Below are 482884 nucleotides of genomic sequence, written 5' to 3'. Positions count from 1 at the left end.
CCGTAGCTGGCCCCGCACAGTGAACTCACAGGAGCAAGAAGTGCCAGAGCTCATCTCACGCCAACATCTGCTGTAGTTGGCTGGTTAAGATCAATGTAAATAATAACAGTAAATAAGGAACCCTCAACTTAGGTTTTCATTTATTTTCCACTAAAGCAGACAAGGTTTTCCTGAGATTATCTTTCATCACTGTAGAAACTAGTCCTATCCTCATGTTTTAAGGCTTACCTTATGGTTTTGCATCTCAAACCAAAATGCACACCTCTGCATTGCACTGCACCAGGTGTCCCGTATTTGTGGAAAATGGGATTACTGCAGGCAGAGTGAGCCAAACTAGGTTTATTTCTTGGTTATCCAAATGTGAGCAATTTCCCTAGGCCCTTTCGTAGGCTGGTTTGTGTACAATGGGTCAGAGGGTGTGGGTTTTTTTTCTTTTACACAATATGAATGTTTGAAGAAATGCGTTTGGATTTGCATATTCTGCTCTCAAGTCTAAAAAGAGCTACACATGCTTACACAGCAACAGCCTAATTATGTGGTAACACTTGGGGTTTTTTTCTTGTTATACAAGAGAACCCAAACAAAAGAAACCCACAAATATTTAAAACCCAAGTAAACTCAGTCAAACAGAATTTGTGTATGCAGGACTAAATTTAACCTTCTGGGAATACAAGAATGCAACAGGATCAAAGAGCCAAGTCACTCATTTCCTAAATTAAATAGGCCTCTTCATCCTTCATTGATCTCTGCTATGTCAATGCTTCTTGCTGTATCTTAAAGCACTTCACTTGGATAAACAACTTGCCTTCAAAAACCAGACAAGGAAAGCATTCGAATCAACTAAAACTAAACCACTTGGTAAATTTCAGCTATTGCACGTCTAGCCCATTGGCCTGACTCTTGTTGGCTTTGCCTACAGGGATAGAGTTAGTTGATTAACAGTCTAAACAGAGGGAAACTCTCCTGACCAGCAAGGCCTGAAGGTGCTTTGACAACAGGAGAATTCACATCCAAGTGCCACTCAAGAACCACCACCACCTGTCCTCCTTTGTGGAGGACAACTGGTAGGCTTCAACACAGGTGAATGCCCAGCAAAACCAGAACCTTGCTGCTGCACTGGGAGGTGATGCAAGCAAGAACAAGTGATTCTTACAGCTCCCTTCCAACTCCAGCTACTGAAGTTGTCCATACTACTGCTTCCTGCAGCTGAGCCCCCCATCTTGACCATGATGAAAACAAACGGCCTGTCTTCTGGAACTGACTTCAGTTGTTAATTCCCCCTTGTTCCTATGACTATTCAGGGAGGGAAAGATCAAATGTATCTCTGTCATTCTATTGAATGCATTCTGCAACAATAAGGACCCCCACAGCACCTATAGGGATGCAGAAAGCACTGTCCTTCACCAAGAACTAAAAAAAAAAGAATCACATACTTTAATTCCTAAATGCACCTCATGACTGCTTTGATCTCCTTTATGGTCAGTCAATATTTATTAACAGCAGCATCCACACTAAGGTGGACTTTCTCTAATCTTAGACTACTCAGAAGTTCCCATAGGGGCCACACTGTGAATGCATTTGCTCTATGAACATGCATTATTTAACCTGCAGGAGATGACAGCTGCCAGGAAGGGCAAGCAAAACCTTAAACACACAGTAAGCACAGTTTGTCCTCTCAATTACTATCACCATTGTAAAGGCTCTTTCTGTTTTGTATTCCCATGTTACTCCTCACGTTTCATCATGCATTTGCTACACTTAGCTTAGTTGGTAGAGCTCAGAGAAAAGCTTGTGGAAGGGGAAAAAGTACTCAGGGAAACTCATGAGCTGACCTTAACAGCGGTTGGCTTCTATTCCTACTACCCTATCCTGCAAGGTTTCCAGATGGGGCTTCCTTACTTCTGGTGGTTAGAGACAACACTAGCTGTTATATCATCCGCTCTGTTCTGCGAATTGCGGGAGAGGACCCACATTGCTCCTATATGAATTATTCTAGAGATGCTATCATAATAGAAAGACTTTGATTTCCTAAAAGCAACCTTCAGGTGAGGTGTTTGAAAAGAGTCATTACAACAGTGGTGTGTGAGCAATTTTCACAACCCAACCTCGAGTCTAAACTACATTGGCAAATTAGGAAACATACACCAATAGTGACTGAGCCCCTGGTGCTCAGCTCACCCTGCTGGGGCTCCTGGACAGGAGCACCCCATCACCCAAGCAAGATACAGGGAAGCTTCTGAAACACACTACTGATTTAGGACCAGATATGCATCTGTATGTAATCAACCCTCTAAATCAGTGCTTGCCCTAGTTTGAATGCGCATAGCTATCACGAGTGAAGTGAAAGCAGTTCTAGTACTCTGGTTTGTGCATGCATGTTACTGGCACCTGTGTTGTCTGAAGAGTACTGGTAAAACACACAAGTTCAACACTGTTCAGCAATTAATGCTCCAGAGTACTCAGAAGAAAACATTAATACTCCATCCCTTGCATGGGAGGCATCCTTATTAAAATTAAAAGCGGCTATTAAAAAACAGATTGCTGAGAAGACAAAGTGTTCCAGATTCATTAATAACCCCTGTTTGGTTTCTTTCTTTTCCTGGCTCCTCAATACTGTGAGAAAGTATGACAGCAAAAAGTTGATGCTTGCAAAAGCAGATAATGACATTACAGGAAAGAGCGCGGGTGAAAGGAGAACCCTGTTATTGCAACACTGCTCATCCTTTGAAGGAAAGAGGATTCTTCACTTATACCAGAAAGGTACAGCCACAGAGCAGTTATTACACACAACAGCAAATGAGACAGAAAAACACAAAACTTTATGTGAAAAGGTCAATGGGACAAAGTGGAGATGCTCAGATGGACATAGAAAAAACAGTGCCTGAACCATGGTGAAAAGAATAAGTTAAAAAGAAAGTCCTGTTCCTTGTGCAACCAGTCACTTCCATTCATTCACACCTTCATTCCTAATTACAGGTGTGTGCCTGTACCTTAGCATAAATGTACCTTCTGCAAAATCAGTAGCTGAGCCCTTTATCCACAGTGGCACCAACCACTTGCCAGGGCAGGAAAGAGCACCTCAGCTAGCACACCTGCAGACTCTTTAGGATTCCTCTGCCTCTTGCTACAGGTTCACACTAGAAAGAGAATTCTTATACAAGAGCATAATACTGCTTTTGCACAAGAACAGATAGAACAGCATTCTCCCTCTTACCCTAGGCGGAAAGCAACACGCACTATACGCAATACTGGACCAGCCAGTTTAAAGTGTAATTTTGAGGAACTACATTAAGATGTCTTTGAGAGCTTCCAAACACCGAGTGCACACCTTCAAGCAAGGCTCTCGGATAAGCTCCAGCATTTTGAGCCATTGATTACTTAGACACATTCCAGACCTTTCAGCCATCAATACTCCCAAGAAAAAAAAGAGACATGGAAAATTGTTGGGAATGTACCTGTAAATATTAGAAGGCTTAAAATTACTGAGCTTATCTTTTAGCCCTTTTCAAAATAACATACTAAGGATGTCTTAGGCCTATCCCAAGGACAGGTGGTAAACCAAAGGAAGTCTAATTAACATAGCAATGTGTTGCAATAGAATCCATGTAGAGAGAAAACAGATGATGAATAAGTACATAGAAACACTCCTGACATGATGCTGGAAACTGCTTTAAAATGTTGGGAGAGCTCAACCAAGAAACCAAGGAGCAAACAGATGCAAACCAGCATGTTAAATGAAGTCTTTTGTTTCATGTTTTGCCCTCGACCTTCAGTAGCTTAGAATTTAGAAATACAATATTTTTCACAGTTACTTTTTTATTGTATTGGCCTGTGGAGAATAAAGCCTGAACACATTTGCTAAGCAGGAACCCGATTCATCATCTAGAATGCAAACAACTGCTCATCAGCCAGAGCAACCACTCGGAAGCTTAAAGACTTAGAGCACCATGTGAGACTACAGTGTATTTAAAACACTACTGGAAAGGGGTGAGCTTAATCTAGGAATATAGGCTACTAGTCCAATGTAATGAAAAGGAAGCATGAAACAGATATAGCCCTTCTGCAGTGTTTCTGGAAGGTAGGCATCATACAGATATTAATTATTACTCTCTAATTCTACTTTAACCTATTTACTTCACACTTGGTGTTACCCACACTAGCTGTCAATGCTAGCGTCAGGCAGAAGAGGTCTGCAGCCTCTTCCTGCTAACTAACAGTAGCTCTGAGGAGGAAACATGGACACAAGATCATCGGGGTGTGTTTTATTCAAAGCCAGCAAAACACATCAATAACATTTAGGAGATGGGAAGGGAAACTGTTCCTCTGGGTGGATTTTAAAAGCCAGATTTTGTAGCGATGTTTTTAATACTGATTACTTCCTGTCCCCAAAGAAACAGTTATCACAGAGGAAGAAGAGAAGGAATATGAACACAAGCACAAACACTGTGTGCCAGAAGAATGTCCAGAGATGAGAAGCTGTGATTGAAGATTACTGCAATACTGAAGCTGATACCAATCCCTAATAGTTAACATTCAGTCACTCAACAAATATTTATTCAGAGACAGTGTAACATACCACTGCAGAACTTTAAGTAGAGCCAAGAGATTTTGGGGTTTATATATATATAATTAATATATATATTTATTTCTCATTTTAGGAACATTCATACCACAGGAAATGCAGCTCTTAAATCTTTTAATCTCTAGCAGTTACTCTAGGTGGTTTGCATGGCACACGTGTGATGCTCAAGCATACAATGACTTTCTGTATAGCAGTAAAATTCCCAATGAAGACTCAGGTTAGAATGAAACTGAAGCAGTGAGCTCTCCTCTTAATGACAACACTAAATGCGGATTTAACCTTAATCCAGGTAAACAGATTTGGGGTTTGTCTTTTTTTCACCAAAGACTAATTGACTTTAATGAAGATCTTGAAAAGTGTTTAAAACAGTCATTCATAAATTACTGCTATTTAACAAGGCCACTGAACATATTAACCCTGCAGACACTTGTCACTTTAAGTAAGTGACAAATTATTGTAGAACTACAAAAAAAATCCTATTTCTTCAGGCACTGCAATACTAAATGCTAAATCCCTGCCAAAAAAATAATACCTTTTATGGAAGCAGAAAACTGCCATATCCTTACCATTGCATCCTTTGGAAGATTAACATGGTATTGTTCTCAGACATCTAGATCTTTTTCTTTTGTCCTAAAGAAAGGCTAGTTCTTAGTGGACAAGGTTCTTGGTCATTGAAATCCCAGCCCAAAGGTACTGCTGTACAACTCCCACGTGTATCCTGGGTACTCTAAAACCTTAACTGACCTGAGGCCATCACTGATGCTCACAGTGGATGACCGTAACCAAGTCTCCCCTAACTCTAAGTTAGTGATGAAAACATAACTTCCATGAGGATGGGACCTGGAGCAAGAGTATAACTCAAGCCTTGGAGACATCTGGGGCAGCCTCCACCTACCTTGCACACCCCCACTGCCCAGACAGCCAAACTACTCATGAGTTGCCTCAACAGCCACGAGATTACAGCAACCTGACTATTTAAAATGCTGGTCAAGTTTACCTTTTTCCCCCCCTTTGCCCTGAAACTTGTTCTATTTTGGAGAACCGCTCCAGGCATAGGGCATGACATTTGTTTCTCAAGTAAATCTGCCCCTGGAAATATTTATTGGCTCTTAAGGAGAAATAACATAAGAAACTGGTAACAGCACAAGGGATTCGCATACAGACAAGGAGCTGGAGAGTTGTCCCCATTTATCCCCAAAGCCATCTCTGTGCTTTGAGGTTTTCTTCCATGTCTATGTGCTTCATGCTTTGCATGAGGCACCTGTTATCAATAATGACCCTGGCTGTGCATACTATGGGACATTCCTCTTCATTACACTGTAATATGTAATTTATGCTAACATATGCCATTTCTATTGAGAAAGAAAAGAATGAGATTAGGGGAAAACTGCAAGTATATCCCAAGTCATTTATTTCTGTGGGGAAATAAATTTAATTGCATTGCAAGTTGCTTTGGTAAAGGAATGCTTCAACATTCTCCAAACCCTTAACCCTTTGGTTTCAGTAGTCATTAGAATTAAATCAAGAACCACCATTACACCTTGCTGCAAATTAGCATTAAAGATCATAGAATAGTTTGGGTTGGAAAGGACCTTAAGATCATCTAGTTCCAACCCCCCTGCCACAGGCAGGGACACCTCACACTAAACCATCTCACCCAAGGCTTCGTCCAACCTGGTCTTGAACACTGCCAGGGATGGAGCATTCACAACCTCCCTGGGCAACCCATTCCAGTGCCTCACCACCCTAACAGGAAAGAGTTTCCTCCTTATATCCAATCTAAACTTCCCCTGTTTAAGTTTTAACCCGTTACCCCTTGTCCTATCACTCCAGTCCCTAATGAAGAGTCCCTCCCCAGCATCCCTATAGGCCCCCTTCAGATACTGGAAGGCTGCTATGAGGTCTCCACGCAGCCTTCTCTTCTCCAGGCTGAACAGCCCCAACTTTCTCAGCCTCTCTTCATATGGGAGGTGCTCCAGTCCCCTGATCATCCTCATGGCCCTTGGGTTCATGATGAACCCAAGATAATTAAATTGAGTAGTCAGTTTGGTCACAGCACATACATTCAAATAAGAGTTTATCATCCTCTTTTTGCATACTCAAAACTAACATTAAGCAGAAACACCACTCACAAGTGTTATGTACTCATAAAAGCCAAAGTTGTGAACCACATGAATACCCTTATGTAGTCACTGATTCCAGGTTACCCTTCATTTACATTGCTACAGATGGCTGCAGTCAGATTTCAAATACCTGAAAATCCCATTCGGAATCTGAGACGCTATTGTACAGGTTTTCTTTATTTCTTTACCAGTGACAAGGCAACTGGTTCAGAGATTCACGCTGCCTTTCAAAAGGTCTTTCAAAAAGTGCTAAAACCTCTGAATCTCCATCTCCAGTAAGTTTATCAGAGCTCTACATCTACCCTCTGCTTCAGAGCAGTTGCAACAAGAGTGTTTGCACAAGCTATGGGAGTTGTTGACTTATTGATTTTATATATGTCCTGCAGACGAGGTAAGTGCAGCAGCCCAAGGGAAGAACAACATTCAGAACTGTTTTTCTCTTCAGACAGCACAGCTTTGGGAACGTAGGCAAAACCTCCAATTACATTTTTCAAATAGTGGAGCATGTTAGGCCAGTAGGGCCCAAAATCTTGGCCAGCCTGACAGGCTCAGCAGGTTTTCTGCCCGAGTTGTGTCACCAACTCCAAGACAAGCACAGCAGAGTCCCAGACATGCCTTGCATCAGAAATGAACAACGAGCAGCAGCCATGTGAACACCACTCTCAAGTTTTCAAAGGCACAGAAGGAAGTTTTGCCGCAAGAGTCCTACAGAACATCCATGTAAATGATGAAACGGAAAACAGGGCCTCCTGCTTCTCAACAATTAACCAACATTAATGGCACGTGGATCAGGCAGTTTGAGACATTTCCCACCATCTGCACAAGCTGCTTTCATTCTGCTGTATGATCACTGGTGGGATGTTCCAAAATGGCCACTGACACCAGTTTTCAATAAAACCAACAGGATTTTGAAATCACAGCATCTACTCTTGTTATCACAACAATTCAGCTCAAAACCACCTTGGGTATCAAAGCTTTTCCCTACACCTACGTGGTTCCAAACTGATTGCAGAGAGCTGCTTCTGGTTACACAGGTGCATGCTTCATTAAAAGTCATTCAAGCAGTGTCACATAATGCATCTGAGCCTCAGAAAAACCCCAGAAAACGTGCACATCCCTCACTGTCAGAAAAATAAAAGGACATTAATGATTTGTAGCAATGTCCAAAGGCAAGGTAACAGCCAGGAATCAGTACCTTAGTTAATTAAACCATGATTTGTTCTGAACACATTAAAGAACTTAAGTTTTAAGTCCTTCCTTGACTGGATACTCATTATTTGGCTCAACACAGGGTGCTGGCGTATTTCCATAGTTACAGGCACAAAAATGACTTCAGCAGAGTTCTTTAACAAGCTGAATTAACTCAGTGTTCACATTATTACCACCACTTTTACTTTGTACCTAAATCCATGTTTTAGGTAGTTTTCATTTCTGTTTATGTTCTGTAGTTTTGTCTCCTAAAAGCGTTCCAGAAGGGAAGATGCTTGTGAACAAATGCTTTTTGATGGAAACAGTAATTTTTGCAGTCTGAGTGCATGCAACGTCAGAAGAACGTTGTATTTAAATTAAAAGCTAGTTCTTGTTAAAAAAGCTGAATACTTCTCAGAGTTATTTTTACCCGAAAATACCCAACATCCCTATCACACAACCTAAAATAATGAAAACGGAAAGACAAGCCTGAGCTATCTATTCTGTCAGGCAACTTTGAATTCTTTTCCAGTAAAACCTGGCAAACAAATGAGAGAATCTCCCAAGAGATGAATAAATAAGTAATTTATGTTGAAACTTTTACATTTCTTTAATAAATAACAGACAGATTATGAAGTATTGAGATGAAAGCACTGAGGTTGGAAGCTGTGCTGCTCAGCTTCTGGCATGAAGCATGGAGTGTTACTGGCAAGTACTAGAATCAAAGCAGGGCTGGTAAGTACTGAGCTGAGGGGTTAGCATGTGTTCTCCTCCTGCACTTATGTGGGATAGCTTCTTACTTTCTAGCTAAGATTTTCAGTGTAAATAATACGGATTGACAGTTCCTATTAGCTGCTACGAGGGCTGTGAAATACCCCTTTTGTGATATGGATACTTCAGCCACAGAGATGATGGTGGGGGGAAAGAAAAAAAGAGAGAGGACCACAAAGTACTATTCTGATTTATCAAAACAATCCATGCCTTGTAAATGGGTTTTGGGTTATTTTTCTCTTTCACTTTCTCTTTTTTTGAGGAGTTCATTTTAATCTTCATGCTTTAGAAAATGTCCATAAAAGTATCCTTTAAAATGGTTTAGTGGGAGGTGTCCCTGCCCATGGCAGGGGGGTTGGAACTAACCATCTTAAGGTCCTTTCCAACCCTACCTATTCTATTCTAAAAGAGGCAGTTCTGCCATTCTGGGGAGTCTCTAACATGTTTTTCCTGTTACTCCAGAAGAGACAAGTGGGATTTTCAACAGTTTGAGATTGCACCTAAACTGGGAAGAAGCAAAGCACTCTTCAGTGGAATATAAAGGCTCCCATGGTTTTGTCTGCCATATGACACTGCCAGTGTTGTTTCCCAACTAGTTTTTGTCCTGCAGGAGTCTGCTGATGAAATGCCAGATCCTTACTGTCCTTTAAATCCTCACCCCGCTTTCCATCTTCTCCAAACCCATCCCAGACTCCCCCTTTGCAGCTCTTTCCCGAGGTCACTCCATCTCTTTCTCAAACTGACAGATCACCTTCACTCAAAATGCTCTGTTTAAAGAGTCATTAAATACAGTTGTCATAAAGCCATAGATATAAGCCAATAAAACAACATATCACAGAGAAGCTTATTGGTATCGTTTAGATAATTCTTGGCAAGAATCCATCACAACTGTTGATAAATACTCTCATGTTTTATCCTCCCGGTTGAAAACCTACACTAAATGTGAAACAGCCTGAACTGCTACTACATATAAAATGTGATCGGCTTTTCACAATCGATAAGAAGTTTTATCAACTTCATTCCCCTTTGCCTCATTCTTCTATCTTGCTCCTTGACTCCTTAGGCAGATTTTTCTTCCCTGGGTCCTTCTACAAGTGGTTTTCTGCTCTTTTAATTATTCCTAGATAGGTCTCCTGAAATTTCTATATGGGAATAACTGGAAAGCACCATAAAAGCATCTGCCCTGTAAAATACAAGGCAAGAATAGGTTTGCTTTGTGACACTGGCTGGAATTCTTCAGTTCATAAATTTAAGGACCACATTAGAGTTACAAACATACTAGGTACTGAGGTTCAGGAACTTAACCAAAGGTCATTAAACTGCAGGTTAATGCACTGCACTCCAGGATTGCACCTAGCAAACATAGACTCCATTTTTACTTCGCTGTGTAACTACATAGCAAGCCTAAGCTTGGCAGTGTCCTTCCTTCAGGTGCTGCAAGTCTCCATCACCTCGTGCTTCCTCAGCCTTTGCGCAGGCTTGTTGGCTAGTTTTTTGTTACTCCACTATAAACAATTTATGCGTTAAAAGTAATCAGAGTTGGGTGAAGAACTAAGCTTTGCCAAACCTTTCTATAAACGCTCCCTGTCCCTATCACTGGTACATTTTGAGACCTGTCAGTCATGCAGTTTCAGTACACTCAACATCCAGTTTTAATACTCAGTATCTTCTGCTAAATCAACTCAAGTTTCTAATTTAAACAGTGTCTGACATCAATTGAAATGTTCTACAGGAAGCAGAACCCATTACTTAAATAGATTTTGGTTTGCGGTGTGTCTTTTACACCACAGTACTATTGTGTGTTATTAAGTTCATTCTTTAGAAGCTTTCATATTAATTGTTCCATTATCTTCCCCAGACTACAGCTATAATTCTTCTAAAACTGCTGCTAAAACGTTAAGTTTTGGGTCAAATCTCTTTATTTTTCCATGGTTTCACATAGCTATTTGTGGAAGAAATCAGTACCCAAGACACCCAGTCAGCCAACTCTTAAAACTCCCACATGCAAGTCATTTCAGCCTGTCTATATGCAAGTCAAAAAACTTCTCTTCAGCATCCTCTTTTGTTATGAGTGATACTGAAACACTTTATTTCATCTTGCGATTTCTGTGTCATTGGGCTTCCCTCAAATGCAGAACACAAATATAAATGCTCAGCCTTTTAGTGTTACTGCCTGTTCTTCTGGGTTTACATTTAAGGGAGCTAATAGCATTTTCTTAATTCATATTTTTAAATCCCTTTCCACATAAGCACTACCAATTATAGCTCTACCAATGGCCCTACCGTTTTAATTCCCTTTTATTGCAAGTTCTTTATCGTTGATTGCCTGATCTGCATCAGTCATTAGTTCTGCCTACATGGGCAGCTTCTTTACTGCAGCTACCTGCAGTAGCTTTTTGAGCAACTCTTCCTTAAGTGTTCATCAGGAGTGATTACTTCAAGTTATGAGTCAGCCAACTGATCCCATGCCAAGGAGACCAAAGTGTTTACCACCATCATGCATCAGCATTTGCCAAAAGGCAGCTGTGAGCAGGCTGCTGTTACAGTGACAAGGATTACAGATCCTTTAGGTTAGAGACGGAATCAGTAAAATGCTTAAGTAAACCACTCTCACCATAGTTTGTCATAGCATACTTCAAGATTGACCTAAAGTAAACTCAGACAAATGGTTGTCTTTGAGAGCTAACTGGGAATGGTTGCTGTACCAAAAAGTAGGAAGAGACAACCTCAGTGGCTTCTTCTAAGAAAAGGGGGCTGTTGGGGGTATAAGAAAAAGAAGAGATGTCAGACTTAACTACATATAAAAATATTGCTAAGTACTTAAACTAATTTGCTGTGGAAGGCAATGAAGGGAGTCACAGCAGTTTCTTTGGAACTATCAATAACAAATCTTGCCCAACCATATCAACTTTCATCAGTCCAATGAGAAGCAGCTAAGGGGAACTGGGGCTCTTTAGCCTGGAGAAAAGGAGGCTCACTCTCTACAACTGCCTGAAAAGAGGTTGTAGCCAGATGGGGGTCAGTCTCTTGCAGCAAGACCAGAGGAAATAGCCTCAAGTGGCACATGAGGAGGTTTAGACTGGATGTTAGGAAAAACTTCTTCACCAAAAGGGTTGCCAAGCACTGGAACAGGCTGCCCAGGGCAGTCGGTGAGTCACCAGCCCTGGAGGTATTTAAAAGATGCGTAAATGTGGCACTTGGGGACATGGTTTAGTGGTGGACTTGGCAGAGCTGGGTTAACAGTTGGAGTCTATTATGTTAAAGGTCTCTTTCCAACCTAAATGACTCAATGAGAATTAAATTATACAGACTTAGATTTTTGTGAAAACTAAAAGGAAAAGTGAGCTATAACTGGACACTGAAACACTTCTTGGAAAAGATGTGCAAATATCTGATGAGGGGAGATACACAGCTGGAAGATGGTTTCTTGAGGTGCTGACTTGGGTCTTGTGTTTCAGTTGGTTGGTTGTCCCCCCCCCCCCCCACAGTTGGCATAGGAAGGCCAAGATTCAGCAGTGTGAAACTGGCAGAAGGTGTATAGAGCACTGCTCACAAACTTGTGCAAATCAAATAGAGTTAAAACATAATCGGACTATTTCCCTTCCACTAATCTTACAACGAAGGATGTATTAGAGACCCAATATTTTTACAGATGCATCATCTCTTCTCTCCTCCCTTGTGGTAGGTACTCATTTTATGGGTTTGAAAACTTTTCCTTTAGTATTTATAAACTGTTATCCTATTTCAGAGCTTGCAACACATAATGGTCATAGGCTAGCCTTCCATAATATGTTGGCATCATTTTTATTGTCCTGTACAGACCAGATACCAGGTTTTCCAGACCCTTAAACACCAGTGATCTGATGTAGACAGCAGGCACAAACTGGTACCATGGCCCATTACTGTTTTTTTTTTGAATAAAGGTGACCAATACACAAGTTTCATCACAAATCAGTAGTAATTCTGCAACAAAAAGCGCTCACCCCAAGAAGAATGTGCTCGGTCACTGGAGGAGTAACAACTTAAATAGCTGTGCAGCAAAAGGATTTAGGGAAAAATCCAAATAGTTTAGATAAGTCACTTCTGTTTTCAGAAAGATTTTATGACATCCACATGCAGTAACAGAGAGCAGTTTGGTTAAGTCAGGAAGTCTCTTTCAGTCTATGCCCCCATGAAGTCAAGGATGTTGAAATGGGTTACTTTTATCATTAATTTCATTACCGTTGATAAATCACTTTTAAAGCAAAACTTCCATGAAAAATCTCAACTTTTGTTAAAAAAGGTTTCTAAACCTCACAGTTTCAAAGGAAAACTTGAAAAGATGATGCAAGCAAAACCTCAGGAATCTGAAAATAAACAGTGGAGAGAAAAGAAAACAAAAAAAAACCCACCACAACCCAAGCAATAGAAAAACAAGAGAGCTCTGGTACATTGCAGGACAATTGAATCAGTTATGGATCTGGACACAAACCTTCCCAATACAGCTAGCAACGACAGCCTACCTTGTTTTTTCTGAAAGCATGTAAATATATTGAAAGAAACTTTTTCCTTACTACTCTCAAGCAGCAACTCACAAGGAGAACTTCTTGGGCTACGCACCTATGGTATCTTCATATAATGTAAATATTCAGCTTATTTTTACTACATGAAATGCACAATTGCATGGAGACAGTTTGTTACAAAAAGAGGTTTCTGATGCACTTCACTGATACCGGAACAGGAGGAGAAGAGCTATACGCTTTCACATGTTTCTAAGTGTGTTGAAACAGGTACTTGACAACTTATGGCTTCAGTCTCAGTGAGCTGCATGGTGGAAGAGAGACTGACAGGGACAAGAGGATCTGTGAGTGTTGTGTGTGACTGTACCAAGTAATCTGGTTGCATGTGTGTTGGAGAGGGCAAGCAGGCACATTTCAGTGCACACTCAAGCTTTGGGAAGTATTCAGTAATTCACAAGACCAAAAGAAGGGTATGGGCAAGACCTTTTGATTTTTCTCAGGTGGTACAATAAGGTTTTCCACCATTTAGCATAGGTGAAGAATGCTAGAATTGACTTCAGCATTAGATTACCTTGTGCAGTTAGGGCAATTCACAAGCAACCAAATCAAAATTGCTTGGTAAGTTTTGCCAGGGGTGTCAATCAGATGCCTGCCTACTTGATTGCTTATTCTTCCTTAGAATGCAGTAATAAAAACACTAGTGTCCAAGGGAAGCTGCATATGTCAATGGACTGCTATACTTGTCCTAATGCCAGAATCACCAAAGGGACTTTGCCTTCTGGTGAGAAGGTCAGCCTTTGAGACTTCACAACTGTCTGCAGAGCGCCTTCGCCACAAACCTCCCGATTCTGAAGTTCTACCTCTGAGTAATGCCATTACCAACCACCGCAATGGGCTAGCAGCCAAGATGATAGATGTCTCTCTGTCACCGTAATGTGCCATATTCTACTTTGCAGACAGGCTTTCTATGATTTCTTTTAAAGTGGGCATACCTTGGTGCTCTATGTTATTGCTGTCTCCATAGTAAACATCCCTATTCTCAAATATAAAAGGTTTGAAATCCAGGAAGCAAGAATTCCATAACATTTTGCCAGAAAAACTGCATTAAACCTTTGATGTAAATAACTGCAGACTCAGACTCCACCTGGTCCTGGATGCACAAGGAGCAGAGCCAGGGGAGGGAGGAAGCCACTACAGCTGGGCTGGGAGAGTTCAAGGGAAGAAAAGGCAGCAGTTGTGCTCCTTTGAAATGCGGATTGCCTGCCAAGTTCCCCAACTGCACTGCACCAGGAAGTACTTTTTAATCAGCAAAAAAAGGGGGGGAATTGGGGGAGGGAAAACGCAGTTCTATCTATTAATTGGCATTTTCCTAGAAGCACTGATCATCTCTAGAGATATTATTTTTAATGTTCTTTCAGTAGTAAAAAATAAACCAAGGAGGAGCTTAACACAGCTGTCTCATGGAAGGTTATCTCTTGTTTACAGTACATCTTGATACTGTCTTTTAAGTACTGAAACAGAAACAAACGGGCATCTAAATACATGTTACCACAGTCTGCAGAAACGATGAATTATTAACCATTTCCTGGCATCTTTTACACTGATAATTTGCTTTAGGTTGTGCATCTGTCACATCCTCCCATCCAACATACGGGGGAAAATGTATTTAAACAGTGTTATTCATGCTTTATGTGGTCAGTGCAGTGACATTAAGATACAACAGGTCAAATCTCCAGAGAAACTGAATCATTTACTCTGCCTGAGGACCTGGCCCTCAGTCTATGCAAAGTGTCTTACAGTCCTCACCTTCTAAAACAATTCTCTTTACTATTCTATCACTTAAAGAAAGGAATATTTATCTTTTTATATACCTTTATATATATATATAAATCTTCATTTAGAAGTTAAATAAACCAAACCAGAAAAATACCATTTAAACTGATGCTCTATCACAACAATCCCTTGTTATTTTGACTTGTCTAATTTAGGATTATATTTAAGTTTGTTTCTTTACACTATCACCCAGTTAGCATGGGAACAATGAGGGAGCACAGGCTTTAACCACTTTTCAAGCTAAAATAATAGGTCAGAAGATTCTTGTTGGCTGCAGTGGTATTAGATCAAATCTAAATACCAAGGCACTGCACAGAAACCCTGATCTTTCATCTTTTCAAAATGCAAATGTCTAAAGCACTGTTAGCACCGAGTTACACAAAGATGCTTCAAGCAGAGAAGTATCATGATCGGTAGCACATATAGTTTACCCCAGGGCTGGGGGTATTTCAACTGAAGGTCATGGAAAAGAAGTGCTTAAATGGAGTACTTGTCTGCATCCAGGCCTATACAGGTATAGGAGTCCCTCAGCTGCTCACATCTCTTCATTCTGCACACACACAGATCCTTAGAAACAGAAGCCTCTCGCTGTTGAGATTTAGTTAAAGCCTCCTTACTACCAGTTGTCATTAATATTGATTAACTCTAAGAGCACCAGAAGAAGAAAGTATTTACAATTACGCTGATGCTGTGGGAAGTTTTTGGTTGGTGTTGTCTTGTTTCGATTGGATTTTGTGTGGTTTTGGTTTTATTAACCATTTGAATACATGGCAAAGAATAAAAAGACAGCCCAGCAAAAACCCAGCCCCTAATCTTGTTGCCTTCTGTGCCATGGATCCTTTCTACAGAGAACAAGGTCTTATTTGCTTTATCCTCAGACCTCAAAGCATGGAGGAGATTATCCTTAACACAACCACGCTGGTCAAAGGAACATCCTTTAAGGGTACTTGCCAACAGCAGATCAAAAGACCCAAGAAATCTAAGAGGTTTTTTTTAATTATTATTAATTTTTTAAACATTAATGTATTTATGGCATTTAGTTATTCATCAACAGTTAAAGAGACAGACTATCAAGCAGCAGAGCAAGAAGCCTGGTGCAAGGCTGTTGGAAGAATAAGTTTGATAGCTCTGATGTAGAACAACCAATATGCTTATAGCTAGATAAGAGTATATGGCTGCTGTTAATCATTTGCTATACACCACTACACAGGGCTGTTTCTTTCATGTAAGGGTGTCTCAGCAGTAAGAAGTTCCTTTTCCTCTCTGGAGGTTGCATATAGAAGAAACATGAGAACTAGGAATATGTGCATCTAAATATGCAAGGCACAAAGGTGGTAGGACCTCTGCTTAGCCAAACACCACTCACATTTCTTAGCAAAATGGGTCCTTCCATAGGGCTTTTTACACTACTAGCAAAGGAAACCAGCTCACTGCACAGCACTTTTAAGATGGAAGAGCATGCTTTACAGGAGGCCCCAAATCTTAATCCAGCATTGTGGGTTTGCCACTCTGAGCACCATATGTGCTCTGTCAGCAGAGCCCCATTAGCACAAGTGGCCATCAGGCCAGTGAGGCTGTGGCAGGCAGCCACAGAGGAGGGTCATCCAGAGCCAAGATACCAGCAGCAGCCAAGCCCTTTGCATTCCTGTGATGTGGCCTGTATTTACTTTTGGCCAGATCATTAGCCAGAGACATGAGGAGATAATACCTCCTTTATCCCTTTAGGTGCAGAGCAAGTAAGACAGAATATTAGGGGCATTTAGGGTAAAGAAGATTACGTTTTGTGTAGACCTATTTCTTGTTTTCACGGGAAGATTCAGGGTCATCTGCAACCAGGACCTAGTGTATGCGTCTGCATCAGCATATGTAGCTATTAAGTTGAGCTGCTAGTTAAGTTAGGTTTACAGGCAACTATTTCATATTATAACAGCAGAAAGAAAACAAAAAGGAGATACTGAATTTAGAAAGCCCAGCTCACTTAGCTCTGCAATGTAAAGGACATGCTTCTTCATAAGTATATAAGTAAATCCTATACCAACTCCAGCCTGAACACAGGTGTGCCCTTCAGTGCTTCCATTTGGCTGGATCTTTAATTTCCCCCTCATTTGTATAAAGATTTTGGTCATTCCTTAAGCAAACAGAAGTAGTTGTAAGAAATCGCCTGCTTACTCTTCCCAGGAACAAAGAAGCAAGTGTCACTCCCTGTCCTCTTATCCCTCTGGCTTTAAGAAAAGTCTCACACTGATAGATGACAGTCATTTAAAAGGGAACGCTTTCAGGCAAAGAGAAAACAGTAATTTTGAGCGAGCAAGACAAAGCAGCATATTCAGCTCTCTCTCAATCAGGACCTAACTTAGAGCTGTGGGTGTGGTAGGTACTTACAATATTTAGCCATGCAAGTAACAGCACTTGCGTCTTTAGATCTTGGATTCCTTGTCAGATATCACTTGCAGATTCAACTACCAGTGCTTGGAATGTTTCATGTCCAAGTGACAGATCCTTACACAGGCCAACAGTTTCCTTTTCTGCCAGAACAACACACTGAAGACTCAGCTGGAGTGAGAGTCTTCGCTCCCTTTAGAATAACAGCCTTAAAGCTTTCCTTGCGTACTACTGTGTCAGACTGTGTATTTGTTGGGAGGTGGGACATTAAGAGAGCTACATTTAACAAATGCATTTCAAACTTAAAGAAGTGTATACCATGAGCACTTTTTAGCACATGGAAGCTGGTTGGTAGGATGAACTACGGAAGGATCAGGAGATTATTGTTTTTAAAGGAAACTGGTAAAATAAAAATCACTGCAAGGTAAAAATTGAGGAGCTGAGGCTCCAGCAGCAATTATCATCACTGCTGTTGTTTTCAAAACCCTTTTCCTGAAAAACTTATCATACCGACAGCTTCCTGTGGAATCCCCCGAAGCCTCAGAGCCTTCAGATTTGCAGCGAGCAGATGGATTGCTGCCAAGTTACAGGATCGAGAATTAACCATCAAACTGTGAACGTGCCCAGACTGTGCAACCGCACCATCCTCTAATAGCGACCCTTACCCACCCTTTCTTGCATCCTTCCCTCTCCACCCTTTATTAGGGCCTCACCCATTAGGGCTGTGGCCTCTTCAAGGATGGATCATCTCTTTACACACTTTTTTTCCCTGCAAGATGCTCAAGCACTTCCTAGAAACACAAGAGAGCTCCCAGGGAGGTCAGCGGAGTGGGATGCAGTCATTACGCAGCAGACTCATGCTTCAGCACTTGCCAAGTATGTACCATAAAATCAAACAGACGTGCTGCTGTATTAACACTGTTCTCCAGCTGCAGGTTTTGCATGGGTTGACTCTGCAATTTCCAGACACATAGCTTTAGCCTTGCACTGCCCATTTGCAGTAATAATGCTTTAATATTTCAAAGGGCAGAACTGGGACCATAAGATGTAATTTGAGTTCCTTGAGTACACAGCATATAACATTATAATTGTACAAAGTATGTGGACAATTACATTATCCCCTAATATTAGTAATGATTGGGTTTGGGTTTTTTTTGTGTTTTTTTTTTTCTTTATAGAATTACGCCCAACATTCCTTACAAGTTGCCTTTTTTTAAATGGACTTTTATAAATCTGACCTCATAAACTGATCAGGACAGTTACTGATAATTTTGGAAAAAGAAACTGGATGCTAAAGATGTTCACGTTGAAGATCATTTAAAAAAGCCTCCACCCTCTTATATTTCCCCCAAAGAGCTTTTGCAATGCTTCGTAGCACTTTAGGATAGCTGCATGCACAGCATGGGAAAGCACCAGGTCAAGCTCCTGTGAATCAGAAGCTCTTCCTCTTGGCCTCTCTCTCCACTTACAAGAGTTGTCCAAAGCATCCAGACTTTGCTGCAGGAAAAATACTGCAGCTCCAGGAGGACACAGGTGATGAGTTTTTCCACCATCTGGCTTCCCATACCTATTCCTGTCCTACATTGTGGCAGGCCTGATGCTCATTATGAGCTATTCTTACATATAATAAACTGTGTTATAGTATATTATAGTTTAATATATATAGTATGTATTACACTGTAACTATTCTAACGTGACTATTCTTATCAGCCACTTTAGCTCATTTACCTAGGAGGAAACTAACCCAGAAAAGAATAAATAAAGCAGTACATAATTTTGTGCTGGCATTAAGGCTGAATCATCTTAAAAGAGGCCAAGCACCCTGCAGATGATGCAAGGGCTTAGACTTCTTCCCCTTGGTGGTGAAAAAAACTCATGCATCTGCTTGTTCCTCCTGTCCTCTCACCTACCCGAGTAAAGGCACTCAAGGACTCCAGCTTGATCACTCCTAGGGCAGGGAGTTGTTTTGGGATTAAGACTAACACCAAACAACAGGCTAGTGATTCCAGCTGTGTGACAAGAGCAACACCAGAAGTTCCTGATGCTTGGAAGTATGCAGCTGCCTCCTCCACAGGAGGAACACAGCCTCCTCTACAGTGGAATGCTGGGGGGGGGGGGGGGGGGAAATCACTGCTTCTCTTAATTTTCTCAAGATCTTGGCTTTTGAGCTCCCTGGGATACCTCAGGAAATGTGGGTTTCCTCATCCAAACCAGCCAATCTTGTAAATTGGTACTGTGGAAACCAGCAGCGGGTGTGGTTAGCTCATGAAACCACTGGAGAAATAAGCTGCAGAGACTCTCTAGCAATGCAATCGGTGTTAGGGCATGGGAGCAGCCACAGGCACTGCACTGAATTCCCTTGTCTCCGAGGGGAAAACTATACTATGCCTGATCTTAATCTGTATTACCTTACACAAACTACAAGCTGGTCCCATACCAGACAGCTGCTTTTCCACCAGCTGCGTGGAATTGCTGGCACATGGGGCCACCAGCTCCATGCTCTGCCTGGTGCCTCTTCCAGAACAAGCAAAGGAGCAAGAAGTGTGCTTGAATAGATGTTGCATCTCAAACTGCATCAACAGTGCAAGAGAAACAGCCATATAAAAGTGCACAGTACTATTCTATCAGACATACTGGTATAGAAAAGGTGTTTTCTTGTGCAAAAACCCTGGTACTGAAAAAGTAGAAGGCTGAAAATGAGCTTTTGAAATTCAAAGTAGGATTAAAAAAAGTGGTTTTACCACAGGAAATCTGCATCTTCATGCAGTACAATGAGCATCTTGGGAGTTTCCTAAATGCAATCATCTGCTAATGGCTGGTATAGGTGGGCTGCCTCTCAGCCTACAAAAGATCCTTGAGAAAGCTTGCTGGTACCTCAGTGCACTACAATTGACATGCAGTAATGCAGCACATGGTGCCTTCCACGATCACCTGCAAGTTCATTGGCTGTCTTCATGGTTTTATACTGCATTCGCTCCTGGTCCTAAAGTGTTTTCCAGCTTGGACACTCTTTTTATGAAATAGATTCTAGCAAATATCTGTGCATGTGCTTCTATGCACTGAGAGCAGAGCAGGTCAATAAATTAAGGTACTCTATCACAGCAAGTCAAATGTAAAAGTTTACCAAAACCACAGTAAACAAGGTCACTTTTAGCTACTTGAAAGCGAAATTCACTGCAAGTCCATTTTAACATTGCAGCGATCGCATACTTTGCTTTAAATGCTGGTGTCACATACCTGAGATTAGGGAGGTATTCAACTAGACTGCTGAAATTGAAGAGCACAGAGCAGTTTGTCAATAGTTGCATAATTATTCCAGTTTAACAGGAATAGTAAGACTTCACCTAGTTCAGTCCGAGCAGAAGAAACCAAGTAACAGGATTCCCATAAGAATATGCATAGACATATGACATATTTGAGCCAGTGTAAATCAATGAAGATCAAGATCTTTAATGGGCACATATGCTGCACAATACTGTCTAAGGATCTGTCTTTAAGAAAGCCAATGATCTTGTTTAAGCTATAGCGTATATGAGGAAGTAGGATTTCAGTACTTCATCTGCTTCAACTTCTGAGGGGTTATTTTATGGAATGCTGTCTTTGGGATCACTGGCTACCTCATGATATACTTCCAAGAAAAGGATGAAGTTAAGAAAGATCAAATTTCACTTGGTATTTTTTTAAGTTATTCTGATAATGGGCTTGAATGGTATCTTTATCATCATCTACAGGTTACATGATCAACAGAGGAGAGCCAAAAGTGGGTTAGGAATAAGGACAAAGTTAAATGGAATAAAATCTGGGAAAACATCAACTATACATTCTATATTTAGAATGCAAATAATCTGACAAATGTTAGTTAAAACACAGTAACATGGAAGTATGGAATTCAGAGCTGGATCCGTTTCTTTTGCACTGCAAACTCTCATCATTTGTACCAGTTTCCAGCTAGAACCAATCTGGCCCTTGCAGTGAGAGCAAGCAACCAACAGGTTTAGCCTTTAGAAGGCTTGAATCAGAGAGAACAGAATGTCACTGGCCTCTCAAAGAAATGCAATCCAGCAGGATTTAAATCTGAACTTCAGAAGGACATAAACAACTGTGAGGGATTGTGGAGAACAGTTTCAAAACTGTTATATGGTTGAAGGAACTGTGCAAGGCTTCTTCACAAGAGCTAAACACATCGAGTCCAGCTGAGCAGCCTCGAGCAGCAGGGGACAGACCTGGGAACTTTTGGGAATCTTTAGATAAAGCCCAAACCCCAAAGGTATTTAGGGAACTACGAACCAAATCTTGTGGGTTAAAATTAGACACTAGAAAGTAAGCTGGTAAGGAAAACCATACCCCCCAGAAAAGTGATTCTGCTGTGAAGTAAAGGAGCTGCATATAAATACACACTAGCAGGTACCAATAACCAAATTTGAGGAGGATTATTTACTAGAATCATACAAAGCCCTGAAGAGTAACACACTTAAACTGATATAACAGACTTCTTGTTCTCCACCCCAAAGTCTCCAGTATTTCCCTTCATAAGTTTCTGAATCATTAACATTCAGATTATTTCAAGTATCCAAATGCTTTAGTAAAATTCTCACCCACAATTTTATGCAGATAACTCATAAAGAAAAGTTTGCTTTTATCCTGGCTGATAAAGGAATCCCAAGTTTTGCATACATTAGACCAGCTGCACATTTCATACAGGTTGTTTTGAGTACATAGAAATCATTGGAAGACAGCTGTCATCAGAGCATATTGATCACATAAGCAGGATCAGAGGCTTTTTAGGTTCACAGAAAGAGCAGACAAATGCAGGGGGCAAGAGAGCCTGTAGTTCTGCTTTTCATTACCCCCATGTCTGCAATACTGATGCAAATATCCACTTTTAATTGTTTTTGCATGTAACTCCATTAGCCTACACAGGCACATTACTGGAATGGTGTCTCACAGGGGAGTTGTGCATTGGCAGGAACAACAGAGATCTAGCAAGCATTTTCCAGTTCTTAGACCTATGTCTTACTGAAACCTGGCAATCTTCCCTGTATCTTATTCCAGTTTAAAATAAGCCCTACTTGTGGCATCTGCCAGCTTTACAGCAGGCAGATATGCAAATATAGTAACATTTATTTTCTGCATGTTACAACCTTCCATTCACAACGGTGAGAACCATTTCGCATCAAGTCTTCCTCTGGTTTCTCCACTCCCCTCCCTCCCCCCATGTCTGCACACAAGCTTCATGTTCTTGTCTATTTTCCTTTTTAGCTCCGCTTTTCTCTCCTTTGGGAAAAGTAACTGAGGCACGGAAACTTTCCAGTTACATTCTTGTTTTTCCCTCAGAAATTAAAATGATAGGCATTGGTAGGGGAAACAGACTGCACAGTAGCAATTACACTTATGTCGAGTACATCATTTGGTCTGTGTGTATTTTGGTTGCCTTCTGAAGGTCCTTTTATTTTAGCCCCAGGCCTACTTGGCTGCAGTAGGTCACTTGTTTCCGACAGCAATAAAAATAAGACAGAAACAGCCCTGAAAGCAGCATTCTTTCCCCCCAGCTCTGAGGATGTTGTTTTCTAGCCTGTCTCAGTTTCCGGTTCCCATGAACCAGCTTGTCCCTGTTGTGTTTGGATTCACTGCGCCATAAGAAAATGTTAGAAGGCTCGCTTTCCTTTAAAGAAAAAGCAAGACATTGTTAATAGAAAGCCACCTTGGTTTCTATGCATTACTTCTCAGTCTTTTCCTCCATTGTCCTCTTTGTAATGATTCCAGAAAACACCTTTCATCTTTACTGAGATTTTGAGTGGTACCAAAGGGTTGGGGCTCAGCTTTCTGTAGCAACTTGCTTTCCCTATGGATGGTGTTGCTCTGCTAGGAGATGCTCTCAAGCAGTTTGCCCATTTCAACTGGTATTTTGGGTAAGTGCATTCTGTTAACTCTTGAAATGCCCAGCCTGTGTGATCCCACCATGCTAAGAGTGAGGCCTCCAGACCATTCATATCCCTCCCTTCAGACTGAACCCCTTTCTCCCTGCTTCAGAGAGAGGTCAGAAGAATAAACACAACTGATACCTTAGGGTTTTTTTTGCCTTTTTTCTTTTGCAGTGCAGTTTCATAAACTAAAACAGCTGACCCTGCTGCCATCAGTGAGCTGGAGTGAATGACCCACAGAAACCCTTTCCAACCCGAATTGTTGTGCTACAACCCTGAAAACGCAATTAAACCCTCAGTCCACCCCAAATAGCTTTTGGACTTGACTGATTTCTGTCCAGCTTGGCAGAGGGATATTAAAACATAATTAAGGTCCTAGAAGGTTGTTTTTTTTTACTTTGGGTTTTGTTTATTTGTTTGCTCTGGGTTGTTTTGCATTGGTTGGGGTTTTTCTAACGATGGCAGGACAGAGAAGAAAGATGAAAAGCAGATTCCTCCTCCCCTCCCTTCCCTGGGAAAAGCGGACAGATCTCTCCTTTTGAATGCTATGTAGGAACAGCAAATACATCAACCAGCCTGTTTCCTTCAGCTGTTTATGTCTGTGAGTCAGATAAGTCAAAGACACCAACTCTCACGCAACAGCCCCATTTTCCCCTCCTCAGGATGCCAACCTTTCTCCGGAGATGCTCACACCCTGATCTAGCAGACAGCAAACAGAAGTAACAGTGTCCCACAGCTGCAGCTCCAAGCTCTGGAGCTCTCTGGCACACCCCAAGATACACCCCATACTCCTAAGGAGCCACAAAAGAAACCCCCAGAAGTGGCTTAGACAAAACCCGAGAGGCTCCCACATACTTTTGTGTCACTGGCACAGATAAGTTGCATTTTTCACTGCAGTTTCATGCCAGAGACAGCTATTACCTGCTCTGGCAATTTTCCTCTCAAAAGCAGCCACACTTCAGACTTCACAGAAACTTGGGGGCCCTCTCATGCCCCAGAAGGTTTTTCAAGCCTGAGGAGAGGTACGAGGCAGATCTGAAAGTGAGATTGGGCTCTCAGTCATCAAAACATCCACGTTTCTAAGGGCACTATCTCTCTATGCGGACAGTTGGAGAAAGCCAGTGTGAGCTGCCCTCGGGGTGACAGGTGAGGAGCTCCAACTGCTGCCCGATGGCAAAGGATGCCTCGCCAGGGCTGTACTTAGGGTGTCAGAGTCAGTGAGGCACACCTGCAGGTCAGTGAGATAGTGGGATCCCACACAATAAACCGACGTGCATTCCCACACAGCAGCCACAGGTTCTGGTTTGTACCTGCCCATTACTCCCTCCCTCCCCTGATGCAGCAGGGATTGAAAGGTTTAAGGAAGGCCCACATAGTTATTGATGTATTTATGATGGACACAATTCCAAAGCATTAAAAAAGTCTTCCTTCTGACAGGCTGCACACAAGCAGAGCGCATTTAAGCGTGCTGTGTACTTGACTCACAGTAGCTGGGAGACTGGCTATTTTCTTAGATCTCCATATCTTGATCCCTGGGTGGACACGTACATGCAGGGTACTTTCCCACCTCACACTCACAAGGCAATATCACAGCTTTCTTCACAGCTCCTCAACCTGCTTTGACCAACCTGCCCATTGCACTGGCACATTTTGGGGAGGGAGGGAAGGAATGACAGTGTGTGCAGGGGAACAGGACTGCAGTGTCCCATGCTTGCCTGGGAAAAGTGCAGTTCAATGCTATCACACAGTTTTGGGGTGGGAAGAAAAAACATAGGAGTTATTCTCCATATGCCATCATTCATGGCAGGGCTATGCCTGCTCCTGAGAACCATCCCATTCATGTCCATGCTGGAATTTCAGCTCCTTCAGTCCTGCCTGTCCTCTCCTCTTTCCACTTATGCCTTCCAAGACAAAAATATCAGCAAACCAAAGCAGTGGTGGTACTGAGGAAATCTAAAAGGCCAAACTGACACCTCATTGTATAGAGTAGCAATTCATGGATCCCCACTGAGCACACATTGCACAAGGACATGTTGCTGTGGGCAGCAGAGGGCAGGACTCCTGCAGACTGGTACCCTTCTGGAGATTTCCCGTAATCTCTTGGAAAGGTTCACAGCTGGGGAACCCGCCCAGGAGGTGCTCATTTTGCCACGTAGATGGACTGCTATGCCAGGCCAAGCAAGCTGCCTGGAAAGCCTCCATGACCTGCCCCTTTTCCTCTGCACATGCACGTTTTCAAGGCACTCTGCTGCTGGTCTGTGAGGAGCCCTGCCCTGGGACCCTACATGTGAGGGTGAGGATACTGGCACAGGTTGCCCAGAGAGGTGATGGATGCACCATCCCTGGAGACATTCAAGGCCAGGCCGGATGTGGTTCTGGGCTACCTGATCCAGTTGAAGGTGTCCCTGCTGACTGCAGGAGGGCTGGACTGGATGAGCTTTGAAGGTCCATCCGACCCAAACTGTTCTATGATCCTCCACAGCCTCTGGTCCTCCTGCACTCAGGAGGACCTGGTGGCACCCACCTTAAAGGGTCTGGCTCCCAGCTGAGGCAGTGGCACTGTACTGGCATGACTTGTGCCACCCTCCAGCTCAACTCTGCTGCATTGGCCACAACAGCATCCTCCCCTATGCCTCATCCAAGCCCTCCAGCCTTGCCTCAGAAGTGTTCGGAAAAGCAAAGGCATCACCTTGGTGTGCAGGGAGCACAGACTGGTCATGCCACCCTCCTTGTGAGTCCCAATGTGCTGCCAAGCCAGTGCTAATCACAATTGCATCTTATGACCACTCTTATACAGGCAGCATTTTGTGCCTGAAAGACCAATAGATCTCTCAACAGAGACCAAGTAACTGCAAAAATAGAACCAGATGCAATAACATCTTACATAAGCTTTGGTTAATAATAAACCCAACTTTACTCAAATCGTAGTGACTCTAGTCCTAGTAGTGACAAGCTAGGAGACAACTATGAGAACATACCGAACTATTTGCTGTGATTTAATGAGATTCTCATTCCTGCACTTTGTAAATTGTTAATAAGGAAAAGACATATTTAGGGTTGATCCATCCCCCTTGCTTGGGATTGTTCATGTAGCTTGACTCAAACATCTGATTTAACAAAATGATTGCAAGTGTTACAGCACAGATTTATGTTTTACTAGGAACCAAAAGATATAAACACACACCAAGTAGGATTCTTGACTATCTTTTAGCTTACCTCCCTCTAAAATCAATGGTAGAATGCTATTGAAAAGTTATATTACTTCAACTGGTGGGATAAACTGGATCCTTTTAAAGTCTGTCCTGGCTATTCTCTTGCTTCTTGATTAGGCAAGCTGGCCTTTATAAACTATGTTTGCTTCTGCCAAAAAGCAACCTGCTTGGTCAGAGAATAAACTGAATTTCTGATAAACTGGATTACCCATTTTGGAGCCCTTTGAACTAAGAAAATATTAGTCTTCCCTCCCACCTCCTAGTGACTGTAGCAAGGGTCTGAAACACTGTTATAGAGGTTTACAAAGCTGCCCAAGAACAGGCTGTAGCCTTGCCAGTTCCTCTTACTCAGGAGACATTATTTGAGTAAAGTGTTAAAGAGATGATAGTATCAGCCATACCTACCCTCTTCAGCCATGGAGACAGTAATGTTCTAGGGCAGGTTAGTGACAAAAAGGCATCCAAGCTACCAACAGGTAGGTGACTAAGAACGCACATTCCAGGGGCAAACAAAGGAAAGGAATTTAAATGCATTGAAATGCAACAGTGTCAGCCTCAGAGATATTAACAAAGAACATGCCCTATAAAGGCATTTGCAAGGTCGCAGCCTGGTAAGAATATTCATATTCCTTCTAGACACTGCCAACTGGATTTGCAAGCTTCTCTAAAGCCTAAGTTACACGTTGCTTTGGGTTTTGGTATCTCAATAGTAAACATGTTGGTGTATCAACAGTATCTGCAACTAATGCTAGTTATCTAGATAAGATTTTTAAAAGCAAACCAAAAATATACATTTACTTATATCAGATCACCTGGTTTCCCTCAGTTTGATGACTGAAGTCCAATGCAGATGTTAATTACAGTAATACTTGAAAAGCAAGGGCACTTCTCACAATAACTCTGGAATAATGCAACACTTTTCAATTACAAGCCAAATTTGCTTTAACATTTGTGAACACATCTCTAGTTTTGCCTACTTATACCTTTGCTGTTGTGCTGTCTACTTAGCAAGACAAGGAGTATCTGTAGGAAAATAAAGCACATGCACTGACCTAATGACTGCAACAATGTTCTAACACATCTTTTTATGCCTTTTTTTCTCCTTTTAAGCAAAGGAATGCACATGAGCACACATCATAGTAACAGCTAGCCTGTCAAAGTCATTGTGGAGGGAGCATTCAGGTTCAGATGTGAGCAGTAGCACTGCCGACAGAATGGGAGCAGGTATGACTGGATCACAGAGTGACCCTGAATAAGGTATTTGACTGTTCAGCTCATTTCTCAGTTTGTGAAATGGGAATATTAATGTTTAACTACCTCAATAAACCAACATATACCCGGGAATACTGAAAAGCCATGGTACTTCCATGTTAGCAATACAAGTCAGTACATGGGAGCTTCTGCTGCCAAGAATGCGACCTTTTGCCAACCCCCCCACCCCAAATAAAAAAATTGTCTAAAAGAATGACACAAAATTGACGCGAGGCCTCGCAGTGAGGATGATTTGGGGATTTAACTTATCAAGGAGAAGGTCAAAAGTTAACTTGATCACAATCTGCAGGTACTTATACAAAGAGAGTAGCTGTAACTAGAGGGCTCCATCTCTCAAAGGCAAAACAAGTACTAGAAATTCAAATTGCCCAAGTCTGCAAGGAACAGGCAGCAGTAACAATCTTCAGATCAAGGCTGAATCTGAGATACACACTGGGTCACTGGCTCACCTGCAGGCGCCGCCGGCCGAGATCACCCATGCCTTCTTTGCAGAGGGGTCAGATTAGACTATCTTAACGCATTCCTCCAGCCTCCATCGAGAAAACTATTTCTTTAAACACCACAAGTTTAAAATTTAAGACCACAGATTTAAAATCCCACAAACTAACACCACAGTTTTAAAATTCCTCATCCAAGGGCTGGTAACATCTCAGGAAAAGCTAAGACTGAAGCACTGACATCAGCTAGAATGTTAATAAAGTTTCTGCAGTGACCACTGATTGTGATAGCTTTAACATCAGCTAAATAGGGCTTAAAAATTACCTTCCTTGGGGTGTGTGTGGGAAGTGACAGGTTTTGCCAGAAAGGGGTGGTGGAGCAAGGCAGGCAGCTGAGGACAGCCTTACAGTTCCACTTCGTATGGAGGAGGAAGGGACCGGTAGGAGAAAGTTGTGTGTCAAAAGCCTCAGGAATAAGAGCAAAGGTTTCACATTGGCTGTCTCACTAGTGGGAATAGCCTGCTTCTTTCACCTGTAAGCAGCCTGACTTCTTCCCCTATTTGAAACCTTTGTCTGGGACTGCACAAGAGCCTGTTTTCCACTTGTCCTCTCATTTTGGGTAAAGGCAGGTAATCAGCACTCACCAAATCTGAACAGCACAGTCTTTTGAACAATGAATCCACCTAGAAATAACTGCAGGTAAATGGTAACAGACAAAGACAGACTTTCTGGACCCACAGTTCTTTCAAAGGAAGTTTATCAAGCCTAGGAAATCAAAGCCCTGCACTGTTAAGCTGCCCTTATCCATCCCCTTCATGATTAAGATGACTCCATCACCTACAGGCAACATCACTCGGTGACGCAGGCAACCCCAAAAGGGCTACAGAAAGTTAAAACTGCAGCTGCAACAGGGGGTGAATTTGGGTATTCTCACCTAGCCTGTTATTCCTACACACATCCAAGAGCTGTAGCTAAGAGCCATATTCTAGGTGCATGCTTCCTTAATTCATACAAATAAGGATTCTATAAAGAATGGAATGGAAAGCTTCCCCTTTGGAGTCAGATGTCTAAACAGATTGCCTTTCCATGAAAAGCTGAGACATGCAGTCTCCAAATTAATCAGGGTTAAAGGAAGTGCTCTGTTTGGATGCAGAGGACTTGGGTTTAACCCCTCCTCTTCTGTATGACATAGAACTTAAACATGAACCTATGTCTTCTTCTACTTACGATCCCAGAGCTCTCAAAAATCCTCTCCCTTTCCAAATATTTCTTAGTAGAACAGTTTCTGGGAGGCACTTCAGATTGGCTCTGGTGGAAGCTGGGCAACTACCTGTGATTGGGAGACAAATTACTCCCCACTTGTAAATCCCTCAGGGTATTTATATTTCTACCATCAAAGGAAAAGGGCCTTCCTCATTTTGGGGAGCATGTTCATATGTGCTATAAGCTTAGCAAAGTACAGACCAAGTTCTGTATGGTTCACATACCCTGTGCAACACATCAGGGCTCCATAGGAAAATGGATTTGGTTGTCTAAAAGTGAAGTATACTTTACCTGGAACAGATGTTCTGGGTTTCTTAGTGATAATCAAGTGTAAAAGAAAAGAAGATTTTGAATGCACATTTCCTCCATGCTTTCCCAAGCATCCAAGATACACTGTTCTCAGACCAGAGGAGGCCAGGCATCACCTTGTCTGGCCCAAACTTCCTTTGTTGTGCTTTTGCTTCCACCCAGATGCCTACTCCAACCTAATTGTGGCTAGTCCCATCCAAAATCACAGTGTAATCCAGAGACTAGGAAGTGATAACTAGGTCTCATGTATCCAAACAGGCAGGCATGTCCTGAATGTACTTCACACACACCAGCAAGGTACTACAAAACTGCATCTACTTGCTCTTGGAGACAAAAGTTAGGGTACTAAGTATATCTACCTTCTGTATTACAGCCCAAGTAGTTAAGACTTCTTCCAAAGAGAGCACAATCACAGGGCTTAACCCTTCTTTAGAAATTGCAGCATCATACATTCAAGAATGTCAGGGTCAAAATACAGCCTGATCTATAGTGGGCACTCAACAAGACTCCTAAATGCTATGTGGGACTTCTACATCTTGCTCATGACTCTAATAAAAATAAACAAAGGAAATGCAGGGACACTGAGTAAGAGGATGGATCCTGCAGCTTCCCATTCAAACTAGAGTCCTGTTCCTGCTTATGTCTACAATGGCTGTATTTCAACAGGCAAGACCTGCAGGAGACACCCAGGGCTTCCTCTTCAGTGGCAGGAGGTGCCAGTTTGGACCCTGCAACCTGGGGATATGAAGAAACTGGTTCTCACCACTTTATCTGAAAGCATTCCTACATCCAGACTGCTGCAAAATGGATCAGAAGGGCTTACGCTTCTTCCATCATAGACCACATCATAAAAGAGGGATTTCATCTTAAGAAACCCTGAGGGATGACAAAATTTCTTTGTAGCTTTAGCTTCAGTTGATCTCACCTCGCTATCGATATCATTATGGATGCAACCCAACACAGCATTTCTTAGCAACCGAGTCATTAAGGAGACCATATTTAGCAAGTGTTTGGCCATTCTGAGCTGAAGCCCCTCCATGCTCAGTTTTGGCCTTCAAAATACCTGGCACAGGTATTTGGATTGCACATTAAAATTCCTAAAGGTGGACTTTAGAGTGTGTAGTGGCCAAGTACAACTGTTACAGGGTACACAGCATGTGAATCATTTTAGGTTTCCTCCTCTTCCTCTTACCTTGACTTGTCCTAAAAGTAGGAGTTATTAAAGGAAATCACTCTCTTACCCAGTAGGGCTACATTTCCAAGAGGGCACTGACATTCCGTGATTGCAAAAACCACTTTTGCTTTTATCTAGTTGAAGATAACCAAAATCATGTTCCTGACTGTGCATCTTAATGAGGGGAGGACAGATGCCTGTCCGGCCTATTCAAGAGACATTTGTTAAAACTCTAGCACAAAAACCGCTCTGCTGCTGCAGTCACACTCCTGTGTTGTGATTTGGCAGGCACATCCCTCAGCAGCAATACCAACTTTAACAGCACCGTACCCCTTTTCCTCAGTCTTTTTCATTTGCTCTTCAGTGGCTCTTATTCGCGTTATGCTGGTACATTTGCCTGTGCAGCTCTGCATTCAGCCAAGTGAAAACTGACTCAGGTTGAAAACAGCCTATCAAAGGTTTAGCTTTAACATCGGCATATTCATAGTTTGGTCCAACCACCACAGCTCAACTGTGCACCAGTAAAAGGGGAATAGAAAGCAAATGGAAGCATTAGCAAGCTATTTCTGGGAAAGGTATGTCCAGTCTCCTCCCACTGCTTGCACCTTGCCCTCTATCTTGCTGCCACCCAGCCCTGAATATCGATGTCCAAAGCCAAACAGGAGGACAAAGAGAAGACATAGCTGGCAAGTTCTGGGTTATTAAGCTGTCAGTTATACACATCGCAAGCCCTCTTGCTTCCCATACAGAAGCTGCAAAGACAGTCCAAAATAATGACCAGGGCACCTCCCTGCCACCCCTCAGAGCACTGCTGCCACACCAAATTCCCACCCCTACCAGCATGGCTCTAGTCCTTCTGTTCTGCAGAGCAGAAGGGGCAATGAAGACCAACATATGAAGAACTCTCTACCTCCAAACTTGCTCTCCACTTTACCTCCTAATCCTATTTTGTTAGTCAAGCAATGGACAAAGGTAGAGAGAGAGGGATGAAGAGGCCTCAGTTCAGAATCACATGTATATACCAAAATGAAGACTGCAAGTGACAAACCAAAGGCTCAACTATGTAATTAAAGAACGTTCTCCTTATAGCTCTAGTCATTAAGTAGGAGCTCCCTTGCTTTTAGAAGTGTTTCACACAACAAACAAATTCACCCTTGCTCTTAGTCACAGATACAACCATGTGACTTAAAACCAAGATTAAAAAGAGTGGCCCATCACCAAATGGTGCAAGAATCACCAAGACAGCAGTTTGCAGGTTTAACTTGGTTTTCCTACTTTTGATTTGCAGAAAGCAATGAAAAAAGGAAGAGACAAACTGAGCTGCCTGAAGAAGAAAGAAAACAGAGAGAATAGAAAGCAAAGGGTTGACTAAAAGATGAATCAAGGAGGCATTTCTCAATCTATGGACTGAAAGACTTCAGTGGATTGTCCAAATAACTAAGACAACTCACAAGCCTTTTTACTCATGCAAGCAAAAACCATGAAGTCCAGCAAATATAGGCAACATTCAAAATGTAGTCTAGCATTTAGTTTGCATTTGAAATAAGACTGACTGCAGATTTTTCTCTCCTAAGAAATTTGAGAAGCCTGACCTTAGGAGTCAGGAGAACTGGAGTGCTTTAAATCTTATGTTGATAAAGAATCTGAGGAGATCATTAAAGGAAAAAAACAAGAGAAAAAAAAAAAGTCCCTCAAGGAATGAGGTTATTGTAACACCCTTCAAAAAGTTCAATCTCTAAAACCACACAATGACAAAGACATGCAGCAGAGATGTTTCTTGACATTTAATAAACACTGCTATTTTCTTCCTTTCTTTAGTTAATTCTGCTTCACGTGCACAAGCAAATACACAGAGAAATGACAGATAAAAAACTGTAAGAAGGTGAATGTATACACAGGCATAAAGAAAAAGGAATCTACGTAATGGTGCCTTTTAGCCTTTTCTATTCTTTCTTGTTGCATTTTTGTAGGGAGTTAAACTTGGGGGAGACAGCGCAACTGTAAGAGAGAAGGCATCTGTAAGCTCGCAGAGACTGAGCTACATGAGTGTAAATCCTCTCTCACAGGCTCCAATTTCACAGATGCTTTTGCAGCTGGAATGAGCCAGCAATGCTAGTTACAGGAGTCCTCCCACCACTGTCCTGCACAGCTTCCTAGTGTAACCTCAGCCTGGTTTGAAAGCAGCTCAGATGGCCTGTCACTGCCCAGTGACAGAAAACACAGTACAAGCTTCCTGGGTCACTATGACATGTGGTTTCCCACACAGAAACATTCACATCTTTTCAAGTGCCAATACAAGGGAAATCGCTTCTGGAAGAAACTCGAGCAGTAAAAAGGAAAATATGCAAAGATGCTTAGAAGTCAATGCAATAGCTCTGTCTATTCTCCAGCTGTTGGCAGCTCTGGACACTTCCACCACATTAACAGCAACTGCACCAGCAGACAACAAACAACCCAAGCCGGGTTCATTGTAAGAACTGCTTCATTTATGTGTCTTAATTCCAATCTGTCCTATCCCATGAACTATCATGGGCAATCCTACCGATTTCCTTATCCTTTCCATAGGCCGTCAGACAAGAAGTGAAGTCCCCATTATTCAGGGTAGAGCCTCATCACAGGTGCCCTCCTTTATCAACATCAAGCCCAACTTCTGGTCATTTTTTCACTCCAGGTGCTTCAAGGCAGATCTACCCCAGGTGCTACGCATATTACATAGGCACAATCCCACATTTCTCATTCTCTTACAAAAGGGAAGTATTTGCAGTCAAACTAAGGATAAATCCAACACAGGTGAAGCTAGCTTGAACCTTAATTCATTAATTCAATGCTTTAAAGAGACAGTGAAATGTTACTAATAAGTGGTTTTTTTTGCACACAAGTAAGATGAAACACAGACCTCTGCCACTATGAAATGGCTAAAGCACACCAAAAAGTCACCTACAGCTTCTTCCTTTGCTCTCTCATTCTTCCCATGGTGAGAAAGGGACAAGACTAGGCTTGATCCTAACATCAGAGGATTCCGTCTCGTAGCTTTTGTCCATTTACTACTGAAATTGTACACAACAGACTGACTACAGGGCTCAGCCCCTGATCCAGAACATGGACCAGAATTTAACCCAGTCATACAGCAAATCAGAAATGGAGATCAAGGAACAGATCTTCAGACTTTACTACAGTGTCTGTATCTCAAGATGCAATTTTGTCTCCACTTACTCCTCTTAAGTGTACTTGTCTGATGAAAGTAATAGTTAAAAATAACCCTACATACAACATATAAGGAAGTATAATGGAATGCTAGTTTCTTCTACAACTAAGATGCCAGACCAAAGGCTATATCTAGTTTATGCTTTAGTAAAGCCTTCGCACACATTTTAATACCATATAAGATTTTTACACTGAATATCAGTAAGTTAATTTAATAAGACAACAATAAAGTAACACACCTTATTTTTACCATATTTTATCCTACCACAGAGTTCACAAAACATAAGAGACCTTGTATTTAGCAGTAACAACTGGAATCTTTGTCTGTCCCCCTTCCCCTTATTTATCCTCCCCCCCCCCACCCCGGAAACAAGCATGGAGTACAACAAGATCTAACACAACAGAAACCAGACTGAAGTTTTTATCTCCTACCACAAGAAATAGCCCAGTTACAAGCAACCCTGAATCCTTGCATTTGTTATACTAGAAAAGCATTGGCAATCCTGAATGCTTATGCAGGTTATGAGCAATAACAAGAAAATACACACCTCTCACATCAGAGGTTTTTACAGAGGAAGAGGGAGCTCTCTTGGCAAGCTCCAAATTTAAGTCATTTTGCTCAACCAACAACTGGTTTCACCAGACTCTTCACAAAGCATTCATACACACATACAAATGATGCTTCCCCCCACTTCAAATGCATCCCTGACACGAACAACGACACCACCACCAACATCAACCACACTGCTTGCTGCCCTACCTGTATTTCTTCTGCAAACCACCCGGCAGACACAGCTCAGAAGGGGGACAAGAGCACATCCTCAGACCAGACCTCTCCCCACACTGAAGACCTGGCCACTGGCTTTGCTCAGGGCCTATCATGGCCACCAGAACTCTCATTAGCCACAGGTGCTGGTGTGGACTTTGGCACAGCTGGGTCCCATCATGGCTCTGCCAACTCCACCCTGCTGCTTAACAGCCTGCACCTGAGGCAGGAGCAAGGTTTCATCCCCTCCCAATGCACCTCTTCGGACATATTTGGAAGCAGAAACCTCCCGAGCCCAAGTGCAGCAAGAGGTGGTTTACTTCCACATGGAGAACGGTTACCTGTAGTAAAAAATGCTACAAGTACTGCAGCAATCCCCAGGCAGGGAAAATAGCTTTATACATATAAAGGTTAATGAGTAATTACTAAGTCACTGCATGTAAAGCAAGGAACACAACTTTCCCTTAGCATGCAGGGTGTTGGGGGTGGTGAGGAGATAGGCTGGAGAGAAAAATACATTCAGGTGATGAAGTATGCAGGGCATTGGCTGAGAAAATGGAACACTGAGGGAAAAGGAAAAGCAACCTCTTCTCTGTTTTTCCTCTGTAAGCTCCTCACAACTCGGCTCCCTGCTCCTGCAGTGATCTTTCTCCCATTAAAAGATCAGCCCTCTTTGCTCTGCCAGCATCTGACTCCCTTGCCAATGCTTTAACATCTTCCCAGACTACCTCTTACACGAAGAATCAACTCTTGTTTTATAAGCACCATCTTCAATGTCTCTCAGCTCTGGGTAATGCACATTGAGCGCTGTAGTGTGCTGACAGCTGTGACTACAGCTATTGGTTTTGAATCTGTACTTGCAGTTACAGCCCCCTTTATGCCTTCCTCTGCTTTTCTATCTGCTCACTCTTCTTTCTACATTACTAATGTAGGCTTTAGGGCAAGAACTACCATGTTACCTAAAAATGTAGATCCTCCATATGGTGAGCTACCTGGAAATATGGCTATAAGCAGAGAATACAGGGTACTACTTCAAGAGGGCTGTGGTACTTTATTAGTCATCAACACTAGCTGGACTTGCAGCAGTTTTTCATGCGGGGTAAATGAGTCAAATTCAGCAGAGATGTAAAGATTCTTCAGTTGCAAGTTAATCATCAATGGTTATTACAGTATTATAGTTTTCATTGCCATGGTATGGTGTGGGTGTGAAACACTTGAGATACTTGCAGGGCGGATAACACTGTGGGCATTTCATGGACAGAATGGAGGCATCTGGAGCTGACCCAAGTAAGGACTGCTAGGTTTTGATTCACATCCACAGCAGCTCCTTTGCTGTCTTTGCACAGTTAGCACACTACTTCAGAAACAGAAAGATGGAATATCTGAACAAACTTACTTCACTGTCAGACACTGGAATGCGCTAATACAGACTGTTGAGTAGAAACTCTGAATCACCCCAAAGCAGCCAAACTGATGCTCACTTTGCCACTCCTAATTATCATTGCATAACACACAAAAGAAAGAGATGACAATACATGTTTTTGAAAACATATCACCATAGCAGATGTCAGCCCTTCTTTTCCATTGTATTTATGCCTATTGTACACCCAACAATGAAATCATCTGTCACTTCAGCTATCCTCAGGAAAGAGAGTTGTATATATTCATGCTGACATGTCAAGCAACAAGTAAATTTGATGGATATCAGCAATATTAAAATTCACAATACGAGGAAAAATCGTGCACTTCTAGATTCTTGTAAAAAAATTCCTTCTTTTTATAGCTTTCAAGTTTCAATTGGCCACGGAAAAGCACAGGAAGGGGAAAAAATAAAAAGAAACATGACCAGCATGACCTTCTCCTTCCATGGAGAAGGGAGAAGACACATGATTAAATCCTGGCTAGATGCCTCCACGTACTGCAGTCCAAACAGCATAGTTAAGGGCCTCACTCAACCAACCAGTCTCTAGCAAGCACACCACTCCTTCCCAGTGCAGGAATACCACCAACACACTGCATCGTGGCCCTGCCCAGCTCTGCTGGTGACTGCACCTGCGTACTCCCTCCCACCCTGCCCAGGCTCCCTTTGCCTCCCAGCAGGAGAGGATGGTTCATGCGCTCCAAGGAAGGGCAAGGCAGGGCAGGCTGGAAAACAAGATACTCAAACCACATAGAGGTCAGAGGAAGCAGCTGCTGGGCTCACACCAGCAGCACAAACTGGCAGAGAGAAGAGCTCGCATGACCCATCAGGAAAACATCCACCAGTCAGCTAACAACAATAGGAGACCGAGTGCCAGGGCTCTTCTCATCCTCTCCCAAGCTGGTGTAAGAACTAGGTTAGGATTTTCCTCGTCTCACAGTGTCAAGAGGAAAGGAGAGGTAGCAGAATGCTGACCTTATTCCAGAAGCTGTGGCAAAAGGGGATAAAATGGTGCCACCTCTAGCAAGCTCAATTGCTTCTCTCAGGGTGCTGGAGTATTTACAGCACACGTGTATTAGGACCTGGAGCAATTGTATTTGAGACTTTCTGGTCTTAAGTCATAAGTTTGAGGAATTGCCTGGGCAGGAGACTTAATCTGGTCTTTACTTACACTATGTATAGCACCAGCAGAGAACAAAATCCCCACAATGTGCTTTTTCATTGGTAGTTGCAGTAGCAACATGGATTTCTTAATATAGGGGTAAGTTTGCAAGGCCAATTCATCTCTTTCCCTGTGACTCTCAAAACACATTTCTATCTTCACAGAACAGCAGAGGACTGATCAGTAGTCACAGCAGCTACTGACAAACCCACAAGTATTTGGAGTAATTTCCCCCCCCAAGTTTGCATAGATCTACTTTGAAAAAGATTTCAAAGAGTCGATCAGTGTTTGGTCATTGGGCATCTGTGACAGAAGATGACTAAGTGAATCAGTAGTTCCTTTCACTTATAATCACTCATTGTGAGCACTGGGTAGCAGTTGCACAAAAGTGTATAGCTACTTTTATTATAGACGGGAACGAGCTTTCAAAGCAAACTGAAGGGCAAATGCTGCTGCTCAGAACAACCATTAGCCTTCTGATAAGTCTCTCTTTGATATCCAAAGTGGTGCGTTCCAAGAGCACATGCTATTAACTGCAGTGCCATGAAAACTGGCTGGCTCACATGCAGGATTGTAATTTTGGTAAATATGTTTCCTTTAACATACTTTTAGCAGTGAGGAGGAAAAGGGGTTGTGGGGAAGGAAAGAGGTGTGAGGTAGCAAAACAAGGCAGAATGCCAGCATTTTCTTTCAGCCGGTGCTCTTACCTATTAAACAATTTTGCCAAATCAAAGACATGAATTACTGCACTGTTCCCCAGAGTCTGATGCAACTCTCTTCCCTCACTCCGAGCCTGCAGTCAGCTGGTATCATTTTGCAGGCTCAGAGAGCTGTGATTTACAGTCTGGGGGATACGAACTCAACAGTTGGATCACCAGTTTAGGAACTTTCAAAGCACATCACCGGGTGCCTGTTCTTTCAGGATGTGGCTTGGCAGATGCCAAATGAAATTCACCCAGCTTTCCACCTCCATTAAATGTTGGCTGGTGGGTAACTACTCCTCTGTGTTTATATATAGTCGGTAGTATCATCATTGTTCTGCGCTCCTGTAATGAAACAATTTCTTCTCTGCTCCTGCTGTGAATGACACTGAATGAATTGTATTATCTTAGCCAAAGTCACAGCAGGCACTGGGTCAACGGGTAAAACTGCCCAGCATAGCAAGAAATCTCACCCAACAGCTCAATCTCCAGCTGTTGACATGAACTGGAGGAGAAAAAAAATAGAAAGGAAGATGAGGGAATAGACAAAATTAGGCTGAAGGAAAAAGAAATTGACATCAGTAGGAAAATAGCCAGAAATGGACTAAACCCAAAGCAAGGCACACAGAAAACAGTCCAAGAGAGTGCTTCTAATAGGTAACCTGAATTTCCACATTGCCGAGGAGACTGGGCTGCAAATAGCTTCGTATTTTTGCAGGGCATGGAAATCACAGGAACAAAGGGAAGTTTCAGCAAATCAACTGCTAGTTCATCAGCTCTGTTGGAGAAATACTGAGCATGCTCAGTTCTTTGAATATTGCTGCAGAGGTACGAATTGCTCATCTGTGATATCTGCCCGGCATCTCTGGGGTCCACATCTTGGAAAGTAAATCCAAGAATGTCTGTTTGTAAAAAACACCAAAACCAACTGCAAACCCCCTAAAATGCTATAGTTCTGTCAGCCCCATAATTTATTACTTTCCACACCCAACGATAAGAAAGGAGGCGCTGACCTGTACCATGTCTGCAAGTCCATAGGATCTCTTCAGGAGACTGATAAGTGCACCAGGAATGTTTGCCTGTGATCACTCTTTGCCTAGCATAACTCTCGATGCTGGTCCAAGCATGATGGCTACAGGGAGCGTGCCTATAGGCCATTCCTAGTTGGGTGATGTTGTTCATGTCTGAGTGGGAAGAGTGGTTGCCGTTCAGTCCTGGAGGTGATGTAGGCTGCTTGCTGGAGGACAAGACATTCTTGACCGAAAGCACTGGCAATTCTTCTGTTGCTTTTGTTGGGTGGGTCATTTAAACATTTGGTTTTTATCTTAATTCCCTATGGAATTTCTGCTGTAAACTGCAGACCTCCTCAATAGTGCTTTTTAAAAAAATCCACCTTTTAAGAACTTAATTTTATATCTCATTTGAATCACTACCTTTGAACCACTACTCTTCCAGTGACTGCATCCTCTAATTCATCATGCCAGCACTAGACCAGCACCAATTGCAAGACAGGGCAATAAACCCACTGATTCATTGTCCATTAGTTATTTCTCACCTTTGCAAGGGTGTTCCCAGAGCCTGTTCATTTAAGAAGTGGGTAGGTGACCTGAGATGAACTGTTCACCCCCACCAAGGACAGTCTTTCCTCCTTCTCCCACCTTGCCAGTTCAGCAACCACACAGCTTGCCTTCATCTGTCCAGCATGTCCTTTTATGAGCTAATTTAGCTTTTTAACATGGCAGGGAACTGACTCATGAAAATAATAAGGTTGTTTCCTATCAGATTAGTAAACTGGATTGTCTCAACAGAGGTCAAGAAATTACCAGAGCCAGCACAAAGCAAGCAGTGTGAACAGGTCAGGAAGGGGAACTGCTCTCTGTGCAGTGCCATGTACTAAACAGGCTCTACACATTGTAAATAAGAGAGTGGGTGCTGACCTACACCATTTCCCATAAATGTGTTTCAAGGAACTGATAAGCAGAGAGGAAGAATGGAGTACAGCACCTAGCACACTTGAATCCTGGCTCACAGTGCCCAAAAAGTTGGGATCACAGGGCTGAGAGATGGGTGGGATCACCCCTTTGAGTCATCATGGGCTGATAGGCTGGCTTAACTATCGCAGCACACTACAACTACAAAGATCTTCTGGGCTGAATAAAAAGAAACCCACTAAAATGTCAGCTTGGTCTGCCAGTAACATTATGCAAGTTTTCTATTCTGAAAAATTCCTGGTAAATTAAAATATTCCCTGAATACAGAAAATACTTGCTTTAGTATAACTTCCTGTTTTCTACATTGAGGTTAATGAGTTACTAAATAGATCTCATATTTTTTTTTATTGCATTATTTTGCTTTATTGCCTTTGATGTATGAAAAGTTTTTCTTGCTTTGCTAAACAAACAGGAAGGAAAACACTGAAATGACCCAGTGTGTCCATTTGGTGCAGCATCATGATGCCAGTGGGCTAATCACCATGGACTGGCATTGTAACTCTTTACATGATGATGTCCCTACCTTTTGTTGATGTTTCCATCATGAAGAAACACATGTATTTTCCTTGTGTGAGGATACATGCAACACCAGTAACAGAAGTCAATTCTGTTTTGTATTAGAACAATCCATCTCTGCTGTTTTGGGGAAAGCCCTAGCTCGCTATCTGTCCTATGTTACTAACACATAGGCTGTAAAGCTTGGATTTCCTGCAGTATTTCAAAACCACTGTGCTATTGGATTTAAAAATCATGTCCTTGAAAGAGCTGAATGCGAGAACCTTATGAGATACTTTTGGGAAGGAGATGGTGGCAGAGTGGTAATCCCAATGGAGGAGACCATGTGGTGTATTTTCCACAGACGACGACCTTTGGGTTTTTGTTTCAATTTGCCTCCAGTATATGTCAAATGGTGTACATACAGCCTGATTAAGCTTTAAACCAGATTGATCTTTACTCCTAGCAATGTTGAGTTCTCAGCTGATTGTAAACTCTTCTCCCTCAGGTGCCACATAATATTTGAACACAAAGCTGCACTGCTGAGGTGACAGTACCCACACGAGCTATTTTAAACATAGCTTGGGCATAACATCTTCGAAGCAGGCATCCACTTTGAATTCTTGTTTTCTCCTGCTCTTAGATTCTATCCAAGATTCACGTTTCCTCCCTTGATCACCTGCCAGCAATCTTCTCACTGTTCTCTTTGATCACTGGAAAGCTCTCCTGTTCCAAGGGGATTTTTCATCTTGGACTGCTACTGTGTTTTCTGTCCTTCCCATTCTCACCTATGTGCTCTGCAGTCCTCCTGCTGCCATTCAAATAATCATCCTGTCCTTCCACTTGGTACTTTGAACGATGATGTCCAACGACATCCTGTTTCATGCCAGAGCAAGCTTCAATCTTGTCTGCTCACCCTTGGCAAGGCACAGCCATCATCTGTGAATGCCTGATAGTGTGTTAATGAGGTGCTCATACACCAGCCATGGCTGCTTTACAGGCTTCCACCAGGAGCAACTCAAGGGTGGGTGTTTTCCCAGGTGTTAGGCAGGAGGTGGCCTCAGCAGTTTCCCCACAATCAGCAGTGCATCTCAAGGTCTTGCATTCTTCCACTTCCCGATTCTTTCACTGAGGAAATCGTGTTTATTGCTAAGTACAATTTTGCCTTAGTAATGCATGGTTTCCAACAGAATTCCTGGAATCTGCTGTTTACAAGCAGGGTCAGAGGTTACAGAAATACTTTCAATTTGCATATGAGCGATATACCAGGAGGTTTTTTGCTCCTGCATAGTGTTTAAGCTATATGACAACTGCATTTTTATTGGTGTTGATAACCTCCCTGGCTCTGAAATCAAACTTGTTCAGCTGTGTGGGTGGTTCAAATTATTGCTAGACAGCTCAGTAAATGAAAATTAATACCCTCCATTTCTATTCATCACCCAGACTCTTCTCCCAACACAGGAAGGAATATTAACAAGAATAAAAACACCCTAAAGCTCTCATATTTGAAGTCTTGCAGCTGGAGATCCTCTCTCTGTGTGTCAACCAAATACATGATGGCAGCATTATTATCCACTGCAAAATGCTCCTGTGGTGTGTTACTCTTATCCCTGAGCAAGCAGATGAGAAAAAAGGATAATGTGGTGGAGATGAGCATCTTGACAGTTCACCACTTGGTATGGGCCACTCAGAAGGCTAAGGGCTGACAGTACACAGGCTTTCAGCAGGGATATATTGGGAGGATGTTGTATGTAAGTTGACTCCTTCTGGAGGAAGGAGATTTCTCTGGTGATATTAAAGACTGATGGTTTAATGCTGCTTTTGTAGCCTTTCAACTTGTCAGAATAATGATGTCCTGCACGGTTTTCCATTTCTTCTCCCACTGAAGTCAGTATGTATCCAGCTGCTGTCTGATCAAGCCAGCACTGGTGATGTGCAGCAGAAGGTAGGGTCGTAACAATCTTGTATCTATAGTGCAAGATGACTCTGCAATTAACAATATGAGGGGCTTGCTATACCATGGACTTTGGATCAGCACTTTAATGCACATATTTGGTAGACTGAGCACACTGGTGATTCTAGCAGGCTGTTTCTATGACCAGAGATGCTTTAAATGCTTTTAATACACATCAGACTGTATTTCATAGCACTCAAACATAGATTTTCCTGGTGACAGCTGAGTAAAAAGTTGGCAATCTATCTGGGATTGGAAGTGGAAAAAAAATCCCCTGTTCTAGAACACCAGTTTTCCAGTGAGGTTCCTGTAGTCTGGAAGAACTGATCTTGGGGTTACCCAGAGCCTCAGAGTTCATCAGGTAAGAGATGGTGTTGGACGGATTTCGTAGCACCCTGTACCTTGGTAGAGCAGCATCATAAACCATGACCAAGCCTTATAACAGCAGAATTCAGTACCTAGGAAGTTCAGCTCCTGTCCTTTACACAGGGATAATAAAAGTGCAGCTGCAATGCACTAGCGTGTAAGGGGGTAGCATATAATTTAATTAAAGAAAAAATGTCTCCACATTATTCCAACAACTTTAAAGGTCTTAAGTTTGCTTCCAAACAGGACCGTGATCCCCACCCTAACACAAACATTTACCTTAGTGAGATTTGCATAATCTCTTTGACACTTAATCTGCTCACCTTAATCAACCACAACGTTATTTAGAAAAACGTAGCTTCATGTGCCTGGTATCTTTGCCTACTTCTTACTGCTCATTAACTAAAAATCAACAGAAACTGTTCTTTTCTAATGTACCAAAGACTCAGAGTAAATACCCTTTCTAGAACACAGAGGTTCTCAAACTTTGCCTGGGTGTAACCATGCTATAATAAAAAGCTTATCCGTTGTAAAACCAATCCCTGTCCCCCTTACGCATCCACTGCATCTCATTGCACACAAATTTTGACTGTCTTTTGGCTTAGCAACTGAAAAGAGGCATGAAAACATGAAAAGAAGGGGACTCCAAGCAGCCATGAAGCTCTTTCACAGGAGACCACCAGTAGGTATTTTAGTGAAGCATGGTTTGAAACACACCTTGTGCTTAGAAACACTTGTACAGCGAGAGCACTGACTTGCTTCACTTCTCGCTTCATGTGCTTTTTCTAGCACTTCTGCTGACTTTATACTAATGCAATAAGAAGCCAATCATAATCACAGCACCTAGTTTCACTTTGCTGATCTGTAAAATAGCCATAATTGTACCTCTCCTATTGGAGAATTTTGAAGTCTTGAGCTCCATGCCATTCACCTCAATGAAATCAGGAGGTTGCTTAGTGAACTGTACTGATCTCTTTCTACGTGAAAGCAGAACTAACGAGTGCATTTCTGACATTTAGACACACTTCTTCATGTGGATATTTCAGTCTCTGCCTCTCTGTAACTGTCACCATCTGACAGACATATTTGAACAGGCATGTCTTGATTGCCACTCGAGGAATACCTGGCTTATTCCTAGAAGGTTGTCAAGGGTACTTACATAAGGTGACCAAGCTAAGCTAACAGCTTGTGTATGCCAAAAGCGGGACTCCTGTTCTTTACTTTCCCCCTTGTGGCACCAGTCCTGGATGCACGGCACCTTTGGGTAACATTTTGTCTTAGTAGGTTTAGAGAAATGAGAATGTACATTGGCATCAGCCTGGCTGTTACTAGCAGCTTTAGTCTTACCTTCATCCTATAGTACCTAAAACACTACATCAGATGTAGTATTGGATGGTGATGAGACATGAACGCAATGCTTAATTCAGTTCTCAACCCAGTGCTCAAATCAGCAATAGACTTAAGGTCACTGACTTTCTTCCTAACTGATTTTTTTTCCAAGGTTTAAACATCCGTGTACAAATGTGCAAATTCTTTAATGCTTTTCCAAATTTTGGACAGTCTTGCATAATCATTTCACAATATTTATCGTGGCAGCTTGTGCTCTACCTCAGGCTGCTGCTCTTATCTCCTGCTTCCACAGCAATGATGAGGTAAAAGGAAAGACGGAGTGGGAACTATTTTGGCACACAAATATATTTTCCCAGCGTGCTAAGAAAACCCTTATCTTTCTCCCCTTCATTGTAGCTAATGCGTCAAAAAAAGGGGTATTCAGGAATACAGTAAGAGCCTGTATGGATAGCAGTGGAACAGAGCATGTCCTTTATCTTGATTTTGGAATAATACTTGCTGTATGCAATGTTCTAATAAGCAAGCTAGGGAAAAATAGTCTAAACATAGCTATATATAAGAGTTACAAAAGCAGTAGGAAAACCATACTGAGAAGGTAATCATCAAAGGCTTACTGCTAAAATGGAAGCCTGCACTGAGGAAGCTTTTTGCACCGCTTTAATTCCTGTTTAACGTATTTTCTTTACGTCCTGGACAGAACCTATCTTCCTTATGACTGGAGAATCTGAAAGAAAGCATGCATATTAGATATACAACCGCCACTGCTCTGGGAATTTGTGAAATAACTGAGAACAAACTTGGGTTAAGAAAAACATGTAAAACCATAACAAAACCCCAAACACAGTACTCACGGTAATAACCCACGTTACATCCACATACTGAATATGACACGTAATTCTACTCCCCATCTTCAAAAGGGATGCAGTACAACTAGAAAAGATTCATAGAACGTTGACAGTGACCAAAAATATGGGATGTGTCTTTATGAAGCTTTTTTACTGACAGGGTAAGACTTTTCAATCTGAAAAAGAACTGGCTGAGGAAGTGGCCTATAAAATTCTGAGTGGTATAAAAAAGGTGAACAGCAAATATTTGTTTATCGTCTTTCAAAGAAAGACCCAAGCAATATAAAATGGAATTATGCTTGGGTCTAAATACACAAAAGGAAATATTTTTTAACATAATGACTAGTTGAGCTGTGCAGCTCTTTCCCACAAAAAGCTGACATTGCTCAAAACCTGACTGATCAAAAGAAGGTTTATTCAGAGATATTAAATACAACAAAGACCATCTATTTCAGAACATCATGGAGTCAAACTGCTGCAGGCAGAATACCATCTTGTGCTTTCTTCTTCTTAGATTTTTTCACAAGTATTTTCTATTTCTTATGCTTTTATACTGCTATAGCTACAACAAAAGCTGACTTCTTGATATCTAAATAGTGCATGTTACTGCTTAAGCTACTGACCATTACCAAGAGCAGGATACCTGACCTGAGGAATGTTTGGTTGCTGCGCTGAATGATGTTTGGGAGCAATGTCTGAGCAGCCAGTATGGCTCCTTTGATTATATGAATATGTTATTTATATTACTCAGATTAATAATTTATTATTCCTGTAGGATGTCCACTCTGATCTAATTTATTCTCATTTTCTCCTCATGCCTGGGATAAGGCATATTCACCCCATGTATTTTTAATTAAAGATGAAGATCCAAGCTGAATTTACATAGCTACTTCAAGTTAGGATATGTCCACCTATTCAGTGCTTTAATTCACTATTGGATAATTATTCTGAGTTTGTTCAGTTTGTTTAGGTGCTTATCAGATTGATTTACTCATGTAACCAACTAGACTATTAGGAGGCTAAAACCATTTTCGAATGTAAAGCGGTCTGACAGTCGCTGTTTGGAAGTCCACAGAAGCAGACAGATACATGCTGAGACTCCTCTCAGCTTTCAGTACCACATTTACAGTATGGGCAGTCAATCAGACTGCGATTCATTCCTCTTCAACAGACTGCTGTCTTTCCAAATTCTGCCGTCCATCAGCAAGGATAAAACTCTTTTGAACAGACATCAGTTACAGCATTATGACAAAACATGATATGGATTGATGTATTTGGAGACCAATGATGCTTATTGTTTGTAAGGTGAGGGTTAAGTTTTCATATGCTTTTAAGGTTGCATAACATATCCAGAAAATCAGGATGTTACATAGTTGTTTAACTGGTAAAATCTGTGTGTCAAAGCTTATGCTAATGCTGTCAACATAAGATTTGGAATATGCTCATAAGCACCAAACACTTTCAGTGACTTCAATAAGACTCAGCATGAAGGAAAAAGAATGGAGGTTTATGCAAAAAACTGCAATTTGAGGAGAAAACACTCTTTTTATTTTCCATTTTGTTTTAAAGCTGGTTAGAGTACCTAAGTGGAATGATTGTTAACTGGATTTAGTGCCAGAGTATCCTGACAGCTGATCTACTGAAACGGAAGCTAAGAATTTTAAACCATGAAAATGGAAAGTATTTGAGGTGCAAATTGAAACTCAATGAAAAACTGAAATATTTCAGACAATGTCACATTGACAGATTAAGGTAAATGAATCATTTAATAAGCTCTATGATCCTAACTAATTAAACATATGCACACTATTAATCCCTCTAATCAACGCAATTAAAGACTAAAGGCGTCTCAAGTGTTTGTATACAAAGAGCTCCACTGAAGTGAGTTTTAACAATGCAGCTAAGCAGAATGCTGGGATCAGTCAGAACTCAGTGACCACCATGTAGATGGTAAGCAGGAATATCTGTAAACTCACCTGCTTGGTGCTTTTGAGGTAAATGTTAGATTAACCACAATAAATAGAGTTCACACACTGTTACCTGTGTTTCTCTTGGAGTATTGAGTGATTCACAGATGAGGTTCCTGTTAGCAAATCCTTCCTTTGCAAAATGTCCACTCCTAAAAGACAAGCTCATGGTATTTTGTATAACATGTAACAGGAAAAATATTCATCCTTCATCTTTCTTTCTTCCTCATTACGAAATACTCAGGAAAACTTTGGGGAAAAAAATAAGATTTAACATCATTGTATTTATTAGGTTCCGAAACAATACACATTCACATCCTTTTGAATACAGTACATTTGGCACAGTAATAATGTTTACGATGAAAGAACACTAATGAATGGCAAGAGATTCAAATTACATCCATAAGAAAAAAATTCTGTACAAATAAATCCTCACAATAAAAAAAACACCCTACCCCGCCCCCCCCCCCCCCCAACTGAATGCATTTTATATCTAGCCAGAACTATTCTGCACATAATTTAAAAAGAGGTAATTTGTAAGCCTTTTTTTGGAGAGAATTACTTTTCACCCTACAGAGAAAAATGTGTTTCAATGTTTAAGTAAAGTCTATTTGGGAGGAAAAACAAGAAACAATGGATTCTTTATAATTATTATTATTATTAACAATCTTTTTTTTGGCATTTTGCACTCATTTTACAAAGAAGGAACAGGAAAGATTTTACAGAACAGGCAGAAATGTAACAGAATGTCCATTTTTAAGAATTATCTTTAAAAAAATGTACAAGGTAACAGACAAACCTTCCGGTGTAAACCCAATGCAGAGGATCTAACTATTTATATTGAAGAAATACCTGCCCATGCAAAAGTTTTGATCTCCTTCACTTTTCTCTTTGCATCCTACCAAACACTGCAGGTGCTGAGGCCTCTTAAATACAAATGTTTTGTATTTATCTCTATGTGAGAAATGGGAATGCAGACTACACGGCTTGCTTACAAAAGCTTTATGGGACGCTTTTATTCCTTCAAAATAAATGCTCAGAGTTTTATGTAAAGGCCTCTTGTTTTACAAACAGTAGTGCACTATCTGATAACTCGTCTTCCTAGCCAGTCTACTCACCTATGGAAAAGAATGCTTTAGCATTGTGATCAGTTCTTGCCTGGATGTCAAAAGCTAACCGTGATGGGAAATGAACAGAGCCAGTGGCGAGACACAAATTGATGGGCAGTTCTGCAATATATTTCTAAAAGAGAAAGAAATTTAAACATTGAGATGATGCAATCATTAAGATGTTTCTGTGCTGGTATGCAGCTCCAGAAGCTATAGTCTTTTCCCAGTACAAAAGATTACTGAAGATAAATTAAATTAAACTAAAGGCTTGATCCATTATTACACCTGTAGGCCAGACAACACATTAATTGATATATCATAATATTTAATATTTTGAAATCATCATAAGAATATATATAATAATTACACCTGAGTTTTAAAAACAAAACAAAATGGAACTGAACGTTGTCATCAGTAACAGGCTATGAGCAGCCAGACGCAAAACTGACACAAACTAAGTCATCTGCTTGAGACCGAAATTATCTCTTAAAGCCAATGGTTCACACTTCGTCCACCAAGATTTGTAACATTCCTTTCTCTTTCCGAGCTCTATCATGTCATAATAGAGTTGAAGAGAACTATACAAGAGATTTAGTATAGCTTAATATATGTCTACATCTTTTATAACAAAAACCTCATCTCTCTGACAGTAACTTGAACCAATACACATACAAGAGTATTGCACATGGACATTATTATAATTATTCTTTCATAGACTAACATTTTAATAGTATGCCTGAACATGCAGCAGTTGATACCTCTATATTCAATGAATTCCACAGGCCTTGCAGCAAACACTATATACAAAATCTCACCTGTACAAAAGGCAAAAAAGCTTCTTTAGTGCCACTTTGCCAATCACAAGTATATATGTTTTTGTGCAGCTGGAAATCCATGTGCAACAATTAAAATGGATTCCAATGACCGCTCACTCAGTCCAGTAAAATATATAATAAAATGACCTCAGCGATACATGTACACAAAAAAAAAGGGAACAAACCAAACCACAGGGTACTCCTGGAAATATAAGTACATAACACTGTTAGCGTATCTACAGGAGGTAACTTCACATTAGTAATATTGTCCACATGAGTTACCATTTCAATTCATACACAAAAAAAATTCAATGTACAACTTTCAGTAATGTCAGTTTGTGAATGTTTGATCTTCCGTTTTTTAACACACCTCCACATAATGCACGTGTAGCCTTATTTTGTGTCTTCTAAAAGCGGATTTCTCTTTAGATCTTAAACATAAAAAACAACAAACACAGTAGTATTATGGTTTTGTAAAAGTGTGCAAAAGTAACACACTGCTGAGAAAATAAATATAAATAAGAAACTATCAGCTTAGCTACAATGGAAAAGGCAAATTTATAATGTTTATAATTAATTTTTATCTCAAATTAACTGTAAACATTTGCAAGCTTGCCATCACATCAATGGCTCTTTTCAATGGATATTCAATTTGGTAACATGGATAGTACACCCAATTGCCTGAAAAACTGTAAAATGCCTATATATAGCTGTGTTAAAGCACTATAGGCTTTTTATTCTTTAGCCCTTTAATAACTATCCATATAATATCTGTTTCTGGCTTTAAATAAAGTTTCAGTTATCTTTGTGACCCTTCTTATTCCTAAGAGTTTTCCATAAATTGCATGAGGAATTTCACCAAAAGCCATAATTGTGCTTCTTTTTCTGGACAGCTTTATTTTAAGTTTGTACCTCGACACGATAAACTCATAGTTGAGGATTACACCTCCACGAAGGCAGACTTCTTTGCTTACCAAAAGGTAACATATTACTTATTTGTTCCACCTTTGAGTACAGATCTCACCATAATCACCAGTGCAGAAGAAACAGTTCTCACCTTTTTAGCTTAAATACATATGTGATTATAGAACGTGATCTGCTAAGTCACTTTTAATAGCATGGCTTCATTTTCCATGGAAAGGATGCAATTTTATCCTCTGGAGAGATCTTAGGAATAAAAGAAAAGTTGCAAATATATGGCAGTGTGTTACATCTACAATTTCTGATACAAAATTATTTTGCATTGCTTTGTGAGACAGAAATTAAGAGTGCTTTCAGGTCAGAAGATTAAAGGAAAAGAAAACAATAAATATATATTTTAATTGGGGATATGGGCTCAGGGTAAGAGAAGTAGTTCTTGATCTACTGAGTCTCAGTAATTTGACGATCTCTTCAGAATCACTTCTTGCAGCATCATTCATCTGTCAGCCTAGCGTTGTCTATGGCAGTAGCTCCTCTCCAAAATAAGAGAACCCTTTAAATTCTTCTTGATTGATTTGTTTTATAATTGTCTCATCCACTAGCGTTAATACTGGTTCTTCTCGTGTAAAGTCTTGATCAAAGTTATTTACATCCCTTTTGGTTTTCTGAGAAGAAAAATACAAACAAGGTGAATGGTAAAACAGCACAGTAAAATAAGAGGCGCTCTCCCTCCTCTCCATCCCCCCCAGGAAGGCTGAATTTTCTGGAATGGTTGAAATAAAAGAGGAGCTACTTCACACAAAGAATAACAGACATATGAGAGAAGCTACAGGAGCAAGTACTATAAATGAGTTCAGGAGAGGCCACAGAAGCAGTACTATAAATGAGTTCCCAGAGACTCGCGGGTCCCTGACAGGCAGAGGGATAGCAGTATGATGATAAAGCAGGAAGCTGAGATTGGGACTAGTTTAAAAAAAGGCTTTGGCATAGTAGGTGGTACGGCCGTTTCCTTTTAGATTTGAACATAATGATATCTCATTTCAGAGACACAGAGCGAACTCATTTAATTGATTTCCCCACAACATAGCCTACTGTTGCAACTCAAGTTAACTGTTTCTTTATATCTGGCTACACCCAGCTTTAAAATCAGATTCAGACCTCACAACAGCTCTGTTCAAAATCTTTGAGCTCCACAGTGACAACTCAGATTTCCTAATGTAGATGGATGTCATTTGCAGCACCATGGTAAAGTGTGGAAGTCTGGCTCCAGAGAAATCCACCTCAGAACTCTTCTTTATTTCAATGGCATCGGGATTTCCCCATTCATGTCTAAGGCACCTCGCTCTTTCAGCAAAGTTGGGGCAGCAAAGTGGAACTGTACATGTTCTAGTTGGGATAAGATGTATTAATTACAGGCAGCCTTGGAGGGGCCGATTCATCCTCAGGGTACCCACAACAGACTATCTGTGACTACTTGCATGTATAAAAACTCAAGGCTACAGGGGAAAACACTCACCATGGTCACTCCCTTGATTCTGGCATTGTTCCTGTTTTCCATGTCAGGAGCATGTTTCAGACATGTACAGCTTCAGGGAACTGGAGGAAGTGTTTTCCTTTACACTGTCTGTTTTCTCTTTGTTTCAAGAAATCTAATAGTTAGCCGAGTGACACTTAATGGAAGCACACTGAAAACTAGCTGTGTCCATCCTGCACATGTGTGAGATTAACATGATACCAGAAATAGAATAGAATAGCTATTTGACTTGCAAAGTAAAATGATAAAACTATAGATTGATACATTATAAATTACATGAATGTATTCCAAATAGGATATATGCCTTTCAGTGTAGGTAAATATTACTATTTTTTGTGTGTATATATATATATATATATATGCATGTATTTTATTCATCAGCTCTATACATATGTTTATATTGTTACATTTTAATTACTTTGTACATAAAGACTGGACATGAAGTGTACGTGACCCATACACTCTGAACTGCATAAGGTATGAGCATTATAGCTTTGGCTTTTATGTTTTTTCCCCAGTCATTTGGGCAAATATTGCAAAACCAGAATGATATCCCGTATGAATTTTTAAATACATTACATTGCAACTATGTCTACATTCCTCTGGTTCTCCATGTCCTACTGTAGTATTTTCATACACTCATACAATGAATTTGCTGCAGGAATAGCCACTAAAGCAGAAAGAGGTAAGTGAATATTTGTAGAAAGCAGAATTCAAATTCAGAACTACAATTATGTGCAAGAGAAAAGTGACTACACTCACACTTTAACCATAAGCTATCCACGGCAAATAAGCTCTGGATTAGCTGAGAAATACAGTATGTATTATTTTCAGGTTTTTATGCTTTTTCATTTGTGAAAAGTGTCATTTCCTTGCTGAAGCTAAAAGAGTAAGATGATAAATTCCTTTAAGACTAGCAGGGGCAATTAATTCCCAATACCTCCTTTTTCCATAAAACCACCACTGAGATTTGTGAAGGTTTTAGGTGAAAAAGGGCAGGTGAGTACATCTGACAAACTGTCCCAACATCGCTGTACCTAGATCCTATTGATTAAAAGTACTTGTACTTCCAGTAGAACCTGGAATCTCAAACACTTCTGAACCAGCAACCAAAGGTATCTGCTTAGATTAAGAAGCCTATCATGTCTTAAAATATGCCTTCAAGACCAAAGAAAGACATAGAAGTTTCTATTTTCTCAAATTTTTAAACAATTCCATGTCTTTTTGGCAGCATACATGTAAATCACCCAATTTATTAACAGGACAAGTATGGAGCAATCTAAGATTGCAAGGATACGCTTTGATGAAGTGAGATTAAATAAATCACAGGGAACAAAAGTAAGCAGATTAAGCCACACAAGACAAAAGGCAGAGTTCATAACAAGCACTCCTTTTCAACACAAAGCTTTATTTGAGAAATCATCCTTAGCAACTTAGGCACTTTCTTCCTGAAGCTATGACTATTTTGCAAGGCCCCAACTGCTAAGACGAAACAGGTCTGGCCACATTTCTGCTCCTATTGCTATTTTAAGGCACTTGCACTGTGAATACTCTATAGGCCAACAGCATGAATCAATATATAGTTGCAGCATGAGGGCTCAGGATGAAGGTATGAAGGGCTGTGGCTTTCTCCTAGCAGAGAAGCTGAGAAAAGAAGGAAGTTCTGCAAGGAGAATATATGAAGGAAACAGAGTGCAGCTATTATCCAATCTTGTAACATCAAAAAAAAATCATGAAGAAAAAAGGAAAAATATTTAGATTGCCTGGCAAACGCACCATTAAAATGCAGTAATTAAATGGGTGGAATTCTGTTTGTTTAGTCTGCAGCTCCTGAGGCTTTGGAACACTCTATTTTTAACTTTTCAAACTTTTTTCCAAGGAAGACTTTTCAATTTCGGATGACTGAAGAAATTAGGGTTATCAGGAAAAAAAGAACTGTCAAACCCACAGCTGTAAACTGAAACACACTGAAATTCAATTAGGTTTCAGATGCTACTCTTTTTTTCCCCTCTAGATTACCCAAACATCTTGTGTTCAGCATGCATCAGTGCTGCTCGAGAGCAGGGGCACAGCAGCTTCCCAAGAGCTTCCAACAATAGGTGCCAAATTCCACACTGCACTGAAACTGCTCTACTGCAGGCAGCCTGTGGGCAGCCTGTCTCTGACAAAGAGCACCAGCAGTGCCACAGCACTTGTAAGGACTAAAACCGACACGACTCCAATTCTGAATCTCATCTGGAAGACAGCTTCTCCACCAGCAGGCTATCTCTGACAGAGGGAAGGAATACTGACTCTCTACCTCTTGTGCAGGAAACGTGCTGGCTAGCTGATGCAGTGTGATTGCTTCACAGGTCTGAGCACTGACCTATTGTGACCTGCTTATCCTGAGAACACGGTGGACTTGCTTCATGTAGGTGACATGATCTGATTGGATGCAACACTTTACAGGAATAGAACCACTTGGATGAATAAATATTAACACGACCCATCAAGGATGACAATTCTTAAGTCAAGATCATGTTTCATTCTATTCAAAGATAACCACTTCTCTTCAAAGACCTAAAGATACTGAAAATTTTAAAAGACTACCTCTTTATAAAACACCATTTAATCAGCTTTCCTAGCTGGGCTGCACAACTTTGGATAAAGGGATGGATTTATGAGTCAAAATGTTGTTGTTTATTTTTGTCACATAGAATCATAGAATAGTTAGGGTTGGAAAGGACCTTAAGAGATCATCTAGTTCCAACCCCCCTGCCATGGGCAGGGACACCTCACACTAAACCATCTCACCCAAGGCCTCGTCCAACCTGGTCTTGAACACTGCCAGGGATGGAGCATTCACAACCTCCCTGGGCAACCCATTCCAGTGCCTCACCACTCTAACAGGAAAGAATTTCCTCCTTTATCCAATCTAAACTTCCCCTGTTTAAGTTTTAACCCATTACCCCTATCCTGTCACTGCAGTCCCTAACGAAGAGTCCCTCCTCAGCATCCCTATAGGCCCCCTTCAGATACTGGAAGGCTGCTCTGAGGTCTCCACGCAGCCTTCTCTTCTCTTCTCCAGGCTGAACAGCCCCAACTTTCTCAGCCTTTCTCATCTCTTCACACAACTACTAAAAGACTGAAAGGAACTTCATATGCTATTAGTAAGCACACACATAAACTCTTTTTCTGAACTGGTTTTATTTTCACTCCCACTTTGAGAAAAAATTGATTTTCTACCAGCAGTCACAGACTCAAGCTTCAAAACACCCCTCTCCAAAACATGCTTCATAATCTTGCTAGTGTCAAGGATTACCAGCCTTGTCTGTTCATGACTACTAAATTACTGTTCAATTGAATGAATTGCAACAGTGAAAAAAGACATCTGAGTTGATGTTCTTACCACTGAAAATACATTAAGAAAGTTAAAACTTGCCATTCCTTCCATAAATGACATGAACCAGATGTGAGCAACAGGGGCCTTTGGTATTGAAAAGCCACGGAAATTCTTGCAAGAAGGTACCTGACACAGGGTGTTCCAAACCTGCAAAGCTTGGGCACCTCATCCCCTGTGTCATGAGGCCAAGAGGCTCAGTGGACTCTCTTCTGTCTAATAAGGATTAAATTAATTTCCCATCTCAGAGGCATCAAGAGGTATCTCTATCTACTCCATTATTTATTTTCATTTAATTTGAAGAAAACCACAAAAAATCTTTAAGGTCCTTTGCAAACTCAATGGCTGCACTAAACTGGGTTGGAATGGTGCAGTGGGTTCAAAGACTACTCAGAGAAGAGGAAAGAAAGATGGAAGTGGGGACTAGAAAACAACACTGCCATGAAAGCCTGGGCTTTGTATTTCAGTCTGATTGTCCTACAAATTCCCCAAATGCTGTTTAAATACAACTATAGAAATCTGTTTTAAAGCAATTAATAGATTTCTGTTTAGTTTAGTAGAATGAGGAGTTCATCCAGAACAGACAGCCAATACAAGTAAACAAGGCCAGAAATTAGCATTATAATAATTAAGCAATATGCTGGAATTAAAAAATACTCTCCTATGATATTTTTCAGTAAGTGGATCTTTTGATCCAAAATATATGCAAAACTCATCCATGATTCTCAGTTTGAGTTACTGTGTTTTTTCACAGAAATGCAGACGCAGATCATCTTTTCTATGCCACTAAATGAAACATCTTTAACTTTATTCCACTGCAATTTTCTGACAATAGCAGTGCTCGATGCCTCTTCATGTATTTTCAAGCCCGTAGTGAAATCCTGGAGTTTATAGTTCATTTGGGGAGCTTCACTAGTGTAGAACCCGGCTATATCAGCAGCACATCAAATACATGACAGGTAGATTAAATCTGTGCAGCTACAAAGGCACTGGACTGCAGTGCAGGGGGAATAGGATGTGCAGCAGAAGATGTACCTTCTTGTATGTATTACACAGTATCATTTAATTTTATCCAGAATTTTGCTTCAGTAGGAAATGAATGATTCCCAAGTTTCACTCAGTATCATCAAGAACAAATTCCTAGAGCAGGATTATCAGACTTCAAATATTTTATATTTACCTCATCACTGATAAGATTTTCAGATTAATTTGTTCAAGACAAATGGAAATTCATGACATCAGGCAAACTTTTTTGAAGCACAAGGTCATGTGGCAAACCTTACATTATCACTGTGCTCTCATTCACCTCTCTTTATTATGATAAAAAAAAAGCAGCAAAGGCGGAGATCACTCTGCACCAGTGACTGGATCTCTCTTCACAAACACGTAGTTGTTTCTAAAAAGCTGAGACCAACTGTAGTGAGCAGTCATTTTTGCACATAACTTATTCTATATACGAAGAAAACTGTGCGAAAAACATCACTCCAGGCCTGTCTTTCCGATTATCCTTGTGATGCCTCTTCACAGTCTTTGCACACCTTGAGAATCTGTATCAGAATGAGAAGCATTTCCTAGAATGTCTTATTTCAGAAGATGTGGAATATATATTACAAGAATAACTTATTACTTTTTTTTTCAGCATGTTAATTGCTCTATTCGCACATGGACGAGTTAACAACAGATCAGCCATGAGCTGCAGTATATTCAGCTGAAGGTTATGATGATAAAAAGGGTTTTGAATCCAAGCAGTTTTTACGGGTATACCTACATTCATTACCTCCCAGCAGGAGGTGAGGTTCTACGCTCCTAGATGATCCTTCCCTTAGATGTAAAGGGCACCAAATTAAGACAAAGAGCGGAAAAAAGTCCCACTCAATAAAGATTTTACTGGGCAGTGAAGCAGTTGGCATGACAAGCACGCCAAACTAAGCAGCCTCCAATTTAATCTGTTATGGAAATACACAGATATTTAATAAACACCAAGCTAGTTCACAGAACTATGAATTTTAAAAGGGATTATTTGTGATCCAGTAAGCTGAAACTATCTTTATACTGAAACAGTATGCATCTTTCCTAGGGGAAATGGGTCAAGTAGGAATAACCTAAACACCTAGGGGTACAAACATTTAATGACTACATGGCCAAAATGGCAGCCTCATTGTTTCACTTTTCCATATCCTTTCTCCTATCCTGCACCCCAAAACTGCCACAACAAAACAAACAGCAAGACAAACAAAATGAAAGCTGTGCAGGTTCACTGACTACCTCCCTGTGTCCCCAGTCTGGACAGTGAACCTCACCAATAAGAAGTTGCTGCAAAACTGTTATCCCCTATGGCCTTACTTGAGTATGGCTTTAACATGAACTACATTTACACAGCACTAAAGAAAGCTATATATATCAAAACTACTTTGTTCACAGCCCGATTGCTAAACCACAACAGTTATCTCTGTGTAAAACACTGATGGTGATAGATTTCACAGGAGCTGCAGGGGAGGTCAGAACGACAGCTTCCCACCTGTAGTTAGTCCTTTACCCTTGAGATCCATCTTGTCCATATCACCAGGACTTGTTTCCACTATGACTTAATAATGAGATAATCACTTCAAGTAAGCTGAATGGTAGAATACATGGATATTTTAGACTGAAAAAAATTGCAAATATCAAAAAAATACAAAAAATAAAGTTGCAGAAAGTGCTAACATCTGAACTTCTACACTGCATTTTCCCCTTATGGTAGGTTTCTTTGAAGGTTTAACTCCATGGGAAACAATTTTATGTTTCTTCTTGGGGCAAGGAGGAAATATGAGAAGAGAAAGTATAGAATAATCCTATGAAAATATCCTTCATCTGCACAAAGCAACTCCTATTGCAATTCTATGATCCACATAGAGCACAGATTTTCTATGTGTGCCTCTCTAATTTGCATTATATTGGCAAGCCTCCACTGACATCCTCAACTGCTCTAAGGTCATGCATGATCACCAGTGTCCCCTCTTACATTCTGGCACACATCGGAGATTAGTCTATTTTCACTAGTGTTCTGCATTTTACCCATGGTTGTTACAGCAATTACAGTAGTCAGGGCTGGTGCATCTGCAGCTTTCTAAACCACCTGCTAGTGAGTCCTCAAACACACGTGAAGACGTGTAGCACTTTGGCACAAAGGACTGGCTATACCCAGAAAATGGAGCTGACTTGAAAGGAAAACAAAGAGGTGATGCAGGACAGTTGGTAAGTCTAGGGCCCATGTCCCTAGAATTCCAGTGGGTTCCAGGAAACACTCCACAAATTACTGAAAAACTACCCGAATACAGATAGCCTAGCAGTGCACTAAGGTATTTGACCAGATTAAGTCTGCAAAAGATCATTAGATGTACTTTGCTTTCCATTCTTTAAGTGATCACAAAGAGAAGGAATAAATTAAGGAGACTGATCCTAGTGAATGATGTAATAAAATAGTTCAAGACTCATATCTCTGACATGTATCCTGAATAAATACTAACTTTCCAATGTTTTATTCTGCATACAGTCACCTATCCCACTTCCTGAACAAGTTATGAAATTATATACAGATATATATATAGCAGTATCATATGATTCTGAGCCCTTCCTCTATCAAGAAGGCATAAACATGTACTGTGACACTGGGTGCGAAGAAAAATCACAGCATGAAAGGTAATAGCGAGCATGTATAGTGGGAGCATAATTCCAAGACTCAGCTGCACACGGGATGGTTCATACTACAGGCTGTCAAGTGGGAATACTACAGAGCTTCTGGCAAGACTGCCTTCTTCAAAACATTTCAGGGAACTCACGCTCTTTGATGACGACCTCCAGCTCATTAGGAATAAAGCTTTTAGTTTGATGTGGATGACACATACGACAGGCTTTCATACAAACGGTGCAGCAGATCTCACCTCTTACAAACGGAGAAAGCTACGCAGTGATGGGTTTATTTTAAGGCTACTGAATTGTTAGAATATTTTACACTCTAATGATTACTTTTTAAGCCTCTGCAAAGACAGACTAAAATAAAGATATATGTGACATTTTAGGAAGTTGCTGAAGCTGTGTTTTGTTTTGTTTGGGGCTTTTGTTTGGTTTCTTGTTATTTTTCTTTTTTCTTTTTAACTAATGAACATGCTTATACGAATTACAGACTGGAAAAACAAGGCATTGCGCAATTACACATGAATGCCTACTGCTTCTGCATCTTAATATATCTCCTTTCCACCCTTCCTTAGGCTTTTTTGGAACACAGTTTTAATGAAAGAGCACAGCAAGACATAGGAGAGTTTGCAGTGACACGGGTTCTATTCTTGAATGTACAACTGCTCTGCTTTGAGCCTCAGCAATTTTCCCCTCACTATGCATCTGACTTTCTTCCTATTTTTGCTCCCTTATACATGGATTGTGATCTCTCTGTCTATCATCTATGATCTCTTGGCCATGTGTCACTTTAATGGCCTTTTGCACAGTGGAAATCTCATCTTGCTGGGAAATTGAGCTTATTGTGGACCTGAGGGCACAAATTCAGTTTTTCTTTCTTTTTGGTCTTGTCAAATATTAACACAATCCCTCAGAGAGTCATGGGCAGACATCATCTTCAACTCCTTCTTTTCCATAATCCGTAATTAAGCAAAGGGAATCGTTCTGTAGGTCCTTTGCAAACATGAGTATGGTATGCAAATCAAGGAATTAGATCTGCATTAAGGCTCTTCATAAATATCTAGACAGCGTGTTTCTCTCATCCCACATAATTTAAGCATATGACTCCTGAAGCACGCTGTTGAGAGGACCGGTGCTGAGAGTACAAAGTCTGTGCCTCCACAGTAACAAAATCCCTTGTAACAGCACAGCAGCAGCATAACAACAGGAAAGCAGCAGTTAATGAAGTGCTAGGATTCCTTATCATTTAAAGATGCCTTCCCTGTCCTGCTATTGAAAACAAGTGCCTACACATCAGCTGCTTTAGTCCACCACCTGCATGTCGGCACATATGTCAAAGGAACTAAGTCCTGCGCTAGTATGCTGAGCTCTGAATCATAGGTTGACAGATTTTTGCTGCCTATTTGGATGGTAAGACACTGGTTTAAACTTTATGCTAATATAAAAGGTTCTACATGAGACATAAACCCAAAGCTAAAGCTCTTCTTATACTCTATGATGTTCACTGGGCTCCAGCTGTGAACGGGACTAGTCAACGGACTATCAGCCTTTGACAAGACATCGCCTTTTTTCTGATAAACTCCTCTCCACCGTCTGATAAAGAGCCAGATGCTACTGCTTCTTAAGGCACCTGGTGTTTTGCCACTGGCTTTTAATGACATCAGAAACAAGCCCAACCCAGGAATATTATTTATTACCCACATTAATATCAAAATACTTCTGCTCGAACACTTCAGAATGCACTCTAAGTAACCATGAGAAAATGACTTCACTTTGTGCTTTACTTTTTGAAAACAGCACTGGGGATTAAAGCAGTCAAAAGTGAAACAGAATTTGTCTTATTCTGAGGAAGCCCAAAAGGAAAGCAGGAGCATTCTGGCTGCTTACCACTCCACCCCAGTGGGCACCACTTAACAATGTACATTTAACAGATGGTTAAATGAATCTAATTATTCAGTATGAAAATGTTTTATACAAGACCAGGACTTAACAAAACCAAACAAATACTGCTGGATCCCAGTACAGAATAAAAAGAAGCATAATAAAAGTTGTTTAACTTCTAAATATTTGGGAACCTGGAGTGCTGGGAAGTAGCTTTCAAACTTCTGTAGTTCTAGTGTTGTGGTAATCACAGCTAAAAACAGCTGTTGCAGGCATGGACACTGAAGAGAATAAAACCAAGAAAGAAGACTAATCGAATGAGCAACTTTGGGGAAAACAGAACCTAGTTCCTCCAAACAATCAACATTGAAATCCCTTAAAAATACCAGTTCACTTACTCTTTATTTCTCTTAGTTGTGATACAAGCTGTACATAAGGTCCTTGAAAGCTATATACTTACAGCCTGAGCACATTTAGTGGTTATACAAAGTGCCAAGCTAGCTGAAGCTCTGTAAACCAAGGGAACTTAGTTGAGGGAAGAGGCAGAAGCGTTATGGACTACTCTGCCCTGCCCAGCCACATGCTAGTCCAATTGTTATGAGCTACATTGCAGGGAGTTACCGTACCCTTGTTCACAACTGACTACTGCAAGCTCAACTGAGATGTCTTTACTGCCTGCCAATATCCAGTGCTGCTCTATCAGTGCTGACCTGGCTAACACTTGAACCAGTGTTGGTTTCTGCTACCAGTGTAGCAGAAATCATTTAGAAACCAGCTGACATTAAATATTCTAATTCACTATACCCTGTGGCAGGGGCAGTGTGTAAAAAAGGAGCTGGACTTCAACATTATGGCTGTTTCTAATTAAAAGGCTGTCCTGAAAGTCCACATTCATTTTTAACTAATTATATTTCAACCGTTGTGAAAAACACAGATTCTTCCCTGCTTCTAAACCTTTTAATTGTACACCACTATAATCACCATGGCGTCACTCTCAGAAGAAAGCCCACTCTTTTCCTATGCCTGAAATGCCTGCAGCAAGTGGGGAATACATAATGTGCAATGTTCAACAATGGTACATGAGGGCCTGAGGTCTCAACATCACTCCCCAGTGTTTTGTCTAAGCAGTAACACTTCATGCAAAAGCATGCAGTATAGCCCCTTGCGTGCTCATCGGCTAAATGCTCATTGCCATGCACTGATGACTGAATGGAAATATATTATGAAACTGAAGGGACACCTCAAGGTTATTAGGCCTAAAAATGGACCTACCTTGACTTTTTCCCCATATTGAAGGCCTTACCTTAAAGAGGGACATTCACACTGAAGCAAACTTGAAAAGAGAGAACATTTATACAAAAAGAAATTTACTTGGCCTGTACTTTTCCTACGTTCCTTTTGGTGCTACTGAATGATACTGCATTTTACAGGGCTTCATCCCCACAGCGTAAAGGCTAAGTCATAATTCTGCATGTATGATGATACAATCCACCGTCACCAAAAAATAGAGGCGTGCCAAAAAAACCCCCACCAAAACAGTATCATGACTTCCCAACACAAGGTTCAAAATCCCTTACTAAGAAGGACTGTTAGCAGTCAGGTATGAAAACAAATCTGAGATTATAGAACTTATGTTTCAGGCTAATTAACTTGAAAGTTTTCTCCAGAAACGCGGTCCCTCTTTAAGGATTCCAGCCATATTTCACAGTAAGCAGACGGTTGCTGCAGCAATTGAAGCACACACCTCTCTAATTGAAGACATTTTAGGGAGCCGTTCAGTGAGGCACCTGCAAACAGGGCAGCTGCATGCTCTGGAGGTGCTGATCTGTATTTACTATTTATTACCCAGCTTCCAAACACTGCGGGCATCCGGCTTGGCATTAGGTCATCAACAAAGGGTTGCCAAAATTTTGCCAGTTTTTCACTCATTCAGGGAAGGGGGGAAAGAAAATTCCCAGCGCTCGCTGACTCTGGTTGGAACCCACAGTCGTTGGCTAGGACTAGAATTTGGCATTTATTAATGATTTCACTTCAAACCTTTGCTGCAGTGCAAAACTGAAAGAGGACACATTGCTGGCATCCTTAAGTCAAGACTTAACAAGGACGTTTAGGTTCACAAGGAAACTGCATACAGACAATGTGGCACAGATAAAGATAACTAAGGGGGGAGGGACTTCAGTAATGGTTTATGATTATCGTAGAGATACTGGAGCTGACAGAGAGGTGCGAATTACTGTAGGAAGTTTGAGAGTGAGGATCAAGATGAACTCTGCTAACACTGAGGTCTGGTAGAGCATAGAACACTCTCCCAAGGGAAGTGCTACGTGTTCAATCACTTTAAAAGCCAGGCTGATCTTGAGAACTGAGTTTTTAACACTTCTCAGTCCCCTTTCTTCCCTTCCTACCACAGGGTGGAAGCTGAGGCATGAAAAGGTTACGTGATGAACCCTGGACAACATCATGAGCTTCTAGAAAATCTAGTGAAAACTTACAGATCTTGCAATTCTCACTGGTTTTAGCTGCTAGAGCAACTCTCTGCCCCTGAGAAGTCAGAACTGAAGAAGGAACACACAAATATTCTAAAACCGTTCTCAGTGATATAGGACTAGGGATGGAAGAGGCCGCAAAATGAAGGGAGTCGCATTAGATTAACTAAATGGGCTGGCAGCAGCTGCTGCTGCTCCATACTGCAGGATACAATTCTGCAATAGACTATCTTGTTCATTCTGTTTCTAAGGCTCTTAAAGAAAGGCAGCTTTCAAAATAGAAACCCAAGAAATTATGAATGCACAGTGAAAACTAATGTATTGTTCTGTGAAAGCTGCACATTCACAGTAAATCATCGTAATGCGATTATTTTGTCAACTTCATCTCCATAAAGCCACACTATGAACAGATTGCCACAGGCACTGATAAAGCCATTAGTGATGAAATTTTGGCTTAATTGCTAAAAAAGAAATACATATGGCAAACATCTGTTTTACCAGGCTTTGTATTACCCTCTGGCTCAGAGTTCTTCAACTTTTTCATGTTGAGGATGTCTCAGTCAAAAGTCTCAGATTTTCCCAGCCCTGACATTCACAACAGGGTGGATGAAAACGACAAGTCTGTCTGTTTGCATGCACATGTTTCAAGGGCTGACAATGAAACTTCAGCCTAAAAGGTCAAGAGTGTTCCTGTGTTAAGACCATCTTTGCTGTGCCTAACAGCTTTTTCTGTCTCATAGCTCCTCGCAGCACACTGACCCACTGTAACCAACAGCTTAAGAAATATGCTGATTTTATTGTGCTGGTCTACAAAACCCAAGAAGAAATCCTTCAGAGGGATGAAATATGTCTCCTATGAGGAAAGGCTGAGAGTTGGGGTTGTTTAGCCTGCAGAAGGGAGGGCTCTGAGGGAGACCTTATTGCAGCCTGTCAATATTCAAAGGGGGTTTATAAGAAAGATGGGGACAAAGGATTTAGTATGACAGGACAAGCGGTAATGGTTTTAACCTAAAAGAGGGGAGATTCAGTGGGGAATACATAATGTGTATCTAGATACATAATGTGTATCTAGATACAAGTAAGAAATTTTGACAATGGGGGTGGTGAAATGCTGGAACAAGTTGTCCAGAGAGGTAGTAGAGGCCTCATCCCTAGAAACATTCAAGGTCAGACTGAATGGGGTTCTGAGCACCCTGGTCTAGTTGAATGCGTTCCTGCTCACTGCAGGGGTTTAGGCTAGGTGACCTTTAAGGGTCTCTTCCAATGCAAACTATTCCATGATTCTATGAAATATTTGCTAATATGAGGCTACCACTGACCTTTTCTTCCCCATCTCAAATATAAGCTTTTCCAGTAAATAACAAACTGGGACAATATAAATTTCATCAATACACATGAAAGGTGAAGTGGCAATTAGTTTCGTTCACTGTTTTTAATGCATATTTTATTATTTGGTATTAGACAGAAACATCCCATCATGTCACTAAGCAGGACCTACCAACACTTAGCACCAGATCAATTACTTCAGCATGAAATTAATCTACTGCACCCTTGTTTCATTAATAATATGGCAAATGCACTTTGAAAATGGAAATAATCAATTCAACCAAGCCAGGAAGAAAATCACAGAAACAAAGAAAGATAAAGAGCAAAGAATCACTGAATCAAGGCCTTTATGGCTCTTGAGCAATAAATGGTGTTGTAAACTACAGCCTGGGTTTATGGCTACTGATGAGGGAAATCTCATTCTCCAAATGGAATAAAATTTTAGGAAGAATACATGAGACAAAATATCTCAACATAGGAATAAAATGCTTCAAAGGGATTTCTGTCTCACAACAGTCACTCTGGAGAAAAGATATGTGTCTGCACTAAAACTGTACTTATTTCTTCCGTATGCAATGACATTCACATCTGCATTAAAAGCTGCAGGGAAGAATATTATTCAGAGGCTTTCAAGACACTCTCTGAAGTTCTAAGAATTAGGTTTTATGAGCAGCAGAAATGATCTTCAAGAAACACTATCAAGGTCACTGGAGCTTAGAGGTAACAAACTGCCTCTTCAGAGCTGTTCAGAATTTCGCTTGATTTCTAATGTACATGCCCCAGAGCTATTATTTCTTCTTCAGCAGCTTAACGTTTATAATAGCTCTGCATTATATACCCATGTAATAAACCATAATACATGTATAAAAAGATTAATTTTGCCACTGAAAAGCCTCATAATTTTGGATATATGAAAGGAAGTATTGGTAGATAATACGCATCATACTATCATATTATTAGGACTGGGCTTCAGTGCATTTTCACCCCTTTGTATCCTCTGTCCCAAGTAATTAAGCTGGAGGAGCAGCCAAAGGTCCTTCACAACAGGTTTCAGGGCCACCAAGATTGGTGGATCGGTCTCTGCCTAGCACACAGCTGGTGTGGCACTCCTGTCGCTGTTTAGCAACCTCTGTCATTTGCATGAGTGCTTTGCCCAGGGCACTCCTGCAAGCCTTCAGGAAACACAGTCAGTTTTTCAAGGACCTTTAGAACTTTAATAATTTTCATTCCAAGGCTGAAAACAGGGAATAGATTTCAGCTTCCAAAACATCATTAGAATAGTCAAATCATGTACAAACTAGAAGGACATAAATGGTATATTTCTGATGTATTAAGGTATATATTTGCATCTACCCACAGCATGAATGAGATTTAAAGTCTGGCTAATAAACAGACATGAATTATTTCTTCTATGTCCACTTTCAGACTTAAGGCTGGCAGAGGTGAAGAGGCATACCTGAACCATGGAGAAGCACAAGCCTTACAGTACCATGTAATACAGCTCCTTAGAAAATCTATTATGGCAGAGAAAGGGTAAAGGGTAACAGAAAAGAACACAGGTGTGCTAACCAAGGAACTCATGTTTTGGGATCAGCAGAATAGTGAGGCAGAATTGAAGCAAGGTTTGTTTCCATGCTAGCATCTCTGTGACCTCCCTTGGCAGATTATTCCATTGTCTGATGGGACCTCAGTGTCTGGCCATTTTCCCTAATGACTTTGCTTGTCAGCATTTTATATTGCCCAGAGCTCATTTGAACAGACCCTATATTGTTGGGTTTGCTCGTTTGGGTTTTTTTGAAAGTGTATATGATAGAGTAATGATAAAATTTCTCCCCTTAGTCATCTTATTGATTGGTCAGAAAATAGATGAATACCTGTGCAAATATATGCATTCTTGCATGGGCAAAATTCTGTATGTGCATGCAAACTCAATTTGAATGCACAAATGACGATATATGCGTTATGTGCTTCTTTCCCTACACATATGTACACTCACATATCACATGCAAGAATGTCTATTTTCTGACTAGGAATCTGGCCTCTTTCTCATAGCTAATTTCACAGATCTAGGCTCCCTTGAACATAAGATTAAAAATATATTGGTTTAATCCTCTCTTAATCTTAAAAGTCACTTTTAAATAGCCAACAGCCCTTTATCAATACTGAAAGATGTTAAATACCAGAAAACATTCCCAACACAGGCATTAGTTATGTTTTCCCCAGAGTTATTCCATAGCTGGGGAAGTTACGCTTGGTTATCTGAATCAATGAATCTCAATGCTATACCCACAACTTAAATTAGAGAAGCACTATTTAGATTTTAAATAGACTTTATTTCATTAGTGTTCACCTTCTTCCCTCTTTCCTGTATTTTTCACAGTAAGTTCAATCTCTTCTGGCTTGGCAAGCATCCAAAATCACCTTTTCAGCATTTGAAATTTACTGCCTTGGATTCCTTTACTGTTTCATAAATTGCATTATTAGTAATTATATTTTGTTCATACCATCTTTCTCTCTAGCCTAGATAGATGTCACACTTGGCTTTCCAACCAATAAATTGTTCAGTTTTAAGAGGACAAGTCAAAATTTCAGTATGATCTTCCTCAATTTCTACACAATAACAAAACCATTGCAATTTATACAGCTGATACAGAACAGCTGAGGGATCATAAACACAGTGTAAATATGTGAGGTACACTCTTTCTAAGTGTAAAAAAGTCATCAGTAAAAGTTGATAGGACCAGGCCACTGAGGAAGATACCTTGGAGACAGCAGACAGTGAACATGAAAATAATAAGGATGCCTGTAACATGGACTACATATTACCTGAATTCATCACCACAAAACCCAAGTTCATTAAAAACCAAGCATACAGAACTGCTAGACTACAGGAATCAAATTTGGTAGAATAAAGCAAGTTGGCATATACAATATGGAAAGAAGTAGTATGAAAATCTGATGTTACAGAAGCAGCCTGAAGAAAAAATGAGAAAAAGGTGTAAATAAAGATGTATAAAATCACCCTAACAGTTTTTAAAGAGTAAGCAGCTGTCTTGAAAATTACACAAAGGGCTACTCTGAAATAATCTGAAATCACTACTAAACCTGACATATTCAACTAAAATATCATTAAAGAAAGGAGAAAAGGAACAAAACAACAAGAATTAATAAAATATGAATGGCTTTAAAATATAACAGCACTGAAATAATTCCAGAAAGAGAAAGAAGCTGTATTGAGAAGGTAGAAATTATTTATATTGGCAATGGATAAAAATATTTGATACTCTAAATGCCTCCTGACTTTAAAAAAGGACCACTGCAACAGGAATACTTACGAAAATAACAAAGACCTTGTAAAAATACCTATTGTCAAAGGGACCGTGCATCTGAATCATTAAAGGAAAGCAGCAAATAGACAGACTAGATGTGAGGAATATGGGACTTCCTAGGTGCAGGCATAAAGTAAAAATTATTTTAGAACTGTGTGTCCTGATTTGATAACTGTATCAACAAATGCTGATGAATACTAAGCAAAGCCACAAAATTTACTGTGAGATAAATTCTTGTGAAAACAGAAAAAGACCCATATATAGAGAGACTTCTCCAAGTGTAGATTTGAGGAGCTACCTAAGGGTGCTGTTCTGGACAGGCAGCTCCACTTTCACCACCTACATACGGAACTTGGGGAAATGCATCTCAATGGACTAAGAGAAAATGCATTAAATGCAACAGAGAACAATTCTGCAATGACAGAGGGGACTTTTCCACTTCTAAATGTAAGTTAGGATTCGGTGTTGAGCCCAGAGTTGTTTTATCTAGTTATTTTTAAATACCTTCCTAAACTATCTAAAGAAAAGAAACAAACAAATACCTTGACTGTATTTACAGGCAAGTCAAACATTGTAATTAGGAAGTGCAAAGTCAAAAGATACAAAATTATCATATAATTATTCTCGTGTACGATTCAAGAACAAAATTAATTACACACATTCTCAGCTGAAAAGCTGGTATTTGGTGAACTGTATTTTCATCCAGAAGAAGACAAGAATAAGCCATGAATATGCACTTGGCTTTTGTAGTTCCTGCATGTGGGGCTGCTATTTACACAATTGTTAAAATAGGAATATTTGTTTGTTACCTAGGAACACGTGAGTACATCAGTTTATCTACTCATGCTGTATGTTTCTTTGCACCAGAAGCAGTCTTCTCAAGTATCTTCGTTAGAATATTATTAATCAGAAATTCTTTCCTCTGTCTTTGAATACAAAATCCAGTGCCCACTGGCAGGGTTCACACAGAAAGCAGAGACAGTACATACCCAACTGAAATCTAAGTATCTTTAGGAACAGAGGAAAATAATTAAAACAGAGCCTTGAACCCTCTCACGGTTTATGTGAACACGAAGATCTTCCTGTGCGTTAAATCTACTCCTGACACTTACCTTCACTGAAGCAATGACGTGGCAATCTTTCCAGTGTGGTTTTTATGTTACTATTTCAACCCCGAAATATTGCATTGGGTAAACTCATGCAACAGGAAAGCCAACAATTAGACCTGTCAAACCAAGATTTCTCTGAATGTCATGCAAACTGCTACTTACAATCCGAGGTTTGAAGGGCGGCTTGATTTTCCTTTGCTCTAGAAGAACCCAGTCAATTTCCTTGAAAAATGGATGCTGCTTAATCGCGTCTTCCCCGTTCTGTGATGCCACACAGCCAAGTCGCTTATTGGGGTTCTTTGTCATGAACTACAGAGCAGAGGAGGGAGAGGAGGAAAAAGTTAAAACATGAATGGCAATGGCTGGAAACCATTTCCAGTGCAATTACTCATTAGAATTCCTAAAGCCTCATTTTTAGAGACAGTCCCCTTTCAGAAGGTTATATTTTTCTCTAAGAGCAGCAAGGACGCCCCTCCAGAGCTTCCAGCCAAACCAGTAGATTCAGAGATTCCGGAGTGGAAGTCTCCTTCAGGAAGCTCTTTCAACTGATTGCTGAGACCTCTTTAGGAACAGATTCTTCATCAGCATTTTTAGCTCCAGATTTGGCCAAAAATACAAAAAGAAAGACAGAAAATATTAAACCCTCCAGAGACACTTCCAAATAGACTGAGGATAGCTCTTATTTTGCCTTATTTGCTCTGTCTTAACTACTAAGTTGCGGGATAGGGGCTACATATTATGCTTACTGCTGTTTATTTTCTTTGGGTACATAGGCTGTATAATCATACACTTCAGACACATGAAAATCCATAACCTCCTTACTAATTTCTAGGATTTTATTCTAATACAAATAAGAACAGCACCTGCAGCTATGTGAATGATAAGCTTTCTGTTTCAGGAAATAGATGGAATGATGAGCACCAGCAGAACGTTTTCCTTGATAAACTCCATGACATAACTTGCACCTTCCCTTTCATTTTTAGTACACCATTAGTGGCAGCCACTGGAAGTCTCCTCTGCTGTGGCAATTTCTAAACTCTTCACTTTAAAATTATTTCTTTCAGCAAAAAGCTGCACAGCCAGTGTAAGACACTGATGTCAAATGATGGCAGCTGATAATATTTTTCTTGGTTTTGCTGTTATTTCTTCCTTCATTTATTAGCAATTGTTCTACTTATTTCCTAACGCATGTGGACACAGAATCCAGCTATTGGATAAGTAGCTACCGAAGCCCTTAAAGATGGTTTTAGGTAGCTAGACCAGCCATCCACAGTAGAATACCGCTGCTGTCATTTTAAAGACATAACATAGATCACCAAGGCAATTCCCTCTGTATTTTCTGACTTACACGCGCTGCTCTTTCTCTTTGGTCTTGTGTTCAAATTCCCTGGAAGTTCTTTTGCAAGTGGACAAGTTATATCTAAACTACAGGCTATATTTTCTATAGGCAGGAGAAACAAAGGTTTTGAAAGGATTCCTGCTCTTTGGTGAGGTCTCTTGGAAAACCACAAAACACATTCCTACATTCCTCTGCTTTATTTCACCTCCAGGACTGGAGCAAGCAAGCCAGGAACCAGCAGCCACGTTTTGCAGAAACAGAACACGGAAACTACAGGATATGCTTCTTGTACCATATAATCCAGGTATCAAAGAAGTATAATCTGATCCTAGTATCTGCCATGTTTTATCTTCCCGGAGGCAGGGAAAACATCTGAACAGGTAGTCTTTAACAAGCCCAGGAGATGAAAACACGACTAGACAGTACAGTTTAGTACTGCACTTCACAGATGTCATGAAACTTGGAAATGGATGATAAGGAAGAACAAACTTTAAGAATGAATACTTAATTAAACAAAATTATCATTTGCTGAAATAAACGTCTGAAGTGGACATTTAATCCTATAAATTTCATCCCCCGCAATAAATGTTCATTTTCTTCACCTTCTGTTTCTGAAGCACAAGCTGACATTTATTCCATGTTTATCAACAGCATCAACAATGATGCAACTGTCAGGGCAGAAACAGCTGTTAACTGTGTTGAAGAGATGGTTGCCAATGGAGCTGACAGCCTTAGCTGTAAGTGTTGCCTTTTTATTTTCCCATATTAAGGCAGGAACCTCCTTTTATGAAAAGCCTTTTAAGATCAGAGTTCCTACTGACTTAAATGACAAGAGGACTGTCACAAGGTTGCTGAGATAGACATGCAACTTGGGGCCTGAATCAAGGATCATGAGATTCCCAAAATCTTGCTTCTTGGAATAAATAACAGCTTAAAAATGGAGTTCTGCTTCTGTTGCCAGAAATCTCTGTAACCTGGGTGCACAGGGAACACACACTGTGGCCACAACCTCTCTCCACTGCTTGAAAAGAAACACAGAGCTAATTTCAATGAAGAATTGTTTTCCTTACCAGACAGGAAAGAATTTTAAATAGCAATTCCTGTCAATTCAGAGAAACAGGACTAGTAAGATCTGTGGGATTTCATGGGATAAGCAACATGCTGCCTTGTAATATTGAGCTGTATAATTATCCTCCTTAGTGTTCTGTTGGAAATAACAGGAAAACTATTTCTTCAGAAAATCAGAAAACATTGTTACTTAATACAAGAGAATGTCTTCTTATTAAACTTTCCTTACATGCTGTTTGGAGGAGTGTAAAAATACACAGTTTCTGAAGAATAAAACCCATGTCTCAAAGCACAATGTGAGGAAACGATGTGTTCCAAAGTTAATCCCTTGCTACCATTCAGCAGTAAAATACATAGACGCCTCTTTCTTTCCTCTGTTTTTCCTGTTCTTCATTTAACGGTATGTGGACAAGGATCAGATGAAGAACACAAATTTCAAACATGTTTCACACCATAGCTGTGTAAGTAGCAGGTTGCTAAACACAAGGAAAAGTTTTCTTTTTATGGTGTAAACAGGCACAGCTCCATTAAATTATATCAACTCATATCAATGAAGGCATCTTGCCCAATGAGGAATTATCTATTACTCTAGTGCAAATCTGTTTAATGGATACAACTCTCTTTTTAAAGTTCATAATGGCTTTACTATTAAACTTCAGCTAGAAAGACGTAAAAAACCCAAACAGCTACAAGTATAACAAAATATAAACCCCCATACCTACTATCAAAATGTAGACCCAGGAAAACAGCCTCATGAAAACTTATAGCAAAGTCAGCTTTAAAAGAAATGAAAGGGTTTAACACCCTTGCACTTGCATCCACAAAAATACAAAGGCTACACCTGCATCCCAACTGTGTGTGTGCATTTATGTGTGGTTAATGAGTGAGATGTACAGCTGTAACAGACATCTCACTACTCGCACCACCAATGAGATAGCATAGTAAGGCCCTGAGTGTCAAATCTGCTTTCAACTTTTGTTTGTAAAACAAATTCTTTATTCTAATAGCTTCAATGGCTTTTACACTACACACTTAACCAAGAGTTACTGGTTAACTTTTCCCTCCAAATGTTACCCTGACTCAGAATAATAGGTCAGATAACATAGATGCACTGAAGGAGCATGTGGATGGCAAACAAACAGATCTCAAAGACTGTGAAACCAATTGACTACAGAAAATCTCTTGGACTTGAGTGAAATTCAGATGCACATAGGAACATTGACAACAACCCTTTCTCTATAATACACCAAAATGACTGCTGAGCCCTGAATATGAGCCTGAATATGAGCAGCTCAAGTCTATACATTTTAATTGCTGAGCTGAAAATAATTGAAGGGTCTGGGAATAAAAATGGATGCACAAAAGTATCATGTCAGCTAATAAAGAGTCATCCGAGAACTATCTGGGGTGAGAAGGAAGAACCTTTATAAAGGCCAACATTAATATATCCTCCATGTTCTCACTACAATAAATGCAGCAGGAGATACTTCAGCAAACAATTCAGAGAGGTTAACTTTGACTTCTGCTTTGAATCATCTGCTAGAGTATCTCTTAGCTAGAATGAGCATGAAGGTATCTCTGTTTAAAGATCAAGGTGAGCATTTCTGCAGAATGTGTTACTGGTCCACTGGTGTTAAAAAGTGTAATATATAATTTCAAAATGTAACCCTGTATGTACAAACCTGCAGGACTTAACACTGTTAGCTACCTCTTACTTTAAAGCCTCCCTTATTCCAGGTACTGAAAGAAAAACAGAACTGGAAAGGTAGAAATTTTCCACTTTCAAAAAAGGTGGAAAACTGGAATAAAAACCAAGGGTTGTTTTTAAAGCCAGAAATCCTCCTTAGGTTTTCAATCTATGGGGACTGGCATATTGCTTCTGTTTTGTTTTGCTTTTTATTTCAGGATGGTACTTGCACAGAAAAAAGAATTTATGTCAGTGTAATGAAGTAAACCTGACTTTAGAAATGTAGTCTAAAAACTGGAGTTGCCCAGCAGCACATTTTGACTGATATTGTGGCATTTGGTGACACTAACTTCTGTCAAGTCACTACTCATATTGAAAAACACCAACCAGAGCAGAAGCAATTACACTAGAGTAAGACTTCTTTTCCAAGTGCTGTGTGAACTATAAAATACAACATGCAGCTGTAAATAAAGAGCTGTCAGTTCATGTTGATGATAGGGGAAGAAAGTCAGGGGGACAAGAAATTTTATAAGTGGGTTGAATAAAAAGCATTGTTTCTTTAATTATGTAGTGCATCCCCTACTCTCGTGAACATGTGGCATATAAAGTGTCAAAGTGACAGCACAGCTCTAGTTGGTTGGGTTTTCCCTGAAACATGAATCTGCAGTACACAGATTTATACAGTGTACAAATGCATGGAATACAAACATTCTGTTCCTTTCCCACAAGCAGTGTAATTTATCCCAGGCCCCATTATCCTAACAGTGGCACTCTGAACTGCGCTTGAACTCCCAGTGGTGACGGCTCTCAACAACTTTCAACAAATTCAGTTTTAATCAAGGGGAAAAAAAAACTCAACCCAAACCCCAAAATACAACACCACCCAGAAAAAACATGAAGAGGAGGAGGAAATCAAGTTATGGAAGATAACTCACGGCTTTTAAAATGCTGACAGCTTCTTTACTGAGCCAGACTGGATACAAGACATCATCATGAAGGATGGATTCAAAGAGATCATCTTCATTGTCAGCCTCAAAGGGGGGTTGCCCAGCCATCATTTCATACATGAGAACACCCAAAGCCCACCAGTCAACTGACGGGCCATATTCTAACTCCTGGAGGATCTAGCATAGAGAAAGAGATTGGATTGAACAGATAAGTTAGACAACACTCTCAGCTGCACATTTGCTGTTTCAACATGATACACCCTTTCTTTCCCCCAGTGCCTAAGCAGGACTAAATCCCACACTGATTTTGGTAACGGCAGCCATGGTTTCTTACCCATGCAATTTGCACAAACACAGCCAAGTGTCAATGTGTAGTTGTTCTCAGAAGTACTGACTGAGTCTATCAGTCCCCTGAGTAAAAGAGTATGCTCATGAGCGAAAGGGCTGTATATCCTTCCAAACTGTTTAAAGCAGGTCACGCTATAGGGGAAAAAAGATCACATATACAAAACAGATTGGTGGAAAATGTGAAACATTTCCTTGTCTCTATCTTGAAGAAAACAAACTGAACTAGCTTGTAATGCTGCACAGAGAAACTAAATCTGAGAGATTTATTCTTGTCCTTTAGGTAGGGCTAAAGGAAGCCAAAAGCTTTTTTGTTCAAGTTCTTTTTACAGCATTAAACTGCTGTACAATACATGGCTGTAGGACTCACTTTAATTGCTCTTGCTTTCAGAAAAACTGGCTACAGCTCTTCTCGTGGCACAAGTTCAACCTTGTAGCAAATACCTTTAATATGGAGTAGTAGGTTAGTATGATGGAGTTTTATTGTACTACTTGGTGTTAACAGAAGTAGTGTTGTACAAGGAACGAGTTTAATTCTTGGCTCCTCTTCACTGAAAAGCAGCTTGGTATTTTGGATGCAATGTTTCAGCATGAGAAGGGACTGGGGAAAGCAAGAGTGGCTGCCTCTTTAAGGTGAAGCTGACTGCCTTAAAATGAATTGGAGTGGCAACAACTCCACCACCTCCTTAAGCAACATTAGCGTTACAGTCAGAAGCCTCATGGTGAACTGCATGACCTTAGTGCTGTATTTGGGAATCACGACCAATATAAAGCTAAATTCACTCTTAACATAAAGCCAGAAATGAGTTTAGCATTTGAATGGTCTGCATTCCAACTGGATTCTTAGTTGACTAGATATTACATTTTATACACACTAATTACAGAAAACAATGCTCTTCAAAAGTGTACTTTTCAAGTGTTCCGAGCACGCTTTGGAGCTCAGATATTGCTAAAGAAAAGGAAATTGAAACATCGATGCAAGAGAAATAAAAGCAGGAGATAAACTTCTGCAATTAAGATGACAAAATGACACAATGGAGGTACGAACCTCAGTGAGACCGGGATTTCATGTAAAAGTTCCTAGAATCTTATTATTGCTTTGTTTCCATTATAATTTTCAAAGAAAATGATATCTATAAAATTACTCAATTAGTATACTGAATCAGAAAAGAATTAATACAAAACCAAAACCATCACACTTATATTTCTTTTCTTTTAATGCTGGAATACTTTTCAGAATCTATAAGAAATGCATTTCTTTTACTACAGTTTCAAGATTCACGCCTTACCAGTTGTGCTACCAAAGCTTGGCAACCATGAACACTAACAATGCCTATTTCTAATTTATTGTCTGTGGCAAATAGTAAACTAGCATTTTTTCCTGCTTCAAATTTATGGTTGCTGAAAGACAGCCCAATGACACTTTTACATTAAATCAGCACACTGAATCTTCAGGGGAAAGATGCAGAGGTTGCTAACTAAACCGAGTAGACAGTGTCTGCCTAGCAGACTAACTGTACAATATTGAATCATTCTAGCAACTTGGAAGTGCATCCCATAATATTAACATTTAGGATATGTAAACCCCACATGATTCTCAGTCATTTCTTTTATCCAATGAATGCCTTGAAATTACTTTGGATGTTGCCAACTGATATGCAGCATCCATAGGAAAAGTTTCTACTTTTCTATGCAAGTCTACACTTTCTGTTCATCCATATGGTAAGTACCACAAACAGTAACTTTCACTCCCAGATACTTTAAAGGAAGGAAAAAAGTTATATTCCCACAAACACCCTAGGCAAAATGAAATTGAACATATGGTCTCTTCTGTATGAACATGCCTTTCATGAAAGTCTCATGAAAAATTAAAGACAATTTTATAACTACTACAGACCAGTGCTTTCAGGACTCAGTTGCATCTAGCACCTTAAAGGCTAGTATGTGCCTTCAAAATGATGTTGACTCAGAAATGAGTGTATGGAGAAGAATACTGTTCAGTTCAGGAAACAAGTAATAGAAAAGCCATGCTTTGTCACTCCTGTCAACATGGAATACTGCTTTGAGCAGTGGACTAACCAATTTCGTCAAGATTACCCAGGCAAAACTGCAGCACAATCTAATCTGTATCTTCTACTGTTTTAATCTATGAATAAAAAGTGTCTAAAATTACACATGTAACAGTGTGATGAATGATAATATCTGTATTCTTAGTGCAATGCAGAAAAAAATACCTCTGGAGCTATATAGTCAGGTGTGCCACAAAAGGTTGTGGTGGTCACTCCGTTCAGAATCCCTTCTTTGCACATCCCAAAGTCAGCCAGTTTACAGTGGCCTTCTGCATCCAGAAGAATATTGTCCAGTTTCAGGTCCCTGAAATAAAAAAGGCTTCAAATTGAATCAACTCTCAAATTTCCATCATATGCTCTTGAATTTCATCATAAACTATAGATTATGACAAATAGATGGTTTCACAAACACCACTTAGAGACTGTCCTTTACATATGTGTGTGAGAATTTGGTAGCTGTCACTAAATAGACTTACCAATAGTTAGAAGCAATAAGAAAGCAAGCAATGACAATTATTTTGCAAGACCAGGCCTTTGCCTTCTCTTCAGCTGCATGAAAGCAGAGCTGTATTCAAGAGAGAATCAGAAATGTTTGGAAAATATCTAAGTCTCTTGTTTGCTACATATCCAACATTCTGTCTATGTGAAACAGGTCAACTATGTCTAATGAAGCCATTCTCCCCCTTTACAGTACCACAAAGTAAAAGGAACACCGATTTATCCATACTCTATCATCTGAGTTGAATTAATAGGTACTTTCAAACTTGGAATATTTTGAATTTGATTCTTAATGTATAGTAGCAATTCAAAGTTCAGATTGCAATGAGAGGGATGAAAAACAACACTCATCTTTGGAAGTATTATTTTCTGCAGCTTAACCCTGCTCAAAAATAATCTCATAGGAATATTTTGCATTCATTGTTGAACAACACAGGAGCTGTCTCTGATCACTCGTTATACAAATGTCTTTGTGTCAAACCCACACAATTCTTTGGTTATTAAATTGGGTGAGGTCAAAAATAGGTTGAGAAAGGGATATCCACCTTTCCTGCCTTGCCCTCTGCACATTTTCTAAATATACTATTGATGGCTATTGCATGTTCCAACACAATGGATGCTAGGTACCAATTAACTTACCTGCCACTTGCCTTAGACTAAATTTCAAAAGGATTTAGAAAGTCAATGCGTAAAAGAACCCTCAATTGCAGGGAAAACTCCCCCCATTAAAAACGTTTAATAGTGTATAAAGAATAAAATAACATAAACCGAAGGCAAAACACACTATTTCTATTGCCTGGACCACCTTTACACTTTTCTCTAGGCTTTAGGTACTTCTGCCCATCAAAACCACAGTAATAAATGAATACAGAGAGAGGTGAGAATCAAAACCAGAACAATTGTCTTTAGGTGACTCTGTGGACACTTTCTGCTCAGAATTTTTTTTCCTAGAATAATTAAGAGAAATTTCCATACGTGGAGTTTAGGGATGTGGCAGAAATGTGTGTGTAGGAAAGCTCTAAATAAGATAGAGAAATAAACCCCCTGACAGTTTCTGTAACTAAATTTGACCCCCAAAGCCTATGAAAAGATACAGGGTTTTTTGCAAAAATCCGTTATGTCACCAAATTCTACCTGAGTGAGGGATGATTGGTCTTCACCTGACTCTGAGGATTTCTTTCAGAGAAATGTCTCCCTATCACACCCCAGGCTTTAGAACAACTGGCACTGTATCACAGAATCATAGCATAGTTAGGGTTGGAAAGGACCTTAAGATCACCCAGTTCCGAGCCCCCTGCACTCGCACACATGAAATGATTAAACAACCCATCCAAGGCTGCATCATGTTAAGAGTTTTAGTGGCCATGTCTGAGGCTACAGTATGCTGGGATTTCCCCAGGAAAGTTCTTTTCTCCCTATCATCCCAATTTCAGTAAATGGATTTTATTCTTCTTTCTTTTCCTTTCTGATACTTGTTCAGAGTTTTCAAACACACTGGCCCACCTTTATCCAACATGTATTTCTCAAGCATGTACACAGGACTGCATAAATATCAGATATTTCTGGGACACAGCGGACTTTACTACTCAAAGTCTGCATAATCATTGTACATCTGTGCAGTAAATCAGGCACTCTTGGAAGCACTGGATGTCTTACTGTGCGTGCAAAGATAGATTGTGCTGAGTGCACGTTATAAAGTGGTTTGTGCATGTACAAGAGGTCTGACATGGCAAAGAAAAGTCAGATTTAACTCTGTAACAGGAAATCCACTGTCTCTCACATAAACTAGCTTTATCAGATATGGTTTATGTAGCTCAAGTATATACTGGCTGTAATAATGTTTATAATATATATTATATTATAATGTAACAATATGTCCTACACGAGACATTGCTATTTCCAGATCAGTTATGCTGCTCTTGTAGTTCCTCAACTGGTCACCCACATAAGGCCCCTTGAAGCAGGCCACATATTTTATCATTCCCCAAGGTCATCTGTTTTATGAGTTCCTAAACAGCCCAAGATCCAGTTGGCTGCATCATAATCCCTTACATCTAACCATTTAACCCCTCAAATAACCACCATTTCCTAGTCCTGGAAAGTGATTTGTGAGAATTGCCCAATATCATGCAAGGGCAAACAGATACCAACAGCTCTGTGTCCCTCAAAGAAGACAAACAAAATGATGCTGCCTGTTCCAAAAGTCACGTGCCTTCCCAAAACTACTCTTCCAGTGAATTGCAAATGTTACAATCAGAAGACCTGCATTAAGACATCATCAAGTAGAATGTGATCAAGTATAAAATAGGATAAGGCTGTTCCAGATTGGAGAAGTAAATAAGCATGTCGCTGGAACTTTTAACATTCCAAATTTAGTGTTATTTTAGATGTTCCTAAGCTAAGAAAGAATGAATGATGTATCTCAAAAAGTCAAGATGTTCAGACAAATCAAAGAATAATTACATTTGATGTTATCTAGAAACCACTTGCAGACACCATCACAACAGACTGTTCGGAAGAAGGTCGTAATACAAATAGTTATGATAGGAACTGATGAAACTCAAGAGACTGCTCAGAAAACTGGTTCCACCTTAATTTGGAGTGGTAAGTGACCATCAGAGGACTCCTGCATGTTATCTTAACTCTAATCTCAGAAGTAGGACTTCCCAGTGCAGGCAGGGGACAGACTGGAACTGTTAGTACCTAAAATTGTTTAAGTTTCATTTAATGCCATACGCTAGCCATGGAGTTGAATGCAAATATAGTTGGTAACCCAAGAAACTCTTAAGCTAGGAGAAAACTCAACAGTAATAAAAGACTGACAGCAAGCCATCACATAATGCAGAAGGACCGGATACTCACCACTGCCTTTATTTACTTAAAGATTTGTATAAGACACAGAAACTAGCAATAAAAATCCAACGTGACAGTGGAAAAAGAAAAAAAGCTCAAAGAAACTCAACAAAAAGAAAACCAGGAAGAGTCTAAATATTACATTCTGACTACCTGTAAAGGCTGACAGTGAAATCTTAAGCCCGTCTGTAAAAACACAAGTCAATTTAACTTTCTTACCATTTACCAAACTACAATCCTACTTGACAGAAGAAAAACATCTGGGATCCCTTCATCAAGCCAAAATAAAGCAGTGAAGCCTATAAGCCTCTTCAAAACTCTATTGGAGGCACTGAGGACATCAGCTTAATTACTCACACAATAATGGAATTTAATACCAGTAGATTTTTGTTATCACAAAGAGCACCATAGTTTCAAAAGAAATTTAGAAGAGGCTAAAACAGGAGCATGACTCCCACTAAAGTAGAGATGGGAGGTTAAAACGTAAGCTGGGAGTCTGCCAAAGTGCCAAATTCATAGCTAGCCCGCAAGATTATCATAGTCCATGAAAGTGCTTGCACTGAAAAGCATTCAAAACCTTTGTGTAAATTTACAGTTGCCAGACTAAAAAAGATAAATCAACACCGAAACCAAACAAAACCCGCCCAAATAAAAAAACCCCACCAAAACCCCCTAATTATGAAGCTTCAGAAAACAGAAATCTTAGCTCACTAAATAACTGTAAGAGAACAGGTAATGTGCTATTTAACACCTCGCAGGAAAGAAAATAACCTAAACCGAAACAGGCAGAGATGAGGAAACAAATGAAAAGGTAACAGAAAAAGTGCTGTCAAGGAAGCCTGTCTTTCCAGAGCTACAGTCCCACTGAAGAAAACTTTTAGTTTAAGATCCGTATCTCTCCAGAATTGTTCTAAGCAACAGGCATGTCTCCTACACCAACAGAAAAGTAAACAGCTATCAATCTCTGGAATGTAAATTAAATGTCTGTACAGAACGATCCTTTCTGATCCATTCTGTCTTTTATTTGGTTCCTGGTATTAGTTGCCTACCTCTAAATAGAGCATACCAAACAATACAGTGTCGGATAGCTCAATGACAACAGTCTATTAAATTCTTCTTTTTCTTATCTTGCATTCTTTTTGTAGGAGCTAAAAAAGTCATCTGTGTCTGACAAACTGAGTTCCTACAACCTGCATAATTACGTGCAACTGCAAACAACCTAACCAGTTAAGCCAGGAAAATGCCCAGATTGCTTGACTGCAGTAAAGCTACATTAAGCTATTTCACTCCTTTGTTTGTTTGCCAAGATACTTCGTAACATCAGTTCAGCTGACCTGAGCAGTCGATTGCATAAAATGTTTTGGTTTGGGTTTTCTCTCTTTCTTTCTCAGAAAGCTTAAAACAGAAACTTAAGCCTTGGTTTCTATTTCTGGAGACTGGCCAGCATCGCAGGCACCTCAGAAGCCAGAATGATTGGCAGGATCTCAAAAAAGAATCAGGATTATAACACTAAGGTTTGTGCAAGTCGAAACAGAGGAGTGGGTGGACTGCAGGTAATCTGTGAGAAAACTTCCCTAACGCTCATTCCTTCCTTCGCATGCCAGTGCCATGAGACACTGACTGCCCTGGCTTCCTACAAATGCTCTGTGGACAAGGACTTCACAGGACTTGATTCTTAAAGCCTCCCTCCCAGCAGTAGCTGGTGAGATAACCACCTTGTGTGCACGGCCCTGCATGTCACACGTGTCATTTAGATAAGAGATAATTTTCTTGTTGAAAGTTAGGCAATTAAACAGTAGCGATGAGTTTTGACCAGTAAAATCAGAAAGGCTGCCAAAGATTACTAACAGTAGCCTTTGGACATGGTAAACATTAGTGACTAAATAAATCCATATTTGAAGAACAAGATCAAGTAGCTGAGAAACATGATCACAAGCTGGTTTAAGCAATCACTCTACAATGAAGTATCTCCGCAGCATCTGCTTCTACTCTTAACTGTTTAGTGAGCAATGAAATGAGAAAGCATATGCATTTCACAGTGTAGGTCATAACGAAGCACAGTAATTACTATCCACAAATAACAACATCAAGAATATTTCTTCATAGGGTGAAAGCAAAGGACCGAACTAACATCTAAAGAACATCAAAGAGGAAAGATTTGAAAGCAACACAAGTCTAAAGAATGTAGCTACTGAACAACCCTTTTTTTTTGTGTGTGTGACTTTCACATGCAATAAGCCATTTCAATAGTTTATTTGCAATCATTGCCATTGCCATTGTTCCCCTGCATGGGAAATTCACATCCTCCCTGCAGACTTTAAATAGACAAGCTGTTCACAGAAGAAACCACAGAATGGAAAAGGGAAACCTCCTCCAACATGAAAAACCATCAGAATTATTCTCTACTTACTACAGTTATTGAAATTTGTAACTGAAGGCAATATGCTCAGCATTGTCAATCAGCAATGACTTTTTTCTGAATAGAAAGATGAAAATACTGTATTAATAAAATTACTTTTTAACTTACCCAGATGGCTTTTGAGATGAAGATGCTCACCTGCAACAACAGATCTCTCCTGTACTCAGTACAAATTTACTCTTTGCTATAGTTTTAGTCAATGATGCATTTTCAACACAGATTTCAATCACAAGCAGGAAATACCACAAAACCTGGATCATTTGCCTGAAAGGGTATTTTCTGGAAGACTGATAAATTCACCAAAATCTTTGTCTCAGTTCTTCAAACAGACTCTGTGTCCTCAATTTTCATGTTCTGATGTTAGCTTCTTTAATGATTAGCTCTCAGCAATGTAATCCCAATTTCTTTATATAAACTATAAAACGGATATATTAAGTCTGTACTTCACTAGCTTTAAGTATTTTAGTCAGAACACAGCAGCAAGACTTTTTTTCTTTCCCTTCACAACAGATCAGAGAATGGAAAAATCCAAACTATAACTTCCAAGAAAATGCAAAATAACACTGTAATTTTTTTCCCATTGAAAACATGAATGGGATAGGAGCCCATGCTTTCAGATGCTACTGATCTTGAGCATGCAACAATCACATCATCACTGGATGTCAGGTTCTGTTGTGACCTCCCTTACCCATGAAGTAAGAAATAGGGCATGCACTGGACTGTTCATGCTCATTAATGGATTCATGACAGTGTGGCAGTTTTTGTTAGCAGGGAAGGAGTAGGGAGAAACCTGAGTGACATTAATGGTGAGAAAAAGATGGTTCTACTGCTTTGGTTATTGTAGGAGATCTCAAGAAGTTTTGCCTGTGTTTTCCTGAAAGTCTTCAAATTCCTCTGCTTTGCTTTTATGTTGCGTTGAGCCATTAAGTAATAACAGGATTTATGATACACATTTTCTTTGTTACTGTTACATCACTCGATATTATCAAAGAATGAAGACATCATCCATCACAAAAGCTGTAGCAGAGGTGTTCTCATTAATATACAGAAACACCTGTTTCAGTGATTTGAAACCTGTGACTTTTCAGAAGTGCCAAGTTTGGAATAAAGTGAGCCCATCTTATACTGATGTGTACCAGTATGTATAATGGCTACTGGCGGACGGATTAAGAGCACAGACTTGGTTCCAAATAAAGCCAAAGATCCTATAGCTACTTTTCATCAAAGAAAACAGGGATAGTTCAGATAGCAGGGTAAACATTGATGACTCTTAATGTGACCATAGCGACACTTTCTGTCAGGCATGTTTACTTTTGAAAGCACACAAGTTTACTTTTCTTATATACCACAACATCCATCACCCTGCCATTTGCACAAGTATCTCGTGGACTAAGGGGATGGCAGAGACAGGAGAAGGCACGTAGCAAAATGCAGTTTGCTGTCTACTCACCAAGAACATCAGAGGGAGATAACTGCATGATTGCTACCTGTGGCTCTGTAAGTCCTAGCTGTTACAAGGCAAAAAGCATGCCTTGGACAGTGTATAACATCCCCTGCTCCAGCAGTGTTTACCATTGAGAAACTTTTAGGTCAGCAACATCCTGAGATGGAAAAGAAGGCTGTGTGTTCATTATGTAGCCCTAACTACCAATGTCTGAATGACTTACTGAAGAAAGGTTTAATATTCATTTCCAGTAGCTTAAGGAAACCAATGACTTCTCTGGTAGCATAAAAACTTTTTCTATAAATTAATTTCTATACATGGCTTTTAATGGCTTTGACCATAACTTTATCACAATTGTTGGTAGCAGCTTATGACATTACAGTGCCTGATCTGCTTATCTTATGCTGAGTTTCCTTAAAATAATGTGCAGACAAATAAATATATTGTACTTTGTACTTATATTGTACAGCTTTCTTTTGTGTGGCTTTTCCTTTCTTATTATTTCCATGGTTTTATTTGTGAACATAAATGAAATATGTACAATTTTAAATATGCATCCTTCCATGAGCCATACCTGGGAATGACCAATCTTTCCATAAGCCTGAGTCAGGAGTGGCACACAGTGCTATAACTCCGCCTCTTGACTTAGCCTACTGCTAAAGTGGTGATTTAGACAAGTTTTATGTTGGATCCCAGTGGCAACTGTGCCTTCCCATGGCCTGCAGGCCTGCAATTTTTGTACTGTGTTAAGAACTGTCACAAATGGAGCTGGCTTCACATTAGGCTTATTGTACAGGACAAACAATCTGCCTCAGAAACTTGCAGCTAAACTCGACAGCAAATGGTTTTCTCATTCTGGAAGGCTTCTTGAGATTTTACACTGGGTGAAAACACAGACTGTTCAGGGTTTTTTTCTGTGAAAGCAGCGTGTGAACAGCTGATGGCCTGGTGCTCAGGCTCAGCTGCCTGGTTGTCCTGGTCCACCCCCACCACCGTGAATGTCCTGACGTTAAGGCTAGTAGCAGTTCTCTCAGGGACTTTCTTTTCCCCACTGTCTCCACTTTGGTTAAAAACACCATTTTCCAACTTTTTCCTTGAAGACTTTAGCTGAAAAATTCCTGGCTGGCTCTGCATATTCAGGCTGGGAATGACAGGGTGAAATCTGTATTCATGATATTTACTGTTTCAGCCTCTGCTACAAAGCCCAAGTGTTAAGTCATCGCTAAATATGTAATGTGATAAAGCCTGTCCTCACTGACACCTCAGTGATCCTGCTGAAGACAACAGAGGTTCCCAGGCTTAGCCAAGGATTGACTCAAGCCTCATTATTCTACTCTGTGAGGTTCACTGCTCTTATTTTTATATCTCAAATAACATGAGATTGAGTATTATAACAATAGGTTAGGTGGGGCGCAAACTAAAAGTGCCTACTATGTATGTCTGTAATCCTTTGAAACAAAACAATACCAAGTCGTTACTTGATAAAACCACTTGATGAAAGACCCTGAAAGGATGGCGTGAAGCTAGGAAAGCTTGTCAGATCACGTTTCGAAAAACTCAGTTCTGAAAAAATGTTACCAGAACCTTAGAAAGCAAATTTATCTGTAGACACATTAATAAATTTTGGTTCTGTTCAAAAGCTTTTCTTTGGAAACCAAAAGCAATGGGTTTGTTTTTTTCCTCAGTGACCTTAGTAGGTAGGATGACAAAATCGCTATCATTTGAACAACAAGTTATGCAAACATAAAGAAAAGAGTACTTGGCTTTCAGGCAGGGTTTCTATGCCCAACCATAAAAGACCAAAATCGTTTCTTCTCTTTCCTATTTTTGAGTGAGGCTTTTTTTTTGCAGAATAGAAAAACATACAGCCAATAAATGCATGCCTATCCAGGTAGCATCTGGATTTTCTGCAGCAGTTCTCATTTGGCTATGTCAGCAATGAAGCCTTGTAACTCTTAATAACCCACAACAAGGATATGCTACTGCCTTACCCAGATGACAGGAAAGACAGAATTAAAGGTTATGATGCAATGAACCACAATTCCATTGATTTCTAGACTTTACATTAATCATGGAAAGTAGCTGGAGCTCTGAAGCATTTTGCTCTGGTTTTATGATCAATTTCTTTCCTGTATTTTCCAGGATTCTGACCCAGATTTATCACACCAGCCATTAGGGTATAACTGAGGCACCACAGTTTGCCCCAAGCTCCCTCCACAGCCACCTCCACATGTATCTCCAAGTGGACTATTTACAGAACATGGAGGCTGCACAGCTCCCTAAAGAAGCCTACCCTGCTCTATCGAACGTAAAGGCACTCCAGGACAAGCAGGATCCTGACTTGGAAGCTTCACCTGCATTCCAGAAGTTAGGTGAAATGAAACTGAGCCTTTGCATGTATGTGGTAGAAGCTGCCTCCCGGCTTCCTGTCTTCCAGATAGATTTCATTCAAATTAGTTGTAAAACTTCAATTTCTTGTCGAAGAAAGCCAAACAAAGGCAGATTTTTAAAACAGACCTGCATTCATTTGTCTTGTTGCTTGTGGTAGAATTGCCACACACACAGTTTGCGAGGCTTTGAAGTTATGTCCTGTAATAGTTCCTAATTTCTCTCACTCGGGTCATACGGCATTCTCCTGTGCAAAACTCCCAATATGCATATCCATCAAAAAGTCAGACGTTTAATTGCTCTACTTGGACACACCAAATAAAGGGCTCCAAAGCATTATTATTCTACATTGTTTCAGGCACATAGAAAGAGCATTCTGAAAAAAATAGAAACAACAGAAGAAAAGCTGCTACTGTAATCAGCCATGATTGAAGGCATTTCCTGTATTTTGCTATCAAACTGGTTGTTTTTTCCATTACATACTAAGTGAACTTTAGTAAGGTCAAGACACCAGAGAAAAACAGGATCAGAATATCTTCAATCAACTAAAGTTGAGTACTTTAGTCCCTCTCTTTCAGATGTTCACTCCTGGATCTCATCCCACATCTTCAGATTTCTTCCTTAGATTGTAAATACATAAACCAGGTCAGTTTGAATGTATGATTTAGGCAGTTGTTTTCAATGGCATTTAACTTGTTAGCCTTACACTTCCCCTAGCCTAAAGGTCAATTAACCTCATGCTGCGTAACAATACCAATATTATTTTAGTATGTTGTAAGTCCAACAGGGGAGGCAGGTTTTCATTCACAATCACAACACTGAGCCAAAAACTTCCCTCAGTTGGAAGTCTATCATTTCCATCATGCTGCCTATTAACACCAAGAGTAAGTTCTGAAATTACAATTAAACAAAAGTCAAAGCTACAATAGCTTAGGTCAATTTGATCCAATCCAATCCTGTACATGCCATACTGCTGTCACACTAAATACAGTTTTAAGGTATCTAGCATCCCTGTCCTGTGCTCTGACCCTATTCCTTTTCTAGACAAAAAGTCTTTTTTTCTTCCACGAATGCCAAATGACATTGTTTTATTTGTTAATGTAACACAAATGTCGACACCTCCCTCGGAAATGACCAGTTCCAAGCATATTGTTGACTTGTTGAAGAAGGAAAAAGCATGCCATGCTTTCCCAGCAGCTACTAAGAAAATGCCATGTTTTGGTCCAGTTTCATTACACAAAGGACAAGACCAGCATGCCTGAATACTGCTGTGAGACCGAAAGGCGACTCATCATCCAATCTTACTATCTACCTACCGAATACAGATGCTCACAGTAAAGGCCACTCAGTACCAGTAGATGGTCTCCAAAGCTCACCTTAAGACCCATTCTTCCTTGCCCCCCTCTGCCCCCTCCCTTTTCTAGCTTCAATACTTCAGTAAATGCTCTTTTTCAATTCAGCTGAGGTTGTTTATCAAAAGGAAACTGACGACACTCACACAAATCCCCATTTTCCAGCTAAGGGAGCAGACCTTCCACATACCCCAAGATGAGAACATACAGGGAAGAGGTCTTGAAATACTACAGTCTGCTTGTAAAAGGTAGCACAGATCTTCTATATCCTAGCTAATGCTTATTTTGCTTCTAACAGGAACACAGAGAAACACCATTAGGGTCAGTGAAATACTGAAAACATGGTAGTGCTGAGAACATACTTCACCACTTGAACTGATATTCTTTTTCTTTGATTCCTTCCAGAAAACTCTACACACCCTGTAAAGATTTGAAGAAGATTTAAGAAAAGACTTTAGTCTGGCAACCACAACATGGGTCATACAATAAAATGGCCAAACATAGGCGATTGGGAGTACATCCTTAGCAAGCCGTTAATGCACCAGCTTGAGCCCACGTTCCAGTGTTTTCTGTACCACCCAATGTCCTCTGCAGCTTTATGATGCCCAGACAGTGTAAATAAGAAAGGCTGCTGAAGGATTTTGCATATGGTGTTTCTTTTTATAAAAGAAACAATTTACCAGAATTCTTTTCCCTATGATCCCAAGGGTGTCCTTAGCAGGGAACAAACACAGTTCCTAGTAAGCACTCCCCTGTTAAAGCTTCATATCATGTTTCCATGGAGAAAATGCTTTCTTAGTCAGAAAAAAAAAAAGAAAAAAGCCCTCTGTAGTGAACTTTTGTACAGACACTGATCTTTTCCAACCTCACTTTGGTCTCAGTTCAACCTCTTGGGTCTTGTTATGAAAAGCCTTTCCAAAGAGTAGTGCATGTAATATTGCGCAGAATGGACGAAATAAATTATATAGCATAAATGAAATGATGTAACTCAGCAAGAATGTTGCTTCCAACAAAATGCTTACTTATATGGAATCACTAAAGGAAGGACTTCAATAGTTTCTGCTTCTATTCTGTTTTAAATAGCATAGTTCACATGCCTAAACATCTTTTTACACAATCACATGGTCTGAACCTGGGAAGGATATTATTTATATAATAATAATATATAAATATTATATAAATAACCCTGCAGAATTTATCCAGGGTTATTTATCCAGCAGCAGTCAAGAGCAGTTTAACAGATTTCTGCAGATAATTCTTGTAAAAACAGTGAATTAAATCTATTTTGGTTTTACATTCTAAAAGCATTCTGTTATACAGATAGATTTGGCCGTTGCAGAATTCTGTAGAGCTAACAATTTGTTATTTTATTTGATGGAAGATTACTGCAGTAAAGGGATTCTGGCAAAAAAAAAAAAAACAAAATTCTTTTATTTGTCTGTAAAATATGAAGATGATGTCTGAAAAATGGGAGTTGTTTGCCCTTTCAATGTTGATCTATACATAAAATAAAGCCCTAAATGCTGCTTCCAGATGTAGATGATTAAAGTTTGTGCTTTTTACTGATGGCTCCAACTCCAAACCCTGTTTCAATATGTAACTAAAAAGGGTTATATACGCTACTAGAGTTATAGTTTATAATATACTCTTTTAAAATGAGAATTGTGTAGCCAAATCAAATTACTTTTGTCTCCCAACCTCTGCCAGAAAGCTGCACAAATGTTTGTAGAGAATCTTTAGTTGTGCAGGAACTTTCAGCTCTAGCATTGTTCCAATGCAGCTCCTGGAGTCTTCCCCCATCTCCTCCAGAAAACGTGCTCAGGAATGCTACTTTGGCTGTAGTGCCAACATACAATATCATCAGTTAAAATCTACTTATATGAGACACCCCACTATTTTTAATTAGCAATGGAAAGATGACTCATGGGTTATTCACATGAAATAAAACACAGCATGACTTAGGAAATTTACAGTGTGCTCATTTTTGCCAACATCAATGTTAGTAGAGTGCTATACTAATTCGCCTTCAGCTGGGAAGAGAGCGGGTGCTGAGAAGGGCCTGACCAAATGACAAGAGAAGCAATTTGGAATGCAAGATTTGGGATGCTAAAATATGATTTTAGTCTCTAACATTTGGTAGTTATTGAGTAGTCATTGAATATAAATATGGACTTCAGTAGGATTATAATGTAAGCTATTGAGCAAAGTGGGGTGTCCTTGAACAACTTTGTCAACATAAAAATACATATTTATATCTTGAGCCTGAGGAAGTATCTTTATAACTTCTATGTGTCCACCAGCCTCTCTTCAGAGACCTGCTAACTAGACTCTATGCTCAGATAAGATCAGAAATTATCCTATAAACCTCCCAGATGGTTATGTGGGTAAACACTAGCAAAAAACCTAATAATACAGCTTACAGAACTATTTTACATAAAGTTTCATTAAATTACAATGCTCAATAAAGTCTCTTTCCATTGTTCTGACAGCCTTAAACCAAGCATACCGAGTACAATTTAATTCTATTGTAAAACTGCTTTGCTCTTCTGGTGTCAGAAAAAGTTTTTACTGTAAATGAGAATGATGATTTTTAAAGAACCAGTCTCTTATCCACCGGATAGCTCATGCACAGAGCAATTTCTACCCAATCTGCAGATGTTTTAAGAATCGTAGCCAAATCCTTTTCCTCTTGGGTCATCCACACAAAACCAGGACTTTTGTCCTACTCTGTGTGCAAGCACACCGCTTGCTCTCATCTTGTGAAGGCTGGCAAAATACCCTCTCCTTTCTTTTGTGTATTTTCAAGCAGTGAAAAGAGAACTTTCCTAAAAGCTAGTGTTGCCCAAAGGGTTTCCCTCGCCTCCACTCAGGGCATTTCTCCCTCTGTGGAGACCAGCTTACAGAGTTTTGGCAGAGGCAATTTCAACTGGGTTGCACTGGAGTGCTTTCAGCCTTGTGCCAAGGGCTACGCTGCTGAGCTGCTGGCTACTACCCTTGTTCACAACCTGAGGGTCCCTTTATGCTATCAGGTATTTTAAGACTTTCCTATAAATGAGAATCAGGACTGCTTTATAATAGTTATGGCCCCTTTGGGCGTATTACAGATTATCAGCAAATGAACTGGCACACAGTTCGTAGGCCTTTTTATGTCCTCAGTATACAGTACCATAAACACTTGCTGTCCTCTTATTGGCGGTTAAGTTTAGGCAAATATGTACTCAGGCAGGTTCTTAAGTGCATATTATTTTTGTTCTACAAGTACTCCTTCAGAGCTGTTTCAGATTTATTGATGTTTGGAAGCTTTTAAATATCCATTACCCACTTAATTGACCATAGCAATTCCCTCTGACTCATTACTTGTGTTTGTTAGACTATATTTAGGCACTTTTTTTAAATGGGTGTTAATAGACCATAGGATCTCCCTTGGAAACCCTATAATAAATCAAGTAAATACCTGGTGAAGTGCTATAATGCTTATTTGTTACTACTTAATTTTATCCTTAAGATTCCATGTTTTGAAGATATAAAGTTCCTCAGTTCAGGTTACTTGTGACCAAGCTCTCTTTGGTTGTCACTGCTTCTTTATTATCCAGTTTCATACCAGGATGCACCCATACCAGCTGCTACCTCGGCTGTCTACTGTCAAAGCCATCCCATCCTTCCCTTCCCTTGAAATGGCAACCACATGCCCTAAAACTAGAATACCCCGTGAAGAACACTTCACTGTAACTCTCAAATCTACATTAAAATATGTACACAACTGTATGCACTATCTGCATTTGACTTGCTTTGAAGAACAGTATTTTCTGGGACTTCTACACACATCAGCAGAAGGAAATTAAAGTCAGTAGGAAAAAGCATACCTTATAGGTACTGGCATTATTTCTGGCCTCTCCCTTTTATTTTGTTTTTTCTCTCTCTGCTGTTTCACAAGACTGACTACTGGAAACGAATTCTAGTAGTAGGAGGTAAGAAGTGAAGACCCATATGGTGTGTACATTGTGAAGAATTAGTACTGCTTGGGCTTCTCCCCACAACCTGGATGCTACTGAAGGAATTGTTTTGTATCAAAAACATTATATCCCCAACATAAGTGGTCCTGGGGGGTCAAAATTCAATGTGGTGATGGTAGGAGAGTGTCTCTACCCTGATGCCATCCATCCCAGGGTGTATCACAGTGCAGAAACCACACAAGCTTCCATATCAGTTAAAGTTGGCCTTGGCCTCGCTGCGTTTCCTGCTTAGCCCTGCTCCACATCTGCCTCCTTCACACGTACTCAGTCCTGCGGAGGTGATGAAAACCGTGTATTCCTGCCACTGCCTGCTGCTCTGGGCAGCTACTTCTTTGGAGTCTGTGGAACACTGCAGCCAAGGAGAGGGGCAGGCATTACTTCTGACACAGGAAAGTGAGTTAAGAGACTTGTTACTGCTCTGGCCGTGTTATCCCTCATGTTCAGCACAGTCGTGGCCACCTGATCCATTCTGTTCTACTTTCTGATTCCCCTGGTTAGACTGTACCTAGTCTGTCCAAGGTCCTTCTGCTGTAATCCTGTTTATTCTAGTAGCAATGGAGATTTTAATGAACTCCCAAATATGCTGGGGTTCTTACTAGTTTAGTTCACTAGGCCATTTTAGTTAACCTGGTGAGTAAGAAATATTATTTCTGTTTTCTTACATTTGAGTACAAGTTGTCAGCCAAAGAGACATTTTTAAAGTTTTCAGAAGCGTCAGTGATAACCCCATTGTGTCAGCTTTCAGATTGGCCAAACTCGCATTTTCCCCATCCTTTTGCATTGGTAAGCAAAACAGCATGTAGTTTTTAATAACAGTGCATTCTCAAATGTGATGCGTTTAAAAATAAACACATTTTCAATCTAAAAAGTCAAACTGGGGTCCCAAATCATCCAGGAAGCTGCACACATCATGCATATGAATAGTCTTGCACTGAGTTAAAACCAGCCTATGAGTACAGTGATCTGCATGCAGAAATGTTTGCTGGTGCAGCGTGTAAGTGATAAGCTGTTTTGTAACAAGGAGGTGGATAAGGGGGAAGGGCAAGAAGGGACAAAGAGAATAAATGCAAACCTTGAGCCCAAAGCAGAAAGGTTCTGACTGAAAGATGGAAAAAGTTGTACGCAGATGACTTTACTGAAGTGTATCACCCAAGTAGTCTTTAAGGTTGTTCAGTATTTTTAATATCATTATTTTAAAATTCCAGCAAATAGTTTTTTTGCATGTTTTCACCTGCCTTTTTGCATTACTCTCCAACTTCTCTGTTGCACCTGAAGAGCACAACAGAATCTTTGTGAAATGCCTATCACCTCAGAACCACGTTTGCTGTGCACTTCTCTATTGCTATGAAACTTTGGCAGATGCACTCGACAGCATGCAAAGAGGCAAAGTCTCACCCTTAACATGACACCGTTTCAACATCCACTTTCACCGGGTTATAGAAGTATTTTCCAGTGTTTGAAAACAAACATGACAGAAGGGCACAGCAAAATTCACCCCTAACTTTTGTCTTTTAAGAACAGAATCACGTTTAGGAAGCACCTTCAGATTTTTAATGCACTGTGAAACAAAAGGCATTCTCTTTCTGCTGTCAGAAACTTGTTTGAAACTGGTGTACATGTTTCTGTAGAAACAAAGCTGTGCCTCAGCACTTTAGGAAAACCACAGGGACTGCCTTGTGTCAGAACATTTCAGTTTTACATGTGCTGCGGCTCTAGTGGATTTTTATTTTGTGCATGTTTCACTCAGTTAAAATCTTCTTATCAAGTGCAGAATGATAACACACATTTCTTCCTGTTACAAAATAAAGGCACAAACATCAATCATCTCAAATCACTGACATTCACCCAGAAATAAAAACAAATACTCTAGCTCTGTAACATTTCTCTGCTATTATCTGTTGAGAAGCACTGTCGCCCTTTCTACCAAGTACCGGAACATGGCTGCCCTCACAGGAATGTAAACTTGGCATTAACCCTGGCAGATTCCCACTCCCTGCCCTCTCTCATTTAACATTAACTCACTCCTATACTGTTATCAGAAGGTAAAGGTCATAGCTTTATTTACGCAATACAGCACTATACAAACGGTCATTAAACAAGAAAATCTTGCACCAAATAAACATGAGGCAAAAAAACAATGCTGACCTCGCTAACGGGAACTCCCCCTGGAAGTACCTTGTCATTCCCCATATGAGGTCAATGGTGCTAGTCTATCCTAAATATTAACTGCCCGCCACTGCTTCTCCACATACCCAACTCCCACACAAGAGCCAACTAAGGTCTTTCTTATGTTCCAAACCCAGGAGAAATTTAGAAAGCATTCTACTGTTGGCAAGACCGCGTGGTTCATATCCTATTCCCACAGCCTTTACTCATCCTTCCACAGCTGGAAACCTTGTCAAAGGCTCTCCTATACGACAGCAGCCTTTAGCACAATACATAAGCTGGGCAGATGGCAGGGTGGACTCCCTCGGTCCGAATGCCAGAAGCCTGGGAACCAACCCTCCTTCCTGCTTCTCATCTCCCTCAGCCCCGCTTCTCTCCACCCCAGCCCACTGCCTTTTCCTGCGGGGAAGACATCCTGCTTGTTTATGCTTTTCATGACTGCTGGCCTGCCTACATCCAGCAAGAAAGAGTGCAAAGAGGGCAGGAGGCCACCGAGTAAAATCCCACCAGAGCTCATGTTCAGTTTGGAAACTGGAGCAGAGCACAGCATGGTTCGAGCCCAGGGTGCAAACCCAGCCAGGAGCACTGGTCAGGCAGCACAGCTTGGGCAGCAGTCCCCAGAGACACTGGGACTCAGACACATACACACGTGCTGCAGCACAATTCACTCCTCGCTTCTGGCTTTTACTGAAGGTGATGGAAATAGCTTGTTGCTGACTTGCTCCAGAAGCAAACTGTAACTTCTCTGTAGCAGGCTCCTGCAACAGGTAGTCTATGCGGGGAAGGGCTTGAGTTCAGGATAGTCCCGTGCTTAGGTCTGAATATGTTACATGAGGGTCCAAGGTCTTTCTCACCATAGCTCAAGCACCAATTTAAACTGTTTAGACTTGCAATAAGATGATATTTACATACTTAAAAACAAATTTAAGCCAAAATGCTCTATGGCTAGTTTTGTACTTTTAAAGCAAAAAAAAAAGGGCAATTTTATTTGGCTGCTGCCACTCAGAAATAACACAGTAAGGTAACTCGGGAGAATGATGACTTTTAACATGTTAACCACTGACCATGCAACATTTTCATCAGTGTAAATATAACTCCTTGCCACTCTGCCAAGGTTGCACTGAATCATACAACCGCCAGTGAAGTCAGACTTTCTAAATATTCTTATTTCACATATAAACACACTAATGAAAGTGCTTTTCATTTTAGGTAGTAGCTCATTCCGAAACACTGGTGTGTGTTGCCCTGATAAATGGGAATGCTGGGAAAACTGATCATCCAAAGAAAAATTCAGTTAGTGTTCAAACAAGTTGCTAGGATATCTGTGTACGGAAAAAGCCCGGAGGTATTCAAGGATTTGCATCAGCATTTTTATATTCACATTGTCTTCAATTCAGTGTTAATATATCCTTCATCACGACCAACATATTAATTGCAGAGTGCACAGAAAGCTGCAACAAGTTACAGGCTGGATTATTATTTCATATTGCAGAGGAACATGATGACCCTCCATGATGAATGAGGACTCCCCCATGTCCAGGTGCACTACGATTCGAAGGCAACATCTCACAGACCTTATATTTGAAACCGAAAGAATGAGTTAACCCATAGAAGGTGACACTAATTTCCCAGGTAAGATGTTTTTCATCCTCTCAGGTGAACCGGAGCTGTGTACGTAGTTTCCTTCTTTAGTATTTCAGACAGAGCACCCCTTTTAATCACCTGAATGGTCTTGGAGCACACCAGAGATCACACAACAGACATGTTAACTACCGGCCCTTCAGGTCTTCACTGAAACAAGGGTTGTAGCTCACACAATTCCCTAAATCATATATGAACTGGGGACACCAGCATTTATGATAATGAAGTGGTACCCCATTCTAGTGCTGGTGTCCAAGCCTGGGGAGACACCAGTTCTTTGTATGTATTTCAGGTCAGAGTGGGCCACTTGAGTCACCTCACTTGAACTCCTACAACAAGAGACAGAAACACCCATGGGATACTCCTGTCCTCAGCCTGACAACCGCGGGTGAAACAAGAACATGTAACATTTACACAGGTCTGCAAAAAGTGCTCGGGAACATTACGTCAGTACAAGAGGGGAATATAGAACTAGCAGTTTCTATACCCTGTTTGTTGCAACTTCTCTACATGACAGCATACATTAAGCTGACAATGACTGACTTTAAACACAATAAACTCCAGGGACAGGTGACAGTGAACATAGTCCACAACCTTTCATCACCGAGTTCAAAGTGCAGCTCAGCTCACAGGCAAAACAAGATTTATAGTCTAGCCCTGAATTCCTGAGGCTTGCACACATTTTTTTAAAGCAGTGCAATTGCATAACACAAACAACAACTGCCAGAAGCTGTGACTGAAACTTCTCTAGTGTCTGATTGACTCTACTTGTATTATCAGGCCCCAGCTTGACATGTGCCCAAATAGCTGAACGCCAGATGAGAGGGAAGGTGGCAGGGATAATGCAAATATTTTTATCAAGTTGTTGAAGTGTTTTTGACACAACAACAGTAACATTATACCCTGAACAACGCCACACTGGAAATTATCCTGAAGTTTATCTATCATACAAGATGCATTTAGCAACAGCAGCATCTTTATATATAAAAACTGTGAGGTTCACCTTTATTTCCAACATAAACTCGACAAACAGAAGAAAGGTATGTAATTCCAGTGAGCACTCAGATAACTGGACAAGTCTGGGAACAAGTGCTGGGCCGGTTGCAAAGATGTAACTTACAGAAGAATTTCTTCTGCCAAACAGGAGTTAGCTTTCTCTTTGAACTTGAGGGGAAATGAGGATAAACTAGTTATTATAAAAGACGATCATTTAGTATCATCATAGCGCTTTCTAAAAATCTAACCAACAAGCCAAAGCATGAGCTAAAGCTAGTTATTTACTTCCAAAAATATAACTGTGTTTAGCTCCAAACAAATACTTCCACATACATGGCTGAAAAAAGATCAGAAGGTAGAGCAGCTATTTTGAAACCTGCATTCCCATCAAACATCTTAGTTTATTTATATATTCCCCACTTTCCTTGAAGTATTGCCCACACAAGCAGCATTTCCCACTTTGGAGAATAACCATTAATTTCACACCACAGTGTTTTTTCTAGGGATATAATTACACAGAAGACAAGTATTCTTTATTAAAATATCTGAAGGCATGTTAGGTAGTTATGACTGATCGTTATTCAGGAGCATAGGTTTTCTTTTCTCTTCCCCCCCCCCCCCCCCCCCTTTTCTTTTCCTTGTTTGCCAGCTAGCAAGAGCTTTGCACATGTAAAGGAGTGACTTGATCCCAATGCATTTTTAACGCTGTAATAAATGATGCAGTAAGGTATGGAATAATCAGGCTGAAACTCTTCTGTGCAAGACAGACAACTACTCTAACACATGCCTGACATCAACAAACGCATTCTCTCAGGGCCTGGTACACTATGAATGGTGACATTTTCTTATGGTTAATTCTTTTAAAATAATCTCTAACGTCTTCCTTTTACTTGTATTTTATATAGTAACTGGGATATACATTTTACCAATAGTTGAAGCTCCCATTACCCCCCAGTTGGGCAAATGAGCTATTCTTATGGACATAACTATGTCCAGACCGAAAAGCCTGTGTCAAAGCAGAATACAACTAAATCTGTTCCTAATGGTGTTCCTGTTGCCTTTTTTAATTTCTCCTTTCATCCTACAACTCATGTAATTTTTAATCTTTTGCCTCTCTGATAATCACCCACTAAAACACACCATTAACAATTTTAAGTTTTACTATAGCATGCCAAAGCCATGTCAGCAAAGTCTCTGAATCAGGATTTGAGAGCCTCTTACACAGTTTAAATTACCACACATTTTCTCATCAGAATGACATTTCTCCTGGGATTGAAGCATTTTGATGGTAAAACGTCACAGAAAGAACGCAGGCACATGAAGCAATTCAATGCAGCTAAAAGCCAACACACAGCAGAAGCTACATGTAAGATAAGAGAAAAGAGGGAGAAAAGAGAGAGAGAGGAGAGCAACACAATGTGTGTCAAAGGATGGAAGCAGCAAGTGAAGAGGCAGAATGAATGCACACTCATATAAAGAAGGGGAAGGGAATTTTACCAATTCTTTCTTGTCGGATCACAGAAATCCCTAGTGCTAATTACAAAGTGTCTAAACTCGTTTCCAGGAAGAGGAAATTAGCTCAAATCTTTTTATGGAAACAAAATCCTTCACTTCTTGAAGTACCAATTTTGATTGTTTCCCATATGATGGACACCTGTAAACTCTGAAGTTGCTATGTTCTACTATCTAAATGTACAAATACATAGCTTTGGAAATAAATGCAGATAACGAATAGGAAATGTGATACAGGTAGCAAAGGTAAGAAATGTGTTGGATTTTCAGCACTTGAAAACAAACCTATGCAAAGTGATAGGGCTGAAAGTCCAGCCCATTAAGCAAACATTATACCGGTGTTGTTAAAAGAAGGAGATTAAGATCTGCAGCTAGCAAAATAGTTTTCAAAAGAAAATTGGATTTTTGACTGAAAGACTGCTTTCACAGAGACTTCTTTTGCTCAGAAGATGCAATATCCTGCTGTTTGCTATGTCTCTGGAAAGGAGACTCCTCCTCTGAGAAGTTTCTCTTTGAATCCAGTTGGTGGGAAAGCCAATGGCTTCTGTAGAAGTTACCATTCAGTCCTGGTTACTAAACATCTAGAATTCATCTCTTTCGATTTCTAGTACTCAGTCTGAATCTAGGGATGTGGCAAATTCCACATTCTCATCTTGATGTTTCTGCCCAAGAAATCTGAGACTGCATGTCCTTGAGATGACTATCCCAAATCAAAACTGATAAACTGAAGGAGGGTGAGAAGAGCAAGAGAATATGAGAACTCAGATCCACAGAACTCAGAATTTTTAGTAGACAGGACAGAAATGCATCACAAACCCTGGAAAGCACGCTGCTTGTGAAAGCCCAAACTTATCACAAGCAATGACAGGCTGCTAAAAACAAATAAAAAGAGAGAGGAAGGGTGAAATGACAAGATAAAGGACTTAAACACATTAACATCAGAGTGAAAGTTTTCAAAGTGATTCCTTACATTTAATAATAAAAGCCTATCCCTAAATCATTTGTCACTACAGTGCAACAATATGCACTTTCGTGTGTACGTGTGCATGGGTGTTGAAGATTAGAGATCTGGGCGGGGGTGGAGGGAGGTTCAAACAGATGCAGGGCACTTGCAAGCAAATCAAAATTGCCTGCAAAGAGCCACTTCCTGCTGGTGACTAAGCCTTCACCCAAACAGTCAAGAGGAAGGGGCATAAGTAAAGCATTGCAAACGACCATCCCGACTGTATCCAAGTGGAGACAACTAGGACAAACAAACTCAGGAAGTGGCAGGGAGTTAGAAACCAAGAGGAAATCTATGGCACAGAGAGGAAAGTGAAGAGATTGCGCTGATCCGCAGAGAGGTCACCGCTGGGTCTCACTGTGCCAAGCTTTTTCAACACCGCTTTATTTGGACTATAATACAAAACTGGCACACACAGCTGGCGGCTGCTGCAGAGGCTATTCAAATGTTAACATTCTCCACGATAAACAGCCAAAAAAAGTTCTATGTAAGCAAATTGGAACAAACAACTAATCTAAATCTGGTTGCTAAGAGACAGAGGATTTCAGCCAAAACCAGCCCGAAGCCTCAAGAATAGTTTATTTTTTGATCAAAAAAAGTACCTGTAGATGACGCCATGTTGGTGAAGAAACATGAGGGCTGATGTGACCTCTGCTGCATAAAAGCGGGATCGAGGTTCGTCAAATTTGCGTGAGCGCTGGATTTGAAACATGAGGTCTCCTCCATTTACATATTCCATGACGAAAAAGAGGCGGTCCTGAAATTAATTAAACAGTGCTATTTAGCTAATTTCTTTTAGCAACACAAAAGACTGCTTGAAGCTACACTTTAGGCGACTGGAGCACTTACGTCAACAAATGAAAGAAACAAATGCTACAATCCTGAAAAGGGAAACGCTGACAACCAAAATCCCCCAAACCTACAGAAAACAAGACAAGAGCCTCAAAGCGAGAAAGGAGAAAAAAGAGAATAGAATCAAAGTGTAGTAATAAGCAACACGGACATAAATCTTCTCACATCAACAAATACAGATGGAATTATAATCAATTTTATATAATAACGCAGATACTTAAATGATGCCTCTATTAAAGTTTAGCCATAACATGAAGAGATAAAAGTCAATTCTGCTAACTACAGCCAGGCTGCTAGGTGAATTTCAGGCTCTTTTTTTCTTCTCTTATCTTCTACCAGCTACTTTGTCTGCAAAGCATCTTTCCCAAATTATGTAAAAACAAATTAGGTTTGCTAAACTATAGAAACCAGTGCTACCAATCTCAAACACTTACATAGAACTTTCTGAATTGCCTCACCTCTCATAAGGCAATAAAATAATTACATTATTAAAATACTTATCAGGTTATTTTTATGTTTGTCTGATGCACACCACTTCAAAGTTTAAGATGTCAAGCTTATTTCTATGACAGAGCACTAGAAATGAAATTTACTTGAGAACGGGAACTGATTCTCAGGCAATCACCCCATTCTGGTGTGTTTCAGAGGAAAGAACCTCAAAAGTAACACTCAGGGAAATAGTCAGAATTGAGAACATCAATAAATTAAGTGTGTGCTTGGCATCTTGAACCATTTGTGGTCAAAACTGGCAATGTAGGCAAAGACAAGCAAAGAAATGACACAACTCCACTTGATACAATTTATATCCTACTTTTTTGCTAAATGTTTCTTCTGAATTTTCAGTTCTCCCTGATCTATACTAACAGCCCTAAACTGTCAGCTCTTTGCCCATTCACCCCTGGTTTGAAGCTGAACTTACATTATTTCTTTACTGTAAATCATCTCCACCTAGACGCACATGAGTTTAGACAGAGGAGGAGGTAATTCTCATGCGACGTGGGGAACAGATCTGTGCATATTCTCCTCACTCATGTGATCCAAGCATTTCATTCTCTGGTCACACAGTACACTGGTGTGTAATCATGGGACTTCACCAAAAGAAGCCCCGGCTTTCACACCACACTGCAGCTAGGCTGCAGCTCATTGTGTCTGGTGTGCTGAGTTGAAGAAAAGGAGACAAGATGCAACACTGCTTTGGACAAACAAAAGCAATAGAAGATGGAAGTCAATTAACCTCCTTCAAGTGAATCCAAGCATGCAGATTACATAGTTTATATATATGAGTCCAGAAATCCATAAATGTTTGCCATTTGTCTTTAATCATCTACTCTGCAGCTTAGATTCAAGGCATAACACTTAAAAATAACCTTAAACTTAAGCATCTGCATTAATCCTGCTCATTAAGCGCCTAAATGTTACACTTATCAGAGATGTTTCCTGGAGGAGGCTAGAAATGTTTGGCTGACTTTTTGCTGATTACAGAAAGAGGATGCAGAAGAAAAAAAACCTTGTGCCTTTCCCCTCATATCTTGGGAACACAGAGACTGCCAGACTGGATCAAATTCAGGATTCAGGTGGACTGGCATTCTTGGTAAAACACTGCTAACAACCTGGTTATATTTCACAACAGTTTTGTTACCATTCCCTACTAAGGGAAACCTAGTGCAGAATAGCATCAAAGCTTCTGGCTGTATCGCACACTCAAAAGAGCATGTCTTCAGAGCCATGCCTTTGTTCTTTTTGCAATGCTCAGCGCTACTGATGACAACCATTCAAAATCATAGCACAGATCTCTTGACATTAGTGTAGGCTCTGAATATAACCTTCTTTGGACCCTAAGAAGGTGCAGACATTGTCCTTTGTTACAGACTGAGTATTTCTGAAGAGCTGTTTGGGTACAAGTGTCCCTTTGCAGCACAGGCTGGGGAGTGCTTGACGAACATTTGGCTAAAGGAGCTTCTCCTAACACTTGTTGTAATTGAACCTTACAGTGCTATTTTAACCTTTACAAAGTCAACAGTCTCGATGTGAGTAGGCACAGCCAGGAAAAGGAAACTGCAGTTCCCATTCTCCTGAGCAGCCATACCATTCCCAACATCACTAGCTTTCTGCTGCACCCAAATCACAAATATAAAGCAAACAATGCTGATGCAAAGCAATTTTGTGGAGTCTTGCAACTGTGGCTCCTGAATGGCGGTCCTCAACTTGCCACTGAGCTGAGTGCTGCTGCTCCCAACAATCATGCCACTACTCTGCCAACTGCAAGGGATGGTGCAAAACTCCTTCCCCCCAAAACAATGCAAAAAGGATGGTTGACACAATTGCGTACATCAGGGCCATTTCCTAACGTGTCAGGATATACACAGTATCATTTTTATATTAAATACTCTATAACCAAAGCAAGAACCGATGTTTTTGTGACACCAAGTGACTAATTGCTGATTCTAAATATCAGAAATTGTTTATAGCTAAAACTTCAGGACCTTTTACTTTGGGTTCAGTCCTTTTTAGAACATTTCCAGTTTAGCCAACCAAAAATTTAACCTGGATTGTTCAGCAGAATGTCTTGTCATTAGACAGTCTGAATGAAAGCCTTCGGAGCAGCTCCATTCCCAGAGCCGGAGAGTGGCAAGTCTCCTACACTCTTTCATGTCTTCCTTATTATGCACATCCTGTTCTCAGTTGGAAGGGGTATTTCTGGCAGATTCTGCAGCTTAGTTGACTACCTCTTCAAAAGCATACCTACTAAAACCAGAATTAACAGCTCAGTGATTGAAATTGCTCTGTTGTTGCATTTCTGTTGCTACACACGGGTATTTTGAGTTACATTTCCAGCTTTCATGGTTGCACATTTTCAGCTTCCAGATGAGAATTCACAGGTAGGAAAAAAAGAAAGTTTGAAGGGTCTGTTCTGTTTGCAGTGAGTCTTGGAAAGGGTTTGATTTTGAGAGAAGAAAAAGACTAATTCGCACCCACTACATGCATATGCACAGCAGGGCAGAGTTTCAGCATTAGAAGATGCCATCTCTTTTATGACATACATTCAGTCCCTATGAAAATTGCTTTCTTAAAACCACTCTCTGGTCTTTTTTTGGTCAGGACAATGACATGATCAGCTGTGACTCAAGATCATGCGAAAAGAGGATGCAAGAGACTAGAGAATATTTTATGAATATGAGCTGAGATTGGTTAAGTTCATTTTTCTCATGTTTCCCAGAACCTCAGCAACAACAGACACACTACTTCCCCCCCCCCCACCTTTCATTACAAATTAGTGATCAAAATAGAGGTTCCTAACCCTCTGCATATTTCCTTTCTATCATAATGTAAGCACACACCCAGAGTGACCCAATGAGACCTCTGACCTCAGTGCAGAGAGGATTTAATCCTCAAACAGTAATTGTGAAATAACTGTATGCTGCCTGATATGCATCACACTACATGTGTCACCAGGGTATCATACTGAAGTGGGGGAACCTAAAGGGACTGCTCTAAAGAATTATACACTAAGGGACAACACAGCATTTACTCAGTTAAGAAAGAGATACAAGGTATGACTTTATCATTGACTGTGTTCCAAGAGAAAATTGAATGGGTTTGGTTTGGACTGCATTATTTTTGGACTCCATTTTCATAACATTTGAGATGTTTTGATGAACAAAATAAATGTAAAGCAGTCCTGGGAACTCTTTAATTATATAAACTGAAATAAAAGGCAAAATCACAAACAAAGACTTTACATTAATCCTCTCTTGGCATCTATAAAGCAAAAAAGAAGTACTGCAAAGTAAACTAATATGTTTTCTGAGGTAATTAGTTTCTTTACAGGGTTTATTTTAGCCCTTAATCATACCTGCTTTTCCTTGAATTTCTCAAAAGGTATGGTTGAATGAGAATACTTTAAATAATAAATGGAAAGAAAAACAGAGCAGAGAGCATGGGTAAGAGATTTTAAAAGCAAAGGGGACATGAAATAAACTGGCTGGAAGTCAAGACAAAAAAAGTTCAACTTCACCCTGTATTTCCCTAGTATTTTCTGACTATAAATTTAACTACTATCCTGGAATGCTTAATTGTCTGTCTTAACATCTCTATAATTCCAGTCTCACCTCTTGATTTTCTTAAGCGAGCTAGTCTCCTGCATGTTTTGTGTCTTCATCAAAACTGGACTCCAAAAGCAACGTCTTGTCTAGTCTCTCCTATCACTATCTGGAGTTCACTTGTCACTCAAACTAGAAATCTGGTTTCATCTTTTCTCTCATTCCACTCTTTTGGCTGTGCCTCAATTTCATTTTTCATCCTCCCTGACATTCAAAATAGCTCTACAGTAAATAACTACAAACCAATCCTTCATTCTTTCTTCTGATTATTACCAGAGCCTTCCTCCTTCAAAACCATTCTCTGATTTTTAGTTTTATTTGCATACTTTTTGTTAACATCAGCCTATATATTATGTGCACTCCATGCCAGTTTATATTCATTTACTTCTTTTAGACATTATTCCACTGGATAGAGTGTCTACCTTTTGTTTCTGCTAGAATAACGTACATGCTTTTTATCTGGAAAAGGGGTGGTGATTTCCAAAACATCAATAGTAATAAACTCTCAGGACATAACAGACTCAGTTTTTGTGAAGCTCCTTTTTGTGAAGGTGTGATTAATGACCAAGACCTTCCTAATAGTAAGAGCAGATAATCTTGCCAATCAGTTTTGATTTAACAGATGACACTATAGAGTCTATCACTTGTTTAGATTGGAATAATACCATTGTTGAGGAACAAGCTTCTACGTAAACCCTGTATGAAAGTAAGACATGGAAAGACTTTGATGTATTGTTTATATTATTTATTGTGCAGTCCTTAAAAGATGTTTTTAATTGTTATCAGTCATTAGCCTGTCTGTCCTTTGTTTGTTTTCCACTTAAAAACTCATTGACATTAGATTGCAGCTCGAAGACAATCCATTGACAGACGTAAGGCCAAATACAATTATCGCTGCAATCTGAAGAATACAAACTTTCCTGTTCCAATGAGTCCTACCACCTGGGGGACCCAATATGCACCCCAGCACAGCCTCATTACTGAAATACTACAAACCAAAAAGAAACTGCTCTGTCTCCCAGTTTCAAATCTGACATACGCATCCGTGCTACAAGCCTCAGAACAAATCTTTCCACTGTTATTTTTTTTGTCTCCCTTTGTTCTACCCTTACAACACTTAAAACCAGTGAATTCAGTAAAAGTATCGAACACAGAGTCCTCCATAAATAAGTAAAGGTAATAAGACTAAAAAAAAAATCTTACCAGTGCATTCCAACTGCTAGTTTTTCCTTCATTTATGTTTTCATATAACTGGCTGTGAATGAATTTATCCTACTTCTTCCTAGAACAATTCTCACTACCTCCCTAAATTAACTGCTTTGTGTGAACACACTTTTTTCCCCCAAATTCAGAAAGTACTTGAATAAGATTTCTCCAGGGGCAACTGAAAATATCAATGAAATTAATATGTGTATTAATAAGTACAGGTAAATTTAAATGCAGAGTAGTTCATATTCTAGTAGAGCACTGTTACATAAAGGAATATGTCCAGCCACCAACCTCGTTGCAAAACAAAAGTAAAAGATATAACTTCTATTGCACAAGAAGTCAGATAAATAGATCACCTTGGTATGCTCTGTAAGATGATATTTTATTCGTATCATGCATGTATGGAATTCTTTTCCAGCTAGTACGAAGCTGTGATTACTTAACTCTATTTAAACAGGATGCTCAAACAGTTTGTTTAAAATTACCTAAAACTATAGCAACTGTCCCACCCCTCAGAACTTGAATAAACATTTCCTGCTTCTGATGGAAATTGCACAGGCACACTGTATACAAAACTGTATGCAAGACTTCAACACCCTGAGCAGAAGACTAACCAGGATGGCAGATTCATCTACTACAATCCCACCATTAGGAGGTACAAATACAAAACCAAGAGAAAACCCAGGTTCAACACTAAAACAGCAAAAAGCTCTCTCCTGTTCATTTGATTCCTTTTTGAAGTTTACAGTAACAATCTTCAACAGGACACTACGACACCTTATGTGTCTCAGATTTCAGTGTTTATACACAAAGCTGATTGTGTTGTTTTTCCTGTTTTGTACCAGGCATTCATGGAGTTCCAATAAGAAGGGAACATTTTCTAAGAATCACATACTTCTTGGAATAAATGCCCTGCACACAGGAACTGCTATCTTTAATTTCACACAGGATATCTGCATCTTCCACCTAACAAAAATTGCACACATTCAGATTTTGTATTAAAGGATGTTTTTGTCAATCAGACACGTCAAACTTCTCTCAAGCTGCTGAATACTATTATAGCTAGGGACTTGCCCTGTATTCAATTTTGAATCCAGTTTTTGCCCTTGAAAGAACGAACGACCTCAAAACACAGACAAGAGAGAGTCAGAGAACCACACAAAATTGGATAAAGAAGTCTTGCAAGGTCATCTAGCTCATCCGACAAATGACAGGCAGGATCAGCTGTACCTAAGCCAAGGGGAAGTAACCTTTTCAGTGCTGCAAGGCAAGCTCTGGGCTCTGTGACACAGTCATCTAACTGTAAACCTGAACAACCCTGCTGAGCAAACTCCCTTTGGCCAGCAAAGACCTAGAAGCAGAAGCCTCTGTTAGTCTGGTCTGCTGGAGGGCAGGTGGGTTTGCCTGTACTCAATTGCAGCAGGGTCTCTTGCTTTGCCAGAAATGCTCTGTTCCCTTCTCAGTCCCCTCATCATCATAAGCCAGTATTGAATTGCATTCCTTGAACATGATCTGCCTCACAGGTCAGAAAATTGCATGAGTTCTTGAAATTATTCTGTTCAGCTATTAAAAAATCACCTCTGTTAAGCATTCCTTGCCCTCCACTGGCAGTCTGTTTCAGTACCCGCAGAAAATACCACTGGGAAATCTTCCCACTGCTGCAACCCACTTGCATTACTTATTGTGCTTACCTTACTCAAAATATCAATCCCTAGCTGTACCTTCAGAGAAACACTTCTGTGCTTTCCACCTTTGTTTCTTACGCAAAGAACTGATCATTGTTTTTCCTTGATTTGACAAAACTGATCACAAAGTATTTCTATTCTGTTCACACAGACCGCAGACATCGTGTCAATTGAGAGCCTGTGGGATAAAAATCACTTTTAAAGGCCTGAAAATCGTTTCAAGAAGAACTGGCCCTCCTTGAGACACTGGAATGATTCTCAGAAAAAGATCTCTCTCTCCTATCCTACTATATCCTATCATGTGAAGAGCCAGGAAAAGCTACAAGTTAGCTTCCAAATAGTGCTTTCAGAAACAGTTAGGAGGTTTTCAAAACCTTTACACTGTATTACTGTAAAGATCTGCACTGTAGCATTTACTCATCTATAACGTGAGTCTCTGGAAAAGGGGTTTTAAGCAAGATGTTTGCCTGAGATCTCTAATCTTCATAAAGCAGACCTGGTATGTCGCTTCTGCCATGGGAGATTTATGTTGCCTCTGTGTGGAGTATCAATTGATACTGGAACAGAATGGGGTTTTTAAAGCGTTCTTCATGCCTTTAACGCATCCCATTGTACTGTTTCACAAGGAAAATATGGCTGGTGTATGTACGTTGAGATAAAGTGGCTGGCTGGGGGTGGGGGACTTATTATGTGTCAGCAGCAGGTCACAGCACTATGGAAATTACAAGTCAGGATTCAGAGCAGGAACCATTAGCCAGGACCTCTTGGACATCACCTATTCTTTCAAAAAATGTCAAGAGATGACTAGGTTTTACCTAGACCTGCGTTCAAGAAGGAAGTCTTGTTTAGTGGTTTTTCCAGAGATCCAAGAATGCTCTAAAGCTGTCCAAAATGAAGAAAAGCCAGCCTATCCCAGATTCATAGAGAGTGAAAAATTGTACCATTTAGTTATCCCTTAGCACTACTACTTCTAGAAAACTTTAGTTGTGCCTAATCCACATTCCTGTAGCCATCAAAATTCACTGGCTTCAACATCACTTGTAAAATGTACAGGCCTTCATCTCTACCATACATTTTAAAATATGATAAGGTATGCATATGAATAAAATCTATACCCTAGAAGCTGCAACTAGCAATAATATACACATCAAGATAACAAATGAAGGTTACACCCCCTACACAGAGCTTCTTACTGTGCAATTTACAAATACCTGATGTTTGAATACAGACTTCCCACTGTCAGATTACTATCTGCACCAAATTCACTATGCATTGGATTAGTTGGTGTGTCAGGCTCATCCTAGAGCAAGTAAAAAGGGAATATGATTCCAAATGTCATTAATCCTGTTCTTTCAAAAAGGTGAATTTTAGACCAATTCAATGTAGCGCAGAAACAGCAGGTGGAGAGTTGTCAGCCCACAGAGCTGTCAGTTTACTCATTATGACATAAAATTCTAGTTCTACTTCAGTTTCTTGAACAGACAAAAATTTCACATTAATACCTAAATATTATCATATGAATGCAAACATTTTATGTCTTTTAGTTTCTTCCCACTTTAAAAAAGAGTAGGATTTTTGTGGGCTTTTTCTTCTCAGATACTAATGGATATTATGCCTTGTGCCTATGTGAATGTTTTCTGTGACACCTGTAATACAATATCTGATGTTCTGACATAGTATCTACAGTGGTGAGATTCTCTTTAGCTCAGATAGGGTTTAGATCAGGATTAAGTTTTTAATGCTCTAATATGTGGAATTTTTTAGCCGAGGGCATGCAATGAAAATGCAGAACGAATCAAATCATCACCATTTCATCAGCTCCTACCATCCAACCTTAGAATGAACTGAAGCACAAAGACTGTAAATCTTTCAGTCTGCCCCAAGCTGCAGTTTTGGTAGCCATGAGCTCCATGGTGAGCTCAGGCAAGAACTGCTGCTCCATGGGACAGCAACCCTGATCCCTGCTGCTCCCTGAAAACCCAAGCAAGCCCTGAGAGCAGGGACCCCAGAATTGTGCTAGCTGGTGTAACATGCTCTTTATGCCCTTCCTCTCATACAAAGGAGAAACACAACTGGAATCCTCTGCAGAAATGGTGTGTTTTGTAGTTCAAAAGGGGTATCAAGTAGGAAAAGCTTCTCAGGCCATTTCCCTAATACCTTTATTTGATGACAGATAAGCTGTGGAAAGCGCCTTTTATGAATTCTTTGATCTCATCTTCTTTTGGTGTTGTTTGGAAAAAAAACCCTGTTCTGGTGAGATAATTTTAAAGACCTCTCATTTAATGGCCTGATGCACATGGCAGAAAATTATATCAAGCCTGCAAAATGTCATTAGGTAGAAAATGTTACAATGTGCAGGCAGCTATTAATATTCCTTTGTTCTTATTCTTATAGGAAAACATATAAACACGGTCTTCCATTTAGAACTATGTAGTTTTTGAAGCCACTTCAGAGCTTCTAAGAACAACTTTGAACCTGTTTATATGCTACCAAAGAGCTTAGACAGACATGGCTCATGTCCTAGGTTATCTCCTCAGCCCCTAAGGCTGGCTTTTGAACCTTTCTTGTCTTTATAATTCCTATTTTCTCATGCTGTCTGGGCATCTAGTTTATGTCTTGGATCACACAGGGAAATGCATGAGATGCTATGCACCCAATAGAGAACACTGGAGAATGCAGCCAGTTGGTCCAGCAGCAGTGTTATCAGAAGGAAAAGGAACCCAGTTAAGCAATGAAAATGACAGGACAAAATTCTAATTTAGTAACCATTTTCTGAGAAATTATCCATCGTTGCAGAGAAAAAAAACCAAACCCAAAACAAACAACCACCAAAAGCAATTAGCTGAGTGGGCAAGTCTTATATCACTGTCACGATAGATTGCAACAATGCTTTTTGTTTCTAGGGATGCAATCTGATCGAGAGGCACAAGTTGTCTTCTCAGATCTCTGAAACCACCAGTCATGACTTAGGAGGAAACTACAGTGTCTTTACCAATGAGTTACCTGTATAGTAGCCTAATAGTGATTTCCAGTCACATATACCAGGACCGGGCATTACGAGCCCAAAAGGGCACCACAGCAGAAATACATGACGGTATTTTATATTTAAATTTCCAGAACTGTTTGCATCTTCAGAATTTGTAAGAAAAGAAAGCACATCTCTCCCCATGAAACAACACATTTTTGCCATTGCACCAGCCTGTGAAAAGGCAGTTGTCTTGCATCACAGAATACAGCACTTGGAAAAACCTGCCCCCCTCCTTCCAGCTCAAAACTGTACTTCTCCATCAACAGAGACACTGTAGAAAGAAAGAAGGCAATGCAGATGGGTACAGAAGTTATTCAAGCATTTGATATGTTGTATTGTAAGCTAACTTGGCTAATAGGAGCTTGACATGAACATTACTGCATTTTGAAGAAAGAAGTAAACCAGAATTCTCCAAAAGCTTTCAAACCTCTTTCCCTGCTATGTGGGAATAAGCTTTGGAAAACTGCTGCAGTAGGGCCAGCTTCTATACATACTGCATAGATATTCCATTTACAATGCTCTATGTGTTACAGAAACATTTGCTACCAGATATTCTTTACTGCTTTTAATCTGATATTTTTACCAAAGCAAAGAAGAGGGGGTGACTGACAAGACTGGTCCTACCCCACAGCTGATGTTTTTTTCTGAAGAGAAATCACCACATGAAACTCAGGCAACAAAGTATGAGCATTTAATAGAGGGCTTTTACCGATTTCTCTGTACAAGCTTCTTAGTCTCTGGAGCTGATAATTTTCCAGCCTTTAGCTGGCTAGCATTTCCCTTACATTCATCAATGAGACATGCATAATCAATGTTTCCATCAGAATGCTCCTTCATATGTCCTTTATACCTCCTTACTCTTGTAACCAACTGAATCATTTTGCAATAAGAAAAAACCAAAAAGGATTATCCACTGATGCACCTTGGGGCACACAGTATTTTGTATTCAGCAATTTTACACCTGTCAGAGCACAATAAAACATTCGCTGGCCTTGTTTTAGGACTTGATTTTCTAACTTTTATTCATTAGACCAGGCCACTGACTCCTACAGGACATTTTGTGAGATTAAGTGGTAAGAAATTGGCTCATTTATTCTTTTAGAAAGTTTTGGTGGGCGAGAACAGGGAATCTTGTGCTCCATTCAAAAGAAGGAGATGAATGAAGTCTTTGGCAACATAAAGATATTCACTGCACTACAGAGAAACAGCTCTCCTCTATTATGTGAAGCGTTTCAGTAATGTTCCCACGTACTTAAAAGCAAAGGTCAGCCAGTGACAACAGTTGGTTCTAGCTTGACAACACAGCAAGAAACTTCTACTGCACTGTGATCATCCAGATGGAAAATTTATATGAGATACTGTCATATCAGTTCACAAACTATGCCCTGGATGCCAGAAATAACTGAAAGTCTACAGTTTACTTGAACATGATGTTCTGAATAGTAAAAAATAGTTGCATTTGTACTAACAAAACCTTGCTGAGGATTTCAAGTTTCGTAAAGCGAGACATTAGCATGAGTAACTGGTGTCTCCACTCACATGAAAGAAAAACAGCACAGTATTATTTTGCAGTCTTTACCAAAGAGACTTTCTTTTTGGGAGCCTGGCTGAGCCACAACAAAGTAATTATGACAGCCAGAATAGATGTGCTGCTGCTCTAAAGTAAGTTAAGAAATGTTTTCATCTAACTCCACCTTTTCTTCAGGACCCCTCTTTGCTTACAGGTATTACTTCATAGTGCTCCAGCAGACACAGACACATTAACATGGTGATGCTGATTTCCTCCAATTCAAGCTCAGGCCTTCAGACTGTACATATAGAATAATATAACAAGCTCAAGTGTATACTATTATGAGTTGTAATAAAATACCATAACAAGATCCAACAACAGACCAACTTTTCACTGATAGTGTTTTAAGTAATACAGGCTCAAAGTTTCCCTGAACAGGGACTTAGTATACATCAAGAAGAGGTAGAGTTAGGACATACAAGGAGAAACAGCATGACAATTAGTCAAAGAAGTACTAGGAGAAGTGCTTGCAGGGCATCTCCTGCCTAACCTCAGGGAGCTGCAGGCTTTGCTGCGTGCTGGAGCTGCTGCTGGAACCTCAGGAACCATCTCACTTTGTTAAACTCCAGGAACTGCATTTTATCCCTCACTTTTTACAGATGCCCAGACTATTTCCCATTGAACAAGCTTCATTGCATTGACTGCAGCAATGAAAGAAGAGATGCTCACCTACACTTTAGGAAGTGTATTCTTCATTCACAGAGGACAAGATAAAATTATCACTGAGTCAGGCTATTTGGGAAAAGAGAGACTAAAAGACCTGTTGCTAACTTCACCCGTGGTGCAAGGCCGAACACAAAACTGTGACCTCTCTTCATTACCTCTTATGCTATCTTTCTTACTCCTAGGCTGCCCTAGGTAACAGTTAACATAAAAGTTTCATTAGATGGTGATAATACAGAATAGTTTCTCAACGTTTTCAATGCTTTTTGTGAAACCTGCCTGTAGAAACATGACAACATAAAAATTCCCTTGAGATGGAGGTTAGTACGAGGAGCAGCTTATGGACAGAGTGACCACCCTGGGTAAATGTTCCAACAAGCCTCTGTGCAGTCTCTGTTGCTAAGCAGAGAGCTTAGCAGGTAACCTGCTCTGCTGGACAGCAGCTGCCAGAGAGGGAAACGTAACCTTCATGTGCTCTCCCTTGTGTCTCTTGCACACACCACTTGCATCCACCCACAAACTCGGTTTTCACGCTTTGATCTGCTCTCATGCAGAAAAACCCTACCCAACAAACCCACAACAAAAAGGAAGAATGAAATTATAGCTAAAAATAAACTCTAAAAATGTTAGCATTTAAGACAATACAAATTCAAATACTTATGTCTAGTTCAAAATAACTAATATATGCACAGATTCTTCTATACAGCAAATGGTAAGGGGCCAGCATACATATAGAGCTACCACATGAACTGATACAGTGAGACGGGTCCATGACAAACTACCTCAGTACAGGACTTTCAGCTGAGCTGAGCACCGTCAACCTCTGTAGCCTCAAATTTAGCATTTAGCACTTACAAAATTGCTAGTGATAGCTTGAGGGCCCTAAGGGAACTTAGAGGCCCTAATGTCCTTGCCCAGCCTCCACTTGGGAGGGATAACCCCTCAACGCTGCCTGTGAGAGCACTGTTTCAGTCCAGCCAGGGCTGTAGGTGTGCACCTCTGGCCCTGACTCCCAAATGAACCCTGGACCTGGTTCATTCCCCCACCGTGATAGGGGCTGTCAGTGAACACCCTTCCCAGCACCCAGCTCTGCTTATCACATCTGACCCTGTCACTGCACCAGCCAGTGAGGGTGTCCTGTGCTGGGTCGCTCCCAGTGCCTGGTGCTCAGGCTGGCCATTACTCTCGCTGACAGATAGCATGTACCTATTTCTAAAGGTACAAACAAATCTGAGCCAATGGTAGTTAAATTTATACCCCCAAAGGAAGACAATTAATGTTTGATACAATGGGATTCCATGAATTTCTGGTACAGGAAGATTTTCTGCCTAAAGCACAGGTTGTCCCCTGCATGATTTAATCACTAGACAAGTGGCTTCTGGGAAGGAACATGGAAGGACAGATGTCTTGGATTACTATGGAGATGGCAAGTACCTTACAGGTTACAGATGAGGACTTTGCTCTGAACTGAATAAGGCTGAACTCTCTCTAAGATTCAATAAAAGGTCAGTAGGTTTTAACACTGGATCAGCAAGTCTACCCTGAAGCAATGACTGGATACACATCAAGTGATGCCACAAGGACATTTACCAACAGTCACTGACCTCTGACTTGGGTGAAGCTTCTGTGAGATCAGGTTTGCACCTGCTGCTTGGAGCAGTATACACACTGAGGCTTCAGGCTGCATGTATTCACTGGGTGTCTTTAGTGCATACTGAAGCAGATTTAAAACATTAGCCCTGTAAATACATGCTTGTATGTGGAAATAATTTCACATTTTGAATTTACATTTATTTTAATCATAAGGTCTCCAAAGTTATTTTTGTCAGCTAGTTGCTCAATGAATTTCTATCTTCCCATGGAGGAAAAGTGTTTTGATACACAGCAAACACAGACTTCAACTTATCTACTGTGTCTATAGTCTTTCTATATTATCTAGAAATCTGCTTCTTTGATTTGTTCTTTAGCTGGTTAAAGGTTAAAAAACTTTAAAGAACACAGCATTTATTGCAACATCAAAGATGATTACAGAATAGCCTGGCAGTTTACTTCTCTGCAGAATGACCATAAAAAAGAAAGATGTGTGCATCAGGAATTTGTAGAATGCTTTGCACTAGAAGATAAACTGAAAAAGGAATGTGTATGTGCATGAATACAGTAAAGTTCCTATTTTGACAATCACTGAAATAGCTTAAGTCGTACCACTTTTTTGGAAAGCTAGAAAGAAAGATGTACCTGAAAGATACTTAAAGAGGTGACAGAATAGATCCAGGTCAGCAAAGTCTAATTCCGGGTTTAACAGAAGATATAACATGCTTCAAAGTACAAGAAAGAGAAATTACACAGTGGAAACATTCAATTTACACTAGATTCTTAGTATTTTACTACCACAAAATTTTCAGCCATCTGGTGCCATTAAAAGCACTTAATGCTACCAAACAGATGGAACGAATTAATCTTAGAAACTAAGTCCTGGCCAGGGTTCATGAAGCTTGCAAACATACCTTGCTCAACAATTTCAGTAAATCTCTGAATGAAAATCCCCTCAAAACTACTTTTCATTTGTTCATCTTAAAGAAATGAGGGGCTGGCAACAACACATGTGCAAGACTCAGAGAGGGAAGTTCCATGCACAAAGGACTGCAACCTCTCTCTTACTCAGAATAAGGGCCCCAAGCCAAATGATAGAAAACTGAGCATTACCATCCAGGACAGTGGCACAGTGTAAATGGTTCGGCCTAAATCCTGTACAGCCACTACCCATTATGTTGTGCCATATGCCAATGCCAACGTAAAGATACACCTCACCTGTACCGCCAGTGAGGACAACTGTCCCCTGGCTCCCAGAGTGAGTGTATGCATGTGATCCCACAGTTGGAAACAGGAAAAGAAAACAAAAAAATTCAATTCTTTTTTACTTTTTTATGCTCCATTTCTACAATAATCGGGATAACACCATTCCTATTCTAAAACAGAACTCAGGAACACTGGTGAGGTAGTCCAACATTTTGGAAAAGAGAGGTTACCTTCTTTCAGGCTTTCAGTTCAAACTTGGCTCTGAAACTTTTTCATCTAGGATTCATAAACTAACATTAATGCATGAAAATACTTCAACAAAACTGTTTGGAAAAAACAAGAATGAACAAGGGTCACATAACTTGTGTGTATCAAGTCCTCTAACTTTGAAAAAGAATTTCAAAGCCTTTTGCCTCTTCATCTACCAATGGACTGTGACATTTGCTGATGTGCAACAATGCAAATCAAATGTAAAAACATAGCCAAAAAATTCCATTGATCAACCGCAAGCCTTCATTAAAAGCCTGTGGTTTCAAGGCTGTAGGGGGGTAGTAAAAAACCAATAATCTCCTTTGGAATATCATGTTGTGAATAAAGCTCATTATTGTTCCAAGCCTCCAGTCAGATGGATCTACAGACTCTGCATTGATTGAAAGGTTGATTTGAAGAGGTCGGACTGCAGAATGGGACCTAATTTTTTTACTGGCTCTTTCATGTGTATGTGTTTTCTGACCACACTGAAACAAAGCCAGGGATGTGCACCTACATTAACAGATTGATTTCACGATGCAGATAAAAAAGAAGCAACACCCCCCCCCAAAAAAAACAACCAAAAAAACAAATAAACCCCCTTAGTCTTTCGAAGTACAAGTATTCATGTCAACTGGAATTTTACACAGATTCATGGGATGCATTGGAACATTCTGGCTGTACAGGATTATCCTCCTAAGAGAATACTTGAAACTGAAAATGACAGAGGAATATTCTAAAGCAATTTCACAGAAGTGTGTAACTACCTTTGGTTCTGAAGTATTTTTCAAAATACATGCATTTAGCTTTGGTGACATGGGATCACCTTTATCTTCACTTCTACATTAGAAAGAATATAAACTTGACACTGACTCACAGAACCTCAAATGACTCTTAGACAAAAAATGTTTCCATTCCCCCATCAGGTGGGCTTTTTTTAATCCTGACTTTAAAGCCAACCAAAACATGTTTCTGTGGCTGATGTGAGCAGGGATAAAACAATAAAATTGTTTCAGCTGCTGTCATCCAGGAAGTAAAACAAAAACACGATGCCAGCGCAAGAATGAAAAGTCCCAGCTGTCTCCCTTCCATCTTTCTACATTTATCACCCTGCTGCTAAATTACTTACTTTGCTAGAAACAGACCTTTGTCAGTATTTAATAGGTCATTTTTTAAGGATGATATTGCTTTGCTAACTTCAAAGTGCCAGCGAAGTGCTAGCTAGTGGTGAAATCATTCAGATCAAGTTCTTATTAGCATGCACTCAGCCTGTGAGCAAGCGCACAGACTGCACACAGTGATGTGCATTTCCTGAGGGTATGTGCAGTGCTTTACATGTTGCATTTGTGCTGAAATTCTACAGAATATGAAGAGATTTTAAAAGTACTTCAAGAGTACAGCAGGAGGAAAGATCTTCAGTATGGCAAATTCTATCATAAGAAATCTTTTCAGCAAAGCTGCCATAAGAATGAGGAAGGTCCCTGCGCCCAAGGCAGGAAATAATTCCTTTATTTGGGTACCATTTAAAGCACCCTTTTCCTGTACTGCCTAGCTAGCATTTTAAGTACCGCAAGTAATTTACTACTGCTGTGGAATCATTTTTAGTCTCTTCACCTTACAAGTCCTTTTTGGTTTTGAAATCATAGCAGCATTGGGGTGAATTACCACTTTAGTGCAAGTTACCAAGGCATCAGAGTCAGCATAATGATCAGCTTCTTTTGCACTTCTCATATTATCTTTACTTGTAAGTGAGACAGAAGCCTTACTCCTACCAACACAGGAGTGACAAGACAATTGCTTTTACTAAACATTTTAAATTCCACAACCACCACATCAATGAAACATAAAAATGCAAACTGATTAATTTTGACCCAATGTCAACGATGTAATGCTCCACAGCCGACTGAAAGCAGATGCCCTTCTCCTCCAGCCACCAAACTTTAGTTAAATCCACCCCGCCAGAAGAAAGGTCTAAGTGTAATATCAAAGGTTTCCCCATGAGCCCTAAAGGCAGTCTGGCAACAATCACTACGGATCCATTCACCACCTGGTGATTGCAGGAGTGTTGCAGTAGTACTTCATCCTACTCCTTCTAAGGCCACAAGGCAGCCCTTTCACAGCAAGCAAAACAGGGATCTTAGATCTCCTTGGTCAGCTAGATGAGATTTTACTGTATCATGGAAATAAAACTAAACTTGGAAAGATGCCATTCAGGCTTACTGTTATTAAAATGATGAAAAAAAAAAATCCATGTAATTTTAATTATACAGAAGCTAGAGGATATATGGTGGTTAAAATACAGTGAGACAGGCTGGACCTGGTTTATGTATTCTGCCCTTCATATTTGCTGATTTCTGTGTTAGTCAACAAGACAAGGCTTACTGCTTTTTTCCCTGGTGAGGCTTAAAAGTTAGCCCTTCCACCTTACTTCAATGCAGTCTTGTTTTACTGAGAAAATATTGAACATCCTGGGCAGTGAACTAGCTGCTTCCAAGTGTTTCTTTACATCAATCACAAAACAACGAGTTGCTGGACCTTTGCCAGAGTGATCTTGGCTTATGGAGGGACAAGGTGCTTATCCTTTGGAAAGGGGTGGCCATGGAAGTGTCCCGAGTTGCACTGTGCTTGCTGCAGCTTGTGCAGTGTTCCACTGCTGGTTTATTTATGTCTTACCAGAGCAGAAAACATAAGTTTAAGTAAATTGAGGTCACAAGATGTAGTAAGCTTCTACAAATCTAACTCAAGCACGGTATTAAGTTCTTGGCAAGCTTTTGGTAACATGATCACCTATAACAAAATAACCTATTCACCGGCATGAGCAAGTCAAAACTCACTTGAATCAGTGGGTCTGTGATTACTTAGACCAGCCATGAAGCTACTGCATTTAGCAGTACCGGACACTGACCGGTACTGCTATAGCAGTGGTTCTAGGTCCCACTGCCTATGTACAAACATTAAGTTGACTAGGACAAAAGACTGATTCAAGCCTTTGTAGAGTATACAAATTAAAATACACACTTCTTTTGAAGTTCAGGAAAAGTCTTTTTTTCTGTTTTCACTACTGGTTGCAATCTTATTAGTCTGATGAGGCCTGGAAGCAAAATTGTTAGACAGGATAAAGAACTCTTTTTACTACCCCAACTAGACAGAGGGAATACTCATGACATGATTCTTACTTGGGATGCAAAAGAAGAAAACTTCTAGTCCATGCTGAATCAATCACTCCTCATTTGCAACCTGTTTAGAACTTTTCAAAGCTCTAAAAGCCTTTCACTCTTACTGAATCCAAAAGAGAAAGAAAACCTTTGTTCAAAAACATGAAGTAAAATCACAGAAAAATGTTGTTTATGTAAAACTTCATGACATCAGAAACATCAACCTGGAAATAAGCATCCTGGTAACACAACAGTTGTTTCCAATTTTTTCTGGTAGCGTGTAATTGAATTTCATGTAATCCTGTGACACTATAATTGATCATATAAATCTCAGTGAAGTAGTGGTTGTCATATTTGCTCAGCTAACAGAAGACTAGATGATCCTTTTAGCAATTCTTTTGCCTGTTATAAAAGTGGAGTTCAGTTGTTGAAGGAACGATAACAGTATCACTAGCCTTGTGATGTTATTTATCTGTGCAGAGCTGCAGGCTGTAAAGAGTTTGCTCTCTAAGCAGAGTTAAGTTTTGAGGCAGACTCCCTGGAATCCCCTGGAATTAGGGAGGGGGGTGTGAAGAAGTAGCCAAGGAATAAATTTACTGAACAATGTTTTCCAGGCCCAAGAAACTTCACAATTGTACACTCAGACTTTGCACTATGGATTTCTCTGTGAACAGAAAGCAACTTGCTTCTGTGTGGCAGAGGAAAACTAATGTATAAGGTTAAACAGATATTACAGATATTGCTAAGACTGCATGTCCCATTGCCATCAGCTTAAACTGCAGAAATAAGAAATGCACATAAATCTAAGTGTAATCTTATCCTGTTTCTTCTTTTTGCATGAATCACATATCTGGGGATCTAGGCCCTAAGTGTCACACACCGAGAAGTACACCTTTAAGGCATAAGCTGCTCTGCTCCATCCTGGTGAGGTGGATCAGCATTTCTTCTATAGGGAAAATCAGGTAAGTTTTTTTCTCTAACTAATGCTGTCATTCTTTCCTACCTGCAGACTATCTCACAGGCGAGAGACAAGAGTTCACTATTAGATTTCCAGTGGCCTTAGTTCTTCTGCAGTTAGCACATTAAAAAATATTGGGACTATATTTCAGTATTTCTGGCTCATGCTTCATACAGTATTCTGACAATTGGAAACCATTAAATTAGTAGCTTCTATTTATGAAGAGGCGTTCATCGCTTAACTGAATTGTCTGTATGTCAAGAGTGATTTTGAGCATAAAATGGAGAATGGGGATGTTTAAATTTTGCTTCTAAAGCCACCCTTTTTCATTTCTGGAAAGTGTTCATTATAGAGATTTGTTTGTTTTTTTAAAGTATTCCTTTATTACTGAGTTTCACAGTTCCAGTCTTCAAAGATTTATTCCTTTTTTTCTCCATGCATGTAATAGTCTGGGGAATGGCTAAAAAAAAACATCAACGCTTTTACCATCCATACACTTTATCACTGATCACAGTGGAATTGATGGATTTGCAACATCTAGCCTTTCTTTGTTTGAACAACTGACTTGAAATAACATTATAGTGCAATGTTAATCTGTCAAAACCTTCTGTAGAAAATTACTGTCCATTATGTTAAAATAAGGCATAAAATTCTGTCCCACACAGAGTCCAGGCACTGGAATGTTCACAAACAACTTTTCAACAACTTGCCCGTTTGTTCAGTTATATTTTAAGAGCTTGGCTTTAAGTGACCAAGTTTTAGAGACCTTTAACTACAGTTCAAATGCAGTTCCAGAAATGCTTGCTTTAAGAAAAACAGAGGGGCTACAACTATACACAGCGCTTTTTTAAATTAAACTTATTCTTGGATGCTTTAATCCAGAGACTATTCCAAGGCTCTTTCAGCCTTGGAGGACTATTGCAAATGCTCAATAAACATAGCTTCAAGCCCCTCTCACTTCAATGAAAGTGCATGATGAGTTCACTGTGCAATCACTGTGCAATCACTGTGCATCACACAGATGCAAATGGAACTGTAGCCCAGCACTATCTCCCACCAGCCAGGTGGGAAGACCAGACAGAAGCTTAGAGAAGCCAGCAACTATTGTGTTGGTTTGCTACAGTTAAACTTACACTAACATTCCAGATAGCATTCTCAGGATTCCACTGGAGAAAACAAAGGAGTTCCTGTTGTGGTTCTCTAGGAGAGATACTAATTCAGAAACAATGTCCTCAGGAGAAGATACAAAGCCCAGATAGATGCGAGGGCTGCAGATACTTTCAAAGACATGGGCTACGGATATGCAGCAAACCCTGCTCAACACAAGCTTCCCATGTTATGTGCTATTAATTATGCACTGTTGAAAACACACAGAATGCTGGTCTGTGTGTCATACCCATTCCTACATAGGAAATGACCTATTGAAAGATCTGGGAAAAGCCTTTAATTTTACCTTTCAGTTCCCCTGACTCTGAATAGAAGTGATGATGTACGAACTAGGAGGTGACAATAACACTTAAACTCTTCTGTCATCAAATCATAGGGCGTTAATCACACAATAGCATGAATATTACTGAAATCACTCTGACAAAGAGAGCTATGATAGGTTTCAGAAATCATTGTAGATGTCACTTTACTGGAGATGAAAATAAACTTAGTAAATGCAGTCAAGGTAAGCCAAAGAACAGCTCTCCCTGAAGAAAATAAACAGTATATTGGAAACTACTTAAACACAAGAAGCAGCTAAAACTAGGGCCAAATTATGTACATTCCTGAAGTAAGTGAAATTGCTCATAACAGTAAAAGCTGCATCTGGGGCTAAAGGACCAAGCTTGATTTCCTATCAGCATACAAAACTGTGTATGTGTTTTGTAAATAAACATAACACCACCATCTCCCCCCCCCCCCCAAAGATACAAAACCCAATGAATGCTAGAATTAAGAATGCTCTCATCTATTCCCCTTTGCCTCTTTATAGCCTGCAGTTTGATGTTGTTTACTTAAACAATGACTACATTTCTTTTGAAACCCCACTTTATCACTACAGGAAAGCTTAAAGAAATGTTGTCAATGAAGCTGATTTGTAGAGAAAGGATGGTTTCAGAATAAATTGCCCGTCTAAACAGAGGGAGTCTGTCCTTGCCTTGGTTACATCATCAACCCTACTAGTCAGGCCTCTTACTTAAAAGTGTTCTAGAGTTGTTTGTGACCCGTTTCTCTTCTGCATCATCCCTGCAGAAGCTTAGGACATTAACAGTGACATCTGAAGGATAAAATGAAATGTGTTGTTCATAGAGTGTAAAGAGTATAAAACACTAATGCTGAAAATACATTAATATGCTCTGGGAACAATTTTAGTCCATGTAACTTTAAGATAGCTAATAAAGATGCCTAGTTTTGAAGCCTTGTCAACTGCAGCTCCCTACATGAAGACAGAGTTTATCTCCAATTTCAGTGCTACAGCCAGGCAGAATGAATCCAGGCACAGGTGATGTTCTACAAAAACAAAACTGTTGAAGATTATGGCTGTGATCCCTCCATACCTAAGGTCTCCAGCTCGAAAACAGTTATAGCTGCCTCCACAAGGTGCCCTGTTTACTTTGGGAAGCATTTGGGCTGAATGATAAAAGAACCAGAAATACACAGGCTGGGAAATAAATCAGTATAAATAGGTATTGCACTGATTTATCACACATACACAAAAACACACTTCCTCTTTTACTACAGCAGTGATCTGGAATCATGGAATTAAGGACTGCATCATTCATGGGAATTCTCAGTACAGCAGTAAATGTTTCTAAACTTGTGAGTGTTTGGCTATATGACCTTACCTCCGTGTTCCATGACACACTTCTGAGGAGAGGTTAAACAGTTCTTGTTTTTAAGCTAATCATTTAAAGGCTATGGTGATCAGTTTCTTTAAAAGTAGTTGATTGCATATTGGAGAAAGATGTTAATGTATTCTTTGCCAATCGCTTCCTGTAGGATGTAAATATGGGTAAATCAAGGGACTAAAAAGTTTTGGGGAGCTATCAGGCAAATTCTCGCATTAAAAATTTCAAACTACAAGATTTTATACAGAACCATAAGAGGCTTATACAGAGGAGGGAAAAACACCAACCACTCTTTACAGTAGTGACGAGGAGAGTCAGGCAAGAGTAAGGAAGCTAAAGCGAACATCTTCCTCAAAGTCCTCAGTGATTTCCACAGAGCCAGAACTTCACCTTGCACTACATTGGGGATAGGAAAAGTCCTGTTAAGCAAGGGAAACTGATCTTGGCGTGGCTGGCTAACATTAAGTCAACTTTAGAAACTGTTGTCTATCTTTTTGCCTCGTCAGCAGGTAGCTTGGTAAAACCTAGCTTTATATCCTTGAAGGCGTGCCCCACAATATCTAGGGACACATTACACTGGAGGTGCTGACGGAGAAGGGACATGTTTAACCTTGGCAGGGGGAAGAAGGGGAACTTAACAATAAGCAGTTTTCTTTTAAGCAGCAGCTGGTTTCTTGAACTTCACTTAAGCAGAGGAAGTAGCATCCAGCTGGGCTACTGCTATAACAAAGGCTCTGACTAGCTCAGAAAAGGGGCTGGGCAGAAAACGGAGGAAGAAAAAAAACAACTCTTGACTCCTTATATAAGATACTTTGTATGCCAGCATAGTGTCTTGAAGCTATTCATTCCTGGAATCCTCTCTTCTCCTCTAAACTTGTTGCTGCAGAAAAACTGGGGGTTTGAGCAATTTCAGCGTTGCAAAAATTGTTTCTAAGAAATAAAAAAGCAACTAAATATTTTGACGCTGCCTCACAGAAGAGGAATGTTTAGCACAAGCACTATTGTGATAAGTGCCATGTAAGGAGATACACTCAGAAAAACTGCCCCTTCCCCCCCTCCCCAAGGATTCTTGGATACTTCCGCAACATTTATTTTAGGCCTATCAAAAATAGAAAGAAAAAGAGCAGGGGTGGAGGGCACCAAAATGAATCCTCTGGCAGCTTGGGAGGGCTCAGAAGTCACTCTCTTCACCAGGAGGCAGTAATTCAGATGCGGGTGTTGGCTAGAAACCCGAACTCCTGAGTGATCTCCCCAAGTATTGACACTACACATTACTCTTAACTATTCCAAGTAAAAGTACTGAGAGATTGCCCAGTAAGAAACAGTCCTGATACAAGAAGATAAAGCGTACATACATTCTAAAAAATAAAGGAAGATGATCTTTGTTGTCTGAAAGCAGCAGCCAAACTCCTGACAGTCCTCGTCCAAGTAAAGTTCTCAAAAATCCATTTTAGAGGAGATTGCCAACTGCACTCACAGCATTTTACACTTTGAATGGAGCCTCTTTAGGATGGACGACAACCACTAATGGAAAAAGGATTACAAACCGGAGTGTAGTTGGAGAACCGGCCAGGAAAGTCCCCTGCTCCAGGGAGAACTGTGGAAGCCCCCAGGCTCCTTTGGCAGACTGTTAGTGATGTAGGGATGTAACTGGTACTGCAGACATTCACTATCCATTGCATGGGGGTGGCTTTTAAAGCTCTAACAAAGGGGAAATAAAACAATGACTTTCTGTGTTACTGTGATCTTCAAGTAAAACCCTGACATGGCAACCATCAAAGCCAAGAAGTTACACAAGCAATTCCCCATTATCAAAATGAAAATGTGACGTACTCCTCAAAATGCCCAGATTATTCTTGACTGTAATCCAGAAACTTCAAAGACAAAACACACAAGAACTGGAAGTCTGGATATCTACTAAAAAAAACAATATACCCATTCAAGCAGGCTGTTTCTAAATATCAACAACTTTTGTGTCCTGTACATTATAGATGTGGAGTTCATATAATAGATTTTACAAGAGTTATGAATTAATATGACATAGTTAGATAATGGTGGTGGTTTAATGGCAGCTTTGATATTCAGATTCTTTGAGTCCGGACAATCTGTCAAGTCGTAAAACATGTGTGTTATTCACCAACAATGATGGCCCTGCTCCAACATACATACTGTATTTTCCAATAATTCTAATGGCCTGAACACCATTAAAAGGGCTTATACAACACTTTCATTTTGCAACTCTCTTGTCTGTATCCACAAGTATGTGCAGCTTACCTACCATTTCCATGAAATTATTCAACAGCCGTGTTTGTGATACATGATGGAATTTCTCATAACACCTTAATATACAGTAGACTATTTAAGAGGCTAATCCTGCAGAAACTGCTTTTATTATGCTCCCACCAAAGGAGTTTGAGTTCTCTGTGAATGCCCTGACTCACTGCTGCATTAAGTTTTGCTTGCACTATCAAGGTGAGAGACCTTGTGTCTCTGACCAGACTGCTCAAGCTGACCCTGCTTTCTGCATGCATGCGTGTGGTTCCTTATAAACCTAAATTGCAGTGTGATTAAAAGACCTGCTATTTGATATTTTTTAACAATAAGTATTAAAATACAACAGAGTTAATGAACAATTCAAAAGGCACAAAAATGCCCTTAAAAACCTTTAACCTACACACACACACAGATCAGTTGTTAACTGAAAACAAAAACCAGTTCCTCCTTTTTTTCTTGCTTTTGACATTATAATTAGGGCAGCATGAATGACAAACTTTTAACGGGTTTCCTCAGTACAGGTAAGAATATGTAGGAATGGTTTAATTTTTTCCAGAACTTTTTAAAAAGTCTTTCTTTCAGGGATGCCACGAAAGGAAATTCAGACACCCTGCACAATAGGAAAAGGCAGAAAGCCATTCTGATTCTAGCTGGGTAACCCCTACGGGCACAGGTTTTTACAACACGCATAAATCCCAAATAGTTTTTAGTTCTATATGAAAACAATATAATAACAGTTTTCCAAATTACAGATAGAAGATGATGCAAGCTATTTTATGGCAAACGTTTTTAATCTGTTACAACTTGACTCCGTAAGAAACACCAGAAAGTTTGCATCTATTTCAGTTTGTCAAACTCAAATTTACTCAAGTCCAGTCTTTGAAGGCCTACATTTCTCAGAGAACTAAACAGAAATTCTTAATTGGGATTCAATGTTTCATAATGTTCCAAAATGTGTATCTTGTCAATACTCTAGCTCTACAAGTTGCTTCTTAGAAAATCAGATCCTGTTGCTTGCATGACTTTTCCCCTATGCCACTGTTGGACTGCACAGTGTTTTTCCTGCCACATAAGCATGTCTATAAGAAGCCCAAACAAGTTCAGAAAGAGTTATATAACATTTTTTGCATTTTCAGGGACTGTAATTAAAGCGATAAGATTATGGCAGAGATCCTAGAACAGATTAAGGGCAGAATTCTATGATGAATGAAAGTTTGGGTCATTAAAAGTGCAAACCAAGATATTTTTTTGTTCTTTAAACAACACGCAGTTCTATATCTAGGACATAAAATTTTGCATGTAACCACCTTTATTGGAGGTCAGCAAGAGTTCTGGTGCATACACTGTGAACAAAAACCCCAAAACAGCACTGCACCTCCTCACCCTCCCCAAAGAAAGACCCAGCCCAAACCCACAAAAAAATGACAACCCCCCAACCAACCAAACCAAAAACCTGCTAGTAGCAAGCCTGATTCAAAATGTCTGTGCTGCATCTAGATTGAAATTAATTAGATGAAAGGATGTATCTAGTCATAGATCTCAGAAATTTACATGAATCCGTAGGGAAAAAATCCATTTAGGAACTCCAGGCAGATTACTTGGAGGCACCCAGGACATAATCTATCTCTAAATCCAGGTAAACCAAGAGTTTCACAGATCTTGAAAGTTCTCTAAGTGCAGCACTTAATATTTAGTTTAACATACTGAAGTATTGGAAATAGAAAGCTAAAAGACTCTGTGGTCTGAAAACTGGAAGAAAAATGGTCACCTAGCCTCCTGCATGTACAGTGCTGGTTTACAGCAAAAAGAGCCTTTCTGTTGAAAGACAGATATGAACAGCTCACCAATATAATATACGGCTACGTATTTCTCTTCACACAGAAAATCTCTCTCTGCATTAATAACATGACTGTGTTGTAACACAGAATAGTAACCGCATGGACACCTGTTGTGACGCTCTTCTTGCTAGATGATGACCAGCAGCTATTGTTTCCATGCATCATCAGTCATAAGCCTTCAACACCAGACTGTAGTCCAAAGCATTTTATGTTGGATTTGAACTGTTTCTCTAGTACTGATTCACATAGAAATGTAAAAAAGTGAGAATCTTGTACACGTACATATTAATGGATTGGAGTGGAACCCATGTTTGAAAATCACTGCAGCAGATCTGGCTTTCATCTGTAATGTGAATGTGGTTTTAATCACCAAGATATGTATGAAAATTCAAGTCAACTCCAGAAGAAAGCCAAGATTTTTTAGACAGAAAAAATTAAAAAGGCAAACTTCTTTAAAGCTCCAAAGGTTTTCAAACGATAGCAGACATATTAAAGAAATGGTTACTGAAATAACTAACCTGTACATAGAGGAAGCTGGGCAAATATATTCTAGGAAAAGAATATGTGCATTGAGTGCATGAATAGACAAACAGACTCCTGCAAATGTTTTTACGCATGGTTTGGCCAGAAAAACAATAACACACTAATCTGTTTATGTCTCCTGAAACATACGGCCCTGTATCCTCTTTTCTGATTTAGAACAGAAAGCAGAAACTTGCATAGAAGTAATCAAAAAATGTGTACAAAACAAATAACCAGTCGATTGGGTTTTAGGACATACAAGGAAACACCTCACGATACACAATTAAAACTGCAATGGCAAACTCCTTTGTGCATGCTTTTCACACCATTTCGTCTATTTTACTTTCCTGTTTTATCCATTTCACCTCACAAACTCCCGTAACAGCGGGTAAGACACAAAGTACAGCCAGCAGGTTTGGACTTGTATTTATCTAACTGAACCAGGTCTTGTTCAAGCAGAAGATGTCAAGATTGCAGACTTGAAACCAGCAGCCATGCACCTGGCACTGATGCTAAGCAGAAAAGCAGAGCAGTGGTCAGAGAGCAGGGCTGATCCTGCCTAGACAGCTGACAGTCCTGCAAGGAGACAGTGACAGGCTGTCACGGGGGATATTTGAGCAAGTTCAGACAAAACTGCCTGAAGAAAGGGGAATACACAAGGATGAGCAAGTTCCTTGAAGATCGATGTGTCTGGAGAGGGCCAACACCAGTGCACATAATGCAAATACTCCCTAGCAATCTCCAGCTGTTTTCTGAATTCAGTGCTGTATTTGATATATAGAAATCTACCAGCCAGGGTCTTTTTTTCTGTCCTGTAAAAATCCACATTTTATATATTTTACATTCTGCTTTGGATCATACACTATAAAGTCTCTACTGCATAGGAAACATACTATCTAATCCATGTAATCTAATACTGTGCAGAAGTGAAACAGTTACTTGCAAAGATAAATATGGGAAATTATGGCATGTCACCTTACGAGTATAATTGATTTATGCATAGCAAGTACTACTGAGGCTTCATTGACAATAAACACTAGAACAAGCAAAACTTAACCAAAAACCCCAACACAAGCCCCAGAAACAAAAGAGCAATTGCACATGCTGCTCACATAGCTGCAGCGCCAAGAGCTGAATTTCCAATAGATGACAAAATGACACATCTCATCTGCAATACATACTTCTTTCCTGTCACAGCAGGAAAAAAAGAAGGCTAATGTTTCTGACCCTTCTGAAGTCAGTGGGAATATAACTGTTATCTTCAAAAGGATCAAAACTGACCTACAAATCTTGTTTTCCATTCTCATGAGCAACTTAATAGCAATCATGAGAATCAAGAGTTTAGGATCACATCTAAGGTGATTACAGCCATGAAACACCAATGAGAAAAAAAACTGCAGTTCAAATTTTCTTATTACTCAAAATCCATTGCTGCCTGGTTAGGCAGATCTACACGGCTGACAGCTGGCTTATGGTAACAGCAGTGAACCGCTATGGAGGAGAACAGCCTCTTCCCCACATGGTGCCTCGCAGACACCAGTAAGTGTCAGGCAGGTTAGGGCTGCTCAGTGACACACACATTACCTTTTGCTACCTCAGTTTTCAGCTTTTACCAGCAAACTGATACAACTCATCCACACAAAGGCTCACTGGAACATATGCAGTGGAAAGGCTGGGTAGCTCTAGCAAGAGGGAGCAGAGGGGAAGATGAAGATGTCCTCATCCACAAGCAGCAGGGCCTCAAATCAGTGTGCACATACCATGAAGACACAGTATCAATTAGTCAAATTCGTCAAAATGGCCTGGAATAAAATGCCAGTGTTTTTTTTTTTTGTACAAACAGATCCAAACTTTTTATTTTCCATTTCTCACCCCTCAATAGTTAATTTCTCTTCTTTCAGCTTCATTGAATTCAAGGTAGTTACTATTAAAACAAACAAAATATCTTCAATTCCGCCACCCCACACGAATTGGGCAATACCCTGAAAAGAGTTTTCAGTGATTTATACCTGGCTATCAGATATGGACTGAGCAGATTTTCTGTATCCTTTCTATAAATATTCTCATCAGATGACAGACTGCAGCAGGAAAACATTATAAAACAATCCTAAAATCTACATAGTGCCATCACACAGTATCTTGCTCTCACCATTATGAGCCTGATGAATGCAAAATAGCTTTCATGGGCTCTGGATCAAATCACAAACCCAGTTACAACTTTTGTAGCTTCACTTAACTGTTCCACGCAAATAGAGATAACGTAAGAGCATGAACTTAAAGACAGAGCTTTCGGTACCCTTTCCTCAATATGAAGGCTGACTACAAAGAGCACATAAGGATTACAACCATGCAAAAATAAGCACAGGTTTTGATAAGCTGTAAGTAAAAATGAGGAATGTCTACACACTGAGGTGTGTTGCTTACCTGTCAAAAATCCCATCCTATAAGACCAGCAAGTTTTAAAGTAGGTCCAACAGCTTTTTATAGTAAGAAAATAAGCAGAACCAGCCAGTGTCTTGGTTAGATTACAAGCATCAGCTATGAAAATGCCAATGGTATTTATGAACAGTGGAGTGATGGAAGCTTCAGAATAGTTTGAGAAGATATGGAAAATTCCTTTTCAGAATTTTTTTTCAGTACATATTCAAAGTTAAGGCAAAATGCCTTTCCTTAAATAAAGCATGAATAATGCATTCTCTATGGATAATGCAAACAGGATTGTAACTAAAAGTTTTAAAAGACCACCCATAATAGGTATTTGCTGAATTCCTAAAATAGAGCAGTTGTATCTGTGATTGCTGACACACAGTACCTCCTTCTTTCTTGCAGATAGGTGTATTTAAGTTTGAGTGCTCAAAAAAAGCTATCTTACTTTTCATTATAAATTAACTTGTTACAACCCTGTGTGTCAGAGAGAAGCGCATTTGTATTTCTTTTTCTAATGTCAATTACTTTAAGCTTTAAACTTCAAGCTGTGCAATGCTCTGTCCCTGAAGCGGCAAAGCCTTTCAGTGTATCAAAGCGCACTGTAATATATGAACAACTTCTTCACAGTCATCAGTATCTTGAAAACAGCAATTGGTGAATTGTGTATTTCAAAAGTTATGTCAAAGTTTCACCTCATTACTTTAAAAGTAAATAATTCAAAAGCACAGTGACTTTGTAATGCATTTATTTTTTGCCATATTTTAATGGCAATGTATTTATTTTTCTTTTAGACCAGTTGTGATATTATGTGAAAGAAGGCAAAAAGAGGGAAAGTTTTTATCTTTCTTAGTTCAGGATCAAAGCCCATACTCAGGCCACAAGAACTGAGCTGAGAGACCAACACAGCAAGCCAGTAAAGCAGAACGATGCAACCACTGTCTGATAACTATCAAGAACCAGAAAGAAATCTATTTTAGGAGAAAAAGAACATCACTGAGATATAATTCCGGCTTTGTAAGATTACAAAATGCGGAACTTGTAGTTTTCATTTGCCCCAGTGGTTTCGCATTGCATTTCTACAGCTATTCCTGGGCTAAAACATGTTCAGGGAATATAACATGCTGTAACCTTGGCCCAGTGCAATATTTCATTCTAAGAAAAAGTATATTAATCATTAAAAAAACGTTCTCTGGAATTAGGAACAAAAGAGCAGCGGTAACAATTTGCAAGAACTTCGCCTTTGTGATTCAGCAGCCTTGTGGCTGTGCTAACCCAGCATTTCAAAGCAAACTTCAGTTGTACTGACACAATTTCCCATGTCTTTAGTTCCATAGGTGAGAGAAGGTCTTCTTAAAATTTTCCCCTACTTTTACCTCGAGGCTTCAGGAGATTCCTTTGAAGTTTCTAACCTAAGGTTTCTATGGGACAACAATTTACATAATTCAAAGGGGAGCTTGAAGGAAAGATCACAAATTCCTACTTGTTAAATTAACAAACATCTACCCTTACAGGGAAAACAAAAAAAAAGGAGAAGGAAAAATAATTAAAAACCTCAGAACTCTTCATTAACAGACTATCATGTTTTTAACCTCCTAAGCATTCTACTTACACCCCCAAATAATTTCATTTGTAGTCTGTTTATCTTTCTGAGACCAGCAGTAGTCTGACAAAGGCAGCAACTTGCAAGCAAAACTTGTGGGTAGGACCAAAAAAAAGGATACAATTCTTCACTGTATCATGATAAGATCTAGGAGCTTTTTTTTGCATAGTTTAGATTTCTTTATTCAAATAAAACACAGTAAATTCGGTTTGCCAAGACACAATGTTCTCTCTGCTGCCACTTGAATAATGTAATCTAGCATTCGCTTCAAGAATAATTTCAGAGAGGGCCCATAAACTCATATGTCCTCTAACCTCTCCGAGCAGTAGCTTCCGCCTTTCCTCAAAGAATGTAAACAACTTTAAAAACAACATACTACTAATGGATAAAACATTACTTTTCTCTGGACAAGGCCAGTAAATAAACCTCCTTTCTGTCAATGCTATTTGCAGAATGATGTTAACTGAGCGCTCAGATAATGGTTAATAAATTTCAATGAAGTCTGTATTGTGTATCAAATCCTGAACCTGGTGATATTTTAGGTTCTAGGAAGCTGCCTGTGGCTTCTAAGACCTAAATCATCAGTCTAAATCCAGCTAAAAAGCAGAGTGAAACAATACGCAGATATTAGGTTACACATGTGGCTGAGATTACATGTTAGCCTAAAGGATATTTGAACCACTTTGAGTGTTTTATATAATAACACCACATTGAACTGCACTGTGGAAAGCAGTTAATCTCCTTGGGCATATCACCCAGCAACAATTCTTTCCTAACTTTTCCCACAGATTCGTGGCAAATTTCCAAAAGTTCAGAGATTTTGTGAGTTTAAGCCTCTTTAAATTCAGATTGCTATCTAAAACTCCCTTATTTCTGATCCAGAAGTCTCATTAGATACGATCTTCCCATTTCTTGTTACGCTAGAAAAGCTCTGAGAGCTTCCTTTCCTATGCAGCTGCAATACAGCAGTTGCCATTAAAGGATGTGCTGCTGAAATACTGCAAGCACAAAGGGGATGTTTATACATCTGCAATGCACAAATTGAACATGTGGCATGAGCCTGTACAAATGAGACCTCAGCAACATGACCACCAAGTTTCTTACATCTGAATGCAACCAAAGAGGACGTTCCAGAAGTTAGATACGTCACAGGGCTAAATCCCTGAAGACAGCCCCTGTTCCTGCCCAAGACTTATTTCTTTTTTACTCTTTAATTGTCTAAAAACACAGCCAGTGAGATTTTCTGGATGTCCAAAGAAGCTAATTAATTTCCCTTTCAGCACTTGTTCTCCTCCTGTATGGGTCCATAAATGAATCCATGGGTTACACTCCTCAATATGTTCAGTACAGCTATTCTACTTTCTGAAAGAGCTCTCTATACCTGATGTTTTCTTTAAGAAATGCTCAGATAGATGTCTTTAAAAGTGGATGAATTGAGTTTAAAATAACTTTTATCTAATTTCTACTGCAGAAATTCAACAAAACAATACTACAGGCTGAAAATCTGAAAGACGATGGCATCACTCCTTGGCACGCTTCTTAATTAAGTCTAATGCATTATGCATGATGCCCTTTTGGCTCTGACATGACATTGCCAGCTGTGGTTCACTGCTTAGGTTCCTGATGGGAAAGTACAAGATACTGTAACACTTTTCTTTCAGTACCTTAGCTCTCAGCGATGGAAAATGTAACTTGAGAACTGTTCTGTCAAATTTATTATGTACTATTTACTTGTAGTCTAACATGGAACATTTTATATTTCTAATGTATGCATAACAATACATTATTGAAATGTGCATCAAAAAACCTGCAGGGAATTGTTTTATTTTTCTGAGAAACCTCAGTATGCTTAGTTGCTATTCCCAGGTGACCAGACGCACTATTCCCCTGCTGTAGAAGATGATGGGGAAATAGTGCAGCTACATCACTTTAGAGATGCTGAATGGCAGAGACACTACTTTCAAAATTATCATTAAAAAAAGAAATGGTATCAATATTTATGCTGCACTATAGGGCTGTCTGTTTGCAGGAGTGGTATTAAGAGGATTTCTCCACTCCTGGGTGGAGAACAAAACACAATGCTCTCCAATATTTACATTTCTAAATATTTTCTCCCTTTTAACACTTCCCCCACACAATATTATTGTGCAAAGATGCCCCCTGATTACATACACGATCACCACATTTGGCACAGGAAACGCTCAAGTCATCGATCTCCTGATATTGGGATAGTATTCTGGAAAAAGGACATGACACGCTTTACCCTGTACCTACATTCTTCCTGGGCATCTGCTTTGGCACTGTTTAGAGACGGGAAACTGGGCCAAACAAGCCGCTAGCTGTTCCGACATTAGCATGTCTTATGCAGACCTTATTGAGATGGGAGCCTGATTTTGACTTTTCTTTGGCACTTTGTACAAATTAGCTTTCCAAAAGAGGATGAAAGGTATTTAGCAAGAGGTTAAAATTTCATGTTTCAAGAGAAAAATTACCTGAGCATACAGAATTAATGAAAACTGATAAATATATGAAAAAAAATCCTTCATCTACATATAACATCCTCTGTTCAACATGTTTTCATAACCCTTCCTGAAAATGAAGCTCTTTATAAACATCCATTGATCTGTGGAAGCACCACACACTGATTTTTTTGTTCTATATGATAAACATGAGTTACCTGAGCCAGGCATTTTCGATACCTATTGAAAGTCATTATTCATACACCTTTCTTCACTGTCTGGATTTCTGTAGTTCTGTAAATGCAACAGTGACCTTTTAAAAGCATTAATTGCATCTACTTTATTTGCCATACTTTCCTGTTTCCAGAACATGATTAATTTTTGGCAAAGCATATGCTTCACACAGCTGAAAACCCTGGCAATTCACAAATATAAATTAGTCAGACAACAGGAAACAGTGCCCAAAACTCTGCCATCATTTAAGCCATCCAAACACTCTGAAATGAGTAAATCAGCACAGGAGAACGCAGTGCGTTTTATCTACAGGGTGTAGGGTTTTCTGCATTCAGGAAGCAGCTTTAAGGAGCAGAATTTTGGTTATTATTTTAAGATTGGGTTTCTGAAGACAGAAGAGAGTAGTACCACAGACTTTTCAATAAACCACTTATTAATTAGATCATCTGAATGTACTGATCTTGTGTGTGATTCTGTAAAGCTTCTTGGAAAAACTTACTTTGAGAAGCTTATAAATTGACCTCTTTCATTCTTCTATCACCTGAATGGAAGGTTAAGTACCTAAAAGGACAATTTTCCTTCTTGTGTACTTGGCTAGGCATACATAACACTGAAAGGAAGAATTATAAGTGGGTCTCTTTGGATGTATTAAAGACAGAATGAGGTGGCCTCTCTAGATCACATCTTAAAAATTAGTCTATAGAAATATACTGACTTCCTATTAGCTGTTGTTCCATACACAATTAAAGTTTGTAAGTTAACCTTCAGAGTGCCTTCCATGAACACTCAGTTCCCTTATAATGTACCACCTTTAAAAGAAAAAGGATTTTTTTTTTTCCCAGCACAGCTACTGCTATTATTTAACTTATTTAAAGTAATGTCATTGCATTATTATTAATTTTAGGAGTCATACCATTCCAACAAAACCCCATTAATCCTTAGAGGACCTAGCAGTTTGACGACAACAAACTTAACCTTACACACAGAGAGTCCCTGTGCATGGGAAAGAGACTTAACGGTTATTAAATACAGCATGTGATGCAGGAAAAGATGGATTAGTACAATAGTGCAGGAAAAGTAAAATATTTATGCTACACTGTGTAGGAAGAGAAAGACTGAGAAAATTAAGCAGAGGATGTCCCTTTGGGAAATGATTTAAAACACTGGTTTATAGCAGTTTTATAATATAAGAGACATTGTAGTGGAATATATTTTGAGATCACAATATAAATAATTCACACTTCAGTAATAACCAGAATCTACTTACTATGAAAAGGAACATTAACTAAAACTCACAGCCCCTTCTCTCTTTTCAGTCTCATTTAAAGGTGACTACACAAATTTTTAGACGTGGAAAGTAGAGAATGGAAAAAAGAAGTGTTTCACAGTAGTTCATAGCCATTTGCTATGAAATAGCAGAGTCCAAAACCTAACATTCATTGTCATGCTCTCCCAGTTGCTGAATACTTTTTGCAATTCTATGAACTATCATATTAATAAGGACAGCCAGGACTTGAAAAGAGTCCTTATTATTCAGGTTTCCTTAGTTCTGGACAATTACTTTTTAATGACCAATCAGTTTACTAGAAGAGAACAGAAAGCATTAATGAGGAGACAGGTTACCTGTCATGTTTTATAGATTTATGTTTACTGTTTCTTACTATCAATGGAAGTTGCATATATTCTTTACACAGAAGGCCCACAGTGACATACCAGTCACTCTCCTCCAGAGTCACTTCTCTTAAGTTGACATTATAGATCACCTTCTTCATCATCTTTTTTAAGGAGATAAAACGACGCGCTGAATACATCTCCGCTTACAGAATGGCCTTAGGTGGGAACACATAAAAGCTTCCCCCCTACAAGCATGAGACTCCAGGCTGAGCATCACTACTCTTAGCCCATGTAATTAGGCAAGAGTAAACCCTGCTGCCATCAAGAAAGTGTGTTTTTGCTAAAAGTACTCATCCAAAAGTGAGATAAAATGGTGTAAACTGGATTCCCTTAAACCTTCTCACATACACATTAACAGTGTTAAAATAATCTGTTTGTGTGCTTTTGAGCAGAAGAGATAAAGGCTAATTTATGTTATACCCTACTCAAGTTTCATCCACCTCGCAAATGGTGTGTGGCGCAGAAGACTTGTTATGCCAAAACTAAAATTAGTCTGTGCACATGCTAAAAAAGGCAGTGAAAATTTTACTGAAGATGCAAACCCAAGTGTTTTGTAAATTCCACTTCTTTCCCATGGTGAAATTCTCTTGTGTACAATTATAATTTACTAAGCTTGCGGTTGCTGAAAAAGAAAATAATAAAAAAAAAAGTTGTATTAAAGTGCCCAAGTGAATTCCAAAGAGAATCATTTCCTGTATTTAGAAAAGAAGCTGCAGAAGAATCAGATTTTATATGCAGTTTCCTTTTTCCTGACTCTTCCTTTGGGGTGCGTTAGTTGTTTACTTCTAAGAGCAACACCTAACAAACACAATATTAAATGGTTTCCCAGAACCACTTGAGTAAAACAGGCTTTCTTTAAATAGCTTTTAAAACAGTTAACAAGCATAACTGAGCCCTCCTGATAGCTACCCATGTGGGCATTACATTTCCACTTATTTTAAAGACAGGTTTCATTTCTATAAATTCATTTTTGTATTGAACCCATTCGTGACAAATTGTGAATAGTGCTTTATGGCTATAAAATACAAGAAAAAGCACAAAGGATGCTAGGACAAAGGACCAGTGGGTTCATATACATCATGTACTCAGGACTCTTCTGTCCAAATGGGGGATCCTACACTAGGTGTGAGGATGGTCTTGAGACTTAGGTGCAGAGGAAGGACAGAAAGGAGGGTCACTGCACATAGCTGCAGGGCGGCAGATCCTATGACAAACCAAGCAGGCACACTTCCTCCAAGGGGGGCTACTACAAGGTGGATTACCCTTATCCTTTCCAAGATGAAACGAAACTAAGAGCCATAATCTAGCCTCAACCTGTAGGATTTCATTTAAAGCAGTATTGTTCGGTTACCCTGCTGGATGAGAAATAATACTCTATTCACACACAAGTTGTAAGATTAAGATTGCCTGATGAGGAATCAACCAGCATGGTGTTACCATAGCCACAGTGCAAAGCTTATACAGAAATCTTGTGGACCCAGTAAATGCTGGGTCTAATCCAGTTCTGTTCAAAGTCTGCTACCCCTTTGCCCTGTTTGGATGACAATATTGCTGGCTCCTCTGATCTTTGCTAAAGGACTGTGTACAAGACAGACAGATCTGCCAAGAGAGTTACTGGCAAAGCATCTGGTAGACATTCTGAAAATTACTCCCCTCAAACATGCCTCAACTGGAGAAACACATTTTCCCAACAGGAAAAGCTCGTAATATATAGTTCTGTCCAACAGATATGAAACCAGTACCTACAAGGCCTTTAGCTCCACCTATTATCCTAAAAACCTCCTGCCTGCACATGATCACATCAGGATTAAAATCTTGGAAGTTGAATTCTACATTTGGCTACACCAAGATGCTTCTAACACAGTGAACACAGCCCTAATATTCAGGCCTGAGGACCAAAGTAAAAATCAGCTTGCCCTCACCTATTTCATGATGGCAGTGAATTCTGGCCACAGATGCTGACTCGGGACTATTCCTGGGCTTGTCGAAGCCTCAGTTGGTTACAGCAAAGCAGTCCATGGAGCTGCAGCTGCAGCACTCACTTGTATACATGCAAACTAGGAAACAAGCCCTAGCTTTGAGAGGGTGTGAAAGAGTCCTGTTCAGTTTGGGTGCTACATCACAAAATAAAGCCTTTCCTGTCTCAAAGAAAAGCATCCTGATTGATGCTGCACGAGTAATTTCTCCTACGGGCCCTTGATGGGCCTGGCTGCACTGATAGCCTGACTTGAAGTTTAACACTAAAAGGACTAATGTGAACAATGAATCTTCAGTGAGCTAACCAGGCTTTAATAATCCTTTAAGAGCAGCTAGCAGTAACTGAGCAGCATAATAGCAAGTTTCCAAAAACCGGGTCATCATGCTGGAAACAGGGGCTGTGTTTGAGAGTGAGTGTGTGAGAGACAATGTGTGTGTGAGAGACAGTGATTACAGTATTTAATCATCACAGCTTCACCGCTACAACTATTCTTGACCACAGTGTCTACTTTTAGACAATACAGTGATCGTGGTCAATGCATTCATACCATGTGGCAGTCAACAGGAAGTCTAAATTTAACATACACAGTATCTGAATTTCTGCAAATCTAAGTCTGTCAATATTTGGTTTATTTACATGACTTCTTGACTTTATGCTATATGAAACATCACCAGGTACCAGTCTAACTTCTAATGCTTCAGGAAATGCTCCCAAGAATGAGTCAATATCAGTTAATTTTAATTTGTTATGATACAGACTGCCTGTAGAACCTGGCTGGGCATTAAAAAATAGCTACTACTGCACATATTCTGTGTATATGCACACATAATAATAGTTATATTAAAATTTAGTTCGACTGTAAATATGTATTACTGTATATAAAAAGGTACCATAATATAAACAGTATAAATAACATTGCTCTACGCTTACCTACCATTTTATTCTACTTTTTCACTATAGTTAACACTTACCATTGAGTAACCTCTGCCTGTAATTTTATATTTAAATTGTATTAAAATATTTTAGCACTAAAGTAGCTAAAAATACAGGGGCCAATTTAGTCTTTTGTCTCACATATGTACAAATTCACATAATAATGAACAGAATTGGGCCCTAAAAAGTTCTGATTTGACACTAATTAGTAATAAAAGGCAATGCAAACTTGTGTTAAACAGATTACACCCATACAGCAATATCTGCATAATAGCTTTAGCTGCTTAGCAACAAAAGCACAAGAATACCAGATAAAATGGATTATAAGCTCTAATTAGTCCCAGATGAATGTAACAGTGGCCAGTCAGTTAGGTTAATTTGCACTGTATATCATAAATGACACTCCTCTGAGCTATTACTGCAGAAGACATTTACTTTTTTGTACAAACACACCTAACAGAAATAACACTTGCTTTTACATTACCAAAGACAGTTTTGGTCACATACTACACTGATTCTTCTTAAATTAACTTAGAAAACATGATGTGAAGACATCATAAGCATATAATTCTCTTTTCTTTAGCTGTTTTACATGTTCTTACACTAATAAAGCAGGTCACTTCAAAAATGGAACTCCATTTTACACGTTCTGCAGTGCTTCACCTTTCTATACCGATCCTTGTACACTCTAACAACATTGTATTACCAGATTTCCAAATCCTCCTTGGAAACATTTAAATACAAGCTTTAAATAGAAGAAGGACTGATTACTCGTCTTTTACAGAGAGGTCTGAAGCAGAAAGAGGTTCAGAGATTTGCCACAATAACAAAGGAACATCGTGACAGCTGAAATAGGAATAAAATCTCCTAAATCTCAGCTTTACAACTTCTAGCGTTATCCAGGTTGAGCTAGATACAGTGCAAACATGCAGAAAGAACCTGAACTGCAAGAGTTACAATCTAGGATAAACCAGTAGTAAGCCACTAGGTAGAACGTAACAGTTAAGGGATCAACGACGTTGTAGCAGGGTCACTACAGCCTATTCCTACATGTCCTTCAGTTTTGCCAGTGTCATCTGGCTAATCCCTACTTTACAGCACCAGAACACAGGAAAGAAGTGAATGGCCTTGCAGGTCAACTCAGGAGCTGTGCTATGGATAGATACAATGCTTTTAACATGCAGATAAATGTAAAGGGAAAAATAAGTAAGGTTTCATGTGTGGAATAAGTCTAACTATTTACCTGTAGTAAGTGGCTATCTTTATCCTTTACTTAATCACTTACTTTCTCAAATAGAAATAGCTATAATGCTGACTAAGGGTCCTTCAAAAGTTATGCAACTCCACCATTCAACAGGAAAATTGCTCTGTTCTAGTAGTAACCTCTACTCTGCCTGTGTACAGAGCAATTTTCTTGAACATAGCACTCTGAAAAGAGCAGGAGAGCACTATTTTCAAATTTATCTAATTTCATTAAATTGGATACAAAAGCAAATGTTAGATGTTAAAAGCAGTGAATTATTGGAATAAAGCTTTCACTGTCTTAATAAAATGAAAAAAAAAAAAAGATTTCTGATTATCCAGATAACTCATTACAAAGTCTAAGGTATGCCCATATACGTGTATGCATCTCCTAGGCAGAGGTATAGAACATTTTAAGTACTATGAAGAAGTTTGACAGGGGTGTCTGATGACTAAAGTGAAGTTTGCTATACTTCTATTTTGTAGAACCTCAACTTTCCATTAAAAAGGGCTTTATTTTCACAGCTCTGAAACTTCCAGCTGTGAACAAGGTATCATAAAAACAAGGATGACTTCAGAGAAAATAGCTCTACTTAAACCCCCTCTAACAGCTACGTGGCAGAACCATTATCAATAAAACCTTATCTTGATACCGTTCCACCGTTGATCACTGAAGCATGGGATGAGGGCAGGGTGAAGAGGACGCTGGAGAGGGGAATTGGGTAGCATCAGCGCTATTGCCAGGTAAGAAATTCCTTATTGAAAACACAGGGAACTAGCACACAAATAAAGAAACAGAAGATAGGAGGAAGGATGAAGGTGAATGCAAACAGTAGCAGCATTGAAAAAAGTAATTTTCTCAATAACAGACACAAGTTCTGAATAAATGAAAGATTATGATAAGGAAAGCTCAGTTATTGGAAAAGTGCTGTACCCTCTATGTCAGGCCATGGGTATGGGATTGGCAAATACAGAACACAGTATTCTTCATTTATATCCCAGCTGACAGACTACATGCAAACCAGAACTCAAGCCTCTGAATGCATTGATAGATGCACTGGCCATGTTCTGACAAAACAAGAAAGGAAATGCTATCACAGTACAGAAGTGTTGAAAAATACTGTCCAACTGTGTCATGGTTTTATCAGATATGCTACACTAAGGTATCCAAGCTCCTTACATGTAAAAACCACAGCAGCTGAGGTCCTACCCCTAGATTTTACATTCTCTCTCATGTGTAGAGCTGTCTTGCTGAGCTTGTATCTTGAATTATTGCAGAAGAAACAACATATATCAGCTTTGCACATTTTTTCCTAAGCTCTGGAACAGAAGCCAGCTTTTGACTTCCAGGTCACTGCAGAATTTGGCAAAACAACCCCTGTAGCATAATATTTTAATATATATAATTTTAATACAGAATGTTGATTTTCAGGGGAGCTCATTTTTTGATGGACCTACAAGAAAAATGGTTTGATCAAAGTTAGCATTTGGATTAAGTAGGAACATGAGAATTACCAGTCCCAAGAATATTCCTTTAAAATACAGCAGCTAGATGGGATTTCTAAAAGTAAATTCAGATACGTAGGGCTAAAAACCCATTAGTGTATGAAGTGTAATGCTGTTATTAGCCATTATTTGGTATGATTTCTGAATTCCAAGATAATTTTAAATATGATCCCTTACTTCTTGTCATAATGGTATTATCATTTAGTAAATGATACTAATGCAAAGTCTGCTCTATATAAAACCCAAACAATACTGAAGCATACTTACTATAAAAAGCACATACACAACTTCCCTGCAGTGTCTTCACCTTACTGAAGGAAACCACTGGTATAAAGTCAAACTCCTACATTCCCATTTTTGTGGAAGAGGAACAAAGCAAGCAGTCTCACTACCTAAAGTGAACCTTTGAGTGCTTTGACAATGAACACTGAGTCAATCTCCCCACTAAGTCAGGGTGTATATGACAAATACGCTCTACTAGAAATGCAAAATTTAATTCCAGCATGATCACTTCAGGGACCAGTTCTGCAAAGTCCAGCAGCTGTGGCATAGCATATAATCACAGCGTAACTAACTATACACTACTGTTAAATACATTCTAAGCTCTATTGTACAATAGCTTTTGTCTCAGTAAAGCTGTTTTAACCATAGACCATGCTTGTTCAAACAAGTTTTTCTACCTGTTTTTTTCACTGAACCTAAGTAAATCATTCAGTGACTCATTTACTTTATACATGTTCATTTGTTGTCATCCATAAATAATTTATAACTGTAGCAGATTTATTGCATTTATTTTTACATATGCTTTGGATTTTTTTTTCTTTCGAAGAAGTTCATTGCAAACAGTTCATAGGCTGTGCTCAAAAAACCTCCTCCATTTTGCAGTGCTGAACTTCTGTTTTGGTATCATTAGATGCAGTTTTTGGGTTTGGGGGAGTCACTAGCCTATGCCTTGTAACTACAAATCATTTAACTGTAAGTTCCACTGAATTCAAGCAAAGCCACAGACTATGGTTACTCTCCGGTCGAGACCTAGGAAGCAAGGAGATGGTGAGAAACACTTCTGAATATCTTTCTTTGATGAGTGGCTTTGAAGAGCAGAGAAGAAGGCAGAAAGCACGATATAAAAGAGAGGAGAACAGATGAGAAATAGAAAAGGAAAGAAATCTCCAGGAAACCAGGAGTAACAGGAGAACCTGCTGTCATAATTTCATAATTCACTTAATGTAGCCCTGATCTTTACTGATGTTCTGCCACATGATTCATATCAGTTTGCTGATAATTTATTTACACTTCAGTGAGTTCAGTCTGCCTTAGTCCAAAAGGTCCCTCTCTGTTCACAGAGTTTATCCCTCACCCCATACAATCTTTTTATCACTTACTTTATCACTTTCACATTTTATCACTTATCTGAAGTAAAATGCTCAATTCTAGTTCTAGAATAAAAAATACGTTAAAACATTTAAAAAGTATGTTCACACATATATTCAAAAGAAATGAAAATCTGAACACATGAAACATCCTTTGTAGACATAAATCGTACACACACCTTCCTGGGCCACTCGTTTGTGTTAGCTTCAAAGTACATAAAACACTGATGAATCTTCTCTATTTTAAGAACTGTATAAACACATTTAACATTTGCTATTTGCATACTTGAAGACACTATAATCTTGATCATAGAATCATAGAACAGTTAGGGTTGGAAAGGACCTTAAGATCACAGAATCACAGAAACCCAAGGGTTGGAAGGGACCTCAAAAGATCATCTAGTCCAACCCCCCTGCAAGAGCAGGATAACCTACAGTACATCACATAGGAACTTGTCCAGACGGGCCTTGAATATCTCCAATGTAGGAGACTCCACAACCCCCCTGGGCAACCTGTTCCAGTGCTCTGTCACTCTCACACTAAAGAAATTTTTCCTGATGTTCACATGGAAGATCATCAAGTTCCAACCCCCCTGCCATGGGCAGGGACACCTCACACTAAACCATATCACCCAAGGCTTTGTCCAACCTGGTCTTGAACACTGCCAGGGATGGAGCATTCACAACCTCCCTGGGCAACCCATTCCAGTGCCTCACCACCCTAACAGGAAAGAATTTCCTCCTTATATCCAATCTAAACTTTCCCTGTTTAAGTTTTTACCCATTACCCCTTGTCCTATCACTACAGTCCCTAATGAAGAGTCCCTCCCCAGCATCCCTAAAGGCCCCCTTCAGATACTACTAGCCATTTTCTGATGGCTTTCCTACTGCCCTATTTATCTTTCCTGACAAGTTTGCTGGAAGTTCTTTCAGATACAGCTTTTCTGTAATTCTACACACATAATTATTGTGATTGCTCATTTTTGCCATACACAGTTCTGGTTAAAACACGTGAACATGTACATATTTACACATGCACACACATACACACCATTACTAACTCTTAATTTTGTTTGATATGCTAATTTAATTATTTGATCTACCAAATGTTTCCATTAAGTCGACTTAGATACTCAAATGTAGTGTCTTACTGAAAGAAAACAAGAAACAAAACAGAAGTTCGAAGGAAGTTGATTTCTTTTGAAGTATTTTATGTAAAATATACATATATACTAACATCTAAACTTCTCACCTACAGGTAAAAAACTCACCCTGTTGAAAAGAATGGTATATTTACTTCAGTGGGCAAAAGTTCAAACCTTAGTGCTCTGAAATAGTAAACACCTTATCAGGCACTTAAAAAATAAAGGATGCTTCTGTAAATACAATTATATATGACTGTTAGTCTACCTGCACAACAGATTCACCACACCGGGGGGGGGGGGGGGGGGGGGGGTGAAGGTGGGGTTGTTTGTCCATAAAGCTTTCTGGACAAACAGGTAAAAAACTGGCAGCTCAGCTGAATGGCAAGAGAGAAACAAGAGACTGAGAAATGAAACCCTGAAATATCACGTGAACACTACTGGTTTCAAGCACTCAGACTGATGGATTCAGAAATCCTACAGCGTCAGCTGCACCATCCAAACGTTCACTTACATTTCAAAAGCAAATACAAAATATGTGCTATGAAGAGGAACTCTGTATGAAAAATCACCAGCAAAGAACACGCCATGGGAACAGGCTCTCATTATCAGCTCTCTCTCCCTTTCCTTCTCTCTGCTCCTCAAGCATCTTAGCATTACAGGAATTTATTTGATAAACAGTATTCATACTTCCTTTCTTGTCTGAACATTTTACATACTACACAGCACAAGAAAACTGAAAAGATGAGCGTCCTGCCCTAATATAATTCCCAACATAATTTTAGAAGTTTTACTCTAAATAATGGATGTTAAAAAAAATCTGCACTTAATTCAACAAATAATACAACAACAGAGCAAACCCAGAAAATGGCACCTCATTTGTGGTTTATGCATGGGGGGGGGGGGGGGGGGTAATTAATTTTTTAACTCACTTACTGCCATCTCCTGGTACGTAGAAGGTAAGAGTAATGCTATTACACTGCAGCCAGCACTCTGAATTGCTGAAATGTCAAAAATGCCTCAGAAATATTTTTTTAAATAATGCTGTACTTTTTACATGGCTACCTTTTATTCTCTAAATAGTAAATATTGTTCCTTCAGAATAAACTGGTAAAGGGTTCATGCGGCTTACCTTCGTCTGGAAGCAGCAGTACAGCTGTGTTAGGTATGGATGTTTCCGCGCTAACGCCAGAATTCTCTTTTCTGTCATTGTACAGTCTACATCATCATCCTGAAGTATGACGTCTTTCTTCAAGACTTTCACTGCATATACTTCATCTTTTCCTTTTAGCTCAGCTAACATTACCTAAACCAAACAGAAATTCTGTTTACATACGAACAACAAATACCATGAAATGTGCTGTGTATAAGTTTGACTGCACTGGAAATACACATTTGCCTGAATTAAGGTGTAAGTTTATAAAATTAAAAGTGAAGTAATGTAATTTTAGAAAAATATACCTCTGGTACTCTTCAGATTTGAAACAGATGGTATCTATTCTGTTTGTTAGTTAAGAATGCAGAAGAGACAAAGTTTTTATCCCCTCATTCAAAATATTAACCAGTACCTATTAGTATGATCTCAAAAACTGAAAAAGGAAGGAAGTTGATACAGACAGGAATTTATTTCCCACTTTTATCTCCCACTTTTGGTAGTGAGATTTGAGTGACGAACTTACTATCCAATCCTACGCACCATTCTGTCTGCTCTCAAGTTGTTGATTTGAACTACTATTATTGTTTAAGGTTCAAGTCCTATACTCTGTTAAGGTCACTTCTGGCTTGGAGCCAGCATAATCTTCAGAGAAAGGATTAGAAAACAGCCCTTCTACCCTGTGCATCTGCAGTTCCCATATAGGAAGGAAGGAAGAGTGTACTTGTGAAAGAGATTCATATTTCAGTCCTCCTCTTTTATTTCACAGTTCACAGCCATGTGAAAAGAAAATCTATAAGCCCTGTAAATAGAGAAATGCCCCTTCCACGCTCATCAAATCCCTGCTGCAGGAAGGTAGTTGGTGAGTTTCATCTTTGCTGTGTACGTGGTATTTTGGGCAGCTGTCTAAGCCTCTTGCACTTATCGTATCTGAGTGGAAATGCTTGAGTTCCTCCAGCACTGAACACACCCACTAAGTAAAAACAAGCATACAAACTGTTCTATGAAATAAGTAAACTTGATCTGGGCATCATCTAGAAAGAGAATGAACTCAGAACTCCACAGCATTATCCCTGAGCTGATTTTTCCTGCTTGACCGTAACTAATTATCTTGTTGAACAGTATGTATGAATGTCATCATCACAATCTCCTGAAATAGTGAAACATTAACATTTTGTTTCAAAAGGCTTGACACTAGTTAATGGAGTGAGCTGAATCACAGAAAATGCCAGTTAATCAGGGGACTGATATTCCTGATCTGTGCAGCATAAGCTGCTCATACCTAATGGGTAAAAGGAAAATCCTAGGGTGGAAGCACTTTCTGAATGTCATTGTGAATACTTTCAAAGCAGGGCAGTGAAAAAAACCCTATACACCATAAAGAAAAAATCTCAACAAAATAAACAAACAAAACCCAAGCTACTGACCTTGCCAAAGCTGCCTTTCCCTAATACTTTGATGAAGTTGAACTCTTCGAGGCCTATTCGCTTGGTCTGGGCCTGTTTGACCTCCCCATTTTCACCATTCTCCCCAGGTTTGTTAAGTTGGTTGTCTGTTGACGATGTAGCTGCTCCTCTGTGCTCCTCGCCCCGATTGTCAAATGATAATGCTTTCCTAATGTTGTTTTCCAGCTCTTTGATTTCTGTGGAAATGTGAGAAAAAAGTGTTTGTTTTAACTAACCATCAAGAAAACAGCCTGTGTCTGTCTGTATCAGATTGGGAAGGGATATTCATCATTCCCAAATGCTGTGTAGACCATTCTGTGGTTAAGGGTATATATTCAGCAAACTGCTTCTCCACCTTACAGTAATCAGCCAAACCCCTGCTCTAACAGGAAGGGTGGCCTTTTAAAATGAAGCAAAGAGGATGACATATCCAAAACTTGAAAGATAAGGCAGAATAGTAGCCAAATAGTTGTTTTAGTGCTCTTGGGTTTTCCTGTACCACAGAGAAGTATTTTGTTTTGAATACCCCTATCTTCCTGCAGCACTTACTCATCTTCCTGCTTAAGTATTTTAGATATTTTAGAGTTGTGTCTCCAAAAGTTCAAAGGATAGTTGGGCACCACAGTCCTTGAAGTCAAACAGAATGGAGCATCTTACTCAGATCCAGCTGTTATCAGGTGCCTGCCAATAAAGGATTTGACCACTTCCTAGTGCCATTTCAAGCAGCAATTGTGTAGATCTGCTAAACAGTTCTGAAGGTTTCTCAGTGTTAAATACTCAATTTAGTCTTGGTAACTAACAGACCTCAGGGTCTGCCTGAAGCTCTTGCCTGACGGCCTTGGAAGCAACAACTTTACTGGACTACTGTCTGTGAAATCAAAAGATTGGCAAATTTAAATGAGTTCTGGACTCAGAGTTTAAGAGTACTTATTACCATGCAGTTTTGGAAGTGTCTTCCCTAAAAATGAGGCTGAAAAATTTCTCAACTGAAAACAATTTCAACAAATTTGACACATAGGTATCCATCTTGATGTATTTTTCATTCATCATTTTACACATGCGATGGTACATAAGATGCCTCATAGACTTCTGATTTTTAAAAACAACAATCAGATCAGGTTCAAAAAAGTGTTGCTGATATACACATTCTGTCAATCAGGGCTGCACAGCTCAATGAAATCAGGTCATATCAGTGAAGATTAAAATAAGTAAGATAAATGACAATACACATAAATTAGGAACTAAAAAGAGATATTCAACCTTGATCACATGGAGAAGTTGGCGCTGACTTTGACCGATCTTCTTCTGATGATGCGCTTCCAGGAACTGGTTGTTGAGTCTCTGCACCTGCAATTAGCTAAGAACAATTCCAAAAGGGTACTCAGCTATGAGATTCTCCCATCCCAAGAGGAAATTTCATTTAACAACTTTAATCCACAAATACAAGTATGAAGGAAACTGAAGATGTTACAGAAATAGATTAACCCTGTAGATTCTCCCTGGCAGGACCTCAACCATAAGGTTGATGGCATCAAATAGGGACATAATATAAACAGAGAAAGAGCTGGCAATTTAAAGAAAAGTGGGTTCTTAACATTAAATAAGTGTAATTAGCATACCCAGCAAATGGAAAAGTTTTGAATAGCCACTATGAGTCTGTGTAGAAGTCTATCCAGTAAATACATTTAATTACAAGTATCAGTAAGCACTACAAACTCATCAGTAACATCATAACAGCATCTTTTCCCAGAAGTCACAGATCAAATAATTTATTCTTGTAAGAATGAATTTATTTCTGTAACATTTTAAAAACAGTGTACATGGGACCCATGTGTGCAATAACCAGGAAAAATAACAGAACCAAATGTCAATGTTTTAAGAAATAATGGTAAAAATTGCATATTTCTGTAAATGAGAGAAATGTGTCTCTTTGTCACAACCATGCAAATAGAAAGTGTGGCCATATTCTGAGCCAGTATATGTATTTTCAATCCAGAATAACTCCATCAGCTTTAGATGTACTTATGGGTGACCTGTGCTTTTTATTTCCAGAACAGCCTATTTTTTTCCTAGAATAGTGATGATAACTCTGGAACTATCATCTGGAAAAGAGCTCTTCTTCATGAGGATCAGCACATTGCTCCCTTATCAGCATTTACAATGCAAAGCAGTAGTGCTGTGTCTCAATCTATCAATTATCTGATGCCAGTTCTGAGCCAAAGAGGCATTTATGTTTTTCTGAACTGTTGCGTCAGACACTCTTTCTCTGTCAAATCTCCTTCCTCAAAATTAAAAAGGGGAAATCCTTCTAGACTCTATGCAGATCCCAGGTTTGCAAATTTTTAGCAGGTCAAAATAATCTTCAGATCAAAATTCAGAATGGATGACTTGCACTTATAAATCAAAAGCCAAAGTCTTAGTTCTGTGCTGATTTAAAAAACCCTCTTCTACAAGTCCTGTGTGACTGAACTCCCCCCCAACTAGTAAAGTTACAATACAGCCATACTTAGCTCGTTTTTCTATGTGACATTGCATAGTAAAATTACCTTTTTCCTCCTCTGCCCACTATTAGTGATCTTATCTGGAGTAACTCCAAGATCTGCAAGAACTTTAGCTATGCCTCTAGCATCCACTCCACAGTTTGGTGCCACATTTGTTTCACAGCGTCGATGTACATTCATCTTGCAAACTGCAATGAAATGTAAAGTAATACAGTAAATTAAATACTACCTTGGCATGCATTTGTCTTACTTAAACCAGACCTCTTTGGACCTACCAGTGCTGAACAATGTTTTTACACAGTACCTAGAACAGACACAGGAACAAATGAAAATACCTAACAATCCTGTAAATCTTATATGGAACTTGAATTAGTAGTCCTTCAGAGCTTGGATTTTAGCAGTCCACTTCTGAAAGCAAACATTAATCCCCCATATGTTATGCTTCTTACTCGTTTTTACTCAAGTAGACTACCTTCTAATGTTGGCAGACATAAAACCAACAGTGTTTTTAATAAAAGTCTTTGGCACTGTTAAGACACTTCAGGTGGCACCGAATTCACTAAGCTCTTTTAAACGCCATCTCCTGAAACGAGCATACTAGTAAGAGGAAAAAAGGTTACACTGCTTCCAGATTATGGGGTAGGATGCATATAGCTCCATTAAAAATAGCAGAGTATGTCAGGCACAGATGTCATTTTACGTTGGACTTCACTGCCCTCTTGTGGAGCAAGGCATAAAGAAAGCAAAACTGCAACTGTTATTAAATACTACATTAACATTCAATTGCTCGAATTCCTCAATTTATTACTTTTTAGAGAAAAAATAATCAAGAAAGTACATATTTATAAAGCTGTATTTCATTATATTGTGCATCAGTGATGCTTTCACTGTATAAGCCCTACAGAAACAAAACACATTTACCTCTGGGACTATACAGAGGCACTCTTATCTACAGCAGTAACTTCAGAAAGCAGGTGCCTTTCCTTTTCAAATATGTTCCACGTTACAAGAACAGCAAAATTAAATTGCTACACACGTTATAGTCAATGCATGCATATTCAGTGAGAAAGGTCAGTGGCAAGTGTTTGACTTAAGATCCGTATCAGTGGACACTCAGGAATGGAACTGCTTGAAATACAGCAAGCAGGAAAATTTTGTACAGTCCAACATCATGAAGATATTTGGTAAAAAAAAGCACAGGAATAAGCAGTGGAAAAACAGAAGAAGAATAAACCTCTGGGATACACTTTTCGTGGTGTTAATAAACACACTGGGCAAGTAAGCACATCTCTGAAGAAGGGAGCATGGTTCAGCACTTGTGAAGACAGAAAACAAAGCACAGAGAGATGACATTTCCACCTCAGGCGAGTTCTAGATTTCATGCGGACAATGTTTCATGTTTATTGGCACTAATTTTAAGATCATGAGGAAAGCACATAGGCTCTCTGAACTATTGCTTCTATGCATCTGCTACACAGTAATAATGTTATTTTGCATAGGTATGTGAAATAATTTGCATACATACGTGAAATAGCATTATTTTCTACAGTTAAGAGCTAATTGAGCACTATGGTACTCAAGAGATAATATGAAAGTGAAGTCATATATTCACAGATTAAGTGGAGAGATACTATAGCTCTGATTAAAACTCAAAAAGGAAAAAGTAATCAGGTTTAATTGAAAAATCTTCTCTGAACATATGTCCACCATAATTAAGATAGCATTTGAACAAAATCTTCAATAGTATTAAAGTAACAGTATTTAAAGTCTAACTTTTTATCACTGCTCACTAGCTAGAATCACAAGGGAAGGTTTGAAATTCAGAACACTCTCACTGTGTATGACTTCGCTATGAAAGAAACCTTTTCCCAGCTGCTCAGCAATTTGTGACATGAAACATTAGGTCTGACCTTCACCTACAGTTATGTCTCACCTTTAATACTGCAAAGGATATAGTCCATAGATTACATGTTTATATATATGTGTGTGACTCCACGTTTCTGCAGCTGAGAAGTGCAAATAACGTGATTCTTGTGTATATGAAGATGGACCAACCTATTCATAAATGTGTAGTAAAATCAAAATGCTTCTAATTCCACTAAGTACTATGTTCTAAGAATCTTACAATCTTAATGAGATCATTCCTCTCAATCCACTAATTGAAGTATTTTATTCACTATTTCTAAAATATTACTTTCTTTTGCAAGTGTTTGTACTGTTTTCTCCCCCATTTAGAATATATAGATCTGATGAAACAAGGAGATATGGAATCACCGATTTCCATTAGTCAGCTAAAATGACATGAATGCATATTCCAGCAGTAACTTCACATACAATTACTGTACATAATACAGAGTCCTTAAGCTGCAGAACATAATGAATTCTTTATTTTCTGGAGCAGAAGCAGATCGTCACAAAGAATGATTTGGCTAGCTATCAGAATACCTCATCTTTTGGATATGGGCACACAAGCCTGGTTCTGCCTAGCTTAGCCAACACATAATAGTAATTTTTGAAGGTTGTATTAGAGGGAAAAGTAACTGGAATAATGATGTTTAAAAAGTTTAAAAACCATCACCACAAACACAAAAGGACAACAGGCATATAAGCGGAAGGGATAGAAATTCTCATGCTACTAATTTTCTGTCCTCTGTTAATTTCCTATGTGGCAATAAACCTACATTGCAGTGGGTGCAAAATGTGTTTCTACATCTCTGCCCTCTGCACCTGTCATTGGCTGGTGTTGCAGACAGGATAAAGGACAATTTTCTAACTTTTATGGCAAACCTTACAGCAATCTGCTACTTGCTTCCTATTCACTTGTGTACATGCTGGAAAAGACAGAATAACTTGGAAGTCTTTCTAAGTAACTCACCAAGAAAAAAGAAAAGGTCTGATGTGGCAGTCCTTACCTTTGCATTGTAAACCTTGTCTCAAAAGACCCCAGAGCAATGAACCACAGTGGTCACAGAAGGTGGGCACTTTGTAATTGTGAATGCTGAACTTGTGAGGCATGTTGACACTGAAACGCTGGGATCCCACCTGCTGGGAAAGGGGAGCACAGTATACTTCACACTACTTTCTTTATAATCAGTGTATGCTTTGTTATGTCTTGAAACCAAACAGAATTCAAACAAGATGAAATAGGTCTATGCGCAGATGATGATCTTTGTGTTAGATATACTCCTGCTCTAGAGGTCTTCTCATACTTTATTTTCTCATATTTTATTTGGAGAAAGGAGGAGGAAGGGCCGCTGCTGTCCAAGAGATAGACTAAAGTCTACTTCCTAGTATTTCTGGGAACAACAAATACATAGCTATCAGGAAAGATCTCTTTATGTGGAAGGCAAGGAAGTCACTCCCAATTGTTTGAGGAGGAGCAGGACAAACTAATACAGGACTGAGAAAGAGAAATGTATCACAACCTCTTTATCTTTTCATATCCCACTCTTCTTTAGATTATGACAATGATAAATCACTGCATTCAGGGATTCCAAGGTATGATTACTTGTCAATTAAAAGACATAACTGATAAGGTTTTATGGTGGCCACTGCATAGCAGGAGATTTATTTCAATGTTTTTCCTTCCCTTTCCTATTACTGCTGGCTTCTCTCCAATGATCTAGTACCCCTTTTAAACAATGAGAGCATTGTATCAGCAGAACATGCAAGTCTCCATCAGTCTGGAGCCTGGGAATATAAATCCACACAAGATTCTGTATCTTCCTGTGAGTGCTACACAAGAATAGCACTAGCCAAACACAGTCCTTTAATGATCCTATGCACGTGATCAAGTTTTGAACATAAAATACTGGTTGTGAATCAGATATTAAAGAATGGTTCCAGTATAAAAAATGGCAGACAACCTCACAACAGGAAGAATGAGATCAGTTAGCATCTCAGCCAAATTCATGTCAAAGTTGAAAGAATGGCTTTAAACCATCACATACAACTCTGATGTGCAATTTAAAACTAGGGTTTTTAAGCATATAAATAATGTTTTTTACGAAATAAAACTAAGAAATGTACTTTTTCTGTATGACCAAGGAACTGGGATCACCTACAGACTACCTCACCTAATGAAAGATAGTAGGTCCTTGCCGTTGAAATGGAACCGGACAGTGAACATTTATTAGCTTTTCTGTCAACACACGCACACAAAACCCTTCTGTATAAGCTAAAGCATTCACTGGTTGCAGTTGAGGGCTACAACTATTTAAAAAAACATAAACCCCACTCCCCTCCCTAACCCAGCCACAAAGTGACACTCCAAAGCTGAGGAATCTAAGGGAGCTGAACACCTCAGCAGCCACACTGCTCCCTGGTGTATGACTGTCCACAGAAACTGACATTAATTTCCTAACCAAGCCTAGAAAGACCATCTCAGCAAAGAGAGACCTTTAACCCAAGTGGAAGCATCGCTTCATTTCCAATTCTGATTCAGAGCTGAATATGCTGTCAGCAGATATACTTACCTTCCTGACAGTATGGTTCTGAAGATAGCTAATTTAATTTTCAGGTGATGTCTTCACTTATTTAAATGCATGATAACAAAATACACATTGTGGTAATTCCATTAATATCCAAAAGCTTGTTAGAGGTAGGGAGTAATTATGCTGGAAAACCTGTTAGCTATGTAGTACCTTGTGTTATCACTACCTTCTTTACAATATCTGCGGGTTTTCTTCAACACTCACATGGCTTTTTCTCTACGTTTTTACTGTTTGGACACAGTCTTTGTTGAGGTGATTCTTTGCAAGCAAATTCTGGGCAGTCTTTTATGTTGATGTAAGATACCCAAGCATACTGCCTATTCTATCAGCTGCTAACGACTCAGCCACACAAAATGCAGTTAAGGACAAAGGGTCCCAGCCTGCTTCTTTTGAATTAAAATGCCAAAACTTGGATTAACTCTGAAATGGAGAATGCTAAAGATGTAAAGGAGTGCAAAGAGCCCACGAAGCCTTTAAGTGTTCAGATACAAGAAGTTTACTTATTAGAAATAAATTGCTGTACAATAATTCCCATGCAAATGAAACTGTTATGGCAATCTGTCATTTTAAAGTAAATGCTATACTACAAGATGACCAGAAGGGCACAAAAATGGCTGTAAAGGTTATTGATTAAACAGAGGAGATGACACTATTTTTAACTGATGAAAGACAGAGTTTTATCTAGAAAATATATTTTATAAACATTTACCTCATCGTGAGTTTCCTGTTTTTTTAAGCCAGCACACTTCGTTATTATAAGTTCATGGCATCTCTTGTGGACGACACAAGTGCAAACTATAAACAAAAACCAGATAAAAGAATGAGTTTTCATAAAGATAGATTTGAAAGGAAAAAACTGAGATCAGAAAACTAGAAATGCTGGGCCTTGAAAGGCTGCAAGTGACTGATGACTTGATGAGTCCTATGAAGTAAGTCTGGCTTACAAAAGCAGAAGAAAGAGACTTTGAAGAGACCAAAGAATTTTAAAAGAACTAAAGCATATCTGCCGAAACCTCAGTATGTAAAACTTCAAATTATCATCTGAAATATTAACCACAATTTTTCCCCCTTTTTACATATTTGATTTATTTCTTTAAAGTCCATGATCTCTTTATTATACATGACAAAACCAATTCCTCTCTGTAGAGCTTTCAGAGAAAAAGAGACATAAAGATTACTCATCATAAAAGGCAACAGAAAAAAACAAAGTCAAACATTCTTTTGGTAACACATTATCATAAGTTGATAACTGTAAAAGGTTTCAGGAGGCAAAAATGCTCTGTCAATATTCATACTGATTATTTAATGAACAACATTTGCACATATGACAGATAAGATTAGCAATTACGAGGTCTATCATACTGTAGGATTCAAGGTCATTAAGTGAAGAAAAATCCTACTGAGTGAAATAATGAATTCTTTTTCTTCTAGCTTTGGTCATTGTTGCAAGGAAAAAAAAGGTCAGAACTCAAGGAACCTCTGCTGCATGTGTAATACAGTATTCTTATTGTAGCATGTAAAATTATTATTTGCATTTATTTACAATGAGATTTCATTAAGTCTTTTGTAACTGAAAAATCATCACTAACTTGATTATTTCTATTAGTCAGATGAGAATTAAGTAGAAAAACATCATCCCAATAAATCAAGAGTACAAGAAATAGAGTTGAAAAATGGAGCTGAAAATTAAACACTTCTCCAGTCTTTGCTATAACCTTCCCTAATGGTGACCTCTATAATTATCACATCTATTTAATTACAGTCTTTGCAATTACCTGGCATTTTTAAACAAAGAATCTTTGGCAGAATAAAAAATTCATAATTTTAAAATACACAAAGTGAAAAATGAAGAAGCCAACATCTGCAGATATGCCCCCACTAGTTGGATGTGCATTAAGAAATATCTAGGATCTGCTGTTCAGTTAACTATGTTCCTACTTCATAAACAATATCTAAGTCCAACAGTTGTGAAAAATCTTACTGTGCTGTGCTAGAAAGATTGTGTCTTTGGTGAGACAAACTTCTTATGATCATCTTGTGCTAAATTTTTGGCACTGTACCTATACAATGTTTGATGAAAATATCTTCTTACTTATAATACAATAAATACATTCAAACTGTCCCCCTGTAGATTTTCTCTTACCTTGACATTGGTATCCCTGTTTTCCTATTACACCCCTGAAAATAAAACAGTGTTTGAGAAAATGAAGAATACATACTTTTAATAATGAAAAATATTTTTCTCTCTTTATTGGACATGCACAAGTTTAAAAGAATAGCTTCTTATAAACAATAATCCGATACTGCATACCTAAACTGAAAGCAGTTCTATGTAGGAACTACATTTCAGCTGGCAAGAGGAAACAGGTAGAACAATAGGCCCTGAATGGAGTTAGAAGTAAACACACATTTACTGTAATAAAACAGGTGAAGCCAAAGGGTACATGGAGAGGGAAGCCACAAGCTGATAAAGCAATCATCAAGCAGGCTTCTAAATAGAGACAATAGATTGCAGTTTTGCAAAATTGCCAATTTTCTTGCTTGGAATCATCTTACCTAACACAAAGATTAACCTGCACATATTTCTTAGAGCAATGTACCTGAGTTCATGTGCAGTTCACGTTGCTCCACATTAAGAAAGACTGATTCATTACACAGCCTTAAGAAATATTAATTACAGGTCACATCAGATCATATGTGTATTAAGGCAGAATTCAGTATCTCTAGGTAACTTTGGAAAACATCCATAGTGTTGCTGAAAAATAACTGAAAACTGAACATTTCCACCACCTTTCCCAATTTGAAAATTACAAGTACTCAAAGCTAATGTAAATAATTTCTAAAAGGGAGTTCTTGACATACATTGTAATAATAAAGACCCTGTACACTGAGTACCCCAAACTCTGGATCATTAGAAGTCTAATATTCCCATCTTGTATTAACTTCAGTAGGATGTATAGGTGCTTGGCATTTCTTAGGAGGATGATGGTGGTATTTTAGTACCTAATGAAGAACTCAGTCATCTTGACAAAATGTAAAGGTCTAATATTAGGTCTAAGTATACATTTAGGCACCTACAGAACACTGGACTGGCCATCTACACAGAATTCATAGTGTCTATCAGTCAGGAAAACATTGAACTTTGTGGCTCAGAAAATAAAAAAAAAACCACAAACACAACAAATTCTAACACCGATGATGGAATTTTAACAATCCTATTATCATCTGCCGAAATTTATGGCAACTTAATATTAAAACGAAAAGAACTACTGCTTCTTTATATTTTATATACATTTATACTTCAACAAAACAGGAGGGTATGTTAATAATTCATAGTTGCAAGGAAAGCAAAATTACTTCATACCATATAAAATCTCTGCAGTGTGAACAGTATGTTGGTTGTCTAAGGTAAGTGGCCATAAACTTGTGTCCATTAACCTGATGTACTCTACGTCGCACAGCACCCTGCCGCTTTCTGGGGCGCATACGCTCCCGGAACACACGTTCTTCATTGTCTTTGGGTGCTGAAATAGAGGAAAAAAAAACCAATAAGCACTCGCTGTATCAGACACAAATATAGGAAAACTCAAATGCAATACATAGTAGATATTCTTCAAAAATAAAGAGAATTGTCTCTACCTAGCAGTGCACAGAATAACTTCCCTAAGCTGTGGGTTAGTTTTCTTTTTTTAGCAAATTACTAAAGTGCAAGTGGTTTTATTGCCATGTACAGAAACTTCTGTTTGTTCTAAACCTTTATCTGTAAATTCATGCTAAGCTGGGAATGTCTCCTGTGCTATATCACTATCAAGCACACTGACAAGCTCTTTAACATTAATTACAGCTGGACTCTCCAAACAGTTTATACTTTGATCTCATTTGATCTTCAGGGGTGAAAAAAAATCCACCAAAAAATCCCTATGACTCCTGGTCCCCACACACTCAGCAAGTGTAAGGAAGCTGAGTACAAATATGTATTATCAGGCAGAACAAAAACTCCTTCCAGAACTGCTTACTTTGTAAGATTTCTGATTAAGTTCTGAGCTTCAGGCTCTAATAATCCACTTTGATACTAATACACTTTCAGCAAAATGTTCAAAGGAAGCCAGTTGTTCTTCTTAACCCATTCCCATTCAATTGTATATGAGATTAAATGGTAGAGAAAGTAAAAAATGAAGTTGACTTGTCACAGAATGAAAATGTTTGGGAAAAAATCTTCAGAGCACACTGGGTCATTTTTCCACAAGGCCTTGTTTTGGAAAGTATCGCTAACACCTCCATAGTGTTCTGTATGCATTTAGCAGTTAGCAATGAAGAATTGTACACTGTTGTTAATGAAAGACAGATTCCACAAGCATTCCTTGAGCCACTTGTGTGTCTACAAAACAGACTATCAGATCTGGAGGAGACCACATTCAGTTGTTTGCTGTCAACTGAATCTATGCGCTCACTACTTCAGTGCATGTAACACTTTGATGTGCATTTAACACTTGCCATTCTCTGAATTTCAGCTACCCTGAATCATTATGATGGCCTGAAGTGCCAACTTTGGTCTGTTGCAAGGTTTTCTGTACATGAACAAGTTTTTCCAGCGACAGTACAGTATTTAACAATAATACAAAGAAAATTAAGTCTGGGAAGAACTTAAAACTATGGCATCCTCAGATTCTTTCACAAACACTAAAATAAACTCCTTTTTTTGAGGCTTGTAAAATTAAAAGGTATTGATTTAGGAATTCCCAGGAAAGGGTCTTCAATTAAGCCAGTGGATTGATATCCTGAGAAAATACAGGGCACAGACCCATGAATCAAGATCAGTTTCTTTCACCAACAGCAAGGGCTCAAACCCATGACATTAGCAAGAATGGCATTGCTTTTCCATCGTAAGTGAGCTGTCAGTAAATAAACATTGGCTTACACACAAAGCTAGGTTTCCCTTTAAGGAAGGTATAAAAAGTACCAAATAGTTATCAATCATATTTATTTTTCTGTTGTCAATTATGTTTATGCATCAAGAAAAACTCTGATGTCTAATGAATACCACAGCTCTTCCAAAGACTGTTTTCCACAAAGAATAAAAACCAAGCAGTTACAAATCCTACCAAAGACTCCTATTTCCAGCTTTCCAGCTTCTGAATGATGTATTGACATTATAAAGCTCTGGAAATATTCTGAAAGTTATTATTATAAGAAATAATTCTATATCAACGCAGAGCTGTTCTTTTGGTTGTCATCCAGATTGTAGAATTTGCTAAAGTATGAAGCCTGGATGTGAGAAACTAAAATCCCACTCTCCTGAAAAAGGTTCTCAAAAAGTTATCTGAAATGAACAAGATGCTCCAACAGTGCCGAGTTCACACTTGATATGATAATCAGTCCACAATATCACTTTTCTCCTTTTTTCATCTTAAGTGTAATTCTTCACAGATAAAGTACCTGTGATTTTACAGTGCAGGTAAAATTCCTGTTCTTATTTTGGCCAGACAAACACAATAGCATGACACTAATTCACTTTTTTTTTAAGTCAACAAAGTCTTCAAAGTGATTTTATTATATTACTTTCAGTTCTATAATTAACAATTTTATGAAATTATATTTTTCACTTACAATACTTACAGTTAAAAACCCCAAAACTTTGGTGGTTGGTTGGTTGGGGGGGGGGGTAGGGTTTTTTTCCCTCAGAAATTGACTTCAAAACACTGACTTGAAAGCAGACATAAGCAATACATTTGGAATTACTCAATTAAACAGCAGGCCTCCATTATCGATATCATTTCCACCCAAACAGCATCTCAGTGTGTGAGAAGGATGCTCCAACAGCTGAAGGAAATGGAGTTTTCTTGGTCTGCCTTAGATAACATTGGAGGTCTGTTAGCCAGTTGCCTCAGAACTGTCTCTCCTGTCAGTCTGCTCTTCCATGTTTATCACTAAAGACTAGAACTTGGCCAAACTCATGCACCGCATCCTGTGTCAGTGTTCACCTGCTGAGATGAGCTCCATGTCCATGAGTGGTGACTCCCCAGCAATGACTCTGCCTCTACCTCACTGCTTATTACAGCCAGTGCCCAGTCCCCACCTTGTCAGTTGGCAGCAGGACTTATTTGGGGAGGGGCTGGAGAAGCATCTGGCATTACAGTGCATGACTGGACACCGGATGACTGGACACCAGCCTTTCATCAAAGCAGACCAAGTCACAAGAGAAACAGACTCACCCATGAGCTTTACACTTAGTTTACATTCAGTTCAGCCAGCTTGTTCACTGTTTCCCAACAAAAACACACAAAGCAAGCTTTTCCACAGACCTCAAGCAAACCACTGCTACATCTTGCACAATTCACATGGCTGTTGTGGACCACAGGCACAAAACCAGGCAATAACTTTCCCAGGTGACTCAGAAGAGGATGATCACATCTGTGCTGGCTCATTCCCAGGGTTGGGAACGACTCATTTCTAGTAGCACTGACAATAGTCTTATGTTTAATTTTAAATCCATTTATCTCATACTGAACAGCTGCACTAAAGACATTCGTTTAACTTTCTGAAGACATCTACTTAGAAAGAGAGCTACAATGATCTTCCCAAACTTCTCTCACTGTTTGCAAGCAAAGATGAGTAAATGCTATCAGACAACAAGGAGTACTTGGGAAAATCCCCAGGTGTGATATAGCCAATTAGTGTTTTAAAGACATACTTCAGAAAATGCTAGCACCCCAAAGAAAACTGGACTTTTATGTATGTTTTAAAAAGAGAAAGTCTTACAGGGGTATATAATAGATTCTAGAACATACCACCAGGATACTACATATTGTGTGTGGCATTTCTATTCTTAGCAGAGGAGTTCAAATTAAAATTAAGTGGATTTGTCGTAGTCAGTCTATAAGCAAGTTCTAACCTAAACAATTTCTCCTCTCAGGAGTTCTAGTCATCACAGAAGGTGATCGTTTCCTCAAAAAAAGCTGTTTCTTTATGTAACGCACATTCTGTTCCCTATTTTGATTTTGAGTGCTTCAGCCCTTTATATTATTCAGCTTATCCATTTTAAATGCATTTATTTAACTTCCATGATAATTTCCAAGTGTTCATGGAGAACAGTCAATGCAGCACACTGAGTTTAGCTTTACATGATGGTACTTGAGAACTGGCAAATTTAGAAATAATTTTGTCTCAAAACTATACCCAGTAATGCCACTACTTCTTTTCATTGCAAGCAAGAGTAACTGAGTTATTTGGGAAACAATAGTACATAATTGCTCTTATAGACTTGTACGTACATACAAACAATATTGCCTACAATTTCAGAGGCTGAAAAGACTTCCAGGCTTAACTCCAAGCTCTTAGGGAAGTGTTATAAAAGTCAGAAGTATCTGGCATGCAGTATTGTACCAAATTCATAAATACTTGTAAAATGGATGTTTAAATGAACTGTCTGCTACTAGATTTAACACTTAATTGTGTATAGTATCTGCTAAGCATGAATTATAAGTCATGACTTGAAAGATAAGAAAGTAACACAGAAACCCTCAAAGAGTGCACGATTAGAGGAAAAACACCCTGTACACCAAATAACCAAAGCTCAACCATGTCAGGTCCTGTTTCATACTAAAATGCTTTCAGCATAAACAAGAAGGGTTCAGTGTGGAGCACTAACTGCAACAAACAGAAATACCCTGTATGCCAAGATGCGCCTTTTCCATTTGTTACCCTCTATGCTTTAAGTACTTACAGAATTCTGACAACAAACATAAAAAAATGGAAAAAATATGGCAGATAAAGAGGGAGAGATTACACGTACAAAGAGGTTTTACAGTATATGATATTACTCACAGTGCTTACTCCTAAAAGGGAGCAAGCACCCTGGGCGCTTCCTTTAATCTGGAGAGGACCGGTATTGAACAGTGACAATGTTTAGGGAGGGAAAAAAAAATAATCGTGTTTTAGACAAATGGGTACTGCCCCACTGAAGCCAAACTGCAGTCCATGTGCAACAGCAACACTTGCAGCAACCGGCATAGCTGCCAGGTAACCCCCCGTAACTGAACACTGACACCTCCATGGCACTTCCTGCTCAAAGGGCTTTTCACCCCAGGCAGCATTGGGTCTCCATGTTGCTGTCATTTGCAGTATCAAGAAAAAACACCTGGTTTAACATCAACCCTTAATAATTCCACAGAGCCCAACTGAACCACAAAGGCAAACAAATGATGACTATACTGATGTTTTATTGCTGAAGATTAAAATTAAGAGCTTTTATACCATATTTAAACCTGACCACTATAACCAGTATGTCTGTACCGAAAAAGAGTGTTTATTTAGCACTATATAATGTCTACTGGGAGGAAGGATACTGAGGCAGGAGAGGTAATCTGCTTAAAGTTATGTTGAAAAGTGAGAAGGGGCATGAACACTGGCCAGGACTCCCTAGGCTTCAAGATGTGGTAACCAGATTATTATGCATTGAATTAAGTCTCAGAGGATTATTCCCAAATTCTGTTTTGGGCTCCTACAGTAGAAGCATACATACTCTTACCAAGATTTTTCCACGCTGAAACTGTTACAGGATTTTGCCTTTAAGGCTTAAATCTTCTTTAAAGGAGAAATAAAATCTAAACATCCCATGTATTTACATTTCTATCTCTTCTAAAAAAAGCCTTGCTGAGTAATAACAGATGCAACAAACTACTTTTGTGACTTTGAGATAAAAAAGTAGCAAGGTAAATGCTACAATAGAACGCCATAAAGCTGTTAGTGACCAACACAGGAATCAATTGAATAGTTTAACACAGTCATAGAAACAGCATGCAATTTTTCTACGTCTTTTTCTATATTTCCAGACTATTTCTTCAGCAAGGAATAAACGCAGGGGGTTTGCTTACTATATCTTGAATCTGCTTTCTATAGAAAAGCTGACAGGAAATTTCTTATTTAATAGAAGAATCAGATCCTTAGATAACACTATATTGTTGAAGAGAACAAAGATGAGGAGTGTTACTAAAGAAATGAAAACATGCTTACAAAATGGGTGAGTTTTAGAAGAGACAGGTATCTTGACAAGTCATGTCTGTTAACATGAGCTATTTACTAAATGCATTGAAGAATAAATTGCATTTAAAAACATATCAAGCCCAAATATGGTTTTGTAGCATGGGCTCAGACTCAAATTTATTTGCCTCCAAACACATGCTTATCTTTAAGTGCTTAAATTCTTATCTAAAAGACAGAATCTGCCTATATGTATTTAAAGACTCCCCTTGACATGCTGACAAGATAAATGTGATTGGGGTTGTAGCAGGCATACTTGTTTTGTTACAGGGCTTATTTTACTTCCCCCTTTGAAAAAACAAACCCAAACCAAATAAATAACAACAAAAAAGGCCAAACCAACTGAACAAAAAAAAACCAACCCAACAATCCCCCCAAAAACCCCAAACAACCCCCACAAGAAATCCCCCAAACCAACAGGAAAATCAAACCTATAAAGCTATCCAGATGGTTATTTACACATGGTTCAGACCTTCTATACATACTTATTATCATGAACACATTCATTAGCTCACTCAAAGCTCCTCCTTAATAAAGGAGGGCATATTGTCCGAAAGCACTAAAGGGTCTCACAGATATTGAGACTGGCCCGATGGCAATTTCAGCACTCAAAGTCCAATTTAGTTTTCAGAAATGTCCTAATTTACAAAAACTGAAGATGTGCTCAAGCAAAATTCTCCTTCAAATGACTTGGAGCCTTTCCTTAAGAAAACCTTCAAGTGAGCCCTCACAAGCTTCTGCTCCCCATCTGCACAGTGCCAGAAGAACTAGTGACAACTTACACAAGCTTAAGGTATTAAAACCATGGAATTAAACATGGTCATCTTCAGATGATGATACAGCACATTTGAATAAATCTGGCATTTAATGAACTGATTTCTCTTTTACAGGAGCTGTTGATTGGACAACTGGTAGGGGATGGATACAAACATTAACATGTTGCCCCATTTTTTAGACCTCTGAGGGCTCCCACAGATGACAGGGGTACTGACCTCATCTTGGAGGGCAAATGCAGCAATTCCTAGTTGTCAGCTCTACAAAGTAAGCAAATCAGAGACAGTTTCCTCCTACTTCCTCTCAATTTCTTTATTTGTGGCATTTAACATTAACCAGTCAAGAAATATGGTATTCCTAAAATAAAGAACTTGTAACTACAATTTTCGCATTACATTTTATTTGACAAAAGAAGTTCTGTTGCTAGAAACACCACAGGGAAGCTATTGCTATATGACAAGTCTTCTGAAGAGTCAATTTCACATCTGAGGTTTTTTAAAACAAAATTTCAACTTCAAAGACTTTTTCCACACGACAAAATTTATAGCTTTTTCAGGTGGAAAGGAGATGTCACCGAAAACAGGTAAAAAGAACCCTCAATGCTAACTAAGGTTATTTCAGTCTTCCAGTGTTCTCTTTCAGGAGGAACAAACAGCCCCATTCTAAACACAATGCCCTTATGTCAATAAATCTGCAATTGAAATTAGAGAGGTGGAAATGCATTCTACATATGGTAAACACTAAAGCTATTATTCAGGAGAAAAAACAGAATGCAATGGGTCTACTCATGTCCTAACTAGTAATATAAAATAATTTGTAAAATGTAGACCAGGTTTTGTGACATAACTTGACGTGATAAACTGACAGGAAGAAAATTAATTTAGTTTGGGTCAGTGACATTCAGTTCATGTTGACAGGGTTTTAATAATGAGCTTAGTAGCCTAGTGTTAGTATCGATAGTGGTTAGTCCTGACAGGATAACAAGGTGCAAAATCTCTTATTAAAGCAACTACATGTATCTTGTAATGTACATGATCTTTCAAATAAAGAAACTACATATATAATATACTACTACCACTTATTATTTTATTGTAACTATGATCAAACCAAAAGCCATCCTTAGTTCCCTACCCTTCCTGCTGCAAGTCTGAAAACATGTCCTGCACTGTGATCGCACTATGCTCCTTAGAGCATGCCCAAGCCACTTGTGTTGGTAGTACTGGTGGTCAATACGCTGGTGACACATAAAATCATAGAACAGTTTGGGTTGGAATGGACCTTCTAAGGTCATCTAGTCCAACCCCTTGCAATGAGCAGGGACATCTTCAACTAGATCAAGTTGCCCTATATGACACATGCTCATAATGACTGTCCTTTGACCATGCTCAAGGAAAAAAGGAAAACGTGACAAAACATCAGACGGGGCTGCTGTGGAAGATGAACTTTCAAAGTGGTGTACACATGCATGGTTATTTTAACAGAGCTCCAAGCTATGGAAGTATCTGCAGGGTCAACACCTGAGCTGCTGGTGTTCGTCAGTTCCTGGAAAGGAAATGGTCTTGTGATGCTAAGAAGAAAAACAAGCATTGTGAAAATTTCAGGACAAAGCCCTCTTCCCAGAGGTAACTACTAAACCAGACAGATCCTAAATGACAGTATTTTAAGCATGTGTTTGGGATAGATCAGAGAAGTACAGGAGTCTTTTTCTAATAGTTGCAAAAGCTACACGGAGCATGATGAAACAGAGCCTTCTCTGACTGGAGTTCCTGGTCTTCCAGAAGAGTTGTTTTGCCAATATTTTTTCAATCCCAGCTTTGTTCCTTTGCCATAGAATAACACAAGTATAAGTGCAGGCACCTGGGAGACACCCGAGCCCAGCCTCCTGCAGCAGGGAAGGGCCTCGTGCACTTCAGGTACCCTCAGCTTCCATTTTCTGATGGTTCTTGAAATTCTCCAGTGAGGGAAATTCCACAATGCACTCATGTATCTTATTTCACCACTCTGGCAGGCAGGCTCTTTTGCTAATAGCCAACCTAAATACTGCAGTATGTTATGCTGGATGAGTGAATGGCAACCTGAAAAAGCAAGTCTTTGCCAGCACAGAAAGTACTGAATTATTTGTAGCAAGGCAACCGTTATTCTGTTGTACACCATACAAAAAAACAGGGGCTGGGGATGGCCAGAGACACAGCAAGATGCCATGGAAAAGACAGTTGTAGAAATTTTGCATACTTCTCAGGCCACAGCAAGACAGAAGCTTTGAACTAAACAGGTCCTCATGGATATCCCAGTCACATGCTAGCTGCTGAAAAAGCTGTAATACCTGAAGGTAAAAAGAGGAATGAAAACCACTTCCTGCCTTTAAGCTACTAAATCTCACAAGTCCCCTTGTTGATTTCATTTCCAGATGCCCCTCCGGAAAGCCTTAACTTGTTTCCATCCAAGCAGAGTAATGTACATAAAAAAGCTCACTTGAGCTAAAAACTCCATATTAAATCTTACAATTCCATGTAACCACATTAAGGAGCTATGGTGTATAACCAACACAGGTCAGAGAAGATGGCTTGCAAAACATAACTTTATTATGGTTATAGCCCTCCCCAAACTCAAGCCTATGATATACATTGCACATATTCAGGTTTTCAGAGGGTTTCACACCATTCTGAGGTGCCACCACTGAAGATATAAAAAGTAATCAACTGTCCTGGGTTCAACTGACCAAAGAGGTATTCCATACCACAGCACGTCATGCCCAGGATGTAACTGGGAGTTAGCCGGAAGGGCTGGGGGACTGCAGGGTTGGAGGAGGTATCAGTCGGAGCTTGGTCGGGCTTGGGGGGCGAGTTATCGGTCAGTGGGTGGTGAGGTGTTGTATTCTGTTCCCTTGTTATTTCCTTTATCATTATTATCACTGGTGGTAGCAGTAGTGATTTGTGTTATACCTTAGTTACTAAACTGTTCTTATCTCAACCCGTGGGAGTTGCATTCTTTTGATTCTCCTCTCCGTCCCTCCGGGAGCAGGGGGAGGGCAAGAAAGGGGGGGAAGTGAGCGAACAAATTACCTGACTGGGTTTAAACCACGACATCAACGTCAGAAAGTTTACTTTGGAGAAGTGATTCTTTTTGCTTTTTAATTTTTTTCTTCATTTGTTTCTTAATAAAGTACTAACTGCTTGCTTGTATCCTCCATGGGGCAGAGAGAGTTCACAGCAAAACTGCTTGTGATTCAAAGATCCTCAGACAGCACCTATGTAATAACTGAGAAAGCCAGAGAAGATTGCATATTCCTTTATCCCAAGCAGGAAGAATCCTTGGCCTGACTGATTTTAGTATAAATTAAGAACCACTGAATCCTCAATACTCTGCTCAAAAAATGCTCAGGAAGGCCAGAGGAAGTTTCAAGGATAGGAAGAATAAATATATGTTAATATTTTCTTTACAGGCTTTTTTCTTATACTCTCTGAAAATGAAAATGATATTTTTTCAACATATTAAAATAGAAGCTGCAAAACTTTGGAAGTTATTTCCCCCAGGTGGTAAGACACAAAGTATCTGTGCCTTTGTGTAGATAAATCCACTGATGAGATTGCAATGGCTCTAACAAACAGAGGAGGATTTGACCTCAAGCAGTAGGACTTGTTATAAGAAGTAACAAGTGAGACAATCACCTTCATAGCCATTGTTTGCCAAAAGTTTCAGGGTCCCTTATGCCTGTTTTCTCACTGTAACTGCAGTAGCTGCCTGCTTAGGCAAACGATTTACAATACTATTAAAACAGAAAGAAATCTTTCCATAGTGAAACAAGAAAGCAAACTATCTGTAATTCAAAATAACATAAAAGGCTCAGTTTTCTGAAGTAAGTTGATATGAAGGGTTGTCCACACAACCAGTATCTAGCTACTGTTACATTATTTCTTGTTCTTATGGCATATTCTTGATAATATTCTGAGTTACAAAATGCACCTAGTATCTTGACACATATTAGAAGTAAGAACCTGGTATCTGAACTCCTCTGTGCCAGCCCTTTATCTCTCCAGGAAGCCAAATCTGGTAAAACTTTGGACCAGTCTGCAGGAACAGCTGCGGGCATCATTGGAACATGCTCTGAGACAGCCCCATCACAGCAACCCGAGGCCCTGGATCTGCACCAACTAAACCCTGAGAGTCACCTCACAGATGGCTGCCAGGCAGCCTGGCAAAAAGATCAAGCTTTCCAATATAATCACAAGCAGTGTTTCTCCTTTTGTTTCACCACTTGTATCCTCTATAAATTGGTTCTGCACACTAAAACCACATGATCACCTCTGCTCTGTCTGTAGTGGCGCCTGCAGGCACCCAAAAGGTAAAAGGTTCTCATTTAAACTGCAGATATATTTTTTCCCTTCTTGGATGCAGGGTGTAGGAGTGTATAAGTAACCAAACTTTGGACTTCTAACTTCTCACAACTCCACTGTTGAACTGCATAAAACAAGTGAAAGATACTAGTGATATACATCACCTTAGAAAGGGCTGTTCTCCAAGGCAGCTGCCACCAATAAATAACATCTGCCACTGCTTTCCCCCTTTTTTTGCCCAATATATAACCTGTAACAGACTTTCACTGGTGTCTGAACATGTCACTGCTCTTCCAGGTTTGTGTCTTTCATTAAGGGCTGTATTATGACGATCCTGTCACCATCTACCAACATCCTTATCTTGCCCATTTCCTAAGTGGGCAGATCTTGCAATCATTTGTAAGACAAAAATCAGCCGCAGCAGAACTCATTCCTTCTTTCCATTGTCTTTCTTACAAACGTGGGAAGATTTTTTCCTATTGATAACCGCCCCACACGCACACAACAAAAGCTTAATTAAGAACACATCTGACTCATAAGCAGTGCTATTAAAGCAACTCCCCCATCTATGTCTTTCAGCATTAAATATATTATTACTAATTTCCATTCAGAGAACAGTAATAGATATATTATGTAAATCCTGAAGTACTCATACAATTTATTATCAGCATACTACTTCATAACACAAATTTAGCAAAGCATTTCTGGATATGGCTACATGAAAGAGCATATTCACTGTGCCACAGATTTCAATGGAAACCTTTCAGCGTTCAAAAGCATACTTATCTGCTCTGCCAGATGTTAATTCCATGCATCTATTGCATGGGAAAAATGAAACGTGCTAAACAGCATGCTCTTTCTCCATGCCAGGCTTATGGGCACAGCATCATGAGGTAATTGTAAATGGTGAGTTTGCACATTGTCAGTAGAGTCTGAATGTATTACATGGGTTTTCACTGGGGGGGATTGACACATGATGACCACGTCCATGACCTATCTTTGGCAGAAGTATTTCTCAGTGAAAAGATTAATTAAGAGAAGTTTCGATGCTTTTTATTTGCTTTTAGATTTTGGTTATTTTACTGTCAAAACTCTACATAGCAATAAAAACCCAGAGTAATAAGGTGAGGATCAGTGCGTTAGCTCACCCTACTTTGTGGAAGGAATTTGTGGTCTACCATGCATTTGCTACCAGCTCCATCACGTGTCCTGGTTTGTAATGTTAGATTGTTACTTATAAATGCACTGCTGAATTTTCCTTTTGCAGGTCTTCAAGCAAAAGAACAGTAAAAGGATCTTTCCTGCTTCTCATGACTCCCAGCAAAGTTTTGCAGCAGATGAGGGTTTGCAAAGCATGCTACCTGAAATACAGAATTACATGAGAACCATGGCTCTTCTTAAACAAAGCAACATGTATCTAGCCCTCAGGTTATGGAGACAACCTTGAAAAATGTGACATGAATGCATCTGAAGACTGAAAAGCACAAAAAAGTCCAAGTGGAGGTTATCTTCCCAATGTTATTATGGAAAATCTTGTCTCTGTGCCCTGGATACATGACTTGAAATCAATAATTGTGTTTGTGTGGCTAGGTTTTGGTAGCAGCAGAGCTACAAAGGTCGATTCTACAAGAAGATGCTAGAAGCTTCCCCTGTGTCAGATAAAGCCAATGCCAGCTGGATCCAAGAGCAACTAACTGCTGGCCAAGGCTGAGCCCATTAGCCATGGTGCAAGCACCTCTGGGATAACATATTTGGGAAAGGGAAGGGGGAACTGCAATAAAACAGCAGCAGTCAGAAGACAGGAGTTAAAATATGTGCTAAAAAGGGCTCTACAGTCACCGAGGTCAGTGAAGAAGAAGGAAGGAGATGTTCCAGGTGCCAGAGCAGATTCCCCTTCAGACCATGGTGAGGCAAGCTGTCCCCCGATGGGGGTCCACGATGGCACATATCCACCTGCAGCCCCTGGAGAACCCCAGATCAGAGCAGGGCGGGATGTCTCAAAGAAGGAGGGCCAAGGCAAATGGGTTTTTAAGATTTTTTATTATTTCTCATTATCCTACTCCAATTTGATTGGTAATAATTAAATGAATTTTCCCCAAGTCGAGTCTTGCCTGTGACAGTAACTGGTGAGTGATCTCCCTGTCCTTATTTTGACTCATAAGCCTTTTTTTGTAGTTCCCCCCCCCCCATCCAGTTGAAGAGGAGAGTGATAAAGTGATGGGGACCTGGCATCCAGCCAGGGTCAATCCACTGCAGCTAGTCACACTTTGTGTCTTCATGTATAAGGCACATACACGGATAAAAGACAAGACTCTCTGTTTGAAACAAGTTACAGAAACTTAGCTATTCCTAAGTTTTGGTACCTTCTTGATATCTCAAACTTCCTACCCCCAGGGGTCACATATTTATCTAGACCCAGTTCTCCAACCTTTGCTAAGACAGACCTATCACTGTCTGTCACATCTTCAGTGATTTGGTGAGCATGTGGCTCAAGCTTCCACATAAAATGAAAAGTGCTTCCGGCTTATGAAAAGATGCTTAATTGGACACCTAATTTCCAGCTGAGTCAGAATTCCAGAACAGTTTTTAAGCATCAGCTTCTTGAAGTAATCTAACAGGACCTGAACCATTTTTCCTGACCTATGGCAGATTAAGCCTCTAATAAAAAGTATACTCACAGAGGAAAAGAATTGGCAAACAGCCTTTGAAGAGGCAACAGATGTGTTGATTGAGATGCACTTTGGTTGTCATAGTTCTCTAAAACTGATGTAATATTCAAGAATGCTTAAGAACTTACTGATAGAAGCAGCTGGCAAGTGGGAAGGGTAGAATGCTGGATGATGAGGTGCTTTACTGTAGGAATTGAGAGAAGAAAAGAAAAAAAGAAAAATCAAGAGGGAATAAGACAGAGTTTTAATCCTCTCACTCTGGAGAAAGAAACTTGGAGAAAAATAGGATGTGAAAGAAAAGGGAGGGAGGAAGGAAAGTGAAACTGATGAAAGAGAACACATCAGAGAATAGTTCTTTTCCTCCCTCTAGGATGAACCGGGAGCAATTCAGCTCTCACTAGTCAATGGCCCAAGCTCCAAGGCCAATCTGAGTTTAGGATTACTGTCAATTGCTAAATTATTTCCTTTCTACCCATTGTTGTAAAGAAAAGGTAATTCTCCCTAAGAGAGTTAACTCTTACATAGAACTAGCAGATATATATTTTCTGGTGTCTTCAATATAAGTATATGGAGCTGTTGGAGCAGGTCCAGAGGAGGGCCATGAGGGTGACAAGGGGTCTGGAGCACCTCCCGCACGAAGACAGGCTGAGAAAGTTGGGGCTGTTAAGCCTGGAGAAAAGGAGGCTGTGTGGAGACCTCATAGTGCATTCCAATATCTGAAGGCATCCTAAAGGATGCTGGAGAGGTACTGGAGTGATAGGACAAGGGGTAATGGGTTTAAACTAAAACAGGTGAAGTGCAGGTTAGATCTAAGGAAGAAGTTCTTTACTCTGAGAGTGGTGAGGCACTGGAACAGGGTGCCCACAGGAGTGGTAAATGCTGAATCCCTGGTAGTGTTTAAGGCCAGGTTGAAGAGAACCTTGGGTGACATGGTCTGGAGTGTGAGGTGTCCCTGCCCATTTCAGGGGGGCTGGAACTAGATGATCTTAAGGTCCTTTCCAATCCTAACTATTCTATGATTCTATATATGTATGAAGTTAGGTAAGGAAAAGCATTCAATATCTGTATTTTTTCCACAGGGTTCTAGATACATGTCTTGAAGTGCTTTAAGAATGGATATTCTCATGCCTAAAGATTTGCTAAGGTATTCCCAAAGATACTGAGCCAATCAAGTTCACTGAAACAACTACCTATGAAACAACAGATGCTGCTTTAGACCCACTATTGTTTTCTTCAGATACATGATAGTTAAAGCTAATTCAAATTCAAACTATGTTTATGCAGAACAGGTATGGAGAGTCAGCTTAAGGCAGTTGCATATTGTATTCTATTACATTACAGTAACCGATAGCTGTATACTGTAGCTGAAAGGGAAAATGTAACTCAGAAAAAAAATATGATTTTTTTCCTTCTTCAGCACAAAGATCAAATGCTACTTCAAGAGCCAAACAATGTTTTCCCTATTTAGTCCAGAAACTAAATCAAACAATGAAAACAAAGACAACACAATTCTTGGAATTAACTCTTATTTAATTTTTCTCTTATTATTCCAGTGCTTTAACTGTTTCTCATTCAGCCCTGACTCTCTTTGCACCAGCAGTAGTACCTGTGGGTATTCTAAGGCATCAGGTAAGTTCTTCTGCCACTGACAGCACAAAATTCAGCTGGAAACCTGTGCAGAGCACAAGCAGGAGCATCCAAGTGAAATCTGTGGAGGGTCAAGGGAATGACAAGAAGACTGCCTGCAGCACCAAGGACGGTTATTTGTACATGCTCTATGCTCTATATGCATAGTCACATGAGGATAAGTTCTATCCTTGGTTACAGCCCTACAGCTACGCCAGAGAACGGAGACGTATAAAAAAAATCAAGCAAAATTTGGCTTACAGTAGAGATAAAAAAAAGAAATGTTGATTGCCTATGTCCAAACCGTAAGGATACAAAATGTTCCAGCAATTGTACAATACTAACCTCTACAACTTCATTCCATTTATTGTTCTGTTTTATTCACAGCAGACACTTTAAAAAAAGCTTTCCTTAAAAAATTCAAGTCACAGCCCATGATCTCAAACCCTTTCTGTCCTCTGGCTTCCCAAGCACCTCTGCTCATTTTCAAACACTACATAATTCATTTTCACTGAGCCTTATCAGGTTGCTGAATAAGAATGTGAAAGTCAGCTGGCTGTAAGCTGAAAAAAAATATATTTGGTGCCTCCTCATTGCTGCTGTCACCGATTTAGCTGTTCCCATGGTAAACTTAAATACCACCGCAGGAAAGCTGTATCACCTATCAATTCACGAGTTGAGAAGCGTGGTGTATGGAGATTTGATTTAACAGATCCCAGAACTGTCTGGTTGAGGGATGTGGCAGTTGAAAGCTGGAGGCAGGATTTATTTCTTTTTTTTTTTGATTTTTTAAAAAAACTTGTATAATCTCAAGAATAAGACATATGGCAGCATTTCCAAGTTGGTTTCAAAGAGATTTTGATTTCCCACTTACTCTTTTCAAGTGTGAATTACCTAAGAAGGTGTCAGAAGTTCCTCGAAAAAATCATTTAACGCTGGTTGTCTTCAGAAAAAGAACTTCTAGAGAGAAACTCCCACCTTTTTTCTTGAAAACGAAAAAATAAAAATTATTTTGACAGCTCTATAGCTGAAGCCTCTGCCTTGACTACCCATATGACACATCACAGCACTCATGAATTAGTTCTTTACAATCGTTTCAATTCAGAAATGCTTCCTCAATGATAACGAGACAAAAACACCCTCAGAAAGAGATCATCCCCCAGACTAGAAAGAATTTTTTACCATCAGAAATTGCAGGGGTAAGAGCTAATGTCTCCTACAAAACCTCTACCTTTTGTAAAAACCTATCAAACCCCAAATATATTCTTACACGCTGAAAAGATTTCTCTAAAGGTCGTTTCTTTAATAAAACACTACCTTTGCCATTAGCATATCAGTAGCCAAATAACAATATGTAATGCATTTTCAAAAAGATGGAAAAAGCCAATTTTTAAAAGCTAATTTAGACTAAATAAAGCCATGATTATAGTCTGCCCTTTTCTTTATTCCACAGCCAAAAAACAGCAACCAAAAGATGTTAACAACAAAAAAACCCCACACCATAAGTATTCTTCTTAGTAAGTAGAAATGAAATGCAAGGAAACTGAAACAAAGCATTTCAAGATTTGAGTACTCAAAAAGTCTCTTCACTGCCAGTTATAAACCTCCCAGTAGCACACCCTCCGATACACAAAACTAAACTTTTCTTTTTGGTGCGCATGGAACTTTAGTGAGCCCAAACCAGTCGACTGCAATGAGTGATTTTGCGATCCTGTATTTTTGGGACCACCATAACAAACTTGCAATAGAAAGTACATATTTTTATAAGATACAGTGAACCTGACTGAACTCAGATCTATTAAATGTGCCTTAAATCCTATATCCAAACCCAGAGATATTCAGAATAGCTGCCCATATTTAGGAACTTGGACTACTATGTCCACACTGCAGAATCAGTTTGCTTGTTCTCCTACATGCAAGAATATCATCTTATTACATACAATACCCCTTGCTTCATGATGGAAAAAAAAATGGGCCAAGAAAATGAGACGTAGCTAAGTGATTTTTCAGTCAGCACACACAGAACATTAGGGGGAAGAAAGCATTCCTCTGAGCAAGCATTAGCACTATTATTAGCAGCATCTAAACTTATTTAAAATAATTATTCCAGTATCTATTCCAGCAAGCAAGACAAATTACACTTGTCCCTTAGACAGAAAATCAGACACAAAATCATGAATATGATCCTCCCTCTGCATTGTGTTTATTTTACCAGAAGCAAGGAAAAAATGCTAGACACGGTTCCTGGAAACTAAGGGCAAAAATAAATCTTAGCTTAAGAAAGGCCATTCTAAACATTATGATTATTGTGCCAGAGCTTTGGGTTTGATGAAAATGGATTGTAGGCAATTTAGCAAGATGGAGAAAGCTGTATCACAAATTAAAAGCAGTTAAGATCTCAGTTTGACATTCCTCAGTTACATACACAAGAGATCAGACAAGACATTATATTAGATATTAGGAAGAAATTCTTCACAATGAGGGTGCTGAGGCCCTGGCACAGGTTGCCCAGAGAAGCTGTGGCTGCCCCATCCCTGGCAGTGTTCAAGGCCAGGTTGGATGGGGCTTTAAGCAACCTGCTCTAGTGGAAGGTATCCCTGCCCATGGCATGGGGGTTGGAACTAGATGAGCTTCAGGATCCCTTCTAATCCAAATCATCCTGTGATTCTATCATTAGCAAGTCAGTGCAGCTGCCATCGGCAGTGGCATATGGCTCTGCCATTGCACCAGGAGCGGGTTTTGAATCATGCTTTCCAGAACATGGAACCATTAAAATAAACTGACCTGGGCATTTACAAGTTTTTAAACTAATGGGGTGAACATGAGATACACAAAGCACTTGGCTTCAGACTAGTGAAAACGTCTAGTTTTATTCATATCACATTTTTCCTTTCCTTTCATTCTCACAAATGTGAAACTTCATACTGACATTTCAGAACATCAATTGCCTGGTCATACATGCAACACGGGGGTGAGCTCCCTCTAATAACTACTACAATGCTACTGATAAGTTACCCTTTTAACATGGTGTTATACCACTGGTCCAGGACAGGATCTCTTTCAGCCTACCACCCATCTCTTTAAGGAATGCTGCCTCTAAAACAACCGCTTCCTCCTCAGAAATTGGGTACATGCTAAAATATAAAGGCATTTGTCAGGGACTGACTGATAAACTGTCTGGACTTCTGAATTATGCTGTCGTAAACTCACGCAAACAGAATCTGTCTCTGCCCATATAAAGAAAGTAATAGTTCTCAGAACAATTCTATGGAATAGGTTATTAAGGTACTTTATAGCTTGTTCATATAAAAAAAAATAGCAAAAACTCTCAGCAAGTGTGAGATTTTTCAAAGAAATTAAAATAGAAACTTCCCTCCTATGTCAAATGAAATAACAGGCTATACTGCACTAGCTAATACTGACTCACTTGCTAAATTCTAGCACTTATTTATCTATTTATTTACACATAATGGTGGTGTTTCTTTCATTTATGTCTAATTCCTGAAAAACTGCATTTGTCCTTCGACCAATTTTTTCTTTCAACACTGTCACTCTCCCTCTCCCTCCATACCTGGGTGTCAGAGGAACAACATCTGGAACTGACATGGCTGGGTCTGTCTATGACGTCTTTCAAGTATTTCTTTTTGTATTCATCACCAATGCACTGATCACAGTGACTGCCAGCTCAAACTTTGGGAACATAGCAATGAAATGAAACAGTAATAGAATCACAGAATGGTTTGGGATGGAAGAGACCTTAAAGCTTATCCAGTTCCAGCCTCCTGCCATGGACAGGGATACCTTCCACTAGAAGAGGTTGCTCAAAGCCCCAGCCTCTAAGTAAAATTCTGAAAAAGCTAAAGAAAATAAAATATTTCATACTAGAATGTTACTTTTAATTTCAGAATAATATGCAAATAAGGCTGATAACACCAAAGCAAACAATTACTAAGAAAGAAGCCAATGATCGCTCTTAAATCCATATATAAAAATTGACTCATCCAGAAGTTATCCCATGCATGTATTACCCATATATCATAAATACATGGAAAAAGCATATTTAGAGCATACAGCCTTGCCCTCACATCTGACTTGCCTTCATAACCAGGCTAACTTGTTTATTGCAACAGCAGCGGTGAGTGTGTGTGACTGCTGGTAGTAACCACTGTACCTCTGAAACAGTGGGGTTTTTACCACTACATTTGATAGTGGTAAAAAGGGACCCAAGAGGCATAGACACATTGAATGACATGCCCAAGACCACTCAGAAAACCTGTGGCAAATGACCTGTGCATGATGCCCTCACAGTCTTCACCCAAGATTTTCTTCCCATCATTTCTAAGCACCTAGAGACTGATACAGTGTTTACAACTAACATTAAGTAACTGTTTCCTTGCATCATCCTGCTTGATCACTAAACAAGGACAGTTTGTTTTCCTGTGATTTTTTTCCCCATTGCATTAAAAAATACAAAGGGCATTAGCCCATGTTCAGGAGCTTTAATTTTATAACACTGGTTTTGAACTATATTTTAGCTCTACCATGCTGCAACTGTTTTAATAGAGTCCACCACCTCTCAGTTGGGCAGAAACGTGTTATCAGAAATCAGTTGCAGATAAAAGCCAATGGAAATCTTAGAAACAAACAGAGCTAACCCTATCTACCAAGTGTTTTGATCTATACTACATATATACGTAGCATAGATGTCTTTTTCAAAGGGAAACTCATATAATGATGTGCTTAGCTAAATAAAAAGACAATGGGATCAACATATGTTTTGTTCATAAGAAATTCATACATGTAGTAGATGTACTACAAAATTAGGCATCTTAAATCTGTAACCACCATCTCTCTGGTTACCTAACAATCCTGTATCCTCTTTGCCTTTTGTGATTCTGTCTGAACGCTTGTGAAAGTCACCTGTTCTTTGCACTTGGATGCAAAACAACATATAATTTATAAAAAATCTGTCATATGTATTTAGAAGGCACAGAAACACTTTTTTTTCCTACAAAATGTTATTTTATTTGAAGATCACCATCAACCCAAAACACAGTTAAATGCCAGTTGAAAATTACTGTCTCTCACACACTGTTTTCATAAACAGGGTAATTCGGGCTAGAAGAGGATCTCTGAAAGTCTCTAGTCCAAACCCTGCCCCAAGCAGCTCCAGCTAAACCAGGCTGCTCTGGCTTGTCCAGTCAAAATCCAAGTACATCCAAGGTTCCCATCAATTCTCCAGTAATTATCCTCCAAATAACCTCTGTTGGGTTTTAGCTACACAGACTATCAATGACAAAGCCAGAACTATAATACCAAAAAATCTATGTGCAAGAATGAAGTATCTTAGGTAATATCTTCTGTTTATATCATAGAAAGGTCCTTTAGAAAAATATAAATAAAAGAGCAGAATCTTGTGTAAGACCACTAAAAGCAGCAGGGGATATTACATAATAATTAAAGGGCTTAACACACAAAATGTGTTAATGCAGGAAACAGAAGAAAACTTGCTAGTGTTTAAAGCTAGGACTGACAGCCAGAATCTCTGTCTATCACTTAACTTGATCTTCTAAATACCTGTTTCCTTATCACGTCAGCATCCTAAAAATCAAGCCATGTTAAAAAAAATATTTTCCAATGTCTTTGAAGGATTACATTATTATGGAGTCTAAATAAAAAGTAGAAACCTATTTATAAAAGCCTATTTATAAAACCTATTTATAAAAGTTATGATTTCACTGACACTGGCTTAGCCGTGACTGCCCCTTTCTCCTTTTTTCTTTTTTTTTTGCATCTAAGAAAACAGTATATATAAAAGCTGGCAAGATTTTTCCATCTAATTTACAATGTACTAGGTAGGCAAGCAGATAATGAATCAACTTTTTAAATTTAGTGTGTATGGTTTACTGTGAAAGAAGATATTTTTCATGAGAGACAGGAGTTCAGGATTTTCTGTTTTATTTTTGGTTATCAAATCTTTCTAGCAGATTATGATTCATTTACAGTCTTCAAGGAAGATCTGTGCACATGAATATTTTTAAGCACAGTGCCTGCATAGTTTAACCCTCATTTGCTGCTGCAAGATTAGATCTCTAATGAAGGTTCAGCATTTCTGCCCACTTAATACATACAAGGAGCTGTGGAGAGTCCTACAGCTCAAGCTGGACTCCAGTTCTGCAGAAACCAAGCTGCAAAGCAGCACACAGTGTGTGGACTTCTCCAGATCAGACTGAACTTATGTTTCTAAATGGAGTCTTCGTCATAGGGATTTGGATGTTTGATGCCCTGAGGTAAAATTTTAGAAAGACAGGTTAAATATTCTTATTTAACATATATGGTACATACACAGCCAAATCCGATGTCGGAAGGGATGCACACAGCTCTGCTGTGCCCTCCTCTCCCTGTGAAATATATAGTCATATCTGATTTGTGGAATTTGTGAAGGATTGCAGAAGAAAGCAGATTTCTGAGCATAAAGGCTCTTTCTTACAAACTTTACTAATATAAATTCTATTTTGCAAGTGCAATACCCCTTTCATTACTATCTTTTACCTATTCTGTCAAACACACACATAAGTTTTGGGCCTCCTGTACAAAAACTTGATCAAATATTCAAAGAGGCAGCAACAAGTCCAACTGTTTTGTCTTCCCTTTTGCAGAAAATCTATTAGTGCTTGAGTTTTATCAAGACTACTTAGTTTACTGATGGTCCACAAACTACTACTCTGCTTCCACTTGGTGCTGAATTACTAAGAACTGGAAGTAACACTTAGAAATTGTGACTAAGGAACTTCTGAGAAAGGGGAATTGCTAGGAAACACAGCCTCTTTAAAAACACTAACAATATGTTAATGTTTAAATTCATAAAAGATTAAGAAATGAGTCAATTATTAAAGTAGGAAGATTACAGGAGCTATAAAAACCCTGGGCATTTGAAAGTAAGAGATTCATAATCAAGGCAAACAAACCTTTGAACACAGCAGTTCAAACACCCCATACTTCCAGGAACAAACCTTTCAGTTATAAGTGTAAAGCCTGTATATACCCTGTAAATTATTAAGGATCCCTGAAGGTTTCAAGCTATGACCCAAGCATCTATCTAGAAATTGCAGGACCTAACTTTGCCTTACGGCAGCAAGCAGCAACCACGATGTATTTCATCATAACCTAGAGTTGCACAATGCGCTATTTTGTTCCAAGTACCTCAAAAATGCTACCCTCAGACACTCAGGTAAACTCAGTGATGCTCGGTATGGGAAGCTAACAAGTGTTTTTCCAGGAAAACTGTTCAAACTAATGTTAAGTAGGTTTTTTTCTTAATTATTTAATAGACACAACAATGAGATTTCAACCACTATTTTTATTCACCTAGTGGCAAATAAGTTAACCAAGCCACCTTCAAAAAGTACTCTACTACACAGGGAGAGACCACCTGAGAAAAAATAACATTACAATATGTTTAAAAATATTAAACAAATTTTAAATGAATAGCAGACATTTAGCTTACATTTCAGACATTGTGACATAGACACATGACAATACAAGCTGCTATTAGTCGCAGAGCTGTGCTGTCACCTGCTTGAATGGGTTTCCTTTTCAGAGTGAATTGAATGTGGAGTTTGCTTCCCAGAGAACTCCAGAACAAAAATTACATTACCCTGCTGAAAATGCTCACCCCCACAGAGTATTAATGAGCATATTATATGATTCAGGTGACTGCACTACCTTTTTTGTTTAGCAGAATTCATTTCAAGATTCTCTAAAGATTTGCTCCTGAAAAGCTCCATGACCCAGTTTAAAGAAAATGTAAAAGGATTGTATTTTTGGCTCTTTAAATCAAGGTTTTTTGGCATTCCCAAACTTTGCTGAATCGTTTTGGCTGTGGTGCCTTTCCTTATCTGCCCAAGTAATACTCAGCAGTATGGAATTTGCTTCCAGTGCACACTGAAAGTGCTAGCACTTTGCAAAACCCATTATTTCCTTAGTGAACCATCTTTCATTGTATTTTACAAAACAATTTTGAAGCCTTTTCAATACATTCACACAGTGTCCATCAGCACAGTAGAAATGTACACAAATGCATCCAAGAAAATCTCCAGAGAGGTACATGGGTCTATCAAAACCCAACCTAAAAAACACCGCATGTCAGAGCTGTGTTGATTAATACATGAATATATGACCTAGTGCTTCAAGCACAAAGGAATGAGCACCGAGGATCAACTGCAAAGGCTGTTTGTCTGGAGACATTGACTTACTGAAGGTTTCAAAATCTGCAGAATCAATTAAAAGAATCAGGTTTTAATACTGAACATATTCTAACTACATTAACCGTATAAGGGAGACGACTGAGCCTCAGAGTTAACACTCAGGAAAGTTAATAAGAAAAGAGCTAAGGAATTTAATTACACCTTTCAAATCTGCCTGCACACATGCTTCAACATTCAAACTTAGTTTCATCCCTTCCCCTAAAAATATCTTTTATTACAGAGGATTAAAAGCAAGGAGCTTATTCAGAACAAAAATTATAATTTCAGACAATGCATGGTGTGAAATGACATGTACCTTCCCATGTTAATGAGTATTTCAGTAGCGGCACGGCTTACGTAATAATCATGGGGTTTATGGCAGCTGGTTATTTTGACAAAAAAAATCTGAAGGAGCCGTATGAAAATAGCACGGAAAGAAGGAACAAAAAGCAATGGGTCTGACAAGCAGGTACCCTTTTGCAAAGCGTGCCCAGTCTGTCTTTCCTTACTTTCCTTGAGTTTTGTATCACAAGTCCAATTTTGAATCTTACGAACAGATAAAAAAGGAATTTGCAGCAAAAAGTCTTAAGGAATCCATCTGCAAACATGCTTTTGCAAGTCCCTCTCCCACTGAAATGGAAATTATTAAATAGGGAGCGGGTATTTGCTTACTTTTTAAGAAAAGTTTAACTTTTTAATACATTGTTGCGAATGGGGAAAAAAAAAAAAAAACAGAAAAAAGGTTTAATCAGCAGGGTTCAACTTGGGTACTTGAAACTCTAATTTCACTGTTGATTTCAAGCTATAGGGACCAATCCTGTGTTCCAATACCAAAGAAAAAGCTTTATTACTTCTTTTCATTTGGAAAAAAAGGCTAAAGCAAGAATATGTAATTTACAGTAAATCCCAGCAGACCAAGACACAATTTTACTGAATGTTTTCTTCTCCATATGTATTCTGAAGTTCAGTCTTTACAAACAGCACAGTGTAAGTTAACCAAGCCTGATAGTCTGTGATAGTTTACGGCTAGTTTTCATATAAACCACAATCGTGCATCTATCTTAAAATGGTCGTTGATTCCAAGCAAGATAACCACATGGTGGCAGAAGAATCAATGTCTTGCCCAGAAACTGTATTGCTCTCAGGAAAACATGCAGCCCAATAGGTTTGTACTGCATCGTAAATGATTCACTGCTAATAACTATGATGAAAATGCATTTGTTCAATGTAACTCAACTCTCAGGGCCGATAAAAGTATGTATTTTCCCACTGCATTCTATCTACTGCAAATGGAATTGTTACTTTATAGACTGAAAGTCTGTACGATTTAAAATAAGAACAGGTTATAGCTAACTGTTAATAAAGTTTCATAAGAAAGAAAACATCCACCAAACCCCAAAGAAACTATCATTGTAATGCCACATTCAGCTTATAAAAGTGGAAGAACTCCCATTTGAAAACATTGTTACAGCATTTACAAAAGATTTATATACCCATCTATAATTTCTAAATGGGTTTTTATGACTTTCAAAGCAGATCATCGGTTGGATTAATAAACTGGGGCTCCTACTACCAGTCTATTTTACTTTTCTTTCCTCTATTTCGTTCTATAGCAAGACCCTCCCAGAACTGAACATATTTTGCCCTGTAAAACACAGGAAGGGCTTGGGATCCTCACAATCACCAGCCAGAGCTAAGCAGGGAGACATGGCCAAACCCTGCACAGCCCCAGCCTCCAGAATTGGTCCCTGCATGGCTGCTCAAGCATAGGCCAGCATCACGCCAGCTAACCGACACCTGCACGTGCGCTACTCCCTCTCCTTGACCCGTGCACAGTCTTGACACAAAAGCTGAAAAACAATTAACCTGCTAACCCAAAAGGATGATTCCTGAATGAGCCTGAAAGCTTTACCAGCTTACTGAGCTCAAGTGAAGTCAGGCAAAAAACACACTGAAGCAAAGCTCCAGAGAATACATGCTGCAACATTTCAAATATATACATATGGAATGAACTAAAACAACCAGAACCAAGGACCATGCCCACTAAAGGGATCTTGCAACCTTTTTATGCAGCTCACTAAGTGTAGCTGTTACTATTTATATCTTCAAATATTTACACATACCGCTTTTACCCCTGAACAGTGATTTCTTTTCTGCTCCTCAGCGTATACTGACAAAATTGATAATGCTCTCAGCTAGACTGCAGCAAAATAAAAGAATGATGACAGATGTAGATCCCACAAGGAATGATGTTGATGATTTCTTGTCATATTTATAGATATTAGTGAAGCAAAATTATAACCTTTGAAAGTCTTTTCCGTTTGCTTTAGTGTTTGTGTATAAAGGAAAAAAAAAAATGGAGCACGAGGTTGCCCTCTCACAGTGAACAAAATGTGCATTTGTTCATGCAAAAAAAAAAACCTGGGTTTTTTTCAGATGAAGTGTGCCTTTTTGAAGCAAGTCTCCTGATCATCCCTATGTACCATGCTTTATTTCACACCACCAAATGCTCTTTTTCAGCAAATGGACTCTTCTTCAGCAAAACTAAATCAGACAAGAGCTAGCCCAAAGTAAAACCCTGAAACACACATAGTGTGGACACTGGATCCTTAGCACCAAGCCTTTGCCTTACAAGTTGAACCCCAAGGTGCTGGATAGTGATAATGCAGACCCCCAGGTTTTGGAATGCCTTATGGGAACTGGAAATACAGGCAGAATTGTTGCTGTCTAAAATTATTTTAAAGCTTTCTCTCCTCTGTATATTTCAATGTGTCTATCATGGTACATGCCATTATCTGTAGTACATTAAAGTACAAGTGTATTAAAACCAGAAAAAAGTTGGGCAAAATATTACTAAATGCTTTTAAAATTAATACCAGATTTAGCTATTAGTATATCCATACAACATTACTGATTTCAGCAAAATTAGGAAAAAAAAGTAAGCATAAAACCACAAGAAAAATCATTGAACATAATTTGGGCAATACAGTTTTCCTTTCTTTCCCCAAAATCACAACTAGTACACAATACTCAGGAGCAAGAAACTACAATGGGAGTCCATAGTAAACTGCTTTTGAGAGGGTATTCGCATCGTCAGTGCCTGAGCGACAAAATGTTCACATTAGCAAACAGCACTTAGGCTAGGTTCCAAGACATGCAGTTAAACAGAGCGCTTTTCTTCCTGTGATTTTCTTTCAAGAGAAATAAAATTTGAATCGAAATATGCGACACCTAAAATATAAATTAGACCGAAATACAAGGAAAGCATTTATATTAAATAGCTTTTCAGCTCTGCTCAGCAGACAGCTATAGTAGAACATACTCATTACCAGCCTCCCACTGTACATGATTAATGTCTGTTTGATTAGTGTCACTTGTGAGAAGGACAGAAGTTTGAATTTACAGAAGTTTATTCTTAAAATTTGATTTGTATTGCATTTGCAGCAAAAGTTGGAATTATAACTACCCTTATGGAAAATGTCTTCCCTCAGTAAATTATACACAGCAACGTAACACTTCAGCTTCTCTTTACCTTTATTAACTCACATATTGCTATTTGCTTATCCATCTGCATTGCATCCAGGACAGAGGTGGCACTGCACCCCAACTATGCATGTGTATTCATAATTTAGCCTGGAAAAGACCTTACAAGGTCAGCTGGCTGGGAGCCCATTCAAAGCAGGATGTATAGCACTCATCTGTGTAAGCTCTCTCTGTTTCTCACTTGCAGCCTTATGACATACATCTGAATAATTCACAAGGTCTCAGATTTCTCCAGCTGCAGTACTAGAATAACAATAGTATATCACTTGTAACTTGTGAAATATTCTACTAATGCTTATAAATCCCTTTGAAACCTTGAAATTAATAAAAAAGCATAAAGTATACGAACAGAGGAAAAAATATGATTTTAATTTGAAAAAGGCACTTGTAGATATTTAGATCTACATTAGCTACTCTATCTACATTTAGATATTCAGGTGTATTCTCTAACAGAAAAAGTTAGGGAAAAAGAAAAATTATCTTAGATCAGAATTCCATGAAATCACATGGCTAGAGAACTGGCTGCGCAACAGCAGCAGTCCAAGCAACGCTAATCCTGGTCACAGAGAGCTATTTTCCATTTAAATTATGAGAAGAAATAAAATCAGTGAGGTTTTGGTTACAGAGTCATTTTAGACTGTCATAATTCCCCACTGGAAGAAATTATCATCTCCCCTGTCAACTCTCCTAGAGCGTCATTTCTAGCTCTCATGCTGCTGTGTGACAGGTTCGGTCAGGGCACCGACAAGCTGAAAATCAGCATAACAAGAAGTTCCAAGGAGAGCACAGACATAAATCAGATTACAGTGCATGGTTAAACGCAGTCTCATTTTAATTTCCCAGAACAATTCAACATTAGACTATATGCTCTTTTTTAAAATAAAAATAGGGAATATGAGGATGTACGTTCTCAAGATTCTCCACAAGACACTGCCAATATGCCCTTATGAAAAGGCATATTGATATTACAAGGCAGTAACATCGATCTATTAATTAGAGATGCAATTACAGGTACATCAGGTTCACACAACGCAATGCTTTCCCATTTGCATAGCCTCTTTCATATTGGCTATCACCAGCAAATCTAACATCTGTAACTCTGATGCCCCACTGTTCCCTTTTTCCTCCAACAGAGCACTGGAAATGCCAGAGTCTTTTTGAAGACCAAAAGGTTGTGATGCTTGAGCTAATGGTTGAAGTGGCCCTTGCTGAAAAGCAACATTTCCCAGGTTGCTTTTCCTACCCAACAGAGAGAGAAGGAATGCTGCTTTTTGAGATCAGCTCTATGTACTTTTGCTTTCATTCACCCTTCCTAAAGCAGGAAAAACCTGGCTTGTCACCCTCAGGAAAACAAAATGTATTTTCACCCATGCTTCTGACAAGATTTGAGCTAAACTCAGAGCTGAATTTTACCAAGCCCTATCTGCCAGCACTCAGCTGAGAAGCCAAGAGAACTTGATGTTGCCCTCGAGGCACGCAGTGATAGCTGAAGCAGTGCAACCTAAATCCTAAACGAAACCAGGACCCTTGCTGTACATGACCATGTTATTTATATCCAGCGAGCTCTGGCTGAACTAGCATCAGAGTACAGATTTTAAATTTACTTACACAAATAAAAGGAAAGCAGTCTCAAACTAGAAACTTCGTATAATAGCCAGCCTTATGAAACAGCCCCTTCCTGGCACCAGTGCCCAGGCTGTTAAACTGCTGTTTAATAGCAGTATGGGAGAACTGCTTCAATCTGCTTTTGATGATGGTTCTGAAAAGTTTTAGCAGTCCTGAAGGCTGCAACTAACGCTTTCCTGCCACAGGTAATTTCTAAAACTCATTAACAAAATTAAAAAACAATCTATCCTGAAAACTTATAATCAATTAATTTTGACAGAAAAAGAAATCACAGTCACAGAGAACAATTTTGCTACAATTTATTTTCTTATGGCATTCTGACTCTTAGGGATAGATCCAAATCTTGGCACCAATTTAGAAAGAAATGATGCAAAGCAGCAGTTCCCAGAAATCCTTTATTATTTCAGAGGATTCAAACAACTCAAGACAAAAGAAAAGCTGCATTTGCCATGCATTGTGAATGATCAATGGCTGCTTAAAGGGACAGAGAGATGGAAAAGTTTCTACAATTGGATAAATCATTTCTACCTATACACTACACTGGCAATCGCCATTTAGGAGCTTAACCCTCCTTATCAAAGCATTAGAAAGAGCTTCTGCACCCTTCTGTACTAGGGAACTAGCACAGCTTGCTCGTTTGGGCCAGCTCCCTGTGTCTTCCATCCCCTTTCGAAGTTCCCACCCCCCTGCTGCATCCCATTCCACATGTTTAGCCCAAGACACCAGCCAAAAACACAGGACAGAGTGCCAACACTCTGAAAGCTTCGATAAAACTGCTGTGCTCTGCTAGCTTCTACAACTGGGGCTTTTACCTCCCCAGACATCCATGCCTGGATTCCTCCCATTTTGAGCCACTGAGCAGTCACGGCTCTTTTTGTCCTAGCTTCACATCGCTTTTTTCACACCACTTCTGGTGTGCAGAACAGCATCCCAAACGTGGCCCAGATTCTGAGGACCTAAATGCTGTTTAATTCCCCAGGCTACTTGGCTCCTAGATCCAGGGCACCTCTGAAGGTACAAAGCCAGACAATAGCAAATGCTAGGCAAAGGGATGTGAATGAAATGAGGCTGCTTGACTGGAATGTTCTCCCTTTCCCTTGTTCAAAAAATGCTGTATTTCCTATTTACTCCAGGAAACATTTACAGTGCAGAGCTGAACTGCTCTGTTTACTGAGGTCCCCTAGTGCTGTTAGACTGCAAATTGTTTGGGGAAACCAATAATGGAAAAGTTTATTACAATATCCTGCAGACATCCCACAGAACAACTCAGCTAAACATTATCACTGTTTACATTTGCTATTGCAGGCTGCTACTGAAGGACAGTAATTGTCTTTGTTTTACAATGAAGAGACATTTCATTTGTCGATTTCCACCCTTTCTGCCATATGCCATACCCTACACCAAGGCATAAATACTAAACATGACAAGGACACTCCAGAGGTAGAGGCATGGCTGGAACCAGGCTACCCCACCTCCTTTGCTTGCAAGCACAGGGGCAGAATTATCAGGAACTAAAAATTACCACTTCGATGATGTAGTTGCTTTTTTAGCACACGTACCCCCCACACCTGCCCCAAATGGCACATTTAGATGATTCTTTAAAGCCTTCTTTCTGAACACAAGGGATCACCTAGATAGGAAGATTAAGCGATGAACACTGTCACTCTCTGTCACAAACACCTTTTTTTGATATGCTGTCTGAAGTCATTCGTGGGGAAGTTAGGGCCCACTCTACTGTCAGAACAGGAACTGTGCCTTTGCTTTCTCAATACTCCCAAACTCAGGGTTTGGATCAAAGCAGACAAGACAGTTGGTGTCACAAAATCCTTTTGAAATAGGGTAGCAAGATGACGTTAAATTGCTTGCTATGCACTAAATGGGGGGGAGGGAGGAATAAATCACACACCAAAAGGAATATATTAATTTCTGAATTAAGTCCTTAAAGAAGCCCTATCCAAATTTCTCAGTGTTTTCCCTTTCTTCAGTCTGCATTCTTGGCAGTTCAGATTGTTCTTGTCTGCTTGATCTTTTTGTGATTGCAATTAAACTGAAGTTTCGACTGTTCTAACGCACTTTCAATTTAAATCACTGCTATGATGCATCTCCCCTTGTATCAGAATTACTGCTAACACCAGCAGGGTTCTCAGCACAGGTTAATGAAAATAGTGTCACAGGACCTTCAGAGTATACATTTGTTTCTTTATATCTCTTCTACGAAAGTGACTATTATTTTCACAGGTACTTTTTGAGGGGTGAGAGCATCTCCTGAACAACCGAAACACTAACCTGTTGTGCACTATGACACTTACCTCTTTGGCCCAAAGAAGCCTATGATGGACCAAGGGTGGCAAAACCACAGAGCAAGTAATCAGAATGGGTGGTCCCAAATCTTCCTGTGCCTGAGTGCTCTGCCAGGGATTTTTTGCTTGTTTGTTTATGTCCAGACTGACTGAGAACAGAGAAAATGGAAAACACACTATTTTTCCAAAATAAATTTGCCTAAATTCCAGCAGCAGTTACAGCAACTACAGCTGCTCCTTGTCTTGTCTATGAGGTGCTCTGTTATTTGTAATGCTCATATAATACCTTGAAATAGCTTCCAATCAGTATTAATACACTAAATGCTAAGTTCACTAAGTTCATAAGTTCATAAGTTCACTAAGTTACACTAAGTTCATAAACCCACTTTGTGATAAAGAATAGAGATCAATCCCATTCAGCAAATGCACATACAGCCCAGCCTACATTACACACTTTATTCCTCCACAGCCTGCTGGTCTAATGGAATAGTTCTGCAAAGCAACACACAAGCTAAACACCTGCACATGCTCCCTCTCATTTTTATCAGTAAAAGACAGGATTTGAAATTCATTTCAAAAATGATATACTGACTCGGAGGTATTACTGGATCTTTTATGCCTTGTGTCTCAGAGACCGATTAACATGTACAGAGCTCTGCACTACCATAACTAGTTCATCTTAGTTCTTGAGAGTTCACTGAAAGCTCATTCAGAAATCTTCTGAAGAGATGAGGAGGGTTGGGACTATTACGGTCCCAACCAATATTCATTCCAAGATGAATTATTTATTCCAAGAAGCAAATATCCATTACAAGTACCATCTTTTCCTCCTCTTCCTATAGTTCATGCTCACAGAATTAAAGAAGCAAACTGGTTGGCTCAGTGGTTATCAACCTGACTGGAAAAGGAGGACATAGCAGAGGATTTTCTTAACAATGAATATTTGTCACTATCACTTCTTTCCAGTGAAATTACCGGTAAGAATAATTTGCACTTGTGCACCTTTACACCTGTGTACATTTAGGCTCTAGGAAAGTAGTTAAGTATTTCAGGTAGTGGCTAATCTTTTGGCTAGTGGATAACCTAAGGCTAACCTCAGCTGGAAACATGGCCAGGCAGTAAGAGAATCACTCTCAGGTACTAGTCTTGAAAGGAGATTTCAGATTACTAACGGACAACAGAGCTTGCCACCAAGTGATATTTAGTTTTTTGGTACTTGATTTTCTATGAAAAATAATACCTGTTAGTCTCCAAGATCTTCTCTATAAACATATACTTACTAGCCTTGCCTATAATGACTACTGTTTGTCTTTTAAAGCTATGCTGTCACTGACTGGTTCATCTGCTACAAACTAAACTCTCAATAGCAAGGAAGCACAGTGGCCACAAATTAGGCTACTACTGCAAAAATACCTTTGCATTTATCTTCTCCTTAAAACCAAGTCAGAGAGGACCCATGACAGGGGAAATTCTTGCCACTGATGGAAGAGGAGGTGGCTGCTGACACTAAACCTGTGTAGGACATCTTTCCAATGCATAGCACTGTTACGAGGCAATAACCCCTTCATCACTCCTCAAAACTGCCCAAATACTGAAACATGTGATCAAAGCAAGACCATTTCAAAACAACTTAATGTAAAATTTTATGGTGGATTGACCCTGGCTGGACACCAGGTGCCCACCAAAGCCAGACAGAGGAGAGAAAATGTAACAAAAGGCTCATGAGTCAAGACAAGGACAGGGAGGGATCACTCACAAGTTACCGTCATGGGCAAGCTTGACTTGGGGAAATTAGTTTAATTTATTGCCAATCAAATCACAGTAGGGTAATGAGAAACCAAACCAAATCTTAAAATTATCTTCCCCCCACTCCTCTTCTCTTTCTGGCTGTATCTCTACCTTCTCCCACCCTGAGCACTGCAGAGCTACAGGGAATGGGGGCTGTGGCCAGTTCATAGAATCACAGAATTCTATGTTCATCACACATTGTCTTTGCCTCGCCTTCCTCCTCAGAGGAGGACTCCTCACACCCTTCCCCTGCTCCAGTGCAGGGTCCCTCCCACAGGACACAATCTTCCATGAACTTCTCCAATGTGGGGTCCTTCTACCAGGCACAGTTCACAAACTTCTCCAGCATGGGTCCCTTCCACAGGTGCAGTGCTTCAGGAACAGACTGCTCCAGCATGAGTCCCCTATGGGGTCACAGCTCCTGCTAGAAAACCTGTTCCTGCATGGGCTCCTCTGTGCATAGTCCACAGGTCCTGCCGGGAGGCTGCTCCACCATGGACCTTCATGTGCTGCAGGGGCACAGCCTGCCTCACCATGGGCTGCACCATGGGCTGCAGGGGAATCTCTGCTCCAGCACCTGGAGCACCTCCTTCTGCACTGACCTTGGTTTCAGCATGGCTGTTTCTCTCATATATTCTCACTCTGTGTACTCTCCCCTCTCTGTACACACAGTAGAGTTTCCTCTACTCTGTAGCTTAGAAACTCCAGCTACAGTTGCTGTTGTGCAGTCATTCCCTTATCCCCTTCTTAACTGTTATCCCAGAGGAGCTATCTCCATTACTGATGGGCTCAGCCTTGGTCAGCAGCAGGTCCCTCTTGGATCCAGTTGGCATTAGCTCTATCTGACACAGGGGAGGCTTCTGGCAGCTTCTCACAAAATTCACTCCTGTAGTTCCCCTCAAATACCAAAACCTTTCAACGCAAACCCAGTATGAAGTTTTATTTATGCATCACATCTCTTGCCAGATCCTGTATGTAATTACACTACCGAGAAAATCCTTGCTGCTGCAGACACGATCACTAAAACTTCGCACAAATGCTTCTAAAGAATGTAGCTGTGAAAACGTCTGCACTGAAACATGTTTATGTGATGCTTCTACCAGTTTGGAGTTTTGTACAGAAATTAAGCTTTGTCTTAAAAATAAATAAATTCCTTAAATTATATTACGCATACAAAACGACAAGTTCTTCATGTGTGGGCTGCTCTCTTTGAGCAACCTCCCACACAAACCACTGCACATTTCTCCTAAAACCAGACACTTATCTCAAGAAAAATAGATGTTCATTGCTTCTAAATTAGTTTGTATGACTGTGATCAAACCCATTTTTTAAAATGGAATTAGCTGCTTAACTGCCAGAGGTACCCTTTTTGTTATTATAAACAGTCTGTTTTCAAGCTCGCTAATTCATAGTTTAGCAATATGTTGGGCTTAATCTGTAGCATCTACAGCATTATAGTGTCATTAATAAATTTTACTAAAAGCATAAAAACCTAGTTCACATAAACTTGACTTACTCAACTCATTTATATTGCTAAGGCTGCCAGAGGTCCAGGCAAAAAAAGAAGTGTAATACACTATTGCAGGCCATTAGTTTTAAACTATTGTCAAACCATCCTCAGTGTAACTTTCATTATCAATTTGTAACCAACTCTTCACTCAGTCAGCTTTAATCTTTCATGGAGGGCTGTTTTTCACACAGAACATGAGGCACCAACACAAAAAACGTAATGGGAACTTCCCCTAAGGAGTCACCTTTTTAAAACTTCCTCACATCCCACTCTCTGAAAGCTCATCTCTGTAACAGATGACTCTAAGCTTTTTCTTAGTACTCAGTGGTACACAACCTTGCCGGTGAGAAAAGGGACATCCACAGATCACTACGAATGCAGAGGAGGGGCGGGGGAGATCCTCTACTCTCTGCAGCTTCCTTGGGTGGGAAAGGAAATTGCCGGGTCCTTTGCTACTGATTTCTCTGGTAGATAGGATCCAGCAGAAACAGGAAACTGAAAAACCTCGCTCGTCTTCCACCCTGCCTGCAGTGCCCCATGCCAAAGGATGCTGGTGGGGTAAGCTCCTGAGGCTGTGGCTCCCCAGATCCCCTCAAGTAAAGTACGGTGCCCACAGGAAACAGCCTGCTCAAGCAGGTCAGACAGGCCAATGCTCTGCTCTGCCCTGGGTTGTCCTTTACAGCACAAGCATCCATCCTATCCTTATCCTTCTTTCAACCTAGGAAGACCAGTTAACTCTGTCAAGTACGTTTGAGAATATCAGCAATAGCTGCATTTTGGTCAAAGATGCCATATACAGCAATATGAGATTGCTTATTATTTCCAACAAGACCTGTAAGTTGGTACATCACCATCTCCTCTTGAAGCTTTACCATCTCTACTACTACTACTACTGCTCTTTAGATGTTGAGCTTTTGGGGCCATAATGCTGCAAAAGAGATGCTGGGTCCTCTATGTGAAGCATACACATTGATACTTTATTAAAACCTTTTCGGTAAATATTCTTTTAGGTAAATATTGGATACTCCATTTCACATAAAAAGTAAAATTATTTTCACTCACTTTTAAAGGTATTAAAACAAAGGTATTCTAAAGGTATTAAAGGTATTACAAAACACCTTTTATAAAACAGAAGACATCTACTTTTGGCAAAACTAGAAAAATTAAAATTTCACCCTTATATTAAATGAAAAGCTCTGGTAAACTACTCAGTCCTTCTGGAAAACAAAAAATTTTGCCTCTTCTGGGGGAAAAATGTAAGAGACCTTCCAGGGTTAAACATTTACTCAAGCAATCTATTCAGCGCACAAGCATGATAAGATTGGATATAGATGCAGGGCTAACATTTGGATGCATCGTGGGCAATAGGGTGGTGTGGGTGGGTGTGTATATATAAATACACACACACGCAGGAGCTCACACGCACAGCACCAGCAAGCCAAAAATGCATCTTATTTTTTCCCCCCTCTATCTTTGTCTTTCCTCCCCCAGACTAAGTCTGCTAGAACAATATGAAGGAACTGTTAGCATGGTTCTGCAAATGCAAAAGACCAAACAAAACTACATAAGCTTAAACCAAGTAACTGCATACTCATTGCATAATGGTAATATTTAGCATACGCACTGCAAAAACTCATGTAATGGCCATCAAGATGCCCACAAAATAATACGACATTCTTGACACTGATTTTCAGGATAGAAAGTTTCTCCACTGCCTCTAAGGACTGCATGCCTAGCACATTAATTCCTCTGCATTTTATAATTATGTCATCAATAAATGCCATTTAAAGAGCCAAGATCATAAGAAAAATATACAAAAATAAGATCCCCCACAGAGAAACAATTGTACTGCTTGGCAGGTTTTTAATTCCACCCTTTTCTTCTTTTTCATCAGAACATTAGCAAGTAAAAGTTCATATCAATAAAAAAGAAGAATCAGACTGTTGTTTGTACAAGTATGAAAAGAATTTGAAATGCAGACTGGATTGGATAAGGGTAGCTCTAAATAATCTGGAAGCATTCAGCTAGTGTGTTCCAAACAGCACCTAAGACTGATTTTAAAAGAGGGCATTTAAACAACTGTGGTCTGATCAGCTGAACAATCCCAGCTAGTTCTTCAAGCAATTAAATATGTCTCTCTTTAAAGAAGAGGGGATGTAAAATAAACAAACAATCAGAAGTTAGTAACAGTGCTACCAGTTTAAAACCTGGGTTTTTTTAAGGACAGCAGGCAACTTTTGGAGATGGGCTTAATTATAATTATTTATGTTCTGACCAGCTAGTCTATTTGACCAAATCTAGGAAAAAACATCTTAAGATTGCACATTGAGAGAAGATGCATAATTGAACAGATAAACTATTTATCACCTTTGCAATCACTACTAGTAGCAGTAGCAAATAATTTGAACAGCACAGGGTTTCCCCATAGGTTTTGGTAAGTTTTCCCCTTCTACTCCATTCCAGTCAGAAACATATAGAGAGTGATCCTGTATCTGTGGAAGGGCAGATACTTACTCCATCTAGCTCCTGCTATCTCCATCTCCTCTGAGATAACAGTTTTTTATTGGCACCAGGACTTCAGATACTACACAAATATATGTACAATGACATTCTTCTAACATGTTTAGGTAGATATGAAAACTGAGCTGAACTTGCAGCCTTCCTCCATCATTGTGTTTTTGCCTTTGAGGTTTGGCCAGACTGCCATGGCCTGATTTTATTAAGCTTGAACAGTCTTTTGCAAAACCTACTTTATGACTATGTGATAAATCGTTTTCTCTATTTGTATATTAATAAGTAGATCACAGCTAGAGGTGGTTAAAGGTGTCATTGTGGATAAAATAGTGTTTGTTAAACTGAGTAAAAAATCTGGACAGCTTTTCCAGCCCCCAAACAACTGACCTGGCCTACTTAAATTCATCATAAAGCCACATCCTAGAAAAGACAAAGAATTACAAATATTTCTCTCAACAGCTGAACATATTTTCACCTGGTCTTTTTGCTTATTGTATTGCAAATCTTAAAACCTGCACAAACTGTAATCCAAACTACAAGAAAAAGAAGACTGAGCACTGATTATACTCTGGTGTAATCAGTGCCCTGGCTTAGTATGCACCCTGTCAGCACTAATGGTCCCACCACTGATACCTGTGTGCTCCTTGATGCTACACAGACAAAACCAGCTGCAAACATTATCCAGAACACAGTAAGGTGACACAGTTGATGAACTGTGTCAGCTTATCATAACCAGGTGCTCAATTTCTTTCAGAGTTTAGCAGACTTCCTAAGGTCTACCTTGAAACACAAGCTTTAAGTAAAGGTTGATAGAAAACTATCAAAATAGTTTTGCCTTGTTTTAACTATTTGATTTTTAAACTGATGTTAATAAAATGTTCGATGTTTCAGATGAGTGAAAAGATAAGGAGCTTTGCCACATGGCCACACTAAGAATGGCAAATATCCCGAGAAATACAGAAAAACTTCACCAGCATTTCTACAAAAGTTAAGCTCCAAACACAGCTGCAGACCTACTGTTTAACCCCAACCCTAGGGCATAAGGCCCTGTTCTGCATCTCACATTCCTTAATTAAGCAGTGAAGCAATCCTCTGATCTAACAGATTTCCAAGTATTACTTCAGGATGTTAACGCAGAAAGATTTTTCCTGCTGAAGAAGTGATAGTATTTTTCTGCTTTATAAGCTCTTTAGTTCAAATATTATCTTTTTTGGCTTTCTGGTTTTCTCTTTTCATCATTCTGATGGGATGAAATTCATGCTTTTAGAAATGCTCCCCAATTTATGGAATATGCCTAAGTAACAACTGGCATAAATTTAGTGCTACACTAAGTGTGATGTGATTGCAAAACACTCAAACATTTCTCCATCTCCATACTGATAAAGGAGTAAAAGTCACTGGTAAATCTGCTTGAGTATTAGATGACATGGACACAGGACTTCCAGTGAACTTATCTGTCAACTTTCCAGAAAGAAAGGAGATTTAGTTTATATTTTAGATATTACAATAAAAAATAATGCAAGCACTGCATCTATTATATCCACACAGATAGAGCTCTTACCCACAGAAATGACACATATGTTTGCCAAATTTCTAGCTAGACTCCCAGAAGGGAACTAAGACTTCAAGCATAACAGTGTCCACTATATCAGATTTACTGGGACATATTTTTTATGAGACATATATTATGTGACGCTATGAAAGCATTATTCTCTTAGTTAAAATAGTTACCAGTTAAAATCATCTTGCAAAGTTACATGCATTAGATTCATACTATTTAATATAATAAAGGTGTTAAAGAGAGCAGTATCTTGGCTTTTCTGATTATTTCTTAGATGGTAAATGAGAAGAGTAAGTTTCCTGCTATTTTTGATAAAAAGTCTTCTATAATTTTTATATTTAAAAGGCTTCTTCTGCCACTTATTTTAAAAACTGTAGACTGATGAAGAATTAGCTGGAAGGAAAACTTCATGAGTCCCACTGAAGCAGTTTATTCTGGAACACCATTTATAGAAATGCCATTTTGTCATTTGTACTCTGAGCAGAAACTGTATGTGATATTTCCACCCTTATACAACTGAACTCATTACACTGTTTCCATAACAACAAATAGCAGTACATGAAATTAGATCCCAGTAAGATTCTGAGAAAATTAAGTTACAGCCTGCTAATGTGTCTCTTAGAGACTTGTACAGTGAATGAGAAACCAAATCTGGAACGCTGGCAATATGGGTACCTAATAGCAGTACAAGAGGTTAATATCTCATGAAGGGAATCAAGGAAAAACTACCTTAGCCTCTTCCCATCAGGTAATAAAAGAACCCCTCTGTTTGACACGGAGGCTGTAGAGATTGACACATTTAACTTGGGTGTTTTATCCAGAGTTGCCCAAAGAGCAGATGCTTCAGAAAAAAAGTAACTACTCCATGGGGTAGATTGTCAGACAATAGCATATCAGTTGGAAAATTTCTTTCTAACTTATAAAGACTCCTACAGTCCTCCCTTTCCATTCCAGCTAATATATACAATTGAAGTCTTTAAACTTTTGTAGCTGTCTATAGCTGAAAAGTATATATAATTAACTTTTTTGGACACTGCTTTGATTTTGCAAAGCGAAGGAAATTAAGTGAGCCCATGACTGACCCCCTTTCAAAGGAACTTGCTCTTAACGCAGCACCTATTGAACTCCAGTGCTAAGCTCTGTTGCTGCTCTAATTAAAGTAATTTTAACCTTGAAGCGACCTGTAACACCATCACAACACACGCAGTAAGGTCAGGTGTAAAGTCTGTTCCAAACTAGAAGTCTGGGAAAGAGCTTGCTTTCCTCACTGGCACCTGTTTTTGTTTAATGATAACACAGAAAACACACCTCTAACAATTTTAATGGGATTTAATAAAATGTTGCTGCAAACTCATGACAGTAGTGACCCTAGATCATCCCTACTTCTCTCTCTCTCTCTCCTCCCTTATCCTTCAACTTCCAATGGCAAGCAGCTGTACAGCATTCCTCTGCCTCAGAGGAATGCAGGAAAGAATGACAGTAGCTCCTTAATCTCAATAAAACCCATCATTCTTCAGAACTGCTGATTTGCCTCTAGTACAAAGCACATATAACTTTTACAGCAAGCAACATCCTTCATAACAAACCTACCTACAGGATATTAATATGTGAAGGTGGCCAAAAAGAGGAAAAATTGAAAACTTGACTCTGCCTTAGCTCAATAGGCTGCTTGCTCCAGACACCTAGACACCAAATTCTCAGCATTTGAAGGATGTAAGCTGGTTACCTAGAGAAAAAACTGTCTGAAGCTTAAGTTAGTAAGACTTTTGTGGGCAAACTCTTTCCAAAAGCTTTTTATCTGTCATTCATAATGCTTATTTACACAGCCATAATAAATAGTCAGAATGCAGCATAGGAATAAATAGATATCCTAGGGAGAGACCAGTACTTAGAATACTTGTCTGTGGCAGACACATAACTAGTCAAATTCAAGGACTGAAATCCAGGCATTCTGCCATAACTCACATGGCCTGAGGACCTAATAAAAGCATAAATAAATAAATATATAAATAAAAATAACTGAAATAAAGGACATTGCCAAGGCCAGAAAGTCTAAAATTAGCCACAGTAGCCATGTTTTGGTTGGCATTGCGCAAGCCCTTTTCTGTGTCAGGCACAGTCTCTTGTGCTCATCAGGTTACATATCAAAGCACATGAATCTTCTTCATTAGTATACACAGACAAACCATTACTGTCTTTCAGCACCTGCTTTCTTCTCCAATTCAAATGAACAAGAAGGCAGAAAGGGCAGACTGCTTATGCTTCTGTCACAACGTTATTCCCACTTCAAATCAGATGACACAGAGCTGCACAAAAGGGACGCTTTAATGCAAGAGATGCCAGACATCTTTCTTTGTAGGAGACTGAATTGTCATAGCAGGAAAGCCTTCATCTACACCCTACTGAAAAAAGGTTCTTCAAAGCATAACAATCCATCAGTTTAGGAACACAAACTAGATTTCAAATATGTACTTTATACCTTAAACATCTGCTACTTTACAGTTTCCTTGCAAGAACTAAATTCTATTGCAAAGTTTCCATCATCTTATTGTGTGTTCCTCCTGACCTTCAAAAGGACTTGTTCATCAAGAATTTGCTTTAATTCACAGTAATCCTACTGTCCTAATAATGTTCACAAAAATAGAAGTCTGGCCTACAAAAAATACTTGGGGCACATAAATGGAAATGATCATTCCCTGCCCATGGCAGGGGGGTTGGAACTGGATGATCTTAAGGTCCTTTCCAACCCTAACTATTCTATGATTCCATGACTCACTGAAGGATCTGATAACCTGTAAGAACAAATAGGTAGAAACAATGTCTGCTCTGAGACTGTTGTGATGACCACAAAGGTGTATTTTTCCCTAGACCTTATAGGAATAGCAATCACAATTAAGTAGAAGTGTATGACATGTATTCACACTAACATGCCTTTTAGCAGTTTGACCAGACTGAAAAGTATTGGATAGAACAGCTTATTTTTTTTTATGCTGAAAGCCACCTTCAGGGATAATTCACTCCATGATGAGCCCAGGACATCTAGTCTGTGCACGTGAAGGACAGATGACTTCCTTCATTCAAATTTGAATCACTTTTGATATTACTAGGAAATATTTTCACCCACTCATCTCTGGATGCAAGTGCATATTATAAGCATTTGCCAAAAAATTAACCTTTCAAGTGCTAAATACAAAGCAGACTTAGCTTCTAACTTCAATAATGCAAATGTCAGCCTTTTGAAAACAAAGATAGCAAAGTATCCTCTAGTTGACAAATCAGACGTAGAAGGAGAAACATTAATTTGGAGGCCCTCAGAAAACTAAGAGTGCCTGTGGTCAAAACAGGTTGCTGCACAAGAAGAGCAGGTCATTACCACTGGTACACTCCTGTCAATTTGGCATGTGAGCCAGCCAAGCTGGGTAGAACAGGAGCGACACAAAGAATTCCTATCCCATTTAGAAGGGCAGAACAGCATGGTTTCTCCATAGACAACTAAGAAGTTGTAGACCCAAATTGCTATGAAGTGAAATATGAACATATATTATCAATTTATCAATACTCCAAAATAAAAGATGATTAAGAAATTCATGTTTGCTTTAGGTCAAGAGCATGCATACAGCAATCAGCAGACACAGCAGGTAACACTGCAATAGCAAAAACCTGATAATCAGTTCCTAATCCATTACATCTGAAGAACATTCTAGATCTCCTTTATGCCATCACGGTGGTTAATGGTGAAGAAAACAACTTCAAAACAAAAACCATCAAATGTCTGCAAAGACAACATGCTGACAAAAAGCACTTACATGATGCTACTTTTGATATACTTTTATTAATTTTACAAAAAACCCCACAACTTTTTCCTTCATTATAGTGAATAAGACAGGAGCAAAAGTAGCTGTTACTCAACAGAGAACCATAGATGCATGTGATTGCCTTGCTGATCCTTCAACAACCTAAACTTCCACTGCAAAAACAGTGCCTGATCCCTGTAGAACAGATTGTCCTTCTCCAAACAATTAGATATGAGCCCCAAAGTTTTCTTCAGACTGAAAATCAACCACTGTCATAAAAAAACCTCAACAAAACCCCTACATATGCCCTCTCCTCCACCCTCCCTTCTCTTAACTGCTTTAACTTTCAAGTCCAGCAGTGACAACTTCATGATGATTCCAAATACATTCTAATCTATGGATCACTATAACAGATATAAACAGCAGGCGTATTCTTGGATAAAATGCTGGCAACTTGAGTACAGTCAAGATCTGAAAATATCAGCACTGTTGCCATTCCTTCTGCAGGATTTCCGAAAATAGGCTGCTTGCTTATTGAACAAAAAGTTGCAATCAGCTTAATAAGTTTTCAGGATCTTAAAACAATTACAGATAACTAAACTGAAAGTTTTCCTTTTGTACAGAGTTTCCAAACATAAAAAGAATCAGTGTAACTACAACTAAGGTCATGTTAGGACTTTGGAACCTTTGAGAAAACAAAAACCAAAACAAAGTAAGAATAAAAGAATAAAAAGGCCAAAGCACACAGAGTTCTTCTTTAAGGTTTTTTTTCCCCACCCTATACAAAATCGCCATTGGTACTCTTATACTGTGCAATCAAAACCAAATTCTAAAGGTTAATAACTTGATTTTCTGTTCCTAATAACCTTCATCTCCAAAAAGATTCCACAATTTCCACTTGCCTGAAGCATCCATTGTTACACTGAAGAGAAGTAAACTTTATAATAACCTGTATTGTACTATCAGTGGCACTGACTTTCTCTACCTCTCTTCTTTGGTAAGACCCAGAAATTGCTGATGGAAAAGATGAATGTTTCATTTTAAAAATTTTATTAAATATAGAAAGTATGAATACTTAACCTGCCTTTTCATACGTGCAGTAAAGACACCCAGTGCTGCAACCACCTTTATACATCTTCGGACTTAATTATGTGCCATTAATATTAATGTCATTTGCTAAGAATCATCTTTCTGGTAGTTTCCTGTGCTGCTACAATAAAGATGATTAAGTTTAGCAAGGAAGCTGTAGAATAGGTAATATTAGTACTTCATACATCTCGAAAGCTAAACATTAGCAAGCTAGAAAATATTAAATGCCAATAGAAAAGTTACTGCTAGATATTCAATTCTATGGCACAAAATGAAAGCCCTATGCAGGACAGCATTAACGGGCAGTGAATTACTTATAAGACTTTTAACAGCAATCCAAACACCAATAGTTAAAATTAATTCAAATCCAGTGAAAACGTTGATGAAGTAAGTTGCTACTCCATAAATTTTACCAGCAGAAAGAGCAAGAATAAGGGTAGCATAACCTCACTGTCTGAAAAAGCACCATATAATTTTAATGCGCTTTTAATCAGTTTTCTCCAATTTGTAGCACGTAAAGAGTATAGGACCTTCATTTAAACAAGCTGCTTTTGGTCCACTACAAGGTAGTTTGATTCTCGAAGGAGATTTATTACTCTATATCTGAGAAAATAGAATGAATGCACAAACTGATGCTAGTTTCGTGAGGTTACAACAAAAGCAAAAAAAATATGCTTTTGGAGAATTTAACCTAAAATATATGCATGCAAGTTGGTACACACAGATACAGTTTCCTATCATTTTAATGAATCTGGAATTAAAACCCCATAATGTTAAAAATAAGGTATTTTTAAGTTTGCTCCAGAGCAGCCATATAAAAAAGTGAGACTGATTTTGAGAACTGCAACAAGCAATAAGGAACCTCATTCAAGTTCTAGAAAAGTTTTGAGTTTCAAATCAATTCTCATTCCTGCCAGTAGTCATTTAAAAATGATAAATAATCAAATAACAGGGCATGGAGGTCTTCTCCAAAAGTTGCCTGTAGTAAAACAGACTTGAAAAGATCTATTAGCTGCGAGTATAAATGCTGAATATGTAATTTAATGCAAGTAGGTTTGTTTACCGAGATAAATAATTCACTTTTTCCTGGACTGTCTCCCCAGAATGTGTTTGCAACTGAACAACGGAAATTACCAGCTCTTAAGAACCATCATAGCTTTAATGATACCTTCAAGAGAGGATATCCAGGGCCTACAGGACTTCTCATCAGCAGGAACACAGCAATTCCTACAGGCATGGAAGAAGAAAGCTCCTTGATCCTTTCTGCATCTACTTTTTGTTTTCCTGGTGCATTACATACTAGTGAAGGCAGTAAGACAGAAAGCCTCATACACATTTTATACTACACCTCCTCCAAGCCCTCAGGCTTGGCCACTCAAAAACGGCTGAGGTTATTAAGTGCTCCTGAAAGCACTTGGCACTCGAGCACACCTGAAAATCACCTTCTGAAAACCACACTGCCTGCCAGGAGCCTGATCTGATGCCTTTTGGATGCAGTGGGAGCCTTCTTTGTATTTTGTTTGACTTTGGATAATGTCTTACAGGAAATATGATGAATTGCAGGTGAAACTGCTCCCACAACAGATGCGCTCATCCAGCCTTCAAAGCAGTCCAGGCAAACTACTACAGCAAGTTATGGACGCAGTATAATTAACTTGGAAATAACTTCCAACCCATTTTATACACTAAAATCTGCAGATTTATATGCAATTGATGAATATGACAACATTTTCCCTGTGACCAATTATTTTGCGAAATATCAGCCATGATTTTCTGTGACTAGGTTTAAAAGTGGTTGCTTTTTGGTGTTACTGGAGTGCTCTCATATTTTTCTCAGAAAATGTTTCCAGAAATATGTTCCTGAATGGCCACTACATATGCCCCTGTTATGCTCTTCAATCATTATTTTACTGTGATAACTAGTAATAACTTCTGGATGCACAGAAGTCCATCAAAGTCTTTGCTGTCCTTGTTCAGGACTATTCTGCATGTGCAACAGCCAGTTAGAGTAATAAAAATACCAAGAAAACATGAACTTACTTAGTGTTTAATAATATGTTTAATCCTTCCAGCATTGATACCTCATCCCTTTCTTAATATCATTTCATATTTGCTTCTATGCACTGGAGTTGGCCTTGGAGCACAAGACAGCCATCTCAGGCGGGAAAAAACCTTGTGTGCTAATGTGTGCCAACAGCTCTGGCTATCAAATACCAGCAGGCGATTTTGCTACTTTCCCTTCCTAAAAATACATGGCAGAGGACTAAGGAAAAGGCAGGGTAAGATCTTTCCCAATCACTTCATCTTTCATAGAAAGATTAGTAAGAACATTCATCATGCTTAAAACACATAAGGACTTTTCCTAAGGAAAAGCCAAACCTCACACCCTCCCGGAAACAAACTTTCACTTAGCAGCAAAAATGGATTATTAAGTTTTAGGAATTCAAGGTCAAATAGAAATTCAAAGGTGGAAAGGAAAGTCCTGTGGATCTGCAAAAGCAGATATGGTCCTTAATTCATCTTTCATAAATCCTAGATACCTGTACTATGATTTAGCAAAGCAGGACCATACAAGTAAGTTAATTCAAATTGCATTTAACTGAAATGAAGGAAGCAATTCACACCTCATAGCTATTGTTTCAGGCTCTCTTGTAAACTCAGGAAATAATTTCAACACTTCTGAAGCTCTTTTCATGTTCAGAATGTTTTCTTTGCAACTATTTGAAAGGCCTCAAAATCCTATGGTACTAATGACAGTATGAATTGTGCACTATCTACTCATTCAAGTATTCTGCATATTTGACCTCTGAAAACTTGATTATTATGATGACTATTTCTGCGAACTTCTTGCATAATACTATTCTTCACTCAAGAACCTAAAATTCCAGACAATTCTAAGCAAATATGCCTCCTATACTACTTCCATGTAAACCAAAAAACAAACCCACACCAATCCCAACTACACTAATTTTACATCACATCATTACTCCAGTTTCTGGAATTTTGCCCTAACCTCTATTATTACTAACCACAGAACTGAATTTCACTTCCCATTTCTAGTTTTATCATGAGGCTTTCTAGTCATCTTGTTACTTGTGCTCCCCACTTTTTGGTCTTTCCCAACACATTATTCACCGCCATAGCACACTTGGGAGGAACAGACAGAAGAAAGCGATTTTCAGCAGTACAATCAAGTATAATTCAAAAAATATGAAGAAACATTTTAGAATTTTTTGGCATGAAATCATATATCATTACTATGCCAATTTAAATCATGCATAGGAAGTCCACATTTTACATCCCCAGAAATTCATGACATTTTTCAACAGTCAGCTCTATTAAACTAATGTAATAACACTGCCAGCCACCATGCATAAGTCATAAGTGGTATGATTGGATTTGTCTGCTCATTGCATTTTTAATTTGAATAATAGATTATTCAATTGCAAATATATTTTTTGTCTAAATATTGTTATATTTAGTTGGAGCTGGGACAGCAGCATTGAACACTAAGAAGGAACACCATGGACTATTTCTACTGTATGGCATACAATCAAATTCCTAGATTTTTGTGAGGTGCTCTACCCTACTATAGCACTAAAAAGTCTCGTCCCCTTATGAAACTGTTATGAATAGCACAGTCATCAGAAATATCTTCAATTGGCAAAATTACTCTAAATTTTTCCAGATGTTTAGTTGCCAGCTTTATAAGAAAGTGAGCTTTGTAGTGGGCCAGAAAGGACGGCAAGCACAATGTAAGTGCTTGTCTACATGGAGAAGCAAGCTGGAATGGCCATTCCACAGCAGATGCTCTTATTTCAGAAAAAGTGCTTTTTTTACACATTAAGAAACAGTAGAAGCCAAGGCACCCTAAGGCTTCGGCTGTGTGGAGTAATGCAACCCTCATAACTAGTCAATGTGAAAGAGGTATTGTTTTTTAATACATACACTACAGTATTTCATAGGGATTTTAAGCTCTCCTCCCTTTCCTTTCAGACAGTAGACAACTCTTAAGTGATTTATAAGGACTGATCAAATTGAAGAATGTTGTACAGAGAAGGCACCAGGACATGGACAGAAGATGATCCAGCCTTTTGATCCAGGAAACCTTTTCAGCATCATTTCAGACAAGGCACCCAAGATTGCTAGTGCTGTAGTTCACCATCTATAGAGACAATCTAATGGGAGGAAATCTGGAGGTTTAAGACACTGTGCAGGAAGGCCAAAAATATTTCTATTTTAAACACGAACAAAATTCCATTATTTAAAGACAATAAAAATAAAATGGTGCCTTTAAAGATAATTTAAGTGCTCATACTTAACAATAGCAAAATAGGGGAAAACATAACTTTTTAAAAAATTATATAGACGTAGATTGATTTTTGTTCTGCAATCTAAAATATTAAAAAAGTACACTGACATTTCAGTTTTATTTAATATTTATACTGCCGTTTTGTCTCTTTGCCCATAATATTGCCACTGAGGTAGACTGAAAAAAAGAGAATAAAGAGGAAAGAATTCAATTCTCTCGTGAGACCTCACTTGGAGCATAGTGTGCAGTTCTGGTGTCCTCAACATAAAAAGGACATGGAACTGTTGGAATAAGTCGAAAGGAGGGCCACGAGGATGGTCAGGGGAGTGGAGCACCTCCCATATGAAGATAGGCTGAGAAAGTTGGGGCTGTTCATTCTGGAGAAGAGAAGGCTGCGTGGAGACCTCATAGCAGCTTCCAGTATCTGAAGGGGGGCTATAGGGATGTTGGGGAGCGACTCTTCATTAGGGACTGTAGTGATAGGAGAAGGGGTAACGGGTTCAAACTTAAACAGGGGAAGTTTAGATTGGATATAAGTAAGAAATTCTTTACTGTAAGGGTGGTGAGGCACTGGAATGGGTTGCCCACGGAAACTGTGAATGCTCCATCCCTGGCAGTGTTCAATGCCAGGTTGGATAGAGCCTTGGGTGACATGGTTTAGTGTGAGGTGTCCCTGCCCATGGCAGGGCAGCTGGAACTAGATGATCTCTTAAGGTCCTTTCCAACCCTAACTATTCTATGATTCTATGATTTTTTTCTAAACTTTGTAAAAACAAAATCTCAGTTAATTTTCTTCCCTCCAAGTCACCCCTTACATCTAAGGAGGGGAAGAGCTCTTTAGCTTTTACATAATCAGTTCCAGAGGCATTTGATTTCTTTTTTCTCCAGCTAGTGAAACCATGTACGTACATTTTGAATCCAAGAGTACTCAGGGGAGAAAGAGAGCATAATAGTCCTGTCTGTATCTTAAATAACTTTTTCAATTCTCAAAACTGTTAGCCTTTCCAAGCATCTGAAACAATAATCAAGCTGAATCCCTTTATTTTTATGCTACACAGAAATGTTCTTTCTTTGCCTTGATCCTTCTGAAGTCCTCAAACAGAGGAGCCCTCAGAGCATGGGCTGGGGCCTTACAGGAAAATTAAATAATAAATGAGACTACGAAGGGTTGTATTATGTACTGCTGTCTGCCAGCAAAGGCCAGAGATTTGGCGGTGGTTCTGGTTATGTCCCCTTAATAAGCTGGAATGACCTCAGGTGAAGGGGACTCATAATTCACATGAATGGGTCCCTATTCCCCAAGAGCTTGCCATATGCACATACAAACCAGTGATTCAAGCAAATAACGCTGCAAACAAGTGATGCAAATGGGTGGGAGGGTTTCAGAATTCTTATTTAAATAACTTTTATTTTAGAAAACTGGTAGTCATTCAAGAAGTAATAGAAATTATTACCAAAAGTGTGACCAATAGGATTCAAAATGACTGCAAAGCATGCACTTTGGGTTTTAATCTCTTTGGTGGCAGCAGGTTGGTAACCAACTTCATCTTTTATGCTGTTATCTGCAGGGACATCTGCAGATGTTGGAGCAGCCACCAGAGGGCTCCCATATTTTTACCATTCAGGTAAAACCAACAATGTTGAGATTAAAACCATTGAGATTAGAAATTTTGCCCTAAAAATTTTAAAAGCAGAATTGAAAGATGGCAAATAACACACCACTGCAATCATCTTAAGATATTTGGTATCTGCAGGTATTATTTGAGGAAAGATAAAAATACCCAGATTCTGAAGGCTGCTTTAATGCCCATGTTCATACATGTAGCACTGAACAAAAAATGGGTCAGAGACTGTGTGTGTGCAACCTGAGGCGTTTCAGTGAAATGAAAAGCTTAATCGCTATATGACCTGGTACACTTTCTCTCTAGGGAATACCTCAGAATTACTTTTAAAAGAAGCCTGGGGAAAAACCCCATACAAACAAACAAAACTCCACCACAACACAACCAAGACACCCTGATAGTACAAATGAAAACTTCATAGAGAGGCCAACAAGGGTCTAAAATTTATCTCCTGAGATCCAGTACTCCTACCTGCAGAAGGAACCTTGCTTTTCCACGGAACAAGGTGAAAAAGTAAAAGTAAAAGCCTAACTCAGTCCAAGTCTGAGCAAAGCAGTGAAATCACTCGTGCACACTCAGAAATGGCATTCAGTAGATATGATTAACTGCATTCCAGCTCACAAACTGAAGGGAGCTATTTGGTGACTGTAAAGATGGAAATCCACATGAAATGTCTAAACGTCACAAACTGAAATAAACCAATCCATTCACCACAGGTGAGAGGAAGGACGTGACAGAACTGGCGTGAGAACACTGCTCTCTCTAAACCCTAGGCAGGGTCCTGTGAAAGAAGTGGCAGGGAATCTGTGGAGCGCTTTCAGCTGTAACAATTCAAACAGCTGAGACTACGAGGCTTGAGCCTACAGTTGCAATGTTACTACTTTCCTGTCTCTCACTTCTATTTAACACACAGGCACAGCCATCAGAGATGCAGCATGGAAATTATTTCCCCAACAGTGAGCCAGCAGCTTGATGGAGAGCACAGAAAGCTGTAACATTCTGGAGCAAGATAATACTCATAGCAGAAAAAACAGCTAAAGAATAAATACCTTTAGAGCCGTGCATTTATGGTTCACTGTTTGGTACTAATGAAGGCTATAATTCAACATTAAAATGGATCCTGTACAATTTAAAACAATTGCTAATAAAACTATAGCATGACTGTGAGAAGGCAGAATGACTTCCTCACAAATGCATTTTTAATTCAGTTTGTATTCTCAATTTTGTACGAAAAAGCACTTTATCAAAACAAAGGCAGAATAGAGGCAGTTTAAGATGGAGAAGCCATTTTCTAATATTCAGATGCAACAATTCAGAGAAATATAGCAAAATAAAAGATATATTAAAGTTCTTACAATATGTAGAAGCAATTTCTACCTGATTATTATGAAGAACCTGAAAATATACATGCATTTAAGAACTAAGGGATACTAAGTGTGACACAGTGCAGTGCTGTTAATTTAGTGGTCCGTTGTCTGCACAGTGTGCAAAAAAATTGGTTGAAAAAAAATATTCTAGCATCTATATGTTTATATCCCCATAATCCTGGCAATCAAAACAGGAAAAGTCAAGTCATGAATGAACTTACAAGGTCTGGCCTCAAACTATGCAAATGCAACTATAAATCAGAATTATAGAGGCAATGCCAAACAGCAAAATATCCTAATGGTGTTACCAGGCATTACAGAGAAGCAGAGTAATTCCAGATAGAAAGAGTTGTATAGACTTTTTTAAAAGTAAAGTTGCAAATGTCTCATGCTTTCAAGTTTTGGCATCAGTAATGAAACTGTTAGAAATGGTTCTGAAATTTGCTGTAGGGATTTCCGTTAGATACCAAGTGGAAACAAAAAACTATTCCAAAGAAGACAGGTAATGAAACAGTGGGTAATAATGCTGGACCACTATCAGGCCATGACTCTGTGCCAGGTGTGAGAGACTGTCAGTGTTCTGCCGGTCACCAACTTCAGTAGGAGGTTAAATACAAGATGAAAACTACACTACAAGATGAAAAAAGTTATAGGATGGAGAAAGTGCTATCAGCTTGCCTATCTGGTGACATTTGTAGCATCCCAGCAGCATCCAGAAACAGCTTAAGGGCCCTTCGAAATTCTTCCAGATTAGATAAGAGCCATAATACACAACAATAATACGTCTATCATAAATACTGAACAAAAGAGTTTTTCCTACAACTTAACTAAATCTAAGTCAAGGTAAACACACACCAGCAATGATATGTAACAAACAGAAGTTATGCAACATGATTCCTTTCTCATTTCAAACTCTTATTTTCAAACTGATATGTCCAGTTTCCTCTGAACATTGCTCGTGCAGTTCTTTGCTGGGATGGAACTTGTAGTGGGCAATTTTCAGCCACACTGGCCACATTTCAATAGTGCTAGACTAGGGTCAAAATGGGTCACACACTGGAAAACTAGTCACAGCAACTGATTTTTCCTCTGCTTTTCCATAAACACCAGCGAAATATGGCATCAGGCCAAACACTTATTTATAGACAACATTTATTTTTAGCTATTTATTTTAGCCACCGGAGAACAATTGCAGCCCAATGTTCTTATTACTATCTGGAAATCCATTTTTTTAAATATCCTCTGTCAATGTAAATTTGTCATCGCTCTGTCTAACTGCATTTTGCCCTTTATGTGCATGCTGTGTGTATTAATCACACACATTTCCACTGCATCTGGAAGTGGTGTGATTTTCTTAAGTAAAAGATGTAATCCTGAAGTCCCCCCTCAGGTTTTACATTACAAAATCCCAACTGCTGTGCAGACAGGTTTCTTAAGTAAATGCTGGAATAAGAATAGAGTTTTAGGATTTTGTACTATGACTTGAGCAAGCTGGTCATTGCTAGTAGAACCAAGCTTCTTACAAACCCCCTGCACAGTACCCTTGACCTAGACTTTCAACTCAGAGCCATTCATTTCCACTGCCAGATGAGAACGGCTGTGGCTTCAACACCATGTTTGTCATTTACACAGGCAAAACAGCATGAAATTAAAATGGTGCAGCCTCTTTGCAGAGTCCAAAGCTTTTCTACTGAATTCACACTTGGAAAATTGTGCTTCTGACAGGGTTCTTCTCACTTTGAAAACAGCAACTTTTTCTCTTTACATTTTCTGCATCTTTCCCCTTGCCCTCTTTTGCCTGACTGATTTGTCCCACGCTCAGGACAAGGCCTGAACTGTCCTCAGTTTCCATATGCTCGCCAGTTATTTATTGACCTGTGCTCAGGTCAAGCTCTGCAAGGTAAGAAATTTTTGTTTATCCCATTCTGCAGGCTGATAACTTAACTGGAGATTAGATGATAATACAGACCAGCTACAAGCCCTTGTGCTTGTGAGCTCCATGATACCAGTGTAACATATTTCAGCCAGCTCTCACCTTTCAGCTGTCAGCAGAGATTTTCAGGAATTTCTATGCTGCTTACAGGGCTCAGAGGAACACAGCCATTGTCTCAAGCACAGGCCTGAAGAGGCTCACAACTGCGGGCACATGCACAAGTCACCTTAACCTTCATGACACCTCACAAAGCCTTCCTAGTTCTTTTCTTTTACAGAAAAGAGTACACAGGATGCCAGACAGCTGTCCCAGCTTTCACAGGTTTGGAGTGCTGCTGCAGTAGGTGAGAAGTGACCTGTTACCTCGCTTCTCATTTTCTTGGTTCAACATTTGATATTACTTTCCATTTAAAAGGTGACATAATGCCTCACCTTGTGATCCACTGGTTTTACAATATTCAGATGATGCAGTGACACCACTGGCTTTAGAAGCATTGTGTGGGCAGAATGCAATGCAAGCCTTGTACCATTTTTTTTCTCCTGCAAATGCCATAATGGCTTTTCCATTATTAATGATAACTTAAAATGTTCCAAAATGTTGTAAGGTGGTTACTGGACACATATTCTACAAAGCCATTAACTGTTCCTCTAATTATATCAAAATGCATCTCAATTCCCCATCTACTTCCCTGCTACAATTGCTTCATCAATATTCATAAGATCCAAGAGCTTGATATTGATTACCCCATCTAATGGACTCATTATGCAAAGTCATTGTGACCTCTGAAGCAATTCTACTTGAATGACTTATCTAGATGTTTGCTCAAAATGTTTTGAGACACTGGCACCAACACAGGAGCAAGCAGAGCAGGACAAACCCCACCACAGCATCTTTAACTGACAATACTCTGGCAGAATGCACTTCTTCCGTGCCCGTATGACATGTCATGCAACTCTAAATGCTCTGTCACATTATCCCCAACTTTATAGGAGCGCTTGTTATCATGCAGGAGAAAGAAGTAGTTAATATTAACTAATCATTATTAACATTCATTACGGAAAATCAATCTGATTGTGCTATAACCTCCTGCTGCAGTTAGCTGGGTTATTCTGATATTTACATAATATTGAGCTCCTGCTAACCAAAATTGTGGCAGTTATATAACACCTGTCAATGTCACAGGGATTCTGCAAACAAAATCCATTCCGTTTATCAGCATCAAGGCACAAAATAAATGCATTTTGCAAACAGTTTCTAATGACAAATGTTTTACTGCTTCATATGTCCAACATTTATAGCGATAAGTGTTCTTCTTTGGAAAGGTAAGAAACCAATTCACTCTCCTTGTCACATGGTAAGAAGTTTAAAGAGCAAAAACCAGAAGGTAGAGAAATTCTACAGGAGAAATCAGGAATAATGGGTTCAACTAAAGAAATTAAGACTGAATGACCTGGAAGGGAGATGGGTACATCAGCATTTGGATTCTTAAAAAAAATAAATCTCTACCTCAGAAAGTGTCACCCATATTCAAGAACAAAATAGTAAACTGTTAGTGATACAATTGCAGCTGTTCCATTATAGTTTACTATGAAATAACTATTAGGATGTTTGCTGCTAAGATGCTTCAGAATCAGACAAAACACACCTTAAAATGATACAAACCAAAATAAAGTTTGGCAGGAAGACTGTATTACTTTCTTTCCTTACGCCTCAAAATATGGCTCAAAAAAAAAGTGATTTCCCAATAGAATAATTCATAGGCACATTAGTCACATTTGAGCATGGCGCAAAAGCCCGAATTTTATCTTCATTCAGAAATGCCTATTTTTGGAGCAATACGATCTAGAAGGACACCATGCTTCAGAGAGGGAACCAAAATTAAATATTCAAAGCACATACTCTCAGTTTCACAGCTGAAGTATCTGCCAATTAGCAACTCTGTCAGCAAAAACTTAACATTGCAAAAATTTCAGAGGTAGAACTAATTAGAAGCAAGCATGATGAACCCAAATGGTATGACTTCAGTACTCCAAACCTTCAGTTAGTAGTTAGATGCATGTTTGAAGTGAGAGCATTTACACTTACAAACTGGCACCTTTGATTTATAGAACTGCAAAAATTCATTTCCAAAATGTAACTAATATAGATGTGTTTGCTAATTATTACGTTATAGTCACTATTCATACTTACATACAAGAATACTAACGTATATGAATGATCGAATTCTAATATGCTCATCATGGCTTAGTCCCCCCTGTCACAAGCGGTTATAAAGAACCTGCTGAGACTATGTGGAGGGTTTGCAGGTAAATCTTCAGCACATGCTCAGCAGGGATCACGGAGGAGTGAATAAATTCGTAGCTATAGACAGGGAGAAGGTGGGACCTTGCTCTTGAAGCCAGTCCAAAAGAGAAAACTGCAGACCATGACCATGTAGCATAAACTATCCGCTGTCTCCTGAATAGGACAGCCTTGGAAGAGTACAGTCTGCGAAGGATAGGGTGCTACTCACTCTTAAAGGTCTCAGATCTTACCCTCAAAAAATGAAACTTCAACATACACAAAAGGCATGTATAGTTTATTAATTTGTTTTTAAATTAAGTTCCTTACTTTTTTTTTTCCAAGTCCAATTTATTCATTTTTTGTAGTCAAGGCAGGCCTATTTATTGATTATCCTTCCTACCAATACTTTCTAACTCTTGAATTCAAGGCATTTCATTTACGTCATAAACGTGTGCTAAAATTCTAAATAACTGCCATGTGTAATTCTAAATATAAATCTACTCTGCGTCTGCTTCTGACGCTACTGTAGCCTCGGGCACAAAAGCTCCAAATGTTTCTGAAGCTTCAATGTTAAATGTTGCAAAAAGCACTGGCTATATAAATGATGCTGCCTGACTTGATTTTGCACCTGCTAAAAGCCTATCAGCCTCTCTGGCATCTCTTTCACATGCTGCATGAATAGCAGCAAATAAACCCAAGATATATATATTCTATGAATGGTACTAATAGGAATCAAGAGAAATTATAGTATATTTCAAATTACAATAAAAACGGTTACTTCATTTTGCCCCTATCTAGGGTGACAGCAGTTGTGGTAGCTCCACATAACAGTCACTGGTTAACCTGTAACGTGTATTTTTCTCCTCCCTCTGGGAAGTTACTTATCAGACCTAAGTAACAAAGGGGACTGATGACAAATGGAATTCCTGTTTCACAAAACCTGAACAGCCTGCAACATTATTTCTGTGTTTAGCCCCTTTTAGAGATGCTGAGCGCCCGAAAGATCAAGTTACACAGGGCCAGTTCTAAAACCCTGACTACAAAAGCACCGCCATGAACTGCCAAGGTCAAAACCGAGCTCTGAGGGTCAGTGTAAAAGCAAACAGGATCTATGGAAACTTTTCTGATGGCAGCAACGGACTACTTTGAAAAGTTATCTACATGGCCAAGGTCTTTTATCCACCTAAACCCAGAAACTGCTACTACAAAGCACCATCTACAGTTCGAATATAACAACCAGAAAAGAGAACTTAACTGTGTGGCATAATACAAATTTTTCCTGTTACCCTTAATATACCAGCTTGTAAGACATCAAGATCATTTGGTCCTTTCAATCAAGGAGCTGCTCATAAAAACAAGTAAAATCTAATCAACACATTAATCTGAGTCATGTAAATTCAGATGAGATTGGACTGTGTAGTCAGCAAAATTGTGACATCAGCGCAGTGAAACTGGTTTAAAGAAGTTAATTCTACATGGATGCTTTTCAGTATGCATTTAACCAATGGATTAAATGTATATTGTGATCATCCTGTTCATCCTAATCTGTAAGGATATTATAGAAACTTCATCCTATTACAAAGTTTTTTAATTTTTTGTTGGTATCACAACATGCACGCACCAAAACAATAAATATTGTTACAAAAGACAGAATCAGAAATCAGCTAAACTTCACTAGGTGTGATCCAAAACCCCCTCAACATGGAAGGTTCAAAGAACAGATTTGGTGGTCTTGCTGGATGGATGTTCCATAAAAGAACATACTGGTTTTGTTCCCCACTGGATGTTTCTTCCCTGAGATAGACAGGTCAAAGCCCTACGTATGGTCTTCAAGATGGGGGCAGTGGAGCACTCAGTGTCAAAGACTGGACTATGACACTGAAATATGTGCTCTCAGCTCAGCAAGGCATGACAAACTCTCAGCTTATTAAGCCCCTCAGATCACAAGAATGCTCACCAGGGGCACAAGCTTAGCTACAGACCACAGGCAAGAGGGCAAACTGTCTACAACTGGATCTATCCCTGCCAGCAAAGTGATGAATCAGCAGCTACATGGTGCGCTGAAGGGGACTGTTACAAATGCACGCATTTAAATTACATTTGTTTTGACAGACTTGTGGTCAAAGTAATGGAACAGTTTTTAACAGCTCCTCTAAAGAAAAAATTAAAAAAAAAAAGGGGGGGGCGGGACAAGAAAAAAAAAAAAAAGCCAGAAAAGCAGCAGATAAAATTTAATCGAGATGCCTATGACAGAGAAAAATGCTTACAAGAAATTTAGTTTTAAAAGCTCTGTGCTACTTAAGGAGGTTCACTTAAGATCATTGATTTTTTTACTTTGATTGGGAAAAACCCCTTTGGAAAAATGGCTGGAGAGGATGGGATATAATTTTTTTGACAAAACTCTGCAGTATTTTTGGAAGTTTCTATGCAAGATATATTTTAGTCAAAAGACTCTCATAGAAAGAAAGAGAAAAAAAAAAAAAGATTTCCTGTCCAGTTCTGGCATCTTGCCTTTCAGTGACCAATAATAACAGCACAGTAAAAACAGAGCACACCACACAGGATCCAAGTGTTTCCTCCTGCACCTGCAGGTGTCCCTTTGCCTCATATACGAAAGACTGCTGCCTCTCCTGAATCTCGTCTTTGGAGGATGACCATTTAAAATAAAATACTTTTAGTTCCATCAATGGAATTTGATTTCCTCAGCATTTCTATCCCCTTCTATATGTTATTCTACAAGGAAGAATGTTCTGCAGGGAAATAACTGAATACAAGAAAACATTGCTTTATCCATAGCTGATGTTTGAAATTTAAGGTAAGCCTAACAAAACTACACATTTCTAAAAAGGGAATGAAAACAGGGATGCAAATGAGAGAGCCAATTTACACTAAACATTGAAAGGATTCGCATTTACTACTAAGCACACAACGGAAAGACAGTTATGTTTCCACTTTTACTACTGCTAGATTTTACTGCCATTGTGAATTCCTTCAGCCAATACTAAAAATGTCTCTGGCTAACACAGAAAACATTGCAACATGCTGATAACTAATTTTATTATGTTTTATCACAGTGATCCTTGCTGAAGATGCATGGGGGAAGGTGTCGGTCAAACTACACTAGAATTTCTTGGATGGGGCTTATAAAAGCAGTGCTGGAGAGAGCTAAGAGGAAGTGTGAAGCCTTTTGGCTCACAACTGCTTGGCTAGGGCACCTCCCGTTCCTGATTCCCGGTTTGCAGAATACTGGGAAACAACAGGAGCAGAAACATGAATGGTTTGTTTAAAGTAAAACATCCTTCAACAAGAAACTCCATTGGGTTATTAGGCTTAGCAAGGAGCTGAGCACTGGAGTGTTGTTGCATGAGAGTATGAGACAGAAAGGCTCTCACTCAAACACAAGAGGGGTGTACAGTACCAGGAAATTACTGCAGTACAGAGAATCCTCATCTTCCACAAACACAAACTATAATGATGACAGACACAAAGGTGAATACTTCATGTTCTGCTCTAATGCTGCACAGCTGTTTGTGTACAGCTGTCCAGAGAGCAGCCTCTAAAAGCAACAGCACCAACACCATAAATGTACACACTGCAAACAGACCATCTGCTGTATTCCTAGTCACCTCAACAGGCTTAGATGGGACTGCAGGCAAACACTGCCTCTGGATGTAGGTGCAAACCAATATTACACACATTAGTCTGCAGTTTCTGAAATTTCATACATACAAGAACTAGACTATTTCACATCAGAAAATTCACACTTTCTTTGCTACCTTTCTGTCTTCGGTGGACTTTACACAATCTACCAATACTAACATCTATCATTTTTACTTTCTCTGGAAAAGTATACTAACACCTAAGAACACTTATTTGGTACAGTGTTGACATATGCAATACCATTTATCAGTAAACAGGATCATACTGAAAAAAAGCTAAACATAAATTACCTGGCAGAGATCTATGTGTAAGACAAATAACAAAATACTTTAAAATGCCACAGGCAGTTGAAATTATTAATATTAAGATTAGGAACTAGATAAATGGGGTATGACTTCTGAAGACCCTCATTCCCAAGGAATCCTAAGAAACACTGGTATGAGATGGCCATTTGTAGACTTTATTAAAACCTTCTCATGCATACCAAATGTATTTAACAAGTCATAAAATAGGTGGCTACAACAACATTAATGCAATCCTAATATACATTTCCTGAGCACTTGGCAAATTAATGGTTCCCATGTCACCTAAGGGCTCAAGGTTTATAAATTCTGTGTTGTCCTATTCTTATTTACATCCAAGTAAATTTAAGCAGTAACTCAGCAGTACTAAAAGTTTGGGTTTTAATACAGGATGGACTTTTCTTATATATTTTTTAAGAAGTCATTATAGACAAATATAAGCAAAATGAAAATTATCACAGTCACATATGACATAATTGCTGCTCCTTCAAGAACATATTCATATTGGAAGAAAGTGACAGGCTTATCTCCAGATATCAGTAATAAACAATCACAAATAATATACCTATTCCATTTATATGTAGTTGGCTGAAATCTAGTGGTGCTGTGCGTGAGTGTTTGCAATTATCTCACCAAGAAGCTAATTTATTTATTTGGCTCACATCAACCACTATTTGGATTGCCTCAGCCACACCCAACAAGAGACTGAGTGGAGTTCTGTGCTACGTTCGCTTCTTTTCCTTCTTTCCACTGCCAGCAAAGAGCACTCTGAACTGCAAAGATACCTCACACACAGAATCACAGATCACATTAGATTTACCAATTTTTAGTTTAACTAATAATGGCTAAGACAAGAAATCTTGTGAGATTTAAGTATATTCCATGCTTAAAGGTAAGACACAGTTAAATTACTTTTCAAGGAATTAGGGAAGCATCCAAATACAACTTTTGTGCTCAGAAATGAGTGAACAGTGGATAGAGCTCCCTTCTTAAAACTGCATCCATACGCTGATCCTGAAAAGTAGCAACAAAATAACAGGGCGAGCAGTATGCAATTTTCTCTTCCAATATGGACAGTGTTCTAGAAGTTATATCTAAAGGTCACAGAGGATTTCATTTCCCCACAGCTCAGTTCTCGTTCCATGTTGAATGTATCAGCAAGAGTGTTGTTTATAACAAAGGGGTTTTTTTGTTTGTTTTTGATGTATCCATGGAGGAATTAGTGCTAGACCACCAACTGATTTCACATAGGCCACCCAAGTATTCCCTCAGTATCAAAAGCAGACAGACATTCCTTTTCAAAACTTTAAGGATTTTCTTTTGTCTATAGTACCAACTATAATTTAACACAGCAAAACACCACCACAGGTAGGAGATTTTTACCCTACATCAGAACTCCAGAGTTCTGCATAAAAGCAAGGACTATTTAAAGACAAAAGCCACGATGGAATCCATGCATTGCAAACAACGTTGACATCATGGTACAGTTCACCCTAGAGTCAGTTTTCCATGCCCTCGGCAAATGCTCAACTGCCTTTTATCAGCACTATTAGTCATTACCATGACAGCAATATAGGATGAAATCAGCATCCGTTACATTGCGTAGTTACCTTAAATGCCATCCAGCCACTGAAACACGAAGGGCTGGAAAATTACTTGGAGCAATATTGTGCTTTTGCTTGTGTTAGTGCATTTTTCAATTGATGCAAACACATTAAGACAGTTAATCAATTACAAATCAAAATCCATTCTCTGTACTATTAATGAATGCAACTTTGTTCAGGTAAAAGCATTATGTTGAAATACTTTGAACTAAACATTAATGGTGTATGAATTCTGAATAACAAGAGCAAAACACACTCCTCCAAGGAGTTGGATGACTTCAGACATGACCTTCTGCAGCTTGAAAGGATGCTTCAGCTACTTTCATAATCAACTGCTCCCTTCTTCCAGGAATTTTCAAGTAATGCAGTGTGGAAATTGCACTGTCCGTATCTTACGGTGACTGTCATGAGGATAAAAGACTTGGCAAGAGGGAGCTAGCTTGATACTTTACACTAAATCTGCAATGTGCAACATATTTTAAAGAGAACAACACTAACTAGCACCCTTTCGTTAAGCTGCTGGTTTTCTCCTATTTGTGTCACACAGATGAGACACAGGGTAAAGGACCTGATTTGCCGTTGTACATCATCAATCCTCACTTGCCCTGCGTCAATAAGGATCACAGCACACGATCCTGAAGAGAGATTCAGTCATAATTCAATAACTTTAAAACAAATCACTTTCATGTCAGTATTAATGCATGACTTTATATCCCAAATTTTATTTTCTTCTTGAGGAGGTCACAGGCGAAGCATACCATGGGCTCTAACACATTACTGAAGCATCAGAGTGTTAATGGAAATACTAAAAAGACTGCCTAGCACTGATCACATGGGAAAAAGCCTGTGCACCAGATCTTTGTCTCAGCCTTCAGCAGCAGCTGACAGGTTAGGGAAGCAGAACAAACCAGAGTCTGCACCAGCCACTTTTCTTCTCACAGAACCATTTAATATATTGCCTTCATGTATGCAACTCAGAAACTCCTGTTTTAACGTTATTGCACTTTAGTTTCAGGTTATACAGAAAGTTTGATCTGAGAATTAATAGGGAGTACGTAGCTGATAGCCCTCCTTTATGGAGCTCTAGGGCCCAGCTCCCAGAAAGCAACTCTGCCTCATAATCTGCCATTGCTAGATAATCTCAGGCAAAAAATAAAGCACATACCACTAGCTGGAGGCTCTAACATACTGCATAGAAGAAAAAGAAAAAAAACAGAATTATCAACATTTCTAACGGTATTTTCCTACAGAATCAGAAAAGTGCTTTTTTATTAACAAAAAATATTTAAAAGGTTATCATCATGTATTATCCATTAGTTTTAAATTGCTGCCTTCTTTACAATGCCTGACTGCCTGAGTTCAGGCTGGTAACAGAGCCATCATCAGAACTAATCTCAGCTCCAACATGTTCCAGCCTCTTTTGCAGCCCTATCTGCTTGATTCAATTTTCCTTGTACTTTTATCCCTGGCAGTCCTAACTAATAACAGTATCTAACACCCAAAGGGAATTGGGATGTGGGGTAAATCGATTACTTGTCCAAAGTCACGAATACTTTTTTGCTGAGGCAGCTTCCTGAATCCTGTATTCACTGACCAACCCATTAGTCTACAATCTTCCCAGTCTGGCATCATTGCTGTTTCTCCACATAAAAATGCATCTTCTAAAGATGTCGTAAAGAAAAATACAAAGTGTTCTAAGAGGACAAGAAATACCATATAAATGCAATTATTACCATACACAGGAAGTCTCAGATGTTTTACATATAAAGGACATTAACAACACCAGCAGAAGGAGTAAGACCATAATATCAAGATTATGGTTTATGTAGTATTTTAATTCTAAATTATCTTCCCTACAAGTTACCCTGCAGCCTGTTTTTAAAACCATTTATTCCATACCCTAGATATAAGATGATGATAAAACACAAATTATCTTTTGCTGCATAGCCAGTTGCTGCTTAAATTTTAGCAAACTTTGAATACTTCATACTTGCAAAAAACTCTTAAAACATCTCCTGTTTTCGCTTTTGGCTTTTTATTTTCAAATAGCCATTTCTGTGCTTTTGCCACAATGAATATAAGAATAACCTCTAGGCCATAAGCAGAAACAGGAAGTAAAAGCAAATAACCCAGTGCTCAAAACAGTGTTGTTGTTTGGCTAGGGATTTCAGCATGGAGATGTAGCCATCCCAAACTTAATAATATTAAATAAAGGAAGTGCTCATTCTGGAGGCTTGTCACCAACTCTGATGGGAACACGTGATGGACATCAGTTGCTTAGGTTTTCTTCATTCAAATGAAGATGAATGTGGTGGGGGAAACTATGAGCAAAATGAAGATTTGAGATGAGCACTGGTATTTATGTGAGACACACCAGAGTGCAACAGGAACAGGAAGCACTGACCTGACAACTTAGAGCCAACCAAATTAGTCTATTTTGTGTACTCTAGCATCTTCCATTTGAGTTGTTATCCCTATGAAGATTCCAGACAGGCAGAATGACAATCAAGAATTAAAACTTGGTCATTTGCACATAAGATGAATAGATGCTAAATCAATATAAATAAATGTACCAATACTATTACAACCATTATTATTAATGTGTTTCATAAACTAAAATGGAACTCTTTGTTTTCCTAATGCAACACTAACATTTTCTATGCCCTCACAAGAAGTTTTTCAGTTATAATTTTTTTAAATTACATATATTTATGTGTGTACACCAACATATTTATGTCCTCCTGACTGATAGAAATAGTTTAGTCTATTTTTTATTTTTCATGCTTTCAATGCTAAGATTGATTTTGGTTTTATAATATGAATAGTCTTTTAACAACAGGATCTTCTTCTATTTATTCTGTTTTTCCTATGGATTGTGTTTAGCCTTATTACTATATTAATATAATTAACAACTATATAAAAGCAGTCATTTATCACTAAAACTTGCAATAAAACACATATTACAATTTGCAGTGATTTTTTTCCTGCTAAGAATGAACTCTGAATAATACACAGCCACAGTTTCTCTGCCACAACAAAATAGCAACTTTGCCCCCCAGCAATTACATATTTCAGTAGCCTTTCCAAGACAAATCAAAGAGGAAAATCCACTCTGCTGTTCAACCGATTCTGTCATCTATGTAACTGCATTTACTTATCCTAACTACCACAAGCTTTAAAGATCTCTGCAAGGAAGGATTTACAGGAAATTACAGCTTTAAATACCAATGTCCAAGTAAGACTCAGTTTTGCTGGGGCAGGGACTTCAGAGTTTGGCCTGCCTGCAGTTCTGGAGATGAAGCTGGCAGGAAGTGGAAGGGGAAGCAACGCACTTCAGACCAGGATAAGCAGCTCAGCAGGAAGCGAGGGAAGGCAGTTACAGGCCAGTCAGCAAGATAATGAATACAATCCAACCTTACAGTAACGAGGAGAAAAAGAATTTTGACTTTGATTTTTAGCTTCAAATTCAAACAATGCGATTAATGGTTGTCTGCTTTCTTCCTCTCATTGTAACAAGGCATAAAACAAGCTTTGTTTGGTTTAGCATTCAGAGCAAAAGAAGACACTACTCCTTATGCACTGGCGCCGAGAGCTGTGCATAATCAAAACCCATATAAAGAGCCACGGGACAGATTAAGGTTTTAGTGCCTGCAGAGACAGATCTTCTCTGGGATTTTCACTAGAACCTAAATGAGGTAGGTGGCTACATCTAAGGGAAGTTAAGGAACAAAAGAAGTAAAAACCTTGATTCCCCATTGCTTTCTGTTGAGAGTTATTAGCCTCAAGAGTCCATTTGCCTAATTGCAGCAACTTTTCCATTGGGTTCTCTAGAGGCAGCTACCCAGAAGAGGCACTGAGTGAAAAAACAAAGATGACGTCTTAAAAAGAAAATAAAATTAAAATCTCTTTCTTCACAGTTACCACGGTTTTGTGCCTGTTTCTTAGAAAACAACCTTCTGAAATGCTATTGATTACACAGCTACACAAAAGTAGTAATACATTTCCTAAAAGGGTATCAGTATTACGAACACTAAGGAAATCACTATCAGTTGCACACATCACGTTCATTTTATCTGGGATTCAAGTGTGATAACCTATGCAGTTAGTCCTTAACTGATATTTGAGGAAAAAGGACTAGAAGGGAAAAAAAGGAAAAGATTTAGCTGAATGCTATAAAAATAGGAAACTAGTAATAATCCCACTGAATATAACAATGCCATTATTTAACTTCATTCCGATTAATCCTTAACAGAAACTTCCATTTTCTAACTAATTAAAACTCCCAACTGTATGTCTCCCAGGAACAGAAAGGAGACGAATAAAAAGAAAACTCAATATCAATGCCAGCAAACTGAAGAAATACATTCCAGATGTTTAACAATGGATTATTTTCTTAGTCTTTCTCCAGTAGGTATGAAACTCCAAGGTTGTATTCTTTCCATGCTGTCTTCCAAATTTCTTATTTATGCAAAATGGAACTGGGTTGGCCTCATTACAATCACAGGAGAAATACTGCACGTCTCTTGTTATCCAAAGTTTCTCAGACCAGAACAATTTCAGTTTCACCTGTGCTACAGCAAATCCAATCCACTTTTAGTCTTTTACACATTCCTCCAATGCTAGCAATGTTAGCAGTATTGCTAGAGAAAATCACTCTTAAACTATAATGGGTATGAAATTATAGAACCCTGAGAAATGATAGCCGTGACTTCAGCAGTCTATGATATCTGTAACTCAAAACAAGAATTTGGTAACAAGTAATTCCATTTTGATATTTTATATGGTTGAAAGTATTTGGGCAAAGAAATGAAAAAAATGCAAGTTCTCAAATACAAGTTTTAGAGCCTGTACATTTGCCATATACACCGTACAGGGAAACTGCCTCCAATACTCTTAGCATATCACAAATTAGGAATGAAGAGTCTTGTTCCCTAGAAAAAAAATATCTTAACACAGCAGAGAAACTGGTGTAGAATGGACAATATTAGCTTCATCAGCTTTTCACAAACTAATTGCGAATGACTTCAAGATTCTTAAAGGCTTTCTCTAAGAATCCTTCCAAAGGCAGTAGCAATGAAAGGAAACACTTTGCAACACTTTCTGTAGTTTGCTATGTGTAGCCACACTGGCTGAGAAGATGTTTGTATTTCTTACTTCAAACCTTTCACTGAGTAACCATTCTCAGTTTGTTAGGAAACACTGCGCCTGACAACTCAAGTGATCTGTCCAGTTGATGGCAAGAATTTTACTGATTCCTGTTGAGGCTCAGGAAATGGGTGATAAGCCTAAAAAGAATACAGAAACATAGGCCTGTGCTACTTGATACCTCATATCCCAAGTCAGCCTTTCTGAAGCAATATAGTTAGAAATCTATAAATAACAAAGATGGTGGTGCTGCAGAGAAACAGAAACATGAAAAGCTGGATCACATCCTAATATGCCAAATGGCTTGGCTACGCCAGGCGGAAAGTCTGTGAATGCACAGTCCTTCAGAGAAAACCTCAAACAAGATACTACTGAGTATGTGAAGGCTCCCTCCCTTTCTCCCACTCAAAAAAATTAGGAAAAATACTTGAAGAACAAGGTATGATTTCCTTACGTACCTTAGTCAAACATTCAGGTACAGACAAGGGAAATGCTTAATCTACCTAAAAGAAGTTAAATAACTTTTCATGATATATACGTTCCTCTGAAATGAACACAATTAATACTTTAAAAGCATTATATTAACAAGAATAGTAATTTCTGATACTGATTATATCCCATGGAGAATAAATGGAGAAGTAAAATATCTTATACACAGATGTCTGACCTTCCCTGAGCATGCACAGTTTATACTCTCTAATAATAAGGTCCAGGGAAGACAGCCTTTCATTTTGAAATATAAGCAAGCTATAATTAAAGTTGTTTAATCTTCAAATCCTGAAAGTCATTAGTAGAGTCCTCAGCTTTTGTTTTGGTTTTGCTGGTTGAAGATCAATTCTGAAATCCTCTACACCACCGCACTCTGGCAGACAAATCTACTTGTTATGGTCGATTTGCCACTCTCAAACTCAGAAGTAGAACTAAGACCTCTTGCATTTGTACGAAGGGTACTATATTAAGTAAAATGTCCTGAGAAAGGATTTTGAAATAGGATCCCTGATCACAACTTAGTAAGTACTGCCAGCAAAAATATTTTAACAATATCAGCAAAAAACCAAAAACCCAACACTAATCGTTCATTTAAGATTCTGAAACAGGAATAAATCATATTTTCTTAATCGCAAGTTCATTACATCACACAAAGTACTTTATACTCTTTCAATGCAGAGTATGTAGTTAATGGAAAACAAGATCTAAATCTAAATCTCAAGTGATTTTTCCAGTCTTTATCGAGCTCTTTTTCTGAAGGAAAACTTCCACTTACTAATATTAGCCTTGCAGCACAATAGCCTAGAGGAGTCTGTTGACATACAGAAGAATTTTGCCCAAAATGAAGAAGGCAGATGTACAAATCTCGTCAGATATGGGGTTTAAGCAGACAATCCTATCCTCAAAAGCATTATTATAAAATGGGTTCATCAGTGATTCCATTGCATACTTCAAGAGCTCTAATGTTATCTTGCCTGAAGTACTAAATTTGCACCAGTCTTGATGTGTATTCAGTATAACTATGTATTTCTATTCACTCCATAAAAAATGAACGCATGAAAACTGTGTGCTCTAAAACAAACATCTGCCATCACTGATATCAGCAAAATCTGCTCTATTTATGTATGCATACAGATGAATTATTAAAAGAAAAACAACAACAAATTTTAACTCTATTTTTCTTCAGAAAAACTCAAAAGAATTTGAAAGTAAATAAGAATGTATTTAGTCCACAAGCTGTTCTAACAACAAAGTAAATCAGATACTGAAAATCAAATTCTGTTGTTTAAAAAACACAACAAATCCTGCACTATTTACATTTTACTTACGGAGTTCGCAGCTAACGAGACCTTTTTCTTCCTCTTTTTCCTCTGGGGCAGCATATATTCTGTGTGATTGTCACACTGACATTTGCAGAACATCAAAATATTTCTTATGTCTTCTTCTGAATATAAAATTCAAAGTCTAACAAACAAACTGCCTGATATGTTAAAGTTGCTGGTGCAAATTAAAATCTGTATTTCACATTATTCCTGATATTACATAATTCACTTTTTTTGAAAAATACATTAAAAAATATGGCAGAAATAATGAAAGCAAACTAAAAGTCATAGCACGAAAAAAAGACCAGAGTCAGTGCTCAAATAGAGATAGATGTAAGAGTATCCAGTATCTAGACAGAGTATCTATATCTACTTGGATACTTTCTTTAGAGTAGCCCTTCTGAAAAGCCAGGTGAATGATGAAAGTCCTTTTTGGACGCTCATCATCATGCTTTCTTTGAAGCTTTCTTTAAAAGCTGCAACTTGCAAGTAATACACACATGGTCTACTCAGTCATTTTTATGTCCAGAGTCTGCCTTTTATAGTGGCAAAACATTTTTTTCCTCCCGCAGGTACAAAGCGTCCATGAAAAGGCTCAAATATTGTAACCTTTCAAAATTACACTCAAAAACCACACAGTTTTTGAGACTCCAGCTGTTTACATTACCTCAGAACTCATATTTTTAAAACTGAAGTAGATTTTTAGGCTATGTTGAAACATTTGGTTAATGATGTTCACAACAGGCATTAATGCTCCCAGTTTAGACAACCTCACTGGTATGTCGTATGGCCAGGAACATGGTTAGAACTGTCTTTAATGAATGTATTACCGCACCTCTTCATTCCCTAATCAGTTAATCAAAATTGACTACACTAAGTCTTTTTTTCCTTAGTCGTACTAACAATATACAGACTTGACTGTTGTCAGGGAGTATAAGGGTGAAGAGGGAACAGGTGGATTCAGAGCACACTTTTGTAACAGCAAAAGTGTAGAACAAAACACCAGAAATCATAACACATTACAGGTTCTGTATTTTATGAAGCACAGCAAAACAAATACATAAAAATTATTATATTATATATATTTTTCACATAACATCATGCTATACAATGAGCACTCAATTAATCTATGTTTTGTCTTCTATTATGAAATAACTAGACATGTACAGATTTCCAAAAGAACACATTTGTATTTCAAATCTTATTACTAGTTTGTGATTCACTTACATGTAAATACAACTGTAGTTTTTAATTTGATGCTTTTCTACTGTTTTCTTTATAAAAAAACAAACAACCTAGGCATATGTAGTGGTAAAATTAAACATGCCTATTCTAAAGGCCTCGCACAATTTTGTTAGAAATAAACAACATATGGAAATCAGAGCATTTACTACATAAATGGAGAAGAGAGGGACAGCAATTTGGAATGTGGTATGTACACGAGTTTCATTTCTATTTCAGTCTAACACAATTTTCCTTAAACAAGTACAAACTCTTACGGTAGAATACAAAGGTACCTTTAAATGAAATCGTCTACTAGTGTCTTTCTCCCTGCTAAGCACTTGTTTTGGCAAAAAGCTAGAAGCCTGCCAAGAAAAGGTCATCGATCTTTGCCTGAAAAGACTGAGCCAGCTTTATACAGTAAGGGCTTATTACAAACACACAATGCTTACCAGATGTTCAGACAACTGGATATAATCCAAAGGATGGCTATAAATCCATAGAAAGATGTTCATTATGAAGGCATTTGCCATGTGAAGTCAAAATTACATAAGCACCCTTTGGTAAACCTATTCAGTGAGCAGTGCAGCCTAAAAGGACCATGTACCAACAGACTGAATTGTCACCAAGTGCTGATTTGCATTTGCACTGATATCTATAAAAGGAATTCTGGCTTTGAACAGTGAGCCTGCAAGGTTCATTTTCCTAGCCAAATGCCTGTGCCACTACTGAAGTCGGTGTTATCTTGCAAGAGCAAAGAACTTACGTGGACTGGACTATCACACAGTTATTTCACAGCTCCTCCTCTCAGGCTTTCCAGTTATTGTCATTGAGGTAACAACACAAACACCTGCTTTCAGATGCCATGCTACCAACAGGTGAAATTTTGTCTCAAAATAAAAACATCCCCTACCACACCATCAAGTAAATACATGCCAGAGCCAGATGCATTACAGATACCTAATGCCATTAACTTACTCAAACAGATTTGGGAAAACAAGACGTTTATTTAAAATTGTTCACTTGAGATATGACAAAGTTGTCTGGCTGACCGATTTAAAAACCTTTAAGTTTCCGTATTAGTATAAATGCAGTGCTTGCAGGGAGCTGGGGGGGGTGTTACTTTTTCTTTTTTTTAATAAACAAACTAGAAACTGAAAGTCTGGATGGCAAAGACTTTTTTCAGTTCTAAGCACAGTCATAAAACAGATGAATGGTGGCAAGAAAAGCATGAAACCTACAAAAAAAAATTCATTTTTGTAATAAGCATCCAAACTTCAGCACAGAGGTATTTTAAGATTAAGCCAAATAAGACCCAAAAGAAAAGACATATTGGTAGTAGTTTTGAATTATCCCTCCTAAGAGGAGAAAATGAAGGCATAGCAGAAGGAAAAACCTTTATAAATAAATTTAAGCTTCATTTATTTCTTTGACTTTGCCTTTCTCGTCACTTGTGGTTTGAATGAGTGCTGATCTTTTGGTACAAAAGAAATTAAAAGCTGAATGCAGAAAAAATAATCCCCAAACCCTACCTACATAAAACCAAAACTTCAAAGGAAATAGGTTGTCAGTTGATACACTGCATAATGAGTTTTGAAAACTGAGATTCTGGTTACATTTGAAGATTGCTCACAGGCTACTGCTTGCTGCTGTTCTATTAAAGCAAGGAAGCCTACAGAAAGAAAACCAAAAAGCTAGTGTAGTATCCTACTTTTCCCCAGGCTATGAATAAAAACGTGAGATTAGGCCTTTAGAAGCAGCAAAGTCTTCCTTAGTGAGACTGAACAGAGCAGAGCAACAAATGTTGTCTGGTTTGACTGATTAAATATTTGCTTTAAATTCCAAAGGGAGAAAAGCTATGGACACTTCAACTTCAAACCCTATTTCTCTGAGCACACAATATCCCTGAGAACTCTAAGGGGGGGCTGCATTTGTGAAAGAGCTCTTGGACATAAACCTGAGTCAAGTGACTGAAGACAGAAAGCATCCAGTTAGTGCTGCCAGTTCAGTATTGTCCTATTCAGACAGTTTCAGATTATTTTAACTCCCCAAAAAAAGTCCCAGAATCTAGAAATGAGGTAACCTTCGTAAACTAGTGGTTAAATCAGCACAGATGAAACTAATGCAATAAAGAAGGTTGACTCCTGTGCTAAAATCTTAAAATGTGATTACTCACAATGAAAAGCTGGTGATTAACTTGAAACCCACTTTCAGAGAGAGATGCTACCACCAGGAGGGATAGCAAAAGTGGGCTAGAGATTCATCCTGATGCAAGACATGTATCACTGGGAATAAAGAACAAACTCTATCTTCACAGCCTGTTTAACAACCCAAGATAAGCAGCTGATAACTACCAGAAACTATTTTATGGTCTGCCTGATGAATCTTTCCACAGCACCACAAATTTCCCCAAATGGCATCAGTGATCATAAAATAAAACAACAAAAAATCCCAACCAAACCCAACCTGTCAAAGTTGTGTTTGCAGTAGAAGACATTAGTTAAAGAAAACACCACTCTTAACACAAGTTCCTGAAACCACCAAACAAAAAGACTAGCTCCAGGATGCATGACATTTAGACTCTGTGATTTCTGAGTAAGCACCTTCTGTTGTTCTTTGTTCAGACAGTGCCTAGCATAATCACATCTCATTTTCTTCATTTTCTGGGCCCTTATAGCAGAAGAAGCATAATTAATGACAATGACAGTGACAACTGCTAAATAGTCTAAGGAACAAAAACTCTGACGAATGGATACGTTAGCAATCACAGAGACAGATTTCAACGTGTGGGGTATTTTCTACTAAAAGATCTTTGCAAAAGGATGCTACCACATGGCACAGAAATAATTTTTCTTGTTGTACTGATTCTACCAAAGTTGGATGCCTAGAATAAATCCTGTAGATATTCTGATGAATAAGCTCTATCTACATTATAAATTTATCAAGTATGAGGTATTAAGAAGTGTACCTGCTTCTAATGATACTATTTTCTTTTCCTGCAGAAGTTCTGCCATAACATATGCGAATCATCGAAACTGTATTTGCAAAACAGAGCCTTCAAGGAAATCATAGTATCATAGAATTGTTAGGTGAGCTAAGAAGAACTTGGAACCTCTTCTGAGCTCATATATTTTGACTTACATGTTACATGCATAATCTAATGCAGTCAGAAGTCTAAAGACTTCTTTGTTGGCTACTTCAATGCAAAAGACCAAATAATCAACTTAAACAAAATATTCTAAAATTCACAAGATACTGCCATGACTTCAGCTAAATGGCTTTATTGTTAAGTAGCACCTTAGAAACACAGAATCATCGAGTCAAATAGGCTGGAAAAAAAGATCATCAAGTCCAGCCTTTACCCCAGGACTGTCAAGGCCACCCCTAAACCATGTCATTAAGGGCCTCATGTACATATTTTTTCAACACTTCCAGGGATGGTGATTCCCTCACTATCCTGGGAAGCCTGTTCTAATGCCTGACCACCCTTTTGGTAAAGAAATTCTTCCTAATATCTAATCTAAATTAAGAACCTAAGTTTCACTGGATGAAGAACTTCAAGTATCTTACAAGCAGATGACTCTGAAGATGAATGTATTAGAAGATGTAATCTTCTGTAACTACATAACTTGTAGATATAGGCAAGAACTTCCAACAGGCTGCTTCCTACAGCACTTGCCACCTCCAGCATAAGCTGTGGTGTTTCATTGCAATTCAACCGCCTGTCTGCTCTAAAATGGAGAATCTGTAGTCACATAGAAAGACAATTGCATAATGCAAACTGGGACATGTAACAATGATAAATAATCATTATAATTGATTAGGCATAGTACATAGAAGAAGAGTTTGGAATAGTTCTTAAATTTCTATTACATTACCTATGATAAATAGTTAACAAAACCCCCTAACATATGAAGGTCATTCTGAAGTCACTTGCTTTAATACTGACAGTCAGTTGATTTAATAGTGACATACTACAAATGGTAACTTAATTTGTAAGTTGGTAGAAAGCTACTGTAGGCAACTGTATATACATTTGTGTCACACATAAACCAATAATTCCAAAGAAAGCAGAAATCTGCAATGACAAATGCAGCAGGAAGGTCACAAGTTTTTAAACATAATAGCATCTGTCTTTCAGTCTACATAAAACTGACATTGTTGAGAATGTTTTTAATCATTCCTCAGGCAATTTACCTCTCTTACCCATTTGATGGCCATCTGTTATTCCAGTTTATAAATCGAATCATTGTGTCATTGTATTAGGTATGCTTTAAAATTTCAGCCTGCATCTCGATCTTGATCAGCTACACTGGAGCTCTTAAGTATTTCTGAAATCATTCAAAAAACTTCACTCACAAAACTCTATGAGCACTAAAACAGATGAAAAAAACACTGCCAAATCATGTCAATAGAACAGTCAATGAGTGCACTTCAGTCTAGAAATAATGTGTATGCCACAGCAACGCTGAACTAATACAGAAAAAAATCAATATGACCTTGGACAGCAAGCACTGAAGAAATGAATAAGACAGCATGTCTTACAGAGTCTGCTGCTCATTGAAAGACTGGTATAGACACACCCTTCTCCATAGCCCTGGCAAAAGTTGAAGATAGAAGTCTAAAAACCCATGTGATCATTAGATCCAGCTTGCAAAGTAACAGAATAAATATGGTAATTTACTAATTATTTCTCACAAACACTGGACTACTATAAACTGTTTTTCTTACAACTGCATATTTAAAATGGAGTCACCAGATGTTTAGTTAATACCAGAATTGACTGATTACATGCTTTGCAAGTCTGACAAAATATTCTGGCAGAGTAACAACAACATCAACCACCACCCATGTTTTGATCTGGTACCACAAAAGCAAGTTATCAGAAATTCTTATTCTTCAAGAATAATGTTTGCATATGGCATGACAAGAAACTAGCACAGGCTGCCCAGAGAACCTGTAGCTGCCCCATCCCAGGACCAGGTTGGACTGGACTTTTAGCAATCTGTCAAGTGGAAGGTGTCCCTGCCTGTAGCAGGGGGGTTAGAACTAGATGATCTATAAGGGCCCTTCCAATGCAAACCACTCTGTGATTCTATGATGATTCTATGGATCAATGAAGCTCAGTAAAAAAAATCCAGCCAATACGACTGGATCTGTGTCAGGTCCACAGTTTGTTTGAGCCAAGGGATTTGTCTTTAAAATACCCCTTAAAGTTCTGAGAGGGCAGTTACTATTTGTCAACATCTGATAAAGGTGTTCAAATTATAAACAAAAGCTTTTATAAATAGAATTTCACTGATTTATTGCTGCAGCTATTTTAGCTTCTGAATTGGCATCTTAGTGTGCATCTACATTTGGAAAGTCTCCACTGGCAGAGCTGTTTCCATTCATGGGGAACAGCCGTGCACGAGAAGGTCCCTTCAAACTCTAACCATTCTATGATTCTATGAAACGCAAACACATATTAACCTTGAATGCACACAGCCATTTTAAAAATTAAATCTACAGAAGGTAAATAACCATGCAGATCGATTTTGGCACAGAGAGTGTAGAGGCCTGAATCAGGTGTTACAAAATTACTGGTTATAAACCTTAAAATGGAAAATTTCAAAAACGTATTTCAAGAGCTGTTTTCTCTTCCTTCATGCACATCAGCAAAGCATGCTGAAGTATTCTGCAGAACTAGTTTTGAAAGCACAATATGGGAATGTTCAAATTTTAGCAGAAAAATGTAAATCCTAACTTCTGAGAACACCACCTTCTGCGTGATAGTTCATTTCACATTTTCTTTTCAGTATGTGGGCCAGACAAGTCCCTACTACAGAATTTACAAAAGATTGCTAAAATAAATAGTTACTCACCCTCCCTCTCAGTGCAGAACAAACATTCAGAAGCCATAAGCAGGCTCTAAAACAGGATTAGTGTAAAAAAAAAGATGATGATAAACACATTCCTATTGGGTTTGTCGTTTTTCTTGCAAGGGCTTTTTATGCAGTTTGCTTTCCACATCTCAGGCTTTAGCATTTGTATTTTCTAACCTTTTTTCTGCTTCAAAGACTAGAACTGAATGGGAGCAAGTTCTAGAAAATATTTTTTTTCAGAACAAATCCAGATTCCTGAGATTTGAACATGCCACTGGGAGAGTTGGCATTGCTGTAAGATATCCAGTGGAGAACAGCTTAAAGCCTTGGGGTTTTCAGGCTGACCCTTAACAAGTGCACTGTTACTACTGGAGAAGAAGAGCTTCTTCTGAAAGAAATTTCAGAACATAGGATGTGGCAGAGAAACTGGCACAGCTCTAAACATGGATTTGTAGCTCACCTTTAGAATGGGGAAAAAAAATGCAAATAGCAAAGCCAGCAGCTCAAACCTTCTTTCTACTATTCCACATAAAAATACCTGCCAATTTTCAATACACAGAATTACAAGACCATACCGGTTAGCAAGTATATACCACATCTCAAGGGATGAGATTTTTTTTACTTCTTTTTTTTTAATAATGCTAGCTAACCAAGAAACATGAAATGTGATTGCTTCCTCCAGTTAAAGTTGTTGCTACACATATTTTTGTTTTCACAAATTGCCAACTTTTCCCCTTCCAGAATTCAGCTGAAATATTCATGCCCATTTATGCAGCATAAAAAGACTACTATATACTCTCTTCTATTTGCAATGAAGACTGGAGTTCAGAAACAAGATCTTGGTAAAAACCTTAGGTCACCTGTAGCAGTCACCTCAACCAATCCTACCACTCAAAAGTCACGTACTTATTCTAATTTTAATCTTATGTTCCTTTTATAGTCAATGAATAAAGACCAACTACAGCAAACTGCCCCATTGAAATACATAAAATACATATCAGATGTATTCTATTTACATATATATTTATATACGTATATATACATAGGCTGAACCCAGGACAATAGATCAAAAGAAATAAGCATTTTTTAAACATGCAGAATAAATTACTTCCCATGCAGGTTAAAAGTTTCTGTTCACTACAGAAGGATGCATACAGTTGTTATGTTAAACTATGTTCTTCACTAAGACAGCTGAAGTGAGAAGAGATGCACCCAAAATTAGCTAGGCTTTAGCCATAATAAAGCAGTCTGAAAATAAGATTTCATTACATCACTAACAAAACACCACCAAAACAGTTTATGAACTGTTGTACAAACCTGGTCCAATTTACCTTGTGAGGAAAAATGTAACCTTCCTAGAGAATTTTGCAATACTTCTATACAACACTTTTCAACAGTTGTAATTTTACAGGAAAGCTCTAAAACTCTACAAGTTCTGTTGCATTTTGCAAGCACATCAACTTCTCCAAGGCTTTACCAAATTAACCCTAACGACTCTTGGTCTTCCCCAAGGGCTTCCCATACGACAGCATTTCATAAGCTGCTTTCCCTTAGTGGTCTGTTTCCATTGGAGTGCTGCCCTTCAACGCTAATGTAGTGACACAAGCTCTAGCTCTGCAAATTTCTTTCCAAGCACCTTTCAAGTATCAGAGGGTAATACACCACATAATATAGGTGACATTATACCCTCACCATTTTTTCTTTTTTCTGTCACAGAAGATTAAAGAGCTTTTAAAGAACAACATGACACCATTCTTCCTGCCCTCTCACCTGAATACATCTTGTGATGAAATACTAGAACAATGCCTGTCTGGATATCAACCAACTATCAATGGAAAGCTGGAAAAACATCCATCTCCCCTGTGATAGAACCACTTCAATGCCTTTAACTACATTTTAGTTCCATCACTGGCATGCCAATTAGCAAGATATGTGGAAAGTACTATTTAACTGATGTTTTATTTAATATATAGAAAGATAAAAGGCAGAGCATATTGTATGTGGGTACAAAATGTGGCTATAAGATGACGTTTAAATAATAGCTTGCTTTGTTTTTAAAATTCAGGACATAGAGCAGTATATGTTCTTGCAAGCTACTGCTAGTAATTGGTCAGAGCATAGCAATTCATTACAAGGAACAGAAATACAAATGTGGTTTTCCACTGTTTCTCAACTGTGCCAGGCAAAATAATTTTATTTCATAGCATTTTCTGTTTCAGCTCCTATCAGGATTTATGTGAAACTTCTTTATATATTGTGAACCAACAATAACCTCGTTTAGCATTATGAGTTACTGTGGAAAGTTGGTCAGTGGACATAATCTAAACTGATCAAACCCAAACCAGCCATCTAGGCCATTTCAGCAGATCAGGCTGCCATCGAGAGCATGGCTAAGATACAGTTTTGCTTCTTCATAGATTCCCTTATGCCCACCATCTACCACCTGTCTCTGTTCCCAGTCAACAACAGAAAAATATCTTAAGAATTTAATTAATGCTTCTCTTCCACCTTTATTTTTTGCCTTTTTTTTTCCCCAAATATATAACTGCTGTGTCATAAAAAGGAAAACACCTCTTATCATTACAACGTTTTGATCATTACTTTACCTGAAAAAGAAAACATCTAGTGAAAAAATATCAAGTATTAGGATAATTTTAAAAGCTCATAAATTCTTCTCCCCCACCTCTGATATCTTACCATTTCTACCTACATAGCAGTTAGCATAATTCCAAAAATAATAATTTGGAAGTTTTTTCTAGAAATTGGTAACTACTAAACTATTCTCATTTCATTACTGCCCTTTCAGCTGGTATAGTTACCCTCAGTGATGAACAGGGTAATATGAACTGTAACTGTTCATTGACTCACACGCAGTTACATCAAAAAGTGTTCACTTTAACTTGAGCTCTTTAACTTAAACTTCAGATTTAAGAGGATACCGGCACAGCACCTCCTCTACCACTTCCATTGCAGAGGCCCTTGGAAGATTCCATTCATAAACGAATAAGATAAAAGACTGAAAGTCCCTACCTTCACCTGATGATCCTGAAAGGTCTATGATGACATACACTCTCCCTTCTGGCTCCAAGTCAATCTGTAATCAAGAAGAGAATTAGAAAAAAAACTTAGAATGGCTCCCAAAGCAAGTGACTGCATGTGCAGGAAACAAAAGGTTTCCAAAACTTGTGAAGCCAAGGTGTAGATAGAACATATGGACAGGTCTACGGTTCACTACCAAACAGAGCCACCTTTTGCAAAGAGGTGTGTTGAGGACCATGTACTTTCACTGAAGTAAAAAAGAAGTGTGTACCCTTAGCACTTCTAAAGCTTGAAACCAGTGAATTTTTCCAATACAATATTTAAAGCACTGTTCTACCATACATTTGCACCACTACTTCCAGGGAGACGAGGAAGGAAGTTAAAAAGTGGTAGTATTGAGTAACTTTTTTTACTGTAATTTATACCAAGCCCAGATATGCAAATGTGAAAACCAACACTGTGGCCTATTCAGATCCCAGCAAGGCAGATCAGCTCTGGTCACCACGGGGGAAATGAACACACACACAGCTCGTACGCCTGGGTAACACGTGTTTATAATACTCCTTTTGTATTCCCACAGGGAGAAAGAAATACATCCTTTACACACTTTATCTGAAATACAAAATCTGTTTACTCTGCACCATTCCGGTAGATTTTAAGGAGTCTTCACTCTTGCGGAGATCACTTTCACTCAGCATGAAATACAGGTGCTCACTGCCAAGCTGCTGCGGGAACAAGCTCCTGAATGTTTAGGCATTGCAATGAAGAGCCCATTATAAACCCTCCCGCATTTTACCACAGGTTCCAATACGGCTGGATTTGAGTATCCTTGGGGTGCCCCAGACATTACAGACTAATTTTGCAGCCACCCATCTCAAAAAATTAAACTATAATCAAACCACCGTGTAATCGATAGCTCTTACTGTCACATAGCAGTTGTCATGCGATTACAGGGAGTGAGTCAAGTAACGTAGTATCCATTAATACTATATTTTCATTCTATTTTAGTAGGCAAAGCACAGAGATGAAATGTCATGACCACTTCCAGGGTACCTCAAGGGGTCTTGTCTGCCCAGGCCTGCCCTGCGTCCCACCTCTCCAGCCAAGAGCAGGCAGTCATGGAGGCACGAGGGCAGCCCCTACCGTGGACATCAGGCACCTCCTTGGGGATGGGGACAGGCCAGGGGCTGGGACATGGGCCAGCAGGTATGCTTGGCTTGGCAGGCCAGGCTGTGGGGGACTGGAACCCGGCCATGCTGCACCTTCACTGGGTCAGGCACCAGCAGCCCTGGGGCTGACATGGCGCCCTGGGCTGTGGGGAGGATGGCGGAGCCCCAGGAGCCAGGCAGGGACGCTGGGGGGTGTTTGTGCACCCTGGACCCTGACACTCACACGGGACTTGATGAGATCAGGACTGCCATGTACCAAACCACTATGGGTTCCTGTCGGTACCACACCAAACGGACGCAGGGTGAAAAGAAGGGAGCGTGCCTCATGTCCAGCGTCCAGCCGAGCTCCGCTCGCCGTGGCTGGCACTGAGGTAACCGCACCCAGGGCTTTTGGCGGGAAACGGGTTATGTGCCCTCGCAGCCCACCTCCCGCTCCTGCGCCCTCAGCACGCAGCCCTGCTGCAACAGGGGAAGCAGGGCCTTGCTTCACCAACGTCAGCCAACAGCAAAGCCATGAGCAACGTCAGGCACTAGCCCTGAATAAGATGACCATCAAGAGATTCAAACTAATAATTTGGGAGACCAGTCTTTGCATATTAGCAAGTAAATGAGCAAAAGAAGAGGGCGCAAAGAGGTACAGGCTATACCAGGATTTGCCTGTGTACATTCAGCTAGCAGCTTCATGGGGCCACCATGTTTCTCTCATCACCTGAGAAGACCTTTACAAGTCGGGCACCTCTCTCTTTTGGGCCACAGCTGCTGAACGCATCAGGATGACACAAGGTCCTCCCTCCGCGAAGCTCACAAAAGCACTTGTGTGCTGCTCGGGAGCGAGCCGGTAGAAGAGTTCACAGGTCCGGCTGATGTCATCGGAGCAGCGGATCAAGCGAATGATCTCAGCCGCTGCATTGTAAATAAGAGGAGGCAGGAAATAGGTGTTAGCAAGGGCAGGGGTTACTCAAAGGAGAGGAAAAACGAAAGCGTGGTTGAGAGGTTTTCCATAAATAAAGTGCTGAATGTTAAGTAAAGGCGTTTTTAACAACTCCTCAACTGGCAGCGTGAGGTTTCTGGGGGAGTTTCAGGCTGGTTTTCTGTTTGTTTTGTGGATTTTTGTTTGTTTGCTTGGTTTTGGTGGGTTTTGGGTTTGTTTGTTTGTTTTTGTTATTAAATAAAGCTACTGATCTTGAAATACTGCTCCTCTCCCACTGAAATAAGGAAAATATTTGAAGATCAGAGGCACAGGTGCATGAATAGACTTTGATGTCTACATTGAGGGATGCTTTTGAGAAACTGCTACAGCACTCAACAGATGGCTGTACTAAAGACAGGCATGTCTAATGCTCTGTTTGTATCATTTTATACTGTTTGGCTAAGCTCTCACTAAAGTACTCTATGCAGTTCAAATCCCAGTATGCACACACACATACAAAAACCCAACAACATCCCTGCGGCAGAATTGGGCATCTGGAAGAGCTGGTGACCACCATCACAAAATCTCCATTCTGCCCATTTAGGTACCAATAGCACTGGAAGAAACTTAGGAAAAAGACTGGAGCACGGAAACCAAGTTTCTATTACCTGCCAAGTGGGCTGGTTTCATATGCAATTTATTAAAGATGCTGCTTGCTGATTTCGATTCAGAATTCTTGCTGATTCTCTAAAACAGAACAAACTCCTCATAAAAGGGAGTATCTTCTACAAAGAAAGCATGTATCCCTCTTAAAATAATCTAACACCAATAACAATGAAATGGACATATTGTTAGATTTATACAATACCCACATTTCATTTCAGTGAGTACCTATGCTGACAGATTCATCAGCCACATGAATTAGTACTTTTGCCAGAAGCTGGCAGCTCAGCTGCCTCAGCTGACCTTACATATAAAAAGAACACCCCAAAAAAAAGTAGAATCCCCTACACTAACAGGAATCCTTTTCATCCAAGGTCTTTCATGTATCAAACCAAGCACTGAATGAAAAGGACTGATTCAATTCTAATTTTTCATAAAACATTTCTGATTCAATGCCTAGAAACACAACAGTATAAATATGCCCAGAACAGTCAAATTACTAGAATATAAACAATATGCCTTTTCTTTCAATCTGAACATTAAACTACACTTAGAATGTGAAGACTCTGCCATGTCATTTTATAAATACATAACAAATATACATACTGTGCAATCTAGAGCTTCCATTAATTTTTCACCAAATGCCCACATGTGAAACGCCCTTAAACATATGGAACCAGAAACAAAATGACTGACCAAATTCTAACAGGCATCCTTGAATGCAACGTAGTTCTGATTCTGACCCTTCTCTGACAAAATACATCCCTCTGAATGCAGCCAAGCAGAGAAACACTATGAGAAGATATCTAGAAAGACATGACTGTTCAAAAGCACAACAGAGAACAAGGCAAGATGCAAACTAGGGATGGGATAGAGGTCTCGGTACAAAAGCAGCTTTGCTGTAAGCAAGGCACATTACAAAATATACACACCACATTCTCCACATGCAGCAAAAGATGTTACAACTATAACTGAGCAAAATGTCTGATCACCAAAGAGTTTTATCCTGTTACTGACTCATGCTATTGCTGCGACTTTTGTTAACATACAGAGTTTCAGTAGATGCCAGCAAGATTAATTGTAAAGGTACTTTAAACAACTTCTATATTGCTAAAATAATTCTTGTGTGGCAACACATTGAGATGAGTACAAAAATGCTGGAAAGCAGTACAGATCTTGAAAAACTCCAGGCATAAATAAAGCATATTAGCAGCCTGTTTCAGGGAACAAAAGGCAACCATCCATAAAACCAGACATACTTTCAGAGGAAAAACCTATATTGAAACCAAGGCCAAGTTTCAGCATATTGAAGGCATTTATAGCTTCACAGTCACTAATGGATTTTATTTTCAACACCCTTTTGAGACAGTTCCCCATCTGTAAAACGAGATACTCCCAAAGGCACAAGCTAGACTAAATGACTTGCCAGAAAGCCATACAAGAAGTCTACAGTTAAACAAGAACTGAATTCTGGCCTCTGGAGGCCCAGACTGCCCACTACACCATTTCTCCTATGTCTCAGTTAAGTTTCTCTTGGTCAAGCGATACACATCCTGTCTTCCTGCAATATTGGAGACATCCAAGTACTTTAGAAAACAAAAACTGACAAAACACAACTTTGATGGGTACATATCTAGGAGGCAATTTCCTTTCTTTTCCATTCACTCAATACTTCTCAGTAAAAACAATACAAAACAAAAATATTGCTTGAATATTTCTTTGCAGCATTTCCAAAGCATCCCAATTCTTGGGCAACTCTGGAGTAATGCAGATTTAATGAAATTATGCAACAGATTGTGAAAATAGTTCAGCTTCTCCTCAAATTTTGGGTTTTGCAAGCTTTTAACTCCTAAGCATTTTCCGGAAAAACTGAGTCCTAAGCTCATGCAGCACCTCACCATTCTCCTCCTCTCAGGTGTAAGATGTAATTCCCATCCCCCTAAATATGAAACTCAGAATTCTCAAAATCTTAGGCTAAGATTTTGCTAAGGGAACCACATACTCTCTCTAAGCTTATAGGAATGAGGAAGATTAGAATATGCTATACTTATATTTGTGTTGCACCAATGGTTCATATTTGAATATGAAGAAAATTTTACATTCTTGACTACTGTACAGCCTGAATCACTCCATCAACGTTTGGGAGTGGGGTTTTCATTGCAGCTGATAGCATCAGCACAGAGATTTTGCATGCTCTACGGAGCAAACTGAGATGACAAACTATTATCTTCAGTGGCTTAGTGCCGCATTGCCATCGTCCTTCACTTGATCATAACAGAGTCCATCAGACACCTATGTTCCAAGACAAGAACGTCACCTAAGATTAGGTGCACTATATTCATTCCAACACCAACTTGTCAAGAGAAATTTAAGGATAGTCACTGACATAAAACTCAGATCTCAAATAAACAATGACTAGACAAATGTTTCTAACAGCATAAAGGCTGAGCAAGTTTTACGCTGATGTTCCTTAGCTAGATAAGATATGAAACAGGGCAAAACCCCATCAACCACAAAGCTGTTTAGGATTTTGGCAACAGTATAAACCAAATGGACTATGTAAGCCACAGAAACAGAAAGAATTAAGTCCTAAAACCTGCTTTGCACCTCTTGTTGTGATGTTCTAGGATTATCTGATATTTGAATAGATTAAAGCATAAACCTCCAAGCACATGATTTGTTAGTGCTGATGGTTATTTGAATCATGTAGAGCTTGAGAAGTCAGTATGTATTAACCTTTACCGAGTGCAGTGTAACAGCAAGTTTCTCTTTGAACACGCTTCTCTGAAAGGAGGAGGGAAAAGACTGTGTTTAAAGAGCTGAAATCTGCAAATGCTTGGGGCAGGAGGGTGACAGCTGCTCTTTTGAGGGCCATTTACTTATCCAATTCTGATAAAATATTACTTTTAGGAAAACACATAGGAAAAATAAGAACAGTTGTAATCCATTACAAAATGACTGGAGACAAGGTTTGTGCTGGTCTTTTGTTGTTGACCACAAGATTTTTCTGCTTCAATTTAAATAGCTGATAGAGTACTTATTTTACCTTATGCAAGAGAAAATAAAACATCAATAGTGACACTCTTCAATATAGTCAAAATGACTGCAGACCAAGTTATTTAGAACTTTCAGAAGACCACCATTATTAGAACAGAAGCAAACTCTTGACCAAAGCAACAGACAGAGGTAAGATTAAACTTGCACACTTACCCCAGCATTCACTCCCATATCTCTAGGAAGCTCACCTAAAACGGAGAGCTTTGCAATAGGCTCCATAAGGCCAGAAAAATAGCTGAGACAATTCTATTTAATAATATTATGTGAAAATCAACAGATTTCACATGTTGCATCATTATCCACATGAAGTAAACTTGACTTCTAAAAAAATTCCCCCCCAAAAAAACATGTTGTAAAAACTTCCCTATAATGTCTGTTTACCTCCATGATTGCCCACCCCCCCCCAGCCTCTTGCTCTTCTGGCCAAAGAAAGCAGGTCCCTTTCAGAGCCAGTGCATTGCCACAAAGTTCACAAATCTGCCTTTCATTATGAATGTTACATACTTGATTATTATAATTACAGAGAAATGTAACACAGCTTGCCACATTGTAATGGACCACAATGATATACATGAAAGTTAAGAAATTTTGGCCGCAGGGGATTCTATCATTTATTTACTCGTACTCAAAAGTCAACAAAAAGACATCAAACATCTTGCATGTCCTACAGAAAAGATCAAACACTTTCCAGTGCCAGACACATGCACAGACATAATACAGAACAGAAGCATCCAGGGAAAACCAATATTCAGCTGAAATAACCACAGTATTCAGAAATCAATTCTAAAGCAAGGATCTTTCCATTACTTAACACAGCATATACCAATATTCAATTGTAATGTCCCGAATCAAATGTGATATGACTTTGATCTGCCACAATCTACTGCACATAAGGACTCTCAGGCACCAACAGAGAAACATTCCTCAATGCATGGTGACACACAAACACATGTGTGTTTGGGCACAAACGTGCACACGTGCACACTGAGTAGTCACACACTCGTTTTGTGTATTACAAGGAAGAACAAGTTTTATGGACCACTGTACTGGGACTAGGGTGTGCACAGATCATTTTCTGGTAGAATCCAGAGAGTTAACTTGGACAGAAGGCTATATGCATGCAACACAACAGTATAAATGGCTTCAAAAGCATCAAGTAGTGTGACAGCAGAAGCATCATTGCACAAAACCAAGTTTCTTATCTGAAGGGAGGAAGATACTGTCGTTACTATCTTGAAAGATTTGGGTGGTGAGTGTATGTATGGCCCAAGGTACTATTATCAAGGTACTTAAGAGTTACATGCCCAAACTGGTTAAGGTTTCTAAATACCTTGAATCTGAACTCATGAGAGAGGGAAATAAGTCAGCAAGAGAAATTTTTTAATGAGTGGGAAAAAAAGTCAATAACCTTAACAGATGAGGTTGCCTAGGCTCTCCATTCAGAGCATTCTGTCTCTGAACAGGTCAAAGGAGACTTGCTCCAGTATGAGTCTTTCAGACACATGTATGTGCGCTGGTTTGTTCGTTTATTTAATCCAGTAGAGTTATTCCGATGATATAAATGTCTTCTATTAGTACGTTTTGTGAAGGCAGGGGAATAAGGCAAAGTTACACAGTACATTTTCACAAAGAACCTACACAAGCCCAGTGATAATGTGAAGTACAATGCATGAGAGTTGGGTTTGGCTGCACACCGCTCGACTTCAAGAGAAAGTACAGTAAAACCACCTACAAAACAAAAGTCAGCATAAAGCCATTCACTTGAAACAGCTGCTAAATGTATTTCAAGAAAGAAAAGAAATAGTTCAGAGCACTTTCCCAAGCAGATGGTTATTTGATTTAAGAATAAAGGAGCTGCATTGTGCGGTAAGAGCTGACCTGTAATTTCATCACAAGGCTTTTCAAAATGTAGTCTTTAATGCACTAGTGCAGTGGCACTCTCTAAACCATAGGGAAATATTTAGCTGTCAAAAAATATTTTAAACACAATTATTGTCTTGGGTTATGGACATTTTTAAATGTCATGCTACAGAACTGCAACCAGAAGGGAGGGAGTTACTTACATAGCTAGGAATAAAACACTGAATAAAGAATCAGGACTGCAAGCACATCATGGTTAGCTGACTGCTACATGTCAAAAACTGATAAATGCTGTCAAATTATTTTACTACAGTACAATTTCATTAGGGACTCTTAATCAGGGACTGGAGTGATAAAACAAGGGGTAATGGGTTCAAACTTAAACAGGGGAAGCTTATGTTAGATATAAGGATGAAGTTCTTTACTGTGAGGGTGGTGAGGCCATGGCACAGGTTGCCCAAGGAAGCTGCGAATGCTCCATCCCTGGCAGTTCAAGGCCAGGGTGGACAGGGCCTTGTGGGACGTGATTTAGTGTGAGGTGTCCCTAATCACAGCAGAGGGGTTGGAACCGGATGATCTTAAGGTCCTTTCCAACCCTAACTATTCTATGATTCTATGAATTGCAGATAACTGCTTGCACAAATGCCTAAGCCCAAGTCCTACATGGCACATTTTTTTGGCCTCAGAAATCACCTGAATGTGACGATTTAACCATACAGATATTTGGAGTTTCTCCTAATTTAATTAGCCATCTTTGCAACATGCTGGACAACCACCATGAAATAGGTATCTGCATAACAGTTAGTACATGGATAAGCAGAGAACCTTAAGATTGTCTAGTACTTTTCCTGGTGATATGCAACCATTTTGGTACATTGCATATATTTTTCCTTATTCCCTTAAGTAATTTCTGTATTTCCTTACTTCCCTTAAGTAAGACTGTGTGAAATCTTACAGATTAAGATAGCAAAGCAACATGGTCTGTTTCCTGTAAAGCATATGGTATTTTTCTTCCCTTTATGGTTAAAACACTCCTTTCTTTCCCTGTCCTTCTTCCAGGTGTACTCTGAGAAACTCAGAACTGTGTACAATAGGAAATAGCCACACTAAGAATAAAGAAAATAGCTGTGCTGAGTTTTATACCTCAAAAATCAGGGAGATTAACAGTCATAAGGTCCAAGACTGAAGTGGCATAAATTCAAATCCTTCCTAAGTGTGGTAAAATAATCTCTAGAGGCTAGGAAATGGTGATATTCAGATTACATGAAGTTGCCCTTCAGTTTTTTGACTGTTAACCCTATTCTAGCTCTCTCTAAAAAAGATTCTGCTACTTGCCTATTAACCACTTGTATTTTAAGAACATTGTTGACATCTTGGGTTTACTGCCTCAGAGGGAAGAAAATAAATATACCTTACACAAAACCTCAGCATGAACTAGACAGACTCTTTAGCAGTGATCTCAGACCCTTCTCACAAGAGATTCACGTTTAAGTCTTCCAAATACTACTGTGCAATGCCTTGCAGTAACTTCTGAGAGAGCTCCTACTGGACTTAAAATAATCAATCAGCCAGTTAGAAGAAAGCAGCAGGGAACTGAATCCACTTCGGTTCAGTTCTAGTTCATGTTCAGTTGTAAGTAAAGCTGTGCTGGCTTTGCTCCAGTTAGCAACAAAACTCACATCTAGGTTTTGTTCCAATTTAAAAAAGAAAAAATTACAACTACTGTTTATGACTTTGCGTTCAGCTCTGCTCCCTGTGAAGAAAGGAGAAAGGCCTTTCTTATCAGAAAGTCAACCACATTAAATGCACTCTCCATTTCTATTCACAGTAGAAATGAATCCTCCATTAGGAAGGAGACAGCTTGATTCAATATGCTGCCAATGGGCAAACTGCACTTCAATGACTCGCTGAAACTTTTAAGTAGCTTGTCGATGTGTGACACCAGCATCAGCTGCAAGCCAGAGTTCACCAGCAGAGAGAAGAAAAGCTCTGACTGGTAAATTCTTACTCATCTATTTTGCCAATTTGATTTATATATGAATGAGATTCCCTTCCCTCACACCACCTAACTAAAGTGGCTAGAAACTACAGAATATGCAATTAAGGTAGTGCTGGAGGTGTGCCCAGAAGCATCTTTGATCTCAGTAACTGTCTATGAGTTACCACTTTTGCCCAGATTTCCGGAAAACAAACAGAATCTGATTTCAGGAATCATCTCTAGAAGCTATCAAGGCTTACCTGAAAATTCTGCAGCACCCAAGCTGCTCCTCTTCCTGTCAAAACTGGTCTTTTAACACAACAAAATCTCCGGTTTATTTTGCACTTTACCTTGGTGTAGCCTTTGTGAAATTTTGGCTGATAACCTGTCAGCCCTGCAGAACATCACTGAGTCACCACACATCCTGGCTGACTTTTGAGTTTTTGTTTCGCGTCTCAACTCAGCACCCAAGGCCAAAGAACATCACAGCGCCCAACTCTTCACCACCCAGATGGTCAAGCTGCTCTGAGATGCCAAAGAGGAGCAGCTCCACAAACTGCTACTACTACCAGGCAAGAAGCAAAACACACTACTTCAGGTAGGCAGAACTTAAGAAAGCTGATGAAATAATATAATACATGGACCAAAATATATTCAATTAAAAGCCACGAGTGAACAAGAAGAACAAGGACCTAGGGAAGAGCGACAATCACAGAACACGCAGAGACGAAAATTATATATATGTCTCCGATGTGACACGAAGCTGTCACAAGCAAACAAAAAGAAGTAAAATAGTATTTTAAGCACAAAATTCTGCTAAAATTACTCTAAAAATGCTGTAATTATTTTGTGAACAGAGCCATACTCTACACTTCTTTTAACCTTGATTTTAAATCTTAGAATGCTTCTCATTCCTATTTCAGCTCTCCTGCTGTATCGAAAGACCAGGGTTCTTTCTCCCTACCATAAGGGCTAAGCTTTTTAAAGGTAATAAAGTTCGGAACAGTTTTTAAATCAAGACACCAAAACCCGCATAATTTAGGAAGTTTCATTATTCACCCAGGGAACTCCAAGCCTGTCCTTTTTAAAAACAAGGTATCTCAGTTTAGATATCTTTGTATTGCCTCACTTTTAGTAACTTCAATGCAATTAAAAAAAAAAATGGGTCTTCTACTTTCTCATTCAGGTTCAGACATATTTTTGAGGAAAGAAACTGGAAATACAAGCAAAAAGGAAGCCACTTATAGAATTATCTAGATTTGGTTACAGAAAGGGGAGAAGACTGAAAAAAAAAAACCACAAAAATATTTATTTCCCAGTTAAAAAAGAATAACTCTTCTGCAAGGGCCAAGATGAAAGCATGAACACACAAGCTCCAAGAAATATAAATAAACAATCTGGGTTATGAAGATGGAAGGAAAAAGCATGTTCTACACAAATATTCTCTATGTCCTTTCACGTATGTATCTGGAACCTGAGCTGCTTTACAACAAACACTGCCAATACAATAAACAAACATTGCATGATATACAAATCACAATAGTAAAATAGAATTGGCATCAAGTAGTTAAACAAAAGTATCCTTCCTGGAAATAGCTCTCCTCCTTACAGCCTGCCAAGAATTGAATCAATTCAGAGCCTTTGTTCAAGTTACACTAAAAGTTAAGTTTTAACGAAAACAGAATGAAGAAAATAACTTGCAAAGGTATCTTTGCTTAAAAAACCAAACATCAGCTTTCTGAATGTTTGTTCAGTTAAGAATGAAAGACTTAATTCTGCCTTCAAACTAGGTGACACACTCAACCGCCAGCAGTAATTTACAGACACTGGCTGCTGTGCAGATATATTAGTCCCTTTCTATCTTGAGCACACACACAGAGCACACACAGGATGAGGCTGCCTCTGCTTCCACTCCTGTGAGCCCCCTGACATCCCTTGTCCATCACACCTACATGAGGTTTTAAGTAAGGAGGCCTGTAACAGACCGGGAACTGGATGATATCTCAGCTCTCAGTCTGCTATCTAAACAGCAAGATCATTCTCGTTTCCCAAAGGAAAAGGTTATTTCTAAAACCTTGTATCAGATAAACATTTTGCCAGTAAATGTGGCAGTTTCAATCACATAAAATTATTTATATTAGATACGTTCAACAATTCAATCCCTGAAAAAAAAGTAAATTCAAGAATAGCACCAAAACTTTTTAAGGCTTTGAATTTTATTTTATTCATTAAATACCCAGAATTGGCAGAAATTAACCCAAAAATTTAGCAGAAAATGTAGCCCCCAATGCTCTCTTATGTCGCCTTCTAAAAAATTGCCAGCACTTTTATTTCCAGAAGAAAACATCATTGGAACATCTTTCTTTAGTTCTATATTTTTTCCCCCTTTAGAAAGTACAAGATCTTCAGATACTATTTAATACTGTTGGGTTGGTTTGTGATTTTTTTTGCGTACTTTTCGTCTTGCCCTGCTGATATTTTATCCTCTGTTTAATTATCAGCATAGAAAGATTAATGAAGCTAATTCTGTTAACAAAATGGCTATCCTGAGGACTACAATTATATGTGATTCACTTGGACTTCCTCTGCAGCTTTAGCCATAACAAACCCAAAGCAACTCCAAGACTATTCAGATGTCAACTACAAAACACTGTGTGAAAAGAAAAACTAAACAAAGAACTGGTATAGTCCATGCTACCCGTATTTAAATGTAAAAAGGAAAACCAAGTGAAATAAAATTGAGTAGCTCGATACACACTGCCAGGCAACCTATATTCCATGAAAGAGAGAGACTACAACGTAACATCTTGAACACAGAGATTACAGAAAAGGAAATGGCAAAAATAGCCACTACTATTATTACTGTTCCTGAAAAGTTAGACGGCAGAGGCCACCAGCCAGGAGTGGCACACCAGGAATAGCTACATCTCCAAAACTCCCTAAGAACAAACACATTCTGAGGTATGCCGTCCTACCTTAGCATTTACTTCCATTTACTGCAGTGCTTTAAACAGAATCGTATGGGGAGTTCTCACGTATTAGATAAGGGTTCGACATGAAAGATGTTGGGTTAACCTTTTAAAATCTCACTCTTTCAGACATCCGTGCAAGTTTTCCAGTATTTCCTGGATTTAAAGGGGAAAAAAAAAAGAAAAGAAAATCAACAAAAAGTTCCTCCCTGACACTTTGCCTGCCTTGTATTGTAGCTTTTTGGTTGTTCCTTTTTTAGTCCATGATGAAACAGGAAGTGCAGAGCCATTTACACGTGCACTCAGATTTTGTTCTTTGAGAAAACTGACTATAATTCAAACTTTTTTTTTTTTTTTAATATCCTTTTAAATACAAGAGTATTCAGTTTTGGGTAATGTATTTGGAAAACCTTAGCTGACATTTTATGCAGTCAAATAGTCAGGGCTCCTGGGGCCCGACTCAAGATAACTGAAGAATTCTTGTTCGTTTAGATCTTAAGAGATAAGAACCACCCAGTTCTGGTAATGGAAGGCACTGCATGCTGCCTACTCTCTTCTGTCAAGCCAAGTAAGTAGAGCAAAGCTAAAGCCTGTCTTCCATGTAACAGCCTTTTCTGGAAATTAAATTGTAGGTATTAAGAATCTACTATATCACTTGCTAACCAGTTTCATTAGTTTATCACTTTTAATGGGAAAATAAATACCTGCTTTGCTGTTCATTTTAATCTATCTGGCCAGCCCTCAGTTCTTGTTTTACCCTTCTCAGATTGAAAAGCCCGTTTTATTTTTTTACAGACCCAAATTAAGTAACCTCCCATTGTTCCTTTTATTTAAAGCAAAGCAGTGAGCTCAGAGTTTCTCCCTATAAAGAATCTTCTCCAAAGTCTGAATGCTTTCAGAAATCCTACTGTGAGCTCTGCTATTGACCTGCTGGGTTAGCCTGGGCAATATACTTCATTCACCCTCCATGTGCCTATTCCACCTCCTATAATTAGTCTTATTTAGAGTTCAAATTCTAAAAAGTTCAGGCTCTCCTTACCACATTTCTGCAATTAGAGCCTGATCTCTTTACCATTATCTACACTGGAGTTTTTGGGTTCTAGGCATGGTGCCACGTTAATAGTTTTATTTTAACTGCAAAATTGACTAGGAGCAATCAATCATTATTGTAGCCTACTGATAATCCTGCACATACTTCTGCTATGGTGCACCTCTTTACAAAAGGCAAGGAACCTTACCACTCAATTTACGCAAGATCTCCATTTGGGTTTTACAGCACGAAGCTTTGCAATTCTAATTCCACACAGAGAAGGCAAAGGTAGGTCTTGCAGCAGATCTATCTGGCCTTCAGTACATGTTTTGTCTCCATTTCCAACCAGTTTTAAAAATGCTGACCACCCATAATCCTCCTATGTGCAGCCTACAGAAGAAGGAGGAATAATTTCACACCTGGGGGAAGTGCCATGAAAAATCTGTCTTCTGTAAGGAGCGTGGAGGCAGGCAGGACAGGCTTCTTCAGGAATGCATCTAAGTTTTGGGTACTCTTAGTCCTCGTTCCTCCATCTCTGGTTGGCCTACAATTTCCATAAGCGCTATCCCACACAACTTGCAGAAATCTCTGCCTTGGACAGCCCTATAATCAAAACCTCGTCCTATCAAAGTTTGTTTCAAAACTCTCTCTCCTGTGATACCCCCCAAAAAATTATTATAAAAGGTGATCAGAAATGGGAACTACGTATTTCAATTTTTCACTAAAAGTGTAAAAAAGCAGTTCCCAAAGATCTGCCTGACCAGCGTAACAGCAATAGTTCCTTTACTCCAGAGACTTCAAGGACAGAAGGGGAAGAAAAGTTACCTTGGTATTGGAGAAGAAAAGTTCTGAGTGTGTGGGTTTGGTGTTCTGTTTGTTTGGGATTAGTTTTGTTGTCATTGCCCATGTCCATCCCTCTTCCCTCATCCCCCCCCCCCCTTTTTTTTTAGATGCAGTGTTTTTTCCTTACTGGTAATAAAGATGAAAATGATTCATGCACAAGCATGACCTTGTTAACTGCCCAGGCAAGCCCCCTTTAAGTAAGGCTCTCTGGGGAATGCTATAGATCTCCACAATGTCTGTGTAATATTGCAAAGTGAGAGTTCTGGACTGTTTCCATTTCTAGTTCTCTGACCCTATCCAATCTGTTGCTTGTGGTTCTGTCAAATATGTTGCATTTTAACTTTTCCCAGGAGCCTACACAGTTTCTCTTTTGGGTTGTTTCAGAAATTTATCCCATTACAAAATTATTCCCCCCCCCATCAAGGCAAAAGGCTCTCTCTCTAAAAATTAAACATACATACAAGTGTGCATGCTACTAAAGTTGCTGTTGAAGATAAAGATGCAGTGGGATCCAGTAAAGACAAGAGAATAAAAAATCATAGCATTCCCAAATAGGAATTTGTACTGAGCCATGGAGATGTGACTATTTCTGGGTAATTTGGTCATTTTTCTTGAACTGTCATTAAAAAAAATAATTAAAAAATAATAAAAAATGGATGGAATTGTGTCCAGAATTGAAATAATAGAATTGAGCATAATTTTCCATATACCTGAAGAAGCGCTGGGAAAAAAAAACAACCATGCAATTACTGCTTTACTGTTAAAACTTCTTTAAGACTGTTGGTTAACCTAATCCATATTTTTCCCCCAAACCTAATGAAACCCAAGTTAAGCCTGAACCCTGACCTTCAATTTGTTCCGATTTTCTTCTTGGATCATTTTAAAAGAAAATCAGTGGCTTTAAATACCAAGAACAGTCCCAACAATAAACCTGAATCACTGCCAGGTATTTTTGAAGCACTCCAATGAAGTTTCTTCCACTTCAGGACAAAACTGAACGTTCTCTGCTTAATCCAGCAATGAGAAAAACTGTTACTCCTACAACAGACAGGATCCTACGAGCATCCAAGCGACATCTATATATCAAGTACAGCCTGAAACACCCTACAAGTGAATAGACGGTACAATCTGGCAGCCTGACTGGGCTCTCCTGTTACTCTTCACCCCCTGCACCCTTTCCTCATCTACAAATAGTAGCCTTTTATTTAATGTAGGCAATGACAGCTTTTCTGACTGCTACCACAGATCTACCACAGAGTAAGAGAACTTAATACTTCACGTTGCTCTCATCGCTTGAACAGTATCAAAGGAAGGAACTGAACCTTCTCCGACTCAGCAAAGTCCTGACTAGCTTACTTGAATTTATTTTATTAACATTTAAAAGAGGTGAGGTTCCCATCCTCCCTTCAACTTCTGTTATAAAAGATGTACAGTAAAAAATGCAAGCAGCAGCGGCAAACATGCTAACATTAAAAACAACAGAGAGAGAGAGACTAGCTCTCCTACTTCATAGGCATGCTGCACACATAGAACATAGAATCAGAATAGTTAGGGTTGGAAAGGACCTTAAGATCATCCAGTTCCAACCCCCCTGCCATGGGCAGGGCCACCTCACATTAAACCATACCACCCAAGGCTTCATCCAACCCGGCCTTTAACATCTCCAGCTCGAACAGGTATTTGGCAAGAAAAAGCAATAGTGGAATAAAACACAACACTCACAAAAGCTAAGTTAGCTGACATTTTATCTACACAACCAACGCTTCTCAAGGATTTTTTTTCAGGTTCAAAATCAACTAACAATGGATGAATCAATATTTCACCCAGGATTATCTTCCTAACATGTGGCTTTGATTTTATAACCAAGAACCAATGCACATTTTTAACACATGAAGAGATACCAGTTACATGCCTGAAATTGAAGTTAATTCTGAGCAGTCACAAAACAGCAGCTCAGTCTGGGAGCCACAGTCCAATTAACTTATATTAGAGCAACAACTACTTCAAGTATCTCCTACTTCGACACCTATTTTATTACAGATTTTTCTAGGCATTTAAGCAGTAGTTTGAAAAGATGTTTTATACCAAAAGATTTCAGTAGCTAAGGAGAAAATCTCTTACATTTAATTATTACTATGTGCTTGCAATTTTCTACAGGATTACCAAATATCAAGCTTTCTGAGAGCTGTAAATCGCTTATTTCTGCACCACGTAGTGTTTTGCTTACAAAGTCATTAAAAATGGTAATGCAAGGTATATAAAACTATGGCCTGCTTCTCAGATGGCTAAGCAAGCAAAGCACACATTAAACTAAACTGTATGTTTTTATTCTCAAGCATTTACCCTCCTTTTACGCCCTTACTTTTTATATAAATCAGGACAAATTTAATGGCAGTGTAAGAGCTTTTGTGAAGGGTCATGCATTGAAACACTGCTAGGTTATGGCAGCTTTGCCCTCCACACAAATTTAGATGACTGCAAACCAGAATCAATGAAGAGAAACTGAGAAGCACTGAAAGATTCACTCTGGAGGCAGCGGGTCCTTTCAGAGAGCTTTGAGACAATAGTGGAGGGTGAAACTGAAAGCAGCTTTTGGAGTACATGACAGCAGCAGTGGGTTTACTCGGCTGCAGTCTGGAAGTGATGATTGAATCAATCCTTAGAAATAAAACAGCTGAACTCCAAAGATATCCCAAAGATAAGGAGCTGCCCCAAACCCACCCAGCTACCAGACCTCCTGCTGACTTTTGTTTCTCTCCTCTAAAGCGCATCCCGTCATGACCACCTCTACTGCTAGAGAACTGCTCCACTAAAGGAGATGCAGTGGGGGAAAACAGAATAAAGCCTGAGATAATCCAGAAAAGAATGCTTTGTCCCTTTGAGAAATCAAACACGTATAACAGCAAAACCATCTAGTTATCCTTCTCAGTTACTCTCCTTGAAAATATTTGGTACTGCAGTAATGGTGATGAGCATATCCATACTTTTCTCCTGCCTTTTCCTATTATTTGTGGTGCAGTGACTTTACTAAGTGTCACTAAATGGATGACACAAAAATAAACATGCCCATACGATGATAGTCCCTCAAGTTTATCACAAACCACATGCAGCTGTCTCTGGGAAGCAGCATCAGAAGAATAGAGAGTAGTTTTCAAAAGAGATGAACTTCAATAAGAATGCTGAATGAAGTCCTATTTTAAGCTCTACCACAGAATCTTTAATATTATTCCAATAGTGCTAGGCTCAGATCTGTCAGGATCTTTTAAGTTTTATTAAGGTTATCAAACTCAAAAAGGAAGGTCTCATTGGACCTGTATTTGAACATAGCGTTCCAAACCTAAGGTTTAATTAATTCTCTTACTCATTCTATAGATCTATGTATCATATAAATGCTAATTATACCTTGAAACTAAAAATGAAATTACATATTAAGATAAATTCTGTAGAGCAGATTAAAAGTAGGAATTCATACTTGCTGCTGGAAGAAAGCAAGACACTGCACAGAGATGTAAGCTGTGGTTTCTACATACTGTATAACACACACCCCCCCACAGTCCACAAATCTCTGTCTGAAAAATTAATCCAGTTTTAGTTTATGGAGATTAATCCAGATTTAGCTCACATCATACTTTAAAAACAGTATACACAAACATGATTTTTTTTCACTCCTCAAAGTTAGACAAATATAAATAAAACTCCCACACAGAATAATCTTCAGAAATCATTTTTGGTGTGGAAAAACGCTACTACTCTATGGGAGGGTAAGGACTGAAAAAGGGGAAAGCAACCATTCAAAAGTATGTGTAGCAGTGTTATTTGTCTTCCCCATTATTTTTAGTTTTGTTCCCTTCTTGGAAATGCTTGTACACAGGGTAAAATAATTAATCCCTAACTTTTATATTCACAAGAAACAGTTGCGCACACTGAACCACAAACTGCAGCAGAGTATTAGTAAATCAGTATCATCTAGGACCCTCGGTGTGCCCGGAGATGACCGCCGAGAGCATCCAATGCTATAATTCCTACTGAACAGATCAGCATTCAGTCTTGTGATGTCTTTGCAGACTGCATTCAGAAAGGACTTCTCATGAAGTTGTATTATTCTCATAACACAAGTGCAAATTCATGGAGGACAGAGGAAGAGCAGATGAAATAAGTAACACAGATGAAAGACAACACTAATCCCTGCAACTTCAAAGGACAGGGGAATATGGAACACCATGCGCAAGCCAAGCTCCTATTCCCAATACATGAAAGTCCTGAATCTAAGAGGCCTACGGAGATTTTTCTTTCCTTCTTTGCAACTTCAGCTATGCCACACTCATGGTGTTTTGCAGTCACATGATTTCTATGCAATCTACCTGATACTTATAAGCTGTTGTGATCTCCAAGTACTATTATAAAGTCGTTCTAAACGTTGCACTCTAAGCAAATGAAAACATTCATCCATTAAGCCTCTCTTAAGACAGTTCAGTCGATGTGCCTACTGAAAACACATTAGAAAAGAATTAAGATGCAAATCTGCCTGATCCTTGTTTGGCAGAAGGATGACTGGTAAGTTGGCACTGCGGCCTCTATGCCTGCTGCATTCCTTTGTTGCCACAGTTTCAGATAAGCAAATCATTTTGCACTGCTGTGTTACAAGCCAGAAGACTCAAGGATGATTTCAAGATTTTTTTTATATTATTACTGAAGAAACATGAGACTTGAAAAAGAAATAAAATAAATAACATGAAGAAACGCTTCCCTTCCCTCAGGAGAAAGCTGTCATGGAGTCTCCCGTTACACGAAAATAACACTCTGCAAAGTTTTATAGGAACTATATGATTTGATCTTTTCTACACAGAACTGGTTTTATTTCCTGGCCCACCAAACTAGAGCCTGGTATACACGAAGTCTTTGATTTATACACCTGGAGCTGAGAATGTTCCCTTTACAAGAAGCCTGGTTTCCCCTAGGTTGCGTGTTCTTTCTTGATGAATTGCCAAGGAATTACCCACTGCTTTGGAGAACATCTGTAACTGTTCCATCTCTCAGAACTGCACACACATCCATTTCTAGTTGCCACATACATGAAAAGTTTACAAACTTCTCTGTTCAGAGCATGTGTTAGAAAGAATAAAGAAAAGGAAATCTTCCCAATTTTGTAATCATGATTTGTCTTTGATATTGTTATAAGCTCTCTACAACACAGAGAATGAACAAAATTACTTCTGAAACTATACGGGGAATAAAACTAATCTGATAGCGACACATATATGGAAGAGAAACGGCATCCATTTGGGCACACAATGATCTCAGAGGGACTTACATCACATATTAATTAATCTGAACTCGAGAGCAAATTCAGCAGCTGAATTAGTTCCTGCTGCTTCCACACCAACAGAGCAATTCTGTGTTTTGTTGTTACGGTCCCAGGTTAAGCATTAATTTAAAAAGAGGGGAAAAAAAGTAGACTTTATAAACAAAGACTTTACAAAGACAAGAGGTTGACTTTGTAAAGATTTCTTTATAAAGAAATAAACTCAAGTTATCTAAGCAACAACGTGTTTTAAACATTTGACATGCTCCTTTGTCTCAGACTTACTGACTAAACCCTCTCAATGTTATTTTAAAAGTAAACAAATGGCTGAACTGTAACTTCTTTTGCCCATTGTATACAACAGCAAATGGTGCCTTTACCTATAGGAGTCAGCCTAAAAATCCCAAATTGTTTAAAGAAATGTACGTTGTTTACAGTAAAAATAAATGCAAAGTCATGATTAGAAAAGAGGTGTTACACAGGTCAAGCAAGCAACAAAACCCTGCCTCAAACTACCACCTCTCCCCCTAGAACACAGATGCTCATCTGAGATTTGACACTACTTGATGGGGCAGTGAGGCAGAAGGCTTCAGGACGATTGTTAGGAGCGACAAAAGCTCCAAGACACACATATCAGCCACCAGAAAAGACCCAAACTTCTTTTAAGACCACATCTAACATACTATTCATGTAGACTACTAGCTTGGACAAAGAAAAATACAAACACTGCAATTCATAAGCACCTATTTGGAGGGCTTTCACTTGAAATTACCTGCGGCTAGGTTTTCAAAACATACCTTCAGGATTCAAGTGCTCAAATTCCCCTGCGCTGTGCCTGTAAATCCTCAACACACTGCTGAAGAAAAATCAACCCAAAACAGCACCAAGTACCTGGGCCAGGAATACTGACCTCCTCGTAAACTGAATCAGATGCTTGCAGTACCAGCTCCAGCTCTGCTGCCAAACAGCAACTTCAGGTCAGTAGAACAGCTCCAGCAAAACGCTACAAGACAATGTAGGCACTCAACAAGAGAAATGAATTGTTATTTCTGCAGCAGGAATGTTTAAGGGCGCCTGTGAGAACTCCTAGCCCGTGCAGCAGCTCCAGGATGAAACACCCACCTCCTATTCTGGGCAACTTCAAGGAATAACAATCTGGTTTGTCATTTCAAGTAAACATTTTTGTTCCTTTCCTTGGACACCACTCACAGGTTTCTGTTGCTTTATCTCCTTAGGTTCTGAGCATAAAGATCTATTAATCCCCACCAACAAATTAGAGGGATTTGATTTCAGACACAGTGTGAGAAAACAAAGAAGAAACCTGGGAGAGAGAGAATCTGTAAAATATGTACTTTATCTTAAAAAGAAATAGGAGAAATCGATACACTTTTAACCAGAAAACTGAAGGGTACCTGAACCAGCACACAAAATACAGGATTTTTTCCCTGTTCTCTTTTGAAGACCGAATTTGTAGCATATTAAACTGCAAATCAATTTTACTACTCACATACTTAATGTAAATTGGTTTTATCCATTGTACTGCATCATCATCCAAACTAGCCTTTTAAAACTGTAATATTAAACTGCTGTCGTTTCAGCTGGGGAAAGCTTATAACGTTATATTCGGTAACACTTTTAAACTTGCTCTCAGATGTTCCTGAGCTGAATGAAACCTGGTGCCAGCACAGATGACAGCAGAAACACTGGGAATAGACATATGTGCATGGGAGAGCACATAAAGGAAACATTTCCCTATAACTGCACAGACCCTGCATACCACCTGGGGTGTGAGCGTGCATGCATGTACACACGTGCACACACAGAGAGCATGCTGAGGAACTCTCCTCCCCCTGCTCTCATTCAGAACATTTGATTTTCTAATGGCAAGAACAGTTTCTTCGCTAAGAACCTCTCTGCCAGAGCAGAGCTCGCACCCAGCCTCATTCACCATTACACTGGGAGAATGAGGTGTAATTTCAGGCAAACTAGAACAAAGCACATATTTAAACCAGTACGAACTGAGCTGAAACCGGCATGAATTAACAGCACACAAATGTAGGAACAGTCATATAAGCCAGGTTTTGTACACTCACCAGGCCTCCTCACTCATGAACCACTACTAGGAAGCACGCTGTCCTCCCTTATTCAGCTATAAAACCTCCAGAAGCACCCCAACTTTTAGCAGAATTACAAAGCATTTTTTCCATCTTTATCTCTCAAGTAATTACAGCAGTATTCCTGACCCTACTGAGGCAGTTTCCTAAAGATTTCCTGCTTGAAAACCATACATATGCAGTACGCAAACTGTATGTGCACCCCAGAAGAAAAACTGCCCGCATTTACTTAATTTTATGACTCAAGATTAACATGAGCCATTTGACAATAGGCCTTGTTATATGGCTAACCAAAAAAGCTGTTCCAGTTTGCTTTGTGCCCAAATATCAAACTCCAGAGCCCTGTAATTTAAAAAACTTGATTAAAGTTACTTTTCCACCAAAGTTTGGTACCGATCTGTGGAACAACAGCTACGAGGAGATTAAAAACTCGTTTGATGTTATCAACACAACAGTAATTGATAAAGACAAAAGCGCTCTACTATTAGTTTCTAAATCCTTATCTATCAAGATGTTTCAGGACAAAGAATATTTGGAGTATTTGACCCAAAATACTAATCAAAGAGTTGAACAATGATACAACCTTTTCCCAACGTGATGAACAATGATACAGCCTTTTCCCAATGTGATGCTGCGATGCCCAGCACAATTTCCAAGAGCCTTATTTTCATTTACCAGGCAATCTTTGCACCCCAACAGCTCTGTGCTATGTCCTTCATCCTTTCAACCACGTGGGTCTTCAGTGGAGGGTTTTCCCTGCTTTATTGGCTGACAAGGGGTTAAAAGAGGTTTCGACAGCAGTTGGCTGATTTTGTGATGTTCTCCAGCAGCCTGAACAAACAGGAAGCCCGGAAATGAGTGATAATTGTTAAATAAGAGCTCTTAAAACACCTGCTTAGCTCTAGCTGCTAACTATTAAACCATTACAGCGAGTTAAAAACAAAATCCCCTAGAGAGATTTCCACCTGCTTTCCCCATCTCTTTTCTTAATTCATACAATGAGATATTCAGGAACACCCAGTGGATCTGAAAGCACGACCCCCTCCAAAAGCAAGCTGGTGTGCTCAAACACCCTCTCAAAGCAATATGGGCACTCACATCCTTTTGCTTTCCAGAACAAACACACGTTTTAAGTCAACCCAAAGTTTTTTCCAAGCTGACTGTGTACTCCTCTCATGGATAGGATCCGTATGGCTGGCCATTCATCCTACACAGCGAGGAAGCAGTTTTGCAGGAGCAGGCCATTTTGTAAGGCAATTAGGAGAGAAGGAAAAGATTTTCAGGTCCAAGCTGGAAAGGCGTGGACCTTCCCTGCCATTAAACTTAGTGGAATGGCTTTCAGCGTTGTTAAGGTCAGGAATACTGGCAGAATCACAATTCTTTAGCTTTTAAACCCCACAAGACTTAAAAGAAAAAAAGACACAAAACCCCATAAAAGTTCTACACAGAAAAGAAAGCAGCCATTAGTAAAGTATGGTTGCTTTGGAAACATTTACAGGAGTATAAGCATCAAACAGAAATCATAGCCATTTGGACTAGTGCCATGAGTATTACCTCTAACTGTCCTCTTTCTAGGGTAGTGCTTTTTCTGGAAGGGTTATTGATGGCCACAGATAACTGTCTTGCCTTTCATACAAGCACTTTCTATTCCATTGAATCAATTACTCTTGAAAGAGAAGGCAACTTCTTTACAATTTACATGTCTGTATAAATCTTGTTTCCTTAAATATACTTAACAAGCCAGTTCTGAGGATTGAGAGGAAAATTCTGCCTCCAAATTCCAAAGAAAAATAGATAGATAAATGAATAGGAAGCTATCAGTTGAAATTTAATTCCCTTTCTTCCCAACAAACAAGCAAAGTTACAGAAACATCAAATGCAACAAAAAGCAGCAGATGATTTAAAAAATGTGAGTAGCTCATGGGACTTGATCTTAAGGAGCTTGTGCTTCTAAGTCACCTTGGTAACTAGAAGAGCTCAAATCTCTATCCATTGCCACTTGCTATGAAGATTAATTATTTACAACACTTCTGGTTTAAAGTTGCATGCCTGTCATTTTCTAAAACCTTATCAGCTGATAACTTTTCGATAATCCATATTCAATATTATGCAATACTGAATATTCATATTGCATTTTCATCATTCGATACCTGATTTAAAAGTTAGATTTTAAAGCAGAAGTGTGTTTGAAAAAGAGAATCAAGTGTTACCACAGCAGCTTGGAAACAATTTATTAAGCATTTGTGCTATTAGCCTAAACAGAACTTAAACTACAGCTCCCATCCTGTTGGCCCTTTCAAAGCTCAGCATGAGACCAACACATCCAAGAAGAGTCACCCTTCTCAGAAAGTGAAAAACTGAAAGCATTCTTGGGTTTAATTTCATACATTTCGTCCCACACAAGGCAAAAAAAGCCACAACTAAAATTTCAAGTTTAGACGAAGAGCTTTAATCTACAAACACAGAACAGTATAAAGTTCATAAATTGATTGCTAACTGCTTAGTTTCTTTAATAAAATGGGGTTTATTTTAGAAGGGATTGAAGTAATGTGTCATTAAAGTAATGCTCTTCCTCTGCAGGATACTGCCCAACAACTTTCTCACCTTCTACCTCAGGACAGGAAGCTCTTTGGGACTCACATTATGCCACAGATCTTGAGGCTTTGACTTCACACAGCATCCGCAGGCGCTGCTTCACAATTCTGCAAGGCAAGTGCTGCTGGTAATGGCCTCTGGCTTTTGCAGCAGCAGCAGGTGGCTTTGGGTAGAGGTAGCTGCCCTGCTAGCCACAGAAACCCAGCCACGGCGTGGGAGCACTCTCACATTTGGCAGTCACCCTTGAAGTGCAAGCCCTGCACTGTGCAGGAAGCACAAACACTTCTCCTTCCCCTCCACCACCCCTCTATCCCCTCACCTACCAAGCAAGGGTCCCAGCAGCAACTTAGTGCAACCACGGCTGGTGCTTTGCAGGAGGCTGGAAGCCCACTGCTGACTGGGGAACTGTGGCTGCAAGTGGTAAATGCAGGGTTGCACAGCCTGAGCCTACTACAAGGAACTAGACAAAGAGCTGAATGGGACACAAGGAACTGGCCTTACACCATGAAGGACAGAAGCATTGATGGAACCCATCAAGTTCCCATGCCAGCTCCCACACGCACTGACTTTGGGACAGCCTAACCTTCAGACCGGTGAGATAGTCGGCAGGTAGGGACCTGCATCTCACAGCTAATGCTTCTTCCTTCAAAAACCTCTCTTTGGCCAACACAGGTCATTGCCACACAGCATAAAGATAGCACTGCAAACTAGACTTTTAACTACTTCAACCTGGCTTGTACATCTCTCTGCCCATACTCCTCACAACCACCTCTACGCCAACCCTCTCTCTGCTTATGGTTTATGTACTCCAGCCCCTGAGAATGAAGTGCATGCTGCCAATTAGCCTTGTTAACACCACCTTCCCCCAGAAGCTCCCACTGCTCCATTAAGCCATACTGTTGGATCGTTGGCAGCAGCTGTGGGACTTCTGGCAGTTGGTCAAGGAGCTCCCCACCTCCTAAGTGCTCCATGGGGCTGACCATCAGTAAGAAATGCTAATGTAGGAAACTTGGACAAAACCCACCAAAATCAGAATCCCCACAAGAAAGCCTGGAAAATCTCCTTGAAAGCCTGAGCAGCCGCACAAGCAAGGCTGGAAGAGATAAAGAATGCTCCCTAATTAAAACTGGCTAACACTTCTATAACATTATCTGATGTTCTCTACTCTTTTCTGCGTTCTCTCAGAGTTACATGTAGTAAATCAACCATGACAAACACAAATATCTGTACTTTCTTTTATCCACAGCAACTGACGTATTTATATAGATTTGATGCTTCACAGCCACTGCAATATGTCTAAGTTTTGCTGTTCCAATAAAACATTCTCTGGCTTATTATGTAGCAATAACATTTTTCAACCCAATTTTCATTTCACTGAAGATGTGCCCAGAGCAGGACAAAGCTTTTAAAACTGCTACAATCCCAGCTTTTTCAATGATTCCCAATGATTCCTGCTCATGTGAGGCCATATAAACCCCCTGAAAAAGTAACACCCAAACCACTCTAAAACTCAAAAGGAGTGGACAGCATACCCCTGTGTCTGTTAGCAGCAGTCAGCTAGAATACTTTTATTTGTTACAGTGCTAATTCATCTCAGGAATTAAGATAACCTGGTTTATTTTATATATATGAAACTAAATTACTTTGCAATCCCTTCTTTATTTTGCACTTTAACTTTTATATTAACAACTGACCCGCTTGGGGAACATCTCAAAAGACAAAGAAGATGATGGGATGTTTTTGTGCTTCAAACTGAATATTCAATATTGGACCAACACTAAAAGGGTAAATCTCAGACCAGTCAAACTTATTTCAATACCATTTACAGAAAGACCAACATGAATATATAAATAAACCCTGCTGCAATGGGAAGTAACCGGCTCAGAATTATCATGCACTTTCCAACTATTCTGCATTTTCTTCAGGACTTGAAACTGCAGTCATCCCATCTTTGATAAAAAAAATCCTAAATTCTTTATTGCCTTTTTTAAATGCCACCCCCATTATGTGAGAATCAGAAGTTTCTGAGGAAGTTTGACTCTGCAGAGGAAGTTTCAACCTCCAAGTTTAGAAAGCTTTTCTAGCTCATGTTAATAAATCCTTCTTAGAGGACATGAAAATGACATTATTAATTATCACTCAGAACCTCGTGATGGAAAGAGGATGGACTGCTACGGCACAGAGAATTCCATAGAAGTCTGTTAGTCTTTGGAAAACTGTAATAAAAAAAATGGAAGCAGCTTGTGATATCCAATCCCTGAACATTTCCTACTTTTGTGCTATATGCATCTCTGAATCTTTAACAGAAGATGTTTGCCGTGTACCACCTCCGCAGCTCCAGCACTCCATTGTGATCCAGCCAGATGGCACAGGAAAGGCAAGCTTTTCAGAAGTCTAATATATCACCTTTCCCAATCAATAACTGCCACTCTTAGAAATCACATCATGAGATACCATTTCTTGCAATTCACCAAAAGGAAAAAACGTCCCAGTTGGGCATTCTCAGGCTGACAGGGCTGTTTAACTGGGTCAGAAGAGAAATCGTTCCTAATCTTACCCATCCCATTCAAGTCCATCTTGTATCTCCATCAAATATATATGTTGCAATGACCTAATGGGGAGAAAGCACTAATAGTATTTAGTTTATAAGGTTAAATTCTGACCTAGCTTTAAGCCCACAGAACGTCAGTGATATTCATGTGATTTCAGCTGCTGTTGAAGAGAAGCCAAAGCTCACGAGCACTCTTGCAGCAGCACCTACCCCAACTTGGTTCACAGGCAGCTCTCCAGGTCTATCAGAAACAGACTGCTAATCTTGCAAAGCGACAGGCTATAGGGCAAGGTTAACCCCACCTTGATAACCAGCATTCACGAGGTTTTTATCTCTGCTTTTAGCACTAGCATAGAACAGATATTCCTTTTCCATCCTCCATCCCCAGCACTATCCCTCTAATTGCCAGCGCTGTGCTTTTCTTTAGCTGCAAGGGAAAAATCTATTCAGACGAGTACTTTTATACAGAAGAGTGACATCTTACATTAAGTTCCTTACTCTGCTGGGCTTCTCTCACAGTATGTCCAGCTCAAGTTTACAGCTGACAGATGTCTGGCAGGGAGACGGAATTCCACTCAAACCCATCAAACATACCCACTGTTAAATACACATCTTACTGTCCTAGTGGTGAGTACCCATGGGGAATATTGACAGTCCCAGTTCAGATTCTGCTTAGCAAACGCCTGTATCACGTAAGTCATCCTTAAAGCATACTACCTGTCACTGGAAATCTCACAGGAAAGGGAAGATAATAGAGGTTGTGAAGGTTAATCTTATGGTAATTGGGCTCAATGCAGTGTAATAGCACTAAACCTAACCTAATCTAAAACAAACAATATCAGTGAAAGGCAGACTACTGAGAATAAGAAGAGAGTAGAAGGTCTTCAGGTCAGAAGCTTGTTCTCTGATTGAAAAGCTGAAGGGTATTTGGTCTGCAACAGCTGAGCAACGATACAAATTAGGACTGGTGAGACAAAGAAAGCTGCTTGCTGGTGGGCATGGAGAAGTCCTTTTAGTTAGGGCACAGTATTTAAGTTAGCTGTCAATGGGAAGGGATCATACACCTGTAAGCACAAAGCTTCTGAGCCCAAAATATTCTGGAGCCAGCAGCAAAACCAGCCCTCCCAGAGTGCTTCTGGGAGGGGCAGAAAAGTGATAGAAGGACAAGATGAACTCCATTTTTTTCTCTGTTAGTTAACACCTGCAAACTGAAGAAATGCTTAATTTACAATCCCTACATGTTTTGTTTTTTTTTTCCAGAGGGTGCTTAAAAACCTGCCTTCAAATCCTTTTAAAAACCCAACTGTTCCTTTGATAGAATTAAGAAGGTTTCCATTTAGGAGTTGCAAGTGTTTAATTCCTTCCTGTCCTTCCCATCAATACATTTACTGATTTTAAAGACCAAATCCTTCCCTTGCTGCTTCATTATTCATAGAAGAGACAGAGGATGCTGCCTGCCATTTATTTCTGCTGAACTACAGATACTGTGCTGGTTTGGAAATACGTCCATGGGAGCAATAATAAGAAGAAGCCAAACGCTGAAAGCTGAAAAATAAGTGAAAGATAAAAGGGCCATTATACCAAAATCAATAACACTGCTCCCTAAAAGGCGTTCGACACTGAGGTAATCACATTTGCAGCGGTGGAGCCGCAGCAGCTGCACCATCCAGGAGGGTTTGCAGACGGGTGCTGGTGCAGGTCGGCACCACACGCAGAAGGAAAAGCAGTGCTGGGGTGAGGGGGGCATCAGGGATGAGAGTACACAGCCAGTGCCTCTATTCTGTTTGCTCAGTGGCCAAAGTCCACCTGTACCACACAGCTGAAACCTCCTGGCAATAGCTTTTGGAAAGGGACTTTGCAGGCTCTAAACCTATGGGATCTGAACACATTCTCTTTGGTAAATTCAGCTCTAGCTCTGAATACTTACATTTGAAAACCCCACAGGAACAAGTAATTCACTGGAGTTGAGACTTCCATCAGTTTCTGCCTGTTTTTCATTTACTCTAGATATATTTACAAACTGTATTATACTCCCTGTAATAGAAAGCATTACGCTTTCTGGAAATAAGAATCTGTGGGTTTGTTATTCATGACACCATGATAAACACACCAATAATACCAGGAAAATTACATTTGCAAATTCTGCAGGCTTTTCTGATAACGTAACAGTTTCCCAGAATCATCTGAGATGGTAAAAGGGTTCAGCTATTGCTAGAGTAATTATTGATCCCATCTAATAGAAAGCCATACGTGCAAAGTCCCTGAAACAGTTCCAGCAACAACCTTCACAATGTGTCAGAGTGGAGAGAAGGGAAAAACAGCTGGCAGGCATTTTGAGTTTTGTCAATGAGGAACAGAAGAACCAAGTCAGACACGGAGAATTTGAGGGATTTTCTCCATAGGCAGCACTATAGGAAGCCTGGTGGATATCTGTGGGTCTGATTCTGAACCACATCCCATCCAAGATGAAACGCCACAGTACACAGCACTGGATCAGCTGGCTCTTTCAAGCACAAGAGTGAGAACATGCTTCATTAAAACCTGCATGTAATTATAGATGCAGAATTATTATGTGCGCTTCAAAGTAATCTTGCAAGTACTTTAAAAAATAATCTTTTATAAATGAAGTTTAGCTAGTGCTCATTTTTTAGCTTTATAAGGACAGCAATTCCACAGAGTGAGAAATAGCAAACAGACACATCTCAAGAGTTTTGGTTCTTTTTATCAAGCGTTCATAGCAAGGTTTAAATTCCACTTCCAAAGAACAAAATCAGCAGATTTTAGAAAACGCAGTTTACCACTAGTGTTGTAGTTCAAGTGCCTTAAATTCAACTGCAAATAACCAAAGGGATCACGATGCAAAGGACAGCCTGTTAACTCATCTAGTATGAAGCCTGGAAGTGGATAAACTTAGCTACTTTTGATTACGCTGTTGCTATAATACAGTAGCACCTTTAAAGCTCTAGAAGAGCTTTGCAGCTTTCAAACCTCCAGATAAAACCCAGAGCAAGGAGGGGAAGAAGACCACCCTCCTTATTTTGCACTTGAATTGAAACAAGTTTAACTATGCAAAGGCAGATTGGTTTAGAATACTTACCAACAGATGCTGCAATGTAACGAACTTCAGAAAACTAGTCCAAAATAGCAAGGAAACCAATAAACACACATCCACAATATTAACATAGCCCTGGCTGGCAAACAACACTTCAAAGCACCTATGGAAACGAATGCCATTCACAACACTATATATTGTGAACAGCATATACTCCTTAAGACCCTGGGGTCCGCATAGATTTTAGACTTAACAGAAGTTAGAAAAGCTTCAGGCTGTCTCCCCTCAAACTTCCCTGATCCCAGCATTTCAGTCTTCAGGTTCCTGCTACCTCTGGCTTTTGGAAGTTCTCTCCAATTGATGGCCAAGCCCATGGTCTTCAATCTGGGTATCTCTGTAATCATTATTCTCACACCTTGGCAAATAGGTTCTGTGACTTCCCATGGAGGGATAGGAGTAGAAATTTTAACTGCTTACAGAATACACATGAAAGGGTTTTGCTGAGTTAATTACATTTAAGCAACAAGACAAAGATTGGAACTTTCTGGAAATTACAAAGTAAAACTGAACAGTCCTTTCCCAAGAAAAAAGGCAGAGGGCAAAGAAGCCTTTTGCCTCAGTACGGCTCAGAAAACAAGAGAAGGGGGATGTACAAAAAGACAATGATGTACAAAAGATGCATAACATATATTCCCCCTGAAATTAATTCTTGGTAGTGTATTTAAATATTGTATGCTTAGCTACAGTATGCAGCTCTTTGTGTTTCCAGAACTTAACGTCATAGCTACTCAGTCAATCCCATACCATACTGGATGTTTCCTATTATCCAATTTCCCTTCACTGTATTACAGTAGAACAAATATCTTGCAGACAGTAAGCTAACTCACCAACACGCATTTAGAGATACGGATGAAGCTTCAGATACATCATATTCTACTAAACAGCACAAAAACTGAAATACACAAATGCGTAGCAAATGCGAGAACAGATATAAAGACCTGTAACAAGTTTCCTGTTCTTTCCAATCCATTCAGCACTGATCCAAGATAATTTTTCATTCTATTCTCTCAGTTTCAACACCAAACCTCCAGCCTACAAAACTATCAAAAGCCAATACTGCAGATTTTCCTTGCACTTATATTACAACTCCATCTCCAGGCAGGGAGCTAGGAACACTCTTGTCTATGGGTTAACTAGTTATCTCCAAGACGTAAGATTCAGTTCTGCTTAAAACGTTTCTCTCCTGTAACCAAAATGTTCTCTGTTGTACTGTTTCTGTTTTACTGAAGTCTTCCCTTGGCGCATGCCATGGCTCTCTATTTCCTTCACAGAGATCACAGACCAGGACAGGTTTTAATTTAGATTTTTATCTCTCACTTTCAGGAGTATCAGTGGAAACCCACTTGCATAACAAGTGAAAGGTAGCCCCAGTGATACCTTTGAGTGTTCAAAGGATGGCTGCGGCTGAAAGAAAGTATATGGGCAGAAGGAGGAGTATCAATGTCTTGCTGAACTCGAAGAGACACCACAGTGAATACCAGAAGAGTTCAATAAAAATTAACACACAGCTTCCCATATTTCCTTCTGAATTCAAACACACCAGGGTCAGCACATAAAATCAAGCAAGCTGATAGATTCTTTTTAAAGGCTGTGCATATGAAGGCCAAATTCTCTAGTACCTAACATAGTTGATCATTTCCAGCGTGGTTCATTAGTGCTCTCTTTTGCACGACACAGTAGTACATAGATACAATTTAAAGGAACTGCTCAGTGAGGATATGGGTGACAGAATAAGGTCTTGAGAAATTAAAAAGACTGCATAGGAAATGTACTTAAAATTAGACATCAAATAGGATGTATCATGAAATACATAAAGTGCAATATAATTAGCCATTCCAAAGCTGCAGTCATTTTTCCTGTTTATAGGGTTTATTTCTAGATCTTGTACTGCACATTATTATTGAGATCATTCAGTTGCTGTCTTAACTATCTAATGTGTGTCCTTGCAGCCACACAACAGGCAGCAAGAGAATAACTGTATGTGAATAAGCAATGAGCTATGGAGGAATGATCAGGGAAGACAAGTTTCAAAGAGACAGAGAGGAAGAGGATCTTTGAATTGGTTGCATACCTGGAAAATACATGCTCAAGAAATCAAGGTCTTATTTTGTCAAGCCATAAAATGAGGCACTTCAAGTTCATGCACCACCTTATTTTACCCTAGAATCAAAAAATGGTACTTTGGGGTAAAAACCAAATGAACAACCAGCAAACAAAAAATGCCTCTCAGGTTTTAGTAGCAGATAAGAGGAAATGAGGTATTTGAGTTCCGGATGTTTCCCCATTCTTGATGACACAACGTTCATCCTAGGAAAGAGGTTGTGAATAATAAAAATACCCTACTACCGCTACCCAGTACCCTGCTACCATTCTGAGGCTTACCGATAATAGCTCTTAGAAGGGAATTTCATATATCCCTTATAACTTTAACCCTATTTCTTTGCATATGCAAACTCTCTATAAAAAACCATTAAGCTCAAGTAAGGTTAGCAATGTAGCTCTAAAAGCACAGGGTGTAGGGTGGATTGGAAAATCTGCAGGAAAACTAAAAGGAACAGTTGGGCATCTGGCCTGAGCTAAAATTTGTTCTCTCTAAACAATGTTTTTTCCAGGCTACAGAATCACCAGGGACACCTCACACTAAACCATCTCACCCAAGGCTTCATCCAACCTGGCCTTGAACACTGCCAGGGATGGAGCATTCACAGCCTCCCTGGGCAACCCATTCCAGTGCCTCACCACCCTAACAGGAAAGAATTTCCTCCTTATATCCAATCTAAACTTCCCCTGTTTAAGTTTTAACCCATTACCCCTTGTCCTGTCACTACAGTCCCTAATGAAGAGTCCCTCCCCAGCATCCCTATAGGTCCCCTTCAGATACTGTCCCTGCCCGTGGCAGGGTCTTGCAACTTGATGATCTTAAGGTCCTTTCCAACCCTAACTATTCTATGATTCTATAAGTAACTTCAGGATACCCTTTGAGAAAGAACAGCAAAGAAGGCAGACAGAAATTATTCTTGCTGCAACATATCCATAAAGGTTTGCTAAATTTATGGGGAATAGCTCCTTAGAAATCCAGAGGGGTCTGAAATAGGGATTGAAGAACCACTTTTTTTATCAAGCCAGTTCTTTCCTTTCGTACACTTCTAATATTAGAAAAAGCAAGGCCTTTTGAAAAGATGCTAAGAAAAATACGAGAAAGCAAATAAAAACACACGTATGGAAAGGCAATCATATCCTATTCTTCACAAAGGTACTTTTCACTTACAGTAGCAGAGGAAAATCAGGTAATAAAAGAAACACTGAATAATTTAAGGCACTTTGATCCTTATTTTCCAAATTGCATAAAACCTGAAAATTGCAAGTGTTTGACAATTCTTTTCTCTCCATAACAATGGACCAGCACTTGCTGATTAATTCTAATCGGCTTTTAGGTCCTTAAAAAAATTATTTACTGCAACAAAGCCCATTTTCTGCTGGCTAATTTATTTTCACACTCCTGATCAGCTTTGTCCTTTTCTCTTGGGTGTATGCACAGCCAGAAAATTACTATTTAATAAACGTTTTTAGCAGGCAGTTTATACTAAAAGAGACAAAAAGGTGAAGAGAAGATGGTTCAAGAATCCACGACATTGTTCTGAGAAGGAAAATCTGCTTTCACAAAGTAGGAATTTCAATGTCCATTTTTCCTTAGAAAACTCCTTTTCACAACTGAATGCAGTGGATCAAATACAGATCACATGCATGAACAGACATTCTAATTTGACATACAGCACAAGCTCTAGTGCTTCATTACAGTTTTGATCAACCACATTCACAGGTGTATTGGTATCTCTATTCAGACACTGCTTGGCCACTGATGGAATACACTTTCCTCTGGGAAAACGAAAACATTCCCTGGTAATTGAAACTCAAGAAGGTAATGATAACTTCCATTGAGAAGTACTGAACATACTGTACACCCGTCTTCAAGAGTCATGGTTAGTTAAAACCCATGCAATGGTATTAGTTCTGAAATGCAAAGCGCCCAAACTAGAGCACATCATCATCGATCAAACCTGTACAACAGACATTAACAAGATACAGCCTTCAGAGTCTTCATCTGTCAGAAGTCAGAGTCTGCAATAAATAAAATGACAGGAAGCACTGGGAAAGGTACCTGAAGACAAGAGACAAAGGTTCTGGAGTTATGATGAAAAATGACAGCCTTTGAGAAGGCTTGAGGTTACAGAGTTTTTCCAAAGGTCTGAAGGTGCAAGGGTGACTTCAGATGGAGAAGAGCTTGGATGAGGTTCAATTGCCAGCTACAGGACAGCAGATGGAATTTTTGATTCTGCAGGGCTAGAAGAATAAATGGAAAACAGCAGACACCTGAACCCTGGATGCTACCTAAACAGATTAAGCTGAAAGGTGTAAGTACACAGTTAGCCTCCATCAGTATACCCAATATCGACAGAGTCATTTACATCCTCTGGACGCTTCAGCACTTTGTATGCCAGCCTTCCCCTTATTCCTCCTCTCTTGCAGCTGTTATGGATACCAGGTCCTAGTCCAATTTTGTCTCTTACCTTTATGTTCAGCTTGCAGAAGATCACATCTTAAATTGTGAGCAGTACTATCACTATAACAAATATAGACCTATAATAAGTATCTTCTGATTAAGTATCTTCTGATTGTTTTGAAGTCCTTCTCCAAATAAAAGAAGAAATCACCACGCACTGCCTCTTATGAGGAGACTGGATCCCATATCCATCGCAAGCCAACTCAGTACTTTGAACTTGAAACCTTTCTCCAGCCACAACCTGACCTTCCCAAAGGATGCCATACTTTGTACCTCACCCAAATAGGAACAGTAAGACAGGGTAGCAGTAGTGATGCAGCACTGAGCATAAAAATAAGCTCAGCCGTACCAATTGCGATTGGTGAAGAAGAGATAAACATCCTCAAGCAAAGAAAGATGATTAAGAGTCAACAGTACCGAATACGATGAAAACACATTTGTCTTTTTTATGGATCACGTAGGTTTTCAGAAAGACAGGTAGCAATTTGCTTGCCAAGAGATATGTAAAGCACTCTAGATCAAATTCAGTTCATTGCTGGAGGACTGGAGAAAAAAGGGAAAGAGAAGAAAGAGTGATAACAGCAATAGTGTCATAACCATCACTCCGCTGCTGTTCTGTGCTTTAAAAGCAGAGTGAGGTAGAGTGTCTCTTAGTGATTTCTCTTTTAGCACATTGATTCAAAAATCCAATGGTTGGGCATGAGAATGAACTAAAACTATTACTAATGTATTTAGAAGTAACACTTGGGCTCTTAGGACCTTGCATTGCCAAGCTGCAGACTGATGACTAAAGCGGAGAGATTAATTAAATGCTATGATTAAACCCAAGAAAAAAATTGCTACTTAGCTGCTTCGAGCCAGCTGCAGCTTCAGAAGAAAAAGTGTTACAAGGCAACAAAAAACCACATCAGGTGTCATCCAGCCTCCGTTTCTATGAACCCCCAGGAGACCCTGATCTGAAATGAAGGAGGGAGAAACAAGGGAGGAAAACAGTTCTGGAAATCACTTTTTCCCAAAGCTTCAGACAAATCCTACCTCCTGCTCTGCTTCATTGCACATTTTCAATATACTTTCTCACATATATCCTACAACACTGCCAATATATTTTTTGCAGAAAGGCCTGAAAGCAAAAACCATGTACGTTTCTAATATTCTTTATAGATATCAGAAAATTGGCAGGTTCAAAGGCTTAAACTCAGCTGCATGTTGCAGAGGCACTGACACGGAAACATTACCCAAACAGGCTGTAGCACAGAAACACCACCCTGTCCTTTGACGGTGTATTTCAGAGAGCACCTTGTAAAGAGCCACCTGCAAAATAGTTCTGGTTACCGAGCAATACATGCAAGAGGAACTTCGACAATAAAACGATGAGATTTCCCCCACGGTCTGGGGAAGAAGTGCTGCACATTCAACAGGAACAGATGTTCCGACTCCAAGAGAACAGCTAGATACCAGTCATCTAGAGGGAGGAGCATGACAGGTCAAAATCTTCACTCCCACTAGATGGCAATATTGGTTTTTTCGCTAGTGCAGAACGCGCTCTCACCCAATGGAAACTGCAGCATTTCCCATGTTTTCCAAAGTGGCATTTTCTGTTCAAATAATAGAATGATCCAAGCCGGGGTTTATTGATCACCGGAGTGGGGAAAAAGAGTTCATAACACATACAAGTTAGCCAACATATGCATTAGACCATAAATAAGAGACTACAGTACCTCAAAAATATACTAAATGAATAATAAGTGCAATACAGGCTTTTAAGGCTGCTAGGCTTATAATTAAGCCCACATCAAATTAGATTTTCAGTTTAATCCTTCACCACTGTATCAGCAGGATGTGGCAATGGAAACAGCACATTTAAGTCCTGCAGGAGAAAGCATCTCAATTTACTCTCAGTCAGCCTCCTGTAACATTAAGCAGGAGCTTAGAGCAGTATTAGAGAAGAAATTAAAGAGGGCTCCAGTTCTAGCTTTCATGGTCAGAGGAGGAGTCACTCTGACAGAAGGCCTAGAAAGAACATCCTGGTTACCTAGAAAAAGATAACAAGTAAAACCCACCAGGTTTAGAAAGAGACCAAATGTCTGTATGCAACCTCTGAAACAAAATGCATGAGGCCGTGTTTATAAATTCTTCAAGCCATTCTACAAACAACACATTAAGAAGCTTTTATGGTAGCCTTAAAAACATGCCCGTAAGAATAGAACTCAGATAGAAACCCACTGAAATCGTCATTCAAACAAGAAAGCTCATGCTCTTTCAAAAAATGCTTACAGCTTAAAAAAGAAAATTAATTCATTTTCCATTGTGAACAGTTAAGAAGAAATAGCCAGGTGTCAGTCATCATATTAACTCCTATGTTTAACTTTGCCCTCTACAACTTGCTGAAGGAGCAGGGTATAGACACATCCAGAACCCAGACAGCGATGCCCAAAGGATGGCAGAAAGGCCCAGAGACCCAGACATATGTAGCACTCTGGAAATAGGACGACATCTGGGTATCACAAACCCAGGACTTGGGAGAACCAAGTTCAAGGTTACGTTGACTTGAATTCCTGTGCTAATCAATAGCCCTTACAAATTGTACGCTAAGGAAGAACAGGGACCAAGTCTGGAAGATAAACCCTCTGTGAGGTAATCAGACACTATAACAGGGGACATACCAAAATAATCATAGACTCATAGAATAGTTAGGGTTGGAAAGGACCTTAAGATCATCCAGTTCCAACCCCCCTGCCATGGGCAGGGACACCTCACACTAAACCGTATCACCCAAGGCCTCATCCAACCTGGTCTTGAACACTGCCAGGGATGGAGCATTCACAACTTCCCTGGGCAACCCATTCCAGTGCCTCACCACCCTAACAGGAAAGAATTTCCTCCTTATATCCAATCTAAACTTCCCCTGTTTAAGTTTTAACCCGTTACCCCTTGTCCTATCACTACAGTCCCTAATGAAGAGTCCCTCCCCAGCATCCCTATAGGCCCCCTTCAGATACTGGAAGGCTGCTCTGAGGTCTCCACACAGCCTTCTCTTCTCCAGGCTGAACAGCCCCAACTTTCTCAGCCTATCTTCATATGGGAGGTGCTCCAGTCCCTGATCATCCTCGTGGCGCTTCTCTGGACTTGTTCCAACAATTCCATGAGCTTTTTATGCTGAGGACACCAGAACTGCACACAGTACTCCCAGTTATACAGGATTTTGTTCAAGAAACCCATTTCAGGCACACGAGGATGCTGACACATTCACCTGCAGAAAGCTTTCACTCTTGTTACAAATAAAGCCACCAGATCACAATCTCAGCCCAGTCCTGACCCCCAAACTCAAGCTATTTCAGAACGTGTGACACTCATTCAAATTCTGTTCATAATTCATTATTTGCTTTGCCAGTAATTTCATTAAACAACTTTGACGCAACTGAACGAAGCCTGATACAAAACCATTGCTCCAAGGATACATCCCAGCTACTCCCCAGTATTTCCAGACTTGCACAAGGCCTTGAAAAAAGGGAAAACCTCACAGATCCATTAAACAGTGGTGGAAAAATAGTGAGAAATATTTACTAGCAGTTAACTGGTTCAATCTCAGACAAGCTTACTCCAAGGGGGGTTTTTGAACATTATCAAAATATCTTTGAGTTACAAATTAACCTATGTTCTCCTGGTGCCAAACTGCCTCCCAGAAAAAGCAAACTGCTATCAAAACCTTGCTTAGTAAATGTATTTTTCCCATTCCCTTCCACAACCTTTTTCCTCTCCTCTGGTTTACATTGTCTTAGCATCCAAAATACACTGCAACAATGTTCTCCTTTAGGAGTCAGTAATACTGTCACATCGCTGCCAAATAGCAATCCAGACAGGGAACAGAGATTATATGCGGGGGGTAACTAAAACTTGCTTTGCCTTTGGGTAACCTGCCTCCAACCCAACGTCTGCCCACACCAACTTGCATGCACATACACACGTTATTTTACTGTGTTGAAAACAGAACTTAAGAACACTGTACATCTATTGGCATGTTCCAAAGTATACTTTAAAAGTATTAATTTTTTTCTGAAACTAGGTTTTACGTGAATGAAGAATGTTCATATCTTAGGAAGTTTTCATTTAGTGCTCCTATCCAAATTCCCCATCATCCTCAAAAGGTGCCTAAACCCCACAAGGTTGGCTCCCCATTTTTTAAACACTAATGGCAAGGATAGCTCATGAATCCATAATTGACAGCATCAGACAGCTCGCTAACAGAGCCAGTGTCATATAGATCTGTCCCAGCTTTGAATTCTCCTTCAATAGAATCAGTATCAGTCCCTTCAGAAGGACATGTAGCATATTACAATAGACATAACTTAAAGGCCATACGATATGCAACCACAAAAGAAAAATGGCATTGTTTTCCAGCACTGCATTTTCCATCAGCTGGTGGTGCTACAGAAGCTCATGCTCCAATGAAGCACAGTAACAATGACATACTTTATGAAACCATGCTTCGTTAATGCTCGTGAAAATGAGGATCGTCATCAATAACACCACTGGGCCACAATATGTAATCTGAAATGTGAACGTCCTTTGGGACTGCAGTCAGACAAGGGTGAGGTATTCAGAAATGAATGAAGGTGACTTGAATGTATCCATGCAGATAAAAAAAGCTCAAGTGTCCTCCTGTGTAACACTGACTTTCCTTATTTCCCAAGGAGAGGATTCTGCAGGAGCTGTCAGCAATCTGCACAATGAAGTTGTAAGTGATACTGCTTATGCTGCTGCCACACAGCATTGCCCATCAGATGCTGTGCAGGTATTTATAACCACTGGGTCTCCAACTGACCAATCGATGCTCTTCTGCTGCTTTTCAGTGCATAAATATATCCTCCTCTTCTTTGAGACTCAATGGTAGCAACAGACCAAGACATACCTGTATATTCTGCACCATATCAAACAGCAGACACTTGAAGAATTGTTAGATTTTGAGTCCAAACTCACTGCTCTGGCATGCTTGACCCAAACGCATCACTCAGACCACTTCATTTTGAGTATATTAATTGCTGCACGCTGCCCTAATTCACAACCTGTCCTCTTTCCTACCAGGTGGCAGCCGTGTAGAACACCCACCCTCGGCTCACACAGTCATAGCTACCGTGTCTTCATCAGATGTTAATAATACATTGCTCTCTTCGTTTGGTGATTAAGGCTTAAGAGTCAAAACCCAGGCACTTGATAGCTGTGCCAAATATGTGATAATTTTGTTTTAAAGGCTAAGAACACCCACTGTGAATTGACTGAATTTGCCAAAATTAATATTTTATTCTCACACTAGCCATATGCTATTCATTTCTACCTTAGCCTGGAAAGAGCCATTATAAATACAAAAATCGCAGTAAAAACATTTTGCAGCAAATTAAAACAATTTATTGCACCAGCAGAGATGGGTAGGACAGAACCTGCTAAGGTCAAAGACAGTCAGTAAGCTTGACTTCAGAGAATTCATCAGGAAGAAAACTTATCCAAAGTATTCCATGTCCAAAACAAGAAAAGAGCTTCCAAGCACATCAGAAGGAATGTAGGTGAGTAAGTCACTTGGATCAACTGGTCGCAAAGAAAACAATCTTACCATACAGAGCTGAGACAGACTGGTCAGCACTGGGACGGAACCCTGCAAATGAGGGTCAAGTTTAAGCCACCTTTGCGTTGGGCTTTATTGTATTGATACAGAAAAGTAAATGCAAATATTGGCCAGACCCTTAAAAGATCAAGCAAATCTACACAGTCTTCCTTCCTTCCTTCAGCAAAAGTAAACATTTAAAGCAGAACCTGCTTCAGCTAATTGCCAGCAATCTTTGTTCCCAGGTTTTCCTTCCCTGCTCTCTACAGAAAATCCTTGAGCTAGAGAGACAGAGAGCAGGGGAGGTGGAAGGGAGAGTTAAGGAAGCAAAGGGGAGAGCAGATGGGGGGCAAAAACAGTTTACAGACAGCCCAGCTCCAAAAATCATTCCATGCAGCCACTTCTTGAGCTGAAAGAAGACCAGCACTCTCCCTGCCTGCATCCCCACACCTCACCACACATCAGGAGTAAAGAAGTGGACAGAAGAATAAAAGCAAGAACTCCATTGTTACTACTGCTGGACTCAGCAGTAAAACACTCATTAACTTCAGCAAGGCCAGGATTTTATGCCAGATTCACAAACAAGACACTTATAAAATCCCAGAACAGGTCCCCAAACTCTCTGTCAAGGCAAAGCAGGAATCTGATGAGATATTTTCCCCCAAGCCTGCTCTTTCTGTCAGAAGGTTTTATTTTATTTGGCTCTAGCTGTAACGTATTGCTAAATGTCATTGTAAAACACAAAAAATACTCATTCATAAATATTCAGTAACACACTGAACTTACAGTGAACTACACCGGCTGCAGCAGCACATTTAACTCACAATGCACAGAACCCAAGAAGCTACAGTTAGATCTGATTTATTTAGCTGCCGATAATAAAACAGCTGCACAACAATAAAGCAGATCCTTGGTTTTCAAACTACATTTGTACAACAAACCGGTTGCAAAACTCATGAGGAAGGTATTCCACTGACCTTCAGGACCTGAAGCTGTTACCATGAACAGTTTTTGCTGTTTTACAGCTCTGTCTTGCCAACTGATTCCCTTGCTACCTTCAGAGTCCCTCACTTTGATTTTTCGCCCCATCATATAGGAAAAAATACAGGCTGTTTACAAGGCAGGGGGTCTTGTGAAGGCAAACAGCACCTTCATAATTGTGTAGTGATGTTCATTCTGTAGGCAATGGCAAATATACACCTACCCACACGTGGTACATTCCCTGTTGCAGTCCTTTGACTGCAGGGCCTGACTTGTACAAGAATCGGTTCAACTGCTGCAGAAAAAAAGACTCTGTGTGTGAAACTTCAGCTGCCCAAGAACACAGGAGGAAGGTTTGAAGCAGGAAGTGAATCACATCACATACAACTGAAATGAAAAGTTTGTTAGTCGGTGACCAACTTCCTTCTTAAGCATGACTATCCCTCTAGTCCAATGCTATGCACTGCCGGGCTGTGTGCAGGAAAAGGAGATGCACCATGGCAAAATGGGGAGATTCATACTCTGAAAACAACATAAAATTCATGTTTCTATCATAAGAACAAGGCCTGGCTGCCATGACCACAAAAAAATGACACAGGTATCCCTACTATAACTGAAACTCTTCCCATTTATGTTCCGTTCACAATAGAGTATTTCCACCCACCATCCCTCTTAAGCCACTGCTGAAAAACTGGCACTGAAGTAACACAGGGAAGTGCAGCCCACAGGAATGCTAACATCTAGTCCAGTTATAGGAAAGTTTAGGTTTGCAGCCTATCAATTTGAGATACAGCCTCTGGTGGCTTCTAAAGTAGTCATAGCACGGTTTGGGGGATTCTGCTTTACCAGAAACTACTGAATAAGGTATTTTTATTGGCATTTTTATTATTCAGCTTTTTCCAGCTGAAAATGAAGTTAGTGATAACAATAATTCAGTGATAACAATGATCCATTAACTTACTGCAAAACAAAAGGAAAGACCACTTTGCTTCGTAGTAAAGGAATTTTCAGCTTAGCATTTCTGTTGCCTCAGTAATATTTTGGAGGGACGAGATTCACACCAGGTATAAATCAGTGCAACTCTAGCAAATTCCAATGGAATCGCACCAAGCTCCACATACCGTAAGCCCCTCTATGCTGTTGCCAAAAAGGAGAGAGAGGAATTGGGCTACAGAATGGTTTGGCTCATGCTGTCCTCGTGGGAAGGAAAAAGTCCATGTATACTCTTCTTCAAACCCAGGCTAAAAACTCAGAGAACATTTAAAAGGGTGAGCCCTGTTTACTCATCAGTGCCTAGTAAGGGGTTTCTGAACTTGTGAAAAGGAAAGACATTTGATTTATAATTGCAAATGTTGGAAGTGGGAATAATTCTCTAATACTAAGAGAATCTATATGAAAGCAAACTTAGAGGACAGGAAAATAGCAGCAGCCATCATGATAAATTCCCTAGTGGAAGCAGCATAGTTCTTCCTTTTTAGCCGCTGCCATTCCAATGCAGAGCATCTTTAACAGCAATTTTTCCTATAGCAACTTCTCAGCTGTCTTAGCCTACTTCACACATAGCCAAATCCCAGCCCCTACTGAGAGTGCAGATGACAAAGCTGAGGACTTAGGAAAAGAAGAATGGTAGGGAAAGACATTTTTGAGAAATACCATAAATTTCACATAAGAGGCTTTTAATCCCCTTGCTTTCCTGGTTCAGAAGAATAGGTGGTTGCCCTTCCACAATCATTTTATGCACGCTGCTTTTCATTTCAAAGGTAGGCAAATAGAGAAGAGAGCTGGATCTTTAGAAGTTGAAAAACAAAATCCTCCTCCATACAAGCAGGCTCTGCAGATTGGGTGTAAGGGCTGAGGTTGATGGCAATGGGGCAGAGGGAGGAAGTGTGCAACCACAAACTTAGCAAGGCTAAAGAGTGTTTGCTGTACGCAGCAGTGGGAGAAAACATAAGAAAGGAGAAAAGACTTCTGCTTTTGTCAGTACACAGGTTCATTTTATTACAAGAACATGAAATCATAAAAAAAGCTTTTCCTAGCTTCGTTTGGGCAGCGTCTCTGCTTTTAAACAGAGTGTGTTCTCTTGAGTGTGTTCTCTCCAAAAAGCAGGCAAATGACCATTAACAGAATTGATGCAGCCACAAAGACCATCTGAAGACCCCTATCTTCAAAGACACGCTCAAACAAACAGCCTAAATCTTCCAATTAGAACTCGGTATGTTTGCTCCTCCTCCAGGCTAGCAGTGCTGTAAGATATGCTGCCCAGCTGCAGAAGAGGAACATCTGAGAAGGTTATCTGCAGAAAGGAGAACCTGCCACGGAAGGTAACGCAGCTGTCAGATCACCCTGACTTCCACTCCATCCCTTGCAGAGCACTCCGAGTCAGCAGGCAGGTCTGCTCTGCAGGCTGCTGCAGCCTAACAGAATTAAAGGAGCCCCTTTATCAGTGTAAGTGAAGGCAGGTATGCCCTTACAGTGGAACTTCATCTTCTTTTTACCTGCTAACTGCAGGTAGTTACAGTTTATGTAGAAGGCTATTTAGTATTTGTTCTTCCAAATGTTTTGCTTTTCAGTCTAAGTGGCTATCTCCAACTTCAGGAGAAGAAATACTTCCATACTCTAAATAACTAATCTACCACTCCTCTATATAAACGATCCTATTCACTGACAATAAGGTCCATGGCTTTTAACTTTAGGGTTAGAGATTGCCTGCGTCGCTGAAATGAAGGTTAAGAGTTCAAACAAATCTTGAGGGACAGACGTGCTGCAACACTTGAACTGTTCTGGAAATTCACTACAGAAATTCCTACTTGCATCTTTTGGCTAGCTCCCAAATAATGATGCACAACTGCCTTTTGCCCTGTAAGAACTCATCCTGTGAAAGCCTTCTGCAAGGAACTCCAGTAAAAAATGTTCTAAATGTCTAAATTGTATCATTCTCTTCACTCACTACTTTAGGGGCATACCCAAAGAATTTTATTAAACTGAAGAGCTCGATTCTCCTCTGCATGAACACGATGATTTGGCTTATGTCTGCTTAGGCATTACTGAAAATTATTCAGATGACTCCATCCAGACTTAGTATTGTAACTAATTCAGCATCTGAGTGCAGGCATTTGGACTTACATTAGCAGCTCCAGATACTCAGTACGTCTTCTGCAAGATACCCTCTCTAAAGATAGAAGCAGCTGGAAGGCAATGCTTTAAAGGGGCTATGGGCACAAAAAAAATTGCTTTTTCACTTAGCTGGCTCCATCTGTTTGACAAGTTATGAACAGATGCTCCGTATCTTTCCAAATGTATTTGACCAGAAAAGTCAATTTTTTAGCAGACAAAACATCAGCATCCAGAGGTAGAGACCAACCACGTTCAGAACGGTTTCCCTTTGAACTGGAACAGTTTGTACAAAAACAGATGTAAGGTTCACAGGCCAGTAAAATAAATGGAGGCTATTCTTCTCTAACCCGGAGGAGTTACGAAGGAAAGGACACAGAAGAGAGAAAGAAACAGGAAAAGTATAAGAACTATTAGGAGAAAAGGGACCAAAGCATTTGCTGTTTAGTTGTAGAGTAAAATGGGGTTGTGGCTATCAGCTATGCTCTCCTTGCTGGTCCAGCGTTTGGGTCTAGCTTGCCTCATTTTGGCTCTAAGTGAAACGGTCCCCATCAGGTCACTCTACTGCTATAAACAATAAAGGAAAGGAGAAAGATTTTGTCACTGTTTTGCCATACAGGGGTCAAACTGCACCAGTGGTGCTCAGCCTTTTTGGCCAAGCTTGCTGCTTGATTCGTCTTGGTCCCAGGGCCAGGATGGGATCCCAGAGCTGGGACCAAGGCAACACAAGGATTTGCTCCAGGATTATCTCACACCCATAGGCAACCACTTCACACTTGCTCCGTGCGTGAGACACAACAACCATGGCTGAGAGGTCCCGGAGGAAGCCAGCACTGGCTCAGCAGGGATATCCCTGGAGTAATGAGGAGCAAGCTTCCCATCATATGGCGGCAGGGCATCATGATGGTCTGACAACAGACAGTATTAACCACCTCATTAGCTGGCAGGTGTTAACAGTTACCAAATATTTAGCCATTGAAGACAAGTAAATTCTGCATTTAAGATCCAAACAACCAGAGCTCACGGGTATTAAACAACAGTGCTGACTTTTTACCATGATCACCTTCTAACAGTGAATGAAAACCTCTGTTAAACCTAGGGAGATCATACTTGAATATAATCTTGTCTGCAGGTCCTGTTATGGCAAAGAAACTCCGCATGTGTTCCATCAAAGAGACTGTAAAACACAGTTCAAGGTTAAGAAAGCAAAGGTACAGTGAAGGGAAGGTTCTTTTAAAATGTGATAGGGAAGAGGAGAGAGCCTAAAGGTGGTAGCAGCAAAGATACAGGTTGGGTAGCTAATACTTCCCAGTGTGAGTACAACAAAATCCTAACGTTAAAGTAAAGCACGATTTCAAGGGACATACAGACAGGGTAAGACTTATTTGTCTTAACAGAGGGTAATCTTTGGCCTCCAAATGAAATTTTCTTCAGTTACTTTTACTGTGTTAATATATTCCATTGCAAATTTCTGTTTGGAGACTTTCCCAGTTCTCACTATGAACCATGAGCCAAATTATTGACGTTCTGAGGCTACTTCAGTAACTGGATTCCTAAGAATATCAAAGCCTGCAATTATTAATGATACCTGTTGCTCTAGCCACACTATCCAAACCAAGAACGAAGGAGACAGTCAGCCAGCCATTCCTATTACTGTTTGAAATTGAAAAAGTCTTTTCTGAGATACATATTGCAGACTCTATGAAATTCTGAAAACCAAAGTGAAGGCAAAGGCACAAACACAAATAATGTTAAAGCTATGAGCAGTAGAAACAGAACTTTGATCAGTGGCTTGAAACAGCTTGCTGTGGTCGCTGCACGTGTAGCCACAGCAAACACAACAGTGGCTGAGGTTTCTAGTGGTCAAAAGCAAAATACAAGCAAGGACTAGAGTTTTCACATGGGGGCTGCACATGAAATTACTGGTGCTTGGTGGCAGCCACATGAGAGTTTAGGTTCTTTAAGAAAAGGCTGCCATTAAACCGAAGCTACGGTCAAGCTGTAAAGCTTGCATCTTACTTGTGATCTTTGTTTTACTCTAAAGCCTGTGAAGCTTCGGAAGTGCCACATTTCTTTAACTCATACAACTGGCAGCTCTATACACAGTGCTGATACTGTCAGGTTCACACAAAGTTGAACCACAAAAACAGAGTGCTATGCCTTCTGCCTCCTGCAACCCCAGCTGTAACATACCCTTAGTCTGATTTGGTATGAGGAAAAAGACTCATGTTTTTTTGTCCATACTCAGCAGTATGGAAGAGCATCAGAGAAAGAATTTAATAGGCTCTCTTCCAATCCCTCATTCAGAAAAGTCAGATAGAGAAATAGCTTGTACCTGCGTTCTCAGTTACCTGCTTCTCTGCCACCTCTTCTCCCATACCTGCTCACTAGCTTTACACTCGGAGAAGAAAGGTATGAAGCCTTTCTGGAGAGTGAAAGCTGTTATCTGCCCACAACCAAGTGCAATGCGTATGTGAACAAGGCCATAAGGGACCACTAGATACACTGAAAACAACTTTGGTACCATTTCTATCTAAACCATCTTACTGGAATTTGACTTAATTGGAAGGTAAAAAACCTGCTGACAAGGAATTTAGCCAGATCTGCTACGAAGATGTGCTTGCATTGTTATTGTAACACAACTGTCAGTTAGCCACATTATGTCATATTTCCCAAGGATCTCTGCATAAACTCTGAAGCCTGTTCTCTAGGGGGTTATGCAATATATACAGCTGTGATGAGACCTCCCAGCTTGGCTCGAAGACCTTATTTCCAAGATTCAAAATCATTTAATGAAGACAAAATACAAATCACTTCTTTTAATAAGCCTTTAGAAAACACATTATAATCACAGCCTGCAGACTGGTGGGGCAGTGACCTCAATCAACAGCAGATAAAGTTTACGTTGATTTAATTCTGCAAACACGGCTCACACTAGTTTTACATGGAAAGATTTACAGCCTTGAAGTTGTTAGAAAGGTTGCTCTCTGTTCAAGGAACACCGCGGGCTTCAGCAACACTAAGCTGTGAAAGAAGGGATGTGATTCCCATCTGACCAGACAGCACGTTCAGCAATACATTGGCCCCTCTGTGTAAACCAGGTGCCAAAGTTAACACCATCAAAGGCAGCGTAGTGGTATTGGTAATGCACAGGCCCTAAAATTTCCAATGAAAAACTGCTTCCACCTAATGCAAGAGATGTGGATGTAAAATTCACATAGCCATTACTTAAGATCACACACAAAGCAGACTAGTGGTCTATTTCATAATGCACTCCATCTATTGCTAGTAAGAATGGATGATCAGGGGACTGGAGCACCTCCTGTATGAAGATAGGCTGAGAAAGTTGGGGCTGTTCAGCCTGGGGAAGAGAAGGCTGCGTGGAGACCTCATAGCAGCTTCCAGTATCTGAAGGGGGCCTATAGGGATGCTGGGGAGGGACTCTTCATTAAGGACTGTAGTGATAGCACAAGGGGTAATGGGTTCAAACTTAAACAGGGGAAGTTTAGATTGGATATAAGGAGGAAATTCTTTCCTGTTAGGGTGGTGAGGCACTGGAATGGGTTGCCCAGGGAAGTTGTGAATGCTCCATCCCTGGCAGTGTTCAAGACCAGGTTGGTCGAGGCCTTGGGTGACATGGTTTAGTCCCTTCCCATGGCAGGGGGGGTGGAACTTGATGATCTTAAGGTCCTTTCTAACCCTAACTATTCTATGATTCTATGAAGTAAGACTTCTTTGTTAGGAACAATCATGATATAACCTTACTGGAAGACAGCTAATTTCATTTTAACACTAGGCACTTTGCAATGGATTCATATCGATTAGCATTCTGATTTCACATTTGTTCTGTATGGAGGAATGGAGTAGGGGGGAGTGTTTCCTTTCCCATTATATAAAAATATGCAGAGAGAGGCTGAACATCAAACAGGGGGGTTGGAAGTAGATGATCTTAAGGTCCTTTCTAAATATTCTCTGTTTCTATGATCTTGCACAGTGCAGGGAAAGAAATGCAACAAGGCTACAGTAAAAAGAAAGGGTAACACAGGTGGTGTAAAAGGCATTTCATTAAAAAGGCTTATTAGAAGTCCACATGCTATTCTTGAGCACTCTTTGAACCCCAGTTGTGAGTACAAAGGTGGGTGAAATCAGACAGGAGTTCACTGAAAGCACAGGCAGGCTTTAGTACATTACGTTGGTTCAGTGGCTCTGCTACAGAAAAATCCAGTCACATTCTTAAATATAAAAATAATGCCCTGACTGGACTGATAATCTATTTTTTACAGAAGATCAAACACTACAAGGAAATCATTAAGAGGCAGAAATACTTCATGCAATGCAGATTGTCTTCCTTGTGACTATGGCAACATACGCTCTAGGAACTATCCTATTCACACAGTCTCCTTTAGACATCTAAATTTGGGTGCCGATGCTGTGCACATACTTTCTTCATGAAACTGGTTTTAGAGATACAGACCTCTGCTCTGAGTTGTTCTGCAAAAGCCTTTAACTTACTGGCTCCAAAGGAAACTTCTTATCCCAGATCTTCTGGGATAATCTCTCAGTAAGATCCTGATTTCAGCTCCATAACAAAGAAAGTACCAATACCCCTTCCTGGCTGATTTTCACCTTGCCCAACATTCCAGTTTGAAAGAGCTATTGTATTTATTTTTCAGCCTGTAACCGATTATCGAGGCACACACAGAGAAGTACAAGCCTTTGAATATTTAGGAAAGTCTGTTCTGATAATTCCAACAATTTTATCTCAGTTCATGGCATCACGGACATCAGTTCATCTCTCCTCCTTCGACAGCCCATCCAGTGGCACGTTGAGTGCCCCAAACACCCACTGAAAATCAGTTCTGAGGCAAGCAGAATTGCTGTAGACATGCTGCTGCTACTGCTGTAGACAATCCCAACAGCATTTACCATTCTTCATCAGAAGCCTAGCGTAAGAAGCCTCAAATGCATACCTATGAACTGACTTGGTTTAGTGTGAGGTGTCCCTGCCCGTGGCAGGAGGGTTGGAACTAGATGATCTTAAGGTCCTTTCCAACCCTAACTATTCTATGATTCTATGACTTTTAAGAATGAACGGGATCCCTACAGTTATTTTTCTGAGATCTGGAACACCTCCATCTGCCATCAATCCCTGGCACACTCTGTTGTCTAGCATTACAAGCTAGGCCCTCCTCCCTGGCACAGGGTGGATGCACCTTCTCACACCTTCCCCAGCTTGCCTTTAGCCACTATCAAGACAAAGAGAAGCAGAGAGCAGACATTAGTAAGAAAGAAGCTTCTTTATCCCAATTACTGCTGCTACCGCTTTTGTCAGCAGCTTCACAAGGCCAGGGAATACCTGCATCCCCACCTCTAATACTGAAGCTGCTCCTTTTGAAGTCAGTGCAGTTTACAGGGGACTGAAACTTTTTTTAACAACTGGAATTGGGTGAAAATAATACTCAGAATTACGGAACCTTCTGTACCTACAGTACATACCTCCTCCTGCACCCCTAAAACTTTAATTTGAATCCTTCTCCTTGGCAACAAAGTGAGACTCGGGCTATAGATGGTGAACACACTATAAAACGTTTTTCGTCATTCATATTTGACTAGTATATTGCCACTTCTTTAAGAGCCAAGAGACGCTTTACTTGCCTAGCATCAGTAAAAATGTTTTCCATTCATTTTACTCAGAAGCTAGTGCAACTGATGAAGACGATACAGAAACCTACAGATAAGACTCACATGAAAGGCCTTATCTTTTCATTTAGTCAAGGCCCAAGTGCCTTTGATAGGATAATAGAATATTGTTCAGTTATCTGCACATTCGGGTCCATCAGCCCCAAGGATAAAGTGTAAGCTCCATTCTTCCATTTAAGGCTAGCAATAAAAAAGGTCATGCAGAACAAAGCTTGCACATTTTTAAAAGGATGCTCAACACCTGGACAATCCCCTTCTGTTTCCCTCTCACAAAGTTTAACACCTCTTGTTAATCTATAGATGCCTTTATGTGTGTTCATCATCACGGTACCTGAACATTGTATTAAATCAGAGACATAAAACTGTGCAGCTTCCTGTGGCATAGCTCACCCACACGCTTGAGTTGGTGGGGAAAGCCACTGAATTAAAGCTATATTCTGTTTATTTCTATTGACTATTTTACTCAGCTATGGTTATTATTTTCTTGCCTGTATTACAGCAACCCCTAAGCAGACTTGCTTAGTGCCATACAACCTCACATTGTATTGTCAACTTTACGAGTCCCACCTCACTTCATAAAGTTCTCATTTTCACATGAAAGTTTGTAGCAGGATGCTACAAACATCCCACACCGCAGTCTGGGTATCTCTCATTAAGTGATACTCCTACGCAGAGGATTAGGAGTACTGCACATGCTAAAGAGGCAATCTCTCACCTACCTCTCTACTTTCACACTCTAGAGTGCCAGCTTCCCAACTTCCCTGCAGTGCCAAAGCCTAGATAATACCAAAGGAAAAGCCACCATTTTTCCACTTGCCAGCACCAGTTTTTCTGAGAACAGGCAGACTCGGCACAGAAGGAAATCATCACTCAGAAAGCGAGCTTCCTCTGTAAGCCATCCAATCTGATCCAGTTTCACTAAGACTGCTGGTATTACAAATCTCGTAACAAGTCATAACTACAATACAAATCCTCTTTGCTCTAGGGATGAGGCTTGCGTAAACGGTATTGCAGATGTCACATGAACTTGCAAATGTTCCTAGAGGAAACTAAGACCCACTTTCCAGAGTTTGCTTTAAAGGAAATTTTTCCTCCTGCACTGCTCAGTGTCCAGATTTACCTACCATAATGAAGACAGCCAAAGCTACATGTTTTCCGTGGTAGAAAAATACAGCCCCAGCATATCAACAGTGAAACAGATCTAGCAGTCACTGTGGAAGAAAGTCCCTGGTTACATAACAATCTCAGTTACTTAGAAGATTGGGGAATCTGTGAAAGGATGATGGTTACAAATACTAAAGAAAGTCCCAAAGCAAGGATTTTTATCTGTTTGAAATACAAAGGCATTTATTAACAAAAGTACTCCGCCAACTAGCTTTGAAGTTGGCATGCTAGTAAATGCAATGATACAGATTTGTTTCTTCCATTCAATGTTTCCATTCAAACTCCCATATGTTTCCAAGCATTGTATCATATAATTAATCTAGATGTGAGAAGTTTCAATTAACTTCAAGCTCGCTGATGCTTTTCCTCATTTTACAACCACACGTTCCCATTTCCCCTACCTGTTAATCACGTTAACTGTTGGAAATGCCTCTTTTTTGACCCATATTCTTCAATCCCTATTTTGTTTTTTGTCATTCCTACAAATAAACCATATTTTTTACCATACAAATAAACCCTCATAAACCATTTTCATAAACCATTACAGTAAAGTTATTACAAAACTGGCTAATCCATTTGTTCTACACTGCAACTTTCCCAAATCAAAGCAGGAGCTAAGACAAAGCAATGGAAAAAGAAAATCAGTCACTGACCAATTCAGAGCGGAAAATTTTTCCTAAGTTTTGTACATTTTGGTGTTTGCATGATTTCATGTTTTCATTTGTAAGTAATACTTAAAATCACTAGAAGCCTCTATGAACAACCCATGGAGGCAGTGCAGTAAGAGGACTAATTGCACTTGTTTAAACAAGGGCAAAAGAAAAAAGAGCAGCCCAACAGCCACGTAGAGGTTTGGGTTTAAACCGTGTCCTTTTCAACCAGGGGATTTTCTTTTTAACCAAGAAACTCATCTTTTGCATTCTCCATGCAAACTTCTCAAGGTACTCCGACAGAACAGAAAAGATTTTGTCATCTTCTTCTAACATCTGCTCTTCATAGCCACTGGGAAAAAAAGGGAATGGGAGAGATGGGTACCAGTGTCGGGAAACCCTGAATGATCCAAGTGGTTCAGCTCATACAATGGCAACTTCGATGGCATACCTACTTCCTACCAAACCCAGGGCTGTTCTTTGATGAAAATGAGGGAGAGGCTTTTCAACAGGGAGTAATTGCAGGTGGCTTCTACACGTACTAAGAGTACAATACCATGTAACAGCACAACTCCAAGCTACACTGATTTCCCACTGTTTGCTGGGCACAGGGGATGTACACCCACCACTGCCAGGGGAACACCGTTCAGAGAAGAACATTGTAGGTGAGTATCTCTTACTCATTAGCTCCTTGCTCAGGCTTAACACGTTTACACTCTTTCTACCAAGAAGTCTGCCACATGGGGATTCTTAAACTGTGCTGTATCATCAAATAAATGCTTTATCTGTCTCCGTTTCCATAATAAACTTGGCTTGTTCTTTTTCAGCCTGCAAAATTACCAAGTGCTAAGATACCATGGTGATGGAAAAACCGAAAACACCGAAACAGACAGATTCTGTTCTCTAACTGAAATGCAAAGTCCCAGTTTCGCACAGGAAATTATAGTCAGAACGACTGCATAGACACAAATCTTCCCAAAGGTGAGTTTTGTGAATGAACAGTTAACACAACATAGAGCTGAGCTTTGTCCCTGCAACTGCAAAGTCAAAACAAAGAAAGAAGGAGGCTGCAGGAAAACAAAAAAATTCTATGTAAAAATAAAATAAACTGGGATCAGCTCATATTAATCTCTACAAACAAATGATGAAACACACACAGAAACTGTTTAGCAAATTACAGCTGTGGAACCATCAAGGATTGCATTCGCTGAACCATTTCTTTCTCCAAAACTGTTTGAAGGTCAGGCCTATTGGTAACTTCCATGACCAAGGTATAGGACTCGCAAAGCGAGCAACACACATTCCTCAAAACATCTGCCTTCAAAGGGACACCATTACACTGCAAGCACAAAAGCACCATGCAGACAAATCAAGTACAGTAACTCAGGGAAAAGGTCGGAGATCAATTCAGTATTGCTTTATTTGTGGGATTTTAAAGGTGCCTGGGCTCCACTTACATGGAAATCTCAGCTTTCAGCTGTATATTCTTGTTTAAGTTTCTATCCCTCAAGCCTCTGTCAGGAAGACCAAAGCTTGAGAATAAAACAAATAGAAGTCTTAAAAACTAGAAGAGAGATAAAACCTCTCATTGTTCTTTAAAACTTACAAACCTCAAAGCTCATCACATTTCTTTTCAGTCTAGACTTAAAATTTGAGAGCAGAGACTACAAGTAATAGTAGTCACAGTATTAGAAGTAATTACACAATGCAAAGCAGTGCAAGCAAAATTGAGTGTCAACCTTCACAACACAACATTCAACCAGCAACCATACATATGGCCTTCAATAGCTACAAAAGCCAAACCTCATTCTTTATGTAGCACCTGAGCAAAAGGGCAGCTGGAGTACACAAAATGATAGACCAGGAGGGAAATGAATTATCAATGCAAATTGCTGAAAGTTCAGAGCTGCAGAACCCTCCTTTGTATGGAAAACTTTCTCTTTGAACCATTCAGATCCAGTGTCATTGCCACTCAGACACAGTCTCTCACACGCTGTTTTGAATACCAGCTCAGGATCTCTGTAAATAGAATCATAGAATAGTTAGGGTTGGAAAGGACCTTAAGATCATCCGGTTCCAACCCCCCTGCCATGGGCAGGGACACCTCACACTAAACCATCTCACCCAAGGCCTCGTCCAACCTGGCCTTGAACACTGCCAGGGATGGAGCATTCACAACCTCCCTGGGCAACCCATTCCAGTGCCTCACCACCCTAACAGGAAAGAATTTCCTCCTTATATCCAATCTAAACTTCCCCTGTTTAAGTTTTAACCCGTTATCCCTTGTCCTATCACTGCAGTCCCTAATGAAGAGTCCCTCCCCAGCATCCCTATAGGCCCCCTTCAGATACTGGAAGGCTGCTATGAGGTCTCCACGCAGCCTTCACTTCTCCAGGCTGAACAGCCCCAACTTTCTCAGCCTGTCTTCATACAGGAGGTGCTCCAGTCCCCTGATCATCCTCATGGCCTTCTCTGGACTTGATCCAACAGTTCCATGCCCTTTTTATGTTGAGGACACCGAAATAACCAAGCCATCTCGTACCCTGTAGGTGGCAAATGACTAGGAACTTAAACGTATTGCAAGTCATGTCCAATATTGGTTTACTCCCAACTTAGCCATGCAGCTGTCAGCACACAAACCTCTAAGTCTGTAGCTCTGTTTCTGCAACCCTAACTGTGTCAAGCAGCATCTGCTAACAAGTTTAGTCCCCTTAAGAAGGATTTCAAATATGTTATCACAGGAATTGAACATTTTATCGTGCGGATTTCAGAGTAACAGCCCTTTGATTTGCACACAGCTTGAAAACATCAGGCATTTCTTTTCTCAACATCCCTTGCCAACAAGCTATGAAAAATGGATTTTATTTCAGGCATTCAGGCCCGTTATTGACAACAGAACGGTTTTTCAGCCTGCTATAAGAGTTTCCAGGATCCCAGATTTATCTCTCAGTCTCCACACTTCTTGTTCCCTACCAGCTTGCGTAACTTACCAGTGATACATCCCTCAGCATAGGCTGTCAGTTCTGTACCCAGGGACGTCTTATAAGTCACTTAACAAGATGACCTAATCAGCATCTGTTCTTGCTATGCCCATGTGCTGCCATGACATTTCTTTCTTTTTACCATTATTTTTTTCCATGTGTAAAATAATGTTAAGTTCTAATATAACGGGCAAAAACGTAATGTTTTTTTTTCAGAAGCAATATCCTAAAATTGTTTCAGCAACTTCTAAATTATTGATATACCTCACTTATGACTACGAACAACAGCGTAAGTGCTTGTTTTACTTCTGATGATTTATTTTTGTCTCTTCTTTTTTTAGGAGAAGCTCTTCTGTATATATAGCATGCTACTACATGTAGCTTCCCCATCCTATTAGAGCAATTCTGGACATATTCACATCTCTAGCTCAGACGCATACTCAGTCAAAATTAGCGGCACATTACTTGAAATATATGGGATTTATTTTTCTTTCCATAAAGCTTAAGATAATCTTTGTGATGGACTTTATATCCAGGACATAATGTGCATGCTGAAGATAGAAAGTAAGAGAGACAATGCTTCCAAGAGCATGAAGATGCTGACATGCAAGATGTAGGAGGAACAATCTCAGAAAAACACAGAGAGAACATAGATGATGCTATGCCAACAGATGCTGGAAAGACAAATCTTACACTGGATGTAAAGAGTCCACTGGAAGCAACTATCACTGTAAATGGACAGAAAAAGACAGCAGACCAGAACCTGCACCAAGGAAAGGGCAGGAAAAGGTACTGCATTGCATATCACCGTAGGCATCGCTAGCCTTTCCAAAGTACAGCATGATCTCCCCTGCGTCACTGTGGCCCACTAGCTGGTACTGAAGAGGAGGAAGAGGAAGATAACAACCCACCAACCACCTGTCCCCTCTGAAGCATCTGGTGCCAATATTTGTAAGACAGTGCCTTAATTTCAAACCCCCAAATATACAGACAGATTGTCTCTTTACTCTCACCCATCCTTTCAGAAGCACCTCTGTCTTTGTGCAGATATTCAGGCCCTAACTCTGGTAGCAGGGATTCAGGTAAGTCAAAAACACTGCACATTTTTCTTTTTGTTTGCCCCAGAGGCACTGGAATAGATTGCCCAGGGAAGCTGTGAATGCTCCATCCCTGGCGGTGTTCAAGACCAGGTTGGACGAGGCCTTGGGTGATATGGTTTAGTGTGAGGTGTCCCTGCCATGGCAGGGGGGTTGGAACTAGATGATCTTAAGGTCCTTTTCAACCCTAACTATGCTATGATTCTATGTACAATATTACATCATTAGAATACATACCAAACTACTCTTTTTTGGGTGTACCCTGCAAACAAAGCCCACGTTAATCTACTCATACAATGGTTAGTCCTCTGCATGCTCATGAGACATAAAAAAGTTACAGCTGAGTATCTAGAGCACCTTTATTTCATTAAGCACTGAATGCAAGAGCATACTCCATAACCTCAGCACTGTAACTATATATTCCAATAACAAGCAGAGCACAGCAATCAGCTCAAATCCTTGCAACAGAGTCGTATCATGATATATTTGCATTGAATGTTATGTTCCAAATTGGAACTGGCAAGCATCTTAGCCTCACACAACAATGCCATATGGAGTTACATCTGATACTGCTCGAGCAGAGCTCCCTTCCCATCCAGAATACATCAAACGGTGCCACAGATTTGATATGGCATTTAAATAGTAATAATGTGGATGTGAGGGCTGAATTAAAAATGTGTGGCATACTAGAAACAATTTGCGCACTAGGATAAAAAAAGGGATTCACTGGCTTTTGGCAGCAGAACCCACAGGTATGTAAAGAAAGCTATTTTATTAATTACCCATATGTCAATTTGCTTAGCAGAACAATTACAGGACTAAAGACACATCAAAAATATTAGCACAGAGAGAAAAGCTCAACTAGCAACAAAGATTATGTTGTAATCAGGACAAAGATGAGCTGAGCACTGGAAGTCATGCATTCAGTTAGAACAGGGTGCAGGGCTGGACTGGCCATTAAAAACAGCAGCTCCATTTCAGTCGCTGCTTTAAAACTCTACAGGTTTGTGCTTGTGCAAATGAGGTTTGTGTTTTCCACTTGCACAAAGAACAGCTGAGATGCACGTGCTCCCGCACCAATACATCTCTGCTCTGGCCAACCAAGGGCGCTTACAGGGAAAGAGAAGTCATTCCAATCTCCAATTTTACTACTTCTGGAGAGCCCGTTATTTATACAGTTGCAGCGTGCTGTCCCTCTCAGCACAGTTCAACTTTGCTGTCAAGAAAATGAAAACATTATCAATTATAACCCATTGCACGGAGGTTTCTCTTTTAAACACCAGACCACATGCCCAATTCACACTTAGACCAGACAGCCATGAGACAGAACCGTTCACTACAGTCTAGATCAGAATCTGAGAGCTATCAGGAGTCCTGCTAGCAATTGACCAGGCTGCTCATCATCTCTTGGGAAACCTGTTATTCAGTGTGATACCTGTTCAAGACTCCAGTGTTGGACAACAGAACCAAAATGCACCATCATCTCCCATAATAATGATACCATTACTTTTATGAAGGAGCAGATTATTTCAGATAGCCAGACAAAGAAGGTTTTGTCCCAGGATCACTTAAACAACTTTCGGGATTATTTCAAATGAATATCTGGCATAATAAACACTTCAAAACCCCTACAATGCAGTATTTGATGGGTCAAACCTCAAAAGCTTTTCTTCAGCTCAGTGTTGCTGATGAATCCACTGGGAATGCAGGTTGAGTGAAGACAACAGGATTCCTGCAATAGTTTTCCTTTCCTGGAGCACATTGTGAACCAGAATTGGCAACCTGTTTTCTAAAGGTCCTCAAAGGTCAGAGCACTTCCAAGACGTCCTCTTGTAACAATATAGAATTAGGCCTACTTCAGCCCTCGAACAAGGCAACTATCAGCCTTATTGTCTACCTGCTCTGCAGCAGCAGTGGCCTTCCATCATAACATAGCAAAACTGTTTTGACCATGTGTTTCCAGAGATCCCCAGTTAATGCATTCACAAGACAAGCTTGCCAAAGCTCCAAAGAAAAAAAAGTTACTCTCCAAGTAACCTCATAATTGTTCTTAATGCTATAGCTTCAGGTATTCAAACCATTTAGAACATCCAGAAAATACTTTATTTTGCATAGCACAGCATGTCCGTGCATGCCAAGTCCCGACTTCCCTCAATGAAGCACAGAAACTGGCTGCTCTTGAGGCACACTCCCAGAGACCAACCAACCAAACCCATCAGAGCCAAGAAGGTGGCAAAATGAGGGTCAAAGTAGGATAGCCTACTACCTTTTCAATAACTTCATTCATGTCATGAGTATCCAGGTAGCTTCTGAGCAGCAAAACCCAGGGCAGCAGTCAACCTATTTCAGATGCATTTTCACCACCACACTACTCACTACCTCAGGGATCAGTGCAGAAACCCCTTGAGGCAAGTCCTCAACAAGAAGACAAGCTTTAAATGTCCCAGAAACCAGAACTCCCATAACTCCTTTCCCACACACTCTGTCACAACAGCTGGTTTTGGACAGAAACATCCTGCTCTCTGTAACCAGGCTTGTGTTTTTCAGGGCAGCCAAGCCACTCCACCATGCCTGGCAAGTACCTACAGTGGAGGCAGCCTCAGCTCCAGTGCACCATCAATACTGTGTAATTTGGATACTTATAATTTAGTTCTTTTTACTTGGGGCCTCAAGAAATACATAGAGATTGCAGTTCTCTGGGCTTGCGCTGCTTGAGGACAACTTTTCATGCATACAGTTTTAATCACATGCATCCAGATAACAGAAAACAGTGCAATATTGAAAACCAACCTTCCAAGGGTGTTATTCTTCTCCTGACTTCGAATAGCAGCAGCAATGCTTTCTGCGTATGAGGACATCTCATTATGAACTATAGGCGTGTTCAACGTTTAAAAAGCTTTAGAACATAATTTGCCTGAGAACTTTCAGCAAGGAAGGATTCCAGGAGTGGGTAACTTCCCATGAAGTAAAATAGGGCAATAAAAGAAACCTCAATTTTCCTGGGAATGTGGGCCATGCTTTAAAATAAAAATGTGCCAAATACAAGCAGATGCCAGGTGATCACTTTCACATATTTAGGACTTAACTGCATCATAAAATATGTATTAAATATAACTTGTCTGCGCATGATATCCTTTTGACACGTGAGTGGTTATCACTGACCCATACCTCCTTGTACAAATCACTTACGTGTAGTAGTTCTATGAAAGTAAATGCAATCCATCAATCTCTCACAAGTTTTGCCTTAAAATACCAAGTTTTGTTGCTGAATTGCTTTAGACTAGACCTGACATCTCCAATTTGGCTGACTGATGCAAAGCCCAGGTATTTATATTCAAACTCAACAAACTTATATTAAATTATGTTTGCGTGTAGTTACCGCTACATGAAAAGACAAGATTCGTGCTTGCTGGTTATAAATAACCACACATTTCTTAACCTTCAACTGGAGCCAGGTCAAAGCTATAGTGCTCTGGCACTGACAACAGCCTGTACAAACAGAGAAAAACAGAAGAAGTACCTAATGGTCAGATTCTAACTTGTAATTTGGTGTATTATAAGCAAGTAACAGCAAGTACGGAACCTTACGTGCCACATAAAACCGTATTATCCTCAGGCAAGTAGGGAAAGCTTTTCAAAAGCAGCTAATGGTTTTGGATGGCTCATATATTGGGAGCCTACAAGAGGAACTGAAATGGGCTCGATTTTCAGAATATGAACACTTAGAATGTCCTGAAAGATGTCCCCATTTGCCATTCAAAATTTGGTCTACCAGTCACAAACTTTTGCAGCTCACAAAGAGAGCACTTAGGTAATCACTACCACACTCAGTCTTGTAAATCACACCTTAAATACTGCATATCCAGAAGTCTTCAACTCCAGACAAAACATTTTCCTTCCCACCACTCCCACCTTCCCCAAAAGTCCCTAGCAAGATTCCTTTGTGGATTTTTAAAAGCAAATGAACTCACATGAGCTGCATTGGGAATCACAGTCCAGAAACACCACCAATAACTAACACTTTTCAGTGTAGCTCTCATTTCTCTCTCAGATTAAACCATAAAGTTTCAGAAATCTAGAATTCCAGTCATATAAACTTCAGAAACAATGTAAACTTTTTATCCATTGGTCATCTTCATCCTTCTTTCAGGCAATGTATCATCAACAGCAAGATGTATGAACAAGGGAAAACAAAGTTGTAAGTCATCAAGAGCTAATAATATTAGAAGTTATACATATTATGGTTAATAGATATGGCTAAGTTATTAGAAGGTATATATATTTCAGCAAATAGGATATCTAAACATATAAAGGGTTTAATTATATATATATATTGTTAGCACACATAATAAACTTATCTTGGCATTTAAAAGTACTGATTTCACTTTCTTGTTGCACTTCTTAACTCCAGCTGCTACACTACCAGGATATTGATCCACAGTTATAAACCAACCAAATTTTCAAGAATGCTCGAGTGATTTAGATGCCTCTATCCCATTTTCGAAACGAAACAACCAGGGTGAGGAGGACACATGTATCCCTAGATGATGAACTGCTCTTGCAGATCTTACCGCAATTATGCTAAACAGTTTCTGTTGTCCTCTCAGCCTTGTTGCTGTTTCCATAAATGCTATGTAATTTCTTCCCCCCATTTCTTATCCTTTCATTAGTAGGCTATCTGTGTTACTGCTGTATCAGTAGAGGCCCAAAACAAGGCCAAGAGCTCCATTAGACTGCGTATGTGTTTGTAGAGAGCTTAGGAAGAGACAAAGGAAGTCAAATCTTCTCCGTGCTAAACACTGAGGTACACAGAACCTAGGATCAAAAAACTACAATTAACTAGGCAAGGTGCATTTGAGAATGTGGGCCTAAGTTACTTCCTAAAATTATAAAAGTTGTCCCCAGAAACTGCAGAAATTGAACTCAAGTTGCTAGATTCCCAACCTATTGCCATACCTATTCTCATATACTATTGTCAATTCAACACACGTAAAGACCTTTTGTCTTGGTAAAAGTCCTCAGCACATTAATGACATGGTACGCTGCCTCTGAGATTGCAGGGATGGGTGAAAGGATGTCTGCCAGAAGGGCAAACTCCTTCCATCTTTGCCTACAACCTGCACGTCCTTAAAGAGAAAAGATAATGTACATGCCCAAGGGAAAACTGAAAATTCAAGCACTTACTTGATTCATTCTCCCCTTTCTAAGTACTATCTGTTGCTCTTAGTTCTGAGTTTACATAAACTTAAAAAGAAACACTTAAAACTGCATGTAACTATGATTGTTTCAGTACCAGCACACACATCCACAACACTTTGCTAGAGAAGATGGCCAAAGCCCCTGTCCCATTCCCAAATGAAAAGTAAAGCCATTTGAATGAAAGATTCTCTACAAACAAAAGGTAGCTGCTAGTTGCTTATTAAGAAGATAATGACTAACAAGCAGGTAGGATTAAGCAATGCAGAATCTGTTGTTCTATTTTTAGAGCCCGTGGCCCCAGGCTGAATGCTGAGGCACTGTGAATTACATGAATTATGCTAACATGCTCCACAGTTGCTTACTAGGCATGCTTCCTATTATCTAGACAGGATAAGAGTCTAAAAGAACATCTGTACAGACTGAATGAGGGCCAAGACCTCAGTGGATGATCCTGCTAACATCAACTTTTTGCTGAAATTATCTGGACTAGACATGCTGTAAGAAAACTGACAATTTGGGCGATGATTCTTCCCAAAAGAAATGATTTTAAAAGATAGTTTGGAAATGCCAAATAAACAAACAAACGGCATTCTGTTCACTTTTGGCAGGATGCAAAAGATAAATAATTGATCGCATGGAAAAGGAGCTGACTTCCAGTATAAATACATATTCTAATCTCTTTGTGTTATAAAAAGAGAAAACTAATGGGATTTAGATCATATCCTCCACACTGCAGAGAACACTGAGAGACAGGTCCCACATCTGACTCCCAACACAGCTGCTCTCCACAAGACTGTAAATGGGGCTTCAGTCCCAAAAGTCACTTCACATCTCCATGATTTTCCCTGAGTCACAGTGTAAGACTGATGATGCCACCGTTTGTTCTCCTATGGATGCTTTTTCACTTCAGAATTCAGACCAGTGCTCTTCACTGGGCACCTCTACTCAGATCACTCAGGATACGTCTTGTTACACCTCAAGTTAGGACACAGAGTGGAAGAAGCTGGTAAGAACACAATAGGGCTTACAAAAACTCTCAGCAGGAGACATGAAATTCACTTTGCTAGGGCCTAGAAGAAGGCTTGGAAGAATCAAGAGACTGCTTAGACCACGACAAGCAAACAAATCACTTCGTTAACCATAAGGACTAGGAAAGCATCTATCATCTCTACCATAGAGGCATATGAGAAAAACACAGGACAAAAAGGACAATGAGAGAAAAGAACCTTTCACCGTAAATCACCATCAGACAAGCCTGGTGAGCTGAATGAAGCTCACCAGATTCCCAATGAGTTGCCATCCATACTTGCAGGCTCAGAAAAATAAATTCTTTTCTTCCATGGTGGCTCTACAATAGAACTTACTCACATGAAAACTGTAAACACCACAGATGCCTTTTTTCATCTGTTGCTTATGGGAACTCCTCCAAAAACACAAATAAGTTCCTCTAAGCGACTTCACACCCTTATCCAACACTGCAAGTGACACAGTTGATCCAAGACTTACATTTCTAATACTGTAAAGCTAACTCTTCCCTGAGCTGGATTTTCAACAAATCCTTTACATCCAGAGGTAGAGGCTCAGGACAGACAATATTTTGTAACATTTGGAATTGAGAATCAGGTCCATAACATCTATATCCAATGCTTACATTAATACCCATCTGCTCAGATGGCATGGTGCCTGCTTCGGAGTCAGCTGAACCTGGTCTCAAGGACAGAGATGCCAAGAAGCGATACGTGATTTTCATGGCAACGCTGTGCAGACCATACGTGTTGCAGAAAGGCCTTTCCTCCTTCTCATTTACGTGGAAGCGCTGTCATTCAGAGAAGCTCAACTTCTTCAAAGGATAGAAAGATTTTCAGAGATGAGTGCAAGGTGACAGAAGGACAAGTCCACGGGGTTTCCGGCTGCTAAAATGAAAAGATTATACAATCAAAATAGCAGTAGCTGCCCCACTCACTCTGCAGGTGGGCATAAAGAAGGAGATGAGATGTAAAGGCAGAGATGAACAGCTCACTAGCTATTACAGAGCAAGAGAGCTGACAGAGGTCTGAATATAGCTCTACTCAAAAACGAAAGCACTAGCTCCAAGATACTGAAGTTTGAATTCCATAGGACCTTTTACATCTGTAACTGTAATAAACATGCTATGTGGCAGAACCACACACAGTTATGAAGGAATGCTTTCCTTGACTAATTTTAAACTTATCAACATGGGACATTCTTTGCAAGGTGACATGGAAACAAGACCATGCTCTCCACATTATGTTAGCTGACCCAAGCTAGAGGTAGCAGCAATGTGAAATCCTGGATGTGAGGAATACTAAGTGCAAATGCACCTGGTGGTTCACAGTACAGACTAGCTAAGGAAGCTGAGGGAAGGACTGATCAGAAGCTAAGATCATGGCATAGCAATTTCTGAATTCCCTACCACACTGAAAAAAATAGCAGTAAAATCTGTTAAATATTAAGGACATGTTTCATGTAGGAAGTTCAACAGTGAACAGAAGAAAAACATGTCTCTTCTGCATGAAATTCATAGGTTTTGTCAGATACACACAACAACAGCATCTGCGTGGCATCCTGTGAAATCAGGCCTTTTAAATGGCATTCTGCAGATGAAACACAATTTCTTGGCTACGGTCTCACGTAGTTTTGAACCAAACTTCATATCCACTCATGTCTCCATACACAGAAAGGACTGACTAAAGCACCAACTGAATTCCATGCAGTATGTGCACCAAATTGAAAGCAAAATCCAGAAAAACCCACCTGGGACTAAATTTTCATAATATATTTTCTATTTTTTTAACAAAACAGAAGTCCTATTGTAAAAGTACTTGTGCCTCCATAATTCAAAACACCACCTATCACTATTACATCAATTCATTCTTTTAGCATTTAACATTTAAATTACTGTTAACACAAATGATACACCATAACTCCATGGGGTTTGGGGTTTTTTTATGTGTCAAAGGGAAACACCTCATCACCCTCACAGCCAGGTTTGGCAGAAGTGCCCTTCTGCCCACCAATGCAAACCTAGTTCTCCTTTCTCCATAGTCTCCAGGGGCTTGGCCAAGATAAATCCTTGTAAGCAGAGCAGGCTGTACGTCACCACTACCACACCTCGCAGTTGCATCTCTCACCTCAGTCCCCTTACTCAAAACTCCCCTCAAGAGAAGCCCTTCCAGAGCCCATCAGTTCTGGGACATCATCTCATAGCACTGGCTGGTTTACTGGGCTGGGGAGAAGTAGTGGGTCCTTCTGCTAACGGGCTTACCACAACATGCGTAACTTGACTAATGTCTATCCATGGAGCTCCAGGTTTGGAGCACCTATGAAATCTGCATCAGAATACTCCAAAAATTAGATGAAAATGCATAAGAAAGGACTTTGGGGTGCCTTCTAGTGAAGGGCATGACCACAGCAGTTCACTCTGCAGCCTAGGTGAATCCAAGAACTGAGCAGAGATGTACTGATGTACCCATATAACAGCAGAGATGAGATGGGATCACTGATCTTCTTCAGATAAAACACATGGTAGTCTTCTGCCTCCTTGCCTGAACACCACTCTTTGGTTTAAAAGGAATTTCTAGGATAAAGCATTTTCAGGAAGGTGATAAAAAAAAGAGATTGAAATCTTACATACCCAACACCTCTAGAGTATGAAAGAGATTCCAGAGAGATGGAGGGAATCAGAGATTCCCTAACTATCACTGACAGCCTAGAGAGGTTAACAAAAACTAAACAAAACCCAAACTCTCCCATCTTCAATGGTCCTGTTCTAGACCATATCGCTGCCCGTACAATCAGGGCTAAAAACACTCTCCAACTGCAGAAATATCAGTTTAATAGCTAGCATATACATACGGTACTTCTAAACAGTCTGAATGACTTAGTGCAACCACAGCCTGGGTACATTGTGTTACTAAAATGTGACATTTGTAAAATCTTAAAAGAGAAAGCCAGGGGGATGGGGGGAGGGAGGAGATGGGAAATAAGGAGCAAAAATATGTTTCAAAGGTAAAAACGAGGGTTTTTTCAGATTTTGGAGGTGACCCCCAGAAGCCAAACAACATGTCAGTCATATAATCAGGCAAGGTCAGAAACTAAAACCAGTACACACTCTTTTAATCACACTGAGAGATACCAACACATCATATAGGCAAGGATGTCATGAACTCAATTTTCTGTCTCCTGGAATCTTCCTACCCTGTCACAGACACAATTATCACACTCCATCCCCAAAACAACCTCCCCATCTTACCATCACCATCATGTCAAGAGCACTGCTCTTGAACTTCTTTCCTTATGTGACTGGAAGCTTCTAACTTCCAGTACCAGTTTTACTCATGACTGCTATAGAACTACCACAAAACCTGTGTGTGCTAACATTATCCTCTTGCTTTGAAAACCAAGGTGGCCTAAGGACTAGCATTACTGAAGGCATGGTGAATGCAATAATCCAAGAAGTACTGTGATTAACCCCACGCCAACACCACTCATAGATTCCAGTGACCAGTATACAACTGGTTTGACTGGCAGTGGGCTTTGATGCAGATTCAGAAAGAATTAGAACTCACTCCTCTGGATTTGCAACAATATACTTCTTGGATCATAAAGATAGGCTGAAGTCCTGCTCCTTTTACAGCAGAACACTTCCAGCTTTGGTCAGGATTTTCCTTGCAAATTTGCCACTTAACTATTTCTTTTTGTATTCAAACTCCCATATTTATTCAAGATACAAAAAATTTGCATCTCCTGTGAAACTTTTCAGATGACAGTAATGAGGATCTAAAATCTGCAAACATTTCTACATTTGTTCCAGCATCACTTGAGAGAAGTTCTGTTCAAGGCCTTTCACTTCTTCCAATTACTTTTAATACCATCTTTTATGATTAATTATAGAAAAAAAAGACCTCCTTACTGTATTCTAATGCTTAAAGCTATTTCAGCTAATTAATGAAGTACTCTGTTCATCAAGACTGGAGGAAAAACTTCATTTTATGAATGCTTGACATTCAAAAACTGCGGTTCAGAACAGCCATTTAGCTTTCTCCATTTGAAGCAACTTGATTAGCGAATGCCTTAGGAAGTGGAAGCCAAAGGCAACTGCCCCAGGCTTAAGTTTTTCAGTAGAAGAATCCTGCAAAAAGATTCAAACAGGCAACTCAATCATCAAAGATACAGACTCCTAGTATGAGGCTCTATTTACAAATACGGATCATATTCATATTGGTTTGGTTGAAGTTCTATGAATAATAATTTATGACAGTTTTCTGCATGAAGTATTTAAATAACTTGTGTTAAAACAATGCTCTGAGCTAAAATAAGAATCTGTTTCAAGAAAAAAACACCTTTTAAGAAATTTTGAGTTATGTGTATGAAAATACATAAATATTTAAAAAAAAAAAAGTTTGGGTCTTATATTCTGATCAAGACAGAATAATTCTTCTAGCTTGAAATTGTCTTTAATCTGTGCTCTCTTTAACCAACGAAGCACTTTCACTGCTCAGCCCAAAAGCCTTCTCTTCCTTCCAGCCAGAAGACATGTTTTGGAGTTTCACGTACATAGATGTGTGTGAGATAGATAGAAAACACCCAAAAGAGAGCTCAATGTCTAGCTAACTGCTACCAACTGTGCCAAGAGTCGAAAGCTCTTTCCTTAAAGTGTTAAGATGCATTGGTCCCACTTCAAATTCTTTAAATCATGCAGAATCACCCTCCTAGAAGGAGATGGCTATCATCAATTTGTATTAAATGTCCTATTCAGCTTGGCTTCCCATACTGAAGATCTCTCAGAAATACACTTCTTGAGTAGTAACGATGTCTCTCATGTGCCATACGAAAAACCCTTTAAAAGATGACACATACAGCATTCATCGAGCTGTTATTGGAAACATCATAAGCTGCCACAGCCAACTACTTTTATATGGCGAGGAAGCATCCTACATATGGTTGCATAACCTTCTAAAAGCCACCTTATTTTTATGAGTCTTCTATTAAACTCTAAATTTTTAGTGAAATAATTTCACATTAGCACAGTTTACCGTGACAGAATTATTGTATTACCACTACTTGTGTAATATTACCTCTTCTTCCCTTCCTGTCCATATTAGTTTTTGCATTCTGGACAGCTGCACCATTGAAGCCAATGGGAATTTTGTTCCTGAGCTTACAAACACTTGATTTTGCACACACATACGTACAATATAATAAATGCATAATAAGGTAGAAATGTGACAATAGAAGACACCAACAAGCATACCATTTCTATTGTTAAGCACTTTTCCCCCACTGTGTTAAGGTACTATTAGAGTCAGACGCGACTGCAATAAGACAGTAATTGAATCCCACACACTTCCCCAGTATTACATATATTATTCTCATACCTTAGTTTAACAACTCTGTAAATCACCAGGCAACACAAATACACATGGACTCCAAATGAACGAGTAGTATGAGGTATGCTGCCATTCCTCAGAAAACAAAGATGCTAAGCAATGCTTTCTCTCACACCACAAGCTACTGGTAACAAACACGTGTCTTAGATGAACTTTGTACTCCAACAATTCCATACAGCTGACCAATATTTATTGACATCTTGGTTTGGGCAAGCATCTTTTTACTGAATCATTCTAATGTGGTGTGGTACGGTATTAAAAAGAAGAAACAGAAGAAATGCTAACACACTGCATAGTTCATTTAATCTATTTTCTTATCTACCCACAGCTTTCTGGAGAACACCAAGTGTAGACATTATCTGGCTTGATATGCTTAAAGCAGTTCAAAAACTCTACAGTTGTTATTTGGGTAAGCATAATCTTAGACCAGAGAGCTGCAATACCCTAACTGGTACCAGTAAAGAAGGCACAAATTGTGTACCTTCTGAACCAACTCTGCAGTTGCTACAGGATTACAAAGGAACAAAATGGAGTTGCCTTGCTCTTTTTTTTACTCTCAGCAGAAAACCAGAACACCTTCAGTCTCATGTTGTGCTCACCATGCCATGAGACAGTGGTTTTAACCTCCCACCATCAGCAAACAAGGCTCCGTGTGTAGAGGATATGTCAGGGAAACAAATTCATGAAAACTTTCAATTGAGAGGTCTATTTTAGTCGAGTTACAACTGGAATCGATTGTAATCTGCTGCGTTGGTATAAACCCAAGGTCTCCACTACAAGTGAGTATAAACACCCGGCTATCCTTTAGCACCAAGTTGTGGACTCCTCTGATTCCTCCTCGCTGCAGTTGACACCCTGTTCTTAAGATATGCAGGACAGCTTTTTTTCAAGTACATTAAGGAAAACTTGTCACCAGTTTTAACTGTCATGGTTAATTTCTTGAGGGGTGCATCCTGTACCTGCACTGAAGCCAGCAGGAGCATTTCCATAGGTGCATTCTACTCAATATAATTCAGCATTGAAAACACTGAATCAATTTAATTTACAAGGATTTATTCAATGAACTATTGACACCGCCCTTATACAGAAGGAGACCTGGGATGGAAACAACAAGCTACCTGTTCAAAAGAAAGAGCCTGTGAATCTGATTCATTAGCTCTTGGATGCTAAGCGCAGAGTTCCCTCCACATTTCTGAATCAGACCATGGCTATGAAGTGGTTCTAACTCTTCAGAACATCTAGACCCAGCTACACTTTTGATAAGAAAACCTGGTCTGTGAAATGACAGTGAGTGATAAGCCACACTCTAACACCACCTGAACTTGGACACAGAGAAAAAACATCGCCAGCACATCCCTGAAAGAGCAACACAAAGGACTGGCCTGCTGTAACAGCAGCTTTCAGCGGCTGTGTTGACATCCTAAGGAACCACCAGTTCAGGCTGATAATGGGAATCTAGGAACACCTCACCAAAAGCATCGCCCCCAAAATCTTTTTGTTTCTGTTCTGCACGGTAAAAGCGCACAGACAGCAGAAGCACCTTGCAACAAAGCACAGAGCATTTTTGTTTCTGTTACTTCTATGGAGATACCTCTTCTACCTTCTCCTATGAAATCTTGCAATTCTTAACAACTCAGTGAAAATTACACCGAATTCAGTTACTGCTACACTACTGCAGATGGTACTTTTTCAGAAGAACAAGAACTCTGATATTCATCATAATTAGAAGCTCTCATTTGTTTGTGTTGGCATTACCTGGATGCTGTTCTTTGATATAAAGGGGAAATAGCTGAAGAGCTCTGCTTAAAGAATCTCATGTAACTCTAAAGACAGGAAACGAAGAGTATTTTAAAAGTTATTCTATCCATTGATGGGAGCTGCTAGGTTTTACCATCAAATATGAAAAATAAACCTGTTGTAGCTCACCAATCATACCTAGTAATAACGACTCATTGTGGAATCCTTCAATATGAAGAGCAGTAAAAACAAAGACTGAAACTCTGGCTCCACCGAAGCTCAGGCAAAGCTGCCACTAATCAAAAGAACTCCTTGAAACTTTGCCACTCATTTCATTGAAAACAGAATTTCACTCAATGTTGTTCTTTAATAAAAAAAAAAGTACAATTCAAATTAATGGGGTGTCCGTGAAGCTGTATTTTTAGGGGCAGTTTCTGCCAAAACAGTTTCAGGACGCAGGAATATTATTTTTTCAATTTCTACCTCACCAGGAATTTAGAACTTGCATTTACAGCTTTACCAGCCTAAAGGTTTAACAGAGTTCTGTATGCACACATCCCACATCACATTCTGTGTACTATCTCTTGCACCGTAGGCACTATCGCAAGCTCTGTTCCTCGCAGGCTGCCTTCCCAAAAGACCTTGAAGAAAGAGAAAACATTTTAGGATAGTTTGTGAACACAGCAACAGAGGCTTTGCTGGAACCCAGTGAAACAGGGGAAGAAGAGGCGAATAAAAACAAAAGAAACAGAAACAGCTTACAAGCATAGAATTGTAACATAATTGTACAATTACAATACAATTGTAATTCAATTCTATGCTCAGACCAATAAAAGCATTGCTCTGAGCACTGAATGGAGTGGGACAGGACACAGATGTAAACACTGGACCAGGAGCACATGAAGTAATACAATTTATGCAGTGTTCCTAACAAATAGCTTCCCTTTAAGGGGATACTATGGTATCTAATTGCCATGTTCTTTGCAGTTGTCTTTCATGGACAAGTTTATCGTATAATTCATTTGAACTGCTACACACGTACAGCAAGGAAGCTTAGGCATATTACTCATTAATATCAGCTGAATCAGTGTATCTTCTGTAAGTTATTAACCTGCACTTATGCTTGTTATTGCCATTTTGCAGTGCTACTCAATAACAAAATCCATAGTATGTGTGGACACAGTCATCACATAGGATTCTACGTGAAATCAGGAAACAAGTCACAGTCCCAGGCTGGACATCAAGCAATACAATTCAGGTTTTCAAAGACAACAGATGGTGTTATCCTTTCACATGTCAGCAACAGTGATGGAGATTCCCTTAATTGCTAAAAGATGCAAATTGAAGAAGAAATTAACCCAAGCTGTAGTGTGAACATCACTATCTTAAAAGATAGTGCAAGCGATTGGCTTCCAAAATAGTATCACAAAATTGAGTGAAAATTATAAAAACTATTACTGAAAATTATTAATTATTTAAAATCGTTTAAGCATTCAAACTACTGAAAGGTTACTATTTTCTAAAAGTGTCTACTTTTAAAACGCAAGTATAGGACTCCAACCACATTCACTCTAAGACAAAGTAAAAACGATTACTTTCACATTAAATTAAAGAGTAGGTAAAAAGTTACATACAGAAGCTTAAATCAAAGGACAAACAGCTTTTTGCTGCATTTCATTGTAGGGACTGCTCTCTCCACTATTTTAAAGGAAGATTTGATTAGCTTACTGAAGCATAAACACAAAGAATTATTAATAAGGCATTCCTTCTCTGCAGGCAGTACACCTATGACCACTGGGGTTTTTCTGTAGGCACCACTTTGGTTTTAGTTTATCTACCCAAGGGAGCACTGAACTGCTGCACAAGTAAGCTGGCTTCAACTATACGCATAGAGGTAGTGAATCCCCTTCCCTCTTTCATGCATGCTTCACAACCCATCAGTAAAAGCTGTGCAGGGCTTGGAAATAGGTCCTTCCAAGAGCATACTTACAGTAGGCTAAAATCAAAGACTACACACGTTTTAGTGTATAAGGTTATGTTCAGACATCACGGCCACACACTTGCAAATAAACGGACTAAGTTTAAGGACCTGTGTAAGCACTGATCAAAACTTGCATTGTGGGGGTCTCTCTAAGTCTGGAACATTTACCAGCCCCACAACATCATCAACATTCTAGCATCTTTCTGGCTACAGTATATGAACAGGCAACATCAAATAGCACAAATGCTTGTACCAATAGATAATCCAGGAGAATACAGGTTTGCCTCCAGCAACTGACAAGTAACTTGCCAATGACAGTAATATCAGGATGTATGTCTCTGACATCTATCTCTTATGTAGAGGTCTGACTTCTGTGCAAAACACTCAGAACATCCCAGAACTCAGCTGAACCTGCTGACCTAGACATCTGCTGTGTCCACAACAGACAGTGGAATCATTTAGACATGAGTGATAATTTATTACTGTTTGTGTAACACTAAGATAGTAACATAACACATACAAATAACATGAAAATTAAAATACTAGACAGCTTGGAATTCAAGTAGTACCTCCCTTCCTTAACTCTCTAGTGATAAGTAAAACCCAGATAGGAGCCAGCTAGACATTCCAGTTCACAGGACTAAAAGCACTGCACCAGTGATCCCACAATCTGAAGAGGATTTCTGATACCCTGATGAGACTTTGTTCGGACACAAAACAACCCATTTTCACCCTTCTTTACAGTCGCTCCACCCTCCTTCATGTTTTCATCCTCCACCTCTTGTCTTCTGCGCACCCCAGTGTCAGAGAAGTTGAACTATCCCACATCATAGTGAAAGCTGAGAACTCATGAATATCATCTGATGTGATGCAATGGATCAGATTTTTGCTTTGCTAATATAAGCTTGGCACAGATAAGTGATCAAGCACATGAGAGATTTGGGTACTACTCAGCTTCTACACATTAATCCCTCCCTCTACTCCCTTTAAAGTTAAACGAACTACCAGAAAAAAAATGATAACACGTCATTCACTTTTTGAGGCAGCAATTTTCTTTTTGTGAAATTCCTGTTAAAACAGGAACTTTTTTTATTATTATTATTATTTTCTCCTTACAGTCTAACCAAAAACAGGGTCTCGGGAATGCCAACAAAAAAACAGAAATATGAGATTTACATCTCTGTTTAGAATGCTACCCCCTCAACAAGCTCTTGCAGAGCCGTGTGACTAATGCTAACTAAAGTAACTAGCAACAATTTGCCAGCTTCCCCATTTAATTAGCACTCTGAAATGCGATCTGTGACCCAAAGGCTGCGGGGGAAAAGTGTATCAGGTCAGGTCTATAATTTCTGATTTATTAAGAATGTGAGGCACTGGAATGGGTTGTCCAGGGAAGTTGTGAATGCTCCATCATCCCTGGTAGTGTTCAAGGCCAGGTTGGACAGAGCTTTGGGTGACATGGTTTAGCATGAGGTGTCCCTACCCACTGCAGGGGGGTTGGAACTGGATGAACTTAAGGTCCTTTCCAACCCTACCTATTTTATGATTCTAAAGAAGGGAGACTCAGCTTCTGTCATCCTGACCATCATGTTGTCACTTGTTTGCTCATCTTTTACTTAGAAAACACCTTATTGTTACCCATAAACAAATGAAAGTCACCTAGCCTCCCTTTACAAATTTACATGCCCAGCTGGTCTTGTGGGGTTTTTCTTATTTGCCATCAAACTTTGTTTTATAAACCAAGTACTTATTGAACTAACACACATTGTCCAAGCACCTGAAAATTAGCCCATTACTGTTGGAAATCAACCTGGCTGTTTCTTAACAGTTTAGATTACCTTTTCAACCATCCACTTGGCAATCCTCAGAATCCATAGCAGGGCGGAGGCTGCTATTGTTTTAGCTTCCTGGTTGTATAAAGAAGCTTAATCCTTACTACCATCATAAATAAAGGGACGGGTTGCACTCTCGGATTTGGGGAGGTTTAAATTAGCTAAAACCAAGACTCACAATGCAAAGAAAGTGAGCAGTGAATGAACACTGGCTGACAACACACCACAGCACAGGATTTCTCCTGGGCTTAGATAAAGTTGTCAGGATGCCACAGATCAGGGGAATTTCTAATTCTCACCTTCTCCTAGCATAAAGACCACCACTGGTGGGATTTAAAGCCAGGCAAGGTATCTGCACCCAGCATTAGGGCATGCCCTGGGTACTGAGTACTCCATAGAGCTGTTGAGAAAATTGCTTCCCTCCTCCACCACATTAACATTTCCAGCTTACTCTACTGTGTATCAAAACGAAACCAATTATCTTTGGAAGTCTTGACATGAAATAGGGAGGAGGAGAAGAGATATTTACCCCTGAACCATAACGTGGTTTGGCTACTCAGATGTGACATAGAAACCCACAGTCGGCAAAGAAACACGGCCTTGAAAGCGCTCTCCTGCATGCCATTGAACCGCTCCCATCACGAGCTGCTGGCTAGGAGCGGTAATTCCACCCAGGACCTCATAAATATTTCTCCTGTGTAAATTATGTGAAAACGGCTATGCTCTAGTGAAAAAAAAAATGCAACAGATCAGTATTTCCAAAATGAGGATTGGATTAACAAAGAAATCCTGACCAGCTGGAATAAATTGGGTAGGCTAGAGGTCTCCAGTTTGCTGATCTGGCTTTCTTCTGAACTTGGGAAAGCAGACCATTAGCCTCGCTTTTTGGCACACTCGCGCATCTGAAGTAACAAAGCAAACTACCTTTATACTAGCAACCTTTATATTAGTCTCCAGGTAACCCTGACTGCCAAGGAATTTATAGCTTTGTTCCACAGACAACAGAAACTACGCTAGTGATTTATCAAGCTATCACCCAGGCAAAATTCATCTTTGGCACATGCACCGACACCCACAAGAGTTTGACCAGTTATACAGAATGACACATGGATGGCATTTTATATGAAAGTGTGTCAGCAAAAACTGACAAGGATTCCTGTGTGTCTGACAACTAAGGTATTCTACACACTAGTATCTAACCACAACTGCTGAAGCACCTAACCCAGAAAACCTTTGTGTCTCTCTACTTGCCAACTAAAGAAAAAAATAGAAGAGAATTATAGGATCATGCAAATAAATATTCAATTTGGTCAGATATCACCTAGATATTTTAGTTAAAATAACATACACTGTACGTAATTTCAGATTTTATAGGCAACTGGACCCATATAGAATATAGATTCATCATGTAGCCTGATACACCCCTACATGACACTGGTCAGGCTGACTGAACAGTGGTTGCATTGATAATCTATGCTGCAATGTGGTATATGGTTTTCCAGGCACAATTTTAGGATGGAAGAATGAAGGAATGAAGGCACAAAGGCAAGAATGAACTAAAAGTGTTACCCTCCCAAAACAGCGTTAATGCTATACTACTAACATTTCTCAGCACAAACATGAATTAATAACATATACATATGTGTATTATAAAAAGCAATACTTTGCTATTTGGGCCCTGCAAATCAAAGAATCTCCTCCTTCCAGATTTATATTGCTGGAAGGTTTGAAATGTTAAAACAGTTGCTGGCAGAAATGAAGCAGTGGAAAGAAGCAAAGCATTAGCATTCATACAAATCAGTCAAAGTCACACACTACATGGAATCCTATAGAGTGTGCTATTTGGCTTTGAAATTTGCTATACAGAAGATACATATTTTTGCTAATTTGAAGGTTGAACATCTTAATTTTTAGGAAGTGCATTGTTCAGTACCCTTCTCCTGAGTGCCTCAGATTTTCTGAGCGTCTGAAGTTAATACCAATGCAGTAATCTCTATCATCAAACAATATAAATAATTTGCTAATGTGTTGTTCAAATTCTATCCATAGGTTCTTATGAAAATCATGTTCTTAGCAATGGATAATTTTCTTACCAAAGAACCAATGGACACAACTTTATAATGACTATTTTTCGACAGTGTTTCTTCCCTTTTTGAACAAGTAAGGTGTGAAATAACCCGAGAGGCCATTGCAAATAGTTGTTCCAGAACTGCTTTGAGCAAAAGTGCAAACAATGCTTAAAACTCATACATCTTCACCAGAAGCAAATTCAGAAAGCTACATGGGAAAAGGTTAATCTATAAAAATCACACATCCCCACAAAGAGGTGCTCTCACAGGGACACAGGGAATCAGTCAAGGAGGAGGACGAGGAGCCTGTATATGCCCATAGTCAACAATTACGATGAAGCTGGAGCATGACACTGAAATGTTTGTTACCATAAAAAGTTCCAGACAACCCTACAGGCTGTTATGTCCTGAAATGGCCTTTCCTTTTCCCACCTTCCCCCGCCTCTTTGCTCCCCACAGTCACAAAGGGACAGAGGGCTTTCATGATTCAGGTTCACTATCATGCCTCACTTCATTGCGTCTTCCCAATGGCCACAAGAGATACCGGCTGCTTCCTTGCTGCACTCGTGCTTTGCAGTGAGCATATTCCTGACTGCAGCCACCCCTCTGTTTCCTCTCACTGGTTTCCTATGGGACGGACTCAGCAGCCCCTACCACGGCAAGACTTCCTCTCCGAGTTCCTGCAAACCCTTATAAAGGCAGAAATCCTGGTGCAGTCAGAGGAAGAGTCTGTTTGGCAGCACTCTGGTCGCACCTTCAAAGCCTAAACTAGCTTTGTTTTGAGTTACTGTAACTGTTAACCCCATTTTAAGTTGGGGTTAATATGATTCCTTATTTTCCACCAACCGGCAACTAATCCCTATGTAAAGATACTAAGCAAACCACAAGTAAATGGTTACCTGTCTCGAAGTAGATCACCATGTCATAGTGTAGCTCAATGTTCAATAAGAAATTTATGTAAATGTATGCCATGATAGAATATCAGGTGCTGAATTCACCATGACACAAAAATAACACAAGCAGGACTCATCTTACTCCTTTTTCACCTGTATTCAGTCTTTCCATGCTAAAAATTACAATGGAAGATGAAAATCAAAGGGCACGACTAACTCAAATCCAGATATGCTTTATTCCTCCTACATCCCTAAATCTCTGGCTATGGATGAGCAGCACTGCGACATGTTTTAGATTCCCCTGCTGTCTCTGCACACCTGATTTGCTAACCCTGGGGCATGAAGCTGGCATCATTTTTAGAGGATTGGTTATTATTGTTATCCACAATGAAATAAACTAGAGAAAAAGGGAGATATGATGGGGAAAGAGATATGTTAACAGATCTCACTGCAGTTGAGTAACATACTATTTGGCAGACCATATGGCTGGCACTGTATTCTTCTTGAAGTAAATCCTCACCATACCTCTGAAACCTTAGCAAGTTGGAAAGCCCAACCAGCTTTCCCAATGCCTCCATTTCCTTCTTTCTCACACCCATAGGAAAAATACCGTCCTCAGCTGAACCAAATCAAGTATTTAATTGGACAGCCAAATAAAGCAAATAAAACACACAGAAAGTGCACCACTTGTAGCTTGGGTGTCTATCAATCAACACAGCTCTCCTACAGCCAGAAAACAGGAGGATCACACGTTCTTGCTGTGAGTAAATCCCTGGGCGCCAGACCAGTGCCTCCTCCTCCAGCCTGCCAGGCAATTCCATCAATCCCCCAGGGATGGCCAGAAGACAGCTCCCTTTCTGAGAAAAGGAACACCTTCCCTGTGTATGTATTTCTCTATAAGCTCCTGCTTCCTTCCAATAGCTCCATCTACTTTGGTGCTAAAGTGGCAGTTATTCATCGAGTAGCCAACCACAGCAACTAACATCTCTGTCCATGTCTCATGAACAGAGAAGTTGTGGATGCCCCATCCCTGGCAGTGTTCAGGGCCAGGCTTGGAGCAACCTGCTCTAGTGGAAGGCATCCCTGACCATGGCAGGGGGTTGGAACTGGATGAGCTCTAAGGTCATTTCCAACCCAACCATTCTAGGATTCTACGTCTGCTTGCAGCAGCAGCACCTCAGCTGCAATGGCACCCTAAACCAAGAGAGCTTAGTCTCCATCTGCCTTACAGAGTCAAGCCAGGTGATGGTGCTGGTTTCCGAGCTGTAACTTCAGAGTACTTCCAGCAGGTTTTAAGAGAGACATGTAACACCAATTGCTGAGCTAGGGGGAATCGACAGCAGTCAGCATCTTCCAGAGCTAGGCCCGTATATGGTTGTTCTTAATATGGCACTTTGTACTTTGCTACTAGAGACATATAAATATTTTATTTTGGGATTACAAGGGTTGCAAACAAGGTATGCCAACTAATGTCAAACAGAACAGCTTTACAAATTCCAGGAAAGTTATGTGCAACGATGAGACAACACATACCCAACAACAGGCTTAGCCGTAGTTATAGTAATAAGAGACGAGACATACACTCTAAATAAATGACCCCGCTGGAAAATTCTAGGCACATTACTATAATTAAGCCAGAACAGTTTCTGCAAAGTCATATTATATACACTTTTTAAAGTGGGGCTTATATCTGTTCATGATTTTCTGTATTGAGACATCATATGCTTTATTTTCCAACATTTTACAATACTGTTCAGCCCTGGTCCTCAACCAATTCATTTCTAAATACTCTTAAAAACAGTTCTGGTAAACCTAGCTGTCAAAAGTTCATTAACTACAATGACATAACACTGAACTCAAATAGGAGCAACTCCTCTTACTGACTAAAAATGAGTACAACCTGACACTACGCTTACATCTCTCTCACACAGGCCATGGCACTGTATCTCCAGGTATACGACTGCACAAGCCCTTGGATCTAGACTCCATCCCCAGTCTGTGAATTAATGTACAAACTGGCCTGTGATCAAAGTTCTCTATTGACTGATCCGTGCTGCTACTGCATGGAAGTATCAGCATCTACCATGACACCTATGCCATACTGCCTTCTCCTGACGGACCCGAGAGTCCCACAAGATCTTTAGTTTCACTTCATTAGGGCTTATCACTTATATTTATTTGGACGCACTGCATTCACTTGCTTTTGAGAATTCATCTTCCTCAGGGAAAAGAACTTCTTAGATATTTACCGCATCCTATAGATAAAACCAATGCAGGGTATATCAACTAGCAGCTGCGATGCTTTATAGGGAATCCAAGTTACAAAACTGTTATTTACCCATTTTCTTGCTCAGACAATGGAATGTTGCTCAGTGATCTCCGCCACTGGCAAGCTTTTCAAATCAAACACTAGAAATGAATCGCCTCAGGTTAAATAAAATAACCCAGCGAACAAAACAAAAGCAAAAGCAAAAAAACGGAGCCATCTCAGCAGCACATCCCCTCTTCACCGTTATCTAGCTCCAGCCAACACCCACTTCCACAAAGAGCCAGAAGAAAAAAGTAGGCCTTGCCGTATGTCCCGGAGGTTAGCAAATCTGGGCTGTTAAACAGCAGGAACTGGCAAATGCTGGAAGTGCAGAGTCCTAAAAAAGACGCCTGCCAGATACTTTCCTCTCCCACTCCAAAGAGGCTTCAATTCAACGCCTTCCAGAGTTTGCATCTCTGACAAAAAGGCTGCATTTTTGCATGCATTTAACTCCATTTGTACTGGGTATGTGCACAAAGTTCTCACTGCTGATTCACTCCACTACAGACTCACACCTGCTACGGTCACGAAAGGATTTTTGCCTTCTTCTCAGACCTGCCAGTTACTAGGTGCTCTTTCACTGCCTTCAAACTGAAAACAGAGGAGGGAGGGAAAAAGAGCAAAAGAAAATGGGGGAGAAAAAAAAAGTGAAAGCAAAGATATGCAAAGAAAGGGCGTGCGGAGCCAGATTTTTTTCAGCGTGCAGTTTCAAATACTTCGGCACTCAAAATTCAAACCAGATTCCCGAGAAACCCTAAGCCCCAGTAGTTCCTATTGTGATACTCAGGATTAGATAGTTAAACGTATTTCAACAATCTGACCAGTTATTTAGCTAACAGCCAATGAACTCCACTGAATAAAAAACCCTCCTGTCACTTCAAATGACTTCTTTACACACGACACATCTCAGTAAAACCTCATGCTCTGTATTTTGCAAGCTCTTGCTGTTTATTTAAGAAAATAGGATCAAAATCTCTCAACATTGGTGCTTGGGGTGCTCTTTGGCGCAATATGTCACTTCTCACACAGCTGTGAGAGGATGAATTGCGGCACTGAAGTTCACGGTGAGGATGAGATTCTAAGTAGAGGAATTCCTGTTCACTGAAGGTCATGCGTCAGAAATACCCTTTTCTGTGTATCAGGCTTTAAAAGGACAACACCTCACTTCCTGCTCTGAGCTGTATCTGCTGTGAGCTTTCAAACTAACGCTGATGTGTTTTTAGTGGTTCAATTTGTAATGGCTAAATCTGCAGTTAAAAACCCCCAAAGCCCAACAACAACAGAAACAAGGCTATCATCCTGGAGCTGCGCACACTCAGCCAGTCTGTCTGTGGTTTACTTGCAGAAAATTTCAATAACAGAGGGACTGCTTTATTTTCAGGAGGACGGGGGAGAAAAGATTTTCCCAATATGATCTGTTCCTATTTATCCTCCCTGGAGCTCTCTGAGGAGGGAATACGAAGTACTTTTTAATACTGAGTTTATTTGCAAAGCATTTCATTTGGTGCTTGAGCACAAAGAGCAGAAAACAAAACCTCGCAGAGAAAAGGGAGCAATGACAGCATTTTCTCCACCCCTTGCCAAAAACACTACAAAGAGTGGAAAAAACCCCGATGTCTCACTTGAAGGCCCAGAACTGGTTAATCAAAGCAGTTGATGATCACACACCCCAGCGAGGGGGGGAAAAGCTTTCTGTTGGTACTGTACTTAATAACTGCTAGCTCTGGCAGCCCCAGAGGGAAAACAGGAACCGCCATGCTTCTGTCAGAGGTCTGCAGAGGGAAGAAATCTTTCAGTAACCCTCACAAAACACACTGAGCAAAGGTGCAAGAAACCTCCTAGTGGGTAACTACTGAATAACCACGTCAGCAAGGACATCTGTTGCCCAATCCCCCTGTGTTTGGCCCATATTCGGATGCATAATCACCTGGGGATGAGGTATCCACTGGGATTGTAGGTATCACAAGAGCCTACACACTTACTTAACGTGATAAGGCCTTGGTGACAAAGAGATACAGGAGCAGAGAGTTCCACATATATAAACAAATTTTATAACTCATCCACTGTGGAGTAATCTAGGTACAACCCAATAACCTCGCAGTTCATCTTGAGAGCGTATTGCTTGAGCCAGGTTACAGCATTACACCACACAGATCAATGCATTAAGACCACAGAGGATTGCACGTGGCTTGCAATGATAAGCTTCTCATAAGCATTTTAACAACAATATCAAGGCTCATTTATCAGTGACACACATTTCTCTGGGTAATACTGAGGTATTGCAGATGCTGTTTATTTGGTTTAGTGTTGTGATTACGATCCCTGTTTTCCACTTCCCTCCTCTCCCAACTCAGGCAATGCTACCTAGTGGGATGAACAGCTCTGCCAGCTTTGATTCACACTCTCCAGTGGAAAACAAGGGGGTGAGGGAAGAGGGAGGACAAAGCTTTACCCTCGTCATTTGAGAGCTCAGTTGCCAACCAGATACCCAGAGGAGCACACAGATTTCAGTAACTCTCAAACAACAGCCCATCCTTGTGCTCCGTGTTAGCTTGCAGGATCTCTATGTGAGACCTTCCCAAGAGGCTCCTGACTGCCCTGTCTCACAGAGAACGGTTTCAGAGCCCTCAGAGAGACCCAATCCAAACTAACTGAGGTATCACTATTGACTGATAATCCTCAGAAGCTAAAAGAGGAATGAGAGTTGCAGAAAGCGTACCTCTTGACTCACCCTTTATTTCTCAGATACCATAAAAAAGGAGGGGACAAATGCGATGCTCTCCGCTCCTTAACACTCAGGGAAAAACAGGAACATTTAGCCCTAACGCTCAAAACCAGCACAAGGTATTATCCAAGCTCTATGGGCTTCTGGACTCCCCTTTTGAAGCCGACAGCCTGCAAGCCAAAAATACCACAGCTACTTATTCCTTGTATTGGTAAAGAAACTGGGAACAGTTCTTCCCCAGCTCTTGATTACTTAGTCATATCTTCTGCTTCAAAACTAATCGCTAAGGTTCAACTGATTTGGAACGTTATGTATGTACAGCAAAGAGTAAGATTTTGGCTGGTCTTTTCTCAGAGAAGGCACTGTCTGAGGCTCACATTTTCATACTGAGAACCCAGGAGGAAGTCACTTATCAGTATTTTTCAGGGAAGTCCTGTACATCAAATACTTGGGATCCACAAGATGTTAACAGGAAGTCAGTACCCTAATGGAGGTTAGAAGTGTAGCTGTCAGCACAGCTCCCCTTTTCTACCACCTGATGATGATTTTAATGCAGCATTTCAGTGTTAAAATCATCTTTTAGGTAAAGTGAGAAACACTGACTTTGAAATACTGATTTCTCCCAAATGATGATATCCCAATTATGCAATATTGCCCACTGAAGATTAGTGTATATTGAGGAATATGCCGTATTTCCCAGGCTTGTCCTTTGCACAGTGGGAAACAAGGCTCCCCAGGCTAGACAGGAGGCTGCCTCCCACCCCAGGAGAGTAACTTCCTTTCTTGCTTGCTAAATTCGGTTTAGCCTCCCTGTGGCCTCCCAGAAGGTGTCACCATGCACCAAGTCCTCCCCTCAAATGATTATAGCTCAGGATCTGTACTTTGGCTATCTCCTGGGTGCTGCTGGTCCTCGGGCATGGAGGCACAAGGAAGACTCTGAAGCCTTGTGATTAACTGAGCATGGTCAGCTTGACTCTCCGCAGGAGGAATGAGGAAACAGAGGTGGAAGAACCTGTTTGATGAAACTCTGAGCACTGAAGCCCAAGGCAGGAGCTTCGGTAGATTTAAGCACTGTTTCTTTTAAAAGTCCGCCTATTTTGCCTCCCCTTTGCCTCCAATTTGTTTATAATCCATGTATTGGCAGGGTCAACGAACGGCCAAGCTCTGTTCAAGCCACAGAAAACAGAGAATACACAAACCCTGGGAAAGGTATAATTGAATCAAAACCCCTTTGACTTCCAAGCCGTCTATACAACAGTAGCATAGATTTAATACTTCAGCAAAAAGAAGAAAGGAAGCATGCCTCATTTCTGTCATGCCATTAAAACCTTCAGGGCCATTGTAGAGAAGAGTTTGATTTCTACACGCTGCAATGACCAGATGCAAAAATTTCAGCCGCTTGCTCATCATAACAGCAATAAATTATAAGAGGACTTGATCAGTCTGACTATTGGATATGCATTTCTCAGCTCATGCTTAGAGCATATAGATTTCCTTGTGCAACTTCTATAAGCTACTGTGAAGAAACAGGTAGTTTTCCCCCTCAGAGTGACTAGCAGTGAAGTCTCATTATACCCACCCTTAGTTCAAATAACACTGACAATGACTGCCATCAGAATATTGGTAGCAAACTAACGTCATAGGGACAGTAAAGTATGCATTAGTGGGAGAGGAGGAGTCTGAATTCAAACATCCTTTGCAAGTTCTGAATCTCCATGCAGATTATGGTGTATTGAGATACCCATACACCACGAATGGCTCCAATGAAGTCAAAGCAGCTAAATGTGAAGGGCTTTGCAATTCATCTGAAAGTGAAGCACTACACCACTACACGCTCCTCTACCCTAAGGTCTTGATTGCATATTCAATACAGTCATTAAAGTGATATCCACTTAGGAATCTACTGATGAAAAGTGCTACACAAATTTGGCCTTATTTTACTCTATGTAAGGGAAAACCATGTACAAATGCTCCTAACCATGACAGCAAAACTGAAGAAGGGTTTTTCTTTTTGCCAGTAAGCATCTGCTATTTTGCTTTACGCTCTTGATGTCTCATTTTCATATCAGAGCTCTTATTAGTGCAAAACACAGTGAAAATGTGAAAGTGATACAGCCCCTGTCGATCAGCTTCTATCCTGACCCAAGTGCTGTACATGTCTGTGTATGTACCGAGAGCACTGATGATGTGCACTGCAAGCAATATTGGCAGCTAAAAAAACCTAACATCTGTAACCCAATTTTACTTTAGAGAGCAGATCTGATCTTAGGACCTGATCCTGTCGAGAACTGAGAGCCACAAACCCTTTTGGGAATCAAGCAAGCCCAGCATTTAACTGGAGACACTCAGCACCTCACAGGTTCAAATCCATACTTTTAAAAAGCCACTTCCTATTTGTCCTTTGTTTACCCTGGCTTATCCTGAACAGGGAGGCTTTCTGACATAGAGATAACTTTGGAAATGATTACTCTCATATTCTTTGATGATTTCAAAAGGCAGAAAAGAATCTCTCCCCTTTCTGAGGGCCACCCAGCTTAAGCAAAGAACATTACTTATTTCAGGCATGCTAATAAGAGCCAGTAATAACTCAATTGAGTTGCCTTGGCCTTGAAATACCTGACCAAACTTGCTTTGTTCTCTCTCAGTAACGTATTTTCCTTCTGTATCTGCTTTCACATAGTTATCATTTAGACAGCCCTAAAAGGGAGGCTAAGCAGCGTTTCCCCTTCCAGTCAACACAACCTCTTCCTAAGATACATATTCAAAGCCTTAATGTGTTTTATCCATTATACCTAGGCTCACATTTGGATAGAGCCACTGGGAAACACAATGTAAGAAAGTAGGTCTTCAAATTAAGCTTTCTATGATTAAATATGTTAACTGTAACTTTATCCATTATACCTAGGCTCACATTTGGATAGAGCCACTGGGAAACACAGTGCAACAAAGTAGGTCTTCAAATTAAGCTTTCTAATGATTAAATATGTTAACTGTAACTAAAGCTGCTGCCAGTCTCTCTCCAGGGGAAAAAAGAACACACAGGTGGTAGAGAATGGCATCTCCTTTCCTAGATTCCTAACAGGAAGGTGAATCCAGAATGAGTTGTCCATACATACCCAAATAAATAATGCTATTTCACCCCTTTTTACTCTCATGTACTCCAATTATTCGGAGCCAAAACCAATTTGGCTTTATTTGTTTAATTATTCTTAAATGGAGCTAGCACATGCATGGTTTTCTGTGGCCATATCCTCTGTTTCTGAACCAGGATCCCTCATCGGAGTTTTGATAAATGCAGCCTGTCACCGTGATTTTTAAGTTCTGCCAGGAACAGAAGTGAGGCACTTCTCAACGGAGCAAATGCAAACAGCAACCATTGAAACAGTCATTAGTGGTACCACTGTGAGACTAAGGTTCAAGAGGGAAGTGATACTGGAAAACTAGCTTTCCCTTAGTCTTAACACAGTTGAAGGAAAGTAGCATCAAGCCCATGGGTTTAAAGATGTAAGCCCTAGGATGAGGAACCTGAGCTCCAGGACAATTTGAGGGACAAAGGAGCCTTCAATTATGGCTCTTACTGGGAACCTGGTCCATGAGCAGAGATCCTTTCAGGACTGCTGGGTACCCCTCCCATACACTCTCTTTTTCTGCTGTTGAAATATGTCAGCCTTGAGATTAACATCTAACATCCTATATTCATATTTTAAGAAGTGAGGACACAAATGTGAACTTCACAGTGACGCGATGATGACTGATCTGGTCTCACACTGGACCTGCCAACAGTGTTAATAAACAAACTGTACTCAACTCATTCAATTCTAGTATGCACTCAAAGCATTCCATCTCAACAAAGCCCATCCATAATTAGTGTTCCAGGAGGGTAAACCTGTGACACCAGGAGAATTTGAAGAGAATTAGTTATAACTGGGCACCATGTCTTCTCATGTTTGCCTAACAAAAGAAAGCGGTAGCTTCTCTGCAGTTGAAGGTATCACACTATTATAAGCCTACAGTAAGAAATCAAGCTGTTAACCTACACCCCGTAAGCTAGTATTTTAGTGGAGTTTCATGAGCCACATACATTTGAAATCAAGCAAATCCATAAGACTATTCTAAGGGCGCTGGTTTCTTGCTGTGTGTCACTGATCAATGTATTGCAAAGTCAATATTAAGTTTTGGGTCACCACACAGAAACGCGTAAGTTGAGAGTTTAAAGTCAATTCTCATGAACAGATGAAAACGCTAAGTAAGTGAAGCCATGAGTTTATTGCCTTTGCACTCCAATGCTTTCAGATCCACCTAACACCACAAAACTGGTTTCCTGACACTGACTACTTTTACTATGAGATACCTTAACAATCCACATTTTAACATTTTTCTTCCGTAGCATCTGCACGATACCTTTAGGATCAAAGAACTGCAAGTAAAAAGCTTTACTGCATTTACAAGTCCAGCTGTTAAATTTATACTGATCAGGAAGCTCAATAATACAAACATCAAAAGACCCAACAGAATGCCATTTCTTCACTGTGAAAGGAGGGCAAGAGATAAGCTGTGTCTTTCCCCCGCTTTATTTGACCTCCAAACACAGGAAATAACGACTAATTCTGCAAAGCAACTCTGATCAAGCTCAACTGACACCTCCTTTGATTTGTCCTGAATCTCTCTTTCTCCAGTTCATAAAGCCTCAGCTGCTATAGTCTGCATCAAATTTATCGCACCCGGGATCAATCCTGAAGCGGAACATGTTAACACCAAATCATGTTAGCGTATCTGCTGTAGCGACCATGGCTTTTTCAAAACCAGGGACACCACAGGCTAGTGATTCGCCAGGCAGGCAACATCAATATAATCTCATAGTATCTGTTTTATAAACATGCTCAGGTGTTGGGGTATCAGGCTTTGGTGCACTGTGTGGCTGCTCTACAGCACACACCCGCTGCACTTACTCCCTCTTCACAAAGCTCCAGCTGTACGATACTAAGCCTTTCTACTGCTAGTAACAAAGACAAGGCCCTAAAAATTGAAAATAAGATGTTCTTTTTCTTGAAATGAGTAACCCAAATAGAAGCCCCCTTTCCTCTGAATTTAGTGCATCAAACAACAAATATGTAACCTTACATTTTGTCTGCTGTTGTCTTCTACCACACGAACTTCAGTTATGGGATTCTAAACAATATACAAAAGAATGAGTTTGGATGGCAACTTTCAAAGGTGCTCAAAACGATTTCTTCTACATTGCAAAAGGATTTGCACACCCAACTCTTCAGCCCCTTTGACAGCAGTAGGCTTGATACCGAAGGCACTCCAAGTACATACATGCAGGATACATCTAGATGGTAATTTTTTTGCTGAAACAGTAAAGCTGGTGCTGCTCCCAAGTAGGCATCCAGAGAGGCAGATCAGCTTCAAACTACTGACTAACTCTGCTGTGACAGTCTGGAAGACTGGCTTTATAGATCCATACCTCTACAGAGAAAGCTCCAGCGTCAAGAATGCAGTAGGACAGAGGCCATGCATTTCTGTTTGTTCACTACAACTGAATGGAAGCGTTCCCACAACAAAGTGGATGCAGATTTAAAACATAAAAAACCCCATCCAAACCATAAACCCAGTAGCCTGCAAAAGATATGCTAAAAGAACAAAATAGAAATGTGATGGGAGAAATCTTTCTTTTAGAAAAAGACTGCAAGAGGAGTGATTGACAGATGAGGAAGAAGCTGCAAGACAGAAAGAGAGGTATCTAAAAGGCGTCAGGCAGAAACCTTATTTCAGCAGTCTACAGTCTATGTCTCAGCCTCAGTCTCCCCTCTGTAGAAATGAGGATATTGATACCTCCATTGCAAAACTCCGAGATTAAAACATCATGCTTGTGCCATACTTCCGGGTGACATGGAGGAATACAGTTTCTCCATCCATTACACTTCCTCTTAGGAATGCTGTGAAGATGACTATGCTCAAGATTCTCCAGACTCAGGTATTTTGCTGATGAATTTCATTCCTACCTGAGACAGATAAGATCTACTTATCACTAGGTGTAAATCCAAAGCGGACAAAGGCCTCTCCCAGAACCACTGATATAAAGGTCTGGATTATTGCTTTTATAAGAAGATTTTATACCCGAATTATGAGTGAATGCCCATTCCATCATTTCCTATTCATGACATCCTCATTTGTTTAAAGGAAATGTGAACCAAAAGAAACACAAAAATTACAGAAGAGAGATGAGATAACACATTATATCACATGTATATGCAGGACAACTTAATATGTAAAAACTTGTCTGACAAGTTCACAGCATGCAAGATTATTATGAACTTATTACATATCACCTTATGGCTCACTAAAACTTCAGACCATAAAGTAATCAGGATCAGGAACACTCTGTACACGGTGAAAATTAATTCACCAACCTCACCTGTTAGCACAAACACTAAGGAAAACCATGCAATCCTGACCATAGACATTTTTACTTTGTGACCTGTTATGACATTTGGGAACTTTCATTTAAATAAAGCCTGCTGCAAATATCATCTTCCTTATTTGTGTAATCTGGCCTATTACAAAGTGGCTTCACTTTGTTGACTGTCCGTCTTATTTACATGTTCCTTGGTTTGGCACACAACTTAAGCTTCAGCCTCTTTCTCTGCTGACTCATGTGAATAAAAACACTCTCCCTTACCGACCCAGTTAGACAACTACTGTTTCCCCAAGGCCAGCAAATGCATTTTTTAATGTTGCAATAACACACCATTTACTTATTTTGCTACTTCTGATCTGAAAAGTATAGATTTGTATTTTGTTATTCATTTCCCATGGCTTTTGCACGTGACTTCTATCTTGGTACACAGGTCCAAGACCTGTGGATATCTTATGCTGTAGTTTATGACTTTATTACCCAAAGTGAGATAATAAGTTTTCTTATTTTACAGCTTAAGCTCCTCCAGGAAGAAACTACATGTTCTCTGTTTCTGCACAACCTAACACATAGTGAGTATTATCAAAGAGAAAGCAATAACTCCTGCATGGAAAACTGCCACCCTGCCGAATGTTTGCATATGCACTCCGAGAACATTTCAGCACTTCACCCCTGCCTCACTGGTGGTACCACAAGCATCAAGTCCATTTTCATGGGTGCATAAAACATCTCAAAGACCTCACGTTATTTGCACCGTACAGTTGATTAACCATGCACAAAGCTTACATACAGGGGGCTCCTGCAGACTGGCACACCGCTGCTGAGAGGCAGATTTTACTTGCTAGCCTGCAAATAGGGCGCAGGGCTGATCCACAGCTGCTGGAAGAGCTGCGAGCTTTTTGGCAGTGCTACAAAACTCTGGGCCTGTAATTTGTCTTGCTGATCACTGCCACAATTACGCCAAGGTCCCAAATAGAAGAAGCCCATACAGTCCAGTGGGAGATGGCTGTAAGGAGGAGAGGCTTCACCAGAGCTATCCCCTGTTTCTCACTCTGCCTGCCTTCCATTTCAGTCAGATGCTTTTTCTTGAGCCTGGTCATCCAGGAACAGCATAAAAGACAAAACTACATTCCCACACTTCACGTCTGATTTCAAATCTGATTTTAAAAAACTGTAAGTTTTGGATTACATGAAGGATTTTGAAAGCTTTATGGTATTAATAACGCCGATACAGCAGAACAGCACTTGGCTGGAGAGTGCAGCCATTTTAAACCAAATATTAACAGTTGGAACATGTTAGAACCTGTCAGTTTGATGGCCAGAGTACATTCAAACAAGATTAGAGATCAGTTTCGTTTTATTTGTTCAAATATCCAATGGTTTACTATTGTTTTATTAACGAAGTACCAGCCAGAAAAAAAACAAACCAAACCAAAACCCACCACAAAATGTTAGGGTTTGGTTGGGTTTTTTTTACTTTAAAACATTCTGAACAATACCACTTGCAAGAAGCCATATACGTGCCAAACTCATTCAGATGTAGTTTAAGAGCTGAGCCTACTACAGATACAATACTGAAATAACCACCGATGCAAAGGAGCCTAAATTCTTCATGTGACTTCCACATATCTGAAGAATTGACAATGGGCCTCAATACTGAGAAATACATTAAGTGCAATATTAAACATACAAGGGATTCAGTTGATGGCACCAGCTCAGCTAGTGCCACAGAGGAATCACTATGGATGCAGCTAAATGATACTCACACCCTCAACAGTTTCAGAAACAGGGAACACCACCCAAATAAAGTCCCATTAACATCCATATAGGAAAACCAGCTCTGAATTGGTGTGCAAGACAAATTACACCCTGTCTGCCTTCCAGTCACTAGTGTATGGTACACACTACACTTAAAGTTCTTTTGTGTTGAAGGTGTATATTTATATTTATATTGGGTTTTGCTTACTCACACATCTGCTTACCAACAAAACCAACACAGAAAAGTTCCTGCTTTTCCCACTGCACTGGGCTACAACAAACTGAGGTCAACTGTACCTGATCTAATTTTTTATACCATGTTACTGCTGCATAGCAAATGCCTTTCAAAAACGGATGGGGACCCCAGAGTCCTAAATGACACATACAAGAAGATAACATGGTAACCCCTACCCAAGGCATCTTGCAAAGCAGACAGAAAGAATGAATGTGAACTGGCAAGGAAAGAGCACCTGAAGAGATCGTAGGAACTTGTGTAGTTCATGGTGTCTGGGCTGCTAATGTACTATGTAATTGTTAAAAACCAGTTTAGCTGAATTTGTATATTAAAACATTTTATATGGCCTTACAAAAAAATGCATATGCAAAGCTACATCCTAAATATGACCACTAAACCAATATTCTTCTTAAAGTAATGAGCTTTGCTACATAAATATATATGTAAATAAAGTATGGAATAAAGGTTATCAGAAAGAGCTACAAGGTTTTGCTCTTTAGGTGAAAAGCACTGTTGCTTGCTTCTGATAAAATGGGTAATGCTTCTATAAAATCAGTATGAGAGGTTAATGAAACTCTTCTTTCCTCTTTCCTCCACTTAGAGCCTTGACACAGCTCTGAGCACTTACTGGCACAAAGAGCAAAGGTGTGGAACAAAACTTAACAAAGCTTATCTCAGCCCAATGACATCAGTACACAAGATTAACCCTTTGTTAATCTTATGTACTAATTTATATTTGATTATCGTGCTGGTTGTGCTCTAACTCAGCTACTGATAAAGAAAAAGGCTCAAATTTAATAATACAGTTAATAGCAGCTTTCTGGGAATTGTACAGAAAAATCCTGTAGTTCCCTAAAAGTGGGTGATCCCAAACATTCTTTAAACTATACAGGATGCTCAGAAATAACTTGAAATTTGGGAATCACAGACTGGATCGTAAGGGCTGCCCCGATAAACCCATCAACTCCTTGAAGAGAAACACCACATCACGCAAAGCACTAGGATCTCCAAACATCTCCAGCACGATTTCCGCTATAGCCTCTCCCCTTGTGATTTTAAGTTAGGGGCACCGAGCAAAGCTGAACTGATAGGCTCCTGCTAAGCTATTGCTACAGCCTTTCACACTAGTAAGCATTTTCCTGTTATTTCTTTTGGCTTCCCCAATCTGCCTTTTTTGATGTGTGCTCAGACTGTAGATTTCTGAAGACAGAAACCATAATTGTGCTTTATATAAAATAAAAATACCAAACAACACCGGGTACTTTCTGTGATGAGTCCCTGAAAACCCCAACAGTCAGTACCAGCTAAAACTTTACAACAGTTTCCATTGCTTGGGAGAGTCCAATTTCCAGGAACAGATCACATTCTTTCAATAGCCCACTGACTATGAAAATCAGAGCATTTTGCCTGAAGTTCAAAGCTACCATAACTGAATTACACTTCTTCCTTCAACCACTTCCACTGTATAACTGACTGGGAACTCAGTGCATCATTTCTGGTTGAAGACAACTGCTCCAACAGCCACCAGTCTGATCAGGTGGCTCCCCTCCTCTTTCTGAGAAGCACAATGAGGACATGCTCTGGATAAGGGCGACTGAGCAAATCCCATAGAGCTTCGTACACTAAAGATGCTTTTATGTCATTAGCACAAGGAGCTCACTGGTCCACCAGAGTGACAAAAAGACAGAGAGTGAGAATAAGAGCAATATGGGAAGTAATAACAAGAAAAATTAAGGGAAAATTAAAACAGCCAAGACAAGGTGATAGCAGTGGTTTAAAGAGAAAAGAAGTGGGCCATGAGGTCAAATGTTTAAGCGGTGCCTAGGCACTATGGGGTTACAAGGAAGCAAAAGGCAAGGAAACACAGAGGGAAAATGAATAAATACAAAATCCTCAACAAATCCAACAAGAACCAAATAAGAAAGAGAACAAAGTAGCCACAGCACAAGTGACCTTTAGTCTCTCCTTTTCCAACACATTCTCACTCATCACCTTCAAAGACCGTGGATCAATCTCCCCTTGAAATAAAGGAAAGTTGACAAAAGCTGCAAAGACTTATGCAGTGAGTAAATATGGTCCCAGCAGGAAAACTGTATGTGCAATAAGTCTCTGTAGAGATCTATAGCAGGACATTTCATTCACGTAGCCTGCAGGCATTGCCAACATCAAAATCTTATGCAATCCTGTAAAGGCTGCCCTAGCATTTCTTGACCATCTTGAAGCCAGAACAGATAAAGAAAGATGGAGAATTGGCAGCAAGAAGACAGAACAGATGATGACGAGGAGACTGAAATAAAAGAAGGGAGGATAAAATACTACTGTCTTTCTGGCTTTTAATTTGAGAAATGAAGCAAAGCAATTCCAACCATTTCCTCATCACCTATGCAGAATATGCAGCAGTCTTCCCTTCATGACTCCACCGCCATTACATCTGCTTCATTACTACCATGTCACAGTCTAAAGATACTTATAAATATTAACATTGACAAAGCTATATATATGTTTAATAACATTAAAAAGCTCAATGTACTGAAAACTGAAAAGTTCTACAATGCGTAAGAAACCCTGGTTCCCCATAAGAAGCTTGTTGTGTATGTATACTGTAAAGATACTAAGCTGGAAACACTAAGTATTAAGTCTGCCTACTCTACATTTAAGATACGGAGATACAATGGAGGCTCACTTCAAACAATACAGACGTGAAATTTAGCTGGTAACATCTAGCCATTATTCATGCGTTTTTGTTACTGCCTGTGATGAAATTGCCCAGCAGGACACCAGAAACTACCAAAATTATTCTATTGTCTGGAACAATTAAATCAGTTCAAGTTAGCCAATATAAGGCACAAATGGCTGCCTGCAAGCCTCCAATGGAATCAGGCTTTTCCTTTCTTACTTCTAAAAGCAACTGTCTTTCTTTACTGCTGTTCTTTAACAACTCGAGCCTTTCAGAGTTCAGCAGGGGAAAAAACTCTTAGAACTGTGCAGCATTTCTCTAACACTGATTCCAATAAAATAAACGTTAAAACTCCTGCTATATTTAATGGGAACATGCCAATATCACTAGGCTTTTTAGCTGTGCTATTCAGAAATATGTGAAATCTTGGCTTCTGCAACTTCTGTTAAATCATGGCAATGATAACTGCGTATTTTTTAACTCTTAGAGGAATTTAAGTGCAAGGACACTCAGAAATCAACCTTAGTAGCAACTCAAGTTACTGACTGTGAATAACGCTCAGATGTCTGCAGATGTTCTTACATCCTATTCATTTGCATCTTGCTTTACTAAAATACAGTGTGAGGTACGAGAGTTACCCAATCTCTAGAATTATTTGTTAGCTTCAGAGTTGCAGTTTTATATCAATATTATACATTTTAAATCTCCTAGTGAACGCCTCCCAAACAGGAAAGCAGCCGCTTACAAACACAAGGTTAAAACCTTTTCCCAGCCCCCTGTAAATAACCACTTTGCCCCAAAAGGCAGAAACCCCTGGAACTGCTATGATGTCCACAACTCAAAAGGGCATGCAAAACATTCCCATTCTTCAGACCTTGCTCTGCCTAGCTTGACAAAAGGATTTGTTTGGTTGTCCCCCACAAACTGGCAGTTTTCCAGTCTGTCTTTGGACTTCTGATCTTATTTCATATCCAGATAATTCTAGCCCTAGCTTTCCACGTGGATGGAGGGAAAGTCTCAGTTCTCTTTCACCATGGACTTCCCATAATCTGTTCCCATAAACAGTTGGGGCTGTTCAGCCTGGAGAAGAGAAGGCTGCATGGAGACCTCAGAGCAGCCTTCCAGTATCTGAAAGGGGGCCTATAGGGATGCTGGGGAGGGACTCTTCATTAGAGACTGTAGTGACAGGACAAGGGGTGAACGGGTTCAAACTTAAACAGGGGAAGTTTAAATTGGATATAAGGAGGAAATTCTTTCCTGTGAGGGTGGTGAGGCACTGGAATGGGTTGCCCAGGGAGGTTGTGAATGCTCCATCCCTGGTGGTGCTCAAGGCCAGGTTGGACGAAGCCTTGGGTGAGATGGTTTAGTGTGAGGTATCCCTGCCCATGGCAGGGGGGTTGGAACTGGATGATCTTAAGGTCCTTTCCAACCCTAACTATTCTATGATCCTATGATTCTATAACTTGTACTTGTTAAACTTGTACTGTTTTCAAATCCTCTCTAACCATGAACTGTAGATGTCTTTCTCTCACAGTTCAATAACTGGGGTGAGGGAAAGAACATGAAGACAGCACTGGGTAAAGCATAACTGAATTTCACCATCCAATTCTAAGCAGAAAGGCTCTCACCTCTAATATCATTTGGTTTTTTAAACTGTAGTCATAGCATCCCTTCAAAATTTGACACCCCCCCCCCCCCCAAAAGTTCATTTAAATGGAAGTTCAGTTAGGGAGTGGAAACTAATCACACTTAGATGCCAAGGCCGACAATTCCAACTTAAATCAAATCCTCATTTCGGCACTATTAAAAGAATTCTTGAAGGGGAATTCTTGAATGATTTAGATTTGGCGGCTGAGGAGAGCAGAAACCAGGCTTGCATGTGCAAGATTTGCAGAAGAATAATAAATCAGTAAGAGTAAAAGAAAAGTAAAGGATGTTGTTAAATCTTACTTATTCTTGGCTTCCCTTTGGAACACAGGCTCCTGTTCAGGAAACAGTTTAAACACAGGCCTGCATGAAATACAGTGAATCCAGTGAGATCAGTGGTTTGCTCACAACCGTTAAGTTCTGCATCGCATCTATGGAAGGCTGGAGCTGGAATAATGATACACGCTGTCTCTGAAGTGACAGGAGAATGACATGTAAGTCTAGCTTTGAATTAACACCTATCAACTGGACTCTTGCTACTGGTAACTTTGTTCTAACAAATACTTTCTACAGAGTTCACTAGAATTACTTTCACTACATGGGATTTTATGTCAGTGCTGATATTGGCAACAATAGGATGAGTTTCTAATCAATCACAGGATCAAATCCTGACCTATGTGTATAATAATTGAGGACTAAGTGAAATGCATGCTCTACTACACATTCTTCACGCCCTGAGGGTTTTTCTTCAAGTCTGAAGTGAGACTTCAAAAGCTAGGCACCGAGCAAAGCAGGGGAAAAAAACCACCCCGAAACACAACAAACAGGTCAGTGAGCAACATACGGCCTTCAACCAGTCAATTTGCCTGTGCCAGCTCATCCCCGTCTCCTACTTGTGTAGCTTTCTGCTATTGCCAAAAGGGCAGCTGGGGTATGCAGGGCAGCAGCAACTATTCACTACCCTCCCCCAGGTTTCTCTCCATGCTTCATCTCTCTCATGTCTTCCATTCCCCACTTTGTCCCTCCTCTTTCCCTGAAGCAGCAACTACAAAGGCAGCTTTTTCCCCCCCCTCTATTGCTTCTCAGCAGGCTGGGAAAGCACTGCAGGTACACAGGAGCTGTTAGGAGAGAACATTCCTAGCAGGGAGTAGGAGTAGATTTATGCAGCTGCAGAAAGGGTTTGATACAAGATAGTGGGTGAGCTGCGTGGTGACTGTACCACATCCCCAACAGAGAGGGAAAAGAGGAGGCACAGGAGGGAGACAAGCCGGGGGAGAAGGCAAAGGAAGATCAAAACCTTTACAAAGTGCTTTCCCATATCCCCATCTCCCCCTGACGACTACCACCCCTCACAATTACACCAAGTCCCTGTGAAACCCTGCTGATCCCTGGTAGCTCTCCCACCTTCACCCCTCTCCCTCAACCTTTGCTCCATGACAGTCTTGTCATGCACCTAGCAAACGGGACAGCAATTTCCCTTTCATTTCAACAAACACCCTTCTAGTAACAACGCTTTTCAGCAGCCCAAGAACCACAGTTTAGATGAGATGTAAAGCTTTCACAAGCAAAACCCTAGGCCCTTCAACACCATCAGCACAGATAAGTCCAGCGAGGGGATGAAAATAAAAATGAAACCACACTACAATGACACCCTGCTAGCCCAGTGTCAACCTTCAGCAGTGTAGGGCACAAGCAGAGGTTAAAGCACAGGGTGAGCTGCACTGAAATGATGATGATTCCCCTCTGCCGGCCAAGGATCACCTGCTGACTGAAAGGAGTTTCCACTTCAGCACCAAAAATGGCATTAAAAAGAAAACAAGATAAAAAAAAACCCAAACAACAAAACACAGGCAAAACACCCCAACACAACACTAACAGGAAAGCTCTGATAAGCACCTAAATAGTCTTTCTGGTTAATTCAGCTTAGAGGCCTGGAAGGACACAGTTTTACTTCTCACATCCATGGACAGCTCACAGGACCAAGGGCTCACAAGGGTTTTAACTCCTCTTCTGCTATTGCCTTTTGGGTGACATTCAGAGCTCTGTTAAGGTGCCTGATTGTACAGACTGCAATTTAAAACACCTAGTCTTTCCAATAGAATCATAGAATAGTTAGGGTTGGAAAGGACCTTAAGATCATCTAGTTCCAACCCCCCTGCCATGGGCAGGGACACCTCACACTAAACCATCTCACCCAAGGCCTCGTCCAACCTGGTCTTGAACACTGCCAGGGGTGGAGCATTCACAACCTCCCTGGGCAACCCATTCCAGTGCCTCACCACCCTAACAGGAAAGAATTTCCTCCTTATATCCAATCTAAACTTCCCCTGTTTAAGTTTGAACCCGTTACCCCTTGTCCTGTCACTACAGTCTCTAATGAAGAGTCCCTCCCCAGCATCCCTATAGGCCCCTTTCAGAAACTGGAAGGCTGCTATGAGGTCTCCACGCAGCCTTCTCTTCTTCAGGATGAACAGCCCCAACTTCCTCAGCCTGTCTTCATACGGGAGGTGCTCCAGTCCCCTGATCATCCTCATAGGATAATTCCTTCAACAGTACACTAAAACCACGACATGAAAATACATAACTCAATAGATCAACAGGTATGCAAAAGAGTGTACTTCCTCCTGTAACTCATCACCAACTTGCTATTCATAAACTTGATCTAGGCAATGGTGGCACAGTTGCATGACTAACTTCACACAGATAAAACTGAAAGGATGCTTTCAAGAAAGTCCAACATTTTAAATTTAGATCTTAAGAAGCAACACTGAAAAGAAAAGACAGTAAAAATAGTGTGGGAGATATTTAGGACTAGCAAAGTAAAGCCCTCTGAAATCTGTGGTTTATTTTTTTCCTGACAGCATTATGGATTATTTTTAAGGGAGCAGAAAATTAAGCTTGTTTCGTTAACCTAAATATAGCTGTAAAATATTTTCAGTGGAAACAGAGGCTTTTCTTGCTAAATGCTGTGATGTCCTAACTGGTTTAGTGAGTGCTACTACTCAGCCTGCAAAAGGATTTCTTACGACAACTCAATGGGTTTTCTCGTGTACAGCCGGACTAATGGCTAAGACCCCTTAGATGGAGTCTTTGGCATAGGTCCAACCACACTGATTTCATCTATCGTCAGGTCTGGAAAGCGGACTTGAACTCAGAACCCATACTACCAATTGTCCAAACACATAAACATTGATCGCGCTAACTCACAGGAGTGTAACCACAAGGCTAAATTTCAACAGTATTTTCCTTCCTGATCTCAGTTCCACTGATCCAAATGCAGCTGCACTACCACCCCAGGTGCAACGCATACATATGCCACATGTAAGAAGGGTAGATATAGACATACTTTATCATTACCTGTATTACCTAACACAAAAAATACATAGCCACAGCCTCCATATTATTAGTTTGTTTCCCACTCAGAGCTTGCAGGTTATTTACCATTCTGTACTCTGTATTTTTCAGAGCGCAAGTTCACCAACATCCTCTTCAACACCCTGTGCCATTCTGCATAACATTTTACGCGCTCCTAGAAAAGCCTCTAATGCCATCAATCCAAAGCTCTCTTTAAAACTGCAGCGTAGCCATGGCTAAAAAAATCTGCAAACCTGACACTTTTCCTGCGCTGTGGCCGTACTGATGCACCACTGGAAAAGCAGCCATCTTTTAGTTGTCGCTACACATTTTTCAGAAACACAAACATTTCATATTGATTTGGGGGGGGGGGGGGGGGAAGTATATAGTTGGTGTAAAAGCTTCCATCCAGTAAAACCTTAATCCCTGTTTTAGGCCACAACTTTGTTGATTGGGATTTATCTTATCTATCTATATATATACACACATATACATATATAGATATACATATATATGTGTGTATATATATATATACACACACACACATTCAGGGAGTATAAATAGCATAAAGTTAAAAATCATTTTAGCAACAGCTGAATACTCTGTAGATAAAAGGAACCAGGATTTTGCATATTTATCTGATTTGTCCTAAAACAATAGAAGCTATCGTGATTTCAGGCTTTGTACTTGTTTATCATTAGTGTTTCCACTGTAACCATGGCATCAGTATATAGCACAGGCTTGACAGTGAGAAAAATACCCAGTATTTTCCTAAAAATGAGAAAGAAAATAAGTAAATAAATCATCTGTTACAAAAAACCCAAGGATGTGCACAATGGCAAAACCCAACCAAAGTAGGTGAGCTGGCTAAAGAGAGAAACAGTCCCTTTTTAGGGAAAAAACACCCTAAAATATTATTGCTTTGCTAGCTATTTTTTGCATTTTGGACTCCTAACAAGCACCTAGAAATATATGACAGGGTAAGTAACACAACCTTGACCCTAGTGCAGTTGTTATAAAACAAATATTATAATTTCTTTGTAAAAATATACACAGTATTATATGGAATTGAAAGCATTAAAGCTATTAGCCCTAGTGGCGCTCAAGGCCAGGTCAGACAGAGCCTTGGGTGACATGGTTTAGTGTGAGGTGCTCCTGCCCAGGGCAGGGGGGTTGGAACTAGATGATCTGAAGGTCCTTTCCAACCCTAACTAGTCTATGATTCTATTAATATATGGACAAGACCTGTTCTCAACACATGAGTATTTTCTCAAGCCTATTTAAATAGTGACAGTCCACCCTGCAAGAACTGTTGCATCACTCTGAAGGTAAAGAGGGGCAGCAGTGCAATTGCACCAAACACACTCAACAAGTATGTGGTACCCAGTTAAACTTTCAGGACTGCTCGAAGGGAAACCCTTAGAATAGCATAAAAAGGCTTTATAGTCTCCAAGAGTGTTTCTTAGGTTGCATTTATTTGACATTTCAGGCAGTTAGGAGGAATGGGTTCCTGTGATTGCTGCTTTTAATTTGCTTGTCATAAAGTTGGAAAAGAGCACTACAAAAAATATCTGCCCTAAACGCCAAGAATGAAATGAAGGAATTAGTCCTCTTATTAAACAGAAGAAACTGTTTAGTACCAACAGATCTCAGTCTAACGCTGGTTCAGGCAGGCCACATGCGTTTTCTTGTACTGTGAAACCCATTCATTTCACAGACAACTTCTCTTTTTCAGGTTTTAATACACACTCCAGATACTGATGAAGATGCCAAGAAATCTATTTACTTTACTACGGATTCTATAGAGATGTCATGCCCCCAGGCCTTATTTCAACTCAGTGAAATCAGACAAAGAACAGTGTAATTTTGTAAGAGCTGGTTCTCTGAAGGTCCCTATCTATTAACAATCCAATAAACACACTTGGCATTACAATTACAGTGACACAGTTCAGTAAATGGGAAGATTTGGGAAATTTCTGGGAGGATTTTTGCTCCCCACCCATTCTAACTGTGATACAGGGAGGGTGGTGTACTACCTGTACCCACAAACACCATCCAAACTATGGAGATTTACAGCACAAAACGAGGCAAGCGATGCTTCAGAAGCCGCATTGTAATGAGCTGACCAGTTAACATCCACTGCCATGTCCTCAATTCTGTCACACCAACAGACAAGCATAGTCACTCCCTCGACTCCTCCCACCCAGTGGATGCTGGACAGCAATGAATCCTGGCGCAATAAAACACAGCACTTATCTGATTCAGATATGTAGTTCCTCCCAAATCATGTTTACAATGGGCCTCAATCTGTTAAATTCCACTATTTATCTAGGGAATGCGTTCAGACGCTTAAGTTCACCTTAAAAATCAAAGCAGGATATACCCCAGCACACCAGCCCCTCTAAAACTCAACTTGGCATCTGCAACCTACAAGGTCCTTCCAGTTTGGCTGGAGCCCACAACGCACACCATACACAAAAAGATCATATGAAATTATTACTTTTTCCACTACAAATCTGTGGTGACGTCCTCATCCTGTTGGTCTCAAAGATGAAACCCCAACCCTCATGATTTCAGGAGAGCCACAACAACTTCATTATCATTCAACCCAGGTAAAAGACATCTGCAATACTGCTGCATTTGTCTTTTCCTGATTTGGTTATTTTTCCTTTGCCTATCAGCCAGTTTTACCATCCAACCTTACTAACATGTAGCTTTTACAGAGCACCAGAATAATCTAGATGCTAATTAGCACAATGTAATGTGTAGTGTAAGTGAAAAATATTTTGAAGTTGTAAACATAGAAGTTTAAACAGTAAAGTTGTTCAGCTCCTAATCAGCAGAAATAGAGCCAAATTCTTTCATGCTTTTCCATTACTCTGACATCCCTTTATACCACTGCATTAAGCAAAGAAGCCCCAAAGCATACATGAAACTCAGAACTATTAACTCTCACTATTTTGGTCCCGGGTTCTTTGTTTGACAAAGACATATTGCCCTCACTAGTATCCTTGGGCATAACAAATAAATACACAAGAAGATGAGCATACACATTTCAAGTGGCTGGTCAAGCAGGACACATTGAAACCGACAAGGCAGCTACTATGGTTTTAGTATATATCTCATCTAAAGGATATACCATTTAACCATTCAACTGCAGAAACGTGAAATGTGCATATTCACGTTTCCTGTGTTTCTCTTCTTGTTTGTTTGGTTTTTTCCGTGTTAAATCACAGTAACCGAGGATGTTAGACCAAGCGGTCTCCAGCTGTTTTGTACTCCCACTGAGGCACGCTATAACCTCTGGGTCTTTAAGACACTGTGGAAGCTGTGAGACACGTTGTGTATACAGGCAAGAGAATTTGTCTGGTTGGGGCCAAAATCCACCAGGACCCTTACATCAATTTCAGGCATCTGAAGCAGCACTGCTTTAGCTGTATGTATAAAGGTGTAAATCATCTGGGAGAAGGAAGGAGGAGCATCAGTGCTGATGCACTGAGCTTTGAAGTGACACTAAGACCCCAAAGTGTCTTGTATCAGAGGTCAGCTTTGGATTTTTAAGGCTTGTTACTGGCAGGCTGACCAAGAGCATTCACACCAAAATGATGAAGTCGGTACAAGTGGTGGATCTGGGTTTTGTGGTAATGTTCTGTAGGGATGCATTTGGTTGGGGTTTTTCAAACACAGTAAGATAACTAGACTTGTATTTATGTAACATCATTTCAGAAACTGAAGTGGTAATTACGCATCTCTTACTTAGATTCAGCATATTTTTCTTTCCTCCCTTGCCTGCAGACCACATGCATTAGATATACAGTAACCATGACTATCTCAATATAACAAAGCATGGAAATAATAAAAAGCCTTCAGAGCCATTACATGCCCTTGGCAACCTAGCTCTGCAAGGCAGATGTTGCACCCAGAGCCATGCCACCAAAACCCCTATGAACGCGGATGCACCCACAGCGTGAGCACTCACCCAGTCCTCGAAGTGGCGACTCCCGTTCTGCAGCAAGTCCTCAAACTGTATAGTGCAGTTAGCTACAAAATCGTCGTACCCGATGGGGGCATCGTGGAAAACAGCCATCTCTATCTTCCTGCCATTACAAACGTCGGTGACAAATTCATCGTTCCATGCAGGACTGTTGGTCTTTTGCTTGGTTGAGGTTTGCCCGATCCTGGAGTCGTCCACATTGAGGGCTATGTAAGGGTCCAGCAAAAAGGTCTGTGGCCTGGGACCCACCGCATGCCTCAGAGACCACGCCGTGGGTTTCAGATTCACTGCCTCGCAGATCTTGATTTTCAGCAGCCCATTGAAAACCACCATGGCTGGATGGCTGCACTTTTCCCCGGGATTAAACACTCGCACAACGCACTCGCACCGACGGGGAGGGAGGGAGGGAGGGAGGGAGGGAAAGAGGGAGGGAGATCTCCCCAATAAATAGGAGGGCAGGTCTGGGAGTGGGGGGAGCAGGGTAGAGTGCGGGTCTCTTTGCTTTGCTGCTGCTGCTGTTACCTTTGATTATTTAGCCTTTGCTCTTGCGACACCCAGTGAATACATTTATTTTCTTGCCCGTGTTTCTAACGGAAAACAAGGGAGGGGGGCCGCCGGGGAGGGGGAGGCGTCCGCGGCTGCAGCAACCCCCGAATGCAGTCAAAACCCGCGCATAATCAACCCTGGGGGTACGCAAGAGCCCCGTCCCTCCACCTAGACCATAATCCTGGCTCAGCCTTTGCAGAAGAGGCAGAGCCGCGACCCCAGGCTCCCGCACACGCCAGTCCTGCCCGTGCGCCGCACAACAATACACACACACCCGCATACACACACACACACAAATCAGAAACACCGACCGACCCACCAGCCCTGCCTACTGCACAGCCTCCGCTCAGCAGACATCCACCCGGGGACCTTCCATCCGCGCCGGAGCCCGGAGCCGCCCGTCCTGCCTCGCCGCCTCCTCCTCCTCCTCCTTCTCCTCCCGCGCCGCCGCCAAGGCCAAGGACCCAGCGCAGCGACCCCCGCGCATGGGGGGCGACGGCAGCGGAGCGGGCCGCGCGGGTCTCGGCGGGCTCCGGCTGGGCGGCCGCCGCCCTGGCGATGGGCAGAGCCGCCGCCGCCGGCCGCCCCCCGCCCGCCTCCCCGCCTCCCTCCCTCCCTCCCTCCCTCCGCGCAGCCCCCGCCCGCCTGCCGGTGCCGCTCCGCCGCTCTCTCCAGCGCAGGAAATGCGCAAAAGACGTCAGTGTGTGTGTGTGTGGTGTGTGGGGTGTGTGGTGTGTGGTGTGTGTGTGTACTGCGAGCGTGCGGAGCGGCCGCGGCCCTGCGCGCCTGGAAAGTTTTGCCTGTTGGAGGAGCAGCGCGGCCCCGGCCAGCCGGGCAAGGCAGCCGGGGGTCCTCCCCAGGCCGGGCGGTCTGTGTGTGAACGGCTCCCCACTTCCCCCTCACAGCATAAAGCGGCGAACCGAGCGTGGAAAAAGCACCCCCGGCCGCCTTCCTCCCCGCCCGCGTTTATTAACGCGCTTCACAGCGGAGCTGCTGCCCCGGGCCGCCGCGCGGCGCTGCCGTTACCACCGCGGCTACTTCCAGCCCGCCGGGCGCCCCCGGCACCCAGCTGCGGGCAACGGGCCCCGCCGCTCCTGACAGCGCCGAGCGGGGCCCGCACCGACAACGCCGCACCCCCCCCAACACCTCGGGCCCCGGCCGGCAGAGGCAGCGCTACGTCAGCGGGGGCCGGCCCGCAGGAAGAGTTCCCCCGCGGTGTGCGAGCGCCTGGAAGTGCCGGCCGCGGCAGGGGAAGCGGCCTCCCGGGGCCCGCCCCGCACGGCCCGGCCCGAGGCAGCGCTTCCCCGGCAGGGACGCGGCGCCTGTGGCGGCGGCCCGGGGAGAAGGGGTGCAGAAGGCGGTTGCTGAACGCGGCGTGCCCATGGCGATGCGGCGCTGCCAGCCCCTTTGTTTGCTGCGGGTCACCTGCGCGACCCACCTCAGTTCAGCCCCGCTGCCCCTGGTTCTGAGGGGGGCACCGCGGGGCGTTGGGCGCTGCTGCCCCGCAAAGGTACTGGGGAGGGGGAAGAATGGACTAAAAGGTTGTGCGCGCCGGGTTATCGAGCGCTATCTGCGCGGCATGTCACATTTCAGCTCGTCACCGTGGAACCAACTACTGCAGTAACAAACCAGGAAACCATGTGCAGCCTGGCTTTCTTCTCCTCGGGACAAACGTACCGGGGATCCAGACGGTTTCCTTTGGTGAAAATTATTACTACCCTGCTATTTGTTTAGTTGCCGATTTTACCAGTCTTTTGTGAGAAAGTCACTAGGGAAGAGATGGCCTTTGCCCTATGGCGGGATTTGAGTTCACTGGAATACGACAAGAGAAACTGAGGGTCAATGCTGGCACCAGGGAGGGCGGCTGGGTGCTTTAAGACTTCAGCAAAAGGAAGAAACTGGATTGCCTGGATCCAGTCGAGTAAGGACATAAAAGCACCCAGCCCATGATCTGGACCTGATATTCCTGATAGGAGGGCAATGCGCAGATAATTAGGGATTTCTACACGTAATAGCTTAGGAGGCAGGTGTTCTGTTTGGAGCTAATGAATTAGCTCCCGTATGTATGCTTCCAGAGTAGTTTCCAGATAGAAGATACAGTACTAATGAAGCCTAAGGGTCGTGAGAGCATGTGAATGGAAGGAAGACTTTTTGGTGCCTCTTGCCAAAATAAGAGTCAAATCTCTATGTTCACTGTCATCTCGGCAAACCCCAAGCAGAATTGTTTGATGTTAAGTTGTGATATGGAGCCAATTACAGGAAATGTCTTCCTTTGCAATTCAGCCTTTCCCAGGCTCTCAGCAGCCGTGATACATCTCCCGCATTCCTTCTGCAAAGGACCGAACTCACAGGCCCCACCAGAAATACAGGAATCGCCTCCTGCTTTGCTCCCAACCCCATTCACTGTAGCGCTTACAGTACTATGTATCAAGCTATAGGGCCTTACACTCAGTGTGTCAGAAACAACGCTGTAATTAAATCTTTCCTCTGGATGCCTTTGTGTTGTTTCTCACTAACAGCAATGTAAACAATATGCTTCATTTCCTCAGATATTGGGAAGCGGAAGAGCCAAACTGATACACTCTTTCATCTTCTGGGTTTATTTTCAAGAGATCTGCAACTATGTATCTTCTGAAGGCCCAAGGTAAGATTTAAGTAAACACAGTCTCCATGGTGAGCTTAATGACCTCGCATCTCTGTGAGATCACACAGACGAAAGTCTGGATAAATACAGATGATACGGACATACAAAAGAATACAAATAAACTTTATGTTGGGCTAATTACATATACAACCTACTGCATGCACAGCTAGGCCCCGATACCTAATTTGAGCCATCTGCACTCCTCCACGAGCAGAAGGAAGCTCAGGTTTGGTTTCACGAATCGTTTTTCCTATTAAGACTGCCTGCACAAATAAGGATTCACGAGCTCACTCCAGCCTTGCACCGCTTGGGAAAATGCACATACCTTGCACTGGTTTTATTTATTTGTAGCTTTTTCTTCTTTTTAATTGTGCTTTGGGAGAGCATATTTATGTCAAAACGGACCTTTTACGCTAAGTAGATATGAACTTACCAAAAGACCCCAAAACAATATTCTTAAAATCCAGTAGCTCAGGTACACTGAGCAACATTACAACACTTCCCAAAAAGTTAATCCAAAAAATGGGCCCAGTGCTCTCAAAAACTTTAAAGTAACAGACAGCAAAGGACATTCCGACTGTAAGCACCATTTTCCACTTGAAAGGTTTTTAAGTATTTGTTTGCTTGACTTTTTTTTCCTATTCCCTTGCTGTACATTTGGGAATGATTTGGTTCGTTAAGAGTGGAAGAGAAAACACTATTCCTTCTATTCCTCACAGGCAGGTCATGAGGGGAAGACACGAAACATGCAATATTTCTCCTGCCAAAAGGCAATAAGAAGACCTTTAGATGCATTTTTGTACTGTGTTACACAGGCTACAGCAACGTAGCAAACCATGTCCTCTAGTTTAATACCGTTCGAGGTATTCTTCCCAGCTGTGTGGAGTTTTTTAAGGAAACACAGGGCCTATAGGGTACCTGGAGCCAGGCCTGGTTACAGAGATATCTACTGCCCAGCAATAACTTTTGCTGGTGGAAGTTCCTCTGCTCGGCACTCTGGCACCAAACTGCACATAGCTTTGTATCAGGAGTGCTCCTAGCATACGTTGCTCACATGCCAGAGCATCTACACATTGGCATTTTGATTTTCCATTAGTGTTGCCTCAGTCTGACCGATTACTTGGCAGACCACTGCATGGTTAGGGTCTCCTGCAAAGCTGGAAGGAAAAGACCCCCCAGAGATCATAAAAGCGCAGCCTATTTGCATTCTTACTTCAGGAAAGAGACTGCATCAAGCTGGTAACGGGCAGCAACGATAGCAACACCAGCACGCAGTCATCTGCACACAACAGCCTTCCAAAACACGGGTTTGCTCCCGCAAATCCCTCTCCAGCTGCGTCTCCTTTGCTGCACGCAAAGTGGCAGGGGCGAGGAGAGACGAGGGAGCGGGAGGCAGTCTGTTACCTCGAGTCAGCCCCTGACCTCTCCCCGGCCTGTGAATCCTCAATAACTCAGTGGAGAAACAGCACTATCTGGTGGAGAGAGCGTGTAAAGTCCTTCCAGGACTCGCAATAGGCTTTATTCAGTTACTGCAGCCACAATTGCAACCGCTTTTGAAGTGTTCTTGAACAAAGTTGATAGTTTGACCGGATTTTCAAAAGGATTTACTTTTTTTACAGTGGCAGAGGAATATATCTGGCTGAGTCTTTACAAAACTGATGCTTATATCGGTTTTAGTGCTTTCCTGAAAGACTGCTTAAACCTTGGGGAAACGTCAGCAAATTTTTAGGCTTTTCCAAGTACAGCAATATGAAAGAACAAGAGGAGGTTTTGGGTGGTTTATTTTTAAAAGGACCAGCATTTCTTATATTTATACTAAACAGATGCACAAGGAATCAAATCAGGCTTGCATGCAGGAAACATCTTTATGTCAAAAAAGAAATAAAAGCCAGAATCCAAGTTATAACCCTTGTGAAATTTGAGGAACTTTGGCTCTGAATTCACACGAGACACGAACATCTTCCAAGCATCATGTATGTGAAGATGTTCACTAGCGTGAGTACATCCACTGAATTCCTTTGAAATTAATGCTTATGTAAGTGCAATAGTTGAGTGTCAGTGGGATCAGTCCCCTTCCTGGCAAGAAATCAAAGATTGCTGGCAAATGCTGACTGTCTTTGAAAGTCAAATTATTATTTAGATACCTAATTTTGGACACATGGCTATGAAAAAAAAGCATCCTCAGGAGCTTTTCACTCCTGTCATGCTGAAAATGAAATTTAGCGTATACCAATAGCTCATTCATCTTCTAAAGAGGAAGAAAAGGCCCAGTCCCACTGAGCTTGGTCCAACCTCCAGCTCCATTCCAAGTTTTCCCTTGTGCCCAGCCAATTTCCTACTACTTTATTCTCCACTCACAAAGCAGGTACCTGAGAAAGTTACTTAAGGCACTCCCAATGCTCTCTGTGAAATGCCTCAGCAAAAGAGATCTTGTCATTAGCTCTGCTACTGTCTCTAGTTTAATTATACTTCTGGTACTCTTCCCAACCCCTTTTAAAAGAACATAAGAAACACTGCTTCAACTTGTTAGCTTTCACTGGGTATAGATCTCTCAGAATACCTCTATATTGCAACTGATGTGGGACTACAGGATTTGCAGCTTTAAGGTACCTATTTCTGGCAGACATAGAGGCATGGTGACCACAGTGATATGTCTACCAGCCATCCTGATTTCAGGTACGCACCTGCTTTGCTACCCAAGATTAAAACCCATGACTTTATACCTTCCTAGCAGTTCTTACCTGAGCTGGATAGATTACCTCCAGCTTAAGCATATCTGCATGTACTACAAAACCATACCACCAGTTGCAGAAACATATGCTTAGGTCACAGCTAAGGAGGCTTCTGGCTCAGCTAGGCAGAGCAGTATGATCCCAGACAAACAGAGCTGTGCCAGGGGCTCTCACCATTGTGGGATTTTTGTAATACTATTTTCTTCCCTGTGGATGGTGATTTTATTATACTGATACAAAAACTTTAGCACTATACATCTCTCTGGTAAAATACAGTGGTATTTCTATACTGGAAACATACCCCAAATACAAAAATAGGCTTCCTCCTGGTCAAGTACACGTATCCTCTCAGCCTTGACATACGCAGCCTTCATTGCTGGCAACATTCACTGCAGGTTTGCCACTTGCAGGATTGTTGCTAGTCTAGACATGGAGTTGCTGCAGAAACTTGTGAAGGGTAAAACCCAGATTTGTTCTGTTCTTGGTTTATCAGCCCTCATCCTGAGAATTTTCTTGGGCAGGAAAACCTGCAGCTAATGAACATTGCTTAAGACTGTAATAGACCAGATTGTCCTTGCTAATTGTGAGACAGAGTGACAGGGAGGCAATTCTGGAATGGATTGGGCTGCAGGAGAGAACCCCCTGCCCTAGAACAGCCTCTCTCCATGCATACAGGGTAAGCCTTGTAGTTAGTGCTTTTCTAAAAGGTACAACTCTCTCTCTGCAGTAGGACCAGAAGAAACCAGGAACATGAACTTGAGTTTTGCCTTTCCAGGTCCTTTTCGTTCCTTTCTCTCTACCATGTAAGCAATTACAGGCAAGGAGCAAGCATTGTCTAGTGATAAATGCAATTCCTTTCATCATAGGAAAGCTAGTTCTCGAGTTGTCACAGCCCCTTGAGGCTGGACACTCAATGCATTTTGGGATCAGCTGTCATTTATCCATACTCCTGTTAGTTTTTGCTCTATTTCTCTCTATAGAGTACCACAGTATAGTTGCTACTGGAAAGTGTATCCCATTTCAGGTGGGCTTCCCAAAAAGAAATTTTCTGAGGGGATCTGAGCATGTTTGCCTGCAGGAAATGGAACTGACCCTACACTTCCACATACACTAGAGGACTGCAAGCTATATGACATATGGTAGTGTAGAGCACACCAATAGAACAGGCTAGAAAGACTTACTGTGCTGCTGAACCATTTAGTGTGAGTGCACCAGATAAAAAGTAGGGGAGGCTCTGAGTCAGGACAACTTCATATTTGAGTGCCCAGGCATCACTGGCTGTAGTAAGGAAATAGCGGCAGGGTGTACGCACGTCACTGAAGCATTGCTAGAATTCATCCTACTGCCTTACCCAAGAACCCTTATAGGGTTTGGAGTATCTGTCACTGCTACGTGTGACACTCCAAGGCAAACTCTTTCAGAGCTGCTAAGTTGCAGCAGAGTAATAAGTGTGCCCAAGGTGTAATAATAATGACCAGCTTCTGCTGATTTTTTGGATGATTTTCAATTATGCATCTGTTCAGTAGTATCAATTAAATGTAAAAAGAAAAGGCTTTTCAAAAGTAGGTATCATCACCACCTTACAGAGCAGAGGAGTGAGAAAGAGAATGATTAAAGCGATGCATTTTGGAAGTGCCTCTGAATTTTGAGTGCTTTAATTGTAAAATATATGACTAGAGATATCTCAAGTGGACAGTGTTGAGAGTTTAGTTCTAACCACCTGCTTAAAATCACATTTGAAGTCATTAACAGTCATTAATAAAACCTGTATCTCATGATTCCCCCAGTTTTCAGCTTTACTCCAGCCTTTTCCCACTGTAGTATCCAAGAACCCAAACTTTTTGAAATTGAGAAATTTAGGCAGAATAAAGAAGTGATGTAATGATTTACAGTATTTGCAGTATTACCACTCAGGACATGTAGAGCACACCGAGTTGTGTTTCCTACCTGGCTTCCTTAGCCAGTTACGATGATGCTCAAAGCCTAAAAAGGCCTATATGTATGTGCATAACACTACACAATCTGAAATGTCAAGATCTGGGACTCTTCAGTAGACTTATTTCTGCACTTGTCTTTGGAGAACTGAAACATAGTACCTAGCTACACAAGTACGTAATATTTATGCCTTTAAAGTTGTTAAAGCCAAGCTTCATTTCCTAGCATAGGTGTCAGTTTCAACTTTTTTAAGACACAGGCAGTCCACCAATGGTTTCTGCTCTAACATACTTCTCTTGAGGGAAGGAAGGGAGTCAGTACTGGGAGAAAACGCTGAGGTGTGGACAGACAGAGATCTTTTCCCACGTGTTGATGCCTAAAGGGCCTCTACTGGCAACACAGACTAGAAAACAGTTGACCACTAAACTACTATGACTCATGACTTGAGAGTTCACAAACAGAATAAAGGCACAAAGAATCACCAGGTCGTAATTACTTCTCCACAGGTTATTTTACTTTTCCTTCTCTTTTTTATGTTTGTGGGTGTGGTTTTAAGTTTGTCATACTCCATTCTTCTCCATTTATATGCTGAAAACATACCCACCCCACTATCTGTCCCGCTAAAAGCTTCATCCTTTTTTCTTAGTCTTTTCTGTACCAGCTTGTAGAAGTTCTCAAGTAATGCAAGGAATTTTCTTCCTCTAGTGCAATCCCATTTTTTTCTAACACAGCATGAGAAGGGCAGAAAGCAAGATGTAATCCTGCAAAGCAGAATGCCTGCAGCAAGACAGGGCACAATCCACTCCCATTACACACAGGTAATAGGGAACTTCTGAGCCCAAGCAAAGCACTACACATCTGAGTTAGTGCTACTTACTTAGTAATTATACCTCTGTACACATAGCAATCTACAAAGCTTTCACATGTCTATCCTCAAAGCACCATCTTGACTTTCATTTTAGGATATGATAGTTATTCTATAACGGCAAAGAAAAATTATATTTGATTTACCTAGAAAACAGGTTTTCTTCCTCATGAAAATCAAAGAAAACAACAGGGTTTTGTTTCGTGGTTTTTTTTTGTTTTTTAATTTTAATGTGGTTTTAACACATTCACAAATAAATCTGTATTTATCTACGTTTAGCAGGTAACTTCTGAAAGACATCCTTTTGCTCTCCTCCCATAAATATTTCTGCTTTTGGACACATCAAGGAGTTTGAGGCAAAAAGAAAAAAGGAATACCATAGACTACAAATGTTCAGTATCTGAAACCCATCTAGCTCTCAAATGAAAGTAATCTATCATGGAATTTAAAGTTTTCATATGAAAAAAGGTTTGGTTGTTGTTTTCTAAGTAAAGCAGGCACCCCAAAAGAAATGTGTGAGAGTTGTCTGCCTTCATCTACTCTATGACAATTATGTCAGTTACTTCTTGTTATCTGAATTGAAATGAACTATTACTAGTATACTTGTCCTAATGCTGCTCTCATAAAGTCAAATAGGTAACTGATCCAAAGAAATCAAAGGTAGGGCTGCCAAACCTTAACAAATCTGACTTAAGAGAAGTTATATGAATTATTTTTCCCAGGTAGACTCAATGTTAATAAAAATATTTAAATTAGATTAGTTACAGTGCTTCTTTGAAAAAAAAACAAAACCCAAACATCAAGAAAAAAAATAATTGTGGGTTTATTTTTTACCATAACTGTCAACACAATTTGATGAAAATGTATGTCAGAATTATAAGGGCATAGCATTTTTCTGAAGTGCTACTCATGAAAAACATTTCCCATCCCTAATACTAATATAACTGAAGGAGTCCTTTGGGAGACTGTCAGTATCCATGGTATTAACATCCTGAGTCTGGGGAATCCAGTGTCCTTCACCCATCCTTAGAAAAAGCCAAAGAAATTTACTGCCTCTAGAGGTCTATATGTGATGCTTTAAACAGTAGCATAGACAAAATACTAATATTTCTATCTTTGATTTGACTGTTCTTGCAGGTACCACAGTCCCCACATCACTTCATTCTTCATAAAATAAATAATTCAAAGTATGTATTTATCCACATCACGTAGCACATCATAGTTTCAGTTTTGTTTTCTCCCATTTATTTGTTTTAATCTGTTTATTTACACTGTCCTTAACATATCTTTATATCCCATTCAAACTCATGAGATTTCTGGTTTATGCTCCAGTTTGTATTAGAATTTTTACACTAGATTTAGCCTGGGGAGAAATGTAGGCACTTTATTTATTAGGATAAACTTATATTTGTAAATAAAAGGAGCAGTTTCTTTATGTAACTCTTCCTCCGACATATGGAAGTAGCTTACACTTGCTCCAAAACACAGAAAGCTGTGATCTGCACTAAGGAGTCATAAGGAAGAGAGGAAGGAAAGAGTGGATAACAATCAGGTTAAAAACTGGTTTTATAATCAGCAAGTATTTATCATCACTGAAACAGCTATTATCCAGTATAATCAATGTAGAATTTAATCTATAATTCTAACACATTTTTCCAAGTCTGTGCTGATATATTCGTAACTTCACAAAATACTTATTTTGGACAGAAACTTTTCTAGTTTTGCCTAATCTTTTTACACACAATTTGAGTATCATTCCAAACATTTCTATATTATGTGTGGATTAACAACATAACCTTTTCCAGATGTTTCAGTAGGATATTTTATGCCTGAATACAGAAGCAGAGGACCAAAACATCACCTAGTTTGCTTTGGCGTGGGCTTTTTATTTTGCTGTGATCGAAGAAATGCCAAGTCTGGAAAAATGAGGATAATTGTTTCAAAGTTATGAGTTTTAAATGAGGTGTTTTCCTCCAAAAAACTTTGTCTAGGATTTTTTTTCTTCTCACTCTAAAATGACATAAACTAACAATATCAAACGCACTAAGATATCTAAATGTTAACGTTCTGGTGTCCAGTGATGATGACAAGATCATGAAGCAGAGCTCCCATTGTACTTAAAACCTATTAAAGCTATGGCACTGTACTGAGATATAATGGATTCAAATACCTAATTTTAATGACCTCTAGTTTGGAAAGATGTCTTCTGCTGATTCAGAAATTCATCCAATGATTGGATCCACGTGAATATCTACCAAGAAAAAAGACAAGCAGAAATGAGTGAGTTCAAATATTTCAGGTCTGGGATTGTTTGAGTAAAACCCACTGAATACTATTTCATCCATTAGGTTATTAATGGGACCGTTCAAGTCCTCTGCTGAAACTTAATACTCTTTACTTTGGGAATACAAGTCTACTGATGAGAGATAGCGTTCAGAAAGGCATTTGAAGTCAGCAAGCTGTGACATGTTGACACTCACCTTTTTCCATAAGGACAGTGCATCAGCATGTGGAATATAAAATATGGATGGTTTTCTTCTCTTTCCTGATTATTAGTAGATTGCATGGAGTGGATGACAATTTATTTATTGCCAGCTGTCTGAAATACCCTTTATAAGGACTTTTTTTTTTCTAGCTAAGCCGGGGAATGCTTATTTACCTCAGGAGACAACTTGTAGTTGTATCATAGCCATGAAGCTGTGCAGTGAAGCACATGTTCAGTTTAAGAAGACATCTGCGACTTCAGGAAAGTGCTTCAGAATAAAAAACAACATGTTGTGCACGTACAGTTTTCTGTTCTCCATTTGACATGAGAGAGTTCAGGAAGCTTCAGCAGAAAACAAGGGAGACTAAGCAGCAGCAAGTTACTGCACTGGCAGAGTGCAATTACTGCAATGGAAAGGCACAAATGGTCCATCCTTAGCAGATGAGAAATACCGAATTGATTTACACCACATGATTAAACATGTTCTGGAATTGTCCCTGCTAGGAATGTTTTCTAGATTTGCCCTTCAAACAGCTGTTCAGCATACCTGCTCATATCCTTCTGCTTTACAAGACAGCTTCACAAAGCTCTCTTGGGAGGGCAAACCACATTTGACTTAATTTTATGGAGGCTCCTTCCAAACTCTACAGGAAACTCGCTCAGTACCTCCTTTAAGGGGCCAAACACAGACCCGCATCTCTGTGCTCCTCCTACAACCTTCCAGTTTACTTTTTCTCACAAAGGCACTTCAGGGAGAGGCATTTCTCAAACTGGCAGAAGAGATCTATCTAGGCACACAAAGGGAGAATGATGGGAGTACTCTCTGCTATTGTGTGTATTTACAACTGGGATACTGTTGTGACACCAGGTTACTGCCCATCAACAGCATTTATTACTGTTGTTACAGAAGCAACACTGCTAAAATATGGGCTGTTCCTTGATGCCATTTTGTTTGATGGCAAAATGAGAACACAAATATCTGCATTTCTGGGGAGAGCTGATGGTGAGTTGCTGCAAAAAGTACTCAAATACAAAGAGACAAAACAACCAAGTTAATACAATTATGTTTCCCATAATGAATCTTCCTTGTTACTTGCTTTCTTGTCACACTACTGTCAGGTCTAATAACATAGGCATCATCTTCTACTCTGAATTATCTTTAGAGTTTGTCTTGCTGATTTTTTCAGCAGTAAAATCTTCAATCACAGTCTGTCAAAGACACAAAGGAGCATCAGCCTGCTTTTTTGGTTATGACAGATGTATTCCTGCACCACTCCTGTTCATTCAGAATGTTGTAAGGATTTGTGTAGGTTTTTGCCTAAAACAACATACTGGTTGCTCTCATTTATTCTTGTTAGCATAAACTCATGCTGTTGATTTTCACTTTCAGGTTCCTACGCAGCCCATCCCCACTCCATCTACAATGGCTCTTTCCTAATAACATGTCAACACCTTCTCTGATCACTGACTCTTAGAAGCAGGCAAAACTCCTTTCTTATGTTTTAATTCAAGAAGAGAAGTGTTTTTTTCCATGCTGCCCTCATGCCTAGCAGTTCCCTGGAGACACCTGTCCATCTGCCCACTGGGCTCCAGACTCCAAACTCTACTGTGACACCCACAAATACACACAATACCAGTCTGCTCTTCTTCTACCTACAGCTTGGTAGGATCCTGCTCCATGACAGCAGCTCCCAGTTCTTATGATAATATTAACAGAAGCAACAAGGACTCAATAAGCAAAAGGTCTTTTGTGGGAATAGACTTCTTTCTGAAAAGTCCAGATGCTAAACCAGCTTTGTCTAAATAATGACAGACTAGGAAAGAAGAAAAAGGGACTTTCAAACCCTTACAGTTGCGCCCTCCAACTCCCTCCCAGTAAGAGGTATGAAGGATGAACAAGCTTTCTAGTTTTACCAGCAGTAGTAAGCAAAACCCCCACAGTTCATAGGGAATAAGTCTTCTCCTTCACTAGAAAATGCTAGAAATCACTGTAAACCTACATTCAAAGGTACTTAACCAGCATCTCTTCCTCTATCAGCATGGTATTCAAGCTATTTAATATCACTTTCCCTTTCAAAGATTGATCACACATTTATTAAGGTGCATCACTTCTGATCTGATCTTCCAGCAATTTATCATGCTTTTACTACCTATAACTGTCATTTTAAAGATTTTTTTTTTAAGAGTGGGAGTTTCAAAAGAATATTTTCTAAAAACACATCCAAATCCCCATGGTCACCTACAGTTTTTACCATACATTTCTAAATCCTAACTATAAAGTAAGATTAACAAATAATTGCACTGCAGTATATTTGGTGAAGTGACTGTACTTTTCTTCACCAGTGAAAGGTGAAGTGGCCAGCTAAAATGAGAACTAAGCAGCTAATGGAAGAACACTTCATTTAGGAATGTAAGGAAGTGTAATATGCCACGCACATCCTAAATTAAGTCTTCTGGTATTGCAGAGCCATGACTGCAAAGTCATTGTGTGTATATGGGTGGGAGTCGGCAAATAGCTGTGATGGAAGCTCAAAGTTTCTCTTTAATCTTGTAATGTGTTCACTGGTATTTTATTTACAGAAGCAATTACTTCTGGCTATATATAGTTAGTTACTGTAATAGTTATCTTACAGGAATAGCAACCAAGTTTTATGTGTCAACATTCTCCATTCACTGGAATTTTTGGAACTTCTTGTGAGAGAATGAATTACCTGCGATGTTGCAGGATAACCAAGACAAACAGAAGCAACCAAACTGGCCATTTTATAGGCCTGCTAGTACAGTTAAAGCCAACGTTGCTGGGTCGCTGTTTCTTAAACCTAACAACACTGCTTTAAACTTAGCAAAGATGAGGCACTACATACGTTTATGTTACTTTAAAAATGTTGGCCTGGTTACAAAATCCTGCGCACACTTCAAACTGAACAGATATTGCAGCTGAGTCTGCAAGACTGACAGTAGTTATTTAAAATAGCGGTTACTAGGATTGCTAGCAGAGACATTTTCAAAGTATTGCTAACCAAACTGCAGGCTGCCATGCTAGCAAAAGTACTGACACACATTACAACTACAACCACAACCAAAAACCAAGCTCTAACGTCACCCGGTGAAGGCCACGCCAGGGTCTAGCAGGATATTCTAGCAATAGTTGTTGGTGGCAGTTGTCACTTCCAGAGGGGCTGGATCTAAGGGGAAAACACATCTCTCCCTGCATGCGTCTTTCTCAGCTCTCATCTAGGATCAGGTTAATCCATCTCCAGCTGCAGCTCTGCTGAAGACAGTGGAATTTCAGACAGGTGACAAAGGCCTTATGGGACTCTCATTTTCATCTTTACATTTGTGTGGATTTGGCCACACACATAAAAACCCTCTTCTGGATTTTAAAGCACCAGCTTGCTTTCAAAGATTGGAAAAGAGAGGAAATGATGACTGAGAAATAAAGAAGTTCTCTAAATGCTAAATTGTATCAGAATATCTAACACTATGACTACATTTTGACTACATATAAACTTTGTTTCAAAATTATCCACGGATTACTTAGAATTACTTGGTTAGAATTAAATCAAGAATACTTGGTTTAAGTATGCCTGTATGAACTGTCAATGCCAGCAACAGGCAGACAGGGAACATGGCAAAAATCAGATTGTTACTGTCCAGGCACTGACTGGAACTGGTCAGAATCTTTCTGGCAGGAGTTTTCCTGTAAAATTTAAGATTCTTATGCAGCCCCTTTATGGGCTAATACCTGAGTGCATGATAGTCACTGTTTATCCTCACATGCCATTTTAGGAAATGCTATTAGTAGCCCATTTTCACAATAAGGAACCAAGGAACAGAAAGAGTCCCTCATTGAAGGTCACACAGGACAGCTGTAGCAGAGGAGAAAATTGAGTCTGAGATTCAGATTAATGTTCCCTAGACCAAAGCCCTTTTCATAGCTTGCTGAAAGCATCTGATCAATTTGTAAGCACTTAAGCTGCTATTCGAACAGACAGGAATAATGGAACACGTTTCAAGGCCCCTTCACTTGCCAGCATCATCTCCTGTTTTCAGAAGTGATGGATTTAGTCCCTCTGTAACAAGACACGCGGCCTCATGGCTATTGAAGGTCCTTACCCAGGTGCTTCTGCAGAGCCAGCAGAGGAAACTGGAGACTCTGATTTGCCTCTGAGGCATCCTCATCCCACATGCAGAGAACTGACAAGCAAATATATCTATATATATAGGGTAAAATAAAGAGGGTAAATCCTTTTATATGGATAACAGTACAGGAATAATGGGGGTTGTTAGTTCAATGGATGACCACTTTAATTCTGATTCTCCCAAATGTGACTTTTCCCAAAAAACCCTGCAGCCTAGAAAACAGTTTACTATAATCTTGAGCATACTTATTTACAAAAATCAGAACTGACCTCAACAGAAGCAGAGCTGTCCTCTAGCCATCTTTAAACCACAATTTGCTTCTGATTCTAAAGAGACATTCTCTTCTGAAATAAATTCATGCAGTAACTCAGGAACAATAGCCTATACTGGAGTCTAAACATCCCTTAGTATTCCTTATCTTCCTTTCAAGATTTAGTTCCTTTTCCATTCCCTTAGGTATACAGACTGGACATATTAGCATGTAACGCAGCTTCAGGAGTAATCCTGCAAAACAGTTGCTGGATCAATAGGGAGAACAGTCACACTATCTTCTCTGCAGCTGTACAGTTAATGGATCCACTGGAATACCAATGGATTTTGAAGATGCAGGATATGGTTCTCTACCTTTGCTGAAGGCACATAATTTGTCTTTGCTGTCATCCTTCACAACGGGAAAACAAAAAGGCTGTGAGGATAAATACCTGTGCTTTGTGGAGCAACTCAGAAGCAACTCAAACACACTCTGACAATAGATATTTCATGCTATATGTGCATAGGGACTACACGTCATATGGACCATGCGCCCTGCACCATCCACACACAAAGAAGAGCTGCTATAAATGCATACAGAGCAATTACACAGCAATGGCCAGTAGATTCAGTAGGTGTTGGACTAAGAAAGTTGCTGCAGTGTCTTCCTCAAAGTGTAACTTGGGATCTGAGCATAGAGGACCCTCATTCTGAGAAGGCATCATGACAGATGCTGTAAAGACTGTGGGGCATTTAAAGTCTGCAAGGGTGGAGGTCACATCAGTATTCTGGGTAGGCAGTGCATAGGCTAAAGGTAAGGTCTAACTATATGACCAAAGCAATAAGCTTGTAGTAGTGGCAATAGCAACAGTGACATGGAGCTTCCATTACAAGCACCTACTACCACACAAAATAAAAATATCAGTGCTTTGTCCAGCTGACAAGTAAAAACATGAATACAGTGCAAACTATTTCCTGACAGATCTCTGCTTCTACTGATTGACATTTCTATCAGTCCCAAATCAAATGGTTACTTAATACAAACCACCCATGTCACTGCTGGGCACACAACAGTGTTTAGGAGTCAGAGGCACAGATGAGGATGCCATCACATTGTATTTTTGTACAAACACAGCCAGTGAGATGGTCTCTTCCTCAAGACCTTTCAGTATAAATATAAGGCAGGAAGAAACAGAAGAAAACAAAACCAGATGGGTATTACAAAAGCACTTTGAGAGTGTATTGGCAAGATAGACGCGTTCTTTTAGGCCCTGTAGACAAAAAGAAATTGAGGAGGTTTTGAAGCAGGGTGCTTTTTTTGGCAGATGCTCTTATGTCTGCATTGTTTGCAAAAGGCCTTTGCTAATTAATTGGGAAATTACTGATTTTATTTCTGCAAGGCCACGCAGACAGGTGCAGATAGATAAAAGCAAGCTCTGCTCATGCTCTGAGCTGCCCAGACATAAGCTAGCTTCCGTCTGGAAGATGTAGAGTCACATTAATGTGGCACCATGCCCAAACTAACATACCCTGCCTCTCAGGAGTGCTCATTAGCTTAGATTCATGCAGTTATCTTAGTTCTGGAGTGGGTCTTTTTGGTATCTGACAAGCTAAGGGCAATGGCAAGGTCTTTCTGGCCTCCTCTGTGTACGTATACCTTTACGTCACTACATGTTGCAACCTTTTGTTGAGAAATGGACTGTTAAAAATCACCAGGTCTCTTCTCCCAGTTGACCTCCTAAGGAAACGTTTGTCAGTCTGCCAAAATGATAAAAAAGCCACATTAACATCTCATGGTTCAGCTCATACCATCATGTAAGCACAGCAATGGCTGCAGGAGAAGCTAATGCACGAGCTGCCAAAGCACTGAGGTAGGAAACAGGAGTATGGATTACATTGTTTATGAAGGCTGAGTACCGACCATACAGCCCTCAGCATGTTCCTGCAATGTGGCCAAGAACCAGGTTGCACTCTCATACCAGAAGTAATTCAGCATCTGCCTACAATGGAAAATTTGGGGGAACACTGTGATGGACTAGATTTCTTCCAGGTCTGAAGGGGGAGAGAGGAAGACCCCCTGGCTCCCCTCCCTTTCTGACATTTCAGGTAGCACAAGTTTTCCAGCTCCCAGAAAAAGAGAAAGACATGCAGGTATGCTGAATTTCTTGCCACTGACCACTGTTAGGATTCATAACCCATCACCCTACAATAAAACGACAAATTTGACTGGTTGTATATTGAACTGTGGCTACTGTGGAAAAGATACAGGATTCCGTCCCCACTGGTAATACAGGATATGGGACAAGTGCGCTCAATTTAGCTTTTATTTTCTATCAGACATAGGAAATTGCACTCAGCCATAGGAGAATGCTGCTGAGACTGCAACATGAAGGACTCAGTTAGGGGAGAAAGGACAACACAGGTGCTCTTCAGATTTTAATTCTGCCTCCTTGCGTTTATTTCTCTATGCTAGTTTCAATTTTCCATGCGAAGCCTCCATTTACCAGTAAATATTTGCACAAAGGGCAGTATAAAGATTACACAAGGAGCTCTAATTGTGGTGTTCTGCTTGGCTTTGCAGCCTAAATAATACTTTTTAAATACAGCTTTAAAAAACCGTATCAGGCATATATAATTGTATGATAACATTTATACTAATATACAGATCAGAGATTTTACCATAGTTACGCCTGGAGTGTCTTTTGTGAGCAACTATATGCTTTTTTTGTCCAGCCTGCAGACTGCTACAACAGCTGAAGCAGCATAAAGCTGCAGCTCATGCAGTCCCTGTTAGCAGGGCCAATTAGTTCAGGTTAAGTGCTGCACTAGCTACAGCTAGACAGCTTTTGGCCATTGCAGAGCATAGGTGGATCTTTTGCTTGTAAAAGAGCACATACACATATCTTGTGCTGAAGAATTTCCAAGCACGAGCTTGAGAAAGCATTCTATTCAGGGCAATACTGGAATAGGCTGACACTTAAGTCCTTCTGAAACCAGAGGGTAATCTGTGTTTAAACTTAGTCCTGTGCTTTAATCTGCTCTTTTACTGTTTTGCTATCCTGAATAGAGATAAACGTAAGCACGTGCTTTCCTGAGTGGAGCTCTAAAAACATTACCATGCAGCAGTTCAGACAAAGATTTATTGGTGTCAAGTCTAGCCCCTATCAAAGAACAATAACACATAGAACGAGCATTCCATCTGGGAAATGAAAAGCTGTTTCACTTTGTAACTATAATGCACTGCATTAGAAAGTAAATCCTACACAGGTAAGAGAGGAAAAAAGCCTTCTGTGATTAGAGTAATTTTATTGAAAATTATCCAAATGACAGAGTTTCAGATTTTATATACTCGATTTTACGACGGTTGGCTCTTTTGAACTGAACTCTGAAATAATTGGCCAAATGCCCTTTTAAAGGTTTAGAGAAACGTCAGTCTTAATCTTTTGCAGCAGGGGTCACTATAAACAAATCTAAAGAAACCTGCCACCATAGAATACATATGCCAGAACAGACAATAGGATCACTTATTATAGATAAGGAACGGTGTCACCGTAAGCAAGCAATAGAAAAAAAAATACAAAACCACCAACATTTTTATATTGGTAATTTCTTCAAAATCAGTTGTTCTGGCTTAGCCCATCCTTACAAGAACACTAACCTATTTTTAAACTATTAATAGAAGAGAAATAAAGTTGACTCCACGATATGCACTTAGCCTTGGGAATTTTAATGCGGTGCATCAAAGGAGTCAGATGACACAGGCGGTATTTTTATGTTCTGCACAAAGTTTCTCTGAAAGTATTACAAAATATAATCAGACCAAGTATTCAAATATGATTTTAGAGCTATTTATAGTCACAATCTTCTGTTCTTATAGTGCACCAAGTTCTATATTTAAAGACTGCTTTCACATTGGCATAAGAGCAGCATCTGATCTGAAATATAAAATCTCCAGAACCTCACCTATTGTAAATGACAATGTTTCAGATGAAAAATTGTCTGACGTTCTAACATGATTTCAATTGTATTACATTAGCTGGTTAAATTACAATAGCTCAGTCTTAACAATGGATTTCCCTAGTATTAGACTAAACTAGTATGCTCTTACTAGGATAAAATTCCAAGTGAACCAGCTCTGAGCCTGGAAGCTCTATTACCTTTAAATATGTGAACAGTCATACTGAGGTCTGTGAGTCAGATCCTCAACTTGTGTAAATCACAGGCCCTATTTAAGTCAACAGAGCTATGACAGTTTATATCAGCTGAAGTTTTGGCACCAGAGATACAAACCCATGCATAAAGACAAATATGTGCATAAGTCTCTCTCTGGGCCCCTGAAAGCTATAGAGGTCAGTAAACTTCATCAAAAGAGAGAAACTGCATTGTGTTTAAAGCCATTCATTCCGGACTGCTAAACACACATTTATTATAAAGTCAAGATGAAAAATTATGAATTATTTAAGTTTATTACACCTTAGTAACATTTAAGACGTTGCCATTCCAAGGCTGGAGGACAGCTGGCTGGTAGTTATGACCACAAGTTACAAATATTTATGATACAAAGCAGAAGACCTTTTAGGGTAATGGATGCTCAAAAGCAGCTTTAATGTAACAGCCCACTTGCTCCATTCTTCTAGTGATGGCTCCAGAAACCAGCACCCATTAAACTTTAAGCATGAGATGGATTTCACTGGATCCTTGCTGAACATTTACTTAGTAGATACAGATGAAAAAGGAATAGATGTAGAGATTGCAGGGAAGCACAACATTATATGAAACTAACATGGGTGACAGACACTTGGGACAGTTCTTCCAGCACTAGTGTACAAATGTTTGTATAGTTTGCACGGGTAAAGGAACACTAACATCCTATGTATTATGCTCTTACCTACTCAGTGGGCTGAGAGAAAGGGCATGTATTTGTGTCTTCTATGGTCACATTTGGTAGTGTGTTTCACACAATGATGATTTTTGCTTCCCAACACCCCTGTTTAAAATAACTAACCTTATTTCCCAGTGGGTTTTGGCTAGCAAAAACAGTAATGTTCCTGATGTTCCTAACACCTTTCAAACTCCCATCAGCCAATAATGGAGCGTAGGCATTTTGCATGTCCACTCATTGTCCTCTGGAGTGAAAGGTGGCTGACCCTCTCGCACTGTGACAGAGGCGGGGACCCTGTCCCACAGCTCTCACACCTTCACCTTGCCCAACACGACGGGGAAAGCCCATACCCACCGACACGAGGGAACAGGGCAGCCGATAACCACGACCTGACACCGCCATCGCGGTGCACCTCAGCAGCCTGGAGGCCGCGTTAGGCCCTGCTGGGCCTCCCGGGGGAATCCTGCAACCCAAAGAGGCAGGGAGAGGGGAGACCCGGCCTTACCCAGGTCTGATGAGGCGCGGGGAGAGACGACACACCCGCACGGGCGGGCCGGCTTCCACCCTGCCCGGCACAGGCACAGAAATCGGCTTCCCTGTGTCCCAGCGGTGCCGCTCCGCTCCGCTCCGCCTCTCCCCGCTCCCCTCAGGGTCACAGCTCGGACCCGGGCTGAGGCCAGATCCGCGCCCGCCGCTGCAGCGCCACCTGGCGGCCGCACGTCCACCCGAGCCCCGCCGGCAGCGGGAGGGCAGCGCGGCACGATCCCTGCTCCCCGGGGACAACCCGACCCCTCGGGGAGCACTCAGCACCACCTTCGCTTCTGCCGCGCCCCTCGGTACAGCGGGAACACGGTGGGGCCGTGGGGCAGACGGGGCCGGGGCAGAGGGCGGGGCCTCCGCCGCTCCCGCCCCCCTCCGGTGCCCGCTTCCTGCGGCGCGGCACCGCTGCCGCTTCCTGCTCCTCCCCGCGGCGCGTCGGGCGGGGGCCTCCGCCATGGCTGCTCTGGCGGCCCTTTCAAACGCGGCAGCCGGCACCAGCGGGTAACGTCGGGGGAGCCTCCCGTGCCTCCCGTCCCGAGGGTGCGGGTGAGGCCGGGCGGGCAGTGGCCTGCGGGGCTGCGCTGTCCCGGGCGCTCTCCGTGCCGTGTCGCGCCGGCAGGAGAGGGGTTTGTGTTGTCTCCGTTGTTCAGGTGGAAACGAGATGCTTTATTCCCGGCTCTCCGTTTCTGCCCCTTGCCTGTTCCCCAGCTGGGGGTGGAAGGGCTGCTCGGGGCTTCTCTCGCCGTGAAGCTGTGCCCGGGGTCCCGCTGTGAGGGAGCGGCGGGGTGCGGGTGGGCGGGACCGCGGCACCCACCGGGCTGGGGATGAGCGGGAGGCGGCCGGGGTCCCGGAGCCGCTGGGCTGCTTCCTATGCCCCCTGCCTGTCCCGGAGCAGGATGGGCCTTGTGAAGGGGGTTGTTCTCGTGGTGCTGCCCAGGAACTGGTGTCCTTCCCAGGCAGGGAGGGTGAGATGGAGCTGAAATAGTTCCTCTTGAATGCTGTCTACAGATCTCGGGAAAGTAGGATGTTGTCTGGGGAAGAATAGGGCTTCCAAGTGTGTAAAGTGTATTTAGAGTTACGTCACGTTTCTGGACTAAAAGGCAGTGATTTCTATGGCAGTGAGTCACCAAGCAGCAGCAGTGCTTTACTGTCAACTCCCCTTGTGCCTGTAGGACTCCAGAAGTGAGTGTTATTGGTGTGGTAAACTGTTGTCACCAGACGTGCATCTTCTGCATCCTTCAGGAGCAATGACATTGCACTTAATTAAGCTGTCCCCCAGGTTTTGGATAATGTCTGTTTTCATAGATGGTTTGAGATAAGTGAATTAAATAATGCATGGAAAGTGTTGCTCCCCCCCCCCCCCCCCCATTCCTGCACACACCTTTTCTGCTTATGGCAGGCTGCTGTTGTCTTTTTCCTTAGTAGGATCAGAGGAAGCAAACTTGGAGAAGAGTGCGTGTTCCAAAAGGCATGCCCCTGGTGGTTTGCGTTTTTGGGGGTACTTCTGTAAGAAGCAGCAGTAGGTGATACCCTTGCCAGTCTTATACCTTTTTCTTCCTGGTTAGCATTGGGGACTGTTTTGCTGTGTGTGTGTACCCTCTATGTCTCTCTCTTTCTGGCTGTAGTTTTCCAGTTAGCACTGGAGTCTTCTGATTTGTATCTGCAACTCCTTTCTCAGGCAGTCCTGACTGGCTTTGTGCAGGAAAAGTCCTTGGGAATCCACTGTTCCAGCTTCTCTGAGCAAAAGCGTCTGGGAGTTTTCCAAGGTTTTAACCTTAAGAGAATTACAGTAAGTTGGATTTATATTCTGAAATACAACTTAATTTTTACAGATGAATAAAACACCTGGAGTGATAGAATAATTTCCATAAAGTTCCCTGCCATTGGTCTGCATAGTGTTTTTTCCTCTTTGCTGCTGACAGTGTGCTCACATCTTGATTTCTTCTTAGGATGTTATTCTAACATGCAATGGAAGCATCTTAAAATGACAAAATCAAGCCTACATGTAATTATTGAAGTGGGTCATTCTGCTGCTACTAGTAACAGTCTGAAATTCACTTGTCATATAGTTTTCCTAGTGCTTTTTATGTCCTGCCCCAGATGCTTGGTGTTATAATAAATGGTCGTTTGGCTGCTGCTGTTTGATTTAAGAAGAAACTACAATACAAATTTCTGTTATCCTTTATTCATGCTAGAAAAGAAGAGGCAGCAAAGCAGAGTTTGAGGAGCTTCCTGCATAGACAGATTTCCTTTCTGGAAGGGACAAGATACTTTAGATTATCTGGAAAAGAGCTTCAGGAGTTTCTGTGTCCTTTTCTGCTAGAGAGGGGTCGAGGGTTTTTTTTCAGTTACTGAAATGAAATTAATTTCCAGGTATATGTGTGGTGGACTTGTGTTTGTTTGGGTCTGCATTGTGGTGTGGGTTTGTGAGTTTGGTTATTTTAAATCCTGTGTCTTCAGGTAGAAGAATCAATTTGGTTAAGTTGTAAGGTGCAGTAGACTTTGGTGATATTCAGATCTATATTTCTTTAGTTATGAGGGATCTATGGGACTCACTGTAGTAAGGTTATAAGATTTAAATTAGCCTGATTTTAATGAGTAGCTGACAGGCAGGGAGAAGTGTGCTATTTTCGGGCATCGGGATAGCTGTAGTGCCTTGTGGAGCCCTGCATTGGAGGCGGAGAATAGAAGTGGTGGGAACAAAAGAGCTGGCACAAAACTGATGCCAAACTATTTGGAGACTAGACCTGGGATATATATTTGTCTACAATAGCAATTGTTTCAATGGTTTCAGCTCTTCTTTACTGGACAGCATAATAGCTCTGCAAAGTTCTCGTTCATATTGAAGTGGGAAGCACTTTTGAAGAATATGCTGTGACTAGTTTGGGTTTTGTGGAGAAGCAAGGCTTTAGTGATTACTGAGTGTGTGAAGCAAAGAGAATTCAGGTGTTTCGAACAATGATGTTTCATGCTGCCTGCTGTCATTTGGGAGATGGAGAAGTGGAAGAGTTTTGACTCCCTTAGTGGATCAGGGGTCTAGTGTGGAGTTTCAGCGTTAAGGTTTTAGCCTGTGGCACCGAAGCAAAAAATCATTTATGGACAGATTTGAAATGAAACAGGAGTTAGGAGCTTTAAGTATGTGTGCAAGCCCAAAGTTCCCAGAACTTGGCACATGTTGCCTGGCATGGAAGTAAAATACTGTTGGTGAGGTGATTAAAAACTCTTTTTCTCAAAGAACAATTTTTTTATTTATTTTTTTATTTAAAGCAAAGTTTCCAACAATGTACATAGAATAAGAAAAAAAAAATGTTAGTAGATGTTACTTTGAAGTTTGCTGACCTCGGGTGTGGGGAGAGCTGCTAGAACAGAGCTTGCAGGAGTTCAGCATGCCAGTTGTCAAGCCAGGGAAATCCTGCATAGGGTGACTGGACAACCCATGCACATCACTGAATGCTGCATGTGTTCTTCCTTCAGGTGATAAATAGAGGAGATGCCGAGCACTGTGAACGTGTGCAGTAAGGTTTAGCAATACTGAACACAGGTATAGGAAGGCAAAAGTTTTGCTCTGACCTGATCTGTATAAATGAGATACTCTTAATTTTTCAGCTTTATAATTGGCTCTTCTACAGCTGTGGGACTTTTCTGGATTTGGGAAGGGGACGCACAGCTGTGCCAAGCATAGTTTCTTTCCTTAATGTAGAAACCAGCTCTCACTTTGAGTCTGATTACCTGGAGGTGACAGAGAAGGAAGAGGTAAAGGCAGTTTTCCCACTGAGGCCACTTTATCTGGAAAATATAATCAGAAATAAGTGGCCATTTCATGCCATCTTGATCCCAGCATGCTGTGGGAGGGTGAATAAAAGCTCTTCCGAGCTCCCTAAACACTTGAGGCAGGAGACACCGGGAGCCATATCCCTGTAGAAGCAGAGCACAACGGTAAGGCTAGATCAGAGGTCAGTGTGCTTGTTTGATTGCATTGCCATGAAGTCAGTGCAGCCAGCATTGTAGATGCCCCATGTGGATCATAACTGTATTTGCTCGTTTCTTGAGTTTTTCTGCCTCTTCAGGAACTGTCTCTAAGCTTTTTACAAAAGATCTGTAATAGTTATTCATCGTCATCATCATTGGCATTTAGACTCCTTGCTTTTCCATGCTCTTCCCTGCCACCCCCTCTGCAGTGAATCATAGGAGGACTGTTACTCTTAGTCATTAGCTGTAGGTGTTAGCATACTCTAGTGCAGGCAGCTCAGGAGGAAAATTTAGCAGACAACTGTCTGGCAATTTGGAACAAAATCAGAAGTATTCTTGTGGATTAGAATAAACCCCCTCAATGATTCTTTAGAAACAAAATGAGTACATGTAGCAACTGTCAAATTCTTTCTCTACAAAGTGCAGTTAGCTCATTGTATACATTATTAGAAGGGGAGGTGGTTATAACTTGGCCCCACCTCACAGTGATGCTCTATGTTTGATATTCATCTCATAAATGTCTTTTTGTATTGGGCTTTTATTTTGAGCTGTAGAACTCCAGTTTGGCTTCTGACCATGCCTCATCTGTTTGTGGAGGGTTCTTCTGAAATGAGTTTTGTGTTTAAAATTCACATCTTGCCTCAGTTGAAATTAACTTTAGGTGCAGGTACAGAAGCCTTTAGGAACAAAGTTACTACTTTTCCAAGAAAAATTAGTAGTTTAATAGTATAATTAAAGTCAGAGTTTGTATATCTGAGGCCAGTCTCAGCTCACTATGTGCTTGTAATAACTGACACAATATTGATGAATGGGACAGAGGACAGATTCTGTGCTGATCTTACCATCTTTGATGTTTGATACTTCTCCAGCTTTCTGAAGAACTCCAACAAACACTTAAAAGATGATCTGATGATTTTTTGAAGTGGAAAAATCCAAGAAATCAAAAGGAAAAAACAACACCCAAACACTGAATTAGCCCATAAAGACTCAGCCTTATTACATACCACTTTCTATGCTATTTCATGCTTTCCTATGCCACTGCTAGATTTGCTATATGGTGATTCTGTTTAATTCAATGCATTGTATGAAGACAAGTAGACTTGGACTGGAGGATGTAGAACAAATATTAACCTGTTCATGAAGAATGTGGAAAATGTCTGGTTTCCTAAATTAGGGAGTTCATTTCCTATTCTCATGCTGATAAGAAGAGTTAAATTAGTCACCAGAGCTAGATGGCAGGAAGTACAATTAACTTCATAGAATAAGCTTTACTCTTGCTGTAATCTTACTTAATGTAACAATACAAATGCTGAGATGTTTTGAGACTCTGCCCTTGGCCACTTGAGGTGAGAGAGAAATATTAGCAGAATAAAGACCTTCTAGATGAGGCTTTCTTTTTACCTGGGCTTTTGGGTAAGTCCCAAAGCTATCACAGAGATATGCTGAGTGCAGGGAAGTATAGAGAATTAAGACTTTGGGTGAGAGAACATGTTTGTTGGCTTGTTCTTCTTCCTTGATGTGATTCAATGGATAGCCATAAAAAAGCTTGTTAAGAGTGTTTAAAAACTGGAATACTGAAAAATACCCACCTAGCTGGATTAGCTGAAGAAACATGTCTGCTAATGATATTGTAAGCTAGATGCCTAGTTTCAGATGTGGAACCCAATGTATGAAGAGTGTGCCAGTGCCTGCAAAAAATGGATCGGAGATCCATCTGGCTTAGGTATTACCTAATTCTGGAAATCTTGATGTTGGGAACGTGAATGATGTTTTTGTTTCTCCCATTCACAGAATGGAGAAACAGATAAAGTACAATATCAAATGGAAACCTTATTTTCATGCCTCTGAGGTAATGGCAATAATGAATTAATTCAGGACTGTGATAATGACCATTCAGGTATAAAGAGCAAAGGAAAACGGAGAAGCAGAGTGGCTGGGTGAAGTTGAAGTTGTCTCAGAACTGAGAGTGAAGAGTCAGCTGGGAAGCTAGGAAGGTGAGTAGTATTTTTCATGCTCTGTGAAGATTTCTCTTTTCCTGTGGTAGATGTGTGTTCTAACCAGTCACATAATGAGCTTTCAGTCAGTGGAACAGCACAGCAATGCTGACCTGTTACTGCCCATCACAGTTGCTACATGGCAGTGTATGATGTGGGCTTCAGTAGTCTTCCTTCCACTGGGGTGCTGAAAATTGTCACTTAAATTTTGGGACTGCCTTACAAGGAAAACTGGCTGAGAGCCATTTGTAGCAATAGTTAGGTTTCTAGTGCTACAGAGGCTAGAATGAAGTTGAATTAAAGAGTGTTTCTCACTTGAGTTAAATGGCCCTTTTTTGAAAATGCTTATCTACTTTATGTGTGCCAATATGAGACTTTAAGGCTCACATCACAGTGGTAAGGCTGGATCAGAGGTCTAGGTGCAAAAAGTTGGGAGAATAGTATGTGGCAAATGATGAAATTTTACCAGATTTAGATAACATGCTGATGACTTTTATAGTTACAGAAATGCTTTAATATTTTTTTGTTTAAATTTTAATTTTCTGACAGGTAAAATTTTGAGGGTACCTAAAATTCTCAAACTAAAATAACCAAATATTGATATTCATGGGCCCAACCATTGCCAGTAGTTCTGTAACTAGTTAATTGAAATGCAGCTATTGTAGGTATGAATGTTGTGTCAGGAGAAAGTCTGTGCCTTCTCTTTTTACCTTTGGTAATTGTCTTTTATGCTTTCTATATGCTAATGAGCAGCTCAGTCAAAATAATTGGTTTTGTTATGCATACAAGCAGTGGATAGTCTTTAAAGGTGAAACTCTAGATTAGAATGGACAGTCTTCTTGTAGTCTTGTTCCCATCAAAACCATATGCGAGCTCACTTTACTAGATCTCAATATTATTTACTGTGCTTGGGTCAATGGAGTAAAGTCTGGCACAGTATACAAGTGACACCTAATGATATGTCTGAGAACCACTACTCTTTTTTGCTAGGATAGCTTTACCTGCAAGCCAAATAATGACCTCTATTTGAAGAGAAAAATAATTTGAGAGGCTGTAGCACTGTTTCATTTGCTCGGTTGTAAAGGGTGTTGAATGTGTGCTGCCGTGGCCTAAATTCTTGGATGCTAAGAGATCCAAACTTGCTCTTGAGGAAACTTTAGTGATTGGTGAAGACATTATGGGGGCATGCTTGGCAGTGAGTTAAAGGGCTGAATAAAAGCATCCAACTTCAGCCAAATGTTCTATTTCTCTCTTCTTGCCTCTGTTTCAGATGTCATCTCTACCAAGGAGGGTGAAATCTGAAGCCAAAACCTCTACATCAGAAGATGATGATCTACCTTCATTTCCTAGCTCGTAAGATTACTTTTGGCCTTAGGATTTTTTAAGAAGGTTTATGCTAAGCATGAGCAATTGTGTGAGAGCAACAATCAGTTTTGGGGATGTTGCTTAAAAAGTTTTCATGCACAAAGCTTGGATTGTAAACCACAAATGACCTATGCTGCTTCATGCTCACAGTGAAAACCTTATTGCCAGTTGTCCAAACAGAGTTAAGTGTGTACACATCCCAGTGACCAGCTTCAGGAAAGCTTGCTAAATTGTTCCAGCCTTTAACTCTGCAACAGCATGAAAGAGCTATCTTTTGAGTCTACCTACCTTTCTGTTCATTTATCCTGTTTGCTTCCTTTCATGTCAGAAAACACTCAGACTGGATTGCTTACGGTTTGGTTTTTTACTTTCTTTTCATAAGCAGTGTTGTTCACTCATTTGTTTTTCAGGAGCTCTGAATCAGAGGAGGAAGAGGACGAGTGGGAGCCAAAAAGCGAAATTGCCAAGAGACCTCGGTTGACAAAGAAAAATGAGGCAAAACCTAAAAAAGTTGCTGCTCCACGGACAGCTGTGGCCAGGAATAAGGTCAAGAAGGCAGCAATAAAAGAGGAAATGGTGAGTGTCTGTAAGCAAGAGACATTTAGTTGCTGTGGTTGGCAAGTAACATGAGCAGGATTTTTCCAGCTCTGGCTCACTTGGTTGCATGAGTCTGATCAGCTCATCTGATTCCACTGTTATGGCAAATATTCAGTATGCTTGGTAAGTGTGGTTTTCTCATGTATTTAAGTGTCCCAGCTCTAAGGGCCCTCCTTTAAAATTTTGGCCACTGATAATGACGAATTAAGGTATTTCTAAGATAATGATATTTGATCTTTTGAATCAAATTCTGCTGCGTATGTTTGTATCTTTTCCTGCATTCAAGGTCTCTGGTTTGGAATTTCCCTGTCATACAGAGACCTCACTTTGGAAAATGTTGTCTGGTATCAGGTCTTCCGAGGTTTTAATTGAAATGTTGAACCAGTATGTAACAGTGAGTGCTTAGTATGGTGTAAATGCCTTTTTGCAGGATGCTCCTGCAAAAGATAAGGGAATGCAGCTCCTAAAACCTAAGGAAGAAGATGTAGACACTAAACCAAAAACTTTACGTCAAAAGCCAGAAGTGCCTAAAAAAGTGGAAATACATTCAGTCCAAGGGAAGAATGTGCAGAGTTTAGAGAGTGATGAAAAACCCTCAACAAGTGTTCCTGTAGCAGGAATTCAAGTGAAACATGAGAAATCTGAAGAGGATTTTGCATTTGATGAACCACCTTTTAAAAAGATCAAGTCAACTACGTCTCCTGAAGGAAAGCCAGTTAAAAATCTAGGAGGCAACAAAGTAAAAGAAGAATTTGAAATGAACTGGGATATTGTGCAGGTATGAGATCTTTTCCTTTTTCTGAGGCATCCATGCAACCATTTCCTACATAGTTAGTGCTTAGATTCTTTACACACAATTTCAGTCCTCTTGGCATTAGTTGGAGTGTCAGAGGGTCATTGTTCTGCTAAGCAGTCACTTAACATCTGCTTAAATTGTCATAATACATGTGTAAATATAAATGTTGGTAACTGGTAAAACTTCAAACTTTAATATTATTTTAATACTGGCTTTGGCAGTATTTAGTACTAAGCTTGCCTATAACAGTTTGCATTTTTCTTCTGTATCAGCACATGAGGTGGTGGTTTTTATATACTTAACTGAAACTCCTGCAGGAAGGGGTGATGAAAGATTTGGGATGTCTGTGTGTGCAGTTTCAGCATGTTAAGATTAGGTAGTGTGGATTGTAGCATTTGAGAGTGTTTATCCATTTACAGTACCATCAAGGAGGAGACTGCATTCACAAAACAGCAGTGACATCAAGGGAGACATCATCTATGTTTTTGTAGGATATTAACTTTGAAGACATTCAGGGGAAGAGAACTTTAGGATAGTTCTGGGATAGATCTTTTCTGGGAAGTTGGGTGGGTTATGGAAGATTTTAATGTGAACAGAATGGGAATAGATGGAGCACATTCTCTTCATCATCCTTAGTACTGCCTGCTTAAGAAAGGCGTATAATTTTGTTCCTGAGTCTTCTAAGGAATGGAAATGCAAATGGAGAATTTAATCTTTGTGTATTGTTGTTCTAAAAGCAGTGAATGTGATTGTGCAGGAATTGTTAAGTTTTAAGGCTCCAGAATAAGACTTTTGAAAGGCTTTGTCTCAGCAGTGCGTAAGAATAACTGTAGTGAAGTACAAACCAACCATGATAGTTAAAACGTTACTAAGCTAAGGTACTTACATGGGTTGTCATGGAGTCTGCATTGACACATTGTATTTTTGGTAACTTGGTGCAAGTTTGTGATGCCTCATTCATCTTGAAACCTTTAGCAGTATCATGCTAATTTCCAATTATGCCAGTTTCCAATTCGTTGAGTGGGATTTGCATCAGCTTTGGCATTGTGGGTTTGGCTTTGTTTAACCATAAGGTATGTCAGTGTTCCTTTAAAAGAAGGAAAAGTTCCAGGTTTTCTGAGTGCTCATGTGCAGTTTGTTATCTTCTGATTATTATTTCTTTTTCTTTTTTCTTTCTTTTTTCCCCCATTTCTGTTTCCTGTATTTTTTTTCTGTAGTTACAAGTTTCTGGAAACATTGGTTACTGCATGTCCTTCTGAAGTACTGGGTGTGGTGGCTGGATGCATGGGAGGAATGCTTTAGGGAGGACAGTAGTCCCTGCTGACCAGCATAAGATTCTGGAACTGGGTTTGAGCGTGGAGTGAGAGGCTGTTTGAAGCAATCTGTGATCTCTCTTAAACGTTTGTTAGGTTTTGTTGGGCTTTGTTTTGTTTTCTTTCTGACAGGCCCTGTCGGAAATAACGAATGTTGAACCATGGGTATGTGCAAACTTAATTCGCCTCTTTAAAGAAGAAAACACGATTCCTTTCATTGCTCGGTATCGAAAAGAGCTCATCAATAACCTGGAGGCCGATGCCTTGCGAGAAGTGCAGCAAGCCTTGGAAGAGCTGCGGTAAGGAAGTTGATACCGGGAAGTAACTGGCTGCTGCTTCTGTGTCCCTTGTTTTGGCACTTTGTCCACACTACAGTTGTAAAGTAACTCGTATAGGAAGTTTAAACATGAGGTAATTATGGTCTGGTATTGGTCTGGGATTTTTGTGTGGCTTTTCTGGTTTTGGGGTTTTTTTTTTTTTTACTATAAGTAACAAGGAATCTAGCGTTATGAATTGCTCGAGTAACTGAGTTCTTAATTTCTTTGCAGTTTACTAGAACTCTTACTGAAAGAGTAGTTTTATAGGTTCTGGAGATACATAGCCTGATTAGTTATAAGCTGCAGCCTTAGAAAAAGAATCACAAAGAATCCCTTGGCTCCTCTGCTTGGAGTTGCAAAGCCTCTACTGAAGAGCACTACTTGAGACTGTAGCATAGCAGGAGAGCAGGCTAAACTATCCCGGACCATTGCAGCAAAGAAATGATGAGCAAAGCCTGCTGCAGTGGTGGATGGGTGGCTGTACGTTCTTGAGATGGCAAGGCTATGTGTTCTTGACTTGGAAGCTGTTCTGTCAACATGGTGTCTTCTTCCTTGTATGCCCTGCTATTCCCTAACAAGAGGCTCTTTCCAAAGAGGGAAGGTGGCCCAAGAGAGTTCTTGTCTGAGCAAGTAATTTAAATCATAACAAAATACCTTTGCTACTTGCAGTTGCTCACAGGTACCCTATTGAAGATCTAAATTTAAAATCTGGCACCCTGTACTTTATCCTGCAGAAATGTCTTGATGTAAATTATAGCTGTAAGTGATCATCAACATGGATTTAATTTAGGGGCTTTTTATTTGGGTTCCAGGCTCATAGCCTTCCAAAGCAGGAATGTCTCTCAGTCTTGTTTGATGATTTTCCTACAAGATATTTTAGTACAGTTTTGAACTAGAAAAAGAGTAGTAGTTAGAAATGCTTTTGGATTATCAGGCTTGGTTTGTAAGCATTAGCATGAGGTACAATCTTCAGGGCTTTTGGGGAGCTTCAGCATTGTAATAAACAGGGTCTCAATTGATAGTCTTTCTAATCCATCATGAAATGCGACTGTTAATCCCAATCTCTTTCATTTTAGTGCTGTTGCGAAGAAGACACATACAACGATACAGAAACTGAAGAAAGAAGGGAAATTATCTGGAGGCCTTTTAACAGCATTATTAAATTGCAGAACTTCGGAAGAATTAGACCATGTGGTCAGTACACTAGTCTTTTTCAGGTCATCCTTAGTTTAAATATAATCTAACACAACTAAATAGTAAATAATGCAAAGTACATCATATGACTGAATTATTTCCTCATCTTTTAATAACTGTGTTTTTTGTTTAAGTCTGCACCTTATAAAACTGGGAGTAAAGGCACCAAAGCCCAGAGGGCCAAGCAGCTAGGATTAGAACCTGCTGCTCTCTCCATCCTGCAGAATCCTATGGAGCTCAATCTCTTTTCTTACATTAAACCCAATACCAAAGGTAAGCACTCTACTTCTGTGAGTAGTGATGTCCTAAATGTCTGAAAACTTTTTAGAAGGATAGTTACTTCGATTGTTGCTGGAAGTTATGCAACTGCTTTAAATTCAGCAGTTCTTTTGAGAGTAAGAGTTTACATCTAATGCCATAGCTGTCCAACTTTTACTGTCTTTTTGTATTGTAAATAGTAATGGTTCTGGTATACAAGAGGCATAAGTCTCGAGCCTTTATAGTGACATCTGTATTTATTGGTAAGAGAGAGGGAACTGCACTGCACACCTTTCTCTCTCCATAGTTCTGCTCTTACTTGGATTGTTTACTAAAGATTCAGTACTGATTGTACAAGAGCTTATGCTCATAGTCTACTGAAGTGAATGTAAGCCATCAAAGCACATCTGAATAGAAGCTTATCTTAGTGATTGGGAGTGAGTGGGAGCTTTTTTGTTGCTGAATGACAATAGGGGTTGGAGAAGTTGTAATTTCTGAAATGTGAGCAGGAGCTTTAGTGGTGTGACAGTCACACATAGTCTGCAGAATTGTGTTTCTTTGCGGGTGAATCTGTAGGGGGCAATCTCGGACAATAAAATATGAAGGTTGCTGCAACCTTCTTCTGTATGGTGTTAAAGTAGACATGTCCTTTTATTCTTCCCTTTTTCAGCACTTCCCTTTTGAGCTTAAAGGTATGAAACCTCCTTGGTGAAGCTGACTCTTCCCACTTCAGTTGTTCTCTGATTTTAGTTGAATATTGTTTATTAAATGATCCTAACTTTGCGTTGAAAATCAGTTACCAAATACTGTGAATTACTGCATTTTAGCATATAGCATTACTTCATACAAAAGTATGTTGCAACCACATAGCTGACTATTACGGCAGAGTCTAAAGAGCCAAAAGAAAATCTTCCTGGTGAAAGTTCAAATTAATTATTTAGGGTTGCATTCAGAAGTGCTATTTGTTGCAGCATGAACATTACAGTTCTTGAAAATCAGTACACCTCTCTTCAGTTTTGTGCTAAAAGTTGCTTAGTTTTATATAATGGTTTCCATTTGAAAGGCGCATCAGAAATTACATCAATGAAGTGGGTCACTTTTATCAACTTGGGAGCCAGTTTGACAACCTCTGTAGACAAGCTTAACATCAGAGAGAAGTTTTTTTGAAGGAATGAGCCATTCGCCATACAGAAGTTTTCATCAAATCCTAATATTCAGCTCTCAAATTCTGAGTGTTTTGAAACATATACTAAAAATAAACTGAAATCGAAGCAGCAGTTCATGTTTCAAAGCCAGGTATTTGAAAGTTAAGGAGGCACTTTGATCTTCCTTTTAATTGTATGCATGGTCAAACATTTCTCTAAGTATGCAAGCAAGTGCAGTTTTTGCACTAGACACAGTAAAATGCCCATGTGAGTGGTGCTTGTGGAAGGGGAACCTTTTGATTATTTCTTTAATCCTGACTGGTTTTGGCCTTTCCTCTCATTCATATTCTCTGCTAGAATTATAATAATGTTGCCATGTACACTTCTAGTACTTGAGTGTCTCAATTCATATTCAGTATAATACATGTCTTATAATTCCCTTACCTTTGTATTCTGCCATGACGTTACTTTCACCATAAGAAATGCTAACTCATGGGTGTAAGGATCCAAATTCCACAGCTTCTGAGCAGTTCAGGCATTTAATAACACATTCTCACGTTTTTATTTTTCTTTCTGGCAGTTATGTTTAGCTTCCCCCTCTTAAAAAAGGGCAAGGTTTATTTATTTTTCTCTTTAGAGTGTGTAACTCTATAGTCTGGTCAGAAGCAGGGTTCTGGATTCAATACAAATAGTAGCTTTTAGAGGTATGCTTTTTTAAAATGACGTTCACAAAGCTCTGTCCAGATACTGGTTAACCCATCAGACAGCAGAGTGAAAAGTAACGTGTGTTGAAGGAGACAATTATTGTTGCATCTGCCAACTGCAGGATTCTTGCTTTTTGCTCTGGAGCATTTTTTTATTGTCAGTTGCTAGAAACAGGGTTAGGTATATTGATTTAAAATAAAAGAAGTGAGTTCTATTTCATTATCTTCTGGTTCTGGTCCAGTTTGGCCAACTATGCTAAAGAGACCACTGTGCCATCCTTTCCTGTCTTTTGAAGTGGGGGATTGTTCTCTGTGTTGGAAAGCTTAATGGTTCTGGTAACAGGTCTCTGGAATGCTTTATCTATGGAGATATTTTGTAATTTCACTGTTTAAACAGTATTTCATAGGAGAGGATGGAGGGTACCCTGATCTGAGAAGTGTCACTGGGCAAAATCCTGCTACAAACCACTGGAAACTTAAAACTATTACACAGAGGAAAAACAGGATTGCCCCCAAAGGTTTTAGGCAGTTTCCGTAGCAGTAGCAGAACACGTAGATTTCTGCTGCAATTTTATTACATTCCCCTCCAAATTATACTTGAATATTGAATATAACTAATGTAAATAATTTGCATCAGAAATGTCAAGATCTATTAGCATCAAAGTAAAAAAAAATGTTATTTTTCTCTCATTTTAACGTCATTTTGACTTATGATATGGCATCGGTCACTTTAGAGTCATTAAAAATATGCTTTCAGATGTTTTGGAAAGGAAGCTTAATTACCAAGAAAATTTAATTAATTGGGATTCTTCATGGAAACTTCTGCAAATCAGTCTGGTATCTTGCATCAGTTTTCTTTCAGTTTGTATATATTTTTCTTGGTGCTTGTGCAGTTGTGTTAAGTGATTATTTTTTTTATATTAGTTTTTATTATTGATATTATTAACTTTGTTTTTTTTTCCTAAGGACTCTCAACTATCCAGGAAGTAGAGGCCGGCGTCCAGCATATTTTAGCTGACATCTTTGCTAAAGATAAAGATACACTGGATTTCATCAGGAAATTGTAAGTTTGACTCTTCATTTCAAAGTTATATGGTAAGATTCGGTCTCTTGGCCTGCAGATTAAACTTTTCTTACTGATGAGAGCACAGTGTTGCTGTGAGATTGATTTACCTTTCCTTCACTTGTGCTGCAGATACACATACAGATACATCCATTAGCCTTTCTGGCCTTCTGGCTATCAGTGGATGAGAGATCTGCTGTGAGCATGGCATGAATGCTGTGACTCCAAACACTGAAAGATGCCCTTTGGCTCTGCTCCATATAGAGCCAATCTTCCTTGCAGTTAGCATTCTGTAAGAGAAAGCTTTCTCTCCTTGTTCCTCCTTCAATCTGTTAACTTTTCAGAGGTTCATCAGCTTAAGCTATTGCTCCAGTATTTATTGCTTGGTGCCAGTCAGTGTAATTAGTGGGCAGTGGTGGTTGATTTTGGCATTGGTAGTCAATAATGCAAACAAATACACCTTTTTAAAGGAGGAGTTACTGATCCTTTGACTGTGTTGGCTGAATTTAAATTTTCTTACTTTGCATGACTTCAAGGTTGTTGTGTCTGGGGGCGTTGGTGTGAAAAAGTAATAGCTGCTTGTTAGGTTTTTCCTCTGCTGTGTACCATCTGGGACAGAGAATAGGATTATCAAAGATACTGCCTTAGGAGCATGCAGTGTTGGTTTCAGTCAGCTCAGTTCTATTTAGTTGACCCTTGTTTGCTGTTTATCGTGAGTAATGGCCAACTTCATTTAAAAGCTAGAGCACAGCAGTGTGATAATTTCAATGAAGAGGTTGCTTTGTAAAGGATGTGCTGTTACCACTAGACTATCACTTTGATTCTTTTGACCACTAGAAGCTCCTTAATCAGATATGCAACGCTCTACACGTGTGTCCTGTTGATCTAAAGTGTGTTTATGTATAATAATCATGAGATGCAGTCAGGAAGTTATCTGTTCTGGATCCCTTTTACTCCTAAAAATAATGATAATTCTTATGGTTAGGTGCTCAAAGCAAGAACTTAGTTCTGAGGCTGGGTAGGTTCAAGAGAGATGTTGCATTCATCTGAAATATGTAACTACTTTAACTCTTCTGCAACTTCCCAAAATCTGTTGTGTGAAGTTGAACCAATAAGTGATCAAACAGAAGTGCAGATGATGGCTTTTGAGTATCTATTCCCTTTAGGAGGGGCTGTGTTCTGCTTGAATGTCTTCTCTTGTTATGTTCCTGTCAGTCTATGTTACATCAGTCTCGGTATTAAGATATGCAATTCAGTTGTGCAGGTAATTAGAGTTAACATAACTTGTAATTGGGTAGACTCCAAGCTTCGTTTCTTTACTTAATGCAAGCACTGATGACTTGTTACCAGTTTTGTGCTGAAATACCTTATTAACATTTGTTTTTTTTATTCAGATGTCAGCAAAGGTACATTTGTATCCAGTCAGCCTTGGCAAAAGTGTCATCCAAAAGTGTAAATGAAAAAGATATTGATAAATTCCAACTGTACCACGAGTTTTCTTGTAACATAAAGAGCATTCAGCATCATCAGGTACAATTACACATTGTTTTTTTTTTTTCCTTTGAATTTTACCTATAGCAAAGGTGTCTTTGCTTTTGATTTTTGTTTCTTGAAGGTAGTAGTAAAGATGGTTGGTTTTGCTTTTTGGTTATCAAAGGTAACAGAGACTTTATAATCCCTGAAATGCAGGGCTAACCTGTTAATCTCAGTTTGAAGAAACTGAACAAAGGACTGCTTATTCAGTGTACCCATTATCTAATCAATTCTCATTAAACATATGTTTATAATGATTTATGTATCAGCTGTTTCAATACTGGTGTGATTTATTTGCAGCATGTGTCAAGCCCTCCCTCCCTTCCCTGGGTAACAAGTGTATAGCAAATCTTACCAGGAGAAGGATAAATGTGGGGTATGTAGGGGTGAGACTTGTGTAGTAGTGGCATAGTAGTGGAAGCTGGTTGGTTGGAGTGTAAGTATTTGGAGAAAACCTGGATAAACTTATTCATTGTTTCCTTTGGATGTTTGCTGCAGCACTGAGAGTGCTCTGAGTCATTTGACATTAAACCTGTCAAGTGAAACTGGTGAGAAGTAACAGGGAAGGATCCAGAAAGATTAAATGGAATGTGATCTGCAAAAGCAGCTCAGGAGAACATCCCATGCACTACCCCAAAAATGGCTTTGTTTTGCAAGTCATCAGTATTCCCTTCAGTGAAGCATCTTTGATTACCCTAAACCCCAAGCCTAGACCTGTATGATTAGGAAAAGAAATGAAGGAGGAAGCAAACTTACTAGATGATAAACTGACAGCTGGGTTACTCCTGTTCAAAGGCTGAAGCTGGTGTGATCAATGCAACTGTCAAGACCTTTGTGCAGATTCACAACTGATTACCAAGTCAAATGTTTCTTGGTTTTGTCACAATTACTGAGCTTAAAACAAACCAAAGAAACAAACAGCCCAAACCCAAACAAACAAAAACCACAAAGAAACAAACAAAACCTCAAATATCCAAGCAATAACAAAAAAAAAAGAAAACAAACGCACCCAAACAAACAAAAAGCAAAACTCAAACAGTCAAAAAAACCCCAAAACACACTAAAAAAAGACCATCTTAGCTGCTGCCAGCCAGAAATGTCCTCTTCCGCTAGCAGGCTGCCTTATTCTATGGCAGAATGCTTTTCCTTTTATATCTATGATATGTTCTCGTTTTCTCTCTACTTGCTATTTGGAAACAGTGTGATGTTTGGAATTAATAAAGGATTTCCTTGCATGTTTTGAAATGAATTTATCACAAAAAAATCTCGCAGCATGTATGCACTGATTTTAAACCCACCTCCTCTTCCCCACTATGGATGGAGTTAGGTGAAAGACTGAACTACAAGTGACTTTCACTTAGAAAAGCCTTCTGTAGATGTTTAAAGAGGTACCTGCAGTTGTTCTCTTTGTAATAAGTATGAACATTTACTGTATTTATGTTGGGAATTATTTGGTGAAAACTTGCTTCTAGATGGTCTGGAAAAGTCAGTAGAGCAGCTTAAGACTACTGTGGTGACATATCACAAAGATTGAGATTCATCAGGAGATTAAGTGTTGTACTGTATGGATTTTTTGTTTGGGTGCTTTACTGTTGAATGAACACTTTAGCTGTCAAAGACTGTTTAGTTTTTCCTGCACTGAGTGGTAAATACTGAGATACGCATCTATTATTGGGTGTACATAGGTTTCCTGTGATGATGGTATGAGGATGATAAGCCCAGAACTGAGGGATTTATAAAATTTACTAATTCACCTGAACTGTGGGTTAAATAGCTGTGTTTAACTCTTGCAAAATTCACTGTTTTGAAGACCTTTTTGGCTCTTTTCATGATGACACACAGCTAAATGTTGTCATTGCTAGAGGCAAAAGTACAAGTTGGCTTTAAATTACCTCGTTGCAAAGGGGCAAGTATTACCTAGAATACTGTAGTGAAACTGGTCTTTGCCTGAATATGGGAGTGCTAGTCATCTTAAAGGTGTGTGTACAACCCTAACTCTGCTCTAGCTTATGTGTAAGTAAAGGGGATGGGCAGCAGACTAGCAAGTTATCTGCAAGGGAATAAGCTGTGTTTTCATACACAAAGCATTTCTAGCCATGAGTGTGCCTTGCTGTGTATATTACAGTGAGGTATACTGGTGTGCAGTAATCTGGTTCTGTGGTTCTGCCTTTCCACGTGCTGTAGTTCTGGGTGACTTTCTGTGCCACTGTCAGCTTGTGCATTGAGACGTGCCCCAAAATAATCGGGACTGGTGTGGAGTTAGGGTTGTTTGACCAAAAAAGTTAAAATACTGAACCTGAAACAAGGGGAAAAAAACCTTATTAGCTTAAAAAACCCAACTCCAGATTTTGACATGATTGGATACCTGTGGGTGTTTCCAGCTGGAATGTTTTGCTGTTGGGAGGTTCAGCTACAGTTCCTTCCTTTGGCAGCAAGGAGAACCTGACCGAAGCATCTTAGGGTGTAGTTGGGTAGCTATACCAACGCTGTCATAACTAAGGAAAATATGTTTCAAGAGTTTATTTGAATTTTTGACTAATTTTAAACAGCTCTGTGTTTGTGTATGCCTTGGGGTTGCTTTCCTCTATTTGGAGATGAGTGAATTGGTGGGAGGAAAAGAATTCATGAATCAAGTGTCATGTTTGAGGCAAGTGCTCTATTTCCAATCTTATCCTTAAAAAGGAATTGGAAATTAAGGTCCTTGGCAAGATATACAAAACTTACTCAGTGAATGTAAGTAAATCTGCGACACAGAAGAGAGCGGCACAGAATATGAAGTATGTTGTGTTTTTCTGATAAATGGAATAAGGTTTGGTGAATCTTGTGACTAGGTCAAAGTATTGTTCTTGCTTTCTCTGAATAATGTGTTTTGGTTTGATTAACTCGTCCCCTGGGTCCCTTTCAGTCTTGCATGAAAGCAGTCGTTTTCCAGAACTGGAAGATTGCTTTGTGTCTGGAATAGCCAGATTTTAACCTGTTACTTAAAAATAAAAGAAAACAAAATGACCTTTATGAAGGAGAAATTGACTAATTACTTCCTTAACTGAGCCTTTCTTGGGTGATAATTTTTCTCTGAATGCACGTCACTTAGACCAGGGAAGGCAGTTTGTTTAAGAGTAGAAATGGAAATTATATTGGTGAGTGCAGTACAGCTGCTTTAAGTTCAGGTGACTGACACATTCTGCAGATGGAGTGCCAGGAAACAAACTGTGATGCAAATATTGATCCCGCTAATAGCATGCTTAATGATGACATTATAATTCTATCAGATACGCTCTCTGTCATGAGCATCATTTTGGTTTCATTTTAGCTTGACATTTAACTTTTTCTTTTAATAAAATCAGAATAAACATGAAAGCATTTGATTTGCTAAAATATGTCTTTCTAATCTCTACATGAAAACATTTGCTTTGGCAGTCAAGGTACCAGATGCTATAATATTTCACATGCAATCTTTATTATTAGCTTTGTTGTTCAATGATATGTCAGGCCTGGTATGTCACAGGAACAGTAAAGCTGAGGAATATAAATTGGTACTATGTCCTGGAGTCATTTTAAGCCATTGTATTTAACATATGTGACATGTCTGAGTTAGCTAGTGATTGAATTAAAGTTTATGATTGACACAGAATGCTCTGTTGTGACAGTGCTCAGGGCCTGCTACGTAGAGCAACATGTGTACTAATACAGGAATGTCAACTTCTAGCAGTTTTGTTTTGGTTTTTAATATATTTTTTGTATTTTAAAATACTTTAAAAAGGAAAATGAAATCTAAAAACATGTGGCTTTTATTTGTAGCTGCTTCTAGCTGTTATTCTGTTTCTAAAATCCCATGGCCAGTGAGTTTTCTTCAGGTGGACATTCAATGTTTTCATAGTGACACTAGCCCAGTAGATACCCAGCAGTAATCCAGGATCCACCACTCGTATTGTGATCTGGTTTTAAATGAGGAGCCAGAGACTTCTATGTAAAATAAAACTCCATATGCAGATAGGATATGTGCAGCCAGATTTAGCTTTAGAGCGTCAATATGTGGCTGTGTACGCAAGGCTCTGCCAGAAATATGTGCATATGTTTTAAGGCTGAAGTGTTAATATAAAGAGTACCTACAATATTTTCTGCTATTTATGAACTAGGCATGGATAACACTAAATTTATCCTCTTTCAATTTAAGCTGATCACTTCCATGTCACGAGTTCTGATTCATAATTAATTTTAAATTTGGATTGATTTTGGGAAGAAATCTGAAGCCTGAAGCATAGGACTTTTTCCGTTTCTGATGTCCAGTCTGATTGGAATAACTTTTCAATTAATTCATTGATTTTTTTTTTTTTTTAATCTGGGTTTTATACAAGATTATTCTACCAACTGAATTCATGCTGACTTGTATTATAACTGCATTTAAGAGAAACTGGATCTTGAGATTGCAGACTCAAGATTTCAGAAATGTATGATTGGTTATGCCACAGCATGATTTAATCTGTGTTTAAAATGTGCCTGTTATCTGCACATGCTAGTACTTTGTGAACTGATTTACTGTACCACCATCATGATTTGCTACAGAATGTCAAGCAAGTGTGTACACAAATGTTGATAAGTTTATCTTTTGGATATTTTGTGTGTCATCTGTCTCTGCCATTTATGTTTGCACTCAGATTCTGGCCATTAACCGAGGGGAAAATCTGAAGATCCTGACAGTGAAGGTCAACATTCCTGACGGGGTGAAGAATGAATTCTGTTGGTGGTGTGTCAATGAAAGGTCTGCATGGATACATATTCTTACAGAAGTCTTGTCTCCTTTTTTTTTCCTCTCTAGGCAGCTGCATGCTGAAATGTACCTCACATGTCTCCTTGTATTAAGAGAGCAATTTAAATGAATGTTTATTACATTAGATGAAATTAGCAAGTGGATAATTCTTATCCCGTATTTCCAGCTGTTGTAGCATTATGCTGAAAAGATCATGCCTTTGGCTGTATTTAGGGAGGTCTGGCACCGTTCTTCAAGCAATTGAGTTTTAAAAAGAGATATGCAAAGGCTGATGAAACGTGAATATGTTTTCAAATTGTAATATGCGGCGCATCCAGTAGTGTCTACTGAAGGAATTTGTAGAATCCAATAGGATATACTTCTGACTTCGAAAACTGACTTAATATGCCTGATTACAATAATTAAAGAGGGCTACCTCAGGTACTGGATTAGTGAAGTACCAGCTTTGGGTTTCACAAATGTAAGGTATTGAATGTTTTTAAAAGAAGTATTAGATTTAATAGACAAACCTGAAGGTGACTATTCAATCCATGATTCTCTGACTTCTCTTTTGATCTCTGGTTAAGTTAGAAAACTGGGTTCTAAATTTTGCATAATTCTTTCATTTCTTACTAATTTGCTCTTACAAGTTGCTTTTTTCTGAGCCTGTAGAGAAATGTTTAGTGTTGTATAATCCTGAGCATGTTTTTACAAACATTTAGGTTAAATATATATTGTTTTGTTCAATATCTCTGTGTTTTTCTTGGAAACTCTAATGTTCTTTGAAGACTTGTGATTTAGACTGTGCATCTTTCTTGCATGCATAAAAGACAGGATTCTCTTTCTCAACAGGTTAGGATATTGGACATTGTTCTGAGGATGTCTTAGAAACTCTTACCTTTGTGTCCTAAGAGTGAATAACAAAAAGGAGGAAAAGACATAGTAAAAGATGCATTTGTTTAATGTATAAAATTGTATATTCTGATGCTGCTTTAGCATATGTTTTTCTTCCACATCGAGTCCAAAAAAGGGATGTGGTAAAAATACTCCTTTTCATTGTAGAAATTTTAAAGTTCTGCTTCCAACACGGAAGTCTCTGAAAGAGTTAAAGTATTGTTTGGCTAGATAACCTGATATCGTCTAGGACTAATAGAAAGTAACTTTTACTTTCTTTTCTGGAAAGTATCAGGATTCATAAACACACCTACGTTTCATTCTGGTTTTAATACCTGTAACAGACATTCTGTCCTTTCCCCCTGAGCTGTATATTCTGTAGGCAGAACCTATCTGTCAGTCTTGCTATTATTGCATCTGTGACAGATTTTGGAAGCACTGTGAGCCACAGATAATGGAACAGCTTGTTACTGCTATACAAATAAAAGTGGGATGTGTATTGAGATATTTTTGGTTGGTTACACTTTTGTGAGTCATCCCGAGATAAAAAGAGCATTGACTTTGGAAATGGAACTACTAATTAATATTTAGCATTCATAAGGCTATATATGCTTATGGCTTTTTACTGTTTAAGGACAATTTCCCCACGTTCAGAAAACTTTTGAAGCAATGATTTTAGTAGATCTTGGTGCATTAACATCTAGGACAGATTGAGATACTCCTCATTAAACTGACAGCTGTGTTACCAAACTGACAAGTAGTAAATGCGTATTCTGCCCTGCAAGCTTGGAAGTGACTGTCCAAGGATGGGACTTGTGTTATTTTCTGATTTACTGGTGGGAGCAGAAGCTTAAGAGCTTTTCTTTGAGGCAAGGATTTCAGAACCTTGCAAAGGTATTAACTAATTCTCTGATGGTCACACACAAAATCAGTTGCTGAACCAGAAATGCCACCTTGCTACAGTGTTTGCCCAGTATTCCAGCCACAGAATGGTATCACCTACTGCCTGTTGGGTTAGTAGCAAGTATGCAGATCTTTGTGTTCTTCTGAAGCCAATTCTTTTAGCATTAAATGCTCCTGCAGTGGAAAGTGGATTTGGAAGACTGGAGTTCTTCATTATTGCGTTGAGCTCTATGTAAATGCGCTCTAAGATTACTGTGTTTTCTTTGCAAGTTCAGAATATCTTTTGGCCTGTGGAAGCATCTATATTTCCTTGAAATTTTCGTTTGTGTTGAAAATGCAGGAATATCCTTATGCCTGTCCCTATGGGTTGTATTTCTTTCCCCAGAAAACAGCTTTTCTGTGGTTTGACAGCGAGCCTAGCTCCATTGACACTAGAACTGCACTGGTCCCAAAGACTTGGTTGTGAAGTGGGACATGGAAAAAGGGTCAGTGAGAAGCAGCTGGAGAGGGGCTGGTTAGCTGGCTTTGGATGTCAAGACAACATGGAGATGTTCTTTTGGAAGGCGTGAGAGCTTGTTCCAAAAGGGAATTGCAGCCTTGAAAATCAAGTTTGGTGTTGGATAATATTTTTTTTTGGTTTCCAGGCAATAAAATAATAGAATGTTGCCCAAGTAATTCTTACTTACATATAGGCAGTAATAAAAATACGTGCTGTGATAACCTGTTAACAGAGGAAAGGTTTACTAACTAGCTTTAATGGATGGAAGAGAGGGGGAAACAGCTGCCAGGTTTCCAAATTGATGCTTATTTGTGCTGAGGATACTTTCTGGGGGAGCATAGTCATACTTACCACCTGTAAAAACTTCATGGTGATAGCATTGGATGGCAATAAGAGGGTTTAAAGTCTTTGCCAGTTTTATATAGGTATGGAAAGAGTCTCTAGTTACAAATAAGCAGAATAGAACTATTTGCAAAAACTCTTAGCAAAGTGATGAGGTCATGTGGCTAAGCTCTCTCAACTCTATGTTGTAAAACTAAATGGTAAGCTTAATTCTGCTCCCACGTCTGTGTGCGTTAATGCAGTGCTGACTCGGTCACACCTTTCCCAGCCGCTGTATGCGCAGACACTTAGAAAAGCTCTTTCAGGAAGCTGTAGATCCCCTCAAACAACTGAAAAGCTGTCTGGGTAGGAGCAATTTAGGATTCTTAGTATTTCTGAGCGAGTGCAAATAAACAAAGTAAAAAGTAAACCCTGTTTTTGCCTGGACCTGCACCTGGACTCATTATCAAATGGACATAGTTCTGTCATGCTGCGTTTGAAAACACTGAAGTTGTGTTTGTTCAAGGACTTTCCCCCCCCTCCATAATGTTGCCCAAACCAAAAAGGGTCATTGGAATAAATATCTAGGATCTGTGTTCGGGGGAGCTTTGAAACTGGGGTGTTACTTTAGGACAAAATTTGAAGTAATTGTCATTACAAATATGACCACTCTGCAGTCGTCTTAGGAAAGGCAGTGCTCCAAAGAGTTTGGCTTAGAAAAAACTGGGAAATAATCTTGTGTTTGTTTGTTTATCATTTATTTCATTTTCCCTTCTATGATACTATTTATATTTTTAAAATATCAGCAACAGGTAAAAGAAAAATTGTTGGCAAATTGTTTGGGTTTTATTGTTTGAGGACTACTGCAAAATGAATAATTTCATTTTGAGTTTGAATGGAGATACTTAAAGCCTTCCAAATGAAATTTAAGTTGGGTTTCATTAATTGATGTTAGCTTAGCTCTCTTACTCCTGTCTGAAGTATGGGCATGAGTAGCTCCGCAAAAGGATGCGTCCTCTCACAGATGATGTTCAGTCATTTTTTTGTGTATTGAAAATAATGCAATCCTAATGGTAATATGGAGCCAAGTTCTTCAGTTCTGATAAGCTTTGACTTCTCCAAGTGAAAAGTAAATTTTATTGTATTTTCTTTAAAACATAAAATGATTGCATTGTAATACTTAATAAAATAGAAGATAGGCCTTGTCCCTTGTCTGATAGTAGAACACCCCGAGCAAGTTCTCATTCCATTCATATTTGAAGCTATGATTTCGTTGCCTAATTGCTATAGTAATTCTGTAGTTTACAGGACATTGCGCTAATGTCTTTTTTTATTTTGAGAATTCTCTTTTTATCTGAGTTTTTGCATGTGTTCTTAAAACATTTTCTTTTTTTTTTTTCCTAATCTTTTGTAGGTGGAGACCAAAACAATTTTTAAAACCAGAATTAATGAGGATATTACGGAATTCAGTAGAGGATGCGTATAAACGCCTCATATATCCTCTCCTCTGTAGAGAATTCAGGTAAGCCGGAGTGAATGTGTGTTTTCATACAACCAATTTCTTAGCAGTTCCCTCCCTAAATTTTCATTACAGTATCTTTTATCCATTTGAAAATGGCAACATGTTTTTAACCCTCTGTGCTTACAGATGAACTGTGTAGTCTTGCTTCTGTACATGCAATTTGTGACCCTGTCCAGTTTAGGCTACAGTTGAGAAACTATCTTTCTGAGAAGCCATTTTACATGTTTACATATTTGTTGCTTGTACATTTATCTAATTAAATACAGTTTAGCTCTACATTATCATAATAGTTGTATCTTTATCCTCGTGTTAGCATAAGCCGTTATGTCACTGAATTTTCCCAGCATCTCTTTGTGTCACAGCAGTAGTACTGTCAGTGATATTGTTCTGAATCTTCTTTTACATGTCTGAAAGAAATGAGCAAAGTAATTGTTGTGGTTGGAAGTGTCCCTCATGTGTTTTATCTGCACTTTGTGGTGAACAAATTGGTCATAGTGTTGGTCTGGTGACATTTTATGGGTATTGTGATGGCTCTAGAGAAGTCAGTAAACTTATTTCTGGTGATGCTGTAGTAATGATGTCATCAGACAAAGTGTCACTGGTAAGATCTGTAATATTGTTTTCAACTTAAAGGAAATTTAAAACTTGGTGTCAAAGTCACATTAATTAAATAGGATATTTTCATGGTGTAGTATAGGAGCTTATCACACAATTCAGTTCATTTAGTATGACCAAAAGTCTACATTCTCTAGGCTTTATTTTCTAATGGCGAACAGTACTGATGATATGATTCTTCTCTTGAAGAATCTAATGGCTTTTGGGTTTCTTCACTGCAGTATGTTGTGTTTGTTCATTACTTCGCAACCAAGATTGCTTCACCTCTTTTGATTAGGAAGCCTGTTCTTTGCCACTGTGAATTCCACAGGTTTTCAAAGGTGCTGAGTTCACTTTCTTCTTTGTATGTGACCACAGTACACGTAGCTGCTTTAGGGGAGGCACTGTATCTGTTGTTTGGGCAAAATAATAGACATTTTGTGATGGTGAATCCAGCTGTTGGCTTCTCGCACATGAGTGTGAAGGTAGATTTATTCCTAGCCTTCTCCATAATCAGGCTCTTCTAAAATAAAAGGTACTTACTTTTTAGTAGGGCTTGGTTTTATCACAAATAAGCAAAGTGATATGAGGGTCCTTCAAGGCTCTTCTACTGTGTTTTTGCGTTGTGATTCCTGCCAGAGGACTGCTGTAGCCTGTGTGTTGTGTATTAACCTATGAAGGTGCTGCAGCAGTAAGTTGCTGAAGGTTTTCCCGTTCTCTTAATTACAGTTAAAAAAAGCTTCCTTCCCTTCAGCCCACAAGGCCTAAATGCAAAGAATACAAATTTTGTTGCCTGGTCCTGTGGGGACCCGTGCTTATGTTTTACTGTTTGTGATAGTTTTGCATGATTGGTGATGTCTGGTTAGGAAAAGCTGAAATGTCTCCTGTAGAGAGGAATGCAAACACCTGCCAGTAGTGTTCCTGGTGCTTGACCGCTTAACCCTTATCCTTCTTTTATTCTCTTTCCACCTACTCCAAAAGCTGATTTTTAGGACTCTTGCAAAGGGCTGCTAAAGCATTCAATACCTCCTTTAGCATTAATATTTCCAACCCACCCCCCACTGTTCGTTCGTTCTTTTTATTATCATTAAATGTTGGAACAGAAAGTTTCCAAGAGTTTACTGAAATTTCTGGTACTTCTAGTGAGCAGGAGAATGGAACTTGCCAGCAAGACACTTACCTTATTTATTGTTTAATTTCCTTTCTTCCACTCTGTCAGATACCATCATTTCTTGTATCTGGTATAATAATGTCCAGTGTTGCTTTTGGCTCTTTGGAATACATTTTATTTTGTTGCAGTACTGCATGGAATGATTCCATCAGGATTTAATGCAAGTGATGTGGCACAGACATATTTTTTTAATGGATAATCCTTTCCTAATTTTCCATGCTTTCTCGAAGCGAGTGCTTTCTCTCCTCTGTCTTCAGGGACACAAGCATTTCTCTGTATATCTTGTTTCGCACCTGAAGCTGGTTTGCAGATATTTTTCCACGGAGAAGGATTGACTCTCAGATTGTAGATGGAAATGGGGAATTTTAAATCTCAATTTAAAAACTGACTCTTATAACATTGAATATAGAGGCCAGTAGGTCATGATTAGGTTATTTGCTTTTATTAGAATATACCTGTAAGTGATATTCAGTCTGAGTGCTTCATAAACTTCAAGGGAGAGGCTTGCAAGTCTGACTTGGTTGATACTTACTGCAGGGTTTTGTTTAGGTGGTGTTTTAACAGCATAACCATTCCTCTTGTGTTTACAGAGGAGGGCTGGTATCTTCCTCTGCCTTATATCTCTGCTCTATTAATGGGAATTGTCACACATAGTAAAAACATGAAGCTGGGCACCTTGCCATTTGGATGAAGCCAGTAGTGCGCTGAAAAAGAGAAAGGTATTGGGTTGTTGAGGTAGCTTGATATTTTTTCAAGGATCAAATAACTATCCCAAAGTTGAAATTAGGGGCCAGTATTTGGGACCATAGATAATGTCATTGATACGAGTGTTGAGTGAGAGACAGAGAGAAAAGAAAGGTCTATATTTGAAATTAAAAAAATACGGGATATGATGTAATAGAAAGGACATACGTTATGTTCCCCCCTACGCACCTGGCACTTTCAGTAACGTTTCCTGTTACTATAAAGGTTTCTGTATATCCATGCCAATTTTAAACATGATTTCCATAAGGTGCACGTAATTAATAGCATGTGTTGAGGGGCAATTTTAATTCCTGCACAAGTCCTCCTTCACAGGTGGACTGATGTGAATTTGCAGTGTGGGAGGATTTGGCTGTGTGGGCAACAGGGGCCCTGTATCTTCAGGATAGATGGAAGGCTGGAACTTGGTCTTTCTCTGTACAAAGCCTCCACTCCAAGATCATTCAACTTTCCCTTGTTTACCAGCCACTTTTAAACTTCATTTGTATGCAAGTATGATTGATGGAATCTCTTCTGCGTCTATATAGATTGTATAGTTGTGAGGCTTAGGTGTTGGCTTTGTTTTCTCTGGTCTCTCACAAGTGGCATCGAATTATTTAGTCCCTGGGCTCTGCCTGGAAGAAGCTCATTCTGAGGTATGGGAGAAGGATGCTGCAACTGAAATTCAGTGGAGAGGAGTGTAAAACGATACTTGCAAGAGGAAGTAATTATTTTTTTATATATAAGATAGTGAGCTCTGAGCTATCACACCACAGGAAGAACGCTTTGGCACTATGGATACATAGCTCCGTATAAACGTTAAGTGCTCAGAAGGTAGATTATTTAGTTAAGGAATAAAGACAAAACAGAGAATCATTGATTTAGTTGGCCTGTACTGGGAATGCTGTTGGCCATTTGGTCCCTTCACCTTGGGGAAGTGCGTGTAGGAAGCAATAAATGTTTCATTAGAACTGGAAAAGACCCGATGGAGGGGACCAAGGTATGAAAATTTCTGTATGAAGAAGGGTTGACTATGCTATGACTCCTCAGCTTGGAAAGGAGGTCTTGGAGCTGAATGGCATGTGAAGAGTGGCACAGGGCTTCTACAGATCAGTTTTTACTCTCTTCCAGTATAAGACCTACGGGGCCATAACACTCAAAGAATCGGCTTCCAGCCAAAAGTTGGCAGCTATTTGCGCACTTTGTGATGGGCCTGTTGGGTAGAACTCACTGCCAACAGATGATATGGGTGTAAGAAATGTGCATGGGTTTTGTAGGAAACTGGGTAGTTGGACAACAGGTGTGTTATGGGTTACTAGAGACAAACATCAAGTTTAGGAGATACTCCAAGCTGGAAATAGTTGGAGGCTAGGATAAGATTATGGGACAGGTATACTATGGCTGCTGTAGCGGCTCCCTAGGCAGCTGCTTATTTCCACACTTGGAGACAGGATGCTGGGATAGAGGGAACACTTACCTGAACTAGAGCAGCCATTCCCAAATTCCTTTTCTTAGTGGTGGCAATGTATGGAGTGTCTGCTCTTTGGTGCTGGGTGCACGTTTGAATTGCTAAGGAGTCTTGGAATGCATGTATAACCTTCACCATCTCCCTTTAAATCATGTCTGTGTTATTTGGTATACATGACACAGAAACAAAAAGCATGGAGATATAGGGGAATCTTTTGCTGTTGCACACTTATTTAGTAAAGAATCTGGACCCCTTTACTAGATGGTAAAGATTTACTAGATGATGAGGACTTACCAGCTCTTTCTGCTCCATTTTGGGATGAAGCAGGGCTGAGCTGGCTTTTTGAATGGATCCTGGGCAAATTCAGATCAGACTCTTAAGTTCTTCCGCATTTAAAAACTGCTCAGAACAGCTTCATACTACATCACGTCAAATAGCCTTTATGAGTGTTGTCTTTCAGCTGTTGGTAGCTTGCTTGTGTCCTGCCTTGATTGACCTAAGCAACTTAATAATTTCCCCTGCCCTATTTTTAGGGGTTAGTTAACTGGACTGCAGGTTTTTTCTTCGGTAGAAATTAACCAGGGTATTACTTTTTCCATTGATGGGTAAAAGGAAAAGAAAAATAAGGGTCCTGGCTACCCTGAAGGCTTTACTGGATTGCTTTTGCTTGCCTAATATTGTAGCTATTGCCAGTCTAATGCAACTGAAAAGGGCATTGAGTACCTGCAAAAGAACAGAAAGAAAATCAGCTAGGTGATGGACATATGTGAATCCATTGCTTTTTCAGTTTTGCTTTTTTTATGTAGAATGCCATACTGTGATAAAAATACTTGTCTTTATCAGTCATTGTCTTACTGGCCGCATCTTACAAGAAATAATGCATTTTGTACACCTTCACTCAGCAAGACTTTTCTTGTAACATTCTGCAGTAAGTGTTCTTGCCAATCCTTCCTGCACTAATTCCTTTCCTTCTGTTGAAGAACATGAAGGGGGGAAAAAAAAGGTAGGGAACATCATGTCCTCCTCAGCTTTCTAGTTCGATTCTGAGGAAACAGAAACCTAGAAAGAGCTCAAGTCTACAAACTTCTGTGATGACTGTTAAATAGAATTCATGGATCAAATGCCTCATGAGTCATCATGTGTTAGCAGTTAATTGGATAGGCTCCTACAGTTTCTTTCTAGTGCTTCTCAGTCTAACTGATGATCCTTTTATTGCTGGGTAGTGATTTTTCTTCAAATCTAGTTTTCTTTGCATTTTTATGGGAAGCTATTCTTCGCTCACAGTTGCGTTTATTTGAATGTTTGTTGGTGTGTGTACATTCCTATAGGTGTTTCTATTATACTTTTCATATTGATTTACAATAAGATGATCACATAGCTGATCCTTTTTAAAAAAACATCAAAATCTTGACTGGAAATCTAATATTTAATTGTAGTAATGAAAACATGATTGCAAAAAGCCTTACAACTTGGAACAATCCAAAAATGCATTTCAGAGCTAACTGAGGGGAAAATGTTTTTTGCTTTCATACCTTTAAGGTCAAAGTTGACATCTGATGCAGAGAAAGAGTCTGTGATGATGTTTGGGAGGAATCTTCGGCAGTTGCTTCTGACCAGCCCTGTGAGAGGCCGAACTTTGATGGGAGTCGATCCTGGCTACAAACATGGCTGCAAGTTGGCAATTATTTCACCAACCAGTAAGTTTCAATTCCAGATATTTTTGAAAGGACTGATAAAAGTGTATTCATTTAGAGGAAAGGAAAGTTTCACAACAGACTTCTTTATCAAACTGATTTTTTTGTTCGTTTTGGTAAGACTTTAGTGTTTTCCACGCATCCTGTCATGCAAATTCCTTTTTTCAGGCTTTTAAGGTTCAGTTTCTGGCACCTGGATTCCAGTGTCTCCTTTGGTGTTATTAGTTCTCTCTGAAATAGAATTTAAAATCCCTTCTGCATTCTCGAATACAGGTTCAAATCATTTTGCCTCTCGGTAGTTGGCAACGGGAACACCTGGCATTTTTATTGTTTAACAGAGAATTTGAATTTAAATACTTTCTATAACTTTTCATGGGTAATATCTTGGACATCTGGACACTTTATCAGCCCTTCTTGTATAATAGCATGTGTGTTAATGTGGCAAGTCAGAAACATTGTATTTGCAGAACTTACTAGTTCAGTTTTCAGACAGATAAAGAAAGCAGTCTTTCCAGTTCATCCTAGTCTCATCTAGGGATACGCACCTCTTTGGACCCATGCAAAAATGGTTTGTTTTCCTTTGAATTTGTCATTGCTTCTTGTCTGAAAATATATCCACCCATAGTTAAATGAATAGGTAAATTGCTGTTAGCTTGCATTGCACCATAAGCTATCGATACCAGTAAATACAGTTATTTCCAAATGGGATTGATGGGATGATGGCAAGAGGAGATGGCATTGGAGTTCTTAAGTTCCTGGACTGCAAGGCTAGAGACTGCATTCCTCATTTTCATCTCTCTTTACTGGATCTGTAAAATGTCCTAGACTAGAGCAATAAATCTTCTACAGTGAATTGCTGTTTTTCCTCTTTCATAATGTAATATACCGTATTTGCCTCCTAAGACTAGATGCTGATTATTTGTTATGTGAATATGTTCCTAGGGAACTAGAAAATGTATCAACTCATTTTGCTTTGGCAGCCAAAGCATTTTTGTCCTCTGCCCACCATGCATTTCTTGTCATTGGAATCAGAAATAAAAGGGGAAAATGTGTTACTAAAAAGCTCTTTTTGTGAATAATCAAATTAACTTTACTAGTTCCTCAGGATACAGCATTAGGATATTTGTGTTTTATCAAATGGCTTTGCCTTTCATTATTCTAGGTCAGATACTCCATACTGATGTTGTTTACTTGCATACTGGCCAAGGATTTCGTGAAGCTGAGAAGATAAAAAGGCTTCTGCTACAATACAAGTATGCTAAAGAAACTTCCATTTATTACTCTCTCTTACCAAATGTAATGGAAATCTTTACTATATCAATACTTTGGTTTGGGTGGGATAAGAATTCAGTTGATTTAACTGGACTTATTCAATTTTTTTATGAACTTCAAGGCTTTTTTTTCTTTTAGTCTAATGTTCTTTTACATTATGTATATGTTAGAAGCATACAAAATCAAGCCATGGCTATGACTAAGGCGGCATGCTATGAATGTATCCCTGTAAAGCTCTGTCAATCCATTTATTTTTAGCAATAGAAATGAACATTCAGCTAAGACATAAGTTTAGCCACACTCTTCATATCCCCCCTAAACCACTCATCAATCTTTCCCTGGTCCAAAAGCCACATTTTAGCTTTCAGAAAAGTTTTACTAAGCAAAGGAAATCCTGCTCAGATAGATCTCCAGATGGACTTGCAAATAGGGGCAGCATGGTTAACAGGTTATTGTATTCAGCTACTTTGGGATCCCCTGTGGACAGACATCTGGTCTACTGGGTCAGCTGCTGGACTGCCACAGCGCACAGTCCAGTTTTAAGTCTTAGATTGGCTTTAGACAAGGTGATTTGATGGCTGACTGGCTGTGGTGGGGGCAGTCAGAGGCAGTGACCTTGCAAGCTGTTACAAAATATGATGTTCCTGTTAAGGAATTAAGATGCTTATTGCTTGGTCTTCTTCCCTTTTTCATTGAATCATAGAACAGATGAGGGAAATATGAGGTGAAAGGGTTTGAGGATTGTAAGTAACATTGCATTCCTTTTATGAATATGAAGTATGATTTTTTTGTTTTTCTGCAGATATTACCACTGTTAAATTTCATTGAATGAGTGAAAATGTTGACTCATCTCCTGAGCAGTCACATGGAAAACATGATAAACACAATATGCTATTGCTAGGAATAGGTTCTGATTGTATCCAGGCCTTGTGTTACATAAAATAAGATGTATTGGTGGTTGTTGTGGATTGAGTGCTATGTGTGGAAAAAATCTAAAAGAATAAGTAATAATAACTATTCATTTTTTTTACCCCATGCAAAGCTGTAGCACTATCGTGATTGGCAATGGCACTGCCTGCAGAGAAACAGAAGCTTACTTTGCTGACTTAATTATGAAGAAATACTTTGCACCACTGGATGTTGTTTACTGGTAAGATCACTTTGCTTGCTGGGATATTCATCTGTACAGCAGATTTTAACTTAGCAGGTACTTTTAAATACAATTTTTGGAAGCATTTCTTTTTGTCTGTCTTCGAGTCAAGCTTGAACCATCCATCTCTCAAGCCAAAGGGAAATGGCTTTGAGCATGAAAGTAGTTATCATGAGTGAGTAAGATAGACCCACTGAAGCATTTTATTTTTTCTTCCTGAGGTTCACTTGTGTTGTTATTATCATTGTAAGAAAGCGTGTGAGAGTAGCAGCTCAAACAGCCAAGGACCTGTTTCGGCAGTGTGTGCTTATTTCTTGATGAATGAGAGTTAAATGCAAGTAAGAAAGCTTATGTTGTCTGACTACAGTATTGGAATGCTTGCTAATCCTGTGGGTATTAAATGGTATGGGAATAAATAGTTTGTTAATACCTAGCAGAAAGTAGTGAAGGTATTTATCCTCTCTAAACTTAAGATTTTATCCATTAGGTTGTTGAATTCAAACTAAATTATTCTGCTCTTTGATTTTGATGGGAACTGTATTATATGACTTTCCTTTCTCCCATGCAGAACTGCTTTTGTTTCTTTTGGTGTTTTGTTGGGTTTTGTTGGTGGGGTTTTTTATATATGTTTTAAATTAACACCTTTATTTCTTTTTAAAGCATTTTTGGTGGTCTAGCTTGGCTTATCTTTTGTGCTGAAGTTTAACAGCAGTTCTCAGTTTTCACTGGCTTAACATACTGAAATAAGTTATCGAAAGTTTTGAAGAAGCCTTTGTCTCTTCAAACTACTATATACATTCAATACAGCCTTTTCTCCAGAGATTTGGAAGTTATCTTACAGAAATGGTCAACAAATGGAGTATTCCTACTAACCTGTGCTGTGGTTTTACTTGCACTTGTTTGTTTCTAAGATTTCTAAGTAAATTTGCACAAGATCTGATACTTAAATCTCCTCTGTATTCCAGGAGATGTAGCAGGGTTTTCTCATTTTAATTGTTTGTAAAGGAAAGAGGCTGATCAAGCTTCTGAAAAACAAGCATCCTCTTTCCTGAATCCATTTTCAAAATGGTAGATTTTCAATGACTGTAGAGAATGGAAAACTCTTCGTGCTGTGTGGTTTTGGGGCAAATGTTTAATTTCACCGTTGTTTGCTTCATAGTTTAAAAATCCATTAGGTTGATGTAAGCACGTTGTCTGAAAAAGTGATTTATTTATTGATCATATGCTACAAAATGTAAGTAACTAGTTTACACAGAAGTTATTTATATAATATTGTGATGGATGGTTTTCTCACTGTTTTTTCCCTCTTTTGCTCTAGTATTTTCTTTCTGTTTATAGTTCAGGATTATAGACTTTTCAAAGTAACTATCATTATATATTGTGTATTATATATTGGGGGGGCAGTAGAGCCACCACATTCTTGAAATTGATATTCTTGAAAGCTCTTGTGAAATAGGAATTAGTATCAATGCTCTGAAGCAACAGTCAAGTGATGAAGTTGGTTATTTTTTTAGTAGTGACAATTTATTTTAACCTTTTTTTTTCCCAAACTCATTATATTTGTAGGAAAATTATGTAACTGCAGGTTTTTTTTAATGTGCCAAATTAGTTTCTGGAAGTGAAAATTAGCATAATCAGAAGCATTTTTGCTTTCAGTGTGTATTTGTGTCTTCTTGTGCTGTGCTCATTTATGGCGAGGGGCTGGTTCCTACTTCAGAATTGGTACGCAGAACACTGCATATGAAAGTGAAAATCACAGGATTGTGATGTTGGACTTTCTTTGTTGCTACTGCATGCTATAGGTGACATTTGATGCACTAAATTTTGTAGACTGCTGTTTGTGTGCACGTTTATGTGGGTTTACACATTGGGTGGACTGCAAGTGTATCTCCTCGTATTTTGACAGTCTTGACTGAGCATCTTTCTTGAAGATCTGAGTTCATATGTTTCCCTTTCTGCTAAACTACTTTTATGTGAATCTCATTGCATTATCCAGTGCTGGGGTTTCCTAGCTGAGTTCTGCAAGTTTCCTCTGTTTCCTTTCTAGCTCCGGAAAACTTTCTCCTTAATATAGTTGGTAGTTCTTGGTAACTGAAAGGAATGATGAGTCCATGCATCTACCCCCTGCTTCTGATAGTCTGATGAAATGCCTGGAATTTATGTCACTCTGAGTTCAAAATAGTAAATGATGCTTGCTAAACAAGGAGCAATTAGTACAGACTTACCATTTGAGCAATAGGTGACAGTAGGCATGAGAGCTGCTGTAGCTTTTGAGGGGAGCTGTGATAGATGACTTGCTCTGATGATCCTCTTTTTTATTTATTAAACAAAAAGTCTCCTGGAGCTTGTGCTCTCAGATCACAAAACCCTTTTCTGTTTCCATGTACCAGGTCTTCCCTTGATTGTTACTTGTTCATGATAGGGGGAAATGAATGCGTTGTATATATGTATGTATACATGTGTTGTATATATGTATATATACGTGAATCAATTCTGTGGAAATCCATGGTATGCTTTTGGATCAGGTTATCCTTATAAATTGTTTTTCAATTAAAATCTCTAAGAAACGGTTTGTTTAATGTTGCAACAGTTAATTTTTAAGGAAGATCCATGTCAGCAGGTCGCAGTTATAAGTAAAAAAAAATGGATTTACAAATCAATATATGCTTAAACTGGGGGAGGAAGACCCCAGGCCCCCCCCCCCCCCCAAAAAAAAAAAGAACAAAACAAAACTTCTCCAGTACTTAAACTATAACAGAATAGCCAGTTGCATCTAACATGATACCACATCCTAGGCTTGTCCCAGTTGTGCACTGAGCTGCACTAAGGTGGAAATCCTTGCCCAGCAAAAGAGTTCAGTTTGTTGCTGGGTGCAGGTTTCAGAGAATTGCCAATTGTATTTGCATTTACAGTCTTTTTCCTTGAAGGAGTCCAAATGTAGAGTGGCTTGGCAGATGAAGCTGGGTTGTTTTATAGTGCTTTAAAACCAGAATCCCAATCAACTTCTTAAGCTGTCATTCAGAAAGGTACTATGGACTTCAGCTTCCTTTACAAAAAAAGCCTGCAATATGATACTGCTTATGGGGTTTTTTTTGTTAGAAGGGGAGAATAGGATCAGAAATGATTATAAAAAACAAAAACCTTTTCACTTTTATGTCCAGTTCATCATATGGAACTTGGATCATGCATTTCCAGGGAAATGAGACAATTACGGTCTGTAATTTTAGAACCAAAGTGTTCAGTTGATGCATGCACAAATAATCTGGACAGGATGAGCTCAAATATTAATGATAATAAACAGCTGAACACTTAATTGATTGCATGTATGTGCAGAATATGCTGAGTTTCTGATACTAAAGTCATGTACAGTAACTTCAGAGTGGTGCATCAGGTTATCACGTTGCTTCAGTATCCAAATCTACCAAGCACTTAACTGCTACTTAACTACTTAAATGAGAACAGTTTCACCTTTTTCTTAGTTACATGGCGAGTATCAAATTAACTGATTTTCACTTCAAACTATTTCAGTTGTATCAGTACCAAACAAGACTTCCAAAGTTTCTTAATTTCTTAATTTCAGTTTCTTTCAAAAACATTACAACATAGAATCATAGAATCGTTAGGGTTGGAAAGGGCCTTAAGATCATTTAGTTCCAACTCCCTACCATGGGTGGGGACACCTCACACTAAACCATGTCACCACTATCTGTGCTCTAGAGCCCCTAACCACCTCTCCCAGGGCTCTGTAGTCCTTCTTGATGTTTTCTGGGCTACTGCTGTCAGTGTCACTCGCACCCACATGGGTGACTAGAAGTTGGTAATAGTCAGTGGGACTTACTAGACCATGTAGCCTCTCTGCAGCATCCCTGATCCGAGCCCCTGGTAGCAAGACACCTCCCTTGCGACTGGGTCAGGCTGACAGATGGGTGCCTCTGTGCCTTTCAGAGTCCCCTACCACTATAACCTGCCGCTTTTTCCTGGCAGCGCCAGTGGTGATCTGGATCTAATTTGATAACTAATATGATAATTTGATCTAATTTGATAACATCTAATTTGGGAACTGCTTTGGTTTTGGTGCTCATAAATATATGAAAAGCAAGCAATTAAAGTATGAAGCTCCAACAATGGCAAGTACAAACTACGTACATCTTTACTGAAGTTTTCCAAGGAGAAGACGTACCAGTGGAGACAGTAGTAGGAAATGAGGCATATGGCACGATTTTTCGTGTGGCTTTAAAACCTGTCTGGCCTCAGTTTGACAGTTTGATTTAAAGCAAATATTTTTAAGTGCTTTTTTTTCTAACCAACATGGTTTCAGGTACCTACATCCAACCTAAATAACTGCAGGACTTTCTTTCCCTTTTTTTTTTTACATGCAGTTTCCCTCTTAGAGCTATGTTTATTGACTTAGATTAGGACTGGACTAGAGCCCAGAGACAGTCATATCTGGTCTTCAGGTTTCTTGTTACAAATCAGGTTGGTTTTTGATACTTTTTTTTTTTTACAAGGTTCAATAAATATTCTTGATTATTTATGTTAGTTCTATTGTGAGTTCTTGCCAAAGATATGTTGTATTATAACCAAAACAGATGTTCTGGTTTAGACAAGTGTATTTGTTTTAACAAGACCAGCAATGTAAATGAAACAACAGTGTGTTCAGCGTTAACGTGGCAGATGATGAACTTTTAGGGTTTCGTTGGCCTTTTTGGATTACATGGAAATCTTGAAAAAATATTTCAGGAATTTCATTTCATATTTCAATCACTGCAACTGGTTTCCTTTGATTATTGTTGGCTGAAGGCAGCTTGGCAATGAAAACTATCTGAATGACAGGTGAACTGTGCTAGAGCAGGACAATCATCACATTGGGAGAAGTAAAATCACAGTTGTTCTTTCAGCCTCAGTGGTTTCATCAAACCATACGGACCATCAATACAAACATTCTTGTTGGTCTGACTTCTTATGTGCTTCCTACATTAATGCACACTGAGAATAAAGTATTTCAGCTCATATTTAAAAGAAAGTTTGATAGGTATCATGAATTGTTAATAGTTTTCAACAAGCAGTAAAACATGCAGCCAGGCAAGTGAATTTTTTTTGTTGTTGTTTAGGTGGGTGGGTGTTTAATTTCTGTTATACTTTGCTTTAAACTTGATACAAAACCCTTTTCTGCCACTTTCAGCAAAACCTTTTCTTGCTCTTGAGACTTTATAAGCAATGTAATTAATAATTTACTGCTGTTTAAGTTCAAACACTTCTGTACTGTGACAAATAGGGGAAAGTCTGTAATGTCTTCTAAAGTTCTCATTGGGTTTTCTTTAATGTTTAAATTGTCTGCTTTAGAATACTTAGAAATGTTCTGCTGAGGTGGAGTAGGACTGTTTAATACCTTTTGAAGTTGGACCTTGGTGGCAAGAAATTGTTTTGGAAATGGTTTTGTTCTGCAGGATTTTAGGTCCGCTTGTATTTTATAGGTGTCTGCACATGCTTTAAATATCCTTTTCAATTTAAATGTGTGTTTTATATTGTTGAATATCTACATTATACTCGCTCAGCTTTAACAAATGCCACTTTCAAGTTCCATGCCTCTACGTTTCTAATGTTACACTAGCTTAATTCCCATTACTTTTCTGCTTCATAGCACTCGCAGTTTGAAAGGGACCTAACATTCGGGTTCACATTATGATAATTAGGTTTCAAAGCAGTGTGGGGGGATTAAGATGTCTGAAGTCTAGTTGCCGAATAAAGTTCAGAACTACTTGTAAAACTTGTTTGAGTGGTTAACAGAAGTGGTTTTATTTATTCAGTGCTCATGCAGCATTAATCCGTATTTCATCAGGTACCCACAGTGCTGTAACTCTAGATATGACCTTGGGACTTAATTTACCCCATCTCAGTTTTCCTTATTAATGTGCCATGAAAGAGGTACATGAAAGATAGCCAACATCAAAGCACCTTTTCAAATAAAGTGGTTGATATGAATCCTCTGGTATTTAACACTGTCTGTCAAATGTTTCAGCTGGTTTGCATCCTTTTACAAGCTATTGCTTGCTGCATTAATGCAGTTGTTTCAAGTCTGTTGAGAGTACAAAGGGGAATAGGGATATGGGAAACCTTATTCCTATTTCTTTTTGATTATATTTTCTTTAAGCTGTTGGTTTTGTCTGTTAAGCTATATAACTCTATTGATGACACATTTATGTACGAACACCTACACACCTTAGGTCATGAGATGCCTGATAACAGAAGATAGAAAGTAGTTTGGAATGTTTTGGCAAAAGGAATACATATTCGGTGGAAACAATGCACACGTCTAAAATGTGCGCTGAAGAACCTTTGTTCTGCTTTCGTCTCTTTCAAGCTCTAGTGGAATCATGAGAAGTCCTGAGCAATGAAGAAATAATTTGAGGAAAAAACAGGTTTCAAATGTGAGTGAAGGGGATATGGTTAATAAAAATATTTAAAGTTATGCAGCGATTTCCAGTCAAACCATCTTCTGTCCCTTACTTAAAAGTTACTCTCTGCTGTGATTATTTACCACAGCTGAGTAAGAGCTCATGATCGCGCACACTTCAAATACAAAATGGGTTTTTTTAATATGTTTCGCAGGAGATAGGCCTGGAAATGGGAACCTCACTTTCCACTGGGACTTACTCCTCCTCCTCCTCTTGATTATTGATAACTTTAGGTAGTAAGTAGTCTTGTTCAGCACAGCATGGACTGCAATAAGCGCCTGTGTTTAGAATCATATCCGATGTTTCTTCTTGGTGCCTCCACAGACTGGTATCTACGTTGAACTGAACCCATGCTATATTCAGAAGTCATCTTAGATTTTGAAGCAGTCCGAGAAAACAAGGATTCCCCTTTGCCCCATCTCTGTTGCTTATTTTATGACTTGACTGTAGATACCAGTACCATCACTAGCCATGCTTTTCTGAGGTTAAGAAAGGGGTGAGCAGTGAGGTTAGAGAGGGACAGGTGAAATAGGAGATGATAACTTCAGGCTTGTCTAGCATGAATTTGGAACTTTTTAACCAAAACTTTATAAACCATACATTTGACATAATTCTGGAGCCATCTTCACATTCTGTTTCAGAGAAATAGCTTCACAGTTTTTTAAGATGAGGACAAGGACTAATTGGGAGTGTGTCAATGTAGCTTTAAGGGATTATGAATTCCTTTAAGTTCAGAAAAAGGGTAAGATACATATGTGGAGTCTAGACTTCAGCAATGTGAAGGCAAGGGGTTAGGAAATAAATATAACTAGCAAAAGAAATCTAAATCTTGAGGAAAAAGTCTTTTTCCAGAGCAGTAGGACATGTCATTTGGCTTGAGTTCAGGGCAATTTATAGGAAAACAGTTTTGGGGAAGAGTGAAAAGTTACTCATGCAACTTCCCTTCTAAGTTTTCTCTTTCTATGAGAAAATCATAATAACAGTAGTATCAAGCAGTGATTTTAAAAGTTATGTATTCTCAGTATGTAAATCCCTTCAGGCCTCTAAAGAATACGAAACAGGCAAACAAAAAAAAAATAACCTGTAAAATTAGGGAAGATTTTAGGATGAAAAGTTATTATGCATGTGACTTGTTCATGGACAACTGTGCATACTCTTTGGTTAGAAATATACTCTTCTCAAATATACTCTTGCAAATCGGATAGCGATTTTGAGAAAGTGATCACAATAATTCCTCCCACTTTGTTTTTTAACAGAGAAGTCACTTAGATTTAAGATAGCAAAATGACTTCTCTATTTTTAATCTTGTGGTGATTTGTACACAGGCTGTTTTCTGGTAGATCTTCTGTTGTTTTCAGATAAATGAAACTCATCTTTTCTTTTAAGATAATCAGTTAGAAGACATCTGGTATTGCAGTACAACAGAAGTCAGGTGAGAAGGGAGAACCATCCAAAAATGGTTAGAAGCACAAAAGAACAACGTGTTGGAAAGATAAAAGGTTACTGAGAGGCAAAGGTTACGCAAAGAACAAGAGCGGCACAGTGTCCCCATCACGTCCTCTGGGAGCAGTCTTGGAATGTGTGCATTATATAGGGCATATTCATAGCACAAGACTGGGCATTTTGTTCTTAAAACTCACTTGAAATTAGATTTGTACCAAATACTTATAGCAGTGATTTTCATGTTCAGTATAGAACTACTGAAACTAAACTGTGAGTAGGGGATTTATTTTTGGGGGGTGTTTGACTCGGTCTTTAAAACACTGCTTTTATCACTTAACATTTTATACTGGTCTGTTTGCAATGCTCTCTCTGTTCTTAAGAGCTTTCTATGATGACACCAAAAATTACTCTGGCCTAAAGTCTATATTGTTAAAGGCTACTTCCAAAGCTTGGAAATGAAGAAGGATTTAATAGATTTAAAGAAAAAGGATTAGATCTTAGATTTGCTAGATTGCTACAATGAAACTAAGCTACTTCATTTAGGTGTCTGATATTTTTGAGGGGGTGGGGCACGTAATAGGCTAAATATAAAGCTTTTCATTTTGGACTGAAATGATTTATGTTATTGTTTAATATAGTTAAAACTTTTGAAGTTTTTCTGTGCCATTTGGTCAACTCCCCAAGGTTCTTACTGGTTTAATTTAAAGGGAAGACTTCCAGGAAGATCTTTAGTGGAATGAGCATAAGGCAATCTTACAACATATCCACTTCTCCCAGAATTGGATTTCTGATGTGGTCTGCCATCCTTTTTTTTTCTCTGAAGGGTCACCAAACCACCCTTCCTTGTGATAGGTGTTGACTTGCTCACACAATGTGATTATCAGCAGTGATGCTGGAGGGTGAAACTTTCAAGTGGTTGCCTATATCTGAAATGTTGCATGCTGTCTCTGCAGTGTGTGTGCCATCTTGCACTTGGCAAAAGAAAGCAAGGAGCCTTTTGTTGAGAGGTGTCTGAGTGGTGGCCATGGTCTAGGGATAGCTTGAGGAATGCAAGGAGCCTGAGGAACCGGGTAGCTGGTGCTGCAGAATGAATGAGGGTGCAGTCAGGGAGTAAAGGACTGGGCACTTTCAAGGCACTTCCTCTAGACAGAGGCATCGATGTACAGTCTATGGGAACTTTGTAGAGCTTTGAGTTCAGTTGAGCTTGTGCATTCCTTGTCTTTTCAATGCAGCAGGTTATATCAAGAGAACAGTTCCTTCTCCTGTTCACTCCCCTAATGATTTGTGAACATGAATAGTGTACAGTCAGAGCTTAAAACTGAGGTTTGGACTTCAGCTGAAAAATGTGACCTAATGACATATTACTGCTTCTCACACTGAGCATTGGAGACAAACTTTCAACAGCTGTATCTGAGCCTTTTCCCAATACTACATTTATTAATTTTATTATTTATTCTTTTTTTAGCTGGAGTGAACTGAAGTAAGTTTGTTCCATGTAACTCCAGAGTATGTTTTAAAATGCTGTCTATTCATCATAAAGCATAGAAAGTTGGCTTTTGGTCAATTAGTGTGAGCCACTGCATGAAGAAAATGAGCCATGCTCTGTATGAGCTAGGATTGTGAAGGTTCAGTCGTAGGAGGCTTAAATATTCCAAACTTGGTAGTGATACTGATCTCAAGTGAGAAAAGCTCAGGTTTTCAGGTAAACTGCAATGTAAAATTCTGGGAGACTGACAGTTGAATGGTTTCTTCTGTGTTGTTTGTGAATTCCTGGAAAGAAGCCTGTGAACCACAGGTTGAAAACTACCGGGTTTGGACCTGAAAATAACAAAATATAGGAACATCTAGGAACTTCGTATTTAAAATAGGTGAAATTGTGCATAGGATGTCCTCCCTTTCGTTTGTATTTGAAGAACTTTGATTATGGAAACTTGCAGTGCGGTCCTTGTTACCGACATCTGTGCATTTTACACTGCTTGCCCTTACCCATTGCCTGAGATGAAATAGCATGGCTCCACACTAGTATGGTATCACCATGCTAACAAGATCTTTGATACTGCAAAGTGAATGTAAACTAAAGCCATTAAAATGTTAATTTGTTTTGTGTCGATATTGTCTTTCTAAAAGAAGTGATGTTTGTGATGTTTGGGGTAATACCCTATTATCCACTTAATCCTAAAGAGACATCAGAAAAATATGTTTGTGTGTTTTAAGTGATGTTATGAAGTAGCTGTGGCAATTGATAAATTTTCACCAGAAAAGATAGAGAAAATTTGCTTAGGCTCACCAGCAGGAATTCTTTGTGGAATCCTCACTGGTTAATTTAAGTGGAAGGATCCAAATACAGTGTGATTAATTCCAGGGGCATCCAGATTAAAATCATATAAATACAAGATGTATCCTCTGATTTGTGAGATACTAGGACTGACTGGTATTGCACAGTCTGACCTGGTTGTATGTTTGGATAATGTTTTGTCTTCAAGTAGACATTCTTGTAGGAACCTAATGGGGAAGTAAGCATTTTTCCATTTGTGTAAGGTTGCCAGTAATGTGTTTTTTACTTAAGTTGAGATTCTGCCAATCTTCATTTATGAAACCACATTTGGTGTTCTGCACTTCAGCTCTTACTGGGCTTCCTTTATTATTGAGATGTGATGCACAGATTTATTTATCTATTTAAACTTACTGTGTTATTGTTGTTGATGCTGATAGCAGGAGGCTAGGTTAGGTGGTTAGACATTAGTACATTTTGCATTATGCTGTCTAGCACTCTTCTTTAGATACCTTAATTTCAGTGGCGTTTAACTGGCAGAGAGTTACGTTCGGGATGAAATTCTTCATCCTAGATCTCTGTTAGTGTATGTGTGTGGGCTGCATCTATTTCTAAATAATCAGAAATGTTTAAGAAAATGAAGGAGTGAGCGTATGCATAAATGCTGTTGTTAGTGGGGAAACGTTTCTTTATTCTCTGAAGTATCAATACTGCTGAGATCTGGTAAAAATGGAAGTTTGTGTGCAAATCCGAAGTCTGTGTAGAAGTAGCCCTCTGAAAATACACTCAGGTTTGTTTTGAGTAGTAAAGCCTGGGAAATTGCCACTTGTGCAGCTGATAACAAATTCCCCCGGTAACAGGAAACAAGTAGTACACATCCTGATGGAAAAAAAAAAATCCCCAAAACCAAAAAACACCACAAATTGGCTTAGATTTTCGGGAGATTTGAAAATTAAACTAATTGCTTCTAGGTATCTGATAGGCTGAGAGTCTTCCACGACTGAAAAGCAAGTACAAAGTGTCTGTAGCAGTAAAGCAAGGGCTCTTTGCCTTTGCAGCTACATAAAATTGTCATTTCTGTTCCCGATCTCAGGCTGCCAGCTCTTAGCAGCTCTTGGCAGTGCAGGCGGTGAGTGCTACCCATGTTGCACCTTCACTTGCAGTACTTTTGTGTGATACTGACACCAGGGCCTGTGCTTGCCTGGACTCATTTAACTTTTCTTACCAACACAGTTTATGGCAGTCTTAAAAGCTTCACGAATGACACTGAAAGAAGCCACAGCACCGGGAGATACTTCAGCATACTTACGATGTTTTCAGGGCTTGAGAGGCAGAGAATATAGATGTGCTGTGTGTCTCAAAGGGCCTTTGAGTAGGTTATTTCAGCTTGAAAAGGGATTACATTCAGACGACTGCAGTGTCAGGTGGTTTTAAACTGAAGGTACCTATTGAGGATAATTCGTTTTTATAACTGGATCCTAGCAGTTTTGTCAATGATGAGTAAGTGGAGGGAAGAAGAAATGATCCATTTGTTGTGGTGGGTGTTACACAAGCGAGGAAGAGTACTTCTGAAAGGGAGATATCAAAAAGCCCAAGCTATGTGAAGAACCTTCTATACCAGACCATTTTAGCATCAACAACTGGGAACAGTGGGCAAGGGGAGGGGAAAGGGCTGAGAGTGGTGCAGCTTTTCCTGTTCTTTTTCAGTTTTGGGAGATTTGTGTTTCTTTGGTGGCTACATGTGCAGTTGTGAATGTAATCATACCCATTTAGCAGTTCCGTACATTAGTTATTTTCCTTGCCTTCAGAAACACAACGTTCCTGAAAACAAATGTGTTGCTCACATGGAAACGATGTTTTCACTTGAATCCTTTTTCCAACTGGAAGTAATATCACAGTTTCTGTGTCAAATTCTTTTATGTAACATCAAATACTGTTCAAGTAGCTCAGTTGTCTGTGGAGCTTTATAAATAAAAAGCCTGGAGGTGGTGGGGGGAAGATGACCATCTATGTGCAGTTATTGCTAACATTGAATTGGTGTTTCACGTTAAACTTCCCTCTCAAACCTACTTTATATTTTGTTAAACATCTTTGGCAGCTAAGGCAACATGCCTACTGCCTGTTCAGTTCTTTTATTGGTTTGAACTAGAACTAACATTTGGCTAAAATACGTTTTGACATTTGAATTTGACATAAATGTTTCAAGGAAACAGTTTCGACGTGCGTCCTCCATGGGCGCTTCTCTTGTCAGCGTTATAACATTGTACTGTAAATATACTTTGGAAGTTGGCTTTCAGTAAAAATCAGTGATGCATTTATTACTTGTTCTGGTCTGTTTTTTTTCTCACAGTGTAAAAATCACTGCTAAAAGTTGTGTTGTCATTTTGTTATAAAAGGTTTTTTCTTCTTTTTTTTTCTTTCTTTATTTTTTTCCCTAGAAGTTAGTTTGTCATTTTTAAGTAAATCAAACTGGATATTCCTGTGTTAGTTCTCAGTGATTATCTCCCTGCTGAAGGAAATGTTAGCTCTAATCTTCTGCTATAAGAATAAATAGGAAGAGACGTTGTCAATTTGAATGTTTTAAAATGAAATAGTTTTGAAATCATGATATAGTATCCTTTTAATATATCCCATTTCTTTAGCTAGCGACAAAACCATAGAATTTTAGAGGAATGTTTCATTCCTTTTAAAGGAATGCTTATGTCTGTCCTTCTCTATTCCCCTTGTTTTTCTCCACTCCTGTATATACCCTGGCTGGCTTTGCAAGCATCCTGCTGCCTCCTTTACCTGCCTATCCACAGCTGCTCACTCGGTACCTCCTCAGTCATAGCTTTCTCCTTACAGAAACTGCCTAATGACCTTCTGGCATTCTGGAGAGGACTCCTCCTTGGAAAGGCCGTGCTGCTGATCATTGTTAGCAGTGAAATTTAGGGGAAATGATGTTTCCTTCCATTGGCCGCTTTTTGATAAAGCTGTTACAGTAGGTTGTAGGTTGCTGGACTTCTGACATTATCAGGAGTTAATGTTTTCTGACCGAGAGAGGGGTTTGAGTAAAAGGGTTGTTCTGGTCCTAAGTAAGAATTAAAAACTGGTGGCATCTAATTCAAAGCAGATTCTCTTCAGTTTTATGGTCTGTAGGGCATTTCTCCCAGGTTTTTATAAAGCGAAGATGCAGATTAAATGCTGCTTACTGTAGTTTCTGTAAATATGTTTTATTTAATGTGCAAATCCGAGTATATAGTTGATTATTTTTTAGTTGACCTTAAATACCAGCATTATGAAGCCAGGCTGAGTTGTGGCTAATATTAGGTTGTGCTAAACTAAAATTTGCAATTAGTACAATGTGCTTTGGCGATGCTTCCTTTATGTGAATTGTCTTTGTGTCATCTGAAATACCAGTTTTTGCATTTGATGCAAGTTGAAGCTTTCAGTGATTAAAACAGGTCTCATGTCAAAATTCTAATGGAATATGCATGGTTTAAGTTCATGTCTACTCCTTGTTTATAAGGCATTTTAAGTTAGTTTCCGTTGAGAATTATGATACATATAAGATTGGGGTTTCTTCTTCTTCACTATGCCACGGTTGATGTAATTAAATTGCACAAATCACATGGTGCTTGTGATGATGGTGATGTGAGCTTTTCTGAACTTCAAAGGAAGCTAAGGCTTGGAGCTTGTGAAATCTGTTTGTTCTGGTTCTCGGGGTTCGATTAAACCCAAATCCATGTCATGTCAGTCTGTGGTATTAGTAACCTGACCAGTAAATGCCCTGGAATGGACCAGCGCAGATCTGTTGTTGCATGCGATGACGGTGTGTGAATGTGAGTGTACTCTGGCTCAGGGCCGTGGAGATGCTGACAGCAGCGACAGTCCAGGCCTGTCTACCAGGGGCAGGCTGAGGATGAGGCTTGGCTCTGCCACCTCCCGCACTAGCCAGCAGAGCTGAGGAGTGCCTTAGGGCAGAAGATGCTCTGCCATATTAAAGGGTGCTGCATCTCCCACCCTGGCATATGTTCTCTATAACCCCCTGTAGGATTTGACTGCATCAGCCAGAGCGCCTCTGGGCTCTTCACCGCTGCACTGCCATGGAGTCTCTAGCAGATAGACTCGTGTTCTCATTTGGACAATTATTAATATTGTATTGTCTCCTCTTCTCCAAGTAGTTGGGAGTTTTTAGTTTGATGTTTGGTTTGTTTTTAGGTAACAGCTATTAGTTATCAACTGCAAGAATATCTTAACAGTTTAACATCAGACACTTGGAATTAAGTGGGCCTACTGTTAACTGCTGCAATCAGCAGGGTACACGTTTCCATTCATTTCTGAACTGGTTTGGGTTTTTAAAGAGTCTGAACCTCAGTTTAATATTATCGCAACCTCATTTCTCAGCTACAGAGAAGCCAAGTAGTCCTGTTAACACGTAGTACGTTTTGGAGTCTCCATTCATGGAAATAGTTGAAACCTGAGTGGACACAGCCCTGAGCAACTTGTTTTGGTTGACCCTGCTTTGAGCAAGGGTGTTAGACCAGTCAGTCTCCACAGGTGCTTTTCAACTGCTGTGATTCAGTGGCATTGAACAGTTTCCAAAAGCTGAAAGCATCATTTCAAGACCCTTGCTCTTCATTGCTGGCTGGTCTTGCAGAATCCACACATAAGAATCTAATGACCCATCCAGAGAAGTAGGTATGTGGTAGATCCCCATTGCCCATGTCATAGAGTAACTGTAGACTCTACTGGCCATTTGCAGGTGCTGGTTTTGATCATCTGTGCTTTCTGTGCAGTGCTCGCTAGAAGATCCTTCAGTTGAGTTCCAGCATTACTTTCCTTTCTTGCTATCCAAATATGAATTGACAGGAAAGCTTTGACATAATTTGCTCTCATTTTGAAGTAACTTGTGTGATGAGGAGAGAAAAGTTTTGATTGGGGGAAGGAGGAAATCAGTCTTCCATCCTAGGGCTTTGGTTTTGGGTGGAAGTTGGGCTGTCAATGGATTTATCAACTTACTTATTTGCATTCCAAGAAAAAACTGCATATTAACTTCCTGCTGCAAATTGGTCATCTTTTAGAGAAAACAACTTAGTTGTATTTGTAAATGATGAGCAACTATTTTACTTTCGTTAATGTCTTTGTTTTATGTCTTAACAGTGATCTGCAACTTATCAAATGCTTCCAAGACATTTTCCCATTATAAAATGGGGGGTCAAAAAGAGGGCTAATGTGGTTAAAATGAAATTAAGCATAAAAAGCTTGAGTCCAGGAGAAGTGTTTGTAACTGGATGAAAAACATGTTTTAAATGAAGTGGTCTTTCACCATATGTTTATGCCAGTTCTAGTGATATTACTCATGGAAAGTCTCCCATGTGGATCTGTCACAACCCGAGGGAATAAATTATTCCCTTTTAAAAGAAGGGAGAAAACAAATACAGCACTACCTAACTGCACTTTTATTTCATTAATTACAGATATTTATTTTTGTCAGCTTTTTCCCCTTTTGGTCTTGCTGAAAGAATTTATTTTCTGTAAAAACATGCAATTCATGAATCCAGTTCAAGTTTGTGGCGATTTGGTGGTTATTTTTGTTTGATTTTTGGGTTTGGGGTTTTTTGGGGGTGTTTTTGCTGTTTTTTGTTTGTTTGTTTTAACTGAGATTGATACATACTTCTGTTTGTAATACAAAATGAGAGGTATCCAGTGTATTCTTTTTTATCCTTTAACAGTTTAAAATACACCTCATGTTTAGCTCGCTCTCCTTTGAGGATGTATTTGGTTCAGATTAGCACCTCTTGTTGTAGGTACCCAGAAGTTGCATATGATGTTAGTAAATAATAATTCTTAGAACTATGACAGTGAGGAGCACCAGAGAAGATGTGAAAGAACCCTCAAGGCCTGAAAAGGAAACTATGTGTAATTTAATTAAAACACATTCAATGTTCTTATGCTGCTCTACAGACGTTTGAGTACATTCTCTTACCTTCGCATCTGTGTCTGAGGAGAGTAACTGAGCAATAAAAGTGTGCTTGTTAAGGTAAAGCTTCATTTGATTTTTGGTTTGGTTTTTTTTTTGATGGTATTTGTTTTGGGGTTGTTTTTTTTTCATTTTTGCATTAAAAATATTACTTTTTTTTTTTTTTTGAAGAATGTGTAACCTACTCTTTTTCTTAACTTTCTGGGTTTTTTCTTCCTGTCTGTTGCTATAATCCTTTTTATATTGCAATGCTACAGTTCCTTCACAGGGAATTGATTTTGCTGAAAGCACTAAACTAGTACCTCAGTTTTACAGCCTTTTTTTCCAGTGTAGAAAAACAATTTCCTTGATGGACAGAACGAAATACTTCTTGATCGCTATCAGCTTTGAACAGTCATAATTTAGAGTATAATTAGAGTAGGAAAGTGTCAAAGCAAACTGTTTTTTTTTCCTGTGTTAAGATAAATGAAAAAAAAAGCGAAGCAAAGATACAAATGAGGACTTGATAAATTGTGAGAGCACTGTCATGATGAAGTTTGTGGAAATAACTTTTCAGAGATAGCAGCATGGAATTCTGATCAGGTCTGCATGAGGCGCCATTTACTTCATGTAATGTTTGTCTCGAGTATGTTGAGCAGGGGAATAAACGCAGGAGGCAAACGTCTCTTCAGTGAACTAAAGCAGACAGCTTTGTTTTTAGGTGCATTCCAAGTCAACGTAAGAAGAAACGACATGGCTAGAAAGACGTGGTCACACTTTTCTTTGTTATTTAATACCTGAAAGAAGTTTTTCTGCCGGCGTTCATTCTGATTCCAGAATTCCTAATTTATTTTGAGTTTTGCTACGTTTAAAACCTGGGTACTGCAGAGTTCAGTAAACTGTGCCAAGAAGTGTCTGTAGGTTAAAAATATTTAGTACGTTGTCTTCAGATAAGCCTGGATGTTAAGAGAGATGGGGAGTGAACAAAGAAAAGCAGCAGCAGAGGATCTGTGATTCCTTCACCCCGTGCAGAGCATCTATCCACATTGCATTGCTCAGCTCTAATGGGAGTGTAGCTGTCTCCAGCCTTCCCTTGTGGATCTGTGCTTGGGGAGAGGGTAGCTTGCTAAGGAGAGTTCAAATATGAAGATTAGTGATATTGTAGGGGGGGGAGTTAAGAGGAATAAAGCCTGTCTCAAGCCAAAGCTACAGGTCAGAATTCTGCATGAATCAGGGCTGTGGAGGCTGCACGCAGCACTCGCCAGGCTGCTTCCCAACTGCCCAGAATGAGCATTAAAGAAAATGACAGTTGCTGGAGGTGCCATTGTCCAAGAGGCATTTTGTTCCATATGTTGTGGTCTTGTCCAGTTATGCTCCACTCTGGGGACACGGTCTTCATGAGAGTTAATGTGACTCGAAGCTCCAGCCTTTGGTCTGGCTTAACCACTGTGTTTTAGCCACAACAATTGCAGCGTATGTGATGCCCCTTCTACCAGTTAAAAGTGATTCTAGAGAGTGTATTCACTGGAGAACCTGATGGACTTTCCTTAACGGATCATTTGTATCTTAAATGTCCGGTGTCCTGCAGGAGAAGGGTGGTGTGGGTAGGACAGTGTGTGCGATAGGGAAATGGTTTTGGTTGGAAATTAGATAGACTTTAGACAGATGTCAGTTTTCCTAACTACAAACTGTTGGTGACAAGGCCAAATGTAGATGACACTAGCAAAGTCTAGGTATTTCTTATCGGCAGGAATGTTTTTTTTTGTTGTTTTAAAAAGTCTTATTTGTTCCCAAAATCTTAATGCTTTATAATGCTGCAACTTGAATAAATATGCATATGCATAATTATGAATCACTGAGTTCCAGGGTTTTATCTTTTGTTTCTGCTGCTTTTCAAAGTAGGCAGGATGGGTCTTGTTTGTTTCAAGATCCTGCATGGCTTGAAATGGGCTGGGTGAAATATCAGCTTTCCCCATGTGCAACCACTGCAGGGGTTTCTGTTTTGCTGAGCTGAGAAGGAGCTGCTGACTGGACAGCCTTGGTGATAGTCTCCTGCTCTGGAACTTGCAGTTTGGCTGTGTTTCACTGTCCTGGGTTGGGCTTGTTGGCTTCACCAAGCTTTTGAGAGCAGGGAGGGTCAGGGGCTAAGTAAGGCTGCTCATTGAGCTCTTCAGCGTGGGATGGTTTTGCTAGGCTTCTGGGGTAGCATCTTTTTGAATAGTGCCATGTTTTTAATGTGTGTGTCTAGGCAATTTTGTTTCAAAAGTCTATGAATATATGAAATGTGAGTGTAAAACTGAGTGTTGGCTTGGTTGGTCTTGAAATTATAAAGTGTATTCATAAGGAACATACCTGTTTTCATGCCTATTGTATTTTTAGAAGTGGACTCCAGGGTTTTTATTTCCTGTGTCAATCCGTATGCCTTTTATTACTGTCTTTCCTTTGTTTTAATATTGGGCAGTTTCAGGTATGTAACTTTTTTGCATATTTGAATACATCTATTTATCATTAATTCTGTTTAGAATTACTTTAATGCCATTATACTGTAATCATATAAAATGTGTTTTTCTCTTTTTAAACTTGTCCCTGTACATTAAAGTAATTTTCTATAATGTTATTTTATTGCTGCCATTTCTCTTCATGGCGTTACTGCAACAGGGAGAAGAGCAGTAGCTAAATGTTCTTAGTTCCTACTGTACTAGTGTTTAAAGTAAAAATGAATTACTTAACTGCTTTTTAGTTGGATGGTTAACTTGGAAGTAGGTTTTTGGACCTGGAGTTCGGATATTAAAGCTCTCTACAAGAGCAGGAAGGAGCTTCAGCTCCAGCTGCTCTATGAGCAATGACAGGACCCGTTGTCTGAAACTGTCAATGAGAGCGGTGGGGGTAGTCGCAGGTGACTGTCACCTTCAGTCTCGAGACATGCCACCCGAGGTCTTTCACTTTTCACTGCAGACATGGGACGTGTATTTCTTCTGGGGATGAATCCGCAGCACCAGTTTTGTTCTGATAACAGCATCTGGCACTAGATTGATTTAACAGGCTATGAGGTTTGCTCTTTTCAGATATGCACTTGTACGGCAGCTTCTGTGCAGCTCTGACATGGCCACACGCTACTGTTGTTTTTTCTGCCTCCTAGCACCACGTGTGAAGCTAAAGCTCTTTGACACCTGCCATTTGGACCCTTTTCTTACTGAAAAATGTCATCGTTTTCAGACAAGATGAAGACAGATATCTGATCGTTCTTCCCTTTGTAGGGATGTGCTAAGGGCATGGTTCGTTCGCAGATGAATAAAGGATTCCAGGCTGTAGCTATACAGTTAGCTTTATTAGTTCAGTGGAGTAGGTAGGTTTTGACTTAGGGATTTACAGAGTTATACCTAGTACAGAAGAAGTTAAAGCATGGTAGCTCATTGTTATATCTTGCAGTAATTTCTCAAGCCTTTTTCATTATGCTGCAAGTAACAATTGTCTTACCGGTTCACTGGCAGGAAATTTCACACCACTTTTCTTTGGGGAGGAGAATGATGGTAGTTGAGGAATTGAAATCTAAGTTTTTAATTCTTTTAATTTTATAATCAGTGAAACATTTTATGTAGGATGTTTTCTGCCTTCATCCAAACGTGGAAGTTGGTAGAACCTGGCTCCATTTTTCTAAAGTAGTAACTTTTTAAAGGAGAAGCTTTTAAATCCTATGCCACGATTGCTTCCCCCACTTTTAAACACTGATAGAAACAGGCCTAATTCTTTTCATTATATTCTAAAGATCTACACTGTCCACCAAGAAAGCCATCAGCTTAACTGGCAGTGAATATCTCTTGTGTCTGAACAGGAGAGAGGTAATCCCTAATTCAAGGATGGTTGCCTTGAAATTCTGTTATTTCGGAAGATGCTTTATAAGGTACTTTATTATTGTCTCTGCTGTAGGGTCCGCAAGCTGTTTCACAAGTAGGGTTTCTTTCTGAAAGACCCTGTTTAAACACATTGTTCTCTGTTGTAGTTTGCTGCATTGACAGCTCCTGGTCGGAAATAGTTTAGTAATTTTTACTTTAAAAAGTAGACCGAGTTGGTTAGGACAAATTTGCTTTATTCTTTGTGTGGTGTGATTTCTGGTTACCTTTGTGAAATACTGAGCAAAATCATTCATACGAGGATGGAAACGTTTACGGACTTTGTTGTGAATTCAAAACACTAGTTGTAAGCAGAATTTCACCTGATGTTTTCTATGGAGACTTAAAGAATGTGGCTGATCAACAAGGTGGGATCTGTATCATTGCTTATCATTTGACGTGCTACCTGAAGACACTTTGTGGGCTTTATTTCTTGTGTGCTTGGGAGCTCCTGAGCAGGAACTGTACTTTAAGACTTGTGTTCTCCACATCTCTTTGAATGTATTGACTATGAGGCAGTTTGAGCTTTTTCTGTGTAGTATTTTTGCAAAAGAGGACAATAACACCTCTTGTCTAATGTGGCTGATTCTGAAAGGTGGGCTTCCATAAGAGCAAAACTTGAGTGGTGTGTAGTGCTGGAATGTTTTGAATGAAGCAGTGGAAATAGATGAAAATTCCTTTCCTAAGAGTGTATTTTGTCATCATAAAATGTTTAATACTGGAGTATCCCCTTACTTATATATACTGCTAAAATTTGAAGTTAAATCTTCATATTACTTAAAACCACAGATTAACTGTGTGGGGTTTGGCTTGATTTTGTTCAATAATGATTGCTTTCTAGTAAAATCTTCTAGTATTTCTGGTATAATCTCTTTGTTGTGTTTCTAACATCTTCCTTTGCCATAGCACTAGATTATTGGAGGTGGGAAAGACTAAGTTTTGAATTTAATCTCATCTGTCAGAATAAACAGGCTTTTAAAAACCTTCTAGGGCTCTTTATTCTTTGAATACGTTATTTAGTATACACCAGAACCTTTTTATCTTGCACTTCCATGACATATGTTCTTCATAAGGGGAAAAAACGGAGTAATGGCTTGCCTGTGTCAGAGCCAGAGTCTGTCAAGCCTGGTATCCTATTGTTCCTGTGGCGAAGCGCGTGTGGCTGAACAAATCACTGCATCTTGCTCAGCCTGCGCTGGACTGCAGTCTCCAGTTGGCTGTATTCATCACAGAAGGGACTTGTCTGTGCCCAGTGTGTAGGGGTTGGAGTGCGCATGTACCCCCAAAAGTGAGATCCTGGGAATGGCTGGTAACTGCCCATTGACCTCAACAAACATGCAGCTAGCCATTGGTAATGGTGAGGAGCTGGAGGAGCTGGCAAAGTTGCTTCTGCCATGGGTGCCTCATAGCTCTCAACCATTTTTGGTTTTAGCCTTTTCTGAAGCTAGTTGTACCCAATGGATTTTTTTATTCATAGAATAACCCGGTCTTCTTTAGAGCCTTAATTAAGTCTTCCGTGCTTCTCCTCAGTTTGTTTTTACTCATTAAATCTAGTAACATTATTAAAACTTGTATCATTCCAATCAAGCTTCTAAAAGTATCATTCTTTTCTAGAAAGTATTTTGCCATTTTATTTCATTTTGGTTTTCTGTCCTCTAATTCTTAAGCCACTTCTTTTAGTAAGTAACACGGAATAATGTTTTTGACTCTTCTCATCTTCCCTCTTTGACCCTTCTACTTTCCTTTGTGGGAGCCTCCAGCTTTTGTTGCCATTAGCTTATGAAGGATATATTTATTCAGTTAATATGTAAAAAGTTGGGTTAGAGGAGTTAATGACACTTGAGGAATTTTGATTGAGAAAGGAATTATGTTTTAGCAGGCCATCATTTTGTGTCCAAATATGAAAATGTGGGTCCTTTGAGGCTGACATACTCCTTTGCTCTTAGAGCGCCCATGATTTTCTTCCGAGTATTAACACTGGTTTCTTCTTTGTATTGGTATTGTTTCTTCAAATGTTATTTTAAAGGCTTCAAGTTGTAAATCAGGGTTTTGGAGATTGTAGGAACAGTAAGTTACATAAAGTCAGATAAAGTTACTTTTTCTCTCTCTGTAGGTTATTAATCCAGTGTTGCATTCGATTGTGGGGAAATGACTTAAGTGCAATAAAACAGTCTGAAATGTTGGTAAGGTTCATGGAAACGTCGGGAAGCTGTATCCATCATTAGCGCTAGAAGCCTCTAGACTAATACATCTGCTTCATTAGACATGTATGAGATTCTTGCACATTATTTTGTAAAGCTTTTCAGTGAAAACTTGCTGCTTAAGAACCACTGGAGTTTTAGAAAATGTGCCATTACACTCATGTACATGAAATTGTAATGCAGAATCACAGAATAGTTAGGGTTGGAAAGGACCTTAAGATCATCAAGTTCCAACCCCCTGCCGTGGGTAATACAGTTAAATGACTGTTGGTAAATCTAGCTTGTTACATGTAACCTTTAATTTAATGCACTTTTGTAGGTATGCAATAGCTTTGAATTTTACAGAAAAAAGTATTCTTGGATTTTTATTTTTTTTTACCTTTTACAAGAAAGGCTTATTCCTGTAAAAATTAAGAAATTGGAAATATGAGTGTTTTGAACAGGTCTCCAAGTTAACTTTTCATACCAGATACATAATGCTTGCTTAAGCTGAGAAAGAAAACTCACTGTAGTAATTTTTAAAGGCTCCTTAACAGTATTCAGAATACAGGGGCCATGGTCTCTGGCATAAAGCTGAGGGTCCAGCAGGTGGTGCTAGTGGAATACAGTTAGCGTTGATTTAACGCTCCTTGAAGTGTCCCTTAAGAAATGTGATTGAGACTGGTGCCTTGCAACAAGCCTGTTTGCACAATTAAAAAGAGAAAACTGCAATCTTGCGTAGTGCCTTTGTGGTCTGAGCATTTTAATTTTAAGTTCGGTAGAGATGCTGCGGGAAAAAAAACTAGTTGTAGGGCTGTGGATGTGGGAAATAGACTGTGTGGAGGCATAATCCCAGAGTTTTTACCTGCTTTTCTTGTTAATTCAGAAAGCAGTTCGTGAAACTTGTCCGTTCATGTACTATAAGCATATCATACCGTAACCACTTGCCTATTTAAATAGCAAAATAGCTTTTTAATAGTGTTGTTTTAACTGTTGAGGTTTTGGTCAGTGCAAGAATCTTTCCTCTTAAGGAATGCATGAAATGAGGATCTCATGAGGGGGTGGGGAAGTTTAGTTTTCTGGTTTAATCCATTTTGTAGCTTAAAATGTCAAAGTAGAAAGAAATTCTAGTCTGAAGATATACAGATCTTGAAATACACTTTTTGCCAACTCTTACGTAGGCTTTTTTTTGAGTCTCTTGAAAATTGTACCCTTTAAAAAAGGGGGAAGGGAAAGGTTAGAGAACAGTGACTGCAGTAGTTTAGAGTAAATTTCTGTTGCTTGCTATTTGAGCAGGTTTGGTTTTGTCTTAATGTGCCCTGACATACAGCATGTATATTCTTTGAAAGCATGATGTAGAGCATTTTAGAACATCAAATTAGCTTAAATCGTCCTATAAAACATCCCCTTTTAAAGAGAATTATTAGAATTTGGAAAACAAAGCGTCTGTGAACCCAAGTGACTTGTCTCCTGTCTGCTCCAAGAGCAAAATCCAGAGCAACTGCAAAGAAAAATTCCCAAACCTAATTTCCTTGCCATCTTAACGTTGTGAGCAAGCTAAACGGTTTAGTCTTGTATGTGCCAGTGTCACGTTAGTAACCACCTCACTGTAGCTAAAACCAAACTAAATAAAGCCACAAGCCAGCCACTCAAGTTTGGCTGACTATGCTTGAACGAACCCCGGGATGGTTTCTTTGGAGTTCATGCCCCTACACATTTACTCTGGGTAACAAATTCGTTTAACGTCTGGGTTTTACTGTCTTATGCACAGCACTATGGGGTTCTGCGTGAGTGGAACATCAAGTCTGCTACACCAAATACTTCATAGAATAACTGCACACACACACAAAAGCATCTCAGAGTGGATGTCCAGTGTATGCTGCTTCTGAAAGTGCTTTTTATATCTTGTTTTTCTCCTTGAGATAACTTTTTACTTGGCTTCACCCTCCTTCTGCTCCCCCCGGTGTGTAAGTATTCTTGCACTTGAGGAAAGGAAATGTGCTCTCTTCAGATGTTTCTTTCTCCCATCCTGAGTTTATTTTTATTTACTCGTTTTAGTAAGGAGGTTTTGTATTGCCTATCTTCAAATATGGCATGATTCACTTACTACTGTAGAAGGACAGTGTTACTGCAGTCCTCTCGCTTCTGAAAACTATCAGCGTAGCATTGATGAGAATCAATAAACTCTCAAGTGTGTGAAAATTCCCATCCAGGGACACTTTGTTTTTTCACAGCATAAAATACAGGGAGGGATCAAGCAAGAAGCTCTGTGCAGTAATGTACTTAATAGTACAGCATTGTGAAAATGTGTACAAAACACTGGTTTTCTTCTTTTTTAAGTGTAATAGCAATGTATTAGATTGAGAAATTGCACAAGAAGTAACTTTTTGGATCTGTTTGAATACCAAGATTGAAGAGCCATTAGTTGAAAAGCTGTTAGAAGTATGTGTTAATGTGTGTGTTTTCTTGGAAGCAATAAGGAAAAGGGAGCTCTTGCCAAATGCTGCCTTTATAAGGTGTGAACAGGTTAAGAAATACTTTCTGCTGCATTGTTTTTTACCTATTAATCAGAAAAATCAGTTTGGGGTTTCTGTCAGCATCTTCCTTTTCAAGCAGTTAGGTTTTTGTGATGTGACCATGTTTCTGAACTCTGTAACGGGACTATTTCTTTATGTCAGTTATAGGAAAGGAATGCCCATAATGCTGAATCGTTTTAAGAGCCCATGTAAATAGTTTCATTTTCACTTGCCCTGTTCAGCTGGTCTGATTGTTTGAATGGGAACAGGATTTTATTCTCTGTATTTATTGAAAGATTCAGTCTGTCTGTAATATTGAAATGTTCTTTTGAGTTTCATGTAACTATAAAATCTGACTTGGGTACTGTGCTCTACCAGATTCCAGCTGGGAGGAATCTGTAAAAACAAAAGAAATTCTTACCTTTTATACTTGCGTTTCACACTACTTACTGTTAGCGTGCTTGGGACATTGAATGGGAATGTGTTTCATCTCTGAGCTATTCTCCACCTTTTCCAAAAGGGAGAGGCTTCTATTTAAAAAATCGACCTACTAAATATTCTGAAAAGGTGAATTTATGGTCCAATTGTAAAACAATATAAAGCAAAGTTATCATTTCAATTGAAAGGTCTGGTCCTTAAGGAAGGAAAGCACAACCCTTCTGGCAAAGATAAAGTTACTCTAAGGGTGGAATAGTAAAAGTAAGAGTAGTTCAGAAGCCGATAGTGTGCCTCTGCGCTGCAGTAGCGGTACGATGCCTTAATTATGAACCTGAAATTCAAGTTCTCTTGAAGTTATTTGAAGCAATACGCTGTTGATTCAGTGGTGTCCAAATTTCACAGCTGAAAATAAACTTATGCTGTGAACGCTCGATGGCCGTTTTCTCTTGAGTGGAACTAGAGCACTCAAGGGTATTTTAATTGTGTTGTGATTTGAGTGGGTGAGTTTATCCTCATTACTAAATGAGCTTGAGGTGTGTGGTGGATACATGAACTGTAGCTTAAGTTACCGAAGACAAGCAGTCTGTGTTTTTCTTTATGGATGGTAGTGAGCGCAGGAAGGATACGATATTAAGTGCCGCTGAGAAGCAAGCTGCAGCTCTGTGTATCAGGTTGGAGTTTTGCTGGGTATCTCAGGCAGACAGCTTTAGACTGTGTGTGCACACTCGTGTCTTGGATTCGGGTAATAGTTTAACTGATGTTAGACTCGAGAATGTAGGTGTTCTCAATGAAATTGTCAGGTGGGATTTTGTTTTGTTTATGGAAGCTGGTTTGCCTGTTTACTTCTGCTAACACTTGTTTCTTGTGTTCATTTTCTCCGTTGTAAGATTACTGCAGGGCCAGATATCACTCACAGTGTGTATTTATAATAGGGCCAGAATTGCAAAAGAATGGATATTGTAGGTCAGGGAGGTGTGTTTTAGTTTAAATGGATATATTTTTCTTTGTACTGTCTTCCTTTTGCAAGTATTAAGCTGATTGAAAGCATTTTTAAAACACAGGGCTTAAAAAAACCCATCTAAATATCCAGTTAAGTCACTTACTAAGTCTTTCAGTCGTGTTTTTCAGTTGTGTGGTATCTTAATTATTTACTGTTTCGTTTTCAGCATCGTTAGTGAAGCAGGAGCATCCATCTACAGTGTCAGTCCAGAAGCGTCCAAGGAAATGCCAGACCTGGACCCTAACCTGCGAAGTGCAGGTATGAAGTGTATTTTGTTTTTATCACTGTTTCAGCATGGAGCTCAAGCCTCAGTTTTCAGACAATATTGTTTATAATATTAAGTATAATAACAGTCTAAAGTATAAAAAGTGAAGGTTTTGGATGTTTTGATTCCAACTAATTCTGCTATCATTTCACTTTTGAAGTCTTAGGTATGCAAATCCATGGCATCTTCTACTAAGGCCTGTAATGTAAACGTCCTTGTGGGTGTGTGTATTCCTTCAGCAGGCTGGTACAGGAGAATTTATGGGGATTAATATTAATGATGAATTGTATAAACTTTTATAGGACAGGTCCATGCCCACAAGAGGTAGACCTTCCCTCTCTTCTCTTGTCCTTTTCACGTACACAAACATCTCTAACAATAATTAAACACTTCAAGGGCTGGAAAAAACAGGTAAGAATAGAACACATAATTTAAGGGTGTGCATTCATTGTGATCGCTTTAAACTCTTTCATGTAGCTGAATATAGTCCTCAAGAAATACTATTGAGGTTTTTTTCAATTACCTACTTCAGCATAAATGTCACTGAGGTATAATACAGCCCAAGTTCTTAGAAATGTACAGGTGCCACCGTTATAGTTTTCAGTGTTTGGTTAAAGAATAGTCTTTAAAGATCAAATTCCTAGCAGTTTCATTGGCATCCCAATTCTACTCATGCGTTTGGTTTATTGGGAAACAGCTGCAAAGTAAGGTCTGAGGCTATTTTTTGATTACTTTATTTGTGTGTTTTTCATGTGCCTGTCTTTTTGTGTCTCTTTATCTGCCTCAGGTTTTTATTTTCTTCATTTTCCTCCACTTTGCTGTCATACGCAATCAAATACAGCATATTTGTAAATACAGTAACACTCGTGTAAATCTTTTCCAGTCAGAATTATACTGTTCTTAATTTGATTGTTACTCTAGCAGGCTGCCAGTGTGGAAATCCTTAGAAAGGTGTAGATCAGCAGAAAACAAATTTGACATTTGGTGGTATTTGGGGGGTGACACTTTCTAGAATTCCCTATGTTCCCCTTATTTCCAAGAAGGGGGAAAAAGGATTTGTGTGAACTCGATGTTTCAAGTGAATGTTTTTACAGGACTATTCTTTAAGTGTCTTTATCAGCCCTTCCCTTTGTAGGACAGGCCTCTAGGTTCTTCGTGCTTGGCTTTTTTCTCCCTGCCTGTGAACACGTTCCCTTGTGATTATTTCTTACCTGAGCCACAGAGGTTTTGAACATGCTATGGTATGGCCAGAGCAAATACTAGGAATGTGACATTTCCATATTTGTGACACATGCCATTAACTTTCCCTTGGGCCAGAGTTTTTTATGTTGCTGATACGTTAACTGTGGGTTTAGAGTTGATGTAAATGAACAGAAAAACAGTGAAAAGGAGGAAATCTAATTAATAACAATATACTTTTCCAGATGTACAGGATTTTCCTTTTTTTCCTGAAGTTAATTTTTGAACACTTCAGTCACTTTTACTTAGTGTTGTACATCAAATAGAGTAAATGAAAATCAAATTTGTAATACATGACCAATTTCAGTATTAATTATACTATATAATAGAGTTCATAATTTCTGCGTTATTACTAGGAATTGCTTCAGGCATAACTTAAGTGCTGTTGCATCTGGCTGGAAAAGCATCAGCAATTTTAACGTGCCGTAGCCGTACCACAGCGTGGATAGAAACTGGAAGGGGGAGGATAGAGAGTGAAAAATAATAGCTTAGTTCCATGGATGTTGGCTGTTGTGGAACCGACAGCTAGAAGTATATTTATTACAGTGGAGGCTTTAGACTTCTTGAGGTCCTTTAGTGTCAATTTGTAATTAGATGCTCTAAAGCTGTGGACATTTCTTTTTAAATCTGAATATGAAAATGGGACGTAACATTAGAGGGAAACATTAACTGATGTTTGAGGGGTTTTGCAAACTTTTCTTGACTGGCTTTTACTTCTCTACCTTTGATTTTTTCCTGTAATTTTGCAGCAAACAGAGAAGTGACGTGGTGCAAAGCTGACTTGCTTTTTGTTTTAATTGTTGCGCGACATCATGTCAGGTTCTGCGCTTACACAATAGCGTTCAGTACATTAAAGGAAGGTGACAGCTGCATGATGAAGTGTGACATTTATAGTTAAAATAAAAGGTACAACTGACGTGAGATATCTGTGATCCTAACGCGGTTTGCCACTTTAACATTTTTCTCAACGCAGGCTTTGCAGGTGGGTTTGGGGTTTTTTGAATTGCACAGGTAGGCCTGTGTTTGTCCATCAGGTACATAAATGTAAACTGTTCAATAATGAATATTGTATGAGAACTTAGTTTCACATCTTGTGACATGATCTCTGTTACATTTGCGGTGCTGTTTAGCAACTGTTTGTAGGAAGCTTTCACCTCGTACGAAGACATAGAAGTAATCCTGGTAAATAACATTAGCTTATTAATTTCTCCTTGGCTAAGTGTAGAACACAGGGAGAAAATCAGCAACCTTTAGCATTTCTTGGGGGATGCTAATTAGAAGTATTAATTAAGGCAAGAACTCAACTGGTTAATATTTTGTTCCTTTGAGCTGTCTTTTGAAGGCTGTAGATGACACGAGTTTGTAGTAAGTAATAAACTAATCGTGTATGTATAAACTATAGTGGAAAGTCTTTATAGTCATCCATATGGCACTTTTAGCCAAAATTGCACATGGGGGGCTAGGGAGTGAGGAGCTCATTTCCAATTCTTGTGCTGTAGATAGCAGTGAATTATAATAGGGTCCCTACCACTTCATAAATGTCCTCCAGAGATAGCTACCTTCTTCCTGGCGCTAAGCAATATCAGCAATATCAAGTCTTTACATTGAAACAGGTTCTTTAAAACTTTTATAGCAGCAAATCTCAATATTTCATGCAATTGCGGAAGCTTCTGTAGTGCCACTCCAATTTCTATATAGTCTTGTGGACTCGACTAAGTAGACAGTCAAGAATGTGATGAAACCTAGTGTTTCTACTTGTGTTTGAGTAGAGTGAGAAGGTATACATTCCCTTCTGACAGTCATTGTAGGATTAATGAGCAGAACAGCTATTTCTCAGCCTCGCAGAATTAGGAGATAAGAGGCTTATAGGCCAGAGCAGTAAAAGGATTTCCTACTTGATAGGCTGAAGAAGTTCAGCTGCAGCAGATTAGGAGGGCTCTGTCTAGAGAACAGGCCATTGGAGTTCAGTAACAGGGAGTTTGGGATGAACTTGTGATAGGGTTACAGCCTGAGAAGGGAACGCGAGTGTGCCTTGAGTTATCCTTCCCAAGAGCTGTATTGAAGGACAAGCTGAAGATACAGGGTGGGAAATTTTGTATGGGAGAATGGACTCCATGAAAAGAGTCCTTAGCAAGCTGGAAAAATTGATCACCTTTGAAGCTTACAAAGATGTGCCCACTCAAGGCTTTGTGAATGCCTGCACTAGGGTTGGTGGAAGGGTAATGAAGGAGCTGCGAGGCTGGGCGGGTGACTGCAGTTCTGTTTCTACCCTGGTATGTGTCATCTGGCCACCCTCTTAGAGCAGAAGTCGAATGTTTCATTTGCTGGAGTTTTCTTAAAGCTATCAAATTCATATTTAATTGGCTGGCTGGTTTTGTTTTGGTGATTTGTGTTTTGTTTGGGGTTTTTGTTTTTCTGGGGGGGTTGTTTTATTTTATTTTATTTTTTATTTTATTTTATTTTATTTTATTTTTTCTTCTTTCCTGAGCTACTATCAGTGTAACACTTTATATTTAACCTCTGATTAGCTTTTATTCATGGCGACTTTAAGTAGGAGTTTTTCAAGGTAACTCATCCATAAGATCTTCTGGATTACTTTGTGGTCTCTGTGGTTGAGACTTGCTTCTGCCTCTTTTTTAATGGAAGGCCCGGATGCAAGTTCCCTTTTGAAGTAGTTGTAAGTAACAGTTCACTGAGCACAATACTTTGCCTTGCAAGTTTGCCAGTGATTCTCCCTGTCATTAGTTGTCTTTCATTATCAGAGTGGTTGAGAAGACTGTATTGATGTAAATGTTCTTTGCATGGGTAAAAGAAGAAAAGCTAAACTCAGTGGTGACAAGCATTCCTCCTTTAAATGGATGAACTCCGTGATGATTAGTGTTGACTTAGTTTTGGTTGCTGTCACTGGGCCTGTGAACTCTGGAATTAAATGGTTTCCCAAAGGCTGATACCTTATTTGTTGTACCTCCACCCTGTCCTATATAGTTTTGCCTGAGGGCTTATTCTGTTGTGTAGAACCTGTATTCCTGATAAAAATTAGGCTTCTAAGGTGAGAAATAAAATGAGTCTGTGCAGGTGTCAGTGCATAGACACTGCAGCACTTTGTTTTTTCTCTCAAGGTAATGCTTTTCCACTTCTGCAGTTCTTTGCTGTTGCAAATGCTTGCTGGCTTGAGCAAGGTTAGCTAGGCTAAATGGGAAGACTGTGGAGGGATGGGTGAAGTATATAGAAAGTGTAAGCACATGTGACTCATGCTGAAGGACTGACACAGAAATTTGGGGTTTATGTCCTTCCTGGATGCCTGGAAACTTTCTAAGGCACGGTCAGCTAGTGGTGGTTTAGTTGTTGTCCTTAGTACAAGCAGAATAAAGGATGCACTGATTGTTTGGCGTGTGCTCACATCGGATTGTTTTAGTTGTGCTGCTTCTCCGCTTCTGGAAGTGGATACCATGATGAAGTGAATGTCACTTAATAACTCCAAGAACCAGGGGGAACTGCTGAATTCTGGTGAAACAGTGGCCTGATGGCAGAGAACTGCTATGAGGCAGTATTCATGCTGGGATTTTACCCTGGTTTCAATATACACTCGGTTATATTAAATGAGAAATGCCTTCATTTCATTAAATTGATGAATTACCTTTCATTTTGAGATGACTGCTCTAACAAATAAGCAATCTCTTTCACTGTTTAAAAACAATGTGCTTCAGTGAGCTGATTTATAAAAATGCAGACAAACCTGAATATGTAGAATTCCTTAAACACAGGCTAAGGTGGGAAAGGGGTTTATGTCTTTTCAGACATCACATTTGTGTAATTACTTGTTCGAGGAGGTCTCTCGCTAAGCCTCTCCAATTTATTTCCACACCTTAATGCAATCATAAGTGTCTGGTTTTTAATCTGCAGCTCTGTGTTCAGCTGTTGAAACAAGAGCAGGATACTTGGCCTTTTCTAATGCAGCACCTCCAAGAAATGCCCATTTTCCTTTCAGACATGAAAAGCCTGGGGTTCTCTGACAAGACCTACCTCATAGTTGTGTTGCCCAGTTAAGGAAGCAACAAATGTAGATAAAATATTCCTTAAAGTTACTTTTTTGCAAGGATTTGGAATACTAAATGGCCAAGCATGTGTGTGGTACTGCACGCGCAGGTATGATTCAGTATAGAAACTGTGTTGCTTCTAAAGGGTGATTTCTGAGGATAAAGAAGGATCTGAGAGAGCAAAAGGTCACACAGCACAGCTTGCCTTAGCATTGTCAAATCCCATCTGCTTGTCTCCTCTCCACAGGGCAGAACGCATTGCATTATTGAACACTCAAAGTTCAGCACACCACTTGCACTTTTCCAGGCCAAAGAAAGCCTTATAGGCTTTGGGGGCTTGTTAGGACTTTGAGACTGTTGTGCTACAGGGTTCTGCTCCTGAGGGTGCTGTTAGAGATGTACAGTTCAGAGCTGTCATTCTGGCCAGCAAGTAGAAGGTAGAGACAAGAAAAAATGTAATTTCTTTTGACTTTATCTTAAGGAAAGTAAACCAATTCGATGATTAGATGTGTGGGACATAGTGCCTTGATGTCTACTCGAGCTAATTTCTTCATCTTCTTAAAAGAGCACTATTCCCCCTTGGCTACTGAGGAGAGAAGGTCATTTTGCAGAAACTTTATTGGACAGAAGTCCTATGGTTAAACCATTCGCACTGCTCTCTTAAGCAGAAGCTTTCTTCTCCAGCTAATCCTAGAGCATTGGTGCAAGTTCCACCACAAGTTTCCAGAAAGAGTTAGAAGAAAGGAAAGCAAGTGCTGAATTCTTATGCACTAAAACACTTTGCCACCTGTTTATCTGGTTGTGTGCAATTACAGTAGTACAAAATGAACTTTTATCCCATCTTTCATCTGCTGCGTTCTCTAGGATTTGAGAATAAGTTGGAAAGGAAAAGATGCAATGGTTAGAAACGGAATGGATGAACAGCAGTAATAGGTAAAGAGAGGCTTGTTTCTCCTCTCCCCATAGGACCCAGTTCCTACTAATGAGCAGAAGCTCATTTCAAGGTGTGGGCCAGGCTCTATAGTTTAAACAGAGTTTATAGGGTATCTGTGGATAACTAAAAACCCCAGTCTTTAAGTGCAGATAGCCTGAAAATGCCTGGGACTCCCACAGCTGTACATGGACATGTGTGCCTGCATCAGGATTTTGAGAGGGAAAAACAGGCTTGAATTTCCCAAAACCAGTGACATGGGTTATTACACAGGTGATGGAGGTGTTTGTCATCTTCACTTTCTTACTGTGCTGGACAAGAATCTAACATTTTCTGATCTTTACAAACTTTGTGGCCATGTGTGAGAAGTGGTGTATAATTATTAACATCCTGCTCATCAGCACTGTATTTCCTCTGAAGCAGTGGAGTTTAGTAGTAGGCTGGAGTAGAGGAGTTTGATTATTGTGAACTGCAAGATCAAGACCCATTTACATTCTCTTAGTCTTCTGCCTTGTTACAGAATTAGAACAGGAGATTATGTTCTCCTTTTGTCTGGCTGTTTTGTATGCTTGCACTATGCTAAGAGAGTAGTGTGTGTGTGTGTGTCTGAACTGAGCATTATTCTCTGCGCACCTGTGTGTGATTACACTTCTTTGCATGCTTTGTGGAAAGATGTGACTTTCAGTTTGCTTTCCTTTCATATACCTGTTTCTTATATCCCAGATGTATCTGAGTTCAGCAGATGGACATGCCTTTTATTTACAGAGCATCATTTTCTACACTTCAGAACAAACTGAAAATACCCCACCAGTTCTGTCTAAAACCAGTCTCCAGAAGCACAGCAATAGTCCCTGCTCTGATAAAGCCAGTTTCCCTTAGCATTAAAGAGTTACAAAAGCGATTTTCCTCCCTCCCTCTGGATGTAACTCTGTGCTATCGTGTGTTTGTGTATTTTCCTTAGAAGGTTTTGTTGCTCCTTTGAAGCTTGGAGTCAGAGGAAAAAAAAGAGTACAAGGATGCTCTTCAACTTGAGTTTTGGTTTGCTTTTAATACAGCAATATGCGTTATTCGCCAAAGCTGCTTTTCCTACTATAGGCTTAAGAAAGGACATTCTGGTCATTTGTAGAGCTTAATTTCTGTTGTTGATATAAATGAATAACCCTTGCAAGTACAGAACTTCAAGTAATTTTCTTACGTTTAGTAGCATCAGTAATCAGTGGCACGGTGATGCAGTTAAAACCAGTACCAGTGGTCTGAACATGAAAACCATACTGATGATATGTACCTTTTAGGCTGAACAGATGGGGGAAGATTTTATTTACTTAATTAGTTATTTTCTGAACTTATACCATCATTTAACTCATTTTTGTGACAGAAAAATCACATCAGGCTTCAATTAAACTATTAGATGTCTCCTGTCTCACCTGGGATAAAAACTCCCTGCTACTATCCTGTGGGACAGAAATTATTAATACTTATAAAAATGGTTTTGAGAGTGTTCCTAGAAAAAAAAGTGACTTAAAGCTGCCTTGTAATGCTCACTTGTTAGTTAGGTTTCTCCTTAAATGTATTTCTTAGTTCCTTTTTGTATTCCAGCCATCTCTTCTAAAGATTTTGTAGTAAATAAATAGAGCATTGTCACTCATTATTTCATTAATCTTAGGCAAATAACAGATTATCAGTTTTATGGAGTTAAAAGTAAACTAAAATGTAACCTTTTTAAAACAAAAACCTGCTCACTTGCCACAGAAGAATTTTGGATGAAATGCAGCTGTTGAGCAGTTGCTTAAAATAAATTGCATACTTTAAACCCACCAAGAAGATATATGAGGATTCAAAACTCTGTCACAAATCCTGACCTACTGAGAAAGAATGCTTAATGAAAAGACTACTGTACGTTTCACTGTATCCTTTGCAAGGAGGGTGAAATTCAGGTCAACAGGATAGAAAGCTTCCAGGACTCAGGAAACCTGAACAATCGATCACTGAGTAAACATTATTGCAGATACTTGTGGAGGGTAATTGATCTTGAGCACAATAATAGGCTTTATAAAAGGATTTAAATAGGTTGTAATGTTTCCATATCTAGCCTGGTATGATATATTGATAGTAATTACATATGAATGTGTGAGTCTCTGATTACCTTAATATGTTCCTTCTTTATTTCATTGACACGGAAGTTTCAACCCAGACTTTTAAGTTGCAAAGGTTCGTTTAAAATAGTAGGGGGATGAGTTACTTGGATGCTATAGCAGCATGTCTCAGCAAGAAGGAGATGCTGAGGGTTTATAATAAAAATACCGAATGTTCTCATTTATGACAAAATTGAGGTTGAACTAATCACAGCCTAATAGTTTGTGGTTGCCATATAGTTATTTGTAAAGCTATCCACTGCCTTCACATCTGGAAGCTTCACATTGTCTCAAAACACAAACAAATGCTCCCACTCATATGAAGTGGCTAAGCTGTCAGTTATTGACTGGCACATGTTTTTATCCTTATGTAAAGACCGAAGTGTTTAAAGGAAGGAATGCCATCGTCTAGGACTTCTGGCCGAAACCCATTTTTCTGCTTGCAGTGCGAAGCAGCATTTGAATGCTACTGTAACTGAAAGAAATTGAGATTTTTTTCCTTTTTCCACCCATAATCATTCCTGGTAGTCTCTCATGCTGCGTTTGGCAGAGCTCTGTATGTTCATTTTCACTCTTTCCCTATCTACAGCCATTAGGCTTTTGCTTCATGGTGTGGCTCTTACACAGAGGAATGCAAAAGGGGAACCATTTAATATGTGATTGTCTGAACGCAGAAGTTGGCAGGCTGCCCCTGAGGCAGGCACAATACTTGAAACTATTTATAAAGCGCATTAGTTATGTGGTTGACAAGATTTCTAACTGCCCTTTAGAGTGTGCATGTCTGATTTGGGCCATGGTGATGCTTCAGTTTTATTCCGTTACCGAAGGGAGGCAGGTAGCCTAATTAAGAAGTTAGCACTAATTCTGGGGTTTTTAGGGCTGGCAGCTGACGTGAGCCTTGTATATATACCATCTAGAGAAATAAATGGTAGCATGCTATATTGGTTTTGCCCTTCACTGTTGAGAGCAAGCAGTTTTCTCCATCTTCTGTCTGAAAAGATTTAGCCTGAAAGCTATTATCAGTGTTGCAGAGTGGAGACTCTCCTTTTTAACCCCTGTGAAAAATGATATCACTTGTGATAGAAAGTACTAGTAAAACCAAAGTTGTGTGACATGTATGTGTGGGGAAAATAGTCTTAAATTTGTCAGTTTGGAATTAAGAGAGATTTGATCTTTTTAAGACAGGAGTAGCCAGGTAGTTAAGTATGTTTGCAAGTTCATGAGGGCACATCTGCTCATTAGCCATGATGGAACAAAACATTAATGTAATTCCTTATTTTTTATGAAGATCAGACAATTCTTACGGAGGCTCTTTGCCTACCATGCTGTCATTGCACTTCATTGCTGACAGGCAAATGTACTTACCTATCTGGCGGGCTTGTCCTGTCAAATAACCAAAGTATGGAGTGAACTGAGGCCACCAAACAGTTAAATCTGCTCTCTTACAAAATGGCAGAAACTGGCCTAATGACAAGGCAGGATTTCAGGAAATATGCTTTCTGTAACCTTCATTTCTCATTGCATTTGGAGGAGAAGTTCGTCTGCATTAAAGTCAGAAGACCACCTAGGCCATCCTGTCCCCCCAAGCTTTAAAATTTTACATGGATTTAGTGCATGGCAGCACAATGTGTTACTGTCATTCCAAGTATTACAATAATGTTTTCTTCTTAATTGACAACTTGAAGCTTTGCATCTATCCAGTGTGGAATTCTTGCGATATTCTAAGAGGGTCATGTCATCCTGATCGCAATACCCTGTTTAATATTGAATAGAGTGGGGAGATTTTTCATGTTTTACTTAGATACCGTGTTTTAAGAGTGACATCTCAAGCATTTCATGTTTGGCCCTCCTGGTTACTTTTGAGTTTTTTTCTGTCTTTGCCCTGCATGCCATCATGTAATTTGTTTTCTATTTGCTTGAGCAAAAGTGATGCATGCCTTAATAACTCTAGAAGTGCAAATGTGTTACTGGTTTCATTGTTAGTCTTCTAAAAATGCATGGTTTCTAGCCATTCCTGAAATGTACTTTAAGCATATAAACAGGTAGTTTTAAGCAATACCTGTATCAGTGTAAAATAGTTTCGTATAAGGAAAAGAACTTCTGAAATGTATTGATCCAATTTTTAAGGGGAAAATGTAAGACCATCAGGTTTTATTGTCTCTGGTCCATGGTAGCATACCTTGCACTTCCGCAGCGCCCTCTTGGTACGAGCAGAGCGATATTCTGCTGTATTGTGAAAGTCCAGCCACATGGACCAAATCACCAGAGCAAAGCCTCATTGCCCCCTAGAAAAGATCTATGTATTGCATTGTGCTAGTACTGTAACAAAGAAAAAGTGGGTTTGCCTGGACAAGACACAGAAATGTTGATCTCGGCTGAATTCGTGCCTAGACAGAATATGGACAACTTTTGCCTTTTCCTTATTGTGCTCTCTAATTTTGAATATTAAAAGTTCTGGAGTAAAATTGCAGCTTTAGTGGGAATTCTGCACGTCAGCTGTCCTGCTGGTATTCGCTGTAGGAGCCGCATCCCTTAAATTGTATAACGGACTGTTAGCTGATCTTTGCGCTTTGATAGTGTAACTATTAGGCCTGATCCAGGAAAGCACGTAAATGTCTATATAACGTTATGTATGGGAATAGTTTTGCTGGTTCTGGTGGGAAAACCGACATGCATCTGTGCTGAAGTGCTTTGCTGGATCGGGTCCTACGCCTCCGCTGGAAGCCTCCTAGGGATATGACGGCATTGACAACCTAGCTATTATGACAAGAAGAGTCTAAATTTTACTTTTTAATTGAAGGTTCCCAAGAGAAGGTTTTGCTTGGAAAATTCCTGTATCAATCTGTCTGTGTAGTTGCCTATTTTTAAAAGATGTAATAAAAGGAGATGTGGACAGGGAGAGACGTTTGCTTTCAGCTTATCTGAGATGGAACTTTTGAAATGTGTTTTGCCATTAAGTGGAGCTAGAAGAAACTGAGTTAAAGAAAGCTTGCTGAAAGACAAGTATAGAATCTATACATAGACATAGAAGCATTCAATGCATTGCTTTAAATGTCTTCTGGTTTGGATAAATACTTTCATTGGTGTTCTGTTCCACTTTTGTTTGTAAAGTGAGGGGTGATAGGTACCACTAGTATTTCAATGTAATTAATATGAAGTACTGTTACAGGAAAGCATTTCTGCAGTAAGCTATACTCATGTAACTGATAACCAGTGTACTTACACTGGTTAGCCTTTTGTGATCTTTTCTTTCTTGACAAGAAGGCATATGTGATTGCCTTTGAATTGAGAACTTCTCTATCAGAGAAGCAGCCATATCAGGTGTCACCAGCACAGGGCTTTCTGAGCCTAGCTACCAAACTGCCATTGTCAGCATATGTTGAAATGGATAATAAAGGATATGAAAAGCCTTGCATGACCGAGCGGTGAACTTCATGTTAACTGTGCATTTAGCAGTGCAAATCTTTAGAATTGAAATCTCTAATGCTGCAATTCATCGATGAACTGTGTAGTTGTGATCTGGGGAGCCTGCAGAGCTGATAAATCATAGAATCAACCAGGTTGGAAAAGATCATCAAGGATGATCCTGGAGCACGTTTAGTACAAGAAGTCAGGAGGACTGTGAGTTCAGACTGGAGAAGAGGCTGCTCAGGGGGATCTCATGAATGTGTATGAATATGGCATGGGAGGAATGAAGAAGAGAGAGGCTTAGTATTCTCAGTCGTGCCCACTTTCAGGACAAGAGGCAATCGGTGTAGTTTGGAACATAGCAAATTCCATCTAAACACAACAAAACACTCACCATCCGGATGGTGAAACACTGGAGTGGATTGCTTGGGCAGGTTGTAGAGTCTCCGTCCATGGAGGTACTCAAAACCCAACTCTTTGTGATCCTGGGCAACCCTAGCAGACCCTGTTTCAGCTGGGATGTTAGACAAGATGGTGTCCTCAAATGGTCTGTCCAACCTAAGCAACACTGATTCTGTAAACATGCTTAGGTATTTATATTTATATAAATATATATATTTAATTTATATTTATATCATATATATAAAAGATAATCACAATCATGCTCATGACTTTTATACATGTGAATGCGTAAAATCGCCTATTGACTACTGGAGATACTTCCAATTTTCCTACTTGAACATTATGTATTGTTGACCAAACCACCGTGCATATATATCTATCTATCTATAATCACTCCTGACTCCTGTCTGTTGTTCCTCTAACCCTCTCTTGATCAGCTTAAAAAGGAAATGAAATGTAAAATAAATGTTAGGAAATACTTCTTGAAGTGACTGATGCCAGCTGTGGGGCTGATGGTGGAGATAGATAGCTTATAGAGGATCACAGCTTTCTTCTGTCCCACCCCATTTCTCTTACCCTTGCACAAGTGCACGTGGTAAGAAAAGCAGCCTTTGCAACAAGGCCTGGCTTTGGTTTTTTGTTGTTTTGTTGTTGTTGTTTTAGGGTTTTTTTAATATTTTTTATTGCTGATTTTTGTGGGGTTTTTGCTTTGTGGGTTTGGGCTTTGGTTTTGTGTGGATTTGGGGTTTTTTTGGGTGGGGTTTTTGTTTGGTTTTGTTTCTTTGCTTGAAAGACATTTGGTCCTTTTTGAGAAGTATCTCCAGGCACTCCTGTTCTTCATCGGTGTTTACTTCACTAGATGGAATGAGTGTTCTAAGAGCTGCTAAGCCAGCTTACCTGTTTTATCTTTAGTCAGGAGAAAAAAGCTAATAAATGTAATAGTGGTAGAGTAGAACTCCTCTAGTTTAATACATGTGGGAGGGAGCACAGTTGCATATACTGAATGCAGCCCCATATCTGCAGAATTAAACCAAGGCTGAGAACTGACATTTGCAAGTAAGGTTGGGTTTGGTTTTTTCCTGAGATTACAGTAATTAAAGGATTTCTTAATAAATATAAGCTTAAAAAATGCAGTCTCGATTCAACATTTGGATTTGGAAGACCGAGTGTTCTTTCCATGTGCTTTTAATGGCACCAGAAATGTTAGAAATGGCTTTTATATTTTTTTAGACATGGTTCTAGCAATGATAGCAAATTGATGTGTTTTGGTACCCAGTTTGGTAAACTCTAAGAACCGTTTTCCAAGTGAACACTGAATTTTATCCTTGAATTAGATAAATATCTATAAGTATATAATACATACCTTGATGAAATGCTGTATCAGATAAGTAAGTCCGTGAACAGTTACTCCATTCTTTTTCAAGATGTTTATTTTTTTCTACAGATCTGTAAGTTAAGGTTCAAGGATATTTCTGAGTTTAATTTTAGATGTTCCATGTACTTTTAGAAGGATACAAAGGAAATATTTAGTGTACACAGTCGGTTTATTATCTCTGTACCCTGAAAACACTTTTTTAAATGTCAGAATTACAGTTTGCAATCTCCTTAGATCTTTGCTTGAATTATTCAATTAAAAGGGAAAATAAGACATGAAATGTGTAGAAGACTTTAAAAAAAGCTAAAGCAATCACATGATTCTGATTTTTCAGGTAAAACCCATAGTTGTTTTCTACTTCTATTTTTCAGTTTCCATAGCTAGACGTGTCCAAGACCCATTAGCTGAACTAGTGAAAATTGAGCCCAAACACATAGGAGTTGGAATGTATCAGGTAAGATAATACGTATTATTTAATCTTAAGTAATCTATCATGATACAGAGCAACACTAAGATGCTGCTTTATAATTGTCAACTAGTTATGTGTCCTTTAAAAAGACATTTGTGGAGTTGATAGAATGGTAGTAAATACTAGAAGACATAAACTGCCTCTCTTTTTAATCTCTGCTCTTAACGATTGTGATTGAGACTGAAATAGCTGTAGCCAGACGTATAGTCTATTAAAAACATCAAATAAGACAGGTAACCTGATCTGTAAAGCTTTCTCTTTTTTTGTATTGTTACAGCAATGGGGTTTTAGCTCTTTGTGTAAAATACAATGAGATATCGATCCTCCATTTAGAAGCCATTAATTTGTACTATTAGGTGCATTCCTTCTTAGAAGTATGTAAAAAAGCATCTGGTTTGAAGTTTTTCATTTACTGAAGCTGAATTGGAAATTGTTTGACCACTCATACATTTTTTTGTAGGTTATTTCTGAGAAGTAGCTCCTGCCTTCAAAGTGTCTTTACAAAGTGAATGGTGTTGGGAAGTGGTACATAAGTCATTTTAAGGCTTATTGGCATTGATTCAGGAAAGCATTTGTGCATGTACTTAAGCCCCAGATAGAGAAGTAAAAAAAAAAAGGAAAAATTCAGCATGGTGTTTTGTCTGTGCATTCGAATCTATAGAATGTAAGTAATTAAGTAAATTTGAAAGGCTGGAGCAGAATTCAGAATAGAAGGCATGGAACCGTCTGGATCTGTGCTTTTGGGATAGCGCACGAGAATTAGAAGTGGATAGAATGCAGTTCTTAGCCTAGAATCCTTTACTGCTACAGAAAGGTCCTATGAAAAATTTCAAAGAAGTGTATATATACCCTGTTTTATTTGAAAGAACCCAGGTCTGCATTTTAGTTGGTTAAGGCAGTGCTCAGAACTACTTTTGCAAGACCTACTTCTGTTGCCACAGACTATAAAATGTACCCATGTTGCTTGCTAACTGAAAAGCTTAGCGGTATAACTAACCTATGTAATTAATCTTTCAGTATGAATGTTGCATAGCTTTTGAGGAAAATTAGATTGAAGGGCTCAAATACTGTATGTTTAATGTATGCGTCCAGATTTCGTGCTTTAATGATGGCAGCTATAAATCAGGGGGTGGTCATCTGGCAAAAAGAGGGGCTTCACTGTGAAACATAGCTGGTTTCCTCACTTGTGGAGACCCACTGCTTTTATTTGTAGCAATAGCAGCGATAAAAAGAATGGAAAATGGTACAAATACTTGTTGGCCCTTGCTTTAAGGAAGAAAGTATTTAACACAAAAAAACAATCTCAACACATTGAGGAAAAGGTGGGTTTTTTAAACAAAATTTTTTAAAACCTATTCCAATAATAACTGATATAATCCCTCAGGTAAGGAGAATATCAGGTACAGAATTTTATACTATCCTAGACAATTTGAAATGTTTTATTACATTTTCATTTATAATCTAAGTTGCTTGCTATAGCGTTTTTGATTAATTTCTGGGTTAAAATATGTAATGTGTAGTCTAGATGAAAGATGTACCAGGCTTTTCACAAAGGTGGTTGCTTTCTTAGCCCACTGTAACTATAAACCTATTCCTTAAACACCCTGAAATCGATATTTAAGAATCTGACAAATCCAGGATTTCTCCTGAAGGACAGAGAGAGATTAGTCCTGCGCTCAATCTCTGCCTCTTTAGGCAGAGGCAGGCTGGGACTGTGTGCTGCTGGCAGTGACTGTGGAAGCCTTATAGCACAATAAGTGTGGTGATTCCTTGAGGAATGGTTGCATATTCACTGCATGTTGATCAAAGCACGAGCTCCCTGAAGGGGTGGTCCTGCTTTTTTTCTTCTCCTGCCCAAGTGCCCCAGTCTATTCTGGTGCTGGTAATGGCTATATGATGTCTTGTGTTGGCCTAAAGGAAGGGTGGCAATGCATGGCTTCGGGAGGAGTGGAGCTGGGGCTAGTGTTTTCACAGCAGCCTGAGTTTCGATGGACTTTCCATCAGTTTAAGATACCCAGAGGGCCCGGTCTACTCTAGTTTTAAGGCAATGGCAGAGACATTAATTTTTCTGTCTCTTCTGGGAGTCTTTTCCTCAGAGATTAACTATACTGGTGAAGCAGAACTTGCCCGTCTGAAGGCTGTAGCTTTTGTTACGGAACTGTGGCATGGGAACATTGTATGTTCAGCTGAGTGACCCCCTTGGCCAGGAGCTGCTACTGCTATCAGTAGTGCTAAAGGAAAGTCAAATGGTTGTGTGTGTGTGTTAAATTTGCTGCTCGCAATATGAGCTTTCTCAATGACTGTGGAGTGTGTGTGGGCTTCCCCAGGAGTACTCTGTGATGGGGCTGCATCTTCTGTAGCTGCTGCTTCCATGGGATTTTGGATTCCTCCCATCTGGCCTCTTGGTACTTCACATGCATATTTGTGAGAATATTGCTGCTTTCTAATTTTTCTAGTGCAAGTTCACCTAGCGAATCTGATCATATGGATACTTTAGGTATGGAAATACGGGTTTCCAGATAGCAGGACATCTCTCTAAATTGTGCCTCATCAGTTGGAATTTGTGTTTAATTATTTTAGATGACCAAAATAAACCCCTGAAACTTGTACTTGACCACCTGCTTTTATTCTCATTTCAAGTTCAGACTGAGTTTGTGCGCTACCAAGAAAATCAGGTTTGTCAGACTAAAATAAACAGGCCCCGGATCTCCTAACAGGTACTTCCTTAAAGAGAAGCACAATCTGATTTATTAGGGCCTCTCTCAGACTAAATTCCAGTTGCCTGAAGGTCCTTGTCTTCCTTCATCTTTATCTCATTAGGAAAATTGTTCTTTCCTCCCAGACAGGAACCTAGCCAAAATTAATTTATCACCTTCAGGCCATATTACTATGATTTCTTCTGTAGTTGTACAAGAAGATGATGCACAGGCTCTGTCTGATACAGAATACGTTTGCCTTGCCACCTCCCCATGCCAGTTCAAAGCTAAATTCCTATCGGGGAAGAAGCAGTTAGTGGCCCAAGACTTTAGGAAACTGCAAACTGAACTTTGGCTGATGAATTACCACAACAGTTGTAACGATCTCGGAAGATGTAGATAAGAGCTGAGAACAAAGCTGCTTCACAAAGATTGCGGTTAGGGAATTGAATTCCAGAGCAAAGAAAATGAATGGAAAGTTAAAAAAGATGCCTAAAGAAGAAAAAAAGAATTCCTTCCCCTCAAATAAAACCCCAGCTTTTCATAGGAGAGGAAAACAGCATTAGCATAAACACTCTGTCTGCTAGTCCCTCTCAAAGATAAATAGCCTCAAGTGAAAGGAGAATTAAATTAACAAACTTCTTAAAAGTCAAAACCCGAATCCATATTATAAGGCAGAGAAAGGAGAAATAATGCTAATGGGGTATGTTGAGTTTGGTTGGTTTTTTGCTGTTCATTTTATATGCAAAAGCCCTGAATGCTAAAAAAAAACAGTAACCTCTAGGGAAAGAGCTAGCTGGGGCTCAAACTCACTTGTAGCCTAAGAACAAAATACGTAGCTTGTTTTGAAGGATCAGAATTTTTGATCAGTCATAAATAACATAAAAAATGGGGCACCGTATCTGATCTTGAGAAAGCAACTTCCTTGTCGTGGTCTTTATAAGTTTTGGAGCACAAAAACCTCCATAATGCATTTTTGTACATGGTAACATCTTCACTCTTTAACACGTTTGGGAAATTAACATCCCAAAAGAATACTTAGGCTTTAACCTCTGAAGTGGGAGGATACTTGATTCCAGATGTGGCCGGGTATTCTGTCAAATAAATAGAATCTGTAAACAATACTCTTTAGTAGCAATTCCTTCAGGGAAAAAAAATGGCTGAGCAAATTCCTGCTTCATTTTCTACACAATGCTTGGAAGGTCCTGATCAAAGGAGAGCTTCAATAAAGCCCGATCAGAATGCCTAATAATAATGAAATTTGGAAATGCCTGTTCTGTCCCTCTTGTCCTTTTTCCTCCCTGTGTTCCTCTCACTAAAGTGTGTCAATTTTGTGTTTGATTATCACCTGTAGGACATTGTATTATACCAACTGCAATTTGATATGCCTTTTAGGCTTGGGTTTTTCCCCCAGAAGATGTGGGTATGTTTTATTAAATGTCAGTGCAGCTTTAGAGAACACTTTTTCAATCAGTTATGTTTCCTTCTGAATTGGACCAGTTGTGTCTTAATTATGGTATTACAGATATAAACCAACCTAAAACTTACAGCCAGCTGGTTAATAAATAGTGAGATAGCTCACTCAAGTCTTACCTCAGTTCCTGTTGGAAAGGAAGGAGGTTTTTCCCTTGCTCAAGAAGGCCATGTAAAATGCTTTCTGCCATCGCAGGGCATCCCTGCTTGGGTCCTTCCTCCCCTGCTTTGGTGCCAAATCATACTCATGCTGATGAGGGGGAACTGGTTGGCAGTGATGGAAGGATGTTACCTGCCTCTCCTGCACATGGCTAAAACTGCACGCAGCCCCTTTAGTTTGTTGCATTCCTTAATCATCATCTTCCTCCCTCAATATACGTGCATGGCATCACTACTTTCAACATCTCCAGTTGGGTGTCTATGTGACAAGATAGGTATTAGAAAGGTGTGTTGAATGTCATTTTTGACAGTAGTATCACTTATAAATTTTATTATTCTGAAAGCCTGTTATGCGTATTATTTGCTTGGGGCAAACTGACTGTATATTTAATGCTTAATAGTTACCAAATTTGGAGACACTTGGAAGGTGAACTCTAGCAACATTTTAGAAACGCAGCGATCAAAGGGACCTCAAGGGTATCTCTGAGTACAAGAGTACAGTTGGGTCGCCCTGATACAATTGTAGGTTGAACAAGCCATGCATTATTTCTGTTTCTTGCCTTTCCTTCAAGAAGAGCTGGTTTGTCCTTAGCACTGCGGCATGTTCTTGGGAAACTCAAGCAAAGGTAATTTGGGAGATTTATTTAAGCTATTCCAAGGCTTAGCAAGCGTTAGATGTATTTCTTTACTATCTAAACCAATATTTTGTGTAAACTATATGTCGTATTGTTTCTCTTCTAGTGGAAACTTTAATATTAGTGTTTAAATAGGAAGCTGCTAGCAAAATCTGAGTTAGTGATTGTAAACAGGAGTTTTTATACTCAACATTGGCCATTGCAAAGAATCATTGTGTGCTTTAAGAAAGTCTGTCTTCATTTTTCCATAAAATAAATGCACAGTTTTTCATGGTAAAATATAAGAGACTTTGTATTCTTCTTGCTGTCTGATTTTGGTTATATATCCTTCGTGTAGAGTGCTTTTAATAACATTCACCAAAGTATCGGAGCTGGCTGATTTTTCAGTCAGAAATGTACATTTTTCACCAAGTGTTTAAGAGCTTGATTTCACTATTTTGGAGAGTGGGGGTTAATTGACCCATAGGGTTTATGAGTAGTTAGGTGTGTTACTTGGATAGCGTAAGAGAATCACTCATGCGTGATGTGAGAATATGATGACATACGACGTGCAAGAGCGTCTTTTTTAAATCTCTGAGGTGCCATTGTCAAAACAACCTCAAACTTGAGCTTGCTTTATTAAGTTTATTAAAACAAATTTGTGTGAGCTTGCGACTTCTGTTTTTCTGGTTAAGAAATTGGGATGTCTTATTAGGTGAGCAGTGCTTTATATTGCAGGATTCGTGTAGCTCCTGCGGAAACTCGGTTCAGCAGGAATGTTGTTTGCTGCTCAGAACTGTAGGTTGCAGGTTTCAACACCCGGTTGACCAGTCTGTCTACAAAATGCTTTGGCATTCCTTCTGTATTACTGCACTGAATTTATTTATACATATAGTTAGGCGGAGAACTGAACCTCCTGTGATAAAACTGCAGTTTTGTGAGCTTGGTTTTCCATACTCTAATTGAAATGGTTGTGTAAAAAGACCAGTGCTCAGTTCTATATATCTCACAGTAATCAGACCATTTATTAAGGAATGTATATCACTTTTTTGGCAGTATATGGCAACTAGTTAATTATGGGTGTACCCATAATAGTAGGAAATACACTGGTGGACTGGAGTACTGAAACTGTAAGGGTATCATTAGCGAAACTGACTATTCTGATGCCAAAAAAAATTCCTACACAACGTAGACTAAAGGACATGTCACTATTATTGTAAATATAAGCATACATATGGCCAAATTCTGGCTTCCTTTGGTATTGCATCTTGTCTCTGAACAAACTGACTGGGGCTTGAAAGACAGGGACATGTGGGATAGTATTTCACAGTGCTCTTAACTCTGTTCCTCAATAAAGGAAACTTAAACCTCTCCTATGAACCTGTAGTCCCTGCAAAGAGACTGTTGTCACCGAATGATTTTGCAGCATACTGCAAGGGGTTGCTTGCTTTGAAATCTGTGGAAAAGGGAAAGGAGTACTCAAAGTTTTAAGGTGTACAAAAACATTTTCGACAGATGGGATGTGGTGGCTTTACCCATAAAATATTGTTAAGGGCAGGCAAAAAACCCCAGTGTCTTGTCAGTAGGGAAAAAGTGTATCCTTTTAAAAGGGGTATGTAGGCTGGTGAATATGTTAGTGCTTAATGCAGGATTTTTAACACCAGGAACTTACCGAATCTTTAATGGTCATGTAGTAGTGGTGAAGCATTAGCTCTACGAGGAAAGCAAGCAACAATCATACATGTGTTTTGCCCAGCATCCTTTTTAGGGTAAGTTATGTGCTTTTCCTTTTGAAAAGTAAAGCCCTGTGAACCAAGCCATCTGACATCCATGGGAGCAAAATCTTTGCAGACAGCTTTGGTCAGGGAGAGGTAATCACCTCGTCGTGGTTTTTGGATGCATCCCCACTCCCATGAAGTAGGTGTGCAAAAGTCAAGATTCCTTTCCAAATAAGTTACACCTCTGGCAAATTTGTGTAATTTAATCTGCAGCAGCAATTTTGCTGGCTGCCAAGGATGGTTTATATATCCTGTAATTTGGCAGAGTCTCTCGGGTTGTGTCTACCTGTTCTCTGGCTGGCAAAGAGAAATCAGCTGTCCTGCCAGCAAAGCACGATATTCTTTTGCTAGTCTATCATGGCCAGTTATAACAAAACAATGGGATAGAGAAAGGAGATAACAGTTGTGTTATTAATTATGTTAGCTAGTACACTGTATATATTTATCTCCAAGAAAACGTGCCAGCTTAGGGAGGTGAAATGCTGCCCCTTTAAGGCAATGAGGGGAAAATGTGTGCGTGTGTATTTACAAAGAGTGCAAGAGCACAGCAGTATCACCACCGCATCTGCACATGTCACTCACAAAGCTGCCTATGGACTGCATCTCTTTTCACTGCTGTCACCAAAAATGCACTGTATTCAGCATTTGAAAACTTGTCAGAGATGTGCCTTTGTAAGCAACCTGAACCACAGGTAAATTTTAGACATTACTGCTAATAATACCCCTCTTGCATTGCTGCTCTTTATTATTAGAGTTTGTATCTGCATATGTGGGGTTTTACAGAGCTGCTGAGGTTTTAGCAAGAGTAGGGAAGCTTCAGTAGAAGTGTTGGTATACCGAGGTGGGATGATCTAAGGGTGTTGATAGGAAACAGCTGCTGGCCAGATTTGCCCTCCCTTGTCAGTGTGTTTCTGATTGCTTAATTACCAGCTCTCTTAGCAGAAGTTTGTTAGGAAGTTTTTTGTTGCTGGATGACAACAGAACTGGTGCAAATTCCCTGTGATTTGCGCTCTAATAGCATTAAAATTGTATGTGTTACTGTTCACAAGAAAAGAGGTGTAAAGGATGTTTACTCCATATGACCACAGCAGTGGCAGATAGGAGCTGCTGAGCAGAATTACCCAGGTTACAGGGTACCCTCTGTGCAAGCTGCCTTGTTCTTTTTGCATCTGTCTAAAAGTACTTCGGTAGAGCTAGCTGAAACACGGGCAAGCGGAGTTATGATGCAGCCAGGCAGATATAAGCTCTTCTGAGAGTCTGTTCTGATGTGGGAGCCAAGTGGCCAGAGGTGCAAAATGGGAATCGCGAGGCTGGGATCCTGCAAGTCAGCTTGCTACGGCGTCTCTGTGCGTCACTTTGGAAACACTTGGTTGTCTAAAGGCTGCAACAGAAAAGAGGAAAAAGTCTATCTTTCCAAAAGTATTTTGACAGAGCAGCTTCCGAAATGTGTGAGATGCTGTTGGGTTTCCTGTTTGCGTTTCAAGTGTTTAATAACCTGAAGCAAAAATACGCAATTTCAGCATTGAAAAACTGTTCATCTCCTTTCGTCTAGGTTTCAAATGTCTTTATCACTTAAGTATTTTACAGTTTTGAAAAGGTCTTTAAGATACTACAGTAAAAATCAGCCAGAGAGCCGCAGATTACTCTGAGCCACATCTATATCCACGATATGATCTTTGTGCTGTGAAATTGTTTCAGGCTCAAACACTCACCTTTTATGTAGAGTAAGTTAATCTTTAAGATGCTGTGTTATGAATTCTTGTCAGATTTTAATGCAAATATTATAATGATAAAACTGATTAAACTCTGACCATAGTTCAAGCATCTCTTCAGTGTCCAAAGTCAGGTAAAAGTGGCACTGGGGATGTGAATCACTTGCTTTGAATGTGCGTGGGGGGTCAATTTAAACATCATGAATGTAAATATTATGTGTTAGTGAAATTCCATAGTCACCACTTGCTGTGCAGCGGTCATCTGTTGCATCTGTTGTTTTGGTTTCATGAGTTAACAGTATATTCATTTGGCTCATAAGGAAAAATACTAGTATTTTTGTATTTTTGAGTGATTCCACATGAGTTCATAGCACAGCAGCTGTTGATATCTGAAAGTCTGGAGTCAGCAATAACTTTGTCTTCACCTTCAGTGGGAGACTATAAGTGGCAATTAAAATTGTTATGATATTTTAAACCCGTAAATGATTTGTTAGTATGTATGGGTCTAATGATATATAAAGTAAGAACCCGCTGTTTTTCACTGAAATACATAATTATTCTAACTTAATTTGAACAAATACCAAGTTGTGGGATGCTGTAAGAACTCTTTCATAGGTTCACTTGAGCTATGGATTAATTTTTCTCAGTATCTGTTTGCTATAAAATCGAAGTGATAAAAATCATATGCTTGGTTTTAAGTTGTGGTGTGGTGTTAGTGTACATACTTGTTTGAAACATTGGGTCTGTGATCAATTTTTTCCTCTCTTCTTTAGAGATGAACTTAAATGAATGTGGGATGAATTTAGGCTAGTGTTGCTGTTCCTCATCATATTTTTGACATATATGTCATTCAGCAGATGCTACTGAAAACTGTGGTCTCTTCGCTAAAAGACAATACAACATGCAAGATTTCTCTTGTGTTTTGGAATTTGTTGCTCTTTAGATTATTATCTTGCTAATAACACTTTTCCTAATAAACAGTCTTGAAAAAAAAATCATTTTAGAAACTGAAGTCGTGTTTCGCTAGACAGTGATTAATATCTGTGACCTTTATTTTTGTATCAGGAACATAAATATACACTTTTTTTTCTGTGTCAGTCATTGTCTAAGATTTCATCTTTGTTCTGCTTTCCATTACATACCATGAATTATATGAAATTAATTTAATCGCTACTCCAAACAGAAATTAAATGTGCCCTAATCCAGAGTTACGTTGTTTGCTTTTACAACTGTAAGTCATAAGTAATTAATTTTCCTTGGAAAATTAATTCACTTACCATTCCCAGTAGCATCATATGTTGACACAGGGTTATAGATAGTTTAATATTTTTGTTCAGCATGTTGGCCTCAACTTTGGAAGACCTTAAAGCAAAACAAATTCACATTTACTCAACTGTATATAATTCAGGGTTATTTAAAGTGAATGTTGTCTTTATTGCTGTCAACCAGCTGACGATGATGATTCTACAGTTGTATTTGGTCTTCCAGAGCACTAAAGTCTATGGACAGATGTGAATTATTTCTTTAAAAACAAATAAAAACAAATTTGTTTTACATTAGACATTTGGATAACATGGCCACTGTGGAATGCCATCAGTTGTAGAAACATTTAGCTCCTCGGTGGACGTATAACTACATATTACAAAGCCTGGGTCTAGAGGCAGGTTTTCTTCAACGTGCCTATCACTGCTTGGGCCGTTATTAGGTGACACATTATTCCCATTGCACTCAGAGATTTCTGAGTTGACTGAATTTAGAGCATTGATTTGTTTCCTATCTCCTTGTGTGCGCAAGGGCAGCTGCTTGCAGCACTGAAGGGCAGTGCAGACACTCGTGCGGGCGGCCCTGCTGCCCACAGCTGATGCTCCTTCACAAACGGCATTGAGTAGTGTGGGCCACAAGTCTTCCGGACTGAGAGAGGCAGCTTTTAAGTCTGATCTTTCAAATTTGCCACGAGAACTTCTCTTTCTTTTTTTTCCCCCTTTCTTTTTTCTTTTCTGTGCAGCTCCATAAAACATGGTGTTTATTACTTTGGTTTATTTGTATTTATTTAAGTCCTGCAGCTGAAACTCCGGTGATGGCAGTGTTGCAGTTCAAACAAGCAAGGCTTATTTTATAAATGTCCCTTTGTGGGTTGGTGGCTGCATTTTTTTGCCCGAATGCAGGGGGTCGGTATCAGTAGCATTTAATTTAGAATTTTGGGGGTGGAAAGTAGAAATTGACATTCAATTCCAGTGTCAAGTTACTCCTAGATCAGGCATAAAAATATTATTGCATTAGCAATCAGAGGAAGAAAATAAACTGTGAGTGCATTGACAATATACAATCGTATGGCAGGCTTGTGTAAAATAGCACAGTAGATGGAAGCAAATACTTTTTCACATGCTTTTTTTCACCACAATACGTTTTTTATCAAGTGGAAGGTGCACAGAAAAGATTTCTCCCAATAAACTTAGGTCCTGCTAATAATGCCCGCAAAGGTAAATCCATCTGTATGTAGCAAAACTGTGTCTAGATAAATATGATCGCACATCTCTCATACAATCTCTGACATACACATGCATGTCCGTGCAACATCGATGAACGTGTTGACAGAGATCTCCATTAAAATCTGGATCTGTTAGTTTCAATTCAGATATTTTGAGTTTCCTGGCTCTGCGTTAAGAAATGTAATGCCGCCATATGTGTCTTTTAATGTAATAGGTTTCAGTAGGTATTGCTAGCGGTTTCATTATTATGGCTTAATTACTTTCAAAAGGCTTCACTGTAAATCAAAAAATACAAAGCTCCTGCAAAGAAAACATCAGTCTGGTGAACTGAGTTTGGCCGCGTACTTCTGCTTGCCAATCAGGTGTGTTGCTGAAGCTGCATCCTCTACACCGCACCAGCCGTTCATGACTTCTTTACCTGGCCATCAGCTTTAGCAATGTGCAGCTCTTACCAACCCTGCAAAAGTTGTTAACTTCTTTGTTTTCACCTACTCTGTACCTTCCCTCTTGGGAAAATGAGAAGCAGCAGCAGTTCTATCCTTTCTTAGCTTTCTTTTGTAGGAGCTTGTGGTGATTACACATACGAGCAGCAGGCTGAGGACACCGTGTCCCGTGCATCAGCATTCTTGTTCAGTCAACCCCCTCTGTGGTACTGTCACCCATGTAATGTGCTTAAAAAAGGTCTTGTGTATAAAAAAAAATTGAGAGCCAACCAAAAGCTGTGCTGTTCTTACAGATTTCTTGGCAGTGGGAGTTTGTTTCTTTTGGGAATATTCCCGTTCATTTTACGATGACAGTGATTGTCTAAATTTGCAAGAAAAAATGAAGTTAAAATAATTATTGTTTAAACAAAAAAAATCTGCAGAAACTCTTTCTCCAGGCAAAATATATACTTTTTTGAGCTCAACTGTAGCTTTGGATTAGACAATTCTGAGTTGAGCTATGAAGTACAATAGCAAAAAGCCCAAGAAGCATGAACAAATGCGTACAGTGTCTCCTAATATAAGTGCCTGGCTCTTTGGAGGCCACCAAGAAGTCTGCAGTGATTGACGTGCATTCTGGCAAAGCTTTTCTCCTTTTTTTTTTCCCCCTGCAACAGTGTTGCAGTCAGTCAAAGTGTACAGACAAAGCTGAGTGAATACCAGTTTCCCCAGTACAGGGGCTATTTTTTCAGGAAGTCTAACTCAAACCAGATGTTTTGCTTAGACCTAGAGCTTGTTGCTGCCAAGCATCTCATCAGAGGTCAGAGTTCTGGGCTCAGGGCCCTGCTAGAATTCTTTCACAAATTGCTATTCGGTGAGGTTTTAATCCTAATGGAAAGAATAATGTGCTTGTAAAATCTGCAGTTATTACAAACACAGTATACATATTGTGGACTTCAAATGACTACATATTTCATTCCCATAAACAGGGAATGCAGATGAATGCAGTGTGTAATAGTTTTAGACGTTCAAACTTAAACTCAGTATAGAGTTTATACTACTGTTAACTATTTGCATTCTTAACACTCCTGTAAAATGAGTAGTAATCTTGACTAACAATTGGCAGCTCGAAACAAAACAAGATGAAAAAATCTCCAGCACGTTTTGACTTGTAAGCTGTTTCCTGAACTAAATAGGAAACCTTATGCTTTTGGGAATGTTCAGAAAGGACTCGGCTTGCTAAGGCACTAGGTTTGGCAGAGTTTGTTTCTTTCCTTCTTTGCTTTTTTTCAGTCTCGGTTTTTAAATACCTTGGTAGCAACATCTTGTGATCAAGTTAATCTTCCTTCAGCTATTTCTTCATACAGCTAATTATTCATCCCCAAAACCTGAGACTCTGTGTGTATATATACGTACTCAGCTTACTTAAAAGCAAATGCTGATGATACCAAGTGCTAAAAACAAGAAGTAGTGATGAAAAATCTCACTATATTTTTGTCTTCTTGTTGGGAGCATTATTGATAAACTTCTGCTTTGATTCTACTAAAGTGAAGTTTCAGTGCAAGAAAAAAATCTCAGGTAACCTTGCTAGTGTGCTGCAGCCTGCAGCTAGAGAAATGCGGCTTGATAGACTATGAAGATTAAGAGGCTAGATATCAGAAATTAATGTATGTTATAGGAAATAGTGCTTCAGTGCAAGACTGCATGATGTAACTGATAGCACAGTGAGGCTATGGGGATGAGTTGTGCAAGTTTTGTGTGGCATCTTAATTTTCAGCAAAGAATCATATTTGTGATTTTCCAACTTTGATAACTGCTCAAACTTTTAAGTCTTAAATATGTTCAACTGTATTTAATATAACTTAATATATTAATTTAATATATTTAATATAACTGCTGCTTCATCTCCTAATTCATTAATTTGATGTAACTTGTAAATGTGTTTTTGCTTTGATGAAAAGTGTAACTTAAAAAGGTGGTGTTACTCAAAAGAGTTAATGTTATCCCATTCACATGATGATTGTAGTCAGTGATAGTCACGCTGGGAAGGAGGTAAATACGTATAAGGCAATATGTTAATACTCTAAACTTTAGACATGCTGAGGTGTTCATCCGTTGCACAATTATCTTTATTTTACTTAATACTTACTTATAGTAAGAACTGCATTTTAAATGTTGATGCTCAAGTACAGGTGTTACTTTTTGGGGTAGGGAGAGATCTTTTAACTACTGGTAACTCTTCAGCAAGCCTCCCTGTTGGCTAAATTTCATTCACGGCAATGAATGTAGTAATTTGTGAAATAAATCACAGCTACACCAGTGGTTGAACAAGAAATTGATGAAGCTGGCATTTGGACAGCAAACTCATTTCACAGACAGTGTGCATTTTTTTTAGAGGTTTTTACTGCTATATTCTATATATAGAAAGAAGAATGTGGCCAAAGAGATATTGGTCAGCTTTTCCATTATAGTGTATGCTTGTAGAAATAATACTTTCCCTTTGGTTTATTGAGTTAATGCGATATACATTTAGATGTACAGAACTGAATTGGAAAACTGGAGTTATTTCAGTGGGTAGATTATAAATTTTAACTTTGTCCTGTTAGAATCTGCATTTTGATTAACTGAGACCATTTCTTTTATTTAATAAATACCTAAACCTCCATAAAGACATACTACTTTTATTGCAAGTCGGATGCTTTTGGTGCAAGCTGATGCTTCAAGGTGAGAAAGTGAATATTAAACATGGATTTAAATTAATACCTACAACCTAATCATTCAGATGCAATACGAAAAAGTGGAGACAAACTGCAATCTTATAAGAGAAGCTTTTTCATATTAATGAGTTTCCATTTGCCAATAATTCTGTCATTTGTAACTTGAATCATTCATCACCCCTGCAAATGGTTCTTTCAAGACGTTATTTGCAATTTTGTCTTGTGTTTTTGTCCTTGATGTTGTGAAAATGACCGTCTACAGTTACAGGAATGAAAAGAGATCTCATTCAAACATCTTTTGTGTTTCCACTTTCAGTGAAAAATGTTTTTCAAACCTGCAGCTGGTTATTTCTGCAGGAGTTCCCACTTATATTCAGGTTTGATTGACATTCTGAAATGGCAGCTTTTCATGAAAAGCTGTTAACTTGTAGAATTTGGTTATGGTACTAAGACAGACTGACTTTGTTCTACTGTTGGGGCCTGTCCAACCTAAACACAACCCTGCATCTGAATTTAATAGTGCTGCTCAGCACAGGGAGCACGGGCTTTTTCTTTTTTCATTTTTCTTCTCTGTTTTTTTAACACTGGTTCATCTGATGTGTTTTTGAACCTGACCTGATAGGTACTCATCCCGAGATCTTCTCTGTCAGTAATCGGGTTCACTGGCGTTCTCCTTATTTCTCCCTCTTCTGGGCTAGCAGGTTCTGCGGGGTTGCGCTTCCATGATTTGGGTGATGGGCTGTATTTTTTTGTCATCATTTTATATGCTGAAAATAAGTAAAAAATGCGCTTTCATGACTCTGCAAGTACTACAGTGTCTGTCATAAAAGTGACTGCAGCCTTTATTCCTATTTATTTCTGAAGTTTTGGGTGTGAGGGCAAGCTTAAAGTATTAACAGATTTTCTGAGCAATGATTACCGTTTAATTTCTAGTCAAGAACGGAGAAAGCAGAAGCACAGTTATCCTGCCCTCATCTTTACCGAGTTGGTCTTTAATTTTATGCTAGAATGTTGAACGCAGGAGAAAGAGACAGTATGCAAAATCAGTTATGCTCTGTGTATGCCAAACTTTTAGATAAGGATATGAAAGTACCGATCTCCATTAGCTGAGAAGGAAGAGGAGCATTTGTAACTTTGAAATGGATTACGATTTACATGAGGGAACTGAAGAAATTAGAGATCCAAGCATCCCTGCATCCGTCACTGATGCCTACTGTTATTTCACTCAAGTGTGAGAAATAAAGCATGGGAAATATTTGGGGTATTCCATAGGTTAACTTATACAGTCCTCTAAGAGTAAATTTGTGTGATCTGTATGAGGGAGTATTTGAGTTTTGTTCTATGAAGGAGGTAATAGTGTCATTTATTGCAAGTGATTGTACATTGTTGAGCTGCTTATAGAGTAAAATTGTGTTTTCTGCATACAATAGTTGAAAATTCTCATCAGCTGTTTTCTTAGCTGGCTAATTGCTTTTATAAAACTTTCTCTGTATATTTGCACCTACCCCTGCTGATACACAAATCAATGTGCTCATTCAACCCCATGCCACTGTAGTCTGTTTAGGGTGGTGAGACAGTAATGTGAAATATGCCCTCCTTATGCTGACTTTGTAAATGTCTCCTTAGTCATCTGTGATATGGCACTGGTACAGCCACATTTTGGTTAATATTAAAAACCATGTGTGTTTTTACTGTGAGATAAAACATGATTTGCTCGATCCTTCTCTTCAACGTTATCTAGATGTAGTGACTGTTTTCTCTGTAGTTTTCTAAGGTTTAAAATAAATTTTCAAGTACCAACCAGAAGACAAATTTTATGTCGATAAACCGATGTTGACAGTTCTGTCCCATAATTTCGTATGAATGCTTGCAAGCTTCATGTGAGCTTTCAAAGCAAAAGCGAAAGCATCTTAGTTGCCACCCAGATGTTACTGTTAAAAACTAATACACACCACCGCTATTCCTCCAAGCAAAGGCAGGATACAGGGTACAAGCTTTTTGGTATACCCTTAAGGTCACTGTGAAATACTAGACCAATTGAATTAAATGGCAAACTGCCCACTGACCTTAAATGGAGTCAGGATTTTGCCCTTTAACTCTATCAGGCCCTAAGGGCGAGCAGATTTCATTCTGAAACAGACCAAACATGGGAGTCTTTCAAAGGATAGTTGAGCTGTTGTGAAGTCTGACCCAAACTGCAGGATGCAGAGGGACCTTGAACTTCACTTGGAAGTCCAAGGGGTACAGGTAAATAACTGCTGTCCTGTCGGATGCAGTGGAACGTGATTATCATTTTGAAATGCTGTTTTCTGTGTCATTTTCTATAGGAAAACATTATTTTCATGAGTCACTGATTGCAGATGAGTGTTCTTCATTTAAAAATGGGTAGGAGGATACAGAGAGCAGGAGGCACTAACCAACATGCCACTGCTTCACACTGTTCCCATGCAGAGCAGAAGAGGTCGAATTTTTCTTCCAGCTCTCCCAGCAATAGGGCTAAACATTTAAAGCTTGGGGTTTGGTTTTTTTTGTAATTGTTTTTGGTTTGGTGGTTTTTTTTAGTTACATATTTAATGATAACTTTTTTCTGGTATTCCTTCAATAGCCCTCTGGTAAATTTTCAGTCATATCCATGGGAATTTAAATGGTGTCCCTTTTGTTTAAAGAAGAATCTGTTAAGAGAGAATGATTTACCATCACAGAAATCTTGAATTGCAAAATAAAACTTTAAGAAAAACATACATTTCAACCAGATAAGCATATATTAGGGGGTCTTCAAACTCACTCGTTTTACAAGAGCAATTGTTGTGCTTATTTGCAGTGCTGTAAGTACTGTGTGTGTTAGTATTACAGAGAGAATTGAAAATTCTTTGGTGAGCCTGGACTTTTTTGCCACATTTCTCTGGGCAGAGCAAGTGAGCAGCCTTGTAACGCTTTTTTCCCCCTCTAATTCACTGGTTTAAGTTACAATGCTTTCAATTTGGCCTCCTCAATTAATACAGAAATGCTTCTGTGAATGAAGATCCTTTTAGCTGTTTTCTCCCTTAAGATTAGCGTAAATTGAAACATCTCGAAACTCCAGAGTAGGTGGGCTGATAATCTGGACATTCTAAGTGTTAAAACCCTCCCCATCTCTTTGGGTTGTTGTCTTCCTCCCTCTTTCCCCCCCCCCCTTATTCCTGCCATCTGGTTGTCCTTCATTTTAGTTTAATTGGACTGATGGATGCAACTATATGTTTATGAACTGGAGGGAGGAAGTTATAGGAATGTTAGTTCCATTATATTCTCCTAAATTTCTGTCTTTTCAGGGAAAAAGACAGGTCTCATTTATTCCTTAATTATACGATAAAAAGAGTACTTTCAATCTTAATTCAGGCTGTTCTAAAGCAGCGTTCCCGAACATGCTCTCAGTCTTGTCTTCTCAAAATGTAAGTTGGCAGGGTTGCTTGCTGTCTTCTATCTCTGCAACTGCTTCTGTCTGTAGTGTTGTAGAGCCATGTTGATGAATGTTATATATGTATGTTAATGATGTATGAATGAATGTGTTAGGGGCATCTCATGTAGATCTGGTTCTGCCATACCTTTTCCTTACTTAACTGAGGGCCATTGTTTACTCTGAATATCACTGTTAAACAACCCGGGTGTTTTGCTGAAAACACTTATAAGTGTGGTAAGAAGGGTAACAGTACAGATTTTGACCTGAAGTGTGTATAAAATGGTATGTCCTTGTCTTTATTTTCATAGCATTCCTTCCCTCTGTGTACACATCATTAGACTGTCTCTGTTTTATCACATCCTGAGATCTGATCCACTGTTGCTGTTACTAGGTACCATATAATTTTCCAACTCTATTTAGTAAGCCACTGTGCCTCTCCCATAATCTTTTCTGAAAAGCCAGTGTCCCAGGTAAATGGCATATCTTAATCTGTTGTAAGGTTTGGATTTTCAGCACTTTGGGAAGAAGTGTGCTAAGGTTTCTATCTCTTTAAGTGCCTGCATCCTCAATTGGAGACACTTTTCAGAATGGCTTTTTTTTTTTTTTCCTGAGTGGCTTTTTGCCTTTTTTTTTCTTTCCTTACATTCATAAAATGCAAGGTACATAACTAAGACAAATGGAAATATACTAATATATGATTTAAAGATATGAATGCTTTATGAAACCTTTGAATCAGGTAGAAATGACAGCGAATTCTGGGCAAGTGTGGTAGTATGAAAACACCAGTGTGGATTTACATTCCTGATACCCAAAGGCACAGAAAGCTAGAACTGGACTCCTTAGGACACTCCTCTTTGCAATAAAGGAATTTTGTTGCTAAAATTTCAGGCCGTTGTGTAATAATTTAATTTTTGCATAGAAATCTGGTGGCAGAATTTGTGGTGCTTTATTAAGCTATTGGAAATTAGTGCTGCAGATCTCCAAGAGAACTCTTTCTTTGGTAAAAGTTGCAGACAGGATTTCAGTTTGAGACAAATGCATGTTTTGGTGGGATGAGGTGCAGTGTATACAGATGGGAAGAGAAAACGCTCCTGAAAAGTCTGGATCAGGAAGCATCCGTTTCTTTTCTGAGGCATTAAAATCAAATGATGGAAAAGACTGAAAGTAGTTAAAGAAGATATTTGTGCATAAGCCGTCATGAAGAACACTATCATTTGCAGCTTCTTGTTTGTTCCAAGTATAATTTTCAAAGTGCCTGATGTGGTGAGGAGCGTTTTGTCTTCCTTTGAGACACTTCTATGATGTGATGTGACATAATGTACAGTCTATGTGCAGTGCTCTCTTCTTATTTTCCTAGTTATCCATATTTCAGTATACTTTGAGCCAGGTTTCCATACCTCATACCTAGAGGTCATCAGCATGCATATAACTTGAACCATTTGGATGTTGATTTCCAGTTCTCTTATAGAAGCATACATGCAATAATAAAAACCTGCTCCTCTTAAATCCCATCTAACTTTAAAAGAAAAAAAAAAAAGAAAAGAAGGGGGGGGGGACCCACAACAAAACCACCACCAAAACCCCAAACAAACAAAAATCCAACAAAAGCCCCACAGTAAAATACAGGCCGTTTTTAGTTTTTCTACATACCTGTTTTACACAGCCTGTATCTTAGGAATGTAGTTAACTGAAACAGTTTTGGAGCCATTTATCCTATGTGGTTATGCATGTAATGTGGTATAGTCAATGTTGCTATCAGTTAAATAGCTTCAAGAGAACTTGGGATCAGCTTTTGGAGACGTTTTTCCCACTGCTAGGATTTAACTACATCTGTGTTAGTAGTGTCGCTTTCCAGCTTCATATCCAGACTTTAAAACAGGATAGCCTGGTTGCATCTAAATCTTGATTACTGCTTGAATGTAACTTCAATATAAAGGAAGGCCCCTTAATTTTTATCACTGAACTGGGCATATGAACACTTCCTCTGGTACAGGATATGTAATGGATTTGTTTACAGCCCTTTTTTTTACTCCAGTTGTGATAACTATGTTGCTTAATGAGAAGTGGTTATTGGCTTCTAAAGCGAAGGTTATTTAGAGCTATGTTTTCATTGTTTCCCATTGGTGCATGGGACAACTCAAAACCTATACGAAAGCATTTGTAAGCTGACCCTGGGCTATGCAGTCAGAGAACATCAGTGCACGAACATCATAATATATTGCAGAAGCAAAAACATACTGTTTGCTTCTGGGTAATGATGCTCAGGTTGCAAACAGGAAATGAAGAGTTGTGGTTATTTCTTTTTCTTTTACTATTACTTTGGTTTAAGAGAAATGACCGAGTTCTTGTGGGTTTGATTTGTCATCTGTAAAACTGGGACTGTTTTCAGGTACCTGTATCTCGGTAGTGTGAAGTTTAAAGGTTCTGTAGTGTTTGTGTGTGTGTGGCTATGGCAGGAGGTTATTGCTATTCTAGTTTCATAATATCCTAGCATAGCCAGAACTGTTACTGTAAGAAAATATCTTCCTGTCACCTACAGGTCAAAATAGTCCGAGTAAGTACACAAAAACAAAGTCACCGCTTTGTATCTCTGCACTATCAGCTATGCGCTTTCTGCCACTGAAAGCTTTGGAAGAAGTTAAGATACTTCTAATGTTTTATGAAAGGACTTGAGAATACAGTTTTCTAATGTGAGGATTTCTTAGGCTCTTAGGAGTAGGACCTAGAGTATCCAAAAGTGATAGCTACAGGTTCAGTGACTAGTTTGCTCTTAGGTGCAGGATGAGTAACGAGGAAAACAGTGTGTGTTCTTGTATGCGGGAGCTATTTGGTATGTCTTTTCAGGTTGCTTAATACTTCCCCAAAATGAATCTAACCCTGTTAAATAAAAAAGGTTGTGTTTGATTACTGGTAACTTTAAAAAAAGAAAAAAAAAAGAAAAAAAAATTGCCTGAATTACTTTGGATTTTACTTTTCATCCTCAAAACCTTCAACTCTCCTTATAAGCCCTCAAATGAAATGAACTCCTGCCCTAAACAAGACTGAATTAGAGTCAATTCAACATTTTTAATTGCAATGACCATGAGACACAAATCACAGAACTGCTTATAACTGGATCTGATGCCTTTTGTGATGGGCAAAGTCATAAACATGGTACTTTAGTAGCATATTCTAATGATGTCTACTCCTAATTGTATTTCTACTGAAAAACACTGAGAAACTTCTGGTTTTCTGTGTTACAATAGCTAAGAGAAAGGAAAATAAACTGAAATGAAGACAGAAGCCTGTTAAGCCGATAGCGTCAAATTAATTGCTCCTGTGCATGTGGAATTACTGATATTTGTAAAAGTTTAGTAAGGAATATTGAAACACTAAATGGATGATTCAGCTAAAAACCTCTCTTTTTCTGTTTTGAAACAGAAAACTGTATTGTTGAATGTTGATTTTAAACCTGTGTTAGAACCATGTTTCAAGTGTGGCATATAAACTTTAGAGGTTTGCTATGGTAGAAAACTCGCAAGCTGAGGTTTGATAAGCTTCCTCATCATCTCTGAACTCTGATCTCTTTCTGTGTCAGCATGTTGCTAACCCCCTTTTTGAATTGCATCTAGCCCTGATCTGCTAGCATTGTATCCTTGCCTGGGTAAGTCAGAAAGCAAGTCCTCTGCCTGGCACTGAAATGTACCTGAAGATGGAGGTCTGAATATTGCAATTAAAACATGCTTGTGTAAATCTTTTAACCTGCACATCAAATGTACATTTAACTGTACATCAACTGCTTAAAAACAAAAAAAAACAAACAAAAATAATCTTAGAATTTGGGCTTACTAAGGCTCTGGGTTTTGGTTTGTTTTTTTTTGTTTGTTTTAAGTAAGCTAAACTAACATTTTTAAGAGGAATTTGTTCTGGCTTTGTGATGGAAGAGCATTCCAGGCAGCACCCGATCACCAGTGCTATTAGTTTTTAGGCTGCATTTTCCTCTTCACATTCTTGACTGCCTGTGTTTTTAAAGAGTAAAAAAAGCAGAGTGGTTTTCTGAAACTTTTCCCTAATGGAGCTTCGTATTTTGTCTTCCTTGAGCTTTTCTTATTTTTTTATAGTCATATGAAAAGCTGATTAGTATTCTGAGGCTACTGAACTATCTACCATAGTTACCAAAGAGTTCCTATCTCCTGCTAGATTCTCTTAATAATTATATGAGCATATACTCAGTACTGAAGTCACTGTCAGCTTTATAGGTCTTTGCTCAAGTTGAGTAAACTTAGAAGTATTTGTAGGGTTGCCTTTAAACCTCAGGTATATACCAAATCTTTGTGTGGCTGAGACCTGCATCCTCAGTTATATCTTGCCCTGAGATGTGTTTGCAGGCTGGGAATGGCGTTATCTGTCCATGTATCCTTCTTTTGCATGGAAGGGTAGAAGTTGCTTGGGCCAGAGTTAGTAATAATGATGTGCCAGGCATAGCTGTCTTGCTCATCTTGCCATTACTTGGATTACCTCTGCTCCTTACGTCGGCCTAGCCAACCATGTGCTATGGACCTCCCTACAGGACTTGCACTTGAGCTTTCTTGCAAAGCTTTGTATGTTCCAGAAGTTGAAGGTTGGCCATAGCTGATGTAAGGTGTCTAATTCATAATCGGAGCAATTTCTGCCTTGTGTGAGGAAAAGTCAGGAACTTAATGCCTTGATCTAGGTTATTTAGAACAACTGCCTTTTGGTGTCCTTAACATACAAGTTCTCTAAAGAAAGGAACATCTGATAATAAAGACTTCTTTTTTTTAATACTTAAAAATTCTGGGTTGTTGTAGTGTAAGTAATAATTTGCCATGGCAGAGACACATTGAATAAGCCTATCTAATAATCTGATTTATCCATTTGGTCCCTTCTCTCTTAACTGTCACCCCTGAGAGTTTGGGGTTGGGTTTTTTTTATCAGATGAAACTTCAATTGAACTTCTGTCCTTAATTAACATAGTGGGACATCAGGCAGTGGTTTCCATGGAGCAGACCTTGATTCTGGATCGCTCTTCATGTAAAGTAAGGATATACTTCTGCAAATGTTGGGATGCAGACAGAAGTGCTGCAAGTTTAGAGTTTAATTCCCTTCTTACTTGATGGTATACCAGCTTGCAGTTGTAAATATTTATGCAAATAGAGAGTTCTACTCCCTCTACCTTATAAACTTCAGCAAAACCAAATCTGAGGCAGTCCAGTTGCTTTTTGGACTGGATGCTTTTATAATTAGAATTCATAACGATATCTGATTTTTAAATCATGTTTTTTAGGAATTTCTCAAGTATTAAATATTAAATTTTCAAATACTTTATTGCCTTCTTAATTTTTAATGACTTCCCGGGGTTGCCTCTAACTTGTTTTGGTTCAGCTTTAGATCCCTTGTAAAAAAGAAAAATAAAAACAAAACCAAAACTTTGCAGTGGAAATAGAGGCTAGTCTTGAAAATGAATGATGCCATAATCTGTGATCAGATTACCCATTTGCAATGAACATATTCATATATACAATAGCTAAAAGCTTTAACTTTGTAAGTAACTTGTAAACTTTGTGAGTCAGTAATAGTAAGGAATGATTATTTACAAATCTTTCACTAGAGAATACCTAAGAAAACTCTTTATGTTCCAAGCAATGTTTATTAATTTGCTGCACTATGAAAATGTATATTATTTTATATGCTTAAAAATAATTTAGCACTGTATATTTGTAATGTTTTAAAGAAGCCTTTTGAAGGAATTTACAAACCTAGAGTAAAAATGAAGGTTACGTCATGAGGCCACAAATCCCAGCGTCTGTCGGGGATGCTGGGGAAATAAGTGCTCTTTGATTTGTGCTTTTCCCCCTCCTTCCTGCTGAGATCTTGTTTAAAAAGATGTGTATTGCAAGAGAACTCAATTACTATTTCCATCTGCGGGGTAGTACATACACTATTCTTGTTTATGCCATTCTACTAGTTCGTTTTGATTTCTTAAGTTTTGTATTATTGTAATCACTTTGCAAGTAATGATCATATACTGTCAGTAGTGATGATGATTCTGAAATGTCGCTTGGTTGTGAGAACAACAAATGTTGGTGTTCTCATTCACTTGTAGTAATTGTCATTGAGAGCTTAGTTCTTTTAGTGCTGACAAGTTTGTGCAGTTAGTTTATTATTCAGTCCTGTCAACTTTTCAGCTTCCAATGTGCATTTTGTTTGTGCTGATATGTAATAAAAGTACTAACTATACATTTTAATGCTAATTTTAAGCTCTGCACAGAGCAGAATTCTAAAAGGTCACAAACTTACTAAAACTTGAGATTATTTGACCAATTATTTATTCTTTTGCTTCAGTTATAACTTGCTGTTACATAGAATGAGTGGCGCTGAGATTTATTTTAGTTGTCAAAGATTTGAATGACACAACGGATCCTTATGTAGTCTGCCTGTTGAATCCATAAATGCTGGTACTGAACAAACCTCTGTTTTTTCACGTTTCCTGGCTTTCTGTCAGCTTTCAGTCTTCCGTGGGTCATTCAATAAACACTACCCTGGGTGACTTTTTTTTGAGTTGCCATGTGTCAGTCAAACTGAAGTGCACGCTTTTAAGTAGGCAGAGAAAATAAGCTTGCTTTATTTGAGTATGGCTGTGTCTTCTGCAGGACAGTGTCATTCCTAGCTTATTTTTGCCTTTAGCTCTGCAGTGGAAGAGGTGGGGGATCAAGGGGGAGAGCAGTGCCTGATGAGAGCAAAGGAAGAGCCAAACAAAAAGAGCGAGAACTGAACAGCAGAATTTGAAAGAGTTCTTTAAGCATATTGAGTTTGAACTGTTCCGCTTTAAAAGCTTTTTCCAGCAAGGGTTTCAGGAGATGGTGTCACATTAAATCATTTTTTTCCCCCCTCTTAATTATATGATGACTAATTCTGTTGGTGAGGGATTAAAAAACTACTGAAGGTCATTGTTTGGTTTATATGTTTTTTTTCTAGTGAGGGAATAGATTGTCATTGTATTAAATATATTCCTGGTGCATTGCTGATGAGTCACCTCGTGCAGCCATTTCTAAGTGTGTTTATACACTAAATTTACGGAAGCCATTGAACATGGGAAGTTGCTTATGTTAGGCATCCAAGGTAAAGTAGAATGCGTATCAGCTGTACAAATCTTTCCTTTCTAGAAAATACCCTTCAGTGAATTTTCATTTTTGTTGTAGTTTTTGCTAATATTGCAAATAAGCACATTTCTCTAGAGATGAGTGAGAGGAACCCCAGTGTGTCTTCAGGGGAGCTGGAGGAAGTATGTGTATTTATATAGATCACATCTCTTGGGGGCTCCCTTTGCTCTGAGGGAGGCCGGTGGGAACTCTATACCCAGGAGCTTCTGTTCCTCGCCCATCTGCTACAGGGCAATGGATGGTCACTGACTTCAGACTAAACAGAATTCTTACAGATGACCAAACTCACCTGGGCTTCATGACTTTTGTCCCTCTAGAAATCACTGTTCCTTTTCCCTCTACCAGTGTAATCTTTTTCCATCTGAATTTGCTGCCTTACAGCCATGGGATCTATGAAACTCCACTCCTGATGGTTTGTCCTTGCTTTATCTTTCTGTATTATTTGCAGGGTATCCGTATATCTGTAGAGCTTTAACAGCTCGAAAATGCAGGTTTGGACTAGAATTGAAATGCAAGGCTTTCCACCTACAGCAATTTGAACCATCACCATTGTTACTTACCAGCAAAGAAAATATTCCACTGAAATCTCCAAGAATTGTGCAGTCGATTATAATCACAGTTCAGATTGCTGCCTCTTAGTTGCAGAACAAAACGCCTTGGAGAAAACCGGTACCTGCTCTGGAAAGAGAAGGGTGGTTTTGGATATTATGCTGGCTTGCTGATGTCAAAGAAGTTAGCTTTAGAAATCAGATATACTAGCAATGGGCTTGCATTTGTATAAGAAGCTTAGCAGTGTTACTGCTTCTGTTACGACACAAGCACAAGTAAATATAAGACAAATTTCAGCAACTTGCAAGTAACTTGAAGCATTTACATGATGAAGTGTGCATTTTTGTTTTCTTTTTTTAATGCCAGAGCCGACAGACTTTGTTTTTGTTTCATCGTTTTCTTTGAAACTATAAATCCATTTTTCCCTCTTGGGATATTCCAGTAATAGTAATATGCTGTTAAAATAAACACAATTTAAATTTTTGAAAACAAGGAACGAGCCAGAGTTAAGTACATAGGATAACAGTATATGCTATAACAATATAACATTTGGAGAAACCACAAACAGTCTTCAAAAGGAATTCTTGAAGTTGGGTCCTTTTATCAAACATCAGATGGATAAGCTTGTTTTCTTAGAATCTAAGTGAAAGGGATTTTCCAGAGGATGCTAGAGATTAAAACCCCTGCCTGAGCTTTCCAACTTTTCCACCTGACATGTAAGGTGCATTTTCCTATTTTGCCTGATTTTGCACATGAAAAGGCATTTCTCATTAGTCTATACGTGCCACATTCGTCCTACTGTACTTAAGGGCTTGTCCTGAATGCATTTTGCTTCTGTGGTTTCACAAGCATTTGAAATGCAGCTGACTGCGTGTAGGCCACAGCACTGGTAGAGAATGTTTTTCTTTCTTTTAAATTTTAAAACACGTTTCCATGGATTGGATCGGAGTAAAATAATAGTTTTGAACTTTGCTTAGGATGTGTTGTCCCACCTAATTTCTCATTCAGTAAATGTCATTCAGCTTGCACAGTTATACCACTCTTTAAAGTGTTTTTTTTCAAGAGGCATGTTGGCTAGTCTCACATGCCAATATTAAAATTCATGGATTTAGAAGTTAATGGTAGGTACCAACAAAGTAATGTTTTATGAGGTGATAGAAGTGTTTCAGGACTTACTTAAAGACAGAAAAAATTATATTGCATTTACTTCGTTGAAGGTTTTACTTTTGCATTTAAAGGACAAGTGAGGTCTAATGCGATCAAAACCCTAAATAGATTGTCTGATGTGCAGCTTGGTCTTATTTAGGATGAATGTCGATCTTGTTATAATACTGTAAAGCCGAGCTTGAGTCAAGAACCTGTAGGTTGCTGCCCAGACTTGAGAGCTCTTCCCTTCCCCACTGCTTTGTGACCACCATCATTAGGTCATGTCTGTACTACATTGGCTCTTGCGTGTTGTAAAGTAATAACGATGCACGGGCTGTTTGTGTCCATGTCTACTGATGTTTGTGAATGTCAAATAATAACTATTTAAGAATTATCCTGTATTGAAGTAGATTTTCAAACTAGTTGAATTTCTCTTTATGAAACATGCAATCATACCATATTTTCTGGAATTATGATTTTATAGGGGACCAGGAAAATATTACCAAATGCATTATAGTTATGTGCATTGTTTCAGTATCTGGGGAGGATGGGGGTGTTAGGTTGCTGAAGGTAAAGAGTGTAGAGTTGTCATTTACTTGCATGTAAAAGTTGCCTGTTAGGGTTGTTCTAGTCTAGTACTAGTAATCTGGTGTTTGGTGTGTTTGGTCAGGTGAAGTCAGTTAGTGAACTGGTCCACCATCTATGTTTTTGTAGGTTGACTAAGTGCAATCTCCAGGCTTCATGTTAACAGGGGTTCTTTGACTTGATAAATTTGTCATGCTGATGACAAATGTATTTTTATAGTGTCTGTACTGGTATAATGCTAGAAATAACTGAGCTGAGAGGCGATTTAAAAATTCTGACTTCGTTTTGTGTGCATCAGCAGGTTTTTGAAACTGGAAAATTGCTTTGAATTACAATTGTAGTAGCACCCTCTCAAGGAACAGAGAAGTTTTTTAGTGATGCTGGTCATTTCCAGTGGAGTGTTTGTAGTTCTTGAGACTGAGCAGAACAACAGTCCTGCTCTCCGCTTCATACCATATAAAAAGAAAAGATACCCGAAGTATTTTGGTATAGTGATAGGACAAAACCATTATGTGCATAACACAGGGGTCCTCTAACACTGTTCTTTAGTGCTAAATATTGTGCTGTGTTTAATAAAAGTACATTAAAGAGTTATATTGGGTTTGTTTGGGTTTTTTGGTTTTTTTTTTTAGCATGGGTTTACAGAATGGTGGCTTTAAAATACGCAATATAATCTTCTTTTTCTGGCAATTGCAACAAATTTGCCACAGACTAATTTGAGGGGTCATCGTGACCAGAAATCAAAATAGTAGCCATTAATTTTCTTCCAAGTTCATGAATGTAAGTTCCATTTAAGATATTTGGTATATAATTTATATAAATATTAGAAAAATGTAATGTTTGACTGTCATTTATTGGTCAACTACAATTATTTACTGCAGCAGTTCAATTAAATAATTCAATGTGTCTTGCTCCCTGCCTCACTTGATAATGTCTTACAAATCAAATACTAAAATACAGTTAAAGTGCCTGATATTTCCAAAGGCAGATTAATTTCTGGAGTCCTCCCCACAAAAAAACCCAAACCAAACAGATGTCTACTTCCAAATGCTATCTGTGAAGCAAGGCAGCTGTCTTCTGCAGAGAGATGGTAGAAGAAAGTTCTCGGATTTGCATTGGATATCCTGCAGTTTGTGGCAAGCCCGTTGTTTCTGCTGGCCCTAGTTTCCTTAAATTGGGGTATCTATCCTTACTACTGGTTAGAGATCATCATACCAAATGAAGTCTTCTGCTCCAGATCTACTCTTCCAGCAGTAAATATTTTAACGGTAGCCATTCTGAGTATCCTTATAACCTTAACAGTCTTAGCGGGGACACCCTCACATATAGGGGTGCCTTCATAGCCTTGCATATTTGCCTTGGTCTTTATTTCTGCAGGTTTTCTTCTCATGTACTTAACACAACAGTTAAGAGGCATTCCTGTCTTTACAGGCCTGTTGTAGTGAGTAAGCAGCATGGAGGATGTGTGCTTCTAGTAGTGCCTGAATAATCTGATACCACCTTAGTGCGTATAAATAGTACATAGAAGTATAAAGTACCACCTAACCTCTGATATTTGAGATGATGAGTGAAATTGCTGGCAAATGCACTACACTTTAAACCTTTCTGAAGTGTAACCTGTTAGCAGTAGTAAGTCTTGACAGTGGTATTGGGATAATGATGTTTTTAATCAACTACTTTCAGAAATTAAGTTCATAACGCTTATCTGCTTTGAATCGGTGTAAAGAGGGATGTCAGAATGTCTTCATCAAGACAAAAGGAAGCTGTGGTGGTCAGTAGCTGCATCTTGGGAGGCAGATTTGCTGTTTGGGAAGTTTTCTAATGTCATTCACTGGCTGAACATGTCTTACTTCTGTAAGGTACCAGTTGGTAGATGAGTGATTGTTCTAGCCAGGCTGTTTTCTGCTTATCCTGGTCTGTCACTTCTGCCCATTCACTTTGTCTATATCTTCATATACGTGCTGTGATGCCCACTCCCAAGTGGTATGACTGCTGTGTGTTGCCAGAGTAGAATACAACAACTTGTGCATGTTTTATTCCGTTGGGTTTTTTTAATGTGGACTGTTAAGTAGCAATAAAGTCAAAAGATGCAAATCATCTTTGGGAGAGATCTTGAGGCCTGAGAACTTCTTGTCTTACTGGCACCAAAACCAAAACCAGAATAAATTATAGTTTTTTCCAAATTGTGTGTATCCCGTTGCACAAAACTTTACAGGAACTACTGCACCCACAAGCTTAAATCTTCAGATAAATGCCAACTTCACATTTGAAAGTGTTGATCTGTGAGCACTGGACTGTCTTCCAGTAGCAGAGGTATTTCAGAATGCTTACCTTTTGATTGTGATATATCGTTTCCTTGGCATGGGAGGGACTACAGCCGGCTGAGTTGCTACCTAGCTTCACTTTCAGCAGACTGGAAATAAATCTGCTGAGTCGAGCCTTCCAAACAACTGCTTAGAAAGATGAGGCCAGATCTATGGGTTACCTTCTTTGCTCCCCCTCTATGCCGTAAAGGCATTGTGGAGACAACGATGAATGTCTCTGTTTTGAATCAAATAGCTGCATCTTACTGCTTCATCATCTTAAGGAATGAGACTGAAACCTGGGGAAACAGCAGTCTACCCAGTTCTCTGCCATAGACTATATTCTAAGTAGTTGTTTTAGACCAAGATATCATAGAATCATAGAATAGTTAGGGTTGGAAAAGGCCTTAAGGTCATCTAGTTCCAGCCCCTCTGCCATGGGCAGAGTCTCCTTACACTAAACCATGTCACCTAAGGCTCTGTCCAGCCTGGGCTTGAACTCTGCCAGGAATGATGGAGCATTCACAACCTCCCTGGGCAACCCATTCCAGTGCCTCACCACCCTAACAGGAAAGAATTTCCTCCTTATATCCAATCTAAACTTCCTCTGTTTAAGTTTTAACCCGTTACCCCTTGTCCTGTCGCAACAGTCCCTAATGAAGAGTCCCTCCCCAGCATCCCTATAGGCCCCCTTCAGATACTGGAAGGCTGCTATGAGGTCTCCACGCAGCCTTCTCTTCTCCAGGCTGAACAGCCCCAACTTTCTCAGCCTATCTTCATACCAGTAACTACTACAGTTAATGGAACTTGTTAATATAACTTGTGAAATTATATGGTAATGAACTTCCAAGTACCCTGGAGTCATAGCCTTTACTAAAAGCAGAAGAAAATTGAGGGCTTTGCATTTTTTTAATGAAAAAAAAAGTTGTATTAGTATTTTAATATATTTTGAATATGTGGTTCATCAAGGAAAATCTAGCCCAGTATTTGCCATCTGTACTTGGCAAAGAAGAGAAAATGTGTGTTCTTTCTGAATGGTTTTATTCTGGTTCTTGTACTGTGTTATATAAATTCATCCTTGCATGAGCGTGTGTGTGAGCTGGAAGCTTCTAGCTCTAGTGCATAACTCAGTTGATGGCAGGAGAAAGAGGGTATACATAGAACATCCTCACTACGGGAAGCTGCATCTTCAGTAAGTCAGAAAACTAGAAACATAAGACTTCTTTTTAGGGTGTGGGATATTTTGTTTTGGTTATATCTCTTTATTCAGAAAAGAAGCCATTGTTGTAGGAGCAATACATTAATACGTAGAAACTGGCATTTGATCTGCAAAGTGTACAAGTTAAACTTGGTGGCTGTGAGGCCGACTATGTGCAAATGTACGTATGCATGTACTCATGCCATGCATGTACGTTGCTTTTTGTGTGCAAACCTTATACAGGAGGAACAATACTGGCAAAATTTGTGCTTCCTGTTTGTAAGTAACTTGTATCAAGTACAGCATCATGAAAATACATCACATTACCATCATCTGAAGAGAGTGGGCTATGAAATACATTGCCATAAGTTTTATGATTGTTTTATCAGTTGTTAAGCACTACTTGATGAATTTTCAATATTAGTAGACGGGGATTGATGCTGTTGGCATGTTAAATTTAACTGTGAAATCTTTAAAAGATCTGAATGGCTTAGAAGGTAGAACAAAGTAATGGATGAAGTGTTTGGTGACTTGGCTTGGATCCAGCTTGATGTCCTAAATGGATGCATCACAAAACCACAACAGATCAACCCAGATTTACATGAGCGATGTATAAGAGCCCTGAAGCTAAGCCAACATAGTGATTGAATTAGTTCCTGCATTTAGAGAGGCTTCTCCCTCCAGGTCAGACTTCTAAGCACTGTTGGGCTTGTATGGGGAGCTAGCAGTTATAGATTGAAGTATGCCTACCTTGTGGAGGGAAAGAAATCTTAGAGCTTCAGAACTTTAACAAGTGTGACTGATTTTTTTAGTGAGGGGAAAAAAGGGGAAACACTATGAACAATAAGGGAGAAAATGGAAGAATTTCCATTAGTGGTGCTTCAGTCAAGGACCTGCCAATCTTCCCAGAAAAGTCTGTTCACAATCTGAAACGTTTTGTTGCTGCAGGGCTGATATGTACCTTATGTATTGCCCACCCTCATACAATACCTCGCTTGTTCTTTGAGTAAATAACTACTGTAGTGTGATGCTCCTAAATAGGACAGTTTTGCAAACGTTTGTGTGCAGGTGCAAAAGTACAACATTTGTGAGCTTTTCTTTAAAAACCTTCTTTCTAAAATGCTGTTTTGTTTTTAAACTCATATTATAGATAAATAAATCTCGTGTTAAAGACAAGGCATAGTGGATGAATAGAGGCATAACTCTTTTTGAGTAATCATTGTGTGTTTAACATAGTTTTGTGTTAACACCATGCAGGGAAATAGTTATTAACCAAAAAAGCCCACAGAAATGCGAAGTCTCTTATTCTAGGGATTTGTATCGTGACAAAAATGTCTCAAAGAGATACTCAGGACCTTTTGAAAATAGGTTCTACGGTTTGTGTTTAACTGGTACCCTCACATAAGAAATTGATAAGTTCCAGCAACTATTTTATTAATGTTAGTATTTTTTGCAGTTCTTATTTATGTACTCTTCGGTATTTGAGTAACCCGATATCTCCGTTTTTGTTTCTCAGCATGATGTATCACAGACTTTGCTCAAAGCAACTCTGGACAGTGTGGTTGAAGAGTGTGTCAGCTTTGTAGGAGTTGATATTAACATCTGCTCAGAAATACTATTAAGGTGAGTGAAACACTTTCCTATTCCAGTAATTACATGGCTCTGGATCACAGAGTCTCTGTTTAGTCTGCCATCTGACTCAAGCTCAGCTGGAGCAAATGGCTCTTGTGTTAAACTTCCAATTACATGAAAATGACACATTGAGACAGTATTTCACTGGATTGTTAAGAGCCAGTTTTTAAGGGTATGTGTGATTCTCCAGGGTAAAACTATCCTTCAGAGGAAAACAGAGATTTAAAAATGTTGAGCCAACACTACAATTTTAGAAAAACTTAATATAATTAATTTGTATTTTTTCACTGAGAAAGGACTTTTCAAATGGCTCTTAGAAGGTATTTTTATAGGTACTGCGAAGTGGAACAGGTTGTAAAAGTTGGGCGAGGAAAGGAGAAAAGGAAAGATTTAAGGGAAAACTGCCGAAAAATGTATCCCTTTTTACTGTTTTTTTTTTTTTTTCTTAAATAATATGCCATATTTGCTTGGAAAATGTTCAGGATTTTATTTCTTTTGGTTAGAAATTGGAAGCTTATTCTCTCTCAACTGTGCAGAATTCAGAAATCTTTAGCTAAATAGCCTCTAAGAAGAGCTCTCATCCTCTGTAGTAGGAGAGGAAGAAAAGGAATATCCCTACTCTTGGTAACACCTATTTTAGGTATCAAGGTTAAGAAAAATGTACTTTTGCTAGCTTTATCATTAATTTTTTAACCCTTTGTAATCATTCTTGAAAACTTCTTTCCATATTTTGGAGGAGGCTCATTCTTTTTAGTTTTCTCATTTCTCTTCCATATTCTTTTTCTGTGTACCCAGCCCTCAGCTTGACTCTTGATGTACGTTCTGTTTCACCTACATTCAGATTTAGACCAGCTCTTAGTAAGAAAGCAAGCGTTAGCTAATTGGTAAATGAGGCTGACCAGCTTTCGTTGCTTTAATAAAAGCCTACCTGAGCAAGTGCAGTGGGTGGGCACTTGGAAACATTATGAAATTCCAGTCCTAATGATTAATATTTTCTCTGTGGTTAAAGGTGTGTGTCTAGAATTAAATTCCGAGATTTCACCAACTTTGGATTATTTATTTTTTAAATTTTGTTGAGGATGAGAATAATGGAAAGATTTTCTTTATTTATTTTCCCTCTGATTTTTACCTTTTTTGCTAGGTTTGCTGGTGGTTTTTCTGGAATCGGTCTGTGCCATTCCACAAACAGATCTCTGCTGCCATTGACTTACAGCAGCGGCATCTGATATATAGAGCCAGATGGGTGACATTTCCTTTTCTAGTGCCACGAGTACATACAGAAAATGTGCAGCAAGCCCACTGGTTCCTGACAGAACTTGGCTAACTGCAGTTGCACTTCAGAGATAAGATTTTTGCCACATCTAGTTGCCCTCAGAATAACTCATGCGACTTGTTCCTGGCTGCTCTTTTATCTCAAGAGCACCTGAGAGAAAAGGGACAAGCTTTGTGGATCTGTTAAATTGTGTGAGGAAGGCAAGCTGCTTCCAGCTACTCTTCTTCTCTATAGCAGACACCAGCCGTTCTATGTGGTCTTGTGGTACCATTGTAAGGGAACAGCTGGGAGAGGGCTGTTCACACAGGAACAATGTAGGTGTTCTGAATCCTCCTCCCACATTGTTTCCTGGAGCAGGCAGCTGGGGGCAGGCCATAAGACATAAGAAATTGAACTGGCATTACAGAAATAGCCAACAGATCATAAAGAAGCCACGTCCGTGGCTTACCAGTTAGGTATGTGCAGAAGCGTATTGCTGTACCAAGTTTTGTTGACTTGAGTGGATTCCTTCCATAGGACTAAGAGAAAAGATACTTTTTCAGATGATGCTTTTGGCCTGAGAGTCTATTTGCAAATAATTCTTTGCTGTTTTCAAGTTTTGTAAACCAGATATTCTATAGTAATGTGTATCCTTGTGTTAATGCGTCACTTGTATTAATGACCGGTCAATGGTAATAAATGCATTCTATAAACTTGGCTCTTAGACACATTGCAGGACTGAATGCTAACAGAGCTAAAAATATAATTGAATGGCGAGAGAAGAATGGACCATTTATAAACCGAGAACAGCTCAAGGAAGTTAAAGGTCTGGGTCCCAAATCGTTCCAACAGTGTGCTGGATTCATCAGATTCAATCAAGAATATATAAAGACCTTCTGCAGGTAATAGAGATATTAGCTATCTTGCCTAAATTGTCCAAAATAGTATGAGAAGACTTTTTCCCTTTTCTGTTTTGTATTCAGGTTTGAGACTTGTGGAATCTTAGGCCTTTGCACTCTGAAAGACAACCTCTTAACAAATAAAGTTCTTGAAGTCAAACTTCTTCCTCTGAATAATCGTGGCTTATTAGCCAAGTCCTCTAAGTCAGGGTTTCAATAAGTATGTAAGTTTAATTACAGATTTTGCCACTGAATTGGTATAAGAACTTTGGTGTGCAATAGGGTCATGGTCTGAGATATGAAAGCTTTAGGCTTGTATTTCAAGCATAATTCAGACATTTGTACATTCCTTTTTAATGTGGTGAACACACAACTAGGGTGGATTTTTGGATAGCTTCAGTTCTGTTACCTGGAAAGTTGAAAAGCTGCCTGGATCAAACTCTGTGTTGTATTCCTGTGCCTAGCGAGCGTGATGCGACTGCCTTCTGTCTCAAATATGAGGCCCTTTCCCATGTGTCAACAGTGCATCATCCTGTTCCCTGGTTCTATACAAAGCCTTTCCCTCTTGCAACCATTCATTGTGCTCGTGCTGACCTGAAATCCTTCCTTTCCACAACTGAAAGTGCCCCTTCTGGTGCAGTGTCTCTTCTGCCTTTTCCATTTTTCCTTCCAACATAAAGAACTGAGAAAGGGCACAGCAGCAGCACCATCCCCACCCTTTTGCCATTGACTCTTCTCAAAAAGTATTTTCCTGGGCAGCACATGCTATTTTTCCGCCAACCCAAGGCTCAGAAGCAATACTGTATTCCCAGTTGCTGCTGGCCAAACAGCACACACGTAACTTCCAGGCAGGAGGTAGGCACATTAGGACTGGCTTACTGCCCGGGTGGAAGATATCCAGACTGGTTGCCCATCTGGCAGGGAGGAACATGCTGCAGGCCAAATGGTGCATGCTGTAAGCACCAGAAGACCAAAGAAATTGCTTTCAAGGCTGTAGATGATCGATAAGTGTTGTGTTGTACAGATCTGTTCTAGCAAACGCTGCAATGCAGCACAGGGGAGGAAAGGCTGATGCCTTTTATCCCTCAAAAAAAGTTCACTGGTAAAATGTTTAAGAACAGTTTTTTTCCCCCTTGTTGGAGCATGCTTCTGATGTTAGTCAGATCCCATAAAACATGAGAACACTGTATAACCTGAGAAATCTGTTACAACTGTGGAGTTTGAGGCCAAAATAAAGCTCTAACACCATTGCCACCACAACATTTCTTTTGGGCCCAGGTGGCCAAAACCAAACATGTTTTAAATGGACTTCGAGAAGGTTTCATTCCGGTCCCCTCTGATGTGGATGGCTGCAGAGTGCTGTGTGAATTAGGTTTTGTGCTTTCTACTTGGAAGTTAAGAAATGGTGGTTATTTTTAAAATTGATATGGAAAACGCTATGTCTGTGCTTCTCCTGACAGTGAATGCGTAGGTAAAGCCCAAACTGCAAGTGCTAGTTCAAGGTCCATCAGTGCATTCTCTTTTGTCCTGCAAAAGCGGGAGCTAGTTGTGATTTAGGAAACAAGAATAAGCAGTCAAGAAAGGAGCCTTTGCCAGTGGCAGTCATTTGATGCCTTTACTGTATCCTGAGCATTCTTTTGCTGAAGGGAAACTTTAAGGGAAGAAGCGTGCCGGTTGTAAATATGCTACACACAAAAAGAGAGATCTCTTTCTCTCCTGTCTTCTGTGAAGCGCTCCTACCAATATAGGCAGTTTGTCCAGGGCTCTCCCTGAGAATTTGGAGCCGTTTCATTATCTAGCTAATTAAAAAACCCCACAAAAAAGGCCAATCCAAATGGTAACTGATTAGGAGCCAGTCATGTATTTAAGAAGTTTAAAGGAAAGCTCCATTGAGATATGTCTGCAAAAATTGTTTCAAAATTGTGAAATAGCAGCAGATTTGACCTCTAGCCCTGTTCCTGTCAGTGTTCGAGTCCAGGCTGGATGGGGCTTGAAGCAACCTTGTCTAGTGGCAGGGGGTTGGAATTGGATGAGCTTCAAGGTCCCTTCCAACCCAAACCACCCTATGATTCTAGTAACTGACAGTCAAGTGTGAAAATATCCTCACAAGATCTTTATCAAGTGGGTAAATGCAGTTGTTCCCATTGTTTTATTTATAATCTTGTCATCATGAAGAAGTTTTGATGAAGCACAGAATCCCTTCCCAATGTTTGTTTCTATTGTAAGTTAATTTATGCATACATGTATATGTTACATTTCAATTCTATAGTTAAGATTCACCCACAATGACCGTTTAGGGGGTTTGTACTGTTTTCATTTTAAAGAATGAAGATTACATATAAGTCTGATTTCACAGGTGGGCGCTTGGCTGGGATTTCGTTCGTTAAGAATGACATGTCCTTTTTTGCTTTCTGACAGTAGTAATAAAAAAGAACCTGGAAGTCCTGCCTTTATGACTAAAGCAGGTGCGCAGGGTAAAAAGAAGGGCAAACCAGTGCCATATGCCTCGCAACAGCCCAATCCTTTGGACCAAACTTGTATTCATCCAGAGTCTTACAACATTGCAATGAGGTAAGCAGTTGGAAGCTCTTTCAGGCATTGATGCTGTCAGTTTGTAAAATGAAAGTACTTCTATTTCTGACAACAGCCTGCTCTGCCTTTTAAGACAGGAACACATTGATTTGATGCGTTCTCGCCTTTCTTCAAGAAAAAGTTATGTTTCAAAAGTTGTTTACAAGCAAGGGGTTTCAGTTGGTGTGTTTTGCCTTCTACATGCATGCAAATCTTTATTCTATGGGGTTTTGTTGCTTTCACATTATTTTCTAGTGAGGAAATCAGTGAATTTTCAAACCTTCACCAGACTTTCTTCCTGTGATCCTGCCTTCTTTGTACCTCTTTGAGGCCACTTTTCTCAATTCCTTTGTTTGCCAGCTCTCATTATGCCAGAGATGGCTTTCAGTTTGAATTTTTAGTTCACAAAATATGGAGACAAATCATTTGTTCTAAAAATGCCTACAAAATTGAGGTTTTTTTCTTCTATCTTATCCCCATATATTATATGAAAGGCCATAAGGAAAACAATTTTATTTGCTCTTTAATTTAAATATGGTGCAAATTTTCAGTTAGCAGTATTTTAATACCTCTGCATCATTAAGAACTGCTTTTACGTTATTCCTTATGCTCAGTACGTGCCAATCAAACTTCATACTTGATGAATTTTGGCCACCAGAATTTGTGTGAGGGGGTGTGTGTGTGTGCACAAAAGCGCACGGATATATGTGAGGATGTGTCATCCTTTAAAGTTAAATTCTGATATTGTGAGATCTAATTAAGATGTGTATGTTAAGATCCCAAGCACAAGCACATCATGGTAGTTTTGCTAAGTGACCTTTAGCTAAAAGAAGAGAATGGGTTTTGTGTAGGCCAGAAAACAGCAATTAGGAATCCATGTGTGCTTCTGGTTAGGGCATACTGCAGCTGTATGGTAGTAGAAGCTATGATCTTTACTATCATCTGCCCTGATTGAAATTCGACTCTGCTTGTCCTCTTGAGAAAGTATTATCTCCTACAATAAACCAGCACATACTTATTTTTGGGGGTGACTTGCAGTGAAAAGGATGTTTTCTTAAAATGAGCTGGAGCTAGTATCAGCAGTAGCTAGATGCTTCAGGATTCTTATGATCTCTGTTGAGAACATGCTTCCTGTTTTATAAACAAAGCCATCTTTAAGCCTCAGAGAAATGCTGAATTTCTGAATTCATGAAGCTTGAGTTTCTTATCTAAAAACTCTTACAGAACCTTGCATTTGTTAGGACACCTTCCCTACACTCTATGCTCTGTGCAATTGCTTGTTAGAGTGCATGCTGTTTGTGTGGTGTGTAGGTAACTGGTTTCTCCTTTTCTGTGACTATTTCCCTTTTTTTTTCTCATGCATCAGCATTTCTTAGTTATCTGCCCTATGAATAGCTGTAGGAAAAAATGGGCAAGGCCCTGATCTTAATGATGTCTTACATTTGGTTAGGTGGCTTATAGAGTAGGAAAGCTTGGTCACCCCTACAGATTATTTGGAGCGAGTCAATGTAAAAATAAATGGTGTTACTCAAAATTAATGTTCCTTTCTAATATTTTTATGCAATTTAAACGTTGAGTAGTCAGGATTTGGTTAATAGTCATTTAGCTTTTCAGCCCTAGCATCCTAATAAAAAGATCAGTAAAGTGTTCAGTGTTAACTAGCTTTGCCTAAAGGCTGATGTGAAAAGACTGTTTCAGGGAGCAGGGAAGTGTAGCCAGTTAATGGTGGGATACTGCTGGAAATCATCTGCATGCAACACCATTGCAAGGGTTTGTCAGAAATAACAAATTGTGACTTGGCTTCTAGAGTAGCACGGATTGCTTTTATATCTGAAGGGGGGTGAGTGGGATTTATTACTGCAGAGGGTAGCTCAGAGATTCACATAGAGTTGACATGTGGGAGAATATTTTAGTAGGTAGCACAGATCATGTAACCATGATTTGGAATTCGGCTGGGAACCCAGAATTAACACTAATAAGAATAAATAAAAATTAATGAGTACAAGTTTTACATCTCAACTGAAAAATAGTGGTTTGAGTCACGGGCTTATGCATGATTCAGAGAGGAGGCTGCGACCTATTGCATTGCCAACACTGCTTGGAAGGTACCTTGGTGATTCTTAAAATGTGCTCATGGTCAAACTCAGACTTTGAGAGCTGCAAAGCCATTGCAGAAGTATGGTGTGGCTACAGACCGCTGCTACCTATCGTGTCATTTCTCTTTGGCTAATGCAACTACTTTAAAGTTTCCAGCTGTGCCATTGTCTATTCTCTGTTTCTCACCTCCTAGACTGAATTTGCAACTGAAGTATATAGATCCAAGTTCGTATTGTAGGTGTTGTGCTGTACACCAAAGAATATCAGTTGATATTAAAACAAATATAAAAACACAATAACAATACCTGCTAATGGAACACCAGAGAAGTACCAAGCATAGCATCTGTCTCTGTAACTGAATCAGTCTTTTCTGTTTTCTTTGGGCATTTTCTCTGTTGTCTTACTTCTCGCTTTACCTCATAGCAGCCTTCCAGTATCTGAAGGGGGCCTATAGGGATGCTGGGGATGAACTCTTCATTAGGGACTGTAGTGATAGGACAAGGGGTAACGGGTTAAAACTTAAAGAGGGGAAGTTTAGATTGGATATATGGAGGGAATTCTTTCCTGTTAGGGTGGTGAGGCACTGGAATGGGTTGCCCAAGGAGGTTGTGAATGCTCCGTCCCTGGCAGTGTTCAAGACCAGGTTGGATGAGGCCTTGGGTGAGATGGTTTAGTGTGAGGTGTCCCTGCCCATGGCAGGGGTGTTGGAACTTGATGATCTTAAGGTCCTTTCCAACCCTAACTATTCTATGATTCTATGATTCTTTATGTTTATGAGTATCTGTACACATAGTTTGATGTGGGGGGAAAAAGGGTCATAAAGTGCTTTCTGTAAATGTGCTCTATGTTCAACAGTAATTTTCTTCTTCTTACAATCAAAATATAGTTTTCTTGAAAGCTTGTTAAATATGAAGGTGATAACTTTTATGTATAGATTGTATTCATATGCACTAGCTTGCTATCACAGAATGGTGTGGGGAAGGGGGCAAATACCTCTGATGTTTTTTTCATTGCAAATAGCTGTTTGCAGAAAAGAAAATAGAGCTCTGCATCAAACTGATGAAACCCAAGAAGCATAATATTAAAAGTTGACACTCATGACATAAGGGCTAAAATATAAACCAGACATCCTCCCCTCAAGCAACTAATGCTATAATTTAGCAACGATTATATATTTAAAATTACTTTTCAACAAAATCATGTGAGCTGTTGGGCTTCTTGGAACTTATGGAAATGATTTTCCAAACCAATTTGCTGCCTAAATATGAATTAAGAAAAAATTCTTCTAGGAATTCAGACTGCATGGAGAATTCACTCCAAAGCTTATCAGGGCTGTTGACGACGTCTGCTTGCTTTGATAGGCAGTGCATGGGACTGGGCTTGTAATCGCCTTCTGCTGAGCCTGTGTTCATGAGAAAGCTTCTGAGAGCCTGAAGGTTCTGAATTAAACATTACCAATCATGTTAATATTCTTGATTTGAGGTGTCTTGCCGAAATAACCAATATCTGAAGGACTTTTTAGGGTGTTAGAACAAAACTAGGTTTAAAACCTACTTGATAATTCTTACAGTTTCAATCAATGTGCATGAGCAAAATTGAGTCTGTTAGAAGTGAGTTAAAGTGAACATTTAATACATAAAGTTTTTAACAAAATACACTTTTAAAGGGTTCTGGTGCTTCGCTGCTTTCAAAGTATTCATTTCTTCTTTTTCTGTGCTTGCACAGAACTTTGACAACGGCAATGTCAAGCTCACAGGTGGATCTGTGCTACCAAAAGGCAGAATTGTTGTCTCGAGGATGGGTAGATTTTGTTTAAGGCATCAAAATGCAGTGTTACCTACCTCTTCCTGCAGAAATGAATATGAACGGAATAGATGCTGCGTAAATGAGTCGTAAAGGCTTCCTCATGCAATGTCTACCACATCTTGCCAGGAGAAAATAGTTTGTGGACATTTTATTAGATTAAAAGTCTTCATGGGAAATCACATTTCTTTTCAAACAAAATAAGGTGGTGATTTTAATCCACTGCTTTAATCCAAATTACCCAAGAGCAGCAGTCCACGTTACAGATTTATGACATGCAAAATTATCAGTTTTAAAAACGTTTTTGAGGGATAGAAGTTCACCAAAATTTGAAACCACCAATTTTCTGAACTAGTTCGTACCTTGAAATGCCCCCCCCAAAAAAAAATGAAATGGTTAAAGGAATTGCTCCCAAGTGGTGACTTGGGTTGCCAAGCTTTAGGCTGGAGCCAATTTTTATGGCTGAATTAGAAACCCCTGAAAAATGAGGGGTTTATAATGGAAACACTGATGTAATCTTTACTACAGTGGCACAACTGGTGCTGGTATGATTGATTTATGCTATTCGGACATCTTAACTTAAAATGTGTAATTTCTGCAAAAGAATTGGGAAACATCCTACTGGTGGTTTAACGCACTTTGCAGATGACCGACATTTATTGTTAATGGATTCCACACTGTCAAAGCTTGGCTTTGTCATGTGCAGCAATGAAACTTAGGGACACCTCTAAGTATTATGAATTGGAATTTCCTATAGGTTAAATAAGTAAATACAAACTTTGTAGACAGCGTATTTTCCTGCAAAGCAGAGCTGTGTTTTAAGATTCTGAAAAGACTGTATGTGACAACCAGTTTATAGGGGCAGAATCTTCTACATACAGTTAACACAGCATGTAGAGCATATCAAATTTCTTGGTTCATATTGTAAAGTAACGGGTAGAAAAACCAAGGAAACATTTAGGAAGTCTCAAGAAGTTACAACCAGGTTATGATTATAAACTGAAATGCTGGGAAGAAAACACAATGTTTTTTCTGTGTTGTGTCAGTCTGCTGGGGGCAGTTGGTTTCGTTCGACTGAATCTTAACATTTACTCATTTTTATTTCAATCTCATAAAAGTGTTCTTGGCTGAAGGCTGGCACTCAGAATGTGGTTTTGCTGCTCACAGATTGCAGCATCTGGCAGACAGGTTGTGTTTCAGTCCGACTTAGAAATATTTTCCCAACTGAAGTCGTGATTTAGCATAATGCAGGTGAGGATCTTCCTTGGCTAATTACACAGGTTTAGAACCTTGCCTGGAGGATGGATAGCACTGCTGGATGCAGTTGGTTATGCTTTAAGAGAAGAGTTTGAGTTTTACATACTGAACAGAATGACTTGCACTGAAGGTTCGTGTCTCACCCTTCCCTGTGTATTGATAATGCTGCTTAATAATCCCAAAAGGACGTAAGAATCCCAAGAGGATGCAGCAAAGCACTCATTCATGTTCTTATCCCTCACCAAAGTAAAACATTTGGGTTTGCCCTTTCAGCAAAGCATTCATGTTTATAACATTTTATACTCTGTTCTAGATGGTTCAATCATTTCTCTGGTGTTTCTGCTACTTCTTCCGTGTTTGATGTAGCAGCTGATCCATAATATCTCAGTTGCTATGCTGAAAAGCTGCACTTGCTAGCTTGGAAGACAAGTACTGACATGTAAGAAAGTGCAGAAGGAAAACCGTTGATTAGGGGGAAACCACCAAAAGAAAGCAGTCTTCCTCTCCTGCCATTTATGCAACATCACATTTGGCCTTTGATGGCATTTCCAGTTCACTGCCAGGCTGGTTTGCTTCTGTCCATGTCCCCTACTTGTAACTGAGCAACTGAGGCAATGCTTCAGGGGAAGAGAAATCAGGGAGGGAACAGTTATTTGATGTGGTGTTTGACCAATGAAAACAAATTTTTGTATTATATTTAACAATGCAGTCTACATGTGAATATTTTACAGAGGATGGAAGTTTTTACTGTGGTAGGATGTCAATCCCTAAACTCACTACCAAGTCACCAGAAACATCTTTCCTCCAGTTTAAGGTGGCTGTATTTGCATGTACACACCTGTGTGTATTCAAGATACTGTAAAATGTGAAAATAATACTTTTCGGTACAGTCTAAGGCCTAAAAAAGTTAAGCTCTGTAAATTAATGAACCTTTATGACTATTTCCAATAGGAAAACAGCTACCCTAATTAAATAGAACACTTGCAAAAGTGGGGCCACCATGCCTAATAAATGTAGTTCATCTTCATCCCTTCAGAAGGCCAGTTCATTCACAGGTCTGACTATTAACTTAGTAGCTGCATGTTTAGAGGATGTCTTTTTGAAAGGGATCTTGTCAGTAAATGTGAGAGCAGAAGAGGCTTTTGCCATCCAGTGAAGACATGTTAAAACTTTTATGTGATGTAAAACATACCATTAACAAGAATTATTAGAAGAACTTGGAAATAACAAAGAATTTTGCTCCAGTTACACTGTAAATACTAGACCTATAAATCAAGCGGTATTTCTTCATCTGTTGAAATTTTTGAAACTTACTTAAATTCTTACTGGTTGCATTAAAAGATTATTTTTTTTTAATGGGAATATCTCCTTTAACTGTAATACTTAGGGTGCTAATTCTCTGTGGGTAACTCAACATGTTTCCCTATTTTGTATCTCAGGTTACGCTTCGGTTACGTGATATATCAGTAGTCATGAAAACAGCTAGCAACAGCATGCCCAAGGGTAGGGTATCAAAGAGGCTGGGCTGCACTGTGTCTTAATTTCTTTTCTCATTTAGAAACTCATTGTTTCTTAGATTTACACATTCAAAATGTCATGAGCTATCTGAGTGCTTTCTGGTCTTCTGCATGCAGTCAGGTAATTATAATGTTAATAATTTGTGCATTTGAGGGAGAATTCTGGTTAAATTTCCTTCTCTAAGACACGTAAGGCTTATCTCTACCACGTAAGTTGTTTTAAATGCAATTGAAACTTTAACTTTCTGTGCATAGCAACTATCTACAGAGAGTAATGCACAAATATTGTTCAATGTATAATCTGCATGGGTAGTCAAAAATTGAGGATCCGTATCACCAGTCGGAGCAAGAAGAGTCAACATCTGCATTAAATAATGTTTTTGTGTTTCAAAACATTACTAAAACAAATGTCTGCATAATTTCAGTTTGCTACTGTCATGAATGTGCATTTTGCCTAACAAAGTGCATGTTAATGCGAAGTTGTTTTGTTTTCAGAGTGATTATGTTGCATTACCATTAATTCATGTGTGCACTGTGACAAGATGTAATGGCATATCATGTTGCTTTAATGTAATGAATCCAGTACTCCCAGCTCTTAAGTCGTGTTGCTGGAAATGATTACATAAAACAGAAATGACTGTGACTAAAACCCTTGCAAAGCTTTAGAACTCCTGCACATTATAAGAAGCTTTTTGGGGGGGTTTAAAGTAACTTCTTAAAAATTCACTGAAAACTTCCCTTGGTAATATTTTTACTCTTTCCTGACTGTTTTTTGCATTCCACTGAAATTTGCATTATCTTTTAAGCATTGCAAGGGCTGTGCTATGATTTTGTGCAGATGTGTACGTTAAGTGAACACGATGTGCTTATTTGTTACATTTATGCTACTTTTCTTTCTTTATCTGGGTAAGATGGATGAAATTATGTATTAAATAAAAACATCAGTGATTTAGCCATGACCGTTCTCTGCAGGTCCTGTAACACTGCAAGGGTTGCTATTATAACTAAGGTAGTTGCAGAGGTTTCTGAGTATCCCCTAAATCTCAAAACTGTAAACCTCAAAGTCTCTAAACCAGCTAAATTTTGCTCTGCTCTGACTCTCCTAAGACTCCAGCAGCTTTTATTTGAGTTGGAGTGCCTTGAACAGAAATTTTGCCATTCGTTCAGACTCTCAACATTCGAGGAAATCAGGACAATATATCTTAAGTGACCTCACTTTCAGGAAAAAATACCTTATCTTTCCCATTTTCACTTCTTTTAATTTTTCTCTAAGTTTTATCTTTCTAGTAGATAAGCATAGCGCTTGATGTACTGCAACACGTTATTTAGTTCACACACAAGGAAAATACTTGAAGAGAGTTCAGTTTTGCACACATTATTCATGTTCTGATGTTGTGCAGCTGGAACTGCCATTTACAGATTGGGTGAGATCTTTCAAAGATTGTAGTGAGATAGTTTAACATGACGAATAACAAAACATCTAAAGTAAGGGAAACCCTTTTCCCCCTACCCCATAGCCGTATCCTGGTCTTATTACTGACCGTATCCTCTTTTTCTGACCTTGAAATGGCTATCGAAGGAAGTTGTTGGCTGCTTTTTTAATAAGGAAACATTTAACTTTGTTCTTAGCAATGGCATTTAAAAATAGAAACGATCAATATAACGTGCCACTTGTCAGTCAGAGATTTGTGCTTTATATTGATTTTCTTATTGTATGTGCCCTCACGCTTTGTTCATTTGAGTGAAAATGATACATTAAATATAAAACTAGATTCAACAGTATCTTTAAAAACTACATCTATAATCACTAAAAAATTATTTGAAAATACTTTAATACATAGGTTTTTACTAAAACCTAACCTAAAAACGTGAGAATTTCCCAAGTAGAAAGACGTTGTTTCTGTTAAAGATAATTCTTTTGCATCTATGTACGCGCTGTTTCTTGTTACAGTGCTCTGTTCTGCCTATGATATGCCTCGCCATTCTCAAATACTCTTAACCAAATGCCTGGTTTTTAGAACTTTAATCACTCAAATGAGGCCAGGGGGACTTCTCGTGTACTTCAGCTTGGGCACGTGTTTAAACAGGACCTTCAGGTGGAGCCAAAATTTTATTTGGAGCAGTAGCGATGTTAAGCTGTTTAAACAACTGTATCTGATAACCCAGGTCCCAAACCTACTGTCCTTGCCTAGATGAGGAATCCTTTTGAATATCAGGCAAATGCTTTCATTGGGATTTCCGGAGGATAGGGGAGACAGAGGAAGAGGAGAGGGCAAAATAACTTTCATGAATAGTAATTGAGGGCTCAGGCACCTGGGTTGTGTCTTGTTTCAGGCTGGTTCTCTTGCCAGCAGCCTGCACATAGCACTGTGCATTCTGGTTGCATTATCCACACGTTTGACAGTTTTGTATGTAACAAGGGTTTTATATGTTGGTGACAAGTCCATGTGGTTGAAACCCACCCTGTTATCAATTTACAAAGTGAATGCACTCCTGCAAAATCCTGATGGTGAGAAAGTGATCCTCGGAGGTACTCAAGCTGAATTTCCATTTGAAGTGAAATAAAGCCAAGTACATGAGTGTCAGCAAACTTGTTTCTAGGGGCAGGAGGTAAAGCATACATTATTTAGAAGGTTGAGTCATGAGGCCGGTTGGGTTTGTCGTGTTACATCTGGCATGTCAGTCAAAGCCGGGGCAGCTGCTGCCTGTCACTAGCGCTCTAGTGGGGCATTGTCCATCCATCAACTGAGCAGCAAGTGGCCCCCAAGAGTTCTGTGAAGAGCGCTTCGCCTGGACCTACACCACTTTCAGTATTGTCATTGCAACCGCTTTTGGTGCTCCTTTGAGACCAACAGAATATGGTTTCATAAAAGGTCTGATACTTTTTGTATGTAGGCTCTTAATAGAGAAAATATTTGAGTAGTAGTGTTGTTGTTAGTTTATAGCAAAGAAAAATTCGTATTTAATGTTAAAAGCAATTTTGCATGTTTTTTTAGCTTTATGTTGTTTCCAAACCATCTTAAACTACTTCAGATAGTGATGTCAAAAGTTCAAAAGCAGTCAGTGGAAGCAAAATCAAGTAAATCCTGAGAACAGCATCATCCAGTGAATATTTATTAGTTTTTACTTTTTTCTGCATACATTGCCGCATGAAAGATCTATGGACACTAAGAATTAACATGAAAATTATATTACTGTTATCTGTATCACCACTAAATCTATGCACTTGAGCTAGCAATACACTTAAATCGCCATGCTTGCACTTGAAATCTGCACAAAAGTAGTCCTGACAGCTGGTTTCAACAGATGTCCTCCTTTTGGTGAAATCAGTGGACATTTCGAAGTGAAGCTTTGCCCTTGTGGTCAAAGATCAGTGTTGTGATTTACTGCAAGCTGGATGTTGCTTTAATTACGTTCCTTCAATCTGTATTTTCTCAATACAAGATTAGGTTTCTTTTTTTCAGTGCATGTAACTTTTTACCACCTGAAAAAATGTCAGCTGGGTTAAAAAAAAGGGAAGCAACAAAACAAAAACAACTCCACTGTGTCCCCTACCAAAAGCCTCAGGTTTTGATAAAAGCACAGCATGTATTTCTCACTGTGAAAGAGGGGCTGGAAGGAGTTTTTGCTTTCTTATAGAGCTGGAATATCTCCTGCCATTCACAAGTGCAGGGCATGAACCTGCTGGTCAGCACTTCTTTTGTGGCTCATAGTTGACACCTGTTGCGAAGTAGGATAAGGACAGGAAGGAGAGATCTCTTTTAGGAATTTGGAAGGAACACTTGCTCATCTGGAGGACAGGGACAATAATTCTACTTGTCTGCTGTGGTGGAGGACATGCAAAAAAGCATGTGCCTCCCTCCAGCAATAAGGGACATGGTAAAGCAGGGTGGAAGAGACTTACCTATGGTGAGATGCAGAGCACCAGGACGGATAACAGAAGTGTCTACTGGGAAACGGACAAATGGCTTTGTTTAGTACAATGTAGCTCAGTTTCTATGAGCCACATCCTCATTTTCATTGCTTTATATCCATTAAAGGCTTATTTTGCCTTTTTAAGTCCTTCAGTAAAATACAGACATTTATTCAGTGATAAATAAAGATCATCTAAAGCATCACTCCTGATAATGAGAAGGGTCTGCATGTGAATTTTTGTCATCTATTCTCAGTGCTTCTTGGCATTTGTGCCAACGTTGCTGAACTGAAAACCTCAGTAAGTGTGGTTTGACTTTTTTTACTTCTAAAAAAGATCATGGATGAAGACATGCTTATTTTGAAGTATTTCGTCTCAGCCTTTTTAGATGTCCAAACGTGTCTCAACCTGCAATGTGTGTGTGTGTGTATGTATGTGACAATAGGGAAGGGTAAGTGTGCTTGTGTTGTGTAACTACTTTGACTCAATAATTCCTAGTTTCTAAAAAACTAATTGTCCTTAGTAACAAAGTTCACAGACAAGTATTTTATGTAAAGTTTTCCTGAAGTTTTGTTGTGGAGTCTTCATATTAATTGCATATTTTAAATGTTCGTTGGTGTTTTAGTTACCATCGATTTTAATTTGAATGATAGTGACAAAATTGACAGTATTATAGAATTCTCAGTTGCTTCTAGGGAACTTTCATGGCAAAAGGCATCTTTCAGTCATAATCTGATGTGGGTTTAGCATGAGATGAACTCATCAGGCTGAGAAGTGATTTTCATTCTGAAACTTAGCTTCTAGTGTTGTAATCTATTCCGAGAGATACATGTATACTAGTAGGCTCTTATGTTTCCATGTACGTCTCTGATCAGTGATGAGTTGATAGGATATCCACTTGGCAAACTGTTTGCTGTTCATATTTTAGTTTAGCAGAAGTTTTATTCACACATCAATGCAGAAGTAATTTAAACCCCTAAATATAGCAATGGTTCAGGCCCCTCTAAAGGATGTTACAAATCTCTCTCTGTATCTTTCTCTGAACTTCCCAGCCTTTTGTCGTTGATTGGGGGAAATGCAAATGACATAGGAAAATCAGATATGCAGCAAAAAGTAAATGCAGTAATTCAAAAGGAAGGACTGGAAGGCACAGCCAAAAGGCTAAATACAACGGTGCACACGCTGCAGCTGATCGTTGATGGTCTGACTCAGCCTGAAGGCTTTGACATCCGAACAGGTAAACCTTTGTTTCAAAGGTTGTAATCTCAAGATTGATTGTTCATATCTGTTTTAAACCAACACATTTTCTTCTTCTAAAGTCAGTAGCAGATTTTTATGGACATGTAACTCCATTTCTCTTCTCAGGCAAGGTAAAGGCTATATCATAGTCAGATGTTTCTTTCCAGCCCGGTAGGTAAGGAGTGTGAATCCTGTCTTAAATCACGGCATTTTCAGGCATAGGAAGGGGAGTTGTATGGCGGTTAACAAATGAAATAGTTTCAATATGTTGACTCTATACTGATTAAATCTGTGTTGGCTCTCCATCATAGAGGGGAATACTGAGACCAAGCTGAAACAGTAGTAATAAAGCTATGTGGAGGAGCAGTGTGTAGTTCTGCTCTTTTATTGCACTAGTTCCTGGAGACAAGTGTAATTGGAGCACATGGCTCATGTTAAAACATTGCAGTAATGCTGAACAGTTTGAGGTGGAGGGGAAGAAAGATGAGGTAAGCAATGAAGTACAACATCTGGAGATGCTGTTGTTTAGTGAAACTTAAAGCTGGATTCTCTTATGGCAGCAAGAGATAAAGGTAGGCAGCAAAGATGCAGGTTTGTAATAGATAATAACCTTATGCTTAAGAAAATAAAACTTCTATCTCCCTTTTGGGGGGTTCATAAGTACTTTATTTCCCACTAGTGATCTTGGAAATGTTTTTGGGGACTTTATGTCTGCATTATGTATGCATTTACGTCCTGGTGGTCTCACATCTAAATTACAGCAGGATGGACTATTAACATATTAAGATAGAAAAGCAAAAATATTTTCAGTGGAAATACTCATGTTCTGCTGATCCAATACATTCTGTATTGCTGTAGACAAATCTGTGACTAGAGTAGGCAGCCTAATAGCCTCATATAGCTCCAATTCATTGTCTTTGTAACCCTGTTAGTGACTGTCAGTGAGGAAATGCATCACATTTAACATGGAGTAGTTTGTACTCTGCCCTGATTCACAAAATAATCTTGGTTTAAGATTCAGTTCCTTCATTATTCCCAACAGTAGAGATGTCACATTAGGGAACTGCAGACAGAGAGTAGCTTCCTTTTGTATCCACTTAATTTTATTAAATTTAAAATTCTATGTTTAATTTTCCTGAATGGTTTTACTGCAAAAGAAAATGGAAAGAATTACTTGGGGAAAGAGAATAGAAACTTTTTATCACATACTGTAAAAATCTTTTTGTAGCCAAGGTCTTGCAAGGCATTTCTTGTAAGAAATTCTTTCTAACGTTAAAGTGGAACAGCTCATCAGGTAACTGTAATGAACCCGCTGGGATGGGGAGACGGGGGGGGGAGAAAGAGGTTTGCAAACGTTTAATAAGATTCCCATCATTTCTCTGAACCTTCTTGTGCTTGTTGCCCTGGATGGCTGCTTAGTTGCTTTTTTCACCAAAGTGCCACTGCGAAGTATAATGTTACGAAAGGATTAACCATTTTGGACTTGAGCAATGAGGTACATTCCTGCAATAGAAAATTTGATGTAATTCAAGACCTCTTGCTGCATTTGCCAGCTTGTGTACTCGACTAGGATTTGATCCTGTGGTGGCTTGACCCTGGCTGGATGCCAGGTGCCCAACCAAGCCGATCTGTCACTGCCCTCCTCAACTGGACAGGGGAGAGAAAATACAAAGAAGGGTTCATATATCAAGATAAGGACAGGGGGAGTTCCTTCAACAGTTACTGTCATGGGCAAAACTTGGTTCAGGCTGTGGTTTATTTCTCAAAGGTAGGAAAATGGGTGCAGTCCTAGTTTAGTGATGCTGTCTGTGGAAAACCTCACTTCTGTTATATCTTGGGAAAGGTGGAAAGGGAACTTGTTGAAAGGGCTCAGAAAGCTTTTCTGCAGGAGAAGGAAGTGGCAAGCAAGTGAGGAGAGAGGTTAAAATTTCTGTTTGTGCCTTTAAGTGCAGAATATGAACTTCAATATATTGGGCTATTACCTGCTCATAATCATGCAGGTGTGATTAAGATTAATGCAAAAAAAGCAGTTTATCATTTGATGTCATGGGAAGCAGTTGATTGCATGATATCATGGTGCAGGTGACCAGCAAGCCTAAGAACAGTGCACTGCTGACTTTTCTCCTTGGTATGTGAAGAGACTGAGTATTCACATTCCTGTATGCAAATTTGCATAGAAATAGAATTTTATTTGTAATTTATGTAGCTCAAGTTAAAGTCACCTCAAGTCTTTTCACCCTAGCACCAAGAACTTTTAAAGAACCTTTCAGTCACCAGCTAATGTATTGCATGCTTCTGATCCCGTTGTGATAGTTTCATACCACATAGTTCACTATACTTATTTCTCCATTAATCAGTCTTTTAAAGTGATTCATAAAATACAAGAAACATGTTGTTTATTACAGATGGGTCTTTATTTAAAACAGATAGTGAAGCAGTATTTGGGACCTTAGAGCTACCTAAATTAGTCCTCACCTTAATGCTTCTTGATTAGCAACAGTCAGCTGGAAACAACACTTAGAAAACAATGCAGGCTTTTTCTCCAGTGTCTTACTTTTGTGTCTTGTTTGTTACAACAGATTTTGACAAACCTGACTTCAAGAGAAGCATCGTCTGCTTTGAAGACTTAAGCGTTGGTGCTGTTCTGACTGGAAAAGTTGAAAATGCAACACCGTTTGGAGTTTTTGTTGATATTGGTGTGGGAAAAGCAGGTTTGATTCCAGTGCGAAACATAACAGAAGCAAAACTTTCTAAAGTGAAGAAGAGAAAAAGCTTGGGCTTAGGTCCTGGAGAAAGAGTGGAAGTTAGAGTGCTTAATGTCGATATTCCTCGGTTGAGGATAACGTTGGATCTTATTCGTGTTTTATGACAGGGTTTTTTTACGATTAAGCTTTAATTTTAAAGGTTGAGTAGTGACGGCAAGGTTCTGGAAATTCAGGCATTTAATGAGGACGTTGGAAATGAACAAATTTGGAAACCTTCAGCCTTGCTGGTTTTGTTCTTTTTTCTTTTTTTTAACAGTTTTTCCACCTTTCTTGACTCCTTTCTGTTGATTGTCGGAACACTTCATTAGACTACCTCCAAGCAACCTTGCTATTTTGTCTGCAGAGCAAATGAAATTCCAGTGGACTGTCAGAGAGATCTTTTATCTGTTCTGTCTTTGCAAGATTTGCTCTCTGTCTTTAGTCAGCGCTGCACAAGCAGACACATTCACTGCTCCCCTTCGACAAATGGCTGTTCAGTTTGCCTGTTTTCTGGTTGAGAGTCTAAAAGAGGTTACCTAGTTGTAGGGAAAAAAGTGATCTTGTTAAATTGGTGATGACATTGCTTCAAAAGTAGACTGAAAAAAGAGTGGATGCTAATATTATTCATGGCTCAGAAATATTCAGGTTTAATTTATTTGAGCATCATTAGGAGTTCTGTTTACTTGCCTTATTATTGTTTGGTCAGTTATTATTGATGAACGCACTTGGATGTACCTTGGGGTTTAAGGAACCTTGCTCAAAGGTGTCAAAAGACATTTATGTTGTTCTATACTTGTGCAAAATAAAAACGTTTCTGGCCATCTTTTCTCAGCGTGCTGGTTCTACAAGTGGTTTAACAGTCCTGGTTCTCTTTCTTTGCAACTTGTGCTCCATCAGTAACACTCCAAGTAGAGGATGCATTTATCTGACCTTCTGAATTGGATTCACTTTTCTGAGCTTTAAGACTGGACTGCAGCCCCATGGCCTGATGTTGTTCCTGATCTAATAAAATAATTCATCTCTTCTGGATTCCTTTAACTTGACATTATTTTTTTCCATCATTCACATGTCATTTTTCCGCCTGTTTTGAGTGGAGAACAGTTTTTCAACACCTGTCTTCACACGCCATGCTCGTGAAGGCACGATTCTCCATACAAAAGTTTTTGCTCTTTGTAGATGCTTGCAAAGCTTTTCTAGACTTTAGTTTTAATAAGAATGCTCACTGTTTCCTGCTCGGAATGCCGAGCACATGAGGTTTGTTTCCATCCACTTAGAGACTTCTTGTTTGGTGGTGTTTCAAAGGGTTTACCAGTTGCCTGTTTGGAAAGGACGGGCAGAAGAGCCTCCAGCAACAGATGAATTATGTGGTCTTTCAGGGGAATTTTTGGTGTATTGGATGTTTATTACTTTGAAGTAATCCCACTCACCTGTAAGTCAGCAGAAACTCTAGCCTTTAGCAAATGAGCAGAGACAACAGGTGTAGCAAGTGTCAAACACCTTTGATGACAAGGTTTCAAACTGCAAATGTCCAAATAGGTGTTGGCACAGGGAGTCTGTGTTAGTTAGGAAAAAGGTTTGGCATCATTTAATCTCCCAGCTCTGTGCTTCAATTTTAATAATTAAGAGCCACCTGTAGACTGTGTATTTTGGAGATTATGGAATCATTTAGCAGATGGAAAAAGGGAGATAAATCTCACTAGCTTTGCTGCATTTGTCTCTCAAAGAAAAAAAGAAGACCATTCTCTACATTATGAAGGTCATCACAACTTGGAATCGTATTTCTGAGGCCTTTTGACATTTTCCTGTAACACTGCTGGAAAGTAGACTTGTTGGTATGAAATGAGAAACTGTGATCCCATGTTAACCGTGTCACTGTCTTTGAAAACGCAGATGCAAAGTAAATGAGCTGAGATTTTGTTCTGCAAGTGATGTGTTCATGGATAATGTTGCAGTATTTTCTACTGTCTCCATCAGCAGAATTATTTAAGTTCTGCTGAGTGTTATATATTATCTCTACGGTAACTAAGCACTTAGCAAATGAACTGAATTTGTTTGGTCTTCTCTAAGTAGGAGATAAACTCTTCTCCTGAAGCTCATTTCAATGGCTAAAATGGGCACTTTCTCTTTTTGAACTATTTTGTTAGTGAAATTAACTTCTCATATATATATTTGATATCACAAGGACTGATAGTAGCATCTTCTGCATTTTTTGTGCATATTTCTTGGATGATCATAAAATTCTCTAAATGGAAGACATCTTGAAACTGCTTTTGCTCACTGCTAATTCACAAGTGCCTTCTTGCTTATTCAGAAGGCTGACCTACAGATCAACCTACATCCTCATAAGCTAGTTTGGTTTCTCCTTAGTGGAACTTGGAAGCTTATTCTGTGGCATCACAGGGACTATTGGAAAATGTCATCTATATTTCTTTGATTTATTTGGGTTTTAATCGCACCAATATGGGAAGTCTGTAACTATTAATATCTTCAATGTCTACAGCTCTGCAAATGTAATCTCATTATTTGTCAGCTAATTCAGTGCCTTAACTACTTCCCACAAAAATACTCTTTTTTTGTTTGCAAGTTCTTTTTCTTTGCCAGAACACAGCCATTATAACAGCCTAGTGAGAGTCTAATAATGACGAATATGTGTACCTATGACCTTCTATAGGGATGCTGGGGAGGGACTGTTCATTAGAG

The 482884-nt window shown here is 39.5% G+C and overlaps 2 protein-coding genes and 1 long non-coding RNA gene across 5 annotated transcripts; 1 reads left to right on the top strand and 2 right to left on the bottom strand.

Moving 5' to 3' along the window:
• Positions 1-47451: 47451 nt before the first annotated feature.
• PRKCE (protein kinase C epsilon) lies at positions 47452-335341 on the bottom strand. Of its 3 annotated transcripts, XM_061475330.1 has the most exons (16): positions 334171-335341; positions 232946-233009; positions 155743-155902; positions 154522-154556; positions 153088-153173; positions 150798-150930; positions 147931-148073; positions 146645-146741; positions 145367-145581; positions 143919-144092; positions 99091-99245; positions 76369-76507; positions 73778-73966; positions 68911-69057; positions 61802-61831; positions 50560-50697 (listed from the first exon to the last, which is right to left on the bottom strand). In XM_061475330.1, exons 1-15 carry the CDS (start codon positions 334516-334518, stop codon positions 61817-61819), a joined length of 2100 nt encoding a protein of 699 aa, XP_061331314.1. In that variant the 5' UTR covers positions 334519-335341; the 3' UTR covers positions 50560-50697; positions 61802-61816. The 3 variants fall into 3 exon arrangements, with proteins under 3 accessions (XP_061331311.1, XP_061331313.1, XP_061331314.1); XM_061475327.1 differs by lacking the exon at positions 61802-61831 and having other exon boundaries at positions 47452-50697; XM_061475329.1 differs by lacking the exon at positions 61802-61831 and having other exon boundaries at positions 47452-50697; positions 150798-150927.
• An 8373-nt stretch (positions 335342-343714) lies between these two features.
• Positions 343715-355482, bottom strand: LOC133280467 (uncharacterized). The gene is made up of 2 exons (XR_009747181.1): positions 355207-355482; positions 343715-345158 (listed from the first exon to the last, which is right to left on the bottom strand). It is a non-coding gene; the product is annotated as an uncharacterized LOC133280467 (long non-coding RNA).
• Positions 355483-355571: 89 nt separating this feature from the next.
• Positions 355572-481010, top strand: SRBD1 (S1 RNA binding domain 1). The gene is made up of 23 exons (XM_061475325.1): positions 355572-355707; positions 356885-356995; positions 361073-361169; positions 362440-362522; positions 362945-363110; positions 363562-363909; positions 365373-365539; positions 366634-366751; positions 366886-367024; positions 369825-369921; positions 371316-371451; positions 376110-376213; positions 380233-380340; positions 385854-386011; positions 387171-387261; positions 388323-388430; positions 414732-414823; positions 428726-428808; positions 460777-460883; positions 462870-463046; positions 465462-465614; positions 477254-477438; positions 480020-481010. The coding sequence occupies exons 4-23, from the start codon at positions 362440-362442 to the stop codon at positions 480307-480309; spliced, it is 2910 nt and encodes a 969-aa protein (XP_061331309.1). The 5' UTR covers positions 355572-355707; positions 356885-356995; positions 361073-361169; the 3' UTR covers positions 480310-481010.
• Positions 481011-482884: the final 1874 nt, after the last annotated feature.

The sequence above is a fragment of the Pezoporus flaviventris genome, unplaced genomic scaffold (genome assembly GCF_033815535.1).
Source record: "Pezoporus flaviventris isolate CSIRO_AGI_PZ_B2104156 unplaced genomic scaffold, CSIRO_AGI_Pfla_v1 ptg000083l, whole genome shotgun sequence".
In the NCBI taxonomy this organism is placed as follows: domain Eukaryota; kingdom Metazoa; phylum Chordata; class Aves; order Psittaciformes; family Psittacidae; genus Pezoporus; species Pezoporus flaviventris.
This window is presented reverse-complemented; position numbering and strand designations above follow the sequence as displayed.

Coding starts and splice junctions, on each gene's coding strand:
- PRKCE (XM_061475327.1), bottom strand. CDS start 334,518: ATGGTGGTTTTCAATGGGCTGCTGAAAATCAAGATCTGCGAGGCAGTG. Junction 150,931..153,087: donor AACAGGAAACTCACGATGAG/GTAAATGTTTAT, acceptor CCCCTTTCCCAG/CAGGTGGGATCCCAGCGTTT. Junction 146,742..147,930: donor GTGGGCAGAGGAGGAAAAAG/GTAATTTTACTA, acceptor AATTGTTCTTAG/CTAATTGCAGGTGCAGAGAC.
- SRBD1 (XM_061475325.1), top strand. CDS start 362,440: ATGTCATCTCTACCAAGGAGGGTGAAATCTGAAGCCAAAACCTCTACA. Junction 363,111..363,561: donor CAGCAATAAAAGAGGAAATG/GTGAGTGTCTGT, acceptor GCCTTTTTGCAG/GATGCTCCTGCAAAAGATAA. Junction 366,752..366,885: donor CGGAAGAATTAGACCATGTG/GTCAGTACACTA, acceptor TTTTTGTTTAAG/TCTGCACCTTATAAAACTGG.